General features: G+C 47.4%; 6 protein-coding genes and 2 long non-coding RNA genes across 31 annotated transcripts; 3 read left to right on the top strand and 5 right to left on the bottom strand.

Annotated features, from left to right (window-relative positions):
* Positions 1 to 55,863: 55,863 nt before the first annotated feature.
* On the bottom strand, positions 55,864 to 67,568 carry NPTX2 (neuronal pentraxin 2). Its single transcript, XM_023655275.2, has 5 exons — positions 66,962 to 67,568; positions 65,154 to 65,370; positions 60,140 to 60,384; positions 58,254 to 58,433; positions 55,864 to 57,312 (listed from the first exon to the last, which is right to left on the bottom strand). Exons 1-5 carry the CDS (start codon positions 67,382 to 67,384, stop codon positions 57,085 to 57,087), a joined length of 1,293 nt encoding a protein of 430 aa, XP_023511043.2. The 5' UTR covers positions 67,385 to 67,568; the 3' UTR covers positions 55,864 to 57,084.
* Positions 67,569 to 225,400: 157,832 nt separating this feature from the next.
* BAIAP2L1 (BAR/IMD domain containing adaptor protein 2 like 1) lies at positions 225,401 to 330,781 on the top strand. Of its 2 annotated transcripts, XM_023655270.2 has the most exons (14): positions 225,401 to 225,769; positions 256,503 to 256,578; positions 269,976 to 270,062; positions 302,950 to 303,011; positions 303,116 to 303,187; positions 304,521 to 304,658; positions 305,309 to 305,461; positions 307,815 to 307,982; positions 310,433 to 310,583; positions 312,702 to 312,909; positions 313,573 to 313,650; positions 315,103 to 315,283; positions 328,251 to 328,288; positions 328,829 to 330,781. In XM_023655270.2, exons 1-14 carry the CDS (start codon positions 225,719 to 225,721, stop codon positions 328,902 to 328,904), a joined length of 1,539 nt encoding a protein of 512 aa, XP_023511038.1. In that variant the 5' UTR covers positions 225,401 to 225,718; the 3' UTR covers positions 328,905 to 330,781. The 2 variants fall into 2 exon arrangements, with proteins under 2 accessions (XP_023511038.1, XP_070087524.1); XM_070231423.1 differs by lacking the exon at positions 256,503 to 256,578 and having other exon boundaries at positions 225,426 to 225,769.
* Positions 257,214 to 269,216, bottom strand: LOC111776183 (uncharacterized). The gene is made up of 4 exons (XR_002812151.2): positions 268,463 to 269,216; positions 268,008 to 268,128; positions 264,984 to 266,456; positions 257,214 to 258,194 (listed from the first exon to the last, which is right to left on the bottom strand). It is a non-coding gene; the product is annotated as an uncharacterized lncRNA (long non-coding RNA).
* A 175-nt stretch (positions 330,782 to 330,956) lies between the features above and the next one.
* BRI3 (brain protein I3) lies at positions 330,957 to 341,202 on the bottom strand. Of its 2 annotated transcripts, XM_023655272.2 has the most exons (4): positions 340,795 to 341,187; positions 340,226 to 340,328; positions 338,492 to 338,574; positions 330,957 to 331,381 (listed from the first exon to the last, which is right to left on the bottom strand). In XM_023655272.2, exons 1-4 carry the CDS (start codon positions 340,934 to 340,936, stop codon positions 331,290 to 331,292), a joined length of 420 nt encoding a protein of 139 aa, XP_023511040.1. In that variant the 5' UTR covers positions 340,937 to 341,187; the 3' UTR covers positions 330,957 to 331,289. The 2 variants fall into 2 exon arrangements, with proteins under 2 accessions (XP_023511040.1, XP_023511042.1); XM_023655274.2 differs by lacking the exon at positions 338,492 to 338,574 and having other exon boundaries at positions 340,795 to 341,202.
* Positions 341,203 to 341,309: 107 nt separating this feature from the next.
* Positions 341,310 to 345,647, top strand: LOC111776182 (uncharacterized). The gene is made up of 4 exons (XR_011424515.1): positions 341,310 to 341,763; positions 341,923 to 342,047; positions 344,816 to 344,942; positions 345,118 to 345,647. It is a non-coding gene; the product is annotated as an uncharacterized lncRNA (long non-coding RNA).
* A 2,575-nt stretch (positions 345,648 to 348,222) lies between these two features.
* TECPR1 (tectonin beta-propeller repeat containing 1) lies at positions 348,223 to 391,222 on the top strand. 4 transcript variants are annotated; one of them, XM_070231422.1, is made up of 29 exons: positions 348,223 to 348,401; positions 349,216 to 349,564; positions 349,710 to 349,871; positions 355,407 to 355,580; positions 356,251 to 356,422; positions 358,342 to 360,414; positions 364,686 to 364,868; positions 365,130 to 365,252; positions 366,108 to 366,233; positions 368,700 to 368,874; positions 368,973 to 369,073; positions 370,508 to 370,609; positions 371,329 to 371,474; positions 374,266 to 374,753; positions 375,114 to 375,259; positions 376,175 to 376,330; positions 377,269 to 377,418; positions 377,537 to 377,694; positions 378,627 to 378,754; positions 379,778 to 379,880; positions 384,720 to 384,816; positions 384,904 to 384,983; positions 386,112 to 386,168; positions 386,746 to 386,926; positions 387,232 to 387,367; positions 388,286 to 388,378; positions 389,120 to 389,226; positions 389,386 to 389,505; positions 389,725 to 391,222. In XM_070231422.1, exons 6-29 carry the CDS (start codon positions 360,253 to 360,255, stop codon positions 389,884 to 389,886), a joined length of 3,480 nt encoding a protein of 1,159 aa, XP_070087523.1. In that variant the 5' UTR covers positions 348,223 to 348,401; positions 349,216 to 349,564; positions 349,710 to 349,871; positions 355,407 to 355,580; positions 356,251 to 356,422; positions 358,342 to 360,252; the 3' UTR covers positions 389,887 to 391,222. The 4 variants fall into 4 exon arrangements, 3 of the variants coding, with proteins under 3 accessions (XP_070087523.1, XP_023511033.2, XP_023511035.2); XM_023655265.2 differs by lacking the exons at positions 348,223 to 348,401; positions 349,216 to 349,564; positions 349,710 to 349,871; positions 355,407 to 355,580; positions 356,251 to 356,422 and adding an exon at positions 363,962 to 364,208 and having other exon boundaries at positions 360,249 to 360,414; XR_011424514.1 differs by lacking the exons at positions 348,223 to 348,401; positions 349,216 to 349,564; positions 349,710 to 349,871; positions 355,407 to 355,580; positions 356,251 to 356,422 and adding an exon at positions 363,962 to 364,208 and having other exon boundaries at positions 360,289 to 360,414; positions 386,096 to 386,168.
* On the bottom strand, positions 391,217 to 394,991 carry BHLHA15 (basic helix-loop-helix family member a15). Its single transcript, XM_023655271.2, has 2 exons — positions 394,839 to 394,991; positions 391,217 to 394,236 (listed from the first exon to the last, which is right to left on the bottom strand). The coding sequence occupies exons 1-2, from the start codon at positions 394,925 to 394,927 to the stop codon at positions 393,618 to 393,620; spliced, it is 708 nt and encodes a 235-aa protein (XP_023511039.1). The 5' UTR covers positions 394,928 to 394,991; the 3' UTR covers positions 391,217 to 393,617.
* A 1,109-nt stretch (positions 394,992 to 396,100) lies between these two features.
* Positions 396,101 to 492,212, bottom strand: LMTK2 (lemur tyrosine kinase 2). Of its 19 annotated transcripts, none has more exons than XR_011424498.1 (15): positions 488,102 to 492,212; positions 460,730 to 460,854; positions 457,659 to 457,803; positions 451,467 to 451,540; positions 447,582 to 447,700; positions 442,268 to 442,355; positions 431,462 to 431,595; positions 419,706 to 419,790; positions 418,302 to 418,423; positions 413,883 to 414,032; positions 409,618 to 412,603; positions 402,298 to 402,430; positions 401,800 to 402,051; positions 398,895 to 400,841; positions 396,101 to 398,118 (listed from the first exon to the last, which is right to left on the bottom strand). XR_011424498.1 is itself a non-coding variant. In XM_014729803.3 (14 exons), exons 1-14 carry the CDS (start codon positions 488,190 to 488,192, stop codon positions 400,813 to 400,815), a joined length of 4,524 nt encoding a protein of 1,507 aa, XP_014585289.3. In that variant the 5' UTR covers positions 488,193 to 492,212; the 3' UTR covers positions 396,101 to 400,812. The 19 variants fall into 19 exon arrangements, 3 of the variants coding, with proteins under 3 accessions (XP_014585289.3, XP_070087521.1, XP_070087522.1); XR_011424497.1 differs by having other exon boundaries at positions 396,101 to 398,260; positions 398,971 to 400,841; XR_011424496.1 differs by having other exon boundaries at positions 396,101 to 398,924; positions 398,997 to 400,841.
* Positions 492,213 to 573,627: the final 81,415 nt, after the last annotated feature.

Genomic DNA, 573,627 nt, shown 5'->3' with positions numbered 1-573,627 from the left:
GAATGTTGCATCTCGTGTCCAAGGGGTCAGCTTTACATGTTCCGTGGACACGATGAGTCCTCTGCTCTTGGAGTCCCCTGCCTCTCGACAGAGCACCTCATGACAGCACTTTGCACTTGCAAAACTTGAAAAGAAAGGAATTAAAATATCAAGCCCGTAGAAATGAATATTTAAAACACGAAGTGCACCCAAACATCAGTCTGAGTTTGAAAATCAAGCCCGACTTTCTCGAACATCGGTGTTAAGAGCTTGGGTAGCTCCGTTTCATGAAAGGGCGGTTTAAATATTGCATGCCGGGCCCCATCTCCTCGGGATTCGCCGTGGCTGTGTTTCATCTTCCGTCTACATCAAAGGCAGGACCGCTTCATAACGGATTCCGGGAGTGCGGGTTGTCGGCCCCCTGGGGGCCAGCCCACGGAATTAGCATTTTCCACACGCAGCTGATGAAATGTGGAATAAAGTAAGGCAGACGTGGTGAAGAGAGGAATGAGGGCTGCAGCCAACAAGCGCTGTGACTTTGTGGGAGAGGATGGTCCCTGTTGTGGGGGCAGCCCGGGGGGGCTTCCTGGAGGAGGTGGAGATAGAGATGGAACTCTATATAGTATTAATAATAATAATAAGGTGTTAGTTTGAATTCCGCCTAGAAGCAGGCTTTGAGACAAGGATTCAAGTGCACGTGGTTTATCTGGAAGGCACAGAGAACACCAACAGAAGAGGAGGGAAGAGAAGGCAGCCAATAAAAGGCGTGATGACAAGCCAGGCTCCACTGTGGACAGTTGGAGCTTCATCCCACTGTGGACTCTGGGAAGCGCCATGGGACAGGTGCCTGGAGCTACCCCACCCAAGTGTGAGAGAGCTGGGTGTTTATCCGCTGTTGGCTGAGGGCTGTTGGAGAGGCGGATGGCTTTCTCCGTCTGCACATGCATCCTGCCGTGAGCACGGTCAGAGCAGCCTTTGCTGCCAGGAAAGCCACAGGCGGAGGGATGCAGATGGTCCTGGTGGAAGGATGCAGGTGGAAGGGACCGGGTGCAGGATGGCTTGCTCCCATGGCTGTCGTGCATCGTGTGCTCATCATGGACCAGGCCCTGGGCTAAGCGCCTCACCGGTACTTCCTGTTTCATCCTGGCAGCACCCCACATGGAGGCGTTGGGGGGGAAACTGGGTTCCAGAGAGGGTGAGGAATGGGCCCAGGTTGGAACGTTGGGATCCACCCCAAGTCTCTGTAAGCCACAGGCTCGAACCACTGAACATACCGACCGGTGTGAGCCAGCCTCGCTCCATCCTCCATCTCAACCCACAGATGCTCCCCCTCATTTCACCTGAAATGTCCAGGCTGGATTTTGAGTCTGATTGACGAAAAGGTGGTCTATATCTAAAAGGAGAAACACACTCTTGGGACTTGAAAAATTCGGTGGCAGAAAAGGTGGAAACGACCCAAGTGTCCACCGATCAATGAATGGAATAAACACAGTGTGGTATCCACCCAACGGAACGTTACTCAGCCGTGAGAAGGATGAAACACTGACACACGCTACCCATGGATGAACCTCGAAAACAACGTGCCACGTGAAAGACGCCAGACTCAAGATATCCTATAACCCATGATCCCACTTATATGAAAAATCTGGAAATTCGTAGAGACAGGAAGTAGATTGTAGGTTACCCGGGGCTGGGAGGGGGAGGGGGCATTATTAATTAATGGGGACAGAGTTTCTGTTTGGGGTGATGAAAAAGCTTTGGAAATAGATAGTGGTGATGAGTGCACAACATTGCAAATATCCTTAATGCCACTGAATTGCACACTTAAAAATGGTTAAATGGGGGCCGGCCCAGTGGCACAGCGGTTAAGTTCTCACGTTCCGCTTCTCGGCGACCCAGTGTTCGCTGGTTCGGATCCCGGGTGCGGACATGGCACGGCTTGGCAGGCCATGCTGTGGCAGGCGTCCCACATATAAAGTAGAGGAAGATGGGCACGGGTGTTAACTTAGGACCAGTCTTCCTCAGCAAAAATAGGAGGACTGGCAGTAGTTAGCTCAGGGCTAATCTTCCTCCAAAAAAAAAAAAAAAAGGTTAAATGGCAAATTTTAGGTTATATGTACCGTAATTTTAAAAATTAATACTGTAATGTACCAGAAATAACTGAATTGTGCACTTTAATTGGGGGCGTTGTGGGGAGTGTGCATTGTGTCCTCATAAAGCTGTTTAAAAAGTCCGGTGGCTGGTGCTGCCACAGCAGGCTGGCCTCCATCTCCTGCCCCTTCCAGCTTCTTCCCACTGTTCGTGGAAGGAAAAGCAGGTCCCTTTTATTATTTTTTTAAGGAAGATTAGCTCTGAGCTAACATCTGCTGCCAATCCTCTTTTTTTTGTTGTTGAGGAAGACTGGCCCTGAGCTAGCATCTGTGCCCATCTTCCTCTACTTTATATGTGGGGCGCCTGCCACAGCATGGCTTGCCAAGCGGTGCCATGTCCGCACCCAGGATCCGAACTGGCGAACCGGGGGCCGCCAAAGCAGAATGTGTGAACTTAACTGCTGTGCCACGGGGCCGGCCCCAAAGCAGGTCCTTTCGGAGGACGAGGATCGTGTTGGTGTCACCACGCCCAACAGGACACTGGCTCATGAGGCAAACTTTGGGACTTACAGGGGACGCCCTGAGGGCGGGGCTGCGGGTGGGGTGGAGGCCACCCCAGAAGGCCACATCCCTGGAGGCCACTGCAGGGACCCCAGAAAATCTGGCTAGGAGCCTATGTCCAGGGAAGGGTCATAACAGGTCCCAGCCAGCTGTGTCGTTATAGTACGCTGCTTTTCTCAGCCAGGACTGCTTCAAAAAACCTGTTTTTGCAGCAAATATAGCTTTGTTCTGCTTTTTGATCATATAAAAATATATGTTCACTGTAAAAGAAATGGCAACAACATGGAAAATCATAAGAAAAATCACCTACACGCTAAAATGCAAACGCTAACGTTTTGGGGATCATTTTTTCGTGCAACTCTTTAAGCATTTACACACGCACAGACACATACACACACACAGGTTCATAAGTGGGATCCCGTCGTACAAGCACGTTATACCAGGAAACTATCTTTGCTTCTCTTCTCTCTCTCTCTCCGTTCCTTCCCTCTTCCCTCACCTCTGACCACTGTGAACAGCCTGGTGTGTGTCTCATTAACGCCAGTCCTGGTTCAGTGGTCAATGTTCAGAGCTCTCCTTGCCGCAGCCTGGGTTCATTTCCCAGTCCGGGAACCACACCTCCATCTGTCGGTTGTCATGCCGTGGTGGCTGCATGTTGCTGTGATGCTGTAAGCTGTGCCACTGGTATTTGAAATACTAACAGGGTCTCCCATGGTGGACGGGTTTCAGTGCAGCTTCCAGACTAAGACAGATTCGGCAGAAGGACCTGGCCACCCACTTCCAAAAAAAACTGGCCTTGAAAACCCTATGAACGGCAGCAGAATATCCTCTGACAGAATGCAGGAAGGGGAGGGGATGGCGCAAAAAGACTGAGCGGGGTTCCACTCTGCTGTCCACAGGGTCGCCTGGAGTCAGAACCAACTCAATGTTGATGACAACAAATATGTCTCAATCCATACCCTTCTTAGTCCTGTTCTCTTGAGCAAACACGTGGCTATAGATCAGGTTATCTACCGCGGCATGACAAACCACCCCCAGCTGAGTGGCATGAAACACCACCATTTCAGTAAGCTCGTGGCTTCTGGGGGTCTGGAACTCAGGCAGGGCACGGTCTTTGTTCCACATGTCTGGGGTCTAAGCTGCAAAGAACCAACTGGAGGCTTCTCCATATGCATGTCTACCGTCTGGGCTGGGATGTCTTCAAGGCTGGAAGCATTGCCTGGACACCTAACGTGGCCGTGCTGTGTAGCTTGGGCTTCCTCATAGCATGGCAGCTAAATAGCGCGAGGGAGGGTCCCACGAGGAACCAAGTGGAGACGAGGAGTTTCGAGCATCTCAGAGTCCTGAAGCTTCGCTTTCCTCCTCATTCTGCTGGTGAGGAGCGAGTCGCAAGGCCAGTCCGGGTTCAAGGGCGGGGGAATTAGACCCCTAGCAGGCAGGGGAGAGAGAAGGTCACATTGCAGAAGAGCATGTGGGATAGGAGATAATGTTGTGCCCACCTTCGGAGCACACAGTTGGCTTCACTGTATCTCTATCCGTGTCTGTACACACTGTCTCTAAATATAGGATCATGCTGTGTCTCCTCCTCGGGCTCGGTCTTTCTCCCTTAATGCCAAGTCCTGAGTGAGTCATGTGGTAAAGCGCCACCCACTGCTTCTCACAGCGCCTCATAGCCCACGGGGAGGACGCATGCGGTGCATGCCGGCAGCTGCTCCCACCGGCCGCGGTATCTGGCAGAGGCCTCAGGAAAGCTCCTGCCCCCTCACATCGTACAGGCCAGGCCTGCGCTGCAGAACGTGAGCAAAGTGGGGGGTGAGGTGGCGTCTGAGGCTGTGTGGTACCTGGAGGGCCTCTCCCTGCACGGGCAAAATTTGCTCTGAAACAGGGAGGTGACAACGGAGGAGCCTAAAAGAGGGCATGCTGGACCCCTATACTGTTTGATGGAGGGGTCACTGGGGAGAGCAGGATGGAGGCGTCCTGGCTGAGAATGAGCTGGAGTGACCCAGCGCCACCCTCACCGGGTTCACTAAAGTGAGGCTACACAATTTGTTCTGGTTCCAGAGCACAGAGCACAGACATCTGTGTCCCCTGGCTCCCCAAGCCTTGAGTCTGCCCTGTTTGGGCATCAGGCCAACGTGGAGGAAGCCCAGAGCCCTGGTGGCAGTTCAGCCTAATGACAGACCAGCGATACAGGAGCCAACAAGCAGCCTCCATTGACCCCAAGGTCAAATCTGTTAAGGGATGACCAAAATTACACAGCTGGTCAGAAGACAGGGCCAGAAGGTGTTAGTTTTCTCCCCCCAGCAGAAGAAGCAAGGAATGGAAAAGGAAAATGCTGTCTCATTGAAAGGTGAACCTTGGCCCCTCATCAGAATCTAGAATTCATTGCTCATGTTTGAAGAACAGCAGTTGTTGCAAGAAAGAGACGTCCGGTGAAGCTAATGAAATTCAGGCTTCGGCCCCCTCCCTTGCGGGGGGCCCATTCCAACACCTGCTCCTAATTTTTCATGGTAATTTTGTATTCTCCTCTTAAAGAGAGATGTCCCCCGCATCATATAAGCTTCAGATCCCGCCAAACCTGGACCCACACCTGGGGAGTGCTGTCTCATCAAGTACTTAAGGCAAGGTGCCCAGTGCATGGTCTAAGACTTGGAAATTTCTAGCAATTCCTGAAGGACAACTTGTGGAGAAACCCAGAGCTGCATTTTCAGTTGAGGAGCCTTTGTTATTATTTTGTCAGGGGCATGTGGGGTCAGCCAAGGGAAAGGAGTTGGGAAACCGAAAATGTATTTGCATGCTCTCAGATTATTAAAAATAAATGCTTATAGTATGGTATTGATTTCCCAAATCCAAGCGCAAATGAGAACAGACATTCAGGCCTTGGAATACAGCTGTCTTAAAAAAAAAAGGCAATTATAAGATTTCGTTTTCAACAGTGTCTTTTATTGTCGAGCCCTTTGGCCAAGAAGTTGAAAGCAAGCCAAGCCTGCAGTGGCCGCGATGACAAGCGGCATGCTAATTCATCACTTCTCAATCTGACCTAGAAAGGCACAATCTCTGGTGTCCCCAGTATACCAGAATCCCACAGGTGCATGTCTCCACACAGACCAGTGAATAAACCACCCTACTGTGTGCTCAGTGCTGCACCCTGATTGCAAGGATAGAAACAGACTCCGTGGACGTGGCTGATGCAAGCAGAAGAGGAGGTCACAAAAAGGAGCCTGGGTGGCTTCAGGATCACAGGCAGGAATCGAGGAAGCTGGTTCAGAGTCAGCCACAGGCCTGGCTTCATGTGGCCCCTGCCACTGCTGGACCCCCAAAAATCCAGTGGACGGCCTTCCCTTCAACATTTGACACAGGGCACTGCCAAGGGGTGTGGCCACTCGAACCATGACAGCCACTGTTCCTGCTAATGCTGAAATAGACTCCACAGGTCCCACTTGTTTCAATCACCAGCTCCCGATGGACAGACCATCTCAGAGCATCTGATCGGTCAAGCCTTCGTCATGGGCTAGTTGCAAGGAAAGCTGGGAAAATGACCCTCGGGCTATTTTGGTTTATGTGGCAGACAGGCTTCCAAAGCATTAGGAATAGACAAAAGATTTGAACAGACCCTTTACCAGAGCAGGTATGTGAATGGCCATACACATATGAAAAGATGGTCAACAATTGTTAGTCATCAGGGAATTGCAAACTCAAACCATCGTGTGATGCGACTCTACATCCACTGGAGGGGCTAAAATTTAAGACCGACAATGACAAATGTTGACAAGGATCTGAAGCAACTAGAATACGGTTTTGGTTGGAGAGTAAAATTGTCCAACCTCTTTGGAACATCCACTTATCATACAGCTCAATGATTCCACTCCTAAGTATTTACCCAAGAGAACTGGAAATGGATGCCCACACGAAGACTTGTACACAAATGTTCATGAAAGCTTTATTCATAATAGCCCAAACCAGAGACAGTTTGAATTGTCCATCCACAAGTGGACGGATAAACAAATGACGAATTGTGATATATCCATGAAATGGAATACTAGTCAGCCTTAAAAAGGATGCAACAACGTGGATGAATCTAAAAACATAATGGTGAGTGGAGGAAGCCAGTCCCAGACGGGTCCCTGCAACGTGATTCCATTTGCATGGAACTCTGGGAAAGAGAAGTCTATTCTGTTGCGATGATCCATGGTTGCTTGTAGCCTGGACTGAGGAGTGTGTCTAGACTGGCAAGGGGTTCAAGAAGGCAACCTTTTGCAGTGATGGAGATGTTCTGTGATCTTGATTGTGGTGATGGTTATATGTGTACATACGCCAAAACTTACCAAAAGACGGGTGCATTTTATCGTATGTAAATTTCACCTCCATAAAATTGATTTGAAAGAAGCATCAGGAGAACACAGCCCTGCTTTCAGATAACTTACATTTCCTCGGGTGTCAAGGGCAACATACCGTATTGAATATTGAATAAGACCCTGCAGTGGGGTCTTGTATACTGCACATGTGATCTCATATCGTTTAATCCTTCATTATAATCCCTAAAAGGTACTCTGCCCATTTTACCAATGAGGAAATTGAGACTCTAGGAAAATTGTCACTTACTCACAACTAATAGAAGATTAAAATAGTAATTCATTCATTTATTTGCAAATAATGATTTATTTGCTCAACCAACATTTATGGAGTGCCTGCTGTGTACAAGGCTATGTGCCAGGGTTCTGAGCTCCCGCCTCCAGGAACTCCCATGCTGGCAGCCGGAGACACAGCAGACAGCAGGATCCAATGTGGGAGGGATGTGTGGGTGTGGGAATGGGGCTGCACGGGTCAGGGGAGGCTCCTTGAGTCTTGAGTGACTGGGAGGGAATTATGGGTTTGAAAAGATGGCAGTGTGAGGCAGGGAGGGTCCTTCTAGCTGGCCAGAACCACCTGGGTGGGTCTGAACACTGCTTTCCCATGGGTGGGCATGGTATGGACAGATGGAGGAACTCGGTTTACCCAGGCTTAGGAATTGCTATGGCAGGAAATAGGTAGTCAGAGCAGGTGTCTGAGCAGCATCATGACATGATCAAGGCACAGAGAAAGAAAGATCTTCCTTGCAGTGGCGTTAGCCTGGAAAATGCTTTCTTGTCCATCCTGGCCCAACTTAGATGCCACCTCTTCAGAAAAACCATCAAAAAAACCACAGCACAGAGCTACATGTAAAGCATCATCCTAAGGGCTTACGAGCAACGTGTCACATTGTATCAGAATGTAAATGTATCACAATATAAATGTGTCAAAGTCAAAACCCGGAATGGTGGCGTTTAGCCAGCACTTATTACCTGCCAGGCATTTTACATGAATTATGCCATTTACTGCCCCTAACGACCCTGTGGGCTGTGTTTTCCCCCATTCTTATGAATGCGAAGCTACGGTGTAAAGAGGTTAAATTCTATTTCACAAGCTTGTGAACGGCAGAGCCAGCATTTGAAACCCGATCTCTAAGAGTCTTAGGTTTCACAGCGCAGCCTTTTGATTATGAGAACAAACTTCTGTGGTTAGAGGGCTCACCCTCAGGACCCGCAGGCTTGCTGCAGAAGCTGGTCTGACCGCTCATTGATGCCCTTGCCTGGTCCTGTAGGTCCCAGGGAGATGCAGCCCAGAGCCATGTTGCCACCCCGCACCCAGGGCCACTCTACTCACATGCAAGATTCCCTCTCTGCCCTCGGACCCGCTTCCATGCTCCTCCATGCTGCTCTCTGCCCAGGGCTGCCCTGTGTGGGCCATGCCCTCTGGCTTCTCATTAGGGTCGGCAATGGGGAGCCCAGCAGGTGCTAGAGGGAAGGAGGAGAGTGAGGTCTGGGTATCGGTGCCTCAGATCCCTATGGGTGGAGTCACCACAGGCTGGCTGCTTCCTTTGACCAGGGCCACAGGTCCTGTCAAGTGGCTCTCACCCCTCGGGCCTCTGTGATGCCCGCCCCCTGCCCCTGCAGGCCTAGTGTCAGTCAGGGAGCCCAGGGCCCGCCCTCAGCCTCAGTTTTCCTCTCCTCTGCTCACATTGACAAGTCTCGATGAAGCTCTCCTCAATGTATCCTATTAGCTTGTGTTCCTAAATGCTGTTGGTATCGACATACTCCTCCTTCCTAACCTCACTCAGCATTTCCTCTTCCTGGTGTAGTCTCTTTAGTTTAGGTAATTTCGTACCTAATTGGAGGTGGGTCGCCCACCTACTCCAAACCAGTCCCAGCCAGGTTGGTCCAATCAGAGCAGAGCACAGGACTCTTTGAGGGTTTGGGGAAGCTAGTATTCTCTTGCTCACCTTTCCCATCTTCTGCCCACCTCCCACCATGAAAAGGATGATGCCTGCAGCCACAGGTCTCCTGGCAGCCATCTTGTGACCATGAGGGAAAACAGTTTGAGGAAGAAGCCAACAAGCAGATGAAGGAAGACGAGAGAACAGCAGAGAAACTGAGTCAGAACCTGCTCAGACAGCCTGCTACGGGACTTTCAGTTTCGTAAGATAACAAATGTTCCTTATACTCAAACTAGTTTGTACTGGATTTTCCACCGTTTGCAAAATGTACCCTCAAGAGATTTACTAAGGACAGTCCCCAAACTGCTTTCCCTTCCCCCTCTCTTTTCCTAATGAATTCTACTCCGCTCTCCGCTCATCTGCATTTCTCTTAGATACACAACTGATTAGATCACTTCTAGAATGAAAACCCAGCGCTTATCTTGTCTAAGCAGCCACTTTCATTTCAGGCCTTTACCGTCACATTGATTCTCACCCCAGAGTCTGGCACCATCTTCCATTAACACGTCAGTGCCGAGCTCCCTGAAATAAAGTACCAGAGCGCGATTGTTGAGTTGGACTAATTAAAGATGTGTATCATTGGTGGAATTGTCTCTTTGGAACCAAAAAATTAATTATGTTTCCTTGGCCTGGTGACCAGATGTGGGAAACAAACCAACAGATACACATAATTGTTTGCTATCTACAGCTCTCACGGTAAATTATCTCCAGGCCTCATTTGCTGTTTCAGATTCTGTGGGGGCCAGAGGGTGAACATCCCACGGGATCTGAGGAAACTGACTTCAGACCGTCGGGGCTTCTGGGAAACGCCCACTCTCCTCCTGGGACACACGCCTGGGGAGGAGATGCAGGCACTGGAACCAAAAGGTGAATCTCCAAGGGCCACGTCCCAAGGAGGGGTCCGTAACTCTGTGGATCAGAAATGCATCAGTTTGTTGGCATTAAATCAGAGAAGTAGGAGTTTCTGTGAGGGGACCCAGACGGCGGTGACCTGAACTTCTGAAGAGCCGTAGTCACCAGAAAGAACCACGTGGTCCTCCTCCCTTGTGTGCTCCATGGGCAGGTGTCCAGTGTGAGCCTCGTGAGGCTGGCCATTTGCAAAGTTAGGGGATCAGGCCACAAGGCCACCCTTACTTTGGACACCACTGGCGCCCAAGACTGCCCTCAGGTTGGATAATTCGTTAGAAGGAATCGTGGAACTCTCTGGAAGCTGTTACACTCCTGGTCAGGGTTTATGACCAAGAAAGGATACAGATTAAAATTAGTGAAAGGAAGATGCTCATGGGGCACAGTGTAGCAAAGTTCCACACGTGGAGCTCCCAGTTGTCCCCACCCAGTGGAGTTGTGGACGGTGCTAACATCTCCCAGCAATGACAGGTGACAACATCCATGGAGTATCACCAACCAGGGCAGCCCCCTGAGCCTTGATGTCCAGTCTTTATTGGGCTCCATGACCTAGACATGGTTGACTGTCCACGTGGCTGACCTGATCTCCAGCCTCTCTCGAGGTCAAGCTGACAGCGTGTGACCCAAAGCCCCCACCCTAAGTCACATCATTAGACTGTCTGGCATGGCCCAACCCAAGTGCACCAGGTCAACAGACACTCCTGTCAGGCAGGACCTTTCAAGAGCTTAGAGCTCATCTCCAGGAGCCAAGAGCAGAGAGCTCTCTTTGAGCAAGGTTAAATTCCTCACGACACACCATTCCATTGTCTTTTTTTTCTTCCTCTTTTAGCAAGATGTAACTTACCTGTGCTGGTGGTCTCACCAGATTCGGCGCTCTCACCACCACGGCCCCACTTCGTCTCCCAGTCAGGGAACCACACCACCGTCTGTCATTGGTCACACTGTGGTGGCTGCATGTTGCTGTGATGCTGATGGCTGTGCCACCAGGTTTTCAAAAACCAGCAGGGTCACCCATGGTGGACGGGTTTCAGAGGAGCTTCCAGACCAGACAGCCTAGGAAGAAGGACCTGGCCACTCGCTTCTGAAAATGTCGCCCAGGAAAACCCCACGAAGGACAGTGGAGCGCTGTGTGACACGCGCTGGAAAGAGAAAGGATGGCACAAAAGGCCCAGGCAGGGTCCCGCTCTGCTGTGCACAGGGGCGCTAAGAGTCAGAATGGACTCGATGGCGCTGACAACAAACTGACCTGCACTGAGGCTCACGAACCTTAAGAGCACAGCTCCACGATTTTTCGCACGTATACACAGGTGGCGGTTACCCAGAGGAAGACACAGCATCCTCAGGCTCTAGAAGGCCCTGCGTGGCCCTCCCTAGGCACCACCTGCTGTCTTCTGTCGCCGCAGAATGGTTTGCCAATGACCGAACTTGAAATAACCATCATTCGGACGCCTGGTGTCTGGCTCCTTCGGCTCAGCGTCTCGCCTCTGAGGTTCCTCCAGCCCATTGTGTCTCTCAGGACCTTGTTCCCTGTTATTGCTCAGGAGTTTTCCCATGGATACACCACAGCGTGTCATCCATTCTGCTCTTGACAGACAGTGCTGTTCTCTCCGCTTTGGAGCAACTGATGAAAAAGCTGCCGTGAGCGTCGGGGCCCAAGCCTCTAGCAGCACCCGCGCGCTCCCTCACGTCTGTGGAGCAGAATCTCCGGGCCGCGGGCAGGGCAGAGGTTAGCAGATCCTGGCGGTTTTCTAAGCTGGTTGTACCAACTGAGTCTTCAGATGCTGCTTGGAGCCGTATCCCAGGATGAGTTGGGATAAACAGACCTAAAGGCAGAAGTGGATCAATTTGCTGGGACAAGCAGATGCCCCCGTGGGAGAGGGCTGCAGGCCCCCGAGGACCAGGAGAGCACCTCCTCTTCAGGGCCCATCTCGCTGTAAATTGGCCTCCCTGGGAAGGATGCCTAGGGAGTGTCCCTCCCGGCTGACCAGGCCCAGCGTCTTGAGTTGGTCCCTGGAGACTTTCCTCCCTTCCTTCACTTTCCTGAAGGGAGGTCCAGGCCCAGAAGGGGTCCCAGGAGTGTCTGGCTGTGACTTGTTTCTTTAAGGGCATGCTGTGCTCCAGCTGGACACACTGGACAGAATGTTCCAGGGCCTTTCCCACCCAGAAGCCTCCACTCACGCTGTGTTTCTTCCCCGGAATGGCTTGTCTCTTTCTGTCTCTCTGCCCAAGTCCCTGACCGATGAGGTTCCCGCCAGCCTGTCTCCTCCAGGAAGGCCTCAGAGACCTTCCCCAGCCTGGTGCCCTCCCTGTGGCCTCCCCAGAGACAGCTGACACAGTGGGATCCTGCGTCTGCAAGATCAGCGAGCAAGGCGCTGGGAAATTTGCACAGAAGGCCGCCCGAAAGGCCCCCTCTCATCCCCAAACAGACTCTCTCCCCAGTGTTTCAGAGAGCCTTTCAAAACACCAGGCTGAATCAACCTGACTTGACAAATAACTAACTGACCGCCTCCCCCCCAGTCGTTTGAACACGGAGTGGCCAAAACCTCCTGCTTGTCTGTTTCCAGCCTCTTCTCCGATTTCCAGATTAGTTTATGCCACGTGGGCCTAAGACAGCCATAGGAGTCCCCTCCTAGGGAGTAAATGAGGGCTTTAGAATTTTAGGGGGTCTTACAGGGAGAGAGCCTGGGGCAGACCCCTGCTTTGCAGAAGAAGAAGCTGGGCTCAGAGGAGCGAGCCGGCTTCCTGCCAGTCCCCCGTCAGGCTCTGTCTGTTTGCAGACAGAACCTGCGGTTAAAGAGTTTTACAATTAATGTAATGAATGTCATTTTCTGCACCTTCTGCAAAATTGCCAGCTTAGGAAGGCTAAAGCGAGATCTTGTCTGATCACATTTTAAGCTCCGTGATTAACCAGCAACACGGCTCGGAGCCACAGAAAGTACAAGAATGACTCCCAGCCAGCCTGGAGCCTTTAGTGACCTTTGTGGTCGAGACGTGGGGAGGCCGTCGAGCCTGGGGCACTGCCCAACTGGAAGCAGGAAAGGCAAGACTGGGGAGAAACACAGGAGACCCCAGATCACTGAGCGGGTGGAAACAGACCCCCATCCCGGTGGCTCTCACGTGCCTGTGCTGGGTACTGCACAACTTTAATGGCTTTGCTGTCCTTTTGCATTTGGTACTGAAAGCGTGCTTTTCAGCTTTGTGTCCAATTTATGGACGCACGGGTGTAATTACACCAGTATTATACAGCTGCATAAAACCTGGCGACTGTGGAATCTCATTAGTTTTCACTTTGGTAAAGCGCCATCCTAGCTCAACTCAACAAAGAAGTGGCTTGTTCTCCTCTGGTCTGCCTGCCGGAGCGCTCCGTAATCGTGAAACACGCTCAAAGGCTCATTAGGAACTTAAATTACATCCTAGTCACCGAGGAAGCTGACCTCTCGTTTTGCAAGAAAGAACACTGGTTGGGTGAAGGAGCTTTGTTATATCACTCGTTCACTCACTAACTCATTCATTCGCACAATACCAAATTGGAGATGCTCAGCAACCGGCCACGGCCTCCTTGGCCATTTGAGCAAGCTAGCGAGGGGCTACATGCAACATTTCAATTAAGAGGTGCCCAGCCTGTCTTCTGGTTCCAACCCGCCCCGTATATTCAGCCAAATGAGTTCTGTGAGTTCAGTGTCAACTAAATCTGAGAAATGTTGTTGCAAACCTTGGCCAGGGCGAGTTGGGGGCCTGGAGAATATGGCCCCACACATCTCGAGAGCTGCCCTGCGGACACCCAGAGTGTATGGAACCCAGGAGCATCTCTGTGTCACCCTGACCCCTGGGATGCCCCGTGGGAACGGCTCGCTGTCCATGCTGTCTCTGCCGACTGTCCCTCTTATGGCTCAGGCTCCTGGTCTCTTGGTGGGACAAGTGCCATCACAGGTCTTCCTGCCTCCTCTCGGGGCCCGCCACAGTGCATTGTCCCCGTGATGTTGCATCCATCATTCTAGGTGGTGGCCTGCTCTTGCTTAAAACCCTTCAGTGGCTCCCTATTGCTCCCAGGTAACATCCAGACTCCTTGCCCTGGGTATAGAAGGCTCCTAGTGACCTGGTGCTTGCTCTCTCTCTGTTCTCATCCTCTCTCCACCCCTCTGTCAGCACAAAGCCCTTCAGGCTCCTGCCCCCCAAGACATTCACGATTCTGTGACTCTGAATAAATAGCCTTGGCTTGTCCCCATTTGAGTGCCCTTCATTTGTTCCCACTCTGCCCGGTCCCCATCCCCAGCTGCCCTCTCCTCGAGCTTGAGGTCCCAGCCCTGCACCACGCACCTCCATCATTGCCATGCTCTTGCCATGTTAGGGTCGCCCATCGGCATGGCCCCAGTGCCCAGCTCAGGACCTGCCACAGCGAACGCTTGTCGATTGACTGAGTGAATGAATAATATGAATATTTACAGGCTTGGTGTCCCGGTGCCAGAATGCCAGAAGACCCAAGTCCTTCCTCTGCACCCTTGGGGGCATGAGGCCAGCGAGGGCGAACCCTTGTGTTTCCCTGGCCGTTGAGATGTTCAAGGGACAGAAGAGCACTCAAGGGCTCTTCTGTGGCACTAAGCACCGTTGTGAATTTACGCATGGGGTGCGGGATTCCTGAGGAGGGCTCTTCCCCTCCTCCAGGCATGGGTCTCCTGAGGGCAGGGCTGTGGCTTCGTTGGTGGCGTTATCTGGCATCTTTGTTAGTGTCTGGCACGAAGGAGGTGCTTAACAAGTGTTACAGGAGGGAAGGAAGGAAGGGAGGGAAGAAGGGAGGGGAGGAGAGAGGGCAAGGTAAGCAGAACCCTGGCTTTCGGGGAACTCCTCTCGCCTCCACCATTACCATCTTCACCACTCCTCCCCTCCCCCCCGGCTTCTTCCACCTTCCACTGGACGCAGGATGAAGGTCAACACAGGACAGTGGGAGGATTCTGAATGAATGCGTGATTGACTAATACGTTTCGGAGCATCTTTAAATGGGACTTTAATCCCACCACTGACCCAAATTCCCAGGCTGGTGCCAGCAGGAGAGCCCCGCCCGACTCCTCCAGTGAGGGAGCATCCCCGGGCAGCGGAGCCTGGTGGGGGGGGAGATGTCAGGGAGGGGGCACATCCACCCAGGCTGGGAGCCCCTGTTGGCCAACAGCACCAAATGCTAAGCCCCACAAATTGTTCCGTGAGTTTTACAGGAACCATCAATATGACACAGCACTTCTTCAGCGCTGCAACCCGGGAAGCAGGTGCCCCACGCGGTCTCACACGCTAATCAGGCGGACTTGGCCAGGGGCCAGCCATAGCCATAAAAATCCTGCCCCTCGTGGCCTCCAGATGGGTCGTTAGGAGAGACCAGGGTGAGAAGGGTCCCGTGGCAGAGAACGTGTGGGGTCGAGTCATCCATCGTCTCGTAAGAACTCCAAATTTTATTTGCATTCCGGTGCTATCTGAGCCCCATAATGGTCTCACCAAATCCGAATTAAATACATATTTTAGGGATTTTAATCCAAGCAATAGCAGCAAATGTGCCACTTTGGGGATGAATTATTTATTTGTTTGGAGCTGCGAGGAGAGCCACACTAGCAGACCAGGGCCCTGGAATAGTTTTAAATGGATTAACACCGCGACCTGTGGCTGCCTCGGAATCCCGTCTGTCACAGGCTTGAGGCACCAACAGTGCGCCAGCTGCCCTCAGGTGCCACGGAGAGTGGGGCAGGTGGGAGAAATGCTTGCAGATGCGTGTGTCTTGGACTTGGCCTTTCCACGTGTTCTCCGAAGCATTCGTCTCTGAAAAGCGTGTTGAAATTTTTAGGTTCTGAGTCTCCTTCTAGAAAACAAAGGCCCAGAGGGGGTATTGAATCCATCTGCTTTCTCATTCTGAGCTGAGAAGGGTCTGAGTTTTCTGGCCCATGCTGCTTGCAGAATTCTGTTTGGGTTTTGTAAAAGTATTACACAGTTTAGTGGGGGCGTTTTGGGGCCACGTGGAGCAAGTGGCTTGGCTCAAACCCCTGGGAGGTGAGCTGAGGGTCTGAATCAGTGTCCAGATGGGTCTTACTTCTTCTTCTTCTTCTTCTTTTTTTTTTTTTGTGGTGAGGAAGATTGGCCCTGAGCTGCCATCTGTTGCCAATCTTCCTCTTTTTGCTCGAGGAAGATGGTCACTGAGCTAACAACTGTGCCAATCTTCCTCTATTTTGTATGTGGGGCACCACCACAGCACGGCTTGATGAGCCACGTGTGGGTCCATGCCCAGGATCTGAACTCACGAACCCCAGGACCACCAAGCAGAGAATGCAAACTTAACCCCTACACCACTGGGCCGGCCCCTTACTTCATTATTGATAAGAAAGAACATGAAGGACTGGATTCGTTCTGTCCTGGCCCAGTGGAATATTTTTTTGTCTCAGCTGCTCAATACCATAGCTGCTGGCCACATGTGGCTGCTGGGCACTTGAAACGTGGCTGGTGTGACTGAGGAATTGAACTTCTCGTTTTTAAAATGCGTTTGTCTTCAATTCATCTGCATTTTCGAACAGGCACCTGGCAGTTATTGGAAAACGCTGGAGGATGTTTCAAGCAACTTGGTCATTTGAATCTGCTTTTTCAACTGCAAATTTTACGAAGTGGAAACGCAGATCAAGTTTTTCTGATGGGAATTTGGAGTCTGAATGGAGATATGCAGCACATCCCAGATTTCCAAGATTTAGCGCTTAAAATGTAAACTATTTCATTAATAATTCTTATATTAATATGTGTTGGGATGAAAAACATTTCGGATGCATTGGGTTAGATAAAATATATTATTAAAATTTATCTCCTCTGCTTCTTTTTGCTGTGGCTTCTAGAGAATTTAGACCACATGTGTGGTTGCTACAGTGGTTCTGGCAGCTGGTGTCAATGGCCCAGCCTCTGCGAGGTGCTGGGTACAGAGGTGACAAGGTCTCTATAATCATGCGGCTCAGGACTGTGGGGGAGACAGACAAGAAGCAAGTGAACAAACCTGAAGATAGCAGGAAGGCCCGAATGTTCTGAAGAAACCGTCCATGTGCATGGAGCCCTCTACACGTGTCTACAACCTGCACAACTGTATATGGCGACCGATGGCAGCTCCCCAAACCAAAAGCAGAAAGGTCAAAGCCAAGGCCTGGGGGTTGTCCTGACACCAGGGATAGCCGATGTGGGTACCACCACATCTTTCTGCTTTGCAGAACCAAAATCCGGCCCCAGGTCCGACAGCAGCATCCCCAGTTGTCGTCTTAGCTCTTCTGGAAACCTGACGATCGTATGTCAGAGGGCCTGGACTGAGAATACCCTGCCGCCCCGCAGTTCTCTCCCTGACCCTGCACGGCTCACGATCGTCCCCAAGCTGCTGCCCCGGGTTGATGCTCCATGTTGCACCGGGGGTCCCAGCCTTACCCAGTGGGAGGGCCCCCTTGGAACGTCAGAACAATCCACACAGCCAAGGATGGTGGTGGTGCTCTGAGCGTCTGCGGGTCGATGGATCGAGACGCCAGCGGAGAGCAAAGAGCAACTGTGAATTAATTCTGGGGCATTTTTAAAAGACTTTGCAAGTTCTTTAGCGCAGCACCTACATACATTTGAAAATCAGTCCATTGTGGGGGGACTTTATTCGGTCCAGCCGCAGAGCAGCGGTGGGAGGGCTGATTCCAGAAGCCTTGCTGTTCTCGGCCTCATGCAGGGAGCCGCTGGGTGACCTCAGACGGGAGGAAAGGACCACGAGCAAGAGGGAAGAGGAAAGGGGTCCGAGATGCCCCGGGGACCCTCAGGTCTGAGCGCTGATGCCTCAGCCGGGATTCAGGAGGCCAGAGAGGAGGTAAGTTCCCGGGAGCTGTGCCGCTCGTGGGGGAAACAAGGCCTGGGGCTCGGGCTCCCTCGGGCTGGACAAGCTGTGCCCAGACGTCCCCCTCGTGGAAGCCACAGCCGGGACCCGCCAGGTCAGTGATGCTCCGTGAGGGGGCGAGGCCACGTGATGGACCTCCAGAAGCCAGCTTGGAGACAAGGATTTCAGGCCAAGTGGCTTATTTGGGAGGGGAAGCGATGGGGTGGGGAAGCGAGATACGGAGCTTAATGCCATGGGGGGACCTGGGACCCAGGGTGGAACACGGGCTTCTGTTACCCCATCCGAGCCAGCATCATCTGGCGGGCTGTTTATACACTGGATTAGTTATTTGTTGCCACGTAAAACAATTATCCCAACACTTAACGGCTTAAAACAAAGACACTTAGGAGCCCGCTTCCTGTGGTTCGGGAACTCGGGAGCAACACAGCTGGGCGGTTCTGGATTCGGGTCTCTCACGAGGATGCAGTTAAGCATCAGCTGGAAGGCTGGGCTGGGGCCGGAGGATATGCTTCTAAGATGGGTTCCAGTGGCTGTGAGTCGGTCCCCTGGCACCTGGCCTCTCGATGGGACCACTCCAGAGCAGGCGTCTCTGCCTGGGAATCCAGGACGGCTTCTCAGAGGAGGCAGCCATGGAGAGGAGTTTTCCAAGGGAAGAAGGTGTTCCCACCAGGTGACGACGCGATCCAACGATGGGTTGATTTCAGGGATTCCGCCAGGCACCGCGTGGAGCGGGGGGAGTTGCCCCGGGGCATCATGCACACCGCCCGAGGTCGCCAGCAGGATGGGTGGTCCTGACAGTGACAGTTACATTTGTCTCTTGCTACTCTGTGTCAGGCTCCGTTCCGAGGCTCTGTGTGTGTGACCTCATTTGATATTTACATACCTCTAAGATAGGCAATATTACTCTCATCCTCAGTTTACAGGAGGGGAAACTGAGGCACAGAAGGGCAGGTGGCTTATGTGCAAGGTCAAGCAGCTGTACGTGGTAGTGTGGGTTCAGCTCCCAGGCTGACCCACCCCAGGGCTCTGTTGCCGCCCAAATTGTATGGGGTGGGGGGCTTGGCAGCTGCAGCAGTGACCCCAAGGTCACCACAGGCCTCAAGGGAGCAGGACTCAGGAGAGGTGAGTTGTGATGGAAATGAGATGAGACCCAGAGCATTCCCAAGAGAGGGCGGGTCTAGACGGAAGGAGCGAATGCAAGACCTGGAGACAGGAGATCCGGATTTGAATCCTGGCGCTGATCCGTTTTCCGGACTTTGGCAAGTCTGTGAGTCTCTGGGCCTCAGTTCTGTCACCTGTCAAATAGGGTTCTTTCATTTGCCCAGTAATGTTTACTGAGCTCCTACTGTGCGCCACATTCTTTCCTAGGGACCGAGGTCACAGCACCTGCCCCTGGTGGGGGCAGAAGGATAGCGAACAATGAACAACTGAGAGTGAGACCATTTCACCGTAAGTGCTGGTAAAGAATAAAAACAGGAGAAAAGGCAGAGGATGAAGAGGGACTGGGTGACACTCTGGAGTAGAACGCGACATTTGAGCTGACACCTGAGGGCTGAGAAGAGGCCTTGCAAAGATCTAGGGGAAGAACCAGTTCCTTGGCTAAAGAAAAAGCCGTGCAAAGGCCCTGAGGCAGGGATGACTTTGGAGGTTCATGAGAAATTCAAATAAATGAGTCAATCTGCTTATAGGGCAGGCTCTGGGGGCAAGTAGGGGTTGTTGGGGTGAGGGATGGGCTGATAGACAGTGATTCGCGGGCCCAGCTTAGCCTGCTGGCCTCAGAAGGAGGACACGTGTCCTCTGATTTCCTCCCCCCATCCCAGCCCACGTGGGGAAGCTGATTCCCCGAGAGAGCCAGCCGCTTGGTGTATTTGGATTTGCCGTTAGGACACTAATGCTCCCCATTTAACTTTTCCTTTGTGTCTCTCTCCAAATGACTGACACCGACTCATCTCTAAGAAAAACGTGCCGGAGGTGAAAACCCACAGATTTTAAATGAAAATCAAGAGCTGTATACAGACACTCAGGAGTCTCCAGAGCTGGGCAGCGGCCCTGTCTGGCTCAGGGCTGTGCACACAGTCGGTGCTCAATGTATGCTCAATATGGGTGAATGACCTCCCCAGGGAGGCTGCTCTGTCCAGTCCCTCATAGGTCTTCTCACCGCAGGAGCACAGGAGGAGGCAGGACAGTCCTGGAGGCTACAGGACAAAGGACATGAGCAGATGGAGCGTGGGGCCAGCTCAATGCTCGTGCATCTCCTGGAGCGCGGCCTGGATTTCCACTCAGCCTGAGCTTCTGGAGCACCTCCCATGTCCCAGACACCCCACTTACCCACTCGGCCCGCAGGGGCCCAGGACGTGTCCATGTTACTCCCCCAGGACTGGGGACCATCTGGAAACCAGCCGCAACCAGAACGGCCTTGGGGGCCCCACGGTCAGTCTTGTCCACTCGTCCACTCTTGGCCCCTCGGGGGCTCTTTGAGGCCAAGCTCCCCTCACGGGAATTCTGTTGGCCTCGTACTCTCTGTTTCTCCTCCCCACGGGGCCCCGGGAGCTAGGCAGTCCTGGTGGCAGCCCCCAGGTCCCACGAGAAGCCAGTTCACCTTCTGTTCCCAGCTCTCAGCACCTGCCTGTGAACTTGGAGCAGAAATGAGATGCTTACACTGGCAGGACCAGCAGCCCCCAGGTGTCTTTGCATCTTTCTTCTGTTTGCTCAAAAAAAAAAAGCATCATACTAAGTGGGGGCGGGGGTGGGGAGGGTCCCAGCTCCACAGGAGAGAACGGGGGGCCCTGCCTGCCTCAGGCTTATTTCAGCTCTGAGACTCTCCCCACCTCGTTGGTCCTGCTCGTCCCTCTGGCCACGCTGGGGGAGCCCGCTGGCCACGCCCCTCTCTCTCTGTCTGCTCCCTGACAGGCTCCGAAGGAAGACAGGTTAGCAGTTTCCACCTCCTGAGCCTCAGGCCTCTTCGAATAAAACTCTAGGTTCCCTCCGCAGGGGTTTTTGGAATGGATTTTGTGTGATTTGGGATAGTTCAGTAATTTTCCAGAAATCCATTAACTGGGCCTGCTGCCTGCCTTTTATGTAAATATTGTTTTCCCATTGTAATAACGATGATGCTGTTTACCATGCATACAGTGCTCACCGTATCCAGGAACTGCAAGCCTGGGAGGGAGATGCTCCTTTCCAAACGAATAAACAGAAGTTCCGAATAAATACTTGGTGCAAGGTCGCATTCTAGGTGACGTTGCCAGATCTGCCCGTCTCCGGCAGGCAGCAAGGATTGGAGGCCCGAAGCCATTCCCAACCCCCTTTGCCTTGCCTTCCTCATCTAAAGAGGATGGAAAACGAAAATACTCATCTTCCCAGACGTCCTTGCAGCTAGAAGTGGTCAAGTGACTGATTTGGGCCCTCAGGATGTAAACAATGTGGGAAGAACCCAGGGGGATGTTACTGCGAACACCAGCATCTGAACAGAGACGAGGCCGGATGCAGGGCCACACAGCAGGCTCACACTCTCCTTCACGAGCCAGCTCAGATGATGCTGTCGCGTGCTCTTCCCTCCGTGATCCCAAATGAGCTCGAAGGGACGGGAAAAATGAGCATCATCAACTATTGGGCAGAGGCTGAGGGACTAGACGTTACCTCCACCCCGCCCCCCCAGCGATGAAAGAGCCCAGCACCACAGGTGCCAGCGCTGGCTGTGGCCCTCACAACAGCGGGTATTACGTTCCTGCCTCCTTTTACAGACGAGGATGCGGAGGCCCAGAGATGTCAGATCGCTTGACCAAAGTCACGTGGCCGTGAAGATGGTTGGAACAGGTTTTCGAACTCAGGACTGCTGGACCCGAAGCCTTCTCTCCTTCCAGCAGACGACGGATGGAGGGCCAGCAGATGTCGGTCAGCATCAAGCTGCATAGCTGGTAGGGAGATCCCTGCCTCGGTGACCCAGGAGCTTGGGAGCAGGTCCAGGGAAATGACCGTGGCCTCCAGAACCATCTGGGCAAGGGTCTGGGACAATGACTTAGGCCTGAGTCTGAGACCCCAGTGTGGTCCCCAGGCTCTAACACAGGCCTGGTCCCAGGAAGCAGAGAGAACCCCAGAATATGGGATTGAGCAGTCCCAGGCCAGGCTCCTGACCCCTCCCTGCAGGGGACAAATTGGCTCTGGTGTGCAGCTAACCGCCGCGCCCAACACTCCTCCGCAGCCCGTCAGCTGAAGGCACGGGCCACCTCCCCTGGCACCTCGGCATTAAAATACGGTCTGCATATGGCGGGGAAATTAATGTCCCTTTTTCTTTTTTGTGTTTTAATGACTTCATATGCAACAAAAGGAGAATTTTTCTCCTGGGAGGATGCAACAGATGTTACTACTTCAGTCCAGGCTGTGCCTCCCCTCCCAGCTCCCTTTCCCAAATAATGCAGATGCACGAAGGTGACACTCCCATCTCGGAATGCAGTCAGGAGGTGGCCCAGCCACGCGCTGGGGACTGTAGGGTCCGATGTGGGCTCTTTGTGACGGGGCAGGAGAGGTTCGAGTTTCTGTCCGGGGTTACTGGTTTTCTCCCAGACTGAAATGACGATGTCACCAGCAGGGACGCCAGCTCATAACTGCCCTCTCGGGGACTCTTCAGCTGATTGAAGAAAGCCCCAAACAGCCCTCTTGGCTCCCACCCGGTCCCACCTGCAATCTTCACCCAGGCCTCATCTCCGTTCAGATGTTGGTGTTTGCAGTAACATCCTCCTGGGTTCTGCGCATGTTGCATCAGCAAGCTCGTTGCTGCAGAGAAGACACCTTGCTCTGGAGTAGCTAAGAGCAGGGCTCTGAAAAGAGCTGATCCAGGTCTCGAGTCCTGTTCTGAGCGAGCTGCCGAAGCCCCAGTAGTAAGCACGTGTTGCTGACGTTTTGCCCTCTGGAGCCTGGCTGACCCTGGAGAGACAGCTGGCCGCAGGGCTAGCCGATGCCTGGAGACAGCAATGGACGCGCCTGCAAGTGCGTCTTGCATATGCAAACCAACCAGCCCAGAGCCACACGCCAAGCCCCTCCTCCCTGGGGCTCTCACACTCCGGGCCACTATGCCCCTGCCTTTGTCACCCCAGGACCAGGCACCAGACAACTAGGGACAGCCCTCTGCCCCTTAGCCTGCTGAAATGATCCAAACTAACTTATCCTATGACTGCCTCCCAGTGGAAACCACAAGAAAGGCCATGGCCCACGTCCTCCCCTCGCTCCCTCTGCCTCCCGGCTGACCTGGTGCTGCCCCGCGTGGCCCTGCATGGTTGGCCAGCCCCTTCCGCTCAAGTAACCAACTGCCTTTTCACTCTCCTGATCTGTTGGCCCCACCACACCCAAATAATAGTAACAGCTACATTTTAAAACAGTGTCTTAGCCACCCAGACCTTAACTTCCTCATCTTTAAAATGGAGGGGAAAATGGTATTTGCCTCCGAGGTTGTAATTAGGGTCAAAGCGGTTAATAACTGTACATGCTGAACCCACGGGCCGGCACACAGTAAGTGCTCATTAAATGTTAGTGTTGATGGTGACCACTAACAGTTTAAGCACCTTGGGATTACTGTGAAAGAGCATGATTCCGGGGTCAGGGGTTCGGTTCCTGACTCCGACACTCCCCAGCAGGCTGACCGGGTCACACAGCGTTTTGGGGCTTTGGTTTTCTTGCAGGGAAAATGGGGATTAAAACCATCAACCGCCCGACATTGCTGAGAGGATTAACTCACCTGAAGGAGGCCAAACGCTGACACCTGGACCCGCTCCTCCAGGCGACCGCTCCACTGGGAACAGAATATGTTGTCAGCAGACACAAAAGAACAGGCTCCAAGTCCAAAATATCGACTGGGAGCTTCTTGTGATCTCAGCCCACAAGGAGAAGACTTGTTCTTTCTTTTGTCAGCTGATTTTTGCCACGTGGGAGTTCAGAAAGCCGGGCTCGCCTGTGTAACTCGTACTTCACGGCCTGCCATGGTTACAAAAAGCTCTCACCTTCTAGAAGCACCGGGCCTGGGTTCCAATCCTGCGTCCGCCACACTTACCAAAGGCGCTACCTGGAGAAAGTGACTTTAGCTCAACGCGTCTTGGTTGGCTCATCTGTAAAATGGGCTCTGGGGAGGATGAGACGGTCCATCCGTGCTGGCCTGTCATGGTCCCTTGTAAACGTGGGTCCCCAGGCTCCTCTGGCCTTCTTGCTGCTCCTTAGAAACCTGAGCTCAGAGAACTGCATGAGGCCGAGGGGGAGCCCAGGCTTCTGCCCCATGCGCGGAACTGGAGGAACTGGGGGTGTCCAGCCTAGAAGAGAAAAGGTGCGAAACCAAACCAACCGGCGTTTATTGAGCACCAACTATGTGCTAAGTGCTGTTCTGGGTGGAGGGGCTCCAGCAGAAACCAGATGAGCCCAGCTTCTGCTCACGTGGAGATGACATTCTAGTGGGGGAGACAGACAGTAAAGAAATAAGTAAACCCTACAGAAACATCACGTCATGACAAGAGCTAGGGAGGAAAGGAACTGGCTTCTGAGAGACAGAGAAAGGCAGGGGCGATTTGGGTGGTGAGCTTAGGGAGGAGGGGGACCCGTGGGCTGAGGCTGGGGTCCCAGTAACCAGGGCGAGAAGTCTGCCTCCTGTTCGAAGCTGTCCCCGAAGCGCAGCGGGATCACGCGGGCGGGCCGGCCTTCCCTGCCGGGGCCTCCAGCCACAGGCACAGCCGGAAGGCCCCTGGAGAGCGGGAGAAGCCCCTCGGAGCTGTTTTAATTGAAAGATCGCGTCTTCCCTGTGTTCTCTGTATGCAGCGGGCGCCTTGAATTAAACATGAGCGGTGATTTATTTATCAAGTCTTTGAAAAAGTCTCTCTCTGACTACAATTCGGTGCTTCTCCAGTTAACCCTTCCCGGCCTCTGAGCAGGGGTGGCTGAGAGCATTTGGCACCAAGACCCTCTGCAGAGAGCGGGTGCTGGGGGCCGGGAGAGGGGACGAGGCAGGGTCACCTGGAGAGGAGGAAGAATGAGGCTGAAGTGGGTATCAGCCTGCTGGCTCCTGTCTGTGCGCCTGTTCCTCCAGTCTCCACCCTGGAGCCTGACTCTGCAGACTACCCCACCCTCCAGAGTGGACTGACTTCCTGATCACGATTCTTCACTCCCCTGTAGCAGAAATACACGTCCACACCCTTGCCATGGCCTGGAGGCAGGCAGAGGGGACTTCCCCACCCACGGCCTTTGGGCTTAGCCAACAGGAGGCTAAGAGACATAAGGCACAGAGAGGCTTGAAATGTTCTTGCGCAGGTGGTCCTGCCTTGTTCATGCATCGACATGACGACAAGGCAGCCTTGGCTGCTGCCGCCCCTCCTGCCTGGGCCACAGAATGAGATACGAGATATGTGGAACAAAGTTGCCCAGTTGTTCTGCACACCCTCGTGTATGAGAATAAGTGATTGTTGTTTTAAGCCACTGAATACTGGGGTTGTTTGTTGCCAGTATATCATGACAATGATTAATACACCCAGGGTACGTTGGAAGCCACCAATAGATGAAAGAGCTGGAGGAGAGATGTCAGGATGTCAATGCCACATCACCAATGGCCCTGCTCCCTCTTTGTTTTGTTGGGTTCTAGAAGCTACAGTTCCTGCTGAACAGCCCCAAACTTTCCCTGGGCTCTGCTGACACCCTTCCTTGTCCTTGCCCATCGGGCCTGGAGGTGGTAATGACTTTCCACTCTTGGGAGTCTCCAGGCATATCACCAGTCCTGCCTGATTCCTCACTCCTGCCCCTACCTTTATAAACCGCCCCTCCATTCAAACATCTCTTCAAAAATCCCAGGCGAGTACACCTGTGTTCACAGCAGCATTATCCACCATAGCTAAAAGGTGGAAGCAACCCAAGCATCCATCAGTAAACAAAATGTGGTCCATCCACACAGTGGAATATTACGCAGCCTTAAAAGGGAAGGAAATTCTGACACATGCTACAACGTGGACGAACCTGGAGGACATTATGCTCCATGAAATAAGCCAGTCACAAAAAAACAAAAGACTGTGTGATTCCACTCACGTGAGTCCCTGGAATAGTAAAATTCATGGAGAGAGAAAGTAGAACGGTGGGTGCCAGGGGCCGGAATGAAGGAGAGTGGGGAGTTAGTGTTTGATGGGGACAGAGTTTGAGTTTTACAAGAAGTAAAGAGTTCTGGAGAGGGATGGTCATGATGGTTGCCTAACTTTGTGAATGTATTTAACACCACTGAGCTGTACCCTTAAAAATGGCTAAGATGGTACATTTTATGTGTGTCTTTTACCATGATAAAAAAATTGGACAAAAATCCCAGGTGAGGGTGTGCCTGTTTCCTGTGGGGACCATGAGCGACCCATGTGGTGTGTCTGAGGACAGGTGTCAGGGCCAGCAGCTAAAAGGGAGCATGTGGGACTCCAGGCTCAAGCAGAGTTCATTGGGGCCTGGGGACGAGCCAGGACAGCACCCTCACATCCTCCCAGGTCACTCGGAGAGCTCAGGCAGTAGGCAGGGCCCCGTGGAGCCCAGTGGAGCAGCAGGTGACATTTGTCGCCCAGTGGTGGACTCCTCCCCCAGGGTCCCAGAGTCAGTCCCAGGGCCCCGTCTTGAGTGGTGAGAAGGACAAGTGTGAACTTGTCCCTGTGAATGTGAGAGGCTCTGGGGGTGTCCTCATTGGTGGAGGCCCTGGGGGTACTCTTGTTTACGTCTTTACAGCTGTCCCCACCTGCTGCCGGGACCTGGGGGCAGCACTGGCCCGGGAGTCACAGGCCTGCTGGGTCCCTGTCCGGGCGAACATTGGACTGACGGATTGTATGGATCAGGGCTCTTTAAGGCATAGGGAACGGAAAACTCACTCACACTTCCTAAAACGAGAAGGGTCTTTGTTAGCTCACAAAACCGGAAAGCCCTGAGGGGTGGGCTTAGAGTGGGGCTCAGTTTCAACAATGCCAAGGATCTGGTTTCTTCTGTCTTGCCAGTGTGGGCTTCATGAAGCTGACTTGCCTACCAACGGGGGGTCGGGTCCACCAGGGAACTGGCGGGGGAGGGGGACAGTCACCAGCCCCGCAGCTCAGGAAGGGGGTCGTTCTGCAAGTTCTTGATTCTGGGTCGACTACCTCTCCCCACCTGGAATATCAGCCCCGTCACGATAGGGACCTGGGGTGGCCGGCCTGCTGCCTGGAAGGGCGGCTGACGCCAAGCAGGAGCCCAAGACACATAGCAGGATGAGCAGGTGTCGTTCAACCGGTGGCAGCCCTTTGTCTCTCTTTCTTGTGTGTGTGGAGCTCCAGGTAAAAGAAGTCTGAGAGCTGGTGGGGGCTCCGACCCCAGCTGCCCCAGCCTGCGTGGGATGACGCTTTCCCAGGCTCCCGGGGCGCAGTGGGCCGTGCCGTCCTGTTACCTGCCTGGCACCTCCATGCTCGGACCTCAAGGAAGCCACTCCTCCCCCCAGTCCTAAGTGCTTCCCACCTGCCAGGCATTGATCCGGGAGGGCCAGATGGCTCCAAGATCACCAAGGCACGGCTGGACACTCTGACTAACTTGCCTCATGAACTCTGCATTCACTCCATATTTTTCCCCGTGACAACTGTATTTTCTCCCTAAAATGGTTATTGATTCCTCATTTGTGGGGACAGAGGTGTAGCAGGAAAGAGTGTTCTGCATGTGGTGGATGAGAAACCAGGTTGCAGGGGTGGAGAGAGGCAGAGGCCAGCCAGGGCATGACTCAGTGTGGATCTTTGGCCAGATGGTGGCCTCTTCATGACACTGTCATGGACCTGGCCACAAATCCCAGGTGTGGGAAGTGAGTTGAGTTGCCAGATTTAGCAAATAAAAACATAAAGTGCCTAGTTAAATCTGAATTCAGATAAACAACAGATAATTTTTTTAGTATAAGTATATCCCATGCGACATTTGGGATATACTTAAACTAAGAAATTATCTCTTGTTTATCTGAAGTTCAGGTTTTACTGGACGTCCCATATTTTATGGGTCAACCACCAGAGGATAGGGTGTTGCATCCCCGGGTGCCGAAGGCTGGACAGGACCCCTCCAAAGCTGGCCCATGCTGAGCATCTCATACACAGCAAACCTTCTTAGCTGTTGTTGCTTCTTTCCATCCACTCCATCCTTTGATGCCGGGGCCTGGCCTCTTCCTCTCTGGCCAGTTCCACAAACCAAGTCCCCACCTGGGGCCCCGCCTCTGAGCCAGGCGTGGAGGGGAGTGAGGGTTGCTGTTTATTGAAAGAGCCTACTCTGTGCCAGGCCGTCCAGGCAGCCCTCTGCGTGGGAATTAAACCTGCGCACCTCCGTGATATCATCGCCCCCACTCATCAGGTAAGGGAACAAGGCTCAGAGAGGAGAAGGGGCTCCCAGAAAAGTGGAGAGCAGGACTTGAACGCTGGCCCCGTGGACACACAGGTCGCATCTAGGGGCTCCCCACGGAGTCACTAGTGTCCCGTCTGCGATGGGTCAGGGAGGAGGGGCACATAGGGGGCGAGGCAGAGTGGGTCAAGGGGCCACCCTCTGGCTAAGGATGTCCCCTGGGGGTGGACTGGGGAGCAGAGAGGGACACTGGGTAGCTGTCTGTGTTAGTTTCCGGGGGCTGCTGGAACAAAGCACTACAAAATGGGCCGCTGAGAACAGCAGAAATTTATTCTCCTGCAGTTCTGGAGGCCAGAAGAACGAATCGAGGTACCTGCAGGACCGCACTCCCTCTGAGGCTCCAGGGTAGGATCCTTGCTCCCTCTTCCAGCTCACGGAGGCTCCCGGCAGCCCTCGGTGTTCCTTCACCTGCAGCTGCATCGCTCCGATCCCTGCCTCTGTCGTCACCTCGCCTCCTCCTCTGTGTCTCTCTGTCCTCTGCTCTCCCCTTCACTGGATGGAGGGCCTTCCCTAATCCAACATGACCTCATCCAAACTAATTACACCTGCAAGGACTCTGTAACTAAAGTCACACGCTGAGGGTCCAGGTGGACATGAATTGGGGAGAACGCTATTCAACCCAGCACACCAACTACTCAGGCACTGGCAGGTGACGTCGCATCTCCCTCCTCCCCGAAATGTGCTGGATGCCTGTTTCCAGGACTTTACACTCCACATTCTCTTCCGGTCATCAGCAACTCCTGCTCAGGTCCTCTGCTCTCCTGACCGCTAGCCCTGGAGTGTCCAGGACCCAGCACCCTCCTCCACTCCCTGGGTTATCTGTGGCTTCATTTCAACCTCTGTGCCTGGGCCTCCCATGTTCCTCTCCCAAACTCTGGACTCACACGCACACATGCGCACACCTCCACCTGTTGTCTACAAACACCTCCAGCTCCACTGCTGACACCCGACCATGACGCAGCCCCCAAATCCACTCTTCCCGGTGCTCCCTCTCAGCCGATGGCATCACCATGCCCCAGCTCTGGACCAGACGTGAGTCATCCTCGCATCCTCCTCCTCTCGCACCCACAGCCAATCTGCCGGGAAACCCTGTCGGCCCTACTTTCAGAATCAGTCCCGAGCCCAACTCTTCTCACCACCTCCACTGCCACCACCCTGGACTCAGCCACCATCACATCCCTCTCAAATTGCTGGAACAGGCTCCCCACCCTCATTGCCTTTTCCTGGGCCCCTACGGCCTGTCCCCGTGGCATCCAGGGTGCTCCCGTAAAAACCTAAGTCAGATGATGTCATTATCTCAACCTTCCAGTGGCTTCCCATGATGCTAGAAGGAAATCCAAAGTCCTTATTGGGGCGTCGAGGCCCCAGAATCTGTCTCGCGTGACCTCTCCCACCTCCTGTCTCCCCACTTCCTTCCTCCCACTGTGTGGTCCTTCCTGCTCTGTGTTACTCTGAGAACAGCTCACCTCAGGGTTGTGGCACCTGCTGCCCCCTCTGCCTACAGATATCCTGTTGGTTCTGTTTCTCTGGAGAACCCTGACTAGTACAATGACCATCCGACATTCTATATGTTTTACTATATATCTATATATATTAGAGACACGATAGGTAGACAGGCAGATGTTGTACATACATTACTATGCATATATTCACTAGAATAGGAACTCCATGATCGCAGGAATTTCTGTTTATTTTGTTTCCTGCTGCATCCTTATCATCTAAAACAATACCTGGCATGTAGTAGGTGCCCCCAAAGTCTTAGATGAACTCATCATCATTGTCTTATTCAGCTCAGGCCACTGTAACAGAATACCACAGACGGGTGGCTTAAACAAATTTATTTCTCATAGTTCTGGAGACCAGAAGTGCAAATCAAAGTGTGGGCAAGGTAGGTTACTTTCTGAAAAGAAATGGCAAAGAGAGAGAGCTCTGGTGTCTGTTCCTCTTCTTGGAAGGGCACCAATCTTACCAGATTAGGGCCCTACCGTTACAATCTCATTTAGCCTTAATTACCCCCTAAAGTCTCCATCTCCAGACACATTCAGGGGGCTGGGGTTCAATACATGAATTCGGGGAGGACACAATTAACTCTATAGCAATCGTGATCATAACAAAAGCTTCTCTGACATCAACGGTACTCTTCTGGGAGTCAGACCTAGATTCAGTCTTGAGTCTGTTACTGAGCGAGAGCTCACTACCCAACACATATAGAAGCCAATACTTTGGCACTGGCTTTTGAGAAAAGAAAGAGCTTTATTGAGAGGTCAAGCAACAAGGAGACAGGAGGCAAGGCTCTCAAATCTGTCTCCCTGATCCAAGGTTTGGAGAGAAATTTAAGGACTCAGGAGTTACTAAGCTGCAGCTGGGCCCATGTAAGCTGCCTGGCTTGTCTCAAACCAGTAATCAAGTTGCTCGGGCTGCTGGAAGCCAGATTTTCCTTATTCAAGGCTGGGGACATCCTGGGGCTATGGGTTCCCACCTAGCACATACACAGTGCTGTCTCTGTTATTGAGTAAGCTTTGATTAATCAGCAACCTGTTTTAAGGAAGCAAAACTAGTTTAAACTGGTCAATCTTTTATGTGCTGTTTCAATTCCCTCCTTTTCTTTGCACCTTCTGAAGGAATAGGGTGACAACCATTCTAGCTACTTCCTGTTGATTAGGGGTGTGGATTGTTCCATCTCACTGAACCAGTCTCTTAGGCTTGATGATAGGTCAGTCCAGTTAAATTTGTTTCAGAAGGCAGGGATGCAGGTGGGCTCCCAAAGTTAGGCCTATATTGTGTAAGTAAGCAACCAAGTATTTAATAAGAAGCATTTCTATGGAAACAAATGCAAAGTTAATGGTTGGAGCAAATCATAAACCAGTTTCTGATCCCAGGGGACAGCCAGTCAAGACAATTTTCTAGATGTCAGGGTTGAAGCACATTTTGCCCTTTGAAATGTCTCTGATAATGTCATCAGGTGTTCAGGTAAACTTTTTGAGTGGCTTATACAGCGACAGACACGAACATTGTCTAAACATGGGCTACCAGTGCTTTTTTCTATAATCTCTCTCAGGATTATATCAAGTTGTTCAGCTTCAGTTTGAAGGGCTTTAGGAAAAAGAGTGGTTTCAGTTCTCAATGATTCCAAATGAAGAAGATGGAAAAAATTGAAAATATTAGTTTGGAGATTTGTAGCCAGGTATTTCAGGAAACTAGAAGAATCCAGGACTCAGTTCAGTTTACAGGTAGAAAACAAAACCTCAAAGACAATTAATAGAACTAGAATGTGTTTTATAGTTTCTACTGAGACAGAATTTTTCTCTCGCAAAACATCTTTGTTTTTACCAAAGATAGCCAAATTAAGAAAGATTGATTTGCAAAATAAGTCTAGTTTAGATAAAATTGGCCTAGTTATTTACATAAGTACAATAAGAATAGCAATTGATCATAGAGGCTCTTTTAAATATGCTTTGATGGAACTTTTCATAAGGAATCTCAGATTGCACTTTAAAGGCCTCTTGAAGCCAGGAAAGCCCAGCCAAGGACTTTTCATCAGACTCTGCCTTCAATCCCTATGGATTTGGGTGAATTCCTCTCTTCTTGAGATTCCCCCAAACATCCTGAGCTTCTTTCACCTGCTGGGAAGTGACCTTCTTTACTCAGACGGTAAGGTTGCTGGGAACCCAATAAGTAAGCTAACAGGCCAATTTCCAAGGGGCTTTATTTGTTCTATAAAGTCAACTTTTGTTCCTTAAAATTGTCTGGTCATATTTATAATCTATGTATGTCTCTCTCAAATACGACATTCCAGTCAAAGCCTTGGTAATATAACCAATGTTTCCAATCATGTCCTGTTATAAGGAGAACAGATTCTAATTGAATTTATATGGATAACTATATTGCCATGAAAATAAGAATATTCACTCATTAAAAGTTTCCAAATTCCAGAGGGATAAGGTAGGGAGAAAAAGAGAAATGTTTCAATTTTACTTACAAAGGTATAATTTATACAAAAAGTCATAAAAAAAATCCTTATCAATTTTTAGTAGCTTTAATCACATACTATTAGAATTCTTAATCCTTAGAAACTCTAATTTTTAGTGAATACTAAGAAGTAAGCAATTATGAACTATCTTTTACAGTAGCATTCTGTAGCTTGGCAAATTTATAAATACTTTTTATAATTTCTATAAACATGCTACTTCATAGTACAATCTTCTAAGAAAGCACAAGACACGTTTATTAATAGACCCCAATTTTTTTGTTTCTCTGTAATAAGAAACAAAAGTTCTAATATTTTATCTTGCTTGGTAACAAAGAGATTTTGACATTTTCTCTCAACAATTGTGTTTAGATTACCCAGAAAAACTTGTCTGCATCATATCCAATGTTGATAACTCAATACATATTTCAATCAAACCAACAAACTTCTTAATTTTGGCCATACCGTCCAGAGGTAGAAAAATTTCACAATTGCAATATATACATATAGACATATGTGAACTCACGGGCAGACATAGACAGCTGCATCATATCCAATATTGAGAACTTATAGTTTCCATTAAATTTTTTCTGTTGTTACCTGGGGCTTCTTGTGGGAAATGTCAATGGTGCTGGCGGAGCCTAGAGGAGCCCCCAGGCCTCATCATTAACTTCTAAAGGGAGTTTGTTACAGTCGCCAAGAAACTCAGTCCCCAAATAACAAATTCAATTTAGACAAGCCACATTAATAAACAATAATACACAATAAAATTCTACATATAACATAGATCAGAATGCTAGTCGGACTACCAGGACTACTCAGAACCAAACTACCAGGAGTACTCAGAACAAGATCACCAGGACTAACCCATGAGTGAACCTTTTGTCCTGTCTTTAATTATCTTGGGTGGTTCAGGCCCAAGATTCAGGACTCAGCCCACAGGATTCCCCAGAATACAAGCCAAACTTACATTTCCAGGGGATCAAACCAGGATTGTTTTTGAAGAGCTGCATAATATTCCGTCTTGATTTATTTATAGTGTTTTGAGTGTGTACAGTTTTTGCAGTGGCTGCTCTGAGTGTTATGATGTACATATATATATTTTATTTAATTTTTTAGTTTAAATAAACTGAATAAAAATTTAAAAAATATACACATATGTAATTTATTACAGTCCCAGGTGTCAACTTTTTGCCACTTTGAATGAAGTGTGAGGACCCCACTTGGGCTGAGGTCCCTTTACCTTCCCCACTTTTAAATATTATTGTCCTGAGTATCTGATGATGTTATCACTTTCGTTTCAATCATCACATCTGATTTAAAGAACTCTGGAGGGGAGGGATAGTCAGCGGTATGTGACCCATCTGTCTGTTCTTTCCCTTGTTCCTTCCTCCTGACGCTCTGACATTCTTCCTTTTTTTCTTCTTCTGCTTTTTCTCCCCAAATCCCCCCTGGTACATAGTTGTATATCTTAGTTGCAGGTCCTTCTAGTTGTGGCATGTGGGACGCCGCCTCAACATGGCCTAATGAGCGGTGCCATGTCCACGCCCAGGATCCAAACCCTGGGCCTCCGCAGCAGAGCACGTGAACTTAACCACTCGGCCATGGGACTGGCCCTGAAATTCTTCCTTTTGCCATTTCCTTTCCATTTGAAGATTTCCTTCAGCCAATCCTAAAAGGTAGGTCTATTAGAGACAGATTCTTCCAGTTTTTCTTCATCTGAGAATGGCTTTATTTCCCCTTCATTCCTGGAGGATGCAGAATTCATGGCTCATCTCAGACCTTGTGATTGTTATCTTTAGAGGTAAAATCTACGTCTTCTTTACCATCTTCCATGTCTCTACTTGGCATGCTCGATCTTTCCCCAGCTTCTTGAACGTATATAATATATATGTCCCTGTCTAGTCATTCTAGTAGTTCCTTGTTAGTTTTGGTTGATTGATTTTTCTCCTCATTATTGGGCATGCTTCCCTACTTCTCTGCTTGCCTAGTCTTTTTTTTTTTTAAAAAAAATTATTATTAGGGTATAATTGACATATAACATTACATTAGTTTCAGGTGTACAACATAACAATTTGATATTTGTTCCTAAACGATTACCACAATAAGTCTACCTAACATCTATCACCACACATAATTACAAAATCTCGCTGTTTTTTATTGGATGCAGACATTGTGGGTTTTACCTCATCTGGTTCCAGATATTTTTGTATTACCTTAAATAGTCTTGAGCTTTACTTTGAGATGTGGTTGAGTTACTTGGAAACAATTTGATCCTTTCAGGTCTTGCGTTTTAAGACTCATTAGGTTGGACCAGAGCAGCGTTGAGTCTAGGGTTAATTTTCCCCCACAACTGAGGCAGGACCCTTCTGTGACTCTTCCTGGTGCCCCGTGAGTTCGAGGATTTTCACTCTGGCTCATGGGAAAGGAACGATTCCCAGTCCTGTGTGAGCTCTTAGAATTGTTCTCTCTAATCCTTTTGGGCGGTTCTTTCCTCAGGGAATTTCCTCACACACCTGTGCTGATGAAGACTCAGCTGGTGACTCAGGGGACCTGATGATCTTGCTCTATCTCCAACTCCATCTCTCTCTCCCTCTCTCTCTCTCTCCCCCTCTCCCTCTCCTGCAGCTCTTTCTTCTCTGGTGCTCTCTCCCATGAACTCTAGCTGCCTTGCTCCCCTCAGATCTCCAGCTCCATTTCCTCCCACAGAGTCCACTGGGCTCCACTGGCCCCTCCCTGTCCCATGGCCTGAAGCTCTCGAGGCAACGAGCTGAGGCAATTGTAAGGTTCACTTTGTTTCCTATCTCCTTCATTACTTGATGTCCAATATCTTGAAAACCCTTGTTATACATATTTCGTCTGGTTTTTTCTTTTCTTTCTTTTTTGCTGAGGAAGATTAGCCCTGAGCTAACATCTGTTGCCAATCTTCCTCTTTTTGCTTGAGGAAGATTCACCCTGAACTAACATCTGTGCCAGTTTTCCTCTACTTTGTGTGTGGGTTGCCACCACAGCTTGGCCACCAACAACTGGTATAGGTCTGTTCCCGGGAACCAAACCTGGGCCACCAAAGCAGAGCGCACTGAACTTAATCACTAGACCACAGGGCCAGCCCCCCTGTATTTTTTTTCAGTTGTTTCAGGCCAATGGGTAAATATGGCCCCTGTTATCCCATCTCAGCCAGAAGTTGAAGGAGCTGCACGTTTAAAAGTGATTTTTTTAAAAAAAATTTAAAAACAAAAAGGCAAATTTCTTTTAAAAACAACTCTTTCTTGTCTCCCGTCTGAGGTCATATAGACCCTGCCTGCTTTCTTGTGGGATTTGCCCCTAAGTGCCTCTGCCCACTTCGCTTGGCAGTGGCTGCAGAGTCTCTGCCATGTCGGATTCACAGCCTGATGTGCAGGTGACCGTGGGGGGAACCCGGCCCAGATGATCCAGCACGGCCAGAACCTGAAGGCCCGTCAGCACCAGAGGTGGCCCCGGGGATCCCTGCCATTGACCCTAGACACTGCCAAAGAGCCGACTCTGCGGCTGGAAAGCCTGCTTACCACTGGGAACACGTCCAGCTGGGAACACAGCCAACCCCTGGATGGGGGCCCGAGGTCAGGGCTGAGAGCGAGCAAGCCTTATCACAGCCTCTTCCCGAGCTGATTCCCTGCAGAGGGAGGTGGCAGGGCAGCGGGCCCTGCTGGCAAAGGTGGGACCCACACTGCCGCCCAGGTGTTGACCTGGCCTCCATCTGCGAGGGAGGGGTGGTGCAGGCGAGGGGACAGGAGAGGCCGGCCAAGCCCAGGTTAGACCTCAAGCTCAGCATCCTCCCCAATGGGGCTTCAGAGGTTTAAACGTCACGCTAGTGCCCCATGGATCCAGGTCCAGGTGCGGTGGCACAATCCTTGAGGTCCTTCTCTGCCCCTCCTCGGTAAAGGAGTGACCTCAGGACAGAGAGCGATCAGAAGGTAAGCCAGCTTGCTTCCCAGATGTACCTGTGATCCCGGGAGGCCCCCAAAAGAAAGCAGCCCCTGGCCGTGTCTGGGGCAAGGCCCCAAGAAAGCAAGTCTGTGTTCGGGTCACAACCACCCCTGGGACACCAGTGAAGGCTGCAGAGAGTCACCGTCCCTACCCAGGCAGGACAGGGCCGGCTCTCAGAGACACAGAAGCCCAGTGACATCCTTTCTGCCCCTGGCACACCCAGCGCCATCTGGAGTGATGAGTTCTGACACTAACTCTTCCTGGTCAGGTGTCCCCGTGTTCCAGCTGGGGACAGAGAGGGCAGGAGGGCACGTGGCAGTGTGCAGTGTTTTCCCCAGCACTTGTTCTCCATAGGAAGGCCACTTGTTCAGGGGATGAGGAATGGCTCTTGGCTACCTTTGGAACCAAGAAACTGGTCTTTAACTGGAACGAAAAGTGAGGCCAGGGCAGACAGACCATCGCCCGTCTCCCTGGATCCAGAAGCTCACTCTGGGGGCGAGGGGACCCCTCAAACAGGGAGGAGCTGCTGGGTGGAGAACTAAGGGGCACAAATACATCTGTGAGGCCACGCACGATGAGCAAGCTGAGCCTGATTTCCCTGCTAAATTGCCAAAGGAGACGCAGCTGGAGAGGACAGAGCTGAATCCCCAGGTGTCTATCCTGGCCCCATGGCGCACAGCCTCTCAGAGAGAGCACACCGCCATCCAAGCAGCGGCTGTTGCTATCGGTGTCAGGATCGTCCAGGGGTTGTAAACAAAGCAGAGTCCTGGATGCCTGAAGATCCCCCCGCCCCAAATCAGAGTCTTCAGGGGTGGGACCTGGGAATCGGCATGTTACGTCTGTTGTGCGCTGGACTTTGAGAATGGGTGGATCTTAGCCAGGGTGCTTCATGGTGCAAGAGCTCAAGCACCCGAGGCCGTCAACAGCTGAGGGCAGTTCAGGGCCATCAACAAGGACCAGACCAGGACACGTCCGTGGATGGTCCCTCTCGTGGAGGCGGATGGCAGCCACAGGTGCATCCTCCCTCCTTGCCCCACACAGCCCAGAAGAAGAGTCTTTTCTCACGTGGGAAAAGTGATTTTCCTACGTGCCCCCTACTCTTTTGCCCTTGGTCAGAATTGGGTCACATGCCCGTTCTGGAGCCAGTCCCTCACACTTGAGTCAGAATCAGGGGTGGGTATGCTAATCTGCTCAGGCTGCCATAACGAACTGCTACAGACTGAGTGGCTTAAACAGTAGAAATTTATTTTCTCATAATTCGGGAGGCTAAAGTCCGAGATCAAGGTGTCGGCAGGGTTGGTTCCTTCTGAGGCCCCCCTCCTTCCCTTGCAGACAGCTGTCTTCTGCCTGTGTCTTCACACGGTCTTCCCTCTGTGTGTGTCTATGTCCTTGTCACCGGTCCTATTGGATTAGGAACCCATGCTAACAGCCTTGTTTTAACTCAACTACTCTTTAAAGACCTAATCTCCAAATACAGCCAACACAGGAATTTCAACATAGGAATTTGGGGCAGGAGGCAAAATTCAGCCTACAGCAGTGGGGTTACCCTAATTGGTTTACAGCAGTCAGGTCTCACCCCTGGAGATGGGCATGGACCCAGTGCCCTCATCCCCAGACACAGCAGAGGAGGGGGTGTAAAGAATGTTGGGGACCCCAGTATCCAGCACACATTCTATTAACTGGGATGTGAAAGCAGGGGAGAAGTCAGGTGTGGTCAGGGACACTCCCTGGAGGAGGGAAAAAGGAGCAGGGTCTGAGGATGGGCAGAGTTTAGAGAGGTGGAGAAGAAGGGGTGTTACCGTGGGGCCACAGCCTGAGCAGGGCCAAAATCTTGGGACGTTTCCACGACATCTCCCGGGGCCTACCATACAACAGGCGCTTAATAATTGCACAGCTGGCAATTGTTCCCATATTAGCAGGAGGGTAGACCAAGAATCTCCCTCATTCTTCTTGCCGAATCATGTCGGTTGCCTACTTTTACAATCGATCGCCCACACCCACCCAACAGAATAGTTTGGAAATCCGGCTGGGCTCAAAGAAAAAATGTTAAAATTTCCATGTTAATGCAGAGAACACGATTTACATTCCAGTTGGGCTGGTGTCTGTCTGATTTTTTCCTTTGCTTCCTGGCTAATCAGAATTTAATATATGGTACCCCCACCCCCCATGCGTCTGGAGGTAATTATCAATCTAGAGCTATCCAGACCAGCGGAAATGGAAATGAGGGGATGCTCTTGTGATTACAGAGCAACACAGCCTGGGGCTGAAATCGTAGGTGGCAAAGCTAACCTGGTACCCAGTCACCTTAGGGGTTGAGCTGGTCCCATGGCCTTGTCCATGTCTTGAAATATAACAGCCTCTCCATCGGGCCTGACAGGTGCTCCCCCACCTGGAAAGTGTCGGCCTCTTCCCTTCTCCTCCATTCACGTTTTCTACAGATACTTACGTGAGAAGCTACGGGGTGCTGGTGCGGAGCTGGGCTCGGGAGATGCAGAATGAACAAGAGAGATCCAGTCTCAGCTCTTCCCGGGGCTTTCGGCCTCATAGGAGACAGAAAGTGAAGAAGCAATCGCTAAACACGAGGGGATGGAAGAACGATCTGTGCTCTGGAGAAGGTAAAGCGGGGTAGAGTCAGGGAAGAGGATGGGGCATTTGACACGGTCCGGGAAGGCCTCTCTGGGGCCGTGTCATTTGAGCAGATTCCTGGGTGATGGGGGGGGAGTTGGCATATGGAGAGAATCTCATTCCAGGCGCTTTGCATCTTTCAAGTGTTTGGGTCGTTATTGAATTCGCTCATGGGTCCTAAGGAGGGTTAATGTAGCAGCAGCAACACAGGTGAGGAATGAGGTGCTCAGGAAACCACAGGGAAGGCGACAGCTGCCTGAGGCTTGGCACATGCTCAAACCAGAAAGAAACAGTCAGACCCGAGCAGAGCTGGTGCGTGTGGACGGAGCACGCACAGGATGGGACAGCCTACAGAGTGGCAGGCAGCTTCAGAGGGAAGCTCCAAGGACAAGAGGGTCCAGGGTGTCCCTCCACCCCACCCTGCCTTCCTCTGGGATTCCTCTGGGACCTCACCACCTTCATGGAAGGCAGGCTGCAGGGTCCACCTGGCTTCCCGGCCGTCACTGACCCAGGCCGCCCCACCTCTACCTGGCGCCCGGCTCCTGCGCGTTTCTCCTCCTGGATGCCCCTTCTCCTGGCACTGCAGGTCTGGTGGCCGAGTCTTTCTGCCTGGCCCAGAGGACAAGCCTCAGTTGGGGCCTGGAGTCCCAGTTCTAGGCCTGGGCTTTTTCCTACATTCTCGTCTCCTACCTAAGTCATCGTAAATTCTGGGATTGTGTCCTGCAGAACAACTGCAACTTCCCATACGCTAAGTATTCCCTATGTGCTGGTACTGGGTGAGGCCTGTCCCTGGGTGATAGCCAACCTGCACGCTGGCCCCCAGTGATCTCTGCCTCCTGTATGCACAGCCCCAGGTGGACCCCTCTCATATACTGCTCCAGGGTTGGTCTGTGTGTCCCATAGAAGACAGCAGACGTGATGGCATGTCACTTCTGAGATTAAGTTACAAAAGATACTGTGCACTCTCAGCCCTTTGGAGAGGCTCGTGGAGTGAGGGACTGAGGCCTCCCGCCAACAGCCAAGTGAGGGAGCCATCTGGGGAGTGGCCCCTCCAGCCTTCAGAGGCTGCAGCCCCGGCCCACATCTTAATCATGACTTGATGTAAGATCCTGAGCCAGAACCACCCAGCTAAGCCCCTTCTGGCTTCCTGACCCACAGAAACTGTGAGATGATAAATGTTTGTTGTCCTCAGCTGCTGAGTTGTAGAGTAATTTGTTATGCGGCAACAGATAACTAATACACTCGTCTTAGCTCCTTCCATCCTCAGAACAGCTCTGTGCTGTGTATTATTGTTCACCCATTGTATAGGCAGGAAACTACAGCTCAGACACGTGACAGCATGGGCCCCAAGTCACCCAGCGGGGAAGTCGTGCAGAGAAATGGAGTGAGGGCATTTGCATCTTTTATAACCAGATCTGAGCTTTCCATCCGCTGACAACCATACTTTCTTACTCAGAAAGCACGTCCTTAGCTGAGGGCTATACTCCTCAAAATAAACCCAGGAGGGCTAATTACCCTTATTTTACAGATAAGTAAACTAGGGATCAGAGAACCATGACGTGCCCAGGGTCACACAGGTGGGATGAAGTGTGCCCGATCAGAACTCAGTCCCCCAGGGTCACTGGAAGCTGCCAGGGGAGGCACCTCTTCAGAGCATGGATGAACCCTGGGGTGTGCCCCAAGGGGGGAGCCGGTGTGGCCTCAGTCTCTTCTTCCCCACCCAGGGCTGTGGGACCTGGTGAAACCCTGAAGCCCCTCTGCCACCCTCCCCAATCCCTCAGCCAGCAAAGGGCTCACAGCCTGGAGCGATGGGGACACTGTCTCCTGAAGGATGGAGGTTTCAAGATGCAGCTGTTTACTCTAGGCTTTGAATTTTAAAGAGTTCTAAAGTCCAACTTGGACCATCAGTGCCCGGGATGCCTGTAACCATGGCAGCAGCTCACTGAGCACCAGCAAATATTTGCCAAAGGAGAGAGAAAGAGCCGGGAAGGGAAGGAAAGAGACCCCGGGATATGGGAACAGGGATTTGCCCCGGGTGCCCAAAGACAGCCCGGGGTTGTCCCCAGGGGGCACTCAGAATAACTGTCTATCCGGCCTGTGCCCCGGGGGCATGTGCCCCACCTCATGCCCATTCCCTGGGTCTCTGCGTGAAATATGCCCTCAGGACACCATGTCCAGAGCAAGATCCTGGATGGGCCTCCTCTGCACTAGTAAAGTCCCTTCTTTTCCTTGGGCCTCGGTTTCCCCATCTGTGAAACAGGAATAACAAACCTGTCTGCCTTTTCAGGGATGCCACGTGGCTTAAATGAATTCCAGCCCCCTGGAGCAGCCTCATGAGGGACTGTTGGAAAGACTCTCCCTGCCTGGGTTCCAGGATGAAGGGATGTCAGGAGATCCAGGCCACATTCCGGATAGCCCAGAGAGGGGAAACAGCCTGTTCAAGGCCACACAGCAAGTGCAGCTGGGCCCAGAACCCAGCCACCCAGCACTGCTGTCATCTCAGACCACAAGGCTCTCCCTGACCAGCTGTCACCAGCTAAGAGGTTGTGAAATGTTGGCATCAGTGTACTTCCCCGCGGACGTGCTCAGAGCTTAGCCACAATCTGGGTCAGGGCTCAGGGTGTGCCAGGCGTGTAGACAATATCTGCCAAGTGTGTCTCAGCAGAGAGAAGGCAGGGAAGCAGAGCCTGCAGCCCTGAGCTGCCTGGGTGGGGCTCAGTGTTCCTGGGGAAGCCTGGAGAAGGGGCCCTGGGCTCTTCCTGCAGGCCACCCCCATCACTTCGGGTTCCAGCTTAACGGGTCCACGTACACACCTTGATTCGTAAATAGGCCAAAAGCTGCATTAAGTTTTAAATTGCATCCTAGAGAGTAAAAAAGATTATATCCGATTATTAAGAGAATAAGGTGGTGCAGAGCATGCATGCAGAATACACTCCTAAGAGGTCTGGGAGTAAGTCTTGGCTTTTTTAGAAGTCTGGGGCCTCAGTTTCTCCACATGTAAACAGGATCCCACGCTGTCCCAGCCAGGAGTGAGTCTGAAGGTTCTCAGGACCCACTGTTCTGACAGTCTCCTCGCAGCCATCTCCACCCTGCCTCCTCTCTCTGCTCAAAGCACGGGTATATTTATTTATTCCATTTTCCTATTTCTTGCACTGGAAACTCCCAAAATAGAACAGGGGGTGTGGCTGTGAGGAGAGGTCTCCAGGCAGAAGCTCCTCTCCGAGGGCCTGGAGGCAGCTGAGGCTCTGCCGCGTGCACACGCCCTGCCCTGGGGGAAAATAAAGGCTGCGGTGCTGCAACCGAGTTGCCCTGGTGCTGGCAGACAGCTCCCGGCGGGGAAGGTGCTGGGCGTGGCCACGTCTCCAGGGTGTGGCCGCGTCTCCAGGGGCTGCTGGTTGGAGGATGCGGGGCCGGGGGACCACACACAGTTGGGAGGCTGCTGCAGGCACCCAGCCAAGTGCCATGGTGTGCATACAGAAGGTGCTCATAAGTGACTGCTGTTAGTGTTTGGCTGGACGATGAAGGGAAATCCTTTGGACAGAAGGAAAATGATACCAGATGGAAATGAAGGAATGAAAAGGAATGAATGAAAAGAATTGGAAGTGATAACTACAGGGGTAAACACACAAAACTTTTTCTCTATTATTTAAATCTCTTTAAAATATAACTGTTTTAAACAAAAATAATAATGTAGTGTGGCATTTATAACATACGTAAAGTAAAATGTATGACAAAACTACGTCAAGGAAAGGTGGAAGGACAGTGTTCTAAGGTTCTCGTACCATACGTGAAGTGGTATAAAATTGTTGGAACGTACACTTGGTAAGTTGAAGACGTATACCGTAAACCCTAAAGCAACCTTTAACAGTTTAATTTAACAAAATAGTTATAGCTAATAAACCAACAGAGGAGATAAAAATGAAATCATACAAAATAATCAATCCAACAGAAGGCAAAAAAAAAAGAGAAAAAGGGGAGCAAAGAAGGATGGGATAAAGGCAAAACAAATGGCAACTTGACAGATGGAAACCTAACCACAACAGCAGCCAGAATAAATGTAAATGGTCTGAATCCCCCAAATTAAAGGCAGCGTTTGTCAGATTGTATAAAAGGGCAACACCCAACTGTGTTGCCTACAATAAACACACTTTATATGTTAAAAAAAAAAGCAAGGTAAGAGCAAAAAGATAGAAAAAGATATGCCATGCTAATACTAATACTGATCAAAATAAAGCAAGAGTGGTCATATTTTTATCAAAGTAAATTTCAGAGCAAAGAATGTTACCAGAGATAAAGAGGGTATTTCGTAATGATAAAAGTTCATCAAGAGGAGATAACAATCGTGAATGTTTATGCACCAAGTAACAGAGCTTCAAAAGACTTGAAGCGAAAACTGATAAACTCCAAGGAGACAAGCCACGGACTGGAAGAAAGTATTTGCAACACATATAACTGAAAAGATAAGCTTCTAGAACCCAAAGAACTCCTACGAACCAATAAGAAAAAGATAGACAGCCTGAGGGCAAAAATATGAAGAGTTATTTCCCAGAGGAAACACAAATGTCTGTAATCATATGGAAAGATGCTCAGCTGCATTAACAGACAGGGAACTGCAACGGAAGTATTATTTTATTCCCACCGGATTAGCAAAAAATTACAAGTCTGAACACATCAAGCATTGGTGAGGATGTGGAATTATAAGGGCTCTCCACTCCTTGTAGAAACTCAAATAGGTAAAACCCCTTTGGAAAACAATTTGGTTCGACCATGTGTATGAGTTTGCCAAGGCTGCTGTAAGAAAGTACTACAAACCAGGTGGATTCAACCATGGAGATTTATTGGCTCACAGCTCTGAAGGCCAAAAGTCCAAAATCAAGGGGCTTACAGGGTTAGTTCCTTCTGAGGGCTGTGAGGGAGAATCTGTTCCAGACTTGTCTCCTAGCTTGTGATAGCTGCAGGTGTCCCTTGGCTTGTAGATGGCATTTTCTCTGTGTCTTCACATTGTCTTCCCTCTACAGGTGTCTGTCTCTGTGTCCCAATTTCCCCTTTGCAAAAAGACGTCTTGGATTAGGGCTCATCCAAATGACCTCATCTCAACTCGGTCATCTGCAAAGACCCTATTTCCAGATAAGGTCACATTCACAGACGCTGGGGGTTAAGGCTTCAATGTCTTTGGGGGGGGGGCAATTCAACCCATAATGCCTTGTGAAACATGAAGATGCTCATATCTTTCAGCCCAGCCATTGCATTCCTAGGCACTGGCCATAGAGAAAATTCTAGAAGATTACACTAGTAGATATACACCATCCAAAAATCCATCAACAGAAGAACGAGCAGATAAATGCAGTATGTGCATTAAAGAAAGACTACATAGCAGTGAAAACTAATGAATTGCAGTGACATGTCAGCCTGGGGAAATTTCAAAAACATAATATTAACTTGAAAAAAGCAAGTCACAGAAGAACCCATATAGTCTGATTACGCAATAAAGATCTGAGCGGTCAATTCTCTTGTCTCCTTCAAATCTTTGCTCAAACATCATCTTCTCAGTGAGGCTGGGTAAACTCCAGCCCCTCATAACCACATGCCTATTACCCCTTATCTGCTCTACGTCTAAATTCTAACAAATTATATAACTTGCTTCCTCTTTGTGTCTAGCAGTTATGGTTGATCTCCTCTCTCCAGAATGTAAGATTCACAAGGGTGCAATCCTTTTTTCTTCTCTTCACTGATGTCAACCAGGTACCTAGAATGGTACCTGACACAAAGTAGGCACTGAACAAGTATTTCTTAAATGGAGTGGTTGGTTCACAAATGTCCATTTACGATTATTTTTAAACTGCGCATATGCGTTACACCTAGTCTGTTGCATACATGATATCTCATAATAGTCTTTGAAGAAAATAGACGTGGTATTTCTTGCAAGATCTGAGTCTTGAGCCAAGATACAGACCCTCCATGATCTCTGCCACTCACTCCCTTAAGCACAGAAAGCCGGGATTTGACTGCCTTATTCCCCCAGGACGTGCTCTCTGGTGTATGATGATGAGCGACAAGGAAATGTCAATCTACCCAAAAGCTGCAGTCTTCTGTGTCTTATTTCTGCTTGAACAGGGTTTTAAAATGGGTTCGTGAATATTTGCACTGACAACTACAGAGAGCAGGACTGCTTTGTAGAGAGAAGTAAAACCGCCCGGTAAATTTGCCTTGTGCATCCTTGAGAAAACAGTGGGAAGCTAGCAGCCCGTCAAGGCCAAAGTCACAAAACCAAACACGTGCGATTCTGGCCTTGACAAGCTTCCTTACTGTATTGAAATCCCCAGTAGCAGTCAAATCGCTTCCGTCTGACTGCCCAACACCAACCCCAGGCAGAGTCAACTGGCTGCTCTACGAGCCATCAAGGCTGCAGTCAAAACCACTGGGTTGGCTCAATTTTTGGTTAAATATGGAACAAGGGATTGTTAAAAAAGAGATCCCTATGGAAAATGCCCCTACCCCAGCATTGGCCGCCTAAAGGCTTTTGGAGACAACGATTGGCTTAATTAGCTTAATGTCTGTCTCGTAATAGACTATGAGGTGAGGAGTATGTTTCATCCTTTTGAACGCTACTTACAGTAGGATCCGTAAATGCATGTTGAATTAAATTGGCTTGTGTACGAATATGGTTCCCCTCCAGTGAAGAGCCTGTAGTCCAAGTAAAGATGTTTCCTTCCATCTACTCTCAAATGAGGGGGAAGCGGGGTAGACACGCCGGGAGTGCCTAAAGGGCAGGGACCATGTTTTTAACCTCAATTTTTATCTCCAGCCCTGAACTCTTCAAAATCCAATCGTCCACTTGACGGCTGAACTAAAATGCGTTCTAGGCATCTCAAATTTGTGTGCAAAAGAGAACTCATCATTCCCCCCACCCCCAAACCTGCTTTTTGCCCTCCCCGATCCCCTCATCTCAGTAAATGGCGTCCACCACCTTTTCAGGTCCAAAACTCACAGTTGTTTCTTTTTAAAATGGAAATAGAATTTACATGCCATAAAATTTACTCTTAAAGTGTACCATTCAGCGGTTTTTAGAATATTTACAGACTTCTGCAACCATCACCACAATCAATTTGAGAACATTATGTCACCCTAGAAAGACACTCCATACCCATTAGCAGTCACTTTCCATTTCCTTGCAACACACCCACCCCCAGCCCTGGCAACCACTAATCTACTCTCCGTCTCTGTAGATCTGCCTATTCTGGACATTTCACATAAATGGAATTATGCAATATGTGGTCCTTTGTGACTGGCTTCTTTCACTTAGCATGATGTTTTCAAGGTTTATCCATGTTATAGCATGCATCAGTGTTTCATTCCTTTTTGTTGCTGAACAATATTTCATCGTGTGCAAATGCTACAAGTTGTTTACCCGTTCATCAGTTGATAGATGTTTGGCCATTACGAAGAAACTGCTAGGAACATCCATGTACAAGTTTTGTGTGGACATATGCTGTCAGTTCTCTTGGGTATATATTTAGGAGAAGAATTGCTGGGTCGTATTGTAACTCTATGCTTAACTCTTTAAGGAACTGCCAAACTGTTTTCCAAAGTGGTTGCACCATTTTATATTCCCACCAGTAATGTCCAAGGGTTCCAACTACTTCATATTCTCACCAACTCTTGTTATTTTCTTTTTTAAAAAATTACAGCTGTCCCGATAGCCGTTAGGATCTGAAATGGTCTCTCACTGTGGTTTTAATTTGCATTTTCCTAAAGACTATTGATATTGAATATTTCTTCTTGTGCTATTGTTCATTTGTATATATTCTTTGGAGCAATATCTATTCAAATATTTTGCCCATTTTTTTTCTCTTTTGCTGAGGAATATTCGCCCTGAGCTAACATCCATTGCCAATCCTCCTCTTGCTTTTTTTTTTTTGGTGAGGAAGATTGGCCCTGAGCTAACATCTATGGCTGATCTTCCTCTTTTTGCTTGAGGAAGATTGTTACTGAGCTAACATCTGTGCCAATCTTCCTCTGTTTTTTGTATGTGGGATGTGCCACAGCGTGGCTTGATGAGTGGTGTGTAGGTCCATGCCCAGGATCCAAACCCAGGGACCCTGGGCTGCCGAAGTGGAGCTTGCAAACTTAACCACTACACCACCAGGCCAGCCCCAAAAGTGTTTACTTTTGATGAAGTTCAATTTATCAATGTTTCCTTTGGTTGCTTGTGTTTTGGGTGTCATAGCTAAGTAATCACTACCTAATTCAAGGTCATGAATATTTACACCTAGGTTTTCTTCTAAGACTTTATACTTTCAGCTCTTGAATTTAGGTCCTTGATCCATTTTGAGTGAATTTTTACATATGGTGTGAGGTAGGATCCAGTGTCATCTTTCGCATGTGGATATCTAGCTGTCCCAGCACGATTTGTTGAAAAGCCTATTCTTTCCCCATTGAATGGTCTTGGCACTCTTGTCAAAAACCAATTGACCATAAATGTATAGATTCAGTTCTGGACTCTCAAACCTATTCCATTAATCTGTACATCTATCCTTAAGCCAGGACCACATAGTCCTGATTACTATGGCTTTGTACTAAGTTTTGGAATCAAGAAGCGTGACTCCTCCAACTTTGTTCATCCTTTTCTGGGTTGTTTGGACTATTCTGGGTCCCTTGTGTTTTCACATCAATTTTAGGATCAACTTGTAATTTCTGCAAAAAAATTCAGGTAGGATTTTAATACGGATGGTGTTAAATCTGTTGATAATTTAGGGACTATTGCCATTGGCTGCAGACAACCTTTAAGCCTCACCCTTCACTTTTCTTTTCCGCCCCACATCTGGGCAAGCTGATGAGACAGCCCAGGTGCTCTCTCCTCTGGTGTGGGTGGAAAGTCTAAGTCACATATGGGAACCCTCATCCTATACCCTAACTGCCATAAAAACCCCAAGCCAGTCTCTTTTCCCTGCTGTCAAGTCATTTTCAGATCAGCTTGGGAGCCAATGTTAGAAACGTAATTGAGCTAATTCAGAAGGTTAGATAATTGGCATTTTGCACAAAAGAATGGGATTGGAGCACTCCTGAAAGTGGCCCTGGATCAGGTCTCTTGGCCGGGACCCATCTGTGTGTCTCAGATTGAATCCTGTGTCTTGATTCGATTCGAGAAGAAGCTCTGACTGATGCTAGACTCAGGGGAATGACTATTACCTTGTGACCGCTGGTTGTGTGTCTTAACTGGGTGTCAGCCCCACTCTATAGGATGCTCAGAGGAAAGACTCACATCCTGTGCAATAAATGGGCTCCTAGGGGGGTCACTCACGAAAGAGCAGTCATTAGAGAAAGAAAAAGCAGGCATTATGTAGCATGTTGTGGCTCACACTTCTAAAAGCAGATGGCTCACCATGACTCTACAAAATGGCTTTGCTGTCGCCGCTCCTGCCTATGCCTCTGTTACCAAAAAAAGATTCTGATTTTCTGTGTCATAGGGAAAAATAGCCATGGCATCTCTGTGACACAGCCAAGGGGTTAATTCAACCATTGCCACGAGGGAGGCCTCCGACCCTGGTGATATTGATTGGAGGCAAGAAAGGAAAAAAAAACAAAGCTGGATATGGGGGAGGAAACGGAAAAACTGAAATAGAAGTCTACAGTTTGACCCAATTAGAAGTCCCAAATTTACTGAAAGGATTTATTCAAAACAAAAGGGCGCTGACCGGCTTTGCATCTCTACAATGTAGCTTCTGAACTAACTTTAACATCTGCTGAAATGTATCAATTAGCAAATCTTTATGGCCTTCATCAGTGCTGGGGGTCAAATTACATTTATACCTGAGGATCCCACTAAATTTAGACAAGGTATTTTCTATAATCTTAGGGATGTTTCTGACATCAAACAGAGGACAAATAGGTATGCGTCATCTTAACCTTTGGAACTACTGCCTTGCCTAAATTCCTCAGTCACATTGCCCATCGCCCTCGAATATTCCATAGTGGGTATGGAAGCTGTGACCCAATGATTAATAAGTCAAAATTACAAATGGGGCCCCATGGATCTTCCCCCACTTAAAATAATTAATACAGCCCAATGTAGATTCAAACAGGGCCTTCAAGGATTGAAATTCCTTATACAAGACCTATTTAGTGAAGGGGTGATTCTCTCCACTGCTCCTCCATTTAATAGCCCAGTTTGGCCTGTTCTTAAACTTGGAAAAAATGAATGGCACCACACAGCAGATTACCGCAAACTTAACCCTGTGGTTCCACCCATTAAGGCTCCTATGCCCAATACCGAAATTTGAAATTACCCGTTCCATTCAATCATCTGCTGGTAAACATTTTGCTATTATAGATTTGGCTAGTATGTTCTGTTTCCTGCCTATTTTGACAGGCTCTTAGCTGCATTTCCCCTTCATCTTCAAAGGGACACCATACACTTCTACCTGGATACCCATGAGGCCATCACATACAATCTTTGCAGGCATCCAATTTTCTCCAGAAACACAGGTATGACATCATATCGATGACGTCCTCCTCCAAGGAGATTCATTCGACATATTCATTCACAAAAGAGCTCATCACAAAAGGATGGGTCATTGTCCCACCCCCACGCACTGCGAGGCCCTGAAACCTCAGTTAAATTCCTAAAAGTTCTCTCGTAAACTGAAGGCCACTCCATCTCTGACACTGTCAAGAAAGCTATTGTCCCTCTCAGCATCCACATCATTAAAACAAGCCTAACATCTTTGAAGCCTTTTTGGGTTCTGGAAGCAACATATTCTGCATTTATCAATTTTCTTAAGCTCACTTATGCTGTTATTTGCAGTGGCCCTTGAATGGGGCCCCCACAGCAAAAGGCTCTAGAATCTGTCCACATTGAAATGCAACAGGCACTCCCAAAGTTCCCCTAGAGAGTCTCTCACTGCAGAAGCTTTAGCAATCTCCTCTCATGCCTCTCAGAGTATTCGGCCCACTCACAACAGCTCTGAGTTACCCACAGGCTGCTGAGGCAAGACACTCCACGCTATATGCTGTTACAGCAGCAATTGCTGGCTGCATGCTAGCCTCTCCTGGAAATAGTGGCCCTGGCCTGTGACCTTCCATACCCCGCTGGAGGCATGCCTTGGGTCATGGATGCAACACCTCAGCAAGAAGCTCAGTATGGCCACCAAGGCCTTTCTGCTACAGATAGAGCCAAACCTGGGCCCTCTGGCACACTCCATCTGCAGCAGGGGGTGGCCTTCCCTGTCCTAGACCCTTGCCAGATGTCCTGGTGTTGAAGGAGGTCACCCTCTCTCAGACCACTTGGCTACCTGGGGAGCTCCTTGGCATCAGCCAAGTCAACCACAAAGGGAGTTGACGCACTTTACGGATGGCATGACCACCATTATATCTGCTAGAGTTCTGTGGAGAGTTTCTGCTTTTCATCCCTTAAAGAGGATGTTCCTGAGAAATAAGAGGACCCGAGGGTCAGGACAATTGGCCAAACTTCAGAGAGTCAGTGATCTTTGCCCCGGAGGCCCTGGGCAACACTTGACCCTTCTGCACGTTTTTACAGACTCTTGAGCCAAGTTGCCCCTTTTGGGGTTAAGAACTCTGGCAATCTCTTGCCCCACAGACAATCAAAATATAAATCATGGTCATACATCTCTCTCTACTTACTAAAGCCACATACAAGACCCCACCAAGATACTCCTTATCTCCTTCAGAGCTCTAGATATGATTGATAATGACCCAGACATTCATTGCACTCCTAAAAATACACAACTCTGGGCCCTTGAACAAGCATTCAACAGAACTTTCACCTCCCTTACCAGCATCAAGCTACAGACCGCAGAGCGAGCCATAACGGCTTCTTAAAAAAGTTCAAATTCAATTAAATGCAACGTGTCACATTTCAGTCCTCAGTCAAACATCTGAGGCGAGTTGTAATAAAGTGTCTGACTCTGTTTTTCGATGTCTGAGTGTTGACAGTTTTTAAGCCTCACCTCTCCCTCTTTGCTTTGTGCCCCACATGTGGACTAGTGATAAGAAAGCCTAAATTCTTTCTCCTTTGGTGCAAGTGGGAAGTCCAAACTACCCACTGAGGGTAACCACCACGCTGGCCCTACCTCTAAACCATAAAAAACCCAAGCCAGTCTTCTTTCTTTGCTCTCTCAACCCATTTTCAGACCTACTCGGGAGCCACCCTGATTTCCCCAGAAAGCCTCATTATGTGAGTAATAAACCTTTTCATACCCTCTTGGGGCGTGTGGTGTCATCAGACTTGACATCTGAACCCAATTTTTTCCACCAAGTGTCCTCAACAGCGATCTGAACAATATTAAATCTTCTAACCTGTGAAGGTGGACATCTTTCCATTTATTGAGGTCTTCTTTAATTTTTTTCCAGTGATGTTTTAGTTTCCAGTGTACAGGTCTTTCATTTCCTTTATTAAATTCATTCCTAAATATTTGAATTGTTTGATGCTGTAGCAAACAGAATTGTTTTCTTAATTTCATTTTGATTGTTCATTTCTAGTGTAGAGAAATACAGTTGATTTTTATTCATTGACCATGTCCTGGATTCTTGCCGAACTCATTGATTAAGTCCAGCAGTTTTTTTGTGTGTGTCTTTCTTGTGATTTTATATTTACAAGAACATGTCATCTGCATATAAGGACAGTTTTCCTTCTTTGTTACAAATCTGAATGCACTTCATTTTCTTGCCTAATTTCCTTGGCTAGAATCCCTAGTACAATGACCGATAGAAATGGTAGACCAGAATCCTTATCTTAATTCAGTACTGCCATGCTATCTCTTTAACTGCTTGGTAGAAATTTTAGTGAAGCCACCTGACCCTGGGCTTTTCTTTTCAACAAGTTTTAAAATTACAAATTCAATTGCCTTACTTGTTATAGGTCTATTCCGATTTTCTACTTCTTTTTGATTCAGCTTCATTAGCTTGTGTCTTTCTTGGAATTTGTCCATTTCACCGAGGGTTATCCAATTTGTTGGCATACCACTAATCAGAGTATTCTGTTATAATCCTTATTTCTACAAAGTCAATAGCAATGGCCTGTCTTTTATTTCTGATTTTAGTTATTTGTGTCTTCTTTCTTTTTTTCTTGGTCAGTCTTGCTAAAGGTTTGTCAATTCTGCTAACCTTTTCAAAACAACTTTTGGTTTTGTTGATTTTCTCTGTGGGTTTTCTATTCTCTTTTTTTTCTTAATCTCTGCTCTAATCTTGATTATTGCCTTCCTTCTGCTAGCTTTGTGTTTAGTTTGTTCTTTAACTAATTCCTTAGGCTGTAAAGTTTGGCCATTGGTTTGAGGTCTTTTTTCTTTTTCAGCGTAAGCACTTATAGCTATAAATTTCCCTATTATTACTGCTTTCACAGCATCCTATAAGTTGTGGTACGTTGTGTTTCATTTTCATTTGTTTCTAAGTATTTTATTATACCTCTTGCAATTTATTCTTTGACCCATTGGTTGTTTAATTTCCACACATTTGTGAATTTTCCAATTTACTTTCTGTTATTGATTTCTAGCTTCCTTCCATTGTGGTCAGGGAAAATTTATCATTCCAATTATAAATTGAATTCCTTTATAATTTCGATCTTTTTCAATTTATTGAGACTTCTTTTGTGGCCTAACACATGGCCTGTTGTGGAGAATGTTTCATGTGCTCCTGAGAAGAACGTATTTTCTGCGGCTGTTGGGTGAAGTGCTATATACGTCTACTGGGCTTAGTAAGTTCATAGTACTGTTCGAGTCTTCTGGTTTCTTATTGATCTTCTGTCTAGAAGTTCTATCCATTATCGACAACAGGGCATTGAAGTCTCCAACTGCTATTGTAGACCTGTTTCGCCTTCAATGCCGTCAGTTTTTGCTTTGTTTATTTTGGGGTTCTGTTTTTAGGCATCTATGTGCTTATAATTGGTATATTTTACCGAGGGATTGACCCTTTTATCATTATAAAACGTCTTTCTTTGTTTCTAGTAACAACTTTTGTCCTAAAGTCCATTTTGTATGATATTAGTATAGTCACTCCAGCTCTCTTTTGCTCTTTTCATGATACATCTTATTCCGTTCTTTTACTTTCAAACCACTTGTGTCTTTGAATCGGACGTGCGTCACTTGTAGATGGCATATAATTGGGTCATTTTAAAAAATCCATTCTTCCAAACTTTGCCTTTTAATTTGGGCATTTATTAATTTACATTTAATATAATTACTGATGAGGTAGAGTTTATGCCTGCCATTTTGCTATTTGTTTTCTGTATGTCTCATGTGAATTTTGTTCCTGTATTCCTCCGTCACTACCTTCTTTTGTGTTAAATGGATATTTTGTGGAGTAGTATTTTAATTCCGTTGTTGTTTCTTTAAATATATTCTTTTGAGTTATTTTCTTAGTGGTTGTCCTGACGATTACAGTTAACATCTTAATTTATAACAATCTAGTTCAGATTAATATCAACTTGCAATTAAGTAATACTCAACATTTACTCTCCCGTAACTCCATTCCTTCCCCACTCTTTTGAGCTGTTATTGTCAGCAGTAACAGCAGTAAAGATGTAACAAATTACATCTTTATACATTTATACCTATCAACACAAACTGATCATTATTACTTTATGCAGTTGTCTTTTAAATCAGATTGGAGAATAAAAGAGCTACAAACAAAAATACATTTACACCATCTTCTATTTTTACCTCTATAGTTATCTTTACCAATTTTCTTTTATTCCTTTGTGCAGATTTGAGTTACTACCTAATGTCCTTTCATTTCAGCCTGAAGGACTCTCCTTAGTATTTCTTATAGGGCAAGTCTGCCAGCACTGCATTCTGTCAGTAGTTGTTTATTTGGTAATGTCTTAATTTTGCCTTCATTTCTGAGGGACAGTTTTGCCAGACATAGAATTCTTGGTTGACGGTCTTTTTCTTTCAGCACTTTGAACACGTCATCCCTCTGCCTTCTGGCCTCCAGAGAGTCTGATGAGAATTCAGCTTAAATCTTAGTGAAGAGCCCTTGTATGTGAGGAGTCACTTCTCTCCGGCTGCTTTTCCGTGAGTCTCTGTATTTGGCTTTCGACAGTTTAGGTTTGACGCTTCTGGGTGTGCATCTCTCTGTGTTTATCCTACTTGGAGTTTGTTAAGCTTTTAGAAAACTCATCTTTGATTCCTCTCCCCAAATCTCCAATGTCAGCAAGTCCTGGTAAGTCTACTTCCAAATGGATCCTAAGTCCTTCTACTTCTTTCTCTCTGCTCTGCTCCTGCCCTAGCCCAAGCCACTATGATCTCTCACCTGGACCATCAACCTCCTCACTGGTCTCCCTGCTTCCACTCGCGACCCTCTCCAGTTCATTCTCCATCCACCAGGCAGAGTGGTCTCCTTAAAACATTAATCCAATTACCACACTTCCTTGCTTAAAGCCTCTGGACTCCTCAGTTCACTTTGAATAAGATCTGAAGTTAGGCCCTTCGTGACCTGGTCCTGCTACCTCTCCATTCTGCCTCCCACTCCTCCCTTCCCAGCATGTGCAGCCACCTGCTTTGTCTTCTCTTGAACATTCCAAGCTCAGAACTACCTTAAGGCCTTCACAGCAGCTGTTCCCTCTGCCTGGGGGGGGGGGGGGGGGCGGGGGGTCCTCCCAAAGTTAGCTCCCTCCATTCAATCAGGTTCCAGCTTAAATGTGACCCCCCAGGAAGTAGTTCTCAGTTACTCCCTATCACATCATTAGGATTTTTCTTGTTTAATATTCACCGTCTATTCACACTCCCCAATGGAATTAATCTCCATTTATTGGCTATCTCACTCACCATTGTATCTCCAGTGCCTACAACAGTGACTGACACATCATAGGTGCCCAAAATACTTGTTGAGTGAATAGAATGAATGGTAATACCCGTGCTCAACAGGAAGACCTCTTCCAAGACCTTCCACATAAGAAGAGCTAGTGCTGGAGTACCCTGAGGCTGTAAAGGATCCTGGTCTGCCTTTGCCATCAACAGCAACTTGGTCCCAGGCTGCCTTTGAGTTAGCTGCGTTTTATCACTTTTCAATTCACTTATCAATGATCATCCAGCTACAGTTTCCATAGCAACCCTCAACCAACCAGAATATTCCATCATCCAGGACACCACCCCACCCTTCTTAGAGCACCCAGTTCACTATCAAGGTGTTCTCCAGCCTCAAGAAAAGGGTAAGGTCTTGGGTGGGGAAACTGAAGCCATGGGTCTCCTTCAGATGGGAGACTCACTGAATTTCATGGGTAATTCTTCCTTCTGCTCTTACGTCAGGAAGGCCCAACTTCCAACAGAAGGACCACCGTGCAGCAATGATAAGGAGAGATGGGTAGTTTCATCTTCCCACATCAGGTCAACAAGGACATCTTTGGTCCCATGTTCTGGGTTCAAAGCTCCTCCAATTGCAGGGAGGAAGTTATCTGGCTCAGCAGGGGTTCCCAAGCCCCAATGAAAAGGCACATTCCTGGAAGAGGCAGTACCAGGGAATCAAGTAGAGCAAGCTCAGTGCCGGGCATGGGTATGAAATAAGGAAACCCCGCAGCACCCTTCAAGGGGAGATCTGAGCAGCTGGTGTTTTCATCATGAAGGAGACTCAAAATGAACTGCTCTCCACCTGGTCTCAGACTTTGGATTCCAAAGACCCCCAAGCAGGGAATCTGGCCTAATTTCATCTTTGACCCAACACTAATGACAGTCAGTTCCTGCAAAGATATAATTCACGACATTGAAAATGGACTGTAGGAAGCTCAGTGACCCACTGATCTTGGTTTTAGAGGTTACAGCTTCCATTGTGGCCACAGCATCAAGTACACCTGGCAGATGGTGTCATTTGGTCCCAAGATTAGACTCTGTTCCCTTCAAATAACAGAAATGCAAACATGGCTAACTGGGAAGGGGACAGAGTTATACTCTGCTACTCCCAAGGCAGAGTAAAGATACAGAGATGTGAAGTGGTGGTGAGAGGGGAGTACCTCACATTTGTAGCGATGGAGAGACTATCAACACACCTGCCTGGGCCAGGTGGGCACACAGAGGTGGCTCTGGGGGGACACAGTGGCACTAGGCCCTCAGAGCTGAAGACCAGAAGGCACGGGTGGGTGGGAGGGGGCAGTGGGAGGGGCAGGGCCTTCAGAGCCACAGGCCAGCTTCGATCCCAGCCCCACCCTTTCCCGGCTGTATGATTTGGAAGTCACTGTTTAATTGCTCCCCTGACATGGAGGAAACAGACACCGGGGCATCTTCCAGTGCACTTTAATCAAAATTCCATCATCAGAAGAGTTCCTGTAGCACACAATGTGAGGATGGGCATGTCAACTTCGTCTACAAATGCAATTTCCACAGATTTGCACTTCGAACATGTATGAAAAATAAAATATATAATATTTAGTTTTATAAATTTCCCCACTTCATCACTTTATCTTTAAAATAAATGACTACCTCTGTCCAACAGATTAAGCAGCCTGGAGTCACCGAGCAGATGTCAGCCAAATGACATCCATTTCCTGAAAGAGTTCTGGGGGAAATACTTGAGACAGTCAAATGCTTACAGGAATCAACAGGAATTAAAACTAGCACGTTCCTCACAGTGGGGCGAGACATCAAACACGGGAGGCTGCTAATGGCTGCTCTTTTCTGTTGGGAAAAAGAAATCTCCCAAACCAGACCGAATGGCTGTGAAACCTGCAAATGAACTTTTGGCACCAGTGGAGAGAAGGGGCCTTTCGAAGCTGCCCCCAGTGATGATTCTGCCAAAGCATCGGTCTCAGGGAGAGGGGACAGAGGGGGAAGGACAGCTGCCATGGCCCTTCTCCATTCTGAATGCCCCCCTCAGTCCCCTCTCCGGGGCCACGGACGCCCCCTCCACCTTGAAGAAGGCGGGGCATGGTCTGGGCAGCCTGCCCTCCTCCTCAAGCTCAAGAGTTCTTCAGACGGAAAGATTCACAGCATAGAGAATACCAAGAGAAGGGTCCTTCTGCAGGGAGGGGTGGGGGCAGCTCTGCTGTGTGCTCAGTGGACAGCAGGATGTACTCAACACACAAGGGACACGGCCACTCCAGAGGGATGGCTGCACAGCCTTTAAAGGGGACGGACAGAAGGCGCACATGAAACACCAAGGAGCCGAGAGGGCAGGCAGGGCTGGGGTGCACTAGCATTTACAGGGGTTCCGAACAGGGCCTCAAGGACTATAAGGCCCCCATGGCAGGAATTCAGATCTTGGTCCACCTGTGGCTCAGGGCTTCTTCCCCCCAAAAACACAACAAAATCTTGGTAAGGAACAAATAAGCCGGTGACAAATGCTGCCACGGAGGGAGCCTCAGTCTCAGAGATGCCCTGGGAACGGGCTTTGGGGCCGCAGCCCGTTCTAGCAGGAAGTTTCCACAGTTTAACTGGGAGTAAGGGGCCCTGCGCTTCCAACAGGAACAGCTCGACCCCGGCCTCCAGGACAGAGAAGGCGGCTACAAGTCAAGGAGACGCTCCTCACAGGTCTCCACAGGCCACTTGGAAGCCCCCCCAAACACGTCGACGTTGTTGTCCACCCAGGGGATGATGTTGCCCGGCATGTTTGTGGAGCAGTTGGCGATGTTGACGATTTCTTGCGCACGAAGGACGCGGTCCCATATGTTGAACTGGCTGAGCTCCCCCACAAACGCCTGTGTGGCATCAAACCTGCCCCCAACGGTGTCCTGGGAAAAGGGGACAGAACCGCATCAGTGCAGGTTCAAAAGCACGTCAGCAAATTCTCCGGGCGTGTGAACGGCTTCGGGGAAAGGGGGCCAGCTCGGGAGGGAGGTGGGTGGGGAGGCTGGTGCTGGGGCGCGTTTTCCTGACTCCCCTCAACTCTGACCGCACTTCCTGACCACTGATTCCAGCAGGTTCTGGGGCTCCAGGGCACGTCAGGCCCGGGGGAGATGGCTTCACTCAAACCATCCCATTTTACACAGGGGAAACTGGGCTACGTCGGGAGACACTGCCCAAGGTCCCAGAGTGAAGACTAGCCCCCTCCCAGGGGAGAAGTAATACGGAAGTGAGAGGGCCAGGGAGGAACTCCGAGAACCAGGTGCCTACTCCCTCAAACACAGACTGAACGGTCAGCACTCATCTGCCCCGGAGCAGCCAGCCAGCCTGCATTTCCTCTCTCCCAAATGGCGAGTTTCCTGAGGGCGGCCTCCAAGGTCTTGCTCTTTCCTCCCCATGTTCCCCCCCCCCCCGAGGCATTCCTAAAGAGCTCCTTGCCTGGGGATCCCAGTGGAGACCCTGAGCCAGCAGCAACTGGAAGACGCCATACCAGCCCCCAGCATCCTGAGTCAATACCATGCCGAGCGGGAGAGACGACTTGGGGTCGTACATGACCCCATGACCCCAGGGACACCCTGATCACTTGTGACAGACTGGACTCCATTCTGGAATCTGTCTGAACCCACCACACCAACCTGGTCCCTGCCAGGAAGTGCAGGCCATGTCCCCACCCCCATATCCTCAGCCCACAAGACAGCATGATCTGGGCTGGTCACCATGCAATGGTGGTCAGGTTCAGCAGACAGACAGCTGGGCAGAGGGGGAGGGGGTGGCCTTGTGCCCCTTGGCTGGCCAGCACACTCTCGTCTTGCACCCTGCCTACACCCACCTGCTCCTGCCCGAGGATGAGCACACCCCCCGGCTTGATGGGGTGCCAAGGGGCCAGGTTCTCCCCGGTGCCGAGCTTCTCCCCATCCTGGAAAGCCTCCCACATGCCATCCCGCGTCGTCCAGGTGACACAGATGTGGTGCCACTTGCCGTCACTGACAAACAGGGGCAGCTGTGCGACCTGTGGGAGGCAACGTGCAGGTGAGAAACCTCTGCGGGCTTTCCAGAAGTCTGATTGGGGGACTGGAGGCCCCGGGACCCACGGCTGCTCCCATCACAGGGGGTCCCTCCCGGTCTCCCCTTCTCTGCTCCATAGGTAACATGCCTGGCCCCGGCCCCCTCAGAGAGTCCCTCGGGGCTGGTGGGGGGAGATGCCATGTGTACGACACAGATGCTCAAGAGGAAAGGGGCAGTCTGGGTACAAGCCCCCGACCCCAGGTTCTCAAGTGGACACCTTGCACCCAGCTCGGCTGGGGCTCCAGGACACTGTGCAGACCAAGTAGGTGTGAGGGACAGCCCTCCCCAAGCCGGCCCTGAGCGCCCCAGGCTGGAGCACACGAAGAGAAGTCAGACCTCTGCAGGGCCAACTTTGCAAAAGAGTCACCCCAGTGTCTCTATTCTGCAAGCAAGGGCCCAGCTGCCATTGCGGCCCTCGGGGATCCATGTGTGTGCATGTCCTCCCGTGCAGAGGACCAAACACCTAAAGTTAAGTGGGAGTGTGTGTGGGGGTGCACAGAGAACCGGAGGGAGGGCGTTTCAGACCGGCGCCCGTGTACTAGCCATCCTGGGGGGCCCCCACGCCCATGCACCGACAGTCCTGGGGGCCCTCGGTGCAGCTGACTGCCAACCTCCTGTTGTTACTGCTGGTGTCCTGGCAACTGGGCGCTCCCTCCCAGGAATTGGTTGTTTAGAGACGTCTAACCAGAGAGGAAAACAAGGCCCTTGCCCTGCTGTGTCCATGTCCAAGGGCATTATTTAGAACAATTAATCCCCAGCTCAGGGACGTGGCCACTGCTGGGAGGAGCCCGGCAGGCAGATTCAGATTCCACAGCGTTTCCCGCTTACACCCACCCCACCCAGGGCCACTCGTGAAGACACACGGAGGGGCTCGGGCAGCCTTCAAGGAGGATGTGAGGTGGCGCTTCTGGCCGGGTCGTGTCTGACTTGAGAATGAAAGTTCCCGTGGGGCCCCGGGAGGATCCCGCGGCCGCCCAGAGCCGATCTCTCCAGGAGGCCACGCTCCTGAAGGTCGAAACCAGCTCGTCTACAAAAAAGGGACATTTACTCTGGAAAGGGAACAAATCGGTGGTTGCCATGGGCTGGAGCCAGGGCAGCCGTTGACTATGAAGGTGGGGGCAAATTTGGGGAGGGGGGGATGAAACTGTCCTATATTTTAATTGTGATGGTTACACAACTACATGCATTTGTCAAACTGGCCAAACCGTAGAATAAAAAGTGTACAGTTTACTGTACATAAATTGTATCCCAATAAACTCCTCCCAAAAGATATGCTGACGAGAAGTAGCATACACTCAGAGAGAGAGGAGACAGATACACAAACACAGACAGACACACATACACACACCCTACCCTAATGGGTGCGGCCCTCACTGCCTGGCCTAAGGGCCAATGACAATTCAGGCTGGCATGCAGAGACCCCAGCTCATTCTGCTCCTTCCACCACCCCTGTGCCCGGACCCTCAGCTGCTTCTTGGCCAGACTCACAACTTTGATCTCCACAAGCTGCAGCTGCCTCCCCGTGGCCCCTGGGAGTGGGACCGAGTCACTTTGCAGTGACTAGGAGCCAGCTGTTGGACCCCCTGCAACCTCCCCATCTTTCTCTGTCGCCGCCATGCCGGGGAGGGTGGCCGTCCGAGCAGGCCTCACCTTGTCGTTGATGAGCAGCTCGATGGGGTTGTTGCCCCACTCGATCAGCACGATCTCGTTGGCCTGTCCGGGCACCGCGTAAGAGAACGGGGTGCCGATGCCCGGCGAGGCGCTGGAGCGCAGCCACAGGCAGATGGTGAATGCGAACAGTTCGGGCAGCGTCTTCTTGATCTTGCCGTACAGGTAGTTAGTGCGGAGAGGGAGAGACACTTTGAATGCATCAGGGGTCTTGAACGCACTGTTGCCTGGGGGGGGGGGTGGGAGAGAGGCCAGCAGCGTGTTAGCCCACCGGCTCCCCCTCTCCAGGGGGGCCCAGAGTGACAGCTCACCTGGACTGCCCCCAAGTCGCTCTCCAGCAGTGGTGCACCAGCTACCAGCCAGCCACCATTCAAAGACCCGAAACCCCAGCAGTAAACAAGAGCATCCTGGCCCTTGGAAGCTTGAGGAAGAGGGCAGGGGCAGGCTGGATGTGATTTCCGCTGTTCCTTGAGATCTTGGCCCCCTCGGTTCCATCAGGAAGGGTGGGGTCAGGGACCCACTGGGCTTGGAGGCCGGAGGTTGCACAGGGCCCCAGGCACTCAAGAGAAGCTTGACAAGCCAAGAAGCCCGTGTCTCTTCTCACAGCAACGAATCACCACGGCTGTGGTCAAGGATCAGGCACCCACGTCTTGACACTGCAGCTTAACTCAGAAGTGGCCTTTGGGGGACAGCCCTGACATGAACTACTTCGCTCACGATCTGCTGTGTCCTCCTCAAAAGAAGATAGTGTTTATTGACCTTTTCCTGAAGTTCTGGACCAGTGGGTGGCAGAGAATTGCAGGGGGGGTCCCTCCCCACTGAGGCTAACACATCCGCCCAGAGCCTTGACCCTTTGGGGCCTGCCTGGCACTGGTAAGGATCACCATGGCTGTCCCCACGTAAACGGCACTTCCAGAATCTTTGAAAACGATTGGTACTCCTAAACGAGTCTAAGTAATTTTCAATACAGTTTTGATTTAAGCTCAAAATTAACAACAACAATGAAAACAAACACACACAGAAGGCAGGGCCCCTATGTGGTCATCCCAGATTCAAAGTCTCCCCGGCACGACCCGATTCCATGAGCTGTCAAGGCAAAAGCTGCCCTCTTATTCGGGGACCAGACGCTGCCGGGGAAGGAGCCTAAACACCCTTGACTCACTCAACAAATATTTATTAAGCACCCACGAGGGCCAGATGGTCTCCACTGTGGTGAAGACAGGCTCTCCAGACCCGGAACCAACGCAGCCCAACTGCCTGTGTCACCACCGGACTAACTCTGTCCCCGTTTCGCCCCTTCTGCAGAACAGGAACCAAACGGCTGGGCCTTTCTCCACCTCGATCCCCCAAACTCCTCTTCTGTCACAGTAAATATTCAGAGAGGGAAGCCATGGTTCATGCCAATCTGAGGAAGACGTTCTGCAACGAAAGCATCACCCTCTCGGCCTCTCTGGAACAGAAAGCACAGAAACACTAGAATCTGGGCTGCACACACAGCAGGATCTCCTCCTATCTGCCATGGCGCAGTCTTGCCGGTCCATCCTCACCTCCCAAGGCAGGGCACCCTCAACACAGGCTGTGGAGCTGCAGGGCGCTGGGCGGGGGCTGGGAAGAGCTGATGGCTGCCGGGGGTGCCCAGGACACGGTGTATTCTGGGACTGACCCCACGTTAGGCTGGAGCAAAACCGAGAAAACCAAAAAGCCGCAGCTCCCCGATTTTGCAGCTTGCACAGAGTGCCGAGGCTCAGAGAAGTGAGGTGACTTCCCCCAGGCCACACAGCCAGTGAATGCCAGAGCAGGCACTGGAAGTCCCTCTCTCCCCTACACGTCGCCACTCGTATTTAACCCGAAAATGAGCAGGCTCTTCAGTAGGGCACGATTACTAATAAAGAGAAATGGCTTCTCTCCTTGCAGGTGGGCATGTGGCTGATTTAATAAGGCTCCGCGTGTTGGTAATACTGTTAGCTGGGTGACAACAGATAGGTTTAATTAGAGCTGGGAGAGGCGAGGAACAGAAGAGGGGGGGCCCATCCCCTGAAGCTGGTGCCCTCTATTTATATAAAACAGCTTGGAGGTTCAGAGGAAACTTAGTTAAAACCAATTAAGGAATTAAAAGGCCTGACCAATAAATCAGAGGCTGCAGGAGGCAGACAAGCTGAGGATGGGGCAGCTGGGGCCAAAGAGAGACGGGTTCGGTCTCCTCAGTGGCAACGTTTTCTTCAGCTCCGAGCTGGGCCGGGCCTGGAGTCAGGAGGCCCCTGCAGATGGGCATGTCTCACAGCAAAGAGGATGAGCATCCTTGGGCCCCAGGCAACAGGAGCATCCGCGTGCAGGGTTGGCCTCTCACCACTGGGCTCCGGGGAGCCTCCTGTCCAGCAGGGCCGGAGCCCACAGGCTGTTCCAGGCTGCAGCCTGCACGACTCTGGCCCTCTGGGGCCACCACCAACTTCAACTCCAGCTCTGCGATCTGCTGGCCACGTGCATGCAGGTGTCCCTTAGCTCTCTGACTCAGCCTCTCCTCTATAACTAAACCCTACCTCACAGGGTTGTTGCAGGGCTTACGGAAGACACAGAATGTGGAACTCACAGCCCAGCGTCTGGCCCAGAACAGGCACTTAATGAGCAGAGGAGGATGAACCGAATGCCAGAGTCCCCCAGAGTCCCCCATGGTGTGTGGCTGACATACGTCTCCTCTGGGCTCGGCTGGATGCTTCTAGGAACAGAGTGTGTTTTCCACTCATGGTACATTTGGGGGCTGGGAGTTCACATTTCCCTTTATGCTTCTCACAAACAGAGCACATCAACTCAGAACTGCCCAGAAGACAATCGGTCAGCCAATGACCACTTTCCTCAAAGACTCATTCCACAATGGGGTGGAGCACACAGAAGATTCTAGAGTTCTCGTGGTGGTCAAAAGGCAGCAGACCATTAACAGCTTAGCTGCTCCTCGGTGCCAGGTCCTGGGGGATCTGCAAGAATGGCCAGCTGGGGGCCTTGCCCTGTGGGGCTGACCTCCACGTGAGCTCCGAGGGCTTTCCGTGGAACCTGCACATCAAGAGCGTGGTGCCAGAATCAGGCTAGAGATGGGAGGGACAGTCACAAAGTGGCAGCTCCTGGGTGGCCACAGTTATGATGAAGGACCTTAGAGGGAGCCAAGCGACACCCACAAAAAGCTGCCTGGAGTCAGAACAGAGATGGGAGGGGCGGGATTACGGGACTATTGCTGCTCACCAGCTGGTGGCCCAGGCCCCACCTCGGCCACCTCTCTCCAAATGACACACCTCTGGCCACGAGCCTCCGAGCACTGTTCTCCTCTGTGAAATGGGTATAACGAAGTCCTACCTCACAGGGGTGACATGCTCAGCACACCGCTGGCACTGCTCCATGCCCTAACTCAGCAGGCTTTTATCGACCCACCTCCTTGTAGCAACTTGGCCACCATGCCAAGTGAGGGGTACAGCCACGGAGGTCTCTGGCAGAGCCCTCCTCTCATTCTACAGCTGCCCCCTTCGAGATACTAACCAACCATAGTGAGCCCATTCCACAGCCCTGCCTGTCCCCAGGTTCCACTGGGGGTGAGGCTGGGGCACGGAAAGGCAAGCCGCCCTGCCCTCGGATCCCACACTGCCTTCCTCTCCTGTCCTGCGAGAAAGGCCAACGTTGCAGCTGCTCTGCCTTCGGGGGAGCCCCTCGAGACCAAACGAGTTTCCTGAGGTCCCCCGGGAATGCAGGTGGGGCAGAGGACACTTTTTCAGAAACCCAAGAATCTCGAGTCTAACAGGTAAGCCACACCCACCCTTTTCTGAGAAGGGTAAGGAAGAAAGGAATGAGTTTTTGGGAGAAAGAGAACAGGAAAAGGAGGAAGCAGACCTGTGCCTCCTGGGACGCTGCCGTAAAACGGACCGGAAACACCATCCCTTGGTCTACCCCACCTGGCCCTCCTGAGCCAATGTCAAGAAAAGAGTAACTGGACGTTCTCCTATCAATTCATGGAATTAAGTAACGGAAAACCGCCTTTGTCAGATTAGCGCAACTGAAAAGCTTATAATCCCATATCACCACCAGCAAACCTAAAACCTCACCCCCCTAGTCCACCGGCAGCTTGGGGGTTGAAAATGCAATCTGAATGACCTAGGGCCCTCGAACCCTCCCTTCCTGTCTCCTGTGGGAGAAACTTACCCACCAAAGGGTGAGCAGAGGAGAGAACGATACACGGAACCTGCTGCAAGGACCAGCCGAGAAGGGAACAGAAACGCCCAAGTGGCAGGAGGTGGGGGACTAGGTGATTTGTCCAAGCTGGTTCCGAGAGCACTGGCTTTTCCGTGGATAATGCCAGTGGGGCCGGGGCGTGGGGCTAACTCCTGAGATGACCATCATCAAGGCTCCCTTCTTATTTGCTCAACCCACCTCCATGTAGCGCCCCCATCACGTGCTGACATCCCAGCCTGACTATAAGTGATGAAAACCAGGCCCCTCCCAGCAGCAGCCGGCCCCTTCAGTCTCCGCCGAGTGTCTCCGGCAATGTGCCCACGTCTGCTAAGCCAGCCTGACTGCGGGGGAGCAGCTCTCACCCTCTGGGCACCATGGGAGATGATGCAGGGTTGCAAAAGCAACAGTTTCTCGGAGAGACAGGGAAGGGAGGCGTGGACTGCTGCCAGAATGGGAGAGAATCAGGTGGCCTTCTGCCTCCAGGACAGGTAGGTTCAGAGGTGACGGAAGAGCAGCCGCAGAGCCCCCGACCCAGTGAACCTGGGAGCAGAGCTGCGTGCAAGAGTCAGCAGGAGGGTGTCTGGAAGTGACCACTCCCTCAAGGGCCCAAGCACCCTCATCTGTACTCGGGCAAGACAGCCGGGGGCTGCCCCCTCTCTGTCTGCTCCCCCCTTGCTCTGAGCCCAGCTCCCCCTGCACCACAGCCAAGACAGAGCCAAGACAGCTGGGTGGGGGGGCCCGGAGGGACATCAGCCAGAGGGCGACAGAGAAACAAGGAAGCACTCACCGCGCTCCAGCTCCGTCACCCTCTGCAGGAGGGCGTTCAGGGCGCTCTCGGTCTTCTGGCGGTGAGCCGAGGTCTCATTGTGGAGCAGGGACTTCTCGTCCTCCAGCTCGGCCACCTTGTGCAGCAGCTGCCTCTCCAGCTCGGCGAGCCGCCGCTGGAGCATCTCTCGGAAGTCGCTGGGCAGCGCAGCGTTCGATACGTTCACTCGGAGCTGGTGCTTTCGGTCCGGGGGAGGGGACACAGAGGAAGAAATATTAAGCCCAGTTAACAAGAAACTGTCAAATGCAGCCCTCACGACCCCACCACACAGGGAGACGCTTCCAAAAGCAGAGAATTAAATCGTGCCAGTGGCACGAAGGGGAGCATTTCACTGATGCTTTTTTTTCTTTTTTGTGTGGAAAGGATTTCGAAGTCAGACAAGAATTACTTTGCTGCCATATGTGAAACTTATGAATCTCATTTTCCCCTCTCAGAAAGCTGTTTTTCTCCTCTTGCTAAAAAGTCAAAATTTTAACCAACATCCATCATTCTTGGGTAAAGACCAAAACACAGCTAGAATTTTAAAAAAAAAGTTAATCAAATGTGATTCAAAGCTAATGAGTTTTCAGCCCCCAAGTTCCAGTATGACACAAAGGTAAATAACTATGCTCGCAGAGATGTTACTGGAAAATAAGAACTCTAAAACATGGCCATTCTGAATTCCAGGAATCTTTGCTTTTAAATACTGTTTCTAAATCCTCACTTTCTTTATCTTTTACTTCTCTACCATCATGTGGCTCTCAAGGCTGCCTGTAGCTACCCAGCCACGGTCCTTGGCCAGCTATTTGCCCCTCTATGTTCCAAATTGGCAAATGCAGTTAATAGGATCTGCCTCCCAGGATTGTCGCAGGGGTTAAAATTAGATAATATGCCTGGTGCATATTTAGTGTTGCAGAAATGTTAGCTGTTTTTAATCAGAATGAATCACGGGATAGACAGATGCTGGAAATACTGTATTTAGCCATCATGCCACAGGAAATCCTCAAATAATTTTGCAATAATTACCACCTGTAATTGAAACCCAGTTTTGCTAATAAGTATTTTGGCAAACGTGTAACAGAAACGTCCACACTTCTTAAATAGAGTGGAAAGTAAAGATGGAAATTACAGGGAGATTTCTCTCGTAAAGTTCCAAACTACAAACACCTTGCAAGAGAACGGCATGAGGTCCCTTCCCCTAAAGCAATCGGGAAGGGCACCTTAGAACCGCGCAATTCGCGGGGCAGAGCGTCTTTGAAGTTAACAAGGTTTCCTCCTAGGCGCGTTCTGGTGCGGCCGGGACCCGCCCCCGCTCGCCCCCCGCCGAGACCCCCGGGCCTCCCGGCTCAAGTCCAGCCGGACCAGATTTATAAAAGGAAACATCGGACGCCCGGGGCAGCTGACTTCACGCGGCAGCCAGCCTCACGTCACCGGGCACAGCCTCGGGGAGCGCGTCCGGCTCGGGGAGACTCGGAGATTTGCAAGAAGAGAGGACAGGCTGTCCCATGGCGCTGGCCGGGACCTCGGGAAGCGAAGGGCCGCACAGTGGGCAGTCCCGGCGCGCGGGGAATTGAACCCTTTCCTTCCAGAAGGGGGCGGGGGTGCGAACCACGCAAGTAAGTTTCCGAGCAGGAGCGAGAAACCCCTGACCCCAAACCTAGCTCTCCCCGCGTCCGATCGCGCCCGGGCGGCCGTGTCCCGCACATCCTCGCGGGCAGGACCACGCGCCCCTCCTCTGCCCCGCGCCTCGGGGACGTCCCCTCTCCCCCAGGACCCCCGCGCCCCGCTACCTCGAGGCTCTCCAGGCGGTCCTTGAGGGTCTGCAGCGAGCGGCTGAGCTGCTCCACGACGTGGCCTGGGTCCCGCGGCAGGTCGCCCATCGTGTCCTTGCCCGCGGCCCGGCCCGGCGCCTTGCCGCCCGCCAGCCCCTCGCAGCGCGCCAGCTTGCCCGTGAGCTCGCGGATGGCCTCGCGCTGCGCGCCCAGCGTCTCCTTCTGCTGCACGACGGTCTCGCGCAGCTGCAGCACCGCGGCCCGCAGCTCCTCCTCGGGGCTCAGCGCGCCGCCCTGCATGGGCATCGCGGGCAGCGGGCAGCCGGCGCGCGCCGCCTCCGGGGGCAGCGCCGTGCACACGAAGCGGCTGCCGGGCGAGGGGCCGTCCTGGGCCCCGGCGGCCACGGCGAGCGCCACGCCGGCGGCCAGCAGCGCCAGCATCCCGTCGCCGTCGCGCTCACTCCAGCATCGGCGGGCGGGCGGGCGCCGTCGGGGCGCGCGGCGGGCTGCTGCCGAGCGCGTCACTCGAAGGCAGCGGCAGCGGGACCCCCTCGGAGCCGCCCCTTCGTGCAGCCAGCACGCTCCGCCCGGCGCGGCGCTCTGGCCGGGCCCGGCCCGCGCGCCCTTTCTTAAGCTGGGGGGAGGGGGGGCCGGCGCGTGGGGCGCGGCGCCGCGGGCTCTGATTGGCCCGGCCGGGCGTGCGTCAGCGCGGGGGGCGGGGCGGGGGCGCCTCTCCAGGCGCGGCGGGCTGGCGGGCGGGCGCGTGGGCCGGAGCCGGGGGCGCGAGCTCGGGGCCCGGGGCCCCTACGAAGGGGGTGCTGCGGCACAAAGCGCCCCGGGTGCCTTTAGGAGCCTCGGCCCGCGTGTCCAGGCGCCCCTCGGGCCCAGCGAGGACGCGGGCGTCGCGGGGGACCCCACTGCATAAGGAAGGAAAGCAAGGAGAAGCCCCAGGCGGGACTCGAGCCCGCGGCGGCCGTCGCGAGCCCCCCGCGGCCGGCGTGGGCCGCCTGGTTAGGCCGCGGCCACCGCACCCTGAGGGCGGGAAGGACCTGCGCGACGGCCCCCTCCAGGATGCCCTCCGCGTCCACGTCCGCGTCCCGACTCCCACCCGCTGCCTTGGAAAGAAGTCTCGGGGCCGTGGGGACCAGAAACGGGCGCCAGAGCTGATGGCAACCAGAGGACGCCCGCACACCCTCGCGCGCACGTGGCCTCCGAGGAGCGGCGTGGAGTGGGGCCAGGGTCACGAGGCCGCTCGCAGAGATCCCCGTGCGGTCCGGCGACAGCCCAGCAGGTGGTGGCCTTACTCAGCAAGACCTGGGCCTGCTGGGGTTCACCCGATCGCAGTCATCGCGATGGGGCCACGTGGTAAAACAGCGCCCCACGCTTGTCAATGGGGTGGCCGCGATGTCCAGTTTCCCAGTTTGAGCCCGCTGTCCTCAGATTCTTGGAGACACCAGCTATAGACAGAAACCCCCAAAGGCAGGAGCAGATTTGTTTCCACGTCTCATCTGTGGTTTCCAAACAAGTTGGGAGAGACTTTGGTGCACAGCTACAGACTGAGCCGGTTTACTGCACATTATAAATGGAAATCTTTATATTTTTTTTTCTCTCTGTTTTTAAGAAATCCTGTTGCAAGGTCATTAATCACATTATCCATTATACCAGAAACAAATGGATTTGTCACTTGTTCGCAGAAGCTGAGGCCGCTTCTGGAAACAAATTGTATCAAAATAAATGAAATTATTATGATAATATAAAATAGACGGCAGTGATTAATCTCCAGAAACCAAATTTTGACCTGCTTTGCACTTCAAACAATAGCTTCTGTTATGTAAATAGTTGTGGGGTTTTCAAGGACAGTGTTGCTAAATTACAAGAAAAGTTCTTTTCATGAAAAATCTCTTCATGGGTAAACAGTAGAGACAGGAAATCTGATCTACACAACAGCCAAAGCAGAGGACAGTGAAAGTTATGATGGTTCAGGTAAGAAATCAGTAGAAAAGGTATGGGGTGGGGGATGGGGTAGGGTAAGTAATGGGCTAATGTCTGTTGGTCTGCATCACGGGGAGGTATCAGTTTCATGTTGTAAAGAGGACCTTGGATGGGCTCATTCCTCCTACATCCTTTACTTCAGCTCCTTGAAAACTCCAAAAGTTCAAAGGAGCCCACCTAGACACAGATTACCCTAAAGAAGGTAACAGAGTTGCAAAGTGCTTAGAAAATGTTACATTTTAGGTGATTCCATAAGGTACCAAATCCAGACATGTTCAGAATTATCCAGATAAGGGTTTGACTTTGCAACTTTCACTTGTAGGTTTGATGTTTTTTACTCATGGACCTGGATGGATCTTAATTGGATGTGACAGTGGAGTAGTCTAGCCAATATTGTTCCGTATATCCTTTCTTGACCCAGACTGATAAATTCTTATTTGAAACTATTTGAAATAGAGGCTTGTTGCTTTAATAATTAAATAAAATCGACTGTATATCCAGAATTCTAATTTCCTCCTGAACAAAGAAAGCAGTGTACAAGAAGACATAAAAGTAGCAGAGTGTGTATCCCAAAATAATTACTCTTAAATTTCTCAAGATATTTCCAATATGGGAGGTGATCCGTGAAATTGTCAAAGCCCAGATGGAAAAACCCAGGCGTTTAAGATGTGATTTTCTTTGGAGGCAGTCTAATTAGAGGGCTTAGCTAACAGAGTATATGCTGTTTAGAGTTTTATTTTGCCATCCTGGTGCAGTGGAAAGTCTGCTGGCTTAAAAATGAGGGGCTGCGTCCTAATACCAACTCTGTCACTAGCTAAGCCGTTTGGGGCAAGTCATTTCTCCTCTCTGGACATCAGTTTCCTTGTGTATAAAATAAAGGGATTAGGCTAGAGTCTTCAAAGGCCCTTCCGTCTATGTTCAAGAGCTAGTAGTTTGACAAAGAATCAGTGTTCGGTGTGGTGAACGTTTCAGAGCCTTGGTCTTTGTGTTTGTGTGATGTTTGTGTTATGAACCACCTGTAGCCAAGGGTGAGTCTGGGAAGGCAGGGTGTTTGTGTATACAGCAGGTAAGCCTTCACACAAGGTGATGCTGTAGCTGTGGTTGAAATCTGCTCTCGACAGTATGAAAGCTCACCCTCAGTTTACTCACAGCACAACAACCTTGTCTCCCTGAAGGATCCTGCTTATCTGACTCATGCTGCCCATGAGGATGGTTATGTGAGTGGCAGCGTCCAGGGCCCACAGATTTTCCTCCACTTGAAAAGTTGTGCAGATCTGCAGCCGTGAATCAGGTCCACCTAATCTCTTAGTGTAACTGATGCTGTCGCATAGTAACCACCCACTCATTCACTATGTCTCCTGGCTCCCAGGTCAGCTGAGAGCCCCGTATGGACTTCCACCGTGTGCTGGGAATCCTGATGAGCTCAGTCCGCCTCCCTTTTATTGCCCCATCTGTTTGGTCCCCTTGTTCTTCGCACATGCATTTTTATCTTGGTCTTCTGGGAAATGTGCTAATTTCCACCATGGTGTCAGAGGATCCCATCTTATACTTCCTTACATTTCCTCCTCTGTTTCTCAGTGCCGCTTGGGGAGTCGGGGGGGGGGGGGGGGGGGCGCGGGGAGTGTGAGCTCAATAACAGAATCCAAGGACGCCTTCCTGCAAACATGACTCAGGAGCTGTCCTCGGTGCTGAATTTCAATTGGGAGGGGGAGTAAGAGTGTATGGTGGTTTGGAGGGTTTTTTTTTTTTTCTTTTCTTTTTTTGGTAGGATTCAGTGCAGATGCAACAGAATTTGGAGGCTCCAGAGAATCCTATATAATATTCTTTTATGCTTAAAATTCTAAGATCCTTTCAAGAGTGAATTTTTCACCAGACTGAACCGTATGGTAGGGTAGAAAGTGCTTGAGCTTTGGAGTCAGACAGCTCTTGTTTCAATCCTAGTTTTATAACTTGCCATTTGACCTTGAGAGGATAGCTTAACCTCTCTGAGCCTCAATTTTGTTATCTGTAACATCAAAGCTAAATTTACTACAAAATGTTGTTGTCAGGCTTGAAGGAGATAATGTATATGAACGTGTTGGCATATGGCAGGAGCACAATAGATGCTAATCGTCCTTTTCTTCCCTTTTTCTCCACTGAATTCAGAGCTGAGTTATATACATTCTTTTAAAAACAAAGTTAATTCTTTTCTGTGTTTTCTACAATATCCATTTTGAACTAAATTAGTCAAGGAAGAATTGTTGATAGAGAATAAGCTAATCTCTTTGGAGGAAAGGCAAGGGGTGAGAACTTAAGGAAAGCTTACTGGTGTTTCAGCCGGAGAAAGTTATCCTACTTTGTGGTTTGTCATTATTGTTTTTAAGGTAATGCATTGTGTCTTTTAACTCTAATCAGAGAATTCAGTCAAAATGAACTATTTGACATCTGTACCAACTTAGAACACATCACTAGACTATGTACCTGGACCCATCTAAAAGATTTGTAGTCCTTAACATTTCAATGACTCTGAGTTTGTAGTGCTAGAGCATCCCAACAGATATAAGGCCCCCAGTAAAGCAAATGTTCTTTCTTCAGTGCATCTGGGTTCTTGAATAACATATTTCTGGTGTAATTTTGGAAGCATGTGATATGAGACACTGAACTTCAGGAAGTGTTTCTGTGCCAGTAAATGATCACATGAGGCTGGAAAGCCACGATTTGGGGATATTGATTGTAAATATTCCCCCAGATGATTTCAACAAACAAAAAGGGCTTTGGTGACATCCTCTGACTTCAAGCTATAGAACGTGTGGGTGGATAAACCAGGGACGATGTCTTAGCTCAGTTTTTAAAAGTTAAGGATAGTAGACTGGGATTAGGAAGAGCTGGAGGAAGGGACCACATAAACTTAGTTGCTTGGAGGAAATACTCTAAGAGTAAGTCTCAATTTCTCTATATTAGGAAACACTTAGAAAGTGCCTCACTTTTACACAAGTAGTGAAACTGGCCTCTATCTAATCAATATTTGTAGCTCCATATCTCCATATGGTTTGGGCACACAGGCAGCTTGCTGGAATCTTGAAAGTGAGAGTTGGAAGAGATTTATAGAATTTTGAAGACTAGGAAACAGTTTAAGAAAGGTTAAAAGGTCATATAGCTACTTAACAGCAGGGCCAAGCTGGAACTCAGGTTCTCTGGTTCCCAGTCAAGAGCTCTGTTCTCTGTACCACTCCCTAACTTACTTATTAACCCTTTAAAATGCTTAGCTTCTTCAAAAACAGCTTTCTAAAAAATTAGTAATTTGCAATACTAGATCCAGTGACCATTTTCCTGTAATTCTCCTGGAACTCATTATAGGAGTCAACATTGTTGGCTAAGACCTTTTTCTTTAAAACTTTCCATTGTCAGTTTCTATGATATTGTATTTTCTGGTTTTTCCCCTTGCTTTCTGGGCATCCTGTCTTTCTTCTTTGGAGCTTCTTTCATTATCTACCTCCTCAACACATGTGTCCAAAGTTGAGTTGTCATAGTTCTCTCCTTTCTCTCATTATACCCTCTGTGTGCTCTTTTATGCTTTTAGCTATGGTCTCGGTGTTAGTGACTTTATCCCTGATCTATACAGAGCTCCAGAACATAATAAGCCAATTACATGCTGGACATCTCAAGGATATACTACTATATTCTACTACTACTATATTCTAACTCATTATGTCCTCAACTAAATCCATTGTTCCCTTCCCCATCCCTCTCTTCCTCCTGTATCCCCTATTACTGATGTATTAATGCTTTCTAAGTCATCCAAACTGAAAACTTTGGATTTACCTGTGTCTCCTCTCCCACCCTGCAAATCCATTCAAATTCTAGCCAGTTTCTTAGTTCTAATCCTACTTTTAGAATATGTCAACTCTATATTCACTGCTACAACCTCATTACTTCTGTTCTAAACTATACAATTGCCTCCTAACTGATCTTTCCAACTCTATCATCTCCATTTCGCTAACATTCTATTGCCAGGTCAGTATTCCTGAAGCACAACTCAAGCATTTAATGCCTCTGCTCAAAAACTTTCAGTGTTCCACTATGCAAATTCATACACTCTTCAGTCTCGATCATCTGCCCCCAACTTCCTATTCCATCCTATTTTCCACTATATCCCTTGGTAAACTAAACTCCAATCAAAGTGAACTATTTGATGCTTTTCACACATCACCCACACTTTCCATCCTTCAGATTTGGGGCCCAGGTTGTTTCCTACATCTAGAATGACGTTTCCACCAATTCTTGAAGCACAAAGCTCTTTCAGCCTTCATAGCTCTGTTTACGTATTACCTTCTCCACAAAGTTTACCCTGAACTTGCTCAGTCTGAAGTAACACTATAGAGGACAGTAATTTGTTTCTTCATTCTTCTTTCTCTTACTACTTTCAGCCTGTATTATAATTATCTCCTCTGCTGGACTCTGAGCTCCTTACAGGCAACATCTAGGTCTGCTGTACTTTCTCCTTTCAGTAACTATCTTGTTGGATGCCTTTGTGCACAACAGTGGTAGTGCTGTGGGAGAGAAAAAAGAATATTTTGCTCAATATGTAATCTGTTCTGTGATTTTGCAGGAAGAAAGTCACTGTGCTTGAATGGCAGGAGACATTTTCATGGAGAAGTTGGGAATTAAATTAGCCCTTGAGAGGGATAATGGAGAGTGTGAAAGACAGGAAGTGTTGAGTATCTGAATGAGCAGGCAACAGAAGAGAACATAGAAGCTATTGGAGAAAAACAAGATATGTAGCTAGTAATCTCTTTTAGTCCTCTGTTCCAAATCTGTTCTCTGTTTCCAAGGATACCTTAAGATAAATTTATCTCATTTCCAGTAGATATCACTCACCTAGCATCCGTAAGGAAAGATAGGGTCATTATTTTGGCCAGGTGACAAGAATAGTTACTTGTAAGAATGAACAAAGTGTGAGTAGTAATAATGTTCAGTTCTTAATTGAGCAAAGGAAAGTGGGAATTTGTGTCTGAAATGTCTACACATTCCAGACTTTTTGAAATTCTCCCATCTGGATACCCAGATGGAAGTATCACAGAAATGATGGGGGGAGGGTTAGCAGTTTTTTCCTGCTGGCTCTATAACACCATTTGGTGGGGGTGAAGGTGAAATTGTAAAAGAATGAACCTCCCTCCCAGAACCCTCAGAGGTTCTGAGCCCTAAGAGCAACTGAAATTAGAAGGTCAGAGCCAAAACAAGTTCTCCAATGATGTTTATTCTCAATGTATGAGATTCAGTGCAGCCTTGAGCTTTGAGCTAAAACTCTTATTGGCTCTTTCTTCTCAGCTGAATCACTTCTTCCTCCTAGAATCCTGATGTTCCATACGTGGGATAGCCTCTCCTTGGCTGAATGAAAGGTGCAAAGAGACTGCATATTTTAGATTGCTAATCAGGGAGGAATTGCACTATTACCAGCTTCCATCAAGAGAACGTGTTCATCTATGTTCCAGATGTCCCGTTGCCATCTCCACTCAGCCCTGGACCACATGAAGGGAATTAAACCCTTCATGCACATTGCTGCTTTTGTTGCAGAGGTGACAGTGTATTCCATCCAAACTCTTTCTTCTTTTGCTCTGTGATTCAGTCGAGCTAATGGACAGCCCATCTGGGTGGAAGGGGGTGAAGGACATTTCCCTTAAATTTAAGCAGCCTAAATAAGTAAATTCTCCAAGTAAGATTTTCTTTCCCCTTCAACAAGAACCAGCTATGCAATCCTTATTTCATTCCCCAACTCAAAAGAAGCCCAGATGGGATTCATTAGAAAATATTTAAAACCCCTTAGAATGGAGGAAAAATCTTTTGTGGACACAGAGACTGTATTATGATTGGTTTTTAAGTCTAGCTTCCTGAAAACTACATAAGGTAGTACAAGGGTTCTGAGAACAAAGGTAGAATGCTGTATTGCAGCCTTGAGTCTTTGGGTTTGACAGATAAGGTCAATTTAATGCCAGGAAAAAAAAAAAAACCTCTCATGGCATATGAAAGCAAAAAGAATCTGAGTCAATGTATGGTATTTTAGGTCAAAGCTTAGACTTCATTCTTTTTATGGTGTTTCATATTTTTCTTTGCCATTTTGGCACTGAAAAGAATTCTCTCAATTTTCAAACCTTATAACAAAATAAATATGCATTAAGTGTGCTACTTGAAACTGCAGCTAATGTTTTGATGTTTAATCTTTATTTTTAAGCAAATAAGCGATATCATGAGTCCTGGTTTGAAAATCATCTAAGCCGGGAAGTATAAAGACTGTGTTTGCTGAGGGCTATGGCAGGGGTGGGTGGTGAGGTGGGGAGATGGTAATTTCCTTTGCAATTGAAATCAACATTAATCCTCCAATTATTATATAAATGCAATTCGTGATGCTTCATAACTTGCTGAAGATGATGCTTGTAGAGTAAACCGGCCAGGAAATGTTATCTCAACTGACAATGATGAAGGATGAAGACTTTATTTTTGTTGACTTCTGTCTCCAGCGCTAGAATAGTGCCTGACACCTTGTAAGTACTCAATAATATTTGTTGTAAAAGGTGTGTTGTTGTGTAGAGGGGCTGGATGCTTTACAAAATATCATTCCCATAGGTAGGTGGTATACTGATTTAAAGTAAAAGGCTCTTAACTTATTGATCCAGAAGGTTACTTGATGGCCTAATTTGCTTCTGAAAACTACAGGCAAGACTACTATATTGCAATTTTAATTATACTTTGGAAATTTGTAAGTCCAGGAAAAATAACAGAAACAGAAGCCTTCCCAATTTTGACTGTCTCTTGAGGAATTAACAAATGGAGGAGTGGCCTCACCCCAGGGAATGAAAACCTTAAAAGGGCATCCTTTGAGGAGAAGGAGCTGAAAACAGAGAGGAGGCCTGAAAAGACTTTTCCTCTGGGGTAAGCCTCAGGTATTCTCTCTAAAGCATTGCAGTTAACACACCTCATGGAACCTCAGCCACCATCAGAGCCACATAGACACACACAGACAGAGACGCTGCAAATGGAATCTTGGAAATACAAAGCAAAAGAATGAGAGCCTTCATTTACCTCCAGCACTGCTTACGTCCTGGTTACCACAATTCTAGAGCTATGATGTTTACTTTAAGCACAATGCTTTGGGAATCTTTGGGTTGACCTGGATTGAAAAAGAGTTATTTCTATGACCCTCCTACCCCCCATGGGCCAATATGGATAACTAGGAGATACAAAGGGCTTGTTTGTACTCTTAGCCCAAATTAAAAGTAACCCCACTGGAGTTTATTGAATCTTCAATCATCGTTATAAGCACATGCCTTTAGAAAGCTATTTTGACAAATCTCAAACAGAAACGGCTGTGTTAACAGCTAACGCATTGACCTCTTCCGTGATCAGTATCTGAGTTGACAGATTGGAAAAGAATGGTATCGAAACTCAATTTGGCAACATGCCTTACTGTGGGAAGAAATGAAAAGCAAGCAGGAAAGTAAGGGACAGGATGAGGGGGAGGCCCTGACCAGTGAAATTCACATCTTTTCTAGAACCTATGGGAGGACTGGGGAATATGGTTGAAGAATTTCTGGCTGTGAGGGGCCTGCCCAGTGGCCTAGTGGTTAAGTTCACACACTCCATGTTGGCGGCCTGGGGTTCGTGGGTTTGATCCCGGGCACGGACCTACACACTACTCATCAAGCCATGCTGTGGCAGCATCCCACATGCAAAATAGAGGAAGACTGGCACAGATGTTAGCTCAGTGACAATCTTCCTCAAGCAAAAAGAGGAAGATTGGCAACAGATGTTAGCTCAGGGCCAATCTTCCTCACATAAAAAAAAAAGTTTATATAAAAAAATAATTTTTGGCTGTGAAATAAGAACTTGGAGGTCATGCCAAGTGGTTTAATGATCTTAAAGCTCAGCTTGAGCCCTCTTATGTAGCAACAGTTTTTATTCCAGACAGAACATCCTGATCCTTGAACACAACTAGTATTAAATAAGGAATTCAGAGTGGAAATGGATCCTGTTCTTTCTGTCATTCTCCCATGTGTTGAATGAAGATAAATTATATCATGAAACTCCCAGTCACTGGAACATCCCTATCTTTAGGGATTGAGGCCAATAATAAATCAATTCCCTTGGACGGGCAAGTGTGGCTTCACTATTCTACCTGTTTCTCTAAGTTCCTGATTTCTGTAGTAATTTCTTACCATTTTGACAAGCTCTTTGATGTTTTTGAGGAGTTTTTAAAAATCCAGCCTTGAGAGAATTGGTCCAAATAACCTAGTTCCCTAACTCTATGAGCTCAAATTGTTCAAACTAGTTATGCTAAGAAGAGAAAAGATGAGAGGATGCTAGGCATGTGTGAGGATATGAGATTATAGTCCTTTCTTTCCATCAAAGTTCCTCCCACTCAGAACCAAAAAAGGTGTAAGTTGGAGGGAATCTTGGGTGTCATTTAGAACAACTCCCAGATTTCACAGTTGAGAATATTGAGATCCAGAAAGGTGATGGGACTAGCATAGAGTCACATAGTTAATTTTGGTGCAGTTCTAACAAGGAACTTCTGACTTTTCATCCAGCACGCTCCCCGTCTCACCTTGACGATTTCTTCCTCCATCTCTTCTGCAAGGATATATCAAAGGCCAGTTGTATTACCTTCTCTATGTCTCATCTATGGGCTACGGTTGTTTATCTTTCTGGTAACCTAAAATAAGCCAGTGAGGTCATTGGAATCCCTGAAGGAAAAGAGAGAGAAAGGGGACAGAAGAAAATGTTTGAAGAAATAATAGCCTAAAATTTTCCAAAATCAATGAAAACTATAAACTCCTAGATTCAAGAAGCTCAGTGAACCCAAAACACAATAAACATGAATAAAACTACACTAAGGCACTTCATAATCAAATTTCTTAAAACTAGTTGCAAAGGGAAAAATTTTAAAAGCCACAAGGACATCTTTACTGAAAGAAAATCTGTCAATCTGGAATTCTATGACCCAATGAAAGCGTCTTTCAAAAATGAAAGCGAAATATAGGCCTTTTTCAGACATACAAAGCCACACAAAAAATTATCACCAGCAGATCTACAGTACAGGAAATATTAAGGGAAATCTTCAGGCATAAGAAAAATTAAACTAAGCGGAAATATGGGTCTATATAAAGGAATAATGAACACCAGAAATTATGACTACATAGACAGCATGATTGTCTGTGGAGAAAATTTTATGAAATCTACAAAAAAGCCGCTAGAACTAATAAGTGAGTTTAAGAAGATTTCTGGACTCAAGATCAATATACACAAATCTGTGCTGTTTCTATATGCTAGCAGCAATTAGAAAGTGAAATTTAAAATTTTGTGATAGCATCAAAAATGTGAAACACTTAGAAATGTATCTATCAAAAGATGTGCGAGACTGGTACGCTAATAACGACAAAACGTTGCTGAGAAAAAATAAAGATCGAAGTAAATGGAGAAATATGCCGTGTTTGTGGATTGGAAGGCTCACCATCGTTAAGATGTCAGTTCTTCCCAAACTGACCTAAAGATTCAATGCCATCCTGATCAAAGCTCTAGCAAGCTACCTTGTAGAAACTGATAATTTGCTTCTAAAATTCATGTGGAAATTCAAAGGACCTATAACAGCCAAAAAAAGAACCAAGTTTGAGGACTGATACTATCTGATTTCCGTTCTTATTTTAAACTACAAGTAGTCAGGCTAATGTGGTTTTGGAGTAATGATAGGTAAACAGGTCAATGGAACAGAATAGAGAGTCCAGAAATAGACTTCACATATATAGTCAATTGATTTTTGACAAAGATGCAAAGTTCAGTGGAGAAGGGGAAATTTTTTTTAAAAATTTTGATTCCCATGCAAAAGAAAAAAAAGAACTTTGACTCACCCCACATAATGTGAAAAAGTAATTCAAAATGGATCATAGATCTAAATAAAGCCTAAAGCTATAAAACTTCTAGAAGAAGCATGGGAGAAAATCTTTGTGACCTTGAGTTAAGCAAAGATTTTTTAGATACGACACCATTCCATTTTTTAAGAATAGTACATTAGATTTCACAAAAATTAAGAACTTTTGCTCTTTGAAAGACACTGTTAAATGAAATTTTTTTTAAAAGCCATAGATTTGGAGAAAACACTTTCAAATTACAGATCTGACCAATACTTGTATCCAGGATATATAAAGAACTCTTAAAACTTAATCATAAGAAAACAAACAACCCAGTTAATAAATGGCAGAAGAGTTAAACAGATGCTTCATCAAAGAGCATATGCAGATGGCTAAAAACCATATGAAAAGATGCACAACATCATTAGTCATTGAGGAAATGCAAATTTAAGCCGTGAGATACCACTACACACTAGAATGTCTAAAATAAAAAAAGACTCACCATATCAAGTGTTGGCGAGGATGTGGGGTGACCTGAACTCTCATACATGCTATAGGAGTGTAAGATGGTACAACCACCACGAAAAAGTTTGCCAGTTTCTTAAAAAGTTAAACATATGGGGGCTGGCCTCGTGGCCGAGCGGTTAAGTTCTCGCGCTCTGCTGCAGGCGGCCCAGTGTTTCGTTGGTTCGAATCCTGGGCGCGGACGTGACACTGCTCATCAAGCCACGCTGAGGCAGCGTCCCGCATGCCACAACTAGAAGGACCCACAACAAAGAATATACAACTATGTACTGGGGGGCTTTGGGGAGAAAAAGGAAAAAATAAAATCTTTAAAAAAAAAAAAAAGTTAAACATATGCCTAACATGTGATCTAGACATTCTATTCCAAGGTATTTACCAAAGAGAAGTTAGAGATACGTTCATACAGAGACTTGTACGTGAATGTTTATAGCAGCTTAATTTGTAATAGCTGGAAAGTGGAAACAATCTAAATCTTCACCAATAAGTGGATAGATAAGTAAATTGTGGTAAATACTCAGCAATAAGATAGAATGAGCTATCAATATGCGCAAGAATGTGGTTCAATCTTGAAGCAATCACACTGACTTAAAGGAGCCAGAGAAAGAAGAAGAATATTCACAATTCCATTTATATAAAATTCTACAAAATGCAAAATTAAAGCAGATCAGGATGGGGAATAGGAAACTCGAGGGGTCTGAGAGGGATTACAGATGGGCCAAAGGAGACTTTCCAGAAGATACTCACGATCTTGATTGTGGTGATGGTTTCATGGGTGTGTACACAGGTAAAAACTTACCGAATTGTACGCTTCAAAAGTGTGAAGTTTATTTCATATCAACTATACCTCAATAAAGCTTAATAAAATAGAAAAAACACAAGCCAGTGAGGATGTGTACAAGTGATGTAACACAATTAAATGATTGTACATATGGGATCATATACGTGACCTCACACTTTTGTACATATGGGAATATGTAAATCTAAATAATGCAGGGATGTGATATAACTGTAGCTATAAGCTAAGATATACCTGGGAAACCATAAGTGTGCATCTGAGATAAGATATCACATGATATATGACATTTGTAATGGCCTGGTATGGAAACATAATGTGATTTTAGTAGACGAAAGTCCAAGAATAAATTTTCATCCAATGAGCGTTAATTTCCTTCCTCCCCCACTGAACTTATAGTCCTGGCTCATGACGTGAGTAACCTATTTCCTGCCGTGAGCCACCCTGCCTTATTACTCACTTCAACCTCAATAAGGAAAACACAATAGTCAAGCTTTCCATGGCTCTCAGACACGTAAGCCGGCAATCGAATGCCTGTTCACACAGCGCGCCATTTATTCTGGGACATTTCAGGTTAAGCCAAGAGGATTTCTCTCTGAAACAAAATACTTGCCGTAAAGCTGCAAAGAAGAACCATCTCTTAGAGAATCACCTTGGGTAAAGATATAGACATTTAAAAACAAAATTATTCTTTGCTTTCTACAAGAGGCCAAGGCCAGGACTTGAGTGCAAATCCACAAGGAGGAACAGATGAGCAGTTCTCAACAATTCATTTGGACCTTGACTGATTTTTTTCAAGGTCAAGTAAAACTGATCCTTCGAGAACCTTCCTGACATGTTATAGATAAAACCAGTTACATAAACTTGTAAGAGTAATACAAGCCTTTTACAACATTCGCTTTCCCTCCCTCCCTCTCTCCCTCCCTCTTTCCCTCTCTCTCTCTCTCTCTCTCACACACACACACACACACACACACACACACACATTCTCTCTCTTCCCAACCCAAATACAGTAAATCTGTGAAAGAATACCTCTGGGTGACATTCCTCACCTGCAGAATGGAGAGTTGCTTTATCTCGAAGGCCCATGAGAGAGCATCCTGCTTGGAAACGCTATGAGATATACTGCTCAGTGGATCGCTATGCTTCTAGCAAAGCCAAAACTAGACTATTTTAAGACACAGACTAGAAACTTCCATGGTATTATGCTGTGTGATGTCAGAAAGCTGAAGAATTGAAAAAATCTGGTAAAGCCGCCTGTTTTTAAGATCTGCGTGACATCAAAGGGTTGGTTTCACTGATCATAAAAGTGGATGAAAACCATATCTACCTGAATGAGTCTGAGCCCTGCCTGCACATTAGGATCACCTGGGGATTTCATTAGTCCGGGGGTGGGGCAATGAGCTGTTTCGTTGTGTTTCTGCGGCTCACGTTCTTACGTCCTCCGGGCAAGTCTAACACGCAGTCAGCTGAGAGCCTTTCATTTGCCCTATACCAAATATCAGAATAAAAGCAGGCCACAGTCCAAACTTCAGGTGCTGGAATATTTGGATCTTGCTGGCTTTGTGTGTGGCCAGCCTAAATCTGAGACAACATCCTGGAGTTAAGGCTATTTCTTCTCTGACACCCCAGGCCGGCCACCCCCGTGGGTGGGTCACACAGGTCACGGTGTGATTAAAAACTGTCAGCTTGTGCAAAGCAAACGTAAGTTCAATATTTTTCCAATTTCACAAGTTATACTTGCTCTTTTTTTTTTTTTAAAGATTTTATTTTTTCCTTTTTCTCCCCAAAGCCCCCCGGTACATAGTTGTGTATTCTTCGTTGTGGGTTCCTCTAGTTGTGGCATGTGGGACGCTGCCTCAGCGTGGTCTGACGAGCAGTGCCATGTCCACGCCCAGGATTCGAACCGACGAAACACTGGGCCGCCTGCAGCGCAGCGCGCGAACTTAACCACTCGGCCACGGGGCCAGCCCCAAGTTATACTTGCTCTTTGTAATAATTCAAATAATTCAGGGGTAAATACATTTTTATTATTTTGGCCTTCCCCTCCTCTCTAACACAACTCCCCTGATGTAACGCATGTTAACAGTGGGGAGTACATCCTTTTACACTGTGTATTAAAATACATGTACCAGCACATACAAATGTATGAACTCGTATATCATGATTTTGTTCTTTTTTTCTTTCTTCCTTCGTTATATACAGGAGACAGATGTTTTTGTATTTTCTTCCTGCCGTGTGCTTTATTCACTTAATCTATGTCGTGAGACTTCAGTAAAACCTGGTGGATTAAACACCCTCCTGCAACCTCTCTTAAAATGGCAGCGGAGGGACTAAAAACGGCGTGAGCTGCAAGGACAACGAGAACGGCGAAGGAGAAGAGAATAATAAAATCTTGCAACTGGAAGGCAAATGGAGGAGCTGAAACTGTCTCAGGAAACCAGAGAAATGACAACTGGACATTGCAGGAAGGTCCCGAACCACTACTTGCCAGTGGAAAATCTCAGGCTGCGGAAGTGGGGGCCCACGTAATTCTACGAGTGGGTGTGCAGGCGACGGGGCACACTGGGAGGTTGGCTGAGAGTCTGTACCAGAAGCTCCCGAATCGTCAGATCCCTCTCCCCAGCTGAACAACCAGGTGGCTGTTTTCCTTCCTTCCCAGTGGAAAACCAGAGGAGTGGTTCTCAAACGTCAGCAGCCATCAGAGTCCCCTGGAGGGCAAGTTCAAATGCAGATTGCTGGGCCCCACCCCTAGAGTTTCCGATGCAGCAGGTCCAAGAAGGGACCTGGGAATCTGCATTTCTAACAGATTTCTAGGTGATGCTGATGCTGATGTTGATGCTGGGCACTACACAATGAGAACTACCGGACTAGAGATTTACTCTCTGGTTCTAGACATGAGCACACAGGGCATAGTTAAGGATGCAACCACTCTACAGAAAACAAGGATTATGTAGGCACCTACATACGGAGTGGGGAGCCCCTCGGCCCCTTCTCCCAGTAGAGTCCCAGAATGTTGGCAGCCATATGCCTCTCCCCTAAGGCGGGAGATTAAAAGATTCTTTTCTGGGGGATATGATCAGCCCGAAGGAAAAGCATATCCTATACATTGATAATTGAGGACACTCTCCCACACCAGTGGAAGGGGTCAGTCCCCCCAGCAGAGGTTCTCCTCCCTGGATGATAGAGTCTTCTGGCGAGCTTTTAAAAATAGAAGACTTTCAACCTTTGAAAAAGGTTCTTATTGAATTATAACACACAGAAAAGAACACAGATCCTAAGTGGACCAACCGCTTGATGAATTTTCACAAACTGAATGAACACATCCAGAAAGGAACCGGTCCCAAGCCCAAAAAACCAGGATCCCCAGCATTCCCCTCAGGCCCTTCTCACCAACCCTCACCCCAGAGTAATCGCTGTACCAACTTCTAACATCACAGGTGATTTTGTCTATTTCTCTAATGTTTTCGAACTTGATAGAAATGGAATCATCCAGTACATACTCTTTTTTTCTGGCATCTTTTACACTATTTTGTTTGTTTATATTACTGTGTGTAGTTGTAATCTTTCTATTCTCATTGGTTGTTAATATTCTGTTGTATAAATGAATCACAATTTATTTATCCACTCTACCATTTTGGGCATTGAAGTGGCTTCCAGTTTGGATATGCTATGAATAGTGCTGCGATGGGGGAAAAAAACGAATGACGGGGTTTCAACCAATGAAATAAGATGCTGGGGGTGGGGGACTGGCATTTGTATTGGTTTTAAAGGCTCCTGGGCGATGCAAATATACAACCGGAAGTAGGACCCACTCCTTGGAGTAACACGGGTCGCAGCCTACAAGCTACAGCCACACACACAGGACTTTGGGTGATCCACTGCCGAATCAGAGTCGACACTCAGGAAATGTTTGAGGAAGCTCCAATATGAAGGTCAGAGACCGAAACAAACAGAAGAAAAGAACTCAGAGGAAACAAATAATGCAAGGAGCAGAAGAAACCTTCAAAGAAACTGTAAATTACATCTTCCAAGGGATAGAAGGAGACCTTCCATCCACGAAACAAGAACAGGATGTTACGAAAAGAACCTCCAGAGAACAAAAAAGAACTCTTGCAATTTGAAACTACTGTGGCAGAAGTAGAATTTCCAGTAAAAGCTTTGGAAGTTACATTTAGGAAATATCCATGAAACAGAACAGAGAAACAGAGAGAGGTGGAAATGGGAGAGAAAAGACAAGAAAACTAAAATATCAATCCAGGGGACCCAACAACCAAATAATAGATATTCCATAAAGAGGGAGCAGAAAATAGAGGGAGGATTGTTAAAGGAATAATTCAAAGAACGGCCCCCAAAGTAAATTGGTGGTTGCTTAGGGCTGGTGGGCAACCATGGGGAATGATTGCAAATGGGCATAAGGTTTGTCTTGGAGGTGATGGAAATGTTTGAAATCAGATTATGGTGATGGTTGCACACTTCTGTAAATATACTAAAAACCATTGAATTGTATACTGTAACTGGGCGAATTTTATTCTATGTAGATTATATCTCAAGTGCAAAAAGAGACCTACACTGAGGCACGTTATGATCTGATTTCAGAATATTGGCGACAGAGAGTATGAGATGAGGAAAGAATTATTACCAGGCTAGAATTCTATCTAGCATAAGGATAGACTAAAGAATGGTGAAATCCAGTGGCTAATGCCCCAGGGAATGAGGACCACACAAACTTTATTCTGTAAGTCCATGACGCTGTGCATCTCATCTTGTTATGGCAAGAGCGTGAATTACGCTCACGTTGAAGCTGGGGCGTGGCAGCAAGCAGTCGGCCAGCCGGGGAGCCCAGCCAGCAGCCTCACCTCCACTTCGCAGGGGGGCTCTGTTGTTTTCTGTCCTCAGGAACCCAGGGTTTCTCAAAATGTGAAAAATAACTGTGTTAAATTGTGAACACGATCCTGAAAAAGAGAGCCCCCTGCCAGCAGTGGCATTGTATGGAGTTTAAGAATCCGGGCTTCAGATTAAAAAACTCGTGTTCAGATCCTGGCTGGATCACACCAGTCTTGCAACTTGGGGCCAGTTACCTCACCACTGAGATTTAATGTCCTGTCTTAGAAGATGGAAATCGTAATAGCTTCTCATTGGATGGTCGTGAGCATTAGATGAAATTCTGTCTGTTTAAGTGGAGGGCATGGTACCCGGTCCAGAGCAGCGCCCACTAATTATTAGTAGTAGTCACACTGGTACTGGTGCTGGTAGTAGTAACAGTGGCAATAGAAATGAAGAGGTCTGATGGAGTGACATCATTGACCAGTTTGGTGTCTCTCTCATAAATGTCAGACTTGCACATGTTCAGAATTCAATTTTCCCTTTATTATACCAACACTCTGTCAAAAAAAACCCCTTATTCCTTATTTTTCTTTCATCCATACTGAGTTAGATTTTTCATTCTACTCATGCTCTTTTGGGAAAAGGCCTAACAGCTTATGTCTCTATCTGTAACTATTTCTGAAACGCGGCTTCAAGGTTTGAAAGGCTTTGCCTCTCTTACCTTCTTCTCATTGTTAGCATCAGACTCAGGGTGTCTGGGGAAGATTCGAGTTCCCGGTGTGAGGGTGTGATTGTCTGTCCCAGGGGTCTGGGTCAGAGAGGGGCGGAGAGGGAGCGAGTGTTTAGAAGAGGAGCGTATACATTCGCGGCAGCTCATGTCTTTGGGTTTGTTCTTATCGCATTGCGACACGGAAGACACCTCCAGCAGGATACCTGGCTAACGTGCAGCAATCCAGACACAAACGTCTGCCCAGAGGTAACGAAGCACCCCAAATGGGAGTGAGCACGTTGAGGCACGTGGTCTTCTAGTGGCTTAGCCTCTGGCACCCTGGCTTACAGAGAGGATGCCACCTCAGCCAGACCAGAGGCGCATCCTGGGATGGCTTGGGCAGGGCAGAGCTGTTGTCCTTGGATGGCGGTCAGTCAGGGCTGGAGAGGCTGGAATGGTGACAGATACGAGAGGTGTTGTTCCCGAACCAGGTTAGTTGTTGCCCGCTGCCCAGAAAGCCAAACACCGGGACGATGAGATCGCAGCAGAGAGAGGGTTTACTCACAAGGCAGCCATGTGAGGAAGCAAGAGCGTGAGCCTCAAATCCACTTCCCCGAAAATAGGGATTCAGGGATATTTATAGGATGGGGCCAAGGTGGTCTGAAATGTGCAGAGAGGTGATTGGAGGTGAGGAGAGGTGAGGTCATTGATGATCTGTGCAAGTGTAGTCAGACTCCGTGCCTCTTCGTAGGACCCATGTTCACAAAATGGCGGCATTAGCATGACCCGAGGGTGGAGTTTTTAGCCTCTTGATGTCAAAAGGTCACCTATCGGACATCTGCGTGGGCCTGGTTGATGAGTTGGTGGTCTCAACAGGCCTGAAGTGGACAAGGAGTTCTAATTCCTGAAAAACAGCTCACACACCCATTACCGTGGTGACCCAGGCTCCAGGAAGATGTCGTCCATAAGAGCCTAGTGGGAGTCAGATAGCAAATCGCCTAAGCAGCCCAGTTAACAATGGGTGGGTCAAACAGCTAAAAACTATAATCAGTAATTGCCAAAAGGAAAGAACTTTAGTACCTAGATACTCCATCGTCAATGGCTGTTTGCCAGTTTCAGTGCTATCCCTGATCTTTCATAGATTTCCACACCCTTGCTCCACAGAGGGAGGCGGAAGTGCTGCCTCCTGGGGTCTGTGCATGGGCTGGTCCACCATGTCCGTTTGGCATCTCCACCATCGGCTCATTCCCCTCTCAGGAAACACCCACCAGGCATCACTGCCAGTCTCAAGTGACTATTCTTAAAAGACACAGAGACACAGCACAAACCGCTGACAGGAACACACACACACACACACACACACACACACACACACACACACACGCACGCATTTCTCCTCTAACTCACAGATAGCACTTTAAAACATATGCAGAGTTTTCTCAGGTGCTCTGTCATTTGATACCCGTGACGACCCTGTGTGTGTATTACCGTTGTCCTTCTTACAAATGAAGGAGCCAACGAGGGACATGGCTGGCCAAGATCACACAATGAGTAAATTTTGGAGCCAGCATTTGAGGCCGCATTTCTTGACTAGAAGTGACATATCTTTTTCGTGATGTCTTGCTGCTTCTTCTGAAGTAATCGTAAGAGCAATATTTATTAAGCACTGACTGTGTGCCAGGTATGGTTCTAAACACTTTCCACATATCAAGTTATTTGCTCCTTATTGCAATCCAGGTTTACAGAGGAGGAATCTGGGGCACAGAGCCGGAAGTTTTTATTGTACAAAACAATAGATGGCTATTCAAAGAGGTTGTGCTCCATCCAAAAGGGGGTCAGCGCTCTCAAAGACTCCACTTTGAGTTTCTTCCTCTTTCTACCAAAGGCCAAGGTACTTTGCTAAATTAGTTATGCCCTTTCAGTAACTGAAGGACCCATGAGCAAACACCAATGAGATGGCTCCTCTGGCTGCCCCCCAGGCTGTGTGGGGCTAATACAAGCAGCAATTCCAGCGAGAGAAGGGTGAGCCCTCTGTAGAGTGGCTCCCACCTTGTTGGGGAGGCAAGGTGGAGATGCGACCAGGCTTCTCAAAGTAATGGCTGTGCTCATTTTTGCCTCTGTTACTTTTGGAAGTGGAGTCCCCATATCTGCTTCCTGGTGCGTAAAGTGTTTCCTTATGTTCTCATGTCCGGGTCCTCCAGGCCCCCAGGGTACCTCTCATTCCAAGGTTTCAGCCTCCACGCATCAGTCCGTGCTCACAGCCTGCGTTATTTCCAAACTTCCACCCTGTGCCCTTTGGCCCAAACCTCCTAAGCCAGAGTCCTCACTCATCCAGTCTCTCTCTCTGCAAGAATCACTTCGACCCCCTGACAATTACTTGGCCTTCTCTGAGATCCCCCCCAGACCTCTGGCCTTCCCCCCAGGTTCCTGCCTCCAAATGGCCCTTCCATGAAAGTCAGCGTTGAATCCTGTTTCTGCTGGGTGAGCTCCCCTTGCTCCTGTGCCTAAGAGATACCACTGTCCTTGGTGCTCAGAGAGCACCTGCCTTGAAAACTAGTTGCCTTCTCTCTCGATGCCTGTTTGACCTAAAGTGTAATTACCTTCAGAAGTTTATATCTGTCTTTTCCTTCTTTTAAATGCTCCACTGCCCCCCGCCCCACACTCACTCATTTGTTTAGGAGACTAGAGCCGGGCACCCTGCAAGAAGCTAGCAATACAACGATGAATAAGACAGACCCAGCCATTGTCCTCCCAGGGGACCACATGGCAAACAATTAAAACACAGTGTGAGCGGTATGGTGGTCGGAGAAGCACAGGAAGTTGGAGAAGCACCGAGAGGAACGCCCAGCTCACGCTGGGGGCTCAGGAAAGATTTCTCAGAGAAGGTGAGAAGTAGAGAGTGAAGGAAGAGTCAGAAGGTCAGAGGTGCCTGAGCAAGCGGCTATGGGGAGGGAGGAAGTGGACAGACAGGGCATTTTAGACAGACACACCTTCCACCACACACACATACAGACCGTGCACAGGCCTGGGGCGGCCATGAAATTAAAAGACCTCCCTGAGGTCAGAAGCAGAACATTCAAGGGAAGTCAAAAACTGAGGATGCAGAGATAAGCAGAGGGCAGGTCATGCAAACTTTATGAGCCATGTTAAGACCGCTGGGCGTTATTCTGGGGGCACCGGGTGTCCATGAAAGGGTTTCAGGCAGGACGGTGATCATGGGATCAGATTTGCGTTTGGACTGTGGAGGGGCCCGGGGTGGAGGGAGGTGAGGAGGAGCCATCTGCATTAACAAATGAAGGAGGTGCATGTTCATCCCTCGGGGCCCCCCGCGGCCGAGGCTCTCGTCCCTCAGCTGCTTGGGGAGGTGGCCATCCTCAGCTCGCCACTGAGTCCCTCTCTGGGAACTGTCCTCAGCTGAAGAGAGTCACCTCCCCCAAAGTCACATTGCTCCGCGGGGTCGCCACATCCAAGGGTGGGTTGGTGGGACAGTCTCCAGGCAGGACGACTCTGAAGGGTTGACTCAGCTCCCGAGGTCCTGCGCAATCACTGAGACCTTGGGTGCAGCCACATCACAATTCAGCTCTTCATCCTTTGTTCCCCACAGGCGTGGACCCTGGGGGTCCCCAGTAAACTTCCTGCCTGCAAACCTCAGAGTCGCAGAGCCTGTTCCCTGGGAAACTGGACCTAAGACAGTTGGAATCAGGAGTGGTGGAAGGAAGAAAATGCTAAAGTGGGGCTTCGCCCTCAGTCATTCACCAGTGGACTGGCCTGAGGCCGTGTCACTGGTAGATGGAGCTGTGACAGCCCCGGGGTGCTGGAGTGGTGCAACTGCAAACCTTCATGAGTGGCCAACAGGGCTGGGATGGGGGCAGTGTCCCGGCAGGGCCAATATCTCCGGCTTTTGAAAGGTAAAGGGCCTGAAATAATATTATAACGAAATGAATGATCACAATGAAATGAGATGCTTTTTTTTTTTTTAAGATTGGCACCTGAGCTAACAACTGTTGCCAATCTTTTTTTTTTTTTTTTTCTGCTTTATCTCCTCAAACCCCACCATACATAGTTGTATATCTTAGTTGCAGGTCCTTCTAGTTGTGGGATGTGGGACTCCGCCTCAACATGGCCTGATGAGCGGTGCCATGTCTGCGCCCAGGATCCGAACCCTGGGCCGCCGCAGCGGAGTGCATGAATTTAACCACTCGGCCACGGAGCCGGCCCCTGGGATGCTTTTTAATGAGTGCCATTGACGCCTCGGAGAAAGACTATAAGAAGTAAAGTGTGAAGTTCAGAGGGCCTTCTGGACAGCACGTCAAGAGACTCGTAGCTCCCGCATCCAGAAGGCAGGAAAAGTCAGGCCCAGGACTTCATTGTTGGGGTAACCCCAGTCCTCCAGAGTGGGTTGAATTCTCAGACCTGGCAAGTCTGTTGTGTCAGCTGAGGACCCGAGTTGGGAAGGAGTGGGACCTTGAGGATTGACATGGGTCATCTGGTGGATGCTCTTGAAAACTTGAAGCCCAGTATCCCTCTAAACCGCCTTACCCTAAGGTGGCCCCTACCTCCAGTTAGAGGCTAGCTGGAAGACCATGCAGAAGACTCAGCTTTCCAAGGCCATGTGTACCCACCTCGGGATGTGCCCCTGCCTCTCCTCTTGGCATCAGACCAGTATCGGGGGTCAAGTCATAACACAATCCAACTGGAGATGTGTGGAGCCTGCTACGGGATGATGGTGACTGTCCCCAGGAGGAAAGTCCATGTGAGACTGGATCCTGGTGGTGCTGGACCAAGGGGAGGGGGCCAAAGATCGGACAAGGGAGCGTTTGCTGCTGTGGAAGCACTTTCCTACATACACACACTGCATTTGACCCCCTGGCAAGGACGTCTGGAGAAGGTGCCATTGCGCTACAAGGACAGATCTTGGAAGCTCAGTGGCACACACTAAATGAGCTAGAAAGGTCCACACTGCTGTGGCAGATGTGGAAGAAAGAATCAAAAGGCCTGGAAGGTACATCCCTTTTAACAGCTTACGGTGAATTTGTTCCAAGTTCTTAATTTACAAGAAACCTTCCATCTTGGTTCACTGGAGGAAAAATGCCTTTTGTGGCTCGTGAGCATTTTGAATAGGCAGTATGTGCTAAAGGAAATTTTCTTTCCTAAAAGATCTTAGCAAGCAGATTGTTCCATTTTTCGTTTTCAGAGAAAGCTCTCTGCCATATCTTTCTTGAGAACAAATTTGCTTAATTCTTATCTTCCCCGCTGGCGAAAGGGTTTCCCCTGGATGGTACTGCTGACTGGTTTTCCTTATTCTGTTTTCCCGGCTGGGCCGTGTAATTTCTCTCCTTGTACTTTTTCCTTGGTATGTGTGCGAATCACATACCCAGCTTGTTTTGAGTCCTGTCTTATTAGTTAGGCTTCCAGGTAACATTTGAGCTCTGCCAATGGTATTTTAGACCACATCAGATAAAAGTACCACATAGCAACACCACGATGATAACTGATGCTTAATGCGCACTTGGCTCCATCGCGCGCCGTTCTCAGGATTTTCCACGCTTTGCTCATTTCACCAGCCTCATCTTTAGAACCCCAATCTCACAGATGAGGAAGCTGACGGGTTAAGTAACCTGTCATGACATAAGTCGATGACTTAGGAAGCTTTATCTATGAGTTACAGATGTAGAAACCAAGCCGCAGAGGCCATGCAACCTGTATCTGAGCCCGTCCCATGATGGGAGACTCAGCCTTCCCCAGGCAGCCCTGGTAAGGACGGGCTCAGTGTCAACACATCGCAAGATTTCACTCTTAGAAGTCTAGCAATATCCATTGCATTCCCCCAACAAATAATGAGACAGGCTTTGTGAGGTCGCCAGCCACGGAAGGAAATTTAGGTAACCGGGGTTCTAGGTCTGCCCCAGAAATAAGTAACTCGCCATCTGTAAAATGAGGGCGTAGACCAGATCAGGAATTGTGTATTGGTGGCCCAAGGCCACTGGAAGCCCCCACATGGGTTTTGTTTTGGTTGTGTGTTTTGTTTTGTTTTGATTTGGTTTTTCCGGGGAGGGAGTTGTATTAAGTTTGAATTCCTTTAAGATGGCCCGTTCAGACACTGGCCCCATGACCCCTTATTGCCTTAAACAAACCTGATCTATTCATTTATGTACTTGCCTCGTCCCTATAGGTTTCTGAGTTTCAAATTGAGGATTCGATTATCTCTGATACCCATGTCAGGTGTGTTTATTTCCCCCCTGGAATCCCAGAACCAAGGAGATCTGAGATTCAGGGAGGGCGGAGTTAATGAGGGAGCAGGAGTGGTTGCTGGCCCTGGGAATTCTTAGTGTCCTGGGGTCCTAGACGCTTGGCTGGAGGCCGAAGCGGTGGGGGGTGCTGGCTCGGAGGGTGGAGGTGGGTGCGGGTGTTCTGCTCTCATTCACAGAATGTGGGCGAAGGTTGGCATGCCCCCTGTGGGCAGAAAATGTCAGCGACCAGCAGGAACAAGTGTCCAGACTGGCCAGCAGCGCCTGCCACTGCACGGTGACCCACATGGGGCAAGGGAGAGCTGCCTGTGGTCTTCAGACTGAGTGAGGCCACGAAGTCCCTTCCGCTGAGCGCAGACCAGCCTCAACTCTGCTGGTGTCAACCTTGAGAGGTCCGGCTCATCGTTCTCTCCTGCTGTCTGTGGTTGTCATAGTTACGAGTTTTCCTTGCCCCTGATTCCCCCTCTTTGTGGTGAAGGGGCTCAAACTGACTTCTGGCTGGGAACGAGAAGCCCATGCCAGTTGCGTACAGTGAGGTCACCCTGAGATTGCATCGCTCACCGCAGCGTGGCTCCCAGGCGTTCCGGAGAGTAGGAAGGGCCCAGTTTCTTCAACGTGTGTGAACGACCTTGAGTTTCTTTGCTGTTGTCCCTTTTCACTTACTTATTCCATGCCCAGCTCGGTGACTGACATAATCAGGGCTGGTATTATCGCTCAAACAATATGACATTTCAAAACACCCAGGCCTCAGGTGCACCGAGAGAATGTCAGGAAGGCTCTATAGGGTTCCTCTCAGGCCCTAACGAGAAACACAAAGGAGCAAATTATGGAGACTTTCTATAGAGCTTTCTGCTGAGCGCAGGAAGGGAGGGGAGAGAAAGAATCCTGTCAGTACCAAGGCCCCTCCCGCAAGGAACTACTGTTATCCGTCTGCTCTCGGATCCAGATTGAGCTCCGCAGCTGAGAGAACGCCCGCCTCTCGTGGTGGATTTCTCCCTGTGAGCTTGGGGAAACATTTCAAGCCAAAGACAGAATTCAATCAGCAAATGATGGGGAGTTTGTGTACCCATGGCGGGGAAGCCCGTCAAGGACTTTCGTTCCTTTGTTTTGGCGCTCAGCTAGAACACGCGGTTTAAATTAATGTTTTCAAACGGCATTCTTTAAGCTCCATCAACATCATTTTACAAAGCATTAAAGGATGCTTTTTGGTGAGGAAGACTGGCCCTGAGCTAACATCTGTTGCCAATCTTCCTCTTTTTTTTTTTTTTTCTCTCTCCAAAGCCCCAGTGCATAGTTGTATATCCTAGTCGTAAGTCAGTCTAATTCTTCCATGTGGGATGCTGTCGCAGCACGGCTTGATGCGTGGTGTGTAGGTCTGCGCCCAGGATCTGAACTGGTGAACCCCAGGCCACCAAGGCAGAGTGTGGGAACTTAACCACTCGGCCACGGGGCTGGTTCCTACAAGCTTTTCTTAAGGTGGGAACTTTTTAAAATTGTTTATTTCCACAGACCTCCTCCGAGATACAGTAGGTTTAAAATTGCCTATGGGAAAAGCTGAGTCTTTAAAGATACAATGCGCGAGCCGATTTTTTTAAAAACACTATGTATTTTGACATTATCATGGGTAAAATGCTTAAGAGGGCAAGTTTCCTTGTTAGGCTGTTTTATTCTTATCTCTTACACCTCCTAGCACTGAGCATTATGCCATATACACACATAGTAGGTACTCAGCGGATGTGAGTTGAATTGAGTTTATCAAATATTCATTAAGCCTTCCCCATTTAATTATATAGTTTTGCTAAAGTCCTATTCTAATAGCTTGATTCCAATTCAGGTTTTGCAGACTACACTTAATTTGCTTAATTTATTCCAAATAGCTCGAAAAATTATGAAACATTTTGTCATTAACATAAGTCACCGGGAAACAGACCTAGGCTGAACATTTTTCTTACATGGTGCAACTCCTATGTAGTTTCAAGTTAAGCTGGCAGAATCCTTCAAGAGATTTTTGAAAGAGGCTTCTCCTCGGTGATCAAACAGCAGTCATCTGATCCTTTGGGGTCCCAGCCATCTCAGACAGAGCTCCAAATAAGTTTGTGAACACTGCAAAGCCAAAGGAAGGAAAAAGAAAAGAAACGCACCGTCTAGCCAGCTGCGTAAAGAGGAAATCCATTCCCACTTGTCTGCGGTTGGTTGAACCTTCGTGAACTGCCAATGCCACAGACGCTGGAGGAACCGGATGAAAGCCCTCCAGGACACGCCTTCTCGATCTTCTTAGACAGGTGCTTTTCACACCCCTGCAGTTTATCTAAGGCTCACTTCACAAGGACTGGGAGGGAGCCCAGCCCTTCCTAAAGCTCATGAAGTAATATAAACCCAGAGCTCAAAACGAAGACGCTCAGGTTCAAACTCGGAATCACGTGAATGACAGACAGAACGGAGGCAGAAAGTCTCTTCGTATGAAAACCCTATATATTGGTGTTCACCGTCCTCAGCGGACGTCATCGTCATTCACTCACTGATTTGTTAGTTCATTCATTCAGCGCATTTGGACGGAGCGCCTGCTGTGAGCAAGGCACGCTTCTAGGAGTGGAAGTGAGCTCTGACAGGGCTGTTGAGACGACTCCCCACCCTCCAAGTTTATGAGCGGCCCTACAGGGGTGAATCCCGTGTGGACCCAGCTCACTGATTTACGCTTTGTGTATCTGGAAGTATATGGGTACTTAACCCAGTTTGCCCCCATTATCCCGCAGACTTTAGCTGAGGAGGGGGATGTGTACGCCAAGGTAAGATCTCACTTGGACTAAAAATATTTGTGATTCAAACTTTACCTTAAAATTTCAGAAGGTGACTGTTATGGACTGAGTCGTATGCCCCCTAAAATTAATACATTGAATTCCTGACACCTAATGTGGCTGCATTTGGAGAGAGAGCCTTTAGGCCTCTGGGGAGGTCACTAAGGTTAAATGAGGTCATAAGGGTAGGCTCCTAATCTGCTGGGACTGGTGTCCTTTTAAGAAAAGGAAGAGACAACAGAGATCTCTCTGTAATTCACATGCAGTGAGAAGGCAGCTGGCTGCAAGCCAAGAAGTGAGGCCTCACCAGAAACCAACTCCAGCGGCACCTTGATCTTGGACTTCCAGCCTCCAGAACAGTGAGAAAAGAAATGTCTGTTGTTTTAGCTGCCCGGTCTATAGCTGCCCAGCCCTAGCTGACTACTACAGAAACACTGCAAAAATCCTCTAAACCGTTCAATCAGGATGGTGGCCATTAGGACAGTGACACGCACACAGAGTACACAATGGGTGTCTGCCAAGGGCGCAGTGAGGAGAGAGGTCAGGGGACACCTGGTCCATGGGGTCCTGGTGGGCGGAGAGACGGGGCCGGTTCCCCAGTGGTGACGTGCTCCCCTTCCCGTCTGGAAAGTACAGTTGCTCATCTAACTCAGGCCCTCTCTACCTTACGAGAAGCCTCTGTGAAGGTTGGGGGATGACTCTAAAATGGCTTGAACTTGAAAATAAAAAATAAAAATGAAGCACCTCCACACATTCTCCCCGACTGGCTTCCTCCTTTTGCCGAAGGGTCAGGACAGAATGACAAGTCAGGGTCACCTGTGTGTTCATGGCAACCCCCCTCTCAGGAAAGAGATGCCCGGTTGGTCGTTTAGAGCTGCAGGAGTTAGAAATAATGATCTCCTTCGATATTGGGAGAAGACCCACGTTGGGCAAAATTATAAGGAAAGATTTGCTTGTTTCCAGTGTGTCGTGTCCTTCCTACCCCGACACGTGCCAGCTCCCAGGTGCCTGGATGCCCCCAGCCCACCTGATCTGACAGTAAGCTCAGTCAGACCCCAGAGGTTAGGGCTTTGTGACTGATACTGGCCACGCTGTAGATTGCATTCAACAAAGTCTACATCCAGAAGCTATTTCTGTCTTTCTAGGTTTCATGCCCGAAGTTTGGGTAACTTCCGGCAGACAAAATGGCACTTAAGCTAGACACGTGTTCCCAATGGTCAAACTTTCTGAATAAAAAGCACACACAAAACAAAAGTTAGCCTGCTTTTCCACCCAATTATGTTATTTCTATTAAAACAGGAGGATTTATGAAAATAGTCAGTCTATTAGCTAATATAATATTACTAATATTAGCGTGGTTTACCTTTGGAAGGGTGATATATAATTCAGAGCATAATTTAGGAAAACACAAATATTTTATCCAGTGACTATTTACTTTTCTCCACCATGTGGTTTTATCGCAAATTTGAGAAGAATAGCACAATCTAACCCAGCCAGTTGGAAGATTGTAGGAGGAAATCTGGAATTTTCCATAGGTTTGGGGGTCCCTGAAGCCTGTCTTTTACTATGAATTTAGCTGCGTTAGCCCACCCTAACTCTCTCATTTGTACTTAACTCCCTCCCTGTTAATCCCAGGAGATATTATTTCCTCTTCCCCAGCCAACTGGCCTCTAGTTCTCATAAAAAATTCAAGCCGTACTTTTAAGTATTTTTTCTAGAACTAGGACCTACCAAAAACAAGAATAACACAAAAACGAGGGAGAAGGAACATAATCTTTTATTTTATTTTATTTTTTTCCTTTTTCTCCCCAAAGCCCCCCGGTACATAGTTGTATATTCTTCGTTGTGGGTCCTTCTAGTTGTGGCATGTGGGACGCTGCCTCAGCGTGGTCTGATGAGCAGTGCCATGTCCGCGCCCAGGATTCGAACCAACGAAACACTGGGCCGCCTGCAGCAGAGCGCGCGAACTTAACCACTCGGCCACGGGGCCAGCCCCTGGAACATAATCTTTAACGGAACAAGGAAGCAGCTACGAAGCTACCCACTTCACAGACTCTGGGAGCACCGCTGCCAGACGCTGATGCTGAGCTCAGATGCAGGACGGGCTTGAGTAAGCAGGTTACACGTGTCCTCAGGACACAGGTCACACACTTGTAAAGAGATGACAACAAATGAAAAAGATAAGACTAGATCCCTCATACGTCATATCATATGCAAGAATAAACTCCAAGTGGATCAGCTATCTAGATGTAAAAAATAAAACCCTACAAGTACTAAAATAAAACATGGGTGAATTCCTCTTTCATCTAGATGTAGGGAAAGGCTTTTGACTATGACTCAAAACCCAGGTGCAATAAAAGAAAAAAAATGATCAATTAAACTACGTGAAAAAAGACGTGTCCAAATACATAAAGTTGAAAGGCAACTAAACCTTGGGAAATTATTTCAATATATCTCACAGATAATGTGTCAATATACCTACTACATAAACAACTGTTCAAAATTGAGGGGAAAACGTTTAAAAACCACCAAAGAAAAATGGGCAAAAACATGAACAGACAATTCACAGAAAAAGACATAAAAATGATCCTTAAATGTATAAAAATATGTTCAATCTACTCATGATAAGAGAAATGCAGATTAAAACATTGAGATACCATTTCTCATCTTGGATCAGCAAAAATTAAGAAACAGGACTACACACTGTCCTGATGTGACTGTAGGAAATTAGGCCCTCTTACAGATCACTGATGAGAGTACAAATCATTACAACCCTTACAGGGGGAATTTGTCTCACTAAGAAAACTACATATGCTTTCACCTTTTGACCCAGAAATTCCACTTCTGAGAATTTTCCCTGAAGATACACTGCAAGTAATTGGAAACAACCTAAATACACACACATAGCAGCATGATGGAATAGACCCTCCCATATTCACATGGTGGAATACTATGCAGCCATGAAAAATGAAGACAGTCTCTATGAATTGATTGGGAGCAATTTCTAGGATGTATTGTTAAGTGAAAAAAGTAAGCGCAAAAGAACATCTGTAGTATGATACCTTTTGTGTAAAGAAAAGGTTAAACTAGAAAATATGCATCTATCTGCTCATTTGACCAAAGAGAAGTATAAGAAAGATGAAATAGACACAAAGGACATTGGTCACCTGCAGGGTATGACTGGAAAGGCGTGAAGAGGATGGAAGGAAGAGAGGGAAAATGACACGTCCTGAATATGCTTTTGTGCACAGTCCTGACTTCGGAACCACCTTAATATTTCACACAGAAAGCAGGACTAAAGAAATGAAGGAAGAAATAAGATCAGCAAGGATGCAGGAGGAATTCTAAAATTGAATACAAACAAAACCAAACGGTACTGTAATTCAAGTGAATACCATCACCACACTGAAATGGAGGAAAAAGAACTAACCCAATTAGCTTTTAAACACAGTCTTTGCACTATATACCCTCAGGCGTATGCTCTGAATAAATATTGAACTCTAATTAGTAAGCTTCTTTTACTCAGAGGCTTGAGCTAGCAATTGCGAAACTACTTTCTGAAAATTCTTGGATTGAGCTAATAAGTACATTTATTGTGGATAATGCAAGTCGGGTTTTTTACCATCAGAAAAAGGAGGTGTAAATAGAGAAAGCAGGAAGGACAGAACAAGCCCTATGGTATTGGGTTGAAATCGGAGATGTCTGTGTGAACTTGCGGGTTTTAGTCTAGCTGGCTAAAGAAATGAAGATAGATTGTGAGGTTATGTATATGTGTGCACACATGTATGTATGTGCATACGAATATTCATATATGAATATTCATATCTCTATGTCCCACTTCTGTCAGCTGAGAGAAGTGCTGACACCCCACTAGCAATGAGCATACCTAGCACCCAGATCTTGCTTTCTAAATACCATTCTCCACCAAAAGGAAACAGGGCTCTTTGGAGAAATGACTGACTCCAGGCTCGGAGAGGGAAAATACAAGATAAGCCAGGGCTGTCTTGCGCCAAAAAGGAAAGAAAGCAATCGTCCAGAAGTGCTCCAAGAATTATGGGAGTTTGCCGAAAGCCCACAGTAGCCAGCTCCGAGGTGTTCCTGCTGGCAAAATAGGGGCCAATTTGAGCAGCAAAATAAGTGATGATAGCAAAGAATTATAACCAATTGAGTCCATGAGTCCACGTTGGTATAAATGAATAACTAAATAGGGGGAGAGAAAGTTCTCTCTTTTTATATATTTTCATTTGGATGTTTATATATTGCTTTTTTAGTAGCTTTATTGTGATATAATTCACATACCATACAATTTGCCCATTTCAAGTATATGGTTAAATGGTCTTGGTATACTCACAGAGTTGTGCAGCCACCAGCATGTCTAAATTTAGAACATTTTTATTACCTGGACCCATTCGCAGTCATTCCTCAATTCTCCTCACCCCACCTTCCAGCCCTGGGCAACCACGAATCTTCTTTCTGTCTCTGTAGGTTTGCCGGCTCTGAACATCCGCTGTAAATGGATTCATATAATACATGGTCATTTGGCGTTGGCTTCTCTCACTTAGTGTTTTCAAAGGTCATCCATGTTGTAGGAGGTATCATGACTTCATTCTTTTTCGTTGCCAAATAATATTCATTGTGTGGGTTACCATATTTTGTTTATCCATTCATCAATTGATGGACATCTGGATTGTTTCCACTGTTTAGCTATTATGACTAAATATGCTTGAACTATGCGTACAAATCTTTCAATGCACAAATTTTTGAAGATTTGTGGACCAATATTTATAAGGATACGTGTTTTCACTTCTCTCGGGTGGATCCCTCTAGGAGTGATTTTGCTGGGTCATACGGTAACTCTGTGTTTAACATTTTGAGGAATTGCCAAACTGTTTTCCGTGGAAGCGTCACCGTTTTTACATTTTGCATTCTACATTCCCACCTGCAATATACGAGCGCTCCCGTTTCTCCCCATCCTGTTATTGTCTGTCTTTTTGATGATAGCTGTCCTACTAGGTGGGAAATGGTATCTCATTGTGGTTGTGATTTGTGTTTCGCTAATGACTAATGATAGTGAACACTGCTTCATAGATTTAGTGTGTATTTGTATGTCTTCTTTGAAGGAATGCCTATCGAGTCTTTTGTCCATTTTTATTGGGTTATTGATATTTTTATTATTGATATTTTATGTATTCTGGATACAAGTCACTTCTTAGATATACGATTTGCAAATATTTTGTCCTATTCTGTGGGTTGTCTTTTCACTCTCTTGACAGCATCATTTGCAGCACAAATGTTTTTAATTTTGATGAAATCCAATTATCTATATTTTCTTTTGTCACTTACGTTTTTGGTGTCATTTCTAAAAAACCATTGCCTAACCCAAGCTCATAAAGCTTTACTCCCATGCTTCCTTCTAATAGTTTATAGGTTAAGCTCATCCATTTAGGTCTTTGATCCATTTTTATTTTTTTGAGTATGGTATGACATAGGGATCCAACTTCATTCTTTTGCATACAGATATCCAGTAGTTCCAGCACCATTTTTTGAAAAAGCTATCCTTTTTCCATTCAATTGCCTTGGCACCCTTGCCAGAAATCAAGTGACCACAAATTTAAAAGTTTATTTCTGGACTTTCAATTCTGTTCCATCGATCTGTACATTTATCCTTACGCCAGTACCACACAGTCTTGATTAATGGAGCTTTGAAGTTAAGTTCTAAAATCAGAAAATGGGAGTCCTCTAAATTTGTTCTCCTTTTTCAAGATTGTTTTGGCTTCTCTGGGTGCCTTTCATTTCCACATCAATTTTAGAGTCAGCCTGTTAATTTCTGCAAAAAAAAAAAAAAAAAAAAAAAAAAAGCCAGCTGGGGTTCTTATGGGGATTGTGCTGAATCCAGAGATCAATTTAGGGAAGTATGATCATTCCCATTTTAACAATACTAAGTTTTCTGATTCATCGGCTTCATTTCTGATTTTCTGGGCATCGGATGTCTTTTCATTTATTTAGATCTTTTTTAATTTCAGAAAGCTCTTTCTTCCTCTAGAAAGTCAACTAATAATTGCAGAAGGAATGATAATATTAAAAGATCATCATTTGCCAGTCATCCTAGTAATGATGGATTCGGATAAGAATTATGAACGGATGCTAAAACTAGTGGGCGAAAATTTGAGGCGTAATAGGATATTTACGTAATCTCAAAGTATTTCATCAAAAGATACTTATTAATTCTAGAGGATGAGATGGTACCTTGACGGTGGAGAAATGCTACAGTCACCGCCTTAACTGACTTTCTCATTTAATCCTCATGCCAAAATCCTTTGATAGAAAGACTATTGTTAACCCCATTCTACAGACGGGGCTACTAAGGCCTATAGAGACCAAGTAACTTACACAAGGTTACACAGCTAAGAATTGGTGAAGGTTTTCTGACTCCAAAGACTGTGTTCTTAATTGCAACGTTATACTGAACATTTTATTCTTGCCAACAAACCTATTGTGTCAATAATTTATTTAAGCGGAGAAATATCAGTATTGTTCGGAATGAAAGTCTCTTGTGTATCAATAAAAGCCACATAATGGCTCTTTATGAAAATGTCCACCTTGGACTGTCAGGCAGGAAAGAGCATCTCTCATGAGAAATTCATCTGCATTGTTTGATCAGACATTCGTCTGCATTGTTTTACCAGACAATGAGAATTGTACCACTCATTTCCCTTTTTTCCTCTCTGCGAGGGAACTTAAGCTGAAATAGATGTTCAAGTGGAATAACTCATTTGGGTGCCGGGCAAAGCCTATTTCTGTTTTGCAGACGCTGTATTGTTCTTATTAGCCGTCCTGTTTCCATTGTGTTTAATTTTGTAAGCAGCCTCAAATCCTATTTGGAAGTCAGCAGGACTTAAAGAACAAATTTAGTTCACATGATTATGCTCAACACCGCTGAAGTGTACACTTTAAATGGGCCAATTGTATGGTCTGTATAACTCGACAAAGCTGTCTTCAAAAAAAGAGTCAATTAGTTAATGAAGTTTAAAGATACAAAGAAAGGGAAGGGAAGTGGGTTGTAAAGCTGGCAAAGAAGATCTTATCCCAGCCTCTGAAAATCAGGGAAGGCTGAACGATAAGAAATGAAGGGCGGGTCATTGCAAACAGGGGGATCTGCCAACTGGGCAAGTGTGAAGACCGACCGCTGCGTACCGTGGCCTAGAAAGAGAGCTGTCTGATCTGTGGGCTAAGGACATGAAGCCTTGAAGAAAAGGCTGGGTGGTGGGGTGAGTGACGCCTCATGGAGTTGATCCCGCAAGCCAGGCTTTTAAACTGGCAGTTGTCGTGGCATATCCAGGCCACAGATTGTTTTCTCTGGCCCACGCAGTATTTTGACAATTTTTTAAATTAGTTGTCAACGTTACAAATTGGGAAATTCACACAAAAATCCAGATTTCCAGCTTATCTGGGAAAATCAGAAAACAGGTCCGCATGGTCTATGTTCTCACCTGACGAGGATAAGCTGGAGTCGAGAAGCAGTGGTTTGCTGTGGCCAGGCAGCCGGGTCAGTCCCACCTGCCTTCCTTAGTCATGGTTTCTGCCTGGTCCTGTAGGCATTTGGATTTGTGACTGTAGCCTAGTCAGGGGAGAGCTGTTGACATTTTATTAGGAATGGAAGGATACATTGATGCCTTCTGTTTTACGATGCTGAGTCATAAGATGGATCGAAGGGGAGAGAGGGGATTGTAAGCAGGCAGACGAGTGGGAGTCCAGAAGGAGGATGGGAAGACAAATATTTTGGGGAAAGAATAGGCAGGAATCCAGAAGTGACTGGAACTGGGAGACGGAAATTTCCCTGTGCACACAGCAGTCTCAGAGTTGCTGGCGGGAAGACATTTTGGGGTTCACTTGCTGGGCACCTGTCTGCCAACCACCTTTCATTGTGCAAAGGTCAGTACTTGCCCACTCCTCCCTTCTCAGTCCTCAGGCACCTCGGGGGACCAGCTCCTGCCGTCTCATCTCCAATGGGCTCATCGTGTGTGGCTGAGACACCGCCTCAGCCCCCGTGCCTGGCTTTGTCTTTGTCTCAGTGAATTGCTACATCTGCTAACTGCTAATTGAGTCAAGCCTTTCTGCTTCTGCAGATTTAGCAAACATGTCCCATCCTGATCCTGGAATACTGTATCCTGGGTCTGCTAAAGAACGGAACCCTCAGGATCACCCTGCTTCTCCATTAGTGGAAAATCTTCATCTCTGACTCCATGTGTTTCCTCTACTTTCTTGTTCCTTCGCATTTAAAATGGACAAACCAGAATTCTGGCTCTGGATGCAGAAAGCCAGAAAGAACGTCACTCCTACCCTGACAGTGAGAAAATCATAACTTTTCTTGAACCCATCAGAAAGCCGAGGTTGCACGGCAACCAAGTGGTCTGAAATCTAAGGAAAGAAGGGCCCGTGCGAGGAAAAATGAGATGCAAGCACCGAGTCAGCTGTGCCACAACACAGGAGCAAAAGGCGCCAGGTGCCATACAAATGGGTCAGAAGAATTCAGGTAAAGATTTTCAACAAACTTCTAGAGACCAAGGCAGGGCTCGTAAGAGAGTATAGACACATGGGTGCAAACTCCTACTTGCAAACCCTGCTCACACAAAAGCTCGGACACTGCTGGGAAACTAGAGCAAACCACGCAGGCATGGAGGGCTGCCACTGTGGCAGAGGCACAAAGCTCAGGGCTCAGGACTCTTGCCCTCTGTGGAATAAAGGCCTTCAGCTGCTAGGGGATGGGCAGAAAACTCCACCATCCCCAGAACACAGGTGAAGACCTGTTGCGAATGGCAGAGGGTAGAAGAATAAAGATCTGCCCCTGGGGAGGATCAGGAAATCACTGTGGGCCCAGAATCCTAGACTAATCCCACAAGAGGTCTCCCACTGCTGGCGCAGCAACAGGAAACTCTCTCCCTCACAAGACCCACCAGAAGCACAAGGCAGAGTTCGGCTGCCGTGGGAAGGCAGGCCGGACCACTGAGGAAGGCCTGCCCCCAAGACCCAGAGACACAGGGCCTGCCTGAGATTGAAACTGGACCAAGAAACAGAGAATATTTTTGTCTCTCACCCATGGGCTTGCAAACACCCAGAGACAGCAACAGCCAGCCGTCTACTGCAGGGGAGGGAACAGAGCGTGGAAACGCTCTCTGAGGTGCAGACACACAGGGCAGGCCGAAAGCTGACGATGTTGCAGGAACATTGAGAAAAACCTTCCAGAACCCCAGCCACCACCCTAGGCGCAGGGCAGCTCGAGGAAAGTTTGAAGCTGGAGGTGGTGCACTGACGGTAACCATCGCAACAACGAAACCAAAACCTGGTTTCACTCCTGACTAGATTGACTCATCGCCCCACACTGGCAGCCAAGCAGAAGAAAAGGCTTGCCCGTCTGCAGGCGTAAGTATTTATTTCTGTCTCTGCTGTTTCACACACCATCTCTGGCAGTCAATCAAAAGTTACAAGACACACAAAAGCAAGTGGAAGCGATCCACTGTCAACAGATACAACAATGAAACGAACTAGACTCAGCGATGACTCAGATCTTAGAACTCTGAGAGAGAAATTTTAAAATAACTATGATGTGCTGAATGCTCTGGTAGAAAAGGTGAACAACATTTATAGAACAAATGAGAAATTTCAGCAGAGAGATGGAAACTATGAGTCAACTATAAATGTTAGAATTGTTTTAAAAACAATAATAAAAGAAAAATGCCTTCAAAGGTCTCATCAGAATACTTAGTGTGGAAAAAAGAAAAGTGAACTTGTACAGGAGGTCGGTGGAAATTACGCAAACAGAAACACATAGAAAAGAGGTGGGGGAAAAAAGTAAAAACTATTTTAAAGGACAGAGCATCCAAGAGGTATGGGACAATAGCAAATGGTCTAACGTAAGTATAATTGGAATCCAGAGAGTAAAGAGAGAGGCAATGAGGCAGAATAAATATTTGAGGAGATAATGGCCAATAATTTTGCAAAAATCAAATAACATCAAATTACAGACCCAGAAGACCACACCAGAATAAAAAGCCCACAACCAAAATACTAACAAATAAAAAACTCAGACATCCTATTCACACTTCTGAAAATCAACGATAAAGAAAATATCTTGAAGGCAGCTAGAGGAAAACAGACACATTGCATACAGAGACATACATATAATTATAGAAGTTTCTCATCAGAAACTATGCAAGCCAGAAGATAATGGAGTGACAGCTTTCAAGTATTGATAGAAAAAAACCTGTCACTCCAGATTTCTCTCTCTCAAAAATAAATATCAAATAAAGACTTTTCTAGACAAACAAAAGCAGAGTGAATTCATTATCTGCAGATCTATAATGTAAGATATGTTCAAGAAAACCCTTCAGGCAGGAGAATATGACACCAGACAGAAATTTGGATCTACAGGAAGAAATTAAGATCTCCAATAATAGTTTAAAGAAGGTAAATATTTTTTAACCTTTTTTCTTATTTTAAATTTTTCCAAGAGATAATTGATTCTCCAAGGCAGAAATAGTTGCCACATATGCTGCGATGAAGGACTTGCATGTAGAAGATAGACAGAACTCTAAAATACTCAAGAAAACCCAAACAATCCAATTTTTGTAAATGGGCAAAAAATTTGAACAGACACTTTACCAAAGAAAATACACATAGGACAACTAAGTACATGAAAAGATGCTGACTGTCATTAGTCACCAGGGAAATGCAATTCCAAACGAGAGTGAGATACCATGACATCCCTATGGCTTCACACAAACATACAAAAACCCAACCCCAGCGAGCGAGCCCTGTGAGGATGGGAGCAACTGACACGCTCATAGGTTGTTGGCGGGGATACCAAAGGGTACAGCCACTTTGGAAAACAGCTCAGCGGGTTCTTACAAAGTTAAACATACACTTATCATAAGACCAGCAAATTCCACTCCTAGGAATTTACCTGAGAGAAACGAAAACTTACGTTCACATAAAACTTGAATGTGAATGCTTACGGCAGCTGTGTTCACGATCACGGAAATATACTGGAAACCATCCAGATGTTTATCCCTTCCAAAGGGAAGGGGTAACAAACTGGGTACATCCACGCCGTGGAATATGAGTCAGTGATACAAAGGGAAGAATGACTGATACACGCCAAACCGTAGTTAAATCTCAGATGCGTTATTAACCGAAGGAAGCCAGACTCGGAAGGCTGTAGGTACCACATGATTCCATTTATATGATATTCTGGAAATGCAAAATTATAGGGACAGAAAGAGAGAAGGGATGCCAGAGGCAAGAGATGGGTAGAAGGGTTGACTATTTCAGGGGCACGAGGGCCCATTTTTGGGGGGTGATATGGTTACACAACTCTATGATGTGGTTGAAACTCATAGAACCATACACTAAAAAGGGTGCATTTTGCTCTATATAAAGTATACCTTAATTAAAAAAATAGACAACTGGGCACTGTTCATTTCTGTCTTGGGTTCATACTGTTGAGAAGCTTCTGGGCTGTGGTATAGCTGCCCCAAGTCCTCTTTGCATAGACTCTGCGGCATTCTGGACAGAAAGGACTGGAAACAGAGCAATTCAGCCAGAATGTGTCAACCACCTGCTGTTGGTAAGACCAGCTCAAGACAGTGTGTGAGGACTTTGGCTTCTATTTATTCAACACCTTTTCGTTCTTATCTGAGTTCACTGCAGGTTATCATCCATGCAAATGTTTTTAAAGGCCTTATCCTACCAAACCACCTGTCTTTACCCCTAGTGGGATGCTACGCGGTCTTGTGGCGGGGCTGCCTGCATGGCAGTTCTGCCATTGGATCAAAGGCGGAGCCCTCTCGACAGCTTCACAAACCCCAGTGCACAGCATTACAATATTTTCATGCACGTGGAATTTGGTTAAAATGGGCTTCGAGGCCTTGAAGGGGCAGAGCGGGAAGAAGGAGGCGTTGGAAGTAGAGTGGGGCGCAGGCCAGGACTGGACAGGCCTAGGCGACAGTGAGGGGGCTGTGGCACACAGCCTTCCCCTCCTGCTCTTGTCAAGCAGAGAGTGGCCCGTTCGCAGTGGAATCCAAGCAACGTCGTTCAATGGGCTCCAGGCTCTCCTCTGCCACAGCTAAGGACATGCCCAAGCACAACCTTTCTCAAAGGGGCACCACATTTCTTTCCTCGTCACTGGTGCAAACCTGCCTTGCTTCAGCACAGAGTGAGCTCCAGGGGCCTGGTCTGTCTTATTTATCACTGTCTCCTCAGGCCCTCCCACAGCAACCGGCCAGTCGGTACGGAGGAAATGCTTGCTGAGGGCGTGAACGAACAGATTGGTTTCTCTAGACAGAGTCATCTCTGGAAGTAGCTTGGACCTCCAGAGGTCAGGGGTTGCCAGGCAGAAGCCTTGGCTTCTAGAAGGGTGTGACCCCCTCTGCAAGTCCAGCAGGGGGCCAACGTGGCCCATGGAGCCAGAGACCCTCTATCATGCCACATGGGTCTTCGGCATGACAGGGAGGTTGGGGGAAGTGACCATGCACAGTGGCAACACTTTTCCCCTGACCTCGGGTCTGCCCATTCTCCTCTCTTCCAAGAAGGGATACAGAAGAGCAGGACTGATGCCCAGTCCAGGAGGGTGAGAGGCAGCCAAGGGGGCTGCTGGGCATCATTCACCAGGCCACACCATGGGGCTGCCATGGTGACCGGGAGCACATCCACACCATTGCCAGAGGAGCATGCCACACATCAGGGTGCCAGGAGCTGAGGCCCAGAGCCAGCCAGACACAGGGAGAACAGGGATCAGCCCGGCCAAGCAGAGCTGGTGGGATGAAGGGAGGCCAGCACCTGGCCTGCTGCCCATCCCCGAGCTTCAGGCCAGGTGTTCTTCCAGCTGTGGGCTGCAGCCACTGGAGCAGCCCTGGTTCTCGGGGTGGCAGGATTGCACCAGGCCCCCGGAATCTCAGTCTGCTCCCCTGGCCTGGCTGGAAGGGGCCTGGACCATGGTGCAAGGATCCCTGGCCTGGGCCTGCCCCTCAGAGCACACTCCACAGGGGTCACATTCTACGACTCGGACGGGGGCAAACTCTTCTCACAGCAAACGGCAGGAGCTGAAGAGGCAGGTGAGGCACGCAAGCATGTTTAAGCCCCTCTCACATCGAGTCCACTCACACTCCATTGGCAAAGGCAAGCCAAGGCCAAGGCCAATGGGGCAGGCAATGGACTCAACCTTGGGGAAGTCGTGGCAAGGGCAGAGAACGAGGGAAGAAGTGTGTCCAAATAATGCAACCTGCCACCCACCGATGGCCCGGGCAGTACCTCTGTGCCACGAGAATGTCCCTGCCACGAGGACAGGACAGGGTGCCCATCTCCAGGTAGTGCTGGGACGGGGTGCGGGGGGGAGGGGCCCTCTCCAGCGACTTTCTCTCTGCTCAACACACTCTTTCCTTATATAAGTTACGCATTAAATCCAATTACGGTCCGGCTGACTGAGGACTCTCTCATAAGGTGACTTTGCCTATTCAGCTCTGAAGCAGGAGGTCTCGAGGCCATAATTCAACTCTCCAAGGTGACACCTCTTTCCCTCACTTCCCTCTTCTTTCGGGATGCCTCACCACTGCCCCCAGGCAGCTCCTCCACTCTGAGGCCACCCCCCGAGGGCAGGGACCATGTATTACTCAACTTAGAATTTGCTATGGTCTGAGTGGTTGTGTCCCATGCAAATTCATATTTTGAAACCTAACCCCTAAAGGTGACGGTGTTAGGAGGTGGGGCCTTTGGGAGGTGAATGGGTCATGCGGGTGGAGCCCTCACGAATGGGATTAGCACCCTTATGAAAGAGACCCCCCCCCAGAGCACCTAGCCTCTTCCATCACCTGAGGACACAGTGAGAAAGTGCCATCTATGAACCAGGAAGCTCTCACTAAGCACTGAATCTGCCGGGGCCATGACATGCCGGTGCCTGGACCTCCCAGCCTTCAGAATGGCAAGAAATAAATGTTTGTTGTTTATAAGCCACCCAGACTGTGGTATTCAGTTATAGCAGCCCAAGTGGACAGAGACAGAATTTTTCCAACTATCTCAACGCAGCTATGTGGAATGGAGTATTAGCTTCTAGGAGCTTCGAGAAAACGGATGTGACGGCACCCATTTTCATTGTCGGTGTCCCCACTGAGCTCCATGAGAAGGAGGATGTCTTGATCACCAGGGTGTCTACAGTGCCTGGAACAGTGCTTGTCACAAAGAAAAGTTTAATAAATAATTGTGAATGAATGAATGAGGGAGCAAATGAGTGAATTCTTGCTCTTCTCCTCCCACTGTCAGCTGCCAGTGACTTCCCCACTCTTCTCTGCCTCTCAGCCTGACAGCCTGGGCATTTTCAAGGGCGTCCCCTATGTCATTGTCCTCGCCATGACTCTGCCAAACAGGCACTACTCATGGAAGGACAGAACAGAACGTTCCCGTCCCAGCCTCTTTTCCATCGGTTTGCCAGTTGGCCTCCCTCAACAATGGCTGATTCAAGGCCATGAGTCATGCTGGCTTTGAGTGTGAATTAATGGGGGCAGTTGAACGGACGTCACAAGAATCACACCCACTGACAAGGTGGTGCTCTCTTTATTTGCTCAGAGACCAACAAAGAAATGGTCTCCTAGCTATTTAGGGGCCAGGATTCCAGGCCCAGCCCCCACCTTCCCCAGGGAACTGAGCAGACGGGCCCCTGCCTTCCTCCCCACGGCACATCCCCGACGCCGGCTCGCAGCCTCGGCCGCAGCTCTGACGGGGCTCACCCGCCACCCAAGGAAGCCACTGTGTCCTGTTCGTCTTTGCAGAGAGCGCCGTTCCTGAGAGCAGGCACTGTGCCTGTGGCCCGAGAACCATTTAGAAGCAACCACTTGAATCTCCATGGACTGTTCTGTTCCGCTCTTACTCCGCTTTTTGCTGCACATTCAATAAGTGAGAAAAAGGTGGCCTCTCCATCTCCAACACGGATGGGAAGGGGGAGGGGCAGACCCATCCCGCTGCATTGAGCTTCCGAGCTTAATCCGTGTCCACCGGGGTCTGCAGGTGCATTTCTAACAGCATTTTAACGATCAGGGGGCATTTGTGGATACTAGGAAATCAGACAGACCTGAGAAACAGCTTTCATCTTCTTGGGAGCCTTTGGGGGCCCTGCCGCTCCTCTAGCATGATGGTGAAGGGGACCACATTGTGACCACGCATCGGCCGAGTGGCCTGGTTCCTGCCATCAAGTGGCTCTCGGTCTGTGGCAATGAGAGAGACAGGGACACAGTGAACTGCCCCCAGGAGGGGAGCACTCGATGAAGCCCCAGAGGAAGCCGGGATCCCGTTGCATTTCAGTCTCACTATTTCGAGAAGGGAGAAGAGTCCTGAGTCATGTCAAGAGCTGGCAGAGCACCCTCCGGCCTCTGGTGATCAGACGAGAGAAGAACAGGGCGTTGGGGGTATCTGAAGAAATCTCCACTCCTCTTGGAGTCTCCCCTCTCTTTTCTCCAAAGGTGCCCTTGACTCGGCAGAGCTGGCAGTGGCCAAGAACACCAGTATTTCAAGCAGAAGAGCAATTTACAGCTTCCGATTCCACGTCTCTTATTTCATTCTCACAGCCCCTCTATATAGGTGTCATCACTGTGCCCATCTTATATGAGAAAACGGGGGCTCCTTGAGGTTGAAGGGTCTGCCCAAGTCTAACCAGCGGACGAACACTGAAGCTGAGACCTTGTTTTGTCTCGGGTTGGCCTGTCCACGTGGATCATTCCCATGATCCCCCATGCAGAAGGAGGGAGGGGGAAGTTGTGACCATGGGACTGTGCCCGTCCTCCTGGCTGTGGGCTGAGGGGGACACACCACCAATGGCGCCATCATCTGGGAAGAGCACGCCATGATAAGGGATGCTTGAGGACCAAGGAATCAGCTTCTCAGGGTACAGAGGGCTGCCTGGGCCTTCCGTGGAGTTGCGTTTGGGCTGGTTGCCAGGGGCATCCCTGATTATTATGGCCTGGCAGCTCATTAATCCCCATTAACTTTGCTACCTGGGAGAGATGACCCCAACCTCCCGCCGGGGTAGTCTCCTCCGCCTCACCTGAAGTTTTTCCTTATTTCCAAATTAATCCGCATCCTGCCATGGCTGCAGTAATTGGGGGCAACCACTTCTAAACCTTACACTGTGTGAATACGGGACTTTCCAAAAATTGCTTCCCAACCAGTGGTGCCCATAATGGAATCAGAAAAATGAGCTCTCTCTCGTGCCTTCAGCCGCGTCTTCCAGGCTCTCGGCTTCCTTTGTCAGGGGAGCCGTTCTGTTTCTGTCGAGTGTGTCTTGTCTAACACTGAGCCAGGGTTTGGGGGTGGGGGAAAAAAGGTGGACAGAAATAGAGAGACCAAGCCTCCTTTTATTCCATGCAGACGGATGCCTGAGAACCTTCCAGTGCCGATAAAAGGAAAGTCTTTCCGGCCACAAGACTTCTCTATTAATTAAGTCCACAAAGCAAGTTCCTTGTCCGACTATTTTTTTCATGATAATTGCTGCAGCGTCTGGCTCTGACAGAAAGGAACCACAGCTCAGTGTCAGAAATAGTTGTGGTTCCAAGGTCCTAATGACACAGGGATGGCAGCCTTCGCGGAGAAAAAAAGACAAACGTCAATTAGCACAGACTTTTGAACGCGAGCCAGAAATGTCTCAAAGCAAAGGCCAGTCGCCATGGATCAAAGGTCCCCCCTTTGTATATATACACGCACACCTTTTTCTTTTGTTTTCTCTTCTCTTAAATTAGCTAACCTAAATATGTATACGTATATATCTATATAAAAATTTACATAGGAGCTAAGACATCCCCCATGAATTATTCCTCTGGAACTCAGGACCTAAGAACTGTGACATTCTCAAAACCAGGGGGACCTCCAAACATCGCAAAGATAGTTGACGATATTTAAACGCGATTGGCACAGTCTCCGTTCCTCAGCCCCGACCTGAACATTTCCCTCTCCCTACCCTGAACCCAGTAAGCATGCCCTAGTGGATTCTTGTGGAAATGTCCTGGTCTCCGTTTCCCAATTTTCAGGATCCTGATGGAAAGAATGCAGTTTGGACCCCATCCTCTTCAAGGACCACGGCAGTCCTGGCCGCGGCCACGGAAGTGTCATCCTCGCTCGCCCTCCCCAGCACCCTGCCTGGGGGGAGGTGGGGCTCGCCCTGCTGGTTGTCACGGGAACCAAGGTTAATTAGACCCCCTGGATTTCGATTCTGATGCTGGTGGCGTGTCTCAGCAAGAGTCCTCAGAAATAGCTTTCCCAGGTTGCACGCCTTCCTCAAATGAAGACTGCCCCTAGTCTGCCCTGCTCCGTCGGGCACTTCCTCCTCACGTGCTGTCTGGGGATTGTCTCTAGGGTGGTACAAACCCTCCCGGAGGGGGAGTAGCCCCCTCTTCCACCTAAGGCAGAATCTCATAAAGCAGGAGAAAGGGGAGCTTCTGCTGGGATCCGAGGCAGAAAGTCCACTCGGGGCTAAATTCTCCCCAGACACTTTCCGCCAGGGCAGCTGGACGAAAACAGAAAAGCAAGCTGCTCCCAGGGAACAGGAAGTCCTCACGCCTTGGTGTCAGTGGAAGACAGCCAGACGCTGTAATGGACTCTACCTGAGGATTTACGGTGAGGACTGGACCAGACAGGTAAGTGAGAAAGCGGTCAGTTACAACAGCCCAAGGACACGTGCAGAATCACTGTGATGACGTGACGACAGGAGACACGCCCTGCTCTTCCTAGGTTCATTTGTTCATTCATTCATTCATCCATCCCTCCGTCTATCCATCCAGGAAGGCTGTTACAGTTAGCCCTTATAGCAATTAGCATAATGCCAGGTCCACAGCGGGGGGGTTAATTACGCCGGTAAATGAGGAAACTGCCAAATATCCTGTGGACGGAATGCTTGCCAGACTCTCGGATCCTCAAAGGCATTCCTCTTGTTTTCTTGGCATTATTAAAGCTGTACAACCAAACCCTCTGTTTAGTATTCTTCTGATGAGCTATCAGAGAAACTACACGAACTATAATTAATAGGAGCCAACCAGATGTAACTGAATTTTTCACCGGAAAAATTCCACTTCTTCTCACCCCTGATCTCCGATTCATCCCTCGAATTTTGGATGGTCTTTCGGAGACTGCCTTTGTGGGCTGACTGAGGCTGGAGCTAAGTAGATCCTGATGCTTTGGACACATGGAGTCCTGGAGGCGGGACCCCTAGCCGGTCCCCGCAGCCTGGGTTCCATCAGCCCCGTGATAAGGGCAAGGTCTTCGCTATTTGTCTCTGTTCATTATTTCCACTCAAATCACAAGCCTTCAGAGTGGGAGGCGTGGATCGGCTGTTCTCCTGGACTCCGAGTAGGCATCTCACCATCTAAAGCCAGAACACAGAACACGACGGACGAGAGATGGAAACCTGTCGGATGTCTTAGCTGTGCTCACCACTCACGAGCTTCAGGCTGCAGCTCCCTTCAGTTGACGCGCTGATGGACCAGGGTGTGGGTGCCTGGCTGGTGCCCCCAAACCCTCTTCAGAAATGCTCCTCTATCATGTGAGGTGATTGCATTATGGAAAGTCACCTGACTCCACGTCCAGTGGTCCTGCCCCCAGAGCAAAAGTTGTGGGGGGGGGGGGAGGGCAGTCACGAGACCATGTTGTGTCCTCCACGTGCTTGCCGTGAAGCAGCCCAGCCAGATCCATCACAGAGAGGACCCCCTGGAAGAAGGAAATCCCCCCAGCAGTGCCTCACTCGCAGAGAACAGCAGAAGCATCTCTTCCCTCAGTTTCTATGGAGAAAGCCTACCAGGGCCATTCCCGTCCAGGGGGTTTGGGAGGTGGCGAGGTTTAGGAAGGGCTGCCCACGATGCCAGGGTTGTCCTAAGCGTGTCCACCGGTCCTGACAACGGCCGCTGCCGTGTCCCACTCACGTGTCGTATGCCAGTCATGAGCCGAGCTCATCATCGCACTTAATGCTTGTGACAACATTGTGGGGTAGAGCGTGTTATCCCCGTGTCACATGAGTAAACGAAGCTCCGTTCAGTGACTTGCCACTTAGCTGGCAATCGTGGGAGCTAGACTTCAGCCCGGGCGGTCTGTGCCTCTCAGGGGAACAAACACCGGAAGGGAATGCGCAAAATCAAAATGGCGGGGTCCCAACTCCTGCATCCCCAACTCCGCCCTGCATCAATGCTGTGCCCTCAGGACACTCCAGGATGTCCCAAGTGTACCTCAACGCTGAACTGCCATCCCCCCGCCAAGCCCATCCCTGTGCCTGTGTCTTCTAATCGAGTTTTCTAAGCCAGATACCTTGAAGGTGACCTTGACTCTTGCCACCTGCTATACCCACCCAGTGGGAAATCATCTTTGCCTTGACTCAGCGTTCCTCACGTGCCACCTGTACCGCCCACCTCTGACCTGCCGTCTCCCCACCACAGCCTGCCACACAGTTGGTCCTGTAAACCCGTCTGCCGACAGGCTTGGCTCTCCACTTCCTACTCCATCAAGAGGTCTACCGAGGCCTTTACCATCGAGCCTCAGTTTACCCCCACAGCCTCATTTGCTACGCCACCTCTGCCTGCACTCAGGAATAGTCCCTGTGTCTTCCCTGTACCTCCATTGCCCAAACATGCCATGCCCTGTCATAGCTCAGCACCCGCACCCCTCCCAGGACACCCAGTGCTTCTCAAGCTCCGCCCCTACAGCCGGCAACTGGCCCTGGTGTGAGCATGTCACATTCCACTCGGCCCTGCGCTCTCATGGGTAGGAGCCACCACCCATCTCTGCTCCCCCAGCGCCCGGCTCGGGGCCTGGCACCCAGGCACGGCCCAGAGAATGATGCTGGATGAATAATGAACGCTGCAATCCACAGGAGCCTGGAGGTGCTCCTGGAGCCAGGACCTGGGTGAACTTGAACCAGTTCCAGGCAGTAACGGAGAAAACAGAGAAAACGCACACAACAGCCTGGGGCTCAGAATTAACTAACAGCCTTCTGTTTGTCAGCCCCTGATGAAAGGGGAGCCGAGACGCCCTCCGGGTTGGGGGAGGCTGGGTGCCAAGGCGAGGGCCTTGTCAAATACTCAGGGGGCCTGCTCTCCCCAGCTGCGCAAGTTGACCTATGGCTGTGACTGCCAGGGCCTGGCGCTGCCGGCTCCGAGAGCACCCAGGTCGAGGTGCCCACCTTTCCCTCTCCCACCTGCCACAGGGCCGCTGTGCCTAATTGGGAAATTACAGGTCCTGATGTGGGCTTCATCACTGACTGTGCGCGGCTCTCCTGGGATTGGGAAAAACGTCCTTCAGAAACCATCAAGGACACCAAGTCCTTTGAGAGCCTCTTCGTCTGGTTGTTTTCCTCCCTGAGAGGCCGGAAATGCACCGGTGCATCCAGGCAGAGGCTTTTCTGCTTCAATGAATATGCAAAGCTGTCTGTTCAGTCCTGTGACCACGAAAGATAAGCCTCCAGCATCCCCCTCCCAAGTACTCAAAAGGACCCAGACTCACATGAAACGCTGGCCTTCAGCAAGCTGCCCACCTGTGCGAATGATGAACCTGGCCGCCGGGACAGTCAGGGTGAGCCCATCCTGCATGCCACGGTGACTGTTTCAGGGGACCCAGGGCTCAGCCGTCAGCCCAGAGCATTCCTGACACTGCCTCAGGAATAGTCACGTGTCATGATTTGGGGCAATGACACACAAGGGAAATTTGCTAGGAACTTCCTGGGGGAAAAGTTTCCTTGCTTTTCTGAAAGAGCCTCAGGAAGAGATATGGTGGCAGTTGTGAGGGTTGGAACTCTGGAGGCCTTTTTGCCACCATGAGGGAGGCCGCTTAAAGACAAAGCTGCCACTCTGGAAGGAAGAGACTGAAAGAAAACAGGATGCCTGATAACATTGTTGAGCTGCTGAATCAAACCAGCCCTGAAATCCATCTTACCTCTGAATCTTCCTCATACATGAACAGGTCAATCCTCTTTGGTGGTGAAGCTAGTGTGACACGAATTTTCTTTTTCTGACAGTGCTAACAGATTCAACCCACCCTGGAAAATGGCTTCCTGCAGATGTGACAGCTCTGCACCAGGAGGCAAAAATCTGTGTCACCCTGAGCCTCAGACTCCCTCTCAATAAAAGGGGTAACTCATCACCCTTGCAGTGGAGTGGGAGAGGAACTGTAGTCGTTGAAAAGTTCCCAGCACATAGTAGATGCTCAATAAATGATCCTTCCTTCCCTTGCCTCAGGCCACTTCAAGAGTCAGTTATTCCAAGATTTCATTATAAAACGGCAGCAGCAATATTTGCCTTCCTTTCCTGAAATGGTTGCTTTTAGGGTCAAATGAAAGAGATGTGAATAAATGAAAGAGAGAGAGATAAAAAGCTTCCACCTAATTAAGGCTGGAAAATTGCAGACTCAAAGGTGCTCAATGGCCGTGATCCATCGAGGGTCTTGCCATCCTGGCTGCCTCCTCTTGGAAGCCTGGCCTGACATCCCCCTCTGGGCTCCCTGGGCCCCTGTCATTCTCCGGTGACCCTCCTCATAGTCAAGGTGACTGCCGTTACCTGCCTGTATCCTGACTGGACGCCACAAGGATGTGGCTGTGCTCGTCTCCTTGGCCCTGTGTCTAGTATGTAGGATGGAGGCTCGCCCTCAGGAACTGGTTCTGAGAAAGACGCTCACAGCACTGCTGCCAGCCCATAAGGCAAATTAGAAAAAAGCTCTGGTCTGGGCAGCTGGCGGGCAGTGGGCAGGGGTCTGGCCAGCAGTCGGCTCTCCCAGCTGCCCCGTCAAGGTCATGGAGAGATCCCGGTTGCCACGCCAGCAGGTGATTTTCCAGCATCCTTCTCCTCTGCCGACCACCTTTCTTTCCTATATTCCCCGCCCCCCCCCCATCTCAGTTTCTGCCGCACATCTCTCCTGGTTCTCCCCCGACCTTTCCATCCCCCCAAACTCCCTCTGCAAAACGCCATGGGTGTGGGGAGCTGGCCCCAGGGCCTTGACCACTGCCAGCCATGCCTGCCACCGCGTCTCTTGCTGTTTCCCTCCACACGCAGCTGCTTCCTCTCCCACTGCTGATGGGGATTTTCGTTGCAAAAGGAAGATGCTCGGCCACGGCAGGTCCAAAGCCCTGTTCTCACAGCTTAGCAGCCCGGGAGGAAGGAACACTCCTCCTCTGGCTCCAAATTTTTAAAATCCCAGGGATGCACTCTGATTGGCCTGGCTTGAGTCATGTGCCCTCCCCTTGGACCAATCCCTGAGCTAAGGCGCTGTGATTGGCAGCTCCCACTAGACCTGCCCAGTTGGAGTGATGTGGTCGCCCCAGGATGCGGACAAGGGCTCTAGGTAGAAAAAGAGGTTAAGTCCGTGGAACCCCCCAAAACAGGAGCTCTGCTTAGCTTAGGGGCTGCCCCACATCGCACCTGTCTTTCTCTCCCTGTGTCCCTGCCCCTCCCCTCGGAAGCAGCCCTCAGCGGATGAGAGGGCTCCATCCATGAGTGACATCACCTGTCGGCTTCTCCCAGGACCATCTCCCAGCCTAGCGCTCGCCTGCACCTATTCTTACGCTCCAAATCCTTTGGGCCGGCCCCTGAGGCTTGGAAAGGCTGTAGGCCCCTCCCCGCCTGCAAGAAATGGGCCACTTACCGCGAAAGATACAGGTAACACGCAGAGAGATGCTTGAAGAAGGGAAAAAAAAAAAAAAAAAGCAAATCGAGACAGGGAGGTCTGAAGCCCCAGCAGGGGCTCGGTAAATGAAATTTCTTCCTCTTTCCGCGGTCAGGCCTCTGTGAGAGCTGAGCCACCCTGACCTGCTAAGTTTCTATCCCAAACGTCTCCCCCACCGCCCCTTGTGGTGCCGGGTTACTCCTCTCCTCCTTAGTCAAAATCCTGTTCAAATGTTTCTTTTCCAGGGACGTCCCGGCACTGTACCAACTGCCAGTCTCTAATAACTTAGTATGAACTAGTCCCTCAGATGAGGCGACAGGTGAGCGCAGCCCGAGATGTCGCTAAGGGTGAGAAAAAAACTCCTTGGAAGAAGAGATCCCTATTCCACAGGGGGCATTCTGAGCAGCCAGAGCGCACCTTGAGGCCCCGGGTGTTCAGAGCAGGAAGGATGCCGGGGAGAGACCACTGGGTGATTTTCTCTGTTCGTTGGCGATGTTCTAAAGAAAAGGGGACTTTGTTTCTTTACAAAAAGAAAAAAATGTGGAAAGTGCCTGTGCTGGTGAGTCTGGGTCAGAGGTCAGCCGTGCATATTTCACGTTTACAGGCTAGAAACTAAACAACCCTATGGCATCTCCAACTCATTTCTCAAAACCCCCAGACTTCCCGGGGGGAAGGGCAGGCTAGGGCTGTGTAAACAGGACCCTCTGGATAGGAAAGGTCAGGCAGGGGGCCCCACAGCCCCTGGGGAGCCCAGCATGTCATGACGGCTCTGAAACCTGAGAGTCTGAGCCTCCGCGATTTCCGACGGCAAGGAAACGCCCAGGCTCATTTTCTGCTGAGACGTGGGGTGAGAACCAAGAGGGAGGAACAGTGGTCTGATTTCAGAACACCCAGTCCCCCCTCCCTTTCTGCACCCCTGAGTCTTCCTGACCACATGGCTCCTTCTCATCCAGTGAGTTCATGTCGGCTACCATTACTATGTTAATTTAATTAAAAGTCATATTTTGTGCAAAATAGGTGCAGATAGCTGCCATGAGGGGTTCATCAGTGCTCTCAGTTAGCGAGGCCCAGGGAAACCTGGCCTCGTGTGCACAGGCTACAGATGACAGTCACTGGTCACAGACCCCTAGGAGAAGAGAAAGCGTTCTCAACCTCCCAAGGTAAGGGATAAGAAAGGCTCCACAGGGAAGGGCCTTCTGGATTCGACCCCCATCTTCTGGATAATTACAGAGGGGCTTTGCAACAGCATCAAGTTTATTTGTCCTCCCACCCCCCCCCCACCCCCAAGAAAAGGCAAACGGCAAGGAGAGTGAGTTTCAGACACTTCCTGGGAACAGCCTTCAGCGAGTCCTCAGCCCCCCACATCTCCCACCCTGCCCACCCCCTCCTGCATTTCCCTTTCCTGGGTGCGGGTGCTTTTTTCCTAGCTTCCACCCACCTGGCCTTTGGCCACCAACTCTGATGAGCAGTTGCCCGGCTCCTGGCCATTTGCAGTCGCTGCTAAAATCAGCCTCATCGATGACCACACTTCCAGGAAGCCACAGAGAGCTCTGTCGCTGCCGCCGCCTGGAATTGCGTTTGGCTGGGGCACCGAGACCATCTAAGAGGGGAAGAGCGGCGTGTCTGGGCGTTTAAGCCATTTGTGGTAAAAGGATCCGGATGTGCAAACGGCTGAGTTGCCCTGTTACTGGATTGTTTTTTTCCACTAGATGAAAAACAAAATCTTTTTTTTCCAACTGGCTGCAGCTCCATTCAAGTAATAATAAAAGAACTTAACAGTGGTGCATTATGCACGTGGTGAGTCTTTGAAAGAGAAGGCCTTGCTGCCGTGTGAGGCCCAGCAAGGCGGACAGGGACGGCTGGCGTTTCTGATCAATGGTTACTGAGCTCGGTTTTGTGCCTGGCACCGTGGGAGCTGAGCAGAAAACGGAATGCACGTAAAAGGAAGACTGGGAGGCAAGGAGAGGGCTGAGCAGTGACTCGGGTGGGCTAAGTAGGCCGAGGAAAGCAAGGAGGCCAGTTCCGAGGTTTCCTTGGACATTCAGCAAACATTTATTAAGCTCCTACTGTGTGCTGGCAACATGCGGGTCCGGAGATGCGACACAGAAAAGATGGATTAGATCCTGCCTACCCAGGGCTTCCATTCCGGGATGATAGTGGGGGAAACGGACATTGTGGTGCGTCCTAAAGAAAATAAACCAAGAGAAGAGGCAGGAAGCGGAAGCCAGGCACGCGGAGTGGCAGTTTTATTTCCGCCAACTGGGATAAGAACGAGATGAAGACATTTGAATGAATTTCGATGCATCACTTCAACCGTGCATTTCCCTTTCGGAGTGTGTGCAAGCCCCCGGGGTACAGAACTCTCCAGAATGGTGCATGCAGCCCTTCAGGTCCGCTGGCACCACTTCACCCTCTCCCCTCCCCTCCCCGCCCCTCCGGGTCCTACAGATGAAAGGAATTCCACTGCGCATGAGCAGAGTGCGCTGCCCCGGGCAGGCCTGCGCCTTCTTTCCGGGGCCTTTTTTTTTTTTTTTTTTTTTTATGGAAGTGGCTCCTATAGGCCACCTGGCGGGTGTGGACGCCCCGCGTGGCAGAGGTGTTTTAAATGCTGTGTAATTGGAGCACGGCCGAGCCAGGTCTGGACATCATAGTTTCTTAGCCACTTAAGAAGAGCCGGGCTTTGCTGGCGCCGCGTGTGACAAAGCCTCAGATCTCTGTTAGATGGGAGATCTCGGCAGCTGCCAGCACCGGTCGCCCGGCTAAATAGTGACTTTACAAATGCATCCCTGCCAGGAGCATCACACAGTGGGGCTGTGTGACGAGGAGTTTGGATGCGAGTGAAGGTGGGACCTCAGTTCCCCACGTCCACACCGCCACCCCGAGTCCCGATGGAGACCCCGAGTCCCGATGGAGACCCCGGGAGATGCGCCCTCGGGGCTCCTCTGCCCATGGGGTCACTGCAGAGCGTGTGCCTGGAGCTGAGTCTGCGCTCGTGTCCACCTGTGGTTTCTGGCGGTTTGGTGGCGCTGGGGCACCTCTGGGTGATGGTAAGGGTTAAGGCTAAAGCCGGCTGGTCCCCAGCATGGGGATGAGTTGTGCAGAAGATAATCTTCTGCCACACCAGCCTCCAGGGGCAGAGAGGAGGATCCGGGAGCTCCCAGCTCCTTCTAGGAACATCTGTGGGAATATTGCCCCTGTTGGGCCGAGAGGGGAAACCCGCTGGGTGTGCTGCTATTCAACTCTGGCACGGACCACGGGGGGTGAGTGTAGACCCCACGGGTTAAGGGCTCTCCAGGACTGCCCTCATTTCAGACACCAGGCCACCTGCACTTCTGACCGGCTGGCTACAAATTCGGGGGTTTCCATACTCCCCTCGGGTTCGAGAGTTCTCTAGAATGACAGACAATACTCAGCGCATTACTTACCTGTTCTCATGAGAGATCTTCTCCACTCAGCTAGACTATGAATTGCCCAAGGCCATGAGCAGCTGCTGAGCATCATCTTGTGATCACTCCACCAAAAGCCAGGTAAAGAGGTGCTGTGATTGTCCCCACCACACAAGGAGGAATTGTAGTATATAAACAAGATAATGTACCTAAAGCATTTGACACAGAGCCTCACATGTAAGCACTAAAAAACCTTATTTTTAGGAAACTGAGGCCCAGAGAGGTTAAGTAACTTCCCGAAGGTCACACAGCTCGGGTTAGAACATAAGTAGGTGTGACTGCAAAAGGCATGCTCTTAACTAAGATTAATTGGCGCCTACTATGTGTCACATCCAGGGTAGTGCAGATTCCTGCCCTCGAGAATCTTAAAGCGAGTGCTGGAGGCGGACATGCACACAAGGTGTGATTCAAAGCAAAGTGCAATAGGAGGAATGAAGAGCTGGCAAGGACAGGGAGGGGAGTGCCTGGCAGACCCTGGAGATGGCATGGGAGGTGGGCCTTGAAGAATGGGTAGGAGTTTGACAGAGATGGCAGGAAAGGGCATCAGAGCAGATGGAACAGCACGTGCAAAGGCACTGAGACAGGATGATGTAGCATACAACCCGGGATGGGAACTTGTCCATTGCAGCAGATGGAAAGGCTGGGCGGGAGGGGCCACAGGGATGAAGCCACAGGGCAGGCACCTCCAGATCACCAAGGATGCTGGCCATGGGGTTAAGGCACCTGCACTTCCTCTCGGAGGCCCTGGAGGAGCAGCCCCTGCCCCATACTTGGCAGCTGTTTGATCCAGATGCTGATGAGCTCCCCCTCCCCCGAAAGCACAATGCCTGGCCCACATCCATGTCTGACCAGGGTGGGTGACTGGCCCTGTCAGGGGGAGCCGACACCAGGCAGCTCTGATGCCAACTGGGCCCTCTGGTGGGCCGGTCCCCGGAGAGACGGGTTTAGTTGTGAGCGAGGACACTGGTACCTCGTGGTGGAGTACGAACCGACGCCAGGCCCCTGCCAAGCCACTGTCATTGAGGGGCACTGCCTTCCCCCTTCCTCCGCAGGGGACCGTCCCCCTGCTGCGCCTCAGTTCTGATCCTGGCCCCTGTTCTGAGCCCGTGGCCCTGGGCTCCTTTTCGCTTTGGGAAAAGAAGCCACCTCGTTACAGATGCAGCGTTGCCTGGGTTCCCTGAATAACCACAAGCACAGAAAGGCTGGGGCTCTTTTCTTTTAAAGGCAGGTAGGCAGTGTGACTGCCAAGGACGTGAAGCCGACAGTCAGCAGCGTTGTTGACCACACAAAGGAAAGGAAGAGAAAGCAGGGATGAGGCACGAGCCTGATGAAGCTGTGCGCCTGCCCGGGAAGTTGAAATCTTCTCCTCCGTGATTGTCTTTCCTACGACCCGGGTCCTGCAGCTAAGCGTGCTCTCCAGCAGGTCCAGCCAATAGCCCCACCTCTCCTGATGAGATGGGAAGGACTCACGTGTGCCTTGAAATTCCACAGCATCCACCTTCTGCCCAAGCCCCGAGGAGGTGCCGGCGTTGAGACACACATTTCCCCACATTTTCTACAGTCAAGAAAAGAGTTGGTCCCCAAGTTTGCATTTAATTCTGCAGCCTTGGGTCTTGAGCTATTAAAGCTTTATGGAATTCTTTCCTGGCCTTCCCTGGGGACCTTCCCATGCTGGCGAGGCTGCGTTTAGAAATTTATGCCCTTTCCTTTCTCAGATTGAAGATCTCACGTCTTTCCTCGCTGCGTCTTGCACGGGCTGGAGTAGAGCAAATTACCTTGGCAAAATATGTCCTTCCCAACCGTTAACACTTCAGGAAAGAGAGTAAAGCGACAGATCGGAGCAGAATATTTTGAAGATCGTCCAGAAATAGCGTGCTACTGGCTAACCCGTTATGTAGATCCAGGTGTGTCCGGGTGTCGGCACCGTCTTCCTTCAATAGCAAATGATTTCGGGTGAGGACTCCCCCTGACGAAGGCCCCGGAGCTGCCCTGGGACAGTGACGCCAGGAGAGGAGAGCAAGGCGGTGGGAGGGCTGGCATTGGAAGAATCGGGGCTTGTCTATGGGAATGGGGGGGATGCGTCAATCCTACTGCTGGTTACTTTGAAAATAAAGTGGCACTAATTCAAAACTCTAGTTATTGATTCCAAGCTTTCCTTCCCCCAAAAACAAGCCAAGAAAGAGGCACCTGGCCTGAATTCAGCTGGTTTTTCTTTCCAAGTAGGCTTTGTCGATAGACGTGACTTTAGAGTCCGAAATCAATCTGTCTTATGGGAAAGCAGAAGAGAAAGACAGGAAGAGACATAACCCTCCATGGCGGAACTGGCGACCTTGATGTTTCTAGGGTGCCCTCCCCTCAGTTTACCCCAAGACCTCCACTGGGGAGGCAGCCAGGTCCCCACCATCCTGGCCGGACAGATGAGGAAAGCTAGATTAAGAACTTTTCCTTTATTTTATTTTATTTTTTTAAGGTTTTTTTTTTTTTTGAGGAAGATTAGCCCTGAGCTAACATCTGCTGCCAATCCTCCTCTTTTTGCTGAGGAAGATTGGCCCTGAGCTACCATCTGTGCCCATATTCTTCTATTTTATATGTGGGACACCTACCACAGCATGGCTTGATGAGCGGTAGGTACGTCCATGCCCAGGATCCGAACCAGCAAACCCCAGGCTGGCGAAGCAGAACGCATGAACTTAACCGCTGCGCCACCAGGCCGGCCCCAAGAACTTTTGAGTTTCATTCCTCCTTCTTAAGAGTATACAAGGTGCATGTGCTTTAAAGTCCTCCCAATATTTCACGGGTTCCCCCTTCGGGACCTCCTATATGATCCATTTGTCCTGACTGGACTTTGCCCAATCCACTCCCTTAAATGAAAATGGCAGGATAACGGGAGGAATTTACTGGAACTTGGCGGATATTGAATCTGTTGCTTGAAACGGGAAGTGCAGCCTAGCCTGGCCTCAGCCATCACACAGGGGTCAGCCACACGGTGACCGTGACTTAGACATTTGGGACAAAGACGGGCTCAGTGGGAAGAGGCGGTTTCAGGCTCTTCACGACTCGAAATTCCTCTCTCCACAAGCGCACCTTAAACATTTGGGGAAACCTTTTAGTAAAAAGAGCCATGATTTTGCTTAAAACGGAATTTTGTTTTTTGTTTTTTGGTAAGTGTGACAGCTCTATCACGAATCGTACCAGATCCATCCTAAAATTACGCTTGACCCCTCAAAGCAATTGATCAATTACATACCTCCAGACGGTGATTCAGCCCTTCTCGGCGCTAAAAACGTCATTTTTCTCTCCAACGGCTTAAGACAAATTGATGTATTTATAGCCCACCAATCTGCAAGTTCTTGGGGTGTGAATTGGTTGTTTACTTTAAAGAGCAGACAAAAGCGAGACTTGTAATCAGGGTTGCTCTGCTCTGAGGGTTGAACGCCTAGAGCAGACAGAGCCTTCTGGGTCCCCATCAGATCATCCGGTTGCTAGGAGTTTGCGAAGGGAGAAGGCGCCCCTTGCAGGGGGTCATTCTGAGGGGGCAAAGAATCGCCTCCTACCGCTGATCCTTGCAAACTTCATGTGCTCATCAAACCGAGCGTGGATAATTGTGGCTGGCGTTCACGGGTGCTCCCTGCATGACAGCCCTTTGCATGGAAAGAGGCATTGAATGCTCCCAGCAGCCTTTGCGGGGGCTGCTGGCATCATTCCCACGGCACCGGCACCAAGGAGGAGACAGAAGTTCAGAGAGGCTGAGCTGGGAAGCACAGGGCAGAATCCCCATCAGGCTCTTAGCTGATGCTTCCCAGGCCCCCAGGTTCCAAGACCACCCCAAGCCCGGATGCTGGACTCTTTGTCAGAACTCACAGGAACTGACTCTGTTCATAAGAAACAGCGGGCTGGGTACCACTGGCAGAGATGCTCATAGCAATGAGCATAAAGAGACAAGGCCCTTCTTGCCCAACCTGTTTCCTGCAGGATGACACTCAGAACAGCCTGACGGAGAACCAGAGAACCTGTGTGTCACTTACTTCTCTGCGGGCTGAGTCATATCCAGAGAGTGTCATTAACATAAAGGATGTGAATAGCTATTTTCCTCCTCACTCACGCGCTAGGGTCCTCGCTGACTGGCCAAGAGTTGCCTTGTCTTTTTCTCTCTCAGGTGTTTTGTTCCTATCCCTCATTTAATACAAATACACTCAGGACAAGAAAGTTGTATTTTTTAATAAAAACGGATTTGTGATATGGGGTTGACTTGTGTTTACAACTTATATTTGCCACCATACAGTAATTTATATGTCAGAAACTGGAGCTTCTGCCCCCAGAGGCTGCAGAGCTGCCAATGAATGCCACACACTCTGCTTACGAAATTCCACGCTGGGCGCCCTGGGCCCTGCGGGCTCGCTCGCCGGAGGATGACCAAGGAGGGGACGCACTGGGGAGGAAGCCCATCCCTCTATGAGGAGACTCAGGTTGCAACCAGAGGCCTGAGAAGGACTCTTGGCCCAGCCACAGCCGGACCCCAGGGCCTGGGGTGTGTCATGTGCCGATGAGCCTTGGGGTCCCCAGGCAGGGCTGAAGGAGGGTCATGACTGTGGGCCGGGCAGGCAGCTGTGATGGGAGGCGCCCACCCAGACTGGTCCTCTGCCCTTCCCTGCAAGCTCACGGCAGAGCTCTCGAAATGTGTGGGATGCTGCATTTATGCCCAGAAGGGCTGTGTGGTGGTTGAATCGTGTCACCCTATATCCATGTCCACCCGGAACCTCAGAATGTGACCTTATTTGGAAACAGGACCTTTGCAGATGTAATGAAATTCAGATGAGGTCACACTGAATCGGAGTGGGCTCTAAATCCAACAGGACAGGTGTCTTTGAAAGAAGAATAGCGACACAGAGAGGCAGACAGAGAAGACGGCCAGGTAAGGAGAGAAGCGGAGATTAGAGTGACGTGTCCACAAGCCAAGGGACACCACAGATTGCGGGGAGCCAGCAGAGCTAGAAGAGACAGAAGAATCCCGCCCTGAGCCTGCGGAGGAAGCGTGGACCTGCCGACACCCCGATTTTGGACTTCCGGTCCCCAGGACCGTGAGAGAATGCATTCCCATGCTTTTAAGCCGATCTGTGACGGCAGCCCCAGGAGACTGATATGGGTTGATTGACCCGTAAATCCAGAACATCCTTGAGCCTGTGACAACCTTCCCCCGGCCTCGGAGCCCGTGACCCTGGAGCCTTCGAGTGGCTGTGGAGAGAGAGCCGCTGCCAGGGTCAGGCCTGGGGCCCATCCCCTTTGTGACCTTAGGCACACCCTCACCTCGCTCCTGGCCATAAACCTTGGTCTACCCCCTATTAAAGGGGCATTTGGCACCTGCTCAGTGCAGGCCTACGGCACAGCAGACTCTCACTAAATGGTGACCAGCAGGCACAACATGACAGCCCGCACAGTGAGAAGGGAAGTTTCGGTGTGGCAGGTGGCTCCTTGGGAAGGCTTCCTGTGTCCATCCCCACTGAAGACCCTGGAGGGACAGGCGTAGGCTGGGCCAGGGTTGCCGGCCGACACAGAGCAGGGCGTCTCTCCTGAGCAGATCGCATTGAGATGCTCTGAATGGATGCTTTCTGTGACCCAGTGACCCCTGCCTCCAGCCAGGGGTACCAGGACACACGGCCTGCGGAGATGGGAAAACACACTAAGTGGCCGAAAGTCTGGAGGAGGAGGAATCGGGAGGGGCCGGGCCTCTGAGCGGCAGAAACGAATCCATCGCCCGGCCCGGGGGAGCCCAGCGCGGATTTGTGAGCGCAGCGGTGGTTTCCATCCCTGCCTCCTTCCGCTCCACGTGCAAAGCCCCAGGGAGCATGTGGTTGGCCGAGTGGGAGCAAGGGTGGGGGGCTGTACCCCTTAACTGCCATGGATCAGGAAGGGGCACCTCCAGGGGTGCGCACTGAGGGGGGCAGGTCTGGATCTGCCCCCTCACTCAGGTGGGGTGGTCGGGCAAGATGGGGCATGATTCCCCAGAGGGAGCCCCACGTCTGGTTGGGGAGAGTGAGGGGATGGGCAGCGGGGGCCAGAAACCAGCACCCATCCTGCGCACGGCAGCCATCATCCTCGAAAGTGGGGACAGGAAGGCGTGCCCTGGCTCTGGGACGCACGTGGCCTGCCCACCTCCCTGGGCACCTGTGTCTGCAGCTTCCCCCGTCCTCTCCTGGAGGCAGCTTGCTGCAGGGGGTCCGGGCCCCTGGGGGAAGCAATGTCACTCAAAGGGCAGAGCACCCTGAGCACCTGCCTGGGTTACCCCTGTGTGGCACATGCCACTTCTTCAGGATGCAGCTGGCTCAAGAAATGCGAGCCTGAAACCAGGGCAGGGGGCCAGCGGGCCAGGGCCTCGGCGGTGACACCGGCAGCCACGCCACCTGGACGGGCTCAAGCAAGCCTAGCGCCCTCACCATCTCAGACGCCGAGGAGGGGAACGGCGAGGCTGGGAAGGGCAGGGCGGGGTCTTGCCCGGGGCGCGGCCATCATGGGGACCAGGCGGCCTGGGGCGAAGCCAGGGTGGCGGGAGGACTCCGATTGTCTGTACCAGCTTCCAACCCCAGTGCAGCCGCAGCTCTGCCCCCAAGGGAGAGGAGCACTGTGCAGTGGGTCGAAGAATGAAAGACTGCTACTTGCAGCGGGCTTCAGCAGAGGCACAGATGACCCCCAAACAGGAGGTGCCAAGTGTGAGAAGGGCGGCCAGATGGGCTCCCGGCATCTACTGAATTGCCTGACACCTGCTACCTGGCACGCAGGCGCCATGCTCGGTGCTGGGCATGTAAACCTGCCCGAGGACACAGGCACCTCAAGGAAGGGACTTGATGCGTTCCACCTGGGGGCAGGGCCTAGGGCAAGCCTGTGCATGGTAGATGCTCAGTGAGCCTCAGCCGAATGAATGAATGAATGAATGAATGAATGAGTGAATAAGCCAAATAGAAGAAGCAATCTAGACATCTAAATGCAGCCAGGCTGGGAAGGGGATTTGAGCTACAGAGGAGAGAGCAGTCAATTCAATCTGCAAGCAATCTGGTAAGGCTGCCTGGAAGAGGCGGCACTTAGTCCAAGCCTGAAAGGCTGAGTAGAGATGTGAGGACTGGAGAAGGAAGCCATAAATATATATACATATATATTCCCCCAGAAGCAGGGGCAGTATTTATCAGGAATCTGTACAAAGCCAAATATAATCAGATTCTAGAAAAGTGAGGCATTTTTATAAGTGACAGAAGGTCACACCAAGATCCCCAGAGGAAGGTGAGGGGCAGAGTTGGGTCCCGGCCTCCAAGGGGAAAGTCCAGCTCCCGCTCATCTGCTGACACTGAGGGGTTAGGCGCCTTTCCCTCCGGGGTGGGGGCAGGGCTCACAGCGAGGCCAGAGCCTCTGGGGTCCTTCTCCGGAGCAGGGGCCCCTCACGCACTGAGGGGCGGGTCCTGGGTCAGCATAGGAGGGAGCTGGGCCTCTGTGGGCCCAAGAAAGCTCATGCATTGGGAGGCAGAGTGGCACGAAGGAGCATTCTGGACGCCACCCTGTGCCCCGCACGGTCCCCAGAGTTGGCCCATAAGAGCCCTAACTTCCCAGCAGCCGAGACAGACAGGCTCCTCCTAGTTCCATTTTTCAGAAGAGGGTCGGCTTTCGCTCAGAGCTCCAGTATCGTGGGAAAATTTCACAGATCAAGAGAACATGCAAAGACACAACCATCCATCAACATCTCGTGAAAGGTGAAATATGACTCTTATACGAACATCAAATGAACACGCGTCGAAGATCTTTTTCAGCTCATTAATTAATGAGGGAACCGGGAAGACGTTACCAACGGTTTAAAAGAGAATGGAAAGAACAATAGAGAATGCTGACGCGGATTTGCAAATAGACGCAAAACTGGCCTGTGCACGGGGGCGGTAATCAATCGCTTTCCAGTCGACGCACTTCATTCGTATTCCGATGGACAAGAATCATTTGCATCATTATCAGTTTTCGACAACTTGCAGAGTTGTAAGAGAGCACAAAGACATCGACAGGCGGAGAGACCAGAAGACTGTGCTAGACAGGCCACTCCATCATCTTTCTGGCCTGACAAGCTGCCCCCATAACCTCCGCCTGTGTGCCTTCTCCGCAGCTGGACCGTCCAGGCCCGCTTTGAGCCGGGCCTGCCTCTGGGCACCAGACCTTTCCCTTCCCACCCACTACGGTCCTCACGCCAGCAACAAGCCCTTCTCTCTCCTACATTGTCATCACTTTTGTGACGGCTGATAGAGCATCGCCAGCAGCATAAAAACAAGCTGTCCTCTTATCTGAAAAGAGGAAGAAATGATGTTTTGGGGTTTTTTTTGAGGAAGATTAGCCCTGAGCTAACATCTGCTGCCAATCCTCCTCTTTTTGCTGAGGAAGACTGGCCCCCTCCTAACATCCACGCCTATCCTCCTCTACTTTATATGTGGGATGCCTGCCACAACATGGCCTGCCAAGCCGTGCCATGTCCACACCCGGGATCTGAACCAGCAAATCCCGGGCTGCCAAAGTGGAACATGCGAACTTAACTACTGCACCACCAGGCCAGTCCCAGAAATGATGTTTTTAAAGAAAAAAAATCCCTTGGTGCCACCTCCTCTGAAAGCTACAACTTCTTGTCTTTGCTATTCTTTGTAGGAAAACTCTCCACATTCCCCCGACCCCGTTCCTCTCCTCCCACGCTCTCTGAAGCCCATCCGGGCGGGGTTTGCCCAGCACTCCCTCGAAGGTGCTTGTCTTAGTCCTCTCGGGCCGCCATAACTACTGCCACAGACGGGGTGGCTCAACAGCAGAAAGTTCTGGAAGCTGGAAGTCCAAGATCAAAGTGTCAACAAGTTGGTGTCCTCTGAGGCCTCTCTCCTTGGCTTGCAGACGGCCGTCTTCTCCCAGGGTCCTCTTGTGGTTGTCCCTCTGGGAGTGTCTGTGTCCTCATCTCCTCTTCTTACAAGGAGACCAGTCCTGTTGGATTTGAACCCACCCTAACGGCCTCATTTTACCATGGCCCCCCCGTCAAAGGCCCCATCTCCAAATACAGTCACATTCTGAGGGGTTGGGCGTTAGGGCTTTGACATACGAATTAGGGAGGGACGCAATTCAGTCCATCCCAGCGCTCTTGTCAAGGTGAACAACGACCCCTGTGTTACGCGCAGTCCTCTCTACCCCGAACAGCAGCTTCTGGGCTGGTTCCTTCTCCTCTCTGTGACTTCTTGACTTTGGAGGGCTCCGGCTCAGACCTCGGTCCTCTTCGCTTCTTCAGGCGCCCTGGCTTCTGTCTCCTCGTTCAGACTCATGGCTCCGACTTCCGTCTAGAATTTGTCTAGACTGAGGACTCCCAACTGAGCATCCCCAGCCTGGATCTTTCGACCCTTTTCTCCAGCTGCCCGCTGGGTGTCTCCACGGAATCGTCCAATAGACAGCTCAACTCACTCTGTCTAAAACCGAACCCTGGACCTCCCATCCAAAACCTCCTCACACGGTCTTCCTCATCCTTCCAGGCTCCTGGGCCAAAGCCTTGAGTCATCCTTGACTCCACTCTTTCCCTCACACCCCGCATCCAGTCTGTCTCTAAATACTTTCAAAAATACATCCGGTGACCAATCGCGTCTCGCCCCTCCACTGCAACCATCCTGGTCCAGGTCACCATCATCTCATGCCTGGATTCCTGTGGCCACCTGCTAACTGGTCGACCTGCTCTGTCCTCGCCTCCCTACGGCACAGAACGTCATTCCTTTTATCAAACCCTGCAGTGCCTCCCCATCTCATTCAGAGTGGAAACCCAAATCCTTCAGTGGCTTCCCTTGGCTCTCGCCACCACGCTGGAAACATCCCAGGCTCACTCCTGCCTCAGGGCCTTTGCACTGCCATTCTCTCTACCCAGACGCTCATCCCTCAGATTCTATTTGGCTACTTCTCCCGTGTCCTTCAAGGCTTTGCTCACGAGTCACTTTCTCATTGAGCTCTCCCCTAACAGCCTTATTTGATATTGCAGCCCCTCCCCAGCAGCCACTCCCGCCACCCACTCCTTACCCTTCTCGGCTTTTCCTCTTCCCATAACACTTGGCACCTCTAGATAATCTGCTTCCTGTTTACCATCTCTCTTCCACCGCACGGTAAGCCCGTGAGTGAGCGCATCTGATGTTTTGTCCACTGATGCCTCCCAAGCAGCTAGACCAGGCCGGGCCGCCAGCTCCCTCCCTGGTTTCACACGATGTTCTTCCCGACACAAGAAAACACATTTCCTTTCCTATCCCGGCACGTCCTGGTAGCCGCCAGGGCCAGAGCCCAAGCCCTTGGTACCATGGGAGCCAGAAGACTCAGGGCCAGAGGCTGCCCGCAGGTGGAGGAAAGGTTTGCAGGTGAACGGGCAGGTGAGGCAGCAGGCCCGGGCCCCACCCCGCTCACCCCCGCCTGGGCTGACACTTCCTGATGAGTGAAGAAAAGAGCCGAAAGAGTGTGGCGCCCGCATGAAGACAGTTCCCATGCTGCTTTACTCGCTCGAGCTCAGGGGACCAGCCCGGAGGACCGTGCTGTGCTCACTTTAACACTTGAGAGGGGGAATGCTGGGCCCTGGGCAGCCACCCTGGGAGCAGAGGGGCAACTAGGGCATTTGGACCCCAAGGATGTCCTTGGCCCTGACCTTGCCTCCGCTCGCTCCATCTGCACCCCGGGCCCATGCTGAGGCCCCATCTTCTGAGCAGGCAAAGTGACACACCCAGGGTCACCCAAGCCAGGAGGACGAGAAGCAAGAATTCGAACCCAGGACTTTCTCACCCCGAGCCTGCAGTCTTCCCGCGAGAGGCCGGGGCGGGGGGGGGGGCTCGGAGAGCAGCGGCTGAGCCGGGCCCGTCAGGTCTGCCCTGTGTCGTTTGCTTGTCCTTGTCCCCTCAGGCTCAGGAGCAGAGCCCTGACAATCGGATTGGCTCAGACCGGAGAAGCTCATATTTTACCAGGAAAGACAGGCCCCTGTCTCCGTGGAAGAATTAATCTCAGAGGGGCATGCCCTTGTCCAGGATGACGTCTGGGCAGCTTGCAACCCAGTAAGGCTCTGACCCAATTAGCCGCGCGGGGCTGCAGCATCTGGGACGCTGGCAGCAGCGGCCGTAATCCTGTCCAGAAAAAGGAAAAGACGAGAGAGCAAGAAAAAGCATCCTAGTGCAGCCGAAAATCCTGGAAGGGCCTCCCCCAAGAGGGTTGATTCCTCTTGGTGTGCTGTCCCTTGGGGGCAGAAGGAGGGACTTCCAGGGCCACTCGGGGGAGCTGATTAAAAACCTTCAACGGGGCGTAGCAAGGTGCCACCCTGGCGGGGCAGCAGTGTTTGTGCCATGAGAGGCCCAAGGTGTGTGTCTTGCAAAATGGTCCTCAACGTGGATGGATGGATGGAGCCGCCCAGCACACACTACGCCAGTCTCTCTGTTCAAGTCCGCGCACAGTTGTTTGTGTCCCCTGCCCCAAGTGAAGGCCCCAAGGATATTTGGAGAAAGAATACTTGGGCTCATTTCTGGTTACTAAGGGGCCAGAGTGTCGTAGGGGGCACAAGGGAGGGGTGAGTCTGGCCTTGACCTCTCCCAGCTCGGCAGAGCCCCTGCTCCCACCCACCTTGGGCCCCCTTGGCCCTCTGGTGCATGATGCTGCCCCCTCCTGGCCACTGCAGGAATGCGCCCTCAGAACAATCCAGGTACTCTTGAAAACCCTGGTTTCCTCTGCCCACCCAGGAAGGCTCACCCTTTCACAGGACTTCACCAGGTGACCCAGGAAAGCTGGGAGAGTCCACCTGGCAGCTCTCTGACCCCACCAGCAGGCCCCTGGCGCCTCCTTGCTCCCTGGGGTCAGAGTCCATCTGGTGGTCCCGTGGCTGGGGGTCTGGCGTCTGGCAAGGGCTCAGAAGCTGTCTGGAAGGGGACCCACAAAGGGGCTACAGCCCCTTCCGCCTCCTTCTGGAACACCAAACACCTTCCCTTCTCTGACAATAGGCTTTTACAAAGAGATTGCTAGCACAGCTTTCTGCACCGCCTTTTGTAAAATTCTCAAAGCAAGCAAATGCAAAGACTCTAGTTTCCTGCTTGGAACCTGTGTTCCTTTCGTAGGGCTGGTGAAACACATACCACAGACGGGGCGGCTCACACAACAGTTTATTCTCTCACAGTTCCGAAGCCTGGAGGCCCAGGATCAGGGTGCCAGTAGGGTTGGTTCCTTCTGCGGGCTAGGAGGGAAGAGTCTGTTCCAGACCTCTGTCCTTGGCTCATGGATGGCTGTCTTCTCCCTGTGCCTTCAGGTCGTCTTACCTGTCCAAATATGCCCTTTTTATGAAAACACCAGTCATTACTGGATTAAGACCCACCCTGACGACCTCAGTTTAACTTGAACATCTTCAAAAACCTGCTTTCCAGTCATTACATTCGGAGGTCCTGGGGGTTAGGACTTTAATACCTGAATTTGGGAGGAGGACGTAACTGGACCCATAACAGAACCTGGAGGAAGGAGAAAAAATGCAGGTGAAATGGACACACGGACTAGGATCTCGATAAATGATTGCTGTCTGTGAGCCCCGCCCCACCCCCCCAATTTCGACAAGGACAGGAGGGGGATGCTGATGGCCACCGCTCAAAGGGCACACAATAGGAACGGAGGTCCCCCACCAAAGGATGAGCATGCGGTGCAGGACAGAAACGGACACCGGTCGATCCCAAACCTGCTTCTTTCGCCACTAATGACGTGATTTTCATGATGGGTTTGCTCCCAGGAGCCCAGGCTTAAATTTTGGCAGTTTGTGACTGCAGACATTCTGAAATATCAAAATTTGACGCTTCCAATTCTGCTCCCCATCTGGGAAGGCAAAAGAAGACTATGGAGCTGGTTACGCAAGGAGATAAAGCACCCATCAGAGTTTGTTCCTCGCTTTATCTAAGATTTGTGTTCCTGGAAAAGGGTGTGTCAACTGGTTTGGTAAACCGAGTCATTTAACATGTATTAGCATGTATTAACACGGAAGTTGGTTACTTAAAGGGAACCACCCTGGCTTATTTGGAAAATCGGGATGTTCTTCGATATTTTGTCTTGGGGGCGTATCTGGGCTTCCGCTTAACACTTTTGCTTGGTGACAATGACGTGCAGGTGCAGCTGCATCCAGAGCAGGCAGAAAACCCACCCCAGGCTCCCCCGTGAAGGCGATGAGAGCGGATCAGAGCACTGAGCACAGAGCCTGACGCACAGGAAGCGCTCTAGGACGCTCAGCGGTCAGCGCTCTGGGCTGTCTGCCCTCGCTGGCCCTCTGCAGCTGGCCCCCCTCCCTGGAGCAGCTGTGCAGACCCCCTAGGGCGTCTTACAGTGACTGGCCCTGCCCCTCCCCCTTGTCTCTTTTGAAAGGCCCCTCCCCCTTCCTGTTGTCATGAATGTGACATCCGTGTCCTCTCCGTGTTGCACACCCAGGGGTGTTGCCCTGAAGACGTATACACCCTCCCCACCGTCCACCTGCCTGCACCCCAACTTCTTCCGCCCGCAAGCACCGCCTGGAGCAGGGCCTGGCGGCCACCTCCGCCTTAGCCGGGCTTCGTTACCAGGTTTTCACTGGCGACACCTCTTGATTCATAAGTTGTAGAGTCACAGAGCATTACAGTTTATAAATCCCCTTGTCCAGAGATCTTCGAACAGTGGCACAGAGGGCGCTGGGAGCTGCTGTGGGCCCGGGGCAAGCCCATGGCGGGGCCTCAGCTCCCCACCCGGCAGCCAGAGCAGCTCTGGAGTGATCCAGGCCGGCCCAGCCTCCCTCACACATGCTCACACACACACTCATCTTCCCACACTCACAGCCTCCTTCATGCACACTCACCCTCACAGACACCCTTGTACCCTCACACACGTGCTCACACACCCTCACACCCGTGTCCATGAATGTGTGCACTGACGGACACGTATCCTCGGGGGACGTGGAGAGGGAGGGAGCCTCTGTTTGGGGAAGGGGCCAGGAGGGGCAAGGAGGGGTGAACAGGAGGCGAGGTGGCGGTGTTCCATCCAGCCCCCAGCAGGCTCGGCCCACAGCTGAGCCGGGGAGCCCCCTCTGGCACAGGCCCAGCTCCCCTGGGCTGGATCTAGACTCGTCCTTGGCCTGTGGGCGTCGAATTCCCATGAGCCGTGCGAGTGGACACGTGGGCACTGAAGGGCAGGGAAACCCCCACCAGCAGGCCCCAGGGGTACTCACAAGAGTGACCTTGTTCTGGAGCCAGAGGCGAGAACCCAGCACCCTCTGGCCTTTGTAGGAGCCATCTTGCAAGTCCAAGTTTCCTTGGACTCAAGGAAGCCAGAAAACCTTCTTTAGTCCCCAACCCTCCTTTGTACACGAGACAACTGCGTCTGGTGAGCTGAAGGGCACCCAGCAGGTCGGTGGCACTGCTGAGGCCGGAACTTGGGTCCCCTGGTTGCTGGTCCATTGAACTTTCCCAAGGGGAGGACACATCCAGATGCGTTTCCGGCCTCATGGAAGCAAACGCAAGTTCACGGGCGCCGCCCAGCCCTCCGAAGGGAAGACCATGGGAGAGCTAGAGGAAAGAAAAAAGAGAACTCGATCCTGGAGCCGCCTGGCTGCCGGCACTGGGCAAAGCAAGGTTCGTGCATTTGAGGTGCATGAAAGGTGACTATCACTGATGAGGAAACTGAGGGCAAGGACTCACCCACCTGATACAGCTGGCAAGGCCAGAGCTAGGTTTCAAGTCCAAAGGCCATGCTCTCCCGGTCAACCACGCTTCCTCTCACAGGCCCACTCTGCCCTCCAGTTTCCCCTCTTCCAACCATTGCTGACAGATGCAGAGGTCCACCCATGCATGTCCAGAGCACTGCTGGTCCCATCCAGGCTCCACCCATTCCCGCCCAGGCTCCACCCATCCCTCATCCAGGCTCCACCCATTCCCACTCAGGCTCCACCCATCCCTCATCCAGGCTCCACCCACTCCCACCCAGGCTCCACCCACCCCCATCCAGGCTCTACCCATCCCCATCCAGGCTCCACCCACCCCCATCCAGGCTCCACCCATCCCCATCCAGGCTCCACCCACCCCCATCCAGGCTCCACCCATCCCCATCCAGGCTCCACCCACCCCCATCCAGGCTCCACCCACCCCCATCCAGGCTCCACCCATCCCCATCCAGGCTCCACCCATCCCCATCCAGGCTCCACCCACCCCCATCCAGGCTCCACCCATCCCCATCCAGGCTCCACCCACCCCCATCCAGGCTCCGCCCACCCCCATCCAGGCTCCGCCCATCCCCATCCAGGCTCCGCCCACCCCCATCCAGGCTCCACCCACCCCCATCCAGGCTCCACCCACCCCCATCCAGGCTCCACCCACCCCATCCAGGCTCCGCTCCTCTCGATTCAGAGCCTCACCCTTCCCAAGCCAGGCTGAGCTGGGTTTACATGGCGGCGCCTCTTCACGCTGTGGCTTTTCCCGGCCAGCATTTTGAGCCTGCATACAGCTTGCCTGTGTTAACTCCAATTTGGGCCCTGGCTACACTTTGACCTCTTTTATTTCTATTAAAGTCTTAATTAAAGCTCTTTGGGAAAAAATTAAAGTAAGCCAGAGCCACTGCAGAATTTTGTGCCATATCTAGAGTCCAGCTCACGGAGGAGAGGGAGCCCTCCTCTGAGGACAGTCCCGCACCAGGCTTCTCAGCTTTCGGTGGGTTATCCATCGCAACGGCTGCTCAGGCCTAGCAGTAATTTGGGGTAACAGATTGAGTCTGTAAAGATTGAGGGGTGGAAAATGCGTGATATGACCAGGACAGCCCTGAGTTGGCGTGGGGTGCATGGGGGTGGCTCGGGACTTGCTTGTTATGTTATGGTGGAGCCGGATCTGGCTAGAAACAACTCCAGTACCTGGGGTGGGTCCAGAGACTGTGAGGGAGTGCGCGCACCCCTCCACACCCGTTGGTCTGCACTGGAAAATGGAATAACATGAACTCCTGAGGTTTTTCAAGAGACTCACTGATGGAAAGTGTGCACGGAGACTTTTGGAATCAAGAGTTCTGAAAAACTCTCATTGGGGCCCTGGAGACCTGGTTGCCCCTGAATGACCAGGCTGGAGGAAATGTGACCTCTCGTGGGCACAGAGACCATCTTCACGGCAGAAGCAGATGCCTGAGTTGATGTGACCTAACAGCCCGTTCATCTCCACCATTTTAAAGATGCCTTCATATTGCTCAAATTGCCCGGGGTTGGGCAATTGTCTTAAAGCCCTGAGGAAGCTTAGAATGGATGGAATTGTCTGGAACATCTATAAAGGGAACCCAGAAAGGCCCAGGCAGCCGATCACCGGAAAATCACGTCCACGCTCCCTCCGCAGGTGGTCTGCCCAGGGCCGCTCCGGTTGCCAAGCTCCAGCCTGTTGGGCGTCTGGAGACCCGTTACAGAGGCTGATGTGGTTTTCCTGCCGAGGAGACGGACTGAGTAAAGGAGAGAAATGTAGAAGGAATGTGCCCATGAGGGAGGGTTATTGGTGAATATGAAACTTCAGCAGGTTTCTGGGAAACAGGAAAGTGGATGGGGCCACGTGGAACAATGAAATGGGGGAGGAAGGCATGACATAGTATGGGGGGCGGGGGGGGGCACTCCGGGCCTGATGGAGGGCGGGAGCAAGAGGGGGGCTGCAGGGGGATGGTTATGAAACGCCTGCTCCCCTCATCCTCCACCAGCTCCCTCCCTGGTCCCCGCGCTGCCAGCTCAGGCAGCCTGTCTATCAAGCCAGGCAGACCACCGGGCCATCCGGAGAGAGGGAATCTGTGCCCCAGAATCACCTTCCTCCCGGGGGACTCAGGGCATCTGGGGCCAACTTTCTACCCGAAGGAAGCCCAGTTGTTGGTACACCCCACCTAGTGTTCGAAGACCCCATTTAGGGAATCAACACAAGAACAAAAAAGAGCATAACTGCCACCCATTGAGAGAGGCGGAGAAAAGAGTGGCGTCCATCACTTAAATCCTCATGGACCATAGCAGGGTCAGAAGTTACTCCCTAAACCTGACCAGGGAAGGAGCAGCGGAGGAGACATCTTGTGTGGCATTCTGCCTCCGCCACCAGAATAACTACAGGCAGAAACTGTTCAGAGAGGTGGTCCCGCAGTAAGTCGGCTGGGGGCTGGGGGCGATGGATCAGGAACTGCTGTTTTTCATCCTAAGCCCTCCATTCGCTTTGATTTCTAAGCACCTATGTTATTGCAAATTTCTTTGTAATTTTCTCAAGATGGAGGGGGCACAGGCACCGATCACAACAGAGACACTCACTGGTTCCCCATTTTCAGAGCATTGTCAGCAAATGGCTGCTCAGAAGACATTAGCTCCCCCCACCCACCCCAACTCATCCAAGGCAAATGAGTTTGTATACCAATTTGGGTAGAAAAGAGGGAGAAAGGGTGCAGGCAGAGGGGAGAAGCAGAAAAAACCATTTAGGACTGGGAGTATCCACCTTATATTTATTATTTTTAAAAAAAGCCTCGGCTGGTACAGCAGCCCTGAGAGCGCACATGGTGTGTCCAAGGATGACATCTCAGTGAAAGCACACAGAATTCAGAGGTGCTTCTGAGATGCGTTCCAGAACTTTCTTTGCATCTCGTAGGCTAAAGAATAGATCACCGCCACTCAGGGGCACAAAAGAAAGAAGAAGAATTACAAAGTCACAAGCCAAGATTCTGTTCGATTTCTCTTCTAGAGGAAAAATTTTTTTACCTAAAGTAAGCACTTGTGTCACAAATATATGTGTGAGTGAGCGCTACGAAAATCCCCGAGCTGAGGGAGGCTCCAAGTCCACATGTGCGGCTGTCTCTGCTGCAGGCAGGGCATCTTACTTAATTGGATAAGGATTAGATAAGTGAGAACAGAGGTGCAAGAAGCATCTTTACAAGTTGCCTTTCCTGCCCCAGCCTGCATCCTGTGGCTGGGCTTTTAGCTGCGTTCACACCGGTCATAAGATGACCCTGACTTCAGGAATGTGAGACCGGAAATGTGGGACTGTAGCTTTTCTCATCCTTCCCGGCCTGTACCGTGAGGTAGGAGTTCCCTAGAGACGAAGCACATCCAGCTGGGCCTGCCTTTAACATGGCACATCCCCGAAGGCCAAGGCCGATGTCTACACTGGGGATAACTCACTGCCGCGGGGGAGGGAAAAACTTTAAGGAACCCGAATATTGGGGTTCTGGATGCTGGGTGATCCTATTCTGTTCTGGGACATGTTTAAGTTGGGTAGAGATTTGCAGGTGTAGGAAAAGACACTGCACCAAATACTCATCACCATCATCGTCACCAGAAGGGGGAACAGGGATGAACCAAGGTTTCAAATGGGAGGATTTCTACGCAGAAAGGCCAGTGGTGTCAGTTCCAGTCCAAGTCTAAGTCCAAAGGCAAGAGAAGACCAATGTCCCCCCAGAAGACAGGCAGAAGGCGTTCGTTCCCTCTTACGCAGCCTTTTTGTGCTATTCAGACCTTCTACTGATTGGGTGAGGCCCACCCACACTAGGGAGGATAATCTGCTTTACTCAGCCTACAGATTCAAATACTAATCTCATCCAGAAACACCAGCACGGACACACCCAGAATCATTTTTGCCCCAAGATCTGAGCACCCTGTGGCCCAGTCAAGTTGAGAGAGAAAATGAGCCATCACAGGTCAGCACCAACAATGGGCACCACGACCCTGGTATCTGTGCCTCCCTCAGGGCTTGGGCGGGGAGCAGAGGCATCGTGAGGACTGAGGGGTGATATGGGGGATTTATCATAGGAATTGGACCTTCTACAAATGAAGGAGAGCAAAGTTAGGGGAAGAGTCCGCAAGACCACCTCACTTCTGACACCAACTGCAGGGGGCTCCCGAGACCAGCCTCGGGGCTGGTCATTCAGTAGAAGGAAAAGGAGTGAATATTTACTGAACAACAGTTCAACCCATCACAGGTACAAAGTTCCGCTAAGTAAAAGCTTTCCTCCCCACTCCCACACAGAAATATACACGCGTGCGGATGGTGCAACTACCCACATGTGTGTGGACATACTTATTTTTAAACGCAAAAAGGAGTTCTTTTGCACACACGCTATTTGAAAGCTTTGCACGTATAACTCCCTTTTTGACTTATCTAATAAACGCTTACACAGGTCTTGCTAGGTGCCAGGCACCATTTTACAAATATAGCTCATTTATTGGTGCAAAAACACCCTGGGGCGTGTATCTTGAGAAATTTGAGAGTATGTTTCTAGCATAATTTCATAGCAGTGGGGTTGCTGGGTGTCCTTTTAATTTTCATAATTACTCCCTAATTGATTTCCAGAAAGAGTGTGCAGATTTACAGTCTTACCAATGGTGTAAGAAAGCGTCTACTTCTCATGCTCTCCAGCCCTCGGGCATCACAGCTTTCCATTTTTGTTAATCTGATAAGTGAACAGGTAAATTCACTGCTGTTTGTGTCACATGTCCTTCATTAGGAATGAGGCTGGGCATCTTTCCCACATTTATTGGCCATTTGTATTTATTTTTCGGTAAATTGCCCATCCACATCCTTTGCCCATTTTTCTATTGGGTTATTTTTTCTTATTGATTTATGCAAACTCTGCACGGCAGGGAAATTGGCCTGTCACGTTTGTCGGCCCCGGGTGTTGCAAATACGTTTTCCCAGATTTTCACCTGAGTCTTGACTCTGTTATGCTCTACTCTATCAAACAGAAATTTTAGATTTTTATGCAGCCAAATTTATTCATTCTTTCCTTCCCAAGTTCTGGGTTTTGTGTTTTATTTCACTCATGCTTTCTACTGTAAATGTTATGCCTTTATTTTCTAAAACTTTTATTCTGGAATAATCATAGATTCACAGGAAGTTGCAAGGACAGTACAGAGAGGTCCCTGTACCCCACTATGTGGTATCCCCCAATGGTTACAGCTTCCACAAACGACATGAAAACAAAGACATTGACGTCGGTACAATGTGTGTGTGTGGTACCGTGCCATTTTGTCACATGCATAGATTTGTGTAGCCACCACCACAATCTGCATATGGAACTCCACACAGATCGTCCTCATGCTGCCCCTTTATGGGCACACTCACCCTCCTTCCCCCCACCACCTCTAACCATGGCAACCACTAATTTCTTTCCCATCTCTATAGTTTTGTCATTGTGAGAATTTGGTATAAGTGAAATCATACAGTATGTGACCTTTTGAGATTGGCTATTTTCACTCATCATAACAACCTGGAGATCATCCAAGTCATTGCCTATCCCAAGGGTCCATTCTTTTTTACTGGTGAGTAGTATTCCGTGGTGTGGATGTACCATGGTTTGTTGAACCATTCACCCACCTATTGTGGGGCATTTTGTTTTTTTCCAATTTTTGGCTATGACAAATAAAGCTTCTCTGAGCAATCAGGCTTTTGTGTGGACGTAAGTTTTCATCTTTCTGAGATAAATACCCAGGAATACAATTGATGAGTCATATGGTAAGTGTATGTTTGACTTTTTTAAGAAATTGCCAAATTATTTTCCAGTGTGGCTGTTTTTCACTTTACTCTCTTAATCTCAGTCTTTTAATTGGTATATTTAGACCAGGTACAAGTAATGTAATTCTTGATATGTTAGGGCCATTTTATTTTTTGTTTTCTGTTCATTCTCTCTGTTTTCTTTTCTTCTGCCTTGCTGTGGGTTACCTAAATATTTTTTAGAATTCCACTTTGATTTTTAAATAATGTTCTTTTTTTTTTTTTTTTGAGGAAGATTAGCCCTGAGCTAACTACTGCCAATCCTCCTCTTTTTTGCTGAGGAAGCCTGGCCCTGAGCTAACATCATGCCCATCTTCCTCTACTTTATACGTGAGACGCCTACCACAGCGTGGCATGCCAAGCGGTGCCATGTCCGCACTCGGGATCTGAATCAAAGAACCCTGGGCCGCTGAGAAGCGGAACGTGCAAACTTTACCGCTGCGCCACTGGGCCAGCCCTTAAATAGTGTTCTTGAATGTATCTCTTTGCATACTTTTTTAGTGGTTACTTTAGGTATTTTATTACACATACATAATGGATCATAGTCTACTGATGTCAACACTTAACCAGTTCAAATGAAGTATAGAAAACTTACTTCCCTTTACATGCTCCCATTTATAATATAATTGTCTTAAATATTTCCTCTACGTATATTGAGTATCTCATCAGATAGTGCTAGAATTTTTGCTTCATCATCAAGCATAATTTAGAAAACTCAAGAATAAAAGGAAAGTCTATTCTGTTTACCCATATTTTTAAACTTTCTCTTGTTTTTTCCCTTCCTTCCTTGTGTTCCAAGATGCCTTCTTTTATCATTTTGTTTCTGTTTCAAGAACTTTCTCTAGCCATTTTTTCAGGATAGATCAGCTGGTGACAAATTCTCTTAGTTTCCCTTAATTTGAGAAGTTCTTAATTTCCCCTTCATTCCTGAAGGATAGTCTCAGGTGATAGAGAATTCTGGGTTGATGGCTCTTTTCTGTAAGCTTTTGAAAAATATTGTGCCGCTTCCTACTGGCCTCCATAGTTTTTGATGAGAAATCTGCTGTAATTCGAATTATTTTTCTCACATAGATAAGGTGTTGTTTTTTTCTCTGTGTTCGAGATTTTTTCTTTATCTTTAGTTTTTAGAAATTTGAATATGATGTGGCTTGGCATGGATTTCTTTGGGTGTATCCTGTTTAGTGTTCACGCGGCTCCTTGTATCTGTAGGTTTATGTCTTTTGCCAAATTTGGGGAGCTGTCAGTTATTATTTCTTTGAATAATTTTTAGCCCTGCCCTCTTCCTCCTCTCCTGCCAGGACTCCTGTGAAATGAATGTTAGATCTTTTGTTGTCATCCCACAGGTCCCTGAGGCTCTGTTCTTTTGTTGTTTTTACTGTTTTTAGTCTATTTTCTCTCTGCTGTTCAGACTGGGCGATTTCTATTATTCTTTCATTAAATTCACTGATTCTTCCCTCTGTTCCATCTTTCTGCTGTTGACTCCACTCACCGAGCTTTTATTTTGGTTACCATATTTTTCAGTTGTAAAATTTCCATTCGGGTCTTTTTTATAACTTCTCTCTCTTCGTCAGGACTTTCTATCTCTTCGCTAAGACGTCCTTCATTTTCCTTCATTTCAAGCATGTTTCTTATTGCTTGTTGAAGCATTTTTATGACAGCTGCTTTTAAATCCCTGCCTGATAATTCCAACACCTGCGCCATCTCATTGTTGGTGTCTGTTGATTGCTTTATCTCTTTCAAGTTGAGATGTTCCAGGATTTTGGTGTGATGAGTGATTTTTCTATGGAAACCTGGACATTTTTGGTATTATGCTTTGAGACTCCAGTTCTTATTTAGATCTCCTGTTTTACCAGGCCTCCTCTGACACCACTCTAGCATGGAGGGGGTGGTGAGGGTGTCACCTCATTGCTTCCAGGTTGGGGGATGCCTCATTACAACCCAGCAGTGGTGAAAGTCTAGGTTCCTCTCTCGGCCTTTGCTGGTGGGGTGGGGGTGGCGCTACAGCATTCTCAGCAGTGTTTGGCAGGAGTTCAGGGGTCATTGTCTAAAACTGTCTACTTTGCTGGGCTGCCCCTCTCTTTTGGCTAGAGAGAGCAGATTTTCCTTAGAGCCTGTTTTATCTGTGTTGGCATTTCTAGGTTGCCAACTTCTCCAGCAAGCCAGTCTGAGATATGTGAGAAAAAAAAAAGAGAGACTCAGGGAACCCACCACCATGTCATTCCTTGGGTCCTGAGCTCCCTGACGTGTCTGCCTTCTTCTCTCCACCTTCAGAATCTTCTTATGTTTGTTTTCCATATAATGGCCAGGGGTTTTAGCTGCATTTAGCAGGACAAATAGATAAAAACTATGTCTATTCCATCATTCCAGAAGCTATGGCTTTATTTGTATTTTTAAATTTTTTTTTGGCGAGGAAGACTAGCCCTGAGCTAACATCTATGCCAATCTTCCTCTATTCTGTATGTGGGATGCCTCCACAGCATGACTGATGAGTGGAGTAGGTCCACGCCCAGGATCCGAACCCGTGAACCTGGGACACCAAAGCAGAGAACACAGAACTTTAACCACACGGCCACAGGCCTGGCCCCAAGGGCTTTATTTTTTAACAAAACATTTAAATCTCAGGTTCATCTAGAATTCATTCTCATGTAAGAAGTGATGTAGGGGACCCTAGTTTCATTTTTTCCAGACTATTCTAAGTTATTGTAATACCTTTATTGAGTAATCCCACTTTTCCTCTACTGATCTGAAACGCTGTACATCTTTCCACGCATATGCGGGGCTATTTCTCAGTGTCTTCTGTTCCATCGGCCTATGTGCCTCCTTAGCACCCACTGGTTTATCTACGGTAGCATCAAATATAGGTGCCATTTGCTGGAACTCGTCCTCTCATTCTTCCTCTCCGTGGGGTGCTGAGACCCCAGCCTCTGGAGACCGTCTCCCCTCTGAAAGTCACTCTGTCAGTTTCCCGTGGCTGCCATAACAAAGTGCAGACGGTCCCCGCCTTACAATAGTTCGACTTCTGAGTTTTTGACTTCCCAGTGGCGCAAAAGCGATACTCATTCAGTAGAACCATACTTTGCATTTTCATCTTTTCCTGGGCTAGCAATGTGCCGTAGGATCCTTGCTCGTGAGCCACAGCTCCCAGTCTGCCACGCGATCACGAGGTCAAGCAACCGGGACAGCAACAACATTCTGTACGCAGAGGACCATTCTGTTTCTCACTTTCAGTACAGTCTCCAATAAATTACATGAGATAGTCAACACTTCATTGTAAAGTAAGCTTTGTGTCAGACGGTTTTGCCCAACTGTAGGCTAATGTAGGTGTTCTGAGCACATTTAAGGGAGGCTGGGCTAAGCTGTGACGTTCGGTAGGTTAGGGGTATTAAACGCATTTTCAACTCAACAAGATTTTCAACTTACAATGGGTCTATCAGGACAGAGCCCCATTGTAAGTCAAGGGAAATCTGTACCACACACTGGGTGACTTCAAACAGCAGAAATTTAGTCTCTCACAGTTCTGGAGGCCAGGAGTCCAAAATCCAGATGTGGGCAGGGCTGATTCGTCCTTGGGGCTCTGGGAGAGAATCTGCTCCTGCCTCTCCCGGAGCTTCGCGTGGGCGCGGGCATTCCTTGGCCTGTAAATGCATCACTCCAGTCTCTGCCTCCGTCGTGACAGGGCCATCCTCCCTCTTACGATAAGGACTCCAGTCGTATTGCGTGAAGGCCCCATACCCCAGGATGACCTCATCTTTCCTAATTACATTGGCAATGACCTAAAGGGGTTCAGAACAGGCCTCCCCAACATGGACCACTTGGCGTGTGAAATACTTCGGGCTAAAGGAACCCAGACTTGCAGGCTGGAGAGAAACTTACCTCTCCCCTAAAGAATTTAAGTCCGGGACCTTGCTCCTAATAAGAGTTATTGCCGGAAATAACTTGTCATGCCCTAGCTCTACGGCAGGCCAAACCTCTGATTAGTGTACACCTCTTCTTCTTTTTTACCTTTTTATCTCTGAACCTCTCGTGGGGGGTCTTTGACCCTCTCACGTATGTGGGGCTCCTGTACATACGCAATCACTTGAATTTCATTTTCTCCTATTAATCTGTCTCAATTTGATTCTTGGGCCAGCCAGAAGAACCTAGAAGGGTAGAGAAAAATTTCTTCCTCCCCAACAGACCCTCTTCCAAAGGAGGCCACATTCTGAGGTTCTGGGGAGGATATGCATTTTGGGGGACAGTATTCATCCTGGTACAGTCTCCAGAAAGCTGCACTTGTCAAGACCCCCGGAGGGCCCCCAACATCTGTCCACCTTCCCCAGCTCCTCAGTGCAGAGCAGGAGGCCCGGTGTCACCGCCTAATCAGAGCCTCTCTTGTGACCCCAGGTGGTGATCACACTGCACCCCAGAAGCTCACAAACCACCTCCCCGGCCGGCTCACACCCCGCCATCCCCAACATGGGCCTTCTCAGATGCGCAAGAAGGGTGGCCCATTGGGGGCTTGCCTATGGTGGGAAATCCTTGGACCCTCCCCCTGGCAAATGGGCACCAGCAGGGGGCACAATCGGGAGCTCCTGTGTGAGGGCAGACGGGGTCCCCGGCTCTCAGAAATACTGCATGGTAGGGACAGACATCCGTGAAAATGTTTTTCCACTTGCCACCTTGTTCAAAATCCATAGAGTCCTGATCATCTGTCACTACTCTGTGTCGAAAACCAGTTCAACGTCAGGCACATCTCACAGGCCATTCCTATTCCTTAGGAAGGCCCTGCGATGGAGACGTTGCTGCCATTGTACAGAAGAAAAAACTGAGGCCCAGAGAGAGTTAAGTAACCTGCCGAGGTCACCTGTGAGGAGGATGCAGATAGAGATTTGAACCAGCTCTTCCTGGTTCCTCCATCTCCCTCTCGATGCCCCCGGGGCCCTCTGAGAGCTGGCCTGGCTGTTCTGCTGGGTCACAAGGCCGCCTGGTTCAACCTTAAGTTAAGAAGTTCCTGGCAATGACCTTTGTCTCCAGCCAGGGAGAACCCAGGAGCATTTAACGCAATTCATCCAATCAGCATGAGGAAAAAGGAACCTCTCGCCACATTGCTTTTGTGGAGATCAGAGTATGAAAGTTCTCCCTCTCGAATTTGGGGAGTTTGCATTTAAGCTCTTTCGAGCCCCTGTTTTTGTACAGAATCATTGGCACTAGGACCTTTCCAACCGTCAGCCACAGTGTTTCCAGGAGCCACGTCACCACCTTCGCTCTCAGACAGGGAGCGAGATGCCCCCACTCTGGCCACTCCATCCCGCCACTTCCCCCGGGTGAGCAGGCCCTCTCGGGTCTCTGTCACCCCTAGCGAAGACCACAAGCCTTGGTGGCTCAGAGGGAGGCTTGGGTGTCAGACTCCAGGGTTCAAATCCACACTCTGCCACCCACCAGCAGGGTGAGCTTGTATGGGCGAGTAACTTAACTTCTGTGAGCCTCTGTTTCATCACTGGTGAGATGGCCAGTGATGGCGCTTTTTCCGAAGAGTTGGCATCAATTGGATAGAGCGGGACATGCAACGCATTTAGCATAATATTCAGCCTGTGGAATGTTCTTTCTAAATGCAAACTGTCAGTATCGCCATCATGGATATTACTAATATTCCTATTATTCAAGCAGGACCATGATGGCTTGCTGGTCTGAGTTACATGAGCCTCTCACTCCAAGAACCAATCTGGAACCAGAAATGTCTATCGTAATTTAGACCAGTGTGGCTGGAAGGAGTCGAGTCTTGATTATCAGCTTATGGGCAGGGCTTGTGTCCAGTAATAACAGCTTGACGTTTGTGCCATATATCAAGCCTGCCTGTGTCTGCTGGCTCCTACGGCCTTTGCTGCAACCCTGGTTAGAGGCCGGAGAGGCAGCTGTCAGTCATTATGCAGGCAAGCCACAGAGAGGATGTCCCTGAGGTCACGCGTGTGTGCAGGGCAGACCGGGGCTGCCGCCAACCCTGTCTGGGTTCCGGCCATCTAGGTTCCTAGCTTGGGCTTTCCTGCCTTCTGCTGCATGACGCCCACACTGGAGAATTCTGGTTGCCACAACGCCTTAATTCTTGGTCGGGATGTTCCCTGGGGAAATCTTGGGTAGGTTCTGTGGTTTGTTTTTGACTTGTTTTTACTTTGGTCCCCTGTGACTCAATTCTGTGAACAACGCTTGCTTCGGGGTCCAGGCATAGAGGCTGCACAAGTCTTGCCTCATTGCTGATGACCTTCACCGGACGAGGGCGTTGCTCTCAGCGTGCCCGGCCTCCCTGGGACCTGAAGCAGCACCTGCTTTGCAGGCGTTTTCCTGTCCCCTGAAGTTATTGTCCTCCACGTCGTCCATCCACATGGCAGGGAAGGACTAGGGGCTGGTGCCAGCCGGGGGCCTCCCACTCCTGGATTTGGATGTATGTGGACGTACACACGGATGGACTTGAATGGATGGACGGATGGATTGGGATGTCAGTCAAACCAAAACAATTCATAACATCGTTCCTTTCACTGAATTGTCATGAGCCCCCAGAGTGTGCTTTTTGCCCTGGAGACACAGTCGCCTGCCCTCATGGAGAGACTGACGGTAAACTCCAACCAAGGAACTGAGAAAATATGGGGTGCGAGGCACATGTGCAGGGTTTTAAAACAAGATGACATCATGGAAGGCGATGGAGTCATCAGGAAAAATCAACATGAAGATGGTACCCAGGCTGCAAATGGAATGACTAAAGGAGTCAACCATGCAAATATGGAGGAGACAAACATTCCAGGTGGCGAGAACCACCTGTGCAAAGGTCCTGAGGCAGGAATAAGCAGGAATGTCGTGTTTAGAGAACAGGGGAGGACCATTGCTGCTGGAACACTGAGACCAGGCTAGAGAGCATTCTGCAAGGCGTGGGGACAGGCCAGACTCCAGAGGGCAGGAGGCTGGGTTCTAGGATCATGCCCTGCCACTCTGCCACTGAGTCACTTGGGGCAGGCCCCTTCCCCTCCAGGCCCCATGTAACCCTACAAGGAGTGCCTGTTTTGGACACTGCCCACATGCCCCTGTCACTGGGCATCAGAACTCCCCAGAGTTCCATGCTGGGCAGACATTTTGGCTTGTTGACGAGGGTAGGAAATACCAGGTCATTTGGGGCCCAGACACATTTCTGCGTGTCATATTCTGCAGGGACCACTGCCCACAAGTTCTTCCCCATACCGTGTGGAGACTCTGCACGCAGGTTAGGAATTCTGTTCCTCGCCCCACGGCCAGCTCCTGCCAGCCCCAGCCTGAGCTCTCCATCTCCCGCCACCTCCACGACAAGGGCAGCTGCACTTGGCTCGGTCACCATTTGTACGTTTTATGAGCACATTTCAGTCACCCTTGCTCCCCAGCAAGCCTGGCGGACAAGTGTTTCTGTCTCAATCAGATATCCTGGTTAATGGCGCATTACACCTGCGCCTGACACGGATCTCCCTTTCCCAAAGAATTATCAAGCAATAAAATGCATTTGGCACTGAGACCTCAGTGACCATAATTTAATCCACCTCCGATAAACACAGAGGCTAGCCAGGGTTTTTCGTGCCCTGAGAGTCATAATTATGAGTATCGCTTACTATTTGTCCCGTCAACGTGCAGATCTGCTGAGGAACCGACATTTCTGGTGGAGAAAATGCTGTATCGCCCATCTCGTATTGATCCACACCCGTTGCCAAGCTCTAGAAGTCACACACACAGACGACGACCGAGTTCCAGGCCCCAGAAATGCCTGTCTTAACGAAGATGTCCGTCGCTCTGTTATCTTGTCCTCATTCCCTCTAAAGCTTTCATTCCCAATGTGACGGCAGACGTTTGCAGTACGACCAAATGCCTTTCCGCTCGGCTCAAGCAAGATCTAGAGCCACACGTCTCTCCTCCAAGAAGCTGAAGGATGCTCGAGAATGAGCAGTGTGCTACCAATCCTCTCGCCCTTGCTGTCAACGAACTAATACCGGTTTACTCCATGAAACCCTGGTCACTAGATTGTTGGACCGATGTCTCAGATGAACACAGCACAGTTTCACAGAAGCCCGAATGAATCTCGCAGGGAAAAGGGGTGTGATGCAATCCAAGACGATATTAATGTCAGGAAGATGCAGTAGGTTTTATTCGTATCATTCCACGTAGATTGATGGTCTTATTACCCATCACACTCGCACAGGATAAAAAAGCACCTGTTTCTGTACGGGAGACCTTATAAACTATACTGAGGATGCGATCATTATACTGACACATTTTATAGGGATGTTTTCTTAACAGCCAAAAGCACTTTCATTTAATATTAATAAAACAGATGTTTGGCTGAAAGTGGCTGGAAGCCACATGGCTTTGATACCTTCGTGAATGATGGCGCCTCCCACTGCGCTGTTCTCTGAGTGGTCCACCTCTCCCCGGTCCAGAGGGCCAGCCTCCCAATGGGAACGGAGGCAGGCTGTTGCCATCCTAGCCCCTCTCCTCTGTTCTCACAGCCCTAAATGAGGCTAAATTGGGTCGAGTGGAAATCCCATTCTAATCAGCCAAGGTCTGAAAGACAGAAAGCACTGGAAGACAGACAACAGGTCCTTTCTGCCATTTCTATATCCTTGGCCCCTCCGCTGGAACCAACTGGAATTTTGAATGGGACGTAGAAATCGCAGCAGAACCAATGACGTTAGCACCAAAGCGAATCCTCGTAAAATCTGTGGGGTGTTGGGAAGGGCGGGCGCTCCTCCGCTAAGCCGTAACTGTGAACACGTAGGAACCTCTTTGCAAACTCTATTTTTGTGGCCGCGTGACAGCCTTCTAATCCAACTACCAGTCCCGGCACCCTCCCTCTCATCATCATCAAAAAGCAGCTGGGTGGGTAAATTTTCCCTTGGCAACCCCTCGTTCACACAGATAGAAGATTTTTGAAATGTGCGGGGATATTTCCTCAGTGATGCCCTGCAGGATCCAACTCTTGGCTTGTCCCACACAATACCCTATAAATAAAAACGAAAACCCCACACGGGTCATACAGCGCCCCGGCTGCTTCCTTGCCTTCCAGGCAGACAAATGTCTTATTAGGAATGCCTCCTGGTAGCAGCCAGGAAGGCAGCAGGAGATTAGAGCAAGGAAGGTGACAGACCTGACGAATTCATCTGTTGGCGGGCAGCCACACAGAAACGCGGAGCGAGGGCGAGGTTAAAGAGTCAGACGCTGCCTGGCTTTGAGGAATAAGATGCTTGCAGAGCTGATCAAAACAGGGTCTGGGAGCACCAGTCTTGTCTCCTCTGCAGAGGAAGCGTCTTGAAGACCCCGCGGCCCCCCAGGAAGTGGCTCTGGGGGTGTACAGAATTAATGGATGCTTTGTGTGTTCACCAGAAGCTACATGGAAAGCTTATTTCAACCCAGGGCTGAATGCATCCAAATTGATTACTCTACACAAGGACCTCCAGTCCACGGGGATGCTAAACCCTCTGGTCAATTACCTGGATAACCCGGCCTTGGGTGGACACATTATTTGGGGATCGGTTGTTTTATTTGACACTAAACAGGGTGCCTGACAAATGACAGCCTTTCAGTAATGCTTTTAATGAGTGACAGAATGAGCAAAGGAACTGCTAGGAGGACGTCACAGATTTCTTAGGGGTGATGAGGTGATGCTCCCAGAAAAATGTGTGTGTTGTCAAAACTGCCTTGGAGAAACCCTCACACGGGCCAGGAGAACCAGACAACTGTCGCCCTGGCGGGATTCATGGTCACGTTCACAGGGCCTGTTGGGAGCTTTGCATCGTCTCCCAGAAGGGCTTTCCATCCCTGACAGGATGGTTCCCCGTCCCTGGCTGCACCCATGCAGCTGGAGCCGTGGGCTGGCCGGCGCTCAGGTGCCCGCTGCACAATGCAATCAGCTCAAATGCCAGAATCCATCATCCCAGCCCGGGGCACAAACACACCTCCCCCATCAAGCTGGGGCGTGTGGTCCTGTGCATTTACATCAGTATTTTCCTGGCCCCTCTCCCCTCTCCTATTTTTATGCCAAGCATGATTAAATTCCGGACTTTTTAACGACTACGTGAGGCCATTGCAAGACAGGGCTGGCTGTTTGAAATCCCCACAGCTGTAAGCTTCCTTCGCCCCAGGAATTGATTACTATTCCAGGCCCAGGGCACTGGGCGCCTGTCCACACGGCACACGGAGCCCCTGACGCCGAGGGCAACTCCCATGGCTCCTGGAGAGGAGGGTGTGTGGCCGGTGCCAGGAAGCCAGGGGCATTTCAGGGGACTGGTGGAAAATTAAGCTTGCTACCAAAAGGTAGGAATGTCTCGCCAGATGAATAATGGAATGGCCTTCAATAATCCATCGGTTTATATTACAAATTCGCAAATGGTGTAAAATGCAAAGACATGGAAAGTGGTCATTCTATATTTTGGGGAATTTGAAGCAGGCAGGAGGGAGCCTCCCTGGACCCCCACCACCTCGGCCACACGTGCACCAGCACCTGCGCCCATCACATCCTTTCCCTCCCTAGCCACCACCCGAATCCCTCTCCTCCGACCTTCTCTTACTCCGGCCAGGCTTACACGCCCCCTCCCCCGCACTGTATTCACGTCCTGTGGCTGCTATAACAAAGCACCACAAACCGGATGGCCTGAAACCACAGGACTTTCATCTCTCACCGTCCAGGAGGCCAGAAGTCCAAAATCAAGATGGCGGCAGGGCTGGCTCCTTTTGGAGGCTCAGAGAGAACCTGCTCCCCGCCACTCTTCTCTCTTCCGGTGGCTGCCAACAACCCTCGGCGTTCCTTGGCTGGTAGACTCATGGTTCCTGTCTCTGCCTCTGTGGTCACCCAGCCTTCCCCTCTGGGTCTCTGTGTGCCTCGTTTTCTCTCTATGATGAGGATACATGTCATTGGATTTAAGGCGCCCCCTAAACCCAGGATGATCTCCTCTCAAGATCTTTACGTTAATTCCATCTGTGAAGACCCTATTTCCAAAGAAAGTTATGCTCACAGGTCCCAGGGCTTAGGACTTGGGTGTATAATTTGGGGGCGTCATTAGTCAACCCATGACACCCACCAAAACTGGGTCGTCAGGGTTGCCAGTGGCCCCAAGTTGCTGAATCCGACGTCGATTCTTCATCTGCCCTATCGACAGCACCCTCCTTTCTTGGTACCCCTTCCCTCGGCCTCCAGGCCAGCCCACCATTCCTGTGGTTCTCTTCCTTTCTCCCTCCCTCCGCCTCTCTCACAGGCTTCCTCATCTCGGGGGATCACCACTCCGTCCGCCTCAATGTTCAGGTCAGAAATCATGGCAATGGCCTTCACTCCTCCTCCTCTCACACATCTAATCAATCCAACCGGGAGTCCCGGGGGCTTCATCTTCAGAAAAGACCCAGCGTCCGACCACATCTCCCCAGCCCTGGTCAGAATGGCCCTAGTCTCTCCTGGGATCCTGCACACGCCTCTTAAGTGTGCTCCCTCCTTCTACCCCACTAAAAGCCCTTCTCAATCTCAGCCAGAGTGACCCTGTGGAAATGCAAGTCAGCTCACACCCGGCTCTCTGCTCAAAATCCTCCCATTGCACCCATTTCACTTAGAGGAAAAGCCAAGTCCTTGTAAGGCCGACCAACCCCTCCCCGATCTGGCCTCTGATTACTTTCCCAAACATCTCCCCCTTCCCTCTTACCCTCCCCCATCCCCACTCCGCTCCAACTCATGGGCTTCTCTAGTTCTCAAATACCCCCAGCACATCCCACCTCAGGGCCTTTGCACTGGCTGTTCTCTCAGCCTTGAATGGTCTTTCCATAGATACTCAAGTGGCGCCCTCTTTCACCTCCTCCAAGTCTTCACTCCACTGTCACCCCCTCAATGAGGATTCCCTGAGCACCCTATGAAAATTACAAACTGCCCCTTGGCCCTCCCAATCTCTATTGTCTGTGTCCTCCACTCAAACCTACGCTCGAGGGCAGGGATCTTTGGGTGTGGGTCCAAGGCCTAGAATACAGGAGGCATTGGACAGACAAACAAGTGGGAAAAAAATGCCATAAAAACAAAATGGTTTAACTGTAAACGATGTCATACACCAAAAAGTGTAGATAACCTTTGTATATAGTTTAAAGAACAATGCACACCAAGCACCCCCTCCCAGATTAGAATAAAAACACGGGCTGTCCATTTGCAGCCTGTGTGCCCCTCCCTTCCCCCCAAAGTTAATCACGATTCTTAATTTGCATTCATTATTCCTTTGCTTTTCTTTAACGTTTTCCACATACATACGTATGTATTCCTAAATACCTTAACACATAATCTGTATAATAAATATTGCTTATTCACATGGTTTAAAAACACGCTTATGTAATTAGAAGTGCTGACAGCTGTTGTCTCCAAATGATGGGTGACTTTTCAGTTCCTTCTCGTCCTTTTCTGTATTTTCCAAGCTTTTATAATCAACATATATCACCTTCACAATCAGAAAACAATGAAATACATGCCTACAGATATCCAAATTGTCTCATCGTGAAACTGGAAGCACGCTTGTTGGCGAGGCAGATAAATATCATTTCTGCACTAACGTCCCTCTAGGACTTAGCCGCAAAAAAAAAAAAGCTCAGACGTGTTGAGCGGGGCGGAGAAGCGAATATTGCTTAAATGAATCTCGAAAACGACGTGCCCAGAGTGGCTGTCGGGGTGTCTGGCAATGAAGCAGGTGCCTTCGAAATCCTGCTCCCCAAGACGAGGCCCCGCAGTGCAGCTCTGAGCTCAGCTCCTGGCGTCTGAAGTCTGCTGCTCTTTCTGTGATTTGTAAGCTTCATTTTTACTTCCTTGCTGCTGTCAGGGGCACTCACCCACTGGGGGCAAGGGCTTGGTAAGACAACGGGCTGGGAGGTTCCACTAGGCCCCTGGCCCCATCCTCGCTCACCCCTGATGTGACCTTGGCTGTGCAGCCTCGGATCCTAGCTTCCTTCTCTGCAGCACGTAGATGGGTCTGAAGAATGTCTGCCCTGTATCTGTTTCGGTTGCCATACTTTGTCTTTGCTTTTTTCTTCTTCTTTCCTGAGCAGTGATAGTGAGCGCCAGGTCATGGAGCCAAGTGCCTGGACCCGCATCCTGGCTCTGTCTCCTGGAGCTGCTGACGCACGGCAGCTCCCTCCCCTCTCGGTGCCTCCGCCTTGCCATCTGTGAAATGGAAAGAAATAACCCGAATGCAGAAGCCCGCAGGGAGAGCTCAGAGCAGCCAGTGGCCAGCGAGCTCTTGGTAAACGCTGGCCAGGATTCTTTCTACATTTCTATTTCCAGTATTTTAGTGGCTCACTTTCATTTTCAATGTGGGTCCTTAACCTAACAAACCTGACGTCAATTAGCATCGCGAGAATCGTGAAAGGTTGCGCCGAGCAGGCCGGGATCGAGAATTTATCAATGCACCTTCCACATCCTCATGTGCCTCCCAACATTTCACGATGTGTAGCATTTTAGTTTCACCTTATTTTCAGAAGTCTTTAATGTTGGTCTTTGTTATTAGTTAATATTTATTTAATAGCGAAGAGGCTTGCGGCTTTTCTCTCGGGGCTTCCCCTGCGTCAGCAGCCCCCTACGGGCCTCAAGCCCCGATGGTCTTGTTGCCATGACTCTACACACACATGCACATGCACATTTATACACACAGACCCACACTCCTGCACACACGCACACACACATAACATGCACATGGACACACACGCATATGCCTGCACACAAACATGCACACATCTACAGGCACACGCACGCACACCCACACCATTGAGGTTGCTTCCCCTGGGGCACCACCTCCCCTGGATCTCTGCCCCCCTCCATCAGCACCTGCCCATCCTGGGTCCCGATTCCTCAGCAGCTTGCAATCTCTTAGGACAAATCAACGGACGAGTGTCTCCCCAGGTGACGTCCCTGGACCACCGTATCAGGATCACCTGGGGAGTTCAGACTGGAAGAGAATAAGAGAAATAATGATGAAGTTCAGTGTGTTGTGGGTAGGATCCTGGAACAGAAAAAGGACAGTAGTGTGGAAAATGGAGGATGCTGACGAGCTCTGTAGTTGAGCTAACGGTATTGCAGCCCTGTAAGTTCCTGGGTTCCCTGTTGTACCAGGGTTTGGTGAAATGGCGACCACAGGGGAGCTGGCTGAGAATATGGGAACTCTATGGGAATTCTGTGGGAACTCACCGAACTATTTTGCAGCTTTTCCGTAAGTTTCAAATTAACTCAGAATAAAAAGTTTTTAAAAACTCATCTTGGGAGTTTTTTTAAACATACATTCCTGGGTCCACTGCAGACCCGTGGAATCAGAGGGGACTCCAGGCACCTACATTTTTTAGACCCTATTTTCAAGCACAGTCACATGCTGAAGTAACCAAGGATTAAGAATTCAGCTGATGAACTTGGCGGGGGACAAAGTGTGTCCCCTAACAGTCAGCATTTTTATTATCCTGATCCCCCCCGGACCCTCTGGCTGCTCTTCCTGGGCACAGGTGTCTGGCTCCAGGCCCAGCCGAGAGCGGCACCACCGCCAGAACCACACAGCCTCTGCAGAGGGGCGGCCACGTGGGAAATCTCCCTCCGCACCCCCGCCCCTCCCCTGGAGGGGTTGGAGGTGGTTGGTGGGTCCATCCTGGGGCCAGTCTCACTTGGGAGCCCAGGAAGGACCAGCCTGGGGGCCAGGAGCAGAGCAGAAGCAGGAGAGAGTGGAGGCAAGAGGCCATAGGACTCGGAGCCGGGCTAGGGGTCGCTCGCTCCTGGAAGCTACATTTTTACCAAGCATCCAGGGGGCGCTTCTGTTCCACGAAAGCTGAGAACTCCAGGTGCTCACCCATAAGGGCCAACCAGGACTGAAGGCTCCAGGTCGGCACCAGCCAATAGAACTTTCTATGATGACACAGATGTTCTATATCTGTGCTGTCCAACACAGAAGCCACTAGTTGCCTCTGGTTATTGAGGACCTGCATGTGGCTAATTTGACCAAGGAACTGCATTTTAACTTTTATTGAGTTTTAATATAAATAGCCACATGTGGCCAGCGCCCGGAGGAAGGACATGAGACACTAGCCCCCTCGCTCCTCCATCCCGTGTCGAGCTGTGCACAAATGACAGGCTAACCTTTTACCTTGACCTTCAACACCCAAACTCAAAGTGGTGATGTGTGCCAGGCAGACCATGGGGATGTTGGATAAGCGGGAGAGACTTACAGGTACTGTTTGAAATCTACCTCCCTCCCCAATGAGACTGGGTGAGAAAAGGACCCTTCCTCGAGGAGCGATGCAAAAGAAAACAGGCCACGGATGTGTTGTAAGTTGCCGCTCCAGAATCCAAATATGCAGGCCCTTTGGGTCAGGCAGGAACACTCACTCCCCTTCGGTCCCCCATTGTCCAGGCAGCCCCAGCACTGGGCCCCTGCTGCTCTGAAACCAGACAGGAACTTACATCCAGAGTAGAGCTGCTCAGGAGGTGGCAGCCCAGGGCAGCGTCAATAATGCATGAGCAGCCGCAGCCTGCTCTGAGAGGCCTCACCCCTTCCATGCAGATCTGGCATCCGGGATCCTGGAGCTCTAAGGGAGAGGGACATCCTCCCTTCGCGTCCAGGGCAGGACTGGGCCTGAGAGGGGCCACCAGGGCAGGCTTCGTCCCAGCCACTGCACAGATCTCACTCAGAAGTGAGAGACCTATGACTGGCCCCGTAGATGGATTCCCATCCCTGGGGGGTGCAGGCCCTCTGGAACCATCTGAATCCCCCAGAGGGGCAACAAAGAGACCAGGAATGCAGCAGGAGGCCCAGGCCGGAAGCCAGGAGAGCAGACACCATCCCCAGGCTGTTAGTCCTTGGCGGGAGCTGGAACTCATCACACTGGCCTGTCACCGTTACTAGGAGGGGTGGTGTGGCGACCCTTGTGCCATCTGGTTAGAGAGCCTGTGGTCTGGAGAGGACAGTCTGAGAAGCACCGGGAATGAGCATCCGTGTCTTAGAGAAGACCCAAAGTAAGGATTCAAGGCAGTTTCCTGCAAGTGGTCCCCAAACCCCAGGAAGCATCTTCGGGGGTGGGAGCAAGGTAGGGCAGTATTTTGGACTGAATTGTGTTCCACTCAAAATTCACAAGTAGGGGCCGGCCCAGTGGTGTAGCGGTTACGTTTGCACGTTCCGCCTCTCAGTGGCCCCAGGGATCCCGAGTGCAGACATGGCACCGCTTGGCAAAACCCATGCTGTGGTAGGTGTCCCATGTATAAAGTAGAGGAAGCTGGGCAAGGATGTTAGCTCAGGGCCAGTCTTCCTCAGCAAAAAGAGGAAGATTGGCAGTAGTTAGCTCAGGGCTAAACTTACTCAAAAAAAAAAAAAGAGAGAGAGAAAAAAATTAATACATGGAGGCCCTAACCCCTCATTGTGCCTGGATCTGGAGAGAGGGTCTTTAGGGAAGTAATCAAGATTAAATGAGGTTGTAAGTGTACGACCCTATCTGAGAGGACTGGTGTTGGTACGAGAGGAAGAGACACCTGAGGGCTCTCACTCTCTCTCTCTGCTTGAGCACAGAAAAGAGGCCACGTGAGGACACAGCAAGAAGCGGCCCTCTGCAGGCCAGGAAGAAAGGCTTCACCAGGAACTGACCCCGTCAGCACCTTGATCTTGGACTTCCAGCCTCCAGATCGTGAGCAAATAAATTTCTATTGCTTAAGCGCCCCCAGTCTGTGGCATTTTGTTACAGCAGCTGGAGCAGACTAATACAGGAGGGAAGACGGTTCATAAAGGGTGTGTTGTCAAGCCAGTTACCCCGGTGGGCAACGGAGGTTGGCCTATTGGAGAACTCTCCAGAATGTGGCACACACGCTACAGAGTCCCCGACCTGGGAGGCCAGGGTAAGCTCAGGCATTTATCCTCCAACTCCTGGCACCCTGCCTGGATGGGGGCAACCCCCAGGAGGTGATAATGCCCCAGCTGTGAAGAGCGTCAGGGGAAGCCCAAGGGCAGGGAGATGCAGCTGCCGGCAGCTGGATATCAGGTCAAGGGCACCAAGAAGGGACATGCCAGAGGGTCTGGGTAGGCTCTAGCAACATCTGCAGCTGGCAGCCTAGCCAGTTTGGGAGGCTGGAGAGAAACACATGCACGCTCAAAGGGCTCAGCTGAGAGAGTCAAACAAGGGAACCGAGCAGGGTTACCGGACGGTGAGGCACCCCAGGTCTAGGAACGGCGGGAAGCTGTTACCTGCTCAGTCCAGAAGGGGCAAGTGAGGGAACCCCAGGGAATGGGGAGCCATAGGGGCACCACCAGTCAGGCAGAGGATGCCAGAACCCCAGCAAGGCTGTGGGGCAATAAATGTCCCAACTTTTCCTCCCATGTTTTACCTCTGGCTTAGGCAACAGAGTGGATGGATGATGGCGGTGGTGTACTGGTAAATGTTTAACAACCGGCTCTCCAACGCAGAGCAGCCCTGATTTGCAGAGTCTACCGATTTCTAACGTATAAATACTTCCACCAAGGCCTATTTCAACCTACCAACACGACATCCACCAGCTTATAAAATTCCTGAACATTTAACAAATGGCTCTCACCGGCCAGCTCTAGCACACCATTAGTTGACAATGTCACATTCAAAGAAACAAGTATCATAGGACAGGGAACAGAAGGGAAAATAATAATTATAATAATTGCCATCAGAATCATGATCATAATGAACACTTAGGGAGCATCGCCAATTGCCAGGCAGTGTTCCAAGTCCCACACATATTAACTGATCACATCATTACGACGGCAACTCTGTGAGATAGGTGTTATAATCTTGCCCATTTTGTCCATGACGACACTGAGGCACAGACAGCTCCATTTCCTGGTCCAGAATTACCCAGCTAAGAAGTTCCAGAGTCAGGACTTGCACCTGGTCAGTCTGGCTCCATAGCCTACCCCCTGCCACACTTCTCCACAAACACTCCCCTGGGGTGCCACAGGTTGAGTTTAAATGGAGCTGCCCAAGAGTTACTTAATGTAGGAGCCTGGAAATCAAGAATGAACCAAGGAGAAATGAGGAAACTGGGGCCCCGCAAGGAGAAAGGCACGCCAAGGCCACAGAAAGTGAGTGACCGAGCCAAGATCAGGACCCAGGTCCCTCACTTCCAGGAGCTCCCTGCCCGCAGCCCCCCGCCTCTCCCCGTGGGTGGCAGGGAAGGGGCAGGGCTGTGTGAACTGGAGCTGGGGTCCAGCAGAGAGAATGAGTGTCCTGGGTCTCAGCCTAGAGATAGTATGTAAATCCGTCATGCTAGGAGACCTTTCCCAAGGAGCATGTAACTAGAGGACCCAGCTGTGGGACACACCAACGTTTAGAAACTTAGCAAGGATGCTGACAAGAGGCCAAAGGGTTGGAGCCAACTGCTCTGAGTTTTCTCAGATTCTGTGTTTGTCTATTTGGCATCCATTAATCACGGGGCCAAACTAACAGTCAAATTGTTTACATATCCCCTGTGGTCTAACTTTCACGAGCGTGCAAAAATCCTTTCACAAACCTTCCAACAGTCTGAAGTGCAGACCCCAACTGCCTCCTTTATCTAACTCTCACTCATCAAGCCAATATTCCCTCTGCTCTAAAACCACCAGGACCGGGTACCAGACAACTAGAGACCACCCCTGGAGCTCAGAGCCCACCAACATTACTCACACTAGCCAGTCCAAAGCCATTTCCCCTGCCCTGGCCTGCCTTTCGCTAGGGAAAGATACATGGCCGAGGCTTTCCCCTCCGTCTTGCCTCTGCCTCCTGACTCTGGTGCTTCCCCACGTGGCCCTGCATGGATATGAGCCTCTTGTTTCCAGGAGAACCGTGAATAACAATAGATTTTTGTTTGAATGGCATTATCCTCTCCATGTTGTCACTCAGTCATCTTTATAATTTAAGACCCGGGTACAGATCACAGACCCAGGGGAAGGCGAGGTCACAGAAGCCAAGAAAGAAAAGAAAATCTGTTCAGAAAGGAGGTTACGGCCGAGTGTGCTGGATGCTGCTGAGAACACAGCCAGTTGACCGGAAGGGCCCATTCAATCCAGGAACCCAGAGCTCAGAGGGGTCTTCGTGGTGACCAGTTTCAGCAGGGGCAGCAGACGGGGTGCAGGAGCGAGCATGCATTGGGAGAGACAATCAGCAAGAGCAGGGAGCTGACGGAGAGTCTGTGCTCTGACCTGGAGGCTGTGCCAGGAGGAGTGGGGGGACCAAGTCAGGGTTAGGGAAAGCGGGAGATGCTCATGCACATTTGTGGGCTGACAGGAAGGTCTGGGAGGGTGGGCGAGGTTGCAGACGCCCCTTTGGCACCTTCCACGTGAGCTGCCCTGAGAATTCCCTGAAGACCATGAATAAATGATTAAAGACCGACATCGATCCACAGACCTGAGGCCTGTTTTATTTCTGACTCACGTCTTTTCCAGCAGCTGCTCTGAAGGGATGATGAGAAGGCAGCCCCTGGACCCCAGTAAAAAGAGTGGGCTCTCTGCGCTTGTGAAAACCTTCAAACCCCTTCCCAGCGTCCTCTTCCAGCTGGTGGCTCTTCTCACCCCCACAATGGCCCACCAAACCCACGATCACAGGGCCTGCTACCTTTGTGTCTTGGAAACTTAGCCACTCTTGACAAGAGGCTTTTTTTTCGGAAGAGCGTCTCTTTGAGAAGGTTTCTCTTCAAAAGACCCAGGCACGTCTGAGATGTTCTCTTCCCCTGGCACCATAAAGACATAAATTTTCCTTGCTCGTCTCCTCTCCTGCTCTGTGAGTTACGGCAGCTTCTCAGTCATTTATTATTCATCATTATCACAGTGACATACCCAGCCATCTAATTCATTGTCTCCCAGCGCTTTCCGCATCTCGTTTCTTAAACGCTCACCCGGCCGGAATTTCTTCTGACAAACTCCTTGCCCCGCTCTGGCGTTATCTTTCCCCAAAGAGGCATGATCATTCTGGAGCTTTATTGGCGATCTCGTGAAAGGGCCCTTCTGAAAGAATCAGGGCTTCGAATGATCACCGATCATTTAGCAAAAAGGGAGAACAAATGAGAACTAAATGGAACCGCCCATTCTCGCTGAACTGCAGAGGAAATTCAAGGCACCACCATCACAATGTCTCCTGGGCCTGGGAAGGCATCAAATATGTATGTCCCCTGGTTCCTAAGTGACCCCACTGACTGTCGCATCTGTGGACTGCCTGGGCAGATGACGTCAACATCCTGGATTCCCACAGGTAGGCAGGGAACTGTCAGCAGCCTGGGAAGGGGCTGTGTGTTCTCGGACCCTCTACAGTCATTCTTCCTGTCACCCCCACAGCCAGCACACCCAGATCCCACCCACGCGATTCCCCCTATTTGATGCCCAGAGGGACTCCTGCTGTGGGCCCCAACTTCACCCCATCTAAACTTGCCTGCCCTATTTCTGCTCCTTTTAAGGACCTGCCTCTACTCATTGATCTAAGGCAATGTTGTCCAGTGAAAGGTTCTGCAGTGATGGAGATGTCCTCTGTCCGCGCTGTCCAATATGGTAGCCACTGGCCACGTGTGGCTATGGAATACTTGAAACGTGGCTCATGCAATCGAGAACTGGTTTTTGATCTTATTTAATTTCAAGTTTAAGGGTAAGCCAAACTTAAATGGCCACATGTGGCTACTGGTGACCCGTTGGAGAGGCAGGTCAAAGGGGGCTTAGGCATTCATCTAGCATGTCCCAGAAAATAGTCATGGGTGACACTTACCAAGTTCCTGGCGCATGCAAAGCATTGTGCTGGATGTGCTCCATCCGTTATCTCATTTCATTTTCATGACAACCGTGAGAGGTAAGTACCATTATATCCCATTTTACAGTGATAAGACCGAAGCTCAGAGAAGCTAAGTCAAGTTGTTAAGAAGGGATTCAGATCTTGGTAGCCCAGGAAAAAGCTCCAAGGGAGATTACGGGAGCTCCATCTTTGATGAACCTTACAAGCAGCACAGATTCCTATCAGGGATCCTTATGATATGGTTCTGTCCAGAGGCAAGGGGAGGACCAGATGACCCTCCATGGTCCCTTGGAGGCTGTAATTTTTTCTAAAAAAATTGCTCCCATTCATTAAAATCACTATGTACGTTACTTGAGGAAAGGAACTATAACATGGAACAAGATTTAAAGAAATGAATCTGGGACTAACGGAGTGCCTTCTCTCATAGATTGATCCTCCAGGTCTTCTCTGCTAAACCTTGGTTTCTGGTCCTCTTCTCTAGAAAACTCTGCTCCTCCCTCCCATTAATTGTCTTCCACACGCTGGTACCAGCCTCTCCGAGGCTTACGATAAGAAGCCTTTCCAGCAAATCGGGTTGTTTGGACTAACGGTCTTTCCCTGCTACATTGGGGGGAACATTCTCTCTTCCTGGGTCCTGGACTCCTCTCCCCAGAGGAAGTTGCTTGGGACTTCCTTTCCTGATCAGATGCTCCATCCCTGAAACAGAATAAAACTTCCGTCACCCGCATCCCCTCTCCCAACTCATTGAGGGGGTGGGTGTCCCTAGGCAATCAATTCTACTCATTCTCTACCCACCCCAGGGAGCTGCCAGGTCACCAGCACATCAGTCTAGAAGCACTTACACTCTTTCTTTTCAATTCCTTTTCTGTTTTGTTTTTTAACCACCGCCACTTTTATTCCTCTAAGGTCAGGCTATCATGGCTTTTTCCTCAATCTTGCCAACGGGATGAAAAAAACAGATACATCATTGGAGGCAGGATCACACACAGATTCACACCGCATGCAAATGTGCAAAGTGTAGCTTCTTCATTCGGCTATAAATAGTGTCTATGAAATAATCTGATCTTCCTCCCAGGTCCCAACCCCATTTATGGCTGGAAGAAGGGGAGGCGAGGGAAGAAAACAAAATTTAGTCCAATCCAGTAAACATGGCATCCTTCCATAATCTAAATAGTCTCTTTAGTCTCTTCAGGGTTTCTCGCCCTTGGCTCCCCCAGCCCCTTCAAGGTGGTGTCCAGCCTATGTGAACAGTGGTGATCTTACGACATCATGGCACTAGGGGGTAGGGGCCCTGGCCTCTATCTAATCCTTGGATGACACGTGGCTGGTGTCTCTTGAGCAGAACTGGCTACTAATCTGCAAAGCTCAGTGCCAAAGGAAAATGTGGGGTGCTTTGTTCAAAAATTACCAAGAATTTCAAGACGGTGACAGCAGAGCATTAAACCCAGCTCAGGCCCTTCTGAGCTCGGGCCTTGGGGAATACATAGGTCGCACACCCACACAGTTGGCTGTGTTTACGTGCAGATCTGCCTTTTATTGGGGTCTACCACTGGGCGAAGAGGGGTCTCTTCTCCTGGGGCTTGGTCAGAGCCAGAGTTGCCCCTGACCTTTCTGGCCTCTGGGAGGGGTGCTGTGCCCCATTCCCCACCAGGGCACAGGAGGTCAGGCCTGCAGCCCTTGGATATGGAGCCCATGTATCTCTGCCCATTGGTCCCAACCCCAGGTCAAGCCAGAAGCCCACCCTCCTCATCCATCTCCCAGGAATGTGAGTACTTCCGGTCCTGCCCGTGTCTCACGGAAATGACAGCGCTGGGAGGAGCTGGACTCAGCGCTTCTCTCTTCCTACCAGGTGAGGCCTGCAGCCTGGGGGGCCACCTCCCCCGACACCCCATCCAGAGTCCTAAAAAGAGAGTGAAACAGAAGCCCCTGTGTAATGCCCAGGGAGAGGTATTTATGACACAGTCTCTCTAACTGCTCAAACCACCGAGCTCAAAGGGGCAGATGCCCTCTGATTCGGCCCACCAGGCCTCTTCTTAATCTACTAAAGGGGGAGCTGAAGGAATTTCAAGAATCCTTACTTCCCCTGACCAAACCTGGCTTCCGAATCTATGATCTGGCTGCAGACTTGCAAATCCCATTTCGTGCATGCAAAGCTGATATTAACTTTCTTCCTCTTTGGCGGGGTGGCCATAACTGCCTGGCTTCCCTACCCTGCCTCCCGGGAAACTGAAACGGCTTTGTGTTCACATCCCATGAGTCTTGGGCATCCAGCGGACCAATTTCACAAGGTCAAGCGTAGGAAAGACAGGGAGTGTGACCCCATAGCACCCACATAGTAGGGAGACCTGCCCAGCCCGTGTGGGGCCCTGTGCTGGAGACAGGAGGGTGGGAAGTTCCCCCTTTTCAGGTTAGATTTGAAGGAGGAACAGGTGTGAAAGGGCCAGGTGTGGCAAGAAGTGAGGAGGCACCCGCCCTGTCTTAAAGGGGCAGTCACCAGTTCCAGTTCACTTCTGCCACGCGGGGAATGCAAGCCCACTAACGTATTTACGGATTTTTAATGTTTTTATTGTTGACAATTCATTCCAATATTTAAAAAATAAGCAGACTGTGTGGGTACACCACATAGGAACCAAACAAAGCATGTTTTCTGGCTGAGTCCAACCCCTAAAAGAACAGAAAGAAGACCGGATGCTGGGAACTGGGGTATGGGGTGAGGCTGGTGGGGGCAGATCTCATAGGATTTTAGTTGTATTCTGAAAGAGACATATTGCCCCTACCGGGAAGCCGTGACATGGTCTTAAACAAGGCAAAGGTACCACCAGATTTGCGTCTTGAAGAGACCCCTCTGGTTGGCGCGTGGAGCCTGGGCTGGACCAGAGATAGGAGACGTGGGAAGACCAATTAGGAGAAGAGATTGATGAAGGAGTGACAGTGAGCAAGGAGACATATTTAGAAGGTTCCATCGGTGGGAATTAGAGACAGAGAATCATTAAATAAGTCAACAGTTTATTCCCTGGCACAAGCCAAAACTACACATTAAAATCAACTCAGGGGGCCAGCCCGGTAGCGTAGTGGTTAAGTACGCATGCTCCGCTTCAGTGGCCCGGGGTTCACCCATTCGGATCCTGGGTGTGGACCTACACACCACTCGTCAAGCCATGCTGCGGCGGCATCCCACATACAAAATAGAGGAAGACTGGCACAGATGTTAGCTCAGTGACAACCTTCCTCAAGCAAAAAGAGGAAGATTGGCAGTAGATGTTAGCTGAGGGCCAATCTTCCTTGCCAAAAAAAGAAAAAAAAATCAACTCAGGAATTGAGAGGGATGTGGATCAACAGGAACTCTCCTTCACTGCTGCACGCCCACCTTGGAGAACAGTCTGGCAGTTTCTTCAAAAGTTAAACATACACCTACGTATAACCCGTTCTTTTCACTTCTAGGTGTTTCTCCGAGAGAAATGAAATGTATCCATACAAAGACTCAAGCGTGTGTCCATAGCAGCTTGATTCGAAATATCCAAAAGCTGGTAACAATCAAAATGTCTGTCGATGGATGAATGGATAAAGAAATTGTGGTATAGCCGTACAATGGAATACTACTCAACAGTGAAAAGGAACAAACTGTTGATACATAAGGATGTGAAGGAGTCTCAGAATCATCACACTGAGTGAAAGAAGCCAGACCAAAAAAAAAAAAACACAAATACATGCTGTATGACTTATAGAAAATTCTAGAAAATGTAAGTGAATCAGAAGACCAGTGAGTGGTTGCCCGGAGATAATTGGCGGAGGGAGGATGAATTACAAAGGAGAAGGAGGAAACTTTGGGGGGAGTGATAGAAATTTTTATCTTGAGCGTAGTGATGGTTTCACATATATATATATATACATAAACTGAACTGATCGAATTGTACACTGTGTGTATAGTTTAGCATACTCCAACTATACCTCAATAAAACTGGGGAAAAAATCAACTCAAGGAACCGAAATAAAACATTCTGGGAAGGAGGGCCCCACCCCCACACTGGCTCTGCATTTCCACGTTTTTTAACCCAACTTCTAATTTTAGATAGAAAAGAAAAAAGAAGGGAAAAAAAGACACCACAGTGAGACATCGCTTTAGAAAAGTGTTGAAATGCGTGAAACACTGAGATGTTACCAGAATAAATTAAATGAACAATTTCAGATCTTTGTCAAATATTCAAAAATATTTAAAATGAGCAAGTACAGAGAAAACTAATGTTGAGCAAATAATTTTACCGAATATCACCTATTACGCTCTAACGCGTGGCTTTTTAAAATTTGATTTCGTTTTTGTAACAGAAGCTTTTATTTCCAAGTCTTCTTAAAGGGACTTTGCTATTATGTATTTTTAAAGTGCAATTTGAAAAGAACAGGTCAGTTTTTAAACAATTATATTATGATGTTGCCACAGGGCACAGACTTGGAAGTCAGCCAGTCCTCAGGTTGACTCCCAGTTCTGTTTCTAGTTTATTTGGAGGCCTCAGACAAGTCACTGTGCCTGTCAGAGCCTCAGTTTCCCCAATTGTAACACAGAGCTAATGACCCACTGCCTCCAGATGGCCCACCACGTAGCACACACGGTAGAGACTGAATGTGAATTTCCCCCCTCTACGGCACTAGCTGATTATTATTAGCTTCTACTCTCAATATAATTATTAGATTTTATACCCAATTAGTCCTAAAGCTGCTATCTCCCCAAAGGAGACTGAAGGGAGCAAACTGTCACGCTCCGTCGTTTCATTCAAGTCTGAATGTTGATGAGACCATGAACTGGACACTCCTGGATGCATCATCAAACACTCGCGAAATCATCCCACTTTTCACTCCTCACCTGCCAGGCAGCAGAACCACAGGTCTATGAAATACGAAGCGAATCCTCTTTTATAGCCAGGCATTCATCTTCAGACTCCTTGGCATACGAGTCCCTCCGAGTTAGTTTATTATTTCCAAGAAATTGTAACGGAGCCTTTTTATCTACCTTCTGTTGTCGTAAGAGTGATCCCACATAAAGCATGTCAGCCGAATATGAGAGAGGCGTCCTTCGTCCGGTTTACTGTTTCCTTGAGACAGCAGCCTCTGGGTCTGGCCAGCTGACCGCTTTGATAGGGTCACTGAACATGCTTTTCAAATAAAGACAACTTGGAGAGTGTGGAAGGTCTTTCCTGGGTCAGTTTAGCCCAAGGTCTGGGGTGGATGGACCACATGGGGGTCTGGCGTGTCCCACCCTGGCCAGGCAGGGGCTCCTGGGCACAGCCAAGGTGCTGACTAGGACTAGACAGCTAAGCACCCAGACAGATGCGCTGGTCTCAGCCACCCTTCCCTCTGTGCCCCCCGCTTCCGGTCCTGGACCCCAACTAGTGTCCAACTTGCGGTTCGCCTCCCCCGTTTCCTTTCTCATCTCCTTGTTGCAAACAGACAGACCTGGTTCCAGCTTGCCTCGCTGGGCCTCAGTTTCTCAGTCTTTAAAATAGGGATAGAAAAAAATGCCAGAGCAGGTTTTCCGCTTTTTGGTTTTCAGTAAGGATCAAATCAGACGGTGGCGGGTGAACGCGCTTTGTAAATTACCCAGAGGGGAGCCGTTCCTGTCATTGTCATTCCTCCTCCGCGTGCAGGGAGCCGCGTGCTCTCCCCTCTCCCGCCCCAGGCCCGGCGGTGTGCATATAAACAGTCAATGTTTGCCGACTGCATCCCCGCAGAAGCGCTCCTCCAGGGAGCCGGCTCAGCTCTCAGCCCGGCAGCTCTAAAGCAATCGTTTACGACTCGGGGAACGCCAGGCTCCCCCCAGGCATCTCCCCGAATCCCCCAAAAGTTCTGAAAAATAATTTTAGTCTAATGAACTCTGGAAGCAAACAAAGGCAGAGGGAGAAGGAAGATGATGACCCGAAATAAAGCACAAGGCAGATGGGGACCCGAGGTACCTGGGGGATGGGGACGCAGTGACCCCAGACTCCCGCACAGACGCGGACATCCAAGTGGAAGGCGCGAGGGGCGGGGCCTGGGCTGGTCCACAGGACGGGGGGACGGGGCGGAGCCTGAGGTGGGTAGGGTGGAGCCTGGGGTGGGAGGGGCTCACAGAACTGCAGGAGTGGGGGGCAGGAGGGGGGAGGGGGGAGGGGGGAGGGGGTATTGTGGTGGGCGGCCAGAGCGACGCCTAGGTACACAGATCAGGAGTAGGGGTAGGATCAGGTTACTCCCAGGGCGGATGGGGGATGCCTGGCCTTGTCGACATCTTGCAGCGTGACTGTGTTGTCCTGGAAGGGAAAGAGCTCTCCAGTTGGAGGAAACAGCATTTCCCCGTGCTACTGGGTTGAATTGTGTCCCCCAAATTTCCTATGTTGAAGTTCGAACCCCCAGCCCCTCAGAATGTGACCGTATTTGGAAATAGCATCTCTGCAGATGTAACTGGTTAAGATGAGGTCATTAGCGTGGACCCTGATCCAATATGGCCTGTGAGGACCTCATAAAAGGAAAATGTGGACGTGAGATACACACAGAAGGAGAGAGCCTGTGAAGAGACACAGGGAGAAGATGGCCACCCACAAGCCAAGGAGAGAGGCCTGGAACGGGGCTCACAGCCCTCAGAAGGGACCAGCCCTGCCCACACCTCGATCTTGGACTTCCGGCTTCCATACTGTGAGACAACAAATTTCTGCGGGTTCAGCTGCCCCAGTGTGGCAGTCGCTTACAGCAGCGCTAGCTGACTCGTACATCAAGTCACAGAGGCCTGAAGGTGCATGGTGTGGGGGACTGCAGACAATTTGTAGCAGAGTGGGAAGCAGGAGAGGTGGCAGACGAGGCTAGGGCTCAGAGTGCCATGTTCAGGAGTTTGGGGGTTCTCTTTGGTCCAAGGGGAGGCGTGGAGGCCTTCAAGCTGGGAAAGACGGTGGTCAGTTCGGGCTTTAGAAAAACTCGCCTGGCTGCCGAGTGGAGGAGAGAGCCATGGCCGCCTGGGCAGAGACCGGGTTCAAGGGCAGCTGGAACACAGCTGTTCATTATCTCACAGTTCCGGAGGCTGGAAAGTCCGAGATCAAGGTGTCTCCTGAGGCCTCTCCCCTGGGCTTACAGATGGCCATCTTCTCCCTGTGTCCTCACCTTGTCCTCCCTCTGTGCGTGTCTGTGCCCTAATCTCTTCTTATAAGGACACCAGTCATATGGGGTCAGGGCCAGCCCACATGACCTCATCTTAATTTGTTTTTCAATTCAAATGTACATTTATGGAACCTATATTAAATGGGACACGGTCAAGAAATGCCCCTCTCCCCATCTGTGTACCATTTCCTGCCGTTTCTCCTCAGCTGGGTACCTCCTGTGAACTAGTTTTTTTACATAAATATTATGCAATCTCCTGTAATGGGATGGTAGTCTTGTTCGAAGCTCAGAGTCTTCTCAGAAAGTGGCGGGGAGCAGAGTGGTGGGCACAGCCGGTGGAGAAGTCGCTTCATTTGAAGCGTGCGTGGAGATGGACTCGTGGCTTCCTGTGGAGGGGCTGGGCTGGGCTGGCACTCCAGTCCTGGGCTCTTGGAATACAGCATTGACATCTGCATGACCTTGAGTCACACGGTGTGAATGGAACTGGTATGAGCTGTGGCCCCATTGACTTCTTCCACAAAGCGGGGAGTGGTTGACTTCAGATCTGTAGAGAATTCGAAAGCCCGTGTGTGTTCAAACACATGTCCGTGGTCGACTCTGGAGGTCGTGTGGGGAAAGTCACAGCCGGGACGAACAGGGCAGAGAAGATCAGGGCCTTCCCAAGTTAACGTGGTGTCAGTGGGGAGCACAGAAGGTTCTGGAAGGAAGGCAGGCAGGTCGGCAAGCCCTGGAGCTCCACTGGGCTTTATAGGACCCTTGGCCTCCTGTCCCTGAAGGTGACATTCCTAGCTGGTCGTCAACCTCATCTTAATTTAATCACCTCCTTAGAAACCCAATCTCCAAATATAGTCATATCCTGAGGTCCTGGAAGTTAGGACCCCAACATATGAATTTGGGGGGCCACAATACAGCCCATGATAATGGGATACCCGGGTTTCTATTGCAGTTCACTCTCCAAGCCCATGGCCCCCCTGTGACACATCAGAGAGAACCCAAGACAGGCCAGCTGCTCCCCCAGACTGGCCCTCGCAAGGCGACTATTTTCTTTGGGAATTCATCACTGTCTGGGTTCGGCCCTCCCTAGCACGCTCAGAAATCTGATTTTTATTCGTTCGGGTGATATTGATCGAGCTGGCTCGGCACCAGACGTCGATTTTATGGGCCCCGTGAAATGCTCCATCTCTCTTGAGGGTGAACCGGCGTGAGCCAAGTTCAAAGAAAGTGATACATGAAAACCACAAGGCCCGCTGAGCGATTTGCCCTGTGGGATGCAGCCATCGGGGGTACAGGTTGACGGGTCATACCGTCTCTCCCTCAGGCAGGCTCTGAGGACAGGCAGATGACCACGGGCCGGCCACTTTGGGTGGACAGACCTTGCAGACTGACTGTACTTTCTCATCCAAGAGGCGGGCCTCCTGGAGAAGGACCGTGATGCCCCCAAAATTCATCTGATTAGTTCGAATCAGAACAAGGAGAGTGAGGCAAACTCGGGCGCCGGCTGTGGGCTGAGGCAGCCTGAGGCTCCCTCTCCCAAGCCAGGGCTCACCTGGCAAGACAATCTTGATGCCTTAGCCAAGATGCCTCCTGCCTGGCCCTGTCGGACTGCTCTGCCCTCAATGTCTCCAGGCCCCGGCTTACCAGCCCCTTCTCGTTCCATGATCTTTCTCCGAACAGGGTAGGATTCAACTGGCCAGATTTCCACCCGCTGAAATTGCAAACCCACGCCAGACTCCAAATCCAGGAGCACAGGAGTTCTGCTCTTTCCAAATCCTCCAGCCTCTCATTCACTCACAGACCCAGGATCCCACCGGAGGCAAAGCCCAGCTAGAGGGAAATGTGACTTTTCTGGGCAGCCCCATTTACAGAGGCAGCTAACGAAGCCCCAGCATCAGGACCCCTCCTTTGCCTGGGTCCCTTCAAGAGATGGAAGATGTCAGGAGTCATAGAGTGTTCTAGGTGGGGAGAGATCTAGATGTCTAATAAATTGCCCACAAGAGACCACAGAAGAAAAGGACCTGAATGTCCAGGGCTCCGTAAGTACTTTGTGGCGATTTCCTTTCTCCTTCCAAATAAATAATCATTTTCATACCTAAGTTTATATTGTATTTATGCATCTTTTTTCTCAAAGGGAATCCCTTGAGTGGTCTGAACTTCAGGCCTCACAAACCCTGGATCCACTCCTGCTAGTTTCCTTCAGTCCGCATCCCACTAGGGTGCTGGGGGCAGGGGAGGGCCCCTCCAGATGGGCAGCTCCATGCCTTCGGGACTCAGGGACGCCGCCCAGGAGGTGGGCGGACGTGATGAGCCAGAGATGAAGAACCTGCAGGTTTTCAGCGTCTGAGCCTTCCGTGTGTAGTGGAATGTTGGCTCTGAGCTCTGCCCCCACAGGGAAGAGTACCCCCTGTCCCTTTGGCCCTGCCCGAGGCCACCACCGCTGTTTGGAATACCCACTCGGCTGGCGTAGCCACGGGTCCCCTTCATTTCACCGAAGCGAGAGATTTACATCTTTTAATAACACATGTCTTCCTGTTCCTTTCCAGGGACATTTTTAAGCTTTAAAAAACCAAAACTTTGAAAATTGCTTTAAAAGTTGAATCACGAATTTTTGTGCCTCCCCCTCAAAATCAAAATAATGTATTTTTGCAAACGACGGAAACATCAGACGCCTTCAACATCAGACGCCTTCCCTCGGTCGTCTGTCTGTCTGTCTGACTGACGCGTGTTTAGGGACAGGTGACCGCCTGGCTGAATTTATGTCCTGGCGCGTTTTAACGAGCTTTGTGCGATGGTTTTGACCTGGGCTTTGCCGTGTGGCTCTGCGTCTCCCATTAGTCTGGTTGTGTGGGGTCTCCTCAGCTGTGGAGAGTCCCTCCCCCCGCCCCCTACCCCTGGGGCGTTGTTGTGTGTCTGTCGGTTCCCTCCCCACCTCACCCCCATCTAAGCCGGGCTCCATATGGGACTGCCTCAGGTGCCAAATCCTCCGTTCAAGATAAAGTCTGTCACAGAGGGACGAACGCAAGAGGGACAGTAGCCAGGGCCCCATCGCCACATGAACTGGTGGCAGGGCTTCAGACACTGCAAGCTTCGCTCCACGACATCCATCTCCCCCTTTCGGGGTCTGCTTCTTCCCCTCTTTGCCCTCCTCCCGCCTAGGCCCTGCCCTTTGCCCCCCCGAGGTGTAAAATGCCCACTGCTCCCTTTGCAAGAGCCGCCCCTCTGTAAGCAGCCATCCCGGGAACTCATGCATGATTCATAGGTGGCACCTGGCCTGGGAGCGAGTGCCCGGGAGAGGATGAGAGGCCCACAGAAGCAGTTTAGTTTGGGGAACATTCTCTCATGGATGCACATCCGTGCTGCCTGGAAGCACCTTAAAGAGAATCCGACGTGTGGCTACCTCTAAAATAGCTTTTGAATGTGCAAAGTACCCAAGGAGGACGGAAAGGCACAGAGCAGACGGGATCCTGGGCTGCGAGGGCTCCATTCTGGCTTTGTCCTTGAAGCACAAAGCACCATGGGCCCTGTGGTGGCCTCCTGGGTGCTCGGCGGGGAGAGAGGCCTGTCCTGGCTAAGGCAGGGCCGCTGGGACCTCCGGGCCTCGGCGCTCCACTCCCTCACCAAGCCAGGCTCTTTGGGCTCTGTGGCTGTTTCAGAGACAGGAACAGCTCTGTCATCCTGGCCAAAAAGGAGACCCCGCTACAGCCTTCACCAGAGGCCCAGACCCGGGCAAAGCAGCCAGGGGGCCGGACAACCTGGCTCAGTTTCAGTATCACACCCACCACCTAGAGGGCCTTGGGCAAGTCGCCAAACCTGGGGATTGGGAAAAGTGTGCCCTCCTGACTTGAAAACCCCCAGGTGGTATCCCATCGATTTCTTATCTACTTGTCTCTGTGATAGCCACGTACAATGGGGTATTCAGAAGGAATACTTGTCCTGGAGACCAGACCTGCAGAGCTGCTGGCCAATCAAGAAGGCCCACAAAGGCCAACACTTACCCGCAAGGCACATGCATCAGTCATAACTTCCAGTGGTAAGTGACTGAAATCCCAATACAACTTGGCCTCACAAAAAGGGGGAACTCATTAGTGCCCATAGGTGAGAGGTGGTTTCAGGCGTAGCTGTATCCAAGCACAGAAACAATGTTGTCAAAAGGCTGCGGCTACCGCCCATGACTCTGCTTTCCCCTCTGTTGGCTTCATTCTTAGATAGGCTTGTCCATGTGGTGCTTCATGGGCTTGCCAGCCCAGTGGAGGACAGTCCTTCTTGTCCAAGGGCTCAGCAAAAGTCTCAGGACTAGGCACTGTAACCAGGAAGATGGTTAAATGATGAGCTTGGGGATAAGAGGTGTCAGCGCCACCCAATCCACACAAAATGTGGGGAGTGATCCCTAGAGGAAACTCAGAGTCATCAGAAGGACAGGGACAGTATGCTGGGAAGAGAAAAACAGCGGGCATCCAACATGCAGTGAAGACAGGGGCTCCATCGTTGCTCCATGCTGTTTAGACAGACAGGCAGGCATTCCTGGTTCCAGGTTCGTTCTCCCTGGCAGACAAATTCCCTCTGTTTTAAATACCCAGAGTGGTTTCTCTGTTCCTAACTGGAATTGTCCTTTACCGTAGTGAATGGCTCTCCTGGGGCCAGGGTGGGCAAGGGGCTCCCCAGCAGCAACCCCAGCCATCCCCAACTGGCTGGGGCATCCGGGGGTGGGGGGGAGGCCAAGCAGAAGCCTGGGTATTTGGCTGCCTCTGGGACAATCTGCTCAACCATGGCCCAAACCCAAAACAGCCAGCCTGGAGTCTCGCTTGCCCGTGGGAACAGGAGGCAGACACTCCGTGGGTACAGAGGAGAAATCGAAGAGAATGCCAAGCACCCTCGATGGCCGTTCTGTAGTAGCTTCAGTGCAGCATTATCTGTACCTGCTTGTAGTAGACACTCCTTGAGCCTGGGCTGGGCCCCCACCCGGCCCTGCTGTGCCCTGGGTTGGCCTTGGGGACTCCCTGGCAGGTTGTCCCATGACCCCTCAAATCCTCCTACTTCTCAGATTGGCCCCTGGCTCAAGATCTGCAACCCTGAGCTCATCTCCCTCTTGCCTCCAGGGCCACCCACACTGACCCCCTGGGGACAGCCTTCTGCAAAGCCAGAGGAGAAAGAGGAAAGCTTGCTCCAGCCCCAGGTGGGCCAAGGCCCAGCCTGAATCCTGCCACTTCTTACTGATAGCCTCCAGCCTACCTCCTGGACACGGGCAGAGGCCACCTGCATGCTGGAGCAAGCTCAGAGAGCACAGGTGAGAAGGGGGACCCCCAGGGACCCCCTCCCCCAACTGCCACCCATCCAGCCCCACTTCCCATTCATTCTGCCCCCTCCCACCCACGGCTGAGAAATCCAGGAGCATCACCATTGTCACGTAGCTTGGAGGCCTTCTTAGGAAGAAGTTGGCCATCACTCGTCTAGTGCCCAGCCTGGCACCCATGGCTGCAGAGGGGTGGCTGGTGCCACAGCACCACAGCGCCACCCTATCTCTCGGCCATCCACGCGGCTATGCACTGAGTGGGCTCTGGCCCCCAGGGGGCCTCTGTGGAGTTGAGTGGGGCCAGAACGGGGAAACAGCCACCCTGAGCACCGCCTGGTGTTGGGCTGGGTCCTCTGGTGCCAAAGGCCACAGGCCCCTCCCCCTCCCGACAGACCAAACTCAGCAGCTGTCTGAATCTGGCCGGTCCCTATAGGAAGCCCACCCCGACAACCCCCTGGGGAGGAGGCTGAGCTCCCTTCCTCTGCTCCCAGCTTGGCCCATAAAATAGGAACTTTTCTGCTCTCACTTCCACCTCCCAGGAGATGCTGTAGGGGAGGGTTTACCCAGCTCTCCCTCCTCCATCCCTGGCATGGCAGGCGAGTGACAGCTGTGATTGTCAAGATCTGGGTCTGTGCTGCCATGAAACCAGAGACCGTCTCTAGTTGCTGCTGCTAGGCAGAAGCCTCAGGTGAGATGGGGAAGAAGGGACAGTCCCTCCTGCCTCTCGAGTAGGGAGGCAGCCTCTCTCCTCTGCCGGCCCGTGGCCATGGGCAGCAGGACCCGGCACTCCGCTCTGGCCCCAGCACCTGTTGTGGTGCAGAGCGCCCTCCCCTCGCAGGGGTGGCCAGTCTAGATGTGGGGAAAAAAGACAAAGAGGAGGGAACCCGTTCTGGTTTCTGAACTCTTAGGAGCCTAACCTCCTCTTCATATCAAATGGGCTTCTATCCTTTGAATAAAAGAATTACAAGTTGCCTGGCCCCAGAAACCCTTTGCCCTTTGAAATGCAATGCCCCACCCTTGTTCGTCTGTGGGGACGTCATTCTCTGCTTGGGGTGGTAGTGCCATCCCTGGCCCGAGCTGGTGTTAAGGTGGGGTGGACAGACAGAGAGGTGGGTTGCAGTGGACCACGTGCAGCCCTCTGTTCCAGCCCAGAATGAGGATCCTGGTCTCAGAACCACCCTTGGGGCCTAGAGGGCAGAGAGGCCATTTTGTCATCTTGTCCCTGGGCTGAACCCATTAGTCCTTGTTCAGACAATCTCTTTCAACCTTCATTACAGGATCAGCTTCTTCCCAGGGAAAGGCAGAGGGTCTCCGGGGGCATGAGGACCCTTCACAGAAAAGGAGGCAGTGGCTTGGGGCTCCTTAGCTTGGGGACAGAAGTCAGGAGTTTAGAAATAGTCCCTCTTCCCATTGAGACGGCATTACTCTCACCCCAGCATGGCAGCAATGACGCTGACAATGGGCCTCTTCTGGTCCCCTTGTTCTGTCCACCAAGTGATTGACATTTAGAGGGTGTAAGAGGTTGAACAGTGTCCCCCCCACCTCCAAATTCATGTCCACCCAGAAGCTCGGAATATGACCTTATTTGGAAGAGCGTCTCGTCGATGTCCTTCTCAAGGTTAGAGTTGAGACCACGCTGAGTCACGGTGGGCCTTAAGGCGGCGAGCGTTTCCTTACAAGAGACAGAGAAGGACGCCTGGAGACAATGGGAGGAAGGCCGTGTGAAGACGGGGCAGAGACTGGAGTCAGGTGTCCACGAGCCAAGGAACATCGAGGAACGCCACCAGAAGCTGGAAGAGGCGAGAAACAATTCCCTCCCACAGCCTTTGGAGGAAGCGCGGCCCGCCAACACCTCGATTTTGACTTCTGCCCTCCAAAACTGCGAGAGAATAAATTCTTATTGTTTAAGCGACCCAGCTTGCCTCCTCCTACAGGCAGCCTCTCGGCTCACAGTCTTGGAAAGCAAAGCGACTCGCAGCCGCCCATGGACCTTACCCCCCAAGCTGGCCAGGCTCCAGGGTGTTACCATAGCTCCCAGAAGCCAAGGAGCCTCCAGAGCCGGGAGGCTGTCCCCTCACTTGCTCATTTCCAGAACTGTGCTCCCCAACATTGCCCCATCCCAGCTTAATAGTAAGGATTTTATTTGCCGTATCTATTTTATGGTAAATTATTTTATAATTTGGCTCCTCGTGTCTTATTTTAATATTTTATTCTATCAAATACAGCAGGAAATCTTACTTCACTGCCTGGATCACCCTCCAGGATGTGTTCCAGTCGAACCAATATGAATACGGGGTCAAGGCATTCAAACAAGACAAAAGGCGTGGACAGGTGAAAGCCAAACCCAGCAGCAGACAGGTGCATGAAAACAGAAATGCAAATTAAGGCAACAAGGAGATGCCACTTTATAGCCACCAGTTTGGCAAAAATTAGAAAATAGGATAATGTCAAATGTGGGTGGAGACATGGGGAACTGGGTTCAAGACGTGCGGCCAGGGCTCAGGAAGGCACGGTGGTGGCAGCAATGAACATGGCGCTCCCATCTGTGCTAGAGGGCTACTGTCTCCCTCAGCGGCCCACTCCAGGAAGGGACATGCACAGGGTGCCAGGCATGGCCCTGTTTGAGATGGCAGGTTGTGCGGGAACCCAGGCTGGATCTGTCAGCATCCACACAGGAAACAGGTGACACTCCCAAATTAGGTTCATTTGAGGAGGGTTAATTCGCAAAGGGGCCGTTTACAAAAGTGTGGGTACAGGGGAACCCCAGAGGTCGTGCCGAGGCCCCAGGTTCAGAGCCGCAGAACTGTTACCCAGGCCTGAAGGGAGGAAGGGAAGCAGTGGTGCCTGGACCCAAAAGGGAAGAGTCGTGTGGACGAGGCTGCCTTGGGGAGCAGGACCCAGCCAGCCTGAAGTGCCGCTGCCAGAAGGATCCCGAAAGGATTGCCCTGCCCTCTCCTCCTCCTCCCCTCTCTCTCCGAGCCCCTCGTGGGACTTCTCATTGGCCCAAACCCAATCAGAAAGCAAAGAGCAAGGAGCCCATTGTTGGGGTCCATACGGGGAAGCCTCCTGGGCACAGAGCAGGTGGGGAAGGGTGGGGGCGGGGCCTGGAGGGGCAGACTGAAGCAATGGGAGACACTCAGCACACTCCCACCCTAGGGATCGGATAAACTACACACAGCGCCATGGAACACAACGTGGCAACCAGAAGAAGTGAAAGGAGTGGTACGTACAGCAATGGCAGGGGGTCTTAAAAGCCAGTGTTGAGTTAAACAAGAAGAGAAAGACACAAAACAGGATCAGGAGGACAACACCATTTGTGTACATTTAAGATGCACACATACACAAGACCAAACCATTTCAAAGATGTGCCTAGAGCCAAGGCACCAACCAGAGGAGGGCCTGGGAACAGAGACTGGGAACAGAGAGGGCTCCCAAGGATGGACAGTGAGCCATGAGCTGGGGGCATGATTGACAGCTCCCCGCCTACACCCCTGCATCCCATTCGGCAAAAGTACTCCTTGAGCGAGCAATCCTCTCGGAGTGCCAGGTGACAGACTGTAACCTATTTTCTCCCTCTCCGGAGGGAAACAATGATCGTGGTTTCAGAATCTCGGGGTGAAATGAGCTGGGCCCAGTGTCGCTCAGGGAGGGAACTGTTCAAATCCTTCTACCACTCTGTTGTAGGAGGCCTTGTTGGGGGGGGGTCTCCTCTCAGTGTCCCCTTCCCTCTTCCTAACAGAATCCAGACTCCTGCTTGGCCGCCCATCTTGCCCCGTGCAGCCCACGTGCTTTGGGCAAAATGAATGCACCCCTGGTGTAGAGGTCATGTATTAAAATTTGCTGGGGCCACCATAACAAAGTACCAAGACTGGGTGTCTTAAACAATAGAAATTTATTTTCTCACGGTTCTGGAGGCTGGAAGTCAGCCATCGAGGTGTCGGCAGGGCTGTTTGCTTCTGAGGCCTCTCTCCTTGGCTTGCAGACGGCCGTCTTCCCATTGGTCTTCACACAGTCTTTCCTCTGTGTGTGTCTGTGCCTTAATCGCCCCTTCTTATAAAGACACCAGCTATATCGGGTTAGGGCCCACCCATATGACCTCACTTTACCTTAATTATCCCTTTAAAGGCCCCATCTCCAAATACAGTCACATTCTGAGGCACTTGGGGTTATGAGTTCAGCATGTGAATTTACGGGGACACAACTCAGCCATCACAGATCAACTGGGTTGGTGGCTCAGTGGACATAGGCCTCTGGGCGTACCCATTGCCCTGGCCACAGGCATCACTGTCTGGTCAAGTGGATCTTGGGATTCATGCTTGGATGCAGGACAGACTCTCCACCTCCATCAGGACGATGTAGCATGAAGAAGTAGAGATGCAAATGATGTGGAACCATGACGGGGAGCCAGCCAAGGATGAAGCTTTCATTGCAGAAGGCAGAACAGAGAGATGGAAAGAAACCTTTCATGACACTCTGGAGCCGCTAAACCAAACCCATACTGACCCCCTCGCCACCTCTAGTCTTTCAGTCACAATAGCCAGGAAATCTTTGATGTTGGAGCTGATGTGAGCTCGATTGTCTAATGCAAACAGCCACCCAATTCGCGTGTCTCTGCAGTTCCTAATGTGGGCCCCATGCGCCTCCATGCTCCCTGGGGAGAGAGCGGCTGGTAGAGAGATGGGAACAGCTAGTCCTCTCCATCAGGCTGAACCATCACACTTCCTCGCGGAGAGTCCTGGAACTGGGGAGTTTGACGTCACCCAGGGATCACACCCAGAATAGTGTGAGCTATTCTTCTCCAGCCCCCAGGGTCTGCACCTGGAGTCCGGAGAGGGAGGTACAGCTCCTTCTCTTAGGAGGGCTGTTGGCTCCTGGATGTTTCTTGCTGCCAAACCTGAAGAAGGGGCTGGACCATCTCCACCTCCATCTCCAGATTTCTAAAAAGCCCCTGAGTGATGGGTCTATGAAATGCCAGGGCATAGGAGGCCAAGCCATCCACAAATGCCACTCCTGACCCACCCCACCATCCCAGTAGCATGTTGAGGACATCATGGCTCCCACCAGCCCCGGCTCTGACTCAGGGGGAATTGCTGATCCACCCCACCCACTGGGAGGCTGGTAGCGATTGCCCTCAGAGGCTTGGGCGCACCTGCGTCACTCTTGTTTCCGCGAGCCTGCCTGACGCTTACCGCGTGCCCTTTTCATTGAAGCTGCTTGAAGGGTCTCTGTTCCATCCCCACCTCTGGTGAAGCTAACTGAGAATTCAGGAGCCACTCCCTTTTGTGTGGAAATCCAGTTTATTCAGCAATTCTTGCCTCCAGGAAGTTCTCATAGACAGCTGGCCCACCACGTCTGAATCTCCGAGCTTTGCTCAACTGCCTCCAATGGGGGGTCCATAGTGACCCATTTTTCCCACCTATTGAGATGCTCTTGAACAAATGAAGCCCAGCCAGGTGCTCCTCTGGGGCTGAGAGACTGTCCACCTCAGAAACGGAGGCCCTGGCTTCCCAGCCAGGAACCCCCGCAAGGCGGGATCCCGTAGACTTTCTCTCATCACTTCTCTGCAGGGGCCCAGCCATCCCCATGAGGATGCAGGCCCTCCCTCCTGCTTTTGGTAGATTATGCCCCTTGACCTCCTTGAGTCCTGCTAACAGTTTGCCCCGCCCCTCTAGTCTCAAAACTTCCCCCACAGCAAACACAACTGACACATCCCAGGAGACCTTCGGGACAGAGGGAGTGTCTGTCACCAGCATCATTCATTCTTCCACTCGGAAATGACTCCAGGTTCTTCACAAACCAAGTACCTCTTAAGGCAAGGCTGAAAATTACTTTCCAACCCTTACCTTCATGAAGCTTTTAGACTTCCTTGGTTGAATGAATTTATGTGAAAATCTGGTCCGCCAGATCTATACAGTCTCCAAAAACGGTAATTCCGATCTCCATGTGTTTTCCACAATGTCGCTCCTTTGACACAAGCGCTGTTCTAAGCTTCATGAATTCCTTTAGCAACATGACATTCAACAGTTAGGTGGCGTGTGTGTGGCACCCACCACCGTGCCTGGCGCAGAATAAGCTCTCAAAAGACATTTCTTGGTTGAAAAAAATGAAATAAGGCTCTGTGTTTACCACACTGCAGTTCTGACACTTACCACCTGGAGTTGGCGCATATCCCACAGGTTTAAGGGCGTGGTCCCCATTAAGACTGCTCCCACTGCAGACACCAGGCACAAGTTCAGGGGTCCCCAGGCCACCCGCGATTCTGACCCAAAGGCCACAAATCTGGAGGGTTTCCATGACCCCTCTCAGAATCAATAGTTTGCTAGAATGACTCACACAGCTCAAGGAAGTGCTATATTTTATGATTATAGTTTTGTTGTAAAGGATACAGATCAGGACGCAGCCAAATGAAGACACACACAGGGCGAGGTCTGGGATGGTCTTGAATGCACAACTTCCGTGCCCTCTCCCCGGGGAACCTGGGTGTGTCACCCTCTGGCACACTTGAGTGTTCACCAACCAGTAAGTTCCGCAAAGCATCAAGGTTGGATGTGAAACTGCTTCCTGGTTCATAGACGGCTATCTCGTCACTGTGTCCTCGCATGACCGAAGGGGCTGGGGAGCTCTCTGGGGTCTCTCTTATAGGGCATTATGACATTCCATGAGGGCCCACCCTCAGCCCCTAATCACCTCCCAAAGGCCCCGCCTCCTGACACCAACACATTGGGGGTTAGGATCTCAATAAATTAATTAGGGGGCACAAACATTTAGATCACAGCAGGCTGATATCGCCTGGCTCAAGACCCCATTAGGCTGATCGCAAGGTTGGTCTCTCTGGCATGGCCAGCCCCCATCCTGAGTCGTTTCATTCACATAAACCCAGGTGTCCTCCAGGAACACACCGTGAGTGACAAATACTCCCAGCTACCCGGGAAATTCCAAGGATTTGAAAGTTCCCTCCCGGGAACCTGAGACAAAGGCCAGTCAAATTCTTTATTACACAATAGTTCAGATCTTGAGTGATTATTTTAATAAGAGGTGCAGTGGACCACTTGAGTTCTAAAATTCTGATGGTCACTCTCTAAACATAATTGGAATTAATCCCAAGACTCCATGTGGAATGACCTTCCAAGAAACACACCCACTAGATAAAAATTATCAGAAGACATTCTGGTCTATGCTTATGGCTCTCAAAGAAGACTACACACTGATGCTTCTTAACATACCTTCTCCCGTCTTTCGGCATTTTGATTCCCTCATCCTCCTCTCTCCACTCTTTACTCTCACCTCCACCAAGAACTCTGTCCTGACCTGGGCCCCAGGAGTTCTGGACCTTTCCTCCCCTCCCCCAAGAAACAGTCTGAGCTGCCAAGGACCACGCCTCCAATTTCATGAATGAAAAGAAACTTTCCAAACTGCAATGGTTAATTCTCTGTGCCAGTTTGACTGGCCGCGGGGTGCCCGATTAAACATTATTTCTGGGTGTATCTGTGAGGGCATTTCTGGATGAGATTAGCATTTGAACGGGTAGCCTCGGGAGAGCAGACAGCCCTCCCCAGCGTGGGTGGGCGTCCTCCAATTCACTGAGGGCCTGAACAGAACAAAAGGTGGACGAAGGAGGAATTTACCCTCTCTTCCTGACTCACTGCTTGCGTTGGAATATCTTATCACATTTCATTTTCTTCTATGCCACCAGCTCTCCTGGGCTTCCACCTTGCAGATGGCAGATCGTGGGACTTCTCAGCCTCCGTAATCACGTGAGCTAAGTCCTCATAATAAATCTCCTTTGCTACATATGTATCCATATATAGATCCTGTCGGTGCTGTTTCTCCGGAGAACCCTGACTAACAGACAAGTCTCACCTGTCTTTGGTCCTCTCTCCTCCGACACCCTACCACCTGCTTGATTACAGCAATCTGTGTTGTCACAAAGATCTGAAAGCCAAGGTGAGAAGATAGATCAACTCATTGAATGTCAGCTTGACAACACCCTCAGATGATCCATAAAGCGAGCTCTCCTCTCTTCTCCTGTTACAGAAGAAAGAATTGTAATTCAGCGCTCTGTGACCTGCCTGAAGTCACATAGCCAGGAGGTGACAGAGCCCACCTCCAGCCTGGCTCTTCTTACGCTGGGACTGGCCATTTCCAGAACACTGCGCTGAGACTCCGTATGTAAACGCTGACCCAGAAACGCCACAGGACCCTCAATTATTCAAATAAAGTTGCAACCATATTTATTCTACTCCATTTGCCAAAGTGGATGTTCTAGAGAATTTTTTCAGTATGCATTTGAAAGTTTGAACCAAAGGGGCTTCTGATGAGCGCCCAGTTAACAAGAACCAGACACCTCCTCCTCGCCCCACGGCTTCCCTGAGCCCTCTGAATTTCGGGAGGAATTAATGTGAACTCCCGTTTCTAACCAACTCTGTTTCCTGAATTTCTAAGCAATCCAGGCACCTGCTATTTGGAATGAAGAGAGTAACCTACGTGTCTGCTTGGCTTGATGAGAAGCTGCAGTCCTCAGGCAGAAGAAGATGCTTCTAGACCTCCCGGGTCATTCTCTTCCACAACTTGCCTCTCCTGGAAACAGATGTGGTGCAGGGCACCCTTTCCGGCCCAGGGGCCTCCTTACGGAGGCTCCTAATACATTTTTCACACTTTTTTTGCCTTCAAAAGGGGTCAAGACACAGGTCCTGGGTGGCCGTGATGTTGAGAAAGTGTAGCAAGTTCAAATCCAACCTCCACAGCCCACGGGGTAATCTTGGATATGTTACCGGACTTGCCGAGCTGTTTCTCTACCCACAAACTGGGGGCCAGGGGGGCTCCCTTGCTCAAGTCCACCCTCCAGGCCGCTGGAGAACCCTACATGTTAACGCCGGTAAAGGGCTGCCATGCCGATGCCTCTGGGCACCTTTCCCACCTTCTGCTTTTCCTCCAGAAGTCTCCCTCAGGGCAGATTCCACACCCCACTAGAATGTTGGCCTGCAGTGCCCCTGACAGCCCTAAAAGCCCTGGGTCCCCATGGGGCGAGGGCCTCCCCTCTGCTGAGCCAGCACCCGCCCAGCCATGTCGTTGACGGCCATCACTCTCATCGCCAGCTCAGGCCAAGGCTGGCAGAGATGAACTCCACTCCTCTCACACCCCTCCTCTCTGTGGTGGCAGAGGAGCATTGCGCAAGGGTCCCCCAGCACTCAGGTTCCCGGTGATCTCACAAGCCACGCTACCATGCTGAACTTCCGAATGGGGGAGGAGGAATAATTGATGTCTATTTGCCCATCCCCAGGCTCTCCCCTTCCCCCACCCCACCCCCATGCTGGGCTTTCTGAGAGGAAACCAGACTCTCTGGGATGTCCAGCGGGGATCAATTAGATAGAGCCCCACGGAGTGTGAGAAACTAATCAGATCCATTCAACTCGAAAGCCAGTTTTGCACGACCATGTCCGTTTATCCCCCAAGAAATTTCACACCTTGACACAAATGAGGAGATTTTAAGGAAGAGGAATTTAATGTAACGTAGCATTTCCAACCATGGAAGGGCACATGAAAATGTGTCTCCTCTTCTGGCCCCCTGAGATACGTGAAAGGAAGTCCTCTTCCCAAAAAGGTGTCCCTCCCATGACAGTAAAACCCCAGATCAGCTCGTCTCACGAGGACCTGGTACATCTGATGGTGTCACTTGAAGGCAGGTCAACGAGAATGACACCTGCAGCTACAGTGTAGCTTGCATTACCTGGCACACAATGGGTGCCCAAAAAGTGTTGGATGGATGGATGGTTGGATGTATGGTTGGATGGACAAGTGAAGGAGTTATTCAATGATTCCATCACAAGCTGAAATTCACTAAAGCCTTTCCATAATGATCTAGGCGTGGAAGAGTTGTTTGTGGAAAGGCAAGAACCAAATTTGCGAAGCCTCCTGTTGGCTTCACAATAATTCATGCTCATCTGCGTCTAATAAAATATGGAAGCAATTTTACTGGAACATTCTGTGCTTTAGCGATTCATTCAACTCTTTCCTCTAGGGGGCAAGTCATATATTCCCATCCAGATGTGTGGGGAGTTCCATGAATAAATCTGCAAATATCAAGATGAGACGCTCCCCCCGCCCCCAACCCCGGGAGCCTGAGTCTAGCTAATGAAAGCACGCAAGTGGAGACCAACGGAAATCATTCTGGCCTCCTCTCCTATGCACACACGGCCTCCAGGCCCAGAGGGCCCCAGGCTGTCCCCCTGCTGAAGGGACCCAGAACTGCTAGGGCAGTGGAGTCTCCAAGTCACTTTCCTCAACTTTCCTGTCAAGTCCACGCCTGTCACTTGTCAGGGCCTTGGAGAGATATGCCACTCTCCACCCCATTGGCCCTCAACTCGAGAACATTAGGAAGGACACTCAGGTGCCACAGCTGCTGCCACTGTACCCCTCAGACGCCACGCGTGACCCCTTCACGGGGCTGCGTCTGCCTGTAGGAGCTTCTCCCAAACTCCTTGCAGATTTACGAACTGATGAATACAAATGAGTCACACCTGCCCAGAGCCGCCTAGCGTTCCATTCACGTCCTGATTTCCCGGGTCACCAATTTTTTTAATTAAACTTTTAATTTTGAGATAATTGTAGATTCACATGCAATTGTAAGTAATAATACGGAGAGATCCCATGGACCCTTGACTCAATTCTCGCCCCCTCCCCCATGCTAATATCTTGCAAAACTGTAGTACCAATTTTTTAAAATATAGCGTCCCATGCCCATTTCCTAATGTGTGATAGGAAGCATATTTTCACCAAATTGAGACTCTTGACTCCCCCCCCCCCCAGCTCGCAAATCTGCTTGACTTTCCCTCCCAATATTTCCCATCTTGACAAAGGGTACTTCCTACCCAAGTGCACACCCCCAAATTCAGATTTTCTCTCTCTCTTCCTTGAATTTTCCCACCCAAATCCAAACCAGCAACCAGTCCTGCATGTCCACCCAAAGAGTCCTGAATCCACCCGCCTGTCACTCTCTCTACCACAATGACCCTGGCATCAGCCACTGTCAACGCCCTTCAGCAGACCCGGCTACAGAATTTGCAGGGCCCAGGGAAAAATGACTGTACGGAGCCCTTGTTCGAAATTTATTAAGAATTTCAATATGGCGGCAGCACAGCATTAAACCAAGTGTGGGGCCCTTCTAAATGCAGAGCCCTGCAGACGGCACAGGCCCCACACCCACAAAGCCCACTGTGCCCTTCAACCAGAGACCACCAGGAGCACACCTGTAGATGGACAAAGTTGTGTGCATCGATTTGATGCAACAAGGGTGAGCACACACCATGGGGATGTCTGGGGCATTTCAGGACCTGTTGTGGGATACAAGCTTCGGTTGAATGATTTTGGGGGAGGGCTCAAGGAAGCAAGGCTCTGCTCCAGATTGGGTGCCATCAGGATTCAGGGGTAATTTGATGATTGAGCATCTTAATAATTCTTATCTAGAAGGTGAGGAGGATGGAGCGAGGCTGGAGCTGTGATGGATCTAAAAAAAAAGGAACCACGTTCAGAAAAAAGGAAAGGACTCATGTTAGCCAGGATGGGGGATGTTTGGTTAATTTTGTGTTTTGGACGATGTCCATGTTTTGTCTGTGTTCAAACAAGATTTTGGAGGGGTCTTGCTGCTGTCTTGATCCATCGTGGTCACAGAGTGGCTTTGTCTGAGGTTGGTGACCCATGAAATGATGTCCAACAGGAGAATGCCTTTGTTCTTTCTTACCCATCATCTCTGGCCCAGCGGCCTGCAACAGCCCCCCTAACTTGCCTCCCCACCTTCCATCTGGTCTCCAAACAGCAGCCGATCCTGTTGAGTCATAAGTCAGATCCTACCACTCCTTTGCTTAAATCACCAGCGTCTCTGTAGTGAGTTGAATTGTCTTCCCCAAAAAAAGATAGATCGAAGCCTTAACCCTGAGTACCTGGAATGATGCCTCATTCAGAAATAGGGTCTTTGCAGATGTAATTAAGTTAAGGATCTTGAGAAAGTATCATGTTGGATGTAGGGTGGGCCTTAAATCCAATGCCGGGTATCCTTATAAGAAGAGAAGAGAACACAGGGGCTGGCCCAGTGGCGCAGCGGTTAAGTGTGCACATTCCGCTTCTCAGTGGCCCAGGCTTCACCGGTTCGGATCCTGGGTGTGGACATGGCACCACTTGGCATGCCATGCTGTGATAGGCGTCCCACATATAAAGTAGAGGAAGATGGGCACAGATGTTAGCTCAGGGCCAGTCTTCCTCAGCAAAAAAGAGGAGGACTGGCAGTAGTTAGCTCAGGGCTAATCTTCCTCAAAAAAAAAAAAAAAAAAGAGAAGAGAACACAGAGACACACAGAGACCATGTGAAGAAGGAGGCAGAGACTGGTGATGTGGCCACAAGCCAAGGAGCACCTAGGGGCACCAAAAGCTAGGAGAGGCAGGAAGGATCCTCCCTTGGAGTCTTTGGAGGGACTATGGGTTCGCCGATACCAAGATTTCGGATTTCTGGCCCCAAAACGATGAGAGAATACTTTCCTGTTTTGAGTCACAGAGTTTGTGGTAATTTGTTGCAGCAGCCCTAGGAAATTAATACGGGCTCCTCTTGCAATTAGAAAGGAACCTCAGTGCCTTCCTGGGACCCAGCAGACCCCAGGGGCCTGGGCCTGCTTCTCTCCACCCTCATTCACCTTCGACTTTTCCCATTGCCCCCCATGCGCCAGCCACACCTGCCTCCCGTTTCCTCCAACGCACTGGCCCTTTGCACATGCTGTTCCCACTGCCTGGAATCCACTCCTCTGATCTTTCCACGGCTGATCCTTGTCATCATTTAGGTCTCCTCGCAGATACCCCCTCCTCTGGAAGAAATTCCCTAACTTCCTTGGTTAAAGTAACACTCCCTCACCCCCACCCCCACCCCCAAATGCTCCTTACCTTCTACCCTGTTGCTGGTTTCATTTTTCTCAGGACACTGCAGTTATCTCATGTATTTGTTCACAGTTTTATTGTTTGTCTCTGCCCTCCACGTGAAGGCTCCGTGGGGTCAGGAAGATCCCTGTATTTCTAGTACCTAGAACAACTTATTTTTAAAAAAATTTTATTGTGGTCATAATAGTTTATAACATTGTGAAATTTCACTTGTACATTATTATTTGTCAGTCACCATACATATGTGCCCCTTTACTCCTTATGCCCATCCCCAACCTCATTCTCCTCTGGTAACCACTAATCTGTTCTCTTTGTCTATGTGTTTGTTTATCTTCCACATGTGAGTGAAATCATAGAGTGTTTGTCTTTCCCTGTCTGGCTTATTTCACTTAACGTAATACCATCAAGGTCCATCCATGTTGTTATGAATGGGATGATTTTGTCTTTTTTGTGGCTGAGTAGTATTCCATTGTGTATATATACACACCACATCTTCTCTGTCCGTTCATCAGTTGAGGGGCACTTGGGTTACTTCCACATCTTGGCTATTGTGAATAACACTGCAATGAGCATAAGGGTACATGAGTCTCTTTGAATTGTTGATTTCAAGTTCTTTGGATAAATACCCAGTAGTGGGATGGCTGGGTCATATGGTATTTCTATTTTTAATTTTTGGATAAATCTCCATGCTGTTTCCCATACGTGGCTGCACCAGTTTGCATTCCCACCAGCAGTGTATGAGGGTTCTCTTTTCTCCACATCCTCTCCAACATTTATTTTTTTGCCTTGGTGATTATAGCCATGCTAACAAGGGTAAGGTGATATCCCAATGTAGTTCAGATTTGATAGAACAGCTTATGTTTATTGAACAAACACACGCCCTGCCCTGTGTTTACTGTATGCCAGGCACTCTGCCAAACGCTTTCCAAATATTACCTCATTTAATCTTTACGAATAAGATATTTTACAGAGGAGGAAATTGAGGCACAGAGAGTTTAAGTAACTTGCCCAAAGTCACACAGCTTGTAAGTGGTGGAGGCAAGATTCGAACCCAGACAGTGTGCCCCCGAGTCAGTGGGCTTAAACACTCTGCTGGACACACAGAAGTCTTAAATATAAATGTCTACGGGATGAATGCATTTACCTTGAAGAGTGAGTACCAGCCCCTCATAGGTAACCTATTAGGTGGGAGGGAAAAGGACAGGAAGTTTCTCTCACGTCCATGCCCCACCCACTGGGCCACCCCATGGCTCCCATCAAGGCTCAGAGGACCAGTGAGGGAGAAGAGAGCAGCACTGCAGAAGGTTCTAGAACAGCTCCCAGCCCCCAGGTATGGGCTGCCTCCCAGGGTGTGGGGCTCCCCTCTCACCCACATGCCCACCTCTCTCCCCATCTTGGCCCTGAGCTCTTAAGGGAGGGGAACTGGTGTCACCCAGTGGTTCCCTGCGCTGGGTCCCTCGGTGCTCCCTGGACCCCTGCTCAGTGCATTCTGCCTGCAGGTGAGCAAGCCCACCACGTCCTGAGCTGCCCCTGGCACCCAGGCACCCACTGGACCTTCCTGGGCTGGGCCCTGGGCCATAGCCCACCTTCCCCACAGCTCTGGGGCTCCAGGGGATGGGGGTGGGGAGTCTTTTTCTCTGTGTACTGACGCTCTCTGGCATGTTTTATATAATATTAACATTTCGTGGCATTGGTAAACAATCCCAGGAAGCAGAAATGAAGTGGGTGGATCGATAAATAAATTTTTTAACAGGGAAAGGGAGCGGTAAGAATGAAGCATAATCAGAAAGGAGAATGTGAGCCACGCCGGGGAAGAAATTTGAGGTGGACAAGGTTGAAAATGAGTGAGAAAGGAAACCTGAGAGAAGAAAATAAAGCTTTCACACCAAGGAAGCCGGAATCCTGGCCAGGAAGAGAGACTGCTCCCCGGGGCCGGGCCGGCGCCTCCGTGGTCCTCAGCCATCCTTCGGGCTGAGGGCCTCGTGGTCAGCGCTGGTGCGTGATTCATCCATCTGAGCTTCCCTGAGGCCCCGGAATGCTGTAAACAGAGTTTATGGCTGCACTTGCGTTTCTTTGAAAGTCTTAGGAGCTTTTTCTTTCTCTTGGTTGCGAGCTAGAATTGAAGATGAACTCTTGGACCACGAACTCTTGATGTCTCCAAGGCATCAGTGGTAGCCGATGTGATGCTAACGGGAGGCAGTTTTAGATAAATTATTCCATCCACCTGTCCATAGAGAAACTGCCTAGGAAAATGTCTCCCAGCCTGTTCTCGATATGAAAGAAGATATTTCCCACCTCTCATAATTAGCACCCTCCACAAGCCCTCAGCCTCCAGGAAAGAGGTTCGATTCGAGACACTCCCGTAGAGTTATAATTAGAGCTCTCTTCCAGCTCTTTTAAAATTGTATCTGGATATACATTACACTTTATTATTTGTAAAGCAGTTTTGCAAACATGATTTCACCTGGCCTTCACTTCAATCTTCTGGGGTGAAAACACGATCTTTCCTCCCGTGACGCCAGCCCCGCTCTGGGAACGAGGGAGGAGGTGTGGCTGTGGTGGGTGGGTCAGATTCTGGGGTCTGTTGGGAGCCCTTTTGCTGGTAGGAAGGTCGCTGTCGTCGAAGTGTTCATGCAGTTCTAGTACTCACCTCTCTCCTTTGACCTGAGTTCCTGGCGAATCTAGGGAGTGAGGACGGAGGCCTGGCCAGTCCTCCTCCTGGGCCCCCTCCGCCTCCTCCCACCCTGACATAACAGGGAGAGACCTGGGCCAGCCACCTCCTCTCCCAGGCCAGCTGGGTCTTAGGCACTGGGGGCCGATATGCTCTGTTTCGCTCTCTGCCTCTCTCTGATCGCATCCTCTGGTGCTGGGAGAAATGAGCAGTTGGCCTTTTGTCACAAATCCCTGGACCTTAGGAAAGAGGAGGCTCCATGGAGTCCAGCCTAGATCAGAAAATTTCGACACTGGGATTTGGGACCCAAGTCAAGGGACACTTTCTTACTGAGGGGCCACATCGGGGGTGGGGGGGAGATTGACAATGCCAGATGAGGGCATTGCTAGACTTCCAGGTACATCAGTCAGGAAAGGTTAGGTTACGCTGCAGTAACAAACAACCCCAAAATCTCAGTGGCAAAGAAAAAGAGAGAGAAAAGGAAGGAGGGAAGGAGGAGAGAGGTTGGTTTCTTATTTCCTTTGCTGTTGGTGGCAGGTCAGCTGTGGTTTTTCTCCCCGTCCTTTTCATTTTAGGGCCAAGACTAAAGAAGCTTCACCTATCCAGAACATTCTGGGTTCACAGCAGAGGGAAAAGGCAAAGGCAGGACAAGAAAATGGTTCTTAAAATTTCTTCTCCAATGCAGCATGTGTCACCTCCATTCACATATCCAGATATCACATATCTTGAGGCCAAGCCTGATGTCAGTGGGTGGGGAAGCATAACCCTCCCTCAGGGGGGGCCCCGAGGGAGGAGCAGCTGATAGTGTGACAATCAAACAGCCTGCCACACCCAGCCACAATACAAACCAGCACCAATGGCTCACCCATCACTGCTGTGTGCCACCAGATTTTCATGAAGCAGCTCCCCTAACTCAGAGCTGGGACTCAGTAATCCAAGTCCCATGCAAATCCCATTTTACAGACAAGGAAACTGTGGTTTTCAGAGGGCGAGTGTGGCAGAATCAGACCACATGCCCCCTCATCCCATCTTCTCCTCCTGGGCACATGGGAAGATGACATTTCCCTGGCTCTCTGGCCATGAATTGGGACCACAGGACTGGTTCTGGACCATGGGATATGCACAGGAGTCATGCCTGCCCCCCCACGCCTGAGCACAAGCCCCCATTCAACCTTCCACCCTCTCTCTTTCCCTTCCATGTTCACTGTGAAGGCCCTGTTTCAAGATGGCAGCATCTAGAAATGGAAGGAGCCAGCGCTTGACCTGCTGCCCGGGAGAGGCCCCATAGACAGAGACATAGTCATGTCTCATAGACATGAGACAAACCTCAGTGATGTCAGGGCACTGAGCACCTAATGTCACTGCACAAAGGGCACAATCTGCTCGCTGTGAGACAAAAGCCAAAGGTCAAGAGGCAAGCTGGTGGCAGAGAAAGAGTATTTTATTACAGTTTGCTAGCAAGAGGGAAGATGGCTGACTAATGTCCAAAAAAACCATCTTAAGCAGGGCACAGAATCCTGAAGCAGTTATATGGGCCAATGGGTTATAGGGTAGGGGCTTAGGAATGTTGACCCTCTGGTGTTACAGACTGGGAGTGGCCACACCAGGTCTTTCAGTTTTCATTGATGATGGCTATCAGCAGAAACTCTCTCTTTGGGGATCATCAGAACAGGCACTGGCCCCATGGCCAAGTGGTTGGGTTTGTGCACTCTGCTTTGGCAGCCCAGGGTTTTGCCAGTTCAGGTCCTGGGTGCAGGCATGGCACTGTTCATTGGGCCATGCTGAGGTGGCATCCCACATGCCACAACTGGAAGGATCCACAACTATGTACCAGGGAGCTTTGGGGAGAAAAAGGAAAAATAAAATCTTTAAAAAAATATACAGAACAGGTGGATCTCCTGGAGGGTGCAAATCCAGCTGGGTTAGTTAGTCAGAGGTCATTCAAAGTTACAACATGGTTTCTTTTCTACAATATGGCTTCCCTTATGTCAACCTTGTGTTGAGCTGGTTTCAATTCCTCCTTTTTGTTTTTCATCCCTCAATCTTGAGGGACACCCTGTTGATGAGGGTCATAGGTTGTTCCATCTCATGGAACCAGTCTCTTAGTAAGACGGTGATGCAGGTGGGCTCCCATAGTTAGGCCTATATTGGGTAAGCAGGTAACCAGATATTTAATAAGAAGCATTTCTACAGAGACAAAAAGAAAAACAAGGTTAATGGTGGGAGCAAATTATAAACCAGTTTCTGAGCCCAGGGTCAGCCAGTCAAGAAAACTTCTAGATGTCAGGGTCAAAGCATCTTTTGCAGTTTGAAATATCCCTGATGATGCCATCAGGTGTTCAGGTATCTTTCTGAGGAGCTTACATAGCAACAGCTATGAATCTCTCTGAAGTTTATATCAAGTCCTCGAGTTTCAGCTTGCAAGGCTTCAGGAAAAAGGGCAGCTTCAGTTGTCAATGATTCCAAGTGAAAATGATGGGAAAAAATTAAAATCATTAGTTCAGAGATTTGTAGCCAGATATTTCAAGAGACTAGAAGAATTTAGGACCCAGTCCAGTAAACAGATACAAACAAAAGCTTCAAAGGCAAATAACAGAACTAGAATCTAATATCCATGAATGCCTACCATAGTTTCTACTGAAACATAACTTTTTTCTCTAAAATCACCCTCATTTTTACCAAAGATAGCCAACTAAGACTCATTGGTTTGCAAAACAAGGCTAGCATTAATAAAATTTAATTAAATTATTTACATAAGTACAGCAAGAATAACCATTGATCATATAGGCTCTTTAAAATCTGCTTTGCTGCAACTTTTTACAAGAAATCTCAGGTTGTATTTTAAAGGCCTCTCAAGGCCAGCAAAGCTAAGCCAAGGATTTGTCATCAGGCTTCACCTGCAATACTTTAGATTTGGGTGAATTCATCTCATCTCATGAAGTTCCCCAAAAGTATTTCAAGGTCCAAGCACCTGCCGGATAAGTGACCTTCCTTACTTACCCGGGCTGCTGGAATCCTTGTAAACAAGGTACCAGGCCAATATTTCCAAGTGGCTTTATTTCAGGAAGTTAACCTTTATTCCTCAAAAACTGTCTTGTCATATCTGAGTCTGTATATTTCTCTCAAATATGACATTCCAGTCAAAGACTTGGTTAAATGACAGATGTTTCCAAATGTGTCCAGTTATAGGGAGAGAAGATTCTTATTGAACTTATACAAATAGCTATGCTGCCGTGAAAATAACCATACTCTCTCACTCACTAAGAGTTTCCAAATTCTGGAGGGATCAGGTAGGGAGAAAAAGATAAATGTTTCAATTCTGCTCATAAAGGTATAATTTCACCAAGTTGCTATAAGTCATAGTTAGCATAAGAGAAAACAGAAAAAGATTTCCTTAAATCTGAGAAGACAAAAGAAAACATTTAAAAAATCAACATTTCAAACAAAAATCATAAAAATTATAATCATCTTCATAGGTTCCACAGTCCTGTGTAATCGATTCTTGACCTTAATCTTCTGTCAGCAGTTTCATGAAGTCATCAGTTTCTCTATTAGAGTTCTGTAATTTCTTACCCACTTCAGTTTTACAATCTGAAAGTTTGTCGGAAACCTGTATTCTAGAGTGTCAAAGTCCTTTCCATGAATTTCTCTGAAGATGAAACATATTTTGCAAAAGCATCAGAATAAAATAATAACTGCCTATAAGCAACAAGATCCCAAAATGGCAACTGATAAAGAAATGTGGTTAATTTTGTGACATACAATACTTTAAAATAACAACCAGAATTATGGCTGACAACCAGGACTGATCAGAATTTTAGGAATGTTATGTAATTTTTAAAACATTTATATCAATAACAATTACTCATATAATACCACCCTAGAAAGTTTATCATCACTTATTTAACAATGCTTCCCATGTAATTGAACATACCAAATAAGCCTAATTACCTTAGTGTCTTCCTCCTTATAGGAAGAGAGAGCAAATCTCTTTGAGAAGTCTCAGGGGCCCTCTGAAAATCCTCAGAGAAATTCTCTTCCTTCTTCCAGGCCAAAAGAAAGCCTTTATTCAGGATTTAAATATTTTGGCTGGAGGGAACTTGTCAAAAATATCAAAAGGTTTTAAAACACTTGGTCAAATAGGAAACAACGCTCGCTCTATTCAATCAAAGTGACAACAGAAACAGTCAAGGGCAAACAGTTAAAACAGTCAAAAATCTTAATAGAGAGACCTCAGTCTTTCTGAACATAGGAAACCATTTTAACAAAACAGATTTTCTGTCTTTTACATAGACTTCTTCAAAGAAAAACCTTTTATAAATTCTTTATCAAGAGCAGACCAAAAGTTCAAGAAAATTATCCTTTTGAGAGAGAAAAACAAATTTTAATTTTGCACCAACTCATATTTTTTTTACATGAAAATTCATTTACTTAATTGGATTTACTTTAATCTTAGCCAACTTGACCAGGCATAAAAGTTCTTTCAGAATTTCTCTTTCACAAACCTTCTATAACTTTCTTTTTACATTCAGAATTTGTCCCATGCTTTCTTTCTTCCCTTCTAGTACTTGACAACAAATTTATCTTTCTTAACCCAACAAACAAAAATACTCCCAATCTTTATACCTTCTTTACTGAAAACATACATTTTACTTCCCTTAGATATAAAGATGTTTGCCTTATTAATTTCTAGTAGCTTTAATTACATATATTAATTAGAATTTTTAACCCTTACAGACCCTAGTAAAAACTAAAAGCTAAGCAATTATGAACTGTCTTTTACATTAGCATTCTGTGGCCTGGCAAATTTATAAATACTTTTTATAACTTCTAGAAACATGCTACTTGATGGTACAATCTTAATAAAACACAAGACCTGTTTACTAATAGACCCAAACATCTTTTAGTTTTTTTGTAGGAAGAAACCAAAAGTAAATAAACACAGACATGTCTAATGATAATGTTTCAGTATTTTATCTTATTTGAAAAATGACCCAGATATTCAGTGAATTTTTTATCTTTCAATTTTACCTAGCGACACTTCGAAGTTTCAGGTTACCAGAAAGATTTTGGAAGTTATTTTAAAATATGCATGTCATAAGCTATAATAATTGCTAAAAGTTTATCTACAAACTCTTATCTTGCTTTTATCTAGACCATTTGTTTGTAACAATCGTATTTAGATTACTCACAAAAACTTCATACGACACTAAAGCACTTAGCCATCATCTTGTTGTTTTAAGTGCATGCATTAAAAAGTTTCCCCCAAAACTTTTACCCTTTTTACATTTATTCAGCTTGCTTGCTTCTAATAATTACTTAGATTGCCTACAAAACTTCATGAGACATTAGACAAAATTAGCCATCATTTTAAGTTATTATTTTTGCTAACCAGTTTTACGGTAGAGATAACATCAGCTTGTTTGACCAATAAACCCATACATGTCTGCATCATATCAAAACACTGACAATGCTAAGGACATGCTTATTTCAATCAAACTGACAATCTTAAATAAGCTTTCAGTTACCAAAAATCAATTTTACATCTTGTAACTTAAAAGACATTTGGGTTAATTTCTTTTCCATTTAGAAATAATTTAGGTAAGCACTTCTTTTAAGCCAATTAAACAGAGCTCTTAATTTTTGGCCATACTATCTGGAGGTAAAAATATCACAGACATATAACATACATATGGATGCACATACACATAGACTGCACAGCTATTGTTTTAAAATTACTGCCATGAATCAGGTACAAGGTTCCCTAGTTATGAATCCAACTTTTTGTATTAAGCCTTTTTACTAATATTTGTGGAGAGGATACTCAAGATGCTACATTTTTGGCGAGGGCACTCTTCTGGCTATTTTTCTTGCTTCTGCCCCCTTTTTTTTTCTTCAGTCCTAGGAACTAGTGATGGGCTAGATATTCCCCAGAGGATTCGCAGGCTCTTTGAGATAAGGGAAGTGGGTGGAACCTGAACTGCCTCTAGAGCTGCCTTTCCAGTCTTGCAAGGATTTTTTTTTCAAGGATAGTTGTTAATTTCTCAGAAATTGGGTTGTAACTTAAATGACATTACAGGTTGATCTACCCATCCAGCTACATCACAAAGGCACAGAGAAACCACTCAAATTTTCTCCAAGATAGAGTTTCTGGGGCACAGTTGCCTTATCAGTTTTTTAACATTCCAATATCTACAAGCATTTGTGGCTTAACTATGGATGCAAGAGGCGTCCCCACAAGAGAGTGCAAAAGAAGCAGCCGTCACAAGATCTAGAAACTTCACTCCCAAAAACAGTCCAAGAAAGCAAAGGCTTCTGCTGCATAGATGGTAGTGCACTGACAAGCAACAAAGGTTGAGACAACAGAGGCCTTTGATGGACTGGGACCCCTTGTGACCAGAGAGATCACAAAACCAAGCTCTCAACACACACCAGTAGACAAAAAAAAAAAAAAAAAACCTCATCTTATATGCACATTAACTGTTTTAGCTATGCTTTGGGTCTCTTAGAGCCAGAATAACACCTAGGAGGGAGGTGACACAGGGTTGGGGATTGTGTATTCTTTACAAAGTACCTACTCATTGCACAGACATTTTCTTGAAGTTGGCAGGGGGACCTGTGTCATCTACCCCATTCCGTGACCAACTCATCCTTTCATGGGAGACTTCTTGAGGTGGTGAGCGCCCTGATGGCACTTACCTGCTCTAACCATGCCCACCAATATTGCTTGCAGCCCTTTGGGCTCCCAAGATGCCCTTAGCAACAGTTTCTACCTTATGTGCATATTTCGTAGGCGGGCCCTGCAGCAAAGCCTACTGCGGCCACCCAGACAACAGGCTCATGGAGTGTCTGCATCTTGCTCTATGGTTTTTCCTTTTTATGACAGATGACACACAAACAGAAATAGCAGCTGTCTCTGAGAGGAGAAGGGTCAATACAATGAGGACTCAGTATTTTAGCTTGGAGCTCAAAGCCACCCAACTCAGGAGAATGCAGCCTAAGGGCCTACACGTGGGGATCGAATTAGTGTTTGCCGTTGTTTCAGAACTTAAGCATTGTTGGCAAAAAGTATATTTATGCTGCAGCTAGAATCAGATTGCAAAAATTTCAAACATCCCTAAAATCAAGACCCTAACAATGAAAGCCCAGCCAAGACTTTCTTCTAATGACCAGTGTAATTCCCCTGAGGCTGACAGTGGTTCGGTAGGACTCTTGGCCACAAACAGGAGTGCAAGCTGCATTTCTGTCTGATTACCTCTTATTGCAAAATGGGATGCAACCATATTTTCGTCCAACTGTATTTTGGAACACTCCCCTCCCCCACAACCTGACAGTTATCAAGCCGAGCCCTCAGGACACAAAACAAGCTTGGCAAGATTCTCCTGTTCTCTGTAAACATTTACAGCTTCCGGAAACTCTCTGTTGACAGGTGGAGCCCTTGACTCTTTAAAGATTAGAGATTTTCCCTTGTTCCTTGGTTTGGAGGCTCAAAAAGAGCCCAGAATGGCCAGTGTAATTTTAAATTTTCCCAGGTCATCTTGCCAGTTGTTTACAGTTATCACCATTTTAAAGGGCTTTTCCAAGTTGGCCGCAACAAACAAGATAATTTCTAAAGAGAGTTTGTTAAGATCACTGAGAAACTCATCCTCCAAACAGCCAATTTTAACAAATAGAACACTCAGACATAGACAATCTTTCTGGGACTCTAACCCAGAGCTCAGGACGCTAACCTGATCCTTTTGAGGGCCCCGGCGGCTGTAACCGCTTTATATTGTCTCCCACAATCCTGGTCTTGGGACTTTAACCCAGCAGCCAAATCTCACCACTGGGGCCTCTAACCCACAATCTGGATGAGATGTTAGACAATTTTAGGCAAGGTCATTCACTCAAAAGACATCTGATCCTGGAGCTCTTTACAGACACAGACACAAACACAAACACGGAAAAACCAGATACCAGTGAACCGGTTCCTAGATTTCAGGTGAAGTCCTATGCCTTTTCCCACTCCAGGAGGGAAACAAATGGTCCCCTTCTCCAAGAGGGGACCCCAAATGGGAGGGAAGGAAAGTTCTTGGTGATGCACCCCCAAGGTGACTTACCCTACTCCAGATGTGAGCCCGTCGACCCCCCAGAGGTAGCCATTTCTCTTTCCACCATAGGGAGCGTTAGGAGGCAGCTGGTAATGGCATGGGAGAGCAGGAAAAGCAGATCCCTGAGACAAAGGGCGTCTCAGCGGCCACAAGGGACTTACCCAACAGGCTGCCCATCCCAGGTTGACTGGCCATGAGCAGGACTTATTGCCCTTTGCGGTCGCCAGATTTTGTTACCGCACAAAGGGCACGGTCTGCTTATTGCGAGACAAAAGCCAGTCGTCAAGAGGCAAGATGGTGGCAGAGAAAGGGCATTTTATTACAGCTTGCTAGCAAGAGGGAAGATGGCCACCCAATGTCCAAAAGAACCATCTTAAGCAAGGCACAGAATCCTGAAGCAGTTATATAGGCCAGTAGGTTATAGGGGAGGGGTTAGGAATGTTGACCCTCTGGTGTTACAGACCGGGAGTGGCCACACCAGATCTTTAAGTTTTCACTGAGGACGGCTATCAGCGTAAACTCTCTGCTTGGGGGGGGTGGGTCATCACATTCTTAAGGAACTCAAAAGAACGAAGTTATCGTCTTATCGCAGCTGGGAGGTATATGTACCGGCAGGGGTCCTAAGATCTACAGAACAGGTGGGTCTCCTGGAGGGTGCAAATCCAGCTGGGTTAGTTAGTCAGGGGTCATTCAAAGTTACAACATGGTCTCTTTTCTACAATATGGCTTCCCTTATGTCAACCTTGTGTTGAGCCCATTTCACTAAGATGCCCACAACACAGTCCATCAGGCCACACAGCTGGGAAACAGCGAAGCTGGGAGGCAGGTCCCAGGTGTCTTAGTTTGGGTTCCTTCAGAAGCAGAGCCTGTGACAAGGATCAGGTGCAGGTAGATGTGAAAGACCATACACAGGAGGTGATCCCGGGAAAAAGCGGTGAGGGAGGAAAGAGAAGGAGCCAGGTGCTATGGGTTGAATCACGTCCATGAAAGAAAGACATGTTGGAGTCCTAGCCCCCGGCAGCTAGAATGTGACCTTACTTGGCAACAGAGTTGTTGCAGATGTAATCAGTGAAGATGAGGTCATATTGGAGTAGGATGGGCCCCTAGTCCAATATGACTGGGACCCCTATAGGAAGACAGCATGGAAAGATGGAGACACACAGGGAGAAGGCCATGTGACGACAAAGGCAGAGAGGGGAGGGATGCAGCTGCAGGCTAAGGAACGTCGAAGATTGCCGGCAACCACCAGGAGTGACAAAGAGGAGAGGGAGGTTTCAGAGGGAACATGGCCCTGCCAACACCCTGATCTCGGACTTCTAGCCTCCAGAACTGTAAGACAATACACTTCCGGTGTTTTAACCCATCCAGTTTGTGGTACTTTGTTACAGCAGCCCGAGGACACTAATAGAGCAGGGAAGAAGGACATCAAGCTGGTCACCAGTGAAGGCCACTGGCGCTCCATCCACTGAGGACGCCTGAGCAGCCATGGAAATGGTGCCTCAGACTCGTTCCTCCAAGACCAGGGTCCAGGGCCTCTATGCACCAGTTCCAGTCTCCCTCTGGTGAAGGCTGTCCCTGGGGGTGGTGCCTCCACATGGCGTGGCTGCTCCTGCACTTAGGCTGAGCTCACGGGCCATCCATCAAGATGTGGGTGACATCAGAGGTGGACAAGGGGCCTCGGGGTGGGGTAGGCACCAAGAGCATCTGCTACAGCGGGATGCAGACGCTGACCCCATCATCTCTCCACAGCACTGCTTTACTGCGTGAGAGAGAGGCCAAGTTCAAGGTGAAAATTGGAAGTCACCCATGCAGAGTTACCAGGCACCCTATGCACTTTGGGACCTCTCATTTCACATTTGTGCATGGATTAACTTGTCAAAATTTTATCAAAGGGAAAAAGGAGAAGGAGGAGAAAGAAGAGGAAAGTTAGTATTATTATTGTCATTTTGCAAGCGAGGACCCTGGGACACAGGTTAAGTGACGTTTTCCTGGGTGGCACTGAGCCCACCTGGTTTCCAAAGCCCACAGTCTTCTTGAACACTGATGATCTCTTTCTTCCTTCAAAACCTGAGAAGCCACTGTCATAAGCACATCTGATCTTTTAAAGGGATAACTGGGAAGAAAACTGGCTGAAACCTTGCTCATACTTGTGATGCGTGATTAAAAGAAAAGATTTATTTGTTCATGAAAATCGCATAACCTTGGCCGTGAATTCACAGGATTTAGGGGTTTGAAGGTGTAAAATGAACGGGCTCAGATCTCTGATGCTGAAACTTTATATTCTCGCTTTGTAAACCAGGATGGAGATTCCTTATTTTTGCATATAACCAATTTAAGGGTCCTTCCAGCTGCTGTAACAAGAAATTGCATCAGAGCTCAAAAAAAAGCTACTCACCTTAACAGTTTATTTCTTGTTCACTTTGAGTCCTGATTCAGGGTCTGGAGCCATGGGCAATGCTCCACTGAGTGGTGGTTCGGATCCAGGTACCTTCCATCTTGTGGCTCCTCCAAGGTCACCGTGCTTGTCTACACCAACCCAAGGAAAGGAGAGAGAGCTGAGAAGACTCACCTGGTCTTACAAGGGTTACCATATAACATATCTCCCAAACCAGGACTTTTGAGAGTGAAAGGGGGTGTTATTAAGAATTATGTGTAGACAACAGGTGTTACTGAATGTGGACAAACTGGGACATATGATGGCTCTACTTCTCAACCACCTTGACCTGGAAACGACCCCCCTCGCTTCCCTTCACATGCTATTGGTGAGAACTGGCCACATGGTATGATGATTGCCTATTTTTGTGTAACAAACCCTGCCAAAGCAATGGCTTAATACAATAACTGATCATTGTTTTGCTCACAGATGCAGGGTTGTCTGGGCTCAGCTGGGCGGTTCTTGCTCAGGGTCTCTCATGTGGTTGCAGTAGCTGGGGCTGGGGTCATCATGAAGGCTTCCTCACTCACCTGTCTGGTGTAGAGCTGGAAAGAGTCAATGGAGGGAGCCTCATGCACCTTTATCCCCATGTGGTCTCTCCAGCGTGGCAGGTCCAGGGCAGCCAAACTCATACAAGGGGGCTCAGGGCTGCAAACATCACATGTCGCAAGAAAGAGCCAGGCGAAAGCTGTGTCACGTTCTGTGTCCTAGCCTGGGAAGTCATGTAGTGTCACTGCTTACTCTGCTGGTGGAGGCTGTCACAAAGACCCACTCCAGGTTCAAGGGGAAGAAGTAGATTCCACCCCTTGATGGAAGAGTGGCAAGAACAGATGAGACTAGAAATAGCGTGCACATCATTTTTTGGAAAATACAACCTGCCACGCCTGGACCCACCAAAATATAAGGGGTGGGGGCTGCTGGGAAATGGAGACAAGCTGGGCAGCCCCTTCCCACCTGCCTCAGTCTGTTCAGGCTGCTGTAACAGAAATACCATAGACTCAGTGGCCTGTACACAAGAACTGATTTCTCACAGTTCTGTGGCTGGGAAGTCCAAGATCAAGGTGCCAGCAGATTTGGTATGTGGTGAAGGCCAGCTTTCTGGATCATGCATGTCACCTTCTCGCTGCGTCCTCACGTGGCAGAAAGGGCAAGGGAGCTCTCTGGGGTCTGTCCTATAAGGACACTAATCCCATTCATGAGGACTCCACTCTGGTGACCTAATCACCTCTCAAAGGCCCCCACCCCCTCCTAACACCATCACTTTGGCCGTTAGGATTTCAACATGTGAATTTCGGGGACACTCAGTCCTTAGCACCAGCCCAACTCTAAACTCCAGAAGGGACAGCAGCATTGGGGTGAACACTTGGCCATCTCTGGCACACCAACTCTCCCTGCAGAGCAGCCCACCACTCGGGTTGTTAGGCCCAGAGAGGATGACCAGGTCCTCCGTGGCACCCGTGAGAAGTGGGCCCATGGGAGGGACGAAGAGGAGAGAGGGAGCTTTGCCCAGGCCTCAGAAGCAAATTCTTCCATGGCATCCTTCTAGGCAGCCCCGGGCCTCCTTTGGGACAAAGGACCCAAAAGTATGGGTGACGCACAGCTTGACCTGGGTTAAGTATACCACCACCAGCCAACACAAGGCTGGCACTTTTCATGGTCAGCCCATTAGGAAGGTTTTTTTGAAGAAACGGTAATATCGTGGGTGGCTAAAAGTTATTATTATGAAATGAACTGCTTTGTAAGAGAACCATGGGAAACATTTTAAAATGGAGTTTAAAGAAAACCAGCCATTCCTGCTTTCCAATTCTTTGGGGATCCCAGGGAATCCCAGAAAAGCATGAAGTGTGTTTTCCAATGCAAAGGCGTGCTAGATAATGGAAAGGAACAGCTCCTAGAAGGTTCTAGAAGAACCCACTTGGTCCACACCCAGCAGTCCTCCTATGAGCCACTCAAGGCTCCTTACGCAGCCTCAGCACACGGTAGTCACTCGTCATCTGTGTCTGCTCCTTTTTAAGACACTTATTGTCCTTCACTTAGCAGGCATGGTTTCCGTGATGGTTAATTTTATGTATCAACTTGATGGATCAGCGAGTGACGTGTATATATTGCATTCATATAGATAGATAGAGATATAATCTCCTATTGGTTCTATTTCTCTGGAGAATCCTGACTAATAAAGTTTCCTTTTTCTGCCTAAAAATTCCTCCTTTTTAAGAGATTTTTTTTCTCCTCGCCCTCAGCTAGTCATCAGTATTCTGTAAATCTTACAAGGTGGGAAGCAATTAATTCACCTGCAAGAAACAGAGAATTCCTCCTTGGAGATCAGACTTTTGCTCTCTTTTTTAACTAGAAGTTTCTACAGAGGGACCCATTTGAGCTTCATTTGTACAAAAATAACAGCGGATTTCCAAAGTCCTGTTTCGCTCCGTGAAAAGGTCGGACACGTCCCATGGCTGCAGAAACAAAAGTTCTCACCTGCAAACTGAAATCTGTCCTGTTTAAAGTACATTCTAATGAGAATGTCCAGTCCTGGTGGATTTCTACATAAAAGTAGGGAAAACTTCAACTTTCCTTGTAAGGGCCTGAGAAGACAGCCTTTTCGTTAAGCATTTTCCTCAGGTCTAGCTTAAATGAGTCACTCTACCCCGAAACGGCACTAGCTCCTGAGCTTCTGAAGGGCAGAGGCTTCCCCTCCCTCCTCCTCAGGGGCCCTGTCCCCTCCTGCCACCTTTTCAGGTCATGGGCAGTGGGCGGCCCCACCTGATTCCCAGAAGCCGACCACGTGCATGTCTTCCCAACTCCTCGCTCAGTGACACCACGTTAGTAGCTTGGATTCAGCCACACTGCTCCCGGGAAGCCCACTGATGCCAACAAGAGGGATCAGGATGTCCCCAGACCCTGACAGTCCCAGCTCACTATCTTTGGGACTCCAGGAACCCTCCCCTCATGGCCCCAGATCACAGGCCGGCGGACAATACCCTTCTCCTTGAGGCGTGCCCACCTCCACTCGTCCACACAAGCCCATGTGGATGCCCGAGACTCGGCCAACTAGAGCCCAGAAATTCGAGGGCCAGGACTGGATCTCCATGGGGATGCGGTTCTGAATGTCACCGGAAATAGGGACACAACGACAGTGGGAGGAGCATCCTTGGAAGTGCTCGCCTACGGACCTGTGTGGGACCATCCCAGGACAGCGAGCATCTTCTGTCTGCCAGGTGCTCTGGGTGTGTTATCTCAGGTGTGTCCTCCATGGACGTGGACCAGTCCTTTTCCTCACCTGCCAGTGGTGGGAGTTGATGCGGGATCGGGGAGCCGAGGAGTCGAAAGAAAGATTTCTTAGACTCTCAAGATCTGGCAGTAGTGCTCTTTTATTTAGAGAATAGAGATAGAGTAGCATGGGGACAGGACCCATGGGCAGTCAGAGCTTCTGCTGCTGCTGCTGCCGCTTCTGCTGCCCCCGCTGGCATGGGGACAGAGCCCATGGGCAGGCAGAGCCGCTGCTGCTGCCCCCGCTGGCATGGGGACAGGACCCATGGGCAGGCAGAGCTGGTGCGTGGGGACAGGACCCACGGGCAGTCAGAGCTCCTGCTGCTGCCCCGAACTGAGGGTTAGGGCCAAATTTAAGGCATAGGTAAGTGAGTTATCTCTTTATTAGTGCCCGTTTGGTCTGGCCATTTGGCGATCCCATAACTTTAAGATAAGAATCAAACCGGATTGAGTAAATGGCAGAAGTCACCGCTCAAATATTATCTTCAACTAAAGACAAAGGAGGATTTTGGGGTGAGGGTCAGTTACATGAGGTTGCCAGGCAGTTTCCAGAGATAAGGCCATCCCCCCTTCCTCCTGGCTCAGAGGGGGAGGCATCTTCACAGATAGATGTTTCCCTTAGAAATGTAAATGTTTTCCCAACAAGGGGCAAACAAATTCCAGAGAGGGAGGCATGGAGATTTCCTTTACAACTGCAATTGTCTCTGATCAAAAGGGCAAACAAATTCCACTCCTTGGAGCCTGCTTCTTATCTGTAGTTTTAAAAGTAACCAGCCTAAAAATCCTCATCATAAACTGTTTTAAAATTAAGCAGCCTAAAAATCCTCATCAGGAGTGACTGGACCTGAGGGGCTGGGGGCAGTTGGATGAGGACATGGCTGGGAGAGGTTTGAGATGCTGTTCTGCGTCAGAATTCATTAATTCCATGAAGCTGCCCGGAGGAGGACATGCACAGACTGAAGACCAGGGGTCACCTGAAACACTGTGTACCAAGAGTAGACCCCCTGGTTCCTGTGCCTAGCCAGGTGGCCATGAGAAAAATTCCTCTTTACAGAAGGCTGAGTGACATCTGGGTCCCCAAGAAAAGACTCACTTCTTGGGCCTGTAGTGAAAACTTCCCATTGACAAGAAATTAGGGATACACGTAAGAGTGACAAGCTCGAACAAGCAAGAAGAGATGGGAACCAGGGCTAAAGGGGGCAGATGGCTTCATAGAAGAGACGGCTCAAATCTTCCCTTGTGACGGCAGGAATGGACAGAGATGCGCAGACACTGGTGGGAAGATGGGAGAGCTCACTCTGCTGGCTTCTAATTTCTCGGTGAAGTTAGACATGTGGGCTTTTGCTACGCAGAAGGGAGGGGCTCGGGAGCGCAGGCGGCTTGAGGAGAGAAGAGGAGGTATGAAGTCGTTGTGGCAGAGAGTGGGAGAGCAAGGTAGCGTGGGAAAGTAGTGGCGCTGCTGGGCAGCACAGGGGGGACCCGCCCATTTGAGGTCCCTGATCATGAATTTAAAGTGAAAGGTGTCCAGCTGATGGTGTGCACCTCCCTAGGCATGCTCAGCAGCCTGGATGCAGGAGCAGAAGAGCCAGCTAGTGTGTGTCAATCACTCAGCAAGAGCGAGGGATGATGGCAGGAGAGAGACGAGGGAGTTGATTAAATAAGGGACCATGAGTAAGGAAGGGAGTGATTCAGTGAGGAGATCATGCGAGCTCTGGAGGAGGCCGGCGGAAGTGCGAGAGCAAGTGAGGGCAGGCTGGGAAGGGATGCCTGAAGCCCCCCTTTCCAGATGATAGCAGGGTCCTGGGTGTGACCCGAGTTTGGGAAAAGATCACTGGAGGTGAGGAAGTCAGGTCGTGAGAGACCAGGAAGTAGTACGGCCGTCCATCCGGGGCATCAGGAATAAGACAGGAGGGAGCATAGAGGAAACAGTTAGCTGAGAGCCGAAGTGCTCAGTGAATGAGCAGAAGACCAGCAGAGGGCAGTCACCGAGAGGGACAGCAGGTGACACGGCTGGGTTGTGAAAGAGAAAGGAAGAGAAATGTCTTAGAAGTGGCCATGGCAAGCATGGAGGATACTGACCCCCACCTCAGATTCTGCAGCTTATGGGGTGTAAGAGAAGAAAGGGCCCCCACAGAGGGCAGCAGAGAGGCGGTGAACCGGGTAAGATGGGGAGAACCTTCTAGAGGAGGCCAAGGTGCAAGGGGTTTGCTGGCTACAGATCTAAGGGTGCCGTCAGTCCGGTTTGAGAAGGTGAGAGGATGGGGATTGGGGAGATGGGTTGAGTCACGTGAGAGAACATGCAGATCGAGAAGGAGGGTCCAGTGCAGAGGTTTAGTCCTTTTGGGGTGACCGAATTAACAAGCCAAGCAAGGCATGAAGGGAATAGCCCTGTACGACCCTCAGAGGGACACAGGGAACCATTTCAAGCTGTGGGTCTGAATATTATGGGAGCTTCAGGCAACTGCTGGGGCGATGGCTCCCCCTGGTGGCTGAGGCAAGTATAAGTTCCGTAGCTTGGATCCCCAAACTTGCACCTGGAGCACAGGTGGCAGCCAGAGCACCACATGCCTGTGGCTGAGGGGTTGGGGCGGTTTTAACAACAATGAAGCCCAGGTGCACAACCCGTCTTTCCCATAATTGTAACCTGTGGGGAGATTCCAGCCCAATAAATTCACCATCAGGAATAAAAACCAACAATCCTCCAACGGGTCCCTTCTCCCCAGTGTATCTGTACACGAATGCCTTCAAAATTGGTACCCTTGAGAAAGAAATGCATCTCCCTCCGATGGCAGAATTTTTAATTTAGAAAAGATCTTGATTTAATAGATGTGGGCGCTGGGGACAAGCATCAGAATTTCCCTCCAACATTTTATTACATAAATTTTCAAACAATGAAAAATGGAAAGAATTTTACAGTGAATACCTATATACCCACCACCTAGACTCTCCAATTAACGTTTTAGTTACTTGATTACCTACCTATCCAACTGTCCATCCCTCTATCCATCCAACAAGCCATCTTATTTTTCGTTAATTTTTTTTTTCCTCCTCAAAGCCCCAGTACGTAGTTGTATATTCTAGCTGTGAGTCCTTCCATGTGAGCTGCCACCACAGCATGGCTACTGACAGACGAGTGGTGTGGTTCTGCGCCCAGGAACTGAACCCAGGCTGCCAAAGCAGGGCACACCAAACTTTAACCACCAGATCACCAGGGTTGGCTCCCTCTGATTCTTTTTGCATTTCAAAATGATTCGTGGCATCAGTGCATTTCACCCCTAGGCACTTCAGCACGAATATTATTAACTGGAGTCCAGTATTTGTTTATAGTCCTTTTTTTCCCTTTTGAGCTAAAAATACGTGGACCATGAAAGGCATAAATCTCAAGTGTATCATTCAACAGATTGTGACAAATGCATACACCTATGTAACTCACGTTCCCATCAGGACGGAACACCACTATCACCCCAGAAAGTTCCTTTCTGCCCCTTCCTGGACAACCTACCCACCCCCTCCCCCAGGCAACCGCCATTCTGATTCTTCCTATCATAGGTTAGTTTCTGCCTGTTTTAGAACTTAATATAAATGGAATTATAAAGTATGTACTCTTTGGTGTAGCAGCATCCAGAATTTGAGAAGCTGGCCAGGTGATTCTGACATACCAGCAGGGTTAGGAACTTCTGCTCAGCCAGGCCTTTTCTCATGATACAGATGAGGAAACTGAGGCTCAGAGCGATTTGGCGTTAGGTCACAGCTAATTGGCTACAGATCTGGACTAGAACTCAGGTCTCCTTGCTGACAGCCCTCTGTTTACCATGCAACACCACGGGCTTCTCGAACACTGGTTTTCAAACTATAGCGTCCATTGGAGTCCCTGGAGGGCTGGGAAGATCCCGTAGGTCTGGAGCAGGGCCCAAGAATCTGCATTTCTAACAAGTTCCCCGGTGAAGCTCATGCTGCTCGTCACCAGACCACAGTTGAGAACCTCTGTTCTAAAAGTCAGGTGCAAGGTTTCCTATTGGAAGCCAACGATGTCCTTTCTGCAGCTCGCCCAAATGGGTGCTCATCACAGTCAATAAGAGACGGAGGGGACGAGATGCTGATAATGATCACATTGCAGTGGGGCATCCTCATCCCAGCTGCTTTCTTGAGATCTCTCTTAAGGCCTCTATCCGGCAATCACTCTGTGAGACTTTGTTGTATGTGTTTCAGCAAAAGTATCCCCACTCATTGGGCATCACCTCATTTTCCCTTTAATTGGGGGAGTCTTCCTCTTTCTGCTGAATCCTTTACACGTGTGTCTCATCTGATGCCAGGGGCCCTCCTCCCTTTGGCCTTGTTTATCTAGTGGTAAGACCCCTGCTGCTTCCACAGGCTGGGAGGAGCCCCGGACAGAGCTCCCCTCCAGGAACGAGGCCCTCACATAGTGTACGGGCAGCACAGGGGTGTTTTAGGGGGACCCAGCATACCATTCTTTATTTCAAGACTTGTGAATCGATTTTAATGTGTATTAGAAAATAACAAAGCCATGAATTCACACCTGCTATGTTCACACCCATTCACTAGTCACACCTGTTCACACCTATCCCTGCCTATTCACACCTATTATTTAAACTGTTTCATCTTTAAATAAATTTAAGTTTAATAAAGGAATTAACTTGAAGAACCAATATTGACAGACAGACTAATAAAATAGATCCTTATCGGTATGTGGCAAAGTGAAGGCGTGTGAGGCTGGCTGAGATCGGAGAAGTCCTGCTTCCCCAGTTTCCAGGAAAACAGACGCTGTGGAGTCTCACAGAGCAGTGTGTCCTGATAGGAAAATTCACCTTCTTTTTCCTGCAAACTTAAAATCATTACACTAAAACATTGTTAAAAACATCTAATTATTTTGCATTTGTACTTTGTGACATTTTGCGTATTATTCTCAGTATTTATGATAACGTTCTTTAAAATAGGTGAATTTACATGTTTGGTGCAATTTTAAAGTGTGATTTTTATAACATCTCAGAGCTAGACTTCTTTATCCTTGAGGAACATATTTTCAATTTTATGATGAAAGTCAGCTGGGATATGACTGCTCATAGAAAATTACTTTAGAGACAAATTTTCAATATCTTTTTTATTTATACATGAGTTGTGTTGTTATTAAAAATCAGCTTATTCAGTTATGTAGATTTCTTTCTTTGTTTGACATGTCACCTCATCCTATATAGATTTGAGACAACTCTAGCAAGGACACATATGATAAAATAAAAACGAAAAAACTAAGACTGGGAATTAAAAGGAAGAAGTCAAGGTGAGGGAAAGTAAAAACAAAGATGTTCAGACTCTACAGACCAAGTGGTTAACGTATTATAGCTGAGTTTCAAATTTGGCTCTGAGCTCCCTGGCAGCTGAAGAGAAAAGAGACATAACCTTTTCATGATTTTCACTTTTGGGAAAGAGGAAGCGTGTCAGTGTATCATTAGGATGGAGAGAGCATTGTATGACATAACACATCATGTCCTTGACATTCCTAAAGCAAAGAGAACAGAATAACTTCCCTGACACCATCAAAGGCCGACCACATCATTTTCCATAATTCTCATCTGAAGTCCTTAGAATCAGCCCTGTGTATAATGCTGCACTTAAAAGTTTCTCTTTATAACCAAGCAAAGTGTTTTGGGACATTAAATTGTGATACTATCTTTCCACCAATGGCTTTCAAATTTATATTCTCCCAACTCCAGACTCACACAGCCAATGTCTCCCACACATCTCTGCTTGGGGTCCAATAGACATTTGAAACTCAACGTGGTCAAAGCTCCTGATCTTCCCCCCAAAAAACCTGCTCCATCCACAACCTCCCTCACCCTCAGTGATGGCCATTCCATCCTCCTATTTGATTCAAAGCCAAAAGCCTTGAATCCATTTCATCCCTCATCCAATCTATCAGAAAATCTCACGGTTCCATCTTCAAAACCAATCCGGGATCTGACTATCTGACCACTTCTCACCATCTCTGCTGTCCCCACCCCACGTGAGCCACTGATAGGTGTCACCTGAAATATGCAGTAGATAGACCTCCCCACTTCCAACCCGCTCTCCCCCCACCCCCACTCACTGTCTAGTCTCTGCCCGGATGCCAGACTGATCCTTTAAGAACATAAATCACGTCATGTCGTATTGGGGCTCAAATCCCTGCAGTGGCTCCCTCTTTCCCTCAGAGAACATGGCAAAGTCCTGACGCGGCCACAAGGCTCCACATGACGACACCTTGTTACTTCTCTGACCTCACCTTGCACTTTGCTCCCATCACGTTACTCCTTTACTGCTCCTTAAAGCCACCAGACATGCCTCCAGCCTTTGTCCTGGCCATTCCCCGTACCTGGGACACTGTTTTCTGCAGAAATCTGCACAGTTCACTTCCTTTTCAAAGGTCACTTTCTCAATGGAGCCTACCTTGATTGCCCTATTTAAAGTACCCCCCTCCTTCCTGTCCATCCGCCCCCCCTTCCAGTACCATTTATCCTGCCCAACTTTTTCTTTTCCCTGTGGTTCTAATCTCCTTAAGGCAATCTAAATAATTACATTATATAATTTATGTATTTATGATTGCGTCAGTCAGAATAGGCCAGGTTATGCTGCAGTAACAGACACCTCCCAAATCTCAGTGACTTCAAAAAACAAATTGATTTCTCACTCGTGCTAAACGTCTCAGGGCCCTAGGCTGACTGCATAGCCTCCATCTGAAACATTTTCGGTTTCCACAGCAGGGGGCAGAGGGAAAGCTCTAGAAGATCTCACACCAGCAATTAAATGCTCTAACCCGGGAGTGACACATCACTTCTCACAATTCATTGGCCAGAATGGGTCACATGGTTTCACCCAATCACAGAAAACCAGGAAGTAAAGTCCTGCCATGTGCCCAGAAGGGGAGGACCGGAAATATTTGGAGAATAGCCCTAATGGCTAGTATGATTTTGTCAATTTTACTTTCCGCTCTAGAGTGGAAGCTCCACAAAGGCAAGCATCTCTAGCACCTAGAACGGTGCTTCTCACATAGAAGGTAAGCAATAAATGTCTCTCGAATGAATGGATGAATTGCATGGTTAGATTCATATCTGGCACAGGAAGTTAGGAGTTAACTATAAACCCCAAATCAAATGTATACACTGCAAACATGTAGGGCAGGAGCTCTTAATCTATCCTGTGCTGCTCTTGAAGCCCATGAAATTATTTCAAACTTTTTTCCAAGGAGGGTCCCCATAGCTTTCACCAGGTTGTCAATATACCTCCGAAACAGATCGAGAACACCTGATCCAGGAAGAGGGGGCATTTGGCTATGTCGGGTGAAATGCCAGAAGCGCAACCAATATGAATTAGGGACCAAGGAGAGCAAGTAAGTCACTTCACCTCTCTGAGCCTCAGTCTCCTCATCTATGCATGGGGCCCGCAGCTGGGACCAACTGAACAGGTGCTCTGCACACCTGCAAGCAACTCACAAAAGCTGGGCTCGCCAAGGGGCGGCGAGCCACTCTCCGCTGTGCAGCCAGTGCACCATCTAGTGGGCACAGCGGGCAGTCAGGGCGGCCGGCACACAGCTGGCCTTCCTAGGTCCCTGGCCGCAGCTGGCTCTCAGGAAGGCATAAGGAGCTCTAAGTCTGTGTAAACCATAAAGCAAGCCAGGGGGCCGGCCGAGTGGCACAGTGGTTAAGTTCACATGTTCCGCTTCAGTGGCCAGGGGTTCACTGGTTCAGATCGCAGGTGCGGACATGGCACCGCTTGGCAAGCCGTGCTGTAGCAGGCGTCCCACATACAAAGTAGAGGAAGATAAGCACGGATGTTCGCTCAGGGCCAGTCTTCCTCAAAAAAACCCACCAAAAACAGCAAGTTAAGCCTTTTGGCCTTCCCTGCAGGTCAGGGAGGAACCACAGGGCTGGGCTGCCTGGGGCAATCTTCTCCTGTCCATCCACACCTCTCTGGCTCCTGGACAGCATCTGGAGGGAGGTCATTTAGGAGGATCGAGAAGAAGAGAGATGACGGAGGCAATTGTCCCAGCACAAAACTGAAGACAACTTCAAACGACCCGGCAATCCAGATACCTTAACGCAACCAACGTCTTAGGAAATCAAAATTAGTGCCCAAAAAGATGTGTGGTGAACAAAATACCAAGGGTTTAGCTAAAGACCTGGCTCAGTATTCCTGATCTCTCCATCTGCCCTCAGGCTCCAGGGGGGCGCACAAGGCATGTTACAGATCCTGTGTCTTATCAGCCTGGCCCTGGGAAAGCCCTGGAGGGACTAAGGGGCACCTGTCACACCAGCCTGGTGGCCGGGCTGGGCCAGAGCCTGGGGTCAGCAGCATACCATAACCAAGAATTACGGGACCCTGAAGGAACTGGCAAATTCCAGTCCCAGTGGGGACTCTTCGTTTACACGGTGAAGAAAATTGGTTTAAGTTCTCTCTGCGGTGATGGAGGCAGGCACGGAGTGAGGGGCCCACTCTGCCCTCAAGGGGCGCCATCTTTTCCCTGAGACATACATGGACAGGAGCAGAGTATTAGAGAATTCTCTGGTTGGGCTTTCAAAAACAGCAAAGGAACACTTTCCTGTAAGTAAACACGTTCCTGTGACAAAGTGTGGCAAAGTGACAGGCTGATCCCTGCAGACTTTCCCCACACTGAGATGCTCAGGCCCTCCACAAAGTCTTTGTGTCTTTGCACAAACTTAAGACCCATGGCCTTGATGTCCTTAACCCTCCCGCAGAGGCCCAGCCAGGGTGGTGGCGTCTATCTCCAAGACAAACAGAGCTGCCCAGTATCCAGGACTGGGCATGTTTACTGATGACGTCACATCCGTCCAGGGTTTCTAATCAATGTGACTCAAGGGTGAGCTCCTGGTCAAGGTGAGTCACGCCTTGACCCATGCAAACAAGCAAGAGTCTGGCTCCCAGGGTGACCCAGTCCTTGGAGAACTCAGCTGGAGTGAAACCCGGCAGGCGACACAGCTGCTGACGTAAGGAATGTCGATGAAGGGGCGTCTCAGCACCCCCAAGCCCCACTCAGCACCTGACAGCATCCTTCCTCAATGCCACATGTGTAAAGCTCACACATTCCCACTTTTCAAATGAGAAAGAAAAGAAGCTCAAAGTAGGGAGGTGTCTTGCCCTAAGACACACAGCAAGCAAGCGACGGGAGGGTTTGCTCGCTGTCTGGTGGCAGAGGCAGCAAAATCAGGCCAGAAGCAATGATTTTAAAAGGCAGAGAAGGGGGAGGGGTACTCCATGGAGAGCCCGGCAAAACCAGGCTGCCAAGAATCTGTCAGGCAACTGAGATCTCTTAAGAGTGGACCCATTTCCAGACACGCTGCTGAATGTCCCCAGATTCCTCCGAAGCAGTCTTCTCCAAATGGTGGCCTGGGAGCCTTTGGTGGCCCAGGAATAGCGTCTTTCAGCCTGGTCACCTGGCCCATCTATGGCTCATCCCCTTCTCTCCCATCACGACAGCTACAGGTCAGTGATTCAGATGGGTGGGCCACCCAAAAACTATAATAAATCAGGAGGTGTTCACTCTGCAAAGAAGTAATACTCGGAAGTAAACTCGAAATGCCTCCGCACAGAAGTTGCACAACCTGAGAGGGGTGTGGGAATTCCATGTGACTTTACCAGCCGGGCTGGTAGCCTGAAGGCGGGGATAAAACCCCAGGCCAGCAGATCTCAGCGTGAGCTGCAATCTCTGTTGACAGTGCGATCTGGAGATCAAAGGCAGCCTCGGAGGGGAGAGGAGGGGGGCAGCCTCAGAATAGACCCGAGACCTTCCCTCTGCCTCCGCCTCCACTAAGGCAGCCCCAGCCGCGCGGGCCTCCTCCTGGCCGGCAGCCCGGGGAGCAGGTGACCGCCTGGCCCACGCAGCTGCTTCTCGCTCCTGTGCCTTCCAAGGGCGAGGCTGTGGATTCCAGGGCCTGGCAGCTGGGCCTCTTGAGAAGTGCAGCAAGAGAGAGCTGGGTCCTCACTGCCCTCAGGGTCATCTGGAGTACTGCCCACCCCCACGCCTATTGATCAGGACACGGAGGCCCTGGGGACATGACTCAACCAGCTGCAAGTCACACAGGGGCAGTTATCGCTGAGACAGAAACCAAATTCGCCAAACCCACAATCCAACGCCCTTCCCGCTATGTGGGGCACACTGTCGTCGAGTCCTATCCTATTTCACTGGCAGCAGGAGACCCCTGTCACCAAGTCACAATGGGGACAGGCCCCAGCATCTTTAGGCTGCTCTGGTGTAGCCAGTATCAGGCTTACAATGGTCTGGAAATGTGACAAGCCTCAAATGCGGCCCCTTTTACCCAGCTCCTTTTCCTACATGGAGGAAGAACCCGCTGAGTCTACACTCAGGAGTCTGCTCAGTAACCCAACGACCAGCTCAATCAGAATGGGAGGGAGTGAAACGCCCGAATATTTTGTCTGCTTCATATCAAAGACCCAAGTGTTTCACAACTCCGAATGACATTTCGTGCCAAAATCTCGTCTCTTTTTGTGTTTGGAAGAAAGTCGCTGCTATAGGAGAAATCTTCCAGGAATTACGAACTCAATCACAAACCCCAAGATGGAGCATCATTTTAGCTAATAATGCACGATCACTTTCTTACTGGGGCCTCTGGGGAGATTGTCACTGTTGGTGGGGGTTTGTGAGAACAGCGACTGACTCAAAAGCAAAGTGGACGATTTATCTTTACAAGGTTTTTATTTGCCAACTTTGAAAAACGATTCAGAAATGCATTTCTTGGAAAAGTGGATGTAAAATGATGCTCTCCGATTAAAGGAAAATAAAAATGCTTTCAAAAAGTGGCCTAAGGAGGGGCCGGCCTGGTGGTATGGTGGTAAAAGATCGCATACTCCACTTCGGCGCCCCGGGGTTCTGATCCCAGGCGTGGACCTATGCACTCCTTATCAAGCCATGCTGTGGCAGGCGACCCATATATAAAACAGAAGATGGGCACGGATGTTAGCTCAGGACAAATCTTCCTCAGCAAAAACAGGAGGATTAGTGGCAGATGTTAGCTCAGGACTACTCTTCCTCAAAAAATTAAAATTAAAATTAAATTAAAAATTTTTAAAGTGGCCTAAGGATATAACATCACAGAAAAAAGGAGATTTTCTGGGACCATCCCAATTTTAATAACACTCCCCTTTTGGTCTCCATAATCGTGTTCTCCCTTGGCTGTCCATGAGTCTTTTTGTTTTATCTCCAAAATATGGTTATCCCCAAAATGAAGAAATCTAAACGGACTAAAAGTTTTAAAAGGGGCCAGCCCTGTGCCCTAGTGGTTAAGTTTGTTACACTCCACTCAGCAGCCCAGGTTCAGTTCCCAGGCATGGATCTACTCTACTCACTGGTGGCCATGCTGTGGCAGTGACCCACATACAAAATAGAGGAATATTGACGCAGATGTTAGCTCAGAGTGAATCTTCCTCAGCAAAGAAAAAAGTTTTAAGAAGCATTCTCTCACCATTTGGATTTTTTATTTGAAGATTCACTGTGTTGGTATACATTGACTTCAACACAACCTCAAATTTTCTCAAATTTTAATAACAATATATGTCGCTTAGGAATGCTTTTGGCCACAAAGAACAGGAGACTCAGTGTTCACTGATGTTAGCATCCCATTCTCTCTCTCTCTCTCTCCTCTCGTCAATTTCAATTTGGTGAAGTCCAGTCTTGTTCATTGCTTTGAGCTTGCAATATGGTGGCTACTTCTTGCACAAACATCTCATCTGCTTTCTGGAAGTTATTAGGGGGCCAAGCAAATGGCTGCCTGAACCCCACCTGTTTCATTTTTTACCCTCTCAAATCTTTGTTTACTTTGTCTCTGTGTCTGTTTGGCCACTACTGACTGCAAGGGAGACCAGAAAGTCAAGTTTTTTGCTCTCCAGCCCCCGTAGTAGAAAATCTGCCATTCTATGCCTGCTTGTTTTCTTACCAAGGTTACAGCAACTACAGATTTTAAAGATCTCTAAATACAACAAATAATGCATGGAACTCATGCTTTTCATTGGTGAGTGAATCCTACTGGAGAGTATTAAATAGTGAAGCTCTTTCCGCCACGAATTTGTGACTCCTGCTCAGGCCCAGTAGGAACCTGACATCAGAGCCAACCACGTGCTAAAAATGCTATAGTGATCAGATACTAATGGGACATTCCAACAGGCTTAAGTGGCCAAGTCTGCTTTTCTTACTCAGCAGAGTTTCCATTGATTCCTAAGCCTTCTTGCGCCTCCTGGTCAACGTCAATACGTTGGGGACATTTTTAAAGAAACACATAAATGACTACTCAAAGTTTTTGCTTAATTATTTATAATTGCATGCATTTGCCTAATGGAAATTTCCATTTTATGCTGAATTTCAAGATCCACGGGGCTCATACTTCCCCTTTTAGCAAAATGGTTGCATTCTCTCATCGTTTATTGCTCTCATAGATCCACGGAAATTCCGAGTCAGAGCAGAAGCACAGTTATAGACAGAGGGAAAGGTTACAAAAGGTCTGAGCTATTCTGGAAACAGATTCACTGGAAAGGCCAAAGTACGTTGTTGAAGGGTCCCTTGTGGGGAGGTAGCACGTGGCAGGCGCATGCACACAAAAACAGATGTGTGATGAGCTGAGGGTGCACACAAAAAAGTTCATCAGAACAGGCTTTTGCTCTCTCTGAAAGAGAATTAAAGTGTTGAAAGACAAATTGTTCTAGTGCAGATGAATATTCCATTCCATTCCACCCTCTGAGCACTCTCTGCTGTTCACTTTGGAGAACTGCTGATGATCCAGGTATCTTCTTTCTGGCTTCACTGCTGGGAAAGCAGCAGCAGAGAAGGAAATAAGAATTGCTTATGCGGCTCAATAGATTTCTGTAAAAGCACTTCAGAGCGTCTTTTTCCTCTCAAAAAAGCCCCAAGTGAAGGTAAAATTGTTCCAGAACTTACTATGCTTGTCTATCAAGGAAAAATATTGGGCACACTGTGTAAGGATTTAATTCCTATGAAGAGGACATTTGCCGAGATGGTCGATGATTGGAATTTGCTATTAATACAGAAAACAAATCTGCTCAGGCAAAAGAAAGTCTGGGACTTTCTCTGCTAATGTTTTTCCCGTGGAAAAATCAAGACAAGCAAAGGAAGATAAGCCAGGCAGATCCACTTCCACAAATCTGCCATTTTCCCGTGAAGCCAAATCACGGAGGAGTTTTCAGGACAACAGACCAGTGTCTCTCCCTTTCTGCCCTTAACAAAGTAAAGAATGTTCAGGTTATCTCGGCCTTGGCAAATAGCCTTTCTTCCCAGAGGCCAACCAGCACCTGGAAAAAAAGAAAGACTTCAGAATCAGTGCTGTGGACAGAAGTCCAAAAAAAAAATAATAATAATCAGATAATTTTAGAACCAAAAGTAAATTGAAGGCCAGTTACTCTATTTCCGAGGTGAAAATGTTGAGACCAAGAAGTGAAAAATGCCTTGCCCATTCTCACCTGCTGATAGAGACAGACTGGAACACGATCCTAGGCTTCCTGGCCCAGGATTTATCACTCCATAAGCAGTCTCAAATGGAAACTACAAAGGCCCTTTCAGACTCCTGGCAGACTGTACTACCCAGAATTCCTCCAGGTACAATGCTTAAAATTATGGATAATGTAACAAAAATATTTTAACACATAGCTGAGTTTGCAAGCAAAAAAAGAACTATATCAGATCCCAAAAACACAAAGGGAAGAAAACCGAGCCCTGGAACGAGTGATATGGCAGCCCTTGGGGGTGTGAATGGGAGTATTGGAGCTGGAAAGGGGCACAGATGGTCAGGTGTTTCAAATGCTATGTGTTTCAACTGTACAAGGACTTGGGACCTGTGCAAGATGGAGAGTAGATACTAAGACCCATTCGCACAGGTGGGATGCTCAGAAGATTGTGTGCCAGTATGAGGGGCACTAGAAAATACTTATTGACCCAGGCTAAGGACAGAGGAGTTCCACTTAACTGGGGTCTTTTGTGGAGAAAATAAAAAACATCCTAAGAGAGGTGAGCCCACCAAGCCTGTGACATGGGGTGGCTGCAGAGTCTGAATTTTACTCTCCCTCATGGCGAGCTCCTTGATGTGCCTGGCAGGAAGAAATGCAAAAGTTTTCTGAAGGAATACTTGACAACCCAGGCCACATGGGGTTCTTACAGACAAAAGGGATCACCACTGAAGAAGATCCCATAATGAAAACTTACTAAAACAGATAAGGAAATGGTTGATCCACCATGATAAAGAATCAGCTGACACAACCACGGCTGAATGAAACAAGAAACAACCAAACCAGGCAAAATCAAACAAGCAAAAACCACACAGAACTATCTGGTAGAGACTATAAAATAATATTGTAAATGATTAAAGAGATGGAGGAATAGAAACCATAAGGAAATAACACTCTGAAAAAGAAACTGAAAGATCTATAACAAGAGATTAGATTAGCAATTTTAATTTTTAATTTTGCTTTCCCACAAAGCAAAGTTCAGATCTAGATGGCTTCACTGGTGAATTCTCCTAAACATTTAAAGAAAAGGAAATACCAGTTCTTCATAAACTCTTCCAAAAAGCAGAAGATGAGGGAACACTTTCCAACTCCTTCTACAAGGCCAGTATTATTACCCTGATATCAAAACCCATCAGACATCACAAGAAAACAACACACCAATGTTCCTTATGAATATAGATGTAAGAGTCATCAAGAAAATACTAGCAAACGGAATATAGTGACCAAAAAAAGGGGATTATACACCATGACTAAGTGTAATTTATCCCAGAAATGCAAGGCTGACTCAACATACAAAGTCAATCCTTGTAGTACACCAAATTGACAGAGAGGAGGACAAGAAACACATGATCATCTCAATAGACAAAGAAAAAGCATTTGGCAAAATCCAACACCCTTTTATGATGATAGTTCAACAAACTAAGAATAGAAGGGAAATTCCTCAAACTGATAACTAGGCTACAAGGTCAATATACAAAAATCAATTATATTTCTATATACTTTCAATGAACAATCTAAAAATGAAAATAAGAAAACAATTCTATTTACAATGGCATCAAAAAAATAAAATAGTTAGGAATAAATTTAACAAAAGAAATGTAAAACTTATACTCTGAAAAACTACAAATCATTGTTCAAAGAAATGAAAGGAGACCTAAATAAGTGGAAGGACATTCCGTGTTCATGGAAAAGAAGACTTAATATCATTAAGACAGTAATACCTCTCAAATTGATCTATGGATTCAATAAAATCCTTATCAAAACCCCAGATGCCTTTCCTGTATAAATTAACAGGCAAATCCTAAAATTGATATGGAAACACAAGGCACCAAGAGTAGCCAAAACAATCTTGAAAAGGATGAACAAATTTGGAGGGCTCACAGTTCCCAATTTCAAAACTTACTACGAAGCTACAGTAGTCAATACAGTATGGCAGTGTAGTGGTAGTATAGGCATATAGATCAACTGAATAGAATTGAAAGTCCAGAAATAAATGCTTACATTTATGGTCAATTGATTTCTGACAAGGGTGCCAAGACAATTCACTGGGGGAAAGAATCATCTTTTCAACAAATGGTGCTAGAACAACTAGATATCCACAGGCTGAAGGATGAGGTTGGACCCCTTTTTTACACCATATCCAAAAATTAACTCAAAATGAATTATAGACCTAAATGTAAGAGCTAAAACTATAAAACTCTTAGACAAAAACAGGGGTAAATGTCCATGACTTTGAGTTAGGCAATGATTTCTTAGATACGACACCAAAATTGCAAGCAACAAGAGAAAAAATAGACAAATGGGACTTAAAATTGTTGTGCTTCAGAGGACACCATCAAAGAAGTGAAAGGACAACCCACAGAATGGGAGAAAATATTACATTTGTAAATCATGTATCTGATAAGGGACTTGCATCCAGAATATATAAAGAACTCTGACAACTCAATAAGAAGATAAAATAACACAATTTTAAAATGGGCCAAGGATCTGAATAGACATTTCTCCAAAGATGATATACAATCAGTTCATGAAATGTTGCACAACATCATGAGCTACTAGGGAAATGCAAATCAAAACCACAATGAGATAGCAATTCACACCCAATAGGATGGCTATAATCAAAAAGATAGACAATAACAAGTGTGAGCAAAGATATGGAAAAATTGGAACCTTCATACATTGTTGGTGGAAATGTAGAACGATGCAGTCACTTAGAAAAACAGTTTGGCAATTCTTAAAAATGTTAAGCATAGAATGACCATATGACCCAGCAAATCCACTCCTAGGCATGTACCTAAGAGAAATGAAAATATATGTCCACACAAAAACTTATACTCAAATATTCACAGCAGTATTATTCGCAATTGCCAAAAAGTGGAAACAATGCAAATATCCATGAATAGATGAATGGATTAAAAAAGTGGTATATCCATACAATGGAATATTATTCAGCAATAAAAAGGAATAAAGTACTGATACATACTATATCATGGTTGAACCTTGAAAACACTCTACTATGTGAAAGAAACCCGATTGCAAAAGACCACATATTGTATGATTCCATTTATATGAAATGTTCAGAGCAGGCAAACTTACAGAGACAGAAAGCAGATTTAGTGGTTGTAAAGGACTAGGGAAGAGGGCTGGGGGAAAATGGGGAGCAAACCTAAGGGGCAGAGGATTTCTTTTGGGGGTGATGAAAATGTTTTAAAGTTGATCCTAGTGTTGGTTGCACAATTTTATGAATAAACAAAAAACCACTAAATCGTACACTTTAAATAGGTACATGGTATGGGATGTGAATTATATTTCAGCAATGCTGTTTTTAAAAAAGAAAGAAAGAAAGAAACTGAGAGTTGAAAAAGAACCAAATAGAATGTATAGAAATGAAAAATCATGTTGAAATTTAAAACTCAGTGGACAGGTTACACAGGAATTTGACATAGCCAAAGAAAGAATGAGTGATTCAGAGCAAGATTATCCAGAACGCATCACACTCAAAGAGATAAAGATATGAAAAATGTACAAGAGAGGTATGGTTTCTATACCCAGCTAAACTATCAGTTGGTAGTGCGAGCCCTTTCAGCAGCTCCAGCTCTGAACTCATCATGATAAACTTAAGCATCCACTGACACAAGACACAACAACGGCGATCAAAGTGTTGCTGGATGAAATGTCAACTCCACAACAAAACAAAATAACATTTTCAGAGTACTTGTTAATAACGCACGAGCAACAGAGAAGATGGATTAAGATTTGAGCTTTCTAAACAGAACAAAGCTGAAAAGCAAAAGTGGTTCAAATACGGTTGAAGTGACAAAATTGGTTTTCACGTGTATTTTATGAAATCTGTTGAATGTTTCGTGCTCATATAGAGTTTGTGGTCTATTAATACAGGTTGTATTTAACTCTTATTCCTAGAAGGGTTTATACGAGAGGTAATAAGCCACTATACTTTAGATCCATCATTTGTGTTTTTATAAATTTGATAAGTATTTACCTTTTTTTGAGCACTAACATTTTCAGTAAACTCATAAAAGAGTAACTGGCTGTTTACTCTGCAAGGCACTCTGCTAGAAAGCTCACAGCTTTTTCTCAAAATCTATTTATGCCAATGCTTTGTTACCTTTTGAAATCTGTTGATTTCAAAATTAACTAAAATTTGTATAGTCCCCTCAAGGACTTCAGACCCAGAATTTGTTTTGCAGTGGTCTATTTTATGGTTTTTCGAAAGGTGGAGAATGCAAACCACTGATGTAGTTGTTTCCTGTGAAATGAGGAGCATCTTGTCCACATCATGAGTCATCCTCTTAATTCTTGAGCAGTTATTCTCTGCCAGGCCCCGAGCAACCTGCAGTGAACTAGACAGGAAACATCCTTGCCTTTGAGACACTTACATTCTAACAGTGGGGTGGGGGTGGGAAGAGACAATCAATGAAGAAATGAAAGAGAAAAAAACTGGCTAGTGTTTTAGTTTTCCACTGCTACTGTAACAAATTGGTACACACTTAGTGGCTTAAAACAACATGTATTTATCCTCTTACAGTTCTGGAAAGTCTGAAATGAGTCTCACAGGGCTGAAATCAAGGTATCAGCAGGGCTAGTTCCTTCCAGGCAGAATCCACATACTTGCCTTTTCCAGCCTCTAGTGTCATCCTGTATTCCTTGGCTTGTGGCCTCTTCTTTTGTCTTCAAAGTGCATCACTCCAGTCTCTGCTTCTGTCATCACAGAGCCTTCTCCTCTGACTTCTCCTGTGTCCCTCTTATAAGGACATTTGTGATTATATCCAGCCCATCCAGACAATCCAAGATAACACCCTCCTCTCAAAATCCTTACCTTGATCACTTTCGCCATACAAAGGAATGTTCACATGTTCCGAGACGTAGGACCTGGATGTCCTTGGGGAGCCATTATTCAGGCTGCCATAGCTAGTGATAAGCCCTATTAGAATTAAAGATAGAGAAGCCTAAAACACTACTTAGGGTCAAGTGGTTAGGGAAGGCCTGATATCCAAATTACAGGAATGCTGTGGGAGTTGGAGGAGAACATTCTAGGAAGAGGGAACGCCTAGTGAAAAACTCTACAGCAGAAACGAGTTGGGCGTGCTGGAGAAGTTAGTGCTGCCTGGATGGGAAGAAAGTTACAGAAGGGTAAACGAGTTTTCAATTCACATTTGCTTTTTCAGAATAAGAACGCTTGAAGCCCCATGCTCTCTCCTGGTGTTTTATATGGGAATTTGCCCAAAACTCTTGTTACCGGCAAGGACCTCTTTTGTCACAAAACAGTAGAATTCTCTTGAACATCCCAGAGCACCCATCTTGGCAGAGTGCCCATCAGCAGGCACCACAGTAGGTTCAGAAGAGGGCAGAAACTTCAAAAGAACAGCCTACTTGGAGTGCGGCTTTCAAAATCTTACCGCCTTTGGCATCTGCAAATGCGTCTTACAAGTTTTGTGAACATAAACAAGATTTTTGATTATTTAAACTCAAGCAGGAGCTAAAAGAGGAAACCTTGGTTGCCTGCCCCTGGGGAGGCACGGTGCTCATTTCCAGTGAGGCCTGGCCAGCTCGTCCCCGGGCCGGCATTCCGGGCAGTTGGAGAGCTGCTGCTTAGCTTTCTCAGCAAGTAGAGAACTGTCAAGCAAGGTGCCTACTTCTCAGCTTCTCCTGAGTCATTCCTTTCTATTGATTCACTTTCCTTCGCTCTGAACATCATGGAAGCTTCAGAACCACTAAGACTGTGAGTTTCCAGGTTTGTGTGAAACCAACAAACATTTCTCAAGAGTCTGATACAAATGGCCTTGTGAGTGTTCCCACCTTTTTACACCCATAGCACCTTTGACTGTACCTCTGCTGCTGCTTTCATTGCAGTCCTCATTCGACCTCCCGCACACATATTAAAGGCTTGGGTCAAGCCCAGTTCACTGGGCACCCCTACAGCCCTCAGCAGAGTGCCTGGCACAGAGCAGATAGTCAATACCCACTTGCTCCTTTGTTCAACAAACACCTGCCATGCATCTATGGGCCAAGCTGAACCGCAGTCCTCTTAATGTTGGTGCAGACCAACAACTGACCATTCTCAAAGACTTCTAAAGGAGCAGGATGGTCCTAACCAGGAAATTATTCCACAAAGGATAGTTCAATATGACTGAATATCTGCTTGAAGATTTGCATACTATTATAAATCTTGTCCTTGGCTTAAATTCCCACCTTGGCAATCAAATCAGGCCATCTGAGATACTTGCTGGTTTTATGGTAGTTTGTTAATCTCTGTCTTTCCTGGCTCTGAACCACACTGCTGAGCTGTGGGGTGTGAAAGGTTAAGCCTCTGCTCTCTTTCCAGCTCCTCGGTTGACTGCCTTGCAGCAGAGGGTGACATGACCCCATTCATCAGGAAGCACAGAAGGAAGTTCTGAGACAAAAGGTGACCCGCAAAGTTAAGGCAGCAATTTTCAAGTTTAAGTGAAAACCAATAGACATACTTGAACAGCCTAATACATAAGAGTAATTATAAGTAATTTACAGTAATTATAACATCAAGAGGGCATCTCACTTACAGCAAATGAAACACAGTTGGTAAATGTTGTCAGCCAAATGCTAGAAATTTGTTAAGATAGGAGGCGGCTGCTTTCTCTGCCTGAAACCTAGGGCTGATGTATATTTCCCGCAATATCCAAGAACACAACCTTTTCGTTTCCAAGTGTGATGTGTTTTATGGCTTGCAAAATCCGATAACACTGTCCCAGAGTCCAAGTGGTAGTTTCTGTTCTAAGTCTGGTGACATCTCATACTTGGGGAGTTCCCGTGTGGGCCACACATTGCCTTCTTTGTGTATATTTCCCAGTGAACTTTATCACAAAAGAAGTTTAGATGCCTCATGTTTTAACAGCCCATAAAAGATGCACTTGCACCCAGATAGAAGTTTTTTTAAACCAGAGCAAGACCTCCCACTTTTGGGTAGATGTCTCAGATGCTAAGCGGTGGTTCCTGCTGAGAGAAGCCTGTTCTGGATCCTCAGGGTCTGGGCTGGGGCTGGGGTGGAGACAAAACAAGGAGCCACCACCAGCTCAGACTCCGAGCGCTGAAAAGGAACAGCCGGTTACCTCCACAACCCCTCAGCTCACCTTGGTTTTCTAAATCTAGTAACGATCTTGTAAACAGCACGGTTAAATTGCATTGAGTTAAAGGTCGTTCTTAACGGGAAGTTTAAAAACGTACTGCCATTTCTGTAACCAGATCTTGGCATTTATTAATTTCTGATATATCAGGAGCTTCCAAAACTGCAAGCGCCAGCCCCCTTTCTCCACCTATGAGTTTGTGCCTTGGGGTTCCTTCAGATTTTTGGGGTCAATGAGAGGGGTGCACGAGGAAGGGTCAAACAGGGAAATCAATACACCTGCGGGACGTGGCCCTCTCTTCCCGCAGTCCCCAAAAGGCAGCTCCGGGGAAGCGTCCACGCAGAGTGTGAGACTCAGGGCTTGCGGGGCCAGCACCTTGCGGGGCACTAGAGGGATCTAGGACCTCAGAGGACTGACCGCCCTTGGGGGCCCCCGGTCCACGCAGAACAGCAACGCCAGCTACGAACGCCTCGCAGGGTCCAGGTCCTCGCAGAGCCGGGAGCGCTCCAGCAGTAGCGAAAGAGCGCAGGGTGGTCAACCCGCCTCGCCCACTTGGCCCGGCTCACCTCCGCCCCGCCCACACGGGCTGCTAGACCCCGCCCACTCCGACTGCTTCAGGTGGCCCCGCCCACAGGGCCGCTAGACCCCGCCCACTCCGACCGCTTCAGGTGGCCCCGCCCACAGGGCCGCTAGACCCCGCCCACTCCGACCGCTTCAGGTGGCCCCGCCCCACCCGCTTGGCCCCGCTCACCTCTGCCCCGCCCACTCGGGCGGTGCTGCCCTCCCCTCCCACCACAGCTCTGCTCGCCTCCTCCTCTCCTTCCCCGGCCGCTCGGCCCCGCCCACCGCGGCAGCCTCAGGTGGGGCTGCCCCGCCCCCTCGGGCCGCGCTCGCCCGCGGCCGCCCCGCCCACGGCGGCCCCTCCCACCCCGGCCGCCTCAGGTGGGGCGGCCCGGCCCGCTCCGCGTCAGGCCGCGTCTCCTCAGCCCCTCAGCCCCTCAGCTCCTCAGCTCCGGGCGGGCGGCGGCGGCGGCGGCGGCGCTGCAAGTTTTGACACTTGAGCGGCGGAGGCGCGCGTGGGGACTCCCGGGCCGACGGCCGACTCTCGAGGGCCCCTCCGCCGCGCTCCGGCGCTCCCGCCGCCCAGGCTCGGGCGGCCACGAGGCCCCGCCGCGTCCTCCCGCGCTCGCCCGCCGGGCGGCTGCGGCCATGTCGCGGGGGCCGGAGGAGGTGAACCGGCTCACGGAGAGCACCTACCGGGTAAGCAGGCCCTGGGCGGCCGGGGGCCCTGGGGCGCCGGGGTTCGAGGCTGGGGGCGCGGGAGGCCTCTCCGGGGGCAGGTGGGGGTCCTTCACCTTGGGGGCTTCCTTTTCGCGGGAACCCCCTCCCCCTCTCGCTCCCGGCCATGGAGACGTCCCACAAACTACACGTTTTACAGCCAGACGGGCTTGGGGGGTGCGGGCGGTGCGGTCGCGGGGCCACGTCCCCCTCCCCGCGTCCCCTTGGGGTCGCGGCCGCGCCGGCGGGGCTGCAGCGGGCGGAGGGCGGGGAGCCGGGCGCGAGGGGCGGCCGGGGCCGGGCTGCGGCCGTCGGCGAGCCCGAGGAGCCGAGCCCCGGGGCGGCGGGCTCCCGGGCTGCGCTCCCTCCGAGGCCGCCGGCTCCTGGCGATCGTGTCGGGAGGCGGTCGGAGGCCGAGAGCGCCCGGGGTTGCGCGAAACCGGCCCCACCTTAAGGCGTGCGTGGATGGGCATGCTCCTAACTTGCATGTATTAGGAATTCTTCCAGAAACGGAGACTTGGGATTAGGGGCCGCTTTCGGAAGTTTCAGCACTCCTAGATGCATGCCGGTTGAAATAAGATACTTGTTTAATCATCTGCTATTAATAGAATGCGGCACCACTGTTGTTTTAATTCGGCTTAGGCTCCTGGAACCCCGGGGACTTGCAAGTTCTCCGGAGTCATTTGGAGTCCTGTTGAAGGCCCAGAGTTTGGTCATTTTTGCAGATTTTTTTCTGTTTTTGACCCTAAAAGTTAGTTTGTCGATTTGCAAGATCTGAGTGAGCTCCTGGAGTCAGAGTTTATTGACTCTTGTTGGATAAGAGGAAAAAAGAGCATGGAAATATATTCATAATCTGTCGTTTGACGTTCAGAAGAGAATTGATTCCCTTCCTATGAATACAAAATACTGTAGCATGTGAATTGTACTTTATAGAGATAGTAAACAGGGTTGATGCAGCATTTTGGGGGCTGAGTGAGTAACTGTGACCAAAATCTGTTCCTAATTCGCCTCTTTCCATAATAAAGGGCAATTTTTAGAAATCCCAGAAATTTGAATGTTAACGTTTAACATTTGTACTGAGGTTGTTAATATTTAAATGGTTCTGAAGATGGTGGGGCAGGAAGGAAGTGTGGGGTGTTGACAAAGTGTGTAAATAAAACGCTCTTAGATTTGAGGAGTCGTACCAACTCTGATGACTGTCAGGTAAGAAAAAAAGGTGCAATTGAGGAATGTAGATCATTGCAGATTTGAGGCGGCATCTTAAGTATCCGCTGGGGCACAGAACTCTGGAACACAGGAGTTCCTCTCCCCCCGTATTCTCCAAGAATACAGACGCTTAAATTTTTCCAATCTGAGATGAGGTATCAACTCGAGGCAAGCGATCAGATGCTCAGGAGTAACTCTTCTCTTGGCTCCTTCTCCCACTTCCTTGATTTTCCCTTTCGGTGATGACTCAGTAGGAGGGCTGTACTCGGGCGAATGACAGTGCCACAAATGCCAACCACTTTGGCGTGTCGTATTCCCCCAAAAAACTGGGCCAGGAGGAGTGTGGATTTGATAGTTTGGGTCATATGTATTTATAGATGTAAGGCGGTGTAACTCATTTTCAGTTTTTGGAAAGTTATTATAACACTGAAGATCAAAGACCAGTATCTTAGTGCTTTCCATTCCCAGGTGTCTTAAAACATTGAAAGCTCACAGAAGTTTGTTGATTGACTTTAATCACCGTTTCCTCGTTGATGTTTTGGGATCATGTTTTTTATGTTGAGATGGTGGAATAAGAATTTACAGCTCCAGACAACAAGTTTGTATATAATCTGTGAAGTGAATGCTGCTAGCTCATGCTTTGGCTATGATGGAAATACAGTGAATTTTACATTCCCAGGTCGATTGAAAGGCTGAAATCCTTTCACTGCCTCCTTATTAGGTTCTTCCTCCCCACCTTACCCATCCCCCCGTGATCAAAGCTGAAAACAATTTAAGCTTAATATGGAAAAAAATCTGCTGACAGTGTTGATGACTCTGCTTCTTTAAAAAAGAGATATCCTTTATGTTACTGAGCCATCCAATATGTTTTACTAATAGAAACCTAACCTAACCAGATGCGTTTACAAAAGCCACCTGCAAATGAGATTTTATGACTTGCTAGTCTGGGCTTTAGATTTTTTTTTTTTTCCAATACTCAAATTTCTCCAACTTTGAAATAAAGGAATAAATTCTTCAGAGAAAATGGGGGATTATAAAGTAGCGTGATCCTCTGTATGCTGTATCAAATATCCTTCAGTATATATTTACACGTTTGCTGAGTTTTCTAAAATGTGTACTTAGACAAATGATTACTGGGGATTCATGCTAAATCCCAGGAGGATGTGTGTTTTTCGGCTTCACAAACAAATGGCATGATAATGAGTCCCAAAATGTCAAGTAATGTTAACTGTTGCTAGTTAGAATCAAGCCAAAGATCCCTCCCACTCCCCACACTTCAGTCGATAATATGCCCATAATTTGCCCTCAGTGTCTTGCTTGTGATTTTCCATGGTTTTCCGATGAGTACAGGCTTTAGTGGTATGAGGAAGAAGTAAAGTTCAAAAGAACCTTTAATTAAGAGTAACCACAACCTTCCTAGAAGTTAGAACTGTTAAAGTCTTAGGAAGTTGAGGGATGAGTGTGACGTCATCCAGGGATGTCATACGTACATTCGTCTTGCTAAGGCGACAGTGAAGGGGGGAAATGACACCTAAAAAGGAGAGGGAGGGAAAGGGACACACGTTTTTGTTTGAATGTCGCCTTCGCAGTGAGGCCTGCTCAAACAGCTCCTTAAAATTGCAGTTGCCATCCATCTCCCAGCTCCACCGAACTTTACCTTTTCCCCCGTAGAACTTACTACCTAGGATATACTATATAATATATTTATTTATTATGTTTATCTCTCTCTCCGCTCCAGCTAGAATGTGAGCTCCCAGAGGAAAAGAGCTTTGTTTTGTTGTATTCTGAGCACTTAGAACAGTTCCTGGCATGGAGTGGGTGTATTTGTTGAATAAATGAACACTCATTTATTTAGTAAGCACCTATGCCGTGCCAGTCTCCCCGCTCCCTCCCTTGACACTTTTCAGAGAGTCCTCTTTTTGTTCTAAGTATACATCAGCCCTCAAGGTGGATATGGATTTTGTTCACCATTGAGAAACCGAGGCCCAAAGTCTGAGTGACCAGTGCTCACATGCCATTTACCCTGCCAGCCTCTAGCCCTCTCCTTTTTGCGTAGTAATTTAGTTTCTAGTGGCCAAAAAATGCACAAACCGAATACCTTTTCATACTTTGGTGATCTAAGATGTCACTGAAATTCTCAGTCATTCTGTTAATTTGTCATCATTGGCATGTTTAGAACAAAACCTTTTTTTTAAATAAGAAAATGAGATACTTTTGTTCTTTCGCTGGGTGAAGTAAGCAATCTAGGCGTGTGCACTAGGTTTTGTTTGTTTAATGGCTGTTTGTTTTCTCGACTGGGGTTCAGCTGGGGATGTGTAAGTGAAGGACCCTGCCCCATTGGCTTCCAGTGTAGATTATGCTGTACGTACGGGTCTAGCTTTTGAAGCTTTAAATTGCCTTTTATTTTTATGGCTGTAGCTATATGCACTATTAGATATCTTCATCTGTTCCCATAATACTACTTTCTTCAAGTATGCTGAAGATAAAATGGGATTTGCAGAAGCCCAGACAACTTGCTCTTGGCTCTGTGATGACTAAAAAAGGGGACAGTAAGAATCAGGTGCCGGGTAGCAACAGAAAGGGTTGCCAGGTATTGAATATTAGACTGAACAGCCCAGTTTTGTAGCATTTTGTCTGGTAAAATGAAAATATGAAGCTAAACAATAGATATCTTTTTCTGTCATAACATTTTTCTTGATTGAAAAGAGGTTTTAGAACTATGATAACATTACTACTATGCAGACAGAGCAGCCTGTGAGGCTGAAAGCAGCCTTTATTATGAAGCCTGTGAGGCTGGGACCACATGGAGAGGTGACACCATTCACAAGGTTCGGGTTGCTTTTGAGTTCATGTTATTTCAGTATCGGACATTAATTCTTGTCTTGTACCTCTATTGTAATGAGGCACACCGGCAGACCTGCAGGGGAAACCTAATGTACATGGAATTGCAACAAACTGGATTTTTGTTTTCTTCAGCATTCCACATAGCTGTATATTCTGCAGTTCGAGAGTAAAAATTATTTTATAAAAGCAACACGAACATGAATTTATCTGTTGACACTTGCAAATATATTTTTTGTTTCTAAAACTTTTTATGGAATTATGACATACATGCAGAAAGGTGTGCTTACGTACAGTAGTCCCTCCCTACTTGCCTGGGATATGTTGGAAGACCCCCCAGTGGATGCCTGAAACCGAGGATAGTACTGACCCATATATATACTGTGTTTTCCTATATATATATATGTTGGAGGTGTGACAGCAAAACTAGCACAGATTTCTTTTTCCTTCTTCACAATTTCACAGATAGAAGATTTGTTCTCACCATAGATCTTAGCAACTTCAGCATACAACTTTTTTTTTTCTTATTAAGTCAAGAACATTGACCTTTTCACTTAATGGAGGCACTTTACGGCTTCTCTTTGGCGTATGGGAATCACCAGCATCACTCCTCTCGCTCTTTGAGGCCATTATTAAGTAAAATAAGGGTTACTTGAACGCAAGCACTACGATACCTAGACAGTTGATCTGATAACAGAGATGACTACTGAGTGACTAACGGGCAGCTAGCATATACAGCACGGATATGCTGGACAAAGAGATGATTCTTATCCTGGGCTGGGCTGGTGTGAGATCTCATCTCATTACTCAGAACAGCACTCAGTGTAAAACTTATGAAATGTTTATTTCTGGAATTTTCCATAGAATATGTTTGGACTGCAGTTGACCACTGGTAACTGAAAGTGGGGAAAGCGAAACTGTAGATGAGGGGGGACTACTGTATGTACCTCACTAAATTGTCACAAACTGAACACACCTGTGTAACCAGCACCCAAATCAAGAAGCAGACCAGGGGCCAGCCAGGTGGTGCAGTGGTTAAGTGCTTCCGCTTCGGTGTCCCGGGGTTGGCTGGTTCGGATCCCGGGTGCAAACATGGCACCGCTTGGCATGCCATGCTGTGGTAGGTGTCCCACATATAAAGTAGAGGAAGATGGGCATGGATGTTAGCTCAGGGCCAGTCTTCCTCAGCAAATAGAGGAAGATTGGCAGCGGATGTTAGCTCAGGGCTGGTCTTCCTCAGCAAAAAGAGGAGGATTGGCAGCAGATGTTAGCTCAGGGCTAATCTTCCTCGAAAAAAAAAAAAAAAAGATTGGCACCTGAGCTAACATCTGTTGCCAATAAAAAGAAAAAAGAAAAAAAAGCAAACCATGACCAGCTGTCCTGATGTCCCTCTCATGCTGCCTTCCAGTCACTACACCCCCTCCGAGGTCACTACCCTCCTAACATCCAGCAGCACTAAGTAGTTGGGCCTATTTTGTCCACCATCTTTCACCCAATGTGTTTGTCAGATTTATTCATGTTGGAGTAATTGTAGTTAGTTCATTCTTTTTGCTGCGTAGTATTCCACTGTGTGACTATATCACAGTTTATCTGTTCTTGGGTGGTCATTCGGATTGTTTTCAGACTACTCCATGATATTATGAATACGGTGGCTGTGAACATTTCAGTACATGTCTGAAGTGCATAGGCCCTCGTTTCTCTTGGGTATATACATAGGAGTGGATATTCTGTGTTATTAGGTATTTGAGTATTTAGCTTTGGTAGAAACTGCCAAGCAGTTTTCCACAGTGGTTGTACCAGTTTACGTTCCCACCAGCAGTGTCAGAGAGTTCCAGTTGCTCTTCATCCATGCCAACAGTTGATATTTTCCTTCCTTTCAATTTTGGCCACTCTGATGGATATATGCAAATAAAATTTTTAAATTAAAAACAAAACAAAACAAACTGTTTGCCCCAGGCTTGTGCTTGGACGTCTGTAACCTCAGCAGGAGCCTGATCTCCGTCGGGGTTACTTAATTTCAGAAGGCAGAACCAGGACCTAGGGAACATGGGTCTGAGAGAGGCCATACAGTTGTGGTATTTAGTAGATTAGACTCCAAAACTGTTACAGCTGAACATATCAAAAGTTTTTATTGTGTAAGTGGTGGTGGGGGCATGGGTGAGCCATATTTAAACAAACTGGAATGCTGGGGGTGGGTACAGAGTTATGGCTAATTGAATTTTCTTAATTGAGTATTAATGAAAGTGCCTTTCCTTTTTTGTGTGACTTTTCTTGAAAATGTACCTACTTTACTGTTGCAGGCACAGTAGACTGGTTTTTAAAAAGAATTTCAGTGAGTTATAGTTGAATCAAGAAGTTTTAGGACTAGTACTTTCTAAAGGAAATGTTATTTTTAATTTGGGTCTTCTCCCACTTAGATTGTACATACTTGAACAAGTCCCTCAAATTATACTTCTCAGCATTTCCCATAATCATTCATCTTTTATTTATGTGTGTATGTATATGTTGGTTTTAATGTCAGAGGCTTTTTTAAACTATATTTTTCTCTGATACCAGAACATTTCCAAAATTTCTATGAATATTTACACTGAAAGTAAAAGTCACCCAGAATCCGACAACCCAGAGATAACACTATTAACTCTTATTGTCACTCTTTCTAATATCTTCCAGTACATCTTTCCACATCAGTCAGTATTCTGCGCATCATCATTTTGATGACTCCGCAGTACTCCATTCTCCATCATAATTCGTCGATTCAGTCCCGTGTTATTGGACTGAAGATCGTTGCCAGCACTTTGCTGTTAAAGCACTGCAGTGAGCATCATTGCAGGTAAAGCTTTTGCACAAAGCCGCAATGTTTTCCTTAAGTTAAATCCCCAGAAGGAGCTGCAAGTCAAAGGGTAGGGACATTTTAAAGCATATTTACTACACATTGCAAAATGCCTTCCAGAAAACATGCCCCAAATTATGCTGTAATCTGATTTTGCAAGAATGCACCTTTCCTGAACCCCAGCCAGTTAAGTAGGTCTTTTAAAACCACTTTCTTTTTTGTAAACCATAGAGTTTTTTTTTTTTAAATGGTAATAAAATGTGTATACCTATAAGATATAGTAGCTTATGGACATTGGCCGGGAGAATACCTGAGATTTCAAGTATACCATTGTTCGGTATAATTCCCCCCTAAACTTTGTACTTGTCGATGTGTACAGAGTAATTATAGCTCTGTGGCCCTTCAGGCCTGTATACTTCTGTGCTTGTTTTCCTCAGCCTTGATTTTATACTTCTGCTTATGTTTTCCAGACCTTGAGTCTGTCTTTCTGGGTTGTCATTATTTTAGGGACTGTGTCCTGATTGTAACAGCTACCTCAAATCTTTGCGAATAAAGGTGAGACTTGTGTAAATGAGACAAAATGTTGCCAGCTTCTCTCTCATTCAAAAATAAATGAAAAATATTACCAGAATGTGTTCCCAATCCAGGGAGCAAAATAAATCCGTACCGCTCAGAGATCTAACTGATCGCTCACAGCCTCCTAGAGCTACGCGTGCTTTAGAGAGAACAGCAGGTGAGTGAACATGCCCTCGGGTGTGTTGCTTAAACTGCTTTTATTTATATGGTACTTTGGAGGTTAAAAAGTCCCTGAGCAATACCAATTCCTTCACTAAAAATATCAAAGGACAGCAGTGGTTCGCCCTAGGGTGCTGAGGAGGGAGACTTGTGCTTCTCACTCATGCTCTGCCTTCTGGAGGGCTGACGTTTTCTTTATGTGAGTGGATCACTTTTATAACGCTTAAGCTAAGGGAAAAAAGCAGGGATCAATCTGTTACGTTTTAATGGGTAAGAAGTTTTAAAAACTAAGCTGAAATGTGCCATTTCTACCTGTTTTGTGAATTAATCTTTTAAGCACGTGTAATTTAAAATCTTAACGTTTTTCTCTTAATCTTTACTTATAGGAGTAGATTTTTAACACTTAGTAACCTGAGACTATAAATGCAGCAGAAAAAGAACTCAACAAAACTGAGGACACCCAAATTCCAGTTCTTACAACTGTCTTTAAAAGTCTTATTCCTGATGTTGCTAGCAGCTAATTCCTTTCAAGGTGCAGCTGTATCCTTGAAAGTTACAAAAGCAGTAATTACAAGGACAAGAAAAGGTACAAAAGTGGTAATGACAGCCTGTCAAAGTACGTAGGGGTGAAAGTTCAGATGATCAGAACACATTGCCTGGAATAAGCATGAAAAAGATGGTGGTTGGGGGTCAGAACAGATCTCAGATGACGAGTCCAGCTGCCAGCCACCCTAAGTGCTTCTCTTTGACCTTCGGGATGGAGCACCCCCTCCTGAGTTAGGAGGGAAGCCCCAGCCTGTGCGTGGAGGGTAGAGGAGTACAGGAGACAACCCTAGTCACCTTCGCGTGCCTGTCTGATACGGAGGCTGAGACCAATCCATCTCTGGCCACAAAAACTCAGGTGGCAAAAGAAAATCAGGAAAATCACAACGATAATTCCTTATACTTAAGTCCTGCAATTTTTTAAATATAAAACTTTACTGGTTTTGATTGACCAAATGGTATATTTTATCATGGGCTTCATCTTACACCTGGAGCAGCTCTGGGTGCAGGACATCAACTATGTCTGACAGTGCAATGTATTTCTAAGTGTGTAAACACACTTTAAATGTGCAAAACATTGTTCTTACATGACTGTCCAATTGTTGTGCCCTTGAGAAGATGCCTTCACCTAACCAATCCATCCTTTTTGTTATCCCAGATTTTTGTATGCACTTGATAATGTCATAGTCCTCCATTTGACCTTGTGCTTTAATTTTCTCACCTGTCAATAAGGATGATAATAGTACCTACCTCATATGGTTGTGAAGACTAAACATAACACATGGAAAGCTCTTTGAACAGTCTGTTAGCAGGGATAACGTGTGTTTCCCAGACTGTAACCACCACGAGAGCATTGATTTTCATCTGTTTTGTTTACTGCTTGTCCCCGGTATCTAACAGTGATGGCCACATAGGCGGAGCTGAGTAAATATTTGATAAAAGAATGGTGTTGAAATTATTGGCATGAATTTTCTGTCGGTGAGCTGTATGCTCCCTGAGGATTTTTTTAATCCCTTATCGTGCTGATGTATAGTAAGACCTTAAAGATATTTGTTGAATAAATAGTGAAGATCTATGCTTATCACACAGTTGTAACTAAAATCCTCACCTTACTCCATGGCCAGTGGGACTGAGATAGCAGTAATAATAATAACTATTATGTTTTGAGCATCTATTACGTATGTGCCAAGCTCACCACCTGCGTTCATTCTTTCAGCAACTGTTTTCTTTTGCACCACAGCTGTGCCAAGCACTGTGGTCATCACTGGGACCCACACTGGAGAAAAGACAGAGTATGTGCTTTTCTAGAGTGTATAGCTTGTGGCAGGACAGCAGTGCCAAGGTTTTAGTATCTCTAGCCTTTCCCTCCACCTTGGCCTGCCCCCAGTATCATCAGTTCTGTTTCCTTGCTCCTTCCCCACCTTCTCTCCCAGGGGGGTCCTGCCTTTACCACTTCAGTTCTTTGGACTTTGTTTTGTCTCAGTATTGGAAGAAAGGAGGAAAAGATTAATATACTGTATTTGCAGGTTAAGTTCAAGAGGAGTTTCTTAGGCAATTTGTAAGAAGTCTTTGGAAAGTTGGATCTGAGAGAAGTAGATGAGGAACAAAAAAACTTTAGAAGTTTTGATTCCCCTTATTGGTATCTGATCAATAACAAACTTGAATTATTTTTAAATTATTTTGGGTTTTTGAACAGTATTTCTCAGATTGCAAGGGCTGTGATTTTAATGCAGAGCAGAATGATCCATCTCATGGGGTATGGTTGAAGGAAGTTCACTAGAATTATTCCAGACACTGTTGTAAGAGTGGCACTTGGAAAGAACTAGTGAACTGAAAAAAGAATATCACTTGCTGTATGAAATCAACAATTTACTTTGATCTGGTAAAGTTCCTGTTACTTGTTAAATACTTTGAGGCTTTCTAAACAAATGTGACTCGGCATATGAGACGTTCTTTCCTGTAAATTCATTGCTTTTTATTCCAATACGTACCTTTTAAAAACAATCGCAGCAGGAGAGAACACTTAACCAAATGGTGTGATGCGCTGTCCTTCAAAGTTGTATCTGTTGACAGCTATTTAAAACCCAGTAACTAATCAGTTACTGTTTCCTTAATATATGCCATTCATCCATGATAAAACTATATATTTCTAAGTAATATTAAAGATGTTTGCATTTCTTATTTTTGCCACGTCAATCTGGATTGTCTTGGTATTTTTTCGTATCTGTCTGCCTGTCAGACCATGCATTTTCAAGGTCTGGAGCCCTTTCCTCATTCACCTTTGTGTTCTCTACGTCCAGCATAAGGCTGGACTCACTGTAGGTATGTAGTAAAGATTGAACAAATGTATACTTGTTTCAAAGGCCCAAATGTGAATAGGACTTTACAGAGTTAGTGGAATGAAACATAAGTACACATGTTATCTAGTACTTGCCATGATCGATCGATCTATCGATCTCTCCCTCTCTCCCTCCCTCTCTCCCTCCCTCTCTCCCTCCCTCTCTCCCTCCCTCTCTCCCTCCCTCTCTCCCTCCCTCTCTCCCTCCCTCTCTCCCTCCCTCTCTCTCCCTCTCTCTCCCTCTCTCCCCCTCTCTCCCCCTCTCCCCCTCTCTCCCCCTCTCTCCCCCTCTCTCCTCCTCTCCCCCTCCCTCCCTCCCCCTCCCCCTCCCTCCCCCTCTCCCCCTCTCTCTCCCTCTCTCCCCCTCTCTCCCCCTCTCTCCCCCTCTCCCCCTCTCTCCCCCTCTCTCCTCCTCTCCCCCTCCCTCCCTCCCCCTCCCTCCCCCTCCCTCCCCCTCCCTCCCCCTCCCTCCCCCTCCCTCCCCCTCCCTCCCCCTCTCTCCCTCTCTCTCCCTCTCTCCCTCCCCCTCTCTCCCTCTCTCTCTCTCCCCCTCCCCCCCGCTCTCTCTCTCTCTCCCTCTCTCCCTCTCCCTCCCTCCCTCTCCCTCCCTCTCCCTCCCCCTTCCTCTCCCTCTCTCCCTCTCTCCCTCTGTCTCTCTCTGTCACTCTCACTCTCAGTCTCACACACACACACAGGAAAATACCAGAAAACAGGCACATTTTCAGATTCTGATTGAAAGTTGTGTAGTAGTTGTCCTGGTACTGTAGCTATAGAAAGGATTTTATTTCCATTCTTTCAAATAAGAACATGTACCAAGCAAAACTGGATAGTGATATTGTCATAGTTGGAATTTCAAGAAGTGGTTTTTACTTCAGTTTCATAGGTACTATTCCCTCTGAACTTTGGTGTCCAAAAGTTGCTTGAATTCTGGGACAGGGTCCCCAAATCCCCTGTCCAGTGGAGGCTGGTGTGGGCCAGACATTGTTACAATGTCTAATAGCTTGCTAATTGCCAAGGCTAGGAACACCTGCTTTCAGCCGGGAAAGCTTTCTTGGCATTACCAAGAGAGGGAGTTAAAGCATCCACTGGACCTTGAACCCAGAAGGGGCATCTACACTTAAACTGCAAGGAAAAGTGGTTTCAAATGATACCACCCACAAACCATAAAACTTCGGTTTGTTTAAAATAGAATGAAACTTTCTAGTGTTGAATTGGGTTCAAACCGTTATTTACTTTTTTCAAATTTCTGTATCAGATGGTCCTGAACTCAGCCTGTAACGTGGCTCTCCCTCCACAATTTTTTTTCTTTTTACGTTTTTTTTGGTTTTTTTTGAGGAAGATTAGCCCTGAGCTAACATCTGCCACCAATCCTCCTCTTTTTGCTGAGGAAGACTGGCCCTGAGCTAACATCCATGCCCATCTTCCTCTACTTTATATGTGGGATGCCTGCCACAGCGTGGCTTTCCAAGCAGTGCATAGGTCCGCACCCGGGATCTGAACTGGTGAATCCTGGGGCACCGAAGCGGAACTTGTGAAGTTAACCGCTGTGCCACCGGTCAGCCCCTCCCCACAAGTTTTTAAAAAATAAAAATTGAAAACTTAGATTCTTAAACTAAATTTATTGGGAGGTATACCTCTGGGACTTAATTTTCTGGACAGGTTTGATAATTTCATCCAAAAGGTTTGAACAGCTATAGAACACACTTTTTACTTTCTCCTGCTACTGTTTTAGGCCCCTTTTGTTTTGCTTAATTGCACTTTTGCTTCAGAACGATTCTTGCTGCGTAAATGAGTAGTGAATAGGGAAGGGAGATTTTGTCACAGAAATCTGTTTCTTTAAACAATGAAATGAAAGGTCATGGAGATGTGATTGCTTCCAGTACCGTGTCTCAAGAGGTAGCAATAAATACCTTTTGGGATGATTATTATACTGATATTCTCATCATGTGGTTGGTTCCTAAGGAGCTGGGGATCTGTGGTACTCAGAATTCTCTGAGAATATTCTTCTAGGAGAGGCTAAGCCCACAGAGGTGGCCCTGTGCTTTGCTGACCCAGTAGCTTCTTGTACCCAATTCATGTTGTGAGGGATGGAACCACGTAACCCTGCAGGCTTCATGGCTTCATTTCTAGCATACCCTTTGCATTTTGAAGCAGCACCTTTTTTTTTTTTTTATGAGGAAGATTTGCCCTGAGCTAACATAAGTGCCAATCTTACTCTGTTTTGTATGTGGGTCACCACCTCAGCATGGCTGACAAGTGGTGTGGGTCCACACCTGGGATCCGAACCCATGAAGCTGGGCTGCAGAAGTGGAGGATGCCAAACTCGACCATTATGCCATGGGGCCAGCCCCTGAAGCACCACTTTTGTAGAAATAATTCTTTATAAACCAAAGCCTGGATTATGAATGAAGAAAGGAAAGGAAGAATGAAGGCAAAACAATGTTCAAATCATAGTGAAGGTTTCACAGAGAGTTTTCTCTGTGAGCTGAAGATTTCCTATGAAACTATTCTTATAGAAAGACACAGTAAGGATTTTTTGCCTAGAGAAACATATGCCAAACTCCTTCCCCAATCACAGCTGGAAAGACAGCTGCTAATCCAGGAAGAGATTTGTCTCACAATAGCTGGGTTACCTTTTTCTACTAATAGGTCTAATTGATTTTCACCCTAGGAGGGGAGGTTGCTGCAAACGGCTACATGGGCGTAAATGCTTTGCAGACCAGTAGCACTTTTCCAGCTGGTTCTGGACCACTGTTTACGAAGTACGGTGGATGACTGGCATCTCAGTACATCTGGCTCTTCTGTGGGCAGGCCAGTTAGAAACGACCAAGGAAGGAGCAAAGACACACAGCTTGTGGCATTCCATAGCGTTAAGGACTTAGAGCCTGAATCCTTAGCAGTCTGGATGTCAATAAAAGTCAAGGGTTTTTGTTGATGCTGTTGTTTTTCTTTTTGTAAAATATCTTTATTGAGGTCTAATTTATAAACTGTAAAATTCACTGCTTTTAAGGGTACAATTCAGTGATTTTTAGTAAATTTACAGAATTGTGCAACTATCACCACAGTCCAATTTTATAACCATCATCCCAACAAAGTCCTTTGTGCTCATTTGCTGTTATTTCTCATTCTCAACCCCAATCCCAGGCACTTGCTTATATATTTTCAGTCTCTATAGATCTGTCTTTTCTAAATATTTCATGTAAATAGAATCATGTAATATGTGTTCTTTTGTGACTGGCTTCTTTCACTTAGCAGAATGGAGTTCATCTGTGTTGTAGTGTGTATTAGTACTTTATTCCTCTTAATGGCTGAATAATATTCCATTTATGGATGTACCACATTTCTTCTTTTCACCAGCTGATGGACACTTGGGTTATTTCCAACAAGGTACTTTTTGAAGAGCCACACTACTGCCTAATACTTAAAAAAGTAATTTAAATGTCAACTTGGGAAAACATAGGATTGGGAAGCAAAATTCACAAGGAAAGTCCTGACGTTTCCAGGTTTTATGAGCCTGTTTTGACTTAGTGGGTAGAGGTGAGAGCCTTGCAGCTTTTGTGACCCTCACTTGAAGCCGTTACTTTGAGCTAATGAAGTTGTGAGCAGTGGCCCCGTTACTTCACTCTAGATTTTCATTGCTAATTGGCCCACTGGGTCATTGTGTCTGTTGCAGTGTGTTCAGATGAGCTGAAGGCACGTGACACAGCTGATTCACCCGTGAGCACATATGTCTCATATAATAATTAAAAAAATCAAAAACTGCTGCTACTGAGTACACTTTCGCCATTAGATGGTCCAGGCACCGTGACTGGGGCTGGAGGTGCAGTGGTCCTTAGCTTTAATTTACATGCAGTTCCTATTAAGCAGACAGAGTAAACAGGTTATTTCATGTGAGATAGTGACAAGCCTTTTGAGGAAAGAAAAGCAAGGAACAGGCTGGAGAGAGGGGGAGGCTGGAGGTGCTACCATCCATGGGAGGAGGAGGGTTGAGGAAGGTATTTGTGAGACGTTTGGAGCTGAGACCCAGGTAGATGACTATCCAAGAGAAGAGCCTTGAGGCAGAGGAGCAAGTACAAAATCCCTGTGGTGGGAATGGATTTGGCTTGTTCAGAGAACATCCCAGAGGCCCTTGTGCCTGGAGCACAGTGATTGGGGGCCTGGGGGGGGCCACAGCCCACATCTGCTTGCTTGTGGGAAATATTCAGGCTTTTGGTGCCTCCTACTCTGTTGTTAAAAGGACAAAAGTCACTGATGACATTAATCTATGATAGACATAAGAACTGAGGATAAAACCATTATAATATATAGTAAGCCACCTTTCATTGTTTCCCTTCCCCTGCTTAGGTATTTCACGTCATGTCTACTTTTTTAATGCTAACAAAACAGTTTGTGGTACTTAAAAAAAAGGGTACTGTTTTTTTATCCCTCAGATAGGCAAAAAGTATGACACCACCAAGTATTGGTGAGAGTGTGGTAAAACAGTACTTTCGTACGGTGGTTGTGGGAGCACAAATTGCTGCAGCTGCGTTCCCCAAAGTATCTGGGAGTATCTAAGAAAATTGAAAGATCTGTCATATACCCAGAAATGATATCATATGGCCCAGCAATTCTATTTCTAGGTAAATTCCCAGCTGTGTGTATAAGGAGGAGACGTGCAATCCCTTGCCACATAGTTGGTATTAGCAAAATCATATAAGACATCTAAATGTCACTCAGAAGAGGAAATCAAGAAATTGGCTTATGCAGTTGGAGGGGCCTGGGAAGTCAAATCTGTAGGGCAGGCTGGAAGCTGACACTGCAGTCTGTGAGCAAAATATCGTCTTCCTCAGGGAAACCTCAGTTTTATTCTTAAAACCTTTCAACTCATTAAATGAAGCCCACCCAGATTATTGAGGATAATCTCTTTTACTTAAACTAAACTGGTTGTAGGTATTAACCACATCTACAAAATTCCTTTCTACAACCCCTAAATTAGCATTTAATTGACTGACTGGATACTGTAGCCTAGCCACATGGACACATGCAACTTGCCATTATAAAAGGATATTGTAGGGGGGGGCTGGCCCTGTGGCCGAGTGGTTAAGTTCGCGCGCTCCGCTGCAGGCGGCCCAGTGTTTCGTTAGTTCGAATCCTGGGCGCGGACATGGCACTGCTCATCAGACCACGCTGAGGCAGCGTCCCGCATGCCACAACTAGAAGAACCCACAACGAAGAATACACAACTATGTACCGGGGGGGCTTTGGGGAGAAAAAGGAAAAAATAAAATCTTTAAAAAAAAAAAAAAAAATGGATATCGTAGGGGACGGCCCCGTGGCATAGTGGGTAAGCTCATGCATTCCACTTCAGCGGTCCAGGGTTCATAGGTTTGGGTCCCAGGCAAGGGCCTAGCACTGCTTGTCAAGCTACACTGTGGCAGCATCCCTCATAAAATAGAGGAAGATTGGCACAGGTGTTAGCTCAATAATAATCTTCCTCAAGCAAAAAAGGGAAGATTGGCAACAGATGTTGCTCAGGGCCAGTCTTCCTCATAAAAAAAATAAATAACAAAGGGATATCATACAGAAGTTAAATAGGGATACACTCAGTCAATATATATAAAGGTGGAGCGGTCTCAGAAGAAGATTGAATAAAAAAAGTAAGATGTAAGAGTGGAATGTATTATATGATATAGTTTTTTTATTAAATGCACAAAGCAAAGATATATATCAATTGTGGCTAAATGTACATGTGTGGAAAAGTATAAAATATGAGTTAGAAAGTTAACAGCAGTCATACGTAGCAGTTCCCTCCGGGGAGAAAAAAACGGATATGAGACTTGGATGGGGTGGTTAAAGCATCCTGTGGTTTTGTAATAGAGTTCTGTAATGTTTTAATTCTTTTTCAGCAAAGGAAATTGATAGACAGTGTTAACTGTTATTAATTCTCGTGAGGACTACAGGTACTTCTGGAATCTTCTTTTTCTTCCCTTTATTTTATAGCACTTTTTTTATTGATGTCATAATACTATATACCATTATGAAATTTCAGTTGTACATTATTTGTCAGTCACTGTATATATGTGCCCCTTTACCCCTTATGCCCACCCCACAACCCTCTTCCCCTCTGATAATCACTAAATTGTTCTCTTCGTTCATATGTTTGTTTATCTTCCACATGAGTGAAATCATACGGTGTTTGTCTTTCTCTTTCTGGTTTATCTAACTTAACATGATACCCTCAAGTTCTATCCATGTTGTTGCAAATGGGACAATTTTGTCTTTCATTATGTCCGAGTAGTCTTCCATTGTATATATATACCACATCTTTATCCAGTTATCAGTTGAGGGGCACTTGGGCTCCTTCCCCATCTTGGCTATTGTGAATAATGTTGCAGTCAACATAGGGATGCATGAGTGTCTTTGAATTGTTGATTTCAAGTTCTTTGGATAAATACCCAGTAGTGGAATAGCTGGGTCATATGGTATTTCTATTTTTAATTTATTGAGAAATCTCCATACTGTTTTCCATAGGGGCTGCACCAGTTTGCATTCCCATCAGTGGTGTATGAGGGTTCCCTTTTCTCCGCATCATCTCCAACATTTGTTATTTTTTGTCTTGGTGATTATAGCCATTCTAACAGATGTAAGGTGATATCTCATTGTGGTGTTGATTTGCTCCTCGATGATTAGTGATGTTGAACATCTTTTCATGTGCCTATTGGCCATCTGTATATCTTCTTTGGAAAAATATCTGTTCATATCCTCTGCCCATTTTTTGATCAGGTTGGTTTTTTTTGTTGCTCAGTTGTTTGAGTTCTTTCTATATTTTGGAGATTAACCCCTTGTCAGGTATATGATTTGCAAATATTTTCTCCCAGTTGGTGGGTTGTCTTTTCATTTTGTTCATGGTTTCCTTTGCCTTGCAGAGGCTCTTTACTCTGATGAAGTCCCACTTGTTTATTTTTTCTTTTGTTTTCCTTGCCCGAGTAGATAATGGTATTCAAAAAGCTCCTTCTAAGACCGATGTCAAAGACTGTACTGTGTATGTTTTCTTCTAGGAGTTTTGTGGTTTCACGTCTTACCTTCAGGTCTTTAATCCATTTTGAGTTAATTTTTGTGTATGGTGAAAGAATGGTCTACCTTCATTCTTTTGCATGTGGCTGTCCAGTTTTCCCAAGACCATTTGTTGAGGAGACTTTCCTTTCTCCATTGTATGTTAGCTCCTTTGTTGAAGATTAGCTGTCCATATATGTGTACCTTTATTTTTGGGCTTTCAATTCTGATCTGTGTGTCTGCCCTTGTATCAGTACCATGGTGTTTTGATTACCATAGCTTTGTAGTATATTTTGAAGTCAGGGATTGTGATGCCTCCAGCTTTGTTCTTTTTTCTCAGGATTGCTTTAGCTATTTGGAGTCTTTTGTTGCCCCACTGGAATTTTAGGATTCTTTGTTCTATTTCTGTGAAGAATGTCATTGGGATTCTGACTGGGATCGCATTGAATCTGTAGATTGCTTTAGGTAGTATGGACATTTTAACTATGTTTATTGTTCCAATCCATGTGCATGGAATATCCTTCCATTTCTTTATGTCATCATCCATTTCTTTTAATAATGTCTTATAGTTTTCATTGTATAGGTCTTTCACTTCCTTGGTTAAATTTATTCCTAGATATTTTATTCTTTTTGTTGAAATTGTAAATGGGATTGTATTCTTGAGTTCTCTTCCTGTTAGTTTGTTATTAGAATATAGACATGCAACTGATTTTTGCAAGTTGATTTTGTATCCTGCAACTTTGCTGTAGTTGTTGATTATTTCTAATAGTTTTCCGGTGGATTCTTTAGGGTTTTCTGTATATAAAATCGTATCATCTGCAAATAGCGAGAATTTTACTTCCTCCTTGTCAATTTGGATTCCTTTTATTTCTTTTTCTTGCCTAATTGCTCTGGCTAAAACCTCCAGTTCTATGTTGAATAAGAGTGACAAGAGTGGGCACCCTTGTCTTGTTCCTGTTCTCAGATGGATGGCTTTCAGTTTTTCCCTGTTGAGTATGATGTTGGCTGTGTGCTTGTCATATATGTCCTTTCTTATGTTGAGGTACTTTCCTTCTATATCCATTTTATTGAGAGTTTTTATCATAAATGGATGTTGGATCTTGTCAAATTCTTTCTCAACATCTATTGAGATGATCAAGTGGTTTTAATACTTCATTTTGTTAATGTGGTGTATCACATTGATTGATTTGTGGATGTTGAACCATCCCTGCATCCCTGGTATAAATCCCACTTGATCATGATGTATGATTCTTTTAATGTATTGCTGTATTTGGTTTGCCAGTATTTTGTTGAAGATTTTTGCATCTGTGTTCATCAGTGATATTGTCATGTAGTTTTCCTTCTTTGTGTTGTCTTTGGGATCAGGGTAATGTTGGCCTTGTAAAATGTGTTAGGAAGTGTCCCATCTTCTTCAGTTTTTTGGAATAGTTTGAGAAGGATAGGTACTAAATCTTCTTTGAATGTTTGGTAGAATTCTCCAGAGAAGCCATCTGGTCCTGGACTTCATTTATTTTTTTTTAAGCTTGGCACCTGCACTAACATCTGTTGCCAATCTCTTTTTTTTTTCTTCTCTCCGAAGTCTGCCAGTACATAGTCGTATATTCTTGTTGTAGGTCCTTCTAGTTGTGCTATGTGGAATGCTGCCTCAGCATGGCTTGATGAGCGGTGCCCTGTCAGCACCCAGGATCAGAACCGGTGAAACCCTGGGCCACCAAAGTGGAGAGCATGAACTTAACCACTTGGCAACAGGGCCAGCCCCCTGGACTTTTATTTTTTGGGAGGTTTTGATTACTGTTTCAGTCTCTTTATTTGTGATTGGTCTATTCAGATTCTCTATTTCTTCTAGATTCATTTTGGGGAGGTTGTATGAATCTGAAAATTAAGCCATTTCTTCTAGATTGTCCAATTTGTTGGCATGTAGTTTTTCATAGTATTCTCTTATAATCCTTTGTATTTCTGTGATATCTGTTGTGATTTCTCCTCTTTCATTTCTATTTTATTTATTTGAGCCTTCTCTCTTTTTTTCTTAGTCTCACTAAGGGTTTGTCAGTTTTGTTTATCTTCTCAAAGAACCAGCTCTTAGTTTCATTGATCCTTTCTACTGTTTTTTTGGTTCCAATTTAATTTATTTCTGCTCTAATTTTTATTATTTCCTTCCTTCCACTGACTTTGGGCTTTGTTTGCTCTTCTTTTTCTAGTTCTGTTAGGTGTTGTTTAAGATTGCTTATTTGAGATTTTGCTTGCTTGTTAAGGTGGGCCTGTATTGCTATGAATTTCCCTCTTAGGACCGCTTTTGCTGCATCACATATGAGTTGGTATGGTGTGTTTTCATTTTCGTTTGTCTTCAGATATTCTTTGATTTCTCCTTTAATTTCTTCAGTGATCCATTGGTTGTGTAGCAGCATGCTGTTTAGTCTCCACATGTTTGTCACTTTCCCAGCTTTTTTCTTGTAGTTGATTTCTAGTTTCATAACATTATGGTTGGAAAATAGTCCTGATATGATTTCAATCTTCTTAAATTTATTGAGGCTTGCTCTGTTTCCCAACATATGGTCTGTCTTTGAGAATGTTCCATGTGCACTTGAGAAGAATGTGTATTCTGCTGATTTTGGATGTCATGTTCTATGTATATCTATTAAGTCCATCTTGTCTAGTTTTTTGCTCAGTTCCACTAATTCCTTGTTGACTTTCTGTCTGGTCAATCTATACATTGATGATAGTGGGGTGTTAAGGTCCCCTACTATTATTGTGTTGCCATTAAGATCTCCTTTTAGGTCAATTAATAGTTGCTTTATGTACTTTGGTGCTCCTGTGTTAGGTGCATATATATTTAGAAGTGTTGTGTCCTCTTGGTGGAGTGTCCTTTCTATCATTATATACTTCTCCTCTTTGTCTCTCATTGTCTTTTTTATCTTGAAGTCTACTTTGTCTGATATATTTATGGCAGCACCTGCTTTCTTTTGTGTGCCATTAGCTTGGAGTATTGTCTTCCATCCCTTCATTCTGAGCCTGTCTTTGTCTTTAGAACTGAGATTTGTTTCCTGGAGGCAGCAAATTGTTGAGTCTTGATTTTGAATCCATCTAGCCACTCTGTGTCTTTTGATTGGGGAATTCAATACATTTACATTTAGAGTGGTTATTGATATATGAGGGCTTAATGCTGCCAGTTTATAGCTTGTTTTCCAGCTGTTTTGTATTTCCCTTGCTTCTTGTCCTGTGTATTTCAGACTGCCAATTCAGTTTAGTGGCTTTCTATGATGGTTTTCTCTTTATTTATCATTTGTGTCCCTGTTTTGATTTTTTGTTTAGTGGTTACCATGAGGTTTGTATAAAAGACCTTGTAGATGAGATAGTCCATTCTCTGATAGCCTCTTATTTCCTTAGTCTAAGCAGGTTCCATCCTTTTCCTCTTCCCCTTCTAAGTTGTTGTTGTCACAACTTATTCCATTTGTGTTATGAATTTGTAGTTAAAATGAAATGTTTGTATTTATTTTTTATGTTTTCCTTTCCTTTACCTTTAGAGTTGTTTGCTAATCTATTCTGATGGAGAATTGCTATTTTCTGATTTTGTCTGCCTATTTATCTCCTTGCTCAAGGCTTTGTAAATCCTTCTTTTTTTTTTTTTAGGTATGAGGGCCTTCTTGATAATTTATTGTTGGGGGGGGGGGGTCTTGTGGCAATGAAATCCCTCAGCTTTTGTTTATCTGGGAAAGTTTTTATTTCTCCATCATATCCGAAGGATATTTTTGCTGGATATAGTGCTGTTGGCTGAAAGTTTTTGTCTTTCAGAATTCTGAATATATCATTCTCTTCTCTCCTACCCTGTAAGGTTTCTGCTTAGAAGTCTGCTGAAAGCCTGATAGAGGTGCCTTTGTAGGTTATTTCTTCTGCCTTGCTGCCCTTAATATTTTTTCTTTGTCATTTGCTTTTGCCAGCTTTACTAATATATGCCTTGGAGGTCTTTTTACATTGATGTAGCTGGGAGTTCTCTTGACTTAATTTACATGTAATTCCAGCTCCTTCTCCAGTTTTGGGAAGTTCTCAGCTATTATTTCTTTGAACAAGCTCTCTGCTCCTTTTTCCCTCCCTTCTCCCTCTTGAATACCTATAATCCTTATGTTGCATTTCTTAATTGAGTCAGATACTTCTCAGAGAATTTCTTCATTTCTTTTTAGACTTAGTTCTCTCTCCTCCTCCACGTGAAACATTTCTATATTCCTGTCCTCTAGATTGCTAATTCTATCCTCCATAAAATCAGCTCTATTATTCAAGAACTTCAGATTTTTCTTTACCTCATTCATTGTGGTTTCATCTCCAACATTTCTGATTGGTTTTTCTTTATAGTTTTGATCTCTTGTGAAGAATTCCCTCTGTTCATTAATTTTGTTCCTGATTTCATTGAACCGTCTTCGTGAATTCTCTTGTGACTCATTGAGTTTTTTTATGATGGCTGTTTTGAATTCTCTGTCATTTAGATTATAGATTTCTGTGCCTTCAGGGTTTATTTCTGGGTGTTTGTCTTTTTCCTTCTGGTCTGGAGTATTAATATATTTCTTCATACCATTTAATAGAGTGGATTTGTGCTATCACATAGTGATAGTATCTGGTTGTAGGTTCCACCTGCTGCCATGGGGCGGGGGAGGGGCTGGGCGGGTGGGCAGGGACTGTATAATCTGAGCCTGTCTCAATCCCTGTCAGCTGTGCCTATCCAAACCTTGGCTGCTCCTTGGGATGGCAGCAGACCTGTGGGGTCTCCCACCAAATGGAAAAGTAATCACACGGGGGTTCACAGCTGCTGCTGACTGTTCCCACAGTCCGGCCAAGATGCACTCTCTCCTTTGGGGCCACAGCGGTACTATGGGTGTTCGAGGTAGCCAGTAGCTCATTCAGCTGGGCTCGCAGCTCCACTGCTGTCTGCTTCTAGGTCGTAGCAGCTTTGTGCTTGGGGGGTGGGGCTTCTCCATTGCGTCGGAGCCTGAGCTGCTCCCTGTGGATTCTGTGGCCCTGTGGACTCTCCTACCAGAGGGGGAAGCAATAACGTGGGGGCTCAGGGCTGCCATCACCTGTTTTTGCAGTCATGCTCCTACCCTCAGGTCCACAGGAGTCTCCAGCTGGGAGAGCAGTCTCACACATGCACTGGGCTGCCTGGGGCCCAGAGAGTGCTCACCTATCTCCAACACCTCCCTGGGGGTAGTCCATCCACCTTTAGATGTATAGCTGCACGGGTCTCTCAGGCGTCCTGATATACCGTATGGGTATCCTCCACTTATCAATGAATGCCTATTTAGTTGTAGTTTGAAGGAGGGGAGACAAAAGGAACAGCTCACTCCACTATGTTGCTGACATCCATGTAGCACTTTTCCTTTTTTTTTTTTTAAGGGAAGGAAGACGGTCAGAAATATTCATTTGCCTGGGTAGGGTTGGTCCATATTGTTGTGTTATTAGAAGATTAATTATATTCATCAAAAATCTGGAGTAAGTTACAAGAAAGCTTCTAAAAAGAAAAGGAAAATATTGTAGAGACTCCCATAATTTCTCATACTAAAATAGTGCTCCATCATAAAAGTGTTTTCATCTCACGTTATTGCACAATTCACTTCAAGGAACATGTATTGAGGCCTGAGGGATGAGTGCAGAGGTTAGTAGGGAGGTGGCCTCAACCTGACTCCACCTCTTGCTGCCTATGGAACCTTCAGCAAGATTTTTAAATTTAACATCTGAAAGTTTTAGTGTCTCATTTTAAAACAGGGAAAATAATAATCACAGTGTTAGGATCTAATGAGAAAACCCATCTAAAATGCTTGTCATAGAGCCTGAAACATAGTAGCACTCCATAAACATCAAAATGTATCTCAAATGAAAAAAAGGGATAGAATGTTTTCAACTGAATAAAGCAGATAATAATAACACCTTTGGGTTTTTTTGTACTGCACACTCTTCTAGAGGTTTTTGTATTCATGGTCTCTCTCATCCAGAGATGTGACACTTTGAGGTAGGTATGCCAGTATCATTTGTTTTCATGTTGCAGAGGAAGAGGAGGTACCTGGGGACATTTGAAGAGTTGAGTAGTATTTTAGAGCTTTTTGTCTTGTAATATTAATTATTGCAATTGATTCATTGTGCACTAAGAGTCAAGTGCTTTGAAGAGCACATAAGTGCTCCATAAATATTAGTTATTATCTCTTTGAATCCTCCTACCCTCCTGATATGGAAATTATTATTATTCCCATTTTATAGGGGAGACCGACGCTCAGCAAGGTGGGATGTGATTTGCCCAAGATTCAAGGCCAAAGTTTTTTTCATGCCGTGTTCCTCCATCCCTCCAGACCCATTGCTACTGGGATGGCATGTTACAGATTATAGATAATACAAATTGATACATAATGCAAGTCAATAGCTAGTAGCATAGATAGATAATACAGACTGATCAGAGGCCAAAACATTGTTCACATTTGACTGATGGAAAGCATTTTTATGTGTTTATATATTTGGCTGTGAGTATTTCTGCTCTTAGTAGTTCAAAAAAAAATCTCAATTGTCTAGTTTTCCTTTACTTGGCTTCTGCTCCCCATTCAAGATGGATATGAAAAACATGATTCTTCTGACCATCTGTTAGCTGCACAAGCAGCTACCTTTTTGCCAGATTTACTCACTAATACTTTCCCTAAAGGCAGGGGACGAGATCAAGTATTGATGATGTTAGTCCAGGAAAAGCAGCTCCTAACAATACGAGGAAGGAGGAAGCAAGATTTTCTGCAAATGACATCTATCTAGAAATATTCTCAAATACTTAACTCTTCTTAACAAATATTCTTGTCATAGGAAATTAGAACGTGCCTTGATTGGTTTAAGCATTTGTGATAGTGCTAGATTAATTTGTATGAAATTGTGTAGAACAAAATAATGGCAATTTTCAAGGATACATGTGTTACCTGAATCAAGTTATAAAACTCTCTATTTACTTAGATTCTTAAATCACTTTTAAAGCTTATGCCAGTATAAATACTACCCACATTTTTCAACTTAAAAAATAAAGCACTGAAATAATTTGTCCTTCATCATGTAGAGAACTGGAAAAAGAAACGAAAAGAGAAACCAATTCTTAGAAATTTAGAGTCAGCTCAGTTTAACTATCTGGCTAGTCATAATTGTATTGATATATGCTTCATGGTCTATAGCTCTATACTGATAAAGGTAATAATTTTTTGAAAATGAAAGAAAAATCTAAATTGTGAGAAAGTTAAAACCACCATAAGATTGTATAATTTGTCTTAAAGTTGTGATCTGTAACTTTACAGGAGGCAAAGGGAATTAATGAAATAGACCAGCCAGAAGTCTGGTGGGAAGTGCCTGTAGGTTCCAAGTGGTCTGTTCCTCAACATTTTATTGAAATGTCTAACTGCTAATTCCCCAGTTCTGCTGAGCTTTCGTGATAGAAACAGCCCTTCTTCGTATGAGACTCAGCACATGGGGATCGGTGGTATCGCCAGTCATTTTAGCCCAGACTATCTGTATTCTCTGAATGGCAGTGAAACTCCTTCTGGTTGAAACTGGTTTGGTAACTTATGCTCCTTGCCAGGCAGTAACTAGTGGAGTACATACTAATTTTTTGTTATTGATTGTAACAAAACAGTGCTTCTTGGCCTATTGATAGCTTTTGTAATTTATTTTGTTTTTATACTTGGTATCTTAAACGTTTTTCTCTTAGTGCCAAACTTAAAATGGATTTGTTGATTGCTACTGATGATTCTCTCTAAATTTTAGACTCTATAACAATTCAGGTCTTAACAAGCCTTGACAAGCGTGACCTTTGACCCAACTACTGCCCTCCCAAAACAATGTGGGACTCATTCAATTCACAGGATGTCCACTGCTACTATAAAATTTTACGAATTGTGGACTACAAAGGCAGCACTGCTTTTTTGTTTGTGGGTTTAAAAATACATGTACTTCAGCTAAAAGAACTAGATTAATGGCCAAGAGCCAGTGTAGAAATGGATTTTCCACTGTTCGCAGAGGCCAAAATTTCCAGGGAATTTCTGTAGCTAAATTTAAACAATAAAGAATTGCAGTGTGTGTTGAACTTTCACAACTCTTGTATTGTTTTCTATGAAGCTGGTTGTCATCTCAAGTCCCAGTTAAACTTTATTTTCCAATAGATTCACTTGGATAGTAGCTTATGCTTTGTGTTAACTTTGAGAGTTCTCGTTAATTCATTGTTTTTGATATTTTAAGATAGGAGTTATATGTAAACATTTCAAGACTTATATCAAGAAATCAAATTATATTTTCCCCTTATTTGGATAAGCTGAACTAAGAATAATGTTAAGAAAGGACGCAGGACTGGGCTTCTTTTTGTGACTGCTTATACGCTAGAGGACGAGGTTAGCTCTGCATCGGTTTCCTTTTATTCTTATCATCCAGACTTAGCCTCGTAAGAGTGTTATAAGAATTTTAAATGATATTTTAAAAAGTTTTTTTTTATTATACCTTATATTCTTATCCAAACTTCATCTCATAATGTTATTATAAGAACTTTAAGTGAGATATTTGAAAAAAATAGTGGGTTTTTTATTAGAAAGTAACCATTTTCTAATAAAGTTATTCGATTTTTTAAAAATTATTGAAATCTCGTACATTGCTGAAGGGAACGTAAAATGGTACAGCCACTCTGGAAAATAGTTTGGCAGTTTCTTAAAAGTTAAACACATACCTACCATATGATGCAGTAATTGAACTCCTAGGTATTTATCTTAGAGATATGAACACTTACGTTCACACAGAAACCTGTATGAGATTGTCTCTATCGGGTTTATCTATAATTACCAAAAACTGGAAACAACCCAGATGTTCAACAGGTAAATGGATAAACTTTAATACATCCATACTATGGGACACTACTAGCAAAAAAAGGGATCAACTATTGATACACCCAACAATTTTGATGGTTCTTAAGGGCATTGTGCTGAGTGAAAAAGCCAGTTTCAAAAGGTCACATACATTATAATTCCATTAATACAACATCCTCACAACGGCAAAATTATAGTGATTGAGAGCAGTAGCTGCCAGGAGTTAGGTTGGAAGGATGTGGCTATAAGAGGGTGACATGAAGGAGGTCTTTGTGTTAATGGAACAGTTCTGTATTATAATTGTGGTGGTTATACAAATCTATACATGTGATAAAATTTCATAGAAACAGTGCACACCCTACCCTCCAAATGAGTGCTATAAAAGCTGATAAATCCAAATGAGGTCTGTAGTTTAGTTAATAATGTTGTACCAATATGAGTTTCCTGGTTTTGATAATGTGCTATTGTTATATAAGTTGTCATCAGGGGAAGCATATATGAGAACTCTCTGTACAGATTTTACAACTTCTTGTGAATATTAAACTATTTCAAAATAAAAAACTTGAAAACAAAATAAGAGAATTGGGAAAAGATGATAGAAATAGCAGCTGTGGCTACAGGGCTCCGTGATCAGTTACTGAGGCCTACTGCCTCGCAGAGAGACTGGTGGGGGAGTCAACATGGCTTTGGGGCTTCATAGCTACTCATTGTGAATGAGGCTCAAATAGCTGACTGGCTGTTATCCCAACGATACAGGATGAGTGGACTTCCAGTTAAGCATGGCAGATTGATCTGATGTGTTTTTCTTCTTTCTTTTGAGAATATGTTAAAATGATGGCAAAGGAACTAAAAACAACAAAAACCAAAACCTATAAATCCATGGTGTAGAGACCTGAAAACAGAAATATCAGTTGATAGAAAATGGACAGAGGAGTGGTAACTGCCTTAAGAGGAGTTACGACTGATGAGAAGTACTGATGAGAATTGAGCCGTTCACCTGAGAGAACCCCAAAGGCTAAGGAGCAGGCCGCACAGAAGGCAGGGACCGAGGGGACACACAGGACTAGAATGGGAGTCATGCAAGCTGGTTTAACTGCCAGGTTCCCTTTTCTACCCAACCACCACTGCTGCCAGCAGCTCCCTCTGCCTGGCAGACTGGAGATTTAATCTCAGAATACATTGAATCAGAGAAGCTCTCAACTTGGAAACACCAGCCAAGGGTGGAGGGAGTAAAGCTCAGAACTGAAAACAGGGGAATTCAGTAAAAATCAGCTCAATAAACTGTGAGATTCTCGACCTTCTTCCTGACTGGGAAAGCTGACCACCTGGTGATTGCCCCCTTTCCCACCTAGTGAGAGGAAATTAGAAACTGCTCTGGAGAAACCCAGTGGCTCTGGTTACTGTCATGTGGCCAGTTTCTCTACAGCTGCCTTGCTGTCCAGCCACTCTGAATGAAGCCTGCTAGTCAAAAACCACCCTGTATACACACCCACAAGCTTCTAGCCAGCATTGTAGGGCTTTATTCGTAAATATGACCAGATGATCAAGGATCACCAGACATTTGAAGAAAGCCTCCAACACAGAAGACGGATGGATACCAAACAATGAGAAGAAATAATCTGGAGAAAATAGGGAGAACTGGAAGAGAATACCAAAAACTACAATTTATTTAGGGAAGAGATGATATTGCATCCATAAAACAAGATCAGGATGCTTTTTAAAAGGAATAATCCAAAAACTTGAAAGAGCCCAAATTAAAACTATATCAAAAGTTTTTGAAATGTAATAGAAGATTTGGAATGTAAAGTTGAGGATATCTATCAGAGATGTAGAACAAAAAGTGGAAAAGCAGAGAAAAAAGGTAAACTGATGAGAGAATAAGTCCAGAATGTGTAAAATCCTCATCAGAGTTCCAGAAAGAATAAAGAGACAAGAAACAGAACAGTAACATTTTTGGGGCCAGCCCAGTGGCCTAGTAGTTAAGTTCACACACTTCGCTTTGGCACCCTGGGGTTTGCGGGTTCAGATCCTGGGTGCAGACCTACACAGTGCTCATCAAGCCATGCTGTGGTGGCATCTTACATACAAAATAATAGAGGAAGATTGGCACAGATGTTAGCTCAGGGACAATCTTCCTCACCAAAGAAAAAACAAACAACATTTTCCAGACCTGAAGGACATAATTTTCTATATGGGCAGGGTCTATTGAGTGCTCAATAAAATAAATGAAAAAAGTACTCACACTGAAACAGACCCTTATATAGTTTCAAAAACACAGGGATAAAGAGAAGGCCTCCAGAAATAAACAAGCCAAAGGAAAAAAAAAAGCCCACATACAAAGGAAGAAGAAATGACTGCCAACTTCTCAATAGCAAAACTGAATATTAAAGATAGTGGAGCAGTATCTTTAAAATCACTTTCGATATGTAATACTCTACCCACCAAAATACCAATCAATGTCAAGGTAAAGATAATATCAGACGTTTGGGGACTCAGATTTACCTCTCACACTTCATTTCTTAGATCAATCTTGGAGAATGATCTCCAGCAAATAGGAATGAATGAAGAGAGAAAGATGTGGATTCCAGTTAATGAGAGTTCTAACACAGGGGACCAAGGGGACATGAAGGGGCAGCAGCGTCACAGGGACAGTCAGGACAGACTGAGCAAGAGGACAGAGAGTCCTTGGAGGAAGCTCAGGGGGAAAAATGGAATGGAAGATTAGCTGACAACTTTGCACGTTTGAAAAATAATGTTAATAGTCTTCTGCTAGATCTGATGGAGCATGTGGAAAAATTCTAGATACGTGGAAAACTAAGCATGGGAGGAGTGGGGGTGGAATGAGATGATTGTTAATCCCAGGAGAAACAAAAAGTCTGTACCAGGAAAGGAAACGTAATCCCTAGTACATTCCTTGCATTGTAGTGACCAGTACTTGCAAAGTCATAATAAACCCTGACTATTGACTTACCAGGAAATTGTCATTTAATTATATAGGAAGGATTGCAGAAGGGAAGCTGGGGTGATGTGGAGAGCTAAGTCCTCATCTCCTGTAGTAGAAAGCCAATAGTTACTGTCCAAAACTGAGAAATCAAGAAATCAAGAATGTTATTCAAAACTATGGCAATAAATAAAAGCTTAATTGAAAGTGCTCTTTGGAGTAAGGCCAGGGGTGGGGAAAGGTTGAGGCAGGGGTTGTTTTTCGCAATAAGCCTGTATCACCTTTTGATAAAACAAGTCATTACGTTCTCTCTACTAGCTCATAATGGAGAACCTTTTTATCCCAAAGAGCACGTGTGTGACTGTCTGCCTCTTTGAATGTCATTTTTCATTCTTTTCACTGCCTGGTCATCTACAAACAGAGTGCACTTTTTGGGAGAGGGAGTAGAGACTTGAGTGGTCTGTCTGGAATGATTAATATTGTGAAGCTTGTTGTTTGTAGGTGGAACAAATGTAGTCACCATGTGTCCTGAGTCAAGAACTCAGAGCCCCATAGGAATGATTTCTTGTCTGTACTTCAGATTTAGGATATTTTAAATTTAGACCAACGTTCTAAACAATTACATGTCTTATACTTGTTATAGCATTTGTCTCTAGGTTTATGACTTTCTGGTGATACAGGAATGACACTTTGAAAAATGAAAACCATGACATCTGCACAGATATGGCATCATGAAATCGTGAGGGGGAACGTCTTCCCACCCACTACTGTGTGCACAGGACCTAGCATGCGGTAGTTATGCCATAAGTAGTTAGATGAATAAACTGATCTCTAGGGGAAAATGCCAGTGACCACCTGGAAACAAGGTTCCAGGCTGGCCTGTGTCCTAGGACCATTAGGAGCACCCACTCCTACACCCTGCCCTGGTAATTATACATAGTACAAACAGTATCTCTTGGAAATTTCTATTTGATTGATAGTCAAAACACTGCCATATAATTAAGTTCTGATCATGCACACCTGTTTCTTAAGACTATGGTAACAACTGTTAACCTACTTAAACCCAAAAGAGAGCATCAACTTCTGGGCCCACAGCCCCTTCAGGGTACGCTTTGTAGAGACGGCATGTCTGCTACTTGCTGCATTTACAATAGGTTCTAGGTAGCCCTTGGGCAACTGGAGAGCTGCCAGGGTTACATAGGCCTTGCCAGTGCAAGCACCCTATTCCGTCCGTAAGGAAATAGGTGCTGTTCATTATTTTTAAGTAAACATTTATGACTTTGTGGACTACACTGTTGAGTCTACATAGGTACCCCAGGCTGTGCAGTGGCAAAATGTAAAGACTGCTTGGTCTGTTGTTCGCTTATTTTATTAATTTGTTTGTTTCGTTTGTTTGTCAGAATGTTGTGGAACAGTTCAATCCTGGGCTACGAAATTTAATAAACCTAGGAAAAAATTATGAAAAAGCTGTTAATGGTAAGTCTTTCTATTTTCTAAATTTATGAATATAGAGTATATATAAAAACCATTCAGTAAATAGTTCACTTAATTATTTTTAAATGCTTAATAGTGAATTTTTAAAATATCTTTAAGTTGGTGGAAATTATTTACAATTAATTGAATTCACAGAACTTTGCAATGATAGGATATTAGTGTATTTGAGATAAGTAACTTGAATAATAGGCTACCATAAGTGATGTATTTTACTTATCAAATCATGCTTTTTGACATGGCTCAATCTTTTATATCATTGCCATAAACATGTTTTCTAGTTTTTAAACCAAATTTTTTGTGAACTAATAACATACATAAAATGTGTACTTAAAATATTTATGTTAGTGTTCTGCCACATAGGATTATTCTCCTTTTATTTATATAGAAGAGTTTCTTGCCTTTGGGTATATCACTTTTGATAGTAACATGAGAAGTAAAATTTTTAGCCTGAATGAAAAAACATCTAAATTAAAGGTTGAGCTTAGATTCTCATTTCAAAATGAGTGCTTCATTTAAAATGAACTCAACCACTGACTTTTGAATCTCTTTGTGAACCAGACTTGTTTGCTAGTTTGAAGAGGTTTCGTTTGTTAAAAAAAAAATTTCAGCCAAATAAATTTGAAGGTCTAATTGGCTTTATTCAACAATTCATGACGGGCAGCACCCTTTCTAGCAAGTAGAGAGAGACTCTGAGGAGTTATACAGAGTGGAAGGTTTTTATAGGAAGGAAGGTGGGGCAAGGACGTTGTTAGCAAAAGGAAAGGAGGATTATTTGGGGCCAGGACATCATCTCTTTGCGGGGGAGGGTTTTGTCATGCAGATTGCTTCGTCCTCAGTGGGGGGAAGGGTAGGGCCCACATGACAGATTATCTCATTGGTACTGACCAGAAAATTCCAGACTGGTTGAGGAAGATTACATTTCTGGGGAAGGTCAAAACTGCAGTAGGTTAAGTATTAAATCTAGATCTGGTTATCACGGGCTTTAGCACTTTAGCACAAGTAACACCATTCTGGGCCTGTGGTTTTCTCTTTAACAATCTCCCCTTTTTGATCAGCCTCTCAGCTTGTCTGAGCGATGTGATCAAAATTTAAGACATTAGGGGCCAGCCCTGTGGCCGAGTGGTTAAGTTCACATGCCCCGCTTTGGTGGCCCAGGGTTTTGCCGGTTCAGATCCTGGGCACAGACCTAGCTCCGCTCATCAAGCCATGCTGAGGCAGTGTCCTACAGTGTACAACCAGAACAACCTACCAGTAGAATATACGACTATGTATGGGGGCGCTTTGGGGAGAAGACGGAAAAAAATTAAAAAAAAGAAAAAAAGATTTGCAACAGATGTTAGCTCAGGTACCAATCTTTAAAAAAAAAAAAAGTGTTTAAAAAAAACTTAAGATATTAGCACCACTCTCAGGTACCACTCTGTAATTTTCGTGGCTTTTTTTGGTCTTCTGTGTGGTATCACAAGTCATGATGTTTTTGCTTAGTTTCTGTGACACTCACAGGTCACAGCTTCAGGTTCACAATCTTTAAGTTGGTTATCCTCTTTGCTGCTTTTTTCTTGTTCCAGTCTTAGGGAGATCTTTTCTCTGTTGATCAGCAGCTGTGAACACAGAATTAAAGCTTTTGAGGATACATTCTGGCAGGGAGACTATAAGCAGGATAATTCCCAATGTTTGGCGTATACTTTGGAGCCATGGTCCTGTGGGGGAGGAAGAACTGTTCCTCTGTCCTCTAGCTTCTTCTGGCTGGTCTAAGAATTCAGTTGACATGAGACAGAATAACCGGAGAAAATCAAACCAATTTAATAACATGTATACATGGGAGAAACCCAGAAAAATTGAGTAACTTGCCGAAGTGGCCAAAACCATCACCTTAAGTACCATCTTTAGCTAAAGACAAAGGAGGATGCTGGGAGTAGTGGTTTGGAACTTCAAAGGGGAGGAAGGCAATTTACATGGAGATGGAAAAGCAAATGTTTGGTAAATAAATGTTGACCATGCCTTGTAAGAACAATGACAGATGGAGAGGAATTTGATTAAATGGCCCTTGCTTTGTTCCTCTGTGTTTATCACACCTAGTTTATATTATACCATAGTTACCTTATGGTATTAGCTCCTTCCTGGAACAGGCCTTCTATGTTAAATTCATTTGGCAGTTAGAGGGAAGGTCAAAGTTTCTTCCTGAGTCTTTTGTTCTTAAAAAGTAATCAAGCCAAAGAGACACATTTTAGGGCGGCAAATTCTGATCCCCCAGTCCCCAAGACCCGAACCAATCAAAATCAAATAAATCAAAGACCCCAGGGAAGGAGTCATCTTTTTAAACTAAGTGTCTTGCTCAGTGATCTTATGTAACTGAATTTCACCTTCCTCAGGAGTCTCGATCCAGGTACAGCAGATGGTGTTGGCCACAGCACAGACACCTCATCGCTCAGCTAAAAGATAGTTAACGGCTATTTTATTATCAACAACAACTTTGGCCAGAGAGTCTAAGGATTTTTGTGGGGAAGTATATAGCCTTAGCAACGGAATTGGCAATATCTTCAAGAGTTAAGGAGAGATCTCTTTTATATTCCCATTTGTATCTCTTCCTAACGAGGGGAAGTGGGGCCCTACCAAAGCAAGTGCATCCTGAATCATGCAAGCCTCCTGGTAGGTCCTTTTTAGAACAGTTAGGGTCACAGTTAGATACCTAAGAGGCACTACCCAGCTGTGTGCCAGCCATGTAGGCATTCATAGGCTCAAGGAGAATGATAACCACCACAGACAGAGATAAATCCTGTTGGGACCCAAACCACTTCCAATAAAGTGACATTGATAATGGATTCATTCACACGCATTGTTGCATTTGCCCATTCAAGTCAGGGGTCAGTCAGGTTTTTAGCACATGTGGGAAGAGAATCTCCTAGCCTAATATAAAGAGTTGCCCTAAATGCCTTGCAAAGATGGGTGCTGCTGGTGAGATTTCTTAGTAGGGACTAATCTGATCTAGATAATCCTGGGAACATGAGGGTGAAGAGAGAGCATTATCTTTCCAGGGCAATGTCAGAGGACAGGAAGAAGAAAAGAAAAGAAGAAAGGGTTTTATGTTCTGTTCAAGTATGAAGTCTTAATCCGTCATCTTGGGCAGAAGCAGTCTACCTCAGTGTCAGCTACTTCTTTTCCTTATCAATTTGAATCAGAGATTTCCAGTGTCTCTGCAGGACCAGATGTCAAGTGGAGCTTTCTTTAGCTGTAAGACATGTATCCAGGGCTCAGTGCCTCCTGGTTTTGCAGCAGTGTCTGGTCAGGAGCATTTGGTAAGGTCCCTTCCAGTAGGGCTTGAGGGCTTTCTTCCTCTGGTGACATTTCCAGAAAACCCAGTCACCAAGCTCTAGATTGTAACCAACAGGATCCTTTGAATTGGGATCCAGGAAAGCTTGCTTAACCTGTTGATGACAGGCTTGAGCATAAGACATTAAAGACTTACAGTAGCCACTCATACTAGCACGAGACAAGAAGGGATCAGCAGAAGGTTGTGTACCAATTGACATTGGTCTGCCAGTGACTGTTTTGTGTGCAGTGAGTTTATGTTTCCCAAAGAGGGTACCGTGAACAGTCTGCAAGACCAAAGGCAATAACTTAGGCCAGGGGAATCCAGTAGCTTTGGCAAGTTTAGAAATTTTGGAGATGCCGTTAGTTCTTTCAACATTGCCTGATGATTGAGGGTGATAGGGACAGTGGTAATTACAAGAAGTTTGCAAGGTTTTTGTTAGGGCTTCTATGATTTGCCAAGTGAAGTGAGCGTCTTGGTCACTGGAGATTGTGGAAAGTATGACCCAAGTGGGAAACACATTTTCTAACAGTTTCTTTGCCATTGTGAGATCATCAGCCGTGTGGCAGGGGAAGACTTCAACCCATCCAGAAAACATAATACAATAACAAGAACATATTGATAACCCATATTAAGTGGCAGTTGAATGAAGTCCAGCTGCAGGTATTCAAAGAGGGAGGACGTTTGAGGCCTCTGGGGACAAAAATAGTTTTTCCAGGATTATGGACCTAGCAGGTCAGACATTGCTGGTAGACAGTTTTCACAGTTTTATAGAAGTCTCCCCACTGATATCTATTCGTAGTTTGAGTCATCTTAAATGTGCTATGGTGGGTGAAGTAATGCAAAAACCAAAAAATGGGGTTTGCCAGGGAGCTAGGAAGAACCAAGTAGCCATCTTGGGTTTCCCATAGCCCTGACTGTTCGTTTACTTTACAGCCATTATGTACTCATCTTAATTTCTCTGATTCAGGAGCAGACTGTTGTCACATTACAGGGACATCAGGATGGCAAAAGTCTGACAATGAGGGGCTATTTTTTGCAGAAGCAGAATGGACTTCAGCCACATGTGCCACAATCTTTATAGATTCTATTGCTCCTGCCTTTGCATGAAAGTCAGCAAGGGCATTTCCCTGATACTTACATCAGTCCTTTTTAGTGTTAGCCTAAATTTTTATGACAGCAATTTCAGAAGGTTGGAGAATAACAGTTAAGAAGATTGTTTACTTGTTGCCCATTTTTTGATTGGGGTTCCAAAGGACATAAGAAAACCCTTGTTTCCCATTATGTGCTGTTACAAGGAGAATGGATTCTTTTTGAACTTATACAAATAACTAGCTATATTGCCATGAATAGAATACTTAAGAGTTTCTGAATTCTGGAGGGATCAGGTAGAAGAAGTAAATGTTTTCATCTTTGTTTATGAAGATCAAATTTACCAAATTTACAGTAACTTTACAAATTGCTGTTAGTCATAGTTTAACTAAAGAAAGAAGGTTTCTTTATATCTGGGGAAAGACAGAACCATCAATATTTTAAACACAAAGTCATAAAAATTATAATCATATATCTACACAAATATAATCAAAGAATGTTTAGCATCACCTATTTAACAGTGCTTCCCATGCAATTTAACATACCAAATAAGCCTAATTAGTTTATTATCTCTCTCTCTGAGATGGTTCAGGGACCCTCTGAAAAATCCCGCAGTAAGCTAGAGGTGAAAAGGAGTTCATTTAGGGGCTGGCCCTATGGCCGAGTGGTTAAGTTTATGCATTCCGCTTCAGTGGCCAAGGGTTCACCAGCTTGGATCCTGGGCACAGACCCACACACTGCCCATCAAGCCATGCTGTGGTGGCATCCTGCCTAGAAGAACTAGAATGACTTACAGCCAGGATATACAACCATGTACTGGGGCTTTGAGGAGAAAAAAAAAGAGGAAGACTGGCAACAGATGTTAGCTCAGGGCCAATCTTCCTCACCAAAAAGCATATCTTTAAAAAAAAAAAAGAAAAGAAAAAAGAAAGGAGATCATTTAGAATTTGGTTTTGGGAAGTTTGTCAAAGATAATCAAAAGGTTTTAAAACAGTTGGTCCAGTAGGATCACAGGTCACTGTGAAACATTACTTAGTTATCTATTTCACCAAAGTGACAAAGACCCACAGGCAAATGTAGAAGGTTACATAGTTCTGAGCAAAACTTAGCACTTTTTTTGTTTGTTTTTTGGTGAGAAAGATTGGCCCCAAGCTAACATCCGTTGTCAATCTTCCTCTTTTTTGCTTGAGGAAGATTGTCCTTGAGCTAATATCTGTTCCAGTCTTCCTCTGTTTTGTATGTGGGTCGCCACCACAGCATGGCTCAAGTGGTGTGTTAGGTCCATGCCTGGGATCCAAACCTGTGAACCCTGGGCCACCAAAGAGTAGAGCATGTGAACTTAACCACTACACTGCAGGCCAGCCCCAAAACAGCTTTTTTAATATCAAGAAGACTAAGTTTACTTAAGTAATCAAAGACCTGATAAAGCACAGAAAATTATTGTGATAAAACATAAAACTTTTGCTTTCGTTTCATAATCTGTTATCAGGAGACCAGTAGTCCAAGAAAACTGTTCTTTTAACAGACGAAAGAAAATCAAGTTCTAGTTTTACATAAATACACTATTGGTATTAAAACTCATTCTTAAAACCTCCACAATAGCAATTTAATTTTAGCCAGGCTGATTACACAAGATTCTCTCTCTCTTTTTCTCTCTTCCCAATTTTCTCTGTCTATACTTGTCCTTCATTTTCTTCTTTGCCATTATGAAATAACTAAAAGTTTTAGTTTAGATAAAATTACTCTCATTTCCCTTAACAAGAATGTATCTCCATACCTCATACCTTTTCTTAACCAAAAAACACATCCTACTTTTCTTCCATACAAAGTCATTTCCATTATTATTTCTAGTAGGTTTAATTATGTATATTAATTAGAATTCTTAACCCTTAGAAGCCTTAGTTGCTACTGTGAAAGCTAAGAAGTAAGCAATTGTGAACTGTCTTTTATATTAGCATTCTGTGGCTTGGCAAATTATGTAAATACCTTTTATAATTTGTAGAAACATGCTTTTCAGTGTGGCATAAAACCTGTTTACTAAGAGACCAAAATAGCTTTAGTTTCTCTGTAATAAGAGGTCAAAAGTAGTAAACTTAGATTTCTTTAGCAATTAATGTTTCAGTATTTTATCTTATTTGGAAATGATCTAGATATTCAATGAATTTCCATCATTTAACCTAACTTAGCAAAACTCTAAGGTTTCAAGTTACCAAAAAGATTTTGGAAACTATTTTTAAGTACACATACCATAAAATGTAATTGTTGCCAAAAAGTTGATAAACTCTTATCCCACTTACATCTGTCTAAATCATTTCCTCCCAAAAGTTATGTTTAGATTACCCATGAAGACTTCATGAGATGTTAGACAAAATCAGCCATCATTCTAAGGGGTTTTTTGCTGACAAATGTTGCAACAGAGATATGAATTTGACTAGTAAACCCAGGTAGAATAAAAGTTGTTTATCTGCATTATATTTAATGCTGATAATTCTAAAGACAAGGCTATTTTAATAAAATTATGAACTTAAACTAGCTTTAATAGCTAATATTTTCCCAGATCGTGTAAATCTGAAAAGCATTTGCCTTAGTTTCTGTTAAATTTCTGAGAATTTAAAATACCCAGTCCTTACAAGTGTTTGCCTTCAGACCAACTAAATAGAGCTCTTTATAAAATTAATTTTGGCAATACCATCCAGAGGTTGAAAAAAATCTCACCAGTACAGCATGCATATATGAACACAAACACACAGACAGGTGCAAACAGAGACCTTACAGCTTTTGTTTTTACTAATATTTGTGGAGAGGACATTTAAGATTTTTCATTAGCCCAATTTTCAAATGCCTTTTTTTTTTTTCCTTCTGATGAAGAAACTTCTCCCTAAAGTTTGCATTTCAAAGAATGACTCAGTTCCTAGAGATGGGGATAGAAAATTTACATCACACAGGCACAAGATGAAGTGCAGGACAGTTTTACTTACAATGTCTAGATCTTTTCAAGCATTTTGAGAGGAGTGGGCAAGGTTTGGGGGATTGGCAAAAAGGGCAGGTGAACTTTGAACTTCTAGAGCCTCGTCCTTGGCTCTGCAGAGATTTGCAAGACAAAGACAGTTGTTTCCACTTCCCCCAAGAATTGAGTTGTAGCTTTTGTTTTAGGTACCTTTTATCTCTTTAATTTTTTATTAGCCTTTTGCTGTAAATCTTCCAATGAAGCTATTCTGGAATTTCGAAACCTTTTGGAGGCTTCTGCATAGCCTTTGCTTTTAAGTGCATTTTTAAAATGATCTTACCTATTTGGAATGTTCCCCACAATGACCATTGCAATTCTAGGTTGTTTTTAGTAAAATCTTACCATCTTGTTAGATTTCCGCAACTTCCAGGACTATAGTTATTAAACATAAAATAAGCAGTTGTGCTGAAAGGTGGCACCCTCAATTCTTTGGATAAAAGATCCCATTTCTCTTAGCTAGGCCTTTGGGTTTCTTGGAGCCACATTAATACCTAAGAAGGGTGTGCCACAGGGTTGGGAATTGTGGGGTGCTCTACAGTGTACCTCATTGCGCAGAAATTTTCTTGAGGTCGGTGGGTAGCCTAGTGTCAATCTTAAGGTGGCAAGTGCTCTAGCAAACTTTCAATGCTCAACCTGTGCCCTTCAATGTTTATAGCTTTCTGGCTTCTGACTTCTCCATTAGCAATAGCCTTTACTGAACCCAGTCCAACTCCAGCTGGCAACCACTAGCAGTTCCCGAGATAGAATCTGGGGACTGGGGAGAGGACTGAGCCAGCAGACCCTAAAGAATGGGGACTGCAGACTGACTCAGAACAAACGAAGAGCTGCGGCTGCCGCCAGCAATTCCCACCGTGGAAACTGAGGGCAGAAGCAAGGCCTGGGGTTTCCCCTCAGAAACCTGGGAACTGTGGTCTGCGAAAAGCCAGTTAGATTGGGAGCTGGATGCGAAAGAGACTGGAGTTCAAACTGAGAGGAACTTACCAATGGCCCTAGAAACAGCAAGAAAGACAGTGAACTCCAAAGGATTCACAGAGTGCCATGCCTCTGTTTCTCATTGTCCCTGAAGCTGCTGGAAGTCTCCTTCAGTCTAGTCGCTGCCACCAAATCTGTTAAAAACAAAATTTCAACAAAGCAAGTTTGAGGATCTAATTGGCCTTTCAATGATTCGTGAATTGGGCAGCCTCCCGTCTAGCAGAGTAGAAAGATACTTCAAGATGTTACACAAAATGGAAAGTTTTTCTAGGAAGGAGGGTGGGGGAAGGAAGTTATTAGCAAAAGAAAAGAAAGGGTTATTTTGGGCCAGGACATCATCTCTTTAGGGGGAAGGGAACCAGCAATGGTTTTGTCATGCAGACTGCCTCGTCTTCTCTGGTGGGGGAGATTGGGAGGGCCCACAGGACAGATTACCTCGTTGGTGCTGACTGGAAAACTCCAGACAGGTTGATGAAGGTTACATTTCTAGAAGGTCAAAACTGCAGTTAGGTTAGGTAGTAAATCTAGGTTTAACACATTTGAGGAAGCTGACATGAATCAACACACACATTTCCCTACTAAAAGGGGAATGTTATCACTGATCATCTTAAAAACTTGACATACTAACAATCACCAAATTCTAACATGGTCAAAATAATTCTCCTGTGGCTGAGTGGTTAATTTCACGGCGCTCTGCTTCCACAGCCCAGGGTTCACCATTTTGGATCCTGGGCACAGACCTACACACTGCTCATCAAGCCATGCTGTGGTGGCGTCCTACCTAGAAGAACTAGAATGACCTACAACTAGGATATACAACTATGCACTGGGGCTTTGGGGAGAAAAAAGAAAAAGAGGAAGGTTGGCAACAGATGTTAACTCAGGGCCAGTCTTATAAACAATAATAATAATAATAGTAATTCTCCCTATGTAGCAAGTGTCACCCCCAAAAATATTCAGACCCTGGTTTCACCGTCTACCCTGTTTCACTAAGACCACCAAGTAACATAATTTGAAAATTTAGTTTCCGGCGGTTTTAGATTTGAAGAAGGTTTCAGATCAAGTTTTGCGTGTTTTACATGTCTCTTGTTTCTCTTTCACCATACCCCACCTTTGGCTGCTCCCTGGTGATATTTTGAAAATAAACCTGTGGCCTCACACACCCTGAGCATGAGCATGCCCCAGGAAAGGGGATGTGCTGGCCAGACTTTGGACTTTGGATGACGGGTACGCTATTGTTGTAGTCACTGGAAAAGTAAACTGCTTATTTACTTTTTTCTGGATCTCTGCTGTTGACCAGACCAGGAAATAAAGCAAGCCTGGGATTTCGCACCGTTGCCCTCCAGCAGTATCAGTGACTTCTGTGGGTGCTCTCCTCCCTCCTTCAAAGAGCTGGAACCTTGTTTGGGAAGTCTTGCACAGCTGACTCTCCCTTGATGATTGCTTAGTCATAAGGCCACAAAGTCAATGCTTTATACGTCCCTGTGAAGGAAATCACTGTGACCTGCAGTGGTTCTTTTCTTTCTAGCATAAGCTGCCTCTCTGAGGCAGAGTTTTACAAGGTGACTCAGTGAGCTGCCTGCAGCTTACCCTCCCCAAGGACTTCTCCCCAAGGGCTCTTATCCCTTTAACACCTCCTGGGTACTATTCTGCACTCGATAAGGTTTTTGCAGAATTTCTCTGGGGCATCCGGTTTTTGCTGAGGCCATTGAGAAACTTAGATAAATCTGAAAAGTCTTTGGTGAGAATCTGTAGTATAGTTGAAGATGCCAGATGTGCAGTCAGCCGGTTATAACTTAGGGCAACAGGCACAGCTAATGAAGAGCACGGGATGAGCAGCGTCACAGGAATTTGAGTAGTGGAGGTTGGTGAGTATTGGAGTAGGCAGGGACTGAGCTAACTGATAGATTTTAGGTTTCATTAGGCAAATGCTGCATACGAGTGCTTCAGGCAGAAAAGAGAGCATCCAAGCCAAGACCTGGGGTCTACACTGGCATGGGTGAGAAGCTGCTGGGGAATAGTAAAATACAAGATGGAATCGGGCCCAATGATTAATGCATGTGAATCTAGTAATGCATCAGTAATCTATTGCCACATAACAAATTGCCCCTGAACTTGGTGGCTTAAGACAATAGTTTATTATTTTGCATGGTCCTGTAAAGGCAGTGCAGTTCTCAGGACCCTTGGGGCTCACTCCTGCAGCTGTAGTCAGCTGGGGCCTGGACTAGGCTGGAGGCTCAGCTCACTCCCTCCCTCAGGCACAGCAGACTGTTCCAAGAGTGTGAGCCCCTGTGAGAGTGATGCTTGCCGATACCCCACTGGCCATAGCCAGTCACATGACCAAGCCACCTATCAGTGTAGTAGGGGACTACCCAGGCTGGGAATTCGAGGAGGTGTGATGCTTTGAAGGCCATTACTGTAAAAATCTACCATGAACTCTGTGGAGTGTGGCCTAACCCTCTAGGCAGCGGGAGGCCAATGAAGATTTTTGAGCAAATCCATAACCTAATGAAATCATATTTTAAGGAAACATTATCTAGTAGAATGAAGTAGTTGGTCAACACTAAACTAGAACTAATGTGTTTCATTCCTTAGAACAACAAGTGATAGAAAATCTCTAATGTGTTCACAAAGGGGGACAAAATTATGAAAACATTATTTTATTCTGTGTTAGTTATAGATAAATTATATAATTTTTAAAAGTTAATTCCTTTCTCATAAAAGCAAGGATATTATACTAAACCGAGAAGGTTAAATAGTTTTAAACATAAGTCAACAGTTAATGAAAACTTTCAATTTAATGTGTGGATGCAAACCAAAAATTTTGTTTAAATATTGTGTAATACTAATTTGCTTTTTAGCTTATCGGTACCTTGCAATTTAAAAATCTTCATACTAAAACATTACATATATTAACCTGACAGTTTATTGGCTATAAACCTTGTTTTTAGGTTGGAGTCATCTCTTTTTCGGTTCTAGCTGAGACCAAAGAGTCAAAAAGCACCATAATTTAGAACTGAGGAAGTCAGGTACCTTAGCTGGAGCTGTGTGCATGCCTCTGATTTGCCAGTGACCTTGGGCATGTCTCGGAATAGCCCCACTCCACTCCCCTTCATGAAATGGGGTGATGACATCACTGACCCGTATCTTCATGCTGTTGGGTAGATTGACTTAAGAGATGAGTTGGAAAGTCTACATAAATGGTACTTGTTATTTTTTTTTAATATAATTCTACTTTGTTATCCTTAGTCTTATGAAATAGCAGTATAGTGGAACATTACATTTCCTAAACTTGTATACATATATGGTAAAAGCCGTAACTTTTGTAATTTTTTAGCTCTATAAGAAATGCTAAAGTAGATTAATTTGCCATGAAAATTCTACTTTTTTGGCCTGCAAATCTTCAGTTGGACTTGTACATTAATTCATTCTGTGAGACCCTACCACCACCACCTTTTTTAAACTTGAAATACCTTTCTAAATCTTACCTTTTGAAAACAATATCCATGATAAATTGGGGCAGACCAGCTGGTGTGGCTTCTGGTTTTCTTCTCAGTGAAAGAAAAAGAATCTCGGGGCTGGCCCGGTGGTGCAGTGGTTAAGTGCACACATTCTCTTCAGCAGCCTGGTGTTCACCAGTTTGGATCCCGGATGCAGACATGGCACCACTTGGGAAGCCATGCTGTGGCAGGTGTCCCACATATAAAGTAGAGGAAGATGGGCACGGATGTTAGCTCAGGGTCAGTCTTCCTCAGCAAAAAGAGGAGGATTGGCAGCAGTTAGCTCAGGGCCAATCTTCCTCAAAAAAAAAAAAAAAAAAAAAAAACTCAAAATTTTATAAAAGAAAAAGAAAAAAATTTCAAAGAGACTCTTACAAGGGCTCTTTTAGCTCGCAAACCTGTGGTCTCCAAGGCTATGTGAGAAACTGATTTCTGTTTATGAAGCCAGTCTTTGACTAAAATAAAATAAATAATTTTCTCCAAAATCACACTCAATAGGCTAGGTCTTATTGAAAAGCTTGCTCGTGTATACCTTCAGCCTCCTCAAACCTAGCTGCTGATAAAGTGAAGGAAGGAACTGGTGTTAGCAGCTTCCATTTGTTCATCCGGCGCTCATGCTGCCAGGGCATTTTATAGATTAACATCCTTTGTTTCAGAAAGGATAACTAACTTGCCCAAGGAGGTCATGTGGTTTGAAGTAAAGGTAGAATTCAAACCCAGGTTTGTCTTGCTCCCAACTCTCCTTGCAAGAAAAAGAAAAGAAAAACAAGTCAGAAGCCTATTTCTGTTTCTTGTAAGAATCAGTGTGAAAGGAGAAATAAGATTTTTAAGATAATTAGAATCCAACTTGTAGAGCAATAGAAGTTTTTCTCTCTGCCAAAAGGGAAAGGAAAAAAAGTAGAGCATTTCAATTATTTTTCAGATAATTCCTTTGTTTCTTGGACTGACAATTTATTTCAAATTTCATCGATTTTCCCCTAGCAACAAGTATTTTAGTTGTTTTTGTCTCAGAATGTCTTTTTCAATAAAAAAAGTAAAAATGCCATTGAAGGACCAGCTTCCTAGGCCACCCCACACAAGTCCTTCTAACTAAGAATGTTGTAGACTTGTATTGCTATAGGATAACCAGCTCAGAAAAGATTTTTTGCTGGAGTTGGATGTGTTCCAGCCCTAATTTGATGTTAGGAACACGTTGTCTACTCTGAAACTGGCATCAGGAGCAGGCAGGGCCTTCTCTGGACTTCCAGCATCTGCTGCTTGAAGGTTCCCCGGGGCTGGTCCAAGATGAGGATACCATGAGGGCTCTCCAGTGGCTGGGGGACTCTGGAAGTGCAGTGGAGGGACCTCTGCCCTGCCACAACTACCACGCGCAAGCCTTGCCCTCTGAGAGCCACACTTGCTGCAGCCAGAAGGGACCAACGAAAGTTGGAAGAAAACCTCTATGTTGCTTCCTCCTTTCCTTGTCTAATTGATGATTTTGTCTGTCACTTTCTCTGTCTAGCTATGATCCTGGCAGGAAAAGCCTACTACGATGGAGTGGCCAAGATTGGTGAGATTGCCACCGGGTCCCCTGTGTCGACAGAGCTGGGTAAGCTGACCGTCCATTATGTATAAACCCAACTTGAGCCACAGTTCCAGGGCCTTTTCATCCTGTGAGCCCTAATAAGAACACTTGAAATGGCCCAAGTCCACAATAGAAAGGAGAGCTAGCCCAGCACTCTGGTTTGTTCACTTCTGGAATGATTGAGTTGACTGTGGGCTGTCGAAAGTGGAGGCTTAGTTAGAGGGCAGGCCAAGGCCAGTGGCCAGCCTCCCTGCCCCTAGGAATTGGGCTCCTGTCTCTGAGGCCTAGGCCCTAGCCTTTCCCCTCGGATCCCTGGAGCACGAAGCCCAGGGAGCTTTGACCTACATTCTTAACTGAAGGAGATGGGTGTGCCCTGCCTCCCGACTCTGGCAGGAATATTTCCTGTGACTCACCTAGCAGAAAGGCAGACTCCTTTACGTTTTGCTTTTGGCTCTCGCTGCTTCCACGTTGCTCTCAGTTGTGATTTTTCCGGTTTTGCTGGTATGAATTGATCTCCTGTGCACACGCAGAGGGCAGCCACACCCTCGGCCAGCTGCAGAGGGGATCTGGGTTTCTATTCACAGAGCCAGTTCACTGTGCCCTCTTCTAAGGGGGGAAAGGCTTTTTTTTTTTTAATAGCCCCACGTATAACCATCATTTTTAAAACTTGTTGAATATGTTTTATTTTACAAGGGGTAAAATTTATGGCTTCAAAATGTTTCTTGTAATTTAAAAGATTCAGAAAACCAGAGGAAAAGATGGGTAAAGTGTGCATGTTTAAAGCAAAGTGTGTTGGTCTCTAATTAAAAAGTGGAAAGGGAAGCAGAGGAGCGGTAGAGGAGCATATGTTTAAAGTTCACATAATTCACACAGTTTCCATATAAAGTGTCTCGAGGGTTTTCAGGATTGCTTGGAAAACTCTAAACTGACCCATAAAAGCCGAGGAACAAATCTGAGGTGTGATTGCAGTGCTGGGGTCGGGGGCTGGGCTGCTGGATGTGAAGTGGATCTGGGTGCTTGTTAACATTCCCTGACCACTTTTGTACTTGAAGAGTTCCTAAAGAATCTTGAAACCTGTACGCAGTACCTAAGCCTGAAGTGATGCTGTGTGATGAATGTCAGCACTGCTGTATTTAATAGAATCAAGTACATGCAGAAACTTTTCAAAACCCTCAGTTGTGTTCTGTTGGTGCTGTAACTTCTGCATGTTCTGGCAAAGTCTGAACTAGAGTAACTCTGTCCTAAGCAGGATCAATGTAATAAAATACACACTGCATTCTGTAGACAGAAGCACATAGTAAAACTTAGGACATTTGAGGAATGACTGAGATGATTATAGGGTTCCAAAAATAGGACTAAATTAAAAAGAAACATCCTATTTGTGTCAGGCATGGGGGAAGAAAATGTATGACCCTTAGATTAAAACATATGGTGCTCTGACTCACCGTCATTCAGTTTGCCTTTTTAATGTTTTATGGTTCTTGCTACTGTTTAAATAAGACTTCTGTTCCACACCTTACTTTATTCAGCTGTGAGTTCATAATGTTGAATCAACTATTTCCATAGCAACCATGTTGTTATAAACTTGGGCTTAAAACTTCAGTTTCAATAAGGAAAGTGTGTTGCAATGGTGAAGTTTCTTTCATGTGGATATGTATTTTATTCAGAGGGAATGGAAATAACTTTTGCTGTGTTTTATTTTTGTTTCAAGTTTTGCTGATTATCTCAGATAGTTATTAATTTTCTACTCATTTACAGAAATTCCATGATAAAGTGCTATCCTAGTAAGAGTTGTTTTTAGAGGCCTAATATTAACTTCTTTTGGTTTGCTTAGTTTTTTATTTTGCTGTTAAAGTTTAGGCTAAACTACCACTCTATATCTGTTTAAATTTGCTACATGGAAAAGTACTGGACAATTCATAGAAAAAAAGAGAAAGACCAAAATAGATTGTATTTTCCTCATTTTTTTAAGAAGGTTTTATTGTCTAGTTACTGACTTTTGGTATTAGTATTCATAAAACTATACAATGAAACTTGTGTTATAAATTCCATCTGATAAAGCTGAAAGGGTATTACACACATGAAGATCATAAATCATTTCAAAATTTTCAGTCCTTAAGAGTATTGTCTCTGAAAATGCTTTGTTTTCCCATCCCCCCCCCCCAAAAAACCCTATCGTTTTAAAATTTTGCTCTGTAAGGAAGAGAAAGGCATGCTGAAAAATTATCGTTTCTAAAACTTTGATTACAAGAGTAGTTTTCATTTTAATGTTGAATTAAAATATTTCTAATGTTGCTATAGTGACACATAACCTTTTTCATTTCATACATATTTTTACATGAAATTTCTGTTATAGTCTGATCCTTTTGTACTTTGGGAGACAAGTGAAGAAAATATCCTCTGAGTAAAATATTTACTTAATTCATACAAATTTGTAGTGAGGATTCAGCTTGGCCAAATACATTAGGAATGTTAATCAGGGGCAAAGCTAAGCATTTCAGGCTCTTTTCACTTTAGGGGGAAAAAGGCTAAAAGCTGGAGAGGAAAGTTGATTAACCTTTTACTTTGTAACTGTCTTTTGGATCAGCCTCTTTTAGTAAGACAGAGCTACAGCAGTACCTGTTCTGATTTCTAGCTCTGGGTGTTTCCATTTAGATATGCCTCTTTCAGCATCAGCTCACCCAATGTCATATGAATAATTTAAGATGCTTTTGCCCAAAAGAAACAAAATCCCTAACTAATAGTGGTTTAAGCAATAAGGATGTTTATTACCCTAGGAGTAGCAAGTTCCTGTTTAATTAATCATTACTAAGGACTCAGGTTCCCTCATTCTTTCTTCTCATGCTCAGACCCAACTCCTCATGCTACCAAGATGGCTGCCATTGCTAGTCTTAATCATCATATCTTCCCTCCTTCAATTTCATCCAAAAGTGGGAAGGGGAATTTCTTCTCAGATGTGTTCTTTACAAAGGAGGAAACCTTTTCCCAGGAGCTCCGGCACACATCTTCTTGTGTCCCATGGCCCAGCAGCCAGAGAGGTTCCCCCAGCATGCTTAGCCAAGCAATACATCTGAGAGGGAGAGGGTATAGTTGTTAGGAGAACACCTGATGATGCCACAATGTCAGGCAGCTCTGGCGTCAGAGGTCTCGTTTCAAAGACTTTCAATGAAAGGGAAGGACTTACACAAATGTGCTGGCTGCAGCTGTGCCTTGGTCTGCAGAGAGCTTCTGCGTTTTGCATGTGTCTCTGATTGGAATGTTTTTCTCCCGCATGCGTTATGTGGTTTTACTATCATGTGTATACTTCAGACTCTATGATTGTTGTTTCTCCAGAAGACCACAACCATCCTTCCCAGTCTATTCCTATTTGGGAAGTGGGACTCCAGGCACAGAGGAAGAATTAGGGATGGGGAGTAGTTTTTGGTTTTTTCCCCTTCTGTTTTTCTTTTCAAGCCTTTGGGTATTTTATAATCATGAACTCCTTGGTGCATTGTCGCGGCCCCTGCTTCTCTCTCCTTTCTTTCCTCCTCTCTTCTTCTCTGTTGATGGATCTGCAGGGCCTCACAGCCTCATTTTTGAAGACTGGGGAACTACAGAAAATGAAAAAACATCACCCATAATTTTACCACTCGAATACAACCACTTTACCATTGGTATATTTCTTCCCAGTCTTCTCTTTTGGTGAGGATGTTTTTAAATAGAATGCCTGACAACAAACGTTGAGTGCTTGCTCTCTGCCAGGCACAGGGCCCAGCCCCTGACGTGTCTAATCTCATTTCGTTCTCACGAGTCCTGTGAGTTGAGTGTAGGTACTTTTACTCTCTCTCCTATAGGTAGGACCCAGAGGTGGAGTGTGCCCTAGATCACACAGTTAGTAAGTGGTCTGACTTCAGAATCTGAGTTCTTCATCTCTGCGCCACGCTGCACTTCACTGAGGCGAACGGAAAAGGAAAGAGCCGGCCGAGAAGGGGTCACTGAAAAGGAAGGAAAGGGGGACCCACAATGGAGACCTTTCAAGAGGGAATCATTATTGTCAGAGCAGCTGAAGACTAGGGAGGGGCTGGCAGGTGTGATTAAAGGTCACCAGTCCCCTTGGAAATGGTGGTTTCACTAGCATCCTGACTGTGAACTCCAGGTTGTACGGGGTTAAGGATGATGGGAATTACAGAGAAGTAACATATGCTTGACTTTTGTACTGCTGTGCTTCATACAGAATCTCCGGTCTCTTTAAGTGCCTGCTGTGCTCTAGGTACTTCTTACATTGCCTCATCTCGTCCTCAGCCCCATGGACAGATTTTTCCTGCGTGGTCTGCAGGGTGGGCACTAACCCAGTGTTTCCTTGGGGAGGCTGACAGGCCCTAAGGGTAAACTTGGTCACCTCCTGCATGGTGGTGAGTGAGAACCTTCATGGGCAGCCACAGTGGGTTCTGTGTCCCTAGCCATGTGCTCTGCAGCCAGGCAAGACAGAGCAAGGGTTGTGGAGCTGGTGACTCCTACGAGAGGATGGTAGACGGCATCAGTGCTGCCTGGGTCACAGCTAGAGCACAGGAAAGATCCAGGACAGGGAGGCAAGGCCAAATTTTATTTTCCTGTGAGACTCTGGCAGGTAGCATGCTGCCAGACGCCTGAGAGATGGTCAGTACAGTTCACATTGTTATGCTGTCACTGTCAGCTTGTGCGACCTTGGGTAACATTTCACTTTTATGGGTTGGTTGGCATGCCTAAAGGAGATGATGGCAAGGGTTGTTTGAAGATGAGATGAGGCAACATGCCTTGTGGATTCTAAAGTTTCAAAGACCAGAAAGATGCCTCTCTGTTGCCACTTCATATATTCACAAATATTTGAGAACTCAAAAAACAGTACCAATTTTTTTATTGACATTATTCTTTTCTGTAAAGTAGGTAAGTTTGTAAGAATATACATTTGTCCTCGATTATTCATGAACCAGTTTTTCAATTTTCTCTTTTGTACCTTTGTTTTCTATTTCATTAATCTCTACTCTTACCTTCTTTTCTTCCTTCTGTCTTTGGGATTACCGTTATTCTTTTTCTAATTTCTGAAATGGTACCTTTAACTCATTAATTTAAATACAGGCAGTCCTTGTTTTGCTTGGCAGTGCAGGACCATGAAAATGACCATGCAACTTAAAACCATGCAAAGCCATCTTAATAACGAATGGAGAAAATTATGATTGTCCTGTGACCTTTACAAATGTTTTTCAAAAACATTAAAAACTCTCTTATGGCCGATTATAAATGTATAGGGAAATGAAAAAAAAGTGAAACATTTGTTTAGTACACAGTAATTTAAAGTACTAGAAACACTGATAATTAAAGCATGTTTATTTATTTGTAAAAAACTTGAGTACTTTCAACAGCACTTGTTGCCTTCTTGTATAACTTAAGAAATGGAATAAGCATCTTTTCTATGTTTTCACAAATTGTTATGCTCCTTGCTAAGTTTGGATCAGCATCCAACATTTTATCCTTTGTGATTTCAATGTTGTGAAATAATGTGAAGGGTTTTTTTTGCTGGCATCACTTTCTCCGAAACTTCTTCATCCTTTTCATCCCCACCACTTGGCTCGGTTATGTTGATAAGTTTGGGCTTCACTAAGTTCTTGTGGCTGCACATCCAGAGTCTCTCAGATGGCAGCAGTGTTGACGTTCCTACAGGCAACTATTTCTTCTATAACTTCACTTACAGTCGTGGTTCCTGTTTTTCATTTCTTTGCTGCACTTCTCTCTTTCAGTTGTCCATTTCTGTAACATGTCACGTGGGTTTATCACTGGGAAACGAGGCAACACAGCTACACACTATGTGCTCACTATGTACACATTATATACACACAGACTTTGCTGTCTATGTGCTCTATTTGTAATCCTTGCATCAATACCATACTGTCTTAATTACTGTAACTTTATAATAAATCTTGATATCTAGTAGTACCTCATATTCAAGATTGTCTTGGCTATTGTAGGACTTTTGCATTTATGTATATTTTAGAATAGCTTGTCAATTTCCACTAAAAAATCTCCTAGGATTTTGACTATTCAGTACAGATTGAATCTATAGTTAGTTTTAGGGTGAGTTGACATCTTAACAATACTGAATCTTCTAATCTATGAAGATGGTATATCCTTTTATTTATTTGTAGAAGTCTTGCACATTTTCATACATGCATTCTTAGATATTTATGGTGTTTTTGTCCTATTGTAAGTGATATTTTTAAATTTGTGTTTCCTAATTGTTTGATCCATTGAGCTTTCTTTTTTGGTGACTTTTTCATTACTATAAGTTCTATTTAGTTCTTTTGAAATCTGTAAATTAATTTATCATATTTTATACCAGCTTTATTGACATATAATTAATATACAATTCACCCATTTAAAGTGGACAGCTAAGTGACTTTTAGTATATTCACAAAGTTTTATATTATCACCCCTGTCAACTTTAGAATATCTTCATCACCCCAAAAAGAAATCTCATATCCATTAGCTGTCGTTTCCTATTTACCCCAAACTCCAGCCATATGCAACCATTAATATATTTGTCTCTATTGATTTGTTTATGCTGGACATTTCATATAAATGGAATCTTAGAATATATGATCTTTTGTGACTGGTTTCTTTCGCTTAGCATAATGACTTTAAGGTTCATTCACATTGTAGCATGTATCCATACTTCCTTTCTTTGTATGTATGGATGATATTCCATTGTATAGATATACCACATTTTGTTTACCCATTTATCAGTTGATGGACATTTGGGTTTCCACCTTTTAGCCACTCAAAATAGTGCTGCTATGAATGTTCATATACAAATTTTGTGTGTATGTATGTTTTTCTTTTTCTTGGACGTACACTTAGGAGTGGGATTGCTGGCTTGTAAGGTAACTCTAAATTTAACTTTTTTTTTTTTGAGGAAGATTCACCCTGAGCTGACGTCTGTTGCCAATCCTTCTTTCTCTCGCTTGCTCTCTTTTTTTTTTTTTTTTTTTTTTTTTGCTGAGCAAGATTGGCCCTGAGCTAACATCTATGCCCATCTTGCTCTATTTTATATGTGAGATGCCTGCCATAGCATGGCTTGATAAGCAGCACGTAGGTCTGCATTCGGGATCTGAACCAGCAAACCCCAGACTGCTAAAGCAGAATGCGTGAACTTAACCACTGCACCACCTGGCTGTCCCATAAATTTGACTTTTTTGAGGAACTGCCAGACTGTCTTTCAAAGTGAATGCATCATTTTGCATTCCCAGCAGCTATGTACGAGGGTTCCACTTTCTCTATACTCCTGTCAACATTTGTTATTGTCCGTGTTTTGACCATAGCCGTCTTAGCGTGAAGCAGTATCTCACTGTGGTTTTGATTGAGATTCCCTTAGTGACTAACGATGTTGAGCATCTGTTCCCATTCTTACTGGCCATTGCATATCTTCTTTGGAGAAACGTCTCTTCAGATCCTTTGCCCATTTTTAATTGTTGTCTTTTTATTATTGAGCTAGCAAATTAACTTCTAATAAAGTTTTGTTTTATGCTTTGATTCCTTTTATCGTCTATGTAGTAGTTCCATTGTTAGAAGTTCTGAGGGTCTAATTCTGCTGATGCTATTTTTGTGTTTCTTGATTCTCATTCATGTAGTGTTCTTTCTGTAAGGGTTTTCTTGTCATCTTATTGACCCCAGCTGTTCCATGTTGGGGTCATCTATGGAGGGTGTGAAAGTTTTGCCATGGGAAGTCACCAAGAAATGAAAAGGAGAAATGCCAAGCAATGATGGAGCTTCTCAGATTTAAATTATATAGTTTACTTTTGGAAAATAAAACCAGTTGATGTAATATGAATTACCATTTGATAAAATTCTTGTAAAATATTTAGAATTTGCGGAGCAGTAGAGATGCCCCATTATTTTCTGTTGTATCCATATGAACAAAGGTATTCTGCAGGTCTTGCAGGGGCCGCGACTCAGACTTTATGGGAAATACTTCAATGTAAGTATCCAGAATTTGTAAGTTATTCTAATTAACTGAAACTTAAGAAGTAACAGCAGATTTTAATTTTCTGTAAATCGCCCAGATACACATCCTTCCCCCCAAAAGTCATTTCCTGATCGTTTTCTCTTGAAAATAAAAGGTCCTTTATGAATAGTCCGTTTTCTTATTATAGAGAATATTCAGAAAATGTGTCATTGCTTTAACTATAATTGAAAGTGATAGAAAAATAATGATTCAAGAGAAATACCAAATTCTAGTCATTTTTATGCTAAATGCTCTCAACCACTTGAAGATTACAATAAGAATTAGCACATATTTTTTAAGTGTCTTTCAAATTCATTTTGCTAAAGCACCACCTTTTATCAGTTGAACCTTAACTGCAGGGGTGAGCAAACTAGAGCCACAGGGCTTGCCAGCACCTATTTATATAAAGCGCACCACAGCCCTGCCCATTTCTTCATGTGCTGTCCATGACTGTTTTCAGGCTACGATGGCGGAGTTGGGTGGCTGTGACAGAGAAGTTTGGCTCGCAGGGCCTAAACTATTTATGACCTGGCCTTTCACAGGCCCCTGACCTTCAGTGTCACACAGTTGCCTAACTGTGAGGACTGAATGATCGTGGGAGGGATTCCATGCCCTTTTCTCCAAAGAGAAAGCACTTCCTGACCACCTGCTGTCTAGGCGCTTGGGTTGAACATACGTGACCAGCATGAGCCTGACAACCACTGTGGTATAAGAAGCTGAGAGCATAACCACCTTGCCTCGTTGGAAGGAACGAACAAACAAAGGAAAGGCAAAACCAGAGCTCTGTAGTCGGGATGTGGCCAGTAAAATATGTTAATCCACTGTGTTTAATTGTTAAATAATGTGTCATATGAATAATAAATCATGTGACTCAGGTTGTCAGGGTGTGTATCTGTAGTTACACACACAAATCTTTATCACATGTACACAGTTCAACTCAAGGAACAGTACCCATTTAAAAGAGGAAACTGAAATTTGGGTAAAACTTCCAGTTTTGTCCCTAAATCAAACAATGTTTATTTTTTAAAACTTAGAAAATGTTGAAAAGGTAGAAAGGAAAAGCAGAAATGGTCAGGGGAAAATATTTTGGCAAAATATTTAAAAGAAACTTTGAACCAGTTTTTTCATCTTTAAAGCACAGAAAAATAAAGTTTGTTCTCATTTATTTCTCAAGGACTAACAGGAGACTCTCTTTGGGGAGTTTACAGATTTGCCTTGAGGTCCTTCACCTCACCATCACATCAGTTTAGACTATGTTATTGTGTTCCAGTTTAGTCAGCTATTCCATTATTTTGAAGCATTTATTAATTTGTCAGGGCCAGTTTCTTCAATTGGACACAAAACAAGATTTTATCTCCTCACCACCAGGGAACCTAGAAAATCATAGATTTTCTTTTATTATTGATAGAACATCTATAGGTCATGCAATTAAAAAATATTCATTACAGTTTTGTCTTATTTATATTAAGAATCCAACCTGACAGTCTTAGGTTTTAAAAATAAGAGCAGGAAAAAAAGTCTGAAACATTTTTAAAGAAATATTATGGATGCACAAAAATATTACACATATATTCTTAAGAGTCAGATGAAATAAAATAGTTCATACTGGAGTCAATGAGAGAACTTAGTTGAGCCAAAGCAGTTATTACTGACCAAAATCACTTATCTTTTAGTTGCAGGTTAGGCTCACTTTAAAGAGATTAAAATCTTTCCCACAAAAATAGGAAACAATCAATAGGGAATTTATTTTATTTGCTTAACATAGGCCTGCTGGATGCCAGGCACTTTTCTAAGTACCTTACAAATATTAACTCCTGTTCGTATCATGGCAGCCCTCTGAAGTATCTGCTATTATTATTATTTCCACTTGACAGATGAGAAACTGGGGTGCAAAGAGAGTAGGTAATTTGCCAAGGTCACTCAGCTGGTTAATGGCTAGTTAGTTTGATCCCAGGCAGTTGGCCAGCTATATGGCCTCTCATGCCAGTTTAACTTCCTTTATATCAAAAAGATGTGCTTTTCTGCTGTGCTTTGTTTTATGGCAGTGAGATTATCATGTCCATTATAGCTCAGCAGATAAAAGGCTGCGTTAAATAGTGAACCACCGTGTAATCTGAAGCTCATCCAACATGTATGAGTCTGAAGTTTGTGTTTTCATCACTATAATCAAGATTTTGTATTTTGTGTTTAGGAGCATTTATAACATGACCATTTATTCCAGTTTTTTTATTGTTTAATTTCAGTTTGGGATCTGAAAAAAGATTCCTGGAATTGTACATGTGATAAATGCCTTTGGACTTTTGTCATTTCAATTTTCAGGTGGCACTTGCTCACTTAACACCTCTTTGTCCCTTTTGGAGCAAGAAAGATTTTAGTCGTAGTAATTGTAGAGAAAGATAGGCTTGTAATTTATAAATTATAATTTATAAAGTCTATAGAAGCACATACCATATAAGTCCATATATCGTATAGGCATACTGGTATAAGGATGTATAAATTACTAAAACTTTCACAGGATGTCATGTATTATAAATTGTACTTCTTTACGAAAGTTGTTATAAGGAAAGCATTTCTTCTCTCAGCTTTGAAGTAACTGTGTGGAAATAATATACTATAATTGTAAAAACTACAGACGTAAAAGCTAAGTTGTCAAATCAAGATCAGTCAATTTAATGTTTAATGCTTCCTCATTACATGATGGGCACATCCTGAATGTAAATCTGAAACATTATTGCCTATTTTTTAATACACTTTATTATAGTTGCCCATTCTCTCAAATGTTTGAATTCTGAAGTGTGTGAAGAGAAAATTATCTTGTTTAAACCCAGTTTTCACAATTATTCAAATCGGGGCTTTTTCTCCTTGAGGTACTGTCGTATCAACTCAAGATGGGGAGAGTGTGGGAGTCCTTGTTCTCAGGCTGTCACCCATAGCCAAAGAACGGCTCGTCAGGGGGCCACAGCACCTGTACAGGCTTGGTGAGGGGCAGTGGCCCAGAGGGCCCAGGGGGCTCCATTCTCCCTCCTCCCATCATTGTTCATGAGGGCTACTCACATCCTCTTATAAACGCGTGCACATGTCTTACTCTGTTCATGGCACTATGCTAGGCCTGAAATTACATGTCAGAAATAAAACCTCTCAGTTCTAACACACAAATAGAGGAGGGGAAGGGACTTTGAAGCATGCCAAGAAAGAGTGGCTCCGGTCAGATACACAGGAAACAGCAGAGGGGTGTGGCTCCTGTGACAGGTTGAAGAAGGAAGACAACTGAATAAAAGAGAGAGGGACATGCCTAAGACAGGTGTAGTTGGAATCATGACATGAGTGAGGCCTGGCTTGACCCTGCCAGACACGTGTCCCCAAGCACACCACGATGCCATGGTGGAGAGCGACAGCCTCGGTCGGGGATTAGGTAGATTCCTTGTGAGTGCACATGGGGTTCTGAAAGTTCTTGGTCTTCAGCCATTTGGGAGTGAATGTACCTCCTCAGGTACTCTTTCCTGTACCAGATGACTTAACAAAATTATTGAAAGTAAGGATGCCGACAAGCACGTGAGAAGATGCTCAGCATCACTAGCTGTTAGGGAGCTGCAAATCATAACCACAATGAGATAGCACTTCATACCCAACAGAGTGACCGTAATTAAAAGGACAGACAATAACAAGTGTTGGCAAAGATCTAGAGAAATTGGAACCCTCGTGCATTGCTGGTAGGAATGTAAAATGGAGCAGCTGCATTGGAAAAGAGTCAGCCAGTTCCTCAAAATTTGAATATCGAGTTACAATATGACCCAGTAATTCCACTCCTTAGACACCTACTCAAGAGAAATGAAACATATGCCCACACAAGATCTCAGCAGCACAATTCACAATAGCCAAAAGGTAGAAATAGCCCAAATGTCCAGCAGCTGATGAATGGAAAAACAAAGTATAGTATATTCATACGATGGAATATTATCCAGCCATAAAAAAAGAATGAAGTACTACTGATACATGCTACAACATGGATGAACTTTGAAAACACGCTAAGTTAAACAGTCCATATGTTTTATGATTCCATTTATATGAAATTTCCATAGTCAGCAAATCTGTGAGAGACAGAAAGCAGATTAATGGTGCCAGGGGCTGGAGAGAGGGGAGAATGGACAATGACTGCTTATGGGTACAGGGTTTCCTTTTTGGGTGGCGAAATGTTTTTGAAATGGATAGTCATGATGGTTGTACAACATTGTGAATGTACTAAATGTCACTATTGGTAAATTTATGTTATGTGTATTCTATCACAAAACAACAACAAAAAATGTAAGTATGCCACTTCTGAAAAGTTCCCATATGGGGTATCCTAATTAATTCATACTAAATATAATAGTGTAATAATTCGAGAGGCTAGTTGTACACGTTTCCCAGCCCCCTAGAAAACGCAGGCAGCCCAGCAATAATGTTATTAACATCTAATCATGACCTTATTCTCCTCAACTTTTCACCAGAGGAGAAATCTGAAGACCTGAAGTGGGACCCTGGTTGGTCAGAAAATCTTGTAGACAGTTTGCTCTGTGCTTTACAGTACGTCCCACATGTGCCACCTCCCAACCTCACCAGAACCCCATGAAGAGTTTTGGTTGGCCCCAACTCAGTGTGAATAACACAGTAAATGAACTTTGTTACTATTAATGGAAATATAAAATTCAGGGGTCTCATTTAGATCTCACAACAGTTCTCTGAGGTAGGAGTTGTTATTCCCATTTTATGGGCAAGAAAATGGAAACTTAGGTTATCTAACTTGTATAACTTTACAACTTTATGCTGGTTATCAGTGAAGCTGGGGTTTAGATTTGTTGATTCTGTGGATAGTGGAGGATTTCCCACAAACTATGGAATTTAAGCATTAGGGCCTCTCAGTTTCACCAACTCTTTTAATACCCTGTACCTAATTTTGACTTTGTGATTTTGGGGGTTTTTTTGGCTTGAGGAAGATTAGCCCTTGAATTTGTAATATTTTATTCCTTAAATAGGACCCCACAAAAGTTGGATTTCTACACAGGGAACAAATTATGAAAGTAGTCTTTAAAATCTGGAAGACATGGCATTCAACAGAAGGATTTAGATGGCCTGTGTATTGTTCCTTAAATCCAGTGGAAGGAAGAAATAGGAAGCTAGAATTTGGTTTAGTATAGAAAATGGCCTTGGGACAAGTCCTTCTGTAAAACCTGCAAAAGATCTGTGAACAGCTGTGCTTGCAATAATATCTCAAGCAGGACTCTGAGGCTGAGGGAGGTGGCCTGCTGATCTGTGAGCAGTATCTGCTGTAGGGAGGTTCCAGAGGAGGAGGCGATAGAGGTTACAGCAAGTGTGCCATTCCCGCCTCGCTCCGGAAACTCTGGAGAGGCAAGGATGTGAGAAGTAGATATGCTCTAGGATGAGCTCAGATCTGTTCATTGATAGACTAAATGAGTGTATCAGATAAGGGTACTGGGCTCTTCCATTCTAACTCTATGAATCAGGTTTCTCTAGGCTCTCTTGAAAACATCATTTACAGCATTGGTAAACTTGGTCCCCACATTCAAGATACCAACACCATTCGTAAGGGAGATTATGAAAATACGTACATACACGGCTTTAATACAGGACCAAGTACAAGAGTGAAAGGTACAAAGGCTACAGGAATTAATTCACGGGAAGAGATCTGCATGGGGGTGGAAGAGGTGGAGGGAAATTTAGTGTCAGGAGGTGCTGTAATATGCTGTTGGTCAGCATCGGAGGTAGAAAGGGGGGTGGTTTCTGGTGGAGGGAACCCATGGAGGGGACAGGATATTTCACTTCCTCTGGGATTTAGGTTTCATAGGATCGTGGAAGATAATGGGCACAAACTAAAATTGGAGCCTTGTTGTTTTGAGTGCTGGCTACAGAATCTGTGTTTGTGTCGCATTTCAAATTGAAATAAGAATTAGTATTATTAGGGCTAAAAGGTTTTGAGTTATTAAAAGCTGACTAATATTTTAGAAGCATGAGTTCAAAGATAAAATAAAAATTACGAGGTGACTAAAGAGGCAAATTAAATGGCAAGTTTTTTACAACTAAGAACTGGACTCTGAGAGTCCAGAATAAGTCTATTCCTGTAACTCTTGAGTGCAGTGAAGCCCCTATGTATGTATGACTCAGGTATTTTTAACTCAAAGCCATGGCTGATACTCAGCAGCTTCCATACTTGTAACAACAGAAGTATGTGACATGCTATGGTCTCTTTTTTCTCTGCGCATATATATATATATGATTAAATACTTTAATCTCATCTCACTTTTATTTTCTACTCAATCCTGCCCAACCTCCCATTTCTTATTAATATTTTAAGGTAACTTATGAGTCCTTTAAGAAGTTTAGAACTACGCTTTCATTTGTGAGTATTAGAATATACTTCGAGTTTTTAAAAAATTAATACCTTTACTGAAAAATGAACCTAATAAACAGTTTTTATCTTTATTATTTTTAAATGTCTGTTTTTACATAGTTAAAACCTGTGGCTATATAAACTATTTTGTGCCCTGCTTTTTTTAATTTAACACTCCACACGTATTTCTTTGCATTCATAAGTAATCCATTCCCTCATCCTTTTTTATGGCTGCCTGCTTTTCACTTTGCTACATTTTCCTCTGTCGGTACCAGGTGGAGTCCCTGTGCAGGGAGGAAGGTGGGCACTGCGGTGTTGGGATGAGGATAAGGTTTGTTTCTTCTTTGTTCTTGTGAAAAATTGGCCCCTAACTGAAAAAAAAAGTCATTCTATGGTATTCTGAAAAGCATATAAAACATTCAGTAATCAAAGATTACAATAGTTTTCTTTTCTCATTTAAATCACAATATGCTCACTCAAATGAGCATCTACTATCTGGTAGGCATTGCTCTAGTCACTAGGGATGAATCAGTACATAAAGTCCCTGCTCTCGAGGAACGTACAGTCTCATGGGTGGTAAACAGACACACAGGTCTAATATGCCAGGTAGTAAAAAGGTGAGGGGCCACTGAGTGATTGAGAAAAGGGGTGGAGTGGGCCGGTTTAGGTGGAGTGGTCAGGGACATGCAGTCGGGAGGGAGCTCCACAGGCAGCTGTCTGGGGAGACCGCTCCAGTGGGGGCCTTGTGAGCTTGGGTCGCAGTGCAGAAGCGGTCAGGTTGAGGTGCAGGTAAGGATGGCAGGGTGGGAGGGGCTGATGTCTGGAGGTAGAGCAGGCCTAAGGGCGGGGCCAGGTCACAGAGGGCCTTGTGGGTCATGGTAAGAACATTGCCTTCAACCTGAGGTGGGGATAGGGAGCCTCTGAAGATTTTGAACTCAGGAATGACGTGGTTTGACTCAAATTTTAAAAGGTTCTTCCTGGCCTTTGTGTGAGGAATAGACCGTAGAAAGGTGGGCACAGGGAGAGTGACTGCAGGCTGTTGTAGCAGACCAGGTGAGAAACAGTGATGGCTTGGGCTGGGAGTGAAAGGACAGACAGTGGGTTTTGCTGTGCACTGGATGCTGAGTGTGGAGAAGGAGGTGTGGTGGATGGGAGAGTCAGGGTTTGCTTTTCAGCCTGTTAGGTTTGGGATGCCTATTAGACCAAGTGGAAATGTCGAGGCAGCAACTGGAAATGTTAGTCTGGAGTTCATCGTGTGAACATGTAGCTCTATATCCCTGTGAACAAGACGGGCCCCGTTTCACTTGCCCAATGACATTAATACTTAACACTCCATGCCCTGTGGCCTCCCTCAGTTGGAAAGTAACAATTACTGAGGATCACCGAGTGTCAGATGCTTCACTTTCTGTTTTCTCATTTGATTCTAACCAAGTCCTGTGAGAGGCTATGTATTTACGTGTCCATCTTCCAGATGAACGCGGAGAGACAGAGCAGAAATGGGACCCGCAGAGGCCTCCTATACCCAACCCTCCCCAGCCCATGGAAAGCCTCACAGCCGCAGGAAGATGCCAGTCAGGACAGCAGCCCAGCCCTTCCCTTTCTGAGCACCCTTTCTCCAACGTGATTTGGACGGCAGGCAATGGAGTTCCCTGCTGTTTGTAATAGACAGTCATCTTTTTATGCCTCCCTAGTTTCTTTCCTAAAGCATTTCTTAGTTTGTTTCAAAAGTTTAGTTGGATCAAGCAGATAGGCATTGACAACTCTGTTTGACCCGGAGTTAGGGCCTCTGTGTGTGTGTTTGGGCTGTGACAGGTTGGCGGGGTGGGGACAACTGATTTTCATGGGGTGCCTTGGGGAGTCAGTCCCACCACTTTGGTTTTATTTCCTGCACAGCCCAAACGCTCTGAGCTGAAATGGCTTCAAGCAACCAGGCCAGCCCTCACCCCCTGTCTGGGCCCCCACAGATGCCCTGTTCTATTTTAAAGGAGCACTACTAATTAAAGTGTTCTGGCTGATGCTGAGTAGACATTCCTTCCCCTATAATTCACATATACTGGGCATCATTCCGTCCTTGAGTACCCAGGGGAGAAAATCTAATTCCTTTTCTATGAGACTTCTCTTCGCATATTTGAATGAGGACACAGAGTAGTTTAGAGCACAGGCTCGGGATCAGACACGGATTCAAATTCTGGCTCTGCCACCGTTAGTGCTTGTGTAACCTTGGGAAAATCATGTAGCCTCTCAAAGCCCCAGTTCCTCCTCCATGCGGGGGGTTGATAGCAGTGTTCCCTCTTAGGTTGTGAGGATGACATGAGGCCATCGCTGTAGCACGGCACTTGGCAGGAGGGGAGGACTGGACGCCTGCAAGCTAGTGCTGTCTTTGAGTCGTGCGCTGGCATTCGTCATCTTTCTCTCTAGAAGGTAGAAGAAAGTGAGGACATTTGAACTGCGAAAGCATGGAGTTAATTCTGTTTGTTCTTGTTCTGTGCTTCAGTTGTCAGTGTGTGGAGTATCAGCTAGAATAGAACAGATGCTAGATTTTGTGGACTCTCCCTTAGATTCACATCATAACAGGAGCGCCAACATCTGTATGGGGTATGTGATCCTAGATCAAAGGAATAAATGGCTTTCTAGCTGAAAGTTGGGAGCAGTAACCATGTTCTATTTTTTGTTCAATTAGAAGTGGTTGCCTTAAAACAAAACAACAAAAACCTTAGTTCTTTTGAAAAAATTCTACACTTAAAATTTTTAAGAAACTGTCTCTTAGTGCCTTCTCTACCTTTGTATTATCCTTACCTTTGTGTTTGGGGGTCCTATTTTAATATATTTTAAGAACTTTAAAAAATTTCAGATGTAGCATTTTTTAAGCTTGAATGAAAATGCCTACAGTTAATTAGTGACACCATGAGGAATAACTGGTTGTCAGCTTGATTCCTCGTTGATAAGACACCTGCTTTCATTTTTGTTGGTATCAAAATGGTTCTATCTTAGCCTTAATCTGCTAAGCGATGAGCACGGAAGATGAATGATTAATGTTAACGTGCCTCACTTGATATCGTAGCTAGTAGGAGACCTTTCATCTTTTAATGCTGTATTTTACATTCAGATGTTAAGAAAGCAGTCGCTCTGTAATCTGTATATGGATGCAAAATCAACAGATTATTTCTGTGTGATATATAATTGATACACTTAAATAAGTTAACAATGTACTTTTAGCTAAACTAGAGTAGTACATTAAAATCCGACTTGGGAAATATTTTTTCTTCATTGCAAACCCTGTACTTTAGCTTGACTGTTCTTATGTACAGCAGGTAGGCTAGCTTAGTTCAGGTGCTAATCAAAAATGAAGTGGGTAACAGACATTCAGTTTGCTTCCTGAATCAATGTATCAGTCCTAATGACAGAATTGTCACCTCAGCCCTGACTCTCCCCACCCCTTGACATCACATTGGGTTATAATTTGAGCGAGGACATCTCTACGTGGTCTTCCCTTAGATGTTGGAAGACTAGATCGCTGATATTCGAGGCTTTCATTTGCTCTATACTGCACTGAAAAAAACTTAATTTTAAAATACCCAGAATGCTATCTAATGATAATTCCCATTGAGATTTAAGTTCTGTTGCAAGGATGACAGTAATATTTTATTTTTAGAGCTTTTCTTCTATATAAATTAGGAATTTACGTCAGTCACACAGGGATTATTGGTTTCCATTTACTCTTCCTTAATTGAGTCATCCCCTTTCTTAAAGAAGAAATTGTTTAATATTGCTGTCTCTAACTACTTTATTTCACTTTTCTTTTATTGCCAAATTTCCAAAATAAGTGGTTTACACCAACTTCTTCCTTTCTGCATCGTCTCCTGCTTCCTTTCCTACTTTTTACCAGAAATCAGGAAGCTGGAAAGAATCTAACACTGAGTGTCTGTGTGTCTTGCTCTTGGCACATTTCCCTTGTTAAGACACTTAATCCTCACAACTTGTGTTGTCAGGTTTCCAGCACTAAACTCACATAGTCTGGTATTGTAGCTTCTTGTTTGGCAAAATGAAAATTTTATAAACAAAAATGCCCCTTGTTTTTTTTAAAAAAATTATCTTGTTTGTGGCTTAGGATCTTCTGAGACTGGACCTCAGAGTTACTAAACCTTGGTGATAGGAAACAAAAGCTGCCAGGAATTTTCTTTGGAGGCTCTGAGGACGGAAACAGCTCCTCGTGGGTGCCAGCCCTGCCTGAGAGGGCTTGCTCGGCTGGGGCTGTGGGTCATGTGGATGGATGCCAGGTGCTCACAGTCCACAACAGAAGCCTCTCTTCATCTAAAAACAGTTGTTTCCGTGGAGGAAAAAAAGGAGTGCGCAACTTGGGCACCAGGCATTGAGGTTCAACAAGTCATTTTTCCCGTAGAAATTTCTGTAATAAATATGCATTAGCAATGTAATCAAATACTACAAATGCCACCTTTTGATGGGGCAAGCTTCTGCTAGGTTTTTCTTTTCCTGCCCTCACTGTGCTTCTTTATGTTCTTTTTCACTGCAGTCACCCTTTCATTCATTTGTTCAAAATATTTATTTATTGACCAGACTTTGAAGGTTGTTGTGTGCCAGGCAGGCACTGGGGTCACACAGCTGAGAATCAGAAGATCAAGTTCCTGTCCGTGGGTAACTTCCAGAAGCATTCAGACACTGTCTGTTTTTTCCTCTAAGTAGAAGGCTGGTTCCTAATTACTCCTAGTTCCAGATAGCTGCTGCATGGGTTTTGTGAGCAGTTTTAGGTTTATAGAAAATTGAGCAGATCTTACCCAGAGTTCCCACACACTCCTCTCTCCCCGACTTAGAATTTCTCCTATTTTTAACATCTTGCATTGGTATGATCCGTTTGTTACAAATGATGAACCAGTATCGATACATTATTATCAACTAAAGTCCATAGTTTACATTAGGGTTCACTCTGTGTTTTATGAGTTTTGACAAATGTTTAATAACATATATCTACCATTATGATATCCATTCCCCACCCCAACACACACCCTTGGCAACCACTGATCTTTTTGCTGTCTCTATAGTTTTGCTTTTTCCAGAATGTTGTTTAATTGGAATTGGCTTTTACACATTGGCTTCTTTTACTAAGCAATATGCATTTAAGCTTCCTCCATGTCTTTTTGTGGCTTAAGACCTCGTTTCTTTTTCATCTCTGAATAATATTCAGTTGTACTGATGTACCACAGTTTATCCGTTCATCTTAGTTGCTTCCAGGTTTTGGCAGTGTGAATAAAGCTGCTATAAGCATTCATGTACAGGTTTTTCTGTGGACATAAGATTTCATGTCATTTGGGTAAATACCTAGGAGCACAATTATTGGATCAAATGGTAAGACTGTTTACCTTTGTAAGAAACTGCCAGACTGTCTTGCAGAGTAGCTGTACCATTTTGCATTCCCACCAGCAACAAATGAGAGTTCCTGCTGCTCCACATCCTGACCAGTATTTGGTGTTGTCAATTTTCTGGATTTTAGCCTTTCTGATAAGTGCATAGTGGTATCTCATTGTTTTAATTTGCAATTAAATGGCATATATTGTGGAGCCTCTTTTCCCATTCTGGTGAGGCATCTGTTCAGATCTTTTGCTCATATTTTAATTGAGTTGTTTACTTCCTTATTGTTGAGTTTTAAGAGTTCTTTATATATTTTGGATACAAGTCTTTTATCAGATATGTATGTTGCAAATATTTTCTCCCAGTCTGTGGCTTGTCTTTTTATCCTCTTAACAGTGTTTTTAATTTTAACTCTCTTAACAGACTTTTTTAATTTTACTGAAGTACAACATCATTTTTTTCTTTAACGGATCCTGCTTCTGGTGTTACATCTAAAAACTCATTGCTAAACCAGGGCCATGTAGCTTTTCTCTGATGGTATATTCTAACAGTTTTATAGTTTTACATTTTGCATTTAGGTCTATGATCCATTTCAAGTTAATTTTTGTGAAAGATATAAGGTCAGTGTCTAGATTCATTTTTGTGCAAGTGATGTCCAGTCGTTCAGCCCCATTTGTTGAAAGGACTGTCCTTTCTCCACTGAACTGACGGCTTCTTTGTCAAAGATCAGTTGACTGTCTTGCGTAGGTCTCTTTCTGGGCTCTCTTTTCTGTTCCATTGATCTATTTGGCCCTTCTTTCACCAGTAACACCCTGTAGTGATTATTGTAGCTTTATAGTAAGTCTTGGAGTCAGGTAGTGTCACTCCTCTGACGACTTCTTCTTCAGTATTCTGTTGGCTATTTTGCATCTTTTGCTTTCCATATAAATTTTAGAAGCACTGTATTGATACTCACAAAATAACTTGCTGGGATTTTCATTGCAATTGCATTGAATCTATAGATCAAGTTGGATAGAATTGGCATCTTAACAGTATCATCTTCTTATCTGTGAACATGGAATATCTCTTCATGTATTTAGATCTTTGGTTTCTTTCATCAGAGTTTTATTGTTTTCCTCATATAGATCTTGACATATTTTGTTAAATTTATTCCTAAGCACTTCATATTTCATTTGGTGCTAATATAAATTGTGATTTCAATTTCAAATTCCATTTTTTCATTGCTGGTATATTGTAAGCAATTGATTTTTGTATATTAACCTTGTATTCTGCAACCTTGCTGTAATTATTTAGTAGTTCTAGGAATGTTCTTGTCAGTCTTTGGGATTTTCTACATGGACAATAATGTTATCTATGAACAATTATTCCTTCCTTCCCAATCTATATACCTTTTGTTTGCTTATCTTGTCTTACTGTCTTTAGAACTTCCAGGATGATGTTGCATAGGAGTGGTGAGAGACGACATCCTTCCCTCATTTCAGTCTAAGGGGGAAAGCAAGCATCTCATTTCTCACCAGTAAATATGATGCTAACTGTAGGTTTTTTGTAGATATTCAAGTTGAGGAAATTCCCCTCTATTCTCAGTTCACTAAGAGTTTTTACCATTAATGGGTGTTGGATTTTGTCAAATGCTTTATTTGCATCTCTTGATATGATCATGTGATTTTCTTTCTTCTTTAGCATGTTGATATGATAGATTACCTTAATTAATTTTCAAATGTTGAACCAACCTTGCCTACATAGAATAAATCCTACTGGTCATGGTGTATCATTCTTTTTATACATTGTTGGATTTGATTTGCTAATACCTTCTTGAGGATTTTTGCGTCTCTGTTCATGAGAGATACTGGCTTGTAATTTTCCTTTCTTGCAATATCTTTATCTGGTTTTTGTATTAGGATAATGCTGGCCTCATAGAGTAAGTTAGGAAGTGTTCCCTTTGCTTCTATTTCCTGGAAGAGATTGTAGAGAACTGGTATCATGTCTTTCTTAAATATTTGGTAGAATTCACCAGTGAAACCATCTGGGTCCCGTGCTGTCTGTGTTTGGAAGGTTATATTAATTGTTGATTCAGGTTATTAATTGTTGATTCATTTCCTTCAATAGATATAGGCATATTCAGATTTATCTTGTGTGAGTTTTGACAGACTCTTTCTTTCAGGAAATTGATCCGTTTCAGCTGAGTAATCGAATTTGTGGGCGTAGAGTTCTTCACATTGTTTTATCATTCTTTTAATGTCCATAGGGTCAGTAGCAATTGTCCCTCTTTCATTTCTGATGTTAGTAATTTGTGTCTCCTCTCTTTTTCTCTTGGTTAACCCTGCTAGAGTTTTACCAATTTTATGGAGCTTTGTAAAGAACTAGCTTTTGGTTTCATTTATTTTTCTCTATTCTTTTCATTTTCATTGATTTCTGCTCTAATTTTTATTAGTACTTTTCTTCTCCTTGCTTTATATTGTTCTTCTTACTCTAGTTTCCTAAGTTGGAAGCTTAGACTGTTGATTTTAGATCTTTCTTCTTTTCTAATATATGCAGTAAGTGCTATAAATTTCCACGTATTGTTTTTGCTGTATTGCACACATTTTGACAAGTTGTATTTTCATTTAGTTCAAATATTTTTAAATTTCTCTTGAGATTTCTTCTTTGACCCATGTGTTATTTAGAAGTGTGTTGTTTCATCTCCAAGTATTTGGGGAGTTTCCAGTTATCTCTCTGTTATTGATTTCTAGTTTAATTCCATTGTGGTCTGAGAGCATTCTTTGTATGATTTCCATTCTTTTAAATTTGTTGAGGTGGTTTTATGGCCACAGTGCGGTCTATCTTGGCAAAAGTTCTGCGTGAGCTTTAGAATGTGTTTTCTGCTGCTGTTGGATGAAGTATTCTGTCATTTAGATCAATTTGATTAATGGTGTTATTCAGGTCAGCTATCCCACTGTTATTCTGCTGGCTGGATCTGTCAGTTACTGATAGAGGGTATTGCGGTCTCCAACTATTATACTGCATTCATCTGTTTCTCCTTGCTGTTCTATCCGTTTTTGCCTCACGAATTTCAGCTCTCTGATTGGGCACATACACAGTAAGGATTGTTTTGTCTTCTTGGAGAAGTGATTCCTTTATTAGAAGGTAGTGGCCCTCTTCATCCCTGATAGCTTTCCTTGCCTTTAACTCTGGTTTTTATGAAATTGCTATAGCTACGCCAGCTTTTGGTTAGTTGTTAGCTTGGTACATCTTCTTCATCCCTTTACTTTTGATATATGTGTGTGCTTTTATATTTTAAAAGTGGGTTTCTCATAAACAATATATACTTGGGTCTTGTTTTATTTTCCACTCTGTCAGTCTCTGTCTTTTAATTGGTACATTTAGACCATTTATATTTAAAGTGATTAGTGATGTGATTGGATTAATATCACCATATTTGTAACTGTTTTCTATTCTTTGCACTTGCTCATTGTTTCTTTTTTAGAAATCTTCTCCTTTTCTACCTTCTCTGGTTTGTTTGTTTTGTTTTTCTTTTTTTTTGAGGAAGATTAGCTTTGAGCTAACTACTGCCAATCCTCTTTTTGCTGAGGAAGGCTGGCCCTGAGCTAACATCTGTGCCCATCTTCCTCTACTTTATATGTGGGACGCCTACCACAGCATGGCTTGATAAGCAGTGCATACATCAGCACCCAGGATCTGAACCAGCAAACCCAGAGCCACCAAAGCAGAGTGCGCAAACTTAACCCATAGGCCCCTGGGCTGGCCCCTATTTTTGTTTTTCGGTGGGCTACAGTACCTGGGATATGACCTTCAGAAGAGTTTCTTAGCCTTTTTTTCCCTCCCCTTACTTGAGACACGGCTGGAGATAACTAATTGTCTTCCTCAGGTCAGATAAGGCTTTAGTAAAGTAGGGCTATCCTTACACAGAACAGAACCACGTTGGGCTGATTTCAAAATGGTTACTTCCGCCTCCCCATGCCAGGAGCCCCAGGGAGATTTTCTCCATTCTTCACAATAAGAACCTGGTTGGGGGCTGTTAGAGATACAACTCATGAAAGTGGCGGACCCCGCCTAAGACTGAGCCCCCTGGAATTTTTAACTATCAAGCTAATCCACACTGAGCATCAGTTTCTGCTCCCAGTAAACTCTGATTTGTCTGCTTTAGCCTGACTCTAGTTTTCAGGGCAGATCGTTACCTGTGAACTTAATTCTCTCGTGAATCTAACAAGAGTTTTTGTTTTTCAGGTTGTTTAGATTGTTTCTTGAAGGGAGTGATGACTTCCAAGCTCTTATCTATTTATTATTGCTATGGGCTCATGGATTCCCAAGATTTTGTCAATGATTTATAATTTATTACTGTCTTTAATTATTCTGGTGCTCAAAGTGTCCCAATTTGCCCAGTAGGAGCTCCTTCAAGCCAACTCTTTCCTTCATTTATTCGTTCATTCATTCTTACACACTTCCTTACTTGTTTGCGTAACAGTATGTTCCAGGCTCATGTTGTCCCTTCTGTGCCTCAGTTGTGGAATCAGCAGCTATTTTTCTGAGGAGTGCTACTTTGTTTTAGTGGAGAATGATATTAGAAACCAAGATTTGGATACTAGGTATATTCATTGCTATTGAGGTGTCGTCTTGGTCCTTTCAGCAAACAGAGCTAGGAAATATATACATGGATATAGTATATACTGTCTACATACACTTACACACAAAATAGACATGTATGTACATATATATGCATATATATATACACAAATAAACATATGCACTTACATTTACATAGTTTGGAAACGTGTAAGAACCTTGGCTCCCAATAACATCAACATATTTACACATTTTCTCAACCCCGTCACATGTAAAATAATTTTGGAATTTTTAGAAATTTTACACATTTATATTAATCTTAGATTATAAATTTATATGATATAATATTAGAGTTATAAGTAAACTTTATTATTATTATTAGAACTGTAAAACATTTGGGAATACCCCCCACCCATCCACCCCCAAAAAATGACCCTACTGAAAAGAGTTCAGAGTTTGTAGTTTTACCACTTACTGTGTCTACTGATTTTTTTTCTTTCTATTCTGGACACTGTGGTAAAATGTTGTAGGGACTCTGGATTCTGTTGTCTTCCTCTTAAGAGTGGAGTTTTATTACTGATGGGTCACCCTGATTTTGTGGAAGCTTAGTTCTAGACTTTTTTTTGGTGGATCTAGTTTGGTTTTACCCTTAGTTCTAGGGCATAGCCCTTAGGTCCTGTGACTTAGGCCTTATTCCTGTGGTATGGCCTTTCTCAGTTTCAGCGGGAAGCCTGTGGTGTTTACCAAGCCTTTCTAACTTGGTGGAACTGCACTTCCAGACTCTCATCCTCAACACTGTGTATCTGCTGAGAATCTCTGCTAAGCTTTCCAGCGCTCCAACTATTGCTTTAGCTGCGTTTCTTAGTGTCTTACTCTGTACTTGTGCAGTTGAGTTGTGCCAAGGATTTGAGAGGAATTGACATAGGTTTTGGTCTCCCTCCTCCATTGTGTGAGTATTCCACATATTAGCCATTGTAATGTTGATAGATGTTTGGGTTTTTTCTCACTTAGAGATATTATGAATAAAACTGCTATGTACGTTCTTTTACGTATATGTTGGTGAACCAACACACTCATTTCTCTTGGGAATATAGGAGTAGAATTGCTGGGTCCTAGAATAGACAGATTTGTTTATCAGAACTGTCAGTTTTGCCTTTCCTGGAATTTTTTAATAAATGGAGTCATGCAGTATGTAGCTTTTTTCATCTGACTTCTTTCATTTAGCATAATGTATTTGAAATTCCTGTTATGTCTATCAAATTCTTGAAATAGGTGCTTACAGCATTGATTTTCATGCTTTCTTTTTTACTATATGCATTTTAAGGCTATAAGTTTCCTCTAACCACACCTTTAGTTGTATCTTACGTGTTTTTATATGCTGTATTTTCTTTATCATTTCATTTCAAAATAATTTTAACTTCCATTGTGATTTCTTCTTTGGCCTATAGGTTATTTAGAAGTCTGTTTCTTCATTTCCAGTATATGGACATTTTCTAGTTGCCTTTTTGTTAAGGTTCTAGCTTAATTGTGCTGTGGGTAAAGAACATACTCAGTATGATTTCAGTCCTATGAAACATGATGAGGCTTTCTTTTGGTCCCCTTTTAATATTCTGTATTTGTTTTAAAAAAATGAAGTTCTTGCGGAACTGAAAGCCCAGAAATAAAACCACACATCTACAGACAGCTAATCTTTGACAAAGGAGCTAAGAACATACAATGGAGAAAGGAAAGCCTCTTCAGTAAATGGTGTTGGGAAAACTGGACAGCCACATGCCAAAGAGTGTAAGTAGACCATTATCTTTCACCATACACAAAAATTAACTCAAAAGGCATCAAAGACTTGAAGGTAAGACCTGAAACCATAAAACTCCCAGAAAAAAATGTAGGCAGTACACTCTTTGACATTGGTCTTAAAAGGATCTCTTTGAATACTATGTCTACATGGGCAAAGAAAACAAAGGAAAAAAATTAACAAGTGGGCCTTTATCAGATTAAAGAGTTTCTGCAAGGCAAAGGAAACCAGTAACAAAACGAAAAGACAGCCCACCAACTGGGAGAAAATATTTGCAAATCATCCATCTGACAAGGGGTTAATCTCCAAAATATATAAAGAACTCACACAACTCAACAACAACAAAACAACCCAATCAAAAAATGGACAGAGGATATGAAGAGACATTTTTCCAAAGAAGATATGCAGGTGGCCCAATGGGCACATGAAAAGATGTTCAACATCACTAATATCAGGGAAGTGCAAATCAAAACTACAATGAGATATCACCTTACACTTGTCAGACTGGCTATAAGCTCCAAGACAAAAAAATAACAAATGTTGGAGAGGACGTGGAGAAGAGAAAACCCTCATGTGCTGCTGGTGGGAATGCAAACTGGTGCAGCCACTATGGAAAACAGTATGGAGATTTCTCAATAAATTAAAAATAGAAATACCATATGACTCAGCTATTCCACTACTGGGTATTTATCCAAAGAACTTGAAATCAACAACTCAAAGAGATTTATGCACCCCTATGTTCATTGCAGCATTATTCACAATAGCCAAGATGTGGAAGCAATCTAAGTGCCTATCGACTGATGATTGAATAAAGAAGATGTAGTGTGTGTGTATATGTATTACACAATTATACATACACACACACACACACACACACACACACTCACACAGTGGAATACTGCTCAGCCATTAAAAAAGACAAAATCTTTGTCCTTTTTGGACCTGAGGGTATTATGTTAAGTGAAATAAGCCAGACAGAGAAAGACAAACACCCTATGATTTCACTCATATGTGGAAGATAAGTAACACATGGACAAAGAGACAGTTTAGTAGTTACCAGAGGGGAAGGGGATTGGGGGGTGGGCATAAGAGGTGAAGGGGCACATTTCTATGGTGACTGACAAATAATAACATACCGCTGAAATTTCACAATGTTGTCAACTATTATGATCTCGATAAAAATCAAAAATGAAGTTCTTGGATGTATATTTTTTATATATATAGTGTGTGCGTATATATATAGAGAGAGAGAGTTCTTCATGTGTATTATATAGTAGTCTTTATATGTCCACTAGATCAAGTTTATTTATCATATTATTCAGGTCATCTTCATCTGTACTGCTCTTTTTGTCCGCTTAATCTATCAGTTTACTTAAGGGAGGTGCATTAAAGTCTCCTACGGTGATTTTTTTTTTTTTAAAGATTTTATTTCTTCCTTTTTCTCCCCAAAGCCTCCCGTTACATAGTTGTATATTCTTTGTTGTGGGTCCTTCTAGTTGTGGCATGTGGGACGCTGCCTCAGCGTGGTTTGATGAACAGTGCCATGTCCGCACCCAGGATTCGAACCAACGAAACACTGGGCCGCCTGCAGTGGAGTGCGCGAACTTAACCACTCAACCACTGGGCCAGCCCCCCTACAGTGATTTTTGATGTATCAATTTCTTTTATAATTAGGTTTTGGTTTAAATATGTTGAGACTATGTTAATAGATGCATACAGATACAAAAATTTTCTGTCTTCCAGATGAATTAAACCTTTTGCCATCATGAAATGACTGCTTTATCTCTAGTAATGCTCCTTGCCTCTGACTACTTTGTCTGCTTTGTTTCTTTGGTTTTAATATACCTACATTAGCTTTCTTTTGGTTAGTGTTTGCCATATACCTTATTCCATCCTTTTGCTCTCAACCTTTCTGTATCACTGTATTTAAGGTGTGTCTCTTGTAAGCAGAATATAGTTGGATGTTGTTGCTTTTATAATCCTAACAATCTTTGTCTTTTAATCATTGACTATACAGGCCATTTACATTCATTGTAATTACTTTTTGCTTTCTACTCTCTCTCCCATGTTCATTTCTTCTCTAGTCCTCTTTTTGACCGTTTTTTCCCCTATTAGCTTGGTAGTTATATGCACTTTATTCTTTTAGTGGCTACCCTAGAGATTTCAAAATACCTTTTTTCTTATAAGGTCAAATGTTACTTGGCACTTTTACTTTCATCTCATACAATGAAAGAACTTTGGGACACTATATAATTCTATTGCATAACTTATGTTTGTCCCACTTGTTTTCATAAGATGGGATAAATCATGATCCATGGTAGAATAATTATAGTCTCCGTGCAAGACATTAATTAGAACTGTGGTACTATAGTTGGTTAAGTCAGAAGCTAGACTTCTGGAGGAAGGTTAAATGAAATGCTCACTCTGTCACTTACTTGGCATTATTACCACATGCACGTTGTTTACTTGTACAGTATGGACACTGATCATTGCATCTGTGGACTGCGAGTGGGCAGCCACTGAGAGCTGTTCTTAGATGCTGGCCAGGCCTTTCAAGTTTGCTCACATGTTCATGACATAATCTACCACTACTAATTTGGTGCTAGTGACTCTAAACTTGAGAGTACATACTTGTGTATTTAACATATCCCATCTGTGTGTAATTTGCTTTTACTAACATTATATTTTCTCCTCATCACATTTGACATTTGGAAAACTGTCAGAAAAAGTATATCCTTTTTCCAGTGACATTTTTGGTTAGTTTTACTTTAATCCATACAGCATAACTTTAGGCTTCCCTGTTGGGGGTGGCTTCTGCCCTGTCATTTTATTGTCTGATTCCACTTGAAAGGGGACGGAGTATGTGACTCAGTCATTGCTCTGTGCTCTCTAGAAATAATGTGTCTGATTATCCATGATCAAATATAAGTGAAAAGGAATATTTATGCCTACATGTTCAGCACATGTTCTGTGTTATTCAGATCCATTAGTAGTCTCCATCTTGTTCCTCTAAATTTATATTGTGACTGACGAAGAATTATCTAGTTGAAAATATATTAGTAGTCCAATAACTAATCTATATTTTAGAAAACTTTCTATGTGTTCATATCAGTAATACTCTTTAATTTCTATTTAACTTTTTGTTTTAAGTCCATACAGCCTATTGGCTAAAAGCATATCTTTATATGATATTATCCAAAATGTTGGACATATTTGTTCATAGTTCCTAAAATTAGAGTGATACCACTATTAGCTATCATTTAGATGAATTTTAGGGAAAAATTGATGGTAGACATTGACTTTTAGTTATGTCAAGTTCATAATTTTGAAATATGTATATAATTACATTCCTTTAATATTGCCATTTAAGAATATAATTTATTCAGACTGAGTCACAGTACTGTGCTTACTATGAGTTTCTTCCTGAAATGTTGACTCAGAACCTAAAAGCTTAAAGGAAATGGTTGATCCAGTGCATACAGTGCTGTAATTTCTGGGGTCAACATGTTGACTCCTGTTTGGGCATGTATTTAGTTCTGCTCCATTAGAATCTGGGCTGTGCTTTCTCGACTCCGCCCTCTCTTTCAAAAAATTTTTTTTCTCAAATGTAATTTGTGAAAAAGGTTATAGGGCTAAGAGTTAACAAACGTGTGTGTGATACCATATTTCAGACATAAAGTAACACTTGCTATATATTTCAGAATACATTTCTGTAGATTGAACATAAAGGCTGTTTTCATTTCCTGTCTCAAGATACACTTTTCGCAGCCTGTATAATCACAGTAAAGATGTTTTTTGATCCTTTTTATGACTGAGGACTCAGTGGCTGCTACTATGAGGTTGGTATTTAAATTCCATGAACTGTGAGGGACAGGAATAACAAGGAGAAGGTCAGGTGTTCCGTTCCCGCCCGCAGAGTGAATGGGCTGTTTCACTGAGCCTTTCCACCAAGCTGCCTGCAGGGAGAAACCCCGGGCGGGAGGGGTGAGAATGAGGAGGGAGCGTGCTGCGTGGCTGGGGCCCTCCAGGCCAGAGCACCAAGTTCAGCGGTGCTGGTGTTCACAGAGTGCCTGCGCTAGCACGTACTTTTGTTTTGGCCACACACTTCTCAGCGACCCACATTAGTCAGTAGTCCCCTCTTATCTGTGGGGAATACGTTCCAGGACCCCCAGTGGATGCCTGAAACTGCAAATGGTACTCAGCCCTATGTATACATACTTATGATAAAGTTTAATTTATAAATTAGGCACAGTAAGAGATTAACAACAATAATAATAAAATAGAAAATTATACAGTATACCGTGATAAAAGTTATGTGCATGTGCTCTGTCTCTCTCTGTCAAAATCTCTTATTGTATTGTACGCACCCTTCTTCTTGAGATGATGTGAGATGATAAAATGCCTACGTGATGCGATGAAGTGAGCTGAATGCCACAGGCATGGTAACGTAGTGTTAGTCTACTGTTGACCTAGCCATAAGTCAGAGGGAGGATCATATGCTTCCCCACCGCGGTTGACCCCGGCTAACTGAAACCATGGACAAGGAGGACTATCGTGTAAGGTTATAGAAATAAAGTTTATGACAGTATGAAAAAAATGTGAATGCCTTGCTTCCAGCCTGAAACACTCTGAATGATTTCAGCAAAGTTATTTTTACACTTTTTTTTAAGTAAATTTGGCTTGCCAAGAATAGAGTGCTTGATTTTCAATTAATTGAAGTGGTTTTCTTTGTTGTTGTTTGTTGTTCATCTCCAACCAGGAGTTATTTATGGGTTTAAAATAGATGCGTTTAAAATAACTCAGGTTATTTCACTATCTGAAATGACATATTAATATAATTATATTCTTGGTCATGTAAAGGCTTCCTTTGTGAAGAACTCAGGTTTTGTTGTTTCATGTTGAGCTTTAGGAGACCATATGGGATAAATGAAGTCAGTGTCACTAAGGATATCGAGTGGGTACCTTGATAACCTGGCACGGTGGAACCATGAGTGCTGGGGGGGTGTCTGCCCTCACTCTCATGTTTATCCAGCAGTCTTTTCTATTAGAGCTCCCTAGAATCACATGGTGCTTAGGGACTTACAGGTTATGTACCTATAACCTTATAAGGTTTATCCTCACAGGGGATTCTCTGCCCCACCACCCGCCATGGTTATTAGAAGCAGCAGTGTTTGTGGTGGGCTTCATGCTGAGGAGTTGGTTTATCTGGGACTCCACTGGGTCTGGGGGAGGAGTGACATGTTACATTTGCATCTGGAAAGATCCCTGGCACCTGTGAGGAAGAAGATCCAGAAGAGGACAACTGGGAGTAAAGAGAAATGCTAAGAGCTTGAATTGAGAGGGGGGCATTCCTAAGAGGTCCACTTGGCAGGTGTGACTGTGTGTTAGGGTGGAGACTGCTCCCCCACCTCTAGCGGAACAGATTATCGGGTGAATTTAGACTTCACGTGTCATTCCCACATGCCTTCTCTCCTGGGCAGAGAAGGGCTGGCATATTTGTGGCCCAAGGAAGCAGGATGAGTAAGGGGCATGGTTTCATCCTAGAGGTGGCCCAAGTGATGACACCACATGCACAAAGGAGTGAGTCTCTGTCATTGGATATGACATGTAGGGAGATGTTGACCCCTCGTGACTGGCTGGCTGCCAGCCAAGAGCTGGGATTAGAGAATACGGGGTGAGTTCACTTATAGACATGTTGAATATGAGGTGCCTAATGGGACATCCAGGTGGATATGTTCAGGAAGGGGCTGAATTTCTGAGTCTGAAGATGAGGGGAAAGACTAGGCTGACAATGTGAAAGTCAGATGTCTTAAAATGTTTTGAGAGTAGAATCATTCATACAGAGGTGATAGCTGAAGTTGGGCTTTCGTCTGTATTCTTTTTCCTTTTCCCCACGTTCTACCACAGTCTTAATTTTAACTCTTCCCTCAGCTACAGCCATTCAGTTTGCCCAAAGAATTCCTTTTTATCTGTCCACTGAACTGTAGGATGATCCACCTAGCACCTTTTGTTGTTGTTTGGTATGGTCTGGTGGTTGTTCCAAGTGATTCTGTGTCTCTCCCAGTTCTTAGGTATCAGACCGTTTGATTCCTGTAGATAAGTTGGCAGAGAGAGGCCCTTGGCGCCCTTATCAGAGTTTAGTAGCAGAGATGGAGCCACTGCCGTGAACTGCCAGAGATGTGCTTTGCAAATCAAGTGGTCTTGCTGCTTTTTGGAGTAAGTCTCCTCTGACCTGGAGCATTCTCTTCTGTCGTGTGGCTGTACTTGTTTCAGAGAATTAGTGTAGTCCCAGGAGATATAACAGAGCACCGTTCCTGCCGCAGTTTCCCATGGTGTTAATATTTTCCAGAAGGATAGAAGAACTTGTATGAAAAAAAGAAAATAACCTTTATCTTCTATGCCTGACAGATAATCAGATTACTCTGGGGATTAGATAAAAATAAGTCATTTGTTCCTATAGTTAGTTACTATAATGACCAAGGTAATCTTTTATAAGAGAATTTCAAAATTAAACCAGATAATAATAGGATTCAGCTTAGGGAATGACTAAATATAGAAAGAACAATGTGAGTTTGAAGACAAAGTTGGCATTTTGTTGATGCAGTAAGTTTGCTATCAACTGTGGTCCCTCTGGAAGCCACCCCCACCGTGGGGCCTCCCAGTGTGCCCTGGGGCCCAATGCTCCCAGGCTCTGGAGGGCAGCGATGGACTGTACTTCACTATTTTACTTTCCCTAATACCTTTACAAAAATCACACTGTGGCTTTTCCCCCTAACATATCTGGTTTTGTTCACAGGCCATGTTCTCATAGAGATTTCAAGTATCCACAAGAAGCTCAATGAAAGTCTTGATGAAAATGTATGTGAACTGTTTTTATATTTACAAAATGTACTTATTTTTAAAATTTGTTTCACTTAACGTGTCAAATCTGGTGTGAATTTTTTATTTCCTTTTGTTAACAGTTCAAAAAATTCCATAAAGAGATTATACATGAGCTGGAGAAAAAGACAGAACTTGATGTAAAATACATGAACGTGAGTACACGGTTTTGCTCTACCTCCATGGATGGAGACAGGCGTGGAGCACGGGGGCCTGGCTTTCCAGAGTTTGCACTTGCCTAACTGTTGCGCCCCCGTTTACTTTCCCCCACTGTTTACTCAGCAGCAGCAAACAGAGAGCAGCTTGGTGTTGAGTATATACACAGATGCATAAATCCAACAAGGTCACTTTGGGCTGAATGGGCATGTTGTCACGAACAGTTGGGATCTTTATTAAAAAGCATAGAAAAAATATTGCAAGGAATCATACTGCTCCTGGAAAGCATTGTTTTCAAAGAACACACATATGTGGATGACACCTGTGTCTGTATTAATGCACCTATTGCTTTCACAAACCAGCTCTTTAGGATGTGGGACGTCCGTAGGAGACCACCATCTGGGGCTCCCTGGGACTCCCAGGTCCTATTGTCAGAGACTGCTCCTGCGGGGTGTCTCTTGCCTGTCACCCAGTATGGTCGATTCCAGCAGTTTCTCCTTGCGTGTAGCCATCCAGTCCCAGTGCACAGGGCTCTTTCCATCTCCCTGTCTGCTGTGGATGAGTTGTTTGCGTTGCCACCCAAATTCCCCTTTCCTTTCAAGTAAGGTCTTCCTTTGAGTAAGGTCTTACTCGAGACCAGTAAGCAGTGTGGATTACCCTGAAATCCTCCCGCTGCCCTTATGTGCGCATGTTCTGTGTACCCTGAAGGAACGCCACAGGACCACCTATGACTGCTGAGGTGGTTGCAATGCCAAGCACTTCCCATACATTATCTGATTTTTATCCCTACAGAAACTCCGTAATGTAGGTGCTCTTACTGTCCTCATGTACACATTAGAGGAAAAACATGAATTTTAGAGAAATTAAGTAATTGCTGAGATCACACAGGAAATGAAGGATGAAGCCAGACTTCTAACCCCAGGTCGGTTAGGCTGCAGACCCTGTGTTCTCTGTTTCTTGAAATCATAAGTCATAAAACAGTAAGGAACATGTGATTTAATATTGTTTATTTATTCACCAAAGCACTTAACTGACTACCCAATGTCCAAAAACCTTTGAGGAAAGAAAGAATAAAAGAAAGAAGGCATTGCTGTCCTTAGAGAGCTGCCCTTCTGGTCAGGGGCCCCTCATACAAACAGGAAACTTTAGGACCAACAAAGCCACGAACATTCAGGTTCAAGGGAGGGGGCAGTGTGAGGTGTGGGAGTGTGCAGAGCCATGGCCTTGACCAGCCGTGCCCAGCCGTGCCCAGTGGGCATGTTAGCAAAGGAACTGCCTGACAGTTTGTATGCACTGTGCTGCAGCAAAATAAACATGACATTTCACTTGCAGGCAACTCTCAAAAGATACCAAACAGAACACAGGAATAAACTAGATTCTTTGGAGAAATCTCAAGCTGAATTGAAGAAGATCAGAAGGAAAAGTCAAGCAGGACGAAATGCACTCAAATATGAACACAAAGAAATTGAGGTGAATTTTTCAGCACTATTTTATTTTATTTTATTTTGATGATTTGTACAGTTTATGGAGAAGCTTACTCACCTCAGTCAACCTATACTTTATCCATTCACTGCTGTGCTGCTGCTGAAGTTAAAAATAAGCATTTTGACTTAGTATGAGCTGAAGGCCGCAAAGTTTTCCAGAGTTAAGAATAATTAGTCCATGGCCTCCTAAAAACACTGGCATTTTCTCCAGACTAAGGGAGGGTAACGGACTCTCCATGATTAGCATTACTATCCCCATTTTACAGATGGGGAAAATGAGGCTTCGGTTAAGTCACATAGTTGACACTTGGAACTGGGGTTTGAATCGAACTTTGTTTCCAAAGCCCGTGATTTTCCAATAGAACACAGTCACATCCCTAGTGTACAAAGTAATATTTTGTGCAGGTTGCCCAGTGGAATGTAAGGCTTTTGGCAACTTGTCTACACATGAGTCGGAGAGCTTAATGAGAATGATTATATCTGCGTGGGTCAGGTTACAGCTTTGTTATTTTGTCTAATGTTTATCCGCATTTAGTATTTACCCCATTATCAAAATAAACCAAGTATGAAGATGGCAGAAGATAAATGGCAGGCTGTGTAGCTATTTGATTGTATAATTATACTTTATTTTCCTAGTATGTAGAAACCGTTATTTCTCGCCAAAGTGAAATCCAGAAATTTATTGCGGACGGTTGCAAAGAAGCTCTACTTGAAGAGAAAAGGCGCTTCTGCTTTCTGGTTGACAAACACTGTAGCTTTGCAAATCACATACATCATTATCACTTACAGGTAGGTGTGATGGCAGATTGTGTTGCATGTATTAATAATTTTATTTCCTATTTAACTACCCTTGAAATGCTTCACCTTCCATACATGCCCCAATATAAAGCCATGGGCCTATTTTGCCAATGAGAATGTTCCAAAGAAATAGTTTTTGGCTGACTTGAATATGTAAACTTTTGGAACTGTAGATGAAATGGTCAAATGTCTGCTTATAATATTAATTTAGTGGGGCTGGCCCTGTGGTATAGTGGTTAATTTTGGTGCACTCTTCTTTGGTGGCTCAGATCCCAGGTGCAGACCTATACCACTTGACAGCCATGCTGTGGAGGCGACCCACATATAAAGTAGAGGAAGATTCTCAGACTCAAAAAGAGTCTGAGAAAAGCTGACTTATAGCTGAGAAAAGGAAAAAAGTGCCAAGTCTCAATTATTATTAAGCATTAGTTTATGAAAGATTTTAAATATGGATGTATTACTGATTTTTTTTCCCCCTGAGGAAGATTTGCCTTGAGCTAACATCTGTTGCCAATCTTCCTCTTTTTTTGGCTGAGGAAGATTTGCCCTGAGCTAACATCTGTTGCCAATCTTCCTCTGTTTTCCATGTGGGTTGCCACCAGAGCATGGCTGCTGGAGAGTGGTGTAGGTCCACACCCAGGAGCCTAACCCAGGCCACCGAAGCAGAGTGCACCAACTTTAACACCGGACCATGCTGCCAGCCCATCCTCTTTTTTTTTTTTTTAATTATGAGTTCTATTGGTCCTATGTAAGCATCCAAAACTAGCATTGATCGAAGTCAAATACTCATTCTTGTTCACAACAAAGTAATTTACAGAGTGCTCCACGACAGAAGCTTTGTAAGAGCTTGAATATAAGGCAACTTCTTCTTTTTCAGGGGAAAAAAACCTTGGCCTTGTGTGTGTGCATATATCATATGTTATATATTCTATAAAGGTTTTGCAACTTTAAGGAGTATTCAGCTACCAAATCTACATTCCCAAGATCTAAAATTGTTACAGGAAAGAAAAGAATTGCTGGATGGTGCATCTCTACTAGTTTCAGCAGTGTCCACTTGCATCGTGAGGGCATCCTACTGGGGCAGAGTCCTAGGCTGGAGAGGGACAGAAGTGACCTGGAAGCTCTCTTCCTATGGTGATGCCCCGCCAGCAGTGAGGTCCTCGCTGTGTCATGAGGCAGCCTGACCTACTTCCTGAGAGCTGTTTGTTGGCAGAGTCTTTCTTACACTTAACCTTGGCTCCCAGTTATGCTTTTTAGCATAAACCAAATCTACTTCTTTCTGTACCAGAAATCTCTTCAACTCTCTGAAAAGTGCTTTTGTGCCTTCCCTTATCCCAGCTAAGGTATCCCAGTCCTTTCAGTGGCTCCTTGGATAAAACATGCCCAGCAATTGGTGTGTCAGGTTTCAGTCAAGGGACACAGGTGGTTTGGGGGAGGGGCTTTGCCCTTCCTTGCAATTTACATCAACACCCCCAGCCCACTCCTGATGAATGAGGAGTCTAGGTAAAAACAGTATGGTCACTATGAAAATAGCTTCAAGAAAGGTCCACTACTTCCCTTTTCCAACCAGATTCCTGCCCTGGAAAAGGGGGTTCACTGAAAGGCTTCGGGGAGCCCCTAGGAGTCCAGTAGTAAGAAGCAGAGCCAGCCTTGTGGGAGCCAGGGACAGATGCCTCTGCCTCTGGGGCTGTGGGGTCTCATCTCTGCCATTCTGTGTCTCTCTACTCTGCAGCCCAGCTTCTCTGCAAAGCCTGTAGTCTGCTTGCCCCAGAGCCCCACTGAGCCCATGGCTGGGGTCCCCTTCACACTGCCCCTGACTCCGAAGAGCCCACCACACTCTGCGTCCAGACCCTCTGTCTCGCAGACGAACTTCTCAGGACAGATCTGATTCACTCCTCTAACACATAAATTCGGTTCCCCTGGGGTCAAAGAGCCCGATCGCCTGTGTTGGAGATGCTTCTTGTAGGAAGAAAGCAGTGATTGGCATTTCTGGGGCCACTGGGAAAACAACGGGGATTAATCCAGGTTGCTCAACCCTTCCCTTTTTTTTTGAACTTGTGCTTACTCATTGTGTTAGTCTGATCCTTGTGTTAGTCTGAAGCTCTGTATTCACTCTGAGGGAGGACAAATTCCTGAAGAACAAGAGCCTGCATCCTTCTCAGCAAATAACACACAGCAGATGCTCATAAATGCTTTTAAACTACTTGCTGAATTTAATGCAAAGCTCCCACACTTCTGGTGGTTAGCCAGTAATATGCTATCAGGGATATTATTTGATGTAATTTTTGTTAGCTCTTTAAACAATACACGTTTGTCTTTAGTTCTCTTTCTTTTGGATTTATAGTCTGCAGAGTTGCTTAATTCCAAACTGCCTAGGTGGCAGGAAACCTGTGGTGATGCCACCAAAGTACCAGAGAAAATCATGAATATGATAGAAGAAATACAGACCCCACTCTCTACCCCAGTATCCGGAACGCCTCAGCCTTCACCAAGGATCGAGAGAAGCAACATGGTAGGAACTGGGTGTCTCTTTGAGATTTCAGTTGTGTATTTACTAATATGATTTGGGCCAAATTTGCACGAAGGACCAGGGTGCCTTCATCAGTGGAAATCTCAGGTCCTCCTCTGTTACTTCTAGTTCTTGGCCCTGCCTCTTCTCACTTTCATCCCTTACCTTTTGATTTGAGATTAGCTGTGCAAATGTTTTATACTATATTTAGCCTGTCATCTTTATTTTGAAAATTTTATTGTTACTGTTTTTAATTGTAATGATTCCAACTTTATACGTTCATTCCCAGTGAAGGAAGTATAGGTGTCTTAGAAAGTACATGAACAAAACTCTGATCCCATTCATCACAATAGAAAGCACTTCAGAAAAACACAGTAACCAGAGTATTCAAGGTAATGAATTTGAGCATTGTAGTTTGCTATTCTTTGAACCTGGGCTTTATTTTCACAAACACTTGGGGAGATTTGGATACAGCGGGTAGTTTGAACACATGAGTACACCCTACCTCTCTATCTAAAACCCTCTGAAATGACAGCAGAGATACTAAAGACCAGCCAGCAATCTACAGAATAGACCCATAACTGCATGGGAAAATAAGAGAAGGGGCTGTCAGTGGACCAGAAACACTGAAGGAGTCTCTAAAAGATCAGTCTATGCAGAATCAAAATAGAAGTAAACCTCAGCCCCAAGGATGTGCAGGGCAAAATTTCTGCAGAGGGTGGAGCAGTAAGCTCAGAGCCACTGGATACAAGAAGTGGGAGGGAACTTGGGGCATTTCCATATGTAGTTGGTTGGGGAACTGATTCAGACCATCTAGGCTGCTCAGTCCCTTCCCCTTGTTCCACTTGTGGTGAAAAATGGGCAGCAGGAGCTTTTGTCTATGAGCCAAAACAATGTATTTGGACTGAAGAGATAGGGCACACTCCTGGAAGGGTGTGTTGCCTCGTCTGCATATCACCATGAGCAGTCTGTGACAATGAGAACAGGCAAAATACAGACTATTGTATACAGTAAAAAAGAACAGGGACTGCCATACAATACAAAGATAGACGGACAACCAGCAATCACTAAACAGGTGACGAAAATGCAATATCATAAAAAAATATTTTACTGTCATAAAAAGTAAAAAACTGCAGTGACCAGTGTTGGAGGCAACAGAGCCAACAGGGCAGAGAAGAAATCTTTAGAAGGAGATGAAAGGATATTACATCCACAAAGAAGAATCAACTAGAGATCTTGGAAATTTAAAATTGGATTCTTATTTTTAGTTAAAATGGTATGTCTGAGATTTGCTTTAGAATAATCCAGGCATGGGGGAAGATGGATGGGGCACACATGAAACAAGATTGGCCATGAACTGATCATTGTTGAAGCTAGGTGGTGGGGACATGGAGATTTATTGTGCTATTCTCTCTACTTTTGTACCTGCTGATATTTTTCTAAAATAAAAGTTTTTGTTTTTCATTTCCTCCTCCCCCCTCAAAAGAAACAACAAACACAACAACAATAGATGGGTTCATTAGCAGAATGGAACTGCTTGAAAAATTGAGCCAAAGAACTCTCCAAAACACAGAGCAAACACAGGATTTTTTTTTAATCAGAAAGAGGATAAACATAACGTTAGAAAGTTTGAGACATGGGAGATATATCCAGCTGCCTACTCAACATCATCACCACGATGTTTAATGAGGATCTCAAATTTAACTTGTCCAAAACCAAGTGACTGATTTTTTCACTCTAAAGATGCTTCTCCATAGTCTTCCCCATCCAGTAAACGGCACCTTCCTCCTTCCCACAGCTCAGACACAAAACAGTAACTCCTCTCTCTCTCTCTCACACGCCACGGTCAGTCCACGGGCGTACCTATTGTCTCCACCTTCAAAGCACGTCCCAAGGCCAGCCCCTTCCCACCCCTCCACTGCTCGGACTCTGGTCCGCGCAGCCAGAGTGAGCCTGGATGAATGGAAAAGACCAAAACCTCAAGAGACAGCAGAACGTCAGGGATAAAGAGAAAATTCTGAAAACCTCCAGGGTGCGAAAAAATAGGTTACTTACTAAAAAAAAAAGTTATTCCATTGGTGCCAGATTTCCTGTTAGCAAAACTAGATATTAGAAATTAATGGAGCAATGATTCAAAATTCTGTGGAAAAGATTTTTTAAATGTAGAATCCTATAGCCAAGTAGCGCTTAAGAGGGAGCCTAAAATCCATAGAGACATAAAGTAGATTAGTGGTTTCCAGGTAGTAGGGGAAAAGGGGGAGTAACTGCTTTAAAAAAAGACAAAAATAAAAAAAAGAATATGGTATTCTTGAAATAATTCAGAATGGGGCATTGCCCTACAACTAATAGAAACTTTGGGAAGAAAGGGGAATTTAATGTAAAAAAGCCTAGGAATCTCTATAATTCCATTGCTGTGTTATATGAACTTTAAACTAATAAAGAATTTTTCACAGATTGGGAAAGAGTATGACACCCTTTCTAAACATTCACCAAAGATACCACCACCAGCTCCTTCAGCCAGAGCATATACCAGTCCTTTGATTGATTTGTTTAATAACCCAGCAACAGTTGCGCAGAATTCACAAAGGATAAATAATTCAACAGGTAAGATATTTAGTTTGATTTCTTTTAAAATGCCTTTTAAAATGTTTTAACTAAATATTTTGGATAAATGTATCATGAGGTAGTAAAAAAATGTGGTAGCACACATCACATTGGCTCGGAGGAGCTCAGACCACAAAGCAAGTAAGGGTCTGCGTTTATTGTAAGACTGGAAGACGTTTTGTAAGTGACACATTTCTTTGATTAACACTAATTCTATATACTGATTGATGTTTACATAGAGTAAACATACTATTGAAAGGTGTTATATTTAAAAATAAATGGGGTATAATATACAGAGCCTCACACTATGTTCCATATTTGCTGGCAATTATCATAAAATTTCTTTTTTCAGTAAAACAAACTGTAGAAGTTCACATGGCAAAATTATGGTTATTAATCTTACCAGTAGGCTTAGTTTGAAGTATAGTCAGTATTTTTCATCAGCTCTAACAGAGCACTTTGTGCTTTCAGGAGCCTTAAGTTCTAACTGCTTAAATTTCTTAGTTCTGTTGATTCTGTTTCAAAACACTGGGACCAGTTATTGTGTGCAGACATTTCACGATGCTTTGGGTAGGTTCTCCTCTGCCTACTTAGTCTTTGGCAGCCAGGACTCTCGAAAGTACTGTGGTAGCTGACCCATGTCTCTGTGTGGGGTGTCTCACAGGCCCCCTCTGTATGAAAGTCGTGGCAGTCAAGCTGTGTGCTAGAGAGAGTCCACAGACTATAGCACTTGTAGCTGTAGGAAAGAGATGAGCTTTTCAGAATGGCAACTGAGAAGATAACAGGCTGTAGTAATCTGCCTTAAAGGAAGGACTGTAAGTTTTATATAATATAAAGTTAAAATATATAATGCTGTGTGCAACCCAATCATTCAGATGGTTCTTTGATTCCTGCTGGTAAAAGCTAAAGGAAAATTGCTGGTGGATTCAATACTACTGAGGCAATTAGAGAGGAGAGCGTTAAGGAAACAGCTAAGTTCACATTGTAATTATTGAGAATTTGCAAGAATATGGGGCCAGCCCTGTGGCCTAGTGGTAAAGTTCAGCATGCTCTGCTTCAGCAGCCCAGGTTTGGTTCCCAGGTGTACACCTACACCACTCATTGGTGGCCGTGCTGTGGCGGCAACCCACATACAAAATAGAGAAAGATCGGCACAGATGTTAGCTCAGGGCAAATCTTCCTCAAGCAAAAAGGAAGACTGGCAGCAGATGTTAGCTCAGGGTGAATCTTCCTCAGCAAAAAGAAAACAAAACAAAGAATTTGCAAGAATAAAGCATAGAGATCTTGCATTGTTTTAAAATAAATACTAAGCGAGCAAAATTTGAGAGGAAAAACTATATAAAAAGAAAAAAAAAAATCTTGATTCCACTTTTTTTTTGGAGTGGTAAATAGCCTGCATTTGAATTGAGACATAAAATGCACAGCGCAGTGCTGCTCATAGCACAGTACAGGCTGTGAAGCCAGGCCGCCTGCATCTGGCTCCTGGCTCGGCCACGTTCCAGCTGTGATCCTGGGCAAGTCACTGTGGGTGACAGCACCATCCTCAGAAGCTGTGAAGCACTGAGAGCATGGACTGGCATTTAGGGAGGGCTCGGTAAACGGGCTCATCCCCACCACATCCTTACCATGCTCACAGTTGAAAGAGGGTGACAAGAACGTCACCTTTCCAGTTCTCTCCTGTTCTTTGAGGCCCAAGTCGTGGGCAGTGGGTTTAAGGTAATGCCTCACACTGCCTTTGGGACTCATTGGGAGAGCAGGGTAAGGAAGAGCAGCAGACCATTTGGTGGTGGAGCAGCTTGCCTCTCTGAGAGAGCCGTCCTGATTAATCAGAGTGGAAGATGCAGGCGAGGCTTGCGTGCGCTGCTTCATCCTCCGTCTGGAAAGGAGCCTTCAGCCACAGAGCCTGCCCTGGGAGACCTCGGGCCATGGTTCTGCCTCTGCTCCTTGTAGTCCCTGTCCATCCAGGCAAAGATAAAGGGTGGAAACATAACATGAGTGGAGCTTCAGCAGAATGCGTACGCTGGCAAGACAGGAATGGGTGGTTTTCTGGGGCTTGCTCATTTGAACTTGCCTGATTATTTTTTAAAAAGCCATCACTGCTGTGTTCATTTTTAACAGATTCTGCAGATGATCCCAGTTTACAGCGATCAGTTTCCGTTGCAACTGGACTGAACATGATGAAAAAGCAGAAAGTAAAAACCATTTTCCCACATACCGCTGGCACTAACAAGACCTTACTTAGCTTCGCACAGGGAGATGTCATCACACTGCTCATCTCTGAGGAGAAGGATGGCTGGCTTTATGGAGAACACGACAACAGCAAAGTGTAAGTCTCAGAGTGGATGCCGTGCACACAGGAGTTGTCATGGCCCAGCACGGAAATGAGCTGCTGTCTCTCCTTTTAGGAGCAAGTTGTCTTTGTGGACATATTAGCATTCTAGCTAAAGTTAAGTTCGTAATTTAATTATAGTTCTAGTTTAGTTAACTGGAGTTATTCTGTCCCAGGCTATTTTCTGTATGTACGTGCATATATAGAATAATTTAATGCACGAGTAGGTCATTAGATCATATGAAGTCACCTCTGCAAGTAGGTGTAAATAGTCTTGGGGTTTTTTTAAAAAAAAATGTGACTTCGGATTTCTCAAGGATAATCTGCATTTCAGATATATTTTGTTAAGATTTACCACATAAATAGTTTAAATGCCAGCATCATCATTTCAACCATGAATACGTGCACAAGCCTTACTATAAGTAGGTTAAGTCAGTTTTTCGTGGAGACTGTTCAGCTATTAAGTTAAACCAATATGGAAAAAAAGACAAAAGGGGAATCCAAATAAAACTAATGCTGTAAATAAAATATATATTGTGTAAGGTGGTGACATGGACAGTCTGCCCCTGAGTTGTCGAGTCATTCCCTAGTGAGTTTTTTGTTCACTTGTCTACTGCTGGTACCACAAACAGGTCTTTTTTCCTCATTCTTCATCTTTAGGAGGGGTTGGTTCCCGTCATCATACACAAAGTTGCTGGAAGAAGATGCAAAGGAGACAGTGAGTGTGCCCACGCCAAGGTAGGGCTTGACTGTGGCTCGGATTTCCCAGTGATGGAAACTTGCCTTCGACCCGGTGTTTTGAGGTGTATCAGAATTATATCGGGCTATGTGTGGAAGAGTAAGAAAGGGAAATTGCTACTCCATGCTTGTTTCTGTTGTGATTTCTGTTGTCCACGGGCTTTACTGCCTGCCTGCTGTGAGGAGACGCCCCCAGACCCTGCTCTTCGCCCTGGTCCATCAGCCCTCTGGAACCCCTCCCCATCTCCCCACCCACTGGTTGCTAAATCCAAGCCCACCTTGTCCCTCTTGATCTTACTTAGCAGCCTGTAACACTAGCAGGTACATTGTCTGAAATGTTCTCCTGCCTTGGTTTCTTGACCTTGCACTCTGTTTATTTTCCTTCCGCCTCACCAGCCATCCCTTTCAGCCTTTCAGGCCTCTCTTCTGCCCACTGCTTAAGCATAGCTGCTCCCCAGGATCCGTCCTCAGTCGTTTTTCATTTTCTGTGCTTCCTGGGCCATCTTGTCTACTCCTATGGCTTGAATCACACCGATGGGCTTCGGTTAGCACCTCCATGCTGACAACCCCCAGATGTGTATTCCCATCCAGATGATAATAACAGTAATAATCACACAGAAACTGTCCAAAGTGCCTTACATTAATTAGCTCAGTTAATTCTCACAACAGCCTTACGAGGTCGATCCCCACTTGAAAACTGAGGGAACTGCGGCACAGAAAAGTTTAATAACTTGGACATACAACTAGAAGTAGTGGAGCCAAGACTAGAACTGAGGAAGATCTTTCCCGGCCTAGACATAAATATTTCTGTGTGTGTTAGGCAGTTCTAGTTGGCTGTCCCGTGGTCCTCAGAAATGACATACCCAAGCTGAACTCATGATCTTTACCCTGAGCCACCTCATCCTCAGTGTTTCCCGTCTCAAAGAACCCCTCCTAACCCATCCAGCTGTCCCGGCAGACCTTTGAACACCACACTTGATGCCCCCAACTCCTTCCATTGTACTTGCTCAGTGCCGTCTGTGTATCTTCATCCCTAGCGGAATAGCTAAACTGCCACTGGGCCAAGAATAAAACTATCATTTTTAGGATGTTTAAAAAAAAAAAAACTTCAGAATTTTATCTGAAGTGCTCAATGCTTTTGCTAAGGCTTTTACTGTAGTCTTCATTTTCTTATTAATCTTTAATTAATCAAGAGCCAGCCCCTAATTCAGCCAGTTTTCCTCCTTTTCTTTTATCGTGTCTTTTAAGGAATTTCTTTTGAGTGTACAGTTATAAACCAGTAAAAACATTACAGTGTTTTATATATAAAGTGTGTATGTGTTCTAATCTTCTCCTTCCTCATCCTTTTTGATTATTAATCTACTGTACTTCTGGCCGTAGGATATTTAGGATGTTTGGGATCCAGGTGGCAGGATCTTGTCTAACGTGTATTCTCTGGTCTTTGGTTGTTAGCCCAGCCCCTGTAAGAAGTATCAGCACGGTGGACTTATCGGAGAAAAGCAGTGTTGTCATCCCCCCACCTGATTACTTGGAATGTTTATCCAGGGGAGCGGCTGCAGATAAGAAAGGAGATGTTCCTAAAAATACTTCCACCTTTAAAGCACCGGTGTCCAAAGCAGAAACCACATCTTCTGTGAGTAGAGCTGCAGCGTGGTGTCCTGTGTAACCAGATCCTGACTGGCGATGCTACCAGGAGGAATGGGTCGTTACTCCTGGCGCAGTAGGAGGCTGGCGTCCCTCGGGCGGGGCAGCTCTTTCACCTGGCTCCTCTACATTCCCTTCCCTGTGGACAGCCTTTCAGCTGCTTCACTTCAGTCTGCCTTTTGTTTTATTTTATCTGTAAATGAGGATTTACACACAGTACATCTCATAGTTTGCCAGATTGTATCAGGTCTCAATCTCGCTTTGCCTTTAGTCATGGCTGCAGTCCTTTAGTCATTTAATCACCTTTTCCTGCATTTTCTTCAATTTGCATACTGTTTTCTGAAGGAGGGCTTAAGGTGAAAAGTGGTAACTTCATCTTTACGTCTTCAGAAAGCGTTTACTTTATACTGGGGGCTGTGTCGACACTGTATGTACATTATCTTTACTCCTCAACAACCCTGTAAGAAAGAGTAGAGGATGCGGGCTCTGAGAGTCACTCCATTCATTCCTTCACCAACTGTGTCTGTTGAGTGCCAGGCCCTGGTGTGGGCTCTAGAGACACAAAGATGAACAAGACCAGTTCCTGGCTCTGCTGGAACTTAGGTTCTAGTAAGAGGAAGCAGACAGTAAGGAATAAACAAAAACATCGATGGTGGAAACTATAAAGAGAATTAAAACAAGGTGGGGTGATAGAGGGGTGGACAACTTGACTGTCACAGGTTGGGTTCACTGGGAAAGAGAGTCTGAGATTAGCGTGCAGGGTGCTTATTAGGGAGCACCCTGGGATCACATCTGTGAAAGAGAAAAGAAGGGAGAAGCCCTGGGCCAGGGGAGAAGCTGGACTGTGGTGCCTCCACCACTCCCACCAAGAGCTCCAGAGTTGAGAGGACCCTTGGAGCTGTCTGGATTTGGGACAGAGGAGCCAGGGCTTTATAAGGGGTCATCCAGGGGTGAGATCTTTAGCCAGGGAGATTCCTGAAGAGTACTGACAACCAAAGACCATCTGCCAGCAGCACTCCCTGCAGCCCGGAATCAGTCCCTCAGTCCTGATGGAGATCTGGGTGGCATCTGATAGTGTCTACAGCAGAGGACTTCTCTGAGGAAGTGACATCTAAGCTGAAACCTGAATGGCAAGGAGCCCATCGTGCAGGGGTCAAGGAGAGGAGGTGCCTAGACAGAAGGAGCAGAGAGTTTAAAACCCCTAAGGAGGGCATGTGCTTGACACGCTCAAGGAACAGAGAACAAAGGCGATGATTCCAGGATGACAGAGTCGAGAGGGGGTTCTTATTCTTATTTTTTTTCTAATATAGATTGTAATACAATATTCTCTATGTTACAATAGAGGATGAGGAAAGGATGGAGAAAAGGGAGAAGATTGAGAAGGTGGATGCACACATGTGGAAGAGCCGGCCCCGGCCAGGAGCAAGGGCGCAGGTGCACTGTAGCAAGCGAGAAGGCCAAGGTCCTGGGCATAGGTGCAGCTGGGCGGGCCAGCTAGGGAGTTCTGTTTGACAGTGTCTGTTGTCTCAGTGGTGAAGTAAGATCATCAGCAGACGGGAGTGGGCAGAGTGGTGGTGAGCAAGTCTGAAGAAAGAGAACCTGTAAAATAGGTGTTCTGAAGAATGAGAAAGTGAGCATGCTGCAGAAGAGCAGGAGGAATATGGGGTAATGCCAAATGCCCGCTTTACGATTTGGGGTCATGATTTCAAATGAAACCAGTCAACATGGTGGTTTCCCCAGCAACATGCCGCTGCTCCGGTTGAGACAAGAAGTAACTAAGTGGTTGGGTGTTACCAGGCTGGTGGTGCCGGGAGAGGAGGGAGCGATGGGTGTTTGTGAGGGCGGGGGGGTGGCCCAGACCCTAGAATCCAGGCTGGGCCAGGAGGCCAGCGGGACCTGAAGGGATGAAGGAGAGTGGGGAAGGGGCTAGCAGGTGGCGCTGGCAGTCCCCTCGAGGCCACAGAGCTGCTAGAGGGCAGAGAATGGGAAGGAGCCTAGGAGGGGAGGGTCAGAGAGTGGGTTGGACTTCCAGAGGCTGTGCGGCTGAGCTTGGTGCCCCAGGCTGCAGAAGGGCCAAGCGGCACCAAAGCCTGCCCAGCCTGCGCCGCTCCCACCTTCCTCCCAGGAACATCCCAGGGCACTACTGGTAGCCCACGTGCAGTCGGTGCCATAAGCCCGGGCCACTCTGACGCTCTGCTTTCTAATTATCTCTCAGTTATTGTGTGGTCCCTTCTGTAGTGCACGCAGAAGCTGTCTCCCTGCTTCTCACAGAGTGTGTGCCTCCACAGCTCTGCCCCCACTGTCACCACTACGAGTGGCCTTTGTTCAGCTGTGAATGATGCATGGGCAAAGTGTCTGGATTTCATGAAATGGGAACTCTCCTAAAAGTGTGCCCTGTGTTTTAGCGTGAGCCTTAAGGTATATGGGAACATACCTGCCTGACCATAGGCTGCAAAGGCAGGTTTTGGACGAGGAAATGCAAGGTTTTGAAATCTCATTCAAAAATGGCTTTGTCTGGCTTGTCTTCTTAGATAAGCATGCTGCATGATATACTGTTTGCACCTTTATCATTCCAAATTACTCCAAATATCTAACTCCAAAAATTATTTTCAAAAGAATGACACAAGGCTATTGAAAATGGAGCTTTTCCATTCCGTCGGCATGGGGGTAGATGTCAAAAACTGGAGAAACTGCTTGGAAGGGCAAAGATATCAAATGCTTTTTTTTTTTTTTTTTTTTTTTTTTTTTGAGGAAGATTAGCCCTGAGCTAACTGCTACCAATCCTCCTCTTTTTTCTGAGGAATACTGGCCCTGAGCTAACATCCGTGCTCATCTTCCTCTAGTTTATATGTGGGACGCCTACCACAGCATGGCTTGCCAAGCGGTGCCATGTCTGCACCAGGGATCTGAACCAGCGAACCCCGGGCCGCTGAAGCAGAACGTGCACACTTAACCACTGCGCCACCGGGCCGGCCCCTCAAATGCTAATTTTTTAAAGGTCCTAGCACATTTTAAAACAACATTCAAACTATTTGGATGTGATCTTAAGGCATTTCTAAAAGCATAAAAAATCATTTTGCTGAAAAAAAATTTTACAACTGCACGTCATAAAACTTAGGATCTAAGGCATACAAGGTACATTGTTTACTTGTGACCTGTCGGTTATAGTGCCTGCTCCTGTTTTTGTTTGATTTTCAACTTTTTCTTATAGAAAACTTCAAACATACATAAAAGTAGAAAGACTAATTTAATGACCTGGTCCCCCCACCGCCAGCTTTAACAATTATCAAATTATCAGTTCATTTACCAATCTTGTTTCATCTCTCGCCCAACCACTCCCAGATCAATTTGAAGCTAATGCCAGACTTCATAGCATTTCATCTGGAAATACCTTAAAGGTCCTTTTTTTTCTTATGTGACCACAATCTCAATTATTATATATTTCAAAACTGACAATAACTCCTGAATATCATTAACTAGTCACTTCAAGTTTCTGATTGTTTCATTAAAAATTTCTTGACACTACAGTTGTTTGGATCTGGATCCGGGTCAGCTCCATACATTGTAATCGGTCACTAAGTCTCATGACGAGACTTTTGTATCTACAGGTCCCCCCGTCTCTTTTTCCCTGTAATTTATCTGGAGAAGCAGCAGGTTACTGGTCCTGGTGTCCTCAGTCTGGATTTTGCTGATTACATCCACATGGTGTCCTTTTCCACATTCCCCTTTCTCCTGTATTTCCAGCGTTGATCAGTCTGTATCACTGTTTTGTCTGTTTGCCTGTCGTGTTGCTGCTAGAGCATTTCATCAGTGGCCATGGCTAGTCCATCAGGAGGCACACGTCTGGCTGTCTCTCTCTTTGTGGTATTAAGCAGCCATCGATAATGACTGCCTAGCTCCATTACTGTATTAAGGTTGTATAATGCCTTCAAAGGTAAAAGAATCTTGCCCAAAGATCATAGTTAGCACTGGAATTATGAATGAAAACACTGACATTTTTATCTAACACAGTCACCAATTTTAGAAAATAACGTTTTGAATTTCCGTATTTTTACCATGCAGATAAAGCTGGATGAAGAAAGCACTGATGCTATTCTTACTATACTGAATTGGATAAATTGGAAAATCCTGTTTTTAAATATCAATATTGTCAATAGTGATATTCATTATTTAGCGTTTGGCAGTTTCAATGAGGTCTAACTGTATTTTTACACCTCTTTGTTGGCTGGATGATAAGAGACAGTCCCTGGTAAGGAGCTGCCTTGAAAAGTGCTGAGACTGTCCAGGAAACTAAAGGTTGTGAACAGTGCCCCACCTTTTCCTTCATTCCCACTTCCGTGAGCAGCGGAGCTTTAAGCACAGAACCTTCTCTTACGGGCCGGAGTAGGGCTGCTGCAGGAGGGTGACCTGGTGCTCCGTGGCCACCTCCTCCATGGCAAACCCACGTGGAGCCGCTGCCCTTCCCCCCTGGACCCCGGGTGCAGGAGTCTGCAGCTCACACTCTTGGCTCACGCCCTGCATGCTCCCAGACCTGCCCAGGGCTGCCTCCAGGCAGAGCTCCAGACTGGAAGACGCCTCTCCCCACCACATACCATCTCCACCGAATCAGTAATCTAAAGTCTCCCAACAAAGCCCTCGACCTGATGGCTTCGCTGGTGAATTCTACCAAACAGTTAAAGAAAAACTAATGCCAATCATTCTCACACTTTTGCAAAAAATCGGAGAGGAGGGAACACTTGCTAACTGCTGCTGAGGCCAGCATCACCCCGATACAGTCAGACCTCCGCATCCTCGGATCGTGTTCTGTGTTGACAGAACCTCGGCGGTTCAATCCAAGGATGCGGAACCCACAGATACAGAGGGCCAACTAAGGGGCTTGAGGATCCCTGGATTTTGGGATCTGCGGGGGTCCTGAAACCAATCCCCTGTGGATACTGAGGGATGACCGTACTCTGATCAGGCCCCCTATTTCTGCCTTGCAGGCTAGAAGGCTTTCTTTAGTCTTTCATTTTAACAGCCTTTAATTTTTGTTCTCATATAACATTTAAAAACCCAAATATCTAATGAAATGCCCTCGTATAAGTTCCAATGATAATTTCAGTTGTCATTGATTTTGCAATGATAAAATAATGAATGGTGATAAACTCTTTTCTTAATGATAACTGAAAGTTTCCATACAAAGACATGTTTAAGCACTTCAAATAGGTATAGAGTTGATACCCACAGTGAGGTCACATTTGTAACTTTGGCAACTAATATTTCTATGGCATCAGACTATTGTGACCAACCAAACTTCTTTTTTAAACAGTCAAGTGGCATGTGAGGGCAGGCTGCATGGACAGGATCTGTGGATCACGATGAGACCTGCACATTGAAATTCATCCATTGAGCATTTATGAATGAGCTTACTATGGTCCTGTGGTAGGCCCTGGGGACACAAAGAGGAAGTTGAGTCCAGTGGACGATGTGTTTATTGGGGCTGTGTAAAAAGGTGCACAGGGTGAAGGGGTGACAGAGGAGGAGGAAGGGCTCAGGCTCCTGGGAAGCATCGGAGGTGGCCTCTTGGAGGCAAGCATTGAGCCAAGTTCTGAAGGAAGAGCTCTGACAAAACACAAGGCCTTCTAGATGTGTGTTCTGGGAACTGCAATGGCTGGGTGTGGTCTGGGGCAGCAGCCGGAGAAACGGTGGGACGGACAGGCCGGGAGTGAAGCACACCTAGCCAGGGCGTCAGGAATGCACGCTGGCCTCCTTCCATCCTCCTGGGCAGTACCTGCAGGCAGCTCTGAGGGCGCGCTGGAGCCCACAGACGGGGCGGGAGGCTGTGCGGTCGTCCAGGGCGAGAGGACGGCAGGAGTCCAGTGTAGTAGAGATGGGAAGGGGTGACAAGAGGTAAAAGAGGTAAGAAGTGACAGAGCTACTGACTGACTGTGCAGCCTGCATGGGAGAAACCACTGTTCTGTCTTACCTGTGGGAGCACGTCTGGTTTACTCATGTTGACATATTTTGGAGCTGTTTTGTTTTTCTGATAATTTATGTAATTTTGAGCTCCAGGTCTTTAAAATGCTAGCATTAAAGAGGAAAAATATTCTTTTTTAAATTAAGTTACACATTTAACTACTAGGGAAAAAATACAATTGTTTTAGAGGTTCTGAATACTTAAAAATAATCCGGATCCTATAAGTATGATTGTATTCATTAAAGATGAAGTTACTGATGGTTTTTTAAAGTATCTACAATTTAAGAGACCCCTTTTCCCACTTTTGATAAACAGATAAAAGTTGTCTTTCATGGGGGTATTTATAAAATATTTTATGGTTTTTTTTTTTTTTTTTTAAGATTTTATTTTTTCCTTTTTCTCCCCAAAGCCCCCCGGTACATAGTTGTATATTCTTTGTTGTGGGTCCTGCTAGTTATGGTATGTGGGACGCTGCCTCAGCGTGGTTTGATGAGCAGTGCCATGTCCGCGCCCAGGATTCGAACCAACGAAACACTGAGCCGCCTGCAGCGGAGTGCGCGAACTTAACCACTCGGCCACGGGGCCAGCCCAAAATATTTTATGATTTAACTACTATGTTAAACATAAAAAGAAATGGGTTGATGGTGAAAATTTTGTCTAAAATTCTACAAATAAATTGATACAGTTATCCCACTCTTGAGACAGATATATCAGTCCCATGCTACTTTAAGCAAACAAATGTATGTTTTAGTATTTTTTTTTCACCTCAGATGTTGCCATTTGCTAGGCACATTAAACATATGCTGAAATGAGGTTTCCTTTTAATCTACCTTGCCGTCACAGCTACAGGTTTTCGTTAAAGAGCAAAGCCCAAGTTTGGTCAGGGTCCCTTTGTAAAAACTAAAACATCTACTCATTATGCCTTATTTAAAAAACTTTTAAAAGTCACTCTTTTTCTGCTTATAAAAATGACCCAGAGAATTTTTGTTTTTGGTAGAAAATTTGGAAAACAAGGAATAAGTATTAAAAAGAAAAGTTTTAATTATCTATAATTTCACTTCCAAGACAATTACTGTTAACATTTCACTGCTTCTTTTGAGATAGACAGAGGTAAATATATTTAACTACATAGACAGGCGTTTTGCCCACACACAGTGGCAGCACAGCATTTTCTCCCATCACGTTGAAAGCACTCGGGAGCGCCAGACAAGCCTCCGGCGCTGCTGCCTGTGATGTGGACGGTGCCGCCCAGCCCTTCTCATCCTCACGGTGCATCCTGGGTATCGGCCCAGTTTTCCAGTATCCCAGGAGGCAGAGGGATTGTGGGGCCTTGTGAGATGGAGAACAGGGGAAACAGAAAAGATGACAGCAGCTTTCTAAGTCCCACCGCAGACTGAGAGAAACAATTCTAAAATCTCAACTAGCAGCCTGTTGGTGTCGCTCCACCAGAACACTCTACTGACCAGACAGTACCATTGTCGTCTGTGTGCTGGGTGCTGTACTGTTTTTCTGACCTGGAGGACACTGGAAAATGCCACTTAATAAAGATCACAAGCAAAGATGAATTGGCTTTTTAACAAATCAGCAGAAGCCGCAAGGTTTGAGAGCCTCCCTGCATGGGGAGCTGCCGGCCATGGTCGCAGGGGCCCCACCCCGGCCACCCTCTCCAGGACGTTCACTTTTCCTCATCTGTAAAACAACAAAGTGCATCTGACCTGGAGTGAGGAGGGTAGTAGCCCAGAAGTAAGCACAGGGTGCTTCCAGATGCACAGTGAGGGTAATGATGGATTTATATTCCACTTCTATGACTAACATCTTTGAAGTAGTATTTCAAGATACTACTTGAAATAATAGAAAATGCAAAAGAAAAAAAAACACAGCTCTGTCACCAATATACAGCTCGTATGCTTCTCTGCTGACACTATTCTATCAGACAAGCTGCTACGTTTCGTCACTACCAAGTCAAGCCCAGAGTGCCCAGACCACAGCCGGGAAGCAGGCTGGCTGCGCAGGGCGGGCAGGAGAACTAGCTCTGCTCCAAGGAAACCGCCTCACGCGCCGGTGAAAAGGCCTGTTGTTAAAGGATGCCCAGTCGCCGTAGCCTCTTGCAATAGCAGCAGGAGGCACAGGATCTAATCTGTGTGTCAGGGCGTGGGGGAAAGACAAGAAGTGCTTCCATAAATGAAACCAGAGTTTCCAGATCAGACAGAAATGTTCCAGAACTGCTGCCCAGCACAGCAGCCACTGGGCAGAGGGGGCAGCCGAGCACTTGGAAAGTGGATAGTATAGCTAAGGAATTGAATTTTTAATTTTAATCTAAACAGTCATATATGGCTAGTGGCCACCATATTGGGTAGTCAGGTATAGATTTCACAGATAGAACAATGTTCCACTTAAAAACTTAATCCAGAGCACGATGGTCAAGAAGCACATGCCATGACCAAGGCCTGTGCAGGAGCCCTCAAGGGCAGGGACACAGTCCTGGAATTGTGTATCTCAAAAGTTCTTATGCCCAACTGGACTGACGATAATTTACCTTTCCTAAACTAAAATGTTTAAATCAGCTAATGATGTTGGGGGAAAGTATGTTCTCTCTCAGCCAGACACTGAGAGCCATGGCAGCTGGCAAAGCATAACACTTTTATACTTAGTTTTTACATACAAAAAACCATCAGTTACATGTAACGTTTTACCGGATCCTTGGGCTTAAGTGTAATACCGAAGCCTGGGGGCCACCCACCATAGGGTAGAATGTTCCTAAACCCACTAACCTAGACAGTTCCCATGGCTGCCCTGTGATGTGGCATCTCGAAAAGATCTGAGATGCAGTCTTCCTCAGCTCAGGAGAGTGGTCGTTGGGACTGAAGCTGGAGGGCCTGCCGGATGGTCATGTTGTTCTCTACTGTAGTTGCAGCAGAGTTTTTAAATAATCAGATAACTGGGCTTTTAAAAGCTATTGAAAAACTAAGCCCTCTGACACACACACTTTCCTTTCAAAGCGCGTGTCTGCTGACCTGTAAGAGCCAGAAGTGCCACCTTAGTGCAGGCCCCGTGAGCGGCTTCGTTTTCATCTGCTCTCCACTCCACAAAGTGGGCACCTTGGTTTCAGTAGAGTCCTGTGACCCACAGTTGGCTTTTCCCTGCCTGGGCTTTGGTGTCCCTGTTTTAGGAATAAAAGGGTTGAACTAGATTGGAGGTTGTGAATTGGGAGACAAGTCTGGCCCATAGCCGGGGACTGGCATTAGATGTTAACATTTAAAACTTCAGTTTAGGGCTGCTGCTACTGCAGGTAACAAAGAGCTGACCTCCAGCTGGCCTCCAAGATGAAGGGAAATTCTGTTTCGTGGAAGTAGCAGTCCAGAGAGGCAGGCGCCAAGGACGCGCCCAGAGCCCTTCTCTCCTCACCAGCCCTGTCTTGTGTGGTGTGGGCGGCAAGCGGACAGCAGAGGGCTGCCCGGTCCACATTCTCAGCAGCACCCTGCCTTACCCTGACTGGCCACAGAGGCCCCTTGCCCATCTCTGAGTGTCTGCCTACAGCCAGGGAAACGGGCTGTGCTGGGTGGTCTGACCTGACCAGGACCACCCATAAGCTGGGACCAAGTAGTGCCCTTCAAGGCAGGTGGGCATGTGGTGGAGACCCAAGCCAAAATCCAGTATAGCAGGGAAGGGGGAGGTGCAGCAGACACCTGATGGTAGTCAGCAAATGCCCACGCTCCAGTGGACTTGGGTTTTCGGGTTTCCAGTGGGGTGGGGTAGGGTGGGGGGGTCACAAGATGTGCCCCACTCGACCTGTTCTTGCTTGGCCACACTCAGCTGGTTGTGGGCTATCTTGCTGTCCAGTCCCAAAGCCTTCACTGCCCTTACTGTCTCGTGGAGCCTGTTCTCTTCTAATGACATGCCTGGCCCCTACTGGCACCTGATTTTCTGCCTTGATGGTCTCCTGTCTTGTTGAGTGCACTCTGGACCAGCACCATGCTGACTGTCAAGGGGGGCACAGAACACGTAACAAGCTGTGCCTGCAGGCCACGAGTGCTGGCCTAGCCAGAGGGACCAGTGCCTCAGAGTCATGCTTTGTAAAGTCTGAGGAAGAGCATTAAGATGGAACTGTGCCGCTGATGCAGAGCCAGGCCCATGACGTGTGTAAGGATGCATTTTTCCACCAGTTGGCTGTGGGACTTTGGGCAGCTTAGCTCCACAGATGTGTTCTGAGTACACGCTGTGTGCCCTTCACTGTGCGTGTACTGAGGGGAGAGACGAGAAGGAGGTTCTGGGCCTGCGGGAACCCTACCGAGACAGGTCAGGCCTGGCAACACAGGACCGAGGCCTCCAGGACCTTGGTGCTCCTGCAGGACAAGGCAGCATTTGCCAGATGGTGGAGGAGGGAGAGAGGGGATCAGGGAATGCAGACAAGGGGACCCCAAACCCAACGGCACGGCCAGAGGGAGACAGCAGAGGGACAAGCGCAGGTTGCAGCTTTCACAGGTGGCCACCAGTAAGAGGGATGGGGCTGTGCCCTCAAGTGAGGTGGGGAGGTTCCAAAGACACGGACTGTGCAGCTTGGCTCACTGGCTAAACAAAGGCAGTGCCGCTCTGGCCTGGAGAGGCCCTTCACTGAGTGGAAAGGGAACGTGGGAAGGGGGCGGGTTTGGGGACTGTGGTCAGTTGTGACCGAAACACAACTCAGCAGGCTCAGTGGGAGATGTGTTAAAGGTTTCAGAAAGGGGAAAGCTTTCTGAAAATGTCCTGTAAGTAAACATTGAAGAATACCATGTATCGAAAAGTACACGATGACTTTGTACAAAGTGACTATGTATAACCAGCACCAGACCAGGAGCTAGGACATTACCAGCCCCTCAGCAGTCCCTCTCCTCACTGTCCCTTCTCAGTCTAGACTGCGCCAACTTCCCGCACTGGTCTGGTCTGGCCCTCCCACAGACAGACCCGTGCAGCGTGTCCTCCTGTGTGTTCTGTTGCTGTGTGACGCTCTGCTGTCTGACAGAAGGCCGCTGTCCATTTGGGTGTTCGCAGTTTGGGCTGTTAGGACAGGGCTGCTCTGAGCATCCTGCAGGTGTCTTGGGGCCCGTGGGCTTGCCGAGGTGCGCACAGGACCTGGCTTTGCCCTGCCACTAAATGGCTTCAGGCTGTCTTCTTAAGAGTCAGTTTTGCCCTCCTCCCTCACAGCGCAGGTTACTTCTTGCCACTTTACTTCCAGGATGGACTGTGATACATCTCTTCTACTGTTTTTTTCTCTCAAACGTTGTGGGCTAAGCACCCAGGTAACACAGCGTGTTAAAACGTGGCCAACCTCCTTCTGAAGTTCATTTGGATCAGTCAGGGCCCAGGAGGCCCTCTGGGAACGAGCTCCGAGGCTTTTTGCCTTGAAGACAGTTGGGGGTACTCCCAGCTGCTGTTGCGTTTTTGGTTTCCAGTTTGGGACGCACAGAGAGCTGTCCTCAAACTTGAGGATACACATGGGCGATGTGGAATGTTGGCCCCAAGGAAAGGCAGAAAGAAGGGGGTTTCCAGTGAGTGTGGAAGAGGAGGAGGGCTGGGTGTACCTCTGGGGCCGAAGCAGCACCGGACGCGGACTCCCAGGCCTCCCCCGCCCTCGGGGTGCTCACTGGGCCTTCTGCTCTAGGTGGGACGTTAACACCAGCACTCAAAGTGCGTGTGGGATTGCATGACAGGCATCCTGGTGTGTGTTTAAAATAAATCATAAATTAGCCCTTAATCATCACGTATGACGAATGTTACACCAGAAATGACTTACTCTGAGGTCCGCTGAGGAAGCTCAGCATGCCCTATTGGAAGAAAGCATTTTGCAACCATTTAAAGCTCTATTAGGATGTAGCAAGCAGGGCAGCTCCTTTGTGCTTACGTAATGAAAAGCAGACACTGAATTTGGGCATCGGGCTGACTAGAGACTGCCTCCTGGTGCTGGGGCTCCCCATTAGGATCATCTTGCTGGCCTGCTGGCCCCAGAGTTCAAGGTCAAGGTGTGACATCCTCAGAGGCCTGGAGAGCGCAAGGGCGGGTCTGAAGTCGGCCTCGGCGCCCCCAGCCTGCAGCCTGCCTTCTGCCTTGAGTCTGTACGGCCAACACACAGTAGAGGCTGTCCCAAAGGAGCCCTGGCCTGGGCCTTCGCCTCCAGGGATGGCCTTCAACCCCTGGGGCTGGCAGCGGCAAGTGAGAGGTGCTCGTCTAGTCAGTGTCCAGAGGTCTGAGCGCCCTGAGACTATAGGGAGTCCTGGACCCTCCAGGACAGTGAGGTTCGCTCTGGCAGCCAGTTGGTCAGATGGCGTTACACTGCCCTCTCCTGGGCAGGCATCTGAGAATTCGCTCCAGAGCTCAGGCCAGTGACTTCTTAGAACAGCCAGAGCACATCTAAAGCAGATTCTTAAAGCCCGCAGGCTTCTTGGAATGAAGGAAAGAAGGCGCACACGCACCTGGTCCCTGGCCACACTGGGAGTCCCGAGTCCTGGGAAGCGGAGGCGCAGGGCTCCATGAAGGCTGCCAGGCTCTGGCGGCTCCTGAAGGACAGTGTGTTTGCACCGTTCCGTCTGCTCTTTGCCTCACTTTAGGGAACTTCCTACAAGATCTCGGGCTAGCAGTTGGCACCATCTGTGGGCACCAGAACCCAGCCAGGTTTTATTTTCACTGACATTTTTGTGGCATTGTTCAGGACTGGGCTCCCAGAAAGCCACCTGCACGTCGCACCTGAAAGGTCGTGCGTGAGGAGCAGCGAGCCCCGCGTCTTCCCTCCAAGTCTGAGATGGCCCTACACTTGGGAGGCTGCCTCCCTGCTTCCAGCATGTCTCCTGTTCTTGCCCTCCCTCTTCCCAGTGAACTTAGAGACCTCGATGGTCTCAAGGGAATGAGACGACAGGGCACTCTTTTAACAAGTACCTTTAAAGAGTCCCTTATGCTTTACCTTCAGGTCTATTAAAAATGCCCCCACTTCGTGAGCCTTCCCTAAACTTCATCTTTCTCTTCCTCACAGAATGCTGCAAATGGGACTGCGAAGCCTCCATTCCTCAGGTACGTCCAACTTTCTCCCTAAAGCCCTGCTGAGCTGGAAGCTGCCTTCCCTGCTGCGCAGGGGCCTGCAGCGTCCCCTGGAAGGCCTGCCTTGGTTGCAGCCCAGGAGGCCCGACCCTGAGAAAGGGTCAGAGGAGAATGCAGCCATGTGGTCTCATCACAGTGCCAGGGAGCAGGGCCCCAAGGGCCCGCCCGGCATCTGCCTAGATCCAGAAGGCGCGTCTCCTGGTCACATGCCACATCTGGCAGATTAATCCAGACCATAGCTGGCTCTCCCACATAAGCCCCGTCCCCCGCCCCATAGAGGACAACAGAGGGGTGGGTTCTCCTATGTCAAAAATGTTTGAAAGTTTGGATAGTTCTGTAATGGGCAGCACGGAGAGAACTGCCACAGAGTGAAACTTTAATATTCAGAAAATGCTGTCTGGAATTTATATAAGCTATATAATTTAGAGAGCAAGAACAAGAGTTATTAGCTCCTTTAAAACCAAATTCCCATCTTGTAGCATTTCTGCAGACATTTTTCTCTCTCCCCCGCAGTGGAGAAAACCCCTTTGCTACTGTGAAACTCCGGCCAACAGTGACAAACGATCGATCAGCACCAATCATTCGATGAAAAGATGGCCAAGGAATCCTCTGGTTCCGCTAATGCTATGCTCTCACTGCAAATGATAGGTGTATATGTGTGAGATGTGCTGTTAACTGTCGTAAAGCTTCACGAGAGGGTGCCTGATTTTAAATGTATTCTACTTGAGCAAATCAATGCATTTTCTCAATTTACCATAGTTGGGTTTACACATTTCTGTCTTTAAGAGGATAAATGAGTAATAGTTTAGTGACCAACTCAATCACTTAAAGTACTGTCTCCTTATTCTTTCAAAACACAGTAAATTTGGTTCCAAATTGTTACCGTATCATTTTTTAAATACTCCATGATTACTTTTTTAATAGCCAGAATAAGGGATGGTCTGTGCTTTCATGACTGGCTTTCTGTACCTGAATGCAGATGAGACCACACTTTTGTTTTATAAAGCATGTGCTCTTAAGTAGCATTACGTTTATCTAGAAAATACTGTATAAATTTGCATCTTAGCATGCAAATCATAATTTTAAGCAATATAAATTATGAGAATATTGTATAAAATTTTATTTTTTAATTTAAAATTTTTTAATTTTTGTTTAATCAAATGTAGAGCTATCAACTTAATACAAATGTAGATGGAGAAATCTCCAACTTTCCCACAGCTTAGAAATAGCTCTAGAGTGCTAAGACATTTTGCCCATCCCTTTCACAGCCATATTTAGTACCTGAAGAATTTCCAAGAGCTACGGAATTTGGTGGTTCTGAGTTACCAACTGGATCAACCCAGGAAAACACACCAGGCCACGCTGCATGTGGGCCTGGCTCATAGGGTAATAATACATTTGAGTGCATCTGAGGACTCCACACGTGTGGAAACCTGGGCCCTCTCCCTAAGCTAGCTGACCAAAGCTGCCTCCATCAGTCATTTACTCCGAAACCTCTTGGGGTCCAAGTTTCTCCACTTTTGAAATTTGCAGGTACTGACCTGCAAATAGCGCTTACAAAGCCAGGAGGACCTGTGAGCCTGAGTCTGGGTGAGGGAAGGGCTGGGTTCAGCTGACACCTGCCAGCAGGCACTGGGAACCTGCGCTTCTGTGGGAGGAGCTCTGAGCCAGTGGCCAAGTTCGTCACTGGCTGTCAGGGACGAGGCTCTGCTCTGGAGGAGTGGAGAATCGATTAAAACTCACACCCAGGCCATGCCCTGCATGCAGGCAGGGAAGCGGGGCTTGCTGCTTGTCACAGGTCCTTTGATCTCACCATAAACAAACAGCATTTTTCTATAAGCTGGAAACTGGTCAAGGTCAAATGCAGGTAAGCTGGTCTAAGTGTGTGACACTTCAGGTTCTTGGTCCTGTCCTCCTCCCGGATGGCTCAGCAAACCAGGCAACCCCACCGAGGGCTGCTGATGCAGGACCTTGGGAGGGCTCCCCCAGGGCTGGATCAGGCTAACTACAGTGTCAAGCAGCCCGCCTGTCTCAAGACGCTCCAGCCAGCAGAGAAAACAATCATTTAGTTAAGTGGCCCATGCTCCGCTCACCATCTAAGGAAGAGCAGGGTTCACGGAAGCCCACTATTTTCAACAGTGGGGAGGGAATGAGGGGTAGATTTTGGAAGTGTGTTAATGAGAGGGTGGGGTGTCACGCCCTGGCCCTGGCCTCTAGAGTTCCACTCTGGGATCTTGTGGCTGTTACAGGGACCCAAGAGGTCCTGGGATTATTAGATGCAATTTGCAGGCCCACCTGGCTCACCCAACCCCAGTCCACACCTTCACAGAAGGGACTACAGTGGTCACTTACCTGCCTCACACAGGCTGGGAGGGCTTGCCTCAGGTCCTTGGCACTGAGGTGCATGTTCTGTAAATGTCAAGGTATTATGTTTCATTATAATAATAAAAGAGAACTTGAAAACAAGCACATTTTCTTGAGCTGTAAATGCCTATCGAGGACTAACAGAAGGTGGAGATTGGCCATGAATACTGGGTAATGCTGAAGCTGCGCGATGCGTCTGTTACTCTGCTATTTCATGACAAAACTTTCTATCGTCAGTGGCAGTGTGCAGACACTGAATAAGCAGAACCAGGTAAACAATGGTATGAATCTCATTTATTTAAAACAGTATTTCTCACCTTTCTCAAATTGAAGACTGCAAAAAATAAAAGCAGTGCTTTATTGAGTTGTCATTAACCCTTGGAGCAGTGCTGCTGCGTGTCCACACTCCATGACCCCTGTGCCCGGGAAACCTTGGCTAGCACATGCCAAATCTGTCCCACCTCACTTTACAAAACAGTCCTGAAGCTTAATCAAATAAAGCTATTGTACACGACATTTACATTAGAAAAAGATAGCTGGATGTAGGAAAGCCAGGTGTGGTGTTCCCTTTAAGTAAAGTTGGCTCCACAGTTGGGGCATCTTCGCTTCCTCAAGGCAAAACAGCAGATGAACCCGAAGGGGAACAAGACGATGGCCAGGAAGATGCCCAGGAAGGTGAAGGAGTCCTCCAGAACCCCGACTCTGTGAAGAGAGAGGGGGGGCGCTGGGGTTAGGGCCTTCGGCGGAGCCCTGACCCAGAGGCCCCTCCCCACCTGGGAAGGCCCGACCCTCACACACGGGGACAGACGACAGCTGACGATGACACAGGACCCCCCCCCCCACGGCAGGCTTCACCTCTCCAGCAATAAACGCATCGGCCTTGAGAGCCACCAGAACTGTCTGCACGTGCCCACTTACCGAGGGCAAGCAACTACTGCTAGTCACCACATGGAACGCGTGATGAGGGGAAGATGAAGTCACCTGAAGGTACCATCACTCACTCATAAAGGCAAGAACGTTCAGTTGCCTTATAACCTGCCACGTGTTTCCTCTTACAAAAGGAAGAAGCAGCAAATGCTAACTTCTGTAAAAATTCTTGTATCTCTGAAAATACCAAGGAAACCACATCATTTTAGAGTATTTTTTCCCCAATGTTGAAAAGTTTTAGATTTATTTTTCCATTCCCTAGAGAGAAATTCCAAAGAAGTGATAGTTTGGAAGTTTGATTTGTATTGTTTGCGGGGAGGGGGACACAGGACAGATTTCAGTGAAGGACTAAAGTCAGCCATGTTCGTACAAATGTCTGGAAGGCCATGTATCTTGAGAAATTTCATCTCAAAGCTTCCTCTTCAGAAAACAGTCAAGTTGACCTTCCATGTGCGTAATACATAATACCTAAGACATCGAGGGGCCAGCACCCAAATCATAGGCCAATGGCCTAGTCACCACTCAGATTCAAGGGTCGTTTTTAAAAGGCCCCAAAGGTGGGAGGCAGGAGCCATGTGCTCAGCTCTGCCACTGCTCCTTAGGCTACTTCTAGAAATTCTGGACACAGAACTGAAATTAAAGAGAACTCCAATAGCCAGCTTAGCCCTAATGAGAAATGCTTCACACCCACCAGACAGCCCCAGGAGCCAGGAAAGCCAGTGGGAACTAGGTCCTCCCAGGTGGCCGGGGTGCCCGGGGCCACTCCAGCCCTCGACCACCACGCTGTGAGCTGAGGGCCTGTGGTGGGCGAGGCACTCCGCCAGAACAAAAGCGCCAAATCACGCCCGGCTGAGGACGGCGAAGGGAGAAATGGCAGAGGGGTTCAGGGAGGGCCTCCAGGAGGTGACACGTGAAGGGCTTGGCGGAGGCATGGGACGGGTCTGGCCTGCTGCTGGAAACGGGAAGCGCTCCGTGAACGTGCCTTCACAATGCTGAAGGAGGGACCACGTCACCCCCCACCCATTGCCCCCATTCATCCCACCTCCCTCGGTCTTCCTGAAGCCACTGTCACTGTCCACGCCTCAGCCCCATCGTCTTCAAATACTGCTAGGGAGCCTTTATGCCCACAGTGTTCTGGAAGCAGCTGCTCCTCGTTCTGCCACCTTGTGTGGAGAGGAAGGTGCAGCTTAATAAACGAGAGAGCAAACAAGTGTCGAGCCGAAGCGCCAAAACAGAGGGTGTCCTCAACTCAAGATGCCAAAACTGCTGCTGCCGCCCCTTCTCAGGAAGTCACGGCCTGTGTGGGGACACTACTGCTCACGGCATCCTGACCCCCAGGCCGGCGCCCACGCACTGACCTGAGCAGGATCCGGCTCCAGCACACACACCCCAGCCCTGCAGAGCGGGCGCCAGGCCAAGCTCCAGGAATCAAAGCGGGACCTGCTCCCTGCTTCCTGCTTCGCGGGGATGGTGAAAACAGACCAGGCTAAGAGGAAGTCTGGTTCTCAACTCCCTTCAGAAAAAGTCAAACCCAATGCCCACCCCCCTCCTCCCACTCTAAATACACCTAAAGGACAGTACGTTCTAGCAGCAGTTTCCAAGGGGCTCATCCTGAAACACCAGTCCCCCTGATAACCCTGCAGAAAAGAAAAGGGGGGAGTCTTTGGCCAATTTTGGAAAACTGCCTCTTTCACTCTCCTGGAGTCACAATGCATGAGTGTAGGAAAGGCAGTGACAAGTCCTGCAGTAAAGACACTTGCAGAACTTTGTTTCACCAGTGTTTCCCAGACTCACTGGCACTGCCCGTTGTGCATGCGTGCTGACCAGCGGGAGTGGGCACAGGCGACACCCAAAGGAGGGGAGAGCTAATCGGGAGGCCTCAACTGCTGTCAGCAGCGTCACCGTTTCTTGTATAGACTTCTACAAAAGTCCTGTAACAGGAGCCCCGCTCTAAGTCCCACAAAGGCTGTCAGGTCATGCTGGTCCTCAGCCTGCCCGTGAGAGCCAGGTCACACCTGCCCCAGCTTCAGGGCCCTCAGACCACGTGTCAGGGCGCACGGCATGAGACCCAGCTGAAAAAGCACCTGAGGCCACCCTGCCGAAGTAAGAGGTGGGGGCTTCAGGAAGGCCCCGAGCCACCGGCTGTGTCCCCACACACAGGTGGGCGTGACAGGCTGGAAACAGCCCTGCTCGTCCATGGTCATGGCCAACAGCTACAACTACTGATGCCAATCAGGCCACTTCCGCAGCAGCTGGAGGTGACCTTGGACCACTCCGGGAGCTATGGCCCCGCCCAGGCTCTACTCCGGCTTCCTCCTGGGTCTACACCACTGTTCTACCTACAGCCAAAACCCTGAAAACCTCATCGGTTTGCATGTTTGGTTAGAATGTCCGAGGAAAAGGCAGAGGGCACAAGGGAACCCCACACCCCACAGCTGACTCACCTGCCCTAGCTGAGAACCTTCTAGAGAAGCCCAACCTCTAAAGGGGTTACCAGGGTACCTGGCCCACATCCCCTGCAGGGGCCAAGGAGGCTCGCGGACAGTGACCACCCGGCTGAGCACCTGCCGGGGCTGGACACTCCACATTATTCCACTTCAGGATCAAAGCTGTTAGGAGACAGAGCCTAGAACCCAGTGCGTCTGCTCAAAGACTTCAGAGAGGCCCGAGAGGAGGCTGGGGCCGGGGCAGGTCCTATCCTGCCGCCCTCAGTGCCCTGGAGGGAGTGTGCGAGCACCCAGCACCCCCCCCCGCTGGAGAAGCCGTGGAGCGGAGCAGTCTCCCTGCAGTGGAGATGCCTGGAGACGGAGGCCTTCCCTGGGCCGCACAGTGTACCTGTCCACATGAACTGTCCCGGCTGTGGGTTGCTGCTGTCCTCTGGGGTCCAACGTCAAAGGGCGGCAGTCCCCACCTGCCTCTTCCCTAATTCTCCAACTAGACCCCAATGCTGGTCGACACTGTCTAAAGCTGGTGCAAGTGGAGGAAAGCTGGTTACTCTCTCATCCGGGCCCCCACGGCCATGAGGCCGGGAGACTGGCCCCACCTGAGCACTGAGAGTCCCAGCAGTGGCCAGACCAGCCCCAGGAGGCCCAGCATCTCAGCCTCCAGAGCTACTCTGGGAACTTAAAAGGCAGGCAGAGCAAAGGGCAGCCCGGGCTGACCCGGTCCACCTCGCGTCCCAGGCACGAGGAGCACCCTCCTCCCTCCCCACACCTGCAGTGCTTGCTGCCCAGGTCCGGCCCTTACTGCAGCCAGAGCAGAGTTGGCAGCTGGGCCCCCCGAGTCAGGAGTACGGGTCTGATACCTGCCAGACCCCTGCGCCCCCTCCCCAGCCCTGCCCACGCAGAGCAGAGCCCCCAGCTGGCTCTTAAAAAGATGGCCGGGCCAGGCCACCAGGCCACCGTGTCTCCAGGGAGAGAGAGGGCCTGAGGGGGCTGCGCAGAATCTCGTCCCTGCCGGCAAGTCTGTGATCCAGACCCAGACCAGCTTCCACTGAGAGCGACCACCCGGCCCAGCACACTGCTTCCGGGGACAAGGGACAGGAAAACAGCACCTGCCCACTCAGCGGGAGCCTCCGAGCAGGGGGTCAGTCAGTCCTCAGGCGCCACCCCTGCCACCCCAAGAACCTACAGCTCATACCCACAATTCCAAATGCCAAAAGGCTCTGAAAGCAGAACTTTTTTATAAGTTTGTGGCAAACTCACCTGGTAGCCACATGTGACCTGATGTGTGGCCACTTGTAGTCTTAACTTATCCACTTAATGTATTTATTTGTGTCTTACTGTAAAAATATTAACGTTTTGACTAGGATTACTGCCCCAGACCTCAAAAGCAGTATTGGCATAATTTACAATTTTTTTAAATCCAAAATCTTCTCAATTGAGAGATTCAACTTGGTCTCTAGGCCAATCATGACTCGGGAACAGAGCAGCCCATCCCTGTGCGGGTCCCTGCCTCCCGCCGGCCTCTCCCACAGGCCTCACACTCCCCGCCCCCTCTCCAAAGCCCCGGAAGAACCCAGTCAGTTCAGGATGAGTTCCACTCTTTATCAACCGGCTCAGAACCCAAACTACTAAGGGGCTCCGGCTGTGGCTGGAAGGGCCCTCCCCGATTCCTGAGCGACAGGTAGGGGGATGGGGGTCAGCGAAGGATACGGAAGCTGGAGAAGGTAGGGAACTGATTCTGAAAATGCTTATTTACCTCCTGATGCCAACCTTACGGAGAAAGCGGCCAGTCAATTCCACTGGCATCTGACTGCCCAGGGACCGGCCTGGGTGGGGCTCCAGGATGAGAAGATGGGAAAGGCCCTGCAGCCCACAGGCCCCGAGAGCATCCCAAGGCTGGGTACCGGACCAGTGAGAACCTCACCCTCGCCACCTCCTGTATTCCTCACAGCAACCCCCACGCACGTACCATCACTGCCCCCCTTCCCGGAAACTGGAGAGCCTTGTTCAGGAAATGAGTGGCGTGGCGAAGAATAATCCAGACTTCACCCAGAAGGGAGGAACCACCCTCTGAGCAACCCCCTCCCCACAAGGGCCAGTGAGTGCCACATGCTCCAGCAGTCCTCTTGGCTCATGCCCAATGACTCATGTCTGCTGAACAGAGGCTGGCCTCAAGCAGGATCCAGCCCTGGGAGCAACCCCCGGACCAGCCCTCACTGGAAGGACGAGCCTCTTCAGGAAGAGGGAGCCAAGGACTTCCTCCTGGGGGCCCCAAAGCACCCAGCCAGCCCCCTTCAGCCAGTGGGTCATACCTCACCCCCTCACGCAGTGCATCTGCCCCGCCTCCGGTTGTCCCAGGGTCTCCACTTCGAACAGGCCTCCAATGGAGGTGGGGCGAGCCACCTCATCAGGGGCAGTTTTCAGGACGCCCACAGGACTACTGACCACTCCAGGGACAATTCTGAACAAGCCTGATCACCAAGCAGCCTCAAGCCTCCCCGAGCAGAAGACGACAGGCCTGGCCAGGGCAGGTGCTAGAGGCCTTCTGTCACACCCCACGCCTGCAGCAGAGCTGAGCCCAAGGTCAGAGACTCCGGGAGGCTCCAAGGCGGCAGGGCCTGCCCAAGACACACTGTGGACCACCCAGGCTCAGTCCTGCGACAGCCAGGCTGAGGAGGCCACAAGCGCTGCCTGGAGGCCAGCGGGTGACAGCCAGCTCTGGGCCCCCACAGGTGGCACACCCTGCCCAGCGTGGCTCAGCGCCCGAGTCCTGGCTCATCTGTCTGCTGCTCCCCCTCAGGCTGGGGAGCCCGCAGCCTGTGAATGTGGGCAGGGCCCATCCTGGCAGCCTGTTTTCCAGCCAGCCCAGGCACATCCACCTCCCCAGGGCAAGGGTGGCACCCCAGCTTCGAGGGCACAGAGGGCAGGAGGAGCTGGTGCCCCGCTGACAGGGAGCAGCCCCTCCCGTGCCCACCCACGGCCCGCCGTCCAGAAGCCCAAGGCTCTGTCACAGGCCCCTACTCTCATGACCCCTCCACACACTCCACCTTGTCACCCCATGCCCTAGGTCATGCCCTCGTGGCCGGTCTCTACCCCCGGGGCTCTCCCAGGGCCCAGCAGCTTGCACACACACCATCCAGCGGCACATCCTGGAGCGTATTACCCTGATGTCTGGGCAGCATCTGACCTCGACAGTTCTCCCCTGAGCCCCTCTCTTGCTTTCCAAGACCCGCTCGTTCCTGGACTTCCTCCTGCCTCTCTGGTCAGCCCCGAAACCAAACATCCAGTGACACCCAGCAAGCGTTGGCGGGGAGCCCAGGCCGGGCCAGGCCCTGTGCCTGCCGCTTCACACACCTTCCAGCCTCGGACCTGTGCTGCCCAGGGCGCCTTGTCCACAGGCCGCCCACTGCAGCCCAGGGCACACCCGGCCACGCCCACCCGGGCTCCCCGGCCACAGGTGCTGCCACCCCAGCCTGCATCTAGAGACAGCCCACACCCCCAGGGAAGACCAGCATCCAAGAGGCCTGGGGGGCCTGGCGGGAGCCCCGTGTGGCCAAGGTGGTGCTTGGTCCACAGAGGCGGCAGGCAGGCCAGGGGTGAAGTGAGGAGCATGCTCGCTCATCTGTCAGGGTCGAAAGAAAGGCTCCTGTAGCCAGCTAAAAAGGGACGATGGAGTCAGGCTGCTTAAGGGAAGGCTCAGACGATGGCAAAGTGACAAGTGACAGAGGCCTCTCAGGTCAGGCCTCAGAGGGAATCACAGACGTGTGACTTCGGCAAATTCCTGCCAAGCTACCAGGGAGGGAAGGGGACGGAGCCTGGCAGGGATGCAAAGGGAGGAAGTGTGGTCACATGAGCAGTGGCCTGTCTCCTGACCCTACGACGCCAGACAGACAGAGGCCACACTGGACTGTGCCCAGGGGAACCTCTCCATTTTCCCCAGAGAGGAGCCACCCCGGGGACCACGCACCGCTCCCCAGACCACAGCAGAGCGTCCCTGGAGCGCCGGCCTCACCCTCCCTCCGGCTGCCCATCTCGCTGCCATCCCCAGCCTGCTGCCTGGGCGCCGTGCCCCACATGCCACCAGGACAGTCACAGGCCTCTCGGGGCCAAGGGACCACCTGCGAGCACAGGGCGGGGCAGGGGCCCTTGTGCGTGAAGGACCCAAGTGCTCGGAGGGCCCTCAGCGCTGGCCCCCGTCCTTCGCGACCCACAGACAGGAGGGCATGCTGCAGGCGGAGTCAGAACGTTTGGTCCCAACTCGGTCCCCCAAACTTGTTCTCAGAGCCGCCCCCCTCACTGCCTGCCACCCACCACCCAGAGGCTGCAAGCATGGGGATCCCCACGGAAGAGGGAAGAAGCCTCTTCCCAAATGTGGGTGCCGACCCCCTCGGCCTCCAGACAGCCCCAAGCCCCTCCCCAGAGAAGCAGAGCACAGCCTGACCTTGATCCAGATTCTGTATGACTGGGGCCGCGGGGCCCCGGTTAGCAGAAGCCACAGGCCTCCGAAATGACACAGCTCCCACCCTAGGGAAAGACAGAGATCAGGAACAGGCTCCCCACGGAAGCGCCAGAGCCCGGGGCTACCTCGGCCTCCGCTGGCTAAGAGCCTAGCAGCCCAGCCCATCAGATGCCCCCACTTCCCAGACAACGAAACAGGATCCGAACCCAGCTCCTCCAGCAGGTGGGACACCGGCTGGGACATCCTGACACCCCCCCCTTAAACTGGGGGGCTCACTCAAAGACTCCTCCCCACAAAGAACATGCCCTTGAAATCCTCCGGCTGGGCTGAGTGGGGACAGAGGCCCGTGCACCCAGCAGGGCTCTGAGCACCCAGGACCAGCCTCAAGGCAAAATACAGCCGGTTTCCCGCCACCCACCTCCTCGGACAACTTCCCAGAAGGATTCCCAGCGGCTCTCTCCACTGGGACCAAACCCTGAGCCTTGCCCCACCCAGCAGCATATGGCCAGCCTGCCAGTCCATGCCCCCTCTCCTCTAAGCCCACCCACCTGCCTTCGAACCCTCACAGCCCTGCCGCCCCAGGGGCCGCATGGAAAGTGGCCTTCAGGAGAGGCCCGTTGTGTGCCCTCCCTGCCCTCCCCCTTCACATTCTCCAAAGGCCAACGTTTCACCAGCTGTGTCAGAAGAGACACCCGTTTTGGGCTTTGCAAATGGGGTCCCCTGGCCAGCGCGCAGCCCACGGGCTCTCCCCGGCCCACAGCCCCCTTTACTAGGCACGGGGTTGGCTCCGGGGGTCCAGCCTCCTGCCCGCATCTCCAGGATGCCCTCCCTCTTCCCAAGCCCTCGTCTCCCACACCTTTGCCCCCGTGACTCTGAAGTTCTTAACTTCCCTTTGGTCCACCCTGGCCCTTCCCAATACACTTCTGAAAGGAAGCCTAAGCGTAAACTAGAGTTTCTCAATTCCAGCTCGGAGACTGCAACTTCCCCCTCCGAGACACTGAAAACTCAGTCTGAGCCAAGTCGGCTGACTTTCTAAACGGTCTGAGCACTCGAATCCAGCAAGGGCAGGGACCAAGTCTAACCCGAATTTGAATCCTCAGGACCCACACAGAGAAGCGTCTAGCTAACTGTATCTCGGGTCCAATAAAAACAGTCAGAAGATTCTGGAGGCCCCGGTTTGAGGATTTGAAAAATCGCTCCTGCCCCACATGGAGAACCATGGCCCTTCCAGCCTCATCCAGCTAACGGCCCTGCTGGGCATGAAGCAGCCCTTACAGGGGTTGCTCCCCTGGCCTCCTGGAGCCCCAGCTCCTCCAACACACTGGCCCTGTGGGTCAGGGCTCTCCTGCCCCTGCACCTCGAACAGCCGCTTCAACCTTTTACCTTCAAGAATCAACCACACAGCAAACTGGAAATCCCAGAACCAGGGACTACAGGCTGTCAGTCCAACAGTTTACCATTTCTGCATCCCGCACACTCAGGACTCAATGGCCCGAAAAGCACTCAAGTCCCCAGGAAAGGTAACCCACCCCGCGTGCCCTACAAAACGTGCTCAGACCCAAGGGCGACTGAACCCACTCTCCCTCACACCTCACACCAGCAGCTCGGCCCATGTGAAGCCCGACCCGCTCCCCCCACATCCTGTCTTAGGAGCTTCTGGGTATGAGCGCTCTTAGAGGCTTTTTGGGGGGCCAGCCCCCAAGGCCTGTGACATACCTGCAGACTGGGCAGCCTCCAACGACAACAATGGAATTGGCAGGGTACCGGGTGACATTTCGACTGTGGATGTTGTAGACCCTGGGGTGGTGGGTGGGTATCCCTGCGGGCAGGAAGGCACATCAGAAGGGGCAGGCAGGAAAACTGGGGGGGGGGGGGGGAATGTGAGGACGACTCCTGCCCTCCCGCCTCCCCCCACAGAAAACCCCCGTCCTTTCTAAGATCAAGACGACAGCTGCCTCCACTAAGCACCTACTACGGGCTTTATCAGGTGCTAATCTGCAGACTGCACCGCGTTCACCAAGTTAATTTGAAAACGGGCTGTGATGCCGCCTGGGAACGGCGGGCCCGGGACGCGCGACCCCCAGGCAGGCGGAGGGCCCCGGGGCGGCGCCGGGACTCGGGGACCCGACGGCGGGTTCCCCCCCCTTCCCCCGGCCCCGCCCCCGCCCCTCGGCGCGCCCCCAGCCGCAGCCGGAGAAAACTTGGTTTCGGGGTTAAGGGTCGCCCCGGGACTCGGCCCCAAGTTCGCTCCCGGCGCCCCGCCCCCGCCCGCGCCCCCCGCCCACCTGTGACGAGGTAGGGGTAGGGCGGCGGCGGGGGCGCGGTGGGGATGGCGCCGTAGCCGTGCGGGCCGCACGCGAAGTCGCCCTGGCCGGCCTCCAGGGTGTAGGCGGGCGGCCGCTCCTGCAGCAGGGGCTTGTGGTCCATGGCGGGCGGCGCCCCCCGCGCCCGGCCCGGCGCCCGCTCGGTCCCGCCCGGCTCTGGCTCCGGCTCCGGCTCGGCCTCGCGGGGTCGCCCGGGCGGCGGCGGCGGGGTGGCCCCTCGCGGAGGCGGAGGCGGCGGCGGGGTGGCCCTCCTCGGAGGCGGTGGTGGTGGCGGCGGCGGCGGCGGCGGCGGCGGGGCGGCCCCTCTCGGCGGCGGCGGGCTTCCCCCCGCGCCTCCCCCGCCAGTCACAAGACCGGTCACGTGGGGCGGCGCCCGGCGGGGGGGCGGGGACGGCGCGGGGCGGGGCCTGGAGGGGGCGTGGTCGGCGCGGGGCGGGGCCCGCCGGCGTCTTAAAGGGGCCGAGGCGGCCCAAGTTGTTGGCCGCGGCTCCGCGTGGGTACTCACCTTGCAGCTGCGTCCCTGTACCTCCACCGCGAGGAGGGCCCCCCCAGACACGACGGCCCGGAGACGCCGCCCTGGGGTCGTGACCTTTATGGCCCGCGGACTCCCCTCTCCACCCCAGCGCCAGGGCCGGTCCCACCCATCTCCGACCCTGGCCAGGGGGCATCCGGAGGCTCAAGCCCACCCTTAACGGGGGCGGGCAGGGTCGGCCTGGAGGAGGGTCCTGGCGCGGCGAATCCCCAGGCCGCCCCCGGTCGTCACCGCCCGTGGGTGACGGCGTTGTGAGCGACCCGGCATCCCCATCAGCGCGACGGCCCGGGTCAGTGGAGGCGCAAACCCCTGCAGGAAAGGAGCGTCATGTGAACCGTGCCTGCTCACGCTCAGCTGCTGTTCATTCCCTCGGAGGTTTTCTTGACAAATTATATTAGGTAATTTATAGGGGCCGTGGCCACTGATTACGAATAACTCCCCCGCTGGGGACAACACCCTAAGTAGTGAGCACCCACTGCGTGACAGGCACTGTTGCACCTTTGTGCTTCGGTTTCTTAGCCTCGCAGCAACCCAGGAGGTGCTTTTTCTTTCCCCAGGTTACAGCCCGGGGACTGAGGCTCAGAGGAGGGGAGTGACCGAAACGTGACCGAAACTTGACCGCAAAGACCTGTCAGGCTCCCTGGCTGACGCATTTTCACTGTCACACGCCAGTGCTTAACGGGTTTGTAATAAAACTTTAAAAAGAAGGTTCTGCAAGCTTAAGGCCCCTTACATTTGTCACTCCTCTGCACCCTTCCAGGGGCTTCTGTGGCCTTTGCTGTTTCCCGTCCTTTTTCTTGTGACTGCAGTTTGATCTGGCTCAGGGACTATAGCCCCCCTCGGACCCACCTTAGTTTTAACTTTTCAGAAGAGACCGTCCTATTTCTTTATCACAAGTTTAGCTCCGCAAAACTCATTCCCATCTCCCTTTTATCTGCTGTACTGGTCATGGTCCCAACCACCCTGGGGGGAAGGCATGGAGGGGCCAGGTAAGGGCCTGGCTAGCATTAGGGAGAGAGCCAGGTCAAGAATGGGGACTGGGGCCGGCCCGGTGGCGCAGCAGTTGAGTGTGCACGTTCTGCTTTGGTGTCCCGGGGTTCGCCGGTTCGGATCCTGGGTGCGAACCTGGCACCGCTTGGCAAGCCATGCTGTGGTAGGCGTCCCACATACAAAGCAGAGGAAGATGGGCACAGATGTTAGCTCAGGGCCAGTCTTCCTCAGCAAAAAGAGGGGGATTGGCAGCAGTTAGCTCAGGGCTAATCTTCCTCAAAAAAAAAAAATTGGGGGCTGGCCCCGTGGCCGAGTGGTTAAGTTCACGCGCTCCGCTGCAGGCGGCCCAGTGTTTCGTTGGTTCGAATCCTGGGCGCGGACATGGCACTGCTCATCAAACCACGCTGAGGCAGCATCCCACATGCCACAACTAGAAGGACCCACAACGAAGAATATACAACTATGTACTGGGGGGCTTTGGGGAGAAAAAGGAAAAAGTAAAATCTTTAAAAAAAAAAAAAAAGAATGGAGACTGTCGGAGGGCCAGGGCCTCAGGGCCAGCAGAGGTCCTAGCCTGCGGTGGAGAGGCCATGCGCTCCTGGGGGCAGCTGTGAGAGATGGACCATAAGGTGAGTGCAGCTGAAATCAGGCTCATCGAAAACTAGGGTGCAACCCCATGCCCCATCACCCAGTGAGGAGAAGTGGGGTGGGGTCAGGCTTCCTAACCCCTGGGCAGCTGTGGACACCCATATGGGGCCCGCTGTCCTTCCCCGCCTTGCAAACTGCTAGCATCAGCCACTGGGTGATGTCCTCTCCCATCAGACTAAAGGTAAATTGGCGGAGCTGGCCTGTCAATTTCATGGTTAATTTTCCCTTCCTCACGTGAAGTATTTGGTAATCAAACTCCACAAAATCCATAGCCTCTGGCTCCCTTCTCTTCCAATAATTGATTTCCACCCCAGCAGAGCCCCTAGCTGGGAAATCCATATTTGTCAATGATAGAATGGGGCTTGGAGATTTCCCAACAATACTTTGATGAGTGTTGCTCACAGACACAAACCCCGTCCTGCCCTTTCATTCAAGCAGCAAGCCCAGTGTTACCTGCTATCCCATCTTCTGCCATGCAAGGCCTGGGGGGACAAAGACGATGGCAGGGGACACCAGACAGGAGCAGTCTGCTAGGGAGCCAGAGAGTAAAACTCGAAATGGCAGTGGGGTGGTGTCTGTGCTGTAAGAGGGTTAGAGGGACCAGTGAGCGCCCCCAGAGTGCCAGGGAGGAAGCCCCACCTGGAAGGCCAACAGTGACTTGGCCCGAGGAACCAGGGGACGAGCCATCCAGGCAGAATGAACTTCGGTCCCAGAGAGCGTGCAGCAGCCCAGTGCATGCCAAGACTCTAAGTCACCTGGTGTGGCCGGAGCCCGGGGCGGGTCTCCAGGAGGCGGTGCCCAGATACTGGAGGTGGGATCACATCCAGTTAAGAGCTTACTGAAGAATTGCACGGAGTTTAAGGATGGAGGTAGGAGCATCAGATTCGCATATTAGTAAAATGACTTTGGCAGCAGTATGAAAAGTAAGGGATGCAGGGCGATCAAGGAGCAAGGGACAGCTGCGGAGATGGAGGTGGCGGTGTGAAAGACGTTAAGAGCTCATTAAGCCTTGATGACCTGGGTGGATATGGAAGACTCAGGACCTCAGCTTTCTGGCTCAGGCGACAGTGGTGCCAGAACCTGGATGTGGACCAGGAGAAGACCACTGGAGGGGAGGGTGGGGATGCTGAGCTTGCACAGGCTGGCTTGGTGCGTGTGTATCCAAAGCGACAGCTAATCAAAGGCAGGCATGTGCGTGGAGGTATCTGGAAGGCTTATCCTTATGATAAAGGTGTGATGATCTCGGTGGCTAACAGCCCTTCACTCACTGACAAGCATTTAGGGAGCACACATTCTGCCCCAGATGCAGTGAAACTGGTGACATCCTGCCTTGTGGAGCCCACACTCTAACGGGGTAGAGGCGGGGTAGGAAAGGGGTAAGTGCTACAGACAGAATGAGCAAGGTCAAGGGCACAGAAAGTGAGGCGGGCAAGGCGGTGCAGTGGTGTGCGATTTTACATCGGTGTTCAGAGTGGGCACGTCGAGAAGGCGAGCAGAGTCAGGAAGGAGGTCAGACAGTCCACCTTGAGGAGGCCAGAAGGACCAGCTTGCGTTTTAAGGGGACGGAAAGTAACGGCGTGTTTATAAATTGGTGGGAACAATCAGATGCGGAAGAGGGGGGATGCAGGAGAAAGGGCGGGGGAGAGGAAGGAGGGGGGATGGGGGCCAGCGCCGGGCGGGACAGCCCCCCCAGGATCCCAGATGAGTCACCCACAGGAACTCGAGAAGGCAGAGCACATGGGCGCCCGAGCACGCGGGCGCTGGACGGAGGGGGCGCTCTCTCCTGACTGCTTCTGTTTTCCATCTGAACAGGAAGCAGGGTCAGCAGCTGAGACCCAGGAGACAAGAGAAAGGTGTGACAGTCACGGAGGAGAATGGGCTATTGAGCAGGCCAGAGAGTCCGGAGCTGACTGCGGGGCAGCGTAAGAGCTGACGTGAGGTTAGTGATGCTGACTTCGAAGTGAGCCCGGGAATAATCTCACCTACGACCTACTTTCTATGGCAGTTCACCCTCGGGGCCATCCCATGGCTTGGGCACCAACATCCCCCAGTTGCTTGATGAGGAAACCAAGGCACAGAGAGGGCCCGTAACTTTTCCCACGTCTCCCAACCAGGAAAGGTGGATCTTCAGACCCCAAATCCAGTGCATGACCCTGACCGTCACGCCCCCAGCCTCCACGCCAAGTGCCCAAGAAAAACCAACCACCGTTTGCCGATTTACCAGAAATACATTCTCACTGAAGAAGACTTGGAACATGCCTTTTTGTCTGTGCATCTTTCTCAGATAGCTGAAATCCTGCTTCTAATCCACTTTTATATCGTGTATATTTTAAAAAATTTTTAGTATTGCCATTTCCATTTAAAAGTGAGTAAATATGATTTTCTTTTTAAAGATTGGCACCTGAGCTAACAACTGTTGCCAATCTTCTTTTTTTCTTCTTCTTCTCCCCAAAGCCCCCCAGTACATAATTGTGTACTCTAGTTGTGAGCGCCTCTGGTTGTGCTATGTGGGACACCACCTCAGTGTGGCCTGATGAGTGGTGCCATGTCCAAACCGGCGAAACCCTGGGCCGCTGAAGCGGAGCGCACAAACTTAACCGCTCGGCCACAGGGCCAGCCCCAATAAATAGGATTTTAACTGCTATGTGTACATGTTGTCGCTGGGAGCACTCAGGAGGGGACCAGGTCAGGCAGTGGACGTGCTGGGCCCTGCCTGGGGGCTGGGGGAGGTGCCACTGTCCTCCAGACCTTGCCAGCCACCAAGGGCTCTCCTCGGATGTAGCCAGAGGAAACCAGAACAGGAATCATGCCCTTTCTGGCAGGCTGTGAGAAGTGCTGATAACCCATCACATGAGCTTCTTGCACATTCAAGAAGCTAGTGTCTCACATGGTTGGGATTGTGGCAAAAAAAAAAAAAAAAAAAAAAAAAAAAAAAAGGAAGCAAAGATTTCAAAACCCAAGGCTGTAACCAATGACAAGTGCCTGGCTCAGAGAAAGCCCTCGCCAAATATTTGCTGAATATTTGCGAAATGTTTATCTTAGATAAACACTGAGTTTTCAGTTTTATGGTAAGCCTTACAATTCTATTAGGCACATATTTGTAAATATTTTATAAATTAAGCGCATTCGTTTCTACGTGACACAGTCCACAGTTTCATGTTGAGTCACACGGTAAATCTTGTCACAGATAAAATATATATTGCTATATTTGAATCCGCAGTATGCCCTTCATTCTCCAAGAGGTGGTCCTCACTAAAGAATTCTGCTCAGTAGACTGCCCTTACTCGTGCAATGAAACATAGAAAGCATCTCTTTAAGTCAAGATTTTTCTAGCAATTCTCACAAGAACAAAGAGTAAATTCTGGATAGCAAGTTTCTAGCTGAATAAGTTTCCAAGCAGCTGTACTCAAAACCCCTAAAACGCAGTGCCCTATTAATAGATGTAACTGATGGGTCTGGACTAATAACAGGCTAAAACGTGGAAATCAACACATTTGTGGCAACCACGCGCAGAACGAATTGAACGCCTTTCATCTCTGCCATATTCCAAGTGACAGAACGGGATGCTTTTCCAAGACTTGTTGACTGGGGGCAGAGGGAACCCAAGAAAACTTCAGCCGGATTTGGATGTTGAGGGAGGCACGTGGAGGAAGTGAGCTGTGGTGGGAAGCCCTGATCCCCACTTGGCCGGTTCTACAAACTGACTGTGCGACTTGAGCAAGTCCTGTCACCTCTTGAGCCAGCCTTTCTTCCTCCGAGTCTTCAGACATCCTTTCAGCATTATAACAATGTCTCTTCTCTGGGGACGTTTTTGCCTCATCATCCCCAGGATGACGGAATTGCCATTTCTAAAAGGGACTGCGAGGGAGGAACCCATACTCGTCACGCTCCTGTTGTGTGTTGGGCACTGTGTCATGATTCATCCTTCATATCAGGGCCATCATACTCATGCCGTTACCCCCATTTACAGAGGAGAAAAGAGCCTGTCTCCCCTTGAGTCAGGGCCACGGAACCCCTTGTGGACCAGGAGAGGGTCTTATCTCTGTATCCCCAGGGCCCGGAACACAGTGGGTGCTCGGTAACTGTTGAATTGGACTCAAGGTCACGTGCCCACAATCATGTGGCTCATAAGAGAGGATTCAAATCTAGGTCCTTCTGTCTCCAGAATTGAGCTCTGGCCCATAGGCCGTGAAGTGCATCCCCTCTCAGGCTAGAAATAGGTCTGGATCATTCCAGAAGGCCATTTCCAGTTTTAAAAAATCAGGAGTGCCCAGATAGCAGGGAAGATGCCTGTTGAGATGATTGACGCTCTTTGGGATGTCACTCGGCAGTGTCTTGTGACCACGGAGTATCATTCGGGGGAAGTGATGGCCCTCTGAAGCTTTTCTCCCCTCTATCCGTGAAAGTGAATTCAGATATACAGGCGGTATTTCCCTCTGAAACCTGGTACCCGTTTCGTTTATGATGGTAGAGAGAAACCGAGGTGAACTTCAAGTGAACTTGTTACCATTTGCCAGAGCACTGCATTTGGTGCCAACCAGGCACTTCTTTGGTTGGCAGGAAGCAAATGACCACACCCAAGTTGAGACAGAAAGGTCACTTCCTTAGGTCAGGAAGGGACTTGTGTGACCACGCCCAGATGGGGATTTGTACAAGGCCCTTGCAAGGCCTGTAAGGGTCCCGCCTCTCCTCTCACCCGTTACTCTGTTTGCCCAGCAGTACCCAGAACCCAGTCCTCCCACAGGCCAGGGGAAACCGAGGCTTTGAACTGGTGTGGCCTGGAGCCTCAGCTTGTGAAACCAGTGGGCAGAGGACAGGAGTGGCCAGGGGTCCTCGGGAAGAAGAGAGGCCAGCTCTACTGCAGGAAGGCCCCCCACCTCTTCTCCCCGTCCCATCATCCCCTTCTCAGGTCCCTCCATCGTCTCCTCCGGCCAGGCCCACCCCGCCGTCCCTCCCTGGCTCCTACCTGCTGCTTGCACTGTGGACATGGCTAACTTCAGCGAGACACCCCTGGGCCGTGGGAGGGAGCCAAGGACAGGGCTGGGAAAAGCCCCCTTACACTCCAGCAGAAGATGGACAGGGGCCGACATGAAGGAGTGATAAAGGAGAAGGCCACGGGGGAGGAGCCATCGCGGGCGGGGAGGCTGGGGAGGAACTGGGCAGGGCGGGGCCTCTGGGGGGCACGGAATCCAGCCTCACAATCCCGCCTTGCCGCGAAGATTCTCAGGTTCTGAGCCCGGAGTCCTGCCACCAGGAAGAGGCTGCTGGCGGCACCGCTGACCGCATTTCGCCTGTGGGAGCTGGGACGGTCCGGGCAGAAGCCTGTCTAATACCACTGCCAAGGGCATCCTCGATAAAAACATGACTTATGAGAGATCGTGACTGTAGAGCCAGCCAGGTGAGGACAAGATGTGACAGGCACCAGAGACAAAGGCCCAGTGTCAGGCTGCTTCCCGTGTCCCCGGAAAGGATCAGCAGAGGCAGGTGGGGTGAGGCTGGTAGCCACCAGTAGGCATGAACGGCCTCCTGCATCCCAAGACCAGGGCCCCCCCAAGTGAGGCCAGCAGTCATTCGGTCATTTCCCTTACTTTCCTAGGACAAGTCCTTTCTGTGGCTCCAATGTGGACCTAAGCAAAAGGGAAATGTGCTTCTAGGCCTCCGCCAGGAGAATGGGGGTCCCCAGGGGCTGTGCAGAAAACCACTGTCATGGGGCTGACCCAGTGGCACAGCTGTTAAGTGCACACGTTCCGCTTCTCGGCGGCCCGGAGTTCGCCGGTTGGGATCCCGGGTGCAGACATGGCACCGCTTGGCAAGCCATGCTGTGGCAGGCGTCCCACATATAAAGTAGAGGAAGACGGGCACGGATGTGAGCTCAGGGCCAGGCTTCCTCAGCAAAAAGAGGAGGATTGGCAGCACATGTTAGCTCAGGGCTAATCTTCCTCAAAAAAAAAAAAAAGAAAGAAAGAAGAAGAAAACCAGTATCAGGACCCAGAAAAGCAACGGCTGGCAGGAGGGGCCCAGCAGGGTCCCCTCTGTCCGGGACGTTCCTGTGTTCACTGACTGGCAGTACTGGAGGCTGCAGGATGATTTTTGGGAAAACATATCCCCTTCTTCTATCTCTACTTGTGGGAACCAGGCCCCGGACTCTGCCCTTTTTTTAAAAAAAGAAAACAGCCTTATTGAGGTGTAATTGTGCGCGCTTTCTTTTAAAGGCCACACAGTCATCTTTTCCATCTTGTGACTGCTGGTCCCGGCCTGTGTCGCCTACAAGCCTCCCTGGGGACTCCCAGCCTCCAGCCTCTCTGCACGCCCCTCACACCGACCATCGGGAGAATCATCCAGAAGAGCCACCGCTTTAACCCTCCAACGGCTCTCCACCGCCCACGGGATCCACTCCGGCACTTCAGCGTGTCCCCCGAGTCCTCCCCTTCCACACAGGCCAGCCTGTCTGTCCTCTGAGTTCCCGCCTCCCTCACTTGGCACATTTTCATGGGAACCTAGTTCACTGGTATTTCCATTGTTTTCGGAGACATCCTCCTCCCCAGCTGGAGAGACGGCAAGGTGAGGGGTAGGGAGGGCCCCCCACAGCTTTCTGACTCCAGGAAGACAGGCTGTCTGGGTTCCAGTCCTGCATTTCCTTGACCTACTAACCAGGAGCCCACTGTGACTCAGTTTCCTCATCTGTAAAATTTTGATATTTTTCCAGGGTTGAAGGCCCCAGAGAAAAAGATGACCATCCCTAACCAGCCGAGTTAAGGCACTGTGGTTCGCGATGGGCTGATCCTTGCCTGGGGCCGGATCTAGATTGTTCTTCCCAAGGCAATTCAGACCAGGCTACAGGTCATCAGATTAAAGTTGCTTTTTATAAGTAAGTGTCATTTGCCGTATCAATCAGATCTGGAAAGCTCAAACTCTTCACTTAGGTTTTGGTTCTTTCCTAAAACTATGCATTTTTAAAATCATGCTTGGTGGCATTACATGACCCATCTTTGGGTTTTTATGACGTATGAACCTCATCCTGTCCTTATGAAATAGTGACTTGATCTGTTAGCATTGTTAAAAATGTATGTTTGCCTTATCGGTATTCTATAAAAATTAGCAAGGCCATTGAGAAATTCCATCGCCAAGAAATGAAGGACGGAACCTAGTGGTTGTGTCATCTCTTTAGGACATTTGGGTGATGTATCATCCATCTGGGAACACACCGCTGGTCCCGCCCTTTACCTGGCTTTAGTGTGTGAGCACCGGGCCTGGCACCTCCTGGTTCTCATGAGTAACCACGGTGCTGGCAGTTCCTGCTTTTTCTGGGGCCATTGGCTTTGTTCCTTGGTCCCAAGCATTTCCCTGTTTCATCTTAAACAGACAGAGACAAGTGTGCAGCATCACTTGATCATTAGGGGGAAAAACAACATGCCCACGTTAGCAATCTCCCGCTAGATTAGTTTTCCCTGCCGCATGATGAATACCACCAAGTTAGCAGCTCCAGACAGCGCACAGTGATTACCACCCGGTTTCCGTGGGTCAAGAGTCTGGGCACGCCTTAGCTGGTCTTCTGCTCAGATGTGAGCAATCCATGTGTGAGCTGGGCTGCGTTCTCATCTGGAAGCAGCAGTAGGGAAGAATCCGCCACCAGTCCCATTCGAGTCGTCGGCAGGTTTCATTTCCTCGCAGCTTCTTGCTGGTTATTGGCCGCCCTCAGATCCTAGAGGCCCCAGGTCCCCTGCCACGTGGCCCTCCCCAGAGGCCCTTCACAACACGGCTGTTTGCTCCTACAAGGTCAGCAGGAGAGTTCCCAGCCTCAGAATGGGCCAAGTGCCTCTTAAAGGCTTTTACCTAATTCGACCAAGCTGACCCAGGATAATCTCTCTTTTGATTAACTCAGAATCAACTGATTTGGGACCTTATTTATGTCTGCAAAATCCTTTCCTCTTTGCACTATTCTGCTAGCCAGAAGGAAGTCGTAGGTCAGTCAACAATCAAGGCAGGGGGTTATACCAGGGACAGAGATCGTGGGGGCCACCCTCGGGTCTGTCTGCCACGTTCACTTAATGAAATCAGTGCCAACAAAGCACAGTCTGTTACTCACCCCTCATCTGCACTTACAACTACCCTCGTGTGCGCTTCTTAGAAACGCATCTCAGGAGTTTCGTTATGACTCATGGCTTTGCCGCAGCCCCAGAGGACCTCTCCCTTGGGGCGCTCTGAGCTCATCTACCACTCAGCCTCCCATCCCCGGGCTCCAGCCTCCCTGGCCTCCCGGCTGGTCCTGGCCCTTTGCACTCGTCGTTCCCTCTGTCCACTTCACTCTTTGGGAGAGACCCGTGTCCTCACGCCACTTTATTCAGGCCTCTGCTGACGTGTCGCCTCATCAGAGAAATCCTCAAAGCGCTCAGAGAGGCAGTCGGGATTCGGGATGCAAGCACAGGCTCTGGGGCCGACGGCCTGCACCCTGAATCCCAGCTGCCTCCTTCCCAGCCGTGGGACCTCCCACACCCCACCGTCATCCTTGGCCAGGCGAGGACTTGACTTCACTGGGCTTTCACAGCCGCCTGGGTCACGCACAGCCTCGTCCAACTCACTCCTTTCTATCTGGGAAGAAAAGGTGCCTCTCGCGTGGTTTCAGGGTGGGATTGCCGTCCTTCTCGGTGGTCCAGAGGCCCTGGGCAGGGATCCCACGCTGCCCCCGGTCCCTTCTCTGACCCTTTTTGCTTTCTGGTGAAATTTCCTTTACGAAGTTTTACTTAATTTGACTGTCTTTGGATCAGTAGACATTTTTCTTTGGCTGCCTTTGGAAGCACCCCGAAAGCTGAAGCAAATTCTCTCTCCCATCCCCCCCGCTCCCTCTCTGCGCCCCCATCTCTTGCCCTACTTTCTCAAGATCACCCACTCCCTGCCCCATCTCGGGCCATTCTCCAGCATTTATCCAGTACTGACAACGCTGAAAGAACTATACCAGGCACCAAAGTAGCTTGCCAAACCATCCTGAAATTCACACCCCTAAAGCTTCCTTTAACTGGCGATCTTTATCATTTAGGGAGAAAGAAGACTGGCAATAACTGTCAAATGTAAATTGGGAAAAGAGATCTCGCATGGAGCACTTCACCCCTAAAACACCTACTTGGAAACGCAATGGGAGGCCAGAAAGAGGAATTCAGGCATTTTAAAGACATTACATTAAAGGTAGCAGTAAGATCCAGCTGATGTTTTTCAGAGATTAGACCACGAGCCCATTGACAACAGGAGCCTGGAGTATTTCTTTTTGTGCTCCTTGTAGCTATACCACCCTCACCCTGCTGATTATTGGCTTGAAAGTAACTAAAGGGCTGCCATTGGGACTTCTCTTGTGTGGGGTGAGCTCAGAAGCTTCCAGCACAGCAGTGCGAGCTTTCCATTCATGAGGGATCTGACCCTAGCAACTATGCAAGGGGGTCAGGACACTGCCACTGGTTACTGGTGTTCACCACCCATCTCAGTCCCCAGGTCCAAAGCAAGACAGAAGGGACAGTAGAAACTCATGTCGTCCCAGCCCTGCCACTGACTGGCTCTAAGGAACAACGACTGGAATTTTGACTGTTCAGAGTGTGAACTCCCTTCAGTCACCTGAGAATTCTGGGAGTCTTGGTAGGGACCCTAAAAGGTGAGATCCTTGCTCTGTCAAACCCCCAGTCCCTAAGACATGGGCAAAGGACTGGGTGTTGGCCCACTGGAGCGTAGGACTTCGGGTCTGCAGTGAGTGACAAAAAGAACAGACAGATTGGAACGTGTTCCACCTGTGGCAGCAGCACCCAGCATCCGGGGTCCAGAGCTGAGTGGAGACGGTGGCAATGAGGCGATGCCCAACAGCATCATTGCCCACATCCTGATCAGGCTGTTGCTATGGCAACAACTGAGCTGTGGTTCTGGCTCTCAGGTACCCTCGGCTCTTGCCTGTTTTCTCAGCCTGGCTTTCCAGACTTCTGTTGATTCTATAAGCTACACAACACCCGTGGCCATGGATTCCCTTTCGTGTTTTGGTTTGCTCCCCAAGACTTCTGACTAGCTGTGCGAACACTGGCAAATTACTTTCTTTCCCTGTACCTTAGCACTCTGTCATGGCGGGCTGGGTAACAGCTACTGGCACTGCCCGAACATGGAGAAGACTCTTCTGGAAAGAGGAAGAGAAGCTCCCGCAAAAAATGTGGTCGACTTGGTCTCAACTTTTTGAGAATGAAAATGACATGAATGTCTATTTATAATATTGATTAATTTGGTTTTATGCACATAATTCAAATCACATTTTATATGAAAATATTATCTTTAGAAAGTGTTCTTTGCCCTTACTTTTCTGGAAATGACTTTACTTAAACTTCTCTCCATCTTTGACATTGGTGTCACTGTCACCCCAGAGCCCGCTCTGTGCCTCAGACAGATTTCCAGGGCACATAATCTTATCTTTTTTCTGGATTGTTTGAGATATGGCGTTCTAAAAAATCATGTGAGATGCCACTGCTGTTATCCCATTCATGCAAAACTAAGACAGTTGCTTTTACCATATGTTCTTTTTAAAAACCTTTTTCAATTGTAAAATGCACAAAGAAAAGTGTATAAGACGTAAACGTTGTGAATTGTTATAATTCAGAACTTATGGAACCACCATCCAGGTCAAGAACTGAAACATTGGGGGCTGGCCCCGTGGCCGAGTGGTTAAGTTCGCGCGCTCCGCTGCAGGCGGCCCAGTGTTTCGTTAGTTCGAATCCTGGGCGCGGACATGGCACTGCTCATCAGACCACGCTGAGGCAGCGTCCCACATGCCACAACTAGAAGAACCCACAACGAAGAATACACAACTATGTACCGGGGGGCTTTGGGGAGAAAAAGGAAAAAATAAAATCTTTAAAAAAAATAAAAAAAATAAAAAAAGAACTGAAACATTGGCAGCAATCCCAAAGCCTTAGTCTGTCCCTTTGGTGCCCAAAGGCATCCACATCCTGGTTGTTATGGTGACATTATGGTAATCACTTACTTGTCTTTATACTTTTACCACTAAACACACATCCTTAAACATTGTAATTGAGTTCTGCCTATTTTTGAATTTCACGTATAAAAGGGGTCATATATACTCTTTCGGATCTGGCTTTTTTCACTCGGCCTATGTTCAAGATTCATCCATGTTGTTGCATTTCGGTGTACTTCAACTTTTGTTACCAATAATATTCCATTTTATGACGATACCACATTTATTTATCCATTCCACTGCTGGACCCCTGGGGCCGTTACAGACAGTGCTGCTGATAATGATCTCGTGTGGGTCCCTGGTGTGTATATTATTTCAGGCATTGTTGACCCCAGGGCAGCCCTGTTAGATTGACTTCCCCAGTCAGGCCCCACTTGCGCCTCCCCTTAGCCTATCTGGGAGGCCTCTCTTTGTAGGTTTAATTTTCGTTCCCCCACTTACTGCTGAGGTTGAGCACGTTTCCCTAAGTTTATTGGCCATTTGTCTTTCCTCTTTTTTCTCAAGTGTCTATGCAAGTTCTCTGCCTTTTTTTCAATTTAGATGTTCATCTTTTTGTTACTGATGGGCAGGAGTTCTCTCTCTATTCTGGATCCTAGCCCTCTGTTGGTGCGCGTGTTGCCGAATTCTTCTCCTGCTCTGTGGCTCGCCTTTTTGCCCTCTTCACGGTGTCTTGATAAAGAGAAGTTCTTAAGTATTAAGGTAGTCGAATGTATCAATCTTTTCCTTTACAGTTGGTGCTTTTTACGTTTCTTTTTTTTTTTTTTTTTTTTTTTTGTAGAAATCCTTCCTTATCTCAAATATTTAGGATGTTATCTTCAAGAAGGGAAGGTTCATTTTGTCTTTCACATTTAGATCTGTAACTAGAGTGGCCCTACGTCTAGGTTTATGCCTCTGGTCCTAGCATCTCTTCTTTAACTCCTAAAAGAGTCTGTTACATTTCCTCAAGCTTTTCTTCTTGCAAAAAGTTAGCAGTACATCTTCATTAATTCTGTTTCCGGCCATTGTAGATTCCTGGCTTTTGGAGAGGAGCGGAAAAGCATAGCAGAATGTTGTGGAAGAGCTGGATCTGGGCCCGGCTTTCACCCCTACTGGCCGGGTGGCCTCCCTCTCAGGGCCCTGCCTGCCTGGGAGAGCTGTGGTGAGGTCAGCAGAGCGAGGCCAGGAACCGCTTCCTCAGTCCCTACCCAGCGGGTCCCACCTGTGGCGGCAGTCGGCGGAGCCCCACTCCTGCACTAGAAAGAGGGCTGATGGGGTTTGGGATAGGCAACGTCACCCTGGAGTAGGTTAATCATGAACTTCCTTTGTGTAAATGATTGTAAAACACAATGAAAGACATTTTAGGTGCAATCGGTTTGTCAGACAAATTCTATTTCTGGAGTCAAATAAACAGGATGCTCCTTTTACACACAGGTACGAGGCAGATGATGCCACTAGAGTTGATTGCCATTAGAAGCTCCTCAAACGACTGTCAACCAGTGGCTGTCACGTGGTGTGGTGCAGAACGATGCATAAAGCCAGTGGAAGGTGGTCCTGCCTGACAAGCTTCCGGCCCACCAGATAAATATAGAGACCACGTGCCTCGTGGTACGTACACGTCATGGACTGACAGTGCGAGTTTCATTTTGCCTCCTGGAGCTTAGTTTATGTTAAGTAGCTTAACCTGGGCTTTCTTTCAGTCTCCTCCTGACCCTTGTACTTTGTCGTTGGTGCTGCTGAGTCAGTCTGACTCCTCGTGACCCTGTGCACAGCAGAGCGGAATCCTGCCCGGTCTTTTTGCACCACCCTCTCACCTTCCGGCGCTATGTCAGACAATGTTCCGCTGCTATTCATAGGGTTTTCATGCCAATACTTGGGAAGTGGATGGCCAGGTCTTTCTTCCTAGTCCATCTTAGTCTGGAAACTCTGCTGAAACCTGTCTGTCCACCATGGGTGACCCTGGTGGTATTTGAAATACCGGTGGCATAGCTTTCAGCATCACAGCAACACGCTGCTGTCACAGCATTACAGACAGATGGGTGGCGTGGTTCCCTAACTGGGAAACGAACACTGGGCTGCAGCGGTGAGGGCGCCGAATCTTAACCACTAGCCAGTGGTTGGCTCCTTGTACTTTCCCATTAACCTTCTCAGTTCGCCTCCTTAACCCTTAATTAACCACCTGTATAATAAACACAATTTAAATAAACCCCTGTGGGTTTCAGTCTTGCCTGCCTTCTAAAGTATTTTTCTCTCCCCCATTGGACCTTGGCAACTCCAGGTGAAAAGGTCCCTTGGCCAGTTTGAATCCCCACGAGCGCTGGCACAGAAGCTGACACACAGCAAGCACTCCAAATATGTGTGTCAACGAACACTCGACTCGACCATGTTTGCATAACCGCGTGACCAGGCCAAGGTTGACAGCTGAGACAGCGACTATCACTGGCTTCCAGGTTTAGCCCATTGTTTGTTTGTCTGTTTGGGTTTTAGGTTTTGGAACTTTCGTAAGTTTTCTCTTAGAAAGAAAAACATCACTTCTTTACTTCAAGGCATTGTTGCCTGTATCTAGATATGTGAATCTGGACATGCACATGAACTTTGAGTTGCACTTTTCTTTCTTTCTTTTTTTTTTTTTTGAGGAAGATTAGCCCTGAGCTAACATCTGCTGCCAATCCTCCTCTTTTTGGTGAGGAAGACTGGCCCTGAGCTAACATCCGTGCCCATCTTCCTCTACTTTACATGTGGGACACCCACCACAGCATGGCTTGCCAAGCGGTGCCATGTCCGCACCCGGGATCTGAACCAGCAAACCCCAGGCCACCAAAGCGGAACGTGCAAACTTAACCGCTGTGCCACTGGGCCGGCCCCTTTGTTGAACTTTTCTACAGACAGTTTCTGCAAGGTTTCCTCTTCCAGAGACGGGGGAAACACCACATTTTTAGCTGCTTCATCGAGCATCTTAAATATCGCAAAGAAGAACAAAAGTGTTGAAATTCATTTAATCAGCAGAGTGTGAAGGAAGTGGCTGGGTACAGTGTGGGTTACCCCGGGAGCTGGGCACTACCGGCTGAGTGGTGAGAAGGGGAAGCTGAAGCCAAGGAACGAGGCTGTCCGGGGTCCTGCCTCAGGAGTACCAGGCTCACTGCCAGACATTTGACTCAGTGGCTTTACAAAGGGAGGAGTGACTTAAGAAGAATTAAAAGTAAAAACACTGCGAGCCACTTGCGATGGAGAGTTTACTCCCAGCAAATAATAGTTTCCACTGAAAAATCAAACAGTGGTTAACAAAGAGATATGCCGTCAGAAAGAGCTAGAACAACTTAACCCCCTCCGCTTAACACATGGAGAGCCTACCTGAAGCAGTGTTAGGAGAGGCCCAAGCTAGTGCATACGTTACTGGTAGAGGTGGGGGATGAAACAGAGAAAGAGAGAGAGAGATGTGTGCGGGCCTGTTCTGCTAATCTCTGCCCTTTTTGCTCAGCCTCTTCCAACATTTTTCAATGCATGACTTACCCATTTTCTGGGGGATTAAGGGAAGAATATTCATTCTGTTAATAAAAATTGAGTACCTATTATGTGTTAGGCAATTATTAAGCCCTGGAAATTCCAATACAGATAAGAAAGTCACTCCCATGTATATCTCACCATGTGGTCAGGGAGACGGGAAAACAAGCAATCATAGTACAATACATGAAGGGTTAGAATGGAGAATGGACAAAGTATGAAGGCACGATAACCCAGGTCTGCTTTCCCTTGGGTTCAGTAAGAGTTGACCTTTGATGCCTTTGATCTGAGATGTAAGGCTGAATGAGAATGGACAACGGAAGAAGGGAGGTGGGTAGGACATGTGGGACAGTGGGGGCCCTGTGGGGGAAGCCTAGAGGTCTGACAGAGTCAGAGAGGGCTTGCCATAGTGAATTCTGCCAAGGCTGAAGCTTAAAGGTTCATGGGAGCTTCAGTAGAAACGAGGCTACCATGGAAGGTGGAGTCGGGTGGGGAAAAGCCATCGGGAAGAGCCTGAGCTCTCTCCTGTACCTGATGGGCAACCATTGGGGATGTTTAGCAAGCCCAGCCTGGCATCAGTCCAGCCATCCCTCCCTGGTCCATATACCAGAAATATATACCGTGATGTCTGACATCCTGAAAGCAGCCCTCTGTCAATCATTTGGAATGCTGCTGAAGCAAGTGTTGTTTCTAAAGTGTTTCTGGAACTCTCACTAAGCAGGGATGCCAATGGCCACGTGCCCCAAACCTGAATACACACAGAGTATAATAGTAACACTAGGAATACGTGAGCGCTCGCTGGAGGCCAGGCACCGTTTAAGTGCTTTACACGCACCTTCTCACTGGCGGTGTTATTCCCGTTTTACAGATGGGGACACAGGCTCGGAGGCTCAGTGACTCACACAGAGAGGGATGGAGCTGGGATTTGAACCCACTGTGTCCGGCCCAGGAGACAAGTGGCAAGGTTAGAAAAGAAACCAAGGAAGAAATGAAGGTTGAAATGAAAAAGCAGAAATGAGAATGAGAATTACCAGTTGCGGTGAGGGTGGGAAAACGCAGACCTCCTGACAGTAAGTGAAGAGAGTCAGCTCTGCAGAGGCTGAAAGGACTCGGCGAGGAGGGTTGGGAGGAGGGAGGAACATGGGTCCCCAGAAAGGCTGCTGTGTCCGATCCTGAATTCGGGAAAACTGCTACTGAACTCCATCACAGCACATGAGCACCACAAGGACCATGGAGAGCTCCTAATTCAATGCCTTTTTTTAATGCGGAAACTGAGGCCAGAGAGGAGAAATGGCTACAAAGGGTCACAGACAGAACAGAATCCAGGTTTCCCTACTTCCAGACTATTATTTCTGTAGTCAAGCAGCCACTCATCCTCCTGCCAACAGGACCCTAATTTTCCTCTGAGGATCCATCCCTTTCGTCTAGCTGAGCCCTCACGCTGTGCATCTTAGGTGGCGTGGGCTGCCATAGCAAAAATACCATAGACTAGGCAGCTTAAAGAAAGAGACATTGATTTCTCACAGTTCTGGAAGCTGGAATTCCAAGCTCAAGGCACCAGCAGACCTGGTGTCCGGTGACAGCTTGCTTCCTGGCCTGTAGACAGCTACTCTCTCACCGTATCCTCACAAGGGGAGGGCACATGAACTCTTTTATAGCAGCACTATTTTCGTGAGAGCTCCTCCTGCATGACCTAATTACCTCCCAAAGAACCCACCTCCAAATACCATCCCATTGGGGATTAGAGTTTGAATGTATGAATTTCGGGGGGATACAAACATACAGTCCGTAACAACCCACATCTCCAGACTAAGCCAGTCCACAAATGCCATTCCCTCACGTGCAAGCTAGGGTCAAGGTTACACACAGGACTCCACAAAGCCATCCAGGGTGAATTGGAGGCTTTTGCCTTTTTTCCCATTGGAACCCGCCCACGTGGTGCTTCTCCAGCCATCATGACCAGGGAAAAGCCGGTCTGCATCCTCCGAAAGGAGCAAGAACCAGGCAGAGGGAAACTAAGTCCAAGTGACATTGTTTCAGCCTCTAGGCCCATAAGTGCCTGGCCTTTCATCAATCACATTTTCCTTTGTTTTGTTTTTCTTTCTCCATCCTAACTTTGGGAATAACACCACACCTCCCTCTCTGGGTTGTCGGGGTGGGGGGGGGGGGACGACGACGAAATGAGAGGGTACACAGATGGCACTTCCATCAGCGCCTGGCACCCCGCAAGCACTCACATATTAGCGACCTCAAGTTATCTTTTCTGTCACCGGCCACACAAGAGTCTGAACGAAACAGTGACCTGTTATTGCTACCACACCATGCTGAATTCACAAAATTACAGGTTTCAAGGATTTCTCCCAAGAAAGTTAAAGCTGTACGTTTGTGGGCTCAAGGGCGACGTTTCAGTTAGATGGAAACCAGCTGGACACCTGTCTGGATGTCCCGGGCTGAGCGCCCACTCGCCGGCTCTCCTCTCTCCTCCGGTCTCTGCAGCGCTGCGCACCCGGGCACTGTCCAGACCCGCCCCCTCTCCTCGCATGCACCCCGAGAACACACCGCCTGCTCCGGCGGGCAGGTCCGAGGGGGTCGGCGCGCCGGGTCCTGGGGATCGACGAGCCGGGTCCCGACGGAGGGCGGTCCTGGTGGGGGCGGCAGGTGGGCTGCGGGTCCGCTTTGCTCCCGGGAGCGCGCGGAAAGCTCGCCCCACGAGCCTCCAGCAGCACGCACTTCTCCGCGACCCCGGAAGTGGGCGTGACGCGACACGTCTCAGCCAATCATGAGCTCCCGGCCTTCGCGTCACCGCGAAGCCGGCCAATGGGCGCGGGCCTGGCCGCCGCTTCCTGCCCGCCCGTTCGGCCGGCCCGCGGGGGAGGGCCGGCGAGGTTTCCCGGCCGCCGAGGGGCAATCGCCGCGACCCGGCCGCTCGGCGCCGGCCCAGGTGAGTGCAGCGGCGGGTCCCGGCCGTGCGACGGCCGCCACGGTCGCTCTGGACAGGTCGGGGGGCGGCAGAGGGCAGCGGCGCCTCCTCTTGTGGCGGCTGCGTTTGCCCCGACACTCGCGGGGAGGGCGGCAGGGGCTGTGCTCGTGCTCTTTCCTGCACGGTTGGCGGAGCGCCGCTGCCATTCCTCGGGAACGCAGCGACAGGTGACGCTCCCACCCCAGCCTTTGCTCTGGAGTGATTTGGGAATCGGGCTGCTGGAGCCTGAAGGGTTTAGAGGATGGAGCTTCTGGTCCTTCTCTGGGCAGTGATGGGGGCAAATCTGCTTGTCGCGGGATTAGCGCTGGCAGATGGTCTGGGCGGGGCGCCGACAATGCTGCTGGTGGCAGGGAAGGAGCCCGCCTTGTCGCCCAAGTGCGTGGAACCGGAATGAAACTAGGCTGACCGGCCCGCGATGATGGCGGGCAGGGGGCTCCTCTTCAGGGCTGCTCCCTCAGGGCACCTTCTGCTCTTCAGGAAGGGTTTTACTACCATGCATGTCCTGCTGTTTCCTCTCACCTCTTTGGAGCCTGATGTCGTCTTTCAACAGCCCCCGCAATTGGCAGACAGTAAAAGAGACCTTAGCAGCCGGGGCTCACTCTGTTTGCACAGGTGGTGGGAATGACAGGGTGTAATAGAAAAACAAACCAGCAGGAACCCTTCCAGGAAGGCGTCCTAAGGAAGATTCCAGGAAATAAATGCTTCAGGAGCTCCCTTGGGACTGCGTTGCACCCTCTACCATACCCCCACCCCCACCTTCCCTTGGGGACCTTTTGGTCTCTGAAGAGATCTGTTAATAAGCCCATGCAGAAAGGCAAATGGTTCTGAGGGCGGTGCGCTGGCCTTCTTAGTGGAATGACTGAAGGTCCAACTGGAATTCATTGTGCAAAAGTTCTTGGTGAATCGGAGGTTGCTTTCTTGTAAGATGTTCCCTCTGTCCTTTCACCCCTACAAAACAAAGAAATCCCAGGATCCTAGAATCATGGACTCAATGCTCCAACCCTCCTTTTGAGAGTCCTCCGACCCAGTGACCCGGTGTCCCTGGACAGGTTACCTGATCATCCCACAGCTGGAAAGAGGCATGCGAGGAGTTGGGGCGGCCTTCTGGCAGAGGTGGGAAGGAGGTGCAGCTGCCCAAGGATGTTCACCCTGTGTCATCTTTAGCTAGGAAATGACTGGTGCCCAGTCACTCTGAAGGGAGTATGCAAACATAACGCCAACCTCATCCTTCCTCTGCAGCAGAGTCTTTCGTTAGCTGCCCAGAAGTTTCAATTATGTCTACACGGAAATTACTGCTTAGTCATTTCTCTGAAGGAACGTCTATCACATACAAGTCAAAGTCACTATTCATTGAGCTCAAGCTGCAGACAGCGTGAGTTAACTGGTTGCTTATGTGGTGAACTGTGAGTTGAGATCTGTCTTTGAAGATTCGATTCATATTAATATGACACTGTAGGAAATGACATTCCCCCCCCCCAAAAAAAACCTTTACTTTTTCCGTAGCAATTTATGATGAGGATTTTCAAACATGCAACCAAGTTGAAAGAATTATACGGTAAACACATACCCACCACCAAGATTTTTACTATGCTTGCTTTATCACACAGCTATCCACCTGTTATGACCTTACTTCTAACCTTAAGTCATTGATGACTTTGGCTTCCCTGGAGCAGTATTTCCATCTCAGCTCAGGGAGTTGGCAGTATGGTGGATGTAGGTCGTGGTGATTATCTGTAAACTTTAGTTGAACACCTACTATGTGCAGAACACTGTTCGGGGCTGAGGAAATGAAGAGACTGAAGACTCAGGCTGAACAGGAGGGGACTTTATTTTTTTGTTGTTTTCGAAGAGACAGAAGATAAGTGGGAGTTTGTGGTATTACCGGCCAAGTAATAAAATGACATCAGTAACACTCATTGAGTTCTTGCTGGGTAGAACTTTATTATAAGCTCTGATCCTGTATTATCTCATTTAATTCTCACAGCAACTATCTAAGTCAGTCAGTATTCCTTCGTACCTTTTACAGATTAGGAAATCAAGACACAGAGGGGTTACCTGGCCTTTGGCGGTGCTAGAAAGTGGTGGAGGCAGGACCTGAATTCCAGCAGTGACTGTCGGCACCCTTCGTCACAGTATAGATGCCAGAGGGCGATAGTGGACACTCATCCCTGACCAGGGAGAAGCAAAAGGATATCAGGGGGTTACCACAGCTCTTCCGGGGGTTCCAGCTCAGGCACCTGGACGCAGATGCCAGTTTTCAAATGGCATCAGAAGGCTAGTGTTCTGACTTCCCATGTGGTTGATTGGGCCTTGGTGTTCCGAGGTTCTGTGGCGGGCCCCCTGGGGCTTGCTTCGCTCCGCTGGTCAGGCTCCCTCCTGTCATCTCTCTTCCTGTTCTGGATGTTTCCCAATGCTTGCCTCCTGCTGCTTCCGCTACCCTTCTTTCTGTTCCTTGTCCTTCGGTCACTTCCTTCCCAGCCCGCACTCTTTCTTCTTGGTGTTTGTAAGACATGCTTTGTTCTGAAAGAGCCTGTTTGTCCATGGCAGATGCTCCTGTTTTCAGACACATTTCATCCGTGTGCTCATTCCAGTCTCCATGCCTTCTGAAGTGCCCACGTGCCTCTGGCATGCCGCAAGAGTGGAACAGCAGGGCACCAGCCTCCAGGCACCCAGAGTTGCTCTGTCTCTTGGTCGCTCCAGTTTCCAAACCAGACTGGTGGCGTCCTCACCTTTAGCCTCTTCCCTCGATCCTGGCCCCAGGGCAGTGTTTGGTCTCGGATGTGGGAGGTGCCCTGTGAGGCAGAGCTCCTTGCTGCCATTCCACTGCCGCCCTTGTCCAGCTGCTCTGTTTTACTGCCGTGGGTCTGACCATGTGGCCCTGCCACCAGCAGGAAGCTTGTCCCTTCCAGAAGCCAGGGCTCCAGGAGTGACACCCAGGGAGCAGCCTGGGGGATGAGGAGTTGACTAGTAGAGCTTATCTTTACTAGTTCACTGAAGAGCTTATCAGTCACCACGGACATCCCCTACATAATAGGAAGGAAGAGGAGAGAATAAGGAACAGGAATGGAGACTGACAGAAGAGTGAGATTGGGGCAGAGAGAGAGGTGGTCACACAAGGAGGGTGAAGATAGGACCCTCACATCTCCATCACCCAGCCTCAGGGCTCCCGTAGGACCACACAAGACTCTGGCTGGGGTGCCAGGCACGTGTGGATGTCCCCACCACACCCATACAGGAAGGTCACATGGGCAGCAAGATGTGTGTATATTTGGGACTCAGCTAAATCTATGGCTTTTCATTCATTCTTTTGACAGGAAAGATGACCGAATAATAATATTCACTAAATTTGGGGCGGTGGATACTTTGACGTTATATTTTTTTCTCTGTACTTTTTTGTATGTTTGAAAAATATCCCCATAATTAGAGGAAAGGAAAGGCAATGATGAAAAAGGGCCCTAGACTGGGAGCCTGGGGCCGCGGACACTGACTCTGGCCCTCCTGTCACCAGCTGTCCCCCAGCCGCCACCGCCATGCCTGACTCGGTGCTCTGGGCGGTGGATCTCTTCGGGAGGGTGTACACACTCTCCACAGCTGGGCAGTACTGGGAGCTGTGCAAGGACACCCAGCTGGAGTTCAAGCGGGTCAGCGCGGCCACTCAGTGCTGCTGGGGCATCGCGTGCGACAACCAGGTCTATGTGTACGTTTGCGCCAGCGACGTCCCCATCCGCCGCCGGGAGGAGGCCTATGAGAATCAGGTGGGGTCTCGTGTGTTTGGGTTGCTGAGTTGGTTGGTTTGTTGGGAGATAAAGCCCCCACACCCGACTCCTGGCCACTTCCCAAATCTTTCATCCTATTTAAAATCTGAGTGGTATAGAATCCAGGGTCTTTGGGACCAGAGTGCCTGTTGTGTCTTTACCAAGGCAGGCTGGCCAGATCTGCAAAAGGATGGGCTCCGGGCATTTCCCAGGGGCCCAGGATGGGGCCATGCCCTCCACTGCCCGCCCCTCGGGGCACTGTGGCTGGCCAGGTCTCTGCCCTTTGGGGCCGCGTGCTGGCTCATGTGAAGAGTCATGGGAGTTGCTGATCCCTGAGTTCCAGGCAGGCCCTCTGCTCACTTCCCACCTTGGACACAACCAGGAGGGCCTGCTGGCAGGGTGCTATGTTCCCTGAGAGACTGCTGCTGTCCCAGGCCAGCTGCAGGCCTAAGGCCCGTCTCTGCCTCTGGCCCTCAGCGCTGGAACCCCGTGGGTGGCTTCTGTGAGAAGCTCCTGCCGAGTGATCGCTGGCCGTGGAGTGACGTGAGTGGGCTCCAGCACCGGCCGCTGGATGGGGTGGCGCTGCCCTCGCTGCACTGGGAATGGGAATCAGACTGGTACGTGGATGAGAATTTTGGAGGGGAACCCACCGAGAAAGGGGTAGGTGAACTCGCTTCCCTCCGTGCCTCCCCGTGGGGAGGGAGCGTCTTGGGCTCTGCTCCGTCCATCCCCCAGTGCTGTCCCCACTGCCCTGTGGCTGCCGACCTCAGCCTGCGCCCTGCCACTCCCCGCTTGTTGCCCAGGGTTGCTGGGGATGGTGCTTTGGGCCATGTCGCTGTCCCCTCCCTCTCTTCCAGCCTGCCCCCCACCTTCCTCAGCTTTCTTCCCCAAGAGCCCTACAGAGCCCCCTTGGTATTTCAGGGGTGGACGTATGCCATCGACTTCCCTGCCACCTACACCAGGGACAAGAAGTGGAATTCTTGCGTGCGGAGGCGACGGTGGATCCGGTACAGGAGATACAAGTCCCGCGACTCCTGGGCCAAGGTCGAGCCTGCGGGGTGGGCTGGGGGCAGGGCGGGGCCCAGAAGGCAGTCACAGGGAGCCTCCCCTGCCCTCCTCACCACGCCTACCCTGAGACCTTGCCTCGAGTCCTCTCCTGCCCTGGGAACACTGCAGCGCTGCGTGTCCCTTCATTTGGGAGATGGCAACATGAGGAGCTGGGACAGCACAGGACTTGTCCTGACCGGGGTCTCCGCTGTCCGGTCCCAGACTGAGGCTCAGTCTGTGCCCTTCCTCCCCTCACCCCCATGGATGCCACTCTGGCTCTCACATTGTTCCCGTGACCCGGAAAAACCTCCCAACTTAGGGACACGAGGCCTGGACCCGGGTCCTCCACGGCCTTGAACGAGAGGAAGCCCTCGGGCCGTCACCAGACCTCTCCGGAGGGTCAGGGCCGTGAGGTGGGGCTGGGAGCAGCCCAGCGAGCGAGGTGACAGCCGGCGTCATGCAGGGCTCACAGGACAGGGCTGTGTCCGCTCCCTTCTAGACGGGGCTGGAGTCACAGTCAGTCACTGCAAAGCGCAGAGCCGAGACCTTGTATGTGCGTCTGCCTTCCACTCTGGAGCAGCAGTGACCACTCGGGGACAGCAGCCCAGGCCTGGTGGCTGATAGAGGATGGGGCAGAGGAGATTTAGGGCAGACGCCTCTGTCCTCATGTGCCTGCTCTGTGAGGTCAGGTGGTGCGCTGAGCTGGAGAATGGAAGGCAGCCTGCTGGAGGCTGCAGGGGGCGTGTGGGGGCCGTGGTGCAGGACCAGGCGCCCACCAGGAGGGGAGCAGTGCCCTCTACTGGCCAAGGTGCCCACAGGTCCTGACTGCCACTGCCTCACACCTCATTTCAGATCCCTTCGAAGGATGACCCCAAGCAACTGCCCGACCCCTTCAATGACCTCTCTGTGGGGGGATGGGAAATCACTGATGAGCCCGTGGGCCGCCTGTCTGTGTGGGCCGTGTCTCTGCAGGGAAAGGTGAGGCCATGCCCCCCTGTACCTTGGACGGGAGGTGGCTGAGGGAGGTCGGCCACAGGTGGGAGAGAAGCTGGCCTTTTGGGTGGAGGGTGGGAGGTGGAGGAAGGAAGCCTGCCCCTGAGACCGTCTCCTCACCTCCCGTCCCAAAGCCGGGGCTTCCCCGAGCAGGCAGCGTGTTACCTGGCTCCCACAACCCCCGTCCTGTGACTCCTGCTGTCCTGTGGACCCACTGGGACCTGCCCCTCCCAGGAGCCTCTGACGCCCCACTCCATGCCTGGTCCTGGCCTGTCCCTCCTCTGAGCCCCCGGAGCACTGATCAGTGCCCACCATGAACTCAGATGCCATCAATATTGTCTCCTCAGATAGATTCTGAGCTCTCTGCCTGCTCCCTTCTGGTGCCTCCCACACAGCAGTCTCTGGGAGTATGGCAGATGGATGGGTGGGTAGGTGGATGGGTAGGTGGGTATAAGATGGATGGATCGATAGATGGATGAGTGATGGTGGGTGGGTGGGTGGATGGGGGGATGGGTGGATGAGTGGGTGGACATATGGATGGACGGATGGACAGGTGGATGGGTGGGTGGGTGGATGGATGGATGGGTGGATAGATGGGTAGATGAGTGGGTATATGAATGGATGGGTAGATGGGTGGGTGGGTGAGTGGGTGGGTATGTGGATGGATGGATGGATGGATAGGTGGATGGGTGGATAGATGGGTAGATGGGTGGGTGGGTATATGGAAGGAAGGATGGGTGGTGGGTGGATAGATGGGTGGGTGGGTATATGGATGGATGGATGGGTGGGTGGGTAGATAGATGGGTGGGTGGGTAAATGGATGGATGGATGGATGGGTGGGTGGGTAGATAGATGGGTGGGTGGGTATATGGATGGATGGATGGGTGGGTGGGTAGATAGATGGGTGGGTGGGTATATGGACGGATGGATGGGTGGGTGGATAGATGGATAGATGGGTAGGTGGGTGGATATATGGATAGATGGGTGGGTGGATAGATGGGTAGATGGGTGGATGGCTGGGTATATGGATGGATGGGTAGATGGGTGGGTGGATAGATGGGTAGGTGGCTGGGTATGTGGATGGATGGGTGGGTGAATAGATGGGTAGATGAATGGTTGGATAGATGGGTGGGTATATGGATGGATGGGTAGATGGGTGGGTGGATAGATGGATAGATGGGTAGGTGGGTGGGTATATGGATAGATGAGTGGACAGATGGGTAGATGGGTGGGTATATGGATGGATGGATGGGTATATGGATGGGTGGGTGGGTGGGGGTTTAGAGAGAAGAGGACATCCTTCTCTTAGGGAGTTTGTGAACTAAGTGAAAGAACAAAACCAACCCCTGAGGTCAGCAGCAACAGAGCTATCCTGCGTGCAGGTGCTCCAGCTCTTTCGTCGTGGTTTTGGGGCCCTTGGTGACTCCTCAGCGCTCTGCACCACAAATTGACCAGATTCTCTGGTTGGCTTTGGAAGAGTCACGGCAGGTTTTTATCAGCCTTACCTCTGGGTCCTGTTCGGCTTGGGCTCAGGTCAACCCACACTTGTCTTCTCTGAGCCACACTGAAGTGTTGGGGGAGCTGGCCCGAGACAGAGCCCCTGCCGAGGGGCTGTGCCCCCCTGGAGGCAGGGATGGGGAGAACGGGGGTGCAAGAGTAGTGTTCGTGTCACCGGGTGCCAGCTGTGAGGCAGTGCTGCCCTGCTCCCCTGCTGTGATCCATAAAAGGTGTGACCAGGACCCTGGGCTCCGGGAGGAGCTGGGGAGACAACAGGGCTCCCAAACCAGCAGGTAGCCAACGGGAGGCTGCCCAGGCCTGGTTCTGCAGTGCTGGCTGTGAGGGCGAGGTGGCAGGGTTGGGAGCTGTGGTCCCCCGTGTGGCGACAGCTCCCCGGAGGAGGTCCCCAGCCCTCCTGGACCGTGCGGCAGTGCACTGCCTCCTCCAGATGAAATGAGCCAGTTTGGATGATATGAACAGGTGGCTCAGCCTTAAATAGTTGGTTATGCTCATTCTCTTCGCATTAAGGAGAAAAAGAAGTGGATGTTTTGGACATCCGTATGAAAGGGATTTGGGAGTTTTCCCATTTAATCACCGGGCACCCTGATTTCCCCTAGAGACGGGTGTCCTGAGAGCATGACACCACTAGGGGGCGCAGGACACCTGGGCTGGGGCTGGAGTTCTCACGGGGCAGTGGGGCGGGGCGCGGTTCTCACAAGCAGATCAGGGATGGGATCTGTCCCCTAGGAAGGCCCAAAGGGTTTGCATTTTTTTAACAGAGTTGGGGGTCACCTAGTCCCACAGTCAGGGCACCCTGGTCCCCGGGTCCCCCAAGACTCCCCACTTGGCCCGTGTGTGCTGTGCTGCGAACGCAGCCAAGCTTGGGCAGCTGACGCAGCCAGGGAGCCCTGGCCGAACCCCGCTGACCCTCCCTGTGGGTTTCTCGCCTCCCAGGTGTGGTACAGAGAGGATGTCAGCCACCCCAACCCCGAGGGCTCATCCTGGTCCCTCATGGACACCCCAGCAGAGGCAGCCCAGATCAGCTGTGGGCCCCACGACCTCCTGTGGGTTACGCTCTGGGAGGGGCAAGCCTTGGTCCGGGAAGGAATCAGCAGGAACAATCCCAAAGGTGGGCATTCTGGGGCCAGCCCTACACCCATGCTGGGGCAGGGGGGCGCCGAGCTTCTCCCCAGGGCTGTCACTGATGGGGGCTGCCTGGCCGTGTAGGAAGTTCCTGGTCCGTGGTGGAGCCTCCCACATCTGAAAACGGGATCATGCACGTCTCGGTGGGAGTCGCTGTGGTCTGGGCCATCACCAAGGACCGGAAAGTAAGATGGGGTCCCTGGGGGCTGGGGCTGGGGCTCTGTTTATTGTTGAGGGTTGTGTGGTTTTTTGTTCTTGCTAGTGTGGTGCAAACCCTTTAGAACAATCTGGCATCAGCCAAGCACGGTGCCTTTTCTGTTGTTGACGTCATTGGTCATCTCCAAGATGTTTGGTGCCTGCAGAGTCCCCCCCCCAGACCTGCGCCCCCCAACCCAAGGGCAGAACAACTGTGTTTGTCACTCAGGAGGCTGTAACATTTCAAATAATCAGAAGCAAATTTTCTGAAACCCTCTGCTAATTCAGTGCCTCCGCTTGCTCATGGCCAGTGCTTGTCATGCTCAATTTATCAGAGGCAAGTCCAAGAAAATAATCTGATTTCGGGCTGCTTCCACGATCTTTTTCTAACCGCATGTCAAGAGCATCCCATAGTGTCCAGGGGGCCGGATCAGCCACACATCTGAGTCTGTCTTCAGTGCTGAAGGCCCCCAGGGCTCAGGCCACACCCCAGCCTGAAAAAATGTAGCTCAGCTGCCCCTCTGTGTGTCCCCAAGCACCCCACTTCCCAGAGCCCGCTCCTAAGCTGGTCACAGAGCAATGGATTAAATGAGCAGAAAATTGTATTTATATGAGCCAGCGCCCTGAATGGATAAGGACCGTCGTGGGGGAGCCCAGCGGGGACCAGGGTCAGGGGTGGAGTGTGACTACCAGGTGAGTGTCAGAGCCACAGCTGGGCCTGAGAGAAATTTGGTTGGATAGTGTGTGTTTTTACAAGTTGACGTGAAAAAAGTATTTCATAAACACTAAGAATAGACCCAAAATATGCTATTTATTCTAATGATCAGTTTAGAAAAATGATTCTCCTAAATAGCATCATTAAGGCCATTATCTTACATAGAGACAAACTCGATTGGATAAAATGGCCTTGTCCGAGCGTCAAGCGTGAGCTAAGGTGGGGATGCCCAGAGGTCCGTGGCAGTGGGATGTCACCGGTCAGGCTCACAGGTCAGCGTCTGGATTTGGGGTTCGATGTGAATCCCGCCCCCCAACCACCACCCATGACCACCTCCCCGCTCTAACTGTCTGCAGTGAAACAGCTGACACCTGTTGCTGGTGCCAAGAGATGCTGAACTGGTGGAGAGAAGGTTCTAGAAAGATTCAGGCAGCCTTGTCTCCTGGAGGGGCAGTGCCCTCAGCCAGTGAATGGACAGGAAGCCACCGGGACAGATGTGGCTGGGGGCAGGTGACCCTCAGCCCTGTGGGACAGGGGCGCGGGAAGAGGGGCGTGGATGAACATTTCCTTTAAATCACGTGCCGTGCTCGTTCGTGGCGTGAACCAAAGGATCCGAGTTTTTCGTTTGTTCTAACTGAGGCTTCAAGACAGAAAAACCCTCCATTTCGGTGGCCCTCCAGCGAGGCCTGTTCATTTCTGACTGTCCCAGGTGTGGTTCCGCAGAGGAGTCAATTCCCACAACCCCTGTGGCACCAGCTGGATCGAGATGGTTGGAGAGATGACGATGGTGAATGTGGGGCTGAACGACCAGGTGCGCACGGGGGGCAGCGGAGGTCTCGGGATGGGGGCTCCTGATGTGTCACTCCTGGGCCAGCTTCGGCCCTTCGGGCACCCCCGCAGGCTCCTCCCTGGCCCCTCCCTTGGGCTCTTCAGCTGCCCAGCCCACCTGCCTCCTCAGTGCCCAAAGGCAGAGGGGAGGAGGCACCCGCCTGGCCACTTTTCCCGTAGAGAATGAGGTCAGAATCAAAGAGGTTACTTTGCATCTTTGAAAAGATCAGGACCATCCTCTGGGTTCACTTGGGGAGCAGATTCCTTCCCCGCAGAGGCTGCATGGAAGATGGGGATGTGGGTGGACTTTGTGTCTGGGCGCCGTGCCCATGGGCACCACTACCTCCTCTGGCCTCTGTCGCCCCAAAGCTGCAGGTTCACCTGAGGTTGGGGAGCCAGGACAAGGTCCCTGCTCTCCTGAGTTTGGTGTCATGCCCTCCCCCAGCCCTCCAGGCTCCCTTTCCTGCTTTTGACTTCTGCACCTACCCCACACCCATCCCATCGACCTTTCCAGCCCTAACAGACATGTACACGCACGCACCCCACCGCACGGATGGGGGGGGCCTCCTGCCTGCCATTGCAGACGTGTCCTCCAGCCTTGGGGTGCTCTCTCCAATCCCGTCCTCCTCCACACCCCCAAAAGGGAAGGGAGCCCCTGCGTCTGCGCCACCCTCCCACCCAGCAGCACCTCCCTCTGTTCAGGTCTGGGGCATCAGCTGTGACGACCGGGCCATGTACTTCCGTCAGGGCGTCACCCCGAGCGAGCTCAGTGGGAAGACATGGAAGGCCATTGTCGCCGGCCGAGAGAGTGACCGGTCGCACTCCGGCAGCTCCTTGAGTCTCCTCAGGTGATCCTGGGGGCGGCAGGGCACGGAGGAGCTGGGGCGGGAAGGGTTGGTGGCCTCAGTGGGCAGTGTCCAGAGGAGGCTGCCACCTGGCCTCTCACCAGGACCCCGGTCTCAGGCAGGACAAAGCCAGGTTGTGGCGCGCCAGAGGCCCAGCCTGTGGGGTCTCCTCTTTCCTGTGCCTGTGTCCTGGCTCGGCCGGAGGGTGGGAGGTGGGAGGTGACAGGTGAGCGAGGCTGGGATGTCCGTCCATATTGGAGCCGGGGTTTGTCCCCAAGCAGGGCTGGCCTGTTGGTTCTGAAGTCTTGAGATCTGGGAGAGAAAAGGCTTCTTTGTGGGGTGGAGGCTCAGGCCGCTCCGTCAAAGGAAGGCAGGGGAGAAGATGGAAGGTCCCTCTAGTCTACAGCTGGACCTCAAGCTTGGGCGTCTGGGTCGCTCTCCAGGCGCCACCCCCAGAGCATCTGTTTCATAGGTCGGGGGCGGGGCTGGGATCTTGCATTTCTTGAAGCTCCCAGGTGTGCACTGCTGTGGTTCTGGAGACTGTGCCTTCAGACCTCCTGTGGGTCCAGAGAGTGTGGACAGAGGCGTCCCAGCTCTGCCCACAGGCGTCAGAGCGTAGGGAGGTGACCGCCTCTGAGCTGGAGATGCCTCAGCTGCACTGGGAGGGGCTCGGGGGACCTCAGTGCCCACCTGCCCAGTCGTGCAGCCCACAGGGCCTGGGCACAGTGCTCCACAGCACGCCGCGTTCCTGCCTGCAGCTTGGGCCCGACCCACGCCCTGGTCCACACGCTTTGCTCCCCAGCTTGGTGGTGGCCACGTGGATGCACTACCAGCCCAGGGCAGGGGCAGGCCAGGCAGGGTCTGCCCACATTGACCCAAGGGTTTAGTCTCCTCGGCTGGTGGTTACCAGACTGAACAGCATGTTGGAATCAGCTGGGAAGCTTCTGAAGCCACTGATGCCGAATCGTCATGACCTTGGATTTGGCAGTGGTTTCTTAAATATGACACCGAAAGCACAAGAAACAAAAGGAAAAATAGGTAAATTGAGCTTCATCAAAATGAAAACTTTTGGGGACTGGCCCAGTGGCACAGCAGTTAAGTGCGCACGTTTCACTTTGGTGGCCCAGGGTTCGCCGGTTCGGATCCCGGGTGCGGACATGGCACCGCTTGGCAAGCCATGCTGTGTCAGGCGTCCCACAAATAAAGTAGAGGAAGATGGGCACTGATGTTAGCTCAGGGCCAGTCTTCCTCAGCAAAAAGAGGAGGATTGGTGGCAGATGTTAGCTCAGGGCTAATCTTCCTCAAAAAAAAAAAAAGAAAACTTTTTTGCATCAAAGGACACTGTCAAGAAAGTGAAAAAACAATCCACAGGAGAAAATATTTGCCAATCATGTGTTTGACAAGGGCCTAGTATCTAGAATATGTAAAGAACTCTTACCACTTGACAGCAAAAAGACAAGCCCACTTAAAAAGGGCAAAGGACCTGAATAGACATTTCTTCAGAGGAGATATTCGAATGGCCAAGAAGCACATGAAAAGGCGCTCATCTTTCCATCCATCGTTAGTCATTAGGGAAATGCAAATCAGAAGCAAAAGAGACACCGCTCCACTTCCCCACGTGTTGACAAGCTGTGGAGAAATTGGGATTCTCATACACCGCTGGTGGGAATGTGAAATGGTGTAGCCACTTTGGAAAATAGTCTGGCGGTTTCTCAAGAAGTTAAAGATAGAGTTACCATACGATCCAGCAATTTCACTGCTGGATACATACTCCCAAGAATTAAAAACAGGTGCTCAAACAAAAACTTGCATTTGAATGTTCTAGAAGCATTATTCACAATAGCCAAAAGGTGGAAGCAACTCATATGTCCATTAGTGGATTAATGGATTAATAAAATGTGGTTCATCCATACAGTGGAATATTATGCAGCCATAAAAAGGAATGACATACTGACACATGCCACAACATGGACCAACCTTGACATCATCATGCTAAGTGACAGAGGCCAGTCACAAAAGGTCGAATATTGTACCATGGCATTTATCGGAAGTGTCCAGAAGGGGCAAATCCACAGGGACAGAAAGCAAATTAATAGTTGCCAGGAGGCTGGGGAGAAAGAGGAGGATGGAGAGTGACTCCTTAATGGGTTTCCGTTTGGGGTGATAAGAAGGTTCTAGAATTAGGTGGTGGTGATGGTTACACAACATTGTGAATATACTTAATGTCACTGCATTGTATGATTTAAAATGGGAAATCCTGGGGCCAGCCTGGTGGCGTGGCGGTTAAGTGCGCACATTCTGCTTCAGAGGCCTGGTGTTCGCCGGTTCAGATCCCGGGTATGGACATGGCACCACTTGGCACGCCATGCTGTGGTAGGGGTCCCACATATAACGTAGAGGCAGATGGGCACCGATGTTAGCTCAGGGCCAATCTTCCTCAGCAATAAGAAGAGAATTGGCAGCAGATGTTAGCTCAGGGCTAATCTTCCTCAAAAAATAAAATAAAATGGGAAATCTTACATCATGTGTATTTTGCCGCAATAAAAAAATACTACTCCTGCCTAATCTCCAGCCCCAGATATGTTGCTTTGATTGCTCTGGGGCGGCCTGGGCATCAGGACTGCTCACAGTGCCCGGGTGTCCCTGGGAAGCGGGTACTCGTGTGTGTTGCACAGAGAGGCTGTGACTTGCCCGGGGTGGCACAGGTAGTCGATGGTGGAGCAGAGCCAGCCTGCCCCCTGCTGGGCGTCTTCCTTCCCCCAGGAAGTCACAGGTCTGCCCGCTTTGTTCCCAGCGCTGGCTGCTTCTTTGGCGACGAGGTGAGGGGCAGTGGCGAGTCCTGTGCCCCGAGCGACACGGACGCCTCCTCGGATGCTGAGAGACCGGGGCCTGACCAGCCAGTCCCTGCAGAGTCTCTGGACTGTCCCGGGGACCCCAAGGGCAGCTCGGCCTCCGGCCCAGGCACCAGCAGGACCACAGAGCATCCCGCGGAGGTCGCCAGCCCTGCCACTCAGACCCCCAGGCCTGAGCCTCGCCCTGGTCCGGCCTGCACCCCGGCTGAGGTGCCCTGGACCAATATCGACCTGAAGGAGCCTAAGAAAACGCCCAGCCACCCGCTTGCAGGCCTTCCTGAGACCACCGGGCTCTCTTCGCTGGAGGTCCTCCCCCTGGGCCTGGAGGAGCCCTACGGCGCCGACGACCACCCGCTCTGGGCCTGGGTGTCTGGAGGAGGCTGTGCCGTGGAGGCTCACTCTGTGCTGAAGTGGTTCTCTGTGCAGTTGGGTAAGGGGCTGTTGGCGGGGCCCCCACCCCAGAGGGTGTCCCCCGGGGGTGGCGGGCAGGCGATGTCCTGCCTGAACGCCCCCCTGTGCTCAGCCTGTCTGTCTGCTGCCTTCTGAGACCAGACAGCCTGGCGCCCCCTCCCGTCTCCCTGTCCCAGCCATGGTGGCCATTCTGGGCTGAGCTGGGGGACGTCAACGTTCTCATCAGGGTGAACGGTGGGGGGAGGGCTCATGGGACGTTCTACAGAGTTTGTAGCTTTTTAGAAAGAAAGGGCTGATTAAAGAAGAAATAAAGAGCCCTGGCCTGCTGCACAGCTGTGGCCGGCCAGGCCCCGGCCCTGAGGCTCTGGCTGGCCCGCAGGCCTGTCGCCCTCGGTGCAGACGCTTTCCCTGTCCATCACGCCGGCCCAGACGGCCGCCTGGAGGAAACAGGTCTTCCAGCAGCTCACGGAAAGGACCAAGCGGGAGCTGGAGAACTTCCGACACTACGAGCAGGCCGTGGAGCAGGTGGGGGGCCCCCGTGTGCGCGTCTTTTCAGCAGGCATTCATTGAGCGCCTGCTGTATACCAGCCCTGAGGTGACGTGGGAGAAACAGATGGACGGATGCATGCATCCCTCTGTCTGTCCGTCTTGGATGGGAAGCCGTCCCTTCCAGGCCCCTTGTAGATTCAAGGATAAAGAAATGAGTCCACTCCTTTGTTCTTCTGCCCTGAAGAGCGATGTTTCGGCCCCACTGCATTCCAGGGACGACGTAGGGCCTGGGGACCGAGAGACAGAGCAGCCTCAGTGGGACGGGGGAGGTGAATCACGTCATCCTCTGTCTGCCGGAGGGAACCCTGCATCCCAAGACAGTGTCGTGTTTCATTGAGATGAGTCAGGACAGGGTTGAGGGCCATCTCAGATGCCCTCAGGCAGAGCCCGGCCCCCAGAAGCCCACAGTTGGGCTGGGAAAGAGGAGTCACACGGAGCACGTGGCTGGTTCCATTCGGAGGACCTGGCCGCGTCTGGGCTGGTGGCGCCGAACCAGCCTGCTGGCAGCTAAGGGTTGGGCCTCTGAGGACAGGCAGGCCGGGTGTGGGTCCCAGCTTTGCCAGTGACTTACTTTGTAACATTGGGCTGGGCACAGAGCTTTCTGAGCCTCAGTTTCCCCATCCAGAACATGAGGTAATGCTGCCGACCCCACAGGCTGTTTGAGAATTAGGAGGTTATCTATAGCCGGTGCTGGCTCGTGGACTGGCGCCTGTCAAGTGTCTGCAAGCATTGCTTTTGTCATTAGGGTGAAGTGGAACTGGGAGCCCCAGTGAGGCAGCAAAGGGACCAGGGGCCAGGGGTGGCTCTGGGGTGCTGGGAACTGGGTGCACGCAGGACCCGACTGCCTGCCTGTGACTCTGTCCTCGATGCCCTCCGGGGCCTGTGCCACAGTCGGTGTGGGTGAAGACAGGGACTCTGCAGTGGTGGTGCAACTGGAAGCCCCACAAGTGGGTGGACGTCCGCGTGGCCCTGGAGCAGTTCACGGGGCACGACGGGGCCCGGGACAGCATCCTCTTCATCTACTACGTGGTCCACGAGGAGAAGAAGGTGCAGTGGGGGGCACCGTTGGGGGGAGGTGCCGAGGGGAGGGGGTGGAGCAAGGGAGGGGGATGCCCAGGGGAGAGGGGGGTGCCCGAGGGGTACACAGGGGTGGGTGCAGAGCCGGGGGGTGCAGGACCGGGCCTGGGACACCAGCCCCAAGGTGCTCGGTCTGGAACTGGCATCTGGCATCTAGAAAGTGCTGGCCCGTGGTGACAGCTGTCCCCATCAGTGGCGGGCAGGTGTGTGCCAGCCCCGTCGAGCCATGTCCCCGCTCCAAGCACCCGGTGACAGGCTCTCGTGTTTCAAATGAGAAGTCAGGCTCAGGGACATAAGCCACTCACCCCTCCTGACTGCCAGCTCATCCAGGGCTGGGGTTTGAACCCCATCAGTCTGATTCTCAAGTGCCCTTGTCAGCATCAAAAAGCATTTCTTTAAAGTGTAACTAAGTGGGCCGGCCCGGTGGCGCAGCAGTTAAGTTCGCACATTCCGCTTTGGCAGCCCGGGGTTCGTCGGTTCAGATCCCGGGTGTGGACATGGCACCGCTTGGCAAGCCATGCTGTGGTGGGTGTCCCACATATAAAGTAGAGGAAGATGGGCATGGATGTTAGCTCAGGGCCAGTCTTCCTCAGCAAAAAGAGGAGGATTGGCAGCAGATGTTACCTCAGGGCTAATCTTCCTCAGGGAAAAAAAAAAAGAAGTGTAGCTAAGGTGCTGCCCATGGACTAGGCTTCTGTACTGGAACTTCCTGGGCCCCAGAGCCCCCCACCAAGACCCACAGGCCCCTGGGGACCCCGAGCATCAGCTCTGTGGAATTGGGGGTGACCTAGGCCGTCCCGGTCCGTCCACCACGGAGGGGGCTCCACCCAGAGGCCTGTCGTGCCGCCAGCCCCTTGGGTCCCGCTCTGTCACCGGTGACAGCCCTGCCGTCTGCTCTCTGTGCCCAGTACATCCACGTGTTCCTCAACGAGGTGACAGCGCTGGTCCCCGTGCTCAATGAGGCCAAGCACTCCTTTGCCCTCTACACCCCGGAGAGGACCCGGCAGAGGTGGCCTGTGCGTCTGGCTGCTGCCACAGAGCAGGACATGAACGACTGGGTGAGTGGGCGGTGGTCCCCACAGGCCGAGGGTCAAAGGGCAGCCATCTCGGGGCAGCCCAGCTTCAGCCTGCCACCCGCCCCCTTCCCAGCCATGACCGGCCGTCTCCCCACGCCAGCTCGCCCTGCTCAGCCTGTCCTGCTGCGAGAGCCGGAAGGTGCACGGCCGCCCGTCCCCACAGGCCATCTGGTCCATCACCTGCAAGGGAGACATCTTTGTGAGTGAGCCCAGCCCAGACCTGGAGGACCCCGCGCACCCGCTGCCCTGCGACCAGATGTGAGTCGGCTGTGCTCCCGATGGGGCTGGGGCCTGGCCGCCCCTCCCCAAGCACCCAGAGCTGGGCTTCCAGCAGGGAGGGCCGCAGGCAGGAGGACCACATGGGGCCTTGCCTCCCGCTGGTCCCCAGGCCCCGAGTCCTCCTGGACCTGTGGGAGGACCCCAAGCCGGGACCGGAACTGCCTGGGCTCAGGGCAGGTCAGCGCCATCGAGCAGCTGCTGGGTGTTGCAGGACGAGGGAGGGATGGCCCTATAGGAGGCGTTTAAAACTACGAGATGGAATGAGGCCACCCAGGGCGGGCAGTGTGAGCAGAATCCCCGGGCATCTGGCATTTTGGATGAGGAATTGAGGGGGACCAAGGAGGGGACCCAGTGCCCCCAATTATGTCCTGAGGTTGCTCCCAGAAAGTCACCCAGAGCCCGCGAGGACCAGGGAGACGTAGGTGAGACCAGGGGACCCCACTCAGAAGGGGAGAGTCCATGCATCTGTCCACCCTTTGAGGCCCTGTGTACCTGGTGTCTAGTCAGACAAGTGGGGACAGTGGCAGAGCCTCAGCTAGCAAGTGGGGAACCCAGGTGGCAGTTGCTCTCTGCACTCTGCCCGGCCAGGAGGCCGCGCTGTCACCGTGCAGCCTGTCGTGACTTCGTTTCAGTCTGCTGGCCCGTGTTGTGGCTCAGCCTGCTCCCTGCCCTGACATGCCCGTCCCAGACCCCAAGGGGCAGCGTGGAGCACCGGCTGCTGACCTCGCCCCCTGCGTGCACAGCCCCAGGGATCAGGGGCTCCGGAGGGGCCAGGCCAGTTCCAGCGTCCTTACTAAAGCCTGTCCTTTGGAGACTGAAGACATAGGACGTCCCCGGGAGGCCACAGCGCCGGAGGGGGAGGAAGGCAGGACGCCCGGCATTCCTGCCTGCCCTCTCCCCCATCCTCCCAGGTTCTGGAGGCAGGTGGGAGGCCACCTGCGGGTGGTGGAGGCCAACAGCTGGGGCGTGGTGTGGGGCATCGGCTACGACCACACGGCCTGGGTGTACACGGGCGGCTACGGCGGAGGCTGCTTTCAAGGTGAGGGCGGCCCGCGCACCCTGGCCGGCGGGACGGGCTCCCTGGGCCCTGCCCACGGCCTTCCCGGGCCGCTGCCTCCTCTAATCCCTGTCTGGCTTCCCTGCCCCACGCCGGAGCTGCTGTCCCAGTGTTGACACTTGGCTGACAGCTGGCTGACAGGTGACCTTCGTCACCGCCAGCCTCCACAGAGAACAGTCCCGGGGCCAAGCCGTGAGGTGAGACCAGGCCTCGCCACCGATGTGCCTTCCTGGGCACCCACAGCTGAGCTGAGGGCCTTGAAGGTTCTAGAAAGGCAGCTGCCAGGGCCCTCCAGCGTGTCCAACCCCTCCTTTCACAGATGAGGCCTCAGGGCACGTTGGGGCAGCTCCGGGCCCCCATCTCCTGAGTCCCAGTCCTGAATTTCAGCCCCTCTCTAGGTGGGTCATACGCCTTAGGGGATGAGACCTTGCCAAACCCCTGTGGGCTCCCTGAGATCTGGCAGGCAGAGTCCCTGTGTCCCCCTACTGGTAAATGGAGGCAGAAACAGGCACTGGAACGGGCTGTGCCACAGTCCACACGCCCCACAGTGGGGGGCGGTCAATCCTGTAGAGCTGTGGTCCACTAAGACCGCAGGAACGCACGTCTGCACAGGCCTAACAGCTTCCCCGTTTGTGAGGCGGGAATTACCCTTGTCCCTGTCTTACAAATGAGGAAATTGGGGCTCATGGGGGTTTTGTGCATGGTCCAAAGTACCTGTGTCAGTAAAGAGAGAGCTGGGTGGGCCTCCCCACCTGCCCGGTGCCGGGTGGGTGGGACGGCAAGGGAAGAAGGGGTGTAACCGAGAACAGAGTGGGAGGTGTGGACGGGAGGTTTATTGAGCAGCGGATTCTCATCCAGGCGGTAAGGGGGAACCCAAGCTGGGCGGCCCCAGGAAACAAGCTCAGTAGGCCTGAAGCCCTCTCGGCTGGCCCTCCCCGCCCGTTCTCTGCGGCCTTTGGTGCTTCAGACAGAAGCCCGAGTCCCAGCAGCCTCCTGTCCCTACAGGCCTGGCCAGCAGCTCCAGTAACATCTACACCCAGTCGGACGTCAAGAGCGTCTATATCTACGAGAACCAGCGTTGGAACCCCGTCACGGGCTACACCAGCAGGTGAGCGGCCCGGGCGCCGGCCAGGGTGCTCCTGGTCCAGGCCACGGTCTTGACAAAGACTGGATGACCACGTCCAGGGTGGCGTGAGAGCTGGCGTCCGGCCCCCGACGTGGGACTAACTGGATCTTCTGCTTACAGTTTTTTTCTTAAATCTTTACGTGTGACACGCATTTTAAAAACTCACATATTGAGAGGTATAGCATGCCTAAAGAGCGTAAAAGCGTGTATATGTGAACATATATGCCGTGAGATTTCTCTCTATCTAGGTGTATATTAAGCACTGGGTTGTCGCAAATCGAACCCAGTGTGACCACAACCCTCCACCCCCTCTGGCGCCCCTTATCTTTCGTCACCATTCCCTCCTCACCAACATCCAAACTTCTAACACTATTGTAGTTTTGCTTGCTTTTTTGGGGTGGGGGGAGTGGTGGTTACTTAACTTTTTTTTTTTAAGTTTCGCTTAATTTAAACTACTGAGAACATCGTGGCCTCCACCAAAATTATTATTATGACTTTTTTTTTGGCGAGGAAGATTGTCACTGAGCTAACATCTGTGCCAGTCTTCGTTTATTTTGTATGTGGGATACCGTCACAGCGTGGCTTGATGAGCAGTGTTTAGGTCCGTGCCCAGGATCCGAACCCGTGGACCGTGGGCTGCCGACGTGGAACGCGTGAACTTAAGTGCCATGCTGCCCGGCTGGTGCCTCCACCAAAATTATTTTAATCCTCCGAATTTGAGACCTTTGGACAAGACAGTCAGTGTGTTGTGTTTTGGGCAGAAGAGGAGATGCTGTATAAAATCCAGATCGTATGTGGCTTTTTATTTCCCACCCACTGAGCATAGACACGTATTTCTCATTGCTCTTGTCCTGGGGTTTTTTGTTGTCTGTTTTTTTAGAAAGTAAGCAAGTTGTGGTATTTCTTAGCCTTTAGAACCCACTGCAAGGGGCTGGCCCCTTGGCCAAGTGGTTAATTTCTTGCACTCCCCTTCCACGGTCCAGGGTTTTGCTGGTTTGGATCCTGGGCGCGGACATGGCCCCGCTCATCAGGCCATGCTGAGGCGGCGTCCCACATGCCACAACTAGAGGGACCCACAACTAAAATATATACAACTATGTACTGGGGGCCTTTGGGAAGAAAAAGAAGAAAAAAAAATAAGATTGGCAAGAGTTGTTAGCTCAGGTGCCAATCTTTAAAAAAAACAAAAACAGAAAACCCACTGTAAGATTTCCGGCAGCTGGAGCAGTGCTGCCCACACTTCAGCATCATCCAGGCTCTGCGTCCAGGCCCCTCCCAGACTCCGCCCTGTGGGCCTCTTGTCTCGGCTCATCCTGTTTCATATCCTTTATGATAAAACTACGATCCTAAGTTTAGCGCTTTCCTGCGTCAGAGAGTCATTCTAGCAGATTATCAAACCTGAGGTAATGAGAACTGCCAAAGTCGTAGCCTATCGGTCAGAAGTGCAGGTGGCCTGGGCGTCTGAAGTGTGGCTGATGTCTGCAGTGGGGCGGTCCTGTTTGGGACCATGCCCTTTGGCTGCGGGGTCTGTGCTAGCTGGGGGGTTAGCGTCAGAGTCATACTGCAGCACACCCAGCTGGGGTGGATGCACCCGTTCACACTTCACCAGCACACCTTTGCCGGTTTCTTTTATTTTAGCCGTACTCAAGTGTGGCTCGCATCGCCTATTTTCGGTTTCTGTTTCCTGCTGGCTACCAAGACAGAGCCCCTCTCCTGAGTTGACTGGCACTTGGATACCCTCCTTTCTGGACGGCCCCCTTCGAGTCCTTGTCCCGTGTTTTGATTGCATCCTCTTTTTCTGGCTTTGTCAGTGTTCTGTGCACATTCAGGATGTGAGCCCTCTGTCACTTACTTCCGTTCTGTGGCTTGTCTTTCCAACTTCTTACTGGTGACTTTTGATTGTTAAATGTAGTCCAGTTGATCGATCCTTCTTTTCTTTTCTTTTCTTTTTTTTTTTTTGGTGAGGAAGATTCGCCCTCAGCTAACATCCATTGCCAATCTTCCTCTTTTTTTGCTTGAGGAAGACTAGCCCTGAGCTAACATCTGTGCCAGTCTTCCTCTGCTTTGTATGGGGGACGCTGACACAGTGTGGCTGATGAGTGGAGTGGGTCTGTACCCAGGATCCAAACCTGCAAACCCCAGGCCTCCAAAGCAGAACACGCGGAACTTTAACCACTGGGCCACAGGGCCAGCCCTCTGATCCTTTTTTTTATAAAGTTGGGCCTTTAAAAGATCCTCTTAAGAAATCTCATGAACTCTGAAGGAATGAACACATTCTCCTGTCTTCCAGAAGATCAGTCAGCAAACTTTTTCCATAACGGACCAGGTAGTAAATATTTTAGGCTTTGTGGGCCATACGGTCTGTCACAACTAGTCGCTTGAAAGCAGCCATGTCAACGAATGAGCATCGATATGTCCCGGTCAGGTTTCTATCTGGACACAAATTTGAATGGCATGTAGTTTTCACGTGTCACAAAGCGTTATTCTTCTTTGGATTTTTTTCAAACCATTTAAAAATGTAAAAACCAGCCTTTGCTTGTAGACTGTGCCGAAAAAGAGACAGTGAGCCTGGTTAAGGCCACAGGTCATGGTTTGTGGATCCTGTTCTAGAAACTTTATTCTGGGGCCGGCCCAGTGGTGCGGCGGTTAAGTGCGCACATTCCGCTTCAGCAACCCGGGGTTCACCGGTTCAGATCCCGGGTGCGGACATGGCACCGCTCATCAAGCCATGCTGTGGTAGGCGTCCCACATATAAAGTGGAGGAAGATGGGCATGGATGTTAGCTCAGGACCAGTCTTCCTCAGCAAAAAGAGGAGGATTGGCAGCAGATGTTAGCTCAGGGCTAATCTTCCTCAAAAAAAAAAAAAGGGAAGAAACTTTATTCTTCTGCCTTGTCCATGTAGGTGTAGAGTGCCACCTCCCCACCCCCGAACTGTTGGGTATATAGTGTGGGCTGGAGGTCAAGTGTTGGTCTTTGAATACACAGTGACCCACACCATTTATTGTCCCCCTTGCATCACAGCGGCCACCTTTGTCTTAACTCGAGTGTCCGTGTAGGCACTGCTCTGTGCCTGAGCCTTCCTCTCCTTTGAGCCATTGCATATCCTCGTGCTAACCCCACGCTGTTCCACCCACTGTCCCCTTACGGGAAGTTTTCAAAGCTGGTAGAAGAAACCATCTCATCTTCATCAACAGCGTTTTGGCCGTTCTCGTATCACTTGCAATGAGTTTTAGAAGCAGCCCGTCACAGTTCTCAAAAACCATTGCGGTCTTGGTTGGGATGGCCTCAGATCTGTAGATTAATTTGGGTAGAAAAGTTGCCTCACAAATCCTCTCTCCAAAATGTGGCCGTAATTTACAAATCCATTTATGAAGGTCTTCTTGAATTTTTTTCTTAATAAGGTTTTGTAATTTTTTTATAGAGGGGTCTTGACATCTTTTATTAGATGCTGTTTCGTATTTTTTGATCCTATTGTAAACGGCACATCCCAACTTTCTTATTTCATCTTTTTGGCTGTTTGTGGCTGGATACAGAAATTGATTTCCCCTGCTGTTTTTTCAAAATTGGCAAAAAGAAGAAATACCAAGTAACATGAGAACAAGCTCTGCACCAACCAGAGACAGCAACCACTGCTCAAATTTTGGTCTATTGCTCTGGCCCGCCCTCTGTGTGTGTCTCCGGGCCTGCACAAGGGGGACAAAATCAGGCACGTAAAGATGGTCAGGGATGGCCTCGCAGTCATACCCGGGAGCCATCCGGTTTACCCAACCCCGACTCAGTCTTGGATGTGTAGACCGTTCGCGACCTTTCTCTGTCGTAAGAACAGTTTGGAGGGTTTTCTTGTGTGTGAATATCTGTGAGTCTCTGTTCAGCCCCAGTAAACCGAGATTTGAGCTCGTCTAAGGCAGTCGACACACGTTGCTGAACAGGTCCTGGAAAGCTCCACGTCGGCTGTGTGTGGCATCCACACACGAGGCTGACCTGCTTGCGTCTCCACGTTCTCCTCAGTCCTGAGGAAGGGGGGCAAGGAAGCTGGTGCTCCCCAGTTCATAGAGAGAGTACAGACGGGGGGCCCGGCTCCCACACCGGCCCGGCAGCCCCCGTGTGCTGCTGGCTGCTCTGCCGGTGTATAAGTCAGCTCCAGCTGCTGTAACAAAGCGCCACAGACGTTTCCTCTCTCACAGTTCTGCAGGCTGGGGAGTCTGACATCCAGGTGCCAGCAGGGTTGGTTCCCTCGGAGGGCCAGGAGGGACCATCTGTTCTGGTACTCTCTCCTGGTTTCTGGTGGCTTCAGGGGTTCCTTGGCTTGTGGCAACATCATCCCAGTCATCGCATGGCGTTCTCCCCGTGTCTTCACGTCGTCTTCTCAATTTGGGAAACTTGGGTTGAATTTCCCCTTTTTCTAAAGACGCTGTCATATTAGATTAGGGCCCATCCTAATGACCTCATCTCACCTGACCATCTGCAGAACCCTATTTCTAAATAAGATCACCCTGACAGGTACTGGGGGTGAGGCCTCAACATCGTTTGGGGGCACACAATTCAATCCACAATACAAGGGAAGGAGAGGTGGGCTCCCAGACCACGCATGCGCCCCAGCCCTCGGGGGATGGCCTGGCTGGGGTTGCAGCCCAGGCCCCCGTGTGACATGGGGTCACCCCAGTTGCTGTCCCCGCCCTGGGGCAGTTCTGCTTTACCCCACACCCCTTCGGAGATGCAGACATCCCAGCTGCGTGTGTCTGTCACTGGCCATTGCCTGAGCAGGACGGGCCATTCTCGCCCCTCTCTCGAGTCACCCCACCCCTGTTGTCTCGCCATAGGGGTCTGCCCACCGACCGGTACATGTGGAGCGATGCCACGGGGCTGCAGGAGTGCACCAAGGCCAGCACGAAGCCCCCGTCCCTGCAGTGGAGCTGGGTGAGCGCCGGGCTGCAGGCTGAGCAGAGGAGGGGCTGGGGGGTCCAGGGGTGGGCGTCCGCCTGCGCTGACCCTCCCCTCCCCCAGGTTTCTGACTGGTCCATCGACTTCAGCGTTCCTGGGGGCACTGACCAGGAAGGGTGGCAGTACGCCAGTGACTTCCCTGCGTAAGCGTCCCCCTCTCTTTCTCTGCCTGGGGCGGGGCATCCCAGGGTGGGGCTTAAGCATCAGGCCCCCGGGCGTGTGATCAGCCAGACCCTGTCCTCCCCAGCAGTGGCTGCCTCACCATCCTGCCAGGCCGTCCCCCTGCTCCCCAGCCCCTTGTCCCCCTGCCCTCATGCCTCCCTGCCCTGGATAGCTCCGGTCCCCACAAGCACCCAGGTGTGGCCGAGGAGCAGACCCCTGCGTGCCCACCTCAGCTGGTTGGAGAGGTGTGGAGGGGCACACCTGGCACACCCGTTCTCAGTGGATGGGCTCAGGGATGGCACCATGGCTCCCCCAGCACCTGGTAGTGTGCCTGCTGTGCCAGGCACGGGCTCTGGGAAGGCCAGCCGAGAACCCGGTTCCCTGGACTGAGGTGGCCTCCGGAACCTCAGGAGCAGCGCTGGGAATATTGGAGCCAGGCCCTGGGTGATGCGTGGGGGTGGTCCCCCGCGAGGGAGGTGTCGGGGTGAAGGGGCAGCTTGAGCAGAGCATGGAGTGAGGCCGGTGCTGTCCTGGGAGGCAGGAGGCCAAGCTTGTCAGGGCGGGTGGTGACAGGAGAAGTGGGTAACGGCCTGCATAGCCAGGGGCTCTGTGTTGGCGGGCTGCAGGCCCTTCATGGTACACGCGTCATGTCCAAATGGAAGACTGAGCCGGGGAGCCCGAGCCAGGGCCTGAGCAGACCTGAGCTGGGGCAAGGCGGGGGTCAGGGGCCTCCCAGACTGACCCTCCCCTCCAGCCTTGGCCCTGAGTTTGACTGTCCCCAAGAGGGCTCTGATGGGGCCTGTGCCAGGAGGGCTAGGAGGCACCTTACCTAGAACCCCCCACCAACTAGTTGGGCAGCTGCCATGTTTTGGCCCCAGGAAGACCCCAACCCCAGGAAGACCCCAACCCCAGGGAGACCCAGACCCCACGGACACCCTGGCCAGGCTAGAGGTGTCTAAAGGACGAGGATCGTGATGCCCTTTGAGCCCACTCCGTGGCTCACGCTGAGGCTGTGTACCCTGTGATGGGTGGGGAGAGAAAGCGTGTGCAGTGTCGCTTTCCAGAAACTTCCACAAAGTGGTCTCGATTTCAGCTTCTTCCTCTTGCAGCTCATATCACGGGTACAAAACCATGAAGGATTTTGTCAGGAGAAGGTGCTGGGCCAGGTAAAGACAGGAGCGGTGAGGGAAGTGGGGGGTGTGGCCTTGTCCCTCCTGCTGGTTCCTCCAGGGCCAAACCTCCCAACCTCTGACCTCAGTCCCAGGAGAAGGAAGGGGAGGGGGGGGTGGGAAGGGAAAACAGGATCAAAGTAAATGTCAGCCCAGGAAATGCCCGCAGGCTCCCAGTGCTCTCTCATTTTTGAAGCGTTTGTTTTCGTTTGTTTTCTAGAACAAATAAGAGAAATGTCACTGGCAGGCTCTGCTTCTGTGCTGGACCTGCTGGATGGGAGGCGGGGCTGGGGGTGGGGGCAGGGCAGGGCCCGGAGGTGGGGCTGCCTTTCTAGGCCCTTATTCCTGCCCATCTGGGGGAAAGGGTGCCCGCCTGGGTGTTTTTGGGGGTCCTGGCCCCTGCCCTCCCCAGGACCCGGCCGAGGCTGCCGTGGGGAAGAGGGGGCCTGGCTGCTCTCTTTGCAGTCCTCTGGGGCCAGGTCCTCGTGGCTCTTGCTTCCACTTTCTTGCACGTGTCTAGAGCAGAGACTCTGAGCATCCAGGTGCCCAGGTTGTGTTTCTTTCCACCATTCAGGAAATGCAAGCTGGTGACCAGTGGACCCTGGCTGGAGGTGGCCCCCATTGCCCTCGGGGACGTGTCCATCATCCCCGAGAGCCCGGGCGCCAGTGGGAACGGGCACAGCGTCGCGCTCTGGGCCGTCAGTGACAAAGGGGACGTGCTGTGCCGCCTGGGTGTGTCCGAGCTCAACCCTGCGGTGAGCTCCCCCATCCCTGCCTCCTCCAGGGGTGCCAGCCATCGGGCCCTCTAGGGGTTCTGGCGGAGTCTTCCAGAAATAGGACTCTTGCTGTGGAGTCAGACTGAGCTCAGGTGTCCCCGGGCCTGCCCAGGACGGTCCCTGGGACCGCTGGCCACTGCCTGTGGCCCGAGAGGGTCACTGGGTTCTGTGGGCAGTTGGAGCTGAGGATGAGGTTGGCGTGAGGAGCCGTCAGCTCCTGGGACCCGTGGGTGGGGGGTGGCAGAGGCCTCAGTGTCTCAGTGTCCCTCCTTGCCCGTCTTCAGGGCTCCTCCTGGCTGCACGTGGGCACCGACCAGCCCTTCGCCTCCATTTCCATCGGGGCCTGCTACCAGGTGTGGGCCGTGGCGAGGGACGGCTCTGCCTTCTACCGGGGCTCGGTGTCCCCCTCCCAGCCGGCCGGTGAGTGCCACCCCTCCACGTGGACCCCCACCTGGTGCCACCAAGCTGTGACGTGGGACGCAGGGCTGGTCAGAGCCAGGTTGCACGTGCTCCTGCTTCCAGGAGAAGATGCTCACAGGTGTCCTAATTTTCAGCTCAGCTCGACGAGCATTTACTGAGTGCCGCCTGTGGACCAGGCGCTGGGGGCCAAGCTGGGATCCCCCCAGAGGCTGCACTCCTCTCCCGCTGGGACGGACTGGGGAGCGGTCACCCCCGGGGATGGGGGGCCCCTCACAGCTGCCCTTCACTGCGCTCGGCCTCCTGCCCAGGGCGTCGCTGGTGGTGGGCACTTTGCACATCCTGCACTCCAGGGGACAGGCCTGCCCAGGCCCTCCCAGGGTTGCCCCTTCTGGGGTGGCCCTGCATGGCCCACTCCACAGTGACCGCTCTGGCTACCCTCTGGGAGTGCAGGCTGTGCTGGCTTGTTCTTGGCTGGATGTCTAGACGGTGTCCGGCACAGGGGAGGCCAGACAGATGGATGAGTGGTGGCTGGTGCGTCACTGCCCCCTTCCCAGGGGGCCGCGGGGCTTGGGCAGGGAGTTCACATACCAGCCCCAAGGCTGGCCTCCTGCTGCATCCCGAGCTGGGCACCTTTGTGCCCCTGTGATCAGCCATCCAGCCCCACCATCTGGAACCTGCCACGGCTTCCAGAGGGCCCCAGGCAAGGCGGGGGTATTGGAGAGACAGCAGGGCACCAGTCAGCCCTGCTTGACCCTCAGCTCAGGCCAGGCCCTGTCACACGTGTGTGGTCTGGGGACAGAGGCCGGCCACCCCCGCCTCAACCCTGTGAGCTGCAGAGGAAGCCATGTGCTCCACGAGCCCGGGCACCACAGGTTTGGTGTTTCCCGGCTGCTTTCGACGTCCCATCTCCCGTCGCAGGTGACTGCTGGTACCACATCCCGTCTCCTCCCAAACAGAGGCTCAAGCAGGTGTCTGTGGGCCAGACGGCCGTCTACGCCCTGGACGAAAACGGCAAGTTGTCTCCATCCTCAGTGGTCACCAGGGGAGGTTAGGGCTTCCCCGAGCACCCCGACGGGACGAGACCCTGGCCGGCCCCAGGTCCCTGACACGAGACTCCGTAAGCCACCCTGAGAGGCTGCCGGCCCGAGATCAGCCTCCAAACAGGTTCCTTCCCCAAGGTACCCAGGGTTGGGGCACCAGTGATCCCCGGTGGTCAGTCTGCCTGGACCTGGGTCACAGAGCGCAGTACCAAGGCAGGGGTGACGCTGCACGGCGGGGCCTGTGCGGGGGGCGTCTTCTGGAAGGTGCCGCCCAGGCCCGTGATGCTGGACCCCCACGGCAGCCTGGGCCTGGACCCTCCCTGCCCCTGTGCCACCTCGGGCAGCGCTCTGGCCAGTTCCCTTTCCTGTGCTGTCATTGTCACAGAGGAGCAAGGCGAGGAGAGGGCAGAATCGGGCCTGGAACCCAGGGCTTTCAGTCCGGACCCGCTCTCTTTGTTTGTTTAAACAATTCCTTGTCCTCAGTTTCTCATGCGTAGAAAGAGGAGGACGATGCCAGCTGGGCACAGCGGGCCGATGGGGCAGCTCGGGTGAAGCCAGGGGTGGGAAGGGCAGAGCTGGCTCCTGAGGGTCGGCGAGAGCCCCAGAGAGTGTGGAGACACAAAGAAGAGTGGTCAGGCCACCCCCGGCTTTGCGGACCCTGAAGTGGGTCCCGACACTCTGGGGCCTCACGACTAGCACCCTCTCTCCCCAGGGAACCTGTGGTATCGCCAGGGGGTCACGCCCAGCTACCCGCAGGGCTCCAGCTGGGAGCACGTGTCCAACAACGTGCGCCGCGTGTCCGTGGGGCCCCTGGACCAGGTCTGGGTGCCCAAGTGGGGGGACGGGGACGGAGGGCGCATGTTCCCTCTGGGGCTGGGGATGTGGGGGACACCGGGGATCCCACTCTGGTCTCCCCGCTGCTGTCCCGATGGTCCCTCTGCAGCTGGGGGCCAGGCCTTCAACGGGTCTGCGTTCCAGGTCTGGGTCATCGCCAACAAAGTCCAGGGGAGCCACAGCCTGAGCCGGGGAACCGTGTGTCATCGCACAGGCGTGCAGCCCCACGAACCCAAGGGGCAGGGCTGGGACTACGGCATCGGGGTGAGCAGGGCAGGCAAGGGCGGCTGTGCTGGCCGGGAGTACGTGGTCACCCTGTGTGTGCTCCGGGCCTCGGGGGCGCTTCTGGCTGGGACCTGCCATAGGGTTGGTGGGATGCCCCAGGCAGAGCCCCTCGGAGGACCCTGAGCTCCAGGGTTTGGAAGGATGGTCTCTGCCCCTTGGCCCCCGGCAGCCCTGGGTGACATGGCTCTCCCCTTCCAGGGTGGCTGGGATCACATCTCCATCAGGGCCAATGCCACCAGGGCCCCCAGGAGCGCGTCCCAGGAGACAGCCGGCGAGCGGAGCGGGGAGCAGGGTCTCCCCAGTGGGCCCGCGCAGGTGGCCGGCGCCCTGCAGGAGTCGCTCGGCCCCGTCTGCTGCTGAGGCCGCCTCCCCTCACGTGGAAGCGAGAGTGGTGCCCAGTTTGAAGGATGAAGATTGATGCCTGAGTCTTCCTGTGCTGAAATGTGGATCCTCGAGACTCCAGCGGGAACCTGGCCTGAGGTCGCGGCCGCCTCGGAGGCACTAACTGAGAAAGCCCAGAAATGTGAAGCTTTGTGGATGCCCCACACATGTCCCTGGTCTGCAAGGAGGGCTCGGAGCGTAGGGTGGAGGGTAGGGGCCCCTTCCCCTCTGCCTCCCAGCGTGGGAAATGGATCCGGGAGCTTTCCAGGGGCGCTGCCCCCGGGGAAGCGGAGCCGCACAGGAGTCCCCGAGCCCCGGGCGTCCCCAAGCAGCATCAGGGCCCTGCCGCCTCCCCGTGAAAAACGGCTGTGGGGCTCAGCGCTGCTTTGGCCCGTGCTGTGGTCATTTCTCAGAGCAGGACTTGAAAATACAGTTTCATTTCAAAGGTTAGGGAAGGAGTTGGCAGGTTGGGAATAAATGCTGGAGGGAGCATCTTCTTCCCCCGTTGGGCACGGGCCCTCCTGGAGTGGATGGAGGACAGTGGGGCTGCCCCAGGACCATGAGAAGGTGCCAGCCCTTCCCCAGATGAGGTTAGGGGGCAGGGGGCTCAGCGGAGAGGGAGGGAGTGGGGATGAAGGGAGGGCTGTGGAGGCCACATCATCCCCCCTGGGGCAAGTCGGGCCAGGCCAGGAGGAAAGCACCTCTCAGTGGCCCTGGTCCCACCGGGCAGCTTTTTATCCCTCCCGGCCCCACCTGGGGACGTCTGCCGTCTGCTTCTTACAACCGCACCCTTGGCCCCAGTCATCAGAGCTCAGGTCAGTCTCTCCTCCTTTTGAGATGGAACCAACTGTCCCCAGCTCTGCGGGCATTCCCTCGGGAGGGGTCCGCTCTGTGTTTGATCCCGTTTTGCTGTGTGGTGTGTGGTGTTGTCACCCTGAAGCTGACGCTAAGGAGGTCTCCTGTGGGGTCCCCTCCCACGGGGCTTTGAGGGAGCCCATGGTCCCTGCGTTGGCCGTGTGTCCTGGAGATAGGACCAGGAGGCGTGAGTCTGGGTGCAGAGTGGAGTGACGCCCTCTTGTCTGTCTACACTGCATGGCAGGCTTTCTCCAAATGGGCATTATGAGTTTCTTCTATGGCAGCAACCTGTTGACCTGTCGTTCTGCTGGGACTCTGTCTGTAGCTGGTTTCACCCTGCCCTTTCTCCAGGGCGACCGTCCTCTCACTGCTGAGCACCAACTGTTTACCTGCTCAGCATCAGCGAACATCTGGATTCCTCAGATGCTTCGTTCAATAAAAACTTGCACCAGAGTGTAAATGACGTGATATATTTTATTGCCACATTATGATTAAAATGCACAGTTCCCGCGCTCGAATGCACGGGGCGAAAGCAGCAAATGCTGTGAAATCTTTTATTTTTCTTTCATGACACAGCATCGGTTTTATTAGTACTTTGAAGGGGCCATTAGGAAAAATGAAAGCAAATTTGGGTCATTTAAGAAACATTTTCGCCGCAATTACAGCTGGGGCACTGGCCGTTCAGTTCCTGGCAGGTTTCCCCAGAGAGAAAACTCGCACTTCTGGTTTCTCTGCTGAGTCCACGGGGATCGATCGCCACCTCCGAGCTCAGTCAGGGCTGGTGTGCAGGCGGGTCTGTGGCCCCCGGTCGGGCCAGGCAGCGGGGGCTCAGAGCGTGTGAGTCTCTGACTTAAGGGTCCAAGACGAGGGTCAAGGGAGCAGGCCTCACTAGTCTGTCACCCGACCTGTCCCCTCACCTCCCCCGCCCCATATTTAATACCCCAACATGAGACTGGGACCTTTAAGGATCATTTATGATGTGGCCACAGGGTCTGGAGATGCCCTCCAGCCTCAGGTGAAGAAGGAGTGGATATCTGGGCCCAACTCACCCTCTGGGAAGCAGAAGGGATGCAGGAGCCAGTTTGGGACAGAGAGAAGGAGCCACGAAGGCCATTGTCCTGCAAGGTGGTGACCCCCAGGCCCTCCTGCTGCCCGATCACCGGGCATGGTCTCCCGGACGGAGCCCCTGCTGGGCACCCCTCCCTGTGCTTTTGGCTCAGTTGCCGTTCACTCAGCAAGTTCAGGGACGCACTGAGCTCTGCTCTGGCCCCAGCTCGGCCGGAACAAGCGCTGCCAGGTCTGCAGGCCTTGCCCTCTTGTATCCCAGCCTGGCAGGTCACCCACAGTAGGGGTCCCAAGGTTGGAGCTGCCTTCAACCTTGCCTCCCGTTGATGGATTGCCCTGACCACTGACCTTCCAGAGTGGCCACCCCTGAGGGGAGGCCCGGAGTGCTGGGGTCCCCAGCTGACCCACACTACCCGACCGCTAGAGTGATGGGGCCTGGCCCTCCTGGGGCTGCCTTCTAGAGGGCCCCGACAGTGTCTGACCAGGAAAGTTAGGACCGAAGCAGCTAATGGCTGTTCTGAGGACTGCCACATGCTACCCTCCATGTGGCCAGAGCTGACATCAAGCCCGGTGGTGCGTTAAGTGGCCGGGGCTGGGACTACCAGGCTAGGGAGGGTGAGGCCACAAATTGGGAAGGGCCCTTGGCTGTGGCAGCCCCACTCTTGGCCCAGCTCAGCCCCCACCCACAGCGCCCCAGGACAGGCGTGGGCACAGAAGACCCGGCCCCACATGCCAGGCCAGTTCCACCCTCACCACAGCCGCTGTCACTGGGGTTCCTGCCTGAGGCTGCCAAGGACCCTGTCCTCTCCCCATATCGGCTGTGGGCAGAGGGACAAGGAAGGGAAGAGGCCAGCTGGGGCCGGGAGCAAAGTGGCTAAGCCTGTCCAAGGCAGCCGGTCAGGAACGCCACAGAAGGAAGCTTGGCCCGAGGCAGTGAGCACCTGCCAAGCTGCCCAGTCCCGCCTTTAAGGAGCAGTGCCAGCGGGGGAGGAGATCTCCCGCCACCCCAGGCTCCTCCCTGGGGGCCCTCAACTCCAACCGGGACCCAAGAACATCCTGAAGTCCTGTCAGGCCAACCTCTGCCAGTTTCATGACCACCCACATCAGTGACAACTATAACAATGAGCAGCAAACCTGGGTGGACCCCAAGGGAGGCCCAGGGACAGACCCTCCACAGTCAGGAGCCCCCACCGGGCAGGAGGGAGGAAAAGACCCCAGCCCCGAGGCCTCTCCCTGACAAGGCCCCTGTGGAATCAATCTGAGGTGGCATCTGACCAGGGCTTCTATCTGACGGATGCAGAACTAGACGCTCCGACCCTCGCAGCTCAGCCACACTGCCCGAGCGGCTGTGAGCTTTTGCTTGCTCCGTGCCTCAGTTTACCCCAAAAGAGGAGGCGCCGATGCAGGTCAGAGGAAGTCCCTTCCTGGGCCTGAGCCTCAGCAGGAACTGGGGGAACTTACCAAAGAAAACCTTTTCCTGGAATCTCCCCTCGCCTCAGGAGGGAGTCGAGAGGGAAGGGAACTTAGGGACAAAGGCCCGTCAACGCCTGCCTAGTCGATTACAGAGCAGGCCCTGGGACCCCCATGGAGGTTTGGGCTTCCTGCTATCCAGAGCCACGGCCCCTCACTGGTCTTGTCCCCCGGGGCCCGGAGGTGCTCCAGGCAGGCGGCTGAGAGCTGAGGGCAAATGGGGCCGCTGGGGCCATGTCTGTGTGGGGTGTCTCCAACAGTCTGGGGATGAGCACGGAGGGATGAGCAGGCCGGGCCACCCCGAGCCCCAGGCCGGCGTGCTAGGAGCCCTCTCGGAAGCTGTGGATCTGCGTGGAGTACTTCTGCAGGTGGCCCTCGGGCTGGGCCTCGGTGGCCCCGAGGGCGCCCCCCGCCGCCTGCTGCTGCTGGTAGTGCTGATAGAGCTTGGGGCCTGGCCCGTCCAGGCCCGGGAGGCGGCTGCTGGACATGGTGAGGATGGTGGCGGTCAGCGACTTGATGTAGTTCTTGGCCAGTGTGAGCGTCTCGATCTTGGAGAGCTTCTTGTCGGCGCGCACGTGCGGGATGACCTCGCGCAGGGCCTGGAAGGCGTTGTTGAGCTTGTGCATGCGCTGGCGCTCCCGCTCGTTGCTCTCCAGCCGCCGCTGGACGCTGCTCTCCCGCCGGCCACCAGGCCCCGAGGACCCCGGCCGCCGGCGCCCGCCCTCGGCTCGTGCCCCCTGCGCCCGCGCCGTCCTGCTCCGAAGCCCCTTGGTCAGCTCCGGCCCGGAGCCCGGCTGGGGCCTGTCCTGGGTCCGCTCCCCTGGGGTGGCCTCTGTGTCCTGCGGTGGTGCCCGGCGCCTGGGGGGCCGGTTCTTGGTCTTCATGGCTCCAGGCTGGTCGTTCCGGGGGGCTGGCGGCTCTGAGGGGAGGCCCTTGGAGCTGAAATCCAGAACACAGGCCACCCCGTGGTCACTTGGCAGGCTGGTGGACACTCAGGGCTGCTGTCCCTGGCAGCCTCTTTGCTGCCCAATGGCATCTGGCCACTTGGTGCACAGTGACCCCAGGGTCCCTCCCGTTCACACACAGACCCTGAACCGACCTCCACTCCCCATACCCCTGTTTGACCTCACACTGTGACCCCTCAGAACTTTCCCTGATCAGGTAGCCCCCTCTCCCTCTGGGTGACATGCACTGACTCCTGGACCTTTCTCTGGCCCCATGCCCCTCACTGTCCCCTGAGTGCCTCCTGGACTTAGGTGGCCTTTGACACTTTGCTCAGACCACCAGATACCGGGCCCCATCCTGGCTCAGGGAGACCCCTCTGCCTGAGGCTGCGCTGCCTCCTGCTCGCCAGGCACCGGCTCCGGCCACCACACTGACCGTCCTGCCCGGCTGGATGTCGCACATGCAGGGACAACACTGGGGCGAGAACCGCTGTGGATATAGGGCAGCTGTTGCAGGTCAGAGGTCTACAGTGGCCAGAGCCTGCAGCAGCCCCAGGCCCACCCCGCGGCCCCACCCGGACCCCCGACCCTCATTACCTGGGGATCCGCGGCCGCACGCGCCAGGGCTGCCCACGGGGGACAAGGACACGTCGCTTTAGCCGCCCCGGGCGGGGCCGCGGCCGCATGTAAATGAGCCCGCGGGGCGGGGCCGGGGCGGGGCCGGCGTCCGTGGGTCCCCCGCCCCACCGAGGCGGGGGCAGGGGCGCACCTGCAGGCGGGGCACCGAGCCCTCTGCGAGCCCGCGGTGCAGGGGAAGCCCCGGGACCGCGCCTGGCCGCCGCGCCTGGCCTCGGGGTGGAGGCTCAGAGCACAGGGCCGAGCGAGGAGAATTCGCGGAAAAGTCGTTTTGCAGTAATACCCGTTTCTCAAACGGGCAGCGGCCACACCCCTGGAGGGCAGTAGCCCGGGGACCCCCGCGCCCTCACCCCAGGTTTCGGGCTGGCCGGCGGCACCGGGGCTTCGGGACGCCCCCACCACGCCGCCCGCCGGCGCCGGTCCAGGTGCGAGGAGGCGGAGCCCTGGGGCCCCGGCCGGCCGCCCGCGTGCAGGTGGCCGGGAAACGACTGGTCATGGGTTTGAGGAGGTCTGCGGGGCGGGAGGCAGACGCTTGGGCTCAAAACCGGCTGCCGCCCACTTGCTTTACTTAATGGCAGCCCTGCCCGTTTCCCCGCCTTTTACAGGCGCGTTAAAAGGTGCTGAGAGCAGCATCCTCGGGGCTGATGGGGGCGGCGCGAGGGCAGAGGCCCCGCGGTCGCACACGGGCTGAGCTCCCACCCGCCTGTGCCCCGCAGGGCCAGGCTCAGACTGTCCCCGAATTTCCCCGACACCGGCCCTGGCTGTGTGTCGCAGGCGCCTCCAAATGGGGGTTCACAGGTCTCCTCCATCGACTCCCTGAAGTCCCACGGGAGGCGGTAAGGGGTGGGGGCGAGGCTCGGGTTTTCGTAGGAGGTGGTGACCGAGGGGGAAAGCACGGCTGTGGGGGCCGCCGACGTCCACTCGGGGCATGGAGAGGCTGGACCTCGGAACTTAAAATGCTTCTGAAACTCATCAGTTAGTGCAGAGGCTCTGAATTAAGATACATTTAAGGCAGCACAAGCACTACATAACAGTTTCATTTTCCAGTGACTATGCAAATTGTGCTGTCAGGAGCGTCGGGATTTAGATCTGTCACCGAAAGGGGCTTCCCATCTCTAGACACCAGGACAGTGAGTGACCCAGGGCTGCAGGCTGCAGGCGCCAGGCCACCCACCCCGGGCCTTGCACGGTGGAAAAAACACGAAATAAACGCAGCAACAGAGTTTATAAATATATAACTATATTTATTTTGAATATTAAATAGTTTTTAAATTACAAGCAATTTATTGAATCACACTATGCATCAATATACAGTAAAAATCTTACAATTTAAAAATGTACACAATTTGAATTGAAAGTTCAGGAACTGTTATATTGCCATGAACCTCTTACAGCTGTGTTAAAGCACGACAGGGACACCTCGTAGGTGTGACCGCCCTGAGGTCCTCATCTGCGGACGGAATTAGACAGTGGGTACACACGCCAGTCCAGTATCCAGCTCCATCCACGCCTGCGCGAACTGGGACAACCACAACAGGTTCAAGCCACTCCAGTACCAGGCTGTTGGTAATCAATACTGTCGACACATCTTGAAGAATTTATTTATATACTACAGAGAAGTCTCTTTTTAATAGCCAAAACTTGAGCCAACCTCCTTACTACCTAGGAATATTGTTTTGGGGGATTTAAATCTGAAGTAACTGTGTACACCCATTCTTATTTTAAGGCTGCTTCTCGTAAGGCTGATAATTTGAAGCCCCCATAACTGACGCCCAACGTTTGGAGCCTGACACTTGGTTCACTTCTGGAATTTTCAGATGACGGGCAGGGCAGAGCAAAGCCGGCAGCTGCCTCCCTTGTGCCCGGGGCCCTCAGGCAGACACGCAGCAAGTCATCGACCCTACGAACACCCTATGGAAAATGCAATACAAGGAAGAGGTTTTGAAAGGCGTTTTACGGCAGCAAGACATACAAAGGCTTCTCTTAGATAAACCCATTTCTATAGAAACAATCGCCTGTACGTTTAAAAATAGAAGGAACGCTGTTCGTGGCGCTGGGAGTCTTCACCCTGAAGATGAATGGCTTCTCCCCAGGCGCACAGGCCAGGCCACAAGGATGTGGGGAGCACTTTTTCTCCATTTCTCTTTCTGGCTAATGACAGGGTCATTGGATAACACAAATTAACATCTAGCTAGGAAGGACATGAAGGTTCGATTATTTCTATCGTAGGATTTAAAATACGTAAATTCCACCAAAGTAAGACTAATTAAAATCTGACAGATTCCACAGGAGGCCAGGAAATAGTGTGAACCAGGTATTATGAACCTCACCCATACTATCTAGAGAATGCCACTGGTTTATGTCACTGCATAACTCATTAGAACAAGTATGACTCAAAAACCCACCACTGGTAAGCAACTGAGTAAAAAAAACAAAATCGAACAAGAAAGCACATGCTGACATTTCAAAAATGGGCTGAAAATTTTAATCTACATAATTTATTTCCCGTGTATTGCTTGAGATTTCAAAAGAACATGTCAAGTCACATGTTTATTATAAATAGAGTCTTCCCCACCATGCAACGCCACAACAGTATCTACTACCCCAGCCCGCCCCCCAACGCAACGTATAAAATGCTTTTTTTGGCAATTAATTATGACAGTGATATAGACTTAAAATAAATTAAAATGGGAATTATGTCATTAAAATCTCCTTAATCATAGTGAAAAATGTACAGCCCCAAAATATCAATAAATTTGTCCCAGGCTGACTGTATAAGAAGACTATATATTCTACAGATTTGCTTGATGTGAGTGATTAATCTGAGCTCCTTAATTCGAGAAAACTGGTGTTAAGTGCCTCTCATTTCTCTCTCAACTGAGACTGGCAGTCAGATGTAAAAATCCAGAAAACTCAGGAAGCCTCCATAGCAATAAATTCGGCGTTATCACAATTTTGGCAAAATCACCTCCCCATGTGTTTGGCTGTGCACGTCGGAGGCAGGCCCAGCACTGGCTGGCAGGGTCCTCCGGCGACGCCCGCCCCAGCTCACCCCGAGTGGAGGGTGCAGGGCCCTTTCTCCACCCTCAGTTTCCCTGCTTGGGAAAGTTATTGCTGCTATAAAGTCAGTGAAGTGACCCAGAGCTGAGCAGAAAGGTCACAATCTGCTGCCTAACTGGCCAGGACACGCTGCACCTTGCACCAGGCCCCGAGCGCCTGACTGACGTCCCGCAGCCGCAGCCTAACTCTGGCCAGGACACGCTGCACCTCGCACCAGGCCCCGAGCGCCTGACTGACGTCCCGCAGCCGCAGCCTAACTGGCCAGGACACGCTGCGTCTCGCACCAGGCCCCGAGCGCCTGACTGACGTCCCGCAGCCGCAGCCTAACTGGCCAGGACACGCTGCGTCTCGCACCAGGCCCCGAGCGCCTGACTGACGTCCCGCAGCCGCAGCCTAACTCTGGCCAGGACACGCTGCACCTCGCACCAGGCCCCGAGCGCCTGACTGACGTCCCGCAGCCGCAGCCTAACTGGCCAGGACACGCTGCGTCTCGCACCAGGCCCCGAGCGCCTGACTGACGTCCCGCAGCCGCAGCCTAACTGGCCAGGACACGCTGCGTCTCGCACCAGGCCCCGAGCGCCTGACTGACGTCCCGCAGCCGCAGCCTAACTCTGGCCAGGACACGCTGCACCTCGCACCAGGCCCCGAGCGCCTGACTGACGTCCCGCAGCCGCAGCCTAACTCTGGCCAGGACACGCTGCGTCTCGCACCAGGCCCCGAGCGCCTGACCGACATCCCGCAGCCGCAGCCTAACTCTGGCCAGGACACGCTGGTCTCGCACCAGGCCCCGAGCGCCTGACTGACGTCCCGCAGCCGCAGCCTAACTCTGGCCAGGACACGCTGGTCTCGCACCAGGCCCCGAGCGCCTGACTGACGTCCCGCAGCCGCAGCCTAACTCTGGCCAGGACACGCTGCACCTCGCACCAGGCCCCGAGCGCCTGACTGACGTCCCGCAGCCGCAGCCTAACTCGCCAGGACCCGCTGCGTCTCGCACCAGGCCCCGAGCGCCTGACCGACATCCCGCAGCCGCAGCCTAACTCTGGCCAGGACACGCTGCACCTCGCACCAGGCCCCGAGCGCCTGTGACCGACGTCCCGCAGCCGCAGCCCGGGCCTGGGGTCCTCCTGGTGTTCCGCTGGAGTCGGGAGAGCGCATCAGCACCGGAAAACGCCTGGGCTGAGGCCAGCACCGGGACGGCAGACCTGAGGCCCTGCCTGGTACACACGGCTTCCTCAGGGACACGGCGAGCCTCCCTCAGCACACGCCGCTCCGCTGCTCTAGCCCCTGGAAACTTCCTGACATCAGAGCAGAACTCAAGAACTGCGGGAGGTCAGCTTTTTACTTGGAACACCGACTCCTGCCACCATGATGAGGTTGCGCTGGACATGCTCGGTCCCTTTCGAAGCAAGGGGAGAACTTGGTGCTTAATGCAGAGGGAAGGGTCAGGCAGACGAGCCCCGGGCCGGCGTCTGGATGTGACAGCCACGCGGGGCCACTCAAGGTTCCGACCAGGAGGATGTGCCAGCTGCAGAGGCTCTACCGTTGTCCCTTGTCGCCCCTCACGGCTGTGGGATGTAGGGATGTAGTGTATGTCCTCGGTTACAGAGAGCAGCCACACCTGGATGTGACACACTCGAAGGGGTTCTGAGGGGCGATCAACACCTGAAGTGGAAAGAAGAAAGAAGCCAACCCGCCCTCGGTGCCAGAGCCCTCTGCGGGGCGGCTGCTTCCTCGGAGCCTCCACCTTCCCGGGGGAAGGCGGTACAAGGACACGGAAGCCACAGCAGTCTGCACTTCTAGAATCGAGCAGAAGAGCCGGCTTTGAGGGGAGGAGGCCTGGGCGCCACACTCTGTCTGCAGGTCACTCGACCTGCCACTCAGAACACAGCAGGCAGGGAGCCGCTCGGCTCCCCAGGGAGAGGGGTCAGGGGACCCAGGCATTCTAACCTGCAGCTGAGTTCTGGGTGCACCACCTGCTGATTTTTACCAAAACGGTCTAAAAAATAGGGGGGCAGGGTGGGAGAATGACACGAATGGGGTGCAAGACCCTTCAGCTCCTCAGAAGCCTCATCTGCTGCAGGGAAACTTTATAGAGAAGAGACAAAAATGTGTTTCACTCACCCCACAGAACAGAGCAGTCTTTTTGGACTCATCAAAAATATTTCCTATAAGAACATAAAACACTAACATTCGGAATCATTTATCGCGTACGAAAGAGTACCATATGTACAATTCCAACAATTCTAAAGACAGCGTGACACTCAAAATATGGAAGCTTTACAAGTACCATGCAAACAAACTATAAAACAGAAAAAAAATCAAACTAGTGGATAGCACCAGCTTGACCTGCCTTATTTTCCTTGAATAATTTAAGATTCTGTACAATATCAGGGACTCTTGGAACATTTATCCACAGTGCAATTACAGAAAGCAATTAGTGATTTCTTTAAAAGTAATAAATATGGCTCACTGGTGCCAATTCCCATTGTGCGTCCTCTGGGCCCCTGCATACAGGTGTGGACTCAGACAGCACCCCGCAGGGCAACCAGGAACAACCCGGAGCCTACAGTCCCCTGCACACCGGAGCGGGGTCGGCGCTCCCCAAGGACACCTGAGCGTGAGCACTTGCAGCGGTGAGAGCGGCCGCAGGGCGCAGCTGCAGGGCAGCACTCCGCACCGGACGAGACCACGCCTGCCCAGCCCGGCTTCCGGCCGCGGGCTCGGCGCTCGGAGCCCAGCGCTGGCTCCCTTTTGCCTCCTGAGTCTCTCCCTGTTCCATTTCAGCAGATGTGGAGTGGATGTCGAAGCTCGCTGGCAGCGCACGAATGCCGCCCTGGGGGAGCAGCCTGGGACCCCGGAGGGTGTCAGCATCCGCCTAATCTTTTTCTCCATCTTCGCTGCTTCCTAGTTAGGAGAGAGCAAGCAAAGCTGAGTTTTTAAAATGACCGTGACAGATAAAAATAGTGTGGAGCGCTCTGATCTGCACTGCAGAAAAGGGAACTGAAGCCACAGTGCGGCTGCACCACCTGGCCGGCTGCAGGTTTTCTTCCCGTAACAGTCGCACCTGCCGGACTCTCTTGCAAACACATCTGCGCGGCTCACACGTGGGTCAATGTCACTGCTGAGGGCACAGGAGAGCATCAGCTGATCTCCACACATCTGCCCTGACAGCTCGTTAGGTACCGGCATTATCTAATCGGCACAATTAAACATCGCACAAACACAAAGAAAAGCTCTTTATATTTCAGTTATTATTTGATCGGCAAACTTCAAATCAAAAACTATACCCATTAACACTGATCTTCCCAGCGAGCCGTGAGGAACACAGGGTCCCCACGTTCAGATAACACCACTTCGAGCGTGCGCTGCCCAGCACTTCCCAGCCAGGCCTTCTGGCGTCACGCGAAGACCCAGACTTCATGGCAAAATCAACATTCCTGGGAAGAGCCAGAGCACATTGGGCTCAATCCCAATCACAGGCCAGGTGCTCTTAGGAGCACACCCTTTCTCAGGGGCTGCTTCTCTCTGGGGAAAGGAGAGGTGTGGGGTAGGGGGTGCTAACAGCAAAAGGGGAAAAACAGAGAACAGAAGGTGGCGCGCACCAGGGGCAAGTTCTAGACCCGAGCCACGCCACCACGCTGCTCACCGCCTCCACCGGGCCACCCAGCCCCGCAGGGCCGAGAGGCCTGGAGGGACAGACGCCTAAAAGTGGGGCCCATGGCCCCAAGAGCGCACTGTCAAGACCGTGAGAGCTTTGTAAAGGATTTTTCATAATCCAGGAAATACCAGGCAAGCATCAGATTGACAGGCACTCAAGCCCCGTGGGGAAGGTCCCCCAGGCTGCCACCACGCTCGCACACACCTGTCTCACCTCCTTGCTCGATGTCCGAGTCGGTAAGATGAGTGAGAGAGAAGCTGGCGATGTTGGCAGGAGAGATGGAGAACCTGGAATATGGCGACGCGTGGGGCCAGCTCGGCTCCACACTCCGGGGCGGCGGCGGCGGAGAAAAGTACTTTGATGTCTGAAGAGAAGGCTTGGAACTAAGAAGGTTGCTCGTTGTCTTTGACATGAAAGGGTCTGGGGAGAAATCATCGTCCCATTCAAAGCCTCCACCTACAAGCAAAAAAACAAAACATCATTCTTTTATCATTTCGTGATAAAGACTAGAGAGCAGAGCGCAAACACACAGGTGTGCTCTGCAGATCAACAAACACCAACTCGGGCCCGACAGGTGGCAGGGCTGCTCCCGTGGGTCACGGGGTCATTTAAGGCCATATGTGAAGTTCCCCTCAAAGAGCTGACGTCATGCACAATGCACTCCTTTAGCTCCTCTTTCAACCCACCAAGGAAGTGAAATACCTTCTTCGTCAGTTGAACTTTCGGAATTGATACACCTGCTCAGGTAGGGGAAGCCTGACGAAGGTGCTGGGCTGCTCAAGTCGGGGCCGTGCGCTTCTCCTCCACAGTGTCCCAGCTCTTTGGTTGGGGTCTCCTGAAAAGCCAAAGAGAAATTCCCGTCACCAACGCCTGCTCACGGGCACCCCTGGGGTAGGCGCCACAGGCCAAGGGCACCTGCCTGGTCAGTGGTGCGATGTTCACCTTAAAGCAGGGGGTTCTGTCTGGGGAAGGCGGAAAAGGAAGGCTCAGCCCTGTCTCTCCACCCAGCCCCAAGACCCCAGGGTGGCAGGCGCCTATAATTCTGAGGGCGGTGAACTTCTCCCCACCTGGAGGAGCTGCGATCCTGAGAGCGAGGAGAATCCCCACTGCTTTTCCTGTTTCTGTCCTGCACAGATGCAGGAAGCGTGAGGCATCCACTGCCAAGGGCCAGTCTGGCCAGTGGGTGGCACATGCACTGGACAGGTCCAAACAGTACAGCAAAGGCTCGAAAGGGGAACCCCAACCCACAGAAGACTGGTTGGAACTTGTGACCTGAACCCGACTGGGTCAATGCCTGCTGAGATAGAAATATCAACATTCTCTGTAGGATCTAAAGCAAACACAGAGCCATGTAACATAATGAGGACACAATCTAAAACTACTCAGCATACAGAGAATCAGAAAAACCTCAATTCATGGGGAAAAGCCAATCAACAGATGCCAAAGCCAAGATGACAGAGACGTTGGAATTATCTGAAAGAGACTAACAAAAACGCTCTGCCAAGGAAGGGGAAATGCTGACATTTATACAACAATCCACCATCAAAGGCAAAATACATGTTCTTTCAGGTGCACACGTAACACTCACCAAGACAGACGATATCCTGGCTCCAAAGCAAATCTTAACAAATTTAAAGGAATTGAAACCACACAAAATACGTCCTCTGACCATAATGGAATTAGACTAGAAATCAATCATAGAAACACACAAGAAAATCTCCAACCCTTGGAAATTAAACAATATATTTATAAATAATTCATGGGTCAAAGAGGAGGTCTCACGGAAAATTAGAAAATATGTGGAACTGAATGAAAATACAACATATTAAAATTTGTGGGATACAGTTCAAGTAGTACATAGAAGGAAATTCATAGCACTGAATGCTAGTATTAGAAAGAAGAAAGGTCTCAAATACTAAGCTTCTACCTTAAGAGTCTAGAAAAAGAGCAAAATAAATCCAAAGCAAGCAGAAGGAAAGAAATGATCAAGATAATGCAGAAATCAATAAAAGTGAAAAGAAAACAGTCAAGAAAAAATAAATCCATGAAACCAAAAGCAGTTCTTTGAAAGGATCAATAATCTACACAATCTCTTCTGGAAAGTGGAGGAAATACTTTCCAACTTATTTTACGAGACCAGCATTACCTAGGTACCAAAACCAAAGACAGCACCCAAAACGCAAAAACCCAAATCAGCCAAACGAGAAAACACTCCCCAAACTACAGGCCAACGTACCTCACGAACACAGACACAAAAATCCTCAACGACAAATCCCCAAATCAAATCTAGCAACACATAACAATAAAACCTCACCACCAAATGGGCTTTATGCCAGGAAGGCAAGGCTAATTCAGTATTTGAAAATCAACGTAATCTACCATATTAACAGAAGAAGAACCACGTTACTACCAAGTGATGTATAAAACGCATCTGACCAAATTCAACACTCATTCAGGATGAAAAACTCTCTCAAACTAAGGACAGAAGAGAAGCTTCTTAGCTTGATAAACAGCATCTACAAAGAACCCCACAACACAATCAATGGTCAAAGACTGAATATTTTTCTTCTAAGACCCTGTTCAAAGCCAGAAGGTCTCCTCTCATTACTCCTATTCAGCAATGCACTGGAAGCCCTAGCTAGTGCAATAAGGTAAGAAAAAAAATTAAAAAGATACAGATTGGAAAGGAAGAAATAAACCTGTCCCCATTTGAAGACAACATGATTGTGTAGAAAACTATAAGGGATTTGCAAAAAACAAAACAAACTCCTAAAACTAATAAGTGAGTATAGCTCAACACACAAAAATCAATCGCATTTCTATATACTGGCAAGGAACAAATGGAAACCAAAATTTCAAAATTAGCTTTTATAACAGGTTCTCAAGAAATGAAATACTTCGGTATAAATCTAACAAAGCATATAGAGGATCTATGAGCTGAAAACTATAAAACACCAAGCATAATGGAGAGACTTACCACGTTCATGAATTGGAAGACCCAACATAGTAAAGATGTCAATTCTCCCCAAATTAATCCACATATTTTATGCCATTCCCATCAAAATCCCAGGAGGATTTTTTTGTAGATATAGACAAGATGATTCTAAACTTGTGTGGAATATTAAAGGAACTACAAAAGCCAAAACAATTTTGGAAAGGAAGAAAAAAGATGAGGAATTGCATTCCCCAATTTTAAGACTGAAAGCTACACTAATCACCAAGACTGAGGTATTGGCAAAGGGGTAAATACACAGACTAACGGAACAGAAAAAAACACCAGAAACAGACCCATATAAACACGGCCATTTAACTTCTGACAGAGTGTGCCAAGGCAATTTAGGTAGGGGATAGTCTTTTCAACAGACCATGCTGGAACAACTGGATATACAACCAAATGCAAAAAAAAATGAAGCCCAACCTAAACCTTAGACAAAAATTAACTCAAAGTGTATAACAGAGCTAAATGAAAAACATAAAACTTTTGAAGAAAGTATTTGGGATCTAGGGTTTGGGGAAGAGTTCTTAGACGTGACACCAAATGCATGATCCATGAAAGGAAAAAATCAATAAAATGGAATCCATCAACATGTAAAACTTCTGCTCTGGGAAAGACAACCTACAGACTGGGAGAAATATTTCCAAACCATACATCTGACAAACAATTCCTATCTAGAATTTATAAAGAACTCTCAAAACTCAAAAGTAAAAACACAGAGCATCCAATTAGAAACGCACACAAGAAGAGGCATTTCACTGAAGAGGACATATGGATGGCAAAGAGGCACATGAAAAGATGTTCAACATGTCACCAGTCAACAGAGAAACACAATTCCAGACCACGACGAGGTATCATTTCACACCTGTTAGAAAAGCTAAAATAAAAAATAATGACTGCACCAAAAGCTGGCAAGGATGCAGAGAAACTGGATCTCTCATTACCTTGCTGGTGGGAATGTAAAACGGTACAGCCACGCTGGAAAACAGTTTGCCATTTTCTTTAAAAACTAACCATACACTTATACAACCCAGCAATCACACTCCTGGGCATTTTTCCCAGAAAAATAAAAATTTGTGTCCACACAAAAACCTGTACACGATTGTTCAAAGCAGCTTTATTTGTAATAGCCCAAAGCAGAAAAACCAAAGCGTCCTTCAATGGGTGAATGGTCAGACAAACTTCTTCATCCAGCCCGTGGAACACTACTCAGTGACACGAAGGAAGGAACTACTGTACATGCGACAACGTGGATGGATCTCAAAGGACTTACAGGCTGGGTGAAAAAAGCCAGCCTCAAAAGGTGAGTCCATTTACACGACATTCGCAAAAAGACAACCTAGAATGACCCGGACCATGTCAGTGTTGCCCGGGATCAGGGGTGCGGGGTGGGTGGGACCAGGACGGAGCACAGGGCGTTTTCTGGGGTGAAGGAGCTGTTCTGTATCACAGTTGTGGTGGTGGTTACATAAATGTTAAAATTTATAGAACTGTCCACCTAAAAAGGGTCAATTTTACTGTTAACTTAAAAAATAAAATTACAAAATAATAAAAATGACTGATGTGAATGCTGGTCAACAGATGAATGAATAAATAAAATGTAACATATCTACACAGTAGAATGCTACTCTGTAATGAAAACATGAAACACAGATGCCCCTCACAAGCATTATGCCGAGCGAGACTCCAGACATGTAAGATTACATACTGTATGATCCCACCACTTACACCAATTCTAGAAAAGGCAAAACTACAGTGACAGAAAGCAGACCAGTGGTTGCCAGGGGGAGGGGACTGAAAACAAAGGGGCCTGGGGAACTTTGTGGGGTGATGGAAGTGTTTGTATCATGACTGTAGTGGGGATGGGGGTGAGGAAATGAGTCTTTGGAATTTCGTGTATGTGTATGTGTGTGTGTGTGTGTGTGTGTGTGTGAGAGAGAGAGAGACTTTAAGTGGTAGGAACTATAGACAAGTTTTCTTTTTTTTTTTTTTTGAGGAAGATTATCCCTGTGTTAACTGCTGCCAATCCTTCTCTTTTTTGCTGAGGAAGACTGGCCCTGAGCTCACCTCCATGCCCACCTTCCTCTACTTTATACGTGGGATGCCTATCACAGTGTGGCTTGCCAAGCGGTGCCATGTCCGCACCAGGGATCCGAATCAGTGAACCCCAGGCTGCTGAAGCAGAACGTGTGCACTTAACCACTGCGCCACTGGGCCAGCCCCCAAGTTTCATTTTCTTGAGTGTTTTTTTTGTTCCTCAAACTGAAAAAAAAATCTTGCCCAAGTAAGTGTTTTTGTCTTATGCACAGTTTATATTCTTTCAGAAAAATGTCCTTGAAAACGGAAATAAACTCAAAAGACAAGAAAAAAGCAGCCCACAGGACCCCAGGTAGAGGCCCCCTCTTGCCCATCTGCCCAGGCGGTCCACCTGGGTGAAGTCTAGGAACATTTATTCCTCATGAGCTGTGGGGTCTCCTGGCTCTAAGACTGTGATCCGGGAGGTGGCCTCATGGCATGGGCCTGAGCACCGCTCAGCACAGCTCCAAGGCCACACTGCCAAGCCCTGGCCCTGTCTTGACAGTCACGACCAGGGCTGAGATGAACGGGACTGAGCTCAAAGCTCATCTGTCCTACAACCATCTCATCAGGCTGGAGGGCAACCATGTGTCATCAGCCACTGTTTTGGCCTCGAGAATACAGTGTGTCCAGGAAGGACCCACAGGCAAGCTGAGAGTCAAACAGCCGCCAGGCTCGTCTGAGGGTCTGTGCGGGAGGCTGCTGGGCTCAGCGGAGACCTGGGCCATACCCCTGCACAAGGCGCCAGCTTCCCTGAGCCTCGGGGCCTTCTCCGTGAAGACGGGTGACAACCACACCTGCGTGCAGAATAAAGAGACCCTGCACATAACGTGGTGGCACCCAGACTGCTGAGTCGCCGGGCCGTGATCTCGCACGAACGTTGCTTTACATACAGCGAGAGTGCGCTAAGTATCTGCTGAACTAACTAATAGGGAAACAAGCAAGACGCAAGGCAACGCTGCCACAACCCCTGAACACTCAGTTAAAGGGCTGGAGCTAAGACACTTAAACTACTTATTTAGAAACTAACCTAACCTCCACGGCAAACTGCGCGGGACCATAAGACAAGCAACTGCAGATCACCAGAAGGAGCTGCAGGATTTTACTGCGGCCTGCACCCACTTTCCGACTTTCTCTACGACACTAACCCGTTCCCAAACCTCACATCCATTAAGCGCGTCCTACATCTGATTTCTGCAGCTCCGCTCCCGCAGCCGGCATGCCCGTTCTAAGTCTTCATCCTTTGTGATCCTGTCCTGTCTTCTGAAGCCAGCACAACATAACACCCCCCCAAAGCCCTCCACGTGGGTCTAGGCCCCGCGCAGCCCGGGGGCCTCCTCCGCACACTGCCTTCCACTGGACTTGTGCCCCGCTCACTGCTCCAACAAGACCCCAGACAGCTTCCCCAGCCCCCCTCCCACTCCTCTCACAGAACACAGCTTATTTTTCTGTCCCACCTATAGATCGCCCTGGTCAGCAGGGAAATGTGACTGTAGTTCAAGTTCAGAGAGATGGGGAAGAAGGAGATATCTGAATTGGAATGCACTGGTAACAAAACACAGAACCTGGGCCAGGCGACCCCCCTCCCTTCCACCCTCAGGAGAAAATGGCAGACCTAGCTCACGGCTCTGAAGCCGGCGTGTGCATAAGCCTCCGGGCCCCTCTCACAGATTCAATAAATGGAGGCTGAGTCCAGGAGTCTACCTTTTCTTTTTCCCAAACACTTACCTGCCTCTACCCTCCCCCCACCACGTGCTGTAGTTCAAACGTGGTGGCTTAATGGCTTTTTGAGCAACACCATAAAAACAGAACACAGAGGAACAACAAAGCCTAAAGCAACAAGCAAATGAAGGAAGAGCCAGCCCCGAGGGAGGAGGTGGAGCCGCCCAGGACCCCTGTGCGTGGGCAGAGCCTGAAGGGCAGAGCCCAGGAGGCAGGAAGCCGAACGAGAGGCTGAGAAGCCTGAGAAGCCACGGTCTCGGTTCCCAGGACAACACAACGGGAGGGCAAGCAGCTTGAAGGATGCCTTCTGGAAGGTGAAGGGGTCCTCCTCAGGTGTCTGACACAGCTTCACTTAAAAGTCAGCTGATTTAAGAAGCAAATTCAAGGGCTACAAGGACTAGTCAACAAAGAACATTTCAAATATAACTAAAAAAAATTTTTTTAATTAAAAATATTGAATTATAGGCTGCTTCATTTTTTTTTTTTTTTGAGAAAGATTAGCCCTGAGCTAACATCTGCTGCCAATCCTCCTCTTTTTGTTGAGGAAGACTGGCCCTGAGCTAACATCCGTGCCCATCTTCCTCTACTTTATATGTGGGATGCCTACCACAGCATGGCTTGATGAGCGGTGCCATGTCCGCACCCAGGATCCGAACCTGCGAACTCCAGGTGGCCAAAGCGGACTGTGGGAACTTAACTGCTGCGCCACCGGGCCGGCCCCCAGGCTGCTTCATTTTTAAAGAAGCTGAAGTCTGAGCCCACTGAGCAGTCTGCTCCACAGCGGGGGAGGAGGGCAGGGCGGGGCCAGCTCCGGCAGGAGGGCCACAGACTCTGTCACCGCTGCCCCGGGTCCTGCTCCACAGGCACTGCCACTGGTCGGCATCTCCAGGGCTCTGTGTGAGCCACGAACCGTTCCAGCGTGCACCTGCATGCTGGGTATTGCTGCCAATTGTCAGATCAAACTGTGGTCTGCGAAGGGTAACTAATTTCAGTAGGACTCTGCCAGGAGACCCAGGCCGAGCACCCAGGTCTCCTTCCCTTAATTTAATAGGAATTCCCTGTCTCTGCATATTCTTGGAACCGTAACTATAACCAACCCCAAATCCGTTCTTTTGAGTAACCATAAACCACCCTGTGGCCTCAAAACGGCAATCAGAAAAACAGAGCATACTCAATTTCCTAACGCATTCTGGAATTCTCGAATACGACAATTTGGAGGCAACAGATACCTGGTCAAACAGATAGACTGTGACATCGTCAAAAAACGTCACGGCCTTCTTTTCCTTTTTCCAGTCATCTGGTAGCTGGTCAACGGCAACAGCGGCCGAGGGCTTCAAGAGGCTCCGTAAGTGCCTCCCGTCCTCGCTGCTGAGGATCACGGGGACGGGGTGCTCGGTGTCATCCTCCGACTCGGAGCTGAGGCTGTGCAGGTGGAACGCACGCAGGTCCTCGTCCGAGTCGTCACTGTTTTCGTCCTCCTCGTCCGCATCGATTCCGTCCTCGGAGAGGTCCAGCAGCCCCGATACACCAAGCTTCCCCAGGTATTTCCCTTCGATATCCGGCTCCTTGAGCTTGGGGCCCTCGGAGTGGCCGCCTGAGGACTCCTCCTCCGTCAGGTCCGCCGGGCTGCCGGAGCGGAGGGTGGAATTTGCAAACGCCAGGAGCTCGTTGGTGTTGGTTCCAGTGGAGGCGAGCGTGCAGGGGCGCTCTTCCTGGGCCTCAAAGTCATCACCGCTGCTCAGCTCTGAGTTCCACAGACTCAAGGGGCTGCCAGCCTCGTCTTCAGGATGCGTCTGTCTGGAAACGTCAGTCACTGCTGGTTCTGACGTTTCTCTTAATTCCGGGTGACTGGAATTTTGCAAAGCAGACAGACAACTTTGGTCAGGCTGGCTATTTTTGGTTTCCGGGCAACTGTCCTTGGTGCCAGGACTCTGCTCTGGGATGACTGGCTCAGGCAGGGGCTGATCCGCTACTATCGTCGAGGCCAACGCTGGGGTTCCTGGGACCCCCTCCGACTTCTTATCAGGCTCAGAGTCATTGTCTGAGAAGTAAGCAGAGTCTCTGTATGAGCTCTGGGAGCCAGACGTGAAAGTCTGTGAAGTCACTTCTGTGCCCCTGTGGCCATCAGCTGCATCTGAGATGACAATGACAGGGTTGGGAGGCAACTCGCCATGACCGCTGTTGCCTGCCGTGGTCGCCTCAGAGGCTGAGGTGCCATCAGGAGCAGGGTGCAGAGTCCACTCAGGGGACTCCAAGTTCTCTGTCTCGTAGCCACTGTCTGCAGGCTTATCGGGGGGCAAGAGTTTCTGAGGTGTGTGAGAGCCCAAAGAGCCCAGCAGAACTTCACGGACGTCCACAGAGTCCAGAGAGTCCGGGGTCTCCAGAGACTGTTCCGATGTTGGAATGGGTGTGGACAAGCTGTCTTCTAACAGGCTGTCTTGACTGGTGGAGTCCGAGGAGAGGGCAGACACCAGGCCCGTCTCTTTTGCGGCATCTTTATAATTCAGCTGCTTCAGAGTCTCCACAGCCTCCAAGCTTTTCTCCAGCAGACTGTGACTGCGATGGTCTTCGCAAAGTGGCTGATTCTCTGAGTCCTGTCTCAATTCTGGAAGACTCTTCTCTATACCCACCTTACTGGCAAAAACGTCATCAACAAGCACTGAGTCACTTTTGGGTAGTCTCAAGGCTGCCTCACTTTGCTGAGTCAAGTCACGGGACCTGTCGCCAACACCCTGTGTCTTGGCATCAGTCAGGGGAATTTCAGCTGGGACGGTCACAGAGTCTGGGCTGGTTTCTTGGCAGAGACGGTCTTCATGGAGACCGGCATCTAAACACGTGGGCTTGGTTTCTCCCTGCTTCGGGCACGTATCTGGGGGTGCACTATGAGGCGTTCCTTCTGTTTCGAGCGAGGTAGGGGGCCCCTGCACTTCTGGGGAAGACTGCAGTGAGGTGTGCAAAGCGCTGTCGCTGGGCAGGACACCTGCATCTTTCCCCTTTGCACTCGTGTTCTCCCGCAACAGAGAAAAGCCTGGTTTATTTTCAGCAAACTTAAGCTCAGTATCTAAAGAGTTTCTACGTGGAGTTTCTAAGATAGTTTCAGTAAAACCGGCATTTTTAAGCTCTGTTTGAAGATCGTTTATATGTTCTTTGCTAGACAATGAGTCTTTTACTAAGTTCCTCTCTTGAAGAAATAAAAAGTTTTCTGACAATTCTTCAACATCCAGCGGATCGAAATTATCTTGGTGCACAAGGTTTTCTGATGAGCAAAGAAGCTCAGAGTCAAAAAGCTTATGGGGCTTTTCTTTCTCAAAGTGGCATGTGACTACTGACTCTTTGGGGTCCTCCAAACTCGAACGTAAAGTCATTGGCTTCAAGTCACTTTGAACTCCGTTCAGTTCCATTAAGTCAAATATTTTTTGGTGACTGGGCAAATCCTCTGATTTGTCAAGATCACTAAATATACTGTTGAAAGGACTCTCAGGGCCCCCGGTAACGTGTACGTCCTCGGGTGTGGTGGAATCTTTGGGGTCTGCGCTGCTCTGGAAGAAATCCTCATCTGTACTGGACTCCTCCAATTCCAGATTCCTGAGTGTCAGAAACTGAGACGCCTCGTCACTTCTTCTTTCTGGATTATCCATCTCAGTGGTAAGCAGTGCAGGTGGGTAATCGAGCTCCAAGGTGCTCCCGCTTTTTTCTTCTAACTGGATGTAATAGTCACTCCCCACAGAAAGGTTGTGGGCGTCAAACACGGGAACAACTCCAGGGGCCCTGAGGGGGACATCCTGGCCACTGTCGTCTTGTTTCCTGGGCCCGGGATCCGAAAGCGAACTCTCGAAAACTTCAACTGGAAAGAAGATGCTTGTGTAGGACAGGGCTTCGTCCGGGTGGCCCCGAGCGCGCTCGTCGAAGTGATCGTGCTTAGCCGCCTCCCAGACGTACTCGAAGCTCAGGCCCTGGCTCGTCTCAGTCACGGTGAGGACTTCCTCCATTTCACGACCAAGCCGGTCCCGGGGAAAGTGGTCGAGAATCGGGAACGCAGCATTACTGGAAGCGTCTCTGCTGTTTGTATTTGGTTTAAGAGCATTCCACTGTTGTTCAAAGTCGACTTCCGAGTCCCTTTGGCTTTGCATCCGCAGGTAGGTGAGCAGTCTATGCACGTCTTCGGCTGCTGGTCTCTTGTCTGGTGACAGCCAGCAAAACTGTAAAACTTCATACCTGAGCGACACAAGAGAGAGAATTCATGGATTGATAATGAATTGTTTTAAAATAAGAAAAGACTTTACAAGGACCCCTAACCCAACTCAATGCCTCAGAAGTTTCTACACTTTAATCACTGCCAACCACATGAAGGAGGTGAGAACATGGTGAGAGAGGAAATGAAGAAATATAAAATTTGGCCCACTCCTTTGTGTGTTCTCAGGACACTTCACAGTATCGCTGCAACTCTTTTCTCATTTGTTCTTCTGGTGTTTATCCAGGGACCTATCCACCGAATTTAGAAATGGTTTTACCATGCTCTCCTCTTAAAACAATTGCCACACGTATTCTGTGTAGTAAAGAATGCACCTGTCTCACGTTTTTAGATTTATTCACTTTATTTTGCGAGAATTCACACAAACAAATGCTGTTGTAACTAATCTCCGACTATTCCCCCAATAAAAAGTAACACTACAATCTTCTGCAGCATGCGCCTTCCTTGGCTCAGAAAAGGAGCTGAAGGTAGAAGGGAAAGGGTAGAGAATGAAGCCCAAAGAGGGCGGCAGCCAGGAGGAGCTGGGTCTTCAAGGGGTTGGCTGAATACAGCCAAGAGCTTAAACTGTAGCCATGAGCAGAAGGGAAGACAAAGACAACTTCAAAGCATTACATTTACGGAGTAAATGTCAAGTTATTGTGGGTGAAATAGTTCTACCAACTTGGATGGCTGGGCAATGCCTACATGGAGAGGTGCCAAGCTTCAGAGGTAGTGCCAGATGGGCATGTGGTGGTGTAGACAGAGGTCGAAAGAGAGGTGAACCTGATCCAAACGGGAAAGAAACTAAGAACTTGTCTGAGGACTCATAAAAAGTAAATCCGTAAAAGAAGTAAGTTTGTTTTGTAAATGTCACCACACAGTATGCAAAGCAGTTTCAACAGACAATTTAAATATTATCATTTTTATACTCTTTTCTTACATATTAGCTATCACTCATATAACTAGCCTCATTTTAAAACAATTCCACGAGAGGATCTCCCCTACTATTGATTTTTCTAATTAGGTCAGACTTAATATTTTTTCTTACTGCAGGTAATACATAAATTCTTGCTTGTTCTAAACATTTTTCAAACATTACATTAAATTTTTAAAATAGATGTTAATTCTAAAATTAATCATGAATGACGTACAAATGATTGCTTTTCATGACATCCATTTTTAAGAAGAAGGAATATGCAACTAACGCCCATGGAAAGAGGATTTCCTTATCTCGTGAAGATGGTAAAATGTGAAGACACTCACCATCTATCGGAATAAGGCTGCTCCAGCTGGGGCTTAGGGAGCTTTGTGTCTCTCTCCCGGATGACCTGATTGAGAACATCTAAGTTGGAAAGGTTGGAATAAGGCTGAGCAGCATTATCAAAAAGCTCCCAAAGTGTCACACCCAGGGACCTGCGGAAAAAAGAAAATGGTTATTTCTTTCTCCCATTAGGTGTCAAATTTTGTAAGGCCCACACTTTTATTTGTATGTCATTAGTAACTTTAAGGACAAGGAGTGTACTGAAAAGGTTATTAAGGGTAGCTCTTTAACATGATTTAAAAAAAGAGGCATTTCCATCACAATGAGGAACGCAACAAGAACGCCTCCTCGTGTTTACTACTGAATTCTCTAGAAGTTTAGGCCAATGCAAAAAATTATGAAATAGAGATAAAAGGCATAATTACAGGGAGGAGGGAATATGACTGTCAACTTAAGTATCTGAAAGATCATGAGAATGATTTAAGAGTTCAGCAGAATGACTGGAAACAAGATAAATATCTTGAATTCTGAGTTTTTCGGTGGAAAACAAATCCCATTCCCAATAGCAGTAAACACCAGAAAATATCTAGAAATCTTTATGTGAACAACTCATCTCTTCCCAGCTGGACCCACACGTTTCTTGTTATAGTTATTCCTAAGCAGTTTGGGTTTTGTTGCCATTAGGACAGGACTTCCCTCCATTACTCTGCCAGCTAATTTGGGTGACAGAGAGGCCGCCTGCCGAGCCTCTCGAGGCCTCCAGGTACACTGCCATTCCCACGGGCAGGAATGCCCCTTCTCTGGACCTGTCCCACTGCTCTGTCCCCAAGGAAACGGCCTCTGCCGCTCAAGTCACGTGAACACTCACTCTTCATCTCGACACCACCTCTGCGTTTCTTTCCCACCACATACTGTGAGCCTTCTGTCGTGCGCCACAGTCTCCTATTGACTGCAACGGCTCCCAAGCCTGGGTGATCACCTGTGTCATCTGGAAGCTTTAAACTAACACATCGGTATTTAGGACCCACCCCAAGGACTTTGAGTTGGTAGATGAAGGCGTGGCCTAGGAAGCTGTATTTTTAAAAAGCTATCTAGTGATCCTGACATCCAGCCAGTTTGGGTACTGATGGTTTATATGACTTTTATCAATATCCACCAGAACGCTTATTTGAATAATAAACTATCTTGAATAAATAAAAGATTATCATTTGACATTGTATAATACAATATAACTTATAAGCTAAATTCTCTTACGCTAATTTCACAAATCAGTGAAAAAAACCCAGCATATTCAGTATCTAAGTTAAGAGATCATTTCTATCAATAAGGAAATAAAAGGACTCAAATTTCCAAACCCAATTCAAGAAGTGAGAAGTGCTTTCTCCTGGGCACAGAACTGCTATGAGCAGAGGACATTTTTGGATACAAAAGAAGTCTAAGAGAAGTCTAAGAAGTCAATGACTTTAGAGAGTCTATAATTTATCCGAAAACAATAAGAAATTCACATGAAATATTAAAGATCACAAGGGTGGCGTATGATTAGTAGCAAAATGAGTGTTATCAGCACCAAGCTTAACCTCGGGTACATAACTACCTGGCTCAACTTCCCCAAAGCCCTGATTTAGCTCCCTGCCCTCTCCTGGTGAAGCATACTCCGAAACCAAACCCCCCTCCAGCCTCCGCCCAAGCACGCGCTTGCTCCACTCCCCACGCCATCACTTCTAACATCCTTCTTGAGCATCCCTTCCTTATCTCCTCAGACAGGCCACGGAGAAAGACGGATGTGTCTCCCGCTCAAGGTCAGTCCCTGCCCTGTAGCTCTCTATTCTGTCCCTCCAGTCTCCTCCAGGATAATCGCCATCCATCACCTCCTCTTCTTCCTATCTATTCAACTCTTCACCTCACACCGGCTTGTGCCTCCCTGAGTACCTTCAAGCCTCTTTCTTCTGGGAGGAAAAATGTCCTGTAGTGCTTGTCCCCTCTTCCACCAAACTCTCTGAACAGAATTCCCCCTTGTTCACCTCTGGCATGGGGTGATGTGGTCCCTGCCTCTGGTGGGAGCTGGCACTGCTGCCAGCCCTGCCATCAGACACTTCTCAAACTGTCAAAAACAAGGGGCAGGTTCTGCATCTGGGAACACAGGCTAAGTTTCCAGATCAAGCCCAATGCTAAAAACAGTAAAAATATGGATAAAGCATAAAACACATCTTCTTAAAGGCAGCAGATAAGACATGGAATTGCCAGGACAAAATCTAGAACTTCAAAACTAAGTAGAACACTAAAACCACCTTACCCTTGGAGCATCTGCTGCAACACAGAACTTAGGTTCTGGGCCTCAAAGTCTGGGCCTGACGAAGGTAAAGGGTCTCACAGGGAGACCTCCTCATAGCGGGAATAAACCTGCCCCTCCCTCCCTTCAGGAACCTGAAAGATAGCCTTGGCATTGAGGTGCTGTGAGTGAGTGTGTGTGTGTGAGGGTGAGAGTACAGGCGTGTGAGTGTGTGTGTGTGTATACGGACATGTGTGTGGGGGGGTAGTCCCTAAGAAGTTGTAACCACAGAGCTGGCCCTTACTTGAATTTGCAGCCCAAATTCACATCATCTGAGTGGTCCAAAAAAATCTCAAGCTGGACACGTAAAGCCCTGGACTTGTACAGTGACCTCACATGGCAGGACACCCAGGTGCCCAACAGAAGCAAAGACAGATCCTCTCTGGAGGAATGTAATGCGATTCCAGGATTCCAAGATCTTCACCACAAAAAGGTCCCCAAGGGAACAAGGAACCATCAAGAACCAGCAAGATCAAATCCACAAAGACTGAAGATATTGGAATTATCTGATGCAGATCAGAATCCTATTATTAAAAGCACTGGGACAAAATTTTAAAAATCAGACAGACTTCCCAAAACTGAAAAATCAGTAACCGAACTATAAAACTTAATAGAAGAATAGACAGAGCTGAAGAGAGAATTTCAAAAAGGGAGAATTAGTGGCTGGAGCACAGGTCTGAAAAATTATCTAGAATGTAGCACAGAAAGTCAGAGAGGAAATATAAAAGAAAGATTAAGAGGCAGAAGACAGAGCAAAAAGGCATAACACATGTCTCATCAGACATCCAAAAGGAGAGAAAATGGGGAAATGGCAATATTTGAAGGGTCAGGGCTAAGAACATCACCGGCCTACAGATTTGAAAAGCCAAATAAATCCCCAGCAGAAAAACATAAGAAATCCGCACCCATACACATCATAGTGAAACTACTAAAAACAAAAGACAAAGAGAAGAGTTTAAATGCAGCCAGAGAGAAAAAGTCACATTACCTTCAAAGAGCTTAGGTAGACTGACAGCTGACTTCTCAATAGCAACAATGGAAGCCAGAAGACAGTAGAATGATATCTTCAATATGCTGAGAGAAAATAACTGTCATCAAGTAAAAACGTATTTCAAGAATGAGGACAAAATAAAAGTATGTTCAGACCTACAGAAAACTGAGAGTCTGTTACCAGGAGACCTTCACTCAAGGAAATTCTGAAGGACATACTTCAGGCAAAAGGAGAGTGACCCCAGATGGAAGGTCTGAGATTACAAAAAAAAAAAAGGAGAAAGACTAAAGTGATTTGATTACGTGGATAAACCTAAAGAAACATTGATGCTAAAAAAAAAAATAATAATAATAAGGTCTTGTGGGGTTAAAAGAAAAAATTAAAATACCCAATAATAACATATAATTGCATGTGTGTGTGGTGTATAGTCAAACTGAGTTAAAGTACTCTAAGGTCCTTGTATTGATCAGAAAGGCCAAGAAGTAAACTAATACTAGACTAAGGTAAGTGACATATACATGGTATAATTTCTAGGGTAACCAAAAAAAGTACAGGAATAGAGAATACAGCTCCCAAACTAAGAGGAAAAAACAGTTTAAAAAAATCAACCCAAAAGAAGGCAAGAAGAGACAAAGGAAATAGAAAAAGCAGGACAATAGCATAAAAAATGTAGATATAAAATAATAAAGAAGTAATAAAAATTGTTAGTCAAAAACTTAGATACATTTTCAATTTCCATTAAATTGTCCTCCTATAATTCACCGTATTACATAATAGTCTAGACTTCTTTCTGTTTCTTCATTCGATTCAATAAATATTAATTAAATATCCATTATATGCCAGACCCTGTGGCGGGCACAGAAAATAGACTTGGTTCTTGTTTTTACGGAGCTTATTACTGTCAAATGGATAAGAGAAAAGTTAATTATATCATCACAACTGTGATAATTACTATGATGTCAATAAACTGTCTTTTTCATAGCATCAGGCACTCTTGTGTTCCTACATCTTATTCAATTACTTTCCCTTAAGAAAGTACCCAGTGAGAAAGAAGGTACTTTGCTACCCATAAGCCTAATAGAATGGTAAATCAATACATACCAGATATTACTATACTTAGTTTGATCTGCAGTTAGTAGTCTGTCTTGAAAGCTGGTTACTAATTCTGGAGCAGTCCATCGCAGAGGGAAAATTTTTTTATCATCTGTTTCAATATAATCCTCCTGTTTTATTAGAAAGCATACAGAATTTTGAATTCTATTATACTTTTAGTGAGCTCAATGATTTAATTTCAGGTCATTCTCATAAAATAGACACTTAACCCAAAAGACATATCAGAGAAAAAAGTGGGCATGACGAGAGACTTTCTGGGCAGAAGGTGGGGGAGGGTTTCTCCGAAGCCTCCTGGGCTTCACGAGCTGGCCTCTGAGCCATGAACGCTCGCTCAGTCATCCTTCCTGGAAGAGGAAGGTACGCTGTGTCTGATGCACAGAACACAGACTCTGAGCAAAACATCTTTAAAATACGCTGGGCCTTACGCCCCGAATAGGGGAGTGGTGCTGGTTAATGAATAAGAGTTCAGGCTTTAGAATCCAACAGACTGGGTTGTAAGTCCACGTTCAACCATTCACCAGTTATGCAACTGTGCGCAAGCAACAAAGAGGCTCAGCCTTTTTCTTTATCTGCAGAATGAGGATGATACAATACCTACCTCCCCTTAGGGTGAGGATTAAATGAGATTATGCAGTCAAGTACTTCAGAGTGCTTGGTATACAGCAAGCGCTCAAGACAACAGAGCTACCATGTAGACAAATAACCAACTAATATTTGCCTAATGTTTTTTAGTTACAAAGTACTGTGAAGATAGGACCCCTCTGGTCCTCACCAGAAGCCCCTAAAACAGAACAGATATCATCCTCACGTCGCTGCTTAGAAAGTGGAGGGCAGGTGACTTCTCTGAGGCCCCGGACAGCATGGCGCGGGACAGCCACGGTCCCTGCCTCACATCGTGTGGCCTCAGCTGGGCTACACAAACACGCACAAGCGAAACCTCATCAACTTCTCATTTTCTCTGGGGATATATTTATGACAGAATTTAAAAATAAAAACCCCAAGCTTACGGAATGTGAGCCAGAATTTTACTGAACACATAACAGGGAAATATTTATATGACATACGTTATTATACAAGTGGTAATAGCTGTTATTGCCCAGTGTCCACACTAAAATCTACGCTGCACTGTCAAGCTCTCTCAATTACACTGTGGATAAGTCTTTTCAAACAAAGCATTCGGAAAGCTGTTACCAACCCTCAGGGACAAGGCCACAGATTCAGACAAACCACACATCGGAAGCCAACACCATCATCCAAATGACTGGAACAAACCCCCTCCAAGTGGTAACGTGGCCGAGATTCTTACCCTCGTTCACAGACGGAGTGGCGTTTTGTGATACCACCTATGAAATTAAGTCAGATTAAGGGGAGACCCTTAAACCGTTGGCTTACCTTGTACCTGCTGAATCCTATTCCATAATCTCCCACTTTCACATTTAAGTCCGAGGTCAGAAAACAATTCCGCAGGGCTAAATCACTGAAAGCAGAGAGGGTGAAGTGAACACGGGAACAAGAAACATCTGCAGCCAGGACAGTGTGACGTGAAGCTGCCATGGAAAAAGGCTTGCTCTTGTGATCAGAGTAGCCCTCTGAACTCCCTGCTTAATTAATGTTTTAAAATTCTTTTCCACAGAAAAAGGCTTAAATATCATATTCTTCATTACTTAAATAATGGAGATGATCAGGTGTGTTTGCAACTCTGACTATTACTGGGACTGCTAAGTTTCAACACTGCACTGACACATCTGTGCCTTATTCTGCATTAATGCCAGATTTGTGGCTTGTTTCCTAGTATTTTAAGAGTGACCAAGAAAGAATTCTAAAATACTACTGGCTAAAATGTCTGCATATTTTTTTTTTACAGTAACTTGCATTACTTGAGTAATAGTCTAGTAGTAGTCTATTTATTATAAGGAAGGATTAATAATGTCACAATCTCAAGCATCCAAAAATAATCTACATCGCTAAAAGTGTGCTTTTTAACTTCTTTTCCAAAAATATACAAGTGGTATACAGAGGTCCTTTCCAAATTACTCTCATCTCTTTCAAACTCCACCTCCCCACAAGGGAGGTAAAGAACATATTTTCAAGACTTACTTAAAACAATTTACTTATATTGTTTAAGAACAAGTTAACTTTCAAAAACACCTAATTTGAAAAGTAAAAACCAGTTTTTCTAAAGGAACTTCCCACAGAGACAAAAGATTAAACTGTTTTGGATTTTGGCTTTAGCCCTTAGAATCTTTTTAATCTTCAACTGGCATACGAATAAAAAAGCCACTACATTAAAATAGAAAAGGACACCTAATTTATAGTTTTAAACCATAAATAAAAGTTATCAATGACTCAATTTCTATAGTCCAAATCTTAAAATAAACGTTTGCGTTTCTATGACTGTAGAAGACCAAAAACTTAAAACTAATTCTTAAATTCTGATTTTCATTTCCAAAGCTCACGCCTGAAATATAATAATAATAATGACGACAGTGACAGCTAACTTGATATAACTCAGTGGCTGCTGGGTACATAATAACATTGGTTCAATTATATAATAATGGCTAATATTTACAAAGCGCTTACTTTACGCAAGGCATTTCTCTAAGCACTTGACATACATTAACTCATTTAGTCTTCACAACAAACTTTTGAGGTGGGTAGTATTATTTTCCCCATTTACAGAGCAGGAAACCGAGGCACAGAGAACTGAAGTAACTTTGCTAGGATCACAAAGCTAGCAAGATACCATTCGGTAGTATTTTCCTCCTGGCACCAGCAGTAACTATCAATGACACATTAACAACCAGAGCACTGTCCCACGCATACGGCTGCTCCTCAACAAACATGTGCTGATCTGAATTTCCAGTTAGTTATATTAAATTTCTCTCTACACTCTCTCTGTTTACAAGTGGTGATTTTCACAGAGCTCCCTCCAGAAGCCTTCAGGCCTGTGGAAGTGGCTGGGAAAACCTCAGGACACATCACGCCACTGGTACAAACAATACAGAAACTTCCAATCTTTTTGTTTAAAGATTGGCACCTGAGCTAACAACTGTTGCCAATCTTCTTCTTTTTCTTTTCTTCTCCCCAAAGCCCCCAAGTACATAGTTGTAGATTCCAGTTGTGAGTGCCTCTGGTTGTGGCATGTGGGACGCCGCCTCAGCATGGCCTGACGAGTGGTGCCACGTTTGCGCCTGGGATCTGAACCGGTGAAACCATGGGCCACTGAAGCGGACCGCACGAACTTAACCACTGGGCCGTGGGGCCGGCCCCAGAAACTTCCAATCTTAAGAAGAGAATTGGTCCCTATTTTCTGGAATGGAGGGAGGGGAGGGACAGGGGAGTAATATGCCATTTGAGGGCAAGAAAATGAAAATGCCTTAAGTCAGGCAGTTTTATCTACTGGACTGACGGCTGCAATGGACAATGTTGTGGGTTTTGCCAACAGAAGTTCTGCTCCTGAGCACCACTGACAACTATTTCTAGAGTCTCTACAGATGGATCCTTCTCAACCTTCCCAACATCCCCCTCCTAAGGCCAGAATGAAAAGCTGGGTGCCGGCATTCCAACAGGGGCAGGCGTGTGTCACCCGCAGGCCTGAGGCTGGCTGGAACACCTTCAGGGCACTTGGAAAGTTCCACTCAGGCCATTCGTGCAACTAACTCCTGGCCCGCCCGGCCTCCTCGCTCCTCTCCTCTCTCCTTACCCATGCTCAGTGCAGGTCTTTAGATAGAGCAGATGCGAAGGTTAGATAAAAGATGGAAAGTTCCATATGCAAAAGGCCTTTGGCTCTCACTATAAAAGGCCTCACAAACTCTAATACAGTTCAACTGATATTCCCAGGAAAAGGAAGAATGCTTCTCACTACCTGAAATCCGGCGACTGGAGGAATTTCTTCTAAACCCGCTCCCCATCTCCACCCCAAACATCCCAGTCACCACAGTACAGTGGAAAAAGCACTGGACAAGTCAGAAGACCTGGCACTTCTTGGCTCCACTTAAGAACTGCGCGACTTTGGGCAAGACGCTTAATATACTGGAGCCTCACTTACCTCACAAAAAAAGAGAGATGCACTTGTAAGGGCCAACTCACAAGGTTTTCATAAAGATAAAATTAAAAACTAGAGAGATAAAATATATTTCAAAACGTTGAAGTGCTATCCAGATGCAAGATGACGATGCTATTTGATTCAAAATTGGTAAAAATAAATATTCTCTGAAGCTCAATAACACGCAAAGCTAAAGAACAGAACAACACAAAGGGAAAACTTCTTAACAACAGAGGTAACTCTTGACGTCAATGGCTGGTTTGGGTCAGGAAATACAAACATACCCAGGATATTCTTCCTTCAAGTTGAAAAACAGGTCTAGGGGCGAGGCTGCCAAGCGATCCAGCCCTGAAAGGCTCTCTCAAGGCCCTGGCTTGGTTCCCCTGGGCTGGCAGCACTTGCTGTCGCCTGAGCTGACAGTGACTGTGTGGGACTCAGCCGCATGAGTGGGGCTGATGGACACAGGAAGTAGAGCCCACAGATTTCAAGAGTCCCCACTGCAATTCACAAAGCATCATCACTTGTTCCCAACTCACAGGAGAACTAGAGTGCACCCATCCACAGCAGGACTGCTCTAACGGAGACAGCTCAGTGGGACTGGAGCCATTTTCAAATCACCCACACCTCTGCTTATGTTACCTACAATGCCTTTCTGGGCAACCTGAATTCCTGATAAAAAGTAACAAATGGCGAGCAAAAGAACTGAGTGTTACCGACCGTTTTCTAGGGCTTGGCATACGTTACCTTACGTAATCTTGACAACAGTGCTCCAGGGTAAAGATTATCCCCATCTCACAGAAGAAAGAGGCTCAGAAGGATTAAGTATCGTGGCTTAAACGAGTAAAGCTGATGAGAGGAGAATGAACAACCTCAACCCCGAAGTCTCGCTGTGATCACCACACCACCACCCTGCCTCTGGCAGCCACGAAGGTTCAAACTCAAAATCATTACACGGGTTCTGAAGAGACTCTGCCCCTTATCACTTGAAGACGGGATGTTGCCCAAACAGGCGCAAGCAGAAGATTAAAGCCAGAGGATTCTGATATGGCACAAAGAGGCGACCTGACTTAGCGTCTTGACAGCTTTCGCCCTTGCCTACTAGGTCAGTCCTTGCTGGCTGAACCATACCACCTTTACTGAGCGCCTGCTGTATCTCAGGTGCCTGCTAGGTTTTCGGTACAGAGAATACTTCCACTGTGAAATTCTGGATGGACCTTGAGGAAAATGCCTCTGGCTGGAATGTGATCCACCACTGATGGCCTGAGTTTTGTGGGCTGGTGATAAAATGGAGATAAAGCCTTTAGTTCTGAGTTTTCCCCAGGGCTGGGCAAGGGCCAACACTGAGTTGGACTTTCAGGCCTACATGGTTCTCAACTTCTGGCTTATCTTTCCACTGTAAACAACTACAAAACTGGACAAAATATACAAGGAAGCGGTTCTCAGGTATTGGACAGTGGACAGCCAGGGTTCTGATCCTGGTACTTGCCTGTGCATCAGAATCACTTGGAGGGCACAGACAACGCAGGAGGCCTGGGGTGAGGCCATACTACCTATCAGACAAGCTCCCAGAATCCAAGCCTAGACAAGAAGGCCGCAGCAGACCAGGATCAAAGACGGCCGGCACGTTCCATGTGTGCACACTTTCACAAATGGCAAACCACCTGGTTTAAAAAGACAGCTAGCACTTCACCACAAATTAATTAAACATTAATTTTCCCATGGGGCCTAAGGCCATCTAGAAAAATGGAACGTTTAATACTTTATATACAACAAATGATTTTAAACCGAGGGATAGAACCCCAAACAAGGTGGCCTGCCGTCTGAGACACTCACCTTCGCCGTTCCTGCCTACTTCACACGCACAGCCTGCAGCACGCTCCTCTTCCCGGCCGGCACGCACAGCCAGCCCCACCAGTCTAGAGCTCTGGCGTTCCCACCCCTCTCATGCACACACACACATTCTGCGTAAATTGGGTTATATGACTGCGAGGCTTTTTCTGAGTCTTCCTGAAGTGTGGCCTTTAAAAAAAATATTTTTTAAACTGTCTTCCTCCTTCCCTGTCCACCCATTCCAGGGAACACACGTTAACAAACTGGTAGGTATAACCTTTCTAGATTTTTCTTCATACTTACAGACACAGCTCGAGGACATGTACAAATAAGGAGATTAAGAAAATCTGTCTTACAAAAATTCACTATTATGCTTACTTATCTGCATCTTTATTTCTTATTTAACATCATCGCCATGTGGAAACCCCTCACGTCAACTAGTACAGCAGTTCTAAACCTTCCCTTACGATAGCTGTGTAGTATTCCGCAGTGCGGATGTACGTAAATTTATTCCAGTTTCCCTTTTTTCTTTTTTGCCGTCACTTCAAACAAAGCTGCAACAGATACTTGTAACACACATTCCTCAGTTCCAGTGCTTCTACTTCCTACGGGATCGAGTCTAGGGATGGAGTTAAAGGGAGTGTGCATTTCAATTACACAACTACTGCCCAAGAGTTTTTCGAAGTGTGTAATAATTTATATGCAATATATGACATATACACACAATAGATGAAAAAGTTCCCCCACGTTCCTACTAGCAAGAGATGCAGCAGTTCCTTTCAATCTTGAGTTTCAGTTACGTAATTTGCATGTCTCTATCTACTTCTGAATTTGAACATCTTTTCACGTTTATTGGCCTTTTTATATCTTTGTATATCTTTCTACGGGGTCGTTGTTTTCCTGTCAATTTGAAAGAACTCTTATGATATCAGGGCTCAGCTGATATCTGCACTGCAGATGCATCTTCACGATTCTGATGTCTACTGACTTGGTTTATGGTACCTGTTGCTTATGAAGCATTTAATTTTGATGTAATAGTCAACCACACCCCCCTTTTATCTTCCTGTCTTGATTTAGAAGGCCTCACTCATCCCTGGGTTATACATACAGTCTTCCAGAATTTTGCCAACAATTTTTAATATTTAATTCTTTTATCTTTAGCTGTATATAATGGATAATGCAGAGGTCCAATTCTTTTCCCAAATAGATAACTAATTTTGTCAGCATCTAATAAATAAGCCATCCTTTTCCCACTGATTTGAAATATCACTTTTTCAGATATTAACTTTCTCCATGTACTGTGTACTGTCTATTAATCTGTTTCTCTGCCAAAACCACCTTGATTTTTATTTCAGTGGCTTATTGCGTATTCTGCTATCTGGTAAAGTTAGCTTCCCTTACTGCCCCAATAATTCATTTTTTTCCCCATAGTTTAGTGGCTCTTCTAGACATTTATTCTTCCATACATAGCTAAAGATAACCTCATCCACCACTCCTCCCCAAAGAGCCTGTGAGGATTCTAATCGGAATTGTATTATTTATTAATTTTGAGTTAAGCGACATTTTCGTGCTGTCTTTGACATAAAATACAACATGGTACATCTTTCCATTTGTCCACACATTATTTTATGTCCTTCAAGAAGATTTCATAGCTTTCTTCATATATTCCTGTGTCTTTCTTACATAATTTACTCCCAAATAATTTATAACTGTGACATTGTTGAGAATGGAATGGTTTCCTCACCTTCATTTCTAGATTCTCATACCCAGTACAGGGAAAAACTATTAACTTCAGTATATTTGTCTTATAGCAAGCCACAATAAATGCTCTTATTAACTTTATTTTTGATAGAAACTGGTATCTTGGTTTTTCTCAATACATAACATCATGTCACCAGCAAAGAAGGGTGACGTTCTCTTCTTTTCCAATGATAAATCTAGTTTGTTTTTGTATTCACTAGTCTACCAAAGAAATGTTGAAAAATAATGGAAATTGTGGGCATTTCTCTGGTTTCTGATTTTAACTAAAAAGGCTTTATTATTTTGCCACTTAGAATGATAACTGCTAATGAGCTTTGATAAATAGTCTTTATAAATAGTCTTTATATTTTAGCTGTTTCCTTTGTTTCCCATCAGAGATTTAAATAGGAAATGGCTGCTGAATTATATTAATGATGTTTCAGCAATCTATTGACAATATAATTTTTCCTCTTTTATTGTCACAATGAATAAATTATGCAGAATTTTATGATGTAAACCTCCCTTATACTCCTAGAAGAAGTCTTACTTGTTTTTTTTCACATACTGCTGGATGCAATTGGCTAATATTTGTGCCTGTACTCATTAATGAGAATCATCTATAATTTTCTTATGTATGCCATCTTTTGCTATTAAAATTATGTTGGATTCAAAGAGTGAGTTATAGAAATTTCAATCTCCTTTAGAGATTGAAATTAGCGCAAAGCTCTGGTTACGTCACTCTACTGCCTACAAAATAAAGCCCAAAGGCCTTATCCTGGCACTCAAGGCCCCGTATAATTTGGCTTCAGGCTACCTCGCTATTCTTATCTTCCACTATTTCCCTTCGTGCATTTCTGTTCCAGTTAAACTAGACTATTTGATATCTCCCTAAACCTCCTTTTCTTCTCTTTCTCTCACCACACACATATTCTTGCTACTCCCTTCTCTAGCAATTTCCTCATCTCCATTCTCTAACTTATACTCGTTCATCAAGGATAACTAAAATGCTACCTCCTTGATTCCCCCCAGACAAAAGGAACTTCTCCTGTATAAAGGACTATGCATGGTGTGTGTATTTCAAATGACAGCATTCACTATGATATAACAGAACAGTATAGGAGATGAGAGCACAGGCTCAAGAGTCAGATGGCCTGGGCTCAAACCGCTCATCAAGTTAGTGGCCAGGACACACAAATTGCTCACCACTCTGATCACCAGCATCCTCTTTTGTAAAATGGGGTTAATAATGGCACCTGCCTCGTGGCTCTTAAGGTTGTCTTGAGGATAAAATAACTATTTATAGAATGTTTTGCAAATGCTTGGAACACAGTGATCATTCTGCCTCAGGCGAATAAATGCTTTAACTCTCGCTAGAGTATTAGTGAGCAAGAATCATGGATTTTAAATACATTTCTATATTCCTCATCTCAACTAGCACTCAACTTTGCAGACTGCAGGTCAGTGAACACTTACTCGATCAATGAAGTTTACATTGTCTTTAACTTAATATCAAAACAAATCCAAAAAGGGCAAGAAAACGAAAAACTCAAAGTAAGACAAGACCTCACTCATCATAATCATCATTTCTCCTGCTTCTCCTTCCTCCCCTGCTGGAACCGGGCCAGACACGACAGCATGAGCTTTAGGATTTCATCGAATCCACACATTAATCTTAAGAATTTAACTCTATTATCAAGACTTTACTAGTGAAGAACACGAAGCTAGACCAGGCGAGCAACCGTGACTAGGACTGGCCATACTTCCATTTCTCAGACACTTCCAGAGTGTGTGCAGACTTTTACATCAAGCCTGATTCCAAAGCCTGTTTAAGGAAAATCCTTAAGTTTTATCATGACAGCAAAATGATCTTAGAGTTGCAGGGTCTTTTCGTTTAATACCACTATGTGTCAGGTGCTCTCTGTGGCTTTGATTTAAAATTATCAGGCAAAGGAATTAAAGGAATCATATTTATTGCCATAAATAAATTTATTCCTTAAAAACACCAATCTTTAAAACAGAAAAACAGGGGCTGGCCCGGTGGCGCAGTGGTTAGGTGTGTGCGTTCCGCTTTGGCAGCCTGGGGTTCGCTGGTTCGGATCCCAGGTGCAGACATGGCACCACTTGGCAAGCCATGCTGTGGTAGGTGTCCCACATATGAAGTAGAGGAAGATGGGCAGGGATGTTAGCTCAGGGCCAGTCTTCCTCAGCAAAAAGAGGAGGATTGGCAGATGTTAGCTCAGGGCTAATCTTCCTCAAAATATAAAAAAATAATAAAATAAAATAGAAAAACATTAGAAGGAATTTTTAAGAATATAACCTAAACATATTTACATGTACACAAATTAATGAAAACATCTAATAATTTACTGACTGAAAGAAACACTCAAGCTACAGGTACAGCACAAGCCAATTAGTAACAAGACTTTCTAAGCTTTACCAACATGGACACCTGTAGTACAACTTAAGAAAAAAATAATGGAGAACGGCACCTGACACCAGTGTTTACTTATCATGCTCCTATAACACTGGACACCCACACTCTGAGGCCTGGAGAACTCGGTAACCTCAGTGTTTCTCAGCAGAAAGTAACTTTAACGTTAAAACTGGGCAAATCCTACAGAGGCTCTCTGGTGCACAATCGTCACCTGTGTACTCCTCAGTCACCATCTTACAGGTCTCCAGCAACATGAGCCACCGAGAGGCCCACGCCACCTGCTGAAGCCCTCTGCACTTAGCTCACGGCGGTGACCTGGTGGCCTCTCACTGGAGCTGCTCAGGACTGACAGGCAGGAGACAGGAAGTCCCAGGCCCTCGGCCAGCGCGGCTGAATAGTGTGGAGTGTAACACACTGGCAGCCTCTGCTGTTTACATGGCCTTCACGAACGTCACATGTTCGACTTCAGAAACGCAGGCTACCTAAGACCCAGGCAGAAGTCTCTCGTTAAACAACCAGTAAAAACAACATGTAACTGGGGGACACTTTCCTAGGTCAGGTTCCAGACACAGCTAACAGCTTTCACTCGGACACCTGGCCTGTTCTATCCTCAACCAACACAGAAAGTCTGACTTCGAGCCAGCCAATAAATAGTCTAAATTCTAACTTAAAAATATGCTGCACAGCGTGCTACCAACAAAAAGTAACTTAAAGCACAAAATTTTGCCCCAAATGGAAATTTTACAGAAAATATGGCTACTTTTTCAAACAAAATGAAACAGCTGTCAACGGTTTCAAGAATTTTCTCTACCTTGAGTTTCTGTACCTGAATAAAATCCAAACCTTCTGATTTATCATCTTTATTTGCTCTAAATTAAGTAAAACTTTCACCTGAAGAAACTCACAGGGAAATAACATTTACTCTGATATCTCTGCCAATTTTTAAAACACAATAGGGCTTTAAACACAAATTCTAGCTGTCTTTGATAACTTTATGTTGTTGATTCTGATATGATACTTTTTGTTTTTATTTTTTTCCTGCTTCTCCCCAAAGTCCCCCTAGTACATAGTTGAATATTTTAGTTGTGGGTCCTTCTAGTTGTGGCATGTGGGACGCCGCCTCAGCATGGCTTGATGAGCGGTGCTAGGTCCATGCCCAGGATCCGAACTGGCGAAACCCCGGGCCACTAAAGCAGAGCACACAAACCTAACAACTCCATCACCGGGCCGGCCCCATGATATGATACTCTTTTTAAATGCTCCATTCTCCAAAATCTAAGAATTCCTAAACCAAGTATTATATAATAATCATCTGCGCTTTACAAAAGATTTAACAATGCAAATATGATGTGTATTACCTGCTAGAAGAGATTAAAAATGAAATATAAGACTTCTCCATTAGACAACAAATAGATCTTTATATTTTGACGTTTTGTGTAAGACTTTCTGCCTTGGGCCTGAGAAATTCATAATCTTTTGGGTCTTTTAAAAAGCACTTTATCAGAATGATTTGCTCACTACACAAGTCAAACAAGATACAGACGTGTAAGAAAAATGTTAATAATTTTCCTTCTTCCTTACCCCAAAGTAATGCGGAGAATTTGATAGGTACTTTTCCATGTCTGTTCTCACAAACACACACACACACCCTCCTCTACAAATACAACCAAGTGTTTTCTTACTTTTAAAAATGGAGTCATACTATAAATATACTCCTGTGCAACCTGTTTTTTAAAAAAATATAATACTTCAGAGACATCCCTTCAAGTCAATACACAAGGTGTTCCTTTCCAGGTCTTTGGATTGCTAAAAGTTAAATGATTTGGGGCTGGCCCAGTGGCGCAGCAGTTAAGTTCACACGTTCTGCTTCGGTGGCCCGGGGTTCGCTGGTTCGGATCCTGGGTGCAGACATGGCACCGCTCATCAAGCCACACTGTGGCAGGCGTCCCACATATAAAGTAGAGGAAGATGGGCACGGATGTTAGCTCAGGGCCAGTCTTCCTCAGAAAAAAGAGGAGGATTGGCAGACGTTAGCTCAGGGCTAATCTTGCTCAAAAAAAAAAAAAAAGTTAAATGATTTAATGAAACTCAACTAGAGAAAGACTGTCTGGTTTCCCTGGAGAGCTGAGAAATAATTTTAAAAAAAACAGTGACACATAGCATATGACGTTTCAGTCAACTATGGACCGCAAAGACGATGGCAGTGCCACAAGATTAGGGCCACAGAGCCCAGGTGTGCAGTAGTTACACCATCGCGGTTTGTGTAAGTACACTCTATAATGTTCACACAACAACAAAATCGTCTAACAACACATTTCTCAGAACGCATCCTTGTCGTTAAGTGATGCATTCTATTGTATTTTAAACAGAAATGTCTATGTATATGCATTTTAAACATAAACCAGAGCTCAAAAGGCTAGAGGAGAATAAGCAGATATTTCCTTTTGGGTTCACAGAACCATCATCTCAGAGAGGACCCAAAGCTCTTTGTTGTTTTAACTACGAAAATTATATCAATGATCTGAACAGAATACAATGTGCTCCAAAGAGCTGCGGTTATTCAAGTAGGACCAGAAAGGTCTCGACAATAACGTGCTCTACCAACTGCCGTGCTGCTCGCACACAGGCCCCGAGCACCTGCACCCCAGCCATGGGCAGGCCCGCAGAGCGCTAGCCAGAACCTGTGCCATGGCCTTACATGAAAAGATGATGCTGGCTTGTCAGATCCTCTCTTCCTCTCAGGAATGTGAATCAGGACACAGAGGGAAAGCTGGCAGTGAGAATCAGAGCTTAAGGATGCAACGACAGACGGCAGGAAGTAGATGGGGACTGTTTACTCTCAACTCTGAGCGATGTACCATTTTAACAGTCTTCGAAATTCTGGAAATAACTTCTAGACCTTAGGCTGTACTGACATGCTGTTCCCTGGTATTGGTTTAAATGAAGCCCAGCTCAACCCTCATGCCGACACTGGCAAGTACAGGACAGCTTCTAGTTCATAAAGCAAGAGCTGACTCTACGCCTGTTCTTCTTAAGCTTTGCAGAGCCTTTTCAGCAGCCTCCGTGACACGGGAGGCCACTCTGAGCGGATGGACCCACCTGTGCAGGAAGTGCAGCTTGTGCATGGCGGCCAGCCCCGCGGCGATCTCGCACGCCATCCGCTGCAGCAGCATGGTCTGCGAGCCCCCCCGCACGTGCTCCTGCTCGTCGCGCAGGTAAGCCTTTAGGTCGCCCTGCAAACGTGAGGCTAGTTTAGTTTCAAGAGTGGATGAGGTGAACAGACTGGCAACCAAACCTGTGCCTTAACAGACATTACCCATTAAGATCGGTTATTAGAAGTTACTTAGATTTGAGCTTAATAAAGACTCTCAGACTGAACAAGTTTCAAATTGTAAAAAGTAATTCCAACCGAATATTTCAAAGGTACAGAAAACATTATTATATTCTTAGAATCATTGTAACTAAATTAAACATTAGTTAATCTTTGCTATATAAACACAGGTAAAACAAGACAGTAAAAAAAAAGGAAATTTTGCAATGATGCACAATTTAAACTAAGTGCAGAAGTATAGAAAATTCCAGGTAACTAAGAGAGGACATGACGAGGAAAAGAAATGGTGCCTCCCAGCGCCTCTAAGGATCCCAGGAGATACGTGGTCAGAGAGTGCTACATCATGAGGGCTACGGCCAAAGCACTCACGAGCAACAGAGAGGGAGGGAAAAATGCGTGGAAAAGGAGGGACAAGCACATTCAGCGCTGGTAACAATGGCTTCAAATCTCTGCCCTGTGTTGCCCAGAGACCACTGCGAGAAAGAACATTCCAGTCACTCCACAAAAATTTACAAAGTTAATAAGCTTATTCAAAGGATAGCAGCATGGGCAGGAAAATGAACAAATTCACATTAAGACATCCAATGTGTGTACATTTACATGCTGAGCTCCCCGGGTACCACCTCCTGACTTCCCCACCTTACCCTTTTTCTCGCCCCTTTAGTTTAGGACTGCACATTCTGGGGGGTTTATAATACGTCTGTTTTGGGGAATACACTTTTGAGAAAATAAAATCTTCCACATTCTTCTTATCATATGATTAAATATTTGTTGATGTGATTTAATTTCAAATTAAAGCCTTAAATAATCAGTTATTACAATTTAGAAAGCAAGCCCATAGCTTTCAGTTTTCTTTATATCTGAGTTAAGAAAAGACTCTCCTGGAAGGAAATTTCCCTTGACCAACTACAGAATATACTACATTTCTTATAACTGTTACTGAAGATAGTAAATTTATCAAATTTCTCCCAGAATAAAACCTTAAAATATGATACTCCTTTACCAACATTTGCCGACATTAAATACTGAGGACATTCTAACGTAACTTCTAGGTCCACTCCAAGAATGTAAGTTTGTTTTCACTCCCAGTTCCAGTGATCGTTACACGAACGATAACGGTGGTATTAATAAGCATTACCATCCGAGCTTTCGAGTGGGGTGCCAAGCACTGTACCAGCTTACACACTTGTTACCTCAAAGAAGTCTCACAGTTTGAACACTTTCCAGATGTGGAACGGAGGAGGAAGGTCAAGATGTGCCCAAGGCCAGAGCTAGTAAATGGTGGGGCTACGCTTCAACTTTCCAGTCTACCGACTCGTCAAGACAATTCTACTCAGTGAGTGAACTAAATTAGTATCCAGATCACATCTATTTGTTTTACAAAAATGAATGTAAAATAACTTAAAGCCAATCATGTGGGTTTGTTGGATTCTCCCACACTTTCTGGCGCTGCTCTGCCAGGGAGGCAGTTTCGCGCCGTCAGGACCAGCGTGAATGCCCACCCACATCACTCTCCTCTTACTTCTTTCCAAACATGGTGCTTTCTCCTTTGTTCCCACCGCAATTACACGCTGCTCCATAGGAGAAATAGACATCTATTTTTTCCTTTTAAAAACACATGCTGCTCCCCACCCCCACCCCCACCAGGCTAAACTCCATCCAGCGTGGGAGTGCTGGGAATAAAGACAGATTTGGGTGACAATTAAATTGACCCAGGAAAAATTTCAGCAAAGAGCTCTAGACCTACAGGCTAATGGGATTTTCACGAGGTAGTCCAAATAGAAACTAAATATGAAAATAAATAGCTTAAATTTATTTACACTACCAATGAAATGGCCACTTAAATTCCTTTGTCTAACCCCTTTCCTACAACATCCATCTAAGGGAAAAATCACCCTCACAAAAGTAGGATTGTGCTGTGCTGTATCTGGCCAATTCTCAAAACAAACAGAAGCTGCTGGCAAACAGTGAACACTTCACAAGTGACTTTGGCCATGAATGCAGGAATGGCAGAATGGGTGTAGTTGTTTTTCAAGGTTATCGAAAGTATATTCATCACAACTCACTGTTCCTAAAATATCTTCTCTCCACAATATTCCACTCCCCAAACTTCACTAGAAGATAAAATACAATAAACAGAAGGGGATTTTGCTCAAGAATGTTAACACTCCTAACGGCTCTAGCTTGGCAGGAAGCAGAGGCCTCCCCCAGCCCACCTGGGGGAGATAAAGCTGGCACAGGCCGGGCGAGCACATCTCTGAGCTGGGTGAGGGGTTAGCACCATCGACTGCTGAGGAGCCTGTCACTGCTTCTCACGGATGGACCTGCGATGGACTGTGAAGGATCGAGGGTTAGTTCTACATTCTAGAAAGATCCTCAGAGCTCTCCTGATACAGCCATTTAAAAGAAAAATCAGCATAAAATCTTTAATCACCGTAAAAAATGTTTCTATTAAATAAGTACTAAAAATTGATTCATTCTATCCAAACTAGGCTGTACTTAGATGTTTGGTTTATTTATGTTTTAATGGGGCTTAGTGAGTAGACAGGGATTACTTTGGTCCACAATTTAAAGAAAAAACACTAAGAATAGAAATGTAATCTAAATTAAAATAAAGTTTCCTTTATCCAAGTTTTAAAAATTTCTCAGATCCTCCCAAAACCCCCGAAAAAAACTGGAAAAGAAAAATTTATGACACTAGATGGCAGCAAAGTGCTATACTGTACTAAGAACTCAGCTAACAGAATAGCAGCTTGGAACGCCTTCTCGGACTGAGTCATTCAAAGATCTTTTCATGGGTTAGTCACAGGTGTCCTCTTAAATTCCAACAGAAACTGCCAGGAGGGGTTTATCCGGCTTTTTGCAGGAGACTGAGAACAATGAATTGAGTTCAATACAACGTAAAAACAAGTAAATAGCTTAATAACTGAAAAACCAGTCATTTATACATTTGACTAAATGGATGGAAGAATGGCATCAAGAGCCACACACTCAGACCTGCTGATGAAATAAAACATCAACCCCGAGCTGAAGCCCCTGGGTACCTGGTCCCAGCCACACCTCCCCACTCCAACCTGACCCCGTTTCTTAACCTCCAAGTTCCCTGCCTGTGTTTATTTTTTCTCACCAACACTCCAGCCCCCGCCTGTCTACATCCACACCCTTACATGTCGCCTTCTGTTACGATGGATTATTCACCCTGGTGCCTTTCTAAGCTCAACCTCTTTGTGAGCCCATCCCTTCCCTCCGCTGTAATGCTCCAACATCTGCCAGGCAAACCCACACACAACCGAACGAGTCTCCCTCTGCCTCCACGCTTCTCCCCTGCTGCCATCCCACTGCCCTCTTCTCCACTGGGTCCGCAACTCACCAGCAGAACCAAGTGATGGACCCATTCCATTCCTTCCTTCCTCGTCAGCCTCCTGGCTTTCTTCCGATCTCACTGGCCATTCCTTTCCCGGGCCCCCGTGCTGGACCTTCCTCTTAGAATCCGTTAGTGCTGGCACGCCCCAGGGCTGCATCCTTTGTTCTCCTCACTGTGGACAATCATTCCCGGGTGACTGTATCTACCCCATGGCTTCAAAAATCATCTCTCAAACACATTTCTCTGGCTCAGACCCCTCCAACTCCTGAAGCCCAGATTCATCTGTCCAATTGCTGACTTGACACCCTTCCCTGGATGCCCTAAGAGGCCCGTCAAACCTAACGCATCTGGTACAAAACTTCAACAACCCACTCCATCTCAGGACACGGCATCACTGCTTTCCCAGTGGATCAGTTCAAAACTGTAGACCTCATTCTTGAGTTTGTCTGTCTCTAGACTCCCACATCCAACCCATCACCAAGTCCGGGATCTATTTTCACAAAGGGGGCAGCAGCCAGGCATAAGGAAAGGAGAGGCCACCAGCAGGGCCTAGGGCCTGGGGATGTACGCTCCCCACCACGTCACCCCTGCCCTCACTGTCAAGCCTGATCATGCGGTGTCGTTGTTCAGCACAAGCATCTCCTCTGCGGGCTTTGAGTGAGGGACAGCATCCACATGCGCCTCTGCTCCACTGTAGGCATGTCCTCTCTTTTCTACATGAACTCTTTAGGGGCAGAGACATGTCATTCATCTTCGTTTGCCCGGCACCTGGACGGGTCTCTGGTGCACAGACTTAATGAATACATTTATAAATGAGACAGGTCCATTAACTAGGCATTTTCTGTACAAAAGGGCCAATTCTAAAATGGAGGCTTCCCACTGGCAAAAAAATATGTACAAGCATTAAACCACTGGGTCTAAGTACACAGAATAAAATTAAGCCACCAGTTAAAATCTCTACTTTGCCATTAGTAATTATACGACGGCAGGCAAGTCAATGAACCAGACAAGGGTGAATCGAAAGCATGGTCCTGAAGTCAGACAGACCTAGGTATGATTCTTCAATGAGTCTCTCCATCTCCCTCAGCCTCAGTTTTCCAATCTGTAAAATGAAGCTACTGCCACCTGTCGCACAGGGTTCCTAAGAAGACTCATCAGCTGGAGAGCGAGTACCAAACGCCCCACACAAGGCCTGGCACAGACAGGCTGAGCCTTTCCTTCCTTAGTCTCCTAGGTGGGCAGCGGCCAAGGCCACCTTCAGCTCTAAGAAAGGCCAAAGCCCCTTCTAAGAGCCCATGATTCTAAGCGACACTGACTCTTCATGAGACTGAAGAAAGCGAATCCCACAGCGGATATGCTGCACCTCCAAGAATGCCAGGTGGGCTCCTTCCCATTCCCACTCGGCCACTGCTAACCCCTTTCAGAAATTCACTCACTGCTTTACCGGCTGAGTATCATGAAGGAAATCTGCACACCACATCAAGAACGCTCCCTTGCAAAGACAATATTATCACCGCTTGCTTCGGAGTCAGGCGAGAGTTAGGTGTTGACTCTGAGAAATATTAAGATGGAGCAAAATTTAACTTATATTCTTCTCCTGACCCCCTCAGCTTGCAGTCTAGTCTCCTACGTGGTTCGGCTCTGTTTTTTCTCCCCTCCAGCTGACCTTCCCCGGCAATGCCGAGCTGCTTCTCCTAGCCTCCCACTCCAGCCCTCTCCACGCCCGCTGTGGGATCGCGCATTACTTCCCTCACACACACTGCGGAGCTTCCTTGTCTGGCTTGTGCTGTTCCTGCTCTCCTTTTCTGCCTAAAAACAGTCGAACCACCCACTCTTCCACTCTCAGTGACTCAAATACCACTTCCTTTGCAAAGGCTTCCCCGATGATCCTAGTAGAATTGTTCTACTTCTATACACACTCCTCAAACCCTTACTTAATAATGAAGTAGGATTAATTAATTTAAGTAACTAAAAATGAATAAAAACAACTACCATTTCCTGCGCACTTACTGTGTCCTCAGCAATTTACATTCATCATCTTATTAACGGTCAGGGTAGTCATTTTACAGATGTCTAAACTGAGGCTTAACGCGGTGCGGTCACTTTCCAAGGTGAAACACAAGTAAGTGGCAGACTGAGCATCTGAAGGCAGGCCTGCCTGCTCTACAGGCACAAGAGACAGGAGTGGGTGACTCCCCTCTGTATTCCCTAGGGCACTGCGCACAGCTCTTTGTACTTACTAGGTGCTGGATACGTTTCTGATGAATGACTGATCCTTAACCAAAGAACAATCTCATGGCCTCCATATTCATGTGAGAGTACTATGCACCTCCTGTGGCAACAAGTTTTACACAACACCCTGCAGAAACCTGTCCTTTCATAAACAAGGCACCATCAGCATCACAAATCGGTGGCTGCAATCCAGCTACCAAACTCAATCAGAAGAGTATTCATTTTCTTTCATAAAAATTACAAGATAAAGTGCTTTTCAAAAACAGACTGGCAATTCCATCTTACAAAGGATTACTTCAATGCAAAAATATTCCTTCCTTTCTACTTAAAAGATATTATCGTTGAGCATGATCACTGCCTGGTGACGACTGAGGAGGCCAACGTTCACTCAATAGCTCCTGAGCCAGTGAGAACATGTGAAGATAGTGGCTCCTTTCACTGGGGCTGCAGCTGCTTATTACCAGGCAGGGGCTAGCGCCCTCTCTGTCCTTTGGAGCCCGGCCAGTGGGCAGTTTTGCCTTGGATGACACCCCCTGCTCAGGCTGGCCTATTTCTGGGAGGGTTCTGGGGCATGCAGCCTAGGAGTGGGTGTGGCATCAAAGCCAGGCTTTGGTGTGTCACGGGGACGTCCCTGCAATCACTGCAGGTGGGGTCCCTCTGCTTCACTGGGATGACGCTACCTGACGGTTCCTGCCACACAGTCTCCGCATACAGTGAGCCCAGAGAACCGGACTTCAGAGTTGGGGACCCTGTTGGGTCAAGAGCCTGTTTCCTCTCAAGTTTAGAAGGGCCCAGAGGTGATGATCATGAAACTGCCCAACGAGACAAATGTGACCTCTTGCTACTGGGCAAGGTGGAGGGATCCCTGGGTTAATGGTCTTTGATATGAAACTGACCATTCTAAGCACTGACCAACAGATTTCCCAAGAGCACCCTAGCCTCCTCCTAGTATAGGTAATACGTGGTACAGTACCTTAAATAATATAGTAGGTTATTATCAACCTTTTCTTAAAAACAAATTTTCTTTTTTGAAGAATGATTTTTTTGGTGAGGAAGCTTGGCCCTGAGCTAACATCTGTTGCCAATCATTTTGTTTTTTTTCTCCCCAAAGCCCAAGCACATAGCTGTAATCCTAGTTGCAGGTCATTCCAGTTCCTCCATGTGGGATGCTGCCACAGCATGGCTTGATGAGCGGTGCTTAGGTCCATGCCCAGGATCTGAACCAGCAAACGCCAGGCCGCCAAAGCAGAGGGCACAACCTTTTTTTAAATTGTGGCAAAAAACGCGTAACATAAAAGTACCTTCATAACCGTTTCTAGGTGTGCAGTTCAGGGGCATTAAGTCCACTCACACTGCTGTACAGCCATCACCAACATCCACCGACAGAGCTCTTCCCTTCATCACCCCAAGCCGGAACTCCGTACCATGAAACAGTAACTCCCCATGGCCCCCTCCCCAGAGTCCCCAGCAACCACCACTCTTTCTTTCTTGTTTTACCTCAAGGTGCACCCACGTGGCAGCACGTGTCAGAATTACCTTCCTTTTCAAGCCTGAACAATACTCCCTTGCATGGATATACCCAATCTTGTCTATTTAATCATCTGTCGATGGGCACTTGGGTTGCTTCCATCTCTTGGCTATTGTGAATAACGCTGCTACAAACATGAATGTGCAAATATCTCTTTGAGATCCTACTTTCAATTATTTGGGATCTATGTACCTAGAAGTGAAATTGCTGGATCACGTGGTAATTCTATTTTAATCTTTTGAGGAACAATTATCATTTAAAAAATGTTGTTGCTGATCAAGGTACCATTGGGTGGTGCACTTAAATTAAAAATAGCTATTAGCTCCACACCGCCAATGAAAGCTTTCGGTGGTGACAAGGGCTCTTTCCACACGTTTAGCTTTCAGGAGAGAACATTTCCCCAATGTAACTTAGGAGGGTCACATAAAATACGTGTTTCAAGGAGCCACATTTGTTAATTCTGGAGCACTGTATGCACAATCTTCACCCCAAAATACAAAAGCTGATGCAAATTGAGATAAGTTAATATGCTTTGAATTAGTCTCAGTACTTAGAGAATATGCACTTAAATCTGAGATCTGAAAGTACTGGGAAAAAATTTTATGAAAAGAACGTCAAGTTAAAAAACATATGTTTTATTATATTTACATGAAAATTAGATTTACATAGAAACAATGACAAAGAATAGTCTAGAATCTTGTCAATACTGGGTCATATATGGAAACTGAAAAGGAGTTATTTGTGTGTTTTGCAACGTTTTAGCATTTCTTTATAAAATAGGTTAAACTACTAATCCCCCCAAAAACAGGCAGTCTCATTAAAAAATAAATTAGAATAGCACTAACACTAACCCTATCACCTGAACCCATTCAGAAGAAAACATTAAGCTGAGCATCCAGTCTTTTACCATTCCAGGAAAAACAACTACATTGTCTAAGAAAATGTTCAGGAATGGACCCAGAGGGTGAATAAGAACAGGAAAATGCCAAAATATATGAGATAGTTTTACAAACCACCTCAATTAGCCTGGAAAGGTGAAATTTCAAGTAGATGCTAATTCCTGCTGTATTTCTGTTATGCTCACTCATGGAGAGTGTTCTGATTGTTATTTATAATCAGTATCAGGAGCTGAGGGGCCCAGAAAGGGCACCATTAAATGTCTCAGAAAAATAGACTTCTGACAAGCAGACTTGTCTCATCACACAAAAATGCATCTTTGCGGTCTATTTTCCCTCAAATTCTGTCTCAGCACAGAATCACCTATCATATTGGTCACATAGAGCTAGATTAAAAGGAGCTACTTTCACACTACAATAACCCAGGACCATAAATATTATAACTTTGATAATGCTGAGACAATCAAAGCAAAATATAATATGCAATAAAACTATCAGAAACCCCAGTGAGAATTCCTTCCTCTTAACCCTCATGCTTCCATTCAATATTTATCAGGCTGAACGGCAATTCTCACACGTCTGCTCCCTTTCAGTAGGAAACCTGAGGGCCAGGACCAAATTTCTCTCTGCATGCCGAGTGCAGCATGCTGCCTTGTGCTACACAAGTGCTCAACAAATACGCAGCCTCCGTGATGGAGGAAAACGTGAGATGGCAGAGAAGTGGGCTTAATTCCAGTTTTCCCACACGGAGAAAGAGCTCTATGAGGTCCCAGCTTTTTTGAAGGAGGGATAAAATAGTGATTAATTTTAGACTTTGTTAAATTAAATACGCATGTTCTAATTTCTCATGTAACCATACACAAAATTAAGAAACCATATCTAAAATCCAAACTAGGAGACAGGGAAAATTGAAACAAGGAAAAAAAAAACCAACAAGAATCCAAAAGAAGGCTATGAAAAAAGCAAAAGAGAAACATTGAAACAGGCAGGAAAAATAATGCAAAATAGGTACACAAAATTCCAAACATCCTACAGATACAATAAACGTAAATGGACTATACGTTGCATGTTAAGTGACCAAGACTGACAGATAAAAACAACTTTTACAATAAGCTATTTATAAGAGAAGGGTTTGTTTATAAACATAAGAAAAGGACTGACAGAGACAAATAGGCGAATTCTAACCAAAAGAAAACTGGTGCAACTATATTACTATCTGCAAAAACAGACTTTATCCTTAGTAATGCTTTTAATCTTCAAGAAATCCCCTTCATAATGATAAAAGGTTCAAATTACAGGAAGTTGTATCAACTCTAAATTTGTATCCCTGACACAAGAGGGAATCAAAATGTACACAGCAAAAACAACTAGAATTATAAGAAAAATTCATAGAGCAGGAGATTTTAATATGCCTCTCAATAACGGATAGAAAACTGACTTGGGCCCCCTCAATTCCCACCCCCCCCAATTAGAAGGATATAAGAATTCTGAACAACCTCACAAACTTGACTCAGAAGATCCATACAGATACACTATATAGAACATTAGAATACATTTTTTCTTTTCCTCCAGCATCTACAGATACAAAAAAAATACCAATCCTAGGGTGAAGATAAACGTAGCCTGGAACAGGGCTGCAGCTGACCCAGAGCTGGCGTGGAAGATGAGTGAGAACCATTTCTTCTTATTAGCCACTGAGATTTGGGGGGCTACTACAACATAATCCAATGAAAGCTAATATATCGAGTTTATTAATAATTTTTCATTGAAATTAAAACAAAAATTCACAATGTTTACTGCTGTCTTTCAACTTTACCAGCTGAAAATATTGTCTGAATTAACAGGGATTTATTTTGGTGTCCTCCCACTTTCCTGTGCACCATCAACGCAGTTTTAATGTTCTGAAAACTGAGATGATGCCAAGAAATCAATCAAAACCTAGCTTAAAAAAAAGACATTTACAGGAAATTTTCACATAAAAATTATTATTCATAAAACCAGCACAAAGAATAATCTTTCCAACTATAAATCTTAGTAATACCTAAACGAGGCCATTAATTTTAGGTTAAGAAAACAAACCAACTAATTATTCAGAAATATGTTACACACATTGGCTGTTTCTAAAAAAACTGAAAGATTGTGGGTACTCTCTGGGTAAGGAGATTCTTGAGCTCCCTCACGGGGAAAAGCGTTTCCAAATGCCCAGGTGAAGTGCAGACCTCAAGCTCTCAGGAAGGGCAAACCTGGCCCAAGCTCTGGCTCGGCCACATACTTGAATACACCACATTTTCTTAGTCTCCTTGAGGCTTATTTTAACCATATTTAAAATGAGGACAAATATGACTAAATGCACGCAAACAGCTTAGCATAAGGATGGAGTATAAGACAACACGTGTGCCAGCTAATGCTACCACCAAAGGTAATGAACTAACACGTCGCACAGTTCTTAAAATGGGAGAAATGAAAGCAGCCTCTCATCCAGCACTTCCATCTGGCCCAACACTTGAGTATAACCTTTTGAATGCCTGACCTTGAATTTCTACTAAAAACTTACCAAGTCACAGAACTCGAACACCAGAAGATAGGGAATTGCTTCTACACATTGTCCAACACACTGAAGAATATTTGGATGCTGAAGAATACTGGCAAAAATAAAAGTTACAGTATTGTTCATCAGGGAGCATGCTAGTAAGATTGTTCAAACAGTCATCCAAATTTTAACATTCATGATGACAAATACAATAAACTGAAAAGAGCACATTAAGATTATACTTAGATATCTTCTGAGTTACATAATAATTAAATAATTCAAAGCCAATCAGGTCAACATTTTCACAAATTAAAGTAGAACTCCTAACACAAGCATCTTTAACTTTAATCATTTAAATTTACAGATATCATTTTGAGGCAGCATTTAAAAAGAAGGCCGACTATATACTTACAAATTCAATAAGCACTTCAATCCATACATTAAATAACTCAGGACTCCTCAGGCTATCTGGCTTATATACTGTTTCCGTAAATTCCCACAGTACAGCTGCCCCTTAGTAGCCACAGGGGACTGCTTCCAGGACCTCCAGACACCAAAATCCACGGACGCTCAAGTCACTTCTATAAAATGGCATAGTATTTGCATATAACCCACGCACACTCTCCTGTGTACTTTAAATCATCTCTAGATTAGTTATAATACCTAATACGATGTAAATGCTATATAACAGTTATTATACTGTATTGATAGAGAATAACGACAAGAAAAAAAATATGTGCATTTCAATGATGCAACCATCATAGGCCTTTTGATCCACAATGGGTTCAATCCAAGGATGTGGAACCCTCGGATATGGAGGCTGACTGTATATGCAAACTCTTTTGGGAAAATATTTTGTCCAAAAGGAAGTAAGAAAAAAAAAAGATATGTCAAAATAGTTTTTTAAAATACTTTTTAGTTTGAAGCAATTATGAATTAACATAAGTTGCAAAGATAGTACAAAGAGGTCCCATGTTCCCTTCACCCAGTCTCCTTCATTGACTACATCAGACACAATTCCAGTGCAATACCGGGGAACCGACACTAGGATCCAGCGTGTGTATATTCTCTGTCCTGTTATCACATGTGGAGATGTGTGCAAGCACCACCTCAACAAAAATACAGAACTGCTCCATCACCACAGAGACCTCCCCCTCGCTCCTCCTTTATAGTCACACCCACCTCCTTGCCTCCATCTTCCACCACCCCTAAGCCCTGGCAATCACTCATCCGTTTTTTCATTTCTATAATGTTCTCATTTTGAGACTATTATGTAAATGGAATCATGCAGCATGTGGCCTTTTGACACTGACTTTTTTCACTCAGCGTCATGCCCTCAAGATTACCCCAGTTGTTGCACGTATTAAGAGTTCATTCCTTTTTATTGCTGAGAAGGATTCCACGGTATGGACGTACCACAGTTTGTTTAACCATTCACCTATTGAGGGACATTTGTTTTTCCAGTTTTTGGCTATTTACAAATAAAGCTGCTATGAACAATCTTGTAAGGGTTGTTGTGTGGAAGTAAGTTTTCATTTCTCTGAGATAAATGCCCAGGAGTGCAATAGCTGGGTTATAGGATGTGACGATTAATTTTCTGTCATCTTGGCTGGACCATGGTGCCCAGATATTTGGTTCAACATTATTCTGGATGTTTCTGTGAGGGTGTTTTTGAATGAGATAATCATTTAATCGGCAGACTTTCAGTAAAGCAGACTGTGCTCCACAATGTGGGTGGGCCCCGTCCAATCAGTTGAAGACCTTAATAGAACAAAGACTAACCTCCCCAAGTGAAGAAGGAATTCTGCCAGCAAATGGCCTTGACATGAACTAACACTGGTTCTTCCCTGGGTCTCCAGCCTGCTGGCCTACCCTGCAGATTTTGGACTTGCCAGTCTCCATAACTGTATGAGCCAATTCCTTAAAACAAAGTATCTATCTGATCTCTCTCGCTAACCTATCTTAGCTATCTGTCTAGCTTACAGATTCTATTGGTTCATTTCTTTGAAGAACCCTAACACATATGCTAAGTTTTTTAACAAACTGCCAAACTATTTCCCAAAGTGGCTATTACATTTTACATTCCCACCAGCAATACATGAGAGATCCGGTTTCTCTACATCCTCACTGGCATTTGGTATTGTCACTATTATATTTTATTTTTTCTAATACTTGTGAAGTGATATCTCATCATGATCTTCATTAATTACCCTAGTGGTTACTGATGCTGAAGATCTTTTCATGTGGTCGTTTGCTATTCATATATCCTCTTTGGTGCAATGTCTCCTGGATTGTTTATTTTTGGTTTTTTTTACTGTTGAGTTCTGAGAATTCTTTATAAATTCTAGATAGGAGTCCTATATCAGACAGATGGTTTGCACATATTTTCTCCCAGTCCGTAGCTTGTCTTTTCACCCTCTTGCCAGGGTCTTTCAACAGAGTAAAAATTTTTAATTTTTGATGATATCAATTTATCCTTTTTAAAATGGATCGTGCTTCTGCTGTCAGGTCTAAAGTCTTCATCGAGCCCTAGGCTCTAAGATTTCCTCCTATGTTATACTCTAAAAGTTTTATAGATTTACATTTTACTTTTAAATCTATGATTCATAGAGTTAATTTGTGTATAAGACATAAGGTTTAGGTCAAGGATCTTTTTTCCCCCAAGAATTATCCAATTGCTCCAGCACCATTTTTTGAAAAAGCCATCTTTTCTCTTGAACTGCTTTAGCACCTCTGTCAAAAATCAGTTGGCCATACTTGTATGGGGCTATTTCTATGTTCTCTATTCTGTTCCATTGGTTTCTGTGTCTACCTCTCTGCCAATAACAGTCTTGATTACTATAGCTACATAAGAGGTCTTGAAATCGGGTCGAGTGAGTCCTCCAACTTTATTCCTATGTTTTATAACTGTTTTGGCAATTCCAGTTCTTTTGCCTTTACGTCTAACTTTAGAATAATCTCGTATATAGGTTTTAAAAATCTTGCTGGGATTTCAATATGAATTACAGGAATTAGACAGGGAAGAATTGACATCTTTATGAGTTTTCCAATCCATGAACATGGTATGTTTCTTCATTCATTCCAGTCTTTGATTTCTTTCATCAGCGTTTTGTAGTTTTCAGCATACAAATCCTGCATGTGTACTTAAGTATTTCATTTTTGCTTTTGAGCGAGTGCAAATGTTATTTTATGTTAAATTTTGGTTTCCACATGTTCATTGCTAGTATATAGTAATAAAATTGACTTTTGTATGTTGATCATGTATCCTGCAACTTTGCTGAATTCATTTATTAATTCCAGGGGATTTTTTTGTAGGTTCCTCAGAATTTTCTACATAAAGCATCATGTCATCCACAAACAGAGACATTTACTTCTTCCTTTCTGATCTATATGCCTTTTGTTTCCTTTTCTTGCCTTATTGAGCTGGCTGGAACTTTCAAGAATATGTTGAATAGCAGTGCTTTGCCTTGATCTTGGGGGTAAAAGTCCTGTCTTTCACCATTAAGTATGATGCTAGATGTGTTTTTGCAGATGTTCTTTATCAAGTGGAGGAAGTTTTCTAATTCTAGTTTTGAAAGAGTTTTTATCATGAATTAGTGTGGGGTTTTGTCACTTGTTTTTCTCCACCAACTGATATAATCACGTGATATTTCTTCTTTACCCAATTAATATGGTGGATTACATTGATTTATTTTCAAATACTGAACCAGACTAGCATCCCTGGCATAAACTCCAATCGGTTATGATGTATACCTTTTCATATATTGCTAAATTCTATTTGCTAATATTTTGGTAAGAATTTTTACATCAATATTGGTGACAGATATACTGGTCTATAGTTTCCTTTTTTGTACTGTCTTTGTCAGATTTTGGTATCGGGGTAATACTGGCTTCATAAAATGAGTTGAGAAGTTTTCCTTCCTCTTCTATTTTCTAGAAAATATTGTGTAGAATCGGTATTAATTCATCTTTAAACATTTGTAGAATTCTACGGTGAAATCATCTAAGCCTGGAGATTCTTTTTGAGAGTTTGTAAGCTGCAAATTCCATTTCTTTAATACTTATAGGTCTATTCAAATAATCTATTTCATATTGGGTGAGTTGCGTGATTTGCGCTTTTTGAGGAATTGGTTCATTTCATCTAAGTTGTCAAATATGTAGAGCTGCTGGCCCCTTACTAGCCTTTTGATATCTTCAGGGTCTTACAGTGATATCCCTGTTTCAATCCTGATACCGGTAATCTGTGTCTTCTTTTATTCTTTATCGGTCTTGCTAGAGGAGTGTCAATTTTATTATCTTTCCAAAGAGCCAGCTTTATGTTTCATTGATTTTATCTATCGTTTTCCTGTTCTAAACTTTATTGATTTCTGCTCTTATCTTTAATATTTACTTCCTTCTGTATGCTTTAAGTTCATTCTTTTCATTCATGCTTTAAGCTCTTCTTTTTCTAGTTTCTTAAGGTATGAGCTTAGATTACTGATTTGAGACTTTTCTTCTTTTCTAATGTAACTCTTTATAAGTAAGGTGTCGTTTCTCTCTCTCTGCTTTTAAGATTTTTTGTTCGTCTGTAATTTTCACAAGTTTGACTACGGCATGTCTTGGCATGGATTTCTTTGGGTTTATCTTGTCTGAGATTTGCTCAACTTCTCGAATCTGTAGGAGTGTCTTTTCCAAATTTGGGAAAGTTTTGGCTAATATTTCTTCAAATACTTTTTCAGCCCCATCTTCTATCTCCTTTCATTCTGGGATGTCTGTGACATGAATGTTAAGATCTTTTGTTACAGTCCCTCATGTCCCTGAGGCTCTATTCATTTTAAGTCTATTTTCTCCTTGTTGTTCAAATCGGGCAATATCTATTCTTTTGTCTTCAACTTCACTGATTCTTTCCTCTATCCTCTCCATTCTGCTACTGAGCTCATCCAATGAGCTTTTCATTTCAGTTACGATATTTTTCGGTTGTAAAATTGCCATTTGGGTCCTCTTTATGGTCTTCTACTTCTTTGCTGAGACACTGCATTTCTTCATTTGTTTCAAGGGTGCTGTAATTTAATTGCTCATTGAAACATTTTTACGATGGCCGCTTTAAAATCCTTGTCAGATAATTCCAGCTTCTCTGTCATCCTGGTGTCGGCATCTGTTGTCCTTTCTTACTCGAGTTGAGTCCTCTTGGTTCTTGGAATGAGGAGTGATTTCGATTGAAACCTGGACATTTGGGTCTTATGTTATGAGACTCTGGAGCTTATCTAAATTATGTATTTTGCAAGAAAGTCGTTTTAAACACCTGACTGTCAACAGACCACAGACTACGTTTGCAGAACATATATTAAGGTTTACTTACTAGTAAGGTTCTCCATTTTTCAAAAAAGTATCCTGTTCCTTTGGGCTTGCACTTGCTTTTAGCTCCTTCACTATTACTCTTGCTACACTAGTGCCCGTGTAAATCTCTCCAAGGAGGACCTAAAACCAAAGGACAGTTTTTTCATTTCACTTCCATCAAAACGTAAAGAAGTGCATCTCACTTATCAGGAAATGGAATACAGGAAAAGGAATTAAGCAACAAGCACATGGCCTTCAATTATTTTACATACTACATCCAAAAAAGCTTGGAAAACTAAAATATTTTCCTTCAGTTTTAAATCACTCCATCAGATATTTATAACATTCATATATTTATATGTAATTCTTTTCTATTTACTTAAAAATGTATTACACTTTCATGGAAATTACCAATGACACTACAGAAATTTCTAAGTTCAGTTCAAACATAACTCAAATGTTTCTCAAAAACACTTCAACTGAGTTTTGTTACTTTGTCTCCTGCACATATGAAAAAGTAAAGTGACAAACAGCCAAGGTACAAACAAACTATCACTGCATTCTAACTTTAAAAATCCATGGCATTCCAATTATTCCAGGCCTTTATCTTGTACTAAACCTCCAGTTAAAACACAGGGGAAATATAGTCTACGGAAATTAACAGAACACAAAATGAGAATGAAAATAAGAACAAGCTATAAGTGAAACATTAAATATAATATAGGACAGTGCAAAAGCATTCCAAAACACAATATTTAAGGTGGAAATTTTGATGAAGTAAAAGCTTTAATTTAATTTGAGAATGATCAAAACTAAAAGGCTTCCTTTTAAGATAGTTTTTCACAGTTTCATAAAACAGACTAATTTTAATGCCCGGGAAATAGAAAGTAAGAACTTGAACAAAATTTAATGTGTTTATTAGGAATATAAGGGTAAAAAAATGAACAGAACAAGAAATTCTGATAATTAACTATGTCTTATTCTTTGTTTCAAAGAACCAGCTTGTGCATAAGCCTGACACTCAAAAGATATCAATTTCAAAGAAGGGGGAGAATAATTAACAGACTACTGCAATAACCTGGCTCGTTGTCTCTCTCTCCGCCATCACTGTTATCATTCCTGGTGTTCAATATCTGCAGCGACAATTCATTCAACCCCTGGACCTCTCAGTTCTTTGACCTCACTTCCAATAATCTTTTCTACGACCCCGTCTCAGGAAACACTTCCATGGGTGTAGACCTAGCTAATAATTGTATTATGTCCAAAACTAACTTCTTCTCTACCAGTCCTTTGACTTCCAGCTCACTTACTTCAAGAGTCCAGTCCAACAAGTGCACAACCTGCCCCCCAAATTCATTAATGGTACCACTTTTCCACCAGCCCGGGGCCTCACTCCTCTCCCTGACAGCTTAGACCCCATGCTCCTTCAGTATCATCACTCTCACTGAGTTATGATAGCTTGGCCAACCCCAGTGCTGCTTACATTCAACTACCTGCCTACAATAAAAAAAGCACCAAAAGTAGGCAAAAACACACAACCACGATGACTGGTCCCATTTTAAATTGGCGAGGGTCCTCAGCACTGCCCATCATCGCCCTGCCCTAGTTAACAGACTTCCCCAGAGGCCTCTTACACACCTTCTCCTCCTATCCAAACTTCCAGCACATCTTTTTGCTCCTCCCTTTCAAACCGGCCTCTTATTCACTGAATAAAATAATCAGAAATGAACTCCCTCACTTTAACACCACACCCACCTGCACCTGTATCCACTCCCTCTGCTTTTCCTTTCATTTCAAGAGAGAAACTGTCTCTGCTCCTAACACCAAGTCCTACAAATGTGCTATGGATCCCTCCTACAATTACCCCCCTCTCTCCTGCATAATCACTTTCTCCCCGTCATATAAACATGCTAAAATAGCCGCACATCCTATAAAAAAAACAAAGCAAATCAAAAAACCTCCCCTTGGCCCTTGGATGGTCCCAAACAGCTTGTACTGCATTTCTCTGCTCCCCTTTAGAGTAAAACTCCTTATCAGAGTTGTCTAAACATGCTGTCTCCACTTCCTCCCTTGAACCCACTCCACGTGAGGATGTGACCCCTAAGCGGCTCTTTTGAGGATGCTGTGGAGCTCATGTTGCCACATCCTAATCATCCCAGTCTTGATCTTACTCAATGTGTCAGCAGCATTTCCTATAATTCATCTTCTTGGAACTCCTTCACTGACTTTCAGAAAAGTCCTGCCTCCTGCATCTCTTCCTGCTCACTGGCTGATTCTTCTGCTTCCTTCACTGGTCTCCCCGACTGCGCTGACCTCTCCATGCTGCAGAGCCTCAGGGCTCAGTCCTCGCGCCTCCCCCTCTTCTCTGTGTTCACATTCTCGGTCATTTCATCTAGTCTCATACCTTTAAACACCATCGATAAACTGAGTTCTCCCAAATTTACATCTCTGGCCTGGAACCTCTCTCTTGAACTCTAGACTTGTTTTTCCAACCGCCTACTTGATACCTCCATTTGGATGACCCACCTAACATACCCAAAAGCGAACTCCTGACTGACTTCCTCCTCTGCCCCTGCTTCTCCTTAGTCTTTCCCATTTCAGTCAACAGCAACTCCATTCTTCCCGTCACTCAGGCCACAGGCAGTCATTCCTGACTCCCCTCCTTCTCCAACTCCATCTCTGATCCGTCCCAAGTCCTGTATGCTCTTATTCAGAACTCCACCTTGGGTCACACCATTTCTCAAAACCCCAAGCTATCATCCAGGTCCAAGCCTGCTTGCATCTCTCCCTGTAGGACTGCAGTGGCCTCCTACCCAATTCCCCTGCTTTCCCCTTGGCCCTCTACAATGTAACTGCCAGAGTGATCCTTTTAAAAGGGAAGCCAGATTACATCAGTCATCTCTCAGACTCTGGAGTACCTTCCCATCTCACTCTAGGCAAAGCCAAAGTCTAAATGCATAGAACATCTCCCATCACCTGGCGCCCCTACACCCCTCTGAGCTTGTCTCCTACCACTGACTATTCCCTGTCTGATCAGCGCCACCCCAGAAATCTAAGTCTTGGCAGGCCAGGGCTCTATCCTGTTTGCTGCTACGCTCCCAGCACTCCACAGGCCAGGACTTACCCTCTGCCTCCAGATCGCCTCCCACCACCGAGAACAACGCCTGATACACAACAGATTTTGCTAAATGGCTTAAAAGACTTGGTAACTAATGAAGTTGGGACAACATCAAAGATGCAGGACTGACAGACAACTCTGAATGGAAAAGACAAGAAACACAAGATGGCTGATTACAGAGCAAATACATCTTCCCGACTTGACTGCCCTGCCTATGGTGCAACCAGCCCTCAGTTAGAACATTCCACAGGGAACGACTGCTACATCACAGAAACAGCTGCCAGACTAAGATCATTCCTCCTGAGCAACCTGCGGTAAAAAGACCAACAAAGCACTATGACTACAGGCCACTCGACACACTACAAGGAATAGAGAACAGTTCCTCTTATAAAAAGTCTATCATCTACAATTCTAAAGTGTTTTAAGTGCCATATGGGGAAGGGGGAAGAAAACTAAGGAGACAGGGGGAAAAGAAGAAAAAAACAAATAATTTAACTTGCGGAGGATAAAAAGCTTCCGAAATTCTGGTCTCTTTCCCCTTCTTACTGTTCTTATGTCAACAGTCAGAAAAGTCTTTGGTATCTAAATAAAAGCCCTGCTCGGAAAAGCCTATACACCAGGACTGCTGAAGCTCGCATTCCCGTGCAGTGTCAGGGGGCAATGGGGAAACTCGATTGGTACTTAACGTCTAGAGAGAATGTAGAAGTCACACAATATAATTCTTAATTAGCTTTAAATTCTAAACAGTATAACCAGGAGGGGAAAAATTGAAAGCGAACAACATTTTACCTTTCCAAACCAGCCATTTCCAATTTCCTGTATATAATTTAGACTGTGGCGGGCAACTTGAGACTTCAAACCTTCTGTAGAAAAAGAACATAAAAACTAAATATAAGCACTTAATGGAAATAAAATAAATATTAAACATATAACCTACAAAGTACAAACACTAACATAAATTTAATGCTTGTGCTAATAAAGGTAGAAATACATAAAACATCTCTTTCAAACTAATAATGCCAAACAATTTCAAGTTTCAAAACTGACAAGATTTTTGAATGAGTATCCTACCCTGATTCTTTAACACCTTGCACTGTTTCTTCTGATCCAACTACTCCACTATAACCATTCTCACCATTCCATTGGCCTTTACTTGGTCTTTAGTTTTATGGTGGAATAGGGCCCTCTGGGGACTGTTCCTCCCTAGAAATGCTAAAAATCTTGTCAAAAACTGTCAGCACCCACCTTATCAAAACTATGGAAGATAGTCAAAGGTTTACAGCAACTGAAGTGAACCAGAAGAAACACCACTGAAACAGGGCAGAATTATTTTGTGGCTTTTCATTTACCCTGGCCCCACCTCCCTCCCCCGGCACAGCAGCAGTCTTAAAGATGAGCCAAGTTCCAGTGTGGGTACTGGCTCCAGAGGGAGCAGAATGGACCTTCTTCCCAAGAAACTGTTTCATTTGACCACACTAGGGTTTCCTGGAAGGACTGCCGGAAGTGGCTTCCCCTTGTTTCACCTAACTCGAACTCTATCAGAATGCAACAGCTACACATTCCCTGAAAACACTGAAAGGCAAATGAACAAGGCACTGCCACCTGGGGCAAAAAATAACAGCTGAGGCAAACAGTAGACATGCTGAAAGCTTTGGGGGAAATGCTGGGGAGTGAGACTTTTGGGGGGAATGGGGGCTTTGAAAAACTACTGCATATATGAGGGAACCTAGAGAGCCACACGCGTGCTCAGGGACGGACACACACTCAGAAAAGACTTGAGAAGAATATAAGCTTCCACCTCTGGCTCATGCTCAGCACAAGCAGGAAGTGAAGGCTAAGGCAGAGCAGTAAGTGGCCTGGGTGACAAGTGCCCCAACACAGAGCCAAGGTGCAAGGACCCAGAGTACTTTCTGTTGTTTTCTTTCTCTTCTTCTTTTTTGCACATCATATTATTCAAAATATCCAGTTTGCAACAAAAAACTACAAAACATGCAAAGAAACAAGAAAGTATGGTCCATTCACACGTACAAAAGAAATTTAAAAGAAAGTGTCCCTGAGAAAACATAGACACTGGCCTTACTAGACAAAACTTTAAATTAACTCTCTTTTAAATATGCTGAAAGGGCTAAAGGAAATCATGGACATGATTTCCCAATAAGTAGACAAGATCAATAGACAGATAAAAATTATTAAAAGGAGCCACATAGAATCTTGGCACTGAAAAGTACAATACCAAAATAAAAAATTCACCACAAGGGTTCCACAACAGATTTCAGCAGATAGACTAATCAATGAACTTCAATATAGGTCAAATTTGAAACTATCCAGTCTGAGGAGCAGAAAGAAAAAAGAATGAAAAAAATCAATGAACAAGGTCTAAGGGAGTTGTGGGATACCATCAAGTGGACCAACATACACATAATGAGAGTCCCAGAAGACGAGAGAGAAAAGGAGACAGGAAGAATATTTGAAGATATAACGGCAAAAAACATCCCAAATCTGTTAAAAGACAAGAATCTACACATCCAAGAAGTTCAACAAAGTCCAAGTAAGATATCCTCAAAGAGATCCACACCGAGACCCATTATAATCAAACTGTTAACCAAAGACAGAGAATCTTGAAAGCAGCAAGAGAGAGCAACTCATCATGTACAAGGGATCTTCAAGGACTGCCACACAATTTCTCATCAGAAACCATGGAGGCCAGAAGGCAGTGAGATGACATATACAAAATGCTGCAAGAAAAGGACCATTCACCAAGAATTCTATAGCTGGCAAAACTATCTTCCAAAAATGAGGGAGAAATTAAGACTTTCCCAGATAAACAAAAGTTTAGGAAGTCTGCTGCCAATACACCTGCCCTACAATTGTTAAACGGAGGCTAAAATAAAAGGACACCAAACAGTAACCGGAACCCATATGAAGAAATAAAGATCTCTGGTAAAGGTAACTACATAGGTAAATAGAAAAGCCAGTATTATCGTATTTTTGGTGTATACTCTTTTTACTTCTTACTTAAATGATAAATGCATAAAAAATTATAAATCTGTGTGAATCAGCACACAACATATAAAGACGTAATTTGTGACAACATCAAAGGGACTGAGTTGTATACAGGAGCAGCGTTTCTGGATGCTATTAAAGCTAAGTCAGTATCAATCCAAACTCAACTGTTATAAATTTAAGGTAACTGTAATCCCCACTGCAATCACTAAGAAGATATCTAAAATATATACACAAAAGGGAATGAGAAGAGGATCATAATGGTACACATAGACACACACACATAACTCCAAAGGCCTGTTTTGCAGAAATGGAAAAACTGATCCTAAAATTCATACGGAATCGCAAGGGACTCTGAATAGCCAAAACAATCTTGAAAAAGAAAAACAAAGTTGGAAGAATCATACTTCTCAATTTCAAAACTTACTACAAAGCTACAATAATCAAAACAGCATGGTACTGGCATAAGGATGAACATACAGATCAATGGAATACACTTGAGAGTCTGCAAATAAACCCAGGGAAGTATGGTCAATTGATTTTTAATAAGGGTACCAAGACAATTTAATGGCGAAAGAACAGTCTCTTCAAACACTGTTGCCAAGACAACTAGCTATCCACCTGTAAAAGAATGAACCTGGGGGCCGGCCTGGTGGTGCAGGGGTTAAGTTCACACGTCCTGCTTCACAGCAGCCTAGGGTTTGCCGGTTTGGATCCCAGGGGCAGACATGGCACCGCTTGGCAAGCCATGCTGTGGCAGATGTCCCACATATAAGGTAGAGGAAGAAGGGCACAGATGCTAGCTCAGGGCCAGTCTTCCTCAGCAAAAAGAGGAGGATTGGCAGCAGATGTTAGCTCAGGGTTAATCTTCCTCAAAAATAAATAAATAAACACTATTAAAAAAAATGAGCTGAGACCCTTACCTCATACCATATACAAAAATTAATGGGTCAAAGACCTAAATTTAAAAGCTAAAACTATAAAAGTCATAGAAAATGATATAGGAGCAAATCTTCATGACCTGGGATGTGACAGTGGTTCTTAAATATGATACCAAAAGCACAAGCAACAACAGAAAAAAACAGATAAATTGGATTTCATCAAAGTTAAAAACTTTTGTGTATCAAAGGACACTACCAAAAGAGTGAAAAGACCACCCACAGAATGGGAGAAAATATTTGAAAATCATATATTATTATGAGGCTATTATAATTAAGATACTGTGGTACTGGGACAAGGAATTGATAAATTAACTAATGAAATAGAATAGAAAGCCGAAAGCAGATGCACACACATATGGAACTAAAAAGCAGAGAGGGAAGGACGGACCAATCAATAAATGAAGCTGAAAAAGACATAGTAATCTACAAGGAAAACTCATGGACTCTCTCCTAACACCATACTCAAAATCACTTCAGGATGAGTCATGGATTTTAATTAATTTAAATGCCAAAGAAAAACCTTAAAATATTGAAAAGGAAGTGGTTAAATATCATTTTGATCACAGAATAGGAAAGGATTTCTTTCTTTTTTTTTTGTTGAGGTAATATTAGTTTATGACATTACATAAATTTCAGGTGTACATCATTATATTTTGTGGAAAGCATTTCTTAAGACAGAAAAAGCTCTAACTCTAAAAAACAGATTAAATTTGGCTATATTAAAATTAGGATCCTTGTTCATGAAAAAGTTATTTTTTGTTTATATTTAATATTTTTAGTGTATACTTTGATTTCCTCTTATTTCCTTTTCTGTATGTTTTTTAGCTATTTTCTTAGTGGTTACCATGGAGATTACAGTTATCATCCTAAATTTAGAACAATCTAGTTTGAACTGATACCAATTTAGCTTCAATAGCAACAGAATATACCATTTGACACCCAACTGGCAGGAATATAACTTGGCAAACCTCCCGCGGAGGGTGAGTCGGCAATATTCATGAAAATAACAAACACATGTACTCTGTGACCCACTTTTAAAAATTTATTCTACAAGTATACTAGCACAACAACAACGTGGAAACCCGCATAGGTAAAAGCTTTGATTAGAAACAACTCAAATAGCCATCAATAGGAGACCGGGAAATAAACTGTGCTAGGTCCACACAATTTACATAGTATGACCCTGTTAGCAAAAACAAACAAGCTCTCTTTATTCTTACGGAAAGATCTCTAAAGCATACTGGTAAGCGGGAAAAGCAAGATGCAGAATAATATATTTACCATGCCACCTTTGAGTTAAAAAAAGGGAGGGAGAGGGGAATATTTGCATCAAGAAACTGGAAAGATGTGTAGGAAACCAAGAAGCTACCTAGGGAAGGTGGGGGTGGGAGGTCAGGTCAGAGTCGAAGACTAGAGAGAGACTTTTTACCATATGTACCTTTCTAAGTTTTGATTTTTGAACCACGTAACTACATTATCTATTCAAAAAATAAAATATGCTTTAAAAAGAGAAAAAAGGAAAAAAACGGGTAGAGCTTCTTCCAGACTTGCTTTGGAATGTGGTGAGCCTTTTTCACTTAATACATTACAAACATCTTTCATATCAAATATCGTTCACCTGCATCCTTTTATAGGACCACTTGATATTCCACTGTATGGATTTACCATAATTTAACAAGCTACACATCGACTTTAACCTGGTTCCATTTTATACTGCCAGAGAGTGCTGCAATAGCCACATCATCCGACTCAGGTGAAGCCAACCAGAATGGCTCTCCAAGGGTTTTCTTTCTAGCCAGAGGAGAGAGAAGTTCCTTTCCTGTCTGGCTGTAACGCTACAAGGATATGAACCTGGAGGTGGCAGCAGCCATGCTCCCTACTGAGGAAAGAAGCCTGCGAGACTAAGCCAACATGCAAAGAGAAGAGAAAATGTGGACTGAATGTGTAGTGCTGACGGTGCCTGAGTACCTGGCTCTAGCTGTCTCTAAGTCAGCTTAACCCCTGCTCTTGCCAGGGGCTGGTTCCACGGATCAGAAAATTCCCTGTTCTACATATGCTGAGCTGAGTTAGGATTCTGTTACTTGAAATAAATTCCTGAGAGTTAGACTCCAGGCCTGGAGAAGCCTCTCAGGACTTCCCTAAAGTATATTATCAAGTAAGCAGATATAAGATACAATATTTCTAGTTAGAGTTGAGTATACTCACGTTTACCTTATCCCAGGGACATATCAGACTCCTTTTAAACTTCACTATTTTGGTTGAAGTAATGGTAGTATTGTTACTTATAGAAATTAAAGCTAAATACTACATGTCATTTTTCTTAATGCTGCGAAATCTACAAATGTTAAATACACCCAACTTTACAAATATTTTATATGAAATGCACCAGCTGCGTCATGTTTTAAGTTACTTTTTCTTTTAGTCACACATGCCTACAGCAGTATAATCAACTGTTGGGTTTATACTGCCCTGAACAGACACCACGGTGGGCACAGTACCACAAACGGCAGGACCGGCACCTACCAACACTCTTGGCAGTCTTAGAAATCCCTAATTCTTGGACCACCAGTCATATTCAATTTTATAACAAAAAATCAATTAACATTTAATCAAACCTCTACCTTAGGATGAAAAGTCAACCCAATTAATTTATCCAAATATATGCTTCCTCCCCAAACACCGGACATCCCAGGAGAAGACGGCAGGATCCTACTCAGCAAGACAAGCAGTGTGGAGAACCAGCAGAGAAGCCTGTCTACCAAAACACAGGCCAGGAGCTCTGTCTGAGAGTTTCATTTCAATGAATCGAGGAGACTAGTTTACTCTTACGCCAGATCCAGGGTCCAAAAGGAAAGAACTCAGCTTTTGCAGGAATGCAATGGGCCTGAGCACTAGAGTGCAGCTTTACCAAGAAGCAAAAGGAAAAGCAAGCAGAGAAGACAGGCAGCCCAATTATTTTATGATTAGCAGCAAGGCACCCATTCTCACTTCTCAGAAATAACTCACCAACACATGACATTAGGACATGAGGTCTTACCTACAGAAGGCTGGAATTGTGATGGAGCTGGTAGTGAAATATTTGGTACTGAAAGGGTGAAAACTTCTGCTGGGGATTGAACGGAGGGAGTATCTTCTGCTGGTGGTGTGAAATCTATTTCATCATCAAAATTATCTTCAAATTCCTAACATAAAAGAAGAGCAATGTTATAGCCAATATAAATCAGTTTGAGAGCAAACATTAAAAACATTTGCTAACATTTAAGATAGGAACGTTTATTCATTCATTTGGAATATGCTGCCATAATTTTTTTTCCAATTCGTACTTACTTCAAGTAAAGAGCATATATAGCAGAATAAGATTTGAAAAGAAATTACACATGCTTTATGTAACTTTTTAAACTGACAGCCTAAAGTTAAATGCAAAATTTTCTAAAATGACCACGAAATTTAAAATGGAAATACTCTTCTAGGTTCAAAATTTGACTTTTAAGTTACTATAGTTTAATCTATTCTTTTTTTAATTCACTTTCACAAATCTCTTTGCATACTAAATCAAAACAAATTTATTTTTAAATTGTATACACATTTCAATAAGGTCAGTGAAAAGACAGCAAAAATATTTTTTAAGCGAGTCCTATTTCTCTGGAAAGAGCAACAATGGAAAAATTACTAAGCCGGGTAGAACAATCAAGATCTGAACCACAGAGGTTAATATAAAACTGCGTAGCAAGTAAGTGCAATTAACACTCTAAGGACATCCAGTTTTCTAAAGACGGCAACTTTAAAATTGAGCCTGCACCAATAAAGCTGTGGAAACCTTTTAAGGAACTGTGTTCAGCAGAAAGCTAACCTGACTCTTCCTATTATTCCAGTGAGCTGGGTCTACTCGAGGTCATGTTAATTTAACACAGATACAGATGATTAGCAGGGTCATTTGCTTGTTAACTAACAAGTATTACCCCCCAGGCACCACAACAGAAGCTGATAACAGAACAGTGAACAAGACTGTTTTCCATTCCTCTATGGAACACCCTTCTTTCCACTTTCCTTTTCTACCACTTCCCCCTTGGCGCCCATACAAGGAAGAAACTAAGTTATAAGGGTAGATTTCTCTGACACAACATTCATGTTCTCATGTGCATGTGAAAGGATATCATTCTCACGTATGTCACACGTTGTCAAATGCAATAGGACGTTACTGCCATGTGTGACAGGGGAGGGGGGAGCAGGACAATGAGGTAGCATAACTTCAATCTGTAAGGGTACCTCTAAACAGAGAGCTCTGTTCAATTTTCCATTTGGACATTCCTAAAGGTTCTCTCCTTAAAAAAGACTTTATCCATCACTTCTAACTTAAAGATAATGCCACTCAAAACTTTGGCAGCAGCATGATATACTATTAGGCAGCAGATGATTCTAAAGATTCAGGGAGGTAACAGTATAATTTTTTATAAATGAGGCTGTGAGAGAAGACTGGGTCACTTCTAAATTATGCCAGTGGCTATCAGGAGGCACTGGGGCAGGTCCCTTACTTTACCAGACTGTAGCGTCCTGGTCTGGAAGATGACTTCCCAGGGACCACTCCTCTCTAAAAGTGCACAGTTCTAAAGCTAAAGGAAACCCACAAATTACAGACGGTGATCTTCCTCCATCACATAGTGTGCAGAGCTGGAGAGGATCTCCTATAAACTCCCTGGGTCAATGCTGAGATTCAGGCGGGTTGGAACAAGCCAAGGCAGGAATGAGGCACCATGACACGTGGGAGAGACACGAGATTTCAGCTTCAGCAACGCTGATCAGACTTTATCTCTGTCCCCAAATGGCCAGGTGTCTGTGCAAAGCCCCTCAGCAAGAAAGTCAAGCAACACAGATTTTCTGCTTGCCACTGTGTCCCCATGTGGCACAGTCATTAATTTTCCACGGAAGTGTCTGCAGTGATTCTAGCACCTAGGCGCCGATGTCATGAATAAAGCCCTACACGTCTGGGGTGAAATCTTCTCAAGGCAATGATCTGTGCTAGTGAAGTCTGCTCCTCCAGTCATCCTTTGTCCTCAACCTTCCGTGTGTATAATGCTAGTGTGGAGCCGAGAGGATGGCACATGTCCTTACCTCCTCAGAGCTGCCACCAGACTCAAGGTAAAGAGAACACATAACAGAAACAGGTGTGAGGCTCTAGAAATAAGGTTCCTGCATCCACTAAAAAGGTTTTAGCTACAAGACAGCTTTCTCTTTCCCCAAATTGAGCCAGTGGCCCTGGGGACAGCCAGTAGGGCTCTACATTAAGGACTATTTTCTCTGCACGCATGAATCCCTTTTTTTTTTCTTTCCTATGTATTCCTTTTCAACAAGTATTGACTGAGCCCTAATACAAGCCAGCAGGCATGTGGTAAGCTCTACAGCAGGATTTCCCAGCTGCTTTCTGGCAGATTCTACCCATCTGTGGCTACAACCCAGCCCTTCTATGTTACCAGCCACTCCCCCATCCCCCACTCCCCAGGGTTTACAATCAGCAGCATTCTTTTTTTCTCCCCCTTAGGGAAGTCAAGGGTTAGAGGTAAACTGAAAGATGTTCTTCTTCATATACAAAACACACTGGGGGATCCCTTGGCCTCAATAATCTTAACCATACATTCATCAGTGCACAAAAGTTTGGAAATAAATCAAAACCAGCCTGCCCTTCCTTCTAGGCTTTATTGCAAGTGAATTCAATCATCATGCTTTATTCCTCACTTAGCAAAATCAATTAAAACAGATAAAGAGTTATTGTCAACGATGCTCTCAGGCAGGGTTAGCAAACTACAGCTGGTGGACCAATCCAAACCACCTATTTTTATAAATAAAGTTTTACTGGAACAGGGCCATTTGCTTACATATTGTCTATGACTGACATAGCACCACAATGGCAGAGTTGAGAGTTGAGTAGCTGTGACAGAGACTGTACGGCCCACAGTATTTACTATTTACAATGGCAGAAATACTTACTATCCGGTCCTTATAGAAAAAGTTTGCTGAAAAAGTCCCCTACTCCCAAGGGAGTGTGATATATAGCCATTCCATTGATAAATGTATCAGAAGACGATTTTAAACATTCCTCCTGTCTGTGCTCACCTTAAAGTCTATTTCTGGGTCCTTACAGCAGGATACACAGTTGGCAATTAACACTATTAATATCATTAAACTGCACACAGATAGGATCACAAAGGATGAGGAAACTTCCACAGCAGGTGCCTCACCTGGAAAGACAGAGAAATAATATTAAAAACATGGCCATTGCAAAATCATCTTTATATAAGTAAACCAATTTATTTTCTACCAGATGGAAATGGGATCAAGAGTTAACAAAACAATGCTAAAGTGCCCAAGATAAAGCTGATGACTAATCCAGGACAAGAAGCTGGGTTTTTTTTAAACTTTATTTTGAAACAATCTTAAGATTTACAGAAGAGTTCCAGAAACAACAGAGACAGTCCTCATATACCCTTCACCCAGCTTCCATTAACATTAACGTCTTACGTTACCATGGTAAATTTATCAAAACTAAAATAGTAACATTGGTACAATACTACTAAATTTCAGACTTTATTTGGATTTTACCATTTTTTTCACTAATGTTCTTTTTCTTTTCCAGGAGTCAATCCAGGCTAACAACGCTGCGTTTAATCATCATGTCCCCTCAGTCTCCTCCAATCTCTGCTGTTTCTCAGTCTTTCCTTATGTTTCCTAACCGACACTTTTGAAGAGCAGTGGTCAGTTATTTTGTAGTATTTCCTTCAATTTGAGTTGTCTGATATTTTCTCAAGAATGGACCAAGGTTATAGACATTTGGAAGAATCCAGAATCCCACAGTAGTGGTCTGCCCTTCTTGTTGCATCATGTCAAGAACACACGATGTCGGCACCCCTCATTCCTGGTGATGAGAACCATGATCACGTGGTCAGGTGGTTTCTGCCAGGTTTCACCACTGCAAAGTTACCACTTTCCCTTTACATACTCTCTTCCTTAAAAGCGAGTCACCGAGTCCACTGCACACTCACAGGGAAGGGAATTAAGCTGTACTCCCTGGAGGGAGGAATATTACAGAATTTCTAGACGTAAAAACCACTACAGTAATCAACATGTCGGGGAGACACTCTGAGGCTATGCAAATATCCTGTGTCTCCTTAAAGTTTTGCACACCAATTTTCACATTTGTCAGTGAATCTTGCCTGCAGCAATTAACACTGTGATGTTCTAATGGTGATTGTCTATTTTCCTCATTCCTTCTACAACCATTATTTGGAATTCTTCCTCAAGGAAGATTTCTCCCTTCTCCCTCACTTATTTGTTCATTCATTTAGATAGTTACAGATTCATAGATATTTATTTTCTATTCTTTGGGTTTATAATCCAATATTATCATTATGTTGTCGCTCACACTGTTCCAGCTTTGGCCCCTGGGAACTCTTTAAAGTTGACTGCTGGCTCCTTTGGACATGCTCCCCCCTTTTCTTTTTCCCTCCAACACTTCCTCACTTTCTGGCACTACCGGAAGCTCCAGGCTCCTCTTGTATTTTCTCTTCTCTGGCTTTAGAATCAGCAACTTCTCCAAGGAGCCCTGATCATGATAAGGAATGTTTCTAGTGGAGCAGGGATCAGCAATCTACAGCTTGTGGTTGCATGGCAGGGGTACACCCTCTGCCCGCAAACACACACACACACCAGCTAAGAATGATTTCTACATCTTTAAGGGTTGTTTTTAAAAAAATTAAAAAAATTAGCAACACATATTGCGGGTGAGCCACAAAGACTAAAATCTTTTACTACCTGGCCCTTTACAGAAAAAGTTTGTAATCCCCATCTAGAGCATATTTTCACATCTTACTTTCAGCAAAGACTTAGTTTCTGGAAAACATCTTATTCAACTGGGGCTATTTTGAACTTTTTCTTTGTTAGGGCAAACTATTAAGTTTCACCTACGGGTGTTTTACTAAGAAATAAACTTTCCTTTTTATTCTCCCCAGCTTTATTGAGATATAATTAACATATGAGTTTAAAGTGTACAATGTGATGATTTGATATATGTATATATTGCAAAATGATTACCACAATTAGGTTAGAAATAGACTTTTCCTTAAAATCTTCGTCTACGGCTATGTGAGCAAACACACCAAGTGGAAGACATGGAGACAAATCAATGAACGACGCCACCCTTTTTTCTTAAAATGTAAGTATAGTACCTGAAGCAAATAAAAACTAACCCAAACTCCTGTGTGAGCAAAACACTCTTGAATACAAAACAGCTTCAGTGAAGAGCAGAGAAGTCTAAAATCAAGTGAAAACAGGACTAAGTTCCTTGTCAATAACAAAAGGTCTATTTGTGAAAGAGCAACGCTAAAACATGCTTTATTACAAATGGGGCTGGACTCCAGCTGAGCCTTCTCCTTGAGTTTGTGTTGCTTAAAAATAATACAGTTTAAAAGGACTGTCAAGAGAGACCCAGTTCTCATTTTAAAAAGCACACATGTAGGACATCAGCGACATGGCAGAGTGAGCTCACCTGGGACTCTGTCCCCTCCAAACTACAACCAAAATGGAACAACTGAATTTCAACTAATAACTCTTAATAATACAGAGATCATCAGAGACCCACAGCAGCCAAACGACGACGGAGGGTGGAGAGGCTGGAGCCGCCCTTGGAGGAGCTGGAACAGGGTAGGAGAGAACTTCGTTCCCTCCCCTAGAGACTGGGATTGCTGCCGCAGGTGAGGGAAGGAGCAGGTGAGGGGCTGCACGTCTGTGGGATCATCTAGGACTCCCACCGCCGGTGCAGTGGAAACCCTCTAATGAGGGAAAGCTTTCGCATGGGGGGACCCCATCAAGCCAGGGTCCCAGGAAACCAGAGAGGGAGAGCTGATCAGAATCCAGGTTGGTGCGCGAGAGAAAGTGCCCCTCCTCTCCCAACCTGTGCTGCGTGCGGCCATCGTGACTGAAGGTGGAGGGCTAAGAACGCATGGCTCTCGACCCCCTTCTAGTGGCGACAGGCTGTAACTGCAACCAAATAATAGCATCATGCACAAAAACCGCTCCTCAACCATCCAGCAATTTATAAAAGCTCCAGTCCACAAGGAAAACAGTAAAGATACAGAATTAAGTCCTGAGGACTTGGAAATAGGTAAACTAAGTGAAAATGAGTTCAGAGTAGCTATCATCAAAAAACTCAAAGAGGCAAAGGGAAATACAGAGAAACAAGTCAATGAGTTCTGGAGTTACTTCACAAAAGAGATTGAAACTATAAAGAAGAATCAATCAGAAATACTAGAGATGAAAAATACAATGGATCAGATAAAAGAGAATACGGATTCCCTGAATGCACGTGTAGATACGATAGAGGAGAAAATTAGCATAATCGAAGATAGACAGGCTGAATGGCTCCAGACAGAGGAAGAAAGAGAACTAAGAACTAAAAAGAATGAGGAAAATCCCAGAGAAATAGTGGATTCAATGAGGAAATCCAATTTAAGAATTATCAGAATACTTGAGGGCATAGAAAAGGAAAATAGAGAAGAAAGCGTGCTTAACAAAATTATAGAAGAGAACTTCCCAAATCTAGGAATTGAGGGAGAAATGTGTGCAGAGAAAGCTTTCAGATCTCCTAGATTTGTCAACGTAAAAAGATCTACTGCAAGGCATATAGTAGTAAAAACGGCAAAAATGAATGACAAAGAAAGAATACTCAAGGCAGCAAGACAGAAGAAAATAACCTACTAAGGAACTCCTATCAGACTTTCAGAGATTTCTTTACAGAAACTTTACAAGCTAGGAGAGAATGGAATGACATATTCAAAACTTTAAAGGATAAAAATCTTCAGCCAAGAATACTGTATCGAGCAAGAATATCCTTCAGATATGAGGGAGAAACTGAATATTTTCCAGACAGACAAAAGTTAAGGGAATTTGTAACCAAAAGACCTCCACTACAAGAAATCCTCAAGAAGGTTCTCATACCTGAAAAAAGAAAAAAAGGGAGAAAGGGGTCACAAACCAGAGAATAGGGAGACAGATAGAACCAGAATAGGATAGCAAATATTCAACTATAGCATTAGGATAAAGGGAAGGAAACCACCAAAGCAAAGACGATCTTATCACTCTAACCACAAACTCATAACACGAGTTGGAATAAGAGAGGAAAATAATAATTTAGGAGGGGAAGAGGAAAGGGACTAAATCAGTCTAGGCCAAGTAAGTAACAGACCACCAGAAAATGGACTATATTATACACAAGATTCTAAATACAAACTTCAGGGTAGCCACTAAACTAAAAACCAGAACAGAGACACAAAACATAAATAAGGAAAAATCTAAGAAACCCAAATAAGAAATTGCAGAAGTCAATGGGTAGGCAAAAACACACAGGACGAGAAACAAAGGTAATGCAGAAAAACCAGATAACGAGCGACAGAATGACAGCATTAAGTCCACATGCATCAGTAATCACCCTCAATGTAAACAGATTGAACTCTCCAATAAAAAGACACAGAGTGGCAAAACGGATTAAAGAACAAGATCCAACAATTTGTTGCCTCCAGGAAACACACCTCAGCCCCAAGGAGAAACACAGGCTCAGAGTAAAGGGGTGGAGGACAATACTTCAAGCTAATAGCAAGCAAAAGAAAGCAGGTGTTGCAATACTTATATCAGATAAAGCAGATTTCAAAATAAGGCAGGTAAAGAGAGACACAGAAGGACAATATATAATGATCAAAGGGACACTTCATCAAGAAGAAATAACGCTTATAAATATCTATGCACCCAACACAGGAGCACCAAAGTTCATAAAGCAACTATTAACAGACCTAAAGGAAGATGTTAAAAATAACACAATAATAGTAGGGGACCTCAACACCCCACTCACATCAATGGACAGATCATCCAGACAGAAAATCAACAAGGAAATAGTGGAGCTAAACGAAAAGCTAAAACAATTGGACTTAATAGACATATATAGAACACTTCATCCAAAAACAGCAGAATACACATTCTTCTCAAGTGCGTATGGAACATTCTCAAGGATAGACCATGTGTTGAGAAACAAGGCAAGCCTCTAGAAATTTAAAAAAAGTGAAACAATAACAAGCATCTTCTCCAATAATGCTATAAAGCTAGAAATTAATTACAAGAAAAAAGCTGAGAAAGGCACAAGGATGTGGAGACTAAACACTATGCTATTGAACAAGCAATGGATCATTGAAGAAATTAAAGAAGAAATAAAAAAATACCTGGAGACAAATGAAAATGATAACACGCCATATCAACTCATATAGGATACAACAAAAGCTGTATTAAGAGGAAAATTCATTGCAATACAGGCACATCTTAACAAACAAGAAAAATCCCAAATAAGCAATCTTAAACTACACCTAACTGAATTAGAGAAAGAACAACAAACAAAGCCCAAAGTCAGCAGAAGGAGAGAAATAATAAAAATCAGAGCAGAAATAAATGCTATTGAAACAAAAAAGGCAGGAGAAAGGATCAATGAAACAAAGAACTGGTTCTTTGAGAAGATAAATAAAACGGACAAACCCCTAGCCAGACTTACAAAGAAAAAAAGAGAGAAAGCTCAAATAAACAAAATCAGAAGTGAAAGAGGAGAAATAAGAACAGACTCCACAGAAATACAACGGATTATAAAAGAACACTACGAAAAACTATATGCCAACAAAATGGATAACCTAGAGGAAACAGATAAATTCTTGGACTCCTATAATCTCCCAAAGCTCACTCAAGAAGAAGCAGACAATTTGAACAGGCCAATCACAAGGAAAAAGATTGAAACAGCAATCAAAAACATCCCAAAGAATAAAACCCCAGGACCAGATGGTTTTCCTGGGGAATTCTACCAAACTTTCAGAGAGGATTTAATACCTATCCTTTTCAAGCTATTCCAGAAAAGTAGGGAGGATGGAACACTTCCTAACACATTCTACGAGGCCAACATCACACTGATACCAAAGCCTGACAAGGACACCATGAAAGAAGAGAACTACAGGCCAATATCGCTGATGAACATAGATGCAAAAATTCTAAACAAAATTTTGGCAACCCGAATTCAGGAATTCATCAAAAGGATCATACATCATGATCAACTGGGATTCATACCAGGGACACAGGGATGGTTCAACACCCGCAAATCAATCAACGAGATGCACCACATTAACAAACTGAGGAATAAAAACCACATGATCATCTCAACAGATGCAGAGAAGGCATTTGACAAGATCCAACAGCCATTTATGATAAAAACTCTGAACAAAATGGGCAGAGAAGGGAACTACTTCAACATAATAAAGGCCATATATGACAAACCCACAGCCAACATCATACTCAATGGGCAAAAACTGAGCGCCATCCCCCTGAAAACAGGAACAAGACAAGGATGCCCTCTATCACCACTCTTATTTAACATAGTACTGGAGGTCCTGGCCAGAGCAATCAGGCAAGAAAAAGGAATCCAAATAGGCAGGGAAGAAGTGAAACTCTCGCTGTTTGCAGACGACATGAACTTATATACAGAAAACCCCAAAGAATCCATTGGAAAACTTTTAGAAGTAATCAACAACTACAGCAAAGTTGCAGGGTATAAAATCAATTTGCATAAATCAGTAGCATTTCTATACTCTAATAACAAACTAACAGAAAAAGAACTCAAGAACACAATACCATTCACGATCGCTACAAAAAGAATAAAATACCTTGGGGTCAATTTAACTAAGGAAGTGAAAGACCTATACAATGAAAATTACAAGGCTTTTCTGAAAGAAATGGATGATGACATAAAAAGATGGAAAGACATTCCATGTACATGGACTGGAAGAATAAACATAGTTAAAATGTCCGTTCTACCTAAAGCAATCTACAGATTCAACGCTATCCCAATCAGAATCCCAATGACAATCTTGACAGAACTAGAAGAAAGAATCCTAAAATTCATATGGGGCAACAAAAGACCCCGAATTGCTAAAGCAATCCTGACAAGAAAGAACAAAGCTGGAGGCATCACAATCCCTGACTTCAAAATATACTACAAAGCTACAGTAATCAAAACAGCATGGTACTGGCACAAAAACAGGTGCACAGATCAATGGAACAGAATTGAAAGCCCAGAAATAAAACCACACATCTATGGACAGCTAATCTTCGACAAAGTAGCTGAGGGCATACAAGGGAGAAAAGAAAGTCTTTTCAGGCCGAGTGGTTAAGTTCACGTGCTCTGCTGCAGGCGGCCCAGTGTTTCGTTGGTTTGAATCCTGGGCGTGGACATGGCACTGCTCATCAAACCACACTGAGGCAGCGTCCCACATGCCACGACTAGAAGGACCCACAACAAAGAATATACAACTATGTACTGGCGGGCCTTGGGGAGAAAAAGGAAAAAAATTAAAAAAAAAAAAATCTTTAAAAAAAATAATAAAAAAAAGAAAGTCTTTTCAACAAATGGTGCTGGGAAAACTGGAAAGCCACATGTAAAAGAATGAAAATTGACCATTCTTTCTCACTGTTCACCAAAATAAACTCAAAATGGATCAAAGACCTAAAGGTGAGACCTGAAATCATAAGGCTTCTAGAAGAAAATGTAGGCAGTACATTCTTTGACATCAGTATTAAAATGATCTTTTCGGACACCATGTCTTCTCAGAGAAGGAAAACAATAGAAAGAATAAACAAATGGGACTTCATCAGACTAAAGAGCTTCATCAAGGCAAATGAAAACAGGATTGAAACAAAAAAACAACCCACTAACTGGGAAAAAATATTTGCAAGTCATACATCTGACAAAGGCTTAATATCCATAATATATAAAGAACTCACACAACTCAACAACAAAAAATCAAACAACCCGATCAAAAAATGGGCTGGAGACATGAACAGACATTTCTCCAAAGAAGACATATAGATGGACAATAGGCAACTCAGCATGCTTCCCCAAGACACCGACTACAAAATTCTTGGCATCTCTAAAGCACATTCTGTGAGCTTTCATTCTATAGTTTCCCAACCATTTTAACACATATCTAGCCCTGATTTAATAGGCAGAAAACCTGAGAAACTCTAAGAGGTAGGTACACATTATCCGTTTTCCAGACAGGTAATTTGGAGAACATGATTTCTCAGTAATGACCCAGAGTAAGTCAGGGGTACTACCTGACTATTAATTCAGCCATTATAAATCCCTGCCTAGAACCTCGATCAGAACTTGAACACATATGTAATCAACTCAAGAGTTACCTGTGAATCCATTTTTAGGTTAAATAAAAAATTTTAAAGGTCCACAGACAAAAAGAAACGATGACCAATGCCTAGATCCATTAGAGATTGCAAAGTACTGACATTCTAATTTTGTGATTCCTTCTTCAGTTACTAGCTGATCTACTTTTATAAAGAGGAGTTTCCTCGTACATATTTACTATCTGGTTACCCAGTGGTTCAAATTCTAAGGGGTGGGACTGAAAGTTGGAAACATCTAATCTCACAACTGGTTCCTCTGGCCACCAGGCCCCATCCGGAAGCTATTTAAGGCCCCACCCCGCCACAAGAGTCACCTCATTAGCATAAACTCAGGTATGGTTGAAAGGGGTTTGTTATTAATAACAAGAGATGTCCTATCATGCCTATCACTCAGGAAATTCCAAGTCTTTTAGGAGCTCTGTGCTAGAAGAGGGGACAAAGCTCAAACAGATAATTCCTACTATGCCACAGGTAGTTACACCCCACAACAGGCAGCAGGAAACTACAGCCTGTGGGCAAAGTCCTCCCACTGTTGGTTTTGGTATGGCCTGCAAGCTAAGAATAATGTTTACATTATTTACCCTATCATTACATTATTATCTCAATAAGTGTTTAAAAAAACCAAAAGAATATTTCCTGACACATGACATTTACATCAACAGCTAATAATGCAAAAAGGCAGACAACCAGACATTATGTGCCTCCTAACGGAAAAACATACCACCACCTACTAAATAAGTACTGCCCAAAACAAACAAGTCAACGATAACAAAACACCGAACCTGTATCTGACCAAACCTCTAGATCTAAACACCAATTTACGGGAAACAAAGAGAACAGTGTAACATACTAAATACCACCACAAGAATGTAATCAGCAAAATACAGGCTATGAATAAGAGAGAGAAAAACCTGAGGAATTACAAGAAGAGACAGAAAGATGGAGAAGGAATGAAAAGGATTTAAAAAGACTTACCAACCAATTGTATGGGTATTTGAATCATGATTCAAACTCAAAAAAAATTATGAGGGGCCAGCCCTGTGGCCAAGTGGTTAAGTTTGCGTGCTCCGCTTCGTCAGCCCAGGGTTTCGCCAGTTCGAATCCTAGGCGTGGACATGGTACTGCTCATCAGGCCACGTTGAGGTGGCATCCCACATGCCACAACTAGAAGGTCCCACAGCTAAAATATACAACTGTGTGCTGGTGGGGTTTGAGGAGAAAATAGCAGAAAAAAAAGACTGGCAACAGTTATTAGCTCAGGTGCCAATATTTAAAAAAAAAAAAATTATGACATTTGAGACAAGGAAATCTGAACCCTGATAACTGACTATATTAAGCAAGTATGATTCATTTCTCCTAGGAGTAATAATGGTAACGTAGTTACGTTTTTTTGGTTTGTTTTTGTTTTTGTTTTTTTCTTGAGGAAGATTAGCCCTGAGCTAACATCTGCTGTCAATCCTCCTCTTTTTCTCCTCTTTTTGCTGGCCTTGAGTTAACATCCGTGCCCATCTTCCTCCACTTTATATGTGGGACGCCTGCCACAGCATGGCTTGCCAAGCGGTGCCATGTCTGCACCCGGGATCCGAACCTGTGAACCCCAGGCCGCCAAAGCAGAACGTGCACGCTTAATCACCTCACCACCAGGCCACACCTGTAGTGATGTTTTTAAAAGCAGTCCTTACCCTTCAGAGACAGTGATCTATGTAACAATGTCTGGAACTTGCTTCAATATAGTATGGGGGTAGAGAAAGTGATGGGGGTAGTATGAAAAAAGGGCAGTCACAAGCTGATTCAAGCTGGGTGACAGAAACGGAGGAATTCATTACCATATCTATCTAGTCTTGTACATGTTTGTATGCTTGAATTTTTCCATTTATTAAATAATTTCTTCACATCCATTAAATAAAAGTTTAGAAAAAAAAGTAGATATAACAATTTACAATCCATACTCATGCCTACTCTAGGTATGTGTATTAGTTTGCTAGAGCTGCTGTAACAAAGTCCACAAACTGGGTGGCTCAAACAATTCTGGAGGCTCCAAGTCCAAGATCAAGGTGTTAGCAGGGCTGGTTCCCTCTGAGGGCTGCGAGGGAAGGGTCTGTTCCGGGCCTCTCTCCTTGCTCCTGGTACATGGCTGTCTTCTCCCTGTCTCTTCTCATCTTCTTCCCTCTAGGCTTGTCTCTGTGTCCAACTTTCCCTTTTTATAAGGAAACAGTCATGTTGGCTTAGGGCCCACCCTAATGACCTCATTTCAACTTGATTACCTCTGTAAAGACGCTGTCTCCAAATAAGACCACATTCTGAGGTATTAGAGGTTAGGATTTCAACATATGACTTTGGGGGGGACACTCAATTCAACCCATCTCCAGGATGTATATTTAAATGAAAACAAGAAAAAAACAAAAACAAACAGAACAGGTCAGAACAGTGTGTACATACACAATGCTACCATTGGGTATCAGTGGTCACCCAAAGGAAGGGAAATTGAGTGGCTGGGGGACAAAGTGGGGAGGTGCTATATATACTTTTCTATTTCTTGAATTTTCTACAGGGGCTTCCCACCATCTTTAGCCTAATGTGCAAACTCCTTAAGAAAGCTTGCAGTATCCTTCATCATCCAGCTACCACGTACCTCTCCACCCTTAACTCTCAACACTCTTCCCCTGCTCTCCACTGCAACCTTCAGTGAACCTCTCTCAGTCCTTCCAGACAGATCTTCTGTCACTTAAAGTCTCTCAGTTTACATTCTCTCCCACCAGGAAACTCTCCCGTTGACACACCCCCTCCCCTAATTAATCCTCACCATTCAGATCTCAACTTGGAAACCATCCTTGAGGTCCCACAGTTCAGAGTCCCTGCTTTTGGGACCCAACGCTCCCTGTACTTCCCCATCATAGAGTTTATCACACCGTGTATTTTAAATGCCCGTATGTCTTCCCGACAGGACTACAAGCTCAATGCGGTCAGGGACCAGGCCTGTATACTCCACCAATGACTGCCAGGGCTCGGCACAGTGCCTGGCATTCAGTCAGAAGTGGGGGCGAGGGAAGAGAAAGAGAAAAGAAAGCAACTAAGGAGCTTCAGCAAGGAAAGGAAGAGATGTAAGAGAGAGAGATCCACAATTAATCTACTAGTTAACAGAATAAACTTATGTTTTCAGGGTCAAACAAATAAGATCATAAAACAGTAGCATTCCTTCAATAATTTTATGCTTTTACTCGGCAAAGCTTTTCCTCCCACTACTAACCACGCCCTAACATACACTGTATTGGGGTGGTTCTCTTCCTTTCCGCTAGTAATAGTTTGTCACTTACTCCTCATGTCTCAAAAAACTCCCACAAACATTCTTTATTTACCCATTTGACAATTCCTGTTTAGCAGTATAACTACTAAGCTACTTTCTTTAAAAAATAAGTTTTCTTAAAAAGTGGATTTCCCCCAACTTCTGTTCTCCTGTGGTAACGAGTTATTTAGTCAATCCTACTCCGTTCTCCACATAGTCTGATTTCACTGGCAGCCGTCAGAGTAGTTCCACCCTGTGCTCGCAAAGGAGGAATCCAAAGGCACCACTGCCTCCATGGGAGCCCGGGCAGTGCTGGACTGAGGAGAAAGCCCAGCCCATGAGCTCCCGCACGAGCGGGGCTCCACTCTCGGTTGGCCAAGTCCCCTGGGCCTCCACTCTGACGGTGGTTTAAAAAAAGGAATCTCAACAGACGCCTTCTAAGACGTGACCCTAAATGTGTTTAAGTCTGAACTTCTGTGTACAGTCTGCTGGGGCAGCCGTAACGGAATCACACACATGGGGGGCTTAAACAACAAAAGTCTACCGTCTCAGAGGCTGGAGGCTGGAAGACCAAGATCAACTGGCCTGCCTAGAGAAAGAAAACTTGGTAGAACTCAGGGAAGCTGAGGAGCAGCAATCTTCCAAACAGGCCTCACACGTTCTACTTTGAAAGTAGACAGTTCTGGCTTTTTTTTTTTAAAGATAGGACCAGTAAGTCCATCTTCCTTTTCCAAAATCCTGACAAGTAGCTTTATATCCCAGGGTCCTAGTAAAATGAATCATCATCATACTACTTGGGGAAAAAGATTCAGACAATCATTGCAGATCACACATTTTTATTTAACACCTCAAAATTACAAACTCATCTATTATATAGGTTTCCTGTACCCAGAATCTTAAGTTACTAAATGATTTCCTTGCCTCTTCATGTAACAATATATAGCTATTTATAGTAATATTAAATAATCTAGAACCTCCCGAATGTATTCTAATATTAGAAAGGGAAAATAAAGCATAGCACTAAATATACCCAAGCACACAGAACAGTAAATAGCGCACTGATGATCTAGCTGATGAATCAGAGATTCCACAAAGACCCGAAGCCAGCACACCGATAGCCCAGAAACACAAACTTCACTATGCGCTAGTCACAGACACTGAAGCGTTCTTCTTGTTCAAAAACAATTTTCAAGGTCAGCCGACCCAAGTGTTCTCTCACACTTGCAGAAAGGTTATATAATCTGAGTGCTGACTGAGAATACCTGTGAATGAGATCATTTTATATGAAGCTGCTGTTTCTCTCAGCCACTCCACTAAAATCTGTTATCAAAGGGTCATTTCATTGCAATTTTTAAAACACTCCCTAGCGTGGAGACTACCACGGAAGAGCTCATCTGAGATGGCACAGTTTGGCCAAAAGAACGTGAGGGTTAGATGACTGCTGTCAGCCCACCGTGCACCCAGAGCCCGGGCGAACAACACCAGGGATGCTATTTTATGAACTAGAATCCTAACTCAGTTGATGGCGTAGTTACGTTGTGGAGCAATCGCAGTGCTCAGACGTTTGTACCGGCTCTGAATCAGGACCTTCCTGAAGTCCAGGAAGCCAGCTCAGGAACAGGCAGCATCCGGTCCCAGAGGGAGAAACTCATGGCCCGTTTCCCAGGGTTTCTCCCCTCACAGCTGGCCACTTCCGTGTACCACTAATGTCCAGGGAAAGGACACACTGTCTTCCATACAACTTCCCACTGACATCTGCAGAAACGTGCAGGTAAATCAAAGGCAGTATTGGGTTCATAACACTTAGCCAATACAATTTCTGTACAACAGAGCCAACAGGAAAGGAGAGATGATCCAAATGTGTTCCTTACTTCTCAGGTAGAGTAGACCCTAAATGTCCTATAAAAATATGTGTGCCTTTTTCTTTAAAATTTCCTACAACACCTTGATAGAGTCTACAGTCTCAGGACCCTTCTAGCTTCCTAAGGTCTAACTTAAATTCTTGCTAATATAACTGAAACGTATTCTTAGGGGATGTGTCCTTAAAAGGTCCCTCTTCAGAGAGGAAATAGATGGTGGTACGGACGCAGCTGGACTGGCCGCAGGGATGGTCGGGACTGAGGGGAGCGGTACAGAGAATTCATTATACTCTTTTGTCTATGTTCAAACTTCTCCATACTTAAGCTTTATTTTTTAAGTACTATCTTCATAACTAAGCCAGAAACTGCTTACAACACTGACCTTGACAAGGTACTATGGCCTAAAGACAAGATTTACTCCAGTGTCCTATCCAATAAGGTCCCACTGATATATTCCTACATTATACAGAAAAATAAACCCAGTGACAATCTACCCAATATAACTAGGTGCTTCCAGACACTCAGGTATCCAGCCCAAAATAAAAGACCTAAAAGAGCTATGGGGGAAGGGGTCTCTTATGGAAATGCTCGCTTCATCATCCTACTGTGAAGTCTGCCAGCCAACAAGTCCCACCCAACACGTTCATTCACTCAGCAAATGTTTACTAAGCCTCTTCTAGAGGACAGGCACTGCCATAGGTTCCGGGAATCCAGAATTGAAAAACCAAAGCGCCTGCACTCACAGCTTACATTCTTGCGCAGGGAGACAGACAACAAGCAACTGAATAAATACATGGTAGCTCCGATGGTGATAAGCAAAGTGCAAAAATAAAGCAGGGGAGAGGAAGAGGTTATTTCACCTGGAGCGATCAGGGAACACATTTCTGATACTACAATAATTCATGCAAGAAACGGTGGCAGTTTGGTCTGGGCGGTTATAAAAATAGCTAATACTTAAACGGTGCTTTCTATCTGCCAGGCACTATTCTAAACTCATCGAACACCACAACTCTCTGAGGTAGGTACTATTCTTAGCCCCATTTTAAAATGAAGAAACTGAGCAATGGAGAGATACAGGTCACACAGCTCCTACGTGGTGACGCTCAGCGTGCACACTCCTACGCTCCATGACAGACAGCGGAGGGGGTGAGAGCAGGCAGTGCCCAGGACCCAGTGACACATGTGACATGGAATGTGAGGGGAAAGGACATGCGTCCCATCAGTGTCCCTCACTCTTAAACACAGGCAGACTTTCAAGGACTCCCTGACATTTGAGAAAACCCTCCTTAAAAAAGGTAAAGGATTAAAAAAAAAAAAGGTAAAAGATAGTGACCAACCCAAATAGACAAAAAGGGACTTGAAAGAAGCAGACAATGCAGGGGTTAAAAAAAAAAAACTAAAATAAAACAACTATAATTAACATCCTCAGAAATAAGAAGTGATATTACACTCTGAGAAGATGCTACTTTAAAGGTGTGAATGTGGTGTGTGTGTGTGGAAACTCGTGGAAACAAAATGTATTAGGAAAAAGAAAAGCTCTCATGTAGGAGAACAAAGAGACAAAAAGATGAACAAAAGGAGAAGAGAAGCTCATTCCAAGAAGTCCAACGCTCAATTAACAGAAGTTCTGGAAGGAAAGAACAAAGAAAAGGAAGAGGAGATAATTCTCCAAAAAAATGCGTGTGTGTGTGTGTGTGTGTGTGTGTCTGTATGAAATTTTTCCAGAACTAAAGGACAGAACTTTCTAGATTCAAAGGGCCCACTGAGTATCCATCTTAACGAATGGGATGGATGGAAAAAGACTCATCAAGGCATAGCTTTGCAACTTTTCAGAATTCAAAGATCACATCTTAAAAGCTTCCATCCAAAGAGAGGAGGCCACACAGGAAAGGAAATCAGATGGCCTCAGACCTCGCAACCACACACTGGAAGGCAGTCGGAGAGCCACCATTCCAAGTCTGGCACGGGGCACAGTGGGTTCCACACAGCCCAGCCACGCACACTGAGAGGAGACTTAAACTCCCGCTGAGGAGCATGGGACGAATCACCCACAGATTCATGAGGAACTAAGGAAATGACAACAAAGGGCAAGTCTAGGGAAAACAAAAGATGTGGAAGAAATTTAACCAACAACACTATAGGGTCAGCTGTGAACAGTATCTGTAGTCATAAATATACAACGCTGAATAGCGATTTAATCAAAAAGTGTAAATAAGTATTTGAGAAGGAGAAGAGTGTGTGTATGTAAGTGTATGAGTATACAAATCCTCTTCTTCCACAGCAGAAATTCAATACCGACTTAAACCAAGAAACAGGGGTTCAAGCATGTTATCTGGCAGCCTGGCTAAAAGAGCTGCCAGACGATGCCCCTGAGGAGCAGACAGCAGGGATGGGATAGGGTGGGGTGGGATGGGATGGGATGGGACAGTACAGGGGCTTGCTACTTTCATTCCAAGCCCTGGAAAACCTTCACTTTCTAAACTATCTACATGCATTATTTGACAATAGAGAAAAGGAGAAGAGGAAGCGGAAAAGAAAAGAGGACCAAGGAGATGGCAAAGAACACTTAAGGGATGGGACAAAGAAGCAGACAAACAGGAAAGAGGATGCTGTAGAGGCGGATGGAGACACAGGGGTGCACGCTGCCTGGAAGGCAAAGGAGGAAAGCATTTCACAGTGTCATGGAAAGAAATATGGCGATTAGTAGCAAAGAACCATAAAAATGGTTTACTTTTTTTTTTTATTCCTGAGAATTTATACTCACAAAGTTATTCAAAAGTAGAATAAAGCTCCGTGGAAAAATATACAGTAGTCCCCCCGAACCATAGTTTCACTTTCTGTGGTTTCAGTTACCCTCCGTCAGCCACGGTCTGAAAATAAATGCAAAATTCCAGAAATAACTCCCAAGTTTTAAAGTGGCCGCCGTTCCGAGTAGCGTGATGAAATCTCGCTGTGACCCACCCAGGACGCTACGTCACAACGTCTACGTCATTCAGTTCGCTTCATCCCCTCATGTAGGCATTGCACCATCTCACATCACCACAAGAAGGGTGAGTACGGTACAGTGAGACACTGTGACAGAGACAGAGAGACCACATTCACATGGCTTTCATTACGGTATCTTAATCTCTTACTGTGCCCAACTGGGAAACTAAACTTTATCACAGGTATGTATATAGGAAAAAATATAGAGCATATAGGGTCAGGACTGTCCGAGGTTTCAGGCATCCACGAGGGGTCTTGGACTGTACCCCCCGTGGATAAGGGGGGACTACTGTATACACCAAACTGTTATTATACATTAACTGACAGAAAGGGTCCAGGAGGAAACACGGAAGATGAAAGAGCAGGCGTGCTGCTGATGCCTACGCCCCAGAAGGAAGCTGGAGCTGAGAAAGGATGGGACCAAGGGTACAAATCAAGAGACAGTCTTAAAGAGCTGAGAAAAATGACCTTTGTCTACAGCTCCACTTAAGCTTTTTAATACCTGTATGTGAATCTTGAATGTATACACAAAATATCTGCTAATGGACATTATTCTTGGGATCCACGGCATCCAGCAGACTTATCTTAAGAGGGTCCATATCTCCACAAAACCATAGAAATCAATGGTGCTTAAAGTATTTCTCATGTTTACAAACAAACGTTTACAAGTTTATGATTACATTTTTTAAAAGTCAGAAATATTTTTAATCACCTTTCATTAAACAGTGCAACTTCATTTCATAGATGGAAACTAAACTGTTATTCTTACAAGTTAAAAGATGAATGTGGTTTCTGGAGCCTAATTATGGAAGTTAGCACTTTAGTTTCCTAATTTGCAATAAGGAATTATTATTAATACTTCAAGGATCAACTATATGACAACTATGTTTAAATTTCATCTCCGTACTTCCCGATAGTAACAGAAGTAAATATCAAGGGGAGAAATGCCTGGAATGAGTCTATGTGCGTGCATCACACTAACACAAACATTCTTGACAGTCCACGGCCACACCTTGGTGAACGGGGGGACTGGCTGTGAGGATCCCTCCTTCCAGAACCAGGTCTGCCGCTGACCACCAGCGTGGGATGGAACCCGCCACTTCACTCCTCCAGGCCTCAGCTCGTGCACCTGTCAACTGGCACGTCAGCTCTAGGTTCTAAAGCCAAGGTTTGATAATTCCAAAATTTTATGAGTCTACCAAGCGCCTATAGGATTAATATTGGTAATGAGATCTTTTATTAATGTTAATTTTATTTTTCTTAAAGAAAACAAAGTGAAATCACAGATTTCTGGATTGCACCCTGGCAAGAGGCCTCTGGTGGCGTGTTCCCAGGGGACTATTTCGGTCAGTTTGTTATTTTTCAGTGCCTCACTAGCAATCAGTGTCCGGGTGTTGCGTTTTAATAACAGTCTGAAGTCAGAGTCAAGCGGGGCTGTGTGCTGTAAGTGGCAGGCCGCGTCCTTGAAAGGGAACAGTTGCTGCCGACACTCCACAGGGCACAGTGCCGGGAGAAGGAGGGAGACGACTTGGTTTCCCTCTGAAAGGGGCACAGGTTGAATTCGAGGGTTCTGAGGAAGAATTTCAGTGTGAAAAATACTTCAAACTTGGAGGCTAATCTGAGAGGCAACCAATAGATCACAACACTGCGGTTTTGCAACAGGAAGCTGAAACTACGAAATTTTACAATCACTAGTTGGTTAAACTAGATTTTTTAAATGTGCAAAATCATTGCAAACTGCTTGCCCTCTATCTTCCAAGTCCACGATGTCTTAGAGATTTACAGATTTACTTCCGATAATTAAAGGTTGCAACTAGACCAGGTCAAACTCAAGCCTCCTGTTCAGTATAGCAAAAAAGGGAAAAAGACGTTTTCTAGATGGACTTGGAACATGGACTCATGGAGGAAAAAAAAACACATGAGCTTTTAAAACTCAAATTACAGTGGCTTCACTGTGGGATAAGAGCAACTTCTCTCTGGGGCCAGCCCGGTGGCACAGTGGTTAAGCGCACACGTTCCGGTTCAGTGGCCCGGGGTTCACCAGTTCGGATCCCGGACGCGGACATGGCACCACTTGACAAGCCATGTTATGGTAGGCATCCCACATATAAAGTAGAAGAAGATGGGCACAGATGTTAGCTCAGGGCCAGTGTTCCCCAGCAAAAAGAGGAGGATTGGTGGCGGACGTTAACTCAGGGCTAACCTTCCTCAAAAGGAAACAGCAACCTCTCTGAAAAATCACTATCATAGATGCTTATGACTAAATTCTTTTCTTCTATCCAAGGCATACATGCTGCCAAAAAAAACAGAGTCCTGAATTATCTGTACTAGTACATGAGCCTATGATGCTCTTATTCAAACCCAACTGATTACACAATCATTCTAATGTAGCAGTTTCAGAGATAAATATTGACTTTCTTTAGCTCATCATAAGAATATTTTGTACCTATTAATACATGCACGACAAATACATCAAAATAAACCAAACAGCTAAAAAAAAAAAAAAGTACCTACTGAAAAACATGAAATAGGCTACAAATTCTAGGCTAGTCCAGAATAAACTAGCTTAGAAAAAGAAACGTTTTTAAAGCAAGATGTTAATGATATGATATTATACTGGCAAGAAGTAACCCTGCAAGTTACTGTACAGATCAAGAATGAGGGGCTCTCACACTGCAGTGTGTCGTCTGTCACCTGGGGCATCAAGAACGTCCCCGCGTCATCCCTGCTCTAGCTTAGCTTCCTTGCTCGTCTGCACTGCAGTGGGCAGGACCCTGGCAGTCCAGGCTGGCACGTCTACAACCACGAGGTTCTCAGCTCCCAGCGCCGGCATCTGACTGTCAGGCTACCAGCTCACGGTTTTTACTGATTATTTATACAGGAAATTTATAAAATGTAAAGAGGCTAGTATTTATACTGACGTCTAGAGAAGGGGCAGAAGTTAAAAAAAAAAAAGGTATTTAGAGCTAACTGTGTTCTGCCCTGGAGTGTTTCAATTCCTTTGTGGTTATAGCATACGTACTTTTCCCAAGAAGATTCCTCAGAATAATATTCACATATGATGGTCAGGAGTAGAGCTCTCTTCAGATTTTAGGTGTTGACATTAATTTTTACATTTTAAATTGCTCTTCCTTCCTTGAGTCTCACTACTTACACAAGCCAACAGATTTCTATAAAATAACTGATACTATTTTGTCTCTCAGTAAAAGATAGAACATTTGTGGTGTGGGGGCAGAGAAATCACCAGAAAAGTATTATAAATGTAGATTTTCAGGCCAACCTCCAGAATTCTGATTCAGCTGGTTTGCCTGGGGCCCCCAAATCTGCATTTCTGCAAAGACCTAGGTACCCTGATGCAAGCGCTCCTCTTTTATAAAAACATCTTTACTTTTTCCTGAAACATTTTCAGCTGAACTGACATTCTGGCTGGGATTTACATCAAAACGATGGGGGCCAGGCCAGTGGGAATGGGACAGGGGAACAAGACTGACTGTAAATCAAAAACTGGTGATGAGTACAGGAGGGTTCATCATGTTATTTACTTTACTTTTGTTTACGTTTGAAATTTTCCATAATAAAAAAATGAAAAGGAAAAAAGAAATGAAAAGCTCTGTAAATAGGTCAAAGCAAGTCTGCAGCCTCTTCCACCCCCCTGTTCTCTGCAAGAGATAGACCCCCTAAAATAATTCCAACTAAATCCTGAAGCCCCAGAGGTTTCCCTCATATTCTTAGCAATTAGGCGGCTCTTGGAGAGAGTAAATCAATCTACCTTTCAAAATCTATTGTTCTAAAAATAAAAATAACTCCCTGCCAATATTATCATATCGCAAACACAGGATATAGAGTATTTACGGTGGTGTTAATAGTTGGTTAGCAGGTGGTCAAGTGAAAGGGAGAAAACAGGGGCAGGGTCCTTCCAAGTCATCTGTCTCTAAGAGGCCCTTTGTCCCTCCAAAATCTCTCTCACTCACTTTCTCTCTCTTTCCCCCAATACCTGCGTTAGATATAGGAGGCAGAGGATCAAAAGCCTATTATAAATGTCCCAGTAGCAGCAAGCAAATCCAGTGCCGTGATCGTGGTTTCTAACATCATTCTTCGACAAAAGGAACCAGCCTGAAGAAACAGCTGATTCGAGGGCTGGAGGACGGACTATACAAAATGAGCCTATAGCTTCCTGTAGGACCAGAAAGTAAGGAAGTGCTGGGGAAAAAAAAAAAGCTAAAGATATATCAACAGGACATAGGAGCCAACTGAAAGAGCTCCCAAGGGCCAAGCCTGGTATAACCTGAGGAGCAAAATAAATAACAGAGTTGGATCATAACCCAAAGCGTAAAATCAATATCCATGTGTCCATACTGATATAAATAACTGAATAAGGAAATAAAAGGGGGAGGATAATTAAATCTCCCATACAGAAGAATTCCAAATCGTTTATACAGATATTTGTCCCTTAAGTGGGCAGAGCATAACTCATCAGCACCTAAGTGCGGGCCGTGCAAATGTACAGTACGGAGAAGGGAGGAAAAAGCAACTTCACAATGGTGGAAGCTGACAAACAGCACCCGAGCCACGTGGTCAAGTGACCAGTTACGTTGAAAGCATGCACCCTTGAAATGAACTGACGAGACTTTCATCCCGTGGTCTTCCTCCCAAAAATGTACAACCTCAGTCTAATCAGGAGAAAAACATCAAACAAACGCCAGCTGAGGGATAGTCTACAAAAACCTGACCAGTACTCCTCAAAACTGTCAAGACCATCAAAAACAAGAAACGGACTGGAGAAGCCTACGGAGCACAACAACTAAATGTAATGTGGTATCCTGGAACAGAAAAAGGACATTATGGAAACAGTGAAGAAATCTGAATAAACTATCGACTTGAGTCCACAATACTGCAATATTAGTACTGGCCCGTAGCTGTGAGAAACGCACTACACTAATGTAAGATGGTAGCAACAGGGGACACTGGGTGGAGGAAACACAGGAACTCTTTGTACAAGCTTCGCAACTTTTCTGTAAATCTGAAGTTGTTCTAAAAAAACGTTTATTATTAAATACAAAACAACTATAAAGGGCCTCATTCCAGGCAAAGGACTATGGCTGGATGAAAAGTAAAGTTTGCAGCACAATGAGAAGCCCTAAGCCACACCCTCTCCTTTTAACACCCACACACTCTGGAGTACTGGTCGGGTGAACTCAGTTCTCCAGTATCATCTTCATCATCCAACACCCACAAACTTAGAGTGTGAGGTACCACGCAAACACTAGAAATACCAAGGATATAAGACACAGTCCTTGCAGTCCGGGTGAAGAGACAGCACTTAAAGAAACAAGTGGTATTTGCTAAGTGCAAAAGGTAGTCTGGTACGATGAATCCAAACCTTTTTGATCACATAGCCCATCCGTAAATTTTCTTTATATTCCTTCCATTTCATGAAATTTTACTTACTTGTAAACCATAAAAATATGTTGGTGTATCAATAAATTCTATACCTTAAAAAAGTCATGAAAGTCAAAAGTTTAAAAAGATGAAATGAAAATAAATAAAAACATAAGTTCCAATGTTTTCATCCTGCAGCCCATGGAACATCTTGTTCCACAAGGAAACACTCGAGGAGTTCACTAGGGGTAGGAATCTCTAAGGACTGGGCAAGAAGAAAGGTCTTTGTACGGAAGTTGGGGCTGCAGAAAGGTTTAAAAAAAGTAAGAAAAGAAAGAAAAAGATGACAGCACTTAGAGATGCAAGGAAAAGTCAGGCAGTTACAAACAGAGAGAACATGTGAAGAGTTGGAAGATGGGAATTTGCACAGCATATTTTGCAAACTGTAAGGAGATCAACTTAGCTCTTAAGAAAGGGCCATGAAAGGTGGAGGGTGGAGGCAGGGCCAAGAGATGCAGGACAGCAGAAATCCCGCGGCAATGACCTCCCTTGACCAAAGCTTCCCAAAATGGGGGCAGATGCTGGAGGCCAGGGGCTACCAGAGCCACACCACATCACATGGTCTTGGCACTTCTATTTGATGTGACGGTAATTTATGCCTTTGAAAACAAACCTATTATATAGCAAAATCGGCCAAACTGTCAAAACTAAAATCTAAGTTTACCACCAACACACTAAAGCCCCGGGAAAGCAGAAGAGTAGCATGTCACTCTTTCGTAGTCGGGAGAAACGGCAGAGCACCGGCCTAGACCCAGATGGACAGGGAGAATGAAAGGCGCTCACCGTGTCGTGCTTTCAGGCACCTGAGCCGTTTGGCGTCAAGAGTTCTCATCTTTCCCACTTGAATCACAGTGAAGTCAAACGAAATCTGGGATCTCTGCACTGTGCTAACCTTTGCAAAAAAACTTTTTTGAAATACTGAGGTTATTTTTCTGATATGCCTGTTCTTTGTGGCAAATAAGCGTAATGCCAAAGCATGGTTCCAAATGAGTCACTTGCTGTAATTTAAAAATACTTCACGCCAATATTTTGCTTCAACACACTGATTTTTACCATATTTCCGCAGCTTTCTCTGACAGTGTCTTCATGTGCAGATTCACAGAAAAGTTGAGAATCAAATCTAAAAACGACCCCAGGTGTAGCAGTCTTTTAGACCACCATGAATGTTTGTCCAGCTTCCCCTTTCCATAATATTCCTCTCCTCGCGTCTGAGTAATAAATAAAAAATTTTAAAAGAATAAAGCACAGCTAGGAGACTGCAAAAATACATGATTTTAAAAGAGAGAAAGCAATTCACCGGCTGCCTTCAGGGACGCCCTGAGCAAGTATACGATTTCGTTTGGGATCAACTCAACTGAGGTTGCTCGTGATTCCTTTAAGTAAATTAAAACCAGCAATTGTTCATGTGCAAGAGCTTTAGTCATCTTGACGTTTAAAAACAGGTTTATTACATAAAAGCAGACTAGTCCAGATCTTTCAAATTTCCAGTATAATTCCCCAACATTATGAATTTCAAGAAGTAACAATACCATCCTACATATCATACTTAAACAAGCCAGATTTCTCTCTAAAGGATCTCTTCTTCACCCAATATAACAAGTTATTTTGAGTAACAAAGATTTTTTTAAATCCAGTAAGTTCTATGCATTCCATGACAAGCAGCTGCCACTTTGAGTTGCTTCTTTGAAGCCATACCACCCACCCTTAGTCAATTCTATGATAACCCACCAAATTTACCAAGAAATCGGAAGCAATGAAGAATTCTATGTTGCCGAGTGCCCAAACTGTAGCAGCCGTGGCATACCACCATGACACTACCTCACCTCCTAACAACCCTTAGGTAAATGTTATTAACGTCCTTCTTTAACAGGTGAGTTCTAAGATGCCTGAAGAGGTCAAGTAACTGGCCCAAGGCTGTAAAGCTATTGAAGTGGCAGAGGAAGGCCTCACGCCCAGGCTGACTCCAAAGTGCAAGATCTGTCTACAATACCTGCCCCTCCCGTGATTGGTCCATGCCTCTCTTCTCAACTAGGCTGAAAAGTTACATTCTTTTTATATGTCCATCTGCAACACCTTTTTTGAGGACTCATTTAACGGTTTCAGACCCCTGGCCATCTCTTATTTACATTACAGTCTTTTTTTAATTATTATTATATGTACCGCTGTTATCTAAGTGACACAGCCCACAGGGGACACAGAAGGCGCAAGGACTCTCGAAATTTCAAGAGAACTGCATGAACAGTCAGCACATTGATATCAGCAAAAACATAGGGATTTGATAACTTCAGTGCTGATCAGCTACAAAATTGCTGGACAGACTTCCTATGACGCTGCAAATGAGCATATTTAGTTAACCCAAAAATATCTCCAACTGAAAGCAATTACAGCGTTCCCGACCTAGGTCAAAATCTCAAGCCTTACAGCCACAAATCCTGAAATCACTTGCATGGGAAGCCTTTTGAAAATAATTTTATTTTCTCCGAAGCTGTTAAACACAAAAACTCGCACTTTAGAAAGCACTTCCCTTACTTCAGAAATCTCTTTCAAGATACAAGTCGGTTTGTTTAATCTAAAACGAGAGGCTCGAGAGGCTCGGTTTCACAAGCCGCTGTTTAATCAGTAGCTGAGTCCCACCGGCTTCAGACTTCCGTGAGGTCCTTTATCTGGAACTGCTAAAGAGCTTCCTCTGTACTCCGTGACCTAATATACCACAGAACAATAGAAGTGGGTTTCCTTGTCTAACCACTATCCTAACATTAATCACAAACTGTGGACATAGAGGAATGCCCTCACACAGACAAGCACCAGATCTGCCCTTACGGTGCGAATCCCAATAATCTTACAAGAGGCACATACGTGTTTTTCAAGAGAAGAATGATCTGATAACCATGATCTGGAGAAAAGAATTTCTTAACTTAGTTCAGCAATTTAAGTGTGCGTGCAAACAGTGCACTTTCTCCCTTTATGTAAGCTTCCTAGTGAGGACCGAGATCTCAGGCTACGTAACAACAAAGGCCCTTGAAGAAATACAGATTCTCAGGAAAAGAGGCTCCCAGAGAGGGCGGTAAGGAGCTCCCAGAGCGGTAAAGAGAGGCCCAAAATAAAGTTCAACCAAGAAACGCTTTCTTGCCTGATGGGCAAAGGCAATCCACATATTTACAAATCTTTATTATGACAGAACGGATAAACATCTTTTCCAACTTCTGAACCTAGAAATGATTTTGGATGACAAAGAAATCTTGGATAGATGAACTTCAACTAAACGCTGGATTTTAGTTAACTGCCTCATTTGTTTCCCCATGCAAATGGGCTGGCAAAGGATAAAATTCAAGTATTTTTTTCCAATCTATTTTTGATAAGCCATGCTTTCTCCAAGGGACTCTTAACCAGTTTGAACTTGAAGTAGTTTGAACTTGAAGAAGGCGGCCAAGGAGGCAAAAGACCCTATGCATTGGGTCTGGCCTTAATTTGAAAATGATCAGCCCTACCTTGGTATGGAGCACAGGCCCCCAGATAATCAAAAGCTTGAGCGCTACTAAGTGTTTGACGTTTAACTGCTCTTTTATCTACTATACATGTCAGGAAGGGTTCCTCTTTCTTAACCAGCGAGCTCACTTATCAAGATTAGCTTAAAGGTCTTTATTCTTCTTGGTCTAATACATCTTGGTCATGAGTATACCTCAGTTACCAGGATTTATAATCTCTTTTGAATGGAAAGACCAACTCCCAAATCTACATGTGACTGTGGGTCTTTTCCACAGAAGTTAATCCTACGTACCTGTCTACATATGCTACATGTCTAACCATACACTCTCCAGTAACAGAACATGAAGGGGAAATCTGCAAAAGCTGCTATAAATTACCAAATCTTTCCTTATGCTTTATGTATGTCACAATTTGACATTTCTATTTATGGATTAATTTTCCTGATTGCTTTGTTTTACAACACACCGAAAAAAAATTTAGATTTTATGATTCATATCTCCATAAAATAGCAAAAGAATGGAATTAAAAACATGTTAAGAGGTTTACAGCCAGACACATCTCCACAGGGTCCCACAAAGAATCTGTTTTTGAAAATATATAAAAATTCGAGTAAGTGCAAAGTCATCTGGAAACTTCTTGAATCTGTTTCACACAGATACTCTTTATCCACTATCCTTCTCTAGTGCTAATTTTCAATTTCACCACCAGTATCTTTCAACATCAATATCAATATCTTCTCATACAGTCTTTTATAACTTCCTCGATACTTTCTGTGACTCTTACTCAGTCTGCCTATACACTTCTAATAATATTCACTCTTCTTATCAACTCAGAAAACAGAATTCACCTTACAAATATTTTATCAAAGGCAGTGGCAGAAATTTAGTGATACATTATACAGTACAATGATAACAGTTAATACTCAACTAAAGAGTACTCAGCGACATAATCTGGTGTAACCCTGGAAACAAATATATATAGTTTTCATTGTAGATGTGTTTGCAAAATGTGTCTTTACTGGGGATAGTAACTTCCACATTCTGTATGCAATTAACATCATTCTAAAATAACTCTTGACCTCACGAGTATTCCTAAACAGTTACAAGATGAAGTGGTGAAGTGGAAAAATCACACAACTAGGGGAATCTAAGACCTGGGGTTTAGTTGTGGATCCACCTACAAGTTAGCTGTGTCACCCTGGGTAGATCATTTGACCCCCAGGGCCTTAGACTCTTGAACTGCAAAACGAAGAAATTAGACTAAATATTCTTTAAAATCTCTTCCAACTCGGAAATTCCCTGAATCTATGAAATTTCAGTCTCCCCTCATTTCAAAGATAAGCAGCAGATGATAATGGCAAATTAGCCTAGATTTTTTTTTCCCTTTAAATATAATGACCCAACTTGGGATGCTTTCCGGGGTTGAAGTTTTATCTAGGAAAATAAACCACAAATGAAGACGACGTCGAGAAAACGGGGAGCAAAAAAAAGAAAATCACACACTGATGTAGCTAAAATAGAAACTTCAATCACCGTCGGGCCATTTTGTCAATAGTTATTCAAAGGCTGCTGCTCTAATCACGGGCTTCCCAAAATAGAAATATTTATAGAGTTATTTCCTTCTCATCCCCAGAGATTCAATCCGAATAAAAAGCACATCGTCTAAAATCAATCTACAACTTCAGAACAAGTTGCAGGGAGCGAAGGAAACTCCGCACAGCACTCCGAGTCATTTGCCTTCGAGTGTGATTAGGGCTAAGAAACGGTGCTTATTATAAGATGTGAGAAACGCACAGGAGGCAGGTGACATCTGGAAAGGGAAGCAGAACTGCCAGGAAGGGATGGAGGCTGAGGACCTTCGGGCAACAGGTCCAGAGCCGGGACTGCAGCCTGGCCCGGGAGGGGTCGGTCGTGCCACCCCGCTCGCCGCCCTCCCCATCCCCAACCTCCTCGCCTCGCCCCCGCTTCGGCCCTCGAGAGGCAGCCCGCCCCCCGCTCCCCACGCCCCTGCGGCAGAAACCTCCCTAATCGCTTCCTCGCTCGCTTCCCCGGGCCTCCCGCCCCGGCAGGCCCTCCGATGCCTCGGCGCCGAGGCCCGACTCCTCCCGAGGCCGCCCCCGTCGCAGCGCCTCCGCAGCCCAGTCCCCGCCGCCGGCCCGCTCACCTGCACCTGTTTGCGGAAGTGGCGCGGCGCCGGCCCCGCCGGCGGCCAGGAGCAGCAGCAGCAGCAGGAGCGACGCCGGCGGCCCCGGCATCTCGCCCACGGCGCGGCCCCGGGGCCGGCTCTTCTCGGTCGCCTTCCGTCCGTCCGTCCGTCCGCCCGTCAGTCGGTCCTGCCTCCCTCAGCCGCCTCAGCGGCACCCGCGCCGGCTGCTCCTGAGCACACGTCGCTTCGGCCAAACCTCAGCCCGGCTCCTGATCCGCACCCGCCGCTCCGGCCACAGAAACATCATCCTTCCCGCCTGCCCGCTGCCTGCGCCGCCGCCGCCGCCGCCGCCTCTCAACAGCAGCAACAGCAGCAGCCCTGCGGAGCCGCGGGCCCGGGCAGCCGCGCTCCCGCCGCCATGATGGGCTGCGTCATGTGACGTAGGGCGGGGGCGGGACGCCGTGATAGACAGCCCAGCCGGCCAATCGTCAGTCCCACACTGGTCGGCGAGGCCCCACCCATCGTCCTGGCGGAGGGAAGGTGGCCGCCGGTGCGCCCCCTGCAGACCGGGGAGTGCGTGGACAGCAGGTAATGCCGACAATTATTTTAAATTCAAAAATACAGAGAAGTATAAAGAAGACAGTAAAAAGCATCCAGAATCCATCCTGGATTTTTTTTTCTCGGTATTTTAAAACGTGTAAAAATAGGACTGTGTTGTCGAGTGCCTTTTTTACTTGTCCTAGGCGTTTTAGGCTCCTCTCCTTAGGTTGACCTAACACATCCTACCAGCCATCAAGGAGCTTTGGGCTTATTTCAGTTTAGCAAGAATAGAATGCCTCTCCCCTCGCACCCATGGACTCAGCTCCTGAGCTCAAGCTGTTTCCTTGGCCAAGAGTGCCCTTCCTGTCGTCTCTTGGCCACCTGGCATACTCCCTTTCCTAGGTCAAGACTCACCTGAAGGATGACGTCATCTAAGAAGGCCCCTCCCAATCCCAGGAGAAATGACTAGCATCTCCTAGTGCCACACCCAGGCCCTGGATACACTGCTATCCCAGCTGCCATGTTTTATTGTTCTGTGTCTGTAAGCCTCCCCGAGGACGGAACTGTTCCCCTGTCAGCTGAGAGTCCCAGGGGGTTGACGCAGGGCCTGGCTCCGATGGGCGTTCTCTACAGGAACGGGTCCTGGGCCTGGTCCTGGGTGTCAGGGAGGAGCAGCTCCCAGGTGCTGACCTCTCCCTACCAGAGACAAGGGCCAGCCGACAGGTGAGGAGAGACCACAGCCTTGCAGAAGGCTATGGGCAGCTGGTAATGATACCTGCTGGAGTAACATAGTGATCAGAGGCCTGGAGGCTGGGAAAATGCTGAGCTTTATCTGGAGAATGCAGTTGTAGTCCGGTTTGGGCATGAGAGGAACTGATCAGAATCTTATCAGATGGGGCTCTACCAACTGGCAGCAGGGGAGCCTCCCCACTTCTCCAGACTCCTCAAATGTCCGTCCTATATGCCAGCTCTCTGCAGGGCTAACTCAGCGCTGGACACGCAGATGATGCCCAGGGAATGTTTGTTGAATGATCAAGGCAAGCCAGTAAACACCTAAGTAGATGCATAGCTGGAATGTGAAATGCTGAGTTAAGGCGTTCAGGGTATCTGCTGATCTCTGTGTGGGAAAGGGAAGGAAGGCAAAGGTCTAGCAAAGAGACATAATCACTTTGTTGTGCTTCTGCTTCTATCAGGAAGCTCGGGACTCCGAGTTTGAGGAAGCCAGGGAATGCTTGTGTTGTATACTGGGAAGAGTCACTGCGTTTGTCTGCAGCCCTGCCTCATAATCCTTGTGGTTATTAATCATAATTAAAGTGCACCCCAACAACAACACGTCAGGCCACAGTCCCAAAGCTGGTTTCATTCTTATTTGAGCAAGCCCAAAAGTTTAAAAAAACTTTTTTTTTTCCACTTCACGGAACAGAGGTTAAGGTACACATTCCTCAGAGGGTGTCTAATGGAAACCTTGACACTACCACCCACCTCACCACTCACACCTTTGCCCAGTGCTTCCCTGGAAGACTTCTAGTTAGAGAATTCATAAAACAGAAGGAAACTTGTTTACTTTGTTTAGTTTCACCTAGGAATCAGAAAACAGCCTTTGGCACAATTTGGGATTAGAGCCTTAAGATTTGAAGTAGTATCTTTCAGTATTCCAATAGCTGTTCTCACCTGTGCTCAGCCTTTTCCAATTTTTTTCCATGCCAAGCCATCACCTGGACAACCCACTTGGGATTATCTGTCCTGCCAGCAAGCTCTGGCTGAGGGCTGGATGCTGAGGGATATGAAGTTAGTTTACTACTGGATGAGCATGCATCTCTGGGGGTCTGGCACCCAGTGGGTACCCTAAATGTTTACAGGGCTGAGCTGGATCAAATGGATGCATGTGTGAGGATCCCGTCAGTGGTATACTGGAGCCAGCTGCTACCAGCTCATGAAATCCAATTGTTAAATCTTCAGGAATTTTTCATGCCAGTTGTTAGACACTGCCACTGGGGAAAATTGACTTATATAAACTTACAATTAAATAAATTATATTAAAAACGAAGGTAATAAGGAGAAACATTTCCAGAAAGGAGAGCAATTAGAAAACTGGGGAAAAGTGTCAAAAGCAACTTCTTTAGAAGCCTGTAAATTAGCCAAAGTCTTGCAACAACACAGGGAGCATTTACGAAAGAGAAATGGCTGAATCTCAGTAAGTACTGTGAGCTGTGTAGCATTTTCACTTGCTGTATTCTCGTTCTTCTCTCCCCATCTCCACGGTAGCCTTGAAAAACAGCAGCCTCGCAACCATAATAGCTGTGAAAAATGAGCACCCTAGCAGCCACTGGAGGGGACAGAACAGATTTGGAGCCCCCCTAAAAGCTACATCTTCAGAGAACACTCACTTTGACCTGTCAGGCAGCTCCCTAGAAAGGCATCATTCACAGACTTGCCTTTATTTGATGTGACTCGAAAACTACCTTAGTGCTAACGTATCTCCAGTTTGTTGAAAATAATCAATGGCAATTGTTTAACACCACAGCTTCCTGAGCCAGCAATATCAGTTGGCTGATGAAAAACTCAAAAGAAAAATTTAGAGAATGAGGTGTCAGCGGGGGCTTTGAAAGGCTCCAACATATTCCTGGAAATCTAGAAAACCATGTGTATGTACAAGGCTGTACACATCCCCAGGAGAGACGAGAGAAGGTCCAAATTTCTCATCCCTGGCTGATCTTGAAGCTCTATGTAAGCAGGAAGTGAAGGCTGGGGCAGAATTTTAATCTGTGGAGCATTGAAGGCATGCCTGAACACACATACAGAGACTGTTTGCAAAACTGGGGAGACGTATTGGTTCAAAGCATTTCAGGAAATCTCTGCACAATCATTAGCTGACCGTTAAGCTGGCTGAACAGAAACTTCAGTGGCCACACACAATAAAAAACACAGACTTTACAGAATTAGTCCATGAAAGTCACTAAGCAAATGAATGGTGGCAGCAGCAACAATAAAACAAGTCTTGGGAAAGGGGGATATTAGGGAAAACTGGTTTCCAGAGTTGCCACGTTATATGATTTAAAATGTCCAGTTTAAAAAAGAAAATTGCAAGACACGCAGAGAAAAACAGGAAAACATGTTCCATACACAGAATGAAAAAGCTGTAAATAAAAACTTTTCCTGAGGAAGCTGGGAAGGTGGCTTTAATAGACAAAACTTATGAATAAATAAAAACCTGTAAAATTAAAAAACACCAAAAAACCAAAAGTTATAAATAAGTCAGCTATTATAAATATGTTCAAAGAACTAAAGGAAACCATGTCTAAATAACTAAAGGTCAGTTGAAAGACATTAAGACCTGAATAGGGGCCGGCCCCGTGGCCGAGTGGTTAAGTTCGCATGCTCCGCTGCGGCGGCCCAGGGTTCGGATCCTGGGCGTGGACATGGCACTGCTCATCAGGTCACGTTGAGGCGGCATCCCACATGCCACAACTGGAAGGACCCACAACTAAGATACACAACTATGTATGGGGGGGTTTGGGGAGATAAAGTAGGAAAAAAAAAAAAAAGATTGGCAACAGTTGTTAGCTCAGGTGCCAATGTTTAAGAGAAAGAAAAAGATTTCGAGGAGGAAGATAAATTGTTTAAAAAAAAAAAAAAAGACCTGAATAAGTGGAAAGACATCCCATGTTCATGGAACAGAAGATTTGATATTGTTCAGAAGGCACTACTCCCCAGTTGATCTACAGATTCAAAGCAATCCCCCTTAAATTCCAACTGGCTTCTTTTCAGAAATTGAGAAGCTGATTCTAATAATCATATGGAAATTCAAGGGACCCTGATTGGTCAAAAGTCTTGAAAAAAAGAACAAAGTTGAAGGGCTCATGCTTCCTGATTACAAAGCTACAATAATCAAAACAATGTGATATTGGCACAAGAATAGACATATACAACAAACAATGTAATTGAGAATTTATAAATAAACCTAAATATTTACAGTCAATTGATCTCCAACAAAGGTGCCAAGACAATTCAATGGGAAATATTAGTTTCTCAACAAACAGTGCTGGGACAATCCACATGGAAAGAATGGAGATGAACCTCTCGCACCATACACAAAAATTGAATCAAAGTGGATCAAAGACCTAAATGTAAAAGTTAAAACTATAAAACCCTTAGAAGAAAACATAGGCATAAATCTTCATGGCCTTGGCAATGGTTTTGTACCTATGTACACCAAAAGCACAAGTCGCCAAAAAAAACAAAAAGGTAAATTGGGCTTCATCAAAACAAAAAACTTTTGTGCTTGAAAGAACATCATCAAGAAAGTGAAAAGACGACCCACAGACTGGGAGAAAATGCTTTCAAAGTGTATATCTGATAAGGTACTTGTATCCATGATATATAAAGAACCCTTGTAATACAATGATAAGAGAGAGAATCCAATTAAAAAGTGGGTGAAAGGTATGAATAGACATTTCTCCATAGTTATGCAAAACGGACAATAAACAAATGAAAAGATGCTCAACATCATTAGGAATCAAGGAAATGCAAGTCAACAGCACTTCATACACACTAAGATGGCTCTAATCAAAAAGACAGAAGATCATAAGTGTTGATGAGAATGTCTAGAACTTGGAACCCCCATACATGGCTGATGGCAATGTAAAGTGGTGCAGCCACTTTGGAAAATAGTCTGACGGTTCCTCAAAGTGTTAAATATAGAGTTATCATATGACCCAATGATTCTACTCCTAGATAAATATACCTAACATAATTGAAGACGTATGTCCACATAAAACCTTGCCCACCGATGTTCATAGCAACGTTATTCATAATAGCCAAAAAGTGGAAACAACCCAAATGCTCACCAACTGATGAATGGGTTAGCAAAATATGCTATATCCTTGTAAGGGAATATTATCCAGCAATAAAAAGGAATGAAGTATTGATTGGATGAACCTTGAAAATATGATGCTCAGTGAAAGAAGCCAGCCACAAAAGGTTATATTGTATGACTCCATTTTTTGAAATGTCCAGAATAAGCAAATCTGTAGAGACAGAAAGTAGGCTTGTGGTTGCCTAGGGCCAAGGGGGTGGTGGGAAGGAACGGGGAGTGACTGTTAATAGGTACAGGGTTTCTTTTGGGAGTGTCAAAAATATTCTAAAATTAAATAATCGTGGTGGTTGCACAACTCGATGAATATACTAAAACCCTTCGAAAGGAGTGAATTTTATGGTTTGTGAATTATATCTCAAAAGTGTTACTGAAAAAACAAAGGTAATAAATACTAAAAAGTCATCAATTCCTAATTACTTTTACTACAGTTTACTATGGTCTATCTTTTGAGGTCATTTACAACTATTATAGCTGTACAGCGGAAACACTATATGATACTGTACTATTGCACGTCATTTCCCAACTCTGACTTCAGCGGTTTCATGTCAGTAGCTTGAAATAAACCATGGTGTGAGTATTTACACATGGAAATTGGCAAATGGTACTAATCAGGACGCTTTTCCTCCCAGAGAGCCTTTGTTACGACACTCTAGTCCTGCCATAGGGTACCCTCCTTAGGGTCTTTACAAGTGCCACTTGCCGACTTAGATCCTTTTGAGGTCATACTACTTTAATCCAGCTTTAGGCAAATAAGGAGACCACGCAGATTAAAAGTCAGACTCTCCCTAATTCTCCGCCAGTCACATGAAGGCCACATACCTCATCTCTGACTCTCTTAAATGCCTTTGTGTGAAGTCCTCACCTTTCGTTGCCTTCCAGATCCTCTGTCTGGAGCTGTCTGAGTCAAGGACAGCTCACCAGGTGCGTTTGCCTTTCAGAGCCCTGAGCTGCCACCCATTTATGGGGGGGCACCCAATGCAGTAAAAATGAATGAGTGAATACAACTAAGCCGTGCCGAAGCAAGGCTCAAATATATGCTAAAGGTTAAGTCCAACAAGTTAACACTTTTAATATGCATAATTTATAATGCAATGTAACAATGCTATCCACAAGATAATTATAGGATTTATTAAAAAAAAATACACAGCAGACCGTGAGATTCAGAAGTGGGATACCACTTTAAAATTGTTTTATGAACATATTTTTTTCCAAGCTCATCAGTGTGTCTGCCTTCATTTGGAGGTGAGTTTTATTTAACAATGACTTACAAATCACTTTCTATGTGTCAGACACTGCGCTAAGTACTTTATAAGTAATAACTCTTTAAACTTTATCTAATTTTGGAATGTCTTCATCATCCCTGAAAGAAACCCTGTAACCATTAGCAGTCACTCCCTATTTCCTCTCTCGCCCTAGCCCCTGGCAACCACTAATCTACTCCATCTCTGGGTTTATTAACCTGGACATTTCCTATAAACGAAATCATAAAATATGTGGCTTTTGTGACTGGCTTAAGCTATCTTTCCCATTTTACAGATGAGGAAACTGAGAAACACAGAACTTAAGTACTTTGGCCAGGGTCCCGTGGCAGACGTAGGGTCCAAACAGAGTCCCTGCTAAGTCTCAAAATCAAAACCGAATCATGTCAAAGCGTGCATGGAAGGCCTTTTGTGAATATGGGGTCAAGGCCAAATTGCCCCACGTGCATCCCTGAGGTGAGAGGCCCTATTAGAGACTGCCTTCTGGGGGGATAGAGGTGGGGTGGGGAACAAGGGGAGGTGGGGAAACAAGTACTGCCCTGAAGGCAGTAGTTGCTCAGTAAAATAAATGTGTCCATGGAGAAAGACAGACTCTCCTCCTGGGCTGAACAGTTGCAATTTTCTCTCTTTGGCCTGCCCAGCATCTCAGTTCCTTCCCATGTTGAGAAAGCCCCATGATATGAATCTTGGTAGTAGGAAGGTCACCTCTCACTATGAAGACTCGGGGCCTAACATGTCCTCTGGGGCCCGAGCAGCCAGGGCATGAGCATCCTCCCAGGTCCGTGGCGGTGCTGGCAGCTGTGTCATCCTAGCACATGGTCCCCAAGGTGGGGCCTGGTGACATCCCCGCTGCCCAGCCCCCTCAATGGCTACTTATGTCCTGAGCCCAAGACCCCAGCTCTTTCTGTGGCTAGCCACTGCTCTCCCTGGCCCTGTGCAGGCTCTCAGAGGGTCAGAAGATCCTCGAAGCCAGCTCTCAGCTACTTCAAGCTTCTTCAAAGACCCATAACTACTCCTTCTCTTGGGTGCAGCCAGAACTGCAAGGGCTGCGCCTGGACCAGGCCCTCAGGCATTCATCGAGCATCAATCACCATGCAGGACACTGGAGGTGCCTGATGGACAAGACAGACATAGTCCTTGCCCTCCTGGCACTTGTGCTCTAGTTGGGGACAGAAAATGCAGAGCCGATCACACAATTAATTGTGAATGCCCTGTTTTGATGGTGCGAGGTTGCAAAGAGCATGTGTGCATACATCCTGGGGATCAGGGAAGGCTTCTCTGAGGAGGTGACACTTGAGCAACAATCCCAAGGATGAGCAGGAGGAAGTTTAATAAAGGGAGGAGGGAGGTGGAGTTCCACACGGAGGAAGGAGCGTGGGTTTTGATGTTTCATCTCTGACGTGTCAAAGTGGAGGCCGTCATTGTTGGCAGACAGGTACCTGGACAGGTAAGTTTTGATGGGGAAAGGCAAGAGTCTGGTGTAGAGGACCGGGATTGTGGGAGGCCATGGGAGGATGGCGGGATCAGCCCTGATTCTTCCCATTTCTCTCCTAGGGAGTGGGGAGGGGGCGCTTCGTTTCCGTTTCTGACTCAGGGCAAACACGCATGCTCCACACAGGGACACTTTCCTGCGGACCAGCATTTCATCCCCTCCATGTGGAGTTGGGCTCCTGGACCCTCCTCAAACACACCACGTAGCTCCCTCCTCAGGGCCCCCTGCATTGGCTGTTCCCTTTGCCTGGAATGCCCCTCCCCTACATCTTTGCTTGTCAGCTTCTTTAAATCCTGAATACCCTCAGAGGGACCGCCCTGGCCATCCATCCCCATCCTCGTCTGACCCCTACTGGATGTCGTGATTCCTCAGAGCACTGGTCACTCTCTGACTCCGTCATGTATATCTGCTCATGGGTTTATTGCCTGTTGCCCTTGATTAGAACAGAAGTCTGGAGAGGGGAACCCTGCCTGTTGAGCTCCCAGCTGTAACCCCTCTACTAGAAGGCGTCCGGCACCAGTGGGATGTCAGTGAACCGCTGTGGAGAGGCTGTGGGCTCCGGTGCCAGGACCCAGGCAGATGGATGCCCTTGTGTCTGCCTTGTGCCGACTCCCCCTCTCGCCGCCTGCAGCTTGAGCCAGGCAGATGCAGGGCTGAGGTGGCAGCATCCGCTTCTCCCCAGCAGCTTTGTCAGGAGAATCTGGTGCAAGGTTAGCTTTCTTACTCACATGCGGCCAGACACACACTGACTCTTTCTATGTCTCTCCCACCACTTCCACTGCACCCCCATCTTGCCACCACTGTCAGCCGGGGCCCGGGCTGCTTTCTGGAGATGACCCTCAGCGTCACTGTGTCACTCTCCCTCCCTCCCCTCTGCTCCAGTCCGCCTTCCACGGTGTCATCCTCCTAGACAAAGGTACGTGTCACTCCTCTTCTTAAAGGCGTATGGAGGACCCCGTCCACCCAGGCCTCCCCAAGCCTCCATCAGCTTATCCTCCTGGCAGGGCCTGCCTCTCTTTCACTCAACCAAACCCTTCACCTCTGAGACGTTCCATCTGCTGCTCCTTCCATCTAGAAGGCCCTTCCTTCCCGCTGCCTGGTGCGACCTTGGTCCATTCTCCTGACTCCTCCCCGCCCCCTTCCCGCGCCCCCAGGAGCCCCCTGCTGCAGGGGAGCTCCTGGCTCTGTGTTCTGATGGTGGGTTTCTGTGGGCTGGGGGCCTCTCTAGGGCAGGGCTCATGTTCTTGTCACATCTGCTCCTCACCAATCATTCGACAGTGATTTCAACACACCTAGCAGGTGGTTGTGATGTGTCAGGCCACGTGCCAGCACTAGAGTGAACAAGAAGACGAGGTCCCTGCTCTTCGGGAGGTGGCGTTCTAGGACAAGAAGAGCCCAGACTGCGTCGGAAAGCCCCGCCTGCCTCAGCCTCCCTGTCACCCACGGGATCCTTGCCCCCCAAGACCGTAAAACCGAGGCAGACGTACAGGGACAACCTCCTGCGTCAGTTCCTGCCGGCCAGTGGGGCAGGCCTCGGTTGGTGGGTGCCAGGTGGCCAGCCTGTGCAGGTGGGAGTGTCACCAAAGGCAGGGTGGGTGTGTGGGCCAGGGGTGGCTGGGCAGGCCGGGCAGGGGCCTGTTGGCTTGCCCAGACCGATCAGCCTGTCCAGTGCCATCCTCTGGCCCTTCTTCGGTGCTGGGCCAGAAGGGGATTTCAGGAAGCAAGGACTGGAAACTTCGAAGCAGACAGAATCCTAGGACAGGCTCTTCCACAATGCCTTTGTATCTGCCACTAAATGTGGGGGAAACAAACGCTCCATGTGCCCCCAAAGACAAGTGAGAAGGTGACCCTGCCAGAACCCGGCTGCCTAGAACCTGGGGTCAAAGTCACGCAGATAAACCATGGGCCTGTTTGTGGTTGGGGCCTGATCCTGCCTGTGGCTCCTTTTTGAGCTCAGCAGGAAGCTTTGCCTCCCCAGCAGCACCCCCTTACCCCCTACCCTGGGTGCTGGGGCCCAAGTCAAAAAGATCCCGATGACTTCCTGCACCTCCCTTCTCCCCACCTGTTTGTGCCTGAAGCTGTTGCACCGCCTGCCAACAGGCTCGGCCGGAAAGTGTGGTTCCTTCTCTAACGCTCAATAGATTTGTTATTTAATAGCACAGGAAAGGGTGGCTATTATTTTTAATCACCAGATTTTATTAGAAAGGGACCTTTTCACTGCCCCTTGCCCACCAGGGCTATAACCGTAAGCCACCACTCTTCTAGGAGAGCGTGTGTGTGTCCCTCTCTCAGATTTTTCAGGCACAAGCCACACACCATTGGACTCTGCTCAGGATGCCCAGAGGGCTTGGTGTCCTAGGTGACATGCAGGCTTTTCCTGCGTGTTCCTTCATTGCTCCCCAGAATAACCCTCTGGGGTTGGAGCTGTGCCCATTTCACAGATGCAGGAACTGGGGTGCCCTTGTTTTTCCCAGGGATGACAGGGTGTAGGGCAGTATTTGACTGGCAGCAGGAAGGGAGGAAGGGCTCATAAGGAGGCTGACCTTCCATCACGGGCTTTACTTGGGCCCGTGGCCATAATTGCCCTCCTCACGCCCGTTTCCTCTTGGGGGAGACCAGTTCTGTCCCACCTGCTCACCTCTCCTCGTAAAGGGTGATGCTGCTACCTGTGAACAGGTAGGGGCTCATCCCTGTCCAGGTGGGCTGGCAGAAAGATCAAGGAAGGACAGGACAGAGGGGGCCTGGGTGTCAGGGACCGACACCAGGTCTGTCCTAGGTCTTAAGAAGACAAAACACCTCAACTAGCTCTTCAGCTGGAGAATGGGGACTTTCTTGCCCCCGGGGATGTCAGGCACGGGGGTATGGGACGTCTCTGGGCATCCCCTGAAACAGCCTCCATGCTCCTCTGCTCGTGCGATGTTTATATGGTCGACCAAGACCATGCTCCAGATTCCTTCAAGAACCGCCATCTGTGACTTTCTTCTTATGGAGATGGCTAAGGAATGGAAACTGTGGAAGCTAATGATTTCTACAGAGAAAACCGATTGCAAACTCCTTTACACTGCAAAAAGTCATTTCAAGGAAAAGACACTGGGGCCTCATGAGCCATTGAAACCAAGGCTGGTGGGAGAGCTGGTGGTGAGTGGCGACTGTCAGCAGAGGCTCCCTTGGCTGGTGAGAGGCCTGGTCAGGGAGCTGGGGCCCGGCGGGGCTGGCTACTGGGTCCCCAGAAGGGCCTGATGGCCCTGCACAGGCCCTGAGCACAGAAACTCCAATGGGGAGGCATACGCAGAGGAAAATCACATGGAGATAAGGCTGGATGAGTAAAGGAAGTGCAAGGCAGGAGAGCGATTCCAGCCAGATAGAGGCTGAAAGGCCTTAAAAGTCAGTAAAGCGGATCATGAAAATGTGGCCAGACTGGAGGGACCAAGGGAAAATGCCAATTTGCCAAGTTAAGTAAAAAGAGGCAGCATGATCCCATATTCATATTCATATTCATATTCATGCATATTCATAAGGACTAGAAGGAAATCATGAAAACATTAGAATACTAACATGGTTATCTCTCAATGGTAGGACTGTGGATGTTTCTCCTCTTTTTTTTTTTTTCTTTCTTTCTCTTTTTTGGGCCGGGGGTTGTGTGTTTTCTCACTCCTCTATAATGAGCCTGAATTATTTTATAAGGAAAAGGAAGGATTTTTTTTCTTTGTGTGTTTATTTTTGTTTCTAAGCTGGCGGAATTTTTAGACTCAACTCAGAGCAATGCCATGTCAAGGACAGAGACTTGGTCACCAGCCTAGCTGCACAATTAGAGAATCGTGGAGAATTTTCTTAATACGCTTTACATTGTGGAAAACATTCCAGATGGCACCAAAGCGATAATATCCATTTCTAACCGTTTATATTCGTGACGCTGGAGTGCTGCTGGTCCTGGCCGAGCCAGTCCGTGTTTTATCTTACACCTGGGGTTCCGGGTGCTTGATTATGCACTGCGATCCTCACCAAGTTGCTGAATCTGCTGCCTGCTGGGAGGTGTTAAAAAAAGCCCTTTTTTAGAGAGATAATTGAATCGGCTGAGGGAAGTGGAGTGTTTTATTTTTGGTGGGGATGCTTGGCGACAGTCCACGCATTCTCTTTAAATTTCACTTGAAAGATCGGTGCTGTCTGGTGATGGCGGATAGCTTTTCGATTTTTCTATTCTGCATCGTCTCCGAGCGAGAGATAGACGCGTGGAGATGAAATTCCATTTGTCGCGTCTTTATTCAAATCTGGGTGTGTGTGTCTGTGTTCAGAAGAAAGCTGGAGCCATTAGCTGGCTTGTTTGGGGACAAGATATCCCACGCAATTTTGGAATATCTGAGTGGAGTCGGCACGTTTCCACAGGTCAAATTTGATTGCTTGGGGGGGGGTCCAGGTCTCCAGGCCATCAACACACGCTGGCCTCTTTATATGAGAATGGGGAAGGGTTGGCTGGTTGCGTTCCTCTCTATTGATTACAATGATCAATGAACGAAGTCAACTGTGGGAGTTTTGGCAATACGTTACTTGGCGTTAGTCCTGCTAACAAGATCCAGCCAAGAGAGTCTGAACACACTGGACTCTGAGCAAGCAGACATTTTCAAATTATTATTATGGTAAAACATACATAACATAAAATGTACCACTTTAACCATTTGCAAATGCACAGGTCACTGGAATTACCATCATCACCATCCATCTCCAGAACCATTTCATCTTCCCAAACTGAAATTCTATGTTCATTAAAGAACAACTCCCCATTCCCCTGCTTTCCGTCTCCAGGAATTTGACTACTCTAGGTATGTCATACAAGTGGAATCACGTGGTATTTGTCCTTTTTGTGACTGGCTGATTTCACTTAGCGTAATGTCCTCAAGGGTCATCCATGTTGGAGCATGTGTCGGAATTTCCTTCCTTTTTAAGGCTGGATAATCTGTTGTATGGCTAGACCACATTTTGTTTATCCATTCATCTGTAGATGGGCGCTTGAGTTTTTTCTACCCTTTGGCTGTTGTGGATAACGCTGCTAGGAACATGGGCGTGTTAATGTCTGCTCGTGTCCCTACTTTCAATTTTTTTGAGTATATATCCAGAAATGGAATTGCTGAGCAAGCAGACATTTTAATAGAAATGGAAATGAGGCCAATTGGAAAGTCCTCTGCTCCATCCTTGGCATCAACAACCCCTGCGTCCTAGAGGGAGCCCGGGAAATTTAGAAAACACAGCAGCAACGAACCTGAGCACATGGGTTTGAGCCGGAAGGGTCTTCAGAAGCGTGTGGCCCAGAGCTCTCTTTCTGGATGAGGAATCTGCATTGAGTCCAAGTCTTACAGCCAGACAGTTTCTCTATCCTCGTCATGAAGCCTGGGCCCTGATCCTGTCAGGGAGAAAGAAAAAGGAGGCCGCAACTCTGGAGTGGGAGTTAAAGGAGGAATGTTCTGCTGGGTCAGCAATCTCTCGCTCCCCATGCCCCGCTCACTGCATATGCATATGCTTCTCCCCAGGATGGGCAGGGAAGTTCAAAAGGCACCACACAGACTCATTCCATCCAAAGGGACAGGCAATACAAAGCATTGAAAGGGGCAGCTGATTCAGTCCCGGAGACAAGGCACCGTCCATCAGAGGTCTTCTCCACGCAGACATAAAACACTCTGTTAAGAAACAGGCGTCTGAGATTCTGGTTGGGCAAGTTCTGGAGGAATGCCAGAGATGGGTGTAGCAGCCATTTGTCATTCTTTCTGGCTCCGGGGCCATGAGAGGCTGATGATCATTTTCCCAGCCTCCTTTGAAGATATGGCCCTGCCATGTGATTGTATGCCACCAATCGGATGCACATGTGCTTAGCCAGAGGCAGAAGCAAGAGCAGGTACTGGCATGTCCACTTTGAAGGAGGGTGGCCAAAACTGCCTTTAGTGCCTCAAAAGAAGGCATCAAAGTGGTTGCCACTTGCTCCTAACAGTGATCTCTCCACTAAATCTGTCCTGCTGTGTGCTTGGGCTTGTTCCCAACTGTGTAGACTCCAGGCCGGGTTCTCCAGCCTTCCTGGAGATTCTGTGAAGTACTCAGTCTCCTTCAATACACCTCTTTTCTGCTCAAACCAGTTAGAATTTGTTTCTGTGGTTACAACTAAGAACTCAGACTGATTCATCAGACTACTGGTTATCAGCTAGAATTGGGTTCATCTGTGAATATTGGTGACACCCACCCCTGCCCCACCCGCCCCTTCAAATAAGAGAGCCTTAAACAAGACAAAAGTTTATTCCTTTCTCACTTAAAAGTCCAGGTGAGCATCTTGGCAGCAGGAAAGCCTCAGGTTCCCACTCTGCCATCCCTAGGGTGTGGCTCCATCCTCATGGTCCAAGATGGCAGCTGGAATACCAGCCATCAAATTCATATTCCAGACTACAAAATAGAAGAAAAGACAAAGAAGAAGGGGTAAAGAGTTTGTAGTATCTATCTTTAAAGGAAGGTTCCTGGAAGCTTAAAACCCATTAGCCCTTCTGGAATTTGATGGTGGCAATAGTTGCACAACTACGCGAGTTAAGTTGAAAACCACTGAAATTCCCTTTAAAAGGGTGAATTTGACAGTATGTGAATTATATCTCAATGTAATAAAAACCTCATTAGTCAGAACTTAGACACATGGCCATACCCAGCTGCAAGAGACTGGAAAATGTGGGCTTTATTCTGGGTGGCATTGTGGCCAGCTAAGACCTAGGGCTTTCATTTACTGGGGAAGAAAGGAGCGACCAATATGGTGGGCAGCTAGCAGGCTCTGCCACAGTGAGGGAACACAAAAACGGGACTGAGACACTTAGTAGGTTTAGATTTTATCCCTCAGCTCTCCCACGCCAGCCAGAGTCCTGGAATCGGTGCGTTTGTTTTCATGAGGGACGTCCCCCTGATTTCTTATGACCAAGGTCCAGTTAAACAAGAGCAGGGCATCCTGACCCCTGGCTGGAGAACACAGCCCCAGAGGGCCTACAAAAGTCAAGATGAAGATGTTTTACTGATAAGGCTTGAAGGAAGTGATCAGCCACCCTTGGGATCTGGGCATCAGAAGGCCATCTGGTCCCCAAACAGAGGCATCAGCATCATCTGGGAACTAGTTAGAAATGCACATTCTCAGGCCCCAGCCTGGACCTCCGGACACAGAAACTGGGGGTGCGGCCAGCAATCTGTGTCCTAACCAGCCTTCCAGGGGCATCCGATGCTGAAGCTTGAGAACTGCTGCTCAAAAGTTCATGTCCTGGGACCCAGTACCGTCTTCACTGGGTTGGATTTTGTTCACTAGTGTAACTCTCGGCATCTGTAACAGTGACCGGCACACAGTAGGGGCTCAATAATTATGTGTTGACCGAATGAAGGAGATATTGTTGCCTCTCATTGAAGGGAACACTCTGGTGAAATTCACTGCCGCTTTCGCCTTCGCTGTGGGGACATTGTTAACACCCCTCTCCCCATCATTCCCCATCTCCAATATCACACTCCAAATGAGATATTTATTTTTGAACTTAGGGCTGAAGGAGCTCGCTTCACCCCGAGAAACAGATATTGTATCCGTCGAGGTTCCGTCAGGATCCAGATGGCACATTCAAAATAGGATCATTTGGGGAGAATTTATTTACGACATAGCTTACAAAGGTGTGGATAACAGCAGCCAAGTTGTTATCACCCGTGACTGGAAGGAGTGGGGAAGGCGGGCCATCAGAACCCAGGAGGGCAGAGAGCTAGAGGGATGGCCTTCAGTTAAGGGAACAGCCAGCCCAAGGCAACTTGACCTTGAAGGAATGAGGAACTGGGCATGGCAGGGGAGATAAATAGTCCAATCTCATTCTCCTCTTTTCCTCTGATCTATGCGAGGGCTGAGCATAGGATGAACCCAGCGAGAAGCTGGAGGGCAAAGGAATCTGTTGGTATTGTCTATACAGCTCCACTCCCTGGACAGAGTATGGCCCAGAGAAGGGTTGAGAGGAGATCTGACGTGGCAAAGGGGAGACATCCGGTGTAGACGCATTTCTTTCCCTGACTATAGGAAGGACTCAACTGACGGTGTTTCCCTTTTCACTTTGCCTGCCAGGAAGCTCTAAGCCAAAAAAGAGGCTTGCCTAGAGCCACCGTGTTAGCCTTTGACTTGCCTTTTGACTTCTTTTGTCGCTAGTTGTCACATCTTTTTCATTTAATTGGCCCTGATTCCTTCGTCCTATCTGAGTTGTCATCATTTTGTTATGTAGTTTCCTTTTGTATGCCATCTCAACCTTTGTGGCAGGAATCCTGGCACATAATTTTTTAAACTAACGATAAAAATTATCAAATGGCTACTCTGCACCAGACATTATAATAGGTGCTACAGAATGTAGAAAAATAGGCGGATGCAGCCTCTGTTCTCAAGGAACCCCAGTGTATGCGTTGAGGGCATATTTCAAGGGAGCAAAGACTCCGCTATGAGGGAGAATAAGGTTGAAGCCGTATGGAGGGAAATGGACTTGCTGTTGTCTCTCTAAAGATGGGTGAGATCACACGTCTGTTTTGTCTGCTAAAGATGAGCACAGGACTTGGGTCTCTGCTTGTGTGATCAAGTCCAGTTCACGCTCAAACCGTCCAGGGGAATGATAGGAAAACCCAAGAGGGCAGGCTTCCCTCAGCATCAGGCCCCAAGGGCAGGTTCGCAACCCACTCCCGTTGTCTTGATGTCACATCCATGGTGACAAGGTCAGCGAGGAGGAACCACTGGTTCAGCTCCTCCTTAACGACCTCTGGACAGCAAGGCTGGCCAGTGGAACTTTCCAGAATGGTGGAAACATTCTATATCTTTGTGATCCAATATGGCAGCCACTGGCCACGTGTTGGGCATTTGAAATGTGGCTGGTGCGACTGAGAAACTGATTTTTTCAAATTGTGGTAAAATACGCATTACATAAAATTTACCATTTTAATCATTTTTAAGTGTCCGGTTCGGTGGCATTAAGTGCATTCACATTGTTGTGCGACCCTCACCATCATCCAACTCCAGAAGCTTTCCATCTTCCCAAACTAAAACTCTGTCCCCATTAAACACCGATGTCCATTGCTCCCTCCCCACAGCCCCTGGCACCCACCATTCTCCTTCTATCTTTATAAATTTGACGACTCTAGGCACCTCATATCAGTGGAATCACACGATATTTGTCCTTTTGTGACTGGTTTATTTCACTAAGCATAATGCCTTCGAGGGTCCTCCATGTTGTAGCAGGTGTCAGACTTTCCTTCCTTTTTAGGACTGAATAATATTCCGTTGTATGAATGGACCACATTTTGTTTATCCATTTGTCTGTGATGGACTTTGGGTTGTTTCCACCTTTTAGCTATTGTGAATAGTGCGGCTATGAACGTGGGTGAGCAAATGTCTGTTTGAGGCCCTGCTTTCACTTTTGGGTATATACTCAGCAGTGGAATTGCTAGATCATAGAGTAATTCTATGTTTAATTTTTTGAGGGATTGGCATACAGAGGAACTGAATTGTACATTGAAATGTAAATAGCCACACGTGGCTAGTGGCTACATAGATGGACAGCACAGATACAGAACATTGCCAGCCCTTGGCCGGGCTCCTTTGTGGCCCTTCCCAGTCAATTTGCCACACCCCCAGGTAACCACTATTCTGGCTTCTGTCGCTAGAGATGAGTTTTGCCTGTTTCTGAGCTTCACGTAAGCGGAATCATAGATGTCCAACTGTGTGCAGCTTCTTTCACTCAGCACAACATTCATGAGAGTCAGCTAGTGGTGGGCTGGTAAATATTTGACAAGAGGCTCTCTGAAAAATTTAAAAACCTGATTTGCAGCGTTCGCTGATGCCCACAGTGTGAATACTCCCGCCACGGCCGATTTGTGACGTCAGCTGGCCTGGACGAGCCAGGTCCAACACACCACCAATCACGCCTGCTGTGGTCGTGTCAGGAGTGTGTTTTGCTCCCTGTTCACGCCCCACAGGAGCTAAGGGCAGCCCACTTTTCCTCTAGTGCAGGTTTTCCACATTAGCTGGGTTCCCCTTAGCTGTCCCTTTTGGGAGGCCTGGATTTGGAAAAACTAGCTCAGAATACATGAGCCTCGTCACCTGCTCCCTCTTGCCTTGGTTCTTCTCTCCTCCCACTATCCTCATCCGCTGGAAGTGGACGCTTGCCCTTCTTATCTAGCACTTAGGCACAATGATAGAGTCACCAGGGTTGCATATGTTAATAGAACCTAAGGGAAATTCGGAAATAGCCTTTCTTCCTGACCAGGCTTGGATTTCAACACCATTGACTTGGGATAGATGCCTCAGAGAAGTCAGTTCTGAGACAATGAGTTCCTTGTTCTGTTTCTGTCCTGTCATTCCCTGGGGCAATAAAACCTCACAGCTCAGCCCAGGACAAAAGTCGACAAACTACAACCATGGGCCAAATCCAGTCCCTTGTCCATTTTTTGTGTGGTCCACAAGTAAGAATGCTTTTCACACGTTTTCGACTGAGATATAATTGACATACAACATCGTGTAAGCTTCACATTGCGGAAATCAATGTGTTGATTTGACGCATTTACATATTGCAATGTGATTCCCACTTCAGCATCAGCTAACGCCTCTAACATATCACATAATCATCATTTCTTTTTTGTGGTGGGAACAATTGAGATCTAGTCTCTTAGCGACTTTGAAGTTTATAATACAGTATTATTGACTATAATCACGAGCTGTGCATTACATTACCAGGACTTATTTTTCTACTGGTTGCAAGTTTCTACCCTTAACAACATCTCACGGATCTCCCCACCCCCAGGCCCTGGTAATCTCCAATCTACTCTCTGTTTCCATGAGTTCAGCTTTTTTAGATTCCACATGTCAGTGAGATCATACAGCATTTGTCTTTCTCTGTCTGACTTATCTCATTTAGCATAACGCACTCAAGGTCCATCCATGTTGTCACAAACAGCAGAATTTTCTTCTTTCTCGTGGCTGAATAATATTCCATTGTATGTATACACCACATCTTCTTTGTGCATTCATCCATTGATGGGCACTGAGGTTGTTTCCACACCTTGGCTATTGTAAATAAAGCTGCGATAAACATGGAATTGCAGAGATCTCTTCCGTATCCTGTTTTCCTCTCTTTTGGATATATACCTAGAAGTGGAATTTCTGGATCATATGGTGATTCTATTTTTAATTTCTTGAGTAACCTCCATAATATTTTCCATAATGGTCACGTTTTCTAGTGGTTGAAAAAAGTCAAAAGAAGAGAATTATTTCAGGACACATGAAAATTATATAAAATTCCAATTTCAGGATCCAAAAGCGAGGTTATATTGGAACAGCCAGGCCCACTTGTTCTTGGAGAATCTTTGGCCACTTCTGTGCTGCAACCATAGGGATGGGTAGTTGCAACGGTCTGATCCTCAAAGCTTAAAATATTTATGATCTGACCCTTTCAGGAGAAGTTTGCTGAGCCCCGGACTAGGAGGTGGAAGGCTGGAAATGGACATGACTTCAGGTAGAAGTGAAAGACTCCCCAAAAAAAACCACAAACCAGCACGTAAAAATGCTTAAAACACCGCTTCCGGATCACAAAACAAGATGGTTGTCAACACAGTCACTTTGTATTTCCTGCCTTCTCTTCCATGGTCATTGCTTTTCTTCCTCTGTTTGCTTTCGTTGTATCATTTTCTTCACCGTTTTCTCAATTTGGGGGGACCTTGTTGTACAAGGCTTGGCAAAAGCAAGAGCCACGTGGGGAGGCCTTGTGGAAAGTGCCCAGTGGCCTCGGTTCAGTTAGTGATGCAAGATGGGCACTTTCTGCTTAATTTAGCTTGTTTTTGGCTTTATGCCACCAAAAGAGCCATGACACAGATGCCAATAAAATAATAACACTAAGAAAGGTGAAGTTGCCACTGTAACAAGCACAAAAAGGGAGGACCGTGGGAGAGCTCACCAGGAAGCACTTACAAAGGTCCTAAGGGAGAAGAGAACCTGACACACCCTGTGAATGAGAAGAAGGCCCTGGAGACAGGTGCCCAGAGCCTGGGGGAGCTGGTGAGAGGAGAGAGGGAGGGTAGACAAATATTGGGGGCCTTTGTCAAAAGAACATTGAACTATATCAAACTAAAAAGCTTCTGTACAGCAAAGAAAACCTCAACAAAATGATAAGGCAACCTAAGGAATAGGAGAAAATAATTTGCATATCATATGTCCGATAACGGGTTAGTATCCAAAATATATAAAGAACTCATACAACTCAACAGCAAAAATACAATCTGGTTAGAAAATGGGCAGAGGATGTGGATAAATGTTTTTCCAGAGAAGACAAACATATGGCCAACAGGTACGTGAAAAGATGCTCAACCTCGCTAATCATCAGGGAAATGCAAATCAAAACCACAATGAGATATCACCTTACACAGGTTAGATTGTCAATTATCAACAAGGCAAGAGATAAGCGTTGGCGAGATTGTGGAGAAAGGGGAACCCTTGGGCACTGTTGGTAGGAATGCAAATTGGTGCAGCCACTAAGGAAAACAGGCTCCCCCCCAAAATTAAAAATGGAACAACCATATGTCCAGCAATTCCACTTCTGGGATTTATCCAAAAGAACCAAAATGACTACCTTGAATAGCTATCTGGACAGAGAAAAGAGGGGCGACCACTTGGGAAAGAGAGCGGTGTGGCCATTCACAGGGGAAGTGACCGACTAAGGTGGTGAGGGTAGAGATGAAGAGAAATGAGAGCATGGGAGCAAGACTTCCAAGGCATAACCCACAGAATGTGGTCATCAATTGGATACAGGGTGCGAGCAAAAGGGAGACACTCGGGGTGGCCTGAGTTTCTGGCTGGTGCAGCCACGGCCAGCGCCTGTTCTCCATGTTGTACATGTATTAATTCATTTAATCATCACATCAACCCAGCAAGGTAGACACTATCACCAACTTGATTTTACAGATGAGGAACTGGAGCCACAGAGAGCTTACATAACTTGCCCAGGGTCACACAGCAAGCAAGAGACTGAAATTTACAGCCAGGCGGTCGTCTGGTTCTACAGTCTCTAAGCAAACCCGCTACACTACAGTGATTCTGTGCAGTAAAAACCAGGCTAAGAAAAAGAAAAAGAGAAAAATCTGTGGCTACTGATTACAACTGTCTGCAAACCCGAGGCCCTCAAGAAGACCAAAAGATCGTTCAAAGAGGTTGTGGGGTTTAAGGTTGCGTAGGGTTTTCATTGCCTCTGAAATTCACTTGAGTTCGTAGTTGAAAAAAAAAAATAGGCCTGGGATGGTAACGCATCTGAGACAGGCAGCGTTCAGGGGTTTTGGGTCCCGTATCTCGAGGGTTTGATGTGGCATCTTCAGGATTCTCCTTTATTACTTCAAAACTCGCTGCCGCCTGGGCGTTCTAATTCTCAGCCAGAGCTGCGTGGAGGGAGGGAAAAAATGACCCTGTTTGGGGACTCTTGAAGAGGCAACTTTCCCCGCTTCACAGTGAGGCTCAACGTGCCGTCGTTGGTTTGTGGGAAAGGATGTTCGGATACTTTGAACACATACCTCTGAAGTCGTTCACTCCCAGGCAAGCAACGCCCATCGTTTGCCCTTTTATTCCTGCTGTTCAGATTTCTGTGAGTCATTGAGAGACTTCCAAGTGGGATACTAAATTCCCCCTGTCAGCCCTGTTATTCCGTCCCCGAGGCTGTCACATGGCAGGCCCTGGGCTGGGTTACGCAGACACAATTCCCATTGTAACCCTAATGGCTGGGTTAAATGTTCAATAAATATTGATTGACTGACTGACTGAATGAGTGAGTGAGTGAGAAAACAAGAGAGGTAAAGAAACAAGTGTTGGAAATACAGCGTGATTTGGGCTCTCCGGGAGGTAAATGCACCGAGCTATGGAGGCACCGGGCCAGTGTGGGGACATTGGGCAAAGAGAGGAGTCTACTTCTGGGGTGTGTCTTAAGGACAGAACAGCATTCTCTTTAAAGGGGAAGACCAGTGGCAAGTGTTAGAGGCTGGGGTGTGCGTTAGTGCCCAGAGGAGGTAGGGGTGGGGGGCCGGGCGAGGACAGCAGAAGCTGGGTCACGAGGTCAGGGAAGGCCAGGTCCAGAGTTCGGACTCTGTCCAGTCGCTGTTAGGAGCTCCCTGAAGGTTTTTTTCATTTAACTTTCTGCTGGGGACATTTCAAACACACAAACATAGCTGGACGAGTGTAAAGACAGCAGCCCCGCGCCCGTCACCAGCTTCAGCAAACTTTCAACTCAAGGCCAATCTGGTCTCACCTCCACCTACTCCTTTTTCCTCCCTTATTATTATGAAGCAAATTCCAGACTTCCTACCATTTCATTCGCAAATATTTCATTGTGCATCTCCAAAAGATAAAGGAGCACGTTTTATTTGTTAAAAATCCACATTACCACCATCCCCCCAACTAATGAACAATTCCTTAATATCTTCAAATATCCAGTTCGGCTCAAGGTTTTGAATGGAGAATAAACACGGTCAGATTGATGTCTTACAAAGATGGCAGGAGGGAGGAAGGATGGGGGCAGGTGAGGCAACCGCCAGAAGGGTGTTGCGTTCCTCAGGATGAGAGCTGATGGTGACCTGGCCTTGGGCTGAGCCGCAGAGATGAGGCAAAGGCACAGGTGTGAGAGGCATTGTGGGATTCAGTCCCCGCCATGATGTGGAATCTGATAGATGCAGAGGGGTTGGTACAAAAAGGAAGAGGTGGTGCCCTGGATCGTCTGACTTTCTGGGCCTTTCCAGATGGCCATGGCACATGCCCGCACATCCCGTCTCTTTACATCTGCTCGCATCATTTCTTCTGCTTGCAAACCCCTCCCACTCTCTACTGAGCCTGATGAAATCCTGCTCATCCTTCTGGTCCAGCATATGCTTGTGATGAAAGGAGGATGAAAAGCTCTCGCACAGTGTATCAACCGTGTCTTTTCGTTTCTGCATTGTGATGCTTTCACACCTGGGGGTTTGCTGACCCTGGAAGGATGGCCCCTCCTGGGGTTAGCTAATTCCTAGAGAGAGCAAACAACTCAATTCATAGGCAAACCAACCAATCCAGAGTTCACGCCTCCACCCCCTCCTCTATGAGGCCCTCACACTCTGGGCCACTATCTACCTGCCCTAATTGCCCAGGGCCAGGTACCGCACAACTAGGGACAGCCCCTCCGCCCCAAAGCCCACTGAAATTATCTAAGCCAGCCAACCCTAAGCCTGCTGGCCCTGCCTCACCCATTCCTTCCTGCAGAAACCACAATAAAGGCTCTTGCCCACAGTTCCACCCTCCTTCTGCCTCCTGACCGACCCTGGTGCTTCCCCATGTGGCCCTGCATGGCATGGTATGCCCCTTCCTCTTGGGAACTGTAAGCAGCAAACTATCTTTTCAATGTCCATCATCTCCTGATCTGCTGGCCTTACTACACCTCACGTTTTCTGTTAATATTTAAAACACACAGCTTTGACCTCAAGTGTGTGTAGCATGCACGGCTCACATGTTTTAGGCAAACTCTTTGGCTGGCCTGCAGGGCCCTTCTCTTGCGCACACAGTTTTCCACCTGGAAGTCTGAGTGAAGACACCATTGTGCATCCATAATGAGAGAAATGCTGGTGATTAAGACCCGGGTTTCAGGAAATTTCAAGTATCCCAAACTTCGTTCAGTGCAAACCCAGTTCTGCCATGCTAGCTATGTGACTCTGGGTCTGCCACTTTACTTCTATGAGACTCAGTTTCCTCATCCGTGAACAGGGTCCTATCTCTTTGGATCATTGTGAGCACTAAATGCAATAATGTACGGACTGAGTTCACTGAGCTGGACATTCAAGAAAGAATGAAAATCACAATTGCCTGTGACAGTGGTTAGATCCTCAGATATGAGCACTGAGCCCCAGGCATCTGAGAGAAGAGAAGACTGTGGCCTCTCTCCTATGAGAAGCTGGCAGCACCATGGGCTTGAGTTCCCAAGGGCTGGCCACTCAGCCCTATCTTTTTTTTTTTTTTTTTTGGGTGAGGAAGATTGGCCCTGAGCTAACATCTGTGCCAATCTTCCTCTATTTTATGTGGGATCCCACCAGAGCATGGCCTGACAAGTGGTGTGTAGGTCCACACCCAGGATCCAAATCCACGAACCCTAGGCCACTGAAGCAAATCGTGCAAACTTAACCACTACACAACCATCAGCCCTACCTTTTGGTGTGAGCACAGCAATTACTGACACAATAGTAGCAGAATTTGGACCTAATCATGGCAAAAATGAACTTTCCTCCTTGGAGACGAAACCCACAATTAACCAGGGAGAGATGCCCATGTTCGTTTCTGCACTTGCCATCCTCTAAAACGCTTGGGCCCGGAGATGAGACCTCCCTTTCCCCTGAATGTCTTCCTTTTGTCTTTTAATTAACCACCAAACACTCTTGTCTGGGAAGATCCCCTAATCAAGATACCCAGGGAGTCACCAATGGCCACGCTCAAGGAAGGATGATGAGAAGACCGTGAGTGTGGAGCCCACTAGACCTGTAGACGATTCCAGGGGACTCAATTTAAGCTTTTCAGACCTACCCTCCCTCACCCCTCCTTGGCTTCCTTGAAAGGCAGTGGTGATTTCAAAGTCTCCAGAGACAGCTGTTAGCTAAATAGTCTGTGTGTAGCAAAGAATTGAGCTTACCCAGAGAGAGGTGTGGCCTTTGCCCTCAGCTAAGCCTTGGAAGGTCCTGCCTGATAAGAGTGTCTGTTTACCTGGGGGCCTTGGGCCCTGCCGGACAGTCTAACAATGTGACTTAGGGCGGTGGCTTTGGGCCACGCAGTATCAGCTTGACTTCTGGAGGGGCTGGAAACTGACATCAGCACCTGGGGAGTCAACCATGTCTATGTGATGGAGCCCCAGTAAAAACTCTGGACACAAGGCTGGTGGGGCTTCCGTGCTTGGTTGTCACACATTGTTGCTGGGAGATGTTAGCACTGCCCATGTCTCCACTGGGAGGGAACAGCTGGAAGCTCCACATCTGGAATCCTCCTGGAGTCTGCCCTCTGTGTGTCTTCCCTTGGCTGATTTCAATCTGTATCCTCTGCCGTGATAACCCATAACCTTAAGTATGACAGCTCTTGGTGAGTTCTGTAAGTCCTTCCGGCTAGTTCTCAAACCTGATGGTGGTCTCGTGGACCTCTGAACTGTGCACTTGATGCCAGAAGTGGAAATGGTCTTGGGGACCTCCAGACTTTGCTTCCTGCCTTCCCGGTGACTCTCCTCTTCAAAGTGGTGACAGGCCCAGTGAGGGGTTGGATGACGCTCTATCTCGTGATAAATGACTCATGGAAGAGAGCAGGCCCTTGCGAGGAGCATCCATGTCCACACCCAGTGGGAGCCTGTCCAAGGAAGGCTGGGGCGTAGCACCTTCTTCCAACTAAGGATCTGGATCAAACACTGGCCAGGTGTGGTGGATGCTCCACTGTGATGGGCGTCCACCCCCACTCTAGTCTTCATTCCTCCTCCCATCTCCTTCTTTTTATTCAAGTATTCATCTGGTCGCAGAGAGCCAGGGCAGGAGGGGAGCCCCCACTCCAGCCCAACCCCCGTCCCAACTCCAGAGGGTGGATTCTGGTTGGTTTCCACCAGTCACAATAATTCCAGTGCCCTCTCCAGTGACTGGCTCCAGTGTGGCCATGTGGTATAATTCTGTTCATTGAGATGTCTTGCTCCTAAGGGACACTCGGAAGAAAAGAGAGACTATCCACGGAAGTTATGTTTTGGATATAACACCTAAAGAGCGTCAGCCATCTTGAAACCACTCAGGTTGCCCTCTGAGGTCCAGCCAACTCGCTGGCCCTGCTGACACTGTTGAACAGCTGGATACACCCACCCATCCCTCCAGATGCCTCGCTATGTGAGATAACAAATGTCCCTCTGATTTAACCCAACTTGGGTTCAGATTTTCTTTTCCTTCCAGAAGACATCCTGGTAGGCCAGGTACCAAGGCCCCTGGGGACCAGCATGTGAAGTGGACATAATTACCCCTTCTTTGTCATGGGAGACACTGAGAGGAATTATTTCAATTAAGATGCAAATAACATAAAACACACTCAAATATTTGGACACCATGTCTTCTCAGACAAGAGAAACAATAGAAAGAATAAACAAATGGGACTTCATCAGACTAAAGAGCTTCTACAAGGCAAGGGAAAACAGGATTGAAACAAAAACACAACGCACCAACTGGGAAAAAATATTTGCAAGTCATACGTCTGACAAAGGCTTAATCTCCGTAATATATAAAGAAATTGCAAAACTCAACAACCAAAAATCGAACCCGACCAAAAAATGGGCAGGGGATATGAACAGACATTTCTCCAAAGAAGATATACAGATGGCCGATAGGCACATGAAAAGATGTTCATCATCGCTGATCAACAGGGAAATGGAAATCAAAACTACACTAAGATATCACCTTATACCAGTTAGAATGGCAAAAATAACCAAAACAAAAAATAACAGATGTTGGAGAGGTTGTAGAGAAAAAGGAACCCTCATACACTGCTAGTAGGAATGCAAATTGGTACAGCCACTAGGGAAAACAGTATGGAGATTTCTCAGAAAATTAAAAATAGAAATACCATATGACCCAGCCATCCCACTACTGGGTATCTATCCAACAAGCTTGAAATCAGCAATTCAAAGAGACCCATGCACTCCAATGTTCATTGCAGCATTATTTACAATAGCCAAGACGGGGAAGCAACCCAAGTGCCCATCGACTGATGATTGGATAAAGAAGATGTGGTATATATATATATATATATATATATATATATATATATATATATATACACAATGGAATACTACTCAGCCATAAAAAAGGATAAAATAGTCCCATTTGCAACAAGATGGATGGACCTCGAGGGTATTATGTTAAGTGAAATAAGCCAGATAGAGAAAGACAATGTCTGTATGACTCCACTCATATGTGGAAGATAAACAAACACGTGGACAGAGAGAACAGATTAGTGGTTACCAAGGGAAAAGAGGAGTGAGGGGTGGGCACAAAGGGTGAAGTGGTGCACTTCATAATATGACTGACAAATAATAACGTACAACTGAAATTTCACAAGGTTGTAAACTATCATAACCTCAATAAAAAAAAACACTCAAACAGATCAAACAAACAATGGGGCTCTGTGGAAATACATGAAGACCACCCGAGTGAGATTAAACAAGGGCTATTTGCTCAGTGCTTGCTGGAGCAAGGGGACAGCAACCATCACTTGTGTTTGGCAGAGATCCAAAGGCAGGCAGGAGGGGCCGGCCCGGTGGCGCAGCAGTTAAGTTTGCACGTTCCGCTTCGGTGGCCCGGGGTTCACTGGTTCGGATCCTGGGTGTGGACATGGCACCGACTGGCAAGCCATGCTGTGGCAGGCGTCCCACATATAAAGTAGAGGAAGATGGGCATGGAGGTTAGCTCAGGGCCAGTCTGCCTCAGCAGAAAAAAAAAAAGAGGAGGATTGGCAGCAGTTAGCTCAGGGCTAATCTTCCTCAAAAAAAGAAAAAATTAATTAAACAACAAAAAAAAGGCAGCCAAGGGAGTGGGAAAGCTTGAGAGTGAAAAGAAGGAAGCTTCAGGTGTGCCCTGATTGGAAGCTGTCCGCCTGGGGAATCGAGGCGGGGCTTCCTATGTGATTGCTTAGGGAAGCATTTTTGGCTTCTCTGGTTGGTCCTGAGTTGGAAATGGGAGGGACCAACAAGTAGGGATGGTGGCAGTTATTGGTCAGATCCTGGCTGGTTGCTGCAGAGGTTGTGTGGGTCAGAGTTCTGTTTTAATATAAGGTCTGGCCATTGTTGGTGTGTATGTATATTCAGAGGTGATTCACGCCTGCTCCAGTTTTGGTTTGATGCAGGGGCATTTCTTTCCGTCTCTTTCCTCTCCCTTGCAAAGTGTGGGCTCCTCTCAATATGCACAAAGACAACCATCCAACAACCACCAGGGCTGCAGGCTTTCCCCCCCCCCCGACGTCCAGTGAGGGGCTGGGACGCCTGCTCCCAGAGCCTTTCTCCAAGGAGCCCCCAGCCAGTGGCATCCGAAGGGCAGGGATGGGGAGCAGACCGCCCCAAGTACAGGCAGGTGCATTATCTGCTAAGGATTTAACAACAAGAATAAACTCAACCCAACACTCGTCCGCTTTTTATAAGCACTTTGTGCCAGCAATTCTCAACGTCAGTGATAAAATACTCCTCTTTGAAAAAAAAATACTGTTGGTTTAATCCTTAGACAATTGCTGCAACTGGTGTTGAGTTTTAAGAGTATATATATATAAATCCAAATTTGCACATTTTTATTCCTCAAGCTTTAATAAGCATTGCATTCTACATGGACGCTCATTCAGAGAGCTTGCTCCCAGTTAGGGAGCTGGGCCCCGCCACGCACGGGCCCACTTGCTGATGGTTCACTGTTGTCCGAACTGACTTTGGACACGGTTTGTATCCCTCACCCTTGTGGTACAACTACACGTTCTGGGGACACTGGCTGTGAAGACAGACAAGAAACTTGAGTTTCTTCAGTTCTGACCTCTCCCAGGAGCCCCTGGTGAGTTTTCCTTTGGGTTTAAAATTTAAAACGGTGAAACAAAGTGTGAACTGCGAGGTGTGATGTCTTTCTCAAGTGTAACTTTTAGTCCACGTGTGAAAAATTTTGCCGAATTGGAATAATATCTTTAAAAATAGAGAGATCTTCTTCTTTGCAAAATTGTCGATTGTTTTAGAACTGAAGAACAAATCTAGAAAATAATTTTTTACATCATTATTACAGAAAACAAGTTTGTCTTAAAGAGAAGAGGAGTGTTAAAAAATAATCCAGTTGGCTTCCCACGTGCTTAACCCGCCGAGCCCCCAGCGCAAAGGCCAGAGGCTGGGATGATTCTGTTTAGAGTGGGTCACACACGCCAGCCTGACGGACAGCGAAGGGGGACGCGTTCTTCCAAACACACAGGCCAATTGGTGGGTGCTAGGGGCTGGGGGAGGTGGAGGGGGGAGCTCCCGCTTAATGGGTACAGGGGGTCCTTTGGAGATAATGAAGATGCTTTGGAACTAGACTGAGATGGTAGTTGCACAATAGTGTGAGTGTGCTAAATGCCACTGAATTGTTCACTTTTTTTTTTTTTTGAGGAAGATTAGCCCCGAGCCAACATCTGCCGCCAATCCTCCTCTTTTTTTGCTGTGGAGGACTGGCCCTGAGCTAACATCCGTGCCCATCTTCCTCTTGAATTGTTCACTTTTAAAATGGCTAATTTTGGAGGCCGGCCCGGTGGTGCAGCGGTTAAGTTCGCACATTCCGATTTGGGGGCCCGGGGTTGGCTGGTTCGGATCCCAGGTGCAGACATGGCACTGCTTGGCACGCCATGCTGTGGTAAGCGTCCCACATAACGTAGAGGAAGATGGGCACGGATGTTAGCTCAGGGCCAGTCTTCCTCAGCAAAAAGAGGAGGATTGGCAGCAGTTAGCTCAGGGCTAATCTTCTTCAAAAAACAAACTAAATAAAATGGCTAATTTTTTGTTATGTGAATTTCATCTCAATAAAAAGAAGGGAAAAAACAAACCTCATGGGCTACACAGAAGAGGTGCAACCACCAGAATATGAACCAAGAGGTGAGAAATGCCTCCTGTTGCTTTACAGAGGAAGAAAGGGGGGCTCACCGGCCTGGGGAAGCTGGTCGCAGCTAATACAAGCTGGACATCCTAGGTGACCGTGCAGGGGGCATATTTGGCTTGCTTGGTTTGGTCCTAAGGTGGAAGCGGGGGCAGAGTCGGGAGGCCGGCAGATGCTGGCCGGTTGCTGCAGCAGTTGTGGCTGGGCCCCCGGCTGGCTGCTGAAGGGCGTGGGTCACAGTGCTACGGTCATCTGTGCTCCTGGTTTTGTTAGTTCTTGTGTTCAGTGTCGGGCAGTAAACACACCTGTCCCCACGCAGCGCAGCGAGCGCCACAGAAGGGCAAGGCGGCACGGGACAGCAGCTCAGTTCCTGTCAGCGTCTGCACCAAGGACGTGGGCTCCGAGCGTCAACTCCTGGTGGCCCGGAGGCCCGCCACTTAGGACCAGCAAGTCCCTGCAGGACGCACACAGTTGTGAGCTAACCGGAGGCACAAACACTGCTCCAGGTGCTGCTAGGAACATGTCTCTCCTCTTGTCCCTGCCCGCTCCCCTCTCCACCCCCGCCCTGACCTCTCGATGCCATTTCCACATCTTCACCCCCAGGCCTGCCTGCATGCACCCCACCCACTGGCGCCCTGATTATCACCACGAGAGGGGCCTTGAGTGGGAGCTAGGCTTCCCGCTGGTGGAACATTCTTTCCCCATGCAGTCACGCCCTGTTCCCAGGAGGGCTGAGGCTCTGGGTGTGGGGCACGCCAAGAACACCTGGGCCCAGTTGCCAGCGACGCCCGACATCCCCCAATCGGACCGGGGACACAGGGCCCTGGATTTAGTTTCTGTGGAGAACAAAGACCCTCCCTCGACCAACCGAAACCTGAAAAACAAGCCCAGCCCTGCAGGACGAGGGCGGCAGGCACAGGAATGCCAGTGACATTCTTCTCTTTTGCCCTTGGCCCCAGAGATAAAGGCTCCTAATCTCCTGTCTTGAAGAAAAATGTTCACGTGAGCACATTAGGAGGAAGGCAGGAGCCAGGGACCCGACTGTGCTTTCTCAGAACCTTCCAGCACAGGAGAATCTCAGCGCACTGGAGGGGAGGCGGGGAGTCCCCAGCACAACACCAGGGGCAGGATGGAGGAGAAGGTTGGCCACGGTGCGGGGCTGGCTCCTCCTGCCAGGGGGAGGTGTTGCGGGGCAAGGCCCAGGCCCATGTGCCAAAAACAGGCATGCCCGGTCAGAACGTGCCAGCTGTGTGAACTGCCCGGCCTGTCCGTGGCTCTCCATCTCCTTGGTGGCCCGTGGCCCAGGCCTCATCAATTCTTGCCTGGAGACGGCAGCAGCCCGTTCTGCCTCCTCTTTGCTTGCTCTGGGGTCTTCAGTAGACTCCCCCCCAAAATTTACATTCACCTGGAACCTCACACGGTGACCTTATTTGGAAATAGGGTCTTGGCAGATCTCATCAGTTAAGGATCTGGAGCTGAAATCATCCTGGATTTAGAGTGGGCCCTAAATGCAATGGTTGGTGTCCCTATAAGAAGAAGAGAGGACACAGAAAGACAAGGGGAAGAAGCTCATATGAAGATGGAGGCAGAGTCAGGAGTGAAGAGGCTACAAGCCAAGGGACGCCTGGGGCCACCAGAAGCTGGAAGAGGCGGGAAGGATCCTCTCCTGGAGCCTTCAGAGGGAGCATGGCCCTGCTGACACCCTGATTTTGGATTTCCGGCCTCCAGACTAAGAGAATATATTTCTGTTGCTCTAAGCCCCCAAGTTTGTGGTGATTTGTTACAGCACCCACAGGAAACTCATACTCTTGCCACCCCTAATCTGGGCCTCCAGCGGCCGGAGGGATCTCTCAGGTCAGATTAAATTCCATCCTCCTTCTCTGCAGCGTTTTCCCATTACATTCACAACTTTTCTTTTCTTTTCTTTTCTTGAGGAAGATTAGCCCTGAGCTAACATTGGCCACGCATCCTCCCCATTTTGCTGAGGAAGATTGGCCCTAAGCTAAGGTCCATGCCCATTGTCCTCTACTTTATATGTGGGACACCTGGCACAGCATGGCTTGATGAGCAGTGTTGGATCCGGGATCCAAACCAGTGAACCACAGCCGCCGAAGGGGTGCACACGAACTTAACCGCTACACCACCAGGCCAGCCCAAAGCATTACATTCAGAATAAAACCCACCCTCCCTCCCACAGCACTGGGCCCCGTGTAGTCTAGCCCCTGCCCACTTTCTACTCGTCTCGGCCCTCACTGGACACCACCCACGAACCGTCACTTCCTGGAAAATTTTTATTTCTAGAAACTTCTGTTCCCAGAAAACCTGCTGAGCGGGTTCCCATCTCAGGACCTTCACGCTTACTGTTCCCTCTTCTGGGAACGCCCTTCCTCTGGATCAGTGGATCTCCACAGGGGGATTTTGCCTCCCAAGGGAAATTGGCACTGTCTGGAGCCATTTTTCGGTTCTTACTTCTTGGAGGGGGAGGAGGGTGTTACTGGCATCTGGGTAGAGGCCAGGGAGGCTGCTCATCACCCCACAAGGCACAGGATGGTCCCCACAGCAGAGAATTATCCTGCCCCCGATGTCCATAGTGCCGAGGTTGAGAACCCCGCCCTAAATCTTTCCATAACTCAGTCGGCCTTGTCTGTCAGGCTTTGCCTCAAATGCCACCTCCTCAAAGAGGCCCTCCCTGACCATCCTTTGAAACGGGGCACCTCCTGTCACCCCCTTATTACATCATATTGTTTCACTTTCTTCAGGGTCCCTATCATCATTTGAACCATCTTGCTTGTTTATTTTTGCTTGATGTCTGTCTCCCTCTGCTAGGATATCCCGGCAGATTTTCACAACCACTGCGGATGGAAATTTTTACTCTCTAGCCGTCTCCCCACCAATCCTCACCCCCACAGCCTCCAGGGAGTCATTAATTGAAGGCTTGTTCTTTCCCATTTAGCCAACAGATATTTTTTCCCCTCTCCTAGGTCTTTGTGTGGAGGTGAGCGTTGCCGGCCCGGACCTGTCTGAGCAGTCGTCACTCCGTGCAGGTTGACTAGCATTTTCTGGTCCTGCCAGGGCTGTGCGGGCGGCTGTGGAGTCAGTCGGCCCAGCCTCACACGGAACAAACTGTTCTCCGTGAATGCAGCACGCCAACTGGGTGTTTCCTCCTGGTCCAGACACGCAGCCCTGTAGCAGGAGATGCTGGCCCCGAGTCCCAGCACGGACCTCCACCTCCACCTGTTTCAGAATGAGAATCTCAGAATGACAGGAAGGGAGCTGCCATGGGCTGAATTGTGTCCTCTCCAAATTTACGTGTTAAAATCTTAAACCTCAGTATCTCAAATGGGGCTATTTCTGGAGATAAGGCCTTTAAAGAGGTGATTAAGAAAAGGAGGTCAGATGAGTGGGTCCCAATCCATTATGACCGGGGTACTTATAAGAAGAAGAGAGTAGGACACAGACACACACAGAGGGAAGACGATGTGAGCGCACAGCGGGAGACGGCGGCCATCTGAAAGCTAAGGAGCGAGGCCTCGGGAGAAACCAAACCTGGCGACACCTTGATCTTGGACTTCTAATCTGCAGAAGTGTGAGAAAATAATTTCGTGTTATTTAAGTCACTGGGTCTGTGGCTGTGGCATGGCAGCCCTAACAAGCGAATATAGGGCCAACCTAGGCTCGAACTCCTCCTCACTCATGCACTCCAGGGCAGGTCTCTGAATTTCCCCAGGCTTCACTTTCTCCACCAGTAAAATGGATATAATAAGACTGCATCTATTTTATAGAGCTGCCGTGAGGAGTGAGTGAGACAGAGTCAATATTTCTTGAGCACTGAGTATGTGCCAAGCTTTTGCTCACAACATATTATGAACTTCTCTTGTCTAATTCCGTAAGACAACTCTTTGAAATAGGTTCCATAATACCCATGTTACAGTTCAGGAAACTGAGGCCCAGAGAGATAAAGCAACTTGCCCAAGACCCACAGCTGGTAAGTATGGCATCTACAATTTGAACCCAGGTTTGCCCGACTCCAAAACCCAGGTGCTTAACCATGATGACTATGACGTGCCTGGCACACGGGAAAACCCCAGTAATGGTTAGTTCGATTCTTCTTTACAACAGGCTGAGCTTCATAAAGTCTCGATAGAGGATGTAACTTTAATCACCATTAAAGAATTGAAGAAGCCTGGCCCAGTGGCGCAGCAGTTAAGTGCACACGTTCCGCTTTGGAGACCCAGGGTTTGCCTCTTCAGATCCCAGGTGCGGACATGGCACCGCTTGGCACACCATGCTGTGGTAGGCATCCCACATATAAAGTAGAGGAAGATGGGCACGGATGTTAGCTCAGGGCCGGTCTTCCTCAGCAAAAAGAGGAGGATTGGCAGCAGATGTTAGCTCAGTGCCAATCTTCCTCAAAAAAGAATTGAAGATCATGTCTGTAGCTTAGAGTATCTTCAATTCAAGTCTATAAATCTTTACAAAGTACCTCCTGTGCTCTGAGCAGTGTTTGAGGCATTGTGGGGACAGGCTGTCCCCTGAAAGCTTATCACTTATTTCTGGAAAAGGCACCTATTCCCTAGGGTTTCCTGAAAGGCAGGAGAGCATGTCTGTATTAGTTAGCTATTGCTGCATAACAAATTATCTCAAATCTTTGCAGAGGTGATTTCTGTGGCTCAGGAATGTCAAAAGGGCAAAATGGGAATGGCTTGTCTTTGTTTTTTGGATCTTTCTTAGTATTTTCTTATTGTGGTAAAATATACATAATATAAAATTTATCTTAACCATGTTAAGTGTACAGCTCAGCGGCATTAAGCGCATTCACAGTGTTGTGCAACCATCTGTACTATTTCCGGAAATTTTTCATCATCCCAAGCAGAAACTCTGTACCCGTTGAACAATAATTTCCATCTTCCCCTCACCTCATTATCTCTGCTTCTTAATGTCTGGGTCCTCAGTTGGAATTCTGAAGGCTGGAATCATCTTCTTCACTCACTTGTCTGGCAGTCAACACTGGCTGGAGCAGCTGAAATCTTAGCTGGTGCTGTGGGCTGGAACTCCTACACGTGGCCTCTCCATGTGGCCTGGGCTTCCTCAAAAAGTGGTGGCTGGATTCTGGAGGTGAGCACTGAGAGAGAGAGAGAGAAGGAGAGAGAGAGAGAGAAAGTCAAGCAGCAGCTGTATCCTTGGGATGACCTTGACCCAGAAGTCATATAACATCACTCTGGCTGTGTTCCATTGGATGGGGCAGCCACAAGGTCCAGATTCATGGGGAGGGCACACAGATTCCGCTTCTCAGGGGAGGCAAGCCAGTCAATTTTGGTAAGAAGAGCACTTAGGATGGATACGTACATTGGTGAGACCATCCTTGGAAAACACAATCTGCCACACTGAAGAGGCTGAATACATAAGTGCTGAGAGCTTTCCAAGTACGGATATGACTGGAGGGATGCGGCTGAGCATGGAGGAGGTGAATGCTGGCCTTGATAGGAATATAAGAATTTTTCATGGCAGGGAAAAGATAGCAAAGACAGTCAACACAAGCTGGACAACAGCCCGAGGCTTGGCTACTCCTGTTGACGTGCGTGGCCAGTGCTATAAGGCTGAGCTTCCGTGGGGGTCAACAAAGTGATGCCTTGTGGCCAACAGAGCCACCAGCAAATCTGACACATATATGTGGGAGCAGGAGCAATGAGCCCAACACAGAGCTAGTATGGAGATAAGTTTACCACCTAATAAAGGTGTTCTCGATGAGGAGAAATCGGATGCTTCCATAAATGATGCCGAGACGATTGGTTGGAGTATAGCGAATACGAGTATAATCCGACTTCTTAGCTCTCATTTTATAGTTTCAAAATATGTTCCAGATGGATTAAAGAATTCAATTAAAAATATGGAGCTCGGGGCTGGCTCCGTGGCCGAGTGGTTAAGTTCACACGCTCAGCTGCGGCGGCCCAGGGTTTCGCTGGTTCGGATCCTAAGGTGGAGAAGTGGTTAAATAAACTATGGGATACATCCGTATGTTGAAATACCACGTGATCATTGAGTCACGTTCTTAGATGATGTTTAAGGATACAGGGGACATGCTCATGCGGTATTCAGCGAAAAAAGTGGACTGTAGAATATCATTATTATGCCATGCTATCCTTGGCTGTCTTTCTAGCAACAGCTGAAGTTCTGTTTCTTACTAAGTATTCAGCTAAGTGTTTTTATAGGGATTACATCATTGAAAATTTCCCAGTGACCCATGAGATAGGTACAGCTAATATCCCCATTGGGCAGGGTAGGAGACTGAGACGTAGATAAATTCATTCATCTGCCCGAGGTTGGGGAGCTGGGCTTGGAACCCAGGTCTGCCTCGCTTCAGAGCCCTGGTGGAAAATCACGCGGAGGCTGTGAATTTCCCATTTTGTGAAAAACCAGCCCCTCAAAAATGAATGGAGCAGAGGGACAGTGGAGGGATAAGGATGCAAATGTTAGCTCTGGTTATGTGTGAGTGGTGAGATGATTTTCCTCATTTTCTACAAATTTATGTTCCTTTTGGAGTAAAAAAATTTATAGAACATTTATAAAAGAATGAGTATACGCTGTATAGAAGTCCACACAGGCATGTCATAAAGCCCTCTCCTCTCTTGGGGTCTCTGAGTGATTTGTGACGGGGAATTCTGGGGGTCCCCATGAAGGCACACCTGCAAATGCCCAGAGGGGTGTGGCCACCAGGAGACGCCTGCAAACCCTTGATGGCAGTTTCTGAGATGAATTGCCATTGCCCTAAGGGCAGCAGACGCAGCTACAAGGGACCCTGTGGGACAGGACAACGCTGTTCTTTATTTTTAAGGAGCACCCCGCAAGGTGGTCCCCCTGACTCACCCTCGGGCACCCGTCGCCACCAGAAAGGCCACCAGGTGGCGCCCGGGAGCCTGGCTCGCCGGCTGGTCCAGCCAAGCAACGACCCTGGTTGCCATGGGAACAGCTGGGCGGGGGCGGAACCAATCTGGACCCGCTAAGGGTGGCCGGTCTCCTCCGTCTGCCGCTTGCCTATTTTCATGCCCCACCCCATTGCCCCCAATCTCGTCGCCCCACTCCCACGCCCAGGCCTCGATTTCTCTGTCTTTAAAAGGCAGAGACCGAGGAGGAGTGAAAAACAAAAAGAAAAACTTTGAAGCACTGGGGTTTTTTTCTTTAAAAAATTCTGGAATAGTTCAAACATACAGAAAACTATAGAGAGTAAATTAAACGCTCGTGTACCCTCCACCCAGAATTAATATATGTTAATATTTTTGCCTTACACGTTTCCGACTTTTATTTTAAGAAATCCCCTTTGCACCCTTCCTGGATCCCATTCTCCTCTCCCTGGAGGCAACTGCTACCCTGAAGGTGGCCTTGTCCTTCCTGTCTGTGCTTTTATACTTTTACTACCTTGGTGGGTAGCCGTAAACAATGGAGAGTATTGTTTTTCGTGTTTTCAAATGTACTCTTTCCTACCATGCATAGTCTTCAAATTGCTTTTTCACTCAACATGCTGTTGAGATTTATTCTTCCCTTTTTTTTTCTTTTTAAGGATTGGCACCTGAGCTAACATCTGTTGCCAATCTTTTTTTCTTCTTCTTCTCCCCAAAGCCCCCCAGTACATAGTTGTATATTCTAGTTGTAGGTCCTGGTGGCCGTGTTATGTGGGACGCCACCTCAGCATGGCCTGATGAGCGGTGCCACGTCCACACCCAGGATCTGAACTGGCAAAACCCTGGGCCACCAAAGCGGAGTGCGTGAACTTAACCACTAAGCCATGGGTCTGGCCCCCCGAGATTTATTCTTGACAGATGTTCATTTTAACTGCCTTATGGAAGTCCTTTGTTTTAATATATCCATTTTTATTTTTATTATTTTATTTTATTTTATTTATTTTTTTGCTGAAGAAGATTAGCCCCGAGCTAACATCTGTGCCAATCTTCCTCTACTTTGTATGTAGGTCGCCACCACGGCATGGCTGATGAGTGGTGTAGGTTCACATCTAGGAGGTGAACCTGCGAACCTGTGCCACCAAAGTGGAGCACACCAAATTTAACCACTAGGCCACGGGGCTGGCCCCTCTATTTTTATTTTTAAAAAATATGTTCATTTATATTGTTTCTAATTTTTGCTATTGTAAACAATACTGCAATGAACATCTTTGCACCCTGTTCCCCATGCCCCATGCAAGAGATTCTCTCCGGAATACGTCTAGAAACACAGGTTCTGGGTTGTGAGGTAGGAGCACCCTCCAGTCACCAGGGGTTGCCAGTTGCTCTATAATGAAAGAGTCAGTTTATACTTCCCCCAGCAGGAGGTGAGTTCCCTTTTCCCCAGGTCCTCACCAGTACTTAGTGTTATCACCCTTTCCGTTTCTCAGCTTGGTGTCTTCTTGCCTGTTCCTCAGGGAAGTGAGAGGTGGCTCATTGCTAACGGTAGCTGGTCTTTGAATTGAATTCCCAAGGGACATTGAAAAACATGTTTTGCAACTTCTGCTTTTTGCACAGACCTGTGGGCAGCAGGACAGGCTCCTGCTCAGGGTGCCGTCGGTTTTCTCCAAGCGCTCACAGCACGTGAGAATGAATGCCCTTGACCACACTCTTTGTCACCTCTGTTTGTCACCTCCCTTCTAAACTGAGGCTCCTTCCTCACTGTGTTCTTGGTCTGCCCACTCCCAGCAGGGTCAGCAGGGTCCACGGTAGTTTACCCCTCCGTTTGCTTGATAGCAATTCAAGTTCCATTCGAAGTTCCAGTGGACCCCCGATGTGTGGGAATTCAGTGAGATTCAAAGCTGGGAGAAGGTGGGCATGTTGTATCTGAGACTTAGTAAGTGGTGACGCCGACAGCCCGGAGAGGCCACGCTTTCTGTTCGAACGAGAACTTGCTTCAAACGCAGAAAGAAGGCAGTGGTGATTTAAGAAACACGAAGAACCCAGGAATCCTCTCATGTCCTTTCCTACTGTGTCACTTCCCTGTGTTAGCCGACCACCTATGCTGAAAATGATGGCACCGAAGGAAAGGAAGGATCGCGACACCCACAGCTCCTTTTCCTTTTGACTCTTCCTTACCCATCAATGAGCTGAAGGTAAATTTCTGAGTTTTCTTTACCTGGAATGATATTAAGTAGGAAATGAAAAACAGCGTGACAAGTCAAAAGAGAGACCACAGAAGAAAGGAAAAAGGTTTATATTTTAGTATCTTCAACAGCACTGCCCAACCCCACACCCCGCTCTGCTTGTTCCTTTCTCGATAATTCTTACCATCTTCTCACATCCTATATATTTTACTTGTGATTCTTGTTCATTGTCTGTCTCTGCTCTTTAGAACGTCCCTTCTCTGAAGGCAGGATTCGGGTTTTGCTCACTGATCTGTATCCTGAGGGCTCAGAGGTGGTATCTGGCACATAGTAGTTACTCACTAAATATCCGTTGTATAAATCAACATATTAAATGAATACACAACTATGTAAAAAAAACTCTACTTGTCTCGGCAATTCCACTTCTGGATATATGCCCCAAATAATTGAAAGCCAGGACTCAAATAGCTATTTGCACATGCATATTCATAGCAGCATTATTTACAACAGCTAAAAGAAGAAACAACCCAAATGTCCATCACAGACGAATGGATAAACAAAATGTGGTCCATCCATACAGCGGAATGTTGTTCAGCCTTGAAAGGAAGGCAATTCTGACATGTGCTACCGCACGGATGCAACTTGAGGACATTGCGTTACGTGAAAAAAGCCAGTCGCGAAAGGACAGATATTGTATGATTCCACTTATGTGAGGTACTGAGAGTAATCAAAATCATGGAAACTGAAAGTAGAAAGGTGGTTGCCAGGGGCTGGAGGACGGGAGAATGGGGAGTTATTGTTCAATGGGGATAGAGTTTCAGTTTCGAAAGATGAAATGTTCTGGAGATGGATGGTGGTAATGACCGTACAACCACCTGACTGTATTTAATGCCACTCAACTGTGCTCTTAAAAAATGGCTAAAGCAGTAAATTTTATGTTAGGTATATTTTACCATAATAAAAACCACCACCACCACCACACAAAAACCCACTTGTCTTGAAATTAGGTGGGACATGTTTCACACTGGGGGCAACGCAGGTCCAGACAGCTGCCCTGAGCTTCTGCGGGTCTGTGAGCACATTGGCACAAACCCCTCCAAGGAGCCCGGCCGCCTGTGCTCTGCAGGAAGGACCAAGGCATTCCCCCGGCTGCCCTCCAGCACGGAGGCATGAGGCATGCTCCCCGTCTCTCCTTGCGATGCTCTGTGCTCAGTCCGTTCTCTCAATATACATCAATCGCACCACCACCAAAGGACGAAACAAAGAGAACCCGTCCACACCAACCTCGACCCTTTTCTGTGTTTTTTCCAGTCTGCGTTCGCCTGCAGGTGTCTTTTCACGTAGTTCTAGTCAGCACAGACACAATGTTGGGTTCTGCTTGTTTTACTTTAAACGTTGTGGACATTTTTCATACATTGCTGCAATCCTCGTGGTGGTTATTTTTAAGAGCTGCGTACCATCCCATCTGGTGGATGTACCATAATTTATTTTGCCCTTCTCCTACTTTTGGACGTGTGGCCTGTTTTTAGGCGTCCACAACTCTGAGTGGCCCGGCCAGCTGAGCATTTGATGCATCAGGATTTTATCTTTGAGTCTCAAACCAGCATAGAAGGGTGCACCCTGGCCAGGTCCCAGAGGATCTCCAAGAACCCCATGAGAGAGAGCAGGAGCTCCAATAGCCAAGGTTGGGGAAGGAGTGGGTCCATTAGTGGACCCCAAAAGGCAGGCTGAAGGGAGCACACACTGTGTCACACAGGTACCTACACGGGCCACACCAGATGCTGCCAAATTTTGCAAGGACTAGTTCAAGTTCAGGGGGCTCTCAAGATCAGCCTCAGGTTCAATAATTTGCCAGAAAGACTCAGAGAACTCAGCAAAGCCATTACGCTCATGGTTATGCTTTATTAAAGCAAAAGGATGTATATGCAGGTCAGCCAAGGGCAGAGGCTCATGGGGCAGAATCTGGGAGGGTTCTGCACGTGGAGCTTCCAGTTGTCCCCTCCCAGTGGTGTCATGGACAGCGCTAATATCTCCCAGCAATGACATGTGACAGCACGCATGGAGTATTGCCCATCAGGGAAGCCCCCTGAGCCTTGGTGTCCAGAGTCTTTATTGGGGCTCCATCGCATAGGCGTGGTTGACTCCACACGTGGCTGTCCTTTAGTCTCCAGCCCCTCCAGAGGCTAAGCTGACACCATGTGGCCAAAGCCCCCACCCTGAATCACACTGTTAGACTTTCTGGCATGTCCCAAGGTCCGTAGGTAAACAGAGTCATTCTTATGGGGCAGAACCTTCCAAAAGCTTAAAGATCACCTCCCAGGAGTTGAGGGCAAAGGGCAACCTCTCTTTGGGTAAGGTCAATACTTTCCTGCCCCAAAAGCCACACTCTGGGGAATAAAAAAGATGAACAAAACCCAAGTAGTGGAGTAGAAGGCAACAGGCCTTCGTATGCTCTGCTGTGGATCTGCGGGTGCCATGATGTTCTCCATACTTTGTGTATGCCTCACGTCTTCCCTGATGAGAAGTCTTTTATTTTTTATTTATTTATTTGAGGAAGATTAGCCCTGAGCTAACATCTGCCGCCAATCCTCCTCTTTTTGCTGAGGAAGACTGGCCCTGAGCTAACATCCGTGCCCATCTTCCTCTACTTTATATGTGGGATGCCTGCCACAGCATGGCTTGCCAAGCAGTGCCATGTCCGCACCCGGGATCTGAACCGGTGAACCCAGGGCTGCCGAAGCAGAACATGCACACTTAACCACTGGGCCACCGGGATGGCCTCAAGAAGTCCTTTAAATACCCTGAATGATCTGAAGACCCGAGGGAAATGGAAGAATATATTGGATGCACATGACAGGTAAGAGATTTGTTCCTTAATTTCAAAAGGCTATTGCAAACACATTTTTAAATTGATTCAATTAACCAAATAGAAAAAGGGGCAAAGGATGTGAGCAGCAGAGGAAATACAAATGGCTGAGGAGTACGTAAAAAGAGGTTCAATCTCTTGCATCTAAAAGAAATGCAAATTAGATACTTTTTTTTTTTTAACCTATGAGATGGGCACAATGTTTTGAAGTTGGGAACGCCTCAGAGCTGAAGATATGGACAAGGGACAGCACACAGTCTTCAGAAATGAGCCCCTGAGCTTTCTGCTCTGCTTTCTGCCTCTCCATCTCAAATGTCAGGATCACATACAAGGAAGTATACAAGCCAACGGTCTCAGTCAGCCGTCTGTTCAGTCCATGCTGAGCGTGCACTAGTGCACACTGGAGACTGGGGCACATCTTCCTGCCCCGGCTCTGGCGCTCCGTTAACTCTTTGCACTATGAACTATCAGGTTGCGGGGGTCTTCATGAAGTTTCCAGTCCAGTGGTGGAGACAGATGTTAATCCCATAATCCCATAAATGCATGTAAATCTGTGAGAAAACACCATACAATGGGGAAGGGGGTGACCTAGTCGTGGAATCAGGGGAGATTTACTGAGAGTGAGGATTGTGTTGAGTTCTGTGGGCTATGTAGGAGTTAACCAAGTGTATGTGTATGTATGTGTGATGTGTGTCCATGTATGTGCACGTGTGCATGCGTGTGTGTCTGTGGGGAGAGTTTCAGGAGACAGATCAGCATGTGTAAAGGCCCTGTGGCAGCAAGTTCTCTGGCAGAGATGAAAGGCCAAAGTGGGTGGAATGGAGAGAGCAAGGGGGTGTGGTGTGTGCTGGAAGATGAAGTTGGAGGGTTAGACTGGGTGTGACTGTGCAGGGTTGAAGGGGCCACGTTTAGGATCTTGGTAATGGTGGTGGTGAGGAACGTCCTGAAGGTGGGGCTGGGGCTGCAGGTCAGAGATGCCAGGAGACCACGAGGAGCCTTCTGGATGCAGAAGGCCCGAGGAGAGACAGCAGCGGTTCACCTGGTGGGGCGGTGGAGGTGGAGAGAAGGGATATAAATTCACCCATATCTGTGACGGATTGGCTGCAAAGTGGTTGGGGAGGGGGAGGTGTCAGCCGTGATTCTTGGCGACAAGATGGAGAGCAATCCCATTCCCTAAGGAGGGGACAAGACTGGAAGCAGAGCCAGTTCGGGGGGGGAGGGGACGAGCTCAAGGGGACAGTCTGAATGTGTGAAGTTGGCAATTCCACGGAGACATCCAATGTCAGCCATGCAGGGGACACCCAGGTCTGAGAAGGGAGACCCGAGCCGAGGAGATCAACCTGTGACTCACGGACCCCAGGTAGTCCTGTCCATCCTCATTATTCACAGAGTCCATATTTATGAATTCATCCACCTGCTACATTTGATTCATAAACCTCAAATCAATGCTCACGGCACCTTGGCCGTCATTCACAGATATTCGCAGAGCGCGAAAACGTGATCTCCTGACGCCCGCATTCCAACTGTGGTTGAACAAGGTGACGCTCTGCCTCTTTGTTTCAGCTCGTACTGTAAACAAGGGTCCTTTTGAGGTCTGTTTAGTGCCACGTTTTTTGCATTTTTTGTTGGCAATTAGTGCTGAAGTGCTCCCAAGTGCAAGAAGCCTGTGATGTACGTTGAGGAGAAAACACGTGTATTCGATAAGCTTCCTTCAGGCATGAGATAAAGCACTGTTGGAGATGAGTTCAATGTTAGTGAATCAACAACATATCTTAGCGCTGGCCCGGTGGCACAGCGGTTAAGTTCGCACGTTCCACTTCTCAGCGCCCTGGGGTTCGCCGGTTCAGATCCCAGCTGTGGACATGGCATCACTTGGCAAAAAGCCATGCTGTGGTAGGAGTCCCATGTATAAAATAGAGGAACATAGGAATGCATGCTAGCTCAGGGCCAGTTTTCCTCAGCAAAAAGGAGGATTGGCAGTAGTTAGCTCAGGGCTAGTCTTCCTCAAAAAAAAAAAATATATATATATATATATATTTTAAGATTTTATTTTTTTCCTTTTTCTCCCCAAAGCCCCCCAGTACATAGTTGTATATTCTTGTTGTGGGTCCTTCTAGTTGTGGCATGTGGGACGCCACCTCAGCGCGGTTTGATGAGCAGTGCCATGTCCGTGCCCAGGATTTGAACCAACGAAACACTGGGCTGCCTTCAGCAGAGCGCGCGAACTTAACCACTCGGCCACGGGGTCAGCCCCCAAAAAACATATATTAAGTAAGATGTCTTTAAACAGAAACACACATAAAATGAGGTTACGTATCGATTGGTTGATGAAAATATTGTGATCAGAGACTAGCAGGAACCTAACCGCATGTTTCCCCTGGGAGCGATGGTTCAGTATTCACGAATTAAGTGTCCGTGACCATTTTATAAAACATAACAACCTCGAATAATGGGAATCGACTGTAATTGGTGTCATGAGTGGGATGAGCATATCAAAGAAGTCAGTAGGGTGAGGGGGTCAGCGCCCAGCCTGGAGAAGAAGGAGGAGCCTGCAAGGGAACTGAGAAGGCAGCTCCAACGAGGCAGAGGCGACTTCACCAGCTGAACGAAATGAACCTTCCAGCATCTCTCCTGCCAAGAGGACAGGTGAGAAGAGGACTGAGATGCCCTCTAGTGACAGGTCACCATCACCGGCCTCGGAAAGAGGGGCTCAAGAGAGTAGGAGATGGGAGGCAATGAGTTTAGAGACATGTTTTGGGGAGTTTGGCTGCAAAAGGGAGAGGAGAGAAAGCTGGCGATAACTAGAGTGGCGTCAGGAGTCCTGGGAGGGTTTTGTGTGTTTTGTTTTGTTGAAAAGCCAATGGGGAAGATGCATGGGACAGAGAGAGGTGGTGATGGGAGAGAAAGGAGGGGTGCAAGTCATGGGGGCCAGCAGGCTTGGACAGCAGAGCAGACAGAGGGGAGGGAGCTGCAGCTGAGGGCAGGTGAGGGCAGTCTGTGTGTTTGGAAAAGGGGCGTCAGGAGTTTCTTGCTGAAGGCTTCCAGGACCTTTGTGAAGTAGGAGGTGAGGCCACTGGCTGAGTGGAGGGGTGGGTAAGGGGCAAAGGGATCAAAGGTTCGAGGAGAGAAGGAGGAGTTTAAATAGTTATTGCAGAATATGGGGGAGTGACAGGACCCCAGGGCCACCAGGAGTGCAGTGGGCCCTGGTGGATGGGCCTGGTGACTTCACAGCAGAACCCCTGAGTCCTCATGACTCTCCAGCTCCCGCACTCTCTCCCCCTCTCCCCCCCCCCCCCACTCCCTCTCAGGTTGCTCAGGGTCAGACCCGGTGCAAGCACATGTCCCTTTCTCCCGACCACACCCCCCAAATCAACGAGCCACTTACCAGCATCACTAAGAGGTACCAGTTTAGCTGAGAGCGTGCACATATAGAAATCAGAATTTAAAGAGATGTCAGTCTACAAACTACCGGGATCTCAGCCCAGGGAATGGGAAGCAGCTGTGGGATGTGTTTATGAGGTCTAGGTAAGTGACTTTAAAAGGATCTTTGTGGTCAGCTCTTTCCGATTTCAAAGTGTGACGGAAGCTGGCCTCCTCCCCACGGCTGGGTGGGGATGGGGACAACCAGAGCACGCTCTTCTCCCCCTCGGGCGCCATCTGTGCCTCAGAACAGCTCTCCCCACGTGGCTGGCTCTGTTTCTGAGAACGAGTAGGGGGAGGAAGCATCTCTGATGTGGAGCCCACGGGAGCCCCACACGTTATGAAGCAAGTCGGCAGAAAAGAGCCAGTCCAAAATAGATTCTGTCTACAGCAGAGAACGACTTCTTGCCAGAATGGGAAAGATTGACCAAAATGAGCTGTTTTCAAGGCCCTCTGAGGGAACGTGTGCGTGGGGAACTGTGAGTCCAGAGGCGGGAGCTGGCAGAGAAGGATCAACAGGCCTTTTCCAGAGCGTTCTCTGCCTCCGCTTGGGGTGACACTGGGCTTCTGAAGGTCTCTTCTGGGTCGGTCTTGGTGCTGAGGGCGGGCCCTCCCAGGACTTCGTGCCTGAAGGAGTTCTGAAAGCCATGATCCTAGGAACAGGCTGTCTTTCTCCAAGGGACCCTAAACCCAAACAGTGATTAACTGGGGCATTTTAGGATCCATGTGGACCACTAGGGGGGTGCTGGTGAACTGCCATCTCTACAAGCAGCCTCCTAGGTGCAGGCCACAGAAGCCATCTCCCAGGATAGACGGAACACAGAGCCTGTGGGAATTACTCGGAAGGAGGACCCTATTAGAAGGACACAGTGATATGCATGTCAGGACACTTCTAAGCACTGTAGGAGAAAAACCATGGTGATTTCCAAGAAAATGGCTTTTCAAAAATTAAGCAAAACTACCAACAGGAAAGGAAAAAACAGGTAAATTAGACTACCTCAAAATTTAAAACTTCTGTGTGTCAAAGGACACTATCAACAAAGTGAAAAGGCAATGCCTTGGAATGGGGGGAAATATTTGCAAATCACCTATCTGATGAGGGGTTAATATCCGTAATATATAATGAACACTTATAAATCAACAACAACAAAACCCCCGAATAATCTGATTTAAAACAGGCAGAGGACTTGAACAGATATTTCTCCAAAAAGATATACAAATAGCCAATAAGAAAAAATACTTATTGGGCCAGCCCCAGTGGCCTAGTGGTTAAGTTTGGCATGCTCTGCTTCAGCAGCCTGGGTCTGTTTCCCCGTGCACAGACCTACACCACTCATCGGTGGCCATGATGTGGTGGCGGCTCACATACAAAAAGAGGAAGGTTGGCAACAGATGTTAGCTCAGGGCGAATCTTCCTCAGCAAAGAAAGAAAAAAGAAAGAAAAAATATTTAACATCACTAATCATTAGAGAAATGCAAATCAAAACCACAATGAGACACCACTTCACACTCATTAGGATGGCTACTAAAAAAAGAGGAAACTGGATCCAGCCCCGATGGCCTCGTGGTTAAAGATTGTCATGCTTTCCTGCAGCGACCCGAGTTTGGTTCCTGGTCGCGGAACCACACCACTCGTCTGTCAGTAGCCATGCTGTGGCGGTGGCTCACACAGAAGAACTAGAAGGACTTACAACTAAATATACAACTATGTACTGGGGCTTTGGGGAGAAAAAAAAAAGAAAGGTTGGCTACAGATGTTAGCTCAGGGCCAATCTTCCTCAGCAACAAATAAACAAACAAACAAGAATACTGGGAAATGACAAGTGTTGGCAAGGAGGTGGAGAAATCAGCACCCTAGTACACTGTGGGTGGGAATGTGAAATAGTGCAGCCACTATGGAAAACATTACGATGGTGCCTCAAAAAATTAAAAATACAATGACCATATGATCCAGCAATTCCACTTCTGGGTTTAAACCAAAAGAATTGAAAGCAGGGTCTCAAAGAGATATTTGTACACCGGAGTTCATGGCAGCATTATTCATAATAGCTAAAACACGGAAGCAACCCAAGTGCCCGTCAATGGACGAACGGATAAGCAAAATGTGGTCTATCCGTCCGATAGAATAGTATTCAGCCTGACAAAGGAAGGAAATTCCAACACACGCTCCCACATAGATGAACCTTGAAGACGTTATGCTAAGTGAAATAAGCCAGTCACACACACAAAGAATTACGTATGATTCCACCCACGCGAGCTACTTAGAACAGTCAAAATCATAGACAGAAAGTAGAATGGCGATTGCCAGGGAATGGAAGGAGGAGAGAAGGTGGGGTTATAGTTTAACAGAGACAGAGTTTCAGATTCACAAGAGTTATGAGGACGGGTGGTGGCGATGGCCGTACAGCAACGGGAATGTGGTAAATACCACCAAACTGCACACTTAATGGTTAAAATGGAACATTTTATGGTATGCGTATTTTAGCACAGTAAAAAAACAAGAAAAAAATTAAAATTAGAAAAACAAAAACACTATTGAATTAAAGAAAAATTAAGCACAAGATTCCCTTTCATAAATTCGAAGGAAATTGGCCAACCCAAGAGTGGGTCAGCAGCTTCAGGGGCACCCCCTCCGCTCACAAGGAGGAAACAGATCAGGGCATCCCACCCCTTTTCCTCTTTCAAACACCGGAGTCGACACTGTTCCTGTTCGTTTGCCCCAGAACAAAACACGAGCTGCATCGTGCCGGATGAATTTCTTCTCCCGACGCTGGCCAGGCGGTCTGGCCGGGTGCTGTCTGCGCACAGAAGGGAAAAATCCGCACATTTCAGGCCCTCTCCGCCTCTCTGCCGCCCCCTGGTCAGCTCGGCTCGCTGCGTCCTGGGGCGCAGCCCAGCATCTCTCCTTGCCCTCGGCTCTGGGCTTGCGCAGAAGTTTCAATGTTCTGCTTAAATCATAAGAAATTCCATCTGGCCAAGCACTTCCCCCAGATTTAGCCGCTTAACCTGTTTCGTTGGCAAATATCACATGCATTCTCTCAAGATGAAAATAGCAAGAGGCGATTACTCAGCAGGTCGTCTGACGCTGGCCCCACTTGCACGCCAGGCCCGGGGTCTATACAGGGTCTCAGCTTAGGGTGTAGAAGATGGGAAATCCCGCACGAGGCAGCACCCTGCTTCCCATAAGGAAGGACCCATAGGGCCCCACCCAGGAGCACCCAGAGGTTAGCCTGGGGACCCCACTGCGTTTCTCAAGGAGGAGCCTGAAGGCCAAGTACGTGCTGGCAGAAACGTTGGGGGAAATGACTTCAGATGTCAAGTGCCTGAGAGTGTGGGCACTAACCAGAGGACTGAGGCCAGGGTGGGCCTGAGCACTCCCAGGGGCCATCCCCTGATGGGCTGGGGACCCTCTTTCAGGCCAGCCCATGGCGATGAGCAGATGGAAGAGCATCTGTAGTGGCAGGCAGCATGCACAGATGCAACAGCTGCCCTTCCCTTCTCCGTGCCACGTGCCCATGGGGCCATCAACAAATTCCCCTTGAACCATCACTAAGCTTGGAGATCTGTTTTTAGGACCAGCAGCCCCACCTTAGTGACAGCATCACTAGGGGTTAAGAGCCAGATTTCGAGAGTCCGTGACCGAATTCAACTCCTGGCCCTTGACCTTGGGCAAATCCTACCGTCTCTCAGGGCCTCAGTGTCTGCATCTGTAAAATGGGAATATTAACAGAGTATTCCTTCCTAGGATCTCTGGTGACATTTAAATTAATTTACCTACGAAGCACTTAGAATAACGCCTGGCACAGAGCAAGTTCTCTATGATGTTCTTATTGTTACGTTCTAATGAATGGAGACAGACCCCAAAAGTAAGCCAGTACTTTGAGACCACACTAACACACAGAGGAGGACATTTCTAAGGAGTGTAGGAGAGAAATCATGTTCTTTTTTATTGAGTGGCCTTTTAAAAATTAAAATTTAATTACCCAAGTAATACATATTTGACACATAATACCTTCTTCATATAAAATTTGAAACATCGCACATAAGGCTTATCTGAAGCAGCTCCAGAGAGGAGATGGGGCTCCCCGGGGACCCCTGCCCTTCCTCCCAGTCACCTATTTTGATGGATTCCTGCCCTCCAGGGATATGCTAGTTTACGGTAGAAAAGAGGACTTGCCCTGGGCACACACGAAGGGATCTGTATGTTCTCTGACCTGTTAGTTACGTAGGTTCTCTTGAGTTTTATAAGATGGCCACATTGAAACCTGCTCTCTGAGGGGACCCCTGCCACTCCCAGCTGAACCCCCTTCCCAGCATCGCTGTTTCTGGCTGCCTTTGAAAAGAGTTGTAATGACAAGGCAGAAAGGCTCTTCCTTACCATCCTCCGTGGCCGCAAACCTGACATCTATTTCCGAAGCATTGGCTCAACGTGGTGGCAGCAAGGTCCAGGGACCCACTTTTCTTGATTAAACAGAGAATGCGTTTGCCGACCAGAAGTATGGATGAGAGACTTGGTGTGGGGCTGGATGCAGAGTCTGTGGGGCCCCCCTGGCAGGGAACCAGTGCAAGTCAGCTCTTTGGATGATGACCAAAAGTGCGTTTCCTGTCCCCAGACCATGTGTGTGGACCGGCCAGGTCAGGGACGGGCCTCTCCTTCTTGTGCCTATTTCTGAGAATACCTCCCTCGTCACCAGACCCCAAACTATCAGGCTTTGTTTTGGTTTCAAGCGTTAGGAGAGGCACACTGGGGACTCAAGGACAAAGAGATTCACTCTTGCTTGTTACTTCTTAGCCCAGGCATGGCGATGACCGGTGTTGTCTCCCCCAAGGACATCGACACTGCTCTGTCCAGCTGCAAAGGTGAGGGGGTCTGCTCTCTTCCCCAGACGGGGAGGGTCCTGGGGTGTCAAAGAAGATGTGTCTTAGGCCACTCAGTCCAATCCTCTTGCTTTCAGATGAGGAAACTGAGGCTCAGAGGGGAACGGGTTTACCCAGGGCCATCACCGGGCTTCCAGACTCCCAGTTCCTGCTCCTGGCATGGAGACCACAGCTCCTCCTGTAGCATCTGAGATGTAAGGGAACAGATCACCTTGAGTGACAGCACAGGGTCACAGGCAAATGCACAGGCCTTGAGGTCAGATTGCCGAGGTTCAGCCTCTGCTTGGCCATTCACCAACCCCGGGACACCAAACAGCCATTTAACTCCCATTTAATAGCTGTTTAGGTTCAGGGAGTTCATTTGTAAGATAGAGATAAAAATAGAAGCTGTTTCGTACAACGGATGCCCAGTATCTGACATGTGGTTAAGAGCTCAATAAATTCTAGATATTATTGTTATTAATTTTGGCATCTTAACCGAGGCCTCTTTGGGAAGGAGAGAAAGTTTATATTCTGGGGAAGGAAATGAGAGCATTCTTTGTCATCTGTGGCTGGGTCTATAAATCTAAAATACTGCTTTGGGTTGCCATTAGCATCAACTCATGGCTAGAGATAGCCTATAAATAAAGAAGTCTATTTGTTATGACTACTTCTAGACATAAATCTTTTGACTCCTCTAGAAGAGGATATTTGACATGATTTCTTTAATGAATGTATACCAAATACATCCTGAAAAACCCAAATACGTTCACACCCACTAGGATGGCTATAATTGAAAAAGCAGAAAATAGGTGTTGGCAAGGATGTGGAAATAGGAACCCTCATGCATTGCTGGTGGGAATATAAAATGGTGCAGCCTCTGTGGAAAAATGTTTGATGGTTCCTCAAAAAGCTAACATAGAACTACCATATGACCCAGCAATTCCACTTCTAGGTGTGTAACCCAAAAAATGGAAACCAGATACTTACACTAACATTTGTACACAAATGTTCAGAGCAGCATGATTCACAATAGCTTGAAGGAAGAAACAACTCAAGTGCCCACCACTGGATGAATGGATAGACAAAATGGGGTATATACATACCGTGGAATATTATTCAGCCACGAAAAGGAATGAGAACTGACACATGCTACAACATGGATGAACCTGGAAAACATTATGCTAAGTGAAATAAGCCAGACATAAAAGGACAAGTATTGTATGATTCCATTTATATGAAATATTCAGAATAGGCAAATCCATAAATAGAGAAAGTAGATTGGTAGTTGTCAGGGGAGAGAGAAAAGGGGTTATGGGGAGAGACAGCTTACTGGGACGGGGTCTCCTTTTGGGTGACGAAAATGCTCTGGAACGGGATAGAGGTGATGGTTGCACAACATTGTGAATGTACTTGATGGCACTGAATTGTTCACTTTAAAATGGTTAATGTCATGTTATGCAAATTTCCCCTTGATAGACACACACACACACACACACACACACACATCCCCACCCCATCCATAAGGAACTTTTATGGAGATGACAGATCGGGGCTCAAAGCACTGATTTGAGTTGGGCCACGTTGTAAATTACAAACAAAAGAAATGCTAATCCTTAAAGGTCTCTGTATCTTTCAGAACCCGGCAGCTTCAACCCCAAAGCTGTCTTCTCCCAGGTGGGCTTATCCAGAAAGAACCCTGACCCATCAGGAAAGCATTTACGAGCCTAGACCGGACAAGAGCAGCCTCATTGAAGATGAGGAGTTTGAGTAAGACTTCTCCAACATGCTTGGATGGGGTGGGGAGAAAGGATAAACCGGGAGTGAACGGTCCCTGAGGTTGTGACCCATTCAGGGATATGACGACAGCGCCCTGCATCCCACACTCTCCATCGGGGGACACGTTTTTCCAAGCCTCCCTCAGCCCCGTCCAGGCCTCTATCCTGGCCCCCTGGCCGGGCGCCCTAACTGTGCGCTGTTCCTATAGGCTGTTCCTACAGGACATTTCCAGCTCTCCCCAGGTTCTGACTGACAAGGAGACCACGGACGTCCTCAAGGTGGGCGACTCAGATGGAGACTGCAAGATGGGAGTAGATGGTGAGTCAGCCTCCACCCCCTCCTCTCGGAGCACTGCACCCATTCTCACCTGCCCTAGGTGCCTGTCACACCCACCTGCCCTGCCTGTCCCGGCCCTTCTGGATCCCTACGGTGGTCCACAGCGATCCCTGCCAAACCCAGCCACTCCTGCATTTTTATTATTTTTTTGCCATTCTAGAAGCCCCAGTTTGATTTATTTTAAGGTCTTTGATTTCTCCAGACCTAAGCCTGTTTAAGTGGGGCCATGATTCTCAATCAGGGATGATGACACCCTGTCTGGAGATGTTTCTAGTTGTCACACTGGAGGGAGGGGGTGCTATGGGCATCCAGTGGGCAGAGGCCAGGGATGCTGCTAAACATCCTATAACGTACAGGATGGTCCCCACAATAAAGAAGGATCCTGCCCCAAATGTCAATGGTGCTGAGGTGAGAAGCTGTGGGGTAGTGGCTCATGTGTGTTGGGAGAGACGGCTCAGGCCCAGGTTCCCCACTCCTGAATAATCTTTTTAAAAAATGTTTATTTATATTTTTATTTTTTATTTATTTTTTTTGGTGAGGAAGACTGGTCCTGAGCTAAGATCTGTTGACAATCTTCCTCTTTTTTTTTTTTCTCCCCAAAGCCCCAGTGCATAGTCGTATATCCTGGTTGTAAGTCATTCTAGTTCCTCCATCTGGGATGCTGCCACAGCGTGGCTTAATGAGCGGTATGTAGGTCTGCGCCCAGGATCCGAACTGGCAAACCGCAGGCCACTGAAGCAGAGCACATGAACTAACCGCCTGGCCGCGGGGCTGGCCCCCTGTTTATTTTTATTTTGTTGAGGTCGTATTGGTTTACAACATTGTGTAATTTCAGGTGTACATTATTGTTTATCAGTTTCTGTATAGACTGCATCATGCTTACGACCAATAGTCTAGCTTTTTCCATCACCGTCCATATGTGGCCCTTTACCCCTTTCACCCACCCTCCCACCCCTTCCCCTCTGGTAACGACTAATCTATTCTCTTTATCCATGTGTTTGCCTATCTTCCACTTATGAGTGAAATCATACTGTGTTTGTCTTTCTCTGTCTGGCTTGTTTCACTTAACATGATACTCTCAGGGTCCATCTATGTTGTTGCAAATGGGACAATTTTGTCTTTTTTTATGGCTGAGTAGTATTCTATTATATATATATATATATATCACATCTTCTTTATCCACTCATCAGTCGAGGCGCACTTGGTTTGCTTCCACATCTTGGGTACTGTGAATAATGCTGCAGTGAACATAGGGGTGCATATCTCTTTGTATCATTAATTTCATGCTATTTGGGTAAATACCCAGTAGTGGGATGGCTGGATCACGTGGTATTTCTATTTTCAATTTTTTGAGAAATCTCCTTGTTATTTTCCATAGTGGCCACACCAGTTTGCATTCCCACCAGCAGTGTATGAGGGTTCCCTCTTCTCCACATCCTCTCTGACACTTATTATTTCTCGGCTTGTTAATTGCAGCCATTCTGATAGATGTGAGGTGATATCTCATTGTGGTTTTGATTTGCATTTCCCTAACAGTGATTTTGAACATCTTTTCATGTGCCTGTTGGCCATCTGTATATCTTCTTTGGAAAAATGTCTGTTCATATCCTCTGCCCATTTTTTTATTGGGTTGTTTGTTCTCATTGTTGTTGAGTTGTGTGAGTTCTTTATACATTTTGGAATTTAACCCCTTGTCAGATATTTGATTTGCAAATATTTTCTCCCAGTTGGTGAGTTGTCTTTTCGTTTTGTTCATGGTTTCCTTTGCCTTGCAGAAGATTTTTAGTCTGATGTAGCCCCATTTGTTTATTTTTTCTTTTGTTTCCCTTTCCTGAGTAGACGTGGTATTTGAAAAGATGCTGCTAAGACCGACGTCAAAGTCTGTACTTCCTATATTTTCTTCCAGGAGTTTTATGGTTTCACATCTTACTTTCAAGTCTTTAATCCATTTTGAGTTAATTTTTGTGTATGGTGCAAGACAATGGTCTACTTTCATTCTTTGGCATGTGGCTGTCCAGTTTCCCATTACCATTTACTGAAGAGACTTTCCTTTCTCCATTGTATGTTCTTGGCTCCTTTGTCAAAGATTAGCTGTCCATAGATGTGTGGTTTTATTTCTGGGCTTTCAGTTCTGTTCCATTGATCTGTGTGTCCATTTTTTGTGCCAGTACCATGCTATTTTATAGCTTTGTAGTATATATATATTTTAAAGCAAGTGCTTTTTTCTTAATGCTTTTTTTTCTTTTTTTTTCGTGAGGAAGCTTGGCCCTGAGCTAACATCTGTTGCCAATCTTCCTCCCTTTCTTTTCTTCCCCAAAGCCCCAGTACATAGCTGTATATCTTAGTTGTAAGTCCTTCTAGTTCTTCCATGTGGGATGCCACCACAGCATGGCTTGAGGAGTGGCGCATAGATCTGCGCCCAGCATCCAAACCCGTGTACCCCAGGCCTCTGGAGTGGAGCGTGCAAGCTTAACCACTATGCCGCCGACCTGGCACCTTGTAGTATATTTTGAAGTCAGGAATTGTGACACCTCCAGCTTTGTTCTTTCCTCTCAGAATTGCTTTGGTTATTTAGGATCTTTTATTGTTCCATATAAACTTAAGGATTCTTTGGTTTATTTCCGTAAAGAATGTCATTGGGATTCTGATTGGGATTGCATTGAATCCGTAAATTGCTTTAGGTAGTATGGACGTTTTAACCATGTTTATTCTTCCAATCCAGGAACATGGAATATCTTTCCATTTCTTCATGTCTTCTTTGATTTCTTTCAATAATGTCTTATAGTTTTCAGTGCATAGGTCTTTCACCTCCTTGGTTAAATTTATTCCTAGATATTTTATTCTTTTGTTTTGATTGTAGATGGAATTGTCTTCTTGACTTATCTTTCTTCTGGTTCATTATTAGGGTATAGAAATGCAACTGATTTTTATAAGTTGATTTTGTACCCTGCAACCTTGCTGTGGTTGTTGATTATTTCAAACAGCTTTCTGGTGGATTCTTTAGGATTTTCCATATATACAATCATGTCGTCCGCAAACAGTGAGAGTTTTACTTCTTTTCCAATTTGAATACCTTTTATTTCTTTTTCTTGCTTAATTGCTCTGGCCAAAACCTCCAGTACTATGTTGGATAGGAGTGGTGAGAGTGGGCACCCTTGTCTTGTTCCTGTTCTTGTTCTCAGAGGGATGGCTTTTAGTTTTTCACTGTTAAGTATGATGTTGGCTGTGGGTTTGTCATATGAGGACTTTATTATGTTGAGGTACTTTCTTTCTATACCCATTTTATTGAGAGTTTTTATCATAAATGGATGTCAGATCCTGTCAAATGCTTTCTCTGCATCTATTGAGATGATTGTGTGATTTTTATTGCTTGTTTTGTTAATGAGGTGTATCACATTGATTGATTTGCAGATGTTGAACCATCCCTCTGTCCCTGGTATAAATCCCACTTGATCATGGTGTATGATCCTTTTAATGTATTGCTGTATTCAGTTTGAGTGGCATGTGACCTCAGCACCTCCCTTGGCCTCAGTGACCCCCGAGGACCCTCCTTTAAGATGAAGCTGTTGATCACTGAGTGAGCCTTGAGGTCTCCATGATGCTATCCAGGCAGGTGTCCTGGGAGCTGACAAATATGCTTGCCTTGACAGGAAGCTTCAGGGACAGACTGCCAGGAGAGAGCCCTCAAGGGGCAGCTCGAAGCCTGTAATCCAGGGACACAAATAGGACATCAAATTACATATAATGCCAACAGCCCCTTCCCCCACCCACCCCCACCACCAGCTTCCCCACCAGGGCTCTGGCTATGGCAGGAGTCATGCTGGAGGCAGCTCAGGGCCCAAAGACAAACAGCCCACATCTGGGCCCCATCTATGTGGCTTCACTCCTGCGGGAGAGCCTTCTGGAATTAAACTCTGTCTCACCCCATTCTGAGGCTCTGTAATTTTGACTCCACATAAAGACATTAGCGGCTCATGTCTTTGCCTGGGAATCTCCCAGAAGTTCTCAGCAGAGACGAAAACCTCTTCTGAAGGCAGGAGAGCACCGCAGGCCCAGGGAGCTGAGAGCTGGGGCGCTCGGTACCCACCCGAGCGACAGCCCCACTAGCACGCAGCCCTGTTGCTGCTTTCTCTTGGGCACCAGCAACATGAGTCACTGAATCTACTCCCAGCTCTTGCTTTGTTTCATAGGAGTCACTTGATGTGGCTGGCTCTCCGCCCCACGGTGTCTTTAATATATTGCTCCTTCTTATCTCTTGTCAGAATTCCAAACACTGGTAAAGGCTTAGCCAGCTTTCGACGCAAGGATGACCTCAAGATTTGTCCCTGGTCCCCCTCCTGCTTCTGGGCTCATCTCTCCATCCTTTTCCGATGCTCCGTTGCATCAGCGAAACAACCGCACCATCAGGACGCGTCGCCAAGTAGGCGTTTGGGGTGACATAGCCACATGTCCCAATAGGGGCAGAGCAAAAGGCAAGGGACCGTGGCAACTCACAATATGGCCTCTCAGCTAGGAGGTGAAGAAATAAGGCCCAAAGCAGCCTACAAATGGATGTGCCCCTTTTTTTCTGTGCTGACCCTCGTGGCTGCCTGGCCTCCCACGACAGGGTGTCTTTGTTCACTGGATCCAGTGGAGAGTTTGATCTGCCTGGGATTTCCGGGATTAAAAGGCAGCACAAAGAACTTGAGGGAACTGCCCCTTAATGCCAGAAAAGAACAATTTCACTAAACATCGAGATAGTTAAAAAATAAAGTTAACCTGCATGCACTTGAAAATATTGAGCTAAGTGAAATAAGCCGGACACAGAGGGACAAACACTGCGTGATTCCACTCCTATGAGCTCCCTAGAGGAGTCAAGATCGTAGAGACAGAACATAGAAGGGTCGGTTCCAGGGGCTGGAGGATGGGGATGAGGGGTTAGTGTTTAATGGGTGCAGAGTTTCAGTTTGGGAAGATGAAAGAGTTCTGGAGACGGATGGTGGTGATGGTTGCACAAGAGTGTGAATGTGCTCAATGCCACTGAACCGTTCACTTAAAACTGTTTAAAATGGTAAATTTTATGTTATGTAGATTTTACCACGACAAAAAAAATGAGGACAAAACTAAAGTTAGATGCGAGCTGGGTCTGCCGCTGAGCCAGGATCCTGGCCCTGTTTAGCAGGGAATAACGGGAAATTATAGGGCCTGGAAAGCTTGGCGGAGTGGAGTAGCTGCTTCAGGCGCCTCATACCAAGGAGAGAACGTCAGAGGGCACCTGCTACTCTGTTCCAGAGGATGGAGGGAGGAGGGGAAATGCAGGCCCAGTGTCCTCCAATCGCTTGATCCTCAAAAGAACTAGAAAGCCTGATTTTTAGGTGAAGTTAGTTGAGAGTGAGTTCAAAAAAAGTTTAAAAAATACTTTGTAATCTAACACCATGCAGGCAAAATAAAACCCATTTGTTGGTTAAAAAAAGAGAGAAAGAGAGAGAACGTCTGTCCACAGAGGCTTCACCCGTGAGAGTGAGCCTGAACGGAAGTTATGGGGCGGCGGACTTCGGTTTCATTCATCACAATGTTTTGTCTACTCCGTTTGAAAATAGAAGGAAGTTGTCCGCTGTCATGATTGCTCCTGCAGTGTGTACAGGAGGTCCAGAGCTCTCTGCCCATGTTTTGGAACCTCACCTGCTGTGGCTCCTTGCCTGTGGGGCTTTGTCTGTCCCATGGCTCCAGATGTGAGGATGATCTAGACCCGCCCGGACCTGGCTCAGCCTGAGCTGCTAGACAATCCCAGCACACTATACTTTGGCCTCTTCTCATCCTCCTGCCCCATCACTGAAAGCAGGAATGCATTGATGAATAAATGCATGCATGAATGAATGGCTGGATGGGTGGGTGGATAGATGGATGGATGGATGGGTGGGTGGATGGGTGGATGCATGGATGGATGGATGGGTGGATGCATGGATGGATGGGTGGATGCATGGATGGATGGGTGGATGCATGGATGGATGGGTGGATGCATGGATGGATGGGTGGGTAGATAGATGGATGGATGGATGGATGGATGGATGGGTGGGTGGATGGGTGGATGCATGGATGGATGGATGGATGGACGGATGGATGGATGGATGGGTGGATGGATGGATGGATGGGTGGGTGGGTGGATGGATGGATGGATGGATGGGTGGGTGGATGGATGGATGGATGGATGGATGGGTGGATGGATGGATGGATGGGTGGGTGGATAGATGGATGGATGGATGGATGGATGGATGGATGGATGGGTGGGTGGATGGATGGATGGATGGATGGGTGGGTGGATAGATGGATGGATGGATGGATGGGTGGGTGGGTGGATGCATGGATGGATGGATGGGTGGGTGGATGGGTGGATGCATGGATGGATGGGTGGATGGATGGATGGGTGGATGCATGGATGGATGGGTGGATGGATCGGTGGGTGGATGGATGGATGAGTGGGTGGATGGATGGATGAATGTATGCATGCATGGATGGATGGATGGGTGGCTGGCTGGCTGGATGGGTGGGTGGATAGATGGATGGATGGATGGATGGATGGGTGGGTGGGTGGATGGGTGGGTGGATAGATGGATGGATGGATGGATGGGTGGGTGGGTGGATGGATGGATGGATGGATGGGTGGGTGGATAGATGGATGGATGGATGGGTGGGTGGATGGGTGGATGCATGGATGGATGGGTGGATGGATGGATGGGTGGATGCATGGATGGATGGGTGGATGGATCAGTGGGTGGATGGATGGATGAGTGGGTGGATGGATGGATGAATGTATGCATGCATGGATGGATGGATGGGTGGCTGGCTGGATGGATGAATGTGTGAATGAATGAAGGAATGAAGAGGGTAAAAGGCCCCTTTCCTGCCCATGTGGCACTCAGTCACCTGGGTCCCTAAACAGCCTCGTTCAGCTCCCTGCCCTCTCTCCTCCCTCTGTCTGCGCTCACAACCAGCTCTTTCACTCGACCCTACTCTCGCTGCTCACCCCTTCACACCATCTCCTCTCCTTCCTTCTCTGGCTCCTAGTCTCCCTGCACAAAACTCCTTCCTCCTCTTTCGGCTTCACCCTAAAGTGAATGGCCTCATGCATGTCGGGCTCCACAAACAGAGGCTGGCTAGTAGGAGTGTGCCTGATTTTTCCTCCCAGAAGCATCAGACACACTGAAGCCAGCAAAACTCAGACCACAACACCAGTCAGTTCTCCACAGAAGAGGGAAGACTTTCAGCTTGAAACCAGAGGAATCACCCGTGATGGAAAACGGCAGTTGGTAATGAAACACTGGTAAAAAAGTCACAAAAAATTAAAAGGCAAACAAGTTGGGGAAATACTGGCCATAAGCATGACCCACAAAAACTAAATAACCTCATTATGTCGAGATATTACAAATCAAGATGAAAAATACGAAAACATAATGAAAGTGTTATGAAAAATATATATGAATAGCGAATAAGTATGTGAGATACACAGCCACACATGCTAGAAAAACGTGAAAAAAAGAATAAGATACCATGCATTGTCTAGTAATTTAACAAAAGAAACAATGACAATATTTGATTAAGGTGCAGAGGAGAAACACTCTCATACACAGCTGGTGAAAGTATAGATTAGTATAAACTTTCCAGAAACCTACTTGGCAAATATAGGAAAAGTCTTTAAATAAAATATATATATATTTTTTGGGGTCTGTGAGTTTGTTTGCTGCATACAGAAAAACACTAGAAGGAAAAAGGCAAACATTTATAGTGGGTTTCTTTCTTTTCATATACGGAGAACTTTTAAGATCTACTCTCTAAGCAACTTTCGAATATGCAATACAGTATTGTTAACTATAGTCACCATGCTGTATATTACACCCCCAGGACTTATTTATTTTATAACTGGAAGTTTATACCTTTTGACCCCCTCCACTCATTTCGCCTCTACCCCCCACCTCCCTGCCTCTGGCAACCACTGATCTGTTCTCTGTCTCTATGCACTTGGTTTGTTTTTTTTAGATTCCACATATAAGTGAGATTATGCAGTATTTTTCTTCCTCTGTCTGACTTATTTCTCTTAACACTATGCCCTCCAGATCTATTCATGTTATTGCGAATGGCAAGATTTCATTCTTTTTTATGGCTGAATAATATTCCATTGTGTATATATATACACCACATTTTCTTTATCCACTCATCTGTTGATGAATGGAGCTTTGATGAACACTTAGGTTGCTTCTATGTCTTGGCTATTGTCAAAAATGCTGCAGTGAACGTGGAGGTGTAGGCATGCTTTTGAGTTAGTGATTTCATTTTCTTTGGATAAATACCCAGAAATGGAATTGTTGGATCACACAGTAGTTCTATTTATTATTTTTTGAGGAATCTCCATAGTGTTTTCCATAGTGGCTACAGGAATTTACATTCCCGCCAACAGTGCACAAGAGTTCCATTTTCTTCCCATCCTCACCAACACTTGTCATTTCTTGTCTTTTCCATAATAGCCATTCTAACAGGTGCGAGGTGATATCTCATTGTGGTTTTGATTTGCGTTTCCCTGATGATTACCGATACTGAGCATCTTTTCATGTACCTGTTGCCCATCTGTATGTCTTCTTTGGAAAAATGTCTATTCAGTTTCTCTGCCTATTTTTAAATCAGATTGTTTGTTTTCTTCCGTTGAGTTGTGTGAGTTCTTTTTATCTTTTGAATATTAACCTCTTATCAGATGGATGGTTTGCAAATAGTTTCTCCCATTCAGTAGACTGCCTTTTCCTTTTTTGGTGGCTTCCTTTGCTGTGCAGAAGCTTTTTAGTTGGATGTAGTCCCACTTGTTTATTTTTGCACTTGTTACCTTTACTTTTGGCGTCAAATCCGAAAAATCATTGCCAAGACCAAAGTCAAGGAGCTTACCACCTATGTTTTCTTCTAGAAGTTTTAGGTCTTACATTCAGGTCTTTAATCCACTTTGAGTTAATTCCTGTGTACAGTGGAAGATATGGGTCCAGTTTCATTCTTTGACTTGTGGATTTCCAGTTTTCCCAATACCATTTATTGAAGAGACTGTCCTTTCCCCATTGTATATTCTCGGCTCCTTTGTCGTAAATCAGTTGACCATATATGCGTGGCTTTATTTCTGGGCTCTCTGTTCTGTTCCGTTGATCTATGTGTCTGTTTTTATGCCAGTACCATGCTGTTTTAATTACCATAGCTCTGTAATATAGTTTGAAATCAGGGAGTGTGATGCCTCCAGCTTTGATTGCTTTGGCTATTGGGTGTCTTTTGTGGTTCATACAAATTTTAGGATATTTGTGAAAAACACCATTGGAATTTTGATTGGGATTGTGATGAATCTGTAGATTGCTTGGGTAGTATGGGCATTTTAACAATATTAATATTCCCATGAGCCCAGAATATCTTTCCACTTATTCTGTCTTCTTCAATCTTTCATCAATGTCTCATAGTTTTTGGTGCACCGGTCTTTCACCTCCTTGGTTAAATTCATTCCTAAGTATTTTATTCTCTCTTTTAAAATTATTTTATTGAGATCATATTGGCTTATTATTCCTACATATCTTATTCTTTTCGATACAATTGTATGTAGTAGTTTTATCTGGTTGAAGGAATTATGGATAATTGTTTTCCTTTTTATGGTTCCCTATAATTTCCCCCCCAATGCACTTACATTTCCTCAATAATCAGAAAAAGACATTTTTTGAAGGAGGGGAAAAGGAATGAAGGACTAAGCAAATGTAGGCATATACATAGGGAGGCCTTCATTTCCACACTTGAGCCAAGTCCATGGAAGGGGAGGGAGGAGCATTGAGGATTAAGTCTCCCAGGCAATATTCCCTCAAAACACAAAGACTTGGGACCATGGTTAGAGCTAGTTCTGTGACTCTGGGCAAGTTACTTAATCTCTTGGAGACTTAGTTTCTTTTTTCTTTTTTTGGTGAGGAAGATTGGCTCTGAGCTGACATCTGTGCCAATCTCCCCCTATTTTGTATGTGGGTCGCTGCCACAGCCTGGCTGGATGAGCAGTATAGGTCTGCGCCCAGGATCCAAACTCACGAACCCAGGCGACTGAAGCGTAGCAGCCAAACTTAACCACTACGCCACTGAGCCAGCCCTGAGACTTGGCTTCTCTATCCATAAAATGGGTGAAAAATACCAGTACCTACAAACTTGCTACAAGGGTCTAAAGCTGTGATGTCCAACATGATAGTCACTAGCCACATATGGCTATGTAAATGTAAATGTATTAAAATTGAACTTCAGTCGCTCTGGTCACATTTCAAAGGCTCAATAGCCACGTGTGGCTAGTGGCTACTGTATTGGACAGCACAGATATACAACATGTCTCTTGTGGCAGAAGGTGCTATTGGGCGGCGCTGGTCTAAGGCGTGTCCAGTGCCCGGTCCATGGTTAGGATCCAAGAAGGCCAGCTCTGACTATGATTATGATTCCTTGTGAACTCTCCAATCTAGGCCCGCTGCAGGGGTGAGGGAAGTGAGAAGAGAGCCTGTTGCTGAGAATTTAGAAAAAAGAAGGGAAGAAACAATATTGGCGTTTTTGCCGGTGAGGAGAAGAGAAGAGAGAAATCACAACCTCAGTTTCCCTCCAGAACAGACGCTGATCAAATTTCCTCAGTAGAAAGAGGCAGATTTTGTGGGCTTCTCCCGTCTCCGGAGACAGAGGCCGCTTCCCACAAGTGGATCAGACCACGGATATGAAATGGGCGGGAAATCTGTGGTTCCCGTCACTTCTTGGGATTGGCAAGGGGAATAGCTTCCTCTCGATTGGATATCATATTTCTGAATCACGAAAAATGTTCCTGTGATAAACCTCATCTGTTTAAAGCAATTCTGTTTCTAAAATTCAACTGCATTGATTTAAGAGGAGTGCGTGCGTGTGTGTGTGTGTGTGTGTGTGTGTGTGTGTGTGCGCGCGCGCGCGTGCGCAGTCAGCTCCTTGGGGAGCTACAGAGAGAGAGACCCAGAAGACTTTGTTCTTGGCTGTGCCACCCTTGTTAAAATTGTACTTCGTTCGCTCTGTGGAAGTGGAGTCTGGGGGAGGAAGGCGTGGAACAGATGTGCCTGGGAGAGCTGCGTTCAGCAGTTCACACTTGAGCGATTCCCAAATTAGGGAAATGGGTCACCTCCTCAGGACTGGTCAATCCAGCCACTGCTTGGGGTTGAAACAAAGACAAACTAGGACCTCCACAAGATGTCTCGTCCCTTGGATACACATCGGTTGGGGGGGCGCAGAATGTCTGGCTTCTGGTTGCACACAGACATCAGCCCAGCACGTAAAATCCCATTTCAGCACCTTATGAGGCCCTCTGCCAAGCACATCTATTTTCGATCCTGCAGCGGTGATCACACCCACCAGGTAGGTGTGATGAGCTGAGCATCTTCAACCCCCAGGACACTCTTTCCTCCCAGCCCCAGCCTCTGGCTCCTATCGATGGGGCTGCAAGGACAAGCCCTCCTTGGGGACCGTCTGCACCATCCGTGGGCAATGTGAGGTTGACCCCTCTCGAGATAGTTGAACCATCAGTGTGCAATTAGCAGTTGATGTTTCTTGGGGTGTTTGGGAGTACCCTCCTTTCGTGCACCCAGAAATGCCATCCTGGCGACAGAGCGGGGAATATGATGCTCCCTGTTGGTAAGAGCCTGGTGCTGATGCTGTAAATTGGGTTATCAAGCATCTATCTCTCACTGCTCAGGCAAAGAGTCTTCCAGGAGAAGGAGTGAAGCTGGACAGCTCAGGGAAATGGGATGGATGGGGCTTTCCAGATCTCTAAGTTATTGGTTCATTGGGTCCCAGAGGAGACAGCCAAGGGCCTCCCTGCCACCACCTTCCGGTAGGAGAAGCCAGGAGTCCTGGTCCATCCCTGAGCAAGTGAGCACCAAAAAGCACCTGGGCAGCTTAAAATCCAGGTCGTCCCCATGGCCAACGTCGCATCCTATTTACCATCAACCGCTGACCAGCATTTCCAGCAAGCCTCCATCAGAGTCTGGCAAAATGGCGCCCACATGCCAAGACCAGCATGGAGAGCATTTTGATTGGTCCACACACTTTGAAAAAGTTGTAACTAACTGCTGACCTTGAAAATTTTTGAGATTTTGTGTGAAAAAAAAAAAATCTGCATTTTCAGATTCTCTTGACAAGTCAATACCTGGCCACACTGAGTCTGGCAAGTGTCCATGGGCTGAGCTTCAGGAGAGGCTGCACCCCTTAGAGGTGGCCACAGTGCCCTCGGGCCTCTCTCCTGGGGGCCACATCTGCTCAGGTCCCCTGGATACTTAAATGCTCCATCATTTCTCGGAAACGGCAATTACTCCCAAAGAAGGTCGTTCTGACCAGGAAGGACTCTCCCCAGGCCTGAGACTCAGTTCAGCTGTTTGTGAGGCGCCTGCCCACACCTGACATCACCTGACCCTCATAAAGCCCTGGAGTGGGGAAACAGGACACGGTAATTACCCGCAGCAGGAGATCATTCGGCCCAGATAAATATGCCAACCTGATGGCCTGGAGTTCCTGCAGAAGGAGCATCCCCTGGGGGGGATAGGGGCACAGGGCATCCGAGAAGACGATCTGGCCTGGATAATTTGGGAACTTCTTGTTCCTGGGTTAAAACAGTGAGATAGGAAGACAATGGAAACTCAGAGTGAAAAGGGACTGTGTGAGAGGACGGAGCTGGGGGCCTTTACCTGAACAAGGTGGGGCAAAATGGTGGGAGCTGACAGAGGGTGGAGGCGGGAGGACCCGGAGCCCAGCCATCAGCAGGCAGTGGCGACCCCTAGTGGACATGACGAAGCATGCTCCTCCTTTCTCCAGAATCTCACAGCCAAAATGATTGAAAGCTGGCGGGTCCCAGGCACCGTCCAAGGCACAAAATGCGTGACTTTTAATATCTCTCACCAAAACGTTGTGATCATTACTATCATTCTCATTATCCCTTTTCACAGTTGAGGAAACCCGGGTTCTGAGAAGTTAAAATAACTTCTTATCACATCCCAGCGCTGTGCCAGGATTAGAGCTGAGGCAGCCTGGCTCCCAGGCCCACCACTCACCCACTTCAAAGACAAAAGCAAATCCAGCAATTCCACTGCTGGGTATACACCGCCAAGAACTGAAAGCAGGACTCAAACAGATATTTGCACACCCATGTTCATAGAGCGTTAATCGCAATCGCGAAAAGATGGCACCAGCTCAGTGTCCGTCAGTGGACGAATGGATAAACAGGATGTGGTCCATCCACACGATGGAATATTATTTAGCCTCAAAAAGGAAGAGAATTCTAACACGTGCTACAACATGGAGGAATCTTGAGGGCGTTATGCTGAATGAAATAAGCCAGTCACAAAAGATAAATTCTGTATGATTCAACTTACATGAGGTCCCTAAAGGAGTCAAGTTCATAGAGGCAGAGAGTGGAATGGTGGGTGCCAGAGGCTAGGGGAGGCAGGGGGAGTTCATGTTTAATGGGCACAGGGTTTCAGTTTGGGAAGATGGAATGTTCTGGAGATGGATGGTGGTGATGGCCGCACAACAATGTGAATGTGCTCAAGGCCGCTGAACTGGACACTTGAAAATGGTTAAGATGGTAAATTTTATGTTAGGTATATTTTACCACAATTTTCAAAAAGCGAAAAAAGAAGATAGGATCCTCAGCTGCCCCCCCCCCCCCCCCACCTCCGCCGCCACCACGGGGCCTCTGTCCCTGCCTGGCCCCACAGGGGACGAAGGTGGTTCTCCCCGAGCAGGGAACTGGTCCGAGCCTGCCCAGCCCCTGCCCTGCACCCACTTCTGTCTCTGGAATCTTCCTCATTTATCCACACCCTGCGTCAGCCTCGCCTCCCATCGCTAAGCGGACATGCACTGACCAGGATTTTGACAACATCACGCTCCTGTCTTGGTCCTGGCCCTCGGGACCTTCTGCCACCCTACCTCCCTCTTTTCTGAGTAACTTTGGTTTTCCAGCCAAAACATTCCTTTTCTCTTTCACTTTACTGGCCAAGTGTCAGACACCCCAACCTCTCTCTCCTTTCTCTCTCCCCCACCCTCCCTTGACCGAGACACACAGCAAGGGCAGTCGCTGCTGGGCCCTGTTTTAAAATGGACTTTTTGTTCTTATTCAGGTATGGCGAGGCCGACAGATCAGGAGACGATTGCCATTGAAAAGACGGCTTGTTACTCACAGTTCCCAAGAGGAGGGGGCACGTGACGTCCACTGATCACAGGGGAAGCACCGGGGTGGGCCAGGAGGCAGAGGGAGGGGGCAAAACCCGGGCAGGAGCCTTAATTGTGGTTTCTGCAGGAAGGAACAGGTGCGACAGGGTGAGCAGGCTTAGGATCGGCTAGTTTGAATTATTTCAGTGGGCTCTGGGGCAGAGGGCTGTCCCTGGTTGTCTGGTCCCTGGTCCTGGGGTGATGACTGAGCGGAACAGTGGCCCAGACCGTGAGAGCCCCAGGGAGGATGGGCTTGGGGTGCGGGCTCTGGGTTGGTTGGTTTGCATACGAAAGATGCGCTGGAGGTCAGTCGTTTACCATCTCTAGGAATTGGCTAGTTCCGGGGGAGACAGAACTTCCAGTATTAACGAGGCCCTAAGATGTCAGATCACCGGGAAATACAAAAAATAAACAACACGATTCATACAGGCAGGAGGAGAAGTCATGTCCTGGGGGAGGCTGGGTGGATTCAGGCGTCTCTCATCCCTCTCCCTAGAGCAGAAATCCGCTCCGGACACCCCAGCCTCAGGCTCAGGCAAGCTCAGGCTTGGGGGGTGCCTCCTCCCTGGCTTGGCGGTCAGCCTGTGGCTGGTGCCACACCAATAGAACAACTTCTCCATATAAACCACCTTCCCATCCATCCCCACTCTCCTGAGAGGGGTCAGGCCCTCCCAGCCGTGAGTGGGGTCCATGAGGACCCGGGGGCGAGGTCTCCTTGGAGCGTGGAGGACAAACGATTGGGAAGTCCCGCAGGGCAGCAGGGAACCGGGCTGTGGTCCTGAATGCATTTACGGCTAAAGGAGTTAGACTCCTCCCAGCTCCTCTGAAAACCAGCCACCGAGCTGATAGCTTGATCCAAGAACTCTCCACAAAGTGTATAAAAATACAAGACGGGAAACAATAAGTGTTGGAGAGGATGTGGAGAGAAGGGAACCGTCATACACTGCTGGTGGGAGTGCCAACTGGTGCAGCCACTATGGAAAACAGTATGGAGATTCCTCAAAAAATTAAGAATAGATCTACCACATGACCCAGCTATTCCACTGCTGGGTAGTTGAAAGAAAGAACTTGAAAACACCAATCCATAAAGATAAATGCACCCATATGTTCACTGCAGCATTATTCACAATAGCCAAGACTTGGAAGCAACCTAGGTGCCCATCAAGGGACAAATAGTTAAAGAAGATGTGGTATGTATACACAATGGAATACTACTGAGCCATGAGAAATGATGAAATCCGGCCATTTGTGACAACATGGATGGACCTTGAGGGTATTATGCTGAGTGAACTAAGTCAGAGGGAGAAAGTCAAATACCGTAAGATCTCACTCATAAGTAGAAGATAAAAACAACGACAAACAGAGAAACAGAGATTGGATTGAAAAGGCGTGATTAGGCACACGTGTGCAGTGATGGATGGTAATTAGTCTTCGGGTGGTGAACCTGATGTAATCTACACAGAAATCGAAATATAAAACAATGTACACCTGAAATTTATATAATGTTATAAACCGATGTCACCACAAGAAAAAAGCAATACATCCTCGGTCTTGCTTACTTCAGCTACAGTCTTTCTTCACATGCTCCTTCCCAGCCTGACCTACGACAAACTGGCAGCCTTTAAAAGGTACAACAGCCAACGCTGCCTTCACCCAGAGCAAGTGTTTCCAGGGAGAACCGCTCGTTCCCCCAGCGCAGTTGATTGAGAATCACATGCAAAGAGCAACAACGTCTATTTTACAAAATAATCACGTTTTATTGAAATATCAATTTCTGTCCTTTTCTTGACCCTGGAGCCAAAAGTGTGAGCCCCGGGTGATTTTTTTTCCATCCCGCTCTCCTGGTGGCGGGCGGGCCTCTGGGTTCTGAGCTCCCTCGTCCCCAGAGGGCGAAGGTAAGTGGACTAGGGTCAGATTGCTTCGGATCAACCTCCAACTCTGTCATTTACTGACTACGGGTTAATCACTCAAGCCTCAGTTTCCCCATCTGTAAAAACAGTGGAATTGATAACTGTCATTGTCATACGTGGAATAGCCCGGAGCTAAATGTGTGAACTTCATACAATACCAGGCTCAGAAGAAGCCCTTTAATTAATATTGTTATTAGAAATAACAGAGCATATTTTTTCTCTTCCACGTTGTAGACATTTAAACGGAGAACATGGAAAGGAAGGAAGGATGGAAAAGGACCCAGGGGTAGTGTAGTAGATGCCGTTGGTGCCTCACCCTGTCCCCTACCCCCTAGCCCCCAAGAGGTCCCTTTTGTGACTTCCTTGGACAATTCCACGTGTCAGGCAGACTGGAAATGCTAGGGAGGTAATGGTCCCAGGTTGAGCACCCTTCAACCAATTAGGGACAGGAGCTGGTGGGTATACACCCCGCCCCATTCCTCGGCCCTCCGGGAGGCAATTCTGAGCTGTGTCTTGCACATCCCAGCAGGGCAGCCTGGATGCCCAGAGCAGTGGCCCAACCATTCTGCACCTTTGCCTGCCTTCCTCTCCTCCTGGTCATGACTCCACTCCCCAGCCATGATTCCTGGGGTCACCTCCCGGCTAAACGATTTGCACCCAAATCCTTGTCTTGGGGTCCACTTTTGGGAATACTCAAAGATAAAGGATAGAAAGGTCTGGCAGAAGGCGCCACGCCGCTGCCTCGTCTCTTTTCTGCTGACTTTTCCTCTGCTCTTTGCTGACCCTTGAAAGGCTTAGGAGTTTGGGTGTTGGAACCAGACTGCTTTGACTCTAGTCTCGGCTCTCCTACTTCCTGCCAAGCGACCTGCCTCAGTTTCCTCATCTGAAAAATAGGGATTATGCCTGCACCTCATTTAATGGGGGATTATATAGCTCAATGCACGGGAAGCACTCAGAGCAGTGGCCACTGGTGTTGTCGTTATCATTTGAAACTCTGAACTGCTACTCTGGGCCTCAGTTTTACGATCTATAAAATGGGAATATCCCATCCTAGTGCCAGCTCCACCTCCAGGCAGTTACTGTGAATTTCCTTCTTTATTTACGTGTTTATGGCTCACCCCTGTTTGGCAATGGATTCCCAATGTTTTATAGCATCTAGCAAGGCAACATAAATTAGAAGCGGAAAACAAAGGTTGGGACATAAAACGGACGTAGGAATGAGGATAAAAGATATATGACTGGCTGCAATATAAGCTCTGTCCCCCGCCAAGTTCGGCTCCGGGTAAAATTTCCCATAGGTGTACTCACTGAGCCTTTCAGAATCACTGGGCCCCAGGTATGAACAAGTGTGCGGAGAAATCTCCCATTTAAAGGGAAGCGTCCGTCTTTTCCAGTGGATCCTAGAGGGAAGACAGTCTTCTATTCCTCAGGTTTCCAGTCATGTCCTTGTCATACTTCAGGGCATTCAATAGTCATCCGTGCCTCTAGAAAATGAACTCTTACGCGGAGCACCAACCAATCCTGGGAGTCTTGCACAGCAAGTCACTTCATTGCTCTGGGCCTCTGTTGAGAGGACTAAACTAGATGCTCTCCACGGGGAGACCTTTCCAACCATTACTGTGGTTCGTGGATTGACCACTGTTCACAGCTCTTCAGCTGCTCGACTCTCAACAGGGTGGCCATCGCAGCCCACCTGAAGGGTGGCGAAAAAATCATTCTCTGGGTTGAAGTTACCGCAGTCAGAGCAATAATACTGATTAAATCAGAGGCTGAACATAGCGACCCTTGGGAAGCAGCACAGGGCCCACTGAAACAACGTCTTACTGGCTAACTCTTAGAGGTCTTCCCTTCCTTGCTCATTACTTCTCCCCTGGATTGCCTTCATTTCCTCACTAAGACTAATTGAGATGCAGCGTAGCACTTCCAAGCACAAGGCCCAAGTCAGGTCCCTGAACCTTGCTCCAGGCCTCAGCATCCTGATCTGTAAAATGGGACAACCATAATAGCGCTCACCTCCAAGGATTGTTGTGACAATTAAAAGAGTTAATACACATAAATTCTTCGGAACAGCCCCTGTCACAGGGTGCATTAGTTTACTGGGGCTGCTGTAACAAAGGCCCACACAGTGGGTGGGTTAACAACAGACATTTATGGTCTCACGGTTCTGGAAGCCGGAAGTCCGAGGTCAAGGTGTCGGCAGGGGTGGTTCCTTCTGAGGGCTGTGGGGGAGGAATCTATTCCAGGCCCCTCCCCTTGCTTCTGGAGGTTTGCTGGCATCTTTGGCATTTTCCAGCATCATCCCAGTCTCTGCCTTCATCCTCACATGGGCTTCGTCCTGTGGCCTGTCTCTGTCCCAATTTCCCCTTTTTATAAGGACACCAGTCATACTGGGTTAGGACTCACTCCAATGACCTTATTTTGACTTGATCACCATCGTAAAGACCCTATTTCCAAATAAGGTCATATTCTGAGGTACTGGAGGTTACGACCTCAACATAGCTTTGCCGGTGGGGGGTACAATTCAATCCATAACCCATGGTAGGAATTATTTGTTTGTTATGATGAGGATCAGGAAGAGGAGGAAGACGATGACAAACATAGATAAATGCCACAGGGTTGGTGTTATTTATTTGTGCCTTCACCAAAGTCATTCGCGCTTGTCCATGAGAACTGGTGAATCAAGTCTCTTCCTAAGTGGGTATTTCTTTTTGTCATGGAAACCCTTTTTACTATATTTTAAGCAGCTCGAGGGCGTGGACCATGTCTTCCAGTTCTTGAGGCTCCCTCCACAGAGCTCACATGTAGGACTTTCCACGAAGTAGGGTCTTGATGACCTTGATCGGCATCATGTCGTTCAAGGACCCTTCATGACAGCCCTCTCTCTTGGAGCCATTTCTGATCCTGTGCTTCTGGAGGCTTCTCTGAGGCTCACGGAGACTCTGCTGAACCTTCAGTTTTAGGAACACACGTTTCTGTTACTACTTGTGTGGTTAATTGCCACCACCCACCTCGATGAATTTTTAATGTTTAAAGTCAGATGTAGCATTTTACAAATCTTTTACAATTCGCAGATGGTAGATGCATACACACAACTGAGTGCTGTCTACACTGACAATCATTTGAAATACGTGGTGTACTTACACTCTAGCCAAATGTGTCCTTTGTCAGGGTCGGCTCACTCTCTTTCCTTAGATCTGAAATGACCGATTTCCATGCGTGCTGAATCTCAGTTATCTGCCTTTATGTATTTTTGTCTTTTTCTGAATGATTCTGAGCCATTTGAACATTCGTTCAATGGATATTGCAACGAATAAGGAAAGTAAATACCTTACTCTCCTTGTGGAGTTTGTTTCAAAAGAGGGGAAGAAAAAGAAAACATGATTGTCCATAAAATCTAGAAATACGCATAATATTATTTTTCAACAGATTGATGTTCTGGATGACATTATGCATACTTGCCTATGTTGTCACACTTTATGGACAAAAAGGCATCACAGGAAGGAGAGATTATGTGGTATTTTTTAAAAATCATGTGAGGGGCCAGCCCAGTGGCACAGTGCTTAAGTCCACACGTTCCGCTTCGGAGGCCCGGGGTTCGCTGGTTCAGATCCCGATGCAGACATGGCACTCCTTGGCAAGCCATGCTGTGGCAGGCGTCCCACATATAAAGTAGAGGAAGATGGGCACAGATGTTACCTCAGGGCTAGTCTTCCTCAGCAAAAAGAGGAGGATTGACAGCAGATGTTAGCTCAGGGCCAGTCTTCCTCAGCAAAAAAGAGGAGGAGTGGCAGCAGTGGGCTAATCTTCCTCAAAAAAATAAGTAAATAAAATCATGTGAACTCATTACTTGTAATCACACATCCTACTCCTGAGAAACTCTCTTTAGCATGAACTTGGGGGTTCACTCCAGATTTATCCATTGGAAGTAGAATGTGGTGGGAGAAGTATATAAAAGGTAGAGAAGTATGAAATGGTGGAGAATTACAGAGTGATGGAACCAGAGGCCCCTTAGGCCTGGAACTGTCTGGAAGCTGAGCAGCCCCACCTGAAGAGCATGGCCTCTGCCCCTACAACGTGGCCCAGGCCTGAAGCATCTGGGACTTTCTCTATGGGCATCACAGGATCTGTGCCCTTGGGAGAGGCTGGCGTGGGTAAGACAGAGGCCAGCAGGCTGAATGAGCCCTGATTCCCTTCTGCAAGACTCATGGGAAGTGGCAGCAAGGAGCAGTCATTGCTTGGCGTTGCCAAATGTGCTCCAAATTTTGAAACAGCACGTGCCTCCAGAGAGGTCAGGTGGTCACCAGGCCCCAACCTAAGGACCTCGCAGGAGTGATGGTGCTCCCAGGCCCACGTCCTGCCAGGTGTTCTGCCTTCACAAGTGCCCCTGCCCACTATGTGCCCCAGCACCCACAAAGATGGGGTGCCCGGTCATTGAGACGCAAGGAGTATAGGCCAGCTGTGAGAGTCAGCCAAATCCGGAGTCAGAGGGAGCAGTCCACAAAAGACTGCCCTCACTTCTGACACCAATCGCAACTGTGAGAGGCTCCCCAAAACCACCCTCGAGTTTGGTAATTTGCCGGAAGGACTCACAGCGCTCTCTGAAAGCTGTTACATTCACAATTATGGTTTATTACGGCAAAGGAGACAGATTAAAGTCAGCCAAGGGAATCGGCGCATGGACAGGGTCCAGGAGGGTTTTGGCCGTGGAGCTTCTGCTGTCGCCTCCCTGTGGAGTCATGAGCGCTGTTACCTCCTCCTGGCCATGACGTATGACAACATGCATGGTGTACTGCCAACCAGGGGGGCTCACCTGCACTCCAGTGTCCAGGGTTTTTACAGGGGCTCCATCACACACTGCCCGGTGGCTGACCTTTGCTCTCCAGTCCCTTCTGGAAGGAACTGATGCCATCTGGCTCAAAGCCCTGACAAAGATTCTCTTTGACCAAACTTGAGTCAGGCTCCTCTGAGCCCTCTTCTCGACTAGGACTCAAACTTGTCCTATGAGTACTGCAAACTTTCAGCACAATTATATCCACTCCCCACGCCAAGAGACTTGAGCAAACACTCGCCTGGTTTCTAACAGCTCCAGGCCATGTCCCTGGTATGACTAAGGTCCCCCCACCACAGTTCCTGCCTGGGAAAGCTCAAGGCTCCAAAACAACTTACTGCTTGAGTTGCTGGCCCAACACCTTCTTTGCCTAACAGCTCTTGTGAAACAGCCCCCGTTCACTTTTTGTCATTTTCCACACCCCTGTCTCTGCCTGAGCCCCTGCTCATCCCTCCCCCCTTCTCCCTCGTTCTTCCTTTAAAACGCCCTGTCACCTCTGCACAGATCGGAGTTGAGCTCAACTCATACAGAAGCCCCTCCCGCAATAGTCTGAATAAAATGTGTCTTGCTGCCTGTAACAGATGTACAGCTCTGCCTCCCTTCGGCATAAATCACCATAAACAGCATCCTTAGACTGTCCAGAGGCCAGAGCCCCAGCAAAGAAAGACACTTCTACAGACAAGACCTTCCAGGAGCCTCGAGATGACTTCCCAATAGCCAGGGGCAAGGATAAGGTTAATTCTTCAGTCACGTGAGGGCAGAGCTCTGGGCTCCAGCCTAGGCAGAGGAGCAGCCCAGAGAGCTATGGCGATGTGCGCTTCCTGACCCAGCTGGCCCTGGGAGGCGGCGACAGCAAAAGGAGCTTGTGGCTTGGGGGCAGTAGGAGCCACTAAGGGGGCAGCAGGGCGTGGCCACGGGCCTCAACATCCTCCTGCTGCAGCCGGCAAAGAACGGGTTCTCCCTCTGGGGACTGGAAGAGTCCGGGGTGCTTCAAGGACAGCCAGGGACCACGGATTGGGTTTATTTTTGGTGCTTCCTGGGAGAAAACACTTTTTAGTATTATTATTATTGTGATAAGAACACTTAATATGAGATGTACCTTCTTAAGAAATTTATGTGTTCAATACAATATTAACTATGGGCACGATGTTGTATGGCAGATCTCTAGAACTTATCTTGCAAATCCCTTTAAAGACGAAAAAACTGATGTCCAGAGAGCGCAGTTGATCTGCTCAAGACAGGAGAGTAAATAGACAGTCACATAGATACAGAGATAAATGTGGACACCTCTAGGGTGCAGAGAATTGCCTGCTGTACCTTATTCCACGCGTTCCTTGTAAATCCTTCGTGCCGCACTTAGGGACACGATCTTATTACCACTGTAGCTGAGGAAACCTGGGCTCCGAGACACAACGAGGCTCGTTTGAGATCACACAGCTTATACGCGCAGCTGAGCTGGGACTGGAGCCCAGGTCTTTTGTGGGTTGCTTGGCACCGCCTACGTGCTGAATCGTGCCTGCTCCCGAGTGCATTATGGAGGACGAGGGTGCACCTGCAGCCCGTGCCCAGCAGAGTTGTCATTCACGCCCAAACACAGGGTTGCAGCGATCCCCACGTGTCCCTCCGCTGGAGTTGGTTGGATTTTAGGTTGAAAATAAACTCGCTGTCTTGAACAAGAAACTTGTCAACCTGTTTTGCCAAAAAGAGGTTCCGATCCAAAGCGTTTCCCTAGCGATGGGTGTGTGGTGACGTCAGAGCGTGACTCGTAAGACAGTAACAATGAGTGCCCTGCACAGTCTTGTTTCCATGTTAGTGTTTACCGTCTCGTTTATTTGTCTCTTTTCCCCCTTCAATGGAAGATCAGCATCATGGCAAGGGGATCCTGTGTCTTGAGCAACATCGGATCACCAGCATCTTGAATAATAAAGGTGTGTCATATTAACGATATCCCGCTCTGGAGAACAGACATACAAAGGACCCTTGATGAGAAACGTGCTTAAGCTCCAGCCAAAGTCCCAGCGTTTGAAAAGAATTGATAAAATTTGATCCTGATTGAACTGGTCCAAATCCTGAATATAACCAAATCTTTCCTCATTCACTCTTGACTTGGACAACGTTTAATTTGGCTGCTTATGATAATGTTTGTTTTAATGTGGGTTCCACTAGATCCTTGTTAACAGGTTTTGGTTTTGTGGACCGACTTTCTTCATTGAAAACACCGCTCTCTTTCCTGCTGACATGGAGCCTCCCACCCATTTTCCGCCCTCTGCTCTGCTGCTCTGGTATTTACCCCGGGACCTTTGTCCCCTCTGACTTGCCTTCCTCTGGTGACACCTACAGGCAGCTGCAGGACTGATGCCCAGAAACAGAGAATTAGACGGAGTCTGGAGAACTCAGGGCTCCTCCGGAAATAAATGTTCAGGTGCATGCACACACAGAAAAATGTTTTTCAGAAATTTTATATTTACTTATTGTTAAGAGCCTTAAGACTTTTATAGTAGGGAAGGGAAACCAAAAATTTCCCTTCCAAGAACTTACAATTAAAAAATTTGTGAGGACCTCCTCGGCATCCGGCCAAGATGGAATAACAGGCACTCCATTAACCCTCCTGCCTTAAGCACCTACGACACTGGACAAAGCGTTTGAAACAGCAGTTTTTAGACACTAGATGTCAGGAAGCACAGGACCATGATCCCTGATGAAGGTGACACAAATGAGGCAAAGAGTTTCCAGGTGGCAGTGCAAAGAGGGGGACCCAGGCAGAGCCCAGGACTCTCCCCGAGTTGAGAGTTTGGGGAGGCCAAAGCAGCTTGAGTTTGAGGGTGGAGTACCAGACAGGAGAGGATGCTGAGAGAGCCAGCTCTGGAGATTTGCAAAGGAGCCCTCTTGAGTCTGCAGCTGAGTATCATCAGTGCACGCATGTGAGGAAACAACCAGGGGCCAGGGAAAAAAAACATGTCAAATAAGCAGGCAGAAGCCTGCAGGTTATTGGAATACTTGTGTTCCCAGCAGACAGAGTGAAAAACTGCATAACACATGGAGCATCAAGTCAAGTGCTCAGAGGGCAGGCAAAATTGGCCCTATAGGACGAAAGACTGTTCTGGTTCCACCCAACAAAGCTTAAAAGCAAGCCTCAAAAGGATCCGACTGTTTCCAAGCCACGTAACTACATCCCAGAACCAAGCTCAAGAATATGTATTTTTTTAAATAGAAGACTATTCAGCACCCAGGCAGGTAAAATTCACAATACCTGGCATCTGATCAAAAACGACCAGACGTGCAAAGAAGCAAGCACTACATCCCATAATGAGAGAAAAATCAATCATGTGAAATGATACAGATACAGTTAATAGGTAAAGACATTAAAATAGTTACTACAGCTACGTTTGATGTGGTCAAGAAGGTAGAGGAAAACATGAGCATGTTAAGAGGAAGCATGAAAGATGCACAAAAGACGCGAACTCTATTTCTAAAGATGACAAACAGACTGGGTGAAATTGGCAGATTAGACACTGTAGAGGATAAGGCTAATAAACTTGAAAACACAGCGATAGAAAAAGTGCAGACTAAAACACAGAGAGAAAAAATTATGGGACCAAAAAAAGAACAGACATCAGTGAGCTACGGGACAACATCAAACAGCCTAATATATGTGTAATCAGAGTCTAAGAAGATAGGAGAGAGGAGGGGAAAAATTTTGAAGGAATAATGGCCAAGAAATTTTCCACATTTGATGAAAACTATATACTCACAGGCCCAAGAAGCTCAGCGAATCTCCAGAAAAAATAAGAGGAAGAAAAAGAAGGAGGAGGAGGTGGAGGGAAAAGAGGAGAGAATGACAACACCAAGGCATACTATAATGAAACTGTTTAAAACCAGCGATAAAGAGAAAATCTTAAAAGCAGTAGAGAAGAGAGGGACATTATGTTCAGAGGAACAAAGATAAGATTGACATCAGACTTCTTATCAGAAACAGTGCAAGCGAAGAGGCAGATGAGCAATATTCTTTAAATATTGCAAGGGAAAAACCCAAACAATTGTGGATGGACACCAAGGGTTTGTTTCTCTCGGCAAATGGAAATCACCTAAATGTCCAGCGTGAGGGGATTGGTCCATTGAAGGGCCAAGCAAAATAAAAGTATAGTCTACAAATATATTTAGTGAAATATAGTCTACAAGTGTATTTAGTGATATGGAAAAATATCCACCATATACTGCAAAGTGAGAAAAGCACTATACAAAACATATTTTATAAATTAAAATGTATATATTTAAGTACATAGCATGTCAGTTTTAGAGATTTGACCTTACACAATTGTAAGAGCTGGTTACACGGTATGTGTGAGACTTGTGTTTCTGTGTCTAGTGCTGGAGCCAGAGGTCAGCAGGGCAGCTGGTGGGAAGAGAAAATGGACATGAACTGGGGGAAGAAAGAGAAACTGGGACCTTTGCGGATGACTGGGACCCACGTCAGACTCTCGCTCCCCCAGACTTCCATGACTCTGAGCCTTTGCTTATGCTGTTCCAAGAAACATGGATATGGACATCTAAGAAGAAAGGATGTCCAAATGGTTAATTAACATTGAAAAGGTAGTCAACTTCATTAGTCATCACGAAAATGCAAATTAAAAGCACAATGAGATACTTATACACACACGCACATTACACACACAGCAGAAAGGCAAAAATTCAAAATACTGACAATTCCAAGGGGTTGGTGAGTGTGTGAAGCAAATGGAACTCTCATACCTTGCTGGTAATTGTGCAAATTAGTACAACCACTTCAGAAAACAGTTTGGGGGCCAGCCCGGTGGGGCAGCGGTTAAGTGCGCGTGTTCGGCTTTGGCGGCCCCAGGGTTCGCCGGTTCGGATCCCGGGTGCGGACATGGCACCACTTGGTAAGCCATGCTGTGGTAGGCATCCCACATATAAGCAGAGGAAAATGGGCACAGATGTTAGCACAGGGCCAGTCTTCCTCAGCAAAAAGAGGAGGGTTGGCAGCAGGTGTTAGCTCAGGGTTAATCTCCCTCAAAAAACAAAACAAAACAAAACAGTTTGATGTTATCTACTGAAGTTGAACACTGGCATATTCTATGACCCTATAACTCCATTCGTGGGTGTATACCTGACAGAAATGTGTACATACGTGCAACAAAATATATGTATAAGATGTTCACAGAAGCATTTGTAATAATCCCAACTAGAAACAACGCAAATTACCATCAACAATAGGATGATTAAATATATTGTGGAATACTAGAACAGAGATGAAGATAAGTGAATGGCTCCTACATGAAAAGATGTGGGTAGATCTCACGTATAATATTGAGTATAATACTGAGTAGCAGGAGCCACAAACAGAGAAGTACATATACAAAAGCACATCCTATACATTCCATTTACACGAAGTTCAAGAACTAACCTAAGATGTTGGATGGGAGGACCATGGTTATCTTGGGGAGGAGGGAGAGATTGGGAGTGTTTCCTGTGCTGGTAGGTTACATAGATGTGACTAACTTCATTTGTTGTGCACACGAATTATACACTTCATGTATGCGTGGATGCTATATTTGAACATAAAATTTTCTGTCAAAATGAAATAAAGATAGTACTGGGTATAAAAATAACTTTAAAGGCCTAAAACGTCTTTAACGGCTCCTGAGGCAAGCTAAAAATGGCCACCAATTCTTTGTATCTTCTACACACACAGTGGAGGCTGGATCAGCTCGTGACTTGCTTTGCCCAACAGAAGGCGGTGGAAACGGTGCTGCATGAGTTCCAAATACGGGCCTCAAGAGGTCTTACAGCTTCTCTCCCATCCTCTTGGAGTCTGGAGACTGCCATGCTATGAAGAAACCCAGTTTAGCCTCCTTGAGAATGAGAGGCCGTTTGAGAAGAGACCCAGCCATTGTAGCTGTCCCAGGTCCCAGGAGTCCTGGCTGAGGCTCCAGACATGAGGGTGTTCAGTCGATACCACGTGGAGCACTGATGAGCCGTCCAGCTAAGCTCAGCCTGAATCGCTGACCCATAGAATTGTTAGCAAATAAAACAGTTGTTGTTTGAAGCTACTAAGTTTTGGACTGGTTTTCTAAGTAGCCTTAGAAAACTGACAGGATCGCCCATTGCAATTAGAATAAGATGCACTTAGGATGTTTGTACGTGCTGTTTCTTCTGTCTGGATAAGTCCCCCACAGCACCCCACACCCCAACACTCTCCCACCCCAACACCTTTACCTGTCCGACCCCCTGCACATTTTTCAGACCTCAGGTTAGACGTCACCTCCTCAATGAGGACATTTCTGAACCCCAACTCTTATTTCTATCCTACCAACATCTTCTTCTCCTTTGTGTCACTTGTCATATTTATTCATAAAATTAACAGTTAAACGTCTATCTCCCCAACCATCCATTAAGCTCCAGGAAAACAGGGTCCTTGTCTGTTTTGTTTCCCACTGTATCCCCACCACCTAGGAAAGAGTGTGCTGCACGTGGTTGGTGCTCAACACACACTTTTGAATGAATGAATGTTAAATATCTTGAAGAAGAGTGCAACTCTTAGGGAGCCCTTCATTGTGCTAATCAAGTAGGATAATGATTTTGTCTTCATCTTGGGTTTTTTTAATTGTGTTGAAATACACATAAAATTTATGATCTCAACCATTTTTAAGTGTGCAGTTCAGTGGTAATAAATACATTCACATTGTTACGCAGCCATGACCACCATCCATCTCCATAACGCTTCATTTCGTAAATCTGAAACTCCTTACCTGTTAAACAAGAATTCTCCAGTATGCCCTCCCTCCAACCCCGGGCAACCACCATTCTACTTTCTGACTCTATGACTTTTTACTCCTCTAACTACCTCTCATATAAGTGGAATAATACAGTATTTGTCTTTTTGTGACTGGCTTCTTTCACTTAGCACAATGTCCTCAAGTTTCATCTATGTGGTAGCATGTTTCAGAATTCCCTCCCTGTTTAAGGCTGCATAATATTCTATTGTATGTATATACCACATTTTTCTTATTCATTCATTGGTCAATGGACACTTGGGTTGCTTCCCTCTCTTGGCTGTTGTGATAATGCTGCTATGAACACGGGTGTGCAAATATCTCTGTGAGACCCTGCTTGATCTTGGTTTTATTCTGTTAGGAACTACTGTAACATGAGGTCAGAGAAATAGGACATTCACGAAAGTTTAATTTCAGTTGAGAAAGTATGACCTGTTTATTTCTAAATTCAGTTTAGAAGAGGATCTTATGATGTGTTTTTAAACTTAATCTCGTAAACTTCCAAATATACACAAAAGTAGAGAGAATAATAATGATGCATTATTGCATTCATCACCCACAAATATTTTTCTGGTAATGTTCCATCTATTTCCAGCCTCCTTCCCTTTTTTTGCTAGATAATAATGCAAATCCAAGACAGAATGTCATTTCACCTGTAAATGCTTCAGTATGCATATGATGTGTTCTTTTAATAACACCCAACATCCTTAGAAATTCTTGAATATAAATAAGGAAAGCCTAGTGTTAATTATATAAAAAATTGTAGCCCTGCAATTTTGCCCAAATACATATAATATTTGTGAATATTCTTTAAACTACCCTGCAGTTATGGGACTGAAGCAATTAAAATCTTTCTCCAAACGGAGAACAAAAAATAGACAACGATACTATTCTTAGAAGATTGGCATATTTGCCTCACATCTAGATGTGCATTTCATTTCGTGTTCCACAACTGAATAAAAGAACTAAGGATTTCAGTATTTTCACTATTTACTTAAATATACAGCTAAACTCACCTTCTCTAAAAGCACAAGATATGTGTTGCCCGAATGCTGAACACAGGCTCCTAGGGCACTGCTGAATAGGTTTTATTTCCTGAATTTAATTTTCTTCTGTTGCTCAAAGTGATTCATGTGTATTTTAAAAAATTGCGTTGGCCCGACAAGCCATGGGAACAGTGTTGCCACCATCAACCATTCTCATGATCTTCTAAAAAGCACTGGCTTTCAGGCCAAGTTGGGGATTGGCACGCTCTCCATCTAATTAGTCAGGGTTCTCCCTTCTCCTCTGTGTCCTATGACATTCATGCCGCTTGGCATCGCCGTCTTTCATTTGGGGCAAAATTGAGAATCATTACAAAAGCTTAACTCCCTTAAGAAGCAAAACTAGCAAGAAAATTCATTGTGTCCCGGTTTTCTAGACAGCTTCCTCCAAGATCGCACCCGGGTGCTTAATAATTTAGGCTTTTGGACAAAGTTCTCTTTAGAATAGGTCGAAAACATGAATAATTCAGGCATTTGCAAATCATACCGCTCAGTTGTGCTGACACTGGCCAGAAAACACCCGAAGCAGTTACCAAGAGGCTCAAGGTGACTAGATCAGGTGACTGGGTCACGATGACACCAAATTTGGTTAATGGGAATCCCAGGTCAGATCCAGTGGTATCAGACTACAGACACCGCCTGTGACATTTGGCAGGTCGTTGGAGTCTGAAATGTCTCGTGAAGCAAAAATTCCTGCCTGGAAACCATATTCTACACCTTCAGTCCTTTCCCTCTCTCACTTCCTCAGATCACTCTTTTACTCCTCAAACCCCAGCGCATCTTGATTCTCAGCAGATGACCTTGCTTCCTCCTTAACTGAGAAAATAGAAAAAACCAGAAGAGAGCCTTTTGCCCCCTACATCCCATTTACCCACTACAGCATCTGCAACCCGCATACCTGCCTTCTTGTCTTATCTAGAAGATGAACCAGCCATGTTGTATCTAAGTCATCTCCTCTGTGTGTACACTGGACCCCATACCCTCTCGCTCACTCAAGGACGTCACTCCACTTACTCGCCCCTTCCTCTCCTCCGTCATCAATTTTTCAGTGCTTAATGAATCTTTCTCATCAGCATACAAACATGGTGTTTTTGATCCTAGCTTTAAAACTAATTCTCAATATGGATGGCAAACAAGCTGACTTAGTCCATTTGGGCTTCTGTAACAGAATACCATAGATTGGGTGGTTTAAGCAACACACATTTATTTCTCACAGTTCTGGAGGCTGGAAGTCCAAGATCAAGGCACCCAGAAGATTCTAGGTCTGGTGAGAACCCCCTTCCTGGATCATAGCTGGTGCCTTCTTGCTGTGTCTTCAACATGGCAGAATAGAAGAAGGGAGCTCACCAGGGTTTCTTTCATAAGGGCACTAATCCCATTCATGAGGGCTTCACCCTCATGACCTAATCACCTTCCAAGGGCCCCATCTCCAAATACCATCACATTGGGGATTAGGTTTCAACATGTGAATTTGGAGGAGCTACAAACATTCATTCCATAGCACAAGCACATGAAAAGATGCTTAACATCATTAGTCATTAGGGAAATGCAGATTAAAACCCCAATAAGATGTCACTGAACACCAAAGCAAAGGTCCCAATTTTTAAAAACCGACCATGCCAAATGTCGATGAGGGCGTGGAGGAACTGGAACTCTCATTCACTGCTGAACTCTCATTCTCTGAGCAAACAGGAAGGTGTTGTCTAAGTTGTCTTGGGCCCTCAGGTTGCATATTTGACAGTGCTTTCTTCGTAGTTGGTTGGAAGGGTCAAGTTGGTTGGATGGAAAATAGAGAAGAGGACGAACTCTCCTCCATGGGGCATTGGGAGGGTGAAACGGTTGATGAAAAATGTAGGTTACGACAATGCTACCACATGGAGGTTTGGTGGACAGTGGAGATCATGACACTTTCCCCTTGAGTGTGTGGGAGGGTGAGGAGGATTGAGGGAAAATGGAGATCACAGCCACGCCTCTCCCCACACGGCCAGGGAGTGGCAGTAGTGGAGAGCATGCGATGACTTGACCCCACAGGGCCCTGGATGGGGTCTAAACGGGACCATCTTGACCTACTTGGAATGTAAGGGTTGGGAGAGCAGGAAGGAGGGCTGTCTACACTGAGGCTTGAAAGATCAGCAGGACTTTTCACCGGGCCAGACACAGAAAGGCCTGTGATACCAAGGAGAGCCCCGCCTATGCCCTGGTGTGATTGGCCCTTGAGGTTGCCCATCTTCTGCCTTTCAGCCAATCCCAGCTGAACCCCAGAGCCCTCACCTCAACCTCTCTAGTGCTGCCCAGCGACCCCAAGTCTTTCTCCTAGGGTCTACCCATGCCGGCAGCATCTAGAGACCACCTACCAACCCCTGATGTCTCCCCCACCCACCGTCTAGCTGTGGTCAAGCCATCTGAGGAAGAGCTGAGATCCTCATGGTGCCCCTGGAACTGCATCTACTCAGACTCTGCCCATGGTCTGTCCCACTTGGGAACTTCTTCCTTGCTTCGAGGTCCTCCCCATTGGCCCTCAGTCACCTCTGCCCATCTCAGGCTCTCAGCACCCACCCTAATTGCCCCGCTTGCAGCCTCACCGAATAACCTCACCCATCCAGGGCCCAGCCCCACAGCATCTCCAGCCTGTGTCTGCTTGGGGAGGGAAAGGGCGTCTCCAGACAGCAGACGGGAAAGTGCCATCGCTGTGTGTCTTCTGAGCCCCTGCTGGACACTGGACAGGCTGGTGGACTGTCCCGTGACCTCTTTTATCAGCCACTTCCAAGAATGGAAAGTGAAAGAATTTCCTCAAACTAGCAAGGACCAGAGCAGAGGGAATCCGGAGTTACTCGTGTATCCACCTTGGGGCTGTGATGGGCAAGAAGGTGGCCCATGGTAGGCGGGAGCCAAGCAGTTACATGCTCTCCACGGGGCTCTCCCCATGGCCTGGGGGCTGGGTCTCTCATCATGCCCACTTGGTCACTGCCTGCAATTATCCGGTGAGAAAGGGCTTGGGCAGAAGGTCCGTGCTAGGGCCTTCTGACCGAGGCCAACATCCTCGCTCAGCCCTGACTGTGCTGACAAGGAGCATCTGACCTCACAGAACAGAAACACATGGCTCGTGAGGCCGTGACTCGGAATGTGTGACCTTCCATGCCAGGACTGGGGACACAGAGGTGACGCAAACGGGGCTGCCTGCTTTCAGGTTGCTCAGCGTCATGGGGAAGGGAGACCCACAAACTTGTATGTGATGACAATTGTGATAGGACAGTGAAGAAGAAGTCAGGGGGTCTGAGCTAGTGGGGGGCCGGGATGGCACCCTGGAAGAATGACCGAGAGTGGAAGATGGCAGGACTAGCCAGGAGGCCGACACTCCAGGGCGAGGGAGGAGCACATGCAGAGGCCCTGGGGCGTGAAGGAGATGGGCCAGCTCTGGGAGCTGGGAAAAAGTCACTGCAGCCGAAAAGGAAGGACTTCAGAAGCTGTGAGCGTGGGCAGGTGCGGAGCCCCATTCCTGGGACCGCAGCAGCGAATTGGGAGATGCAGGCCTGGTAGAGCCCTTCCCTGGGGGGCTGTGGAGTGGAGAAGGAACCCTGGATCAGTTGGGGATCCGCGCATCTGCCTATAACAAAATGCCAACATAACAATGACTAGGGAAAAGAAAGTGAAGTTCCTTTCTCGCATGTGAAGAGGTCTGGGTTCTCCACGCCATGGTTAGGGCCCTGTCTCCATCTTTCCGCTCCTCCACCCTCCCATGGCTTCCATCCTCAAGGCGCCATCTGAAGGGGTCTGGCCATCACGTGCGCCTTCCACACCTGCAGGAGGAAAAAGAGACGGCAGCGAAGGGGCTGCTGCCTCCCTTCCAGATCCTCCTCAGAAATCCCCCACAGCCTTTCTACTCCAAGCTTAGGTGCATGACCACACCAGGGTTCAAGAGAGGCAAGAGACTAGTCTTCTTAGGATGGGCACCTGGCTCTGCAAGGAATAGGAAGGAGAGAGTGTGTGCATTAAGATGACAGGAGCCGCCTGAACAAGTGCCAACACCTTGCTGGCTTATCCCACGACAAGCTCATCTGGTAGTTTCTAGAATTCCTGGTCTGTAGGCAGGCTCCCTGCTCCAGGGATGGGGAGAAACACAGACCCTCCATCTTCAGGATCCACCTGCCCTGGGCCAGGCCTAGACTTGTCCTCTGATTTGTTTCATAGTGTTGATCACAAGGAGCACACTGGGTCTTTCAGATTCTCGATCTTTCTGTGTTTTTTGCTTGTTTTGTTTTATTTTACACTATAAAGATATTAGTCTGGGTGAAGGGCTGTGCTCTGTTGATAGTCAAGACTGTCAAGCATTCATTATACACTTTTATTCACTGCACATGTTTAGCACTGGCCATGAGGTAAGCAAGATGCTAGGACCCTGGAGGATACGAAGGGAATGACATATGACTTTGACCTTTGATCTGGGTAGTTAGAAAATGGAACCAGCACAAGAAACAGTTACAGAGATATTTAGATTATTCTGGGGCTTAAATGGATCAGCCGGGGTGTATTCAGGTTCATGTCCCAGAATTTCTGGCCCAAAGTGGCTTCAGCGCAAAAGGCT

The sequence above is a fragment of the Equus caballus genome, chromosome 13, assembly GCF_041296265.1.
Source record: "Equus caballus isolate H_3958 breed thoroughbred chromosome 13, TB-T2T, whole genome shotgun sequence".
Lineage (NCBI taxonomy): Eukaryota > Metazoa > Chordata > Mammalia > Perissodactyla > Equidae > Equus > Equus caballus.
Note: the sequence above shows the minus strand (reverse complement) of the source record. Positions and strands in the feature narration are given on the sequence as shown.

Bases quoted from the DNA above. Each gene is read 5' to 3' on its own strand.
- BRI3 (XM_023655272.2), bottom strand. From the start codon at position 340,936: ATGGACCACAAGCCCCTGCTGCAGGAGCGGCCGCCCGCCTACACCCTG. The intron at 340,329-340,794 runs GTGGGCGGGGGG...TCCTGCCCGCAG, and splicing joins CTACCCCTACCTCGTCACAG to GGATACCCACCCACCACCCC. The intron at 331,382-338,491 runs GTCAGGCTGTGC...CTCTCTTCACAG, and splicing joins CATACAGAATCTGGATCAAG to AGTCGGGGTTCTGGAGGACT.
- NPTX2 (XM_023655275.2), bottom strand. From the start codon at position 67,384: ATGCTGGCGCTGCTGGCCGCCGGCGTGGCGCTCGCCGTGGCCGCCGGG. The intron at 65,371-66,961 runs GTAGCGGGGCGC...CCGGACCGAAAG, and splicing joins ACCGCCTGGAGAGCCTCGAG to CACCAGCTCCGAGTGAACGT. The intron at 58,434-60,139 runs GTGAGGCCTGCT...TGCCTCCCACAG, and splicing joins AGCTGCTCATCAACGACAAG to GTCGCACAGCTGCCCCTGTT.
- BHLHA15 (XM_023655271.2), bottom strand. From the start codon at position 394,927: ATGCGGCCGCGGCCCCGCCCGGGGCGGCTAAAGCGACGTGTCCTTGTC. The intron at 394,237-394,838 runs GTAATGAGGGTC...TCTGGATTTCAG, and splicing joins GTGCGGCCGCGGATCCCCAG to CTCCAAGGGCCTCCCCTCAG.
- BAIAP2L1 (XM_023655270.2), top strand. From the start codon at position 225,719: ATGTCGCGGGGGCCGGAGGAGGTGAACCGGCTCACGGAGAGCACCTAC. The intron at 307,983-310,432 runs GTAGGAACTGGG...AATTTTTCACAG, and splicing joins GGATCGAGAGAAGCAACATG to ATTGGGAAAGAGTATGACAC. The intron at 328,289-328,828 runs GTACGTCCAACT...TCTCCCCCGCAG, and splicing joins GCGAAGCCTCCATTCCTCAG to TGGAGAAAACCCCTTTGCTA.
- TECPR1 (XM_023655265.2), top strand. From the start codon at position 363,984: ATGCCTGACTCGGTGCTCTGGGCGGTGGATCTCTTCGGGAGGGTGTAC. The intron at 375,260-376,174 runs GTGGGGGGCCCC...CCTGTGCCACAG, and splicing joins ACGAGCAGGCCGTGGAGCAG to TCGGTGTGGGTGAAGACAGG. The intron at 384,817-384,903 runs GTGAGCGCCGGG...CCCCTCCCCCAG, and splicing joins CGTCCCTGCAGTGGAGCTGG to GTTTCTGACTGGTCCATCGA.
- LMTK2 (XM_014729803.3), bottom strand. From the start codon at position 488,192: ATGCCGGGGCCGCCGGCGTCGCTCCTGCTGCTGCTGCTGCTCCTGGCC. The intron at 431,596-442,267 runs GTAAGTTTTTAG...TCACGTTTGCAG, and splicing joins TGTTCGAGTTCTGTGACTTG to GGCGACCTAAAGGCTTACCT. The intron at 412,604-413,882 runs GTGAGTGTCTTC...TGTGTCGCTCAG, and splicing joins CAGCCTTATTCCGATAGATG to GTATGAAGTTTTACAGTTTT.